Here is a 564,664-nt window from a genome sequence, read left to right as displayed (position 1 = left end):
CAGACGGTTTCGCTAACTGATTCCACTTAGCGCTCCTTCATTAACTTCTTAATCCTAGTATCCTAGAAAAGTATATTGCACCTCAGATGTTGAGTTGATTTTATGATATATGCATTTGTAATTGAAACGTATGAAAAAGAATTTGTGAGCTCTAAAAACCTTCAAAAAAAAAAGGAGGTGCAAATGAAGTTTCTATTCACTAGTTCAAACGAAAACAATCAGATGGATCCATCCAATTCTGTCACTTTTCTTTGTGTTTGGTCTTTCGTACGAATGATAAGAATCTGTAAACCCACTGAAATTGTTTATTTCTCCGCGTAAACATGCTAGTCTGCATCATCTACTCTTTCAGCGTGCCCGTTTAAAATCTGAAATGAGCTAGTCTTCATCTAAACCAATCTAGAAATCTGGGCATTACATCGTGAATGTGGAAGCATACCAGACAGTAAATCCATTGTTTTTATTTTATATAGTAAGCTAAAACAAAAGATTCGCGGGAAAATGTAGTTGGGGGGACACTCAGTGGCGCCTTTATTTCCCGACGCTCTAACTTACTTTTTTCTCTTAGTAACTTTAGTTTACATGTCATAGATCCTCTATGACTAATGCTTAGGCCTTAGGGCCCCGATTGATTTGATTATTTATTTCGAGAAATAAGGACGTCACTGAGTGCCCCCAACTACATTTTACCCAGATCTGCTCCATGTTCAAACTTATTATGTTTTGTGTATATGTTATGGTGTCACAGGCTGATGTGTGTTGTGTAATGTTATGGTTATATGTATTTGATCCAGATCTATCCAAACTAATAATTGGGCCTTTTCTGATAAATAGTCCCCACTGCAGGTCCCATCGAGAGTTCAGTCAATTGGGCGACACTTTGCTCAGTGGCTGCCATCTCTAATCGGCAGTAGGCATCAGAGCTACACTGGCGCTTGGCTGCACTCATCGTGATTTGTTTGAATCAGTTCTTTTCTTTCTATGACACTCTCTAACTTGATAAGTGTTCTTGTTTTTTTTTTGTTGTATGTAATTTGTTCCTCTCGTGTTAGCGTTTTCTTGGTCAATGCTCGGTACGAGCTACTATTAACTAGCCATCAAATACAATGTACTTTTAATTGGTTGTCAGAGATAGTTCTGTTTGATAATGCAATTTCGAACGGCTAGTGAAACATCAGAATTCGAAGGAACCTCAAAGATATTCCATGCTAATTTTTTCCAACCCATCTTAAACATGAGGATAAAAGTGGTTGGTCAATTTGAAGGGTGGCATAAAGTATAAAGCGTCTGGCGTTAATCAATCCGCTTGGGATGCGCCAACGTGTTCACTTCAATTTAGAATCGTTTGGGGTTTATGAACTTGTAACTTTATGTGTAACTGACCTATGCAGTGACTTGCAGGACTAGCCAATCTATAAAGTCAGTGTTTTTATCTTCCCAGACAAGTTTGGTACCAATTTATCAGCCACAGAGGGATAGAAGAATTGGTTCACATTAGGGCGGTTTCGAACCATCGATCGATCGTGCAATCACGGCGCAACCTCTTACCGTATGCGCTACTGCTCTACACCCCACCCCCTCCCCCTAAACCCTGCATACCGCAAAATTGACGATGTTGAGAACTCTCATAGATAATGTAGGGTTTAGGGTGTAGATTACGAGTGCGAGTGCGTTTACGTTCAGTTTCTGTTGATCTTCCTGGAAAATTGCGTGGAAATCCTATATGTCTATAATATATAATATAATCTATAAATCTATAATATATTGATCATGAGAGATCCCAACATCGTCAGTTCTGTTGCGCTTAAAGGCATCACCCTACGAATCTGGAGTGCTACGGATTTTCGGTGGAGTATTCGTATACGAGTCATAGATTATGGGGAGGAGGGTGATTCCGTTCACTTCTTCCTAATTGCCGTAGAAAACGACCCGGAAGATACGGCTTCATATTTTATTTTTACTTCTTATGAAATTCTATTTCTTATTTCTTCTTACTTTTCTTTCTTTCATACTTTATTTTTTATTCTTATTATTCTTCATCACTATTTTCTACAAAGAGTTCGATTGGAGCGCGCCAGCCCTGTCCGGCGCCGCATCTTCCGGGCCGTTTTTTACGGCAATTAGGAAGAAATGGACCACCCCTCTCCATAATCTACTATCCCGTATACGAATACTGCATCTGAAATCCAATCTGAAGTACTACCTCAGATTCGTGGGGTGATGCCTTTAAGAAATCATGGACTTCATGCTCTCATTGTAAAACAGCATATAGTTACGTTAGAGCTACCTGAAGCTTAGCGCAGTTGCATAAGCGTCTGTGCTGAAAGTGGCGCTATGAAGCTAGCGGCTGCGATCGAAATGGGACCTTGCTCCTTTTGCAGTCTGGCTGCAGCAAGTGAGGGTCCCGCTTCGATCCCGACGACTAGGTCCACCGCACCACTTCGCTTACACAATTGCGATAGGCTTCAGGTCGATCTGACCCCATATATCGAATCCATATGTATATGTACGACAAAAAATCATATTCTGTACATTGCTTAGACGTTATTCACCACTATTTTTCTTTTGGAAGGCTGTTAACTTCCACACTACCGTGCCGTACTAATTCAAGGGCAGTAAGTAAGCGCATGTGTAACAAAACCAAATGTAATGTTGGACCGTGGAAGACCCAATCTCCTGGTGGCGTTCCGTTGTTGGGTCTGCGGGGTTTTCGTTGCGAAACGCACATTTGCAGCGTCAGTATAGCATCCCAGCAACGCGCACAGAGATCAAGTGATTTTGATCCGACTATATTCATTTCAACGAGAATGATAGATTTGTTCTACTTCATGGTTTTAGCTATGGCAGGGCGGAACTCATCCACCTTCACAACAAAACACGGATTGATCGAGAGATCGGCGCTACGTCCCATGTTTCTCATGTCTATTCCCAACAAATGCAGTGAGGACACGTGCACTTCGGAACATTCGCTTCAACTAAGTCTCCAGAGTGTTATGCGCTCATTTGTAGACGAGTAGTTCAGATGTTCATTGTTCTGTGTGACTACACTTGTCATTCCTCCATCATAAATCAAAATTCCTGACCTAACTGTATGTTCTGCATGAATAATTACCGTTTGGACACTTAAAAAAAGGCAGTTGTTAAGTACAAGGTGGTGAGTATCCAGCGCAGAGGTCGAAGCAGTGCTGACAAAGTTCCAAGGTTACCTTAACGCTCCACAGATAGTATTATGTCAGCTCTGAGTCATTACGTAGAAAGAGATCAGTGCACTTCCTATTTGTAACTGATGAGTGGATCCATCAAACATACGATAAAGGGCTAAGTTTCCGATTATAAACAAAACAGAAGATTTGTAGATTTAGAAGAGAAAATACATAGAAGAAGGAAGAAATGGTATAGAAGAAATCAATCAAACGCATATGAATTTCTGCATGCATGCCAACCAGCTACAAACTAGATGCCCTATGTTTAGCGGTGGGTTGAAGAAGCTGCAAATTTCTGTATAGATATTTCGGTCCCATTTCATAAAGTCAATAAATTAGAGTTAGTAAAAGTAGATGAGATGGACTGAAGTACTATCGTATGATTTCGAACTGAAATCTAACGACATCGATGAGAAACGTTGTAGACCTCAGTACAAGCACTTATATGAGGTTCTAAGAGAAGGTCAAAATGATTTGAAGCACGGTCCAGTTACGTAAGCGGCTGCGCTCGAAGCGTTGCGGTGGAGCGTAGCGGTTGGCATCAAGTGAGGACCCATGCTAGCATCTCTCATCGCTGCAGTTATCGCAATGGTCCCAGCTCGGTTCCAACCGCTATCTCCACCGCATCGCTTAGAACGCAGACGCTTACGCAACTGCACCGCGCTTCATGTTGTTCATGACCCGACTATACATTTACTCGTGTGCATCTACTGTAATTGAGCCAGAAAAGTCCGAATAGAGAGGGAATTGACTAAGAGAATGCATAGCAGTTGAATTCGAAGATTTATCATGTGTTTAGACAGACAGTCGGGCTAATACGTGCTTGCATGTATGCGTGCGTGCTTGCGATTGGGATCCTTCTGTATCGATTGGGAACGATTGCACTCCAGGCACTATCCATCATCCATTGATCACTCCATTAAACATCAAGAATTTTTCGTCTCAACTTAGTGCGATTGTTCTTAATCGATTGAGAGGAAAAAAAACACTTTCAACTGCACATTTCAGGTTAAATTGTGTAAATGCACCATATGTGTTTGATTTTTAAGGCGAATGTGAAGCGACGCTGCTTGTCTTTCCTTAAATTCCTAGCATGCACAGTTCGTTGTTGTCCTAACCCACGATTCTTTAATTTCTTATAGTTACTTATGTTATATCTCAGAAGATACATCTAAAGTAGACTAAGACTAGAGTTCTCATATCTAGTTAGCCATATAGCAGTCGATATCACGCTGCTGACCTAATGACCCCTTATTTTATCGTGATTTTGATAAGAAGCGTAGTAAACAGTTGTGGAGAAGAATGGGGTCGATACATACATACACACATACACATATACACATATACACAACACAGCCGCGACAATCTGTCGTGTATTTGTGGCGTGTACGTGCGAACACGCGTATTGACCGAATTTGCGCGCAATGCTGCTAAGCTGCTGTTTGTTGATACGCTTTATGTGCTGGCGATGTCGTTTTCTCATTCCGTCCGTCTGATTTCTGGATGCTGATGTTCGGATCATCTTGAAGAGGGCAAATCTATTTGGTGTGGGGGGTCTAGAGGAGAAAAGAGGGGAACGTACGGCAATAATCCCATGAATTCATTTATTTCGTTGAAAAATGAGAAGAAAACATTAGCTAACGGTAAATTTGCCTAATCCATGTGATTTTTCGTAGAAATTCTGAAATTAGAATTTGTTTTAATATTCACTGTTCTTGCTCTTTAAGTTTGCTACATTAACGATGCTCATATGAAGTAGAAAGTTTTGTAAAAAGTATTCTAAATTTAAAATAGTCGAAGAAATTCTCAATCAAAGTATTCTAAATTTCAAATAAAAGGACATACTGTCGAAGAAATTCTCAATCAATCTTCTTAATCAATATCAAATCGCTCGGAATGTGTCACTGCGTTTCACACCCACTTCAATTCAGAATCATTTGAGGTTAAGGACTAGGTGTTTAGTCTACGCAGTGACTGGGGTTGCTAGTCGTTATGTCAAGTCAATGTTTTTATCCTCCCAGACAAGTCTGGCACCAATTTATCGATCCCGGAGGGATGAAAGGCGTGGATGGCACTATTACGGTTTCGAACCATCGATTGATCGCGTGGACACAGCGGAACTCCCAACCGACTGCACCACCGCATCCGGCCCCTTAAAACCTAAGCTTTACTCTCTTAGAGTGATCCATGACATGTAGATTAAAGCGGGGAAAATGTAGTGGGTTGATGGCACTCAGTGGCGCCCTTATTTCTTGGCGCTCTATCTAACTTTTTCCTTTCATACGTCCTTTCATGTTGCAGATCCTCTAAGACCAATGCTTAAGTGTTAGGACCCGATTAATTCACTTATTCGCTTCCAGAAATAAGGGCACCACTAAGTGCACCCTCTCCTCTCAACTACATGAGGTGTGACGTGGATTGACCCTGCTACTCTGTAATTTTCTTCTTTTCATTTTGTCATGCTTACCCACAATTTTTGCAAAAAAAAAATTTGAAGGAAATTCCTATTGCAGCTTATAATTGAAGGCAACTGTTAAATAAAATCTACGTAAGTATTTGTAAGTAAGTATTGAAGTAAGTCTCTTTCACTTTCTCCTCCTATGTAGTTTCCAAGATGAACTACTTATATTACATATTCCTATTCCAAAGTCTTTCCTGATTGATTCCTGATTGACTTTGATTTTTCGTCTTTTGCGGCGTGAATCGTGATGGAAGGAATTCGGAATAGATTAGGCTTTCCACCTAATATCCTAGCTAACGTATTTATTTAGACAATGGAAGTTTAAGCATCGTCGTTGATCTTTCAACTTTCTGGGCACAAAACTTAAATAACGAACGAATTTCCGGGAACTTTGTTGAAGAATTTTCTCATTTCAACCATATCGAAATGAATTTTGTACTTCTAGAGACGTTACCGCCTATAATTGCATGCGTTCTGCAAGGTAATATCGTTATTTCGTTTCTTTTTCTATTGTTTCAAAATTTATGAAGAAATTCATTCTTGTTCTAGCACGTTCTTTTTCCACCTTTTTGCGGCTTATCGTCTTCAGTTATTGGCCATTTTGACTAATCTTTTGTGATATGTAAGCGCATTTGATTCTTCGTTTTTTCTTTTCCTTTTATTTTGTTCGTAGTGATACTGGTTTAGTTGTTGGTAGACTGATCTTCGAGCGTTTTCTGCTGCATTTGTGTTTGTTTTTATGTTTGTTTGTTGCGATCGTTCTGCAACGTTCTCCCTTTCACTTTCAAAATATATGCGATGCACTTTCTGTGGTTTTAGCGTTATTTTATTCTTTTTGTTTTCTCTGATCAGCGGAAAAGTTCTTCTGCTCATGACTAATGACACATTGCTGCAGTGGCCCCCGCTGAGATTTCCAGCAAAGTGCATGTTTTTGTGCATTGATTGAAACGTCGTGTAGTTAAGCGGGTAGTCCCATAAACGTCATGCTATGTGGCATTGGTGTGAATTCGATGGAGAACCTTGTACTTCCATCCAGCTTCATAACTTTTATCTCTCGATTTTGTGCGGGTACATAGTTTTTCTTCTTTTTTTGATGGAATCTGCACATATCTTCGGACAGCATCAGTAATTTGTCGACATTTGTACAATAGTACAATACATAGGAATTAGAGAAATTCCTATGTATCGTCCAAGGAGATCAATACTTAAGTAATATTTGCCGCCGCTGCATACCTCAACTTACTTCAAGCACTTTTGTGTGACTTTTTTGCGTACTCATGTTCTCCGCATATTCACACTAGTGGCCGTTCGAATCGGCATGGGACTATCGCGAACTGCAACGTTGAGTGGTGCTACCATGGGTCTCCACTCGATCCTAACCGCTACTCTCCACTGCACTGCTTCGAGCGCAGCCGCTTACCGTTCTTCAGGCCGTTTTGATCCTACTATATGTCTCTCTCACCGAATCTCACAGAAAAAAAACGCAGACCTCTTTTTTTTTCTTTTTTTCTTCTTTCTGACCATTTGCTAAATCGTAGGGTTTTCCTTTTTTGCGTCTATGTATGTATTATGTTGCTTTGCAGATGACGTTAACCGATGAGGTTCTTCCCTATTTATCATTCTCTGCAATTTGTTCTACAATTGGATTATTTTTATGCGGCCTTCAAATTTGTTCACGAATTCGTGAACGTGGTACGACTGAGGGTACCGGATCTGCACCATTCCTCATCGCATTTATATCATGCGCATTTTGGTTACAGTACGGCGTACTGAAACAGGATAATGTTGTTATTCTTGTAAATGTAGTTGGAGTATTATTGCAAAGCAGCTATTTGATGTACTACTATTTGATGACAAGGCATACGGTAGGTTTTTCCCTTTAAAAGTATATTTGTACTTTATGTGTACAATTTTCTGATTAATGTAGTCGTTCTGAAGGAACCAGTTTTTGTTGGTACTCCAAGTGCTGAGAATCTTATCACCATATTAATTAGAGTAATATGTATAGATAAGATAACACAGATTAGTACAGTCTGAACTCACCATCAAGGACATGGGCTAGATCTGAATATTTAAAGGTGGCATAGCTCGAAGATGACGACGTTGGAAACTGTAGGAAAAGGTAGGGCTAGCTGTATAAATTACGAATATGAGCATGACCGCACTCAGTTCTCCCTTATCGTCTTCAAAAATGGCGTGGAAAACGACCTTCCTGTACGAATTTTGCAATGAGGCACCTCATAACGCCACATTTGTGGTTGTTGTCTGACGCGGCGAGTGTGCAGGGATGACGCATTGTATAGTAGGTGTAGGTAAATTCCTACAGGAAATTTCTGTCTCCCACGCCGTTTTTAAGGGCAAGTAAAGGCGGCGTATCAAGAAAATGACGTAGTACGGAAACTACAGGAAACTCATAAAGTTCAAGCTGTAGATTACGGAACCCACTGTGGCTCCGCTCAGCTTTCCCTAATCGTCGTTTAAAAAGAAACGTGGCATGGGAACAGCGTTTCTTCCTACGAGGCCCGTTAGGACACCTCTCATTGTACACACTCCGGTTCCCTCAGCGGCCTATTCATTTTGGTTTTACTTGAATAGGCTAGCGAGGAGGCATCATTGATCTTCAAACGCCCGATCGTGGACGCGACGCGTGCACTGAGGACACATTCCAACTTACCTCGTAGAATAAATCCAAGTCTTCCACGCCGTTTTTTTTTCTCTTGAGGAAAGTTGAGCGAACCCACGCTGGGTTCCATAATTTATAACTCGAACTTTCCGGTTCCCTGGGATTTCCGTGCTACGTAAATTTCGTGATATGCTGCCTTTAAGGGAAAATGACCTAACCCTATCTTTTGCTGGACCAACATCAATTTCGTAGTATGTTTAATGTTAAATTGTGAAAAACATCTGGTGCCTGCTATAAAAGCCTGGACAATTTTACATAGAAAAAATGAGAAAAATGTGAGAAATGATGATCAAAATTCATTTCCATCTTCTAATTACGTACTAACCTTCCCATGATACGCTTTTCATTCATCTCTTCAATATGAGATTTCCTTCGATTTTTTCTGTTTTTTTGTTTTGTTTTGTAAGTGTCAAGAGTCTCCTGTAAGACATTTTCTGTGGCAAGAGGTAGGTAATTCGGGAAGTGAAGCAGTTTCTACTTCCAAATTCAACAGTGATGTGTTAACTTTTTAAGATACACTTTTTTCTCGCTTAAAGCTGCTCTATTACTTTACCTTTTACCTTTTTCTGTAACGCTTAAAAATACTTTGCTCTTTTATCTTTACTGGTTCTTTTCTATATGAAGGTCTTTTTAATTATCTATCCATACTGAAGAAGCCTATAAGTTGCTTAGGTGGATTCTTATAAGCAGATCGCAAATTTATTTTCGAAGAGGATATTTTGCGTCGAGTTTTTGTTTCTCATGGACGTGTTTACACGTCGATGACGTCCTGCCGCAATACTGTCACCATCAATGTTAGAGCTACAAAAACTATTGCTAGATTTCCGTTCGTTCGCACCATTCCCATTTGTTTAACCACAGAGTGTGGTTTTTTTTTCTCTTGTTTTTTCATCTTCCAATGTTTGTTACATGCTGGGATCTATTTTTCTCTCCTCTGTGTTGTTTCTCTTCTTTGCAGTGCATTTCTCTCTTCTTTGTTCTCGTTTGAAGAAAAAAAAGTGGTACTGATCTTTAGAAGTCGCCGCCGCAGCAGCGCGGTTCACGAAATGTTGGTTTTTGATTTGCGCGAAACTGACGATTTCTCACCATTCAAGCGGAGGTTATGTGTGTATGCGCGCGCGATTTTGAACGTGTTGGATGTTGAGAAATATCCAACAACGAGAGAATTGTTTTGCGGTGTGGGGACGTTCTGAAGTACGGCTGGAAGTTAAAGATGTATTTTGCCTTCCTTTAAGAATTTTTTCCAAGAAATACTAAATCAGTATTTGTTGCAAGTACAGTTTAAGCTGTACTTTATTGATTTTTGAACATAAAAGCTCAATCTAAAGAGAGCCACCTTTCTGTCCGATGTTGTGATCTTTGGTCAGTGATTCCCCTGTCGACCTCCAACATTCGGAGTGATCTAAAGAGTGGAAATGCATCCTTTGATCTCCGTTTGAGCTACCTCTAACTTGAAAGGCAAAATAACACGAAATTGACGATGTTGGGATCTGCAGGAAAAGATAGGAATAGTGGTATAGATTACGAGTATGAGTGTGACCGCGCTTAATTTCCCCTTAATTGTGCTGAAAACGGCGTGGGGAACGGAATTGCCGATCAAATTTTCCCACGAAGCACCTAGCAACATGTTCTAGTACGTGCGCAGGCATTTGCTAGCGAACGTAGGAGACGGCGTCAACAGTGCATTTATTGTCCGTCTCCTAACGGCGTATTTCGGGGAAGAGATCCCAGCCTCGTCTATTTTGTGCTGTACTGTTTTTAAGCACTTCCCTAGAAAACGACAGAATTTTTCAACTTAATGGTTCAAAAAAAAAACAAAGCTGCAGAGACATACATTTGTAAAAATTTGGAGATGTAGTTATCTGTTCGGAACAGCGATTGCAGCGAGCGATCGAGCGAACAGTAACTTTTTAATATTTCTTCTCTCCTCCTGCTCATAAGATGCTTAGGATCCAAGTTTTGGTTGTTTCGTTCCTAGCCGGGGAAGTTTCGACTAGCTAGACCACTGAGCTCTCTTCAAATTTTCCTGACATGGAAATTGATTCTTATCAGCTGATTCAATCACATCGCATATTTTCAAAGGGCGTCTTCGCATTGCGTCGTGTATGATGGCGACAATAGTGTGCGAGACAAGCACCATGATGACATTAGCACGATTGACCTCTACTGTGCCGGCTTGCACCGCCGGTACGGTGAGTGCCAAAGGACATTCTTTTGCCGCAACAGGTTGCGTTCCTGTGTGAATCAACAGAAAAACCGTTATACGACCTGTACGTCAAGCCTTGACACATTCTTCGTCCTCGAGACGTATCGTCGAGTTACGTTTCGTTCTTGAGACTGTTCTTTGATTCTCGCTCGTCGTTTTAGGTCAGAGAGTAGTTTGTACAATTGCGATGGTTCTTTAGTCGAGAGCACCATTGCAAAGTAGAAATGACAGTTCTAAGGGATTGTAGGCAGGACGTCAATGAACAGAAAAGTGACCTTGGAGCATTGGTCATTTGGGGTTTCGCGATCAAAGAAGAGATTGAGTATTCTTCCAGTTATTGTAAACGTTTCCTGGAAGTTACTGCGAGTTTTTTTTTGACGGAACTGGAAAAACATAGCTAATCTCTTCGAATTTTTCCAAGAGATTAGCTATGAGAATAGTGTTTAAAGAGGACGATATTTACAACATTGTCGCATGAGGATTATGAAGACAAAAATAATAAAAATACACGAATACAGGAAGGAATACAGGAACAAAAGAATACACGACAGGATGGCGTGCTTTATGAACGAACTACAACATATGTCAACCGAAGAGCGTCTGATTGCTGCTATACGCCTCTCTGAACTGCTAACAACTAAAACTGAAAAGTCAAAAGATTTCTAAGATCCCTCTATTAGAACACAACTGAAATAAGAGTTGCTTACGATGTCCAAGAAATCGTTACCTCAGCTTTACTAAATTTAACAAATTCGTTGTAATATTGGTTAATTTCTCTGTGTGTTCGATGTTGGAGTTGAATCTCGTCTATTTATAATCCTCCATGGGTCGGCGGGTGTAGCGCAGTCGGTTAGAGATACGGCTGTCTACACGATCGGTCGGAGGTTCGAATCTGCCAAAGTGCTCACCAAGCCTTTCATCCCTCCGAGGTCGATAAATTGGTACCAGAACTTGTCTGGGAGGATGAAACACTGGATTGGCACATCGACTAGGCCCCGGAAGTCATTTTATAGGCCAGTCACATGTTCGTAAACCCCAAACAATTCTGAATTGAAGTGAACGAGGGGGCGCATCCCTAGCAGATTGATTAACGCCAGAAACTTTGTCCTTTTATGGATCGGCGGTACTTCACATAGTAATTCAAACGTTCTCTTTCCTTGAAACTTCGGTATACTTCTGTCTATATTTTCTAATAGTGTGCCTGCGAGGTTTTTAGATGGAACCCCTTATTTGCCTGACGTTTCGGCTTTCTCGCCGTCTTCAGAGGCCTAAATAGAGGTTGATTGGAACAATCCTACGTTTATTCCGTCTAGTGTCACACCGCTATGGGTCAGTGTTTCGATAATCGTTCAAGGTAGTGAAAAATATAATAGGAAACCGTATACGTCGAAATAGTCTTACGTAGTGTTCCACCGGATGTGGTGCGGTGGTTGTACGCACTTGTTACTTGCTCAGTGTTTCTGTTTTCTTGAAACGTCGTCATACTTCTGTCTATATTTTCTATCTCCACCATGGATCGCCTTACAAAAATGACTATTGAAATGTTCTGGTTATAACTTTGGGGTACATATAGTCGACTGTTTTCTGGATGAGCGCTGTGCACCTTCGACTTGATTAGGGGAGAGAGAGGGGGGAATGTGTGCGAGGCAAGTAAAGAACTAGCGTTGTGTTTGAGACGTCCTGTCCATACGGCTGAACATGCTAGGCATCGACTATAATTAGATAAGAAGTCATAGGTTTATAGGATCCACGGTTTTCTAATTGCTAGTATTTGTAAAGTGATTAAAGTCATCCACTTCATCGCATTTTACATTGGTTCTTAACTAATTCAACATGTCACTTTATGTGTAACTAATATATACCATGGTGTCGAAGAGAAACATATGCGAACGCAGATGTGTTGGTTAAGAAAAGGGACTTTGAAGCAGGGAACTAGACAACAATTTATTTATGTCTCACCGAACAACAGATTATTTATGACATGAATACTAGCGGATTTGTTATAATTAATCGCAAGCCCAATGTGCACCTGTCGTATGGGTGACTGGGCAGCAAATATTTTTTGAAGCGACCTGAAGCTGTTCAGTGTGAAAATTAAAGCAGCTTGAGATGGGGAAGTACTAAGTTAACATTGGAACTTTGGGTTTTCTCTTCTACTACTGGTATTTTATCCTTTTCTAAGCATAGCTGAATCTCGAACGACGTTTCTTTTTTCAGAGAATGTGGGGAATATAAATTAGTGACCGTTATGCACTGTAAAACTGTATGACGGTCACTAATGTGTATTCCCCACATTCTTTGAAAAAACTGTGTACACAGAACTATATCTGAGGTTTAAAGGTCGTTATGTGGGTGGCAGTGTGTTTGGGGAGGTGTTGTCTACAGGTTCACTGTGCATTCATGATAAGCGTTCGTGGTGTAATGGTTAGCATGGATGCCTTCCAAGCATTCGACGGGGGTTCGATTCCCCCCGAACGCATGTCTTTTGCACATCTTTCAAATTTATGTTTTCTATGAATGCTCCTCGGGGAAATCGATTTTCTTCAGTTCAGGACTTGGTTGCCTGCTTATTCATATTAGTTTCACAATGGGAAGGTTTGAAATACTTAATTGTGGTTTACTGTATTTCGTTTTATAATCCTACAGTTTCCGATACTCTATTTAGCTAAGATAGAAAATACCAAAATAGAAATTAGAGCATAAAAACCGCGCTCCTTCGATTGATACCGTATTTAAATCTTACTTTCATGAAATATGACGTTTGAATGGTTCTATAGATGCTGCTTTAACTATGCTCACACGGTTTGGCATTTTACGGTATCTGAGGTCCCGTAAGCTCTTTTTTTTTGTGGATCATATGATGAAGTCACTAACAAAGTTAATTTGAACTTTTAAATATTTATGTGTGGAATTTTGGGAGAAAATCAAACTTTCATAGCTACGTCGTGTGTAACGCTGTCATGATAGTCATCATTGTCGTGGTAATTATGTGATAATGCGGACATGATCTGAAGATATCCATGGAGGTGGTGAAAGAGCGACTAGATTAACTGTTGTTAGTGAAATTTGACGTTCATGATTTTTGATAATGGAATTTTTTCCTCAATCTCAAATCAAGTGAGTATAGTTAAGCAGCATCTAGAACCATTACACCTTGAAATTCTCATGAAAATAAGATTTTTTAAATGCTGTTTATGCTCTAATTTCGCATTTTTCTACCTTGGCTAAGTTGGACCTTGGGCTGTCGTTGAAACAAGTTGTTTTGTAGTTTTGTGTAATAGAGGCCTTTGTCCTTCATTTTCTTTAAATTTTTTTTCTATTTTCCCAAGTTCTTGCCAGATCGAACGGGATGACGTGCTTCAACGTAGTGTGCCGGAAGCGTCCAGTTTCTTCAAAATTCTCGCCAAAAAAAAAAACGTCTTGAGGTCACTTAAGATGCGTTCTCATACTTGACGACTCTCTTAAACATAATGATTGCAGGATAGTCTATAAATTCGCTATTTCAGCCCAAATTTTCAAAATGTTTTGAGAACCACTTCTTTGTATTGGTAACAAAGTTAAATGCGAACTCTGATGATTGTTTCATCTCGACGCCGGCGCCAAAAATGGGCCGAGACCACATCGAGACAGCCACGGCCTATTAGAGCGTGTAACGACCGCTCGCTCGTACAAGCCGACCAGGCGTTCGAGTAACCCAATCAGCCAAACGGCCGCATTCGTCGACATTGATCTTTATCCGGATGGAGCTCTCAAGCGTGATGAAACACGACTCATTAAGGGATTCGCTCGCTGAGTTTAGCGGAAATGCAAGAAGTGTGCGGGTTGGATCTCAAAGGAAACATGGAATACGCCATAAGGGACCATAAAAACTCATAGAAATATTCCAATAGGCGCTTTTTGGCTGGATAACAGTGAAGAAGGTGAAATTGGTGGAAATATGGGAAGAACATCTGAAATACAAGACTAGGTGATATCTTTCTTTAATCATTGAGAGTTCATCTTACTTGTAATTAACTTTCATTACTTGATCATTCAAGTGAATGTTTTGGAAATGATTTCATCGAAATAGTCGAATTCATAAGTTTTTTTTTTCAAAGGTTTTTAAGTATTCATTGGGCTCCACCGCACAGAAATTAACGAAAATGACCTCAGAAGATATAGAACTAAAACTGGGCATTGGCTGCTATAAAATGAGGATGTTTTTAATTGATTTTCTTGAGCTGTAGCCAAGATTGGTATTGATCGTCCTTATTAAACAACAGCTAACGTTGAAAATCAACTGTTGTTTAATAACAACAGCTAACGTTGAAAATGTTTTTGTTTTTTTTTAAATACTGAAGCACCCGTATTTTTAGCCCTACATGCTGTGAAAATATCCATAGAAGGACTATCCCAAACAGTTCGAAGGGAGCTTCAGCTTCTAGGGAGTTTTTGAAAAAAAAATCGAACTATTAGAAACAAACATAGCTTAAGGACAACCATAACGATGAACTCCTGTGATTTCCAATGTTTCAGCGATTGCTAAGAAAAGTTATTACTGCTGAATTGGTTATCATTGCTCTAATGTTGTATGCTGTCAACTATGCAGAACTAAAGGATAATGGAAGAGAAGTGCTTGGCGTAATTTGTGTGTTCCTTAACATCGCCAGCATCGGTGCACCATTGTTTCAAATCGGAGAGGTGAGCGTTTACGGTTCAGCTATGGTAAAATCAAGCGCATTGATGTATACCACCTCTATTTTAATTGTATTATAGTTCGGAAAAAAATTGAATGTAAACGGTTATGAGATCACATGACGTACCAAATGTGTTATAGTTCGGAAAAAAAATTGAATGTAAACGGTTATGAGATCACATGACGTACCAAATGTCCACATTTTCAGGTGATACGAACGAAAAATTCCGAATCACTTCCACTCCCGTTGTGTTTGGCATGTTTTGCTGTCAGTTTACAATGGTTATGTTATGGTATACTGGTGAAAGATGTGTTCATACAGGTATACTATTTCATTGTACAATATCTTAACAATTAAATTTCTCATCTTTTAAGGTACCAAACTACGTAGCAACTTTGCTGTCAACAATTCAATTATCGTTGTTTGTCATCTATCCACGACGACCAACATTTGTACAATTGAAAGACGACAAAGATTCCATTTAACGTGTACAGCCAATGCCGATACTCAAAACCCGTTAATGATCACCGTAAAAAAAATACCTCTATAGTTTTTTTTTACCATACAGACGACAGAAGATATGAAGTATTATCTTCTTCTGGTGTTGGCTAAAGGCATTTGAGTTGGCTGGACAATAGCATTTGCTGCAGCTGCCGCCTGACTCTGATGTTGAGCTCTCAAGCCAATCCCCAAGAATCGTCGTTGGAACTGAAAAAAAAAAAATTGGGACCGATCACCAAGTAAAATAAGACTGGAGAAAGGTGTGACGTTTGCTGTAAATTGTTTTGATTTTTCATTTCTGTATTTATTGACCCTATTGAACCAATTTTTGCTATTGTATACTTGCTCGTTTTTTGCTAATTCCAGCATAAAATGATAGTCTTATTGATGACGATTGATGTTGATTCAAATGTTCAAATGTTGAAATAGTGTTGATAAAGTAGTGTAAGAAGTCAAATTTGAAGCAATTATATGCCTACTTCGCTTCTATCCTTAAGTTTAGTATCCTTAAGTTCCAACTTCAGTTGTATCGCCTCGTTCTTGTTCAATTTCATCTGAGGCGCTGGTCAACTATGAGAAGTCACTGTACTGATTGATGTGTTTCGGCTGCCCGAAACAACATAGTAGAGTCAAAAGAGCGGTTGGAATCGAGGTGGGACCATCACGAACTGCAGTAGGAATGGTGTTAGCAAGGCGCCTCATTCTCATCCTCACCGCTGTGGTCCCCTTCTCCGCTTCGATTCAAGCGAAGACGCTTACGCAACCGCACAGTGCTTCATGTCGTTTTGACCTTTGTTGGACCACTACAAAACTTAAGTATATTGGAGGGATTTTGTTCGATACTCTATTTTGCATAAAATATACCATAGCCCTACAAATCATAATAACCACAGTAATCCATGTAACTGATCTTATCTAAGGTAACTGATCTTATCTAGGACACTGTCCTGAATCAAGTAGCGCTACAACCGGCCCAAAAATTCCTAATTCAGGGTCCTGCAAATTAGAGATCTCGGTGATCCAAACGAGACAGAAACCGTATTTCATGCCAGGAGGTCTACGTATAACATCCCAAAGAACAATTTTGAGAATAAATGAAATAATAACGCATAAAAAACCAATCCTACCATTGCGCTTTCGATTTTTATGGGATACCATAAAAATCACCTTAGATCCAATCGAAAGTTCCCTTAAGAACACAGTTTCCTCTATGCACCTAGCTTAGAGGAATTTTGTCGATGTTCATAAAAAAAGAAAAGATATAAGCAACAATGACCAACCTCAACATTTACATCACGGTTAGGTACATTCGATCTTGTTCCTACTTGCTCCTCCGATAAGTTTACTTCCATCGGTTTACTACCCGGTTCAGAACTTGTTTCTTCGAATTCAAAATCATCCAGCTGCATGATTTCATCGGACGCCTGTTCACCTGAGCTTCTTCGCTCAATAAAGCTGGTGAAGTTATCATCAGTTTGGTGTTGGTCAAGATGTGAATCACCCTGAAAGAACCAAAGAAAGTGTTAGTACAATTGTTGGAGAGTAAAGTTAGAAGATGCTTACCATTTCACCGCTCAACAACGGATTACGGCTCGGCTCCGTTGTCATCATTTGTGACGGTTCCTCTTCATGAGGAATGGTTCCACTATGTTCTGGTAAGGGATTCACCACCTCATCTTCTGGATTGGATCTTGGCCTAAAAATATGGAAAGTATCTATCTTGCCTAGCTGAGAATAAGATAAAATAAATCCTGCATAGCCATAAATATTCGAGACAAGCTGAATTGAGCGTCACCATGATCACGGAGCTGATTTACCTCTTCTGCGATTGCGAAGCTCCAGTTTCATCAACAAGTGGAATCTTTTGCGATTTTTGAGAGGTTGAATTTCGAGAGCTTACTCGTCTTCTACGCGAAAAACTTGTAGTTGGTCTGAAAAGTTGACTAAGTTATCAGTAACTTCCAACAAGAAACTGTAAAGTCAGTTATGTGCGAAATTGGAAGCTCGTAATTATAACATAACAGGAAAATAACAAAACTTGACTTTAACATCTCGTTTAACGTTAGAATCTTACTCTTGCGTTGCTTCTGGCGAAGCATCTTCATCGGATTCTTCAACACCATCCCTAGTAGCTATGATAAATTCGCCTGAGTAGCCAGCATCACTTTCAACAGCAACAATAAGTGCGCTAAAACAAAACAAAAATTTGAAATGCTGCATACTGAGCAGAAAAAAAAGTTGAACCTTCCGGGTTTCTCAAAAAACAAGCTAACATCACAGGAATGCTGTCTCGCAAAAGTGATGATTGCCTGAAATTTTGATCTGCTCTTTTCTCTCTCTGTTCTCCTTCAAAAAGATTATTAAATCCTTATCTTTTTAGTTACACAAGAGATCAATAGTATACCTTGAACTCCTTCATACTGAAACTGATTTCTGAAGGCTTTTGCACTGCAAATCCTTTGAAACATGACTTCAGCACTGTAATTTCTGTCCTGCATGCAAATCCTTCATTCGTTTCTAAAAATTTGTTCAAAAAATGTATTTTTTTAAGAAAATATGTAGAACTGCTAAATTTTTAAAACTGTACGACAGCATAATTTTCCATTCCAAACATCCCGAGATATAGTAGGGAGAAAACGGCGTGAAGGAAGGTGCAGTTGCATACGCGACTGCGCTCGAAGCGGCGCAGTGGAGATAGCGGTTGGAATGGAGGGGGATCGCCGCAAACTATAGCGAGGAATGGTGTAAATATAAGGGTCCTCCTAAGTTATTACTCTGCGCTCCGTGGACCCGCTTCGAGCACAGCAACTTACGCAATTGAGCCGTGTTTCATGCCGTTTTGACCCTACTTTACCTACCTACCGTCATCTAAAACTCATTTGAGTGAAAGATTTGCCTTCACCCTTTGTCTTTACCTGTTACGGTTGGAAAATTTCACTAAGGCACTAACCATCCTCGCACGGAACGTAGTTCTTGAAAACGAACTTATCATCTGAGGCACACATAATTAGTTCTTCTCTTCCAGTATGCATTTCGTTGAGAAAAGAAGCTATTTCTCTAAACAAATTGAAATGAAACACAGCACGGAAATCCACATTTTCATGAACAAAAGGCAATATAAAGCCGAGCTCCTATTGGAGTAGCGCCAGAAAACGAAAGAAGCTCGCTGAGGAAAAGAAAAAAAGAAATCGACTGTTCCTAATCTTCGACATTAACTCCAGCTTCATCTCACTTAGGTCCTTAACAAAGGGAAGCAGACTTTGTAGTCGGGACAAAACGACATAAAGGTCGGTGGAGTTGCGTAAGCCGTACCGGTCGGAGCTGCGCGAGGGTGCCAGAAGTTGGGATCGAACTGAGAGTATTGCTAGCTTCATTTGGATAACAGCAATGAGTGGAGCTAGCGAGGGTTCCTCCTCGATCCAAGTCGCTAAGTTCTACCGCGACGCTTCGAGCGTTTGTACAACTGCACCGAGCTTCTTCTCGTTTTGACCCGACTATACCAACTTCTCCGACACAGCGTTACCACAGCTTTCATCAAAAAGTATTGGGAAACTACTCTAACATGGGACATGGCTGTGAAACGTACCACTTATAGAATTAAGTCGTTATGTCTAAGCCTAACAAATGACGTTCATTTATAGGAACAACACAGAAAACTGAAACAAGTACTCACGAAGCGCTGACTGTCACAGCATTTGACAAATCGTTCCTATCGACATTCGAAGTGAATGGTTTATGCCTTTCCATGACATTAACATCAAAAGAACGAGAGACATCTGTAAGCAGAGACCACTACGGTAAAAAAAATCATCGTACTCTGTAAGAGAGAAGGAATCAAGCTTGAAGTAACTTGAGTTTCCATCCCAGAGAAGAGTACAAAAAAAAAAGATTAAAAGTGACAATGAACAGAAGAACAAAATTGAATTATGCTTACCGTAGGTATGTTGGAAATCTATTCGAAGTTCTCGTCCAAGACAATCAACAGTAAGTGTACAAGAAACCAAATTCTTTTCGACGAAATGTGCACTTTTGAAAATCGTAAGAGCTGTCTAAATAAAAGAAATACTTATGCAATAATTACAGTAAATACTACAAAGCTATACTAGTGCATCGGAATGGCCAACTCTCTCTCTCTCTCTCTCTCTAAACTAATCAACTCACCTTAGTTGAAATACGACAATCACGAACTTCATCCCTACGAACGAATTTTGTGTCATAGTCGGAGAAAAAATCATCGGCAAAGAGAAAAGCACCGTAGGCTGAGCGATTTTTGTTAAACGCTTTTAAACATAGCTAAATAAGTATAAGTTCATTAGCGTTAGCGAAAAAGTTAAGATCAACTAAATTTCGACAAAATGCACTTACACCGCGTTCTTGTGGCTGTAGAAAAATCTCGTCGCCAATCTTGCTGAGAGCAGCGATTGCATTTGTTAGAACTGAAGAGTAAAGTTCCTTCTATTACTTGAAAACATCACTTTTACTCTTATAGATGAATTTGTGGCGAAAATAAGCGCTCTTGACCTACTCTTCACATTCGAATGGAGCAAATATACTGCCTTTTCACGAGTGGCACTTGTAATTGTTCCATTCAACGTTCTGTTCAATGGCTGCGCAACCGACGAGGACGGATCGTTCATTCCTGTAATAGTATCGGTATTTCAACAATTTCATGTGTAAGAACTCCTCAAAAATCATCTTATATCGAGTGTAGCATTAGAATGTTAGTGTTAGTGGTATATTAGTATTAAAATGACTATAGAAAAGCAAGGAAATTTCTCCTATCACAACGTTAGTTACTTCCTTGAGGATTTGAAGGATTAAACATGGTCAGAATCAAGAAGAAGTAAATGAGGGAACAGAAATTTTGTGATTAGAGGCATTTTAGCAGATTGTAAGCCGAACATATTGCAGTATTACGGAGATAAATAGGACTATGAGCTCAATTACTACATTATTTTGGATAGAGCCTTAGGAGTAAACGATATCAAAATATAAATCTTGGGCAAAGAAATGACTTGAAGAAAAAATGACGGACGAATCGAATCCTCAGTGTTATCATGTCTATTTCGTTATTTCTACGATTCTACGTAGTCCTACTCTTTTCATCCTTCTAATTATATGTTTTAGCTTTTCTATTCCATTTCTATTCTTATTACTGCTAATTTGTCATAGTGATTCCACCCTACCTCACTCTACAAATCCATAACTCATCTAGACGCTTCTTATTAAGGTGGATTCTATGAATTTTACAGTATTCTACGGGTTCACTAAATACAAAAATAGATACTTGATATCTATCTGGGACACTTCTAAATCCTACAAATATTTGATGCCGTTGAATCATTGCCGACGCAAAATTGCACAAATTAAGCAAGTGACGTGATATCCATGAGTAATCTCGCGCATCCCCATATTTCCTTGAGAATTCGCAAAGTTTTTTCTTCTTTTCAATTCTTACGCTTCCCGATATGTTTTGGTTGTGTTCACTTCATTTGGGGATTTCCGTTCTTTTTTCGTTTCAGGACTTTCTGACTGAAAGCTGGCGCCGGCGTTGATAACGTGATAACGTAGTGATCCAGTAGTCGCTTGAACTGGATGTTAGTGACTTTATTTATTTTTTTCCCCCTTCTTCTGCATAAATGTCGATTTCTCCTGTTTTTAGATGCGACGAATGGTACAATGTTTGAGGAAATGTACACAGTCCGGCGGTTGTCTTTATACTTGTATTCAGGTGAATTTCAATGCTTAAATTGTAATTAGATTGTAATTTAAATTACACTAAACAATATGCGTATAGTTAGCTTAAATGGTAAGCATTCTAAAGAAGCTCCCTTTTTCGAAATATGCGTTGTCCACTTCAAAAAAAAAACCTTTCCTTTACTTCATCATTATATTTTGTTCTAATGTTTTTACTTCGGTTCGTGTTCTTCGATAAATTCCCATGAAGATAAATGAATTTGATTTTTTGGTATATTTCCTTGAACATCTTTGATTCGATGCTTCTAAACTAGTTTTTTTTTCTGTAAATACCCATGTAGAAAATATTTCAGCCGTAATCTTCAGCGCTTTTAACTGCTCGTCGATTTTCCAGTCATCTTTTTTTGTCATTCTTTTCATCGTATGCTCGCTTGTATTTCTAAATTTAGTTAGTAGTATAATGATACAAAAATGAGTGTTGCGCAAATTTGGGAAGAATTAAAACTTCTTTTTTTAAACCTAAGAACAGCAAAATGGAGATGAGATTACGAGAACTTGCCTTACATTTTTATCTAACCTCGTTTCTTGTAGTCTTCGACCTTCTTTTTTCAAAAAGAATTCACTTCTAGGCCATAAGATGGGTCCCAGTTATCATCATACTATGCGCAATCTGCTGGGGTTATTATGCCTATGTTGTTGAACTATGCATTCGTGAGTTTCATCGGTCTTTCTTTCGTTTTCACCATTATTTTCTTCCATTAATTCTTTCATCTATTCCAGATACTGTGAACAATGATCTTCAACGGGTATTCTACTTATTTTTCTTTCATGTTTTTCTTGTGTTATTCAGTATTTCATATTATCGAACTATCTTTACACCTTTACGACTACCACCCTCTATTGTAAGTTTTCATGTTCTACCGGTTACACATAAGCTTTTTTCTGCTCTCATGATGATTGACGTTATTCCGGCTTTAGTTCTACCCTGACAAAGACTGCCTGAACGAACTCATAGCTTGTGAACGGGACGAGCATTTGGAACAGGCTGTACTTGCTCGATATGTGGCAATACATCGGGTACCGGTAAAAACAAGGGATTTTGCCAGAGGTTAGGAGGTTTCAAATATGATGATGCAGACTTGTTTAGTCCCTTATCGGTATCGTCTCCTTAGCTGTTCGCTTAACTTTTGCTGCTGTCTTTTTAGGTATACGATACTGTCCAAAGTGCAGATGTATAAAACCAGATCGCGCGCATCATTGTTCAATCTGTGGACAATGTGTTTTGTAAGTTTTATTGAATTTTTTCTTTTTGAAAACCGGTCAATTAACTATTTATTGTTATTGCAATTCTAGTAGTCAACGTCTTAATGTCTAACTTTTTTTTTCTAGAAAATTTGATCATCACTGCCCATGGGTGAACAATTGCGTAAACTTTTACAACTACAAATTCTTCCTTTTGTTTTTGGGGTGAGTATTAATATCATTGTATGATTTATGAAGCTACTATTTTTCTACGTTTCAGCTATGGGTTCATCTTTTGTTTATTCGTATTCTTCACCGATTTACCTTACTTTATCGAGTTTTGGACGAGAGATTACCATGAACATAACTTGCAAGTATGTTGTTACATTATTTATTTTCTAACCTAATCAAACTTCACGTGATCATGCTTTCGTGTGTATTTTTTCCATTGTCGACTCGGGAATGCTTTTTGAAGGATAACAACAAAGTTTGCTGTACTTTGCATTCCTATCCGATACAATATTTCATTTGAGAGACGTCACTTAGTTTTTGTAGTTCATTTTCGAAGAATTTCACTTTGATCGGACAATTCGTCAGAATTGTCTTCAGTTTTCTCATATGGGTTCAAATCCGCCTTGAATCGATCACTTGTTCAAAAGACAATGTCGTTCTGCTGTGTTTTATCTTTACATCCAATCCCTTACCTGCTAAAAACAATGGAATTCCATCTGATCTTGCTTTCAGTACTTATAACCGAAAATCTAACCTTTTCTGTTTAGGCGAGCAAATTCCACTTGTTATTCCTAGTGTTCGTCTCAGGAATGTTCGCCATTTCACTCTCTTTCCTTTTCTTTTACCATCTCTACTTAACAGCGAGAAACAGAACAACAGTCGGTGAGTTTTATGCTCTACCAACGCTCGTAACTAAGCAACGAGCGATGTTTTTCTGCGATTCATCAAAGAAATTAATTGCAACGCTGACACGGATGTTCTTGAAGAGTCATTCCGCGCACCAATGCTCGAAGGGGGACCCGACAAACGTGCTTTCGATCATGGTATCCGCGCAAACTATAGAGAAGTGTTCGGCTTTGATAGGAAACTATGGTTCCTGCCTATATTTTCAAGGTTGGTGAATGATTGTTTACCGTGTCCTCTGTGTGTTGGTGAGGCTGGGCCTTTAAGTCCATTGTCAACAGACTGTTGCTGTTAGTAATAGTTCAGTCTGGTAAGCAGCAAAAGCCGTCTCATGTGGAGTGTTTGAGTTTAACATAGCTATATTTGTGACTTGCACTGATTTTTTGTTCTTTTTTCCTCCCGCTGTGTCGTAGTTCTTTTGTCTCTATTTTAGTTGCAACAACTTTTTTGATGTGAACGTCTACCGTTGTAAACGTTGTTCGTTCCTGCACAGGTCTGCTTTTCTTGGTTGAGCTTCGCTACGAATGAGAAGGCCAGATAGCACTTTTTTATTGTTATGGTGCTAAAAACTTATTGGTTTCTTTTGCTTCTTTTCTCCTTTGCTGCGCTCACATCTCTCTTTTACCCGAAACCGTGACCCTTAAAGGCAGCTTATCACGAAATTGATGTGGTACCCAGATTCCAGAGAAAACGAGTAGAGTTTGAGTTAAAGATTACGGAGATGAGCGCCACTTATCTTCCCCTTATCGTCATAAAAAGAACGACGCGGACGATGGTGTTCTTTCTTACGAAGTTGGCTGCAAACGCGCTACTTCCGTGAACGCGTCGCCTCCAAGCGATCGAAGTTCAATTATCTCTTCTTACCAACTTAATCAAACGAAATTAATGAATAGGCTACTTAGGAAATCGAAACGTCTACGTCATAGATGCGATAAGGAGAAGCCGGACCTTCCTCAGGTGAAGGGGGTTCAGCTCAGGGGTGCAGCTCAAGTGAAGGGGGTCCTTTTGATAGCCGTCCAAAAGTGAAGGGGGTAATTTTGCCAACCGTTTAAAAGTGAAGGAGGTCCTTTCCCCAACCGTTCAAAAGTGAAGGAGGTCAGAGCTCCGGCTCCGACTATCGCATCTATGGCCTACGTAGAGGCTTCTGACGTACCTCTAAGATAAAGCGGTTCCCACGCCGTTTTTTTTACAACGATTAGAGAAAGATGAGAGGAGCCAAGGTGGGCTCCGTAATTGACAATCCGAACTCTGTGGGCTCCCTGAAGTTCGTTAAAATTGTGATACGCTGCCTTTGATGGAACGTCCAGGGAAAGTTTCTTTTTTTACCTCTCCACCACTAGTTAGGGGCAGAACTAGTAAAGTTACAAGTCTCGCAGTGATTACGAGCGACTCTTTCTTCGAATTCAGAAATATGTGACGTTAGAAGCACTTAAAGTTGTTAATCCTCACGTTGTCGGTGAAAACACGACAAAAAGACTTGCGCACCTCCTAGAATGCGATGCGTCGTGCCAGTCCTTCGAGTAGTAGAGTTTTTAGCGAACAAAATGGATAGTACCATGCAAAAATGGAGTGTTTAAGGGAATTTCCCTTATTTTATGGGCGTGAGCCATTTCGTAGGGAGTGTTTTTGCAGGGTTATTTGAAGACAGATGGTTTTGTGTGGTCTTGATGTCTCAGATTCTTGATTCGCAGTCATATTTACCTCTACTCTATTGGTGGAGAGATCCTAACCTCGAAAATTCACCCGGACATTAAAGGATAAAGGATAAAGTCACTGGCGTATCAATCCACTTGGGAGCGCCAACGCGTTTTACTGGAATTCGTAATCGTTGAGGTTTTGGAACGCGTGTTGGCCTATACAATGACTTGCGGGGGCCAGCCGATGATCAAGTTAGTGTTTTTATCCTCCCAGATAAGTCTGGCACCAATTTATCGACCCCGAAGGGACGAAAGGCTTGGTGAGCACTAGGGCGGATTCGAACCCTCGACCGTGTGGCTACAACGGACTTCTAACCGACTGCGCTACATCCGGACATTACCTTTGAAATTTTGTGTAATTGTGTCAGAATGGTCTATAGCTTCACTTCAGTAACAAATCCACTTTTACGACACTAAATGAGAAAGGAAACTTGTTCGTATTCAGAAAGAAGTGGACGTAGACAGCTTTAAGACTCTTTTTTGAAACATGTTTTGGAAGCCAAGATAAGATTACTTACGAAAACCCACAATTATGTCCTGGTGTTCATGTTCACACCACAATATAGTTGACCATATAAGCTGATAAGAAATTTTGAAAAGCATAAATAAAGCATTTTGGAAATTTTTGATTTGATTTTTGATTTTGAAAAACATCGATGAAGCAGAAATCCTGGAGAAAAATCAATTCATTGTAGAATCCAGAAGATCTCTCGTCGAAAAAAGTCTCCAGATATGGTAGTCAATCGTCAACAATTCACAGTTGATGTGTGCCGTGCCAACCGTCATTACCGTCCTCTTGGTGAAAACTTATCATAGCTGGAGGAAGGAAGCGCAATCATAGTTAGGTAAAAACGACCTGAAATGCCGTGTAATAGGTTAGTGCGCTGTAAATTTTGCGACGGAGCGGATTCGATCGGAATAGGACCTCTACTCATCTCTGTTTCCCGGCTGAAGCAAGCGTGAGTCCCACCTCAATCGCAGCCACCCACTCAACTTCACCGTAGCGTTTCGAGCACATGCGGCCGCGCATTTGCATCGGGGTTTGGGTCGTTTTGAAAGGATTGTAGAGCTCACATCTTTCATACTTGACGCTTCCAAATCTTCAGGGATCATAGTATTCTTTCATACTCTTTCTTTACTCATCCTAATCCAATTCCATACCGTTGGTATGGGAAGGTCAGCTGTGTGCGTCCTCTGGACTCTAAGAATGATTAAGAAAATTTCCACAAGCGAATTTTTTGCCCGAGCAATATCACATTATTATTACTATTATTACGTTCGCGGCGTTTTGTATAGTATATTAAAGACATCTTTTTATTCTTTTTTTTTTTTTGGATTCTCTCAGAAAAGTCAAGTCCGTCAGCCAGACACTTTTGGTGTAGATGTTACTACTGATGCATGTTTTTTTGGGTAATGGCATGGGTAGTGCTGTAGTGTTGTGCGTGAGGTCGAAAATGATAGCTGGCTTTCAGTGGTGGAGACGGTTCAGTATATCGCACACGACAACAAGGTGGATATGTGTTCGAAACCGCCGCTCGAACATGTACCTCACCACCAGCAGACAGCAGAAATATACTATATGCAACACAGCGAGATAACTCGGCCATGTCGCCACCATCTATGCAAGAACAATCGTGCCGCTCGAAAGCACGTGTTTCAGTCTTGGAGATGGTGTAGCATTCGAGCGATGGGAAGCAAGCGGCTGTCGAGCCGCTGCACGATACTCGTTGCTGACGCAAGTTGAAGCTGCCGAACTCCTCAACGCCGCTAGTAGCGACAGCGAAGACGAAATAATCTAATAGCAGTTAGGCACTCTCTCTTATTTTCGATGATCTGATCTGACTTTTTTTTACACTCATTCTTGCTTGTTCAGTTTATCTGTGATAGAGTCGTCATCGACTTTGTTTGACTTGGTCATTTTTCTTTTTTGCGACTTATTTGTTAAGATATTGCAATGTGATTATGAAGGATGACAATATCACTAATACCATTGATTAGTTCAAGAAGTCATTTCTTAATGCCTCGTAGAATTAGGTAAATCACCTGCTGGTTGAACTTGATTCCAGGATAATTGCTTGGGAGTTTTTTCTTCACAAAGCACTTATCCACAATGAAAGAGACAGCTGATCTGGGAGGAGTGGCCATTCTTTGATTGTAATACTTCTTTCATCACGTAACATGAACTATTTAATAATGTGAGGATAAAAAACAGAAATTGCAATTCTCAGCCGGCGAGATCCCCCAACAGATTGCAAAAACTTTTTTTAAACTCAATTATTTCATTTTCATCGAAAAAAAAAAAATCCAACAAATAATATCGTAGTGCTGACTGTTGGTCAACAACAAACAAGAAACAAGATTTGACTTTCTTCAAAAACCCGAATGAATGGCAAGTGGTCTGCCGGGAGGAAAATACAAATACAAGCACTAAAAAAAAGAATCGACAAAAAAAAAAACAGCTATTGGCGATCTCACATAGTAAACAGAGGCAAGAGATAATGCAACTTCGATAGGTAAATATAGCATAAACAACTGGTGCTGATAAACAGTAAGAAAAGATGCGATGCTGATGTGGCGTAGGTATGCAACGGTTAGATTAACGGCGGAACAGATTTGATGATCAGCAATTGCTGACCTACCATTGCACTGAATTAGCAGCAGTACATCGGCTTTGTTTCGCTGGCTTCTACATAGCCTTTGCGTAATCTACGCCACATCAAGACACCTCTCTATTTCTCACTGAACTATCGACACCTATTTATTAGTTCGACTGTACATCAAGCGCAGAACCAGTGTTATAAAGCAATATATTTGAAGTAGAAAAAGAAAAACAGATCATTCTGAGCAGAGGTTTGTTGCCCAACTGAGCGGCACCCACGATGGTTTTGTCTCTAGTTCATTGATCAGGTGAATGAGTTGTGTGGTGCTTTCTTCGAGATCCTTATTAGTGATAGTAGCGTCGAAAAGATGACCATATCTGGATTTGTTCAGTTCTTGGCAATTCGTTTTCTTAACATATTAATAATTCAAAATAACTAGAACAAACTGTTTGTAAAGCATCGTTCCACCATCGATAATCTGTTGTATTTCTGCATCCGAAAACATTCTTGTTATACTGGTTCTTTTCGACTGCCCAGAGGAGCCACGTGGAAGAGATGCATTCACTCCTCGAGTATTCTAAAAATTCCCTGATTTTTAATGAAGACATTTAAAAACAACCGTTTTCAAAGATTCCTTCATCTGTGAGTATTAGAGATATTATCCATCCTTGTAACGATTCAAGGAAGAAATAAATACGTGCGTGCTGATATTTGAAAATGTAAAAGAAGTTAGGCTGGGAATTCGATACTTTGTTGTGTCGCAAGGGAACAAAGGAAGAATGTTTTAAGGGATATCAAAGAACACTTTACACTAGTTAAATAGCAAAAGCAATGAGTTGTATTCGCTAGTGAACATATTGTAAAATCTTTTTTGAATTTGATTTTTGAAAAAAATTTTGAAAAAAAGAAAAGATTTTTGAAAGGCACCTGAACTGAAATCGAGCTCGAAGTTTAAAAAAAAAACTTTGAGCTCGATTTCAGTTCAGGTGCCTTTCAAAAAAAAAACGTAGATAGGAAGCTTATTTCGCCATTTCTAATTGCATCCACAGCATAAAACTTACCTTAAAGGTGGCTGCATCAGGCGGTTGAATGAATACAATGAAAGGCAAGAACTCATGTGTCCTTAGTAGTTGAAGCGCCAGTGGGTGAGGAGTTATCAATGGAATTCCAGCCTGTTGAGCATCCCGCACAGAACATAGTGCAGTTCCATAGAGGTTCCCTACAACGACCGTAAAATAGGATTTGCTGCTAATTTCAACACACTAGCGCATACCCCGAAACTCTCCAAATTCGAGCATTTGTCCAGAGTAGATCATTTTCTCCATGACCGATCTTTCGGTGAAATAATAGTCCACACCTTCCACTTCTCCAGTTCTGAAAATAAAGGGGGAAAAGTTGTATTTTGTGGACTCCCTTCCGACAAAAAATGCTTTAGAAACCTCTTAGGTCTAGTCGTATGTGGAACGGTCGTGGTGAATCGTCGCGGATACCGGGACAATAAGCGACGTTTTAATTCATTCCTTGAACGGTAACATATAAGGAAATGGAGGAAATCGAATGGGGGTAAAGGTACCTCCCAACTCCTGGTGGTCCTACAAGGACTATCGTTCTAGAAATACCAGTTCGTGGAAATAGTCGACATACAGACTCGTAGATATCTGTCTGAAAATACGTTGCTTTTGCTTTTTATGCTATCATCAAGAACAAAAACTGTGGATTTGACACTGATAGCCTTTCCCAAAATCTAGAAAATTTGAAAATACAAGCATCAGCCAGGCGTTAGTGGTATTGTTGAGGAAGAAGCCAAAGACATAAAGAAAATATCCCAACAATCGTATTTTGTGCATTTAAGATGGCAGTAATTCTGAATTCTGCGTATATGATCTTATGCTATAAAATACCACCGAAACGGAACTGAAAATAGAATAGAAACACTAAAATACCTCAAATATATTCCTTAAACCCTTTCATTTCATGTATTTCCTTGCAATCGATTCATCAAAAAAATCTTAGAATTGTGTTGTTTGTCAAAAGATTTATTCGTCTGCATGGAAGAAAAAGCGTTCCCAGCTGTGCCATTTATCACACTTCATTGATTCATGTTTCATAAGAAAAGCGATGATCTAGAGAAGTATTGGGGTTAAAATTCAAACAATACCTCGTGATTACTTCCGGATCGGCTCGATCCTTGACCATCAGTCGGCTTTTGTTCACTTTCTGACACTTTTTTCGTGAGCTGTAGCGCTTCAGAAGGTATAATCCCTATGCGCGACGATGCTGTGACACAAATTTCATCGGTAACATTTTTAGCGAGAACCATGAAAGAACGCTCAACTACCTTTTCCATCCTCAAGGCTGGCAAAAGCACCATTTCCAATACGTCGTGCCTTAAATGACAAATTTTCTAGCCGACACAAATTACACAAAGAAATAACGCCTTACCTGCCACCAGTGATCATCATTACATGCTAAGAGTTCTAGGATATCACCTATGTTAAAGGAAAGCGCCACTTCAGGACAAGGATGCCGACTATCTTCTTTGCCTTTGTAATCGAACTAAAATGAATCAAATATCGGAAGAAAAGAAGGAACGCTCATCAATTACCGATAAAGCGAAGTGACGGGGATGAGAAATGAGAAAATAGTGGTTCATTTTGTCTCTACTAAGCTCGGCCACTATTTGTGCTTCTCCTGCTCGGAGAAACCGCAAAGGAATCGGATTTTTATACGAGTTTACCGGATGAGAATGTTTTTTTTTCTTCATTACACAGAGAGTTCGACCAGGAACCTAATGAAAACGAAAAAGAAGATGAGTGTGATGAACTTTTGTTTGTTTTGATACGAACAAAGCCAGCAACATAGGAAATATCTTATAGTACACTAAAAATAACAACAACAAACGAAAAAAAAAAAACTGAAACCTACTAAAGCGCGCAGGTAAACATGTGGAGTCCCGTTCTCAGTCCGTGTTGACATATCGGCAGGAACCAACTTCAACGATACACTACCCTTGTCTACCCGATTCAAAATCCGAGCCACATCGTCCACGGAAAGATCAGAAGCAGGCAGACCATTCACTTCCAAAATTCGATCACCTTCCTGAAACAACACCGTTATTGTTGTACATAACATGTGATATTCGTGAAAGGTAAACCTGAATACAGCCACTCCGTGCCGCTACACCACCAGCGATTAATCGAGCGATATAAATTTTACCGTGATCGTTTCTTATTGTTGCTCCTAGTGTTTCGTCTCGTTTCACGATTCGCACCTAAAATAAGCAGTTCTGCAAGGATTCGCAATCAAAACATTCGCGAAGAGGTTCTAGAACCTTTCTTCTAGAAAGAAAATATGCAATAAATGTGTATAACAACAATAAATAAATGAAAATAAACTAAGTGACGCACATTCGGGGTAGAAACAGTTAACACTTTTTAAATTACAGACTTTCTTGTTAAACAGTAAAGTGCAGCTCAACATAAGATAACATTACTGAAACAGATCCAGTAAACTCACAACTTTGACAACAATTCCCTCGTCTTCGTCAACTTCGAAAGGAACAGATGGCAATCTTGGCAGATATCGATTAGATGAAATATCTTCTGCGCTGATTAACACACCCTGAACAAATCTTAATCATGGTGACAAAAAATTGGTCCTAATTACTGAAAAAAAAACTGTTTGCAAAAATAACTAGCAGTGCACATACGTATTTCTGCAAAATATTGATATGAATTGAGGAAAACAACGAATTTGTGCTTTAGAGCGTTATTCTGCAGTTAGAGTAGATCACAAGTTGGTAGTAATTACAGTTATTAAGAAATCCAAGGTCATTTACTACACATATTAAACTGACGCTTGCTGAAGAGATGAATTCATAAGAACAACTAGCAACACTTGTTTTACAAAGCTCTCTGCCAAGATTTCAAGCGAAGCTTAAAAATATGTACTAGCAAAGAAGTAAACAATGAAATAAGAAAGACAGAACAACAAACATGTTGTTATCATTCATCGTGATCAATTGAACATCGACTATTGTTGTTAGTGACGAGATCTGAGCGATCTCATCACCAACAGCAATAGTCGACGTTGTTCAACGATGCCAACTGACTATGCAATTTCTCTATCGAATCGGCTTTAATGATCTTACCCGAACATGCGGGCGGTTAAGCAGCGCAATAAGCTGCTGTACAGCTGCTGACTTAATGCCGGTAGACTCCCAGTCGCCGATGAACCCGTCACATAATGATGTTGTTTCGGAGGCTCTGTAAAAACGTTTAAAAATTTTGGATAAAAGAATAAGAAGAGAGTTAAATGAATAAAATAAAGAGAATTAATAAAAGCAGAAAAGTCAGTAATGATGGGTAGTATGAATGAAAGTACAGCTGTGTGCAATAATGAGTCAATGTAAAGTACATATGAGGGGAAAATGTAGTTGGGGCGAGGCACTCAATGGTGCCCTTATTTCCCGACGTTCTAACTTACCTTTAGTTTACATGTCAGGGATCCTGTATGACTAATGCTTAGGCCTTGGGGCCCTGACTGATTTGATTATTAACTTCGAAAAATAAGGGCGACATTAAGTTTAAAGAAGTACGTCTATTTCTGTTGAACAAATTAGATATTACAGCTTCAAAATTCTGCGAAGTTAAATCGGATTTTTCTCTATTTAACCGGCTCTTTAACCCCATTAACGCTTATGACGTATATATACGTAATGGAATGAACTTTTGTACAAGTGCTCGCCACCTAAGGGGTTAAAGAGAATGTTGAAAATAACCTTTGAGCTAAAAAATAGAAAATAAAAAGTATGAATGCGAAAATGTCAAAAATCAATTCCTCTCGTTCTTAAAAATAACACTTCTGTTTTGAAACATTCCACAAAAACATATGAGAAGACAAATCCAGAGATGACAGGGATCAATCGGATCATCAAACTCACGCATTGTCAATCTTCAGTTCCCCAGTACTGACAAGTTCTTGTAGGCAACGAGCGATATTTTTCTGATCTTCTGACAAACTTTTCGGACGGGATGATTTTTTCCCGTACTCCTCGAACAACGTATGAAGAATCGCTTCAAATTTTCCGACAAAACTGCCCGAGTCACTAGTCGACTCCTTTCCTTCCCCATTATTCATTCTTGATTAATTACCATCAAAGTGACGTCATTTTTGAATGAGTGCGCTGGAAAAAAAAAAACAAAACTTCATTTTCAAAAAACAAAAATTTACTATCAAAGAAAAATGTTGATGAAAGTTAGACTGTCATCGAAGGTTGACTCTTCCCTAACAATCTTTGAAAAGGAAAGAAATGTGAGAGCAAATAAAAACGGGGAGAAATTAGAAACGGCGAAGCACAACAAGGAATTTACAAGAAAGAATGAAATTAAAGCATCTCTGAAGATGAAACCGTTGCTTGGTCGATAAAACCAACACGAACAAGATTAAGAGCTTTAAACTCTTCGTGTCCGATGATCCCACGTTCAATATGCTAGCGTGATCTGGGAAGGAGATCGTTCCTCAAGATTCTTTGAGGAATTTTTTCTCCAACAGAGACGTTTATCAGATGGAGATTAGTAGGATCCACGAGCGATGAGGCAAATCTCCAAACTGTTGTGATGTACGCGTTTTGAAAAGAAGAATTTCATGAAGTAAAGAGAGAGAGAGAGAGAGAGAAAAGAGAGGAAAACAACATTCAAGGAACCAGAAAAACTTATGGATGAGAAATTTCTCGTCTCGTAGAGAAACAGCTGCCAAAGAAAAGTTATGCTTCAAATATTTGAAATCTCAAGCAAGCATGTCAACATTTTTCACATGAAATTTTAAAAAATCACATCCAGAATCGGAAAAATCTAAGTGGGTCAAGTAAAATAAATAAATAAATAAAGTAAGCAAGTAAAATACAAGAACAAGTAAAATAAATTGATTAATTAAAGAAAGAAGTGATGAAATGAGTTAAATGATGAGAAAAGTCGAAAATAAGAAAGAGAGCGTAGAGGAATTCTTCCAGAAATACATGATGAATTAATACGGGTTAGATTACAGCTATTTACTAAAACAAAAGCGAAAAGAAAACTAAATAGAAAAATTTTAAGCTAAATACACGAATGAACATTGTTTAAGGTCTAGGCATAGTGCAATTACAGCGCACATTGGCGTTGTGCCAAAAAGCCAGCGCAGGTGTAAAGTGAAGGTGAGAGGGAGTTCTGGATTGACGCTGTTTTCCTGAGTACAAAGAAATTTCTTTTTCTCCGACAAAGGTTAGCGAAGTACACACAAGGTTCTTGGGGCGTGGAAAGTTTTTTTCTTACGAAATATCCACGCCGGGGAAGAAAAAACCGAGTTTGATTTTAGAAAGGTGAGTCCAGGTTGAATGGGTTGCTCTGAGTGGGAGGAGGTTGGTCCGTACGTGCGTCCGTCCGTCCGTACGTGCGACGGGGACTGGCAGCGGTCGAATTGAGGGCAGCGAGAGGATGCGGCAGCTGCGGCGGCGATGCTCCTCCGCGCCGCGCCGTATGTGACTCATTTTCGGAGATTTCCTCGAATTTGTTAATTCTCCGTCGCGCCAGCTTTTCGCCGCGCGACACGGCAAGTGCAACGCTAATTCGATTTGGATTCTCATTCGAATGCAAAAGATGTTAACGTCGCGGAAAAGAAAGAATACTTGACGTGAATTGAACACTAAGAATTTTTTTTTCTCTCTAGAAAATCTTTAGAACAACTCAGCTCGCCACCGTCATGTCGCATCTGCTGCGAACGCAAATAGAACCGCCTAAACTGCACCCCTTGTCACTGGGAAAATATTAATTTTTCCAGATGTTTATCGGGAAATTTGTCGAGATGAGAGATCCTTGTCAACTGTGAATTTAGTGAAAATAGGGAATGAAAGGGGACGTTCAACAAATCAACGTAGGAATAAGTTTACAAAGAATCCCCACGGCAATAAAAATAATAATACCGAACAGTTGGATGACTGCGAACTCTAAAGAAATCTTTCGATGAGTTTCGATAAAACAGATCATAAGATTAAGGTTATATAGAAGCTGCAAGTTAACAACAATCCTATAAGTTCATCCAGAAGCACTACTTCACTTACCAGGAGCAGTTGGACGGCTGAAACCCTTCGAATATGCAGTAGTGCAGGAAATGCCTTGTCACTAGTAATTACTGCTTATTACAGCGATTTCGTATCCTTGTAACTGAGCCGAACAGCGGGAAACAACAGCAAATAATCTGTTTTGTTGCGTGCTCCTTCTTAATATTGCTCTTCTTATTTACAAGTGTTCTGTAATAAATATTAGATTGAGTCAAAAGTTCTCGGACAAATTGACAATATTTCTATTCATCTTGCAATTTTTAAACGATAACTGTTGATTATTTGAAGTATGCCTCGTTGGCATCGATGATCTTCTGCCAACATTTAGGTCGTAGATGCCCTTGCCCCAGAACGCTCGGGACTGATCCTTGAAGAACTGTTCGAGTGCCTTTTTGATGTCATCGTGGATTTGGAAGTCTTGCCCATCCAGATGACGTTGGAGATAGGAAAAAAGGTGGTAATTGGAGGGAGCCAGGTCCGGGGAATACTGTGGGTGTTGTAAAATGGTCCAGCATAACTTCAACTTTGGTCGTTCTTGCAATGTGCGACCGAGCGTTTTCGTGCCGGAAGTAGATTTCGTGCTGCTGCAGGCGTGCATTTTCGAGATTTGCCGTTAAATTCCTCAGTTGCTCAATGTAGACGTCTGCGGTCACTGTGCATCCCTCTGCAGGCAGCTCCCAGTATTCGACGCCGTGTACGCTCCACCAGATGAAGAGCAGAACCTCTTTTTTGGCGTGTACGTGGTTTTTAGTACGTACTTCTAGCTGGAGCGTGCTCCTTGTAAACTTCCTGCAGACGTCCATCAAATCTTCCTGGGCGTTTTTACGACAATACTCCAGCATACAAAATCCCCGTATCACCTAACACGATTCCGTGGGGTCGAATGCTCCACCTAAAACGTATCACCTCAGATCCGGAACATAAGAGCCACGTTCTAACGTACCTCGCCGCAAGAACTAAAGCGGTTTTCACGTCGTTTTTTTTTACGACGATTAGGGAAAGATGAGCGAATCCACACGTAAGGTTTCGCACTCTACTGTCCGAACATTGCGCTTTCGCTGTAGGTTCCGCACCACGTAAAAATTGTGATTACGCCGATTTTAATCTTCGTAGGTTTTATCTATCAGACAGTAAATCTCGTCGTAAAAAGAACTAATAGAGAGATTCTTTAATTTCACACAAACTTTAATAAATGGATAAGAATGCTTCGCATTTCCTACTCTAATTTTTTCCCCAGTTGATCTCATCGTTTTTATTTGTTACCTTGTTTTCTCCTCATAGAAGCTAAGAGAAAAGCGATCCTTCGATGACACTTTCATATTCATCAATATCTATTTTTGACCGTAAATTTTTGTGGACGAAATATAGTTTTTGTTCAGCGCACTCGTTCGAAACTGACGTCAATTTGATGGTAATTAATTAAGAATGAATAAAGAGGAAGGAGAGGAATCAACTAGTGACTCGAACAATTTTGTCGGAAAGTTCAAAGCAATTTTTCACGCGCTGTTCAAAGAATACGAAAAATCACCTAGTCCGAAAAATTTGTCAGAAAATCGGAAGAACGTCGCTCGTAGCCTACAGGAACTCTATTCGCAACGGCCAGTTGAAGATCAACAATGTGTGGGTTCTCTGGACTCGTAGTAAACCTTTGGCGAAGTGGGTTCAGTTTTTCGATCAGATGTGAAGTTGTGCGATCGTCTAAGTTGGTCCTATGACGAACGTTGTCGTAAGCGTTTTCTAATTGTTCCTATGCTTATTCGCTCTCGAATGAAGACCTGTTGTTATCAATCGCTCAAAATCTTACTAAGTAGTAAAGTAAGTTGAACAACAGCATACAGCAAATAATCTGTTTTGATGCTTTCTTCACATTATTTTCTTTAATATTACTACTATTTTTTATCATTTTCATTTTTTATTTTTATTCTTTTTTATGAACAAGTGTTCTAAGTGAAAATAGAGTGGGTTTTTTATTGATATAAGGAGCTGGCTGTCTCAGTTTCAAATAATCATGATCTCTAGAAAGCGTATTCGGACAACTAATGTGTGATTTTTCATACTGTAACACCTTATTAAAGGGCATCGTCGCTGATGTAAGAATAGCACTTCTATTACACGTTGAAGTAAAGTAAAGTAAAATCACTGGCGTATCAATCGACTTGGGATGCGCCAACACGTTTTTACTGCAATTCGTAAGCGTTGCGGTTTTGGAACGCGTTTTGGCCCAAACAATGACTTGCGGGGGTTGGCCGATATGCCAAGCCGGTGTTTTTATCCTCCGAAACAAGTTTGGTACCAGATCCATCTAGGTTGATGGTCTTGGTTTGCACTAGGGCGGTTTCGAACCATCGACCGTGATATTTATCTAAAATCTTCTGTATGTTGGAATGGTTTGCTTACACGTTTATTGATCAACCATAATTCAAATAACATTTAACAGTGCTTCATAAAAGAAAAAAAAAACATTTCAGTATAAATCTTCAATCTCTTTCAAAGCCGTTCTGTGTTCGACTCTGGGGCAACGGGGAACCACATTTCCATATTTTCCATTAACAGCTTTTACGATCGACAAGAATTCCTCTATTTCCCATTTATAAGCACCAATACCACTGACTTCTGACACTTTACTTCTGATTCCAGAGGCAAGACCTCGAAGTGCATTTTTCTCTTGAGAAAGAGGACAAGAAGTCGACAACACTTCCAAGAGTGAAACAGCAGCATCAAACAACTCTGGTATTACTTCAGCGCCGCCTCCCGATAAATGTCTGCTTTGGAAAAAGTACGCAATTGTGTTCAGAACACTTCTCAGACAACCTCCTTCTTCGAGTTGCGCGGAACGAAGACTACTTATTTGGGCATCCGTGAATAATAACCAGCTCCAGGTCAAGGATGTGGGTTTCGGATTAAATCTTAGAATTATGCTCGCCTTCTCAAAATTGTTAAGGGAATTCGTCAGCATATCCCTATCAGAAGGCGACACACAGTCGCCAGTTGTGCAGTCTTTACAGATGCGAGTACCTAGAACAGCAGAGATTATTAGCCAAAAAATAAATGAAAAAGATTAAGCGTACCTTGAGTAAATACTACTGGAATAAGAAGAAGTGCAACGAAAGCAACGATCATACTAAACGGAATAGGACTTCATAAATATCGGAATATTCGATTATTTGGCGAAGAAGATTTATTTTCGGGTAAAGCCGACATCAGAAATTGTTTAAAACGACAAGAGTGCTTGCTTTGGCAGTGTGTTTTTCAACATTAAACGCATCACCCAGTGAATCTGGGGTGGTGCGGAATTTAGGTGGAGAGTTCCCATACGGGGTTCTAGATTATGAAGAGAATGGTGATTCTGTCCATTTTTTCCTAATTCCCGTTAAAAAAAACGGCCACGAAGATGCGGCGCATGCACAAGGCTGGCGCGCTCCAATCGAATTCTTTGTAGAAAATAGCGCGCCGGAACGCCCGAAGTCGTATTTTTCGGGCCGTTTTTTTACTGCAATTAGGAAGAAGTAGACGGAATCACCCTGCTCTCCGTAATCTACGACTTCGTATATGCATAACCCACCTGAAACTCGCACCACCCGAGATTCATGGAGTGATGCCTTTAACGAAATGTAATGGTTTTTAACGCGCGTATGGAGTTAGGAGATCGATTCCAAATGAAAGATTTTGCGGATAAAGACGTGAAAAAAGAGACGTTTATCGTAATATGTGGAAGTGTCCGTTAATGCAATATTGGCGTCTTTTTATGCACTAAGACAGGGAGCACATTGAATTACAAATGTAAGTTGAAGACGTGGATAGGCAGCGGCGAGAAAGAGTAGAATATATTTATGCTTTTACGAAATCTTTGAAGGCACGGACATTGTTTTGGTTCAGGAAATAATTTCTTGGCATTCCATACGTGTGTCAGGATCACTTATGGCGTATCTTTGCTATGATTGAAACGCTGAATCCATATTTGAGGAAGCTTCAAGCACGCCAAAGGAGTCTAAATGTAGAAGTATTTCTCGTCTTCAAAGCATAACAACAAACAAAAATAGTGTTTGCCCCCTAAGGTCCTTTAAGAGAATGTGCTGCTGAAAGACTACGAAATTTTACGCACTACACCGGTTAACACTGGAAATATATGTCCCTCTTTCTTGACCGATTAACATTGACTCAATCGGTGGGGTAATATTATCGCTTGACGCGATTCCCCGCATCTCCACCGAGGTGGGTCCTCCTTGAGCATAACTCTGCTCAACCTTCTCGATCTTCATCAAGAGCTTACACAAGATCCATCTATTCGTTACTATTTCACATGCTGCGAAACCTGACGTGAACTGCCCACCGACGTCGAGTGTGCTCAGGTCCTCTTTTACCACCTCAGTCCAGAACTTTCGTTTTCGGCCGGGTGCCCTGTTTCAGTTTGAACCCAAATGACTCCTCAGAACACGCACTTTGAACAAGGCGGTCTGCTTGTCTCCTTAGTATGTGACCAAAGTAGTGAAAATGATTTTCTATAATCATTTTCGACGACGGCATCAGATGTTGACACTTCCCATGTGTCATGGGCATGTACAGCACATCGATTTCCGCATAAAGATCTTCATTCCAGCATACTTCAGTCCTAAAGTAGCCTAGCAACCATCTAAGCGGCTTCCTTTCCGCGCAATCAAGCATCTCCATCACTGTAGAAGGTGTTGTCCAAGTTTCCGATCCGTATGGTATGATGGGACAAGTTGTGGATAGGTAGACTCGCAACTTGACTTCATTGGTGATGGGACCGACAACAGGCATTTCGTTACAGATGTGGATGTAGACGTAGCGTTAGTGCACTTTTGCTGTAAATCCCCCTCATACCTGCTATTGTTTTTCAGCATACAAGCATCAAGAACTCATCGACAAGTTCAATCGATTTCCCGTCCAACCTAATTCTTGCTGGAGGCCTCAAAGAGATATTTGCGCTTTCCGGGGACGTAGACGTAGCCCATGGGGTGAAATTAGCTTCGATACATGGTTGACAACATGTTGAATGTGCACAGTGCTTTTCTCGAATAACAATCTCGCTGGCATGCTAGAACAAAGGTAATCGTTCAAATGGCACCCTGATGGCGCTAAGACGATATCAGCAGGGCACTGATATCGACTGTTCTTCGCATGATTTCATCGGTAGCGAAGGTTAAAAGGAAAGGTCCTGTCGCTGGTCCTTGTGTCACCACCTTACCTCACTCCAGTTACGGTCACGTCAAAACGACATGAAGCACGGTAAGGTTGCGTAAGCAAGATGGGGCCATTGCGAACTGCAGCAATGAACGGTGGTAGAATGTATCTTCACTCGATCCTAACCGCTACGCACCGCTTTTAGCGCAACCGCTTACGCAACTGCATCGTGGTTCATGTCGTTTTAACTCTACTATAGCACTCTATACGATGATGTACAGCCGGCGTGTAGTGTTCGAGCTGCAGCAGTTGTTGGTTGGTCCACGTCACCAAGTAGACGAACTTTCGTGGTACTTCATATGCGCAAAGCGGGTTGAGAAGACGGCCCCGATAGGAAAAGTCGGAAGCGGTTTCGAAGTCGAGAAAAGCCGAACTGCATTGGCTTTCCTCTAATTGAGATAAACATACATTTGCACCTGATTTGTTCTGAAGAATATTACGAAAACGTGAGAACTCAACACATTTGGATACATGGGACATATTTCACCTCAAAGAAGTTTTTCTGAACCATTCATTTTGCCGTCCTTCAGTGAAGCAGAAGCATCAACGATGCGTCCAAATACAGCTCACGAGGAAAATGTAGTTGTTGGGGGGTACTCACTGGCGCATTTATTTCTCGACTCTCTAACCTACTTTTTTCTCTTAGTAACTTTAGTTTACATGTCATAGATCCTCTATGACTAATGCTTAGCCCACAAGGCCCTGATTGATTTTATTATTAAAGGCATCACCCCACGAATCTGAGGTGGTGCAGATTTCAGGTGGAGTATTCGTATACGGGATGGGAGACTACGGAGAGGGGGGTGATTCCGTCCATTTCTTCCTAATTGCCGTAAAAAACGGCCCGGAAGATGCGGCGCCGCACAAGACTGGCGCGCTCCAATCGAACCTCTTGTACAAAATGGTGCGCCAAAACGAATGAAGCCGTATCTTCCGGGCCGTTTTTTACGGCAATTAGGAAGAAATGGACGGAATCACCCCCTCTCCGTAGTCTCCCATCCTGTATACGAATACTCCACCTGAAATCTGCACTACCTCAGATTCGTCGGGTGATGCCTTTAACCTCGAGAAATAAGGACGCCATTGAGCGCCCTCCTCCCTCCCAACTACACTTTACCACAGCTCACTTGGGGAAAGTTTTCATTTTACCGCGGAACGATCTAACAACAAAATCCACAGTGTTCACATGGAAGAAACAACCGGTTCTTGCTCCTCACACATCATGCTCCAATCGTGTTCTCTATGCTCTATTGCGAAGAAACACTTTCGTTTCAAATCTCATCAGCTGTTCTATTTGTTGTTGGAGGGTTTGGCGCTGGGGTTTCTCCTCGTCTGTTCCTCTTCTGCTCTAAATGATCACATTGATTAAATGCCTAAAGAATCACATTTCCAGAGCAATTGATGGTGTACTGGCTTCGGACCCCATGTCTGGTTGTCTGCTTATTACTTATTGCACTCTTCCAGAGGTGCTCATTCACGGAGATTTGTCAAGCAAAAGGTGGGACTCTAGTATCTCTTGTCCGTTGGTTTAAAAAAAAAGAAAATCTTATTGAATCTGGAGGGAGATGTCGCGGTTTATGTGATATAATATGTCGTATATTAGCATGGATTGAACGGAAAAGGGAATTTAATCTCGTGGTTGACGTTGAAACTCAGTATTGTCCAGTACATACTTTTAAAGAAGCTGATATGGAACTCTGGTTTTCACGATTCCTTTACACAACGTAGTGATTTCAGAGCTAGAAAAATCGCGGTGGATTGTTCCAGCAAAGTTGACGAACGGATTGGACCTGTATATTCATCGTGGATTAGAATATAGCGCAACGAGAGCCTTTACTGATATCTTCTTGCAACTTAATCTGACTGATGGCGATACATATGACCTTTATAAGGTACGTTTACAATATGCTGCCTTTTGGTAATGTCGTTTTGCTTGGTTAGGTTACCGAAGTTTCGCATAACTGATTACAAGCCTTTAATCGAGAACAAGTAGGAGATCTCAAGCTTCAGAAATTAGCTACATGAGACACTTTCTTTTAAATTCCTTTGTGGATTGCTGTTTTCAAAAGTTTTCGCAAGTAGTTGAAGTACTTGAAAATGAGTTCTATCACTATTGTTTTTTCTCACAAATTTTTATGAAATTTGAATTACACAACTTGTGGCCTTTATATAAACCGTAGCATACACTGCATATGTACTGCAAACTGTAAATTTTTTGCAATTTTCTCTATAAAACAGAGTAAACATGGACGATGGTGTAGTCGGGTGAGAACGACTTAACGCACGGGTACAGTTGCGTAAGCGGCTGCGCACTAAGTGGTGCGATACGGATCCGCTTGCGGTTAGGATCGAAGGGGACCATCGCTAACACAACTCATCGCCGCATTTCGCGATGGTTTCACCCGGATCCCAACAGCAAGCTCAACCGGGATCGAGCGCTTACGCAACTGCGCCGTTCTTCATGTCGTTTTGACCCGACTATATCTGAATCATATCGGTGGCGAACATTGTTTACGTTCCATCCTAGTCATACTTTTTCTAGAGGCTTAGTTGGTTTAGACTTCTTGTACTTTGCCGTTGGGATGATATTTTAAAACAGCATTCTAAATTTCGATGATGGAAGAGTATGTATGGAAAGATTTGTGATACTAAGTGTTCTTACGATATTGTGCTTCGAGTGCCCATGTTCGGCTGTGGTTGAATTTTGGCATGTTGAATACGTAGCTTTTTTTATTAATTTGGTTGAGCTGCAGCCAAGATTGGTACTGATCTTTTTAACAACTAACGTTTCGTTGTAGTTGGCGTTGTCACTTTCGTCAAGAAAAAAAGTTTAGTTGAAAATGTCCGCCACTGCGAAACCTTCCGATGGTGTGATGTTTGCAATTGTAGCCAACCAGCTAAATAACTATTTCTTTTATCACCTTCTTCTTCGTTTTAAGGGTGACAACTGCTCCATCGTTGAGGAAGAATATCGTGCGGATAATCGAATGTTTGGATTGCTTAAAGGTGTGGACCTATGGGAAAGTCATCAGCTGAACGTTTTTAACGACACAGTTGTTGGAGTGGTGACACATTTACCATACACTATTAGTGCAAAAGTCTTGAGTAAGTCTATTTTTCTAAGTTATTTTGCTTATAGCTGAGTTTCTTAGTGATTTTACCTTTAACCTGATTTTCAATTATTCAGAAGTTAACTATGTTCGTTTCGGCGTTTTCGCAGCTGGAATTCTTTTATTTCTATTTGCTCGACGTCTTGTGCGGAATGCTGTGTTTTTCTATGGAAGTGGCTGTTCTTTTGGTTTATTGGCATCTCTACTTATTCTAGTTTTCATTGTTTATAGATTTGCGCCAAAGGTCCGTTACTCAGAAAATCCTTGTTTACTCCTGTTTACTAGACTTTTTTTTTCAACAATTTGAATGTTGATTAGCCATTTATTTGCAGAAGTTAATAGGTATACCTATCCTTATTGGAGGATGGTCATTAGCTATGTACATGTTACATTTTGCTTGGAGAAACTTCGCCACAGTAGTCGTACAGTACCAGAAATATCTAGCTGCTTATATGGTAACGGGTGCTTCTAGTATATTTAATATGTTTTGTAGGAATTTGGACTCCAGGAATGCTACTGTGGGTCTAAATTATTCCAGGTCACCGTTATGTCGATTTCTCTTGCAATTTGCTATAAAAAAGGTCCACCTAAGGACAGTCGTTCTCTAGACATTGCTCAGTGGACTATGCAAGCAGTGGCACTATTGCTTATTTATGCGTCTGCTCAGGTAATAGAAGCTTTCACAACTAGATCCTTCTGTAGAAACATAGTACCTCTTTTTTGAAAACTTTTCGAGGATTTTACAACGCCAAAAATTACTGTCAAAAACGATTCTTGTAAGAAGTGCAGTGATTACACTCTTTCGACTACTTTTTTTCTGTAGATCTTACCTGGTTTTACTTGCCTCAGCGTTTACATCTGTATTTATTCGATTCATCGATATTTTTTTACTCGTTAGGTCCAAGAGGTGTCTGTTGGAGTCATGACTATTTTGGTTCTACACCAGCTCTCCAAATCCTGGTTATGGTCTTTGATTTGTTCATTAGCTGCTGCATTTCGATACATCTGGTAATTTATGTTATAATTTTATGTTATCGATTGTCATCTTTGTGATCTACTCTTTCTTTCAGGAGAAAAGTGTTTCCTCCTAAGCGTCGCCTCCTGACTATGGAAGAATATGAGAAAGAGGGCTTAGAAACTACGAAACGAGAATTGGAACGATTGCGGGAGTACTGTCGCAGTCCTGATGCAGATGTGTGGAAAATTACCAGCAAAGTACACGATCCGAAAAGGTAAGGATCAGGTGATCTTTTTTTTCTGATGGAATTCTTTTCTTCACGGGCTCTTTTGACTACTGTTTGGGTGAGGGGAGTTGCGCAAGAAGAAATTCATTGGACATGAGATCTATAAGGTTAACCCCCGGAAGACTACTTTCTTGACAGATGTTTTCGTATTCGGACGATATACATCGTTCTCTATATCTATTTAGCTCATCACTTTTGGTTCGCTTCAGCTTTGCATCATTCTCAGCCTTTTGTCTATTTACGGACTTTTTGAAGATTTGCGCGCTTCGTTGACGGTAAGGAACGGCATGTATTGGAAGAAGAAGAGGATTTATATGAATCGGACGCTGAATTCTTGGATCGGTAAATCTTTATTCATTGGTTTTGTATATGTAGTGTTACTGATTCTCTGTTACAGTTTTTGTTTACTTTTGTTCTTACCTGCAGTGAGGGTGACGAGGATGACGTGGAGGACGATGACGACCGTAATTTTGGGGTTAGGAGATTCTATGATGGAGATGACGATGAATGGGAAGAAAGGATTATAGTTAGACGGACGCCTAAAGTTCGAGCTGAAAACTATCCATCTCCAAGGAAGTACGTTTTTTAACCGTATTTCTGAAAAGTTATATGTGTTCTCACTCTTAAATCAATTGGGAGTACTGCAAATCAGTTTTAGAGATGAAGATCTCGTCTTTCTAGATCTTTGCAAAATGGCTCTCATCTAATAGAACTCACACCTAACTCGCGATCATACTATCACGATAGTCCGAGGTCACAGAGCTCTACAAGGGTAGCAGGGTCAACATCAAAGCGATATCAAGCTGGGTACGTCAAGTTAAAAAGTCGTTACTGTATTGCATCTCTTATCACCATTTATTTCTCTTTAGGAGAGACAGAGATGACATAAATTATAATTATTCCTTCACTCGGAAATACAGGCAGACACCAGAACTGCAGAAACGGACGCAAAAGTGAGTTTTTAGTGCAGTTAATGGTTTTTAATGTTGTTTTTGACATTTTCAATCATACCAATTTTACCGTGGCTGCTGCACGTATCACCCGTTTTACCTGATAATTACGAGGTCGTTTTGCTTTTATCAGGCTACTGTAGTATAATTAGATATTACAATAATATTGTAAAAATACTTCAAACTGCCGTTTTGAAAGTTCCTTCTTTTTGCAGCTACTAGCGAGCTTTTCAAGGAATACCTTTTACTTGTAATTTCTCCTCAGTATTTCGTTGGGCCCTAGTTCAGACAGTTGCGAGGGATAAAACTTCGAATATACTGAAACACGTCCTCTAGGTATGTCTAAAGTCCACACAAAATCACACCTTGACCTCCGTTGTCGTCGATTTGTTCGAGTACGCGCCAATAATTCCTCCATTTGTCCCGATCGCGAGCGAAAATCGTCCAGTGGTTTCTCCTTTCGCGTGGGATACGAAGAGCATCAAATTTTTCTCTGAAGAACATTGTGAGGAAGCATGACGACAGGTTCGGCAGTCTTTCTGTATTGCGTTTGATATCATGTATCCCAGTAGCTCATGGGTCTGGTCCTCCTGTTGTTGAAATGCTTCAAGTGTCCGTCCCACCTTATTTTTTTTTAGCAAGTGTGCGTGTGCGTAATCTTTGATAATCTCTAATCTTCGATAGCTGACGTAGGATAGAACTTCGAATCCTGTCCCCCACTTGTGTGTGTGTGAGATATTCCTAGCGTCAGTCTTTTGATTGGGTGTTCATTGTCAATCACTTCATTTTCTTACTTCATAGGAACTGCCCAGGTTTCTGAAGCATAGATCGAAGTAGGAATTATTAAATCATAAATTATTAAATTAATAAACTAGGAATATGATTTTAAAGATGTGAGCACAGAGTTCCTGTTCTTCTTCACTACATACATAGATGCAATACTCAGAGCCTTTACTCTGACCTTTCCGTTCAATTTTAGACGGCTGGCGAAGGGACCCCCCACCCCTTTTGGACGGTTGATGAAGGGACCCTCATCACTTGAGCTCCATCCCGTGAGCTAAATCCCCTTCACCTGAAAAGGGTCCGACTTCTCCCTTTAAAACTAACACCTATGACTACATCCTCGATGTATCTATGCGCTGCTCAAGCCATTGGTTTCATTCTACTCAACTTGGGCCCAGGCCGTTCTTCATGTTAATTTCCCGACCCAAATAGACGTAGCTGGTGCCTCTAGATTGTCTGTCGGAACACAAGGCTCGTAAAAAGTGGAAGATCACCAAGATCGTGTTGTTGTATGAGAACGAAGATGCATATGACATCTTCAACTATCGTCCAATCTGCTCTCAGGTTTGAAAATGTGTTAGACGAGCGACGGCCGTGCGAGCAAGCAGGCTTTCGAAAAAGATTTAGCACGATTGATCACATCCACACTATTACAAATGTCATCGAAATATCACCAGAGTACTAGATGCCGCTATGTTTCACATTCATCTAATTAAAGAAGACCTTCGACGGTTGACGTTATGGGGATCTTTCAACTGCACGGTGTTTCAGTCGTTTTGACCCGACTATATTATTTGGTACTCGCATACTCTTAGATCGGGAAATGACCAAAGATCAACTGTGGACAAATTATTCTGAGGCACTCGCATCGTCAAGTTAGACTCATTTCACATACGAATAGCTTGTGGAGATCCACTACTATCATCAGATCGTATTTGATTTCTTTAGTAACATAATTAAGACGTCTTCGCCAGTATTTGCGGTACGAGTTCTCGTCTAGCTTCGTAGTTACCAGATCATGTATCTTGCTGTATGTATGTATCAAGGCTGTGTCTACTGTGACAGATTCGAAAAAGCGAATCTGTGTCTGGAATTGCATCGTCGGACACATTTTCACCCACTCTTGCTCAGCTGATCGCATTGATCCAAAGTGTTCCTTTACTTTTTTTTCTTCTCTCATACGAGATTCATCAGTTCCCATCACAACAGTTTCAATTGCGAGAGTATAGAAGTTTGTAGACAAAAGTTAGGAAAACTTGGAAAATCTTTCCTTTCAGACGAACCGCACCGTCGTCTTCGAATGAATTTCTCAGTTCAGATTCAGATGACATTCAAGAAGCGGACCTTTATCCGGAAGAACAGTTTGACTATTAGCAGTATTATTTGGTTGGGAATTGAAGTATATTTTTTGTCTCTGTGATTTTACCGATGATCTTAGAAATAACTTCTTTATCCGGCTTTCCTTCAGATGCATATTTGTTGAGATGTTCTCTATTTGCATTTTTCCCGGCCATTCTGTTCCATTTTTATGGAATTTTGTAAGAGATTAGAACAGTGGTGACGCGTTTTCATGCAACAAAAATTGAGCAGAGTTAACGCTGAAGGTTGATTGAGGTAGTTGTGAAGATAACGAAGCACGAAGTTTGCATGAATTATGCATTAGAACTGTAACTTTTCTATTAGACGCCACTTAGCGTTAATCCCATGCTTTTTGCTTTCATGATACTGTTTTACTCAGAGAGAAAAACTGTTTGGTTTTTCTCACTTGCTCACAAAGTTTTCTCTTGCTCATTTTCCCCTTGTGTCCTTATTAGTTAGACAATATTTGTCAGGTGTATTCTTTGTAAGAATCAATAAGTGAAGGATTTCTGGTGAATTTGTGCACATTAAAATTCTTCGTCGAACTTTCAATGCCTTTCTTCGGTTTTTGTTTTCCAGATAGGAGTGCAGAATAGCAAAATACGCTCATTTCTACTATTAACTATGAACATTTCCCTCTATTAATGACTTTTTCAATGTTTTCTAACGTTTCCCTGAAAGTGCCGCCTTGATACGTGTTCTTTCTTGTTGAGATCTCCATACTCGAGGTTTGTTTGTTGTGTTACGAATATTATGAACGCTATAAATTTTTTTAAAAGAATAGTTTATGTCATCCTTTTAAGCGTCATGGAAGAGTTAGAATTACATTTTTCCAAAGCGTACCAAGTACTTCAAGTAAGTAAAGGATAAAGGATAAAGTTTCTGGCGTTAATCAATCCGCTTGGGATGCGCCCCCACATTCACTTCAATTCAGAATCGTTTGAGGTTTACGAGCGTGTATCTGGCCCATACAATGACTTGCGGTGGCTAGCCGATGTGTCAAGTCAGTGCTTTTATCCTCCCAAACAAGTGTGGTACCAATTTATCGACCCCGGGGGATGAAAGGCTTGGTGAGCACTAGGGCGGATTCAAACCTCCGATCGATTGTGCAGTAAGCGGAACTTCAAACCGCTACACTACACCCGCCCTTTACTTCAAGTAAGTATTATGATTAATGGAATTTGATGCAAGTTTCTTTCTGTCCTAGGATTTATAGTTTACCGCTTTTCTTTTTAACGTTATGATTTCTTCAAAATATTGTTGTGGGCTACACCAGCGTGTGTTCGTTTTCGGATAGTCGCGATGCGATCGGAGTAAGGCATGCATTCCCTCTGTCTTATTCACGAATTCTCCACCTTTCTGTAAAAAAAAGCTTTTGTTACGGTTGTCCTGATAAATATAAATCCAGTTGTTTATATCCAATGTCTTTTTTTAAATCATTGAAGACATCTTTAAGAAGAATTCTATTTTATATTTCTTTCTTTCTTTATTTATTTAATAACATGAATTCAGAGCTTCAAATAAAAACAAGGGATATAATTTCTAAATAATTTCTAAATTCCCAGGATCTCGGTATCGCTTCCATTGCTTTCGACCTACCCACACTACGCTCATTTTGGTAGTGTGGGAGAGCAGCGAGCGATGCCAAGATCCTGAGAATTATTTAGAAATTATTTAGAAGTTATATGAAGCAGTATATAAAAAGAAGAGGTTTCTTGTGAGAAGTAATGCCATCAGACTCGCCATGTGCGTCGTTCTTTCCTAAATAATTTAATAGATCCTTTAAAAAAAAATCCTATTTTTCCACTACATCCTTAGCGTAACGTTAAAATGGTCTCAAATGCTTGGGAAAGCAGTCGGATGAGACATACTCCGGACACTTTGAACAATGGATATCTGAAACGTATGGATTGATATGAATTCGTCTAGAACCATGGAGGTTATAGTCGGGTGAAAACGACGCTCGAAGCGACGCAGTGAAACTAGTGGTTGAGATCGAGGTGGGACCATCACGAAGTGCAGCGGCTATCGGTGCCAGCATGGGCAGCCTGCCTCGATCGCTGCCGCTACGCTTCACCGCACCGCTTCGAGTACACGTAAGTGTACGTAGTTGCACCGAGGTTCATGTCGCTTTAGCCTGACTATATATGCCTTCTGTGTGAGCTTATCCCGTCAGGATTTCCCTCTGAAGCTGACGAATTGTGACAGTTGTGGGTGGATTTGACCTTATTTATCGACATACTATTATTTTCACCACCACCGACTTTGAGAGAAACCATGTCGCGGTGACTCTTAAGAGGTTCGCTACAGTTTGACGATTATCTTAGAGTAATTTAACGCTCTTATTTAAAGATAAGGGATAAAGTCACTGGCGTATCAGTCCACTTGGGATGCGCCAACGCGTTTTACTGGAATTCGTAATCGGTGAGGTTTTGGAACGCGTGTTGGCCTATACAATGACTTACGGGGGCCAGCCGATGGTCAAGTCAGTGTTTTTATCCTCCCAGACAAGTCTGGTACCAATTTATCGACCCCGGAGGGATGAAAGGCTTGGTTTGAACACTAGGGCGGTTTCGAACCCTCGACCGTGTGGCTACAACGGTCCTCTAACCGACTGCGCCACACCCGCCCTAACACTCTTATTTATCACAAATAAATACCAAAATCATAGTTAAAAATGAAAATTAACGAAAATACCATCTAAGTCATTATCATAAATAATATGTTATTTTATCACGCGCTTTTAATTATCAGAAACTAAAAATTATAAAGCTTTTGGAGAGAATAGATGTATTTTTTTGCTCACCCATGTTACCTTACCATGACAACCTTGGAGAGATTGTTGGAAAAATTCCATCCCTGCATAATTGTGGAAAAAACGCTTGGTCTCGTTGAGCCTAAGAGTTCTCAAAAAAAACATAAAGGCACGGATTTTATCGGATTTCATCTTGAGCACTTTAAAACAATTAATAAGATTGGTCTGTTGACAAAACGACAGCGACAAACTTTTTGGTTTCTGAATTTGTTATCATATTCTGGAATCTCACAAAATATTAAATTGTTAGGAAGTTGTGTACGAACTGACTTAACATTTTCTTTCGCATAGTAAAGTTTCTACGTCGTCTCATTACAAAAGAAAAAAGTTTTTTTTTTCTGCGGATACGTGTTGTTTTTCTGCTAAAAATCCAAAAATAATCCAATCCAATCCAAAAATCCAGCGTAAGCCAAAAAAAAATTGTCATTTTAGCTCTATTATACCCACATATCTTCACTTTTTTTCATTTTTATGTTTTTTTTTCAAATCTTATGCATTTTTGTTGCGGATTCTATATAAAAAACCACTTTTCGAGTAATTATCATGTCTCCATCCGCTAATTTATGAATTTAATTATTCTAAACAGAATGGAAGATTTGAGTTAGAGTTTGAATTCCTGGACGTTTGAGTTTCCCGTAATTCCGGAATGTTCTACGGTTAATTCTGAAAATTTCAGCAGGTAATATATTTGAGGAAAAATAAAGGTTTTTTTTCCTCGAGAAGGTAGAGGAGTGGATTCAAGCGGAGCGATAGAAGGGAATTTGTTTGCACTTGACATTGACGTTCGATCATGTAATTCAGAGCGAATAGCGAAAAATTTCAGGTGCTTCATGGATTTTTTGCCCGAGAGAAGAAAAAAATTGACCTTTAGCACGTTTTGCAGGTTGCAGACTCCGCAACTATGCGACGTCACAAAACATCTGCGCTTTTGCGCATGTCGAACGCTATTCAACAACGACGTCGATTTGATGTAATTACTGCCGGAGTTTCCGGGTCTTACTAATTCAACTTTGTCACATTTTCATACGGACAACCTTCACAAATTCAAAGGTAGATGTTTCGAGTTTTTTTTTTCTGCTTTTATAAATTTTACTCTCCTACCTTCTTAGCGTTTCAAGCGTTTTACTCGTCGTAATCGATTTTTACGTAGTCATAATGTATACGGTGCCTTTAAAGGTACGCAACTGTACCAACACTCCTTATGATTACAATAATATTATATTAGATTAGATCATATAGTCCTAATGTAGTTACGGTGGAACCAGTGAATGCGATTGAGATGGGACCTTCACGTCAGCTCCACTCAGCCTGCAGAGATGAGTGGAACTAAGAAAGGTCCCAACTGATAACATTCCTTATGATTACAACGATATAGTCATATCGATACGACTTAACCTGTGAAGCACGGAGGGGACCCTCCGGCTCAACAACGCAAGATGAGGAAGGTCCCAACGGACAACCGCGCCACACCCACCGCCGAGCATAGCCGCACCAAATGCATCAGAATTCAGATTGTTTCGATCTGATTAGAATACTTTAAATTCTTTTGCTGTACGCGGTAGGAGTTAGGAAAACAATCGTGTTCATCGTGTTTGAATGGGATGAAGAGGGTACAAGGTAGATGCTGGAATTTTAGTTCGTTTTGTCCCCTACCAGGGAATCACAAATCTACATAATATCTAAACCAAAACTTTTTTTTCTGCGGTAAAATATGATAAAATGTGAGAATTTGGTGATAAAAATAGTGGATTTCAGGTCTGTTCTGTATCAATGAAGTACATTTAATTTTCAAGAGAAATTTAATTATTTCTAAGATTAGAAAATTTCTATGATTGTTCTCACTTATTATTCCATTCTTAATTTTTTAAAGCTAATTTTTAAGCGTTATGTTTCTAATTTGTGGTTTAATTTTTTATTTTTCTAAAATTTATTTTTTAAAATCTTTGAATTCTGGCTATCAATATGAGCGCTTAAAGAGCGACTTAATACATTATTATTTTTTGATTTGCAATTTTAGAAAAAATGGGAAGAAGGTGTACATTTCAAATAAATTTAAAATTAATTCAATTTCAAATTTTAAATTTTAAATAATCAAAGTATTATCATCAGTTATTACTATCAAAGTTGCTGGTGATCAACGAGATCGAAAGTTTTAAACACGAGAATAGCAGCAGAACGATTTTCTGGAAGTTAGAAGGAATTCTTCATCTGATATAACTTCTTTAAATTAGTGGACATTCGTTGAACTTCGCTTTTTCACGGGGAAAAAAAAACAGGCGGTCCAGACAGTTGTTTCCACTTGTCTGAAGAGCTGATTAGCTGTTGAGTGATCAGTTCGGAGGTGGTGTCCGCTGCGATGTATCGTCAACTTTCGATCTCCTTAAAAAATTCACCATTTGTTAGAAAAGGTAATTTTTGATATAGCACTATTAGTTATCTACTTCATGGATCATGATCAGAATCTTTATGGATATGGATTTCATTGATCTTCATGGATACTTCTACATTATGGGTTTTGATGGATGAAGATCCTCGTGGATATTTATGGTTTCTTAAAATTAGCAGATTTTCACAGTGTTTGAAGGAATCTAGTAGTACTACCGTACTTCATGGATCATGATCTTTATGGATAATCATGAATGCTAAAAATGCCAAACTTTCAGTGTTTCTACCGTACCGTGCTAGATATCTTCAAATAGTCTGGTAGTACTATTAGATATCTCTAGGATTCATGGGAAATTTCGAAATGTAGATAAATTCTACAAGGTGTATACATCATGTGAAAAAGTGCCTTCTATAGCGTTAATAATGTCTTCTAACATTCGCTTAAAATAAGCAAAAACGTTTCCTAAATCATCTAACCTGAATCTCTTCATGAGAATGTTCAATTTATTGCTTCTTAGTCGCCCTTCAACGTATTTTAGTGGACCTAGGAAAGTCCATTTGAAAAATTACATTATAATTAATTTTTGTTCTGTTTTAGTTCAATTTAAGTTTTATTTCGTCCTGTTTTAATTTATTTTGTGTCTTCATTATTTTTATTATTTTATTTTATGTTCTTTATATTTTCACGAAGCTGGCGTGGTATGGATTTTCAATGGAGTATACTTATATCGAGTCGTGATTATGAACACAAGGGTGGTTCCGCTCGTCTTCCTCTGCATCACTGTAACAGACCGCTCCGGAACGCTGTTTCCTACTCTATTGCAATGCGTTACCCTTGTGCCACGCCTCCGCCTGCGATTCGTCGAAAATCCACTCGGACCTCCCAATAGGCAATTCATTTCATTCGACCAATCGCAAACGGGAGGCGGGGTCGTAAGGAACAGCATTCCGAAGCCGTCTGCTTACAGTGATGGAGGGAGAGGTGAGCGGAGCCACCCCTGTATTCATAATCTACGACCCGATATAGGTAGATAGATATAGGTATACTCCAACGAAAATCCATATCACACCAGATTCGTGGGGTGATGCCTTTGAAAGATAGCCAAGTTTTTTTTTTACGAAATATCAAGATTTTACCAAAATTAATTAATTAAGTATTAATTGTAATTTCTTTGTAATTTGTATTAACAGGGTGCGTTAAAGGAATTCAATTTTTGAGAGGAGGTGAGAGAGGTTTGAACTCAAAGAAAGAGCCTTTTCCCACAGTATAACCCTATTACAAAGTTTTTTTTTTCGAGAGAAAAAGATTGAAATTTGCAATCATTTACATAGATGTATGTATATATATATATAGGCTTTATATAACATTGTCCGTAAAATTTTATGCGGTTATATGAGGAAACGTAAATGCTGTTTGAAAATATTCCAGAAAATATTTCCCGACACTCCTAACGTCTAACTTACTCTCCCCTTTCTACACCTTCCAACTTGTAAGAGTCATGCTCTCATTATTTCACACACTCTCTCGTTATTCTTCGTTCGTCTGTACTCTCCGCTTTGGACACACTCTCTCGTTACATGTACATCCAGACACGCTAATTTTCGCTATTCTGATTCATTTTTATTCGTAAAACCTTTAATAATTTAATAATAATAATAGTATTTTGTTGTTAAATGTATTTGTTGTTTATAGAAAGAAAAATGCATATTTATAGTCAATTTATAAATATGCCATATATACATATTTATTCATTAATGAATATTTTATTTATTTAACGATTCCCTCCTCTTTTAAACTGTATTTGAAACTGGATTGAAACTATGAAGTCAAAATTGTTCATAAGGAATTTAAAATTAAGATAATTGTTAGAGTATATATAAACGCGCTTTAAAAAATATTCCAGAAAACTTTTCCTGAATTCCTAACGTCTAACGTGAGTCAGAACGAAGGCTCATTTGTGTTTTGAAACCTTTCATGATTCCGTTCTTGCTTTCTTCCACACCTGATCTTTGAAAAACCACTTAACCTAATGCTGTTGTTGCTTTTCCACAAGAAATTCCAGAAATTTCCCCAAGCGTTGTGATTCTCCAGACATTATTTTTCTTCGTCTACGCTATTATTGTTGGGTTTTTGCGGTTTATCATTAATGATGGATTGATGTGACGGTGGAACGGGTGGGTGGGGAAGTTTGAGTAAACAAGAGTGAAAGATCTTGGATCTTGGGTTCAGTCTCTTCTAGGCTTCGAAAAAACGGGAAAGATATACTGGTAGTACAAAAATGTGAAAATCTCCAGAAAAAACGAAAAAAAAAACAAAAAGGAAACAATAAATGATCTTAAATTTTGGATTCAATCTTCCAGGCTTCGAAAAAAAACAGGAAAGATATAGTAGCAATAAAAAAATTGAAAATTTCCTGAAGAAAAAAGAAAAAAAAAAAAAAAGAAAACAATAAAGGATCCAAAATTTTGGATTCAATCTTCCAGGCTTCAAAAAAAAAACCAGGAAAGATATACTGGCAGTGAAAAAATTGTGAAAATTCCCTTACAAATTTCGAGACCTAGTCGTATTCCCGGAGCGATAATTTTACAATGTCGATATTTTAATAACCTTCCGCTGGATGTATTATTTTACAGGGTTGGGTCAACATTATTTTTTATTATAATTCTGAGTATGAGGAAAAATATACATATGTAAATATTATGTATTGTTTGCAAAAATGTATGTAATATGTAATATTTATGAGAAATAATAATATAATAACAATAATAATAATAATAATAATATAATAATTTAATGTTATGTAATATATATGAAAAATGTAAAGAAAAAACATATAACTATAATAATAAATAATAATATGTGTAAATAATATCTCCTACATTTATTATATATAAATATCAAAGTATCAAAACTGTATCAACATTATAAATGAATATAAAATATTATTTCATATATATTAATAAAGATTAAGGCTTTAATATTTACGTATAGCAGACAATTATAAGTTATGTCCATGATTATTCTTACGGAAAAAAACCAGGCACTAATCCGAAGCGATTCAATTAGTACAATTATTTACATTCACTAAGAAAACTCGTACATTACAAAGGAAACTCGTCCACGTAGAATTGTGTACGAAAAATTATTGGTAGAATGAAATGAGATCTAAATTGATTTAAAAAAATTAATTTAGTGTATTTGTACAACTATACATACAACACACTTATTTTTTTTTTTTTGCCTTCCTCCTTTGTTTCTTAAGCACAACCAAAAAAGGCGGCGGAGACCACTTCTCGCATAAGGGTAAATAGAATAAAGGGATTAGAATAAGAGGGTAATGCTGAATATCTATGCTATTTCATGTACATTATATTATATTTATTATAGTGCATTTATTTATATATTCATTTGTATTTGTTGGTTTATATTTTTATATATTATATTTATATCGAATTTTCGGAATTAGAATTGATTTACTTACTTACTTACTTAGATGAGTAAGTAAGATACTTAGAATGATTTTAGAATTGATTTTCATCTTTCAAATCGATTTGGAAGCAAATCAATTCTAATTCCGAAAATGTTTATGTTTATGTAAATATTTATGCAGGAACACATGCAACATACTTATTTCTGTTGCGAGTTCTCTATTCTCTATGCTCTGTAACTTTAGCACAACGGAAAAAGGTGGCAGGGACCAGTTCTCGCATAATGTTGTTTAGAATACGGTTTTATACATTTTATTATATTTATTATAAAGCATTTATATATTTATTTGTATTTTTTACTTACATCTTTCGTGTGTAATATTTATAGCGAGTTTTCTGAATTATAATCAATTGTTTTTCAAATCGATGTAATGTGTAAGCAGCAAAACATACAACATGCTTATTCCATCGCGAGTTCTCTATTATCTATGCTCTGTTTCTTTGGCAAACCGAAAAAATGCGGCGGGGACCAGTTCTCGTACTAACTCAGCAGCGTAATAAAATGGTACTAGATATTTATGCTATTTTTATGTGCACTTATTGTAGAAATTCCCAGTACTCCTATTTCAAATATACAGATATTCGGGAAATATGTTGACTATAAAATAGTTTGAAGCGGAAGAAGAAGAAAAAAGGCTGTTTTCCAGCCTCTCAGCGCTGCTGCTCAGCTAAAGTGCATAGTCACTAAATTTCCTCGAATTCGTGGTGCGCTTCTCAATTTCACTTGATCGCCGATCTAGCGGCGAGTCCGTCGCGACGCCAGTTGTTCGTCCGCCTATGGCATATGACGCGAATGAAATCCCAATTGAACAACAAATTGTCAAAAACACTTCCGTGCCACCGCAAGGATGTGAGAAATTGATATGTCAACAAGTTGTCGAGTTAGTAAATTCGCAAGAAAACCTTCGCAAATTTCAACCAGGGGTTACGGTGGATTCATTTCAGCTTCTTTTTCTTATAAAAAAAAAGCATTTGTTTAAATATTCTTATTATTATTTGTTACTACTATTTATTTATTTATTTATTTATTTACTTATTTATTTATTTTTTGTCTATCATCTGTTATATTCCTCTTTACGATTATATTTGTATCACTGTTGATTATTTTATTATCTGTTTATTTTATCTCTCATTACTATATTTGTGTTTATTATTTATTCATTTGATAGCTAGCTATTCTACTGCTTCAATTACTCTTATTATAAATTTACAGCAGTCTTTTCCAGATTTTTCAAGGAAAAAAAAACAACTATCCATGCTTTAACAAATAAATTCCTCGCCCGCATCGTTAAAACGTGCCCGACGGCAAGAAAAAAAGCTGTTTGTGCTTCAAACGACGATAAGCACGGAGGATACGGTAGTCGAATGGAATTTCTCGAGGTTTTGTGAATCTTTGATGCGCAAGTACGCATAAAGTAGGCTAATACCGACTTCACTTCGGATATTCTCTTCCCATGCGCAATGTTTTTGCGTTTTTCTTATCATTTCGCGGAATCACGTGATTAATCTGAGAAAAGTTGACATTGACATCGAAAAACAATGGTTTTGTTTGAAATTTGGCTTAATTTAGGTCATAAATTTATTTTTTATTTGATCTACTTATTATTATTTATTTTATTTTGGATCATGTCATGTCCATGTCATGTTGTTTTTCTTAATCCCTATACTATTCCCTGCCGTTCTTAATTTTTCTAAATGGAAGATATTATAATGTATTTTATTATTATATTCTAACATTTTTATTATTTTTATTATTTTATTCTAATATATTTATTTATTTGTTTATTTATCCATGGGATATTAACGTAAATAATTTATGTTTGGAATGACTTTCATCTCTTTATTTAAAGAAAAATTTTCCTTCTCGAGAAAAAAAAACTTTTAGTTCGAGGAAGGGTAATAAATTATGTTCTCAGCTACAGTAAAAATGATCCATACTGTAGCTGGTTTTACAGTTCGGATTGAAAATACATGGATTTTTGCCATTGCTATCGCTGAAATGTGTGCAAGTGCCCTTTACTTTCATCATAGATCAACACAGAAGAAATAATAAGAATAGGAATAGGAATAGAAACTGAATAAAATTAAAAAAATAAATAAACAAAAAAGAGAAAACAATGTAAAAATATGAAGTGATGGTTCTGAAAAACTGAGTAATAGTACTGTGAAAATGTTTTTGAGCATGCAGTCATCACCATGAGGTCGATCTCAAAATTTTTCCGGGAATTTTCGCAACAATTCTGTGCTCATATTCATCCTGAGTTAACTTTGGATTGGGACGAACAGCGCTGAACGATTTAACCGCATTGAATTTTTTAATAACACTAGTTTAATTTAGTCTTTATAATTTTAATCTTAATGAATTTTTAATTTTTAATAATATTTTAGATATTTTTTTTTATTTATTTATTATTTTTATTATTATATTATTATATATTATTATTATATTACATTATTATTTTTTATTTATTTTATTATTTTTCATTTGGACGAGTTAGTTTATTAGAGAAGGGTACTGTAGCACTTATGGTTGGCCCAGCAATGAATGTGATCGGAAGATATTTAGCCTCAGGCGATAGCTATACCTAATTATCAGCGGCGACGGCAATTATACTCCTCAATTATACTTTTTTTTTTAAATCGTAACGATCACTGCAATCTATTCCCCTTTACGATCATTAGCCGATCAAAAATTTAATGAAAAAGCGCTAATCATCAACGAGAACGTGATGTGAAGTATTCTGTATTTTTTGGATATATATTTTCCAGAAATAATTTTAAAATGATTTTAAAGATAAAATGACTAACAATTATAACAATACGATTACAATATGAATACATATAATTAATAAAGACGATCAATACAAATCTTGGCTACAGTTTAAGAAAATCAATTAAAAAAATACGAATATAATTTTAAAAAAAGACTTAAAGGGATTAAAAAATGGTCCAGAAATGATGTGGTGTAATAATGTAGCTGAAATTGAAGAATAAAATTTTTTCAAAATTAAAATAATTCTATGAATGTCACAAAGCGTCGTGTTCTGCGTCCAAGCACTGGAAAAAATCGAATTTCTCCAAAATTTTGACTTCAAAAGCAGAATTGTCCTAGGTAATGCTTAGGTGGATAGCTTTATTTTGTCCGACCTTGTCCGATTTGTTTTCTGGATTTGTTTTCTGTTGAAATTTTATTTGTGTAAACATCTAATCCAAGATAGCATGAAAACGGGACATTATAATTTCTATAATCAATTTGAAGAGGAATTACGATACCTCGAACGAAATGAAATGTTGAAATTGAATTTAATTTTTTAACTTATTGAATTGAATTTTAATTTTTTTTAAATTTATTGAATGAAGATATTGAAATGATGTGCGATACGCTTCGAAACACGCCCACGCAAGAAGTTTTTACGTTGAATTAATGGGAATTGCTGATGATCACCTTCTGTGTTTATGATTTTTTTTTAAACTGGAGCACTAAATTTTTCTTTGAGAATTTCCACGAACACGCCCACGCAAGAAGTTTTTACGTTGAATTAATGGGAATTGCTGATGATCACCCTCAGTTTATGATTTTTTTAACATTTTTTTGAGTACTAAATTTTTCTTTGAGAACATCCAAGAACTTACTGCTGCACCGTTGCGCAGTAAAAGTGTAGGTGGATGTGTGTGTGTGTGTGAACGTGCGAGAAATGCTTATTCAAACGTGCGCTTTACGATCGTATTTCTGGATTTTCGCATATGTTTTCCATTAGATGCCAGATCCTTTGTGTAATTAAATCGTTTTTATTATGTACGTCATGCGACAATGGAAATTATTACAATGAATTCCGGCTAAGTCTAAGGCCGCCTAGGGCGTTCCATTCGTCGATTTGTCACCATCGTTGACGAAAGCTCGACGGAATGCAGTGTGAGTTTAGTGTCAACATTAATTCCCGTCAATTACGGTAATTTTTAATTGTATGTGGATCATATTTCGATTCATTGGGCAATATTGATTGGATGTAATCAAGTTTAATTATTTTTAGTTTTTCTTTAGTTTACTTAAATAAGTACTGAATGAATGAAACCGTTTGCTGTTCACTGAACGCCCATCTGAAAAATATTGAAATTGATTATTATTTAAAATAAATATATAATATAATATAATATAATATAATATATAATACAATTTGAAATCAGAAAATGGGTCCGCATGTAGGTCAGAAATAAGAAAATATAAAAAAATAATATGAATAAAATAAAATATAAGAAATACCAAACTAAACAAAAATAAGGAATAAATGGAAAAATACGAAATAAAATAAATAAAAATAATAAACAATCATCAAATAAAATATGAAAATACTAAACGAAAACGAAATAAAAAAATAAAGAATAAATAGAAAAATAATAAACTTTCATCTGCATGTATATCACGAAAATATTTTATAGATTTTTGATTTTGAACATACATATATATTACTAAAAAAATAAGCTATGCTATAAATAAAATAAGTTAAGAGCCGAATCTATCTACCTATCCAGAGAATCTATCTGGCTAGAAATAGCTATTGCTAGCCAAATCGCTGCTGCTGATTTGGAACTTCCCTGGGAAAATTTTCATGATTTCGCTACCAACGCTCACCTACTTGCACACTGTTTCATTTGACTTCAAGTCGATTAAATTTTTTAAACCGAATTTTCTGAAAATCATTAATGTCCTAAATGTGCTTTCCTATCCTCTAGGGAGAATTTTTGTTAGGAACTGTCTGTTTTTAAGGAATTATCAGCGTTTCACCTAATTATTTATTGATTAACGGATTATCGATTGGTGGTTTTATCCTATCCATGAATTTTCACGTATTTTTTTTAACTTACCGTAGTATTCTTCTAGTGATATTAAATCTGAAAAATCGTTGTCGTGTCTAAACTCCACAAACATGTTAATTGCCTTTAGAGAATTCTAGTACGCTATAAGACGAGTTCCACGTTTCCGTAGATTTTTCAAGATAGTATTTAATAGAATTTTTATCGAATGTGGAATTTTCGTAGAGAACTTCAAACTTCGTTACTTTGTTAAGTGACTGTTTGACTGTTAACTGGTGAACTTTATCTTTTAAGGTTTTTTCTTCCATTTTTTGAGCTTAGAATTTAACTTGCTCGAATGTTTGTTTGAGTTCTTGGGGCTTTTTCCTCTGAAAAAGTCAGTTGTGGTGGTGGTGTGGTTATTAGTGATTATCGATCGGAGTTTTTTGGAAAAAGAAGATTCTTTTTGTTCCCTCATCCTTCCATAAAACATTTCAGAACATTTCATGATATTCTCAATGTTTTCTTGCTGGACGTCTGTATTTTGTTTTAATTTTTAATTTTTATTCATATTTTCCTGCAATGTACTTGAATTTTACTCAATTCTTCTCCTTTTTTGAGCACTTTTTCCTACCATGAAACATCAGAAATCGGGAACAGTGGTGCTAAACAATGAACCATACTATTATTTTCACATGTAGCAGACGGTCTGAGGCTTTTTTCTTTGGTTCGATAGTCTTTAAAACTATTAAAATTCCCTTAGGAAGTTTTTATATGTAGTTTTTAACGGATTGAAGCTAGAAGTTGCAGCAAATTAATTTATTTCCTAATTTTTTCTTACCTATTTTTTATATCTACATTTCTGTTTATTTGCTTACGATGGATCTCTCACTTATTTATTTATTCATAAAAACATTTCTAACTAAACAGTTCTAATTATGTTTCCAAAAAAATGAGAGAACCGATTTGAGTTTTTGGATTCAAAAATACAAAAATCTACAGTTATTATTACAGTCTGAGGTAGTGCCGCTACTGTACACATCATCCTTTTTTTCGCTACCGTATAACAACTCATTTACTTTACAGCCGGCTGTATGGTGGCTCTACCGTACCATCGTCACAGTTTTAATTTCTCATCGATTTTTTTTCTTAATGGAAAAGATTGTAATGATGCAGTTATTGGCATTGCTGGAAGCGTACGGTTTTTTTTAATGAAAAAAAAACTAATTAAATGGAAAATCTGAATAATAATAAATATGGATCATTATGAAACTTGTCTGTCTGCATGGTATTTTATCAGAGCTAATTTTTAGTAATCAAAGATTTTTCTCAATAGAAGTGTTCGGCTAAGTATGAACCTTCGAAAAACTCCAGAAAACTAATAATCAGTATAGAACTTCTATTAGACCCTTCGTAAATATCCTAGAAACATTCTTTTTTCTTCTGAAAATTAGAAAATTGGGAATGCATTATGTATTAATTCTAGACCACATTTTATTGAAAATTAAGAAATATTAAGAAAAAATTATTATTTTTTAAATGTTGAGAAAATTCCTTTAGAAAATTCTCGATAATTCTCTCTACAGTTTCGGTTAAGAGAATAATAGATTCGAATAAAAAGAAACTGTTTTCTGCTATGGTAATTAGCGCGTTATAGCTGTAATTTTTTTCGTTCGCGAGAACTGGTCTTCGGAATATCGGTAGCGCAAATACGTTGGTAGACAGTGCACAGGTAAGGGATTCTGTATCTCTTCCTCTATGGTTTTCATGTCGATATGATTAATTCTACAAATTTCAATTTTAATTGAATTAATATTATAATTAAAATAATTTGCTGATAATCAATTAATTAATTATTAATTATTTAATTTAAATTAAGTGTAGATCCTTCGTCATTTGCTGATATGTTGAAAATTTACCAAACTCTTTAGATTTTTTCTGTAGCTGTGTGTTATTAGTTGTTTGTCAACTTACATTATGGATTTGCAATCGATCGCCGATACGGCCGTACATTCCTCATAATTTTTCGTCGATTTTTTATTTATTTGTTTATTTATTTATTCAAGTTGTCAGTAGTTGAGTGTATTTAAATTCTGACATTTACATTGTTTATATATAGAGGATTTGTGTAGGATAACCCAGCAGTCCTCTTTTTTTCTGTGGATCCAATCTTCCTGATATTTCTTCCTGATATCCGTGAATGACTGCAATTGACGGGTCCGCTGCTGGGCATGTCACTAACAGCAGTATGCAATTACACAAAAAAAGCGGATTTGTTTGCAACGAATATCGGGGGAGGTGACTGGGTTTTTCTTTTCCTCCTGGATTTTGGACAACTGCCATATTCTCAGCTGACTGCTCATCCGTCCGCAATTTGCTGATCCATTGAGATTTTCACAAAACAGTTGTTGAGTATAATTCGGTTTGCGTAGTTGGCCGGCGGATAGATGGCGGACAGTGGGGATTTCGGAATTTTTGGATTTTTCGGAATTTCCGATAGAATTCTCAGTAGATCCGAAAAAAGTGAATGCTCTAGGACTAGAATTTTAGGCCTATTTTAAATTCTGCGCCATATTTCCCCTATTTCTGCTTTGATTTTGCAACAATAGAACATTTTCGATCATTTTTTTTGTTTTTTTTTTGGTTTTTCGAGAACATTCTTGCTAAAACTCGCGTACATAAACGAAGGTTTTGAGCTCCAAGTAATTTTTTTTGGGGCGCTTCAGGGCAAAATAATTTTTAACTCATCATACTTCAAATGAATAAAATTCTTTCCAGAATTTACGCCAGAATTCTCATGTCTTCAGATACGGTGCGGTTACCACAGCATCACTTAAGAAAGGGAACATTTTCCGATGAGATTTTCTTAGGATTTTCGAGAAAATCCTTTCACCTCCGTGGAAATAGGCAAATTCTCACATCTCTTTGGATTAACATTTCTCGATGTCATAGAAAAAGTCACTTAGCCATTAAATCAAACGAAAAATTCCTTGACATCGTTTCCGAGAGGATTTAGAGTGAAAAGAAAAACGAAATTCTGAAGTACTTCCTGGTTAAAGGCAACTTTTTATAATGGTTGGGCAGAATTTCCAGAATATGACAATTTTCTCCTAATCAAAACAATGTATGGGACCAAGTCAGGTAAAAAAAAATCACTCAACCTACGTCAGACGCTGAATTTTTCTTGGATTTTTCTAATTTAATTTATACTTATATCATTTATATTTATATTATTTTATTTCTATATTTTATTCGTATTATTTGCATTTATTCTTATATTTATTTCATTTATTGAATTTTTATCTACAAATTTTCGTTTTCACTCACGAAGTCACTTTTCCGGGAATATCTCACCTAATCTCACAGCGCTCACTATTGTTGCTACCGTAACCTCTCGTACGCGGCAACGATCACATGACATATTTTTTGAAAATGAAGTTGAGACGAAATGAAGTTTTTTGATTATTATGACCGAGCAGAAAAAAAAATTAATCGTAGGGATTAGTTGTTTTTCGGATTAGCGCTACGCTTTTTGTATAAACTACGAGCCAGGAGGTGTCACATAGGAATTTTTATATTCGAGGGCGCTTCGTGGATGACCCATTAGTTATTCTCAAATAATTATGCGTTAATTACCCCACGTAAATTTTTATTTCAATTTTTTCATGTTTTACTAGCGATATTTTATTTGTTATCTATTTTTTATATTATAATTTTTTTATGATATTGATATTGGTATTCATGATAATGATATACGGGTATTGTTATTTTTTCTATTCTATTTTTTTTATTTTTTCTTCGTTCATATTCTATCATTTATATTTTATTTGCTTCCTACTTTTTATAGTATAATATTTTTTATAGGTGTTAATATTTTTCTGCTCTATTTCTTTATTTTTTATTCGTTCATATCCTTTTATTTATAATTTATTTGTTTTCTACTTTTTTATAGTATTATATTTTTTATAGGTATTGATATTTCTTCGTATTTAATAAAAAAATGGGCCTGAAATCGTTCTATCGTTAAGTTCTATCAGCGCATCAACTTTAACTGAATGATTTAGCCCCTCATTAGGCCCATTCAGCTACTATTTAATCATTACACATTTTTTTTTTCAAAATATTACCAGAATTTTTTTTTCAAAATTTCTACGCGCAGCTATAGCTCGACTACTGTAGCACAAACCCTCCCCGCCATTACTTCAGTTTCAGTCAGTGAATTTATTGCGAACAATTAGTTCCAGTTGCTGGGATTTATTCCTGGATATGAGTTATTGACGTTAATAAATATTTCGAGTTTAAGACCTACAATATATTAGGATTATCTCAAACTATCAGTTGACAGGTTGAATTCTTTGAGGCGTGAAGTGATGCCGGAGGGGAATTTCAGCCGCCAATTGCTCCCTTCTTACTTATTCCTCGGAATTTTCTCCTTTAACAATAACGAAATAAAGAAAATTCCACTATCTGCTGCAGTTTTCCCGGCAATTTCTCGAATTTCCAAGTGAATTTTTCTCCAGACGCTTGTGACAGTTCACATATTACTGTAACTTTTATTAAGCACAACGTAGAAGAAGTAGCGGAGTATGAAGAAATCGGCAAACTTCTGATCTTGTGGAAATTTTCTTCATTTTTTTCTTCGGAGAATCTAGGATATTTCTTGGATAAGCGTATTATTTTCTTACGACGTTATAATTTTGTGGTAATCTGAGTGGTGTGGAATTTTCTGGAAATATCTGTCTGGAAAAGTACTGTAGAAGGTCACGTGAGACTGACCGATCCTTATACTCTTCTGCGTGTGAAAATCATTAAGTTTTTTAAATTAATGTTTTTAAATTAATCTTTATTAATTCAAATGTAAAATGATTAAATTTTTTCGCTCTTTTAAACGAAATTGGAAGATTTAAAAGTAGATGATCGCGAAGGAAAAACATCTCTAAAAACTCTTTAAAGACATTAGAAATAAAATTTGAAAATTAATCAATTAGAAACTGAGTAAAATTCTCTAGCTTTTTGTTCTAAAAGCTACTACAACAATGTCAGGGAATTTTCCTTTTTCTCGTGTTTTTTTTTTTCAGATTAAAAATTTTCTAAAAATACATCTTAAAATGTTTTTTTTAAAAAGTCTTCAAAGACTTTAAAAATATAAGTCTCTCTAGTTTTCTGTTCTAAAAGCTGTTACAATAATCTCAGGGAGTTTTCCTCCTTTTTTTTTGAAGTACGAAATTGAAAATTTTCCAAAAGTACATTTTAAAATATCTCTAAGAAAAAGATTTACAGGGACAAAATTAAAATAATAATAAAATAATTAATTAATTAGTAATAAAATTGGTTTTCTTGCGTTCTATTTTAGGATGTGCCATCCACAATAACCGGAGGGGGGAATTGGAATAGAAGATGAAAAATTTTCAAAAAAAATTCTTTCTTCTCCTATAACCATATTCATTTTGGACGAGTTTCATCGCTTATTGCTGTGTCTGTTCGGAAGGAGCTCTTGAGTTCTGTCACCTCCCCTCATCCTTTCACCAAAACCTCACATTCTCGCCTCTTAATCAAGTCCCATGCCAGCGTCGATGCTCATATTTTTAGTGCATCATATCTCGCATAATAATCTCCCTAGGGTGATTATTTCATTTCAAGTAATGAGGTCCCATATCGTACTTTTCCATCTTATCCAGAATCGTGGTCATAGTTTCATTCTGCAGCTTTCACCAGACAGAAAAGAAAATTCGTTTCTTCTTCGATTTTTCCCATTCTTAAAGCAAAAGAGACAACAAAAATTGAATTTTGTTCCCACGTGGATTGGCGCGACGTTCGAAGTGCATTTTTTCGATTAGCGTATTTCTTTCTTGCGTTGAGTAGATCCGAGGGTTTTCAAGGGTAAAAAAACTGAACTCAGTTTAAAGATCCTAAGGATTCTATTCATACTGTAGCAATCATGCAGGGAAACATTATATCAGTACGGTATTTGTCATGTGTGATTCTATTTTAATAATTGATAATTTTATTTGGTTTTCCTCGATCAGAATTTAATTAATTTCATGAAATTGATTGATGATTGAATTAATTAATTGACGGTAATTACTAATAATTCATAATTTCTTCCATAGCAATACTAGTGTCATAAAATTGATAATAATTCATAATTTACTCTATAACAGTACTAGTATCCTAAAATTGGTAATTATGATTGATTTAATTAATTGACGGTAATTAATAATAATTTATAGTTTATTCCATAGCAATACTAGTACATACTGTTATGATCAGTTTTATTTTGAGCGAAAAAAAAAAATTCTGACTCAACCAATGATTGAGAAGATCAAAGATCACCCATAAATTTACCCGAAAGCCGAAATGAAATGTACGAAAGAGCGCTGTTAATGATTTTTTCATGCGTTCAGCGGTTTGACGGATGTGTGTGTGTGTCCTTCCTTTTTAATGGCTGAGGGGGGCTGTCTTGGGAGGAGTTCGCGCGGTCGCTACATACTTCACTCTGTCATTTATCAAACGGTCAACAACCGCCTTACTTGAGTGGCTGCCGTTTGCTTCCTTCTGAGATTTTTGGCGTCATTTTTCGGCTGTGGGTCATTCATTTCTCAGCTTGCTGTTCAGTTTATTCCCCTCTCTCTCCCCCTCTCTCCTTCGTCCCCTCTTTTCTACATTTTCTTCTGGAAAAGAAATCAGGAAGGAAAATGATGATCAGTGAGTTTTTTCTCTTTTTTTAAGAAAAAAAAACATGTACTACTTTCTACTTGCCTTACTTTCTATCCAGAAATAAATTTCTACAATGGGTTTCGTATATGGATCGAAACGTCAAGCTCCAGCTCACTTTGAACTTTAAATTATATCCTATAAATAATTGAATACGGTTTTTAACGTCCTATTGAATTTCTTCTGTAGAAATGAAATGGCAAAATAATTCCTTAGACAGAATCTGCCCAAATCCAAAACCATGCTAGAACGTTAAAAATTGTATTCAATCATTTATAGGATATAATGAAAAATATCAATAGTGACCTCCTTCTTTAAAAAAAAATGGTAAAATAATTCCTTAGACAAAATCGCTCTCATCAACACCTTTAACTATTCGATAAATGTTTATGTCGCTGTTGCTGTCACTGTCTCTCTCTTCAATTCTCCCCTAGCAATGATTTTCAGGATTTTTCCCTGTTAAAATATAATTTTAGCTTATTATATGCTGATGCGATAGAAACTGCTTCACTCCTTTTCACTTTCACTTTCCTTTTCATTTTCACTCCTAGTTGTTCGTAATAAATAGAAGTAAAAAATAAAAAATTATAGATTTAAAAAATAAAACAGAATGAAAATAATAGAATAGAAAATTGTCATTATTACGACATGTCTTGGAAAAAGAACGAATAGTACCAAATATTTATTATTATTATTGTTGTTTTTTTTAGTATTGTGGTTATTATTGTTATCAATATAGTTTTTATTACTACTAATTTCTATTATTATTATTATTATTATTATTATTATTATTACCCACTACTATTACTCTTTATTATCCTATTGGCGACAGCGTTTGTGTTTAATTACTTAAAAAATAAAATAAAATAAAAATAACAAAATAAGGAGTCGTCATTAATACGATATGTCCTGGAAGAAAAACGAAAAATACCAAATATTTATCATTATAATTAATGTTTTTTGGTGTTATGGTTATTATTATTATTAATATCATTTTTATTACTATTACCATCCATTTTTATTACTGTTATTATTATTATTATTATTATTATTATTATTATTATTATTATTATTATTATTATTATTATTATTATTATTATTATTTCTCTTTATTATCCTATTGACGACAGCGCATTTGTTTGCTATTTGCTGCTTTATCTGACGCGTAGGGCAAGCAGTTCGATTTTTACGAGCAATGTTTGTATTTCATTTAAAAATGTAAAACCCATTAAGTAAGAAAAAAATTTAAAAAAATAGGAATTTATGAAAAATAACCATTGAGAAGTCTGCGATTAACTGATAAGCCCCATTGTTCCACGCAACCAAGAAAAAAGCGTAACTTACCGTTGAGCCGTCAAAGAGTTAATATAAATATTTGTTTTAGAGAAATGTGTGGATAAACAATCCCGGATCAGCCTCTTTACTAAGCGGGCGCTATTAGCGTAGAGGACTCAGCGCAGAACTCTTTGAGACAGACGTCAATGACAGAACAGGAAGGGACTTCTGTGACATTCTTTGACGACGCAAATCCTCGAAGAGATTTTAGGAAGCGGCTTTAGAACTCGGATCAAGGTGGTCTTACACGGATTTTGCTCGATCGATAAGAGAGATCACTCCGTGACCCACGATGAAGACCTCCATCGCTACTTTTGGTGTCGTTTTCACTCATTTCTCTGACAGCTACGGAGCTACCGGCTATGAAATTCCGCTTGCCGGCATCGTTGTCGTTCGAAAGGGCGCCAGATAATTGGAACTTCCCAAAGAAATCTCCGCGTGCACGTCGTAATCCACCAAAAACCCGTAAGTTTAACTCATGATCTCGTTAAACGTTAATCTGCCCCGGATATTCAGTCCGCAATCAAGGAACGCACGTGTTTCACGTGCTCAGCATGTGATACTCGGCGATGCAACAGTTTTGGACACTGATGCTTCTCAGTTTGAGCAATGAATATGACCTATCCACTATTTATTTCCCGAATTTTTTTGGAATTCGCAAGAAATATATTTTTTTTAGAAAAAGAGGAGAATAAAGGTGAAAAGGAACTACATAAAATTCTTTTAAAAAAATCAGCAAGGAGTGCTCATCCTGAAACGGTGAAATGAAGCAAAATTTTCTTCTTCTTTCCACTGTTCATAATGTCTTCATAGGTAAAAAAAAACGAAATTGGGGTGAGGTGGTTGAAAAATTTAACCGGATTTGTTAATCAAAGCGATCGATTGGTCTTTTTTACCTAAGGAGGTTCCGAGAAATCCCCGTACCTAAGGAGTATTCCACTCATTAGCACATAGTTAGATTATTCGAAATGAATCAAATGTTCCTAGAACCTTCCTTATACTAGTATTACAGTTTAAGGATCCTAAGGATTCTATTTATACTGTAGTAATCATGCAGAGAAACATTATACCAGTACGGCATTTGTCATGTGTGATTCCATATTAATAATTGATAATTTTAATTAGTTTTCTCGATCAGAATTTAATTAATTTCATGAAAATTTCCTTCTGCTTTCCAGTGTTCCTGGCGTCTTCATAGGTCAAAAAAAAAACAAACTGAGGGCTAAAAAAACCGGATGTATCAAAGCACGTGGTCTTTTTCTACCAAAGAGGTTCGAGAAATCCGGACCAAGAGTGTCCACCATTAGCCAAGTTAGATTATTTGAAATGAATCAAATGTTCCTAGAACCTTCCTTATACTAGTATTACTTGGGGGTAACTCTTCTGTTGAGCACACTACAATCCTAAGAAAGTTCAAAACAGAGCGATAGGTGCAGTCGGAAAGGTGCGCCCATGGACGGATTAGCCACAAATGGTCCCACCTGGGACCCAAAATGTGTGATCTATTCTTTGGACGGAGGCGTAGTCGGTATGAGGTTACACCGTATAACGCAGTCGATAGGAAGTTCAACTCTAACTGCGCACGATCGATCGATGGTTCGAAACTGCCACGGTCCCAACCAAGCCCCCCTTCCCTCAGGGGTCAATAAATTGGCACTAGGCTCGCCTGGGAGAATAGAAAATTACTGACTTTTCACATCGGCTGGTTGCATAGGCGAATGATTGTAAAGCTGCACACGTTCCTAAAATAAATAAAATAGGTAAATAAAATAATAAAATCGAATACAAAATAAAAATAAAAAATAAAATAAAATCACGTGAACGATTCTGAATTGACGTCGAACGCGTAGGTGTATCCACATAGAGATTGACCAACGCCGTGGACTTCATCCTTTTATTCCTTTTTTTTGGTTGAACTTGGGTTAACTACTCGAGTCACGTGATGTTTTGAAAATGGATCTTTCAAGTTGCAAATTTATGAGATCAGTCGGAAGTTTATGTGGTTAAGGGCCTCCGTAATCGTCGTAAACAATTCCCCCATCGTAAGGAACGTTACGTGGTAGTTGCCTGCGTTGTTCTGCGTTTGGTGGTCTCGGATCAAAAGTCATTTCTCTCTCGTTTCAGTGGAAATATTTTCTTTATGTTTCGTGGAATTTAATTAAAGTGTTCAAGAATGGCTGTTTTTCTCGAATGCGATATGAGAGTATGCGGAAACGTCCTTTGCGAGAATTTCTTCGAAAGAATTCCAGGAAGATATCCATGTACTCTGTTTTATCTTTAAGATGTTCCAAATAGGATTTCCTTTCGAGGTCTGGTAAATTCCACAAATGGCGATTTTTACAAGAGCAGAGCTGGACTAGAAACTCTTAGCCGTTCTTATTTTTCACGTAAATATTATTTATATAGGCCGAGTGTAGCGCAGTCGGTAAGACGTTCCGCTGTGTCTGCACGATCGATCGATGGTTCGAAACCGCCCTAATGCCAACCAAGCCCTTCGACCCCTCTGGCATCGATGAGTTTGTACTAGACACGTCTGGGAGGATAAAAACACTAAATTGACACATCGGCTCACCCTCGCAAGTCTAGTCTATAGGCTAGACATGTGTCCTTGTCCAACTTCAGACGACTCTGAATTGAAGTCAAAAGCGTAGGCGGGTCCTAAGCGGATCGATTAACGTCAGCGGCTTCATCTACTTTCTTATTTACATTTTAAAACGGTTCCAATTGTCTCTAGCTATTTTTATACCGGCCTACGCATCCTGCCGCAGAGTGACCACAGACGAAACTGAAGTGCGAGTGCAGAGTTTATGGTAATAGCATCAGACGAGGTACGGTAGGCGGTATTCTTCAACTGAATAACAAGCCCTTAGGGGGTCTTGCCGAAAGGGAGCCCGGATTCCAGTGTGGATTGATGTTATGAATAATAGATGCGGGTTAATTATGACTTCGAGTGTTTTGGGATTTTCTTGCCGTGACTAAAAAAGATGGATCAAATGAGACAAATATAAGAAAACAAACGCAAGCAGCCACTTATCATGCCAGGATTTATCGATCTCCATTTTATTGTAAATGCTAAAACAATTCCAATTTTAGAATTTAATAAGTCATAATTTCAACAAAATGAGAATTTAAAAATTCTCTAAAAATAAAAAAAAATGGAAAAAATTCAATTTGGGGTGCAACAAGTGCAACAAAAGAATTTGGAAAATTATATCTTAAATTTTTCAAAATACTGAATAAACTTTGATATAACTGGTCAGGATTCATTCAGAGTTTCGTGTTAGTGGCAGATGAGGTCAGAATCCAAAAATCTACAAAAATCCCGGCGCTGGTCTGTGATTTCAAGTATTTTCTGAACGTCAATTTTGAATATTTGACTTGGTTACTTATTTGGCCACTAAACCATGAATAAGAAGTGTTTTTCGTATTTGAAATTCCATTTCGTGATTTTACGGTAATGGGTTCCTAATCCTTCAGTACTACACTAAAAATTGTAATTTTTTCTTTTCATAATGCTAATATTCTTCCTTTCATAATTCTTTTCATAATGCATAATGTTCAAGGATGCTATGATAGTTTATTAAATCCTGGTTGGACTCAAAAATGGGCGAGCGTGAGATTATTCTAGAATAAAACAGTAATAATAATAGAATGCTTTTGAAAGGAAGAAAAGAACTAACATTTAGCATTTTTAAATTTTTCGAAACCTAAAAAAAAGTGATAAAAGTCACTTTTTGCACCGATTCCACATATAAGTTGTTTTCGTATTATTTGAAGGAACTTCAATAATCAACAACAAAAAAAGTCATGTATGCAGAATACCAAAATTTAAAGAAAACTTTGAACCTGGGCACTACATTTCAAGCAAATCAATAATAAAGAAGTTTCGTTTCGTTCCGATAAATCCACTTTCCCGAAGGAGAATGAGATTTTTCAAAGGTTTCCAGAAATTTCGGAATGTTAGAGAAAACTCCGATAGCGCTGATTGACAATCTGGGCATTCTTTGCTTTGGCCCAGAGGTTTTTAGGTGGTGAAACTTTTATGATGCTTCTCGGCATGACCTTTCGACGCTGGGGAAAATGTAACTGGGAAGGGATTAGAGGAAAAGGGGGGACTCAGTGGTGCTCTTATTTCTCGACGCTCTAACTTATTTTTTCTCTTACTAACTTTAGCTTACATGTTATAGATCCGCTAAGGCAAATGCTTAGGTCTTAGGGCCCTGATTGATTCAATTATTTACTTCGAGAAATAACCCCCCCCCCCTCCCCCCAAATACATTTTACCCTCGACGCCTACGCGCTTTTTTTGAACTAACAACTACTAACGGGAAGAATTAAATGCAAAATCAGCTGTTTACTAAGTCGCGAAGTAGCGGTAAAGAGTAAGGTAAAGAACCCAAACCTATCAGTGTTAACAAGTAACTGGAAAATGGACAAATGATGAAGCAAACACAAACACCCTCAAGCTTATAAATGCAGAAATGAACATATGCCTTAAAGGCATCACCCCACGAATCTGAGGTGGTACGGATTTCAGGTGGAGTATAGTATATTCGTATACGGGATCGTAGATTATGGAGAGAATGGAGATTCCGCCTATTTTTTCCTAGTTACCGTAAAAAAAAACGGCCCGGAAGATGCGGCTTCGGGCGTTCCGCCGCCCTATTTTCTACAACGACTTCGATTGGAGCGCGCCAGCATTGTGCACGCATCGTATCATGCGGACCGTTTTTTATGGCAATTAGGAAGAAATGAACGAAATCACCCCCTCCTCCTCTCCATAATCTTCTATCCCGTATAAGAATGCTCCATCGGTAATCCGTAATCCGTACCACCTCAGATTCGTGGGGTGATGCCTTTAAAGGCTGCATACAACAAATCTGACGTGGTATTGATTTCTCATGGGACGTTTCTACGCAGATTCATAGATTGCGGAAAACCAGGCGGTTTCGTTCATCTCTTTGTGGTTGCTGTAAAAAAAATGGCTCAAAAGCCGCCGTCTTTAAAGAGGACTTGCATTGCAGCGCGCCACCTTTGCGCACGCGCCGCATCAACGAGCGAGCCGTTGAGGATCAATAAGGTCTCCTCACCAGTCTGTTCAAGTTAAACTAATGAACAGACTTTTGAAGGGAACGGAACGTGTACATAGAAGCGCGTTCTAACGCACCTCATAGAAACCAAAGAGATTCCCATGTGTTTCTTACGATGGTTGCGGAGAGATGAGCGGAACCACATGGTTTTCCGTAATCTACGACCCTGTATAGAAGCTTTCCTAAGAAATCCATGTCACATCAGATCCATGGTGTACTGCTATTAACAGAAGTGCAAATGCACTCAGAGAATGCACCAAGAATGTTCCAAAACCTGAGTGAGAAGTCGTCCGGTCGACTGAGCCTTACCTCTGGCTGGCTGCATATTTATTTATTTTTTTACTTACCCATTTATTTATTTATTTATTTATTGGTTATTTGGTGTGTATGAACGAAGCATTCAAGAAACAAACGTACACCATAAAAAAATTAATGGTGCATACATGCGTTACTCAATACAAGCCAAAAAATTATATGCAGCTCACATTTTTATTATATCTAAGTTACCTAATCTCCGAAAAAGTACCTAATCATACCGTTTATGCATGAGAAAGCTTTTATTATCGATAAAACGGATTATACAACTTACAAAAATTGATAATCCAATAATGCAGTAATAAATAAATCAATAAATCCAATAATGTCTACATTTGATACTAAATATTTATCACATTTATGAGACGAACGTGAGGAGGTCGCCGGTGATCGTCAAGCATCATCTCTTCGGCTGTTCATGCTTGGATTTTTGCTTTTTGAGATCCAGAATGTTTCTCATATTTTTCTCACTGTGATCTCAGTCAATGGCCATAGTTGTAAATTTTCGGAAGAGGAAACGAAAAAAGGAAACTTTGATTTTTATGAACAATTTTAATTTCAATTTTTCAATTTTTTTTCGACAATCTTAGTGATGGGGACAAGAGTTTTGTCCCGTCGTGGATCTCGGTCGTGGATATCAAACATCTGAACTCCACTTACTTGTCAGATGTTTTGAATCGAACCCGTTCTGACATTCCCTGACATACTCATTCGCTTTGAAATTTATGAACCACTCTGTTTTTCTTCGTTCGACGTCGATAGTGAGCAGCGAACGACGACATTCAGCAGTAAAAGAAGAAGACATGGATTGAGAGCGAGTGACGCGTCGGACGACAAGCAGCTGAGATTTCCGGTGATTCGCTGAAAAACACAAGCATTTTAGACGAGAATTTGCTTCTGAGTAGCTTTTATTTTCTTCGAGAGCGAGATGAGCACTAAAGTCGTCTGCTTCGACGACAATGTTATCGGTCGTAGCGCAGTTGCGCAGTCCGCGCAGCAAGGTGAGCGTGAACGCGATTTAATTTGTTTCGATAGTCAGAAAATTACAGTAACCACGGCAGAGACGCAGAACAACGGGAAACTAAACATATTTTTTTTCCTGGTTTAATGTTTGGATATGTATACTATGGAATATAAGTTGAAAAATACTTCTTTTTTTATTATTTCTCGGTTTTATTTCTAGATTTTCTATTCTCTGTCCTTGCTATTCTTGTTTTCTTTGTTTTGCCATCTTTTTCTTTTCTTTCTTTTTTTCCCGGAGAAAAAAACAGTAAGTGCTAGAGAAAGCGTGTTTTCTAGCTGGATTTTAAAGCATTGACTCACTATGGACCTTCGAGTAGTAAAGGTAGTAAAAAGTAAGACGATAGTGAAAATGAAATTTATCGCTTTTCTGTTTTTTTTTCTAACAGCATTGAAATGCTCATTTTTAACTCCCTTTTTTTCCTCATCTAATTTAGTTGTTTTTTTGTATAAACAGGGAAAAACCCATGTATTTCTCACTCTTTCCTTTTTATTTGAAAATTCTACTCTGGTCTATTTTAATTATAAAACATGGAAATGCATTGTTACGTTATTGGCTGTCAGTAAACCGAGTAGCTTATCATTCCTTCTTTTTTTGCGTTTTTTTTTTTGTTAATTTACATATCTCTAAATTCACATTGAAACTCAATCCTTTAGCCTAGCATCCTATTTATAAACTGAATCTACGTTTAATATTTTTGAACAAAAACTTTTATTCACCTTTGTTTTAACCGTAGGAGTAGAAACAAAAGTTTTTGTACGTTATCGATGCCGCGAGAACTGGTCCCCGCTCTTCCTCACTTTGACTTATCGACGCAATCCACGCTTATCTTATCGTTGTTCCCACAAGCATTTCGTTATTTCGTCCGAACTGTGACAGCACATCAGGATGAGAATTTCGCGGGTCACGGAGGGAGTCTTTTAAAATTATTTTGGGCCATTTTCACAGTATATGGTATGACCAAAACTTTTTTTCATGGCATACGTTTTTTTTTCGCTGTTTTGCTCAAAGCAGCGAGGGGTTTCTAGTCCTTTTTTTAGTGTCACTATCACTAGAAACTAAACTAAGAAGTGAAACTAGCGAGAGTCCCACCGCGGAGATATGTACGGTGGATTTGCTGCAAACAGACACGCGGGAACGGAAAGTAACAAATGGACTGCAAAATTTTAACTGGAATATAGGCGCTTTGACATTCTTGACGTGATCGTGGCATTATGGTATTATCGTCTGACGCAGTACCCTGGATCTTCGCTGAAGCGTATCGTCCTTGAACGCAGTTCTGCCCGAACCTTTTCGATCTACAGCGAGAGCTCGCACAGAATCCATCATTTACTCACTGTTCCGTAGCTCGCGAGTCTCCGCTTATCGTTGGTTCCTAATCGATATAAAACTTCCAATTTTGAGGATTTTAAACCGAAACCCGAAGAGACAACGAGGGACCCGAAAAGGTCTCAGGGCGACAACGTCTTGCAGTTTCACGTAACGGAACGGAGTGTTATTACCGAAGATTCCACGCTCCCTTTAGCTATTTGACCTATTCGGGTTGGAATTTGGCGGTGCGCTGCACTACAGCAACCTTTCGCAATATCTGGACAATTTCCGCCATATAACTGTGCAAGATTTATAGCTCGCACGTGCAGAGAACGTGCGCTCAAACGTCTGATTGCATCTAACACAAGCAGGACCACCGTGTGCACTTGGCACTTGGAAGTACCAATAAGACTCGTATATAGTCGGGTCAAAACTACATAGAGCACGGACAGTTGCGTAAGCGGTTGCGCTCAAAGCCGCGCAGTGGAGCGTAGCGGTAGGGATCGTGTAAGGATCCTCGCTACCCATCTCTGCAGCTCGCTATGGTCCCACCTCGATTCCAACCGCTGTCTCCACCGCACCGCTTCGAGCGCAGTCGCTTACGCAGCTGTATGTGTTTCATGTCGTTTTGTACCGACTATATGCGGCCCGTCTATACCTTAAATGCGACTGGCATCCACCAAATTCATCCGAGCCATTTGTTCGCGCGCCTCACAGGCACGTAATGTCGATTTCGTAAAGCTTACATATCTGGTAGTGTATGGCATAGATCTAAAGGTAACTAGGCATCGAGAGAGAGAAGGAGAAAGAGAAAGAGGGAGAGAGAGAGTAGAAGAGAAAGAGAAAGAGAAAAGTAGGAATGTATGTAAATATTCTAAAACATCTGGGAATGCGCGTAAAAGCGGAATACCATAATTTCAACGCCTTCAAACGACATATTGACATATTTGTGTTATGTTGAGTGTTATGTTACTGATTTAATTAATTTTATTTTTTATTTTATTATTATTTTATTATCATATTATCATCTATTTATAGTTTATTTATTATATTATTATTGCATCACTCACTTCTTTTTATTATTATTCTATTTCTATTGTTTTATTTCATTTCTATTTTAATCCTTCAATCAATCAGTACTAATCGCTGAATAATTTCTTGAGATTTCCACAAGTATTCCAACTAAATTTCAAGTATTTTCACAAGTATTTATTGTATAAAAAGGCCAGTACCCAACAACGGCCAATGTACAATGAAAATTTTGGCCATTTCTTATTAGAAGCATCCGGTATAAATCAACAAATTAACGTTTTATGCGCACGTTCGTTTTTCCAGCAACGTAACTTGACAACGTAACTTCTGAAAACTATAATTTCATTGACATATAGCTCTTCTTCCCTTGAATTGATCATTATAAACGTTAGTGAAATATGTCGTAATTCAATTTTATTTTTATTTCCCCGCATATTTTCTTAAGGGCACAACTGGTATGATGGCTCAACCGAAATTCTAAGTTGCCACGCGGGACTTTTCACCAGGCCTTGAGAAATCAAGATTTATTTATACAAACAGAGCCATGAGCCAGACATGAAGTAAAATGAGCAAAAAGCATACAGCAAGCAAATTCGATCCCGTTATACCGTAATTGAGGGCAGAGTTGGGCGGAGCGGCTCATCGACCTTTGGTAAAGCTATGTTTCCCAAGTCTAGTGCTGATCAGCTAGATGATAACAGAAACTAAACTACAATTTAATGGCATCACCCCACGAATCTGAGGTCTGGATTTCAGGTGGAGTATTCGTATACGGTATCGTAGATTATTATTGAGAAGGGTGATTCCTTCCATTTCTTCCTAATAACCGTAAAAAACGGCCCGGAAGATACGGCTTCGAGCGTTCCGGCGCGCTATTTTCTACAACAAGTTCGATTGGAGCGCGCCAGCCTTCTGCACGAACCGCATCTTCCGGGCAGTTTTTTACGGGAATTAGGAAGAAATGGACGGAATCACCCCCCCCCCCCCTCTCCATAATCTACGATCCCGTGCACGAATACTCAACCTGAAATCTGTACCACCTCAGATTCGTGGGATGATGCCTTTAAGTCATATCAACCACAATATGAAATCCCTTTCTAAACCATGGCAACATAAAATACATAGATCGCTGATACAGACGTTGGTCTCTATAACTACAGTACCTTTAAAAAGGCCTAAAACCGGTCTTTCGGTCTTACTACATCATTTTGGGCAAAATTTTTGTTTATTGTTGTGATTGGTCAGCACCGACACAACCTGCTACGTGATTGGTCACAGAATTCTTTTCGGCAACAGAAATTTTTTCGTAGGTTCAAATTGGTTCATTCTTTTCTCGGTCAGCCTTTCTACTATTATTTTGATAGATCATTTAAATTTGTAAAAAAAAAACTTATAGATTTAAAATGATTTATAATGATTAATAATTTAATAATTTAATAATTCAAACAATAATTTAACGTAAATAGGAGTTTGAATTTGTAACATTTTGATACTTTAAAATTTTAAATAAATACTTTACTGCTATACTGTATATGTATTTCCTTGTAATCGTAGTAAATATAAAAATTAGCTATGGTCATCGTAAATTTCTTCGAATCTGTATGTTTATCTGATTAAAAGAAACATTCCAGACAGCAATAAATCATTTCTTTTTTCACAAATGATGAATTGGTAGCGAGGAGGCAATTGTCAGTTTTTTTTTCTAGATAACCAATCTCCGATTTCTCATGGGAATTGTGATGAGAAGAAAAAAAAACACGGCAAACCTATAAATTAACTCTTCAGCTTTCCATTTCTTTTTCAATTTTTAATTATTTTTTCTCCTCTAATGACACTTTTAATCAATAATTTTAATTAAGGGTGGGAGTTTTCAAATTTTCACCCTTCCCATTAAATGTAACTTTGCCGTAGCAAAAATAATAGGGATCGTTTCTATGGATTTTCTTTCTTCGGGCATAGTTAACGCTTATCCATCATTCGGACCAAATCTGTTTGTTATGGATGGCTTCGCAGTAATCTGCCGACGGTAATCACCTTAAAGTACGAAAGCTTAAGCGGAAAATATGTTGTTTTCACATTTTTCTTCGTTTCTTCACTCGCTTCCACTTCCCTATCGTTATATGTTTACGCTTTACGGCTAAATATAAGTATAAACACTCTAAATCTTTTAAATAGCCTTCAATATGGGTTTCATATGGTTAGTGATAATTATCGATCGGTAATCAACCAGTATAGAACTTATACATTGTCGTAGAACGAATTAACACGCTCCATCACAAAAAAAAATCGCCGATTAATGTATTTAGGAGCATTTTCGACAAATTTGCGAAAAAAAGAAGAAACTTTTACAAATAGAAATGCCATACGCAAGAAAATAAATAAATAACAACAAATAATCGTTACAAATAACATAATATTGTTGTAATAATTAACGTTTGGACGACACCACGACAAATCAACACTGAGCCGGACACTTTTCAACAGTTATTTTTTGATTTCTTTTTTAAAAAAGTTCTCCGTTCTTAATGGGTCTATTACTTATTATTATTATTGTTTCTCTGTTCAAATATAGAAGTTGATCGACGCCAGGTACGCGCTGTCGTTGATGGTTAAAAAAAACAAAAATAATATAATAAGAAAATAATACAGTGCAAAACATGAATAAATACAATGATAGCACAGTACAGTAGTATAACAGTTAATAATAATAATAATAATAATAATAATAATAATAATAATAATAATAATAATAATAATAATAATAATAATCTGCAACAAAAATGACTTGTGCTGTAAATAAAAAATTAACTAATTAATCAATCAATCAATCAACAAATTACATGGTTGGCGATTAGAAGGATTTAGGTGTCTCAAAGGTGTATTCTTAGAATTCTTCGATACTGTACAGCGTTACCGTAGACTTCTCACAATATAATGTAACCATTTTAGTAAATTTATAGCTGTAATTCGTGTGGTGATTTGAATTCTGAAAATGGAGCATAAATTCCACCGGCTAGGCTATTGTTATTCGTTTGAGGACCAGCAAATCGGGAGATTATCATGTATGTTTCCTAGATCGTCGCTGATCCGTTGATTCCATCCGAATTTTCGATCAATTTCTGAATTCGTAAGCCCTGGATAAAAGTAGTGGTTGTCGTTTTGATACTGTAGAAAGTTTAACAGCTTCGGTATAGCGTAAATTCCGCCGCCATACTGCTGTTAATCGTTTGAGGACCAACCAGCAAATTAAGTGTTTATCACCAATATGGACTAAATCCCTGATATAATAATTAATAACATATCTTATAATAAGATACTATAATATATATTTAATATAATAACTTGATAATACTAACTAATCTGTATATTATACTATTAGTTCATTATATTTATTTTTATTTATTATTATGCTATATATAACACAAATCTGACTAAATTTGTTAATTCGATAATCGTTATCCTCGATTAAGAATAGTATCTGCTATTTTAATACTGTAGAAAGTTCAACAACTTCAATCCATACTCCTTTAAATGACTAACGAATCGAAATCACCTCAAGTCAAGCTATGGCCGCGTATTAAAATCTCCTTAAACCACTTCGGGAAGCCAATTCGCACGGATTAATAACAAAAAATCGTTGAAAAACGAATTAATCGTGTATAAGCGCTCTATGGAGTGCGGACTTCATTTATTGGTAAACCTCAGCCGCTTTGGATATTCTTCAAAATCTTTTCGATTTCGAAAGTTTTCTGATAATCATGAAAGGTTAGTACATTTTTTTAAAAAATCATTCAAAAACGAATTTCTGCTTGCTCTGGGATTCGTTAAGATCTATTATTATAGTTATTGTAGTAGTTATTCCCTTCTTGTTAAATTTTACAAGCGGAAAATTGATTTCTTAGAGAATCATTTTAGAAAAGTGATTTATTCCATTGATTCATAACTAATGCGGGTTTTTTCTTCAAATTTAAATTCCCGTACAGAAAAAAAAGTTTAGCTTTTTATAACATCCACTATTTGAAAGAGCGTTCCGTTCTCTACGAAGGAGTGCTTTTGAGTTTCTATACTGTTTAATTTTTTGTTAATTTTTATAAATAATACAGCAAAATGAAATTCATATTATCATTAATTATCATTAGCTGTCAGTTTATTTTATAAATTATAGAGTAAAATGAACCGAGCGTCAGTTATTTTTCGCATCGCTGTCAGATGAGCTCCACATTCAATTGTGAATTTATTTCGGAAAAAATCATTTAAAAAATGTCTTGTTTAGTAGCGATAAGTGTTGTCGAAACAGTATTTCTCATGGAAAAAGAAGGAAATTTCTAGAATGTCCGCGTGATCTTTTAGTGGGGACCCACGCAGATAACTCTTTGGGGTCCCGCAAACACGAAATAGTTATTTTATTCTTCAAGTCTATTAAAACAAAACAACATAGATTATTTCAATTGTTTCCATGAATACTTCCTCGTCCCGTTCTTTCTTTTTTCCTCTGTATACTCTTTTGAATTTTTTTTTCTTGGCGTATTTTCAAATACTTCAGTTCAAAGCTGTTAAAGTACATTTATTCCATTATTCTATTTATTTCACTATTTCTAATTTTTTAAATTTTATTTCCGCTATTTGTGTTTTATTATTTGTGTAAGTTCCAAGAATTATTTGATTTTTACGGATAACTGGGAAAAATTTGCTCCAACATATATTTTACTTCCTTTTTTATCCTCAGAAAGGTTGAACTAGGAAATCCTTTTCAAAAAAAAAGCGTAATGGTTTCAGTACCAAGCCGGCCATAAATCCCGAAAATCTCCAGAAATGTCATAAAATGGTCAAAAGCTCTATATTTCTGGGGGAAATCCATCGTCGTTGACCGTCGATTGTGGAAGATTAGATCCGTGAGAGGGTCTTAAGCGTTCATAGTAGCGTTTTTTCCCATGAACTGCTCTAAACGCTGTTTGTTATAGTGTTTATGTGTTCTCCAGTAAACATCAATGGCATGAACTGTTTTTCATCCGAAAAAGAAAGAAAACGTCGCAAATATGTAATTGTTAACATTCCTAGAAAATTACTGCCGTGTTAAACAAAAAATTTCTGACATTCTTTCCCTTCGTTTATTTATGGTTTTGCAGTCGATTGCCATTTCCTGCATTGCTTGCTCTTTGTCTAGGCGAGAACTGATCCTCACTAAGTATGTGCCTTAATCCATCGTATTTTATAAACAAGCTACTTCGATCCGTCCGGCCCAATGACATTGTAGGGATCAGTTTTCGCCTTTTCCTCCTTTTTTCCGAGGTGAGGAAGAGACCTAGATGGGAGTTGAGGAATTTCTGTGAGTTATTTGTGTGAGTTAAAAAAGGTCTGCTAAAACTGAAATAAATCCAGTGTTCCTTCTTTGAAATATTATTTTCTTAAAGGTTTTTATCAGCTGATCGTGCGAGAACATTAGCATTAAGACATTATGCGTTCCTCACTGTTATTTTTTGTTCTGCGGAACTACCGATACCCTTTACTCGTTGGACAAGTTATTTACGCGCATAAGACGTCAGAAAACAGCGCAAATGCTTGCGTGGGAAGTTCGTAAAGGAAACCAAACGGCTTGTACTTTCTGGAATATTTTATGGAGGCATTGAAGATAAAAATTGTCCGCGATTGGAAATGTCCTTGACTCCATGGCGACGAACTTTTCGAAAATAAAGCAGCAGACATAAACAGAGCAATTATTTCTTGAAAATTCTGCACAGACCTACAAACGATCATCTTAGGAGACATCTAAACAGGTGCGGGAACTCATAAATACAGCTCTTCGAGAGTTCAGTGAAATTCTCAACAATTATCGCTTACTCTCACTTCTACCGTACACCAATACCGTACTTTATAAAATTTCTTATTTCTCTCTTACGAAATTTCTTTGTATTTTGGAAGTTTTTCCTTGTTTTAGCGGGAAATTTGAAGTTTTTTCCGTGATTTGTTTAGTTGGAGAACAGTAGGGTGCTAATACACTAATAAACATACTGAAGAAAAAATCAATATTGTAGTCAGGTCAAAACGTGTTGAACCTTCGTGGTGTAATAGCGTATGCGGTTGCTATCGAGGTGGGACCCTCCATAGCCTCAATCAGACTGACCTGGGTAAAGGCGGCTAGGGGTCCCACGGCGCGAGTACCAGCGTAGCCACCAACGCATTTGCACATGGCTACAAGTCGCTTCTATTCGGCTGTATCTGTCCATCGAGACATGGGACCCTTTTAATTACAACGGAGCTATAGGGAATGATATTGACGGAATTTGTAGATCTCCAATCGCCGGGCAACGAGGCAGATCCAGAAATTCTCAAACGGTTCTAGTATAGATGAGAAGTCCTGAGAAAAAATTATATTTGTTATCAATTTTATTCATTTATCATTTCTTCTCATTACATATTATTACTTACATTCTATATTTATTTACACATTTATTTATTCAAATACCATATTTACTATGTGCACTGTTCCCTAAGGTAATATACATGATTAAAGCTTTTCCTGTGTACATTTGAACCGTCCGTAGAATTTGTGGATGCACACCATGGAAATCTTAGAGAATCCCTATAGCTTTTATAAGACTTCATGACTCTTCTAAAACTCGATTAAAAAGGGTCCCCTAATAGATCGTGTAGTTCAGCCCTCTCAGGTGAGAAAAAAACCCGAAAAGTTCTGATTTTTTCCTCTGTTTCAGACTACGAAATGTACAAGATACATCGAGAAGGCGAAAAGGAAAAGGAGAAATTAAAGGATAAGAAAGGTGATAAGGTACGTGAGAATCCTATGCATATCCTATGCAAACATGTTAAGCCATACAGAAAAATTCCGTGTGAAAACAGATCCCCCGCGTCGAATTTAGGTTACGTATACATCTCTTCTTGTTGCTGGAGACTAGTTTTCGTACAGAAAAAACACTTCTATTTCGCAACTAGTTTTGCCCTTTGGAAACTTATGCTTATTTAAAAAAAAACAGTAGGATGAGAATATGTGGCGTAAATCTTGACAGAAACCCGAAAACTTTTACTGAAGAGCGAATTAGGGACGATGATACTATTCCGGAAACTTAACACAAATTAAAACGTTCTCGTGATTTGTAACCTTGGCATACTCCGGTCTAAGTTTTCTATTACTTCCTGCCTGTGAGGTTTTTTTAGAGACCGGACTTAGATTTTTAGAAACGATTTTTAGGAACCGTTATTTGTCTGACGTTTCGCCTTTTTCCCCGTCCTCAGAGGCTTAAATAGTGGTTTATTGGAAAAGTGTTTCGTTTATTCCGTCAAGTGCCAAACTACACTGTGTCAGTGTTTTAATTATTGTTCAAGGTAGTGAAAACAGAAGCCGTCTACATTGAAAATAGTTTTACGTAGTGTTCCACCAGATGTGCGGCAGCTGGAAGTAGGTACTTGTCACTGCTCACTGTACCAGCGAATCAATATTACTATGTGTGGATTACCACCGACGATATAAATTACTTGATTTACATACAGAATATCAGGCAGTCATAGGTCACAGAGCGGTACAAGTAGCAAGAACTCATTCGTTATCGACAAACATTCATTCCTATTATTCATTGAAGGATTTCTTTTAAGAATCCAAAACGCCTCCAACGTCTTCGTTACCGACACGTTACCGTATAAATAATAATGGCAGTATAAATAATTTGATACCATTATCGTTCCCCATATTTAAGCCTTTAAAGACGGCGAAGAAGTCAAAACGTCAGGCTCATAAAGGTTCCATCTGAAAACTTCGTAGGCTCACTAATAGAAACTACAACCACAGAATACAAAATTTCTATTCTTTTTTTTCAGTGTCATAATATTGGGGGCCCTGCATAGTTCTGACTAGTGTTGTGCCATGTACTGCATTCACTTCATCTTTCGCCCAGAAAATATGAACGGTTAAAAGGCAGCATATCACGATTTCCACATAGTGCGGAATCCACAGTGAAAGCGTGGAGTTCGGGTAGTAGACCACGAAACCCGGGATGGTGTCGCTCATCTTTCCCTAGACGACGTAAAAAACTGCGTGGAAGACGGCGTTCTTTCCTACGAAGTCAACTGCCATGTGCCACTTTTGTGCACTCGCTGCCTACATGAACGAACGTTCGAAGGTTAATGAGGTCTCCTCACCAACCTATTCAGGTAAAACAAATGAAGAGGCTGCTAAATGGTCCGAAACTTGTACATAGATGAGCGTTCTAACGTACCTCGTAGGATATAAAGCACTTCCCACGCCGTTCTTTGTTATGATTGGGAAGAAATGAGCGGAACCACGCTGGGTTCCGCAATCTACTACCCGAATTCTATGCTTTCCCTGTGGGTTCCGCACCACGTCAAAATCGTGATACGCTGCCTTTAACTTTTTGAAGGCATCACCCCACGAATCTGGGCTGGTGCGGGTTTCAGGTGGGTTATGCCCATATGGAGTCATAGATTATGGAGAGAAGGATGATTCCGTCCATTTCTTCCTAACTGCCGTAAAAACGGCCCGGATGATACAGCTTTGGGCGTTCCGGCGCGCTATTTTCTACAAGGAGTTCGATTGGAGCGCGCCAGCCTTGTGCACGCGCCGCATCTTCCGGGCCGTTTTTTTACGGCAATTATGAAGAAATGGACGGAATCATTCTCCTCTCCATAATCTACGACCAAGTGTAGGCATAACCCACCTGAAACCGGTACCACCCCAGATTCGTGGGGTGATGCCTTTAATCCTAATGCACGCCTAGAAAAGAATATAGAATGGGAACAATGTATGATGTACTAGCAATACCTAGACTACGCATACTTGTCTTCTTCTTATTAGGGATCAGTTCTCGTACTGAAAAAAAACAATTCTATCTCATACAGATTCTTTGAAAATCTCCTGTTCGAAATGCTATTAGTTTTTGCGATTGTCTTAATAGAAACCACCAGGAACATCAACGGATATAGTTGAGGAAGGATGCGTTCATCCAGAAGATCGCTACGTTTCCGCCACAACTCTCCTTCTACATGGCGCAAAGTCGCAGTCAAAATCGTGACTTACGATCGCTTGAACAAACAAAAGTATATTCAAACATCCATCAGAAAGTTCCAGCAGATCCTCATATTGCAGACATCAACAATAGGGCATCTGGAGTGTACAGGATAGGAGATAACATTTCGTCTACTGTAGAATTAATGTACCAAGTTATTCCCATGTCCAAAAAAAAAACAACCATCAAATTTGAATATCAAGACTTGCTTCGAGCTTCTTGAATTTCTAAGCAACTTTTTTCTTCTGATTGTTATCTTTTTTAAATAAAAGGTCAAATTGCAGCAATAGACCTTAATAAACCGCATAAATAACCATGTCATTTGATCTCCTCATTGCATTTTGATTGTGTGTCATTTGGCGCCGAACTGACACCATGAACGTCTTCTTCAACTATTTTGATGTTGTACATGATAATAACCATATTCAACAACCATTCCGTTCAAATTTACAGAAGAACGATAAACTAACGAATATTGATGAAGATGATGAACAAGCGAAGGTACGACTAAAATTTGTTCTCGTTACTTCTTTGATTTTTGCCGTGTCGCTCCTTGATTCCTTGTTCATTTTCACGTATTGGAGGTCACAGTTGTTCCAATCGAGGACAACGAAGAAAACCGACGATTGGAGCGCAAAAAACGATCACAAGAGGATATGGTCGCGGATTTTGTGAAGATTCTCGAACAAATGAGTGAGTTGGATATGCTGTGCCATTTTTCTTTCAAGCAAGGAAGCGCAGATTGAATAAATCTTTCGTCCACTGATTAAGTTGGCCACCCAAACTCTGGTATCGTCTGGTCAAAACGACATGAAGCACGGTGCAAGTGGCTCCGCTCGAACTAGCGCCGTGAAGGTACCGGTTGGGATCGAGGTGGGACCATCCCGAACTGCAGCTATCAACGGTCCTCTCTAGATCCTTACCGCTACGCTCCACCGCATCGCTTCGAGCGCAACTCCCTCCGCTACTTCGCCCAGCTTGATGTCGTTTTGATCCGACTATAACCGCTCTGAACTAGGAAAAGGCTTCTCACTTAGAAATTTGTTCACCTTCTCTAGCAGTAGTGTGAGATGTCAACTAACCACATAACTGTGGAAAAAAATGTCAACTTTGCTCCACAAACTTAAGTCGAAATTCTTGTGAGCTCTGCCTTTTCTTAGTTTAGTTCATGGCACATGTGCGGGCATTTCCAAATAAATTAATTAAATATTTCTGAGGATAAGAATACTCTGACCATAAGTAATCTATCTGTATGGCTCTACCTAAGAAATCGTGCTGTGGAGTTTGTAAAAATTATACATTGCTAATGTGTGTGACTTAAAAAGCATCAGCATTTGATTAGTAAGCTAAAATTAAGGTGCACTTTCGCCATCTACGATTGTTCATGTGGTTCTTAATCGGTAGTTCTGTAAAACCACCACTTATCATTCTATGAATTTCTTATCTCTAGGCTTGTATTTAATACATTTGTCATTGCGGTGATAAATACAACGGAAACGGATCTACTCTTTCATTAGGGTGTTCGGAAAGTATCTGCCGAAATACGGCAAAATTTCAAAACAACACAGCTTTTTAACAACATTTTATTATTCGACGAAATAATCTCCATCAACATCGACAACCTTCTGCGAACGTCTCACAAGATCACGGATTCCTTTGGCGTAGAACTCCGGCGACATGGAGGCGAAGAAAGCCCGAAGGTCATTTTCGAGGTGGTCACGATCATCGTAGCGCTTCTCTTCCAGGTGATGCTGAAGCGATCGGAAGAGGTGGCAGTCGCTCGGGGCCAGGTGCGGGCTGTACGGTGGGTGCGGTGGAACTTCCCATCTGAGCTCCAGAATTTTCTGTGAAGTCTTTTTCGCGATGTGAGGGCGCGCGTTATCGTGCAGCAGGCGAACGTTGTCGAGCTTCGGGTGCTCCTTGCGGATCTTGTCGGCCAGTCTTTGCAGTTGAGCGCAATACACCTCGGCAGTAACTGTCGTGTTGTCCGGCAGCAGTTCGAAACGGTAGATTCCATGAACTCCCCACCAGACGCTCAGCATGACCTTCTTCTCATGGATTTCACCTTTCACGAAAGGATCCGGCATTTCATCGCCAGCGCACCACTCACGTTTGTGGGTGTGGTTGACGCAGAGGACCTATATTTCACCACCAGTGACAATGGTGTCCAGCCAGTCAAATCTGCGGCTTCTGGAGAGCAGCTGAGTGCAGATGTCCAGGCGTCTTTGGCGGTTGCCGTCGCTCAATGCATGTGGGAGCCACTGACCGAGCTTTTTCACCATTCCGAGAGATCGCAGTCCGGACTGATTTGCGATCCCTCGAAATGGTGAAAAAGTTCGGTCTTGACTGCTCACGGTGGACAGCGAACATCCAAGACTGGCAGCAAAATACCGCACACCTTCATATGGATGCTGCTCCGCCAGATTCTTCAGTTCGTCGAACGATATTGCAGTCGGTCGACCAGAGCGAGGCTCATCTTCGAGTTTCTTGTTTCCGGCTTTGAAGCGCTGGAGATGTGCTTTAGCAGCGGGGTGGCCAGATTCGAACTCGTAAAGGAGTACGTGTCGAATATGGGTGGAATGTTCGGCCATTATAGGATGAAATAGGCAAGAGGGAGCCAGATATGTTATGTGTATACAAGCGATAGTGTCTTTATATAATACCAGCCTGAACGGCCGTCGCAATCAGAGAAAAACGAGCGAGAGAGTGTGTCGCTTTCACCTCCTCCACGACAACGCGCGGTCGCATGTCGCTTCTGTGACTCACTGCCAACTTGAGGCTCTGAGTTGGGAAATGCCCGCCCCTCCGTTTCCAGGATCTCCCCTTTCAGACTACCACTTATTCCAGGTCGTTAACCATTCCCTCAAGCAAAAACTTCAGTTTTTCACCGACCTCAAATCCACTGTTGAGTTGCTCTTTGAGTCTCAGCCCTCCAGCCTTAGATCCTAAGGGTTTGTAGCTCTTCTAGAAAGATGGAACACTCTGATAGACGCTCAAGGTGAATACATCGACGGATGATCACCAGTATACCATTAGGAAGCTATGAAATTACAAAGTGTATGCATGTGTAAAAAAAAAATAAGAAGGCAACCTAATGGCATTGGAAATGTATATGCAATACCGGTCAGGTCCCGCAACGAAGCGCCATTTCATCGAGTTCAAATCAATCAAATAATACTGGGTGGCACGTTGAGGGAGGAAGCTGCCGATAGTTCTAATTCCCTTGCACCTATTCCTCCAAAAAAAAAGCTGTATTTGACATAGGTTTTTCAAAGGACATAAGGGTCAGGTGCAAGGATCAGGGCTGTTTGTTTTGACACATATTAGGTAAAGTATGCTTCTTTAAGCATTTTGCTAAATTTCCTACGTTTTAATCTACTGTTTTATGCCATTGTTGTTGGTTTTTTTTTTGTTTTTGGTCAAGAAAGAAAGAAGTGCAGTTTATAATATTCAGCGTCTGTACATATCCTTTTTCTCTCCCTTTTTCTTTCGCATTTTTTTTAGCCAAAACAAAGGTAGCTTCTGTTTCAGTGAACCCGCGTCAAGCTGTCACGTCGTTCGTATCGGCGGCAACAGGATTGGCAGCAATTACCGTCGGAGCAGTATACGTGAATCGGGTTCCAGAATCAGCTATCAACGCAAAGAAGCTTGTTGTCATTCTAATCATATATGGTATGTGGTTGTCTCCTTCAAGAAATTGTTAATTTTTCTCTTAGGACAACAGAATTCCCATATCTAGGTGTGCTACAAATCTTGTTAGCTACCGCATTTTTCGTCACATGCATGCAAACGTCAATCGCTGTTTCCAAAGGTGTCAAGGTATGTTCAGATTAGAAGTTTCCATTCTGTTCTTCACTTTCGAGTTGTAGTTACTAATCTGTACGTAGTCCAGTGTTTATGGTGATACAGACATTTTCTCTTCTTTTGTATTTTTCTAGAATGCGTTTCAAATCGTTGTTGGTCTGATGGTGGCACTTGTTTACGTTGGAATATCGCTGGTCTCCATGGTTGTTGGGGTGTATGGTAAGGTTTCATAGCCACTTTTTCAAGGTGATGTGCTTTAATTGCATAATTAACTAGTTAGTTATAGATCTTGCTTAGCAAGGGAGCTCAGAGTTACATTAAAAATTCTGCTCCTGTCTCCATACACGTAGGAGCTGGGATAAATAAATCCTTCTGGGATATGCTACTTTTTTGATGTCCAAATGACAGAGCTCAACCCCCGAACATTTTAGAACGGTGTAGATGTTACTATAATTATGTCAAAACGACATGAAGCACGCACAGTTGCGTAAGCGGCTGCGCTTGGAGCGGTGCAGTGGAGACAGCGGAATCGAGGTGGGACCAAGGCGAACTGCAGAGATGTGTGGGTGTAGCGAGGATCCTTAGACGATCCTAACCGCTACGCTCCATCGCACCGCTCCAGCGCAACCGCTTACGCAACTGCACCGTGCTTCATGTCGTTTTGACCCCACTATAGGTTTTCTCGCGGATTCTCTCACCACGTCAGATTCGTGGTCTACTGCCTTTAAGGATTAATTGTTATCTAATTACTCAACTTATTTCGATATTATTTAGGTTTCTACAAAACGTTGGCACTGGTTAGCTATGTCGAATACGTGGATACGAAATCTTTGACGTATTGTCCGCAGGCTCTTTTCTACACATCACTTATTGTTTTCATACTACACATCATTCTTATAGTCACTAAATGTTGTTGTTGTAAATAAAGTATTTATTACACAGGTTTATGAGGAAAACGAGTTCTCTTGCGTTGCAGACGCCAGATCTTCGATGAAACGTCATCGTTAAATCCTGATTTGTGAATCAGTCAACACAACAGCTGTTTTATTTCTCTAGCAAACAAGTGATATTTTATTCAAAATGCGGAAGTTTCTCTTCTTCTTCGTGTTGTTTCAGACATGTGTTGTTTTGTGAATTCGTTTCTGTTTGAAGTGGATTAACGAGAAAATTATAAAGCGTCGATGTACATAACAACCATTCACTACGAATTATGGTGGGGATCATCGATCAATTTCAGATCCCAACGTGCTTTCATCCTTTTCTTTTCTCTTTTTTACTTTTTTTCCCCTCAAGGTGAGCGATTATTTTCATTTGTAGAGGAACGAGACTTCTTTTTTGTAGTTTTTTGTGGCGATGTTTCCAATTGTACCTCCAAGATATTTTTCTGGGTTGTCTTGGGCAGTAGCGCTACACATTTTCGTCGAATTGCTCTACTTTATCGATTTTTCTATCATCTTTATCTATCAAGATATTGAGGAATCCGTCATAGGCATATGGTAGGGTCAGGCATCATTAACCAGATTTGTTTTCATTGCAGTTGCAATCAGTTATGTAGAATGTTCCCCACGTTTCTGACTTCTCCAGAATATTATTATTTATTATGACGGTTTTTTCGCCACCCCTTTGGTTTATGATTCTTTCCGCAATTCGTTTATGGTTACCTTCTCTTTCATTATTTATTTCTATATCAAATAGTCAACAATCAAGCGAAACCAACAATCGAATACCGTACCCCAATCAAATTGATCAGCTATCAACTGCAGCTCTTGTTATTATCCGCGTTAAAGGCATCACCCCACGAATCTGGGGTGGTGCGGGTTTCAGGTGGGTTATGCCTATACGGGATCGTAGATTATGCGAAGGAGGCTGACTCCGTCCATTTCTTCCTAATTGCCGTAAAAAAACGGCCCGGAAGATACGGCTTCGAGCATTCCGAGGCGCTATTTTCCACGAGCTTGGATTGGAGCGCGCCAGCCCTGTGCACGCGCCGCATCTTCGGGGCCGTTTTCTTACGGCAATTAAGAAGAAATGGACGGAACCACCCCACTCTCCATAATCTACGATCTCGTATACGAATATTCCACCTAAAACCCCTACCAGCTCAGATTCGTGGGGTGATGCCTTTAAGAGTTCCGCCTCCATCTGTAGTAATACCAGTGAACAAAAAAGAAATATAAAATACATACAAATATACACATAATATAGTCCGAATATATACATACGGGCGGCGTTGGAGGGAAAACTTGAGGATAGTTTACATGTCGTAGATCCACTATGACTAACGCTTAGGTCTTAGAGCCCTGATTGAATTACTTACTTTTGAGAAATAAGGGCGCCACTGAGTGACACCCTCGCACCTCTCCCCCCTCCCCCCTCCTTACATTTTACCCGTGTAATGGTCGTATTGTAGTGTTTTGCAAGTGTACCATTGTATATTTAGTTAGTGGTTACCCTAGTTACAGCGCTAAGAAAAACCAGAAGAGCCATAACCGATTACAATAATGCGATCGCATAATTACCGTACTGTACTGTACGCGATCGTAGTTGGGCGTGGCCTTTTTCCATTCGTACATCACAATAGAGGAGTAACTTATTCGTTTACTTCGTCCTCTTCTTGCCCTCGATAACTTTAGCTTACATTTCATAGACCCTCTGAGACTAATGCTTTTATCTTAAGGCCCCGGCTTTTTCAGTTATTTACTACCCAGAAATAACGGCGCCACTGAGTGGTCCTCCTCCCCCAACTATAGTCGAGTCAAAACGACATTAAGCACAATACAGTTGCGTATGCGGCTGCGTTCCACGCAACGAGATGGAGATAGTGGTTAGAATCGAGGTGGGACCATTGCGAACTGCAACGACGAGAGGCGCTAAGATGGGTCCCGACTCGATCCTAACCGCTACACTCCACCACACCGCTGCGAGAGCAGCTGCTTACGAAACTGGATCGTGCTTCATGTCGTCTTGACCTTAACATACATTTTACTTTTATGCTGCAGTTGCGGACACTATCCGCAACGAATTCCGTACAGAGTCCAACTAAGTCGCTAGAACCGATGACAATAGGCGGACAACTTTGCAGTTCCTTTCACGATACTCTGACTGCCCAAAATCTCAACAGCACTGGGGATTTAGGTTAGTTTCTGTTATTTCGCCTCTTGTATTGTATTGAAACGAAACCAAATGTTTTCACTTCGGTGTCCGCGACCACCGCGTTCACTTAGTGTAAAAAGCGGTGACGACGCGATGCGTTCTCGAGCGAAGGCGTGCACTGAACGTTCTCTACAGTATGCAGAAAACTCCTCAGACCTCTTCTCTTTTTGTTTCTCGCAGTTTTTATCTTCTATAATACTATGTGAAAAGGATTGGATTAGTAAACGCTAATTATGCGCAAATTTCACAAAAAAAGGACAGAAACTGATAAAGACTTTGCTAGGAGTATGTAAACATCTCCATTTATTACAAGAAGAAAGAACAGTGAAAAACTATAGAAATCAAAGAGAAAATAAATCTGAGAATTTTCTTCATGCTGTAGAAGGAGATTTGTGCACGCCTGAGGATGTGTTGCTATAGTCGGATCGAAACGAACTGAAGCTCGGTGCAGTTACGGTAACCGGTTGTGCTTGAAGCGGTTGGGCGTAGCGATTAGGACCCAGGAAGGTGGGACCCTTGTTGGGGTCATTCATCGCTGAACTTCGTGATAGTCCTCCCTCGATCCCAATCGCCGACATCACCGCGCCGCTTCAGCGCAGTCGCTTACGCAATCGCACCGAGCTCCATCTTCTCTTCACCCTACTGTACATTACGTTTTACACGAAGTGTACATGAGGTCAAGTAAAATCCCGACCATTGTCGTCGTTATCGGTTTCATACTGAAACAAATAGCGATAAGCACTATTCTCTGTGATTTGAACAATTAATGCAACAAAAAAAATGGATAAGAAATCAGTCAATTTAATTCGATCAAATTGACTATGTTAAGTCCTCTTTCGCTTGTTTCGCCTCTAAGCTGCCCTCTAAGCACGTCCCCTCCCTCTGGGATTCCTCCGTAAATAAAGTGAACTAGGTCCGCAACTAACAAACTTCTCCTTGGGAAGATAAATACGATGGAAATGAAATCAGCGGCGCCCACTTTTTCCAATCATGCCATCCAATTTTATTTAGTTGATTTCTCAGCGCAAACTTCACCGCAATGGCACATCGTTGCAGGAGTTAGCCATACGTCGGAGAAACCATATATCGGACATATCCAATACTAAAACAACGATATATTTATATCACCCCCGCGATGTGTTTATCCAATATTTTTGTCCTATAATAGTATAGTAGGGTCAAAACGACATGAAGCACGTACGCAATTGCGTACGTGGCTTCTCTCGCGGCGCTTCGGTGGAGCGTAGCGGCTAGGAGGGTGGTGAAACCCTTGCTGGAATTGCAGCCTAGGCAAGTGAACTTGAATTCAAATGAAGTTTTACGGAAGCCTTGAAGAGCAAAAAATTCTTGGTGATGATGTCCAGGGCATCATTGTAAAAAAAAATTGCAAAGGAGATGTAAAAAAAGCGTATTTAGTTAGATCCCAATCAAATTATAGTAGGGTCGAAACGGCATGAAGCACGAAAGTTTGACTTTCCTTGAATCTTGGCATAGAGATTGCAACTTGTTGATAGTCGAATTTAAGCAACACGTACGCAACTGCGTACGCGGCTTCTTTCCAGGAGCTTCTGTGGAGCGTGGCGGCTATGAGCGTGGTGAAACTCTTGCTGGCACCAACCACCGCTGCAGCTTGCAACGGTCCCACTTCGGTCCCAACCACTGCCTCCACCGCGCCGTTCCGAGCGCGACTACCCAAATTCACCGCAACTACACTCGTGATTCATGTCGTTTTGACCTGACTATTTCTGCTGTAGCACGTTTATGCGGTTGAATAAATCATGTTTGATACAAACCATGACATATAGGCGTGTCGAAAAAAGATCTTGATGAATAACGAGAAGTTCACAGCTGATATCGTCTTTGAAATCGAAATCAGAGCATTCCAACATTCGCAACGATGCATGTTGGCCGGATTGTGCAAATGCATATATCTTCTTTTTTAAGCCTGACTATGGATTAGCAATATAGGATATGAAAATTACAATAATACTCGTGTAAGCGGTCTCCAAGGACAAATTCGATGGAAATGATACCATCGGGAAATCAAATGCAAGGAATTTCAACTGAAGCATTTTCGAATTCTTTGAAGTGTTGTTTGTGCTAGGACTCTCGGGTGGACCTATTATCGATCCACGAATAGAGAGCAGTCACTCGGATATTTTTTACCGCGGGGTCAGGTAGAGAGTAGAATTGGTGGGAGGTGGTAAACTAAAGAATTGGGTAGCGTTTTTAAAAGCGTTTTAGAATAGGTTGTGATGCGCTATTGTTGTTGTTTATTTATTCACTTGAGGGTTAATTTGTAGATGAATATATAGCGAAAAGGATTTAAACGCAGATTAGAGATTTCCCTTCTCATGACGCACTAACGCTTCCCGTCCAGGACGTTAGCCTCGGGGGCTTTTCCGCCCTAAAAATAGCCGTCGCTAACGTCGGCAATGACGTGCGGCATTGACGTTTCTTCGAGGTGTTTTCGAGCTGCACTCGCCGCGCGCCGCCATCCATCCGCCTCGGCAGCGGCGGATGGATCCAAGCCGGCCGAGAAGCATTTCCAGCTGTGGTGTTTGCACGGATGAATTCACGGTGTGTAATGAAACGTTCATTTACTTTTTCTAAGTGTATTATTTCTACTTCCGTGGTTACTGTACATTCATTTTTGCCAAAACTCCCTTCTGGTAAGGCATAGTTGGGAGGGAAATCAACCGCGCCCTTATTTCCGAAAATAAATAACTAAATCAGTTGGCACCCTAATACCCAGGCATTAATCTCAGAGGATCTATGACATCTACGTCTATCGATCTACGTAGGCTAAAATTACCGAGAGAAAAAAAAGACGGAAGGCTTCCAGAAATAAGGGCGCGGTTCTATTCCCCCCACCCCCTCCCACTTCCCCGCTACATTTTCCCCCTCACATCTCATTTCGTTGTTGCAACGATTTGCTAAGATTTATTTCATTTGTTTGTTACTCGTGACGAGGTTTCGGCGCCATTTGAGTGATGAGATGACATTTTTCGCCTGAATTCCAGAAATTTCCACAGGGATAGTGTTTCTATAAGTATATTGTTTCTACAAGTATATTGTTTCTAAAAGTATAGTATATACCTGTAAGGAAGATATCTGATTTATTTGAGAGATAAGACGACATTTTTCGCCGAAATTCCAGAAATTTCCATAATTATAGTGTTTCTTGTGGGGCGGGTGTAGTGTAGCGGTTAGAGGTTCCGCTTCCTGCACGATTGATCGGAGGTTCGAATCCGAACTAGTGCTCACCAAGCCTTTCATCCCTCCGGGGACGATAAATTGGTACCAGACTTGTCTGGGAGGATAAAAACACTGACTTGACACATCGGCTAGCCACCGCAAGTCATTGTATAGGCCAGACACGCGTTCGTAAACCTCAAACGATTCTGAATTGAAGTGAACGTGAGGGCGCATCCCAAGCGGATTGATTAACGCCAGAAACTTTATCATTTATCCTTTATAGTGTTTCTCCAAGTATAATTTATGGGAGACATAACTGGTTTTCCTGATAATCAATACTTTGCACTCATTCGAACATTCCAGAAAAACCCTATATATAGGCGTTATTAGTCGACCTACCGTCTCCTCGCGGATCCCTTCCCACCGCTATTTGATTTTTGCCGCTTTTAATTACGTACAATGTAGTAGTTGTGCAACTCATCTCCTCTGCAAATCTGTACGTTTATTTTTCGGAGAATTTGCACTTTGTATGTGTATGTACGTATGTATGTATATATGTATGTATGTGTGTGTGTGTGTGCACTGACTGCATTTTTCGGCTTATATAACTTTTGCCGCAGCAGCAGCAATAGTAGTAGTTGAAGCATATGCGTCCCTTTCCAGATGTAAAAGTGCGAGTTGTTCTCTTAATGCTTTTCCCTAAGGATTTCTTTTCCTACCGACTTCCATTATGAATCAGTGCGCTCGTTAATCATCAAAGCTAGAGGTTGGATTGGTTCTGTGCATATTTTCCCAGTTTTTCTAATAGTTCTATTCAGCATATTCTTATGAATAATAACTTATTCAAAACATCTGCCTACATTTTAAAGAATCGCTTTTCCTTAATGCGCATGACTTCATTCACCATCGCTTGGTGGTTATTTATAAGTTTGAGTGAGCGATTTAAATAATTTTGCATTTTTCGAATTAATGAATCAACTGGGATTTGAATTTTCAAATACATAGCAATTGTCTGCATGCTTACTACCTCATTATTAGCCACAGAAAACATTTGGCGGAAAAATATAAAGAATAATAAAAAATAGAAAAGAGGTAGGAAAATATGACCAATCCTACGGTTTAATACCTGTATTTGACTTGGTAATAGCTTTTTTACGGCAAACCGACCTGTACAAAACCCTAAAGTTGTCACTCAGGACTTCCTTTTTTTATTTGGTTCCTAGAAGAGATTTATTTGTGTGCCTACTAGACAAGTAAATATTTACGTATATTGTGTCAAGTTGGAAATCCCTGTGGGATACTGAAGAGTATGTTTTTTTTTTTTGATTTTTTGTTTAATGAATGAAAAATTCACCTACATGAATTATAGGCGCCTACACCTCGCTTTACTAGATTTCTACAGGGATTGACTACTTTTGCAAATATTAGCTTTTTATAGTTGTATGTTTGTAATTCCTTCTAAATTCTGCAAAATTCGCTTCATTGAATTGTTGTTCTGGAATGTTCTGTCGTGAAAATGTGTTGTTCACGTCACTTTAGTATACTATATATATATATATATATATATATATATATATATATATATATATATATATATATATATATATATATAGAGAGAGAGAGAGAGAGATTCTTCACTGGATTTGTAAAATGACACCGAACGAATGCCTACTGGTTGGAATATTGATTCTGGTGAAAGATGGCTGAAACCAAATCCCTTATCTTCCAGAAATACAGGGCCCTGTGATCTGTGCGCTATGAACTCAATCGTTTGTTTCTCGGAATTCCTGAATTTTCTCCTTTGCAAGCTCATGTGTGGGTGTGGGAAATATAGCCGATTATACTTAACGAGAGTTATACTGCAGAATATTCATTGCATATCAGTATCGTGCTGCAGAAAAATGCGTGTGGTGTCGTATTTCATCGAGTGTTAAGACGGGTTCCCCTCTGTGCGGACACTCAATGCGTTCGGAGAACTCTTATCTTTCATCTTCTTTTTTTTCCCTCATATGCAACGAGAAAGAAAGAAAGTGCACAGTGTAGAGACCAACGGCGATCGATGGTCAGCGCAAGCGTTGCGCGTATTCTTTTCTTTTCTTTTCATCTTCGTCTTCTTCTCTCTTCTCATTTAATTAACTTTAATCATTTTGAAAATGTGGAAACATGTGAGTGCTTGCTTAATGCTCGCTTAGCTTCACTAAAGTACTGCAAATCAATAGAATGGCGGCATGAGCATGTTCATATCTTCTCCAGCGATTCCCCACCCCTCTTGTCTTCGCCTACACATTCGCATCATAAGAAAAGTGCAACCATACTTACGTTGTTGTTATTTTCAGCCTGTCGGAAATACTCATCATCGTTCTTTTCATGTTTCAAAGGCTTTATAACTAACGATCGGGTAAGTATTGGCTTGTCCTGGAACTTTCTTTCTATGGGCTGCACGCAACATTTGAGTTCATAGTTCCCTAATTTCTGGGTCAAGCGAGTCAAAATCTATCCGATCAGTAGGCAAAGACTATGGATTATTCTAATGATTACACTATTGATTGAAATATAATTTGCTGTTGGATAAAAGATAAAAATTTCGGAAAAGTGGAAACAAACCAAAACTTGCGACCACCCGCGACAACTTAATGATTTGGCGGATGATTCGCTCCAGGAAGCATAGTTGTGCTTTCTCTCTCTCTTATCAGTACTTCTACCACCCATACGGGAACAATGAATAGTTTCCTGATAACAGAGGGCACGTATTGTTCTAAGTACGAATTACTTGCGCAACTGAAACATACTACATAGTATCGGGATGTATAAAATGAATTTTCGCATTTGAATCCCGTGGTTACATTACAGTTCCTACAACTTTTATTTTCTTTACAGTGCATAACACTGCTGCCCACGCAGTTCTGCATTTTTGCGTTATCCTTTCCAAATAGCTGTAAGGAATGCCGCCTGGTGGTAACAAATGTACGTTTCGGCGGCGATCCGCGTGAACCACGTGACGTTTAGTCTCTCGTCAAACACTTAGCACGTGGTGGGAAGTGTTATGTTCGCTAGTCATGCGCTTGACTATCTAAGCTAAGCATCAGACTATTTCACGCTGAGGCTTAACATCATTCTACCATCGTGTCTGGCATCGGCTATTCGTCAAATTCGAGAACGATGTTCTTTCATATCTTGCTGAAATTATAAATCCTAAGATTCTTCTATGAGGCTCTTAGAGTGATTTCGTTACAAATCAAGTCCATCTACACATAAATACAAATACAATAATTGCATGTACTGCAAATGATTACATATACTGTTCTATTATTCTGGTTTAAAGTGATAAATTTCAACTTATTAAGATTCTTATACAACAGTGGCTCTCTGAACTTTTGTACCAAAGAAAAAATCACAGGAAATTCTTTACCATCGTTTTTTTTTTCTTTTCCGTCGTTTTCCGTGGCTCAGAGTTTTAATTAGAAGAACTAAAATATGCTAAATGTATAGAGCATCACGGACAACTAGGATATTTTTTCTTTTACCTTCCAGGCAAAAAAACCAACATTCTGCAAAAAAAAAATCCAAGTATTATTCTTAAAATTGCTAGCTGAACCCTATCTGAATTGTTCTCAAATGGATTGGTTTTGGAATATTTTGAAAATGCAATGGTTTGGTAGTGTAATGGTAATTCTGTTTCCATCTATTGTAAGGATGTATTGTACGATTCCTCAATGTTTGAAGACATTCTCTTAAGAAATTCTTGAGAATAAGATCTCTCCGCTAGTCGGTAGGTGTTGAAACGTAGATTACTGGTCCGCAACATTTTATCTTTCACGACTCACGGAATCCGAGACATCATAAGCACCGTAGCTATCAGTCCGCGCGTCTACGAAAACAGGTTCGACAAAGTCGCCTACGTCCGTCCCCTCGCAAAATGAGGACATATGTCGTACTAGAGCATTTTGTAGCGAAGAAAAAAGACCTTGTTGCTAACTTACTCAAAGACAACTGGATTTTCGCGAGGATTTCCCTCATATTTTTCTCATTGTGAAGTCGCGCAAGTTATTTTTCCCGATTTTTCTTCGTAGACGTCATGCGTATTGATGGTCGTGGAGCTGTAATTTTTCGTATTCTTGAATTTGTTAAGAGGAAGATGAGTGTTTTCATCGTGGCGCCTACAAGGAGTAGGTGATACCAAAACCATGTTGTTATGGCCATCACGTACTATTGGAAAAGCCCGGAATTTGGGAAATTTTCTTCGAACGCTGCCTTCAGTTGTTAAAGAGGACATCCCACCTAAAGATCCATTTCGTTCCTCAAACAATTCGCAAGAGTTTGCTTTTGAAATTCAAGCGCATGTTTGTTCGGATTCCAGTCTCGCTCCACGTGATGCACTGCGTCCTTTAATAATTCGACGGACTATTTACAGCGGATTGACGTTGGCGGCAGTTTTTTTTCCTCGGAAAACGTGGCGAATGAGGTTAGCTTTCCCCTTTCTTTCGCTTTGTTTCCCTTTGTCATTAGTATAGTTCTTCTGGTTCTTCAATCCTTCCGGTTTTCCCGACATCTAGGCGCATGCACTAGGTCAAAAAACTGGTTGAACGGTAGTGCTTTCGAAATGTCTGACGTTAAGAGTCATTAGGATGCTCGAGGATCGAGATGTTCTTCGTTAGCGATTTTCCATTTGCATTATCTGGAGGCTTCGGCTAAGTTAAGAGTAGTTGTACTGAGGTTTCAAACATAGTTTTACGAAATTTTTTTTTCTGTCGCTCAAATTCAACGGTTCTCGCACTTTACGGTTTTTATTCGTATTAGTTATGCGCTTTTATATAGCAATGGTGAGCATCATTAGCTTTATGTTATTATGTTGTTTACCATTACTATTTACCATCATGTTATTTACCATCACTCCCAATTTCCTCATATCGTCTTCAAATCAGTCGGATTTATTGAGCATTAAATCGTCTGGGACGTGGAGCCTCCGATTCCTTTTTAAGTGCCGTAAGTTCGTATTTCTTATTTCCCTTTTTTTTTTGGAAGTTCTTTCCTTTCGTCCATTTCTGAATGTAATATAGCTGAATTTATAGGAGACTCTTAAAAGCCTGCATTGAATATGATTTATGCAGTTAGATAAATGTGCTTCGGGGATTAAAGTAAGCATTGGTTGGCAGATCAATAGAAATTTGTCCAGGGATAAGTGCACCGCGTTCCAGATATATACAGTTGGCGTAAAATGTGTTGTATCAGAATGACGCATCGCGTTCTCGGTGAAGGCGTGCACGAACCCTCTTCACGGAGCGCAGACACCCCTGCGGTTTCTTCGTCTCGCTTTTCTTTCGTTTTTTAAATTTTTTACTCATGAGATAGTTTATGGATAAGATTGTGTAGTCTTAGCAAAGTGTTTTTCAATTAATTATGTCATTTGTTCTGCTGTTAGGAAGTCTCTAAGATTTTATTCCACGGGGAATCGATTTATGCCACCTTTTTTTTGTGTAATTGTGCATAGTTAGCGTTCGCTGTAATCAGAGTCATTTTAAAATCAAAATTAGATCGTAGAGCTAACTTCGCACATTTGCATGAAAAGTAGTACAAAAAACGAATTTTTACGGGTTTGTTTAAAGGCATCATCCCACGAATCTGAGGTGGTGCAGATTTCAGGTGGAGTATTCGTATACGGGATGGGAGACTACGGAGAGGGGGTGATTCCGTCCATTTCTTCCTAATTGCCGTAAAAAACGGCCCGGAAGATGCGGCGCCGCACAAGACTGGCGCGCTCCAATCGAACCTCTTGTACAAAATAGTGCGCCAAAACGAATGAAGCCGTATCTTCCGGGCCATTTTTTACGGCAATTAGGAAGAAATGGAAGGAATCACCCCCCTCTCCGTAGTCTCCCATCCTGTATACGAATACTCCTCCTGAAATCTGCACCACCTCAGATTCGTGGGGTGATGCCTTTGAGGAGATGCCCTAACGTCAAAAGATACGAGGGAGAAGAGAGAATATCTTAGTATTACATCTATGAATTATGCTAACGGTTAAAAATTACACGAAAAATGTGTCAAAAATCAAATTCCTGTAGGCTAAGATCTTTTAGGTCTCTTAGGAGTAAAAGAAACAGCAGTACATATGGAAAAGAACTTTTCTAAGGCCTATCTATTCACCTAGAGGAGCTTGTTGCGCTCTGTGGAGAGGGACCAGTATGCGTCTTCACTGAGGACGCGATTCGTTACCTAGACATATCTTGCGGCAGCCGTATATCCGTGGGTATCAGCTTTGAATACGCTTGTAAATCGAACGATCAATTCCGATCCTAAGTCGGAGTGGACTGCATTGAGTTTGTCTGAAAATCAACCAAATAAAATCGGATATATTGAGAAAAGAGGCGTTAATGGTTTCATTTCCGTTGTATTCACAATCACAATGAACATATTGGATGCAGCCCTGCCTGCTATGCCCTAGAAGACTACTGGCGCTTGCACTTATTTTTTTCTTGGTGTGGTACGTGGTCACGATTAGTCGTGTGGAAAGTGAAAATGAGCGGATTTCGTAATGCGATCATAACGGGCGTGCATAACATACAAAGTACGTGTTTAGTTTGATGTATTATTAGTGCAATAGTGCAGTACCCCCACCCCTTACCATATCTTACACTTTTGCATCAAGATTGGTTTGTTACGCTACAGACTGTTGTTTTTGTAGGCTATATTCTCTGCAAGGTTTTTCTTTTGACTCATCATAAATTTCAGATAGCGGGACTCTATAAAGTTTTCAAAAAAAAAATGAAGAAACGAAACTGTAGAGCCATCAGGAAAAACTCCATCTAGAAACCGCACAGTCTTCTAAGTGAAATTGTCTGTTTTCTGCAGAGTCTCTAGAGCTACAGCCTATCTTTATTGACCATAGTATAACTTCGAAACGGCGATTCTCAACATTGTACATTTTCGAAGATTTACTTGGATCAAAATAACATGAAACTCAATGGAATTTCGTCCACAACGGTTGCGCTCGCAGCAGCGCTGGCGATGGAGCCAACGATTGCGACCGGAGTGGAATCCTTGCTTGCTTTAAGCCGGACTGAAGAGATGAGTAAGGGTACTACCACGGACTTTACCGCCTACGCTACTGGACTAAGTTACAAGTCATTTCGACTTGATTATAGCTTTCCTGACTATTGCTAAAACCGAAGCCACAGAAATTAAAAATTTTTTGTAAGGAAGATAATTATCCTTCGAGTTGGTCATTAGATATTTTGAATGCGAAATGCTTACGTTATCGTTTCATGCCTAATGACGAGACGAGGGACTTGGATCGTCACTTCCTTTCCACATAGAAATCTCGGCTTTGCACGTAGAAATCTTCACTTTGTTTGGAGGTTTTCCTTCTTCTTTTTTTTTCAACGCCATAACATCTTTGTTTCGTATCTCGCTATCCGTCTTTTGTCTACTTTACGCTTGTCATTTCTGTATCAGATTTCAAAAGAATGTGTAGTTGATTTTGCTTGCGATGCTCCTCTCATTGTTGACCCCTTTTCTCCGGCCTTTTTTGGTGTTTTTAGTTCGCTCAACATTCATAGTTCTTTTCACACTGGACGTATATGCAACAGTGGCATTTAGAAATGTAAATGTATTCATCTTCATCAATTTCAGCACACCCAGCGGCGAAATATACTAGTCTATGGGATTGTTGGACTAGTTGGAAGACAAAGAAAAGTTTGAAGAGGTTAGTTACAACCACGTTCAGTTCAATATTTTGAGAAAATATTCCCAAAACATACTTTGAAGCCCTTTAAATAATGTCACGTTTGTTTGTTGCTATTTTTTGAACATTGATCTGCGCTTCGATTTCATTCAATATACAGTTTCAGTTATATGCGGACAGGCTCGTAGAATGTCTAGCAAATCGGCCAAACGGCGCCAGTTAGCAACTGTTTAGAGTGCCCCATCCCTTTAGTTAGCATTAATAGGCAGTAGTTTCGGAAATTACCCCTCTTCAGTTTTTTTCTCTTGTTTTTCTTTTTTTAATCTCTCAACGTTTTCTTTTCTCAAAGTGTTGTGATTGTTTTATTTGCTCTTACCTGGTCGGTGCTAATTTTATGATTCAGCTGCGATGATAAGACGTCAGTTCACTGTTATACATGACCATCTGGTTGCTTTTTTTTTATAATTTATCGTCCAACTTGATTTTTAAGGCCTCACCATGCTAATCTATATTCATTCGCTTCTTGTAGCGTATTTTATATTGGTCTCGGGCCTGGTGCACGCCTGTTGTCATGTTGTTTCGTACATCGTTTCTCATCGAACAGTCTTCGCGCTACGTTTCGTTCTTTAGTCGCTGAATTTGCAGATCTCATATAACAGGGGTTTCTTGCTTAGTGTGTCATGGTAGTTTTGGAACAACAAATTAATTTATATTTTCAATAAAACTTTCAGAGCGAATATAAAAAATCGCATTGATTACTTAATCTAAAACGATGCATTGCGGGAAATTGTGGTTGTGCAGTTCGTTTTAATTATTCTTTTTTTTTCTCAAATCCCACATCGATTTATGGAATGTGTTCGGGTAAGCAACAGCAAAGTAACAATGTTGTAATGTGGTTCAAAATGTTTGGTGTGAACTGAACAGGCGTTGTTTCGTCCTTTTTAACTGAGGGCACTACTTAAGTTGTCTTTATCATCTTGTGCAGAAATAGGGCACGAACGCAAGTGTGATATATTGTTTTTCTTCATTCGACCTTTGCGATTACAATATTTAGAAAAACTTCGCTGAAGTTTGGGTCTCGCTCGGTGTTTTGTTCCCAGCGGGTTAAGTAGGTAGCGACTTTTCTGTTCAGGTAATGTCTTACTCAACCTATTACCAAATTATTTGGTGCAAAAAAAAAATAGCTAAGGCTAGCCCTGATTTTGAACCGTTGAAAAAAAAAACTGGAGAACTGAACTGCATCGAAATGACTTGTCTTTTATGGTACATGATTTCTCTTTATTTACGGTTCTTGTTTAGTTTTTGTTTTGTTCTGATCAGAAATGTTTATGTGATTTAGAGTGAGAGAACCCTTTTTTGAGGAGCTAACAAACTTTTATAGATTTGGTACACTGATTATATACAAAAGTGGAAAAGCTATCGGTGAAGACTGTAATTCTGAAAAAAGCTACTTTAAGCTCGTTAAATGTTTTCATTCTGTATCATTTCGTATCTAATCCGGAACCTGGAACGGAAAAGCGTGGATAAACAACAGTGGAGTGTAGTTCGTTCTAAACAATCTCGTATTTGGAGCATTACAGCATTTGAGCCATTTTAGTTTGCGAAAGTTTTTTTCTTTTTGAAGATTTTCTCAAAAGCTTGATCCACAGCGAAATGGAGAATCGTATGAAGATTGTGAATGGTCATTAGAGAACTTCGGATATAGAAAGGACCGAAGTGCAAGCGATTCAGACAACAAACAATTTGTTAGTTGTTTGAAGCGACTTGTACAGACCGATTTCTCTTTATTCATAACATTGTAGGCATTGTCCTCGTTTTCGTTTCCTTTTTCCCTTTCGAGGAAAAACTCAGAGGAATGTCTTCGTAAAATTTTTGAAATTTCTATTTAGTTTAAAATACGGCTACCTGCGCTGCAGATTCTCGAAGAGATAGAGTCCAACGCTAGAAATAAAACACTTTATCTTTGCAATGGTTTGGCATCACATTTTTTACAACAAAACCTTCGGACGTGGCTGTAAGATGAGATGATATCTCGTTGGATAAGGTGAACAGAATTACACGTTGCTGTGAAGGATGTAATGTTGTTAGTGGCCGCATGCAATTATACACAGTTCGCCAGCTTTTTTTTTCAATTTTTGAGAACATGAGTTTGAGGCACCAGTTTCTATCAGTTAAGTGGTGTTTTATTTATTTGGGCTTTCTACTTATACTGTTTTTGCATACCACCATAAACCACTGATAGATAGTGCCTATTGCCGATGTTGAAGAAATAGTTCAAAAAGAACTGACAGTTAGATTTTCGGTTGTGATACTTGAAGAATCAGTCAAGACACAGAGTTAGCGAAGGTACTTCTGATAACATTGCAGGCATTAAAACAGTTCTAGAAATTACAGAAGATGTAGCGTTTGATTTTTTTTCTTTTTTTCATCTGGTTTTTCTCCAGATGTGCCAATCCATAATGTGGGCAAAGAAAAAAATAGTAAAGTCAAAACGACATGAAGCACGGTGCAGTTGCGTAAGAGGCTCCGCTCAAAGCGATGGAGATAGCGGTTGAAATCGAGGTGGGACCATTGCGAACAACAGTGAGCAATGGTGTCAATAAGGGTCCTTCGTAGATTGTAACCGCTACGCTCCGCCACACCGCTTCGGGCGCAGCCGCTTACGCAAGTGCACTGTGATTCTTGTGGTTTTTACCCTATTATTGACCCACGAAAATATTAAAGGTATATCATAGAAATATTGAGTGGTTCACAATCATGCCACGAACCATTGTTTGCAGAAGTTCCAATATGGATGGTGATTTGAAGGCAAGTTCTTCAGAGTGTTTCTTGATCAAAAGTTATTTTTATCGCTCCAAGGACAAATTTCACAGTTGTTATGAACAATGATACTGGTGTTGTAGACCATATGATACCAAGGACAAATTGTAATGGAAGATAGTAACTGCTGATATATGTGGATGGATCGTCTACCCATATTATTCTAAGAGGTGTTACTCAAATTATTTGTATTCATGAAGGCTTTCCATAACAACCACAACTAATGACATTGTGGCGATACTAGTGATCAATCGGCCCCATAAAGGTCATATCAGTGTAAATGATGTTTGAGAGCATTGTTCTTTGGTTATATGTGCGTGTCGGTTTTTTTTGTTCTCGTTTTAAAGCAGAATTTTTCGAAAATTTTGATCTGCATAGATCGTTTCACATCCATATCGTGATGTATATTTCTGAGTCTATTTGTATGTGTATGATATTCGTTGAACGTTCCTCATGAGTGCGATTGTTCTTATTACATTTTTTTTTAGAAAAAAGGCCTCTGCGGCTCAATGTAACGAAGGCATTGACGAAAATGTAATATAATAACCGATAGTCGTATTTATTGTAGCGGTTATGATTATGTTATTCTGAAGTGGTTATGGTGACCTTATTAATCACATGGAGTGTGCTTTTTGTACAGATAAATTTGACGTGAAATGAACTCTAAGGGGTTAAAGTTCGCTTAACTTTATTTCCCTGCGGTTCACTTCACGTCAAATCTGTCATCCTTGACCCTTTTGAAAACAGTGATCTAGTATAGGTGAAGCAAATGGCTATGTTTCAAAATTCAAAATGACCAGGTGTCATTTACATTTGTGCACTAATTTAGTGCTTTGGTTGAATTGAAGAATTTGGTTTTGCTGGAGGCTCACATGATCCTCACGCATCTTATGATTTATTTAGTAATTGGATCAAGTGAGAAATTTTCCTTCATTATTAAGTTTCCTTCCGAATAATGTTGAGTTTGCTGCCATGCACATTTTCCTGCTCCTCTTAAGAACGAAGTGAAAGTAAGTTACCGCTATTACTAAACTCTGGCAGACGATTTAAAGGCAAAGAATCATAAAATTGACAACGTTAGTATGTTCTCTCCACGAATAGATATGGATAAGGGTGTAGTTCACGAGTACGAGCATAGTCACGATCATTTCTCCCTACCAAGCCAGAAAACTTTGTGCGAAACAATCTTGTGATCCCGTCTCCCCAACGATGCAGCATACTACGCGATAGAACGCGGGCAACTACAAGATCTTCCAAGATAATCCAATGAATCTTACTTGAATAATTGGCGCGAACTACACTATTCGCACAGTCGCAGACACTTCTGGATTTTCAGCGTTCTATCTCGTAATAGCAGGTCGCACCGTTGAAGAGATGGCGCCATACAAGGCTGTCTCACACGTTTTTTTTTCTGGATTACTGGGAGTTGTGCATGATAGCACTTTATATTTGTGAGTTACACCACCACCCCATGTAATCGTGGTGAGACTCCAACATCGCCAACTTCGTGATAGGCTCCCTTTAACATCAGAAAACACAATATCCGCACTGATGGTCATAACTGAATTCACAGTTTTCAAATAGAAAATTCTAGGGGATTTTTAAAAGGTCCCTATTTGTAGTTTTATGTTTTAACATAATGTGACCAAAGTTGAGATGTAATTGAAATCATCTGTTGAAGTATCCTTTTATGGTTTTTTTATCTGCCGTTTCGATCCCCAAAAAAATGCATGAGAAGTGCAAGTCATTTTTGAACGGCTCCGTTTATTTGTCATCATCGTTCATCTCCATTTTCATATTTTTTTTTCGAATGTGATTATACGTTTAGAGTTTCGAGCCCACTTTTAGTTTCATTTAAGGATTCGGCAAATGTTTTTTTACAGCTATTTTTCATATCAGTCCTGAAAAAAATTGACTTTTATGATGTACCGGTTATTCTAGGTCTCTCTAGAGGTGCAGCATTCGCTCATTATTTCTGTTCCAAAAAAAAAGATCTTCATAATGTAGGATTTTATGAGTTAGTTCGTAACTATTGTTGTAGGTTGCCCGCTCTCGAACTTTGCAGATCTTTGGGTCAGGTAAACGACGAGTCGTGTGGCAGAAGCTTTTAGATGAAAACAGGCATTCAATGTTTTTGTTTTTAAAAGTGTTTGGTATCTCACAAAATTAATGTATTTTATCTCTAACTAATGTAGTGATCTCCTAAAAAGATTTGTCCATCGGTACGCATAATTCAATGTTACTTTTCAGGTACTGTACAAAACATCTCATGTAAATCAACAGGAACAAGTAGCAGCATGACGCTAGTTTCGGCTATCCTTTCTCCTGTAATCAGCATTTTTTCGATCGTCTATTCACATGTGAGTCAAAGAATATGGTGATTACTCTTCCAATAACCTCGTAAAACATTTGAATTTCAGATTCTTATAATTTTCTGCACGTTGTTGATCTCTGGTTTATTGGCGTTTCTCGTTTCATACTACTTCTATGGTTATGCCCCAATTTCTCCCAGCAGAGCTAATTCATCAGACAGTTCACCAACAAGTTGGTTTTTTTTTTAATATTTTTTTTAGAAAACGGTAGTGATTAATTTGTATACAGGAAGAATCAAAGACAGGAGATCCTCTACAATCCATGAGAGCGATGAAGACCTTCCCGGTACAACAAAAGCGGCTAAGCCGGACGTCATCGAATTACGTCGAATGAGGAAACGAGACTGGGCAAAGAAAATCTACAAAAGTCTACTGGTAAGCAACTAATGCACTGATTGATCTTTACTCGGAAAAGTGGCTCTTTTTTTTGAAAAGTATTTTTTGTTTTCAAACATTAAAATGTAAGGACTTTTCCGCCATTTTGTTCACAGTTCAGACACAAATAATGAATTGTGACTTTTAGCCTCGTTTAGAGATAGCATTGATAATCACAGCTAATGGTTTTTTGTTTTTACATGTGTGACTGTCATCGCCTTTCAGAGAAAGATTACATTATCGTTATTCTGCCGCTTTTGTTATCTATGCGAAACAATCCGCTTGAATTTAAATGGGCGACTTCATGGGAGGGTAGGGGAGGAAAGGAGAAGGGAGCTGAACTAGTTGGTTTCTTACAACTACAGTGTTTTTAACTATGTATTTCGCAGAATAAAAAGTAATACATCTTACCAATGCTTTTATGTATGCTATTTATTTGATTAGTTATACAAACATTGTTACGCACCCCAAACAATAAAACAAAAAATGTAAGACTAGAACTTTCATGTTTATATAGTAGGTTCGCAAATTTAAGAAGGGAACTTTTCTTTTCTTTTAAAGAATACTTCTTCTCCTTTTCTGCTTGAATCCAATGACAGTAATGACTTCAGTAGATTTAGAAACGTTACGATTGTTGAAGCCGAAGATGTCCTTCTTGCAATCCAGTCATATAATTTTTGAATGATTCCTCTTTTTTGCAGAAGAATGATTCTCCGACAATGCATTCTTCTGATGACTCGGATTCCAGCGGCGGAAAAAATGTACGGCCGCGTCACCTGAAGCGACGTCATTCTACATCCGGACCATTGCAATTGGCTAAAGAGTAAGTGGTCGTTTCTTCCACATTTAAAACTCGAAGATCTCCTGTCTCACATCCATAGATAGATAAAGGATAGCTGGTCACGATCTTTTCAAAAACATGGGGACCTTAATAACTCACATGAGTTGTAATTGCAAGAATTCTCCTGAGGTCGACTCAAGAAGGGTCCAATTACGAAGAGATACCGCAACTGACACATCTCTAGGCCTTTATAGTAGTATAACTGTGGTACCTGAGGTATTTACAGTACCTTGGTAACATCACATGCGTTTCACATAAGGTTTTTTTTTATGAGTTTTTCATTTTTATTGTCAAACGTTGGAACCGCCGAAGACCGCAGTTTTCACACCAAAATGAATTCTCTCAATTTTCCTTCTAATGCACTGTGAAATTTCAAGGAACTTGAAGTCCTTAAGCATTCTGTGTGGTATTCCGTAGGAGAGAATATTGATAGAGCGAAATCATGCTATCAAAAGGTGGAGTGCAAACCAAGGATGAGACAGTTTTCTGAGCAATGATCAATACTGAAATACATATGAAATTCTTTGTTTATCTTCAAAAGGAATGAAAAGAAAATTCCTGGTAAATATTTTTGTTCAAAATACTGCCTGATGATTAGTTTGGAAGCAGCAATGGTGCGCTGCCGGTTGAACGAAACATTATCAGCATCATTATTGGACAAAAGTCCAAAATACGGTGTAATAAAGATCTTCAGTGCAGTCTGACTGCCTACGGAATTTATGGTAATTTTATGCTTGTGTAGGAGGCGAAGGAACAGCGAACAAAGAACAATCGGCGATGTTCGAATGGTAGATAACATACGCGTTCAAAAAACATTCCTACTCTATAGTTGTTGTTTTTTTTTTGCCAGTAGCTGGAAGATTTCCACCGTCGTAGGGGTTGTGAAACGGAATCAGATTCAGATGACGCTTAATATTTCATCCAATGGGTTTGCTTAGCCGCTCTTGTTTACCCTTCTTCTGATAAACATTCACAATTTCTCAGTACCAAGGATATCTTCTACGAATTTACTATGAATTAGTTGTTTTTAGATATCTTTTATACAATGCTGCCGGATTTCTCATTGAAACAATGTTTAGCCTCATTCGCCGTGGCAGCCGCAACTACTTCCGACAAACGTCTGAGATGCGCGATAAGCTTCCACGACCACCCCAAGAATTCTTCGAGCCGAACGATTTACCAGAGATCCCGCAAAATCTCCAGCCAGAACTTTTCTACATTCTTCATAATCTGAAGTGAGGAAGTTGAAGAATCATCAACATCATGGTTTATTGAGTTTTTGGCTTTCACTACAAAAATTCAGGATGTTGGAGCTGCCAGTTGAGTGGAAACTAGATCCACGCGATATTGATGTACGTAGTTTTGCTAAGGGAGATATGGTTGTGAGACCTGGAGAGCCTGACGACAGTATTTATGTGCCTGTGTATGGAACTTTGGCTGTTTACATTGCGGTAAGTTATTTTTGCATATTTTTAATGATTCTCATGCAGTTTTGGTTTTTTCTCGCTTTCGATTCATCCCCCTCAGAGTGTTTTTGTTTTATTTGTAGCACAAAGAAGGGAAGGATTATCTTGTGAAGAAAATACCACCAGGGAGCAGCTTCTTTTCCATGCTTTCGATGCTTGACGTGTTGATGGTTGGTTTTTCTCGTTCTACAAGGATTCATCTAGAGAAGCAAGTGTGCGCTTTTCAGAATACCACCTCCATCTTCAGAACTGTGTCGCTTAAAGCAGCAGAACCATGTACAGTGGCAAAGTAGGTTTCGTAACGTTTTTTTTTTCTTAGTGCGGTGAGGAATTTTAGTGCTGCTAAACAATAGTGACAGGAGAATATAAGTCGTTTCTTCTCGTGTTATTCCAAGTGAGTTTACTGAACTAATAATCCCAGTACTTCCAAGAGACTGCACAGCCGCCCGTTCTTCCCATAGTCTCCAAAGTAGTCATTTACTTTCTCATTAATTTAAAAAAAAAACTGTTTTGAAGAACTCATAGACAACTAGCAATTCGACACCTTCCGTCATCTCAACGGAAAATATCACCAAGATCATAAACTTTAGTTTTTAAATTTAAAAAAGACGGTGAGTTGGAGGAAATTTTTTCCTAGGATGATTTCACGCAATAAATTTTTATCGCGGATGAATCATGGAAAACGGTTCCAACTTTGTCGAAGATCTTTAAGCATTTCCTAACGTAGAGGAAGAGCAAGTGCGTAACTTCCACATGACAAGAAATTCAAAAGGGAAAATCAGAAGTAGGAGAAGCTCGAATGACTTTAGATCCGTTTGTGTAGAGTCTCAAAAACGAAGTCAAAATGTATTACGTTTTGACATAGAATATCTCTAAAAGGATTTCAGATTTCCTATAAGAAGTTTCCGCGAATCATACAACAAATACCCTGAAGCATGGATGAGGCCGATCCAAATCGTAATCACCAGACTGCTTCACGTGACTATGACCACATTGCATCAGTATATGGGTTTAAGTGCAGAGTTAATGAAGAGGGTAGGTTAGAACAGATTTGTAGGCAAACGAATATTAATTCTATGACAGTTTTTAACTTTAGCGACGCGATGTTGCGTTAGAAGAGCGCGGCAGGCATACTAGTGGACCAGTGCGAACTGCTCCAGCTGCATTGCCACTAGCACAAAAGAAATTGAAAGAGGTGCGGTTGAGTAGCTCGGACGGTGAGTCATCTCTACATTTTACCTGTAATTTTGTTACCTGTAATTCTATTCTTTTTAGTCTTAAAATTGTATTATAGATGGCATCGACCAAGTTGTTGTTGCTCGACGATGGTTTGCTGACGCACTTGGATTGTTGGGACCAGATGGAGCATCAATAATTGAAGAGAAAGTCTGTGTTTGATTCTTCTTATCTGATTGTCTTGGTTAGGTATGCTAGTTGCGTAGATAGAAATGGACTTGGTGTGTTTCTGTGGGATAGCCTCAACGTACCGAAGCTGAAAAGAGGTAGCCTACTTGTTAAGGGGGATGTGCTTGTGCGTTCATACGAGGAAGGAGAAACTCTGGTCGAACAGGGTTCAGAAGAAGAACAGCTCATTCTTGTTCTTTCCGGATCTCTGCGATTGCTACAGGTTTGACACTAGAGTAGTTTATTTTATTACCACTTTATACTGAGTCTAAGCTATATTAAGTTGATGTGACCTCTTTAGCTTTTCTTGAGAGAATTAATAAAATGTAACGAAGTCGCCTACATTATTCGTTTTTGATACTTGTAACTGCTAACACAAGAAACGGTGGAATGAACAGACCACCTAAATGTATACAATCGGGTTGAGCTGCGCCAAATGCCTGCTTATTTAAGGATTTTAAAGTCCTGGTTAATTGAAAATTTTCACTAGTTTTTTCTTTCATGTTTGGTTCTTTTGCACATTTTCCTGCCCCTCAGAAGGTGTGCGGCATATTTTTTTCAGTTTGGAGTGTGAGGAACTGTAATATTATTTTAGTTTTTCGGGCAGCTTTCTATGAATCAGGTTTGCGAAGCAGTCTTGTGCTCGAATCTAAGCAATAACTAATGTTGTTTACTAACTTATTTCAAGAAACTAACTGAGTATTTGACTGTTTAACACGTACACGGCTGCTGTTAGTGCTAAGTTAAACTTTGCACTTATCTTGGAAATCTTACTAAGTAGTATTAAGATCGGACAGCTTAACATCGGAGTGATTTTCCTTTTCCGGTTTCTTTTTTCTTCACCAGGGACGAGCGATTTGATTGAGATTTGAGCTAATGAGTGCATTTTTGTGTTGAGCCTTTTATTCTCACTGCCTCCTCAAAAAATCGTACAAAAATCGCATCCCCCGTATCTGAAAATTTTGTTATTTCACTGGGAAATGGCAAAATTATCAGTATTTGCCATAACAGACATTAACTGCTTTTGTGAATTTTAACCATAACACTCAAGACGTTTTTCTCGTATTATTTTGTGTGAAACATGCTTTTCCTTTGTTATATTTTATTTATTATACGCACAATTTTCGGAGCCGGTATTCGAGGAGGAACGTCAAGAGGATGACGACAACACAATTGCTCGAGTACTTCCTCGTGAAATGGTCGGAGGACTACAGATTCTCACCAATGAGCCTTCGTTCTATGCTGTACATGCGGCAAGTAAAGCTACCGTGGCAATTATCGGCAAGGCCGGATTCAGTCGGTAAGTTCGAGGAGTGTGTTTTGACATTGAACAGCAAGTGTACTGCGTAAGCGAAAAGTTTTGTTCTGTCCTGAGTGAAATTTTATCATAGGTGCGATAGGGAGAAGCCGGACCCTCTTCAGGTAAAGGGGGTTCAGCTCATGGGGTGTAGCTCAAGTGAAGGGGGTCTCTTCGATAGCCGTCCAAAAGTGAAGGGGTCAGAGCACCGGCTCCGACTATCGCATCTATGCATTTGATAATAAAAACCCAAGTTTTTTTTCCTAAATACGATAGGAATTTTCGCGCAACTTCAATTTCTGTAATATGCCAACTTGTGCAAAGAAGCAGTTTTTCTGTTTCTGATGTTTAGATGATAATTGTAAATTAATAAGAGAAAGCTGAATGATGCACCTACGCAGCTTCTCCATAGGGGTTACACGACTCCATCTTTTTTCAGTAGAACGCGTTTGTAAACTTGTATGATACACCACTGTAACACAAATGTTGTACCAGTGATAAAGAAAAGGACTTTCCAGCTGAATTCTGGCCTCAGAATCCGTGTGCGGGTGTTCTACTTTCTTTTAAGGGCTGACTGAAACCATCACACATCCTTTGTTTTTGCCAAACGCTAAACCATGCCGCACTAGTTTCATAGCATAATTTTCACCGTTACGGATGTTGACAGCTGGTTCTTTACATTTCTACCCCATTCACTATCATGATCTTTTATATTTGACTTTCTTCAACATTTTTTCTTTGCCATTTTTGTTCAAAGGACTTTTCTTTTCGTGAGATTTTCTAATTTCTGCTGTACGATTTGATTTAACTTCATAGAAACAAATGATAATCGGACTTATAGAAGTTAGAAATAGATTTTTTCTTCTCGTTATTGGTTTGAGCGAGTATGTGATTTTTAGCTTACTGGAAGTTCGTCCTCACATTTATTTGCCTGTGGCTTACTCTGTACTCCGTCGACTTTCACCATTCCTAAGAGGCGTCGACTTTGCTCTTGATTGGGTACTCGTGGACTCTGGACAGTCTGTGTATAGGTAAACCTTAGTCATGAAAAATTCTCCCTGCATTTGTTTTTCAAAGCTGAATTCTTTGTGCTTCGCTTTAGAGAAGGCGATGCTGCGGATTCAATGTTTGTGATGTTGAGCGGTCGATTGCGTTCTGTGGAGAAAAAGACATTAGTGGAAGAGTTCGGCAGAGGAGATGTTCTCGGCATGGTAAGGATCAGTTCAATATATATATATATATATATATATATAATATAGTTTTCCTCATAAGTGTAGTTTCAGATGGAGTTGCTCCAGAAGAAACCGCGTTCCACTACCGTACTTGCTGTAAGATTCTCACAACTGGCGCGAATTCCAGAAGGATTGCTGAATTTCATCAAATTGCAATACCCTCAAGTACAATACAATTATTATAACGTTTTAATTCCATAGTAGAAAAACGTCTGTAGGTTGGTTTCCGACTTGTACAACTGCTTGGACAATACTACAGTAGTATACATCGTCGAATTCCTCACATGCCAGCAACGTCCCTCGAAGGAGTCAGTGATCCAATGAGTCACATTAAGGTGATTTTTACCTTGTTCTTATTTACAATTGCGAATTCCTAGTATGAAATTTCTTCAAATTGATTCATTTCGCAGAATCTTCATACGATTGCTGTTGTTCCTGCTTCGACTGAGGTTCCGCTTGTCCCGTTCACATGTGAATTATATCACGCTCTCTCATCGAATCTAAGGGTGCTTCGACTAAGTAGCCAGAAGGTTGCGACGCAGTTAGATAGCAACGTTCTAGAGAAGTGAGTTCTTAATTGATCTATTTTGAGTTGGCGGCATGATAAGACTACTTTCAAAATAATTAAAATTCTTCCTGAGATCTCATCAGGCTTAGATATTAAGCGCGCTTCTTTTTTTTTCTTTTTGAAAACTTCGGTCTCAATTAAATTTTTAAACCTTTTGCTTTTCTTCACTTAATGTTTTAGACAATATTCGATCGTGTGGAATAAATTTAGAAAACGATTACAAAAATCTCCTATTATATTTTTTCTACAGATTTCTTCAAAGTCATGACTTCACGTTGTAAGTATTACTGTTGTGTTTTTTGTTTAATTGTTTCCCGATAAAGTGTTAATGTCGGTTTCGTCCGCGGTCGTTTAAGTATGTATGTATATGTAGAAAAATAAGTTTTGAATGTTGAACATTTGAATGTCCGACTTTGATTAGGCAAGCAGACTTCCGTTTGATGCACTGGCTAAATGTTCAAGAGGACACCTATCCACTTGTCATCTACGAATGCGACTACACTGCGACAAATTGGACACGGAGGTTAGAGGCATTGTTCTTTTTATAAACCAAATAGTAAATTTGGTTCTTCGTGGGATGAGTTTCGCTTACTTCTTTTTCTATTATCGAATACAGATCATTTGAGAAAAACCTGAAATCTGAAAAGAAAAACGATGTAGACCTAAACCATTCCACCTTCGATTGATTTAGATGTCTACGACAAGCAGATGCAATTCTTGTTGTTGCAATGGGCAACAAAAAGCCGCATAGTCAGACTTTGGTGAGTTCCTTTGTAATTGTTTCTTGCTTTATTCCCGCAAAAAGAGTACATATGAGCATTTCAGTTGCTGCAGTGCATGTTTTTTTATGTAACTCTTGCACTTTCATAACAGTATTTTTATTTGTAGATGAGAGAACTACTCAGCACGAATCAAGACGGTGCACGAACGAATAAAGAACTCGTACTTCTATGGCCAGAAAACACATCATCACCTTCCGGAACTCATGAGTGGCTCAAAAACACCTACTATACAGGTTATTCCTAATTTAGCATAATACTTAGAGTATAACATTCGCGATGATTTCCATGTGTGCTCTTGCATGAGGAAATTAGTCTCGACCGATTTAGGTCATCATCATATCCGCGCACCTAAACGCATGTTCCAGTGGTCCACAAAGAAGAAACGCAAGGTTTCCAGGGAAATAATTCATTCTGTATGTGTTTTTCAAATTCCCCTTGGATGATTAACCTTTTTGTATCGCAATGGTACAAGAAATGAACATTTGTGAAGGTGACTGAACGAGAGGTCGTAGAATTCTATGAGAAGAATGTGTTCTGGACGGTAGATTTCCGATCAGATTTTGCAAGAATCGCCCGAATACTCACTGGAAATGCTATTGGATTGGCGTTGGGTGGTGGTGGAGCAAGGTATGACTTTAACAAAGGATTTGAGCACCTGAACCAAAAAAAGGCCCTGATTTTAGAGGTGCAGCCCACGTTGGAATCCTACGAGCGCTTAGGGAAAGAGGTGTTCCTGTGGATATCGTAGGTGGCACATCGATTGGAGCCCTTGTTGCAGGTGTTTACGCAGCTACACCCGACGAAAGGGTAGAAGAACGTACTAGTAAATGGTTTGACGTACGTTTCATTTTCGAACTCTTGTTATATCCACATCAAGTTTGTTGTGATTGGCATTGTTAGAGGTTTTTCCTAAGAGTTCCGACCTGCAGGATTTATTTATTTGCAGGGAATGACAAGTCTCTGGCGCAGAGTGCTGGATCTGACATACGCTCATTCAGCCATGTTCACTGGCGCTCAGTTAAATAAGTCGCTGCAGGATATGTTTCGTGATGAGGAAATCGAAGACCTATGGATACCGTATTTCTGCATCAGCACAGATATCACGTGAGTTCGAAACACAGTTTATGCTCAGGTTATACTACTTATGTTTGTTGGTTGCACACTGCTGTATAAGTAAATTACATTAAAATATCAAAGTTTGAAAATTTAAATTTAAATCCTAATTTAAAGGACCTCCGAGATGCGAGTGCACCGCAGTGGGCCCTTGTGGGCGTACTGTAGGGCTTCAATGTCATTAGCGGGTTATCTTCCACCAATGTGTGATCCCCAGGATGGTCACCTACTTCTGGATGGTGGATATGTCAATAATCTCCCTGCTGATGTGATGAGGTAATAAAAATGCATAGCTACAATACTTCACATTCTGTTACTGCGTTCAATCATTTAGGTCAATGGGTGCAAAATGTGTAATTGCGGTTGATGTCGGTGCATCAGAAGAGACGAATCTGTACAACTATGGTGACTGTCTTAGCGGGACGTGGGTGTTACTGAAGCGACTGAATCCTTGGGCTGAGCCTGTACGGATTTTGAATATGGAGGAGATACAAGTAGGGAATACACGTGTTTGCGCAAGTAATTAGTTCTATCACTACAAAATAGCAAACTTCAGACTCGACTAGCCTACGTTTCATGTGTCCGACAACTGGAAATCGTTAAAAAAGCTCCTTACTGTAGCTATTTCCGACCAGCCATTGAACCTTTCAAAACACTGGAATTTAACAAATTCGAGGAGATTTTGGTCAATTTCCTATAGAACTTTCTTTTATTTTTAAGAATTTTCACTTCGCAAACAATTTACTTACTTTTAGACTATCGGTTATGAATACGGGAAGACTAAAATAGAAGAACTTATGGAATCGACAGCTTTCAGTAATTTATTAGTGGATGATAACCAACAAAGTCGTCTATATCGTCAACCAAGTAGAACCACAAAGGTATTTCTTTATTAATATGGTATTGGGAGGAGTTTTAAGATCTGCAATCATTCTTTATGCTTCTTTTCATTCACATGTTGACGAAAATTAAAACGTAAAATGTGAAATAAAGCCAACTTCTAGCGTCCAAATTTGGAACGTTCCACGTCATTCACTGATCTAGCAGCAGCGCTTTCGAAAATCCCTACGGTTCGACCGCTCTTGCGGCATTCGCTAAGCGCCTACGATCAAGCAGACGATGTATTCGATGATATCGACTTTTGGGATCGTGAGTTCTGCTGTTTCATATACTTCACCTGCTATCTGCATGACATTTCTTGTTAATGTTCTTTTCTTTTAAAACTAACTCCTGTTCCTCCAACAACAATTTTCTTTTTAATTTCGTTGTGTTAGATTGTCCTATAGAATGAGACCTAGTAATATCAAATGTGAAGAAGTTTTCGATGGGACTTTGTACTTATGACTTAAATAATTGCGCTTTAAAACTGTCTCAACTGTAGTTCATCAGAGTACATGCAAAGAGAAGAGGACAAAAGTACAAAGCAAAATTGAAGTGGAAATTTTTCTTGAAATTTAAGTAAGACAAAGTAGCAACTCACTTATCGTACCAACGAGTTGTCTGGACGATGGTTGGCACCACAAAAGACTAATCTTCATAATCTAAGAAAGTGGCTGCTCATACTAAGAACAAGTTACTTCAAATAAAACTGTGACTTTTCTTTAGCCTTTGATAGTTTTGTCAGGTTTCATGACTGATCAGATACTCGTATCGGCCCAGCGCACGTCAATAACGATGCTCGCCCGGTCATGCCTGACCGCTCTATTGATAGATCAGGTGCGATCAGCGACTCGGCAACTGACACAAATACTCGTGGTGTGAATAGCACAATATAAGGCAAAAATCAGCAGTTGAAGAACACTTTCCTTACGTAGAAAACAGCTATGTGAGCTCAAATCATCGAGAAACGTACGTAGGATCGAACCTTCCGAAGTTGAAGACCCTTCACTTAGTTTCAGCTACTACTAGTTTCTTGTGTATCAGACACAAGATATACATTTGTGGTAATACGCAGTACATAATTTTGCTGCAATTTTTCACATTTCGCTGGTTCTGATTCCGGGGAGCTCAATCGTTTTTCTTTGATCTTGTTTACCTTACGCCCATGTTGATTTCTGGAGGTCTTTTTTTCCTCAAGTTTTATACGTTTTTGCAAAAATCGTCAGTGTTATGATTTAATTCACTAGTGTTATTCTCTGTCATTCAATTATTCAGAGTCGGATGCCGATAACGAACTCTCACAGTCAGATTTCAACGATACGTCGGAAGCATCAGAACCCGAGGCCGATCTTGTTAGTCGATTTTCTACAAGCACACCAAGACCATAACCATTGGTCTTTTCTGTACCAAATATATATTACAGCCGTTTGTTTGTGCCATTTTTGTTATGTGTAGTTGTGTTCTCGCGGGATGTTCGAGCTTAGCTACGTTGTTGTTACCATTTAGTCACTTTCTTCAGCAATTCCGGTTCTCATTATTATGTGCATAGTGAATCCAACAATAGGTTTGTTACTTCGTTGTTCCATTTGCTGTTTGCTGCATAAGTATGTCGTCTGCTGCTATGCTTAGTGCAGAAGAGGAGCCATATAGATTTATTTGTTAACTGAGCATAAGAATAATCTCAGAAATGTTTCAAGTGTGGAGTTTCTGCTGTAAGTGTGAAGTATCTCAGAGCTGCATATAAAAAAGCAGCTTTTTGCGTAGAGTAGCTTATCGTAGCGTTAGAGTTCTAGGTATATTAGTTACATGTTCTTTCTTATACCAATGACGCATTTTGGGTCAGCAAATCCCGAGAGATCTGCTTAGAAGACGGTGCCGTTCTTTCCCGTTGTTCAATGTATAAGTGTTTTTGAGTGCATAGACTTGTTGTGAAATCATTTATCGACGTGTAGTCTCCATGAAACTACGAGTTCATAGAGTTTTCCTCTGTTGTCTCTCATGTGCGTTCTCCTACCGCTCTTTCTAAATTCTCTCTTAAACTTGTCCTTTTACTTTCGTTGGTTCAGTTTTTGTCTTTGAATGTAATGATATTATGTTTAACGATGTGTTGAAATTCGTCTGTGTTGAAGTATATTCATCTTCTAAGAAATATTTTTGCAAGAAATAAATTCACATGTAGACAAATACGAATAGTAGGGATTCCAAACCAAGCGAAACCATTCATTTCAGGCTTAAAAAGAGACTCGTGGTAACATTAGGTTGAGAAGTTTCCAGTTTTTCAGGTCAAATTCTCCGCGTCAGCTTGCTTCCATTTCTTCCAAGTTTTATTGGCAAGTATATGTCAGAGTAACCTACTTTATTAATTTACAAATGCTCAAAATGTGTGCGAGCAGCCTTAATGGTAACATACTGCGAAATTGAGAGGGTACAGCACTTTTCTGGATCACGTAAGTTTACCCAATGTCGAACTTCAATAGAGTTTCCCAATGCATGATTTTCTGTCATATATTGGGATTAGAGATGAAGATTTCATTATCTGAACAACCTTCCATTATGATTAGATTTTTGATGGTGATCACAGGAGCTCCTCTTGTCATGGAGGTTCTTTCTCTCAATTCATGGATCGAGGTCGAAGTTGACCAGTAAAATGAAAACATATAAAGTACCGATAAAGTTGATGGAACTCTTCGCAAATCCAGTTCTTGACAGTACTTTCGAAAAAAAAAAACCCAAAGTAGCCAAAAAATCAAGTGCGCTCACTTTCGAATTCTAAAAATCAAATGGCTGTAGAATCTTAACAGCGGGAACTGTAATCGGGTCAAAACGCCCTGGAATTTGGTGCAGTTGGGTGAGCGCACGCGCTCGAAGCGAAGCGATGGAGTTGGCGGCTCCCATCGAGTTTGGACCCTCACTAGCTATCTTATGAGCTAGGATTCGCTATAACTAGACTGTAGTTCGACTGAAGCTAGCGGTGGCCCTACCTTGATTCAAACCGGTAGCTCCAACGCGCTGCTTCGAGCACAGCCGCTTACGCAACAGCACTAAGCTTCTGACCAGACTATCAGTGTTATTTTAGAATATATAAAGAATTCTTAAGATACAGTGTGATCAATGGGAGTAGGTAAGTCTGGGTTTTCATCTCAGCTCTGTTTTCGAAATGAGACATGGTTTATGGCATCATAATACAACATATAAGTGCTTCAGAAAAGATCTGAACAAGACGGCAAATGCGTGGTTTACCAGCCAATGAAAGAACAGAATCATAAGTACAATGAGCTTTTTTTTTCTTAAAAATGTCTTATTTGGTTAGAATAACGTAGCTTACATGAAACGCACTGTAGGTAATGACTATATCCAACAAGATGCAGAAAAAATAGTCTTTCTCACACGTACATATATTTGGATAACATCAATATTGTCATATCTAGAAGCAACAGAAGAAGCGAGAATGACATCACTGAGGAATTCCCCTTATCAATACGTATTACATTTGTCCGCAATCGTGCTGCAAAGTTTTTTGCCGTCAATTCCTGCAAATTTCCCGATCTCCAACGTGGAACGTGCACACCTCTGTTCATCACATCCCAGCACCGCATACTCCTTCCAGCTGATTGCAAGCATTGCTCATTCTCGTTGATCTGCTTTTCGTCACTAACTGGCTACTTCTTTACAACTGTGATTTGTTGGCAATCGGCATATTAGCGGTAATTTTTGGTGTAAATAATCCTCAGAATTAATTTGTTCCTTACTAGGTGTCAAGCAAAGTGATGTAATACCAATGTTTGTTCTGTTTGCTGTTTCCGATATAGATTAGAAACTCAAGATTAATACAGAATGTTATCGCGATTCACGGTAGGAATTATGTCCACAAAAATTTCAATTTTAATACCTATCTTCCTAAGTTCTTGCGCACAACTAATTCATCGTATTCGAAGGAAATAATGAACTAAAAGGTGAAGCAAAGAACCAATAGCAAAACTAAAACCAGCAGTGAAGAACCAAAGGATCGAAAAACATTTACGTACACAGTAAACATATTGATCGAAAGGATCGACAACACGTGTTTGAAGGCTAGTACGGTGGAGTTTGTGACGCCCTATGGCTAACGTTACGTAATCCTCGATCCTATAAAGTGCAACTAAGGTCGTTCGCTCCTTATTTCTGCTCAGGTTCCCTAACAATGACTATCTTACTTTGCAAGTAACACCGTACAATTATAAACAGCAGCAATGCCGAGGAAATCTAAAATTAAGTTTGTGTTGTGACTAGTACTTTGCAAGAAGTGAGATGGATCGTATTCTTGGAAATTTGTTTAGGGTGAAGATGTGCCCTCCAGCTAATTTCTTGGTGTATGATGATTTTTTAAAACCACGATCTTCCGATGAAGTTCGCCGTTGTGTCGTCATTGATGCTCCTAATGTTATGCACATAACAAAAACTGACTTTCAGTGAGTTCGGTCTTTTCTAATGTTTCTAACGTAATGTTCGTAGGTGTAGATTGTGAATCCTTCTGATCGATCTATTCACAGATCTTAGATGTATTCATCGTAGTTCTGTACCATAGATCATTTCCTTCACTTTTAGTCGCAGAAAATTATAGGAATCATGAGAGGAGTTGGGTACATTGCTCTTCTGGGGAGAAATATAGTATGAGGGCATTCAGTGACGCCCTTATTTCCCCACGCTCTAACTTAATTTTTCTCTTAGTACCTTTATTTTACATGTCATAGATTCTCTATGACTAATGCTTAGGCCTTAGGGCCCCGATTGATTTAGTTATTTACTTCCAGAAATAGAGGCACCACTGAGCGCCTCCCACTCTCGTCCCCCCCCCTACCCTTACCAAATTTTATCCTTCTTTTATTATGCTTTATAGTATTTTGGTTCAGCAAATGTTTATAGCCTTACATGTAGGACTAACTACATGTTCATGCTACAGCTGGTTGATAGTTTTGTTTTAGTGCTTCCAATAGGAATCATTTGAAAATTTCTTCATTTGGGATAGAAGTTCTGGGGGTAGTGTCTGTTATATTATTTCAACTTGCTGGATTGCTGTCTTTATGTCCCAACCTTTCCTAAATCATTTCCTTTCTACTGTGAGAAAGTTATGCACCAATTCTGTCTACGATGGGAACTATCCGCTTCACGTTTCAAAGAAAAGAAAGCTTGTACAGAAAAATCTAGTTTTGGTGATTGACCGTGAACCTATTGATAGATAGTAACTGCTACTGTCACGCAACGTTTTCCATGAAATGAGTTATTCCAACAATGCAAAGAACTGTGCAAACTATGGCTGTTGAATAACTACTTGATGATAGTTCTAGAAGCTATTTTCCCATAATACCAGTATGTGCTTGACTATTAATGGGTAGTGTTTTTCCTTATTTTAAGGTGGCTAATGGCAACTGTCATTTGCGAGTAACTCTGCGTGCCTTCCACCTCTTTCTTTTGATAGGCTCCAAAACCTAGTTTTTGGAAGAAAATGTTGGTCGCTGCCACTTTGAAATGAACTTCTGCGAGAAAGTGTTATTTACTCATATTTTTATCGAGAAGTTTTCATTCGTCTTGAAGATTGATTAAGGCATCTATCAAGAAGCAAGAAACAGTGGGTAAACGTAATGGGACGGTTCTAATCTTTTACTCTCCCTTCCTTCTTTTCTGGACTTCTGGGTTGAATTTTCACTATCTTCAGGTAGTGAAAATGCTGTAAACTCTGCATTTAGTCTATTAAAGTTGGAAACCTTCTGGTTTCTGTTGTGCGCAACATAAACCCAATAAGAGGAATTTGAATGAGTGTCTAAAAAAATTGAGAGAGGAACTACTCGTGGCGGAGGAAATTGAAGAACAAAAAACTCTTCTTCTCTTTCCCAGTTACAATAGTCACTCTTTCGTAGTTACATTCGTTTTTTGCTGGTACCCATTGATTGTCGTTGAGGAAGATGTGCTAACTTATCGAAATACTTGATTGCTTTGTTTTCTTAAGATATGGGTTGATTCTCTAGCTATGTTTATTTCTTATTTCATCTTCTTTTTTGCTTTCCTTGAAAGCTTTGAACAAGATACTCCCAATTTTTATTCAAACTATCGGAGGAAGGAGCAGCGAGTGACAGGTTCCTGCAATCTGGTGCAGTTTCCATGGTTGGATTGACTGACGATCTAACCTCTTCTGCGCATAGTTTTAGCCATTATTTTCATGCAGTTACTTCAAACTACTTTACAAACTGCGGGGTATTTGTAAGCGCATTATGTATTATTGTGATAACATTCTTGCTGAATATATTTCACACCACACACATTTCTTAGTGGATTTTATCATTTACTACTTCGACTATGAATATTAGAAGTGAACTCATTTTTGTGGGATTCAAGCAAGTGGATATGTGCGTTTTCAATCAGTTCTTGTCTCATAGATCGGTGTAAGTTGCATAACCAGCTTCACTCGAAGCTTTTGTGTGAAGCAGTTAGGAGTGAGTGAGGACCTTGCTAGCACCACTCGTCGCTGCTCGTCGATTCCTCTGAGGTCCGTTTGGCGTTTGGCAACCGCTTACATAACTGCACCGAGCTTCATTTCGTTTTGATCCGACTATATATTACCTCGGAACACGTGCAGCGCAGTCGGTAAGAGGTCCGCTGTGACTGTACGGTCGACGGTTCGAAATCACCCTGAAGCCAACCAACTCTTTCATCCCTCCGATATCGATAAATTGGTTCCAGACTTGTCTGGGAAAAGGAAAGCAGGCGTAAAATGTAGTTGGAGCCGGGGGAGGACTCAATGGCGCTCTTATTTTCCGACGCTCAAATTTTCCTTTTTCTCTTTCTAACTTTAGTTTACACGTCATAAATCCTCTAAGACTAATGCTTAGGCCTTAGGACTCCGACTAATTTGATTATTTGCTTCGAGAAAAGAGGGCGCCACTGAATGCCCTCCCCCAACTACATTTTACCCTAAAACACTATGTTGATCGCCCGCTGGCCCCTGCAAGTCATTGTAGTGGTCAACACGCTTTCCAAAAGCTAAACGAGTACAGATTGCAGTGAAATGCGTTGACGCAGCTCCAGTGGATTGATACGCCAGAGATGTTATCCTCTATCCTTTATATATTACTTCTATACTAATAATTGAGTAGTAAGAGACAAGGCAGAAAGGGTTCAGATGTTATACGTCTTACAAATTCGTAATGGAAATTTTAGGACGCGCAAAGCGAGCTCTTCTGGACTTCTTGCACTCATTAGATACTTCATTAAAAATGATTTTGAAGTAGTTGCTGTGTCGCAAAGAAAGTACACCATGGATACAACAGTCACCCATAAATTTGCGATAGAAGTAAGCCCTTGATAGCTTGTTTTTGCAGTTTATTATGACTTTCAATTCCTTTTCCCAGTTTTTGTAGCACCTAGAGAAGTTGGGATTGATCCACTTGGTTGATGGGCATGAATATGATGATATTGTTGCACTGGAGATCGCTTTCGCTGCGGATGGAGTCATTGTGTCGAACGATCAGTTTGCGTACGTAGATTTCCTCTGTCTTAGTCCTACGACGACTTTTCGAAAGTTTGCACTTTTCTTCTCGCTTAGAAGAGTTCTGCTGCATCTTGGCTTATCCCCATAAGTTTTGGGAGAAGTATTGCGTCAACGCTACGTCATCTATTAGGCTTCTAGTGTATTCCAAAGAATTGATTTTTGCAAAATTCCCCTTCTAATGTTTCGAATAATAAATTAAACCTGAAACTTGGTGGCGAGATCTTGTAGGGTTAAAAAGATTTGAAACACGGTGCAGTTGCGCAAGCGGCTGCATTCGTTAGCGGTGCGTAGCAGTTAGTGTCGAAGAAGACCCTTTTCTAGCACCATTGTTCGCTGCAGTTCGCGATGATCGCCCCTCGATTCCAACTCCTTTCGCAACTGCATCGCTTTGAACGCAGTCGCTTACGCAACTGCACTGTGCTTCAGGTCGTTTTGACCCTACTATCATCACAGGGTGTTGCCGACTGTGAAAAATGGAGGTTTAAGCAGAAAATGGAATTGTTCCTTTCCACACTTCGGTTTTCTTGCATGCTTGTGTCCGTGTTTATGTTCCAAGGATTCATTATAGGGACCACATGCAGTCATCAGGTCGCTACCGCCATCTTTTAAAGAGATGTATTTCGGTTGACCTAGATAGAGTGGGAGAAACAGAGCGATATACAATGAGTTCGAATGGTCACTGTGTCGCAGAACACACGTTCAGATTCAAACGGCGTTTGGTTCCACAAGCCATGGTTAAGCTAGACTCAAAGTCAATTCTCCATGGTATGTATTACATCTACTCGGAAGTTATACTATTACGTTGTTGAGCCTCGTTTCTCTGATTTGAAGACTTATGAGTAATAGGAACCGCGATACCTTGCACGAAACTTGGGAGATTCTTGTGTTATTTTACTCAACTCGTCATCTCAGTGACACGTTCTCCTTTTTTGTAATCTTCCTGCGTGTGCCCTCAACGTTACTATAGTCGAATCAAAACGACATGAATCACGAGTGCAGTTGCGGTGCATTTGTGTACGCGCTTGAAACGGCACGGTAGAAGCAGTAGCTGGGACTGTCGCAAACTGTAGCGATGGGTGGTATCAGCAAAGATTTCACCATGCTCCTAGCCACTACGCTGCACCGAAGCGCCTCGAGAGAAGCGGCGTACGCATTTGCGTATGAGCTTCATGTCGTTTTGACCCTACTATAGTTGGGTCAATACGACATGAAACACGAGTGTAGTTGCGGTACACTTGCGTACGCGCTCGAAATGGCGCGGTGGAGGCAGCAGCTGGAATCAAGTTGGGACCGTCGCAAACTGCAGCGATGAGTGGCGCCAGCAAAGATTTCACCAGGGTCCTAGCCACTGCGCTCCACCGAAGCGCCTCGAAAGAAGCCGCGTACGCAATTGCGTACGTGCTTCATGTCGTTTTGACCCTACTATATATTTTGTAGAGAAGATTCCTCTTACGTTCCCGGTGCCCTTGCTTCGTGTTGAATTTCCTGTTGGTACTCATGACTCTCAGTTTTTTCTTTTATTCTTATAACGTCCATAGTTAAATCTCAGAAGCGTTCTTTTCTACGCCTGACAACGTACGCCACGAGATCGTAGAAGAACATCGGGAAAATTGGACTGAGGACTACCGCAACGAGCTTGTCGCCACCATTGATGAACTTATGGCGCAGATACGGTTAGTGATATTGAGAGTAATCAACTTACTAAACGTCGCTTGATGTAGAAATTCTGCTCTTCAGAAGCATCGTATGAAGAAGTGAATGATGTAGATGTCTTGACGCAAAGACGCATTGTGTCTTTGAAGAGGACGATGTGGTGCACTCAGCTTCAATTTCCTGCCATTACTACAGTTTTCTTTCGCAAGCCATATCCCGGGTTTCATGTGTCAATTAATTCGTTGTTTTGTAACGCACGGCACTAATCTCTACTACTGATCGAGCTGAAGTTGAAGCAATATTACTCTTTATAATATTTAACCTGGAGAAGGGTTTCTTAAATCTCCTTTCCTGTGTATGATCATATAAGCATGTGATGTAGTGTTTGGAACTGTTTGTGATGCATAAAATGTTCACAAGTATGTTGTTTGTATGAAGTGTCGGTATCGTCCGACGATACGTCTATCATTCGATGCAAATGAGTCGAGTTTTGACTAGAGCAGAGCTCATTGTTTTATTGGCACTCACCTTACTCGGTGAGCAATTGCATTTTCTCATACTGATTGGTTCGCAGTACTCGCGACTACTTGTTCAGGATATTGGTCAAGTCCTACACCGCGACAGCATGGCTCCCGTCACGGTTAGTGTGTAGTTTTGGACATCATTGTAATGTTCACTGAAGTCTAATCTGTTTCTAATTTGAACATAGCTTGAGGGGATATAGTTTGTCGTGGGAGAATAGCTATTTCTAAGAGCAGAGTTGAAATTTGTCTTTTTGTTGGAAGGAACTTCTATCTTTCTTTTCAGAGGAGGCAGGAAAGACTTTCCTTGTTGGCGCTAAACGTACGTCTTTAGATTTCTTCTACAGCAGCAGTAAAGTTCTGAATAATAGTTTTTTATGTGGTGATATTGGGTTCTTCCAACGAAATTAGATAAATAAATTGTAGCGATGACTTGTTTGTTTCTACGGTTTGCGAGAGCGTAAAAGTGGCAAAATCAGTTATATTGTTTTGTACGAGCGATAGGTCTGTCTTTTATAGTAAAGTCAGTAATAACAAAGGAAGTGCATCTCAAAGTAGTTTTCCTGGCATCAAATGGACCGGTTTGCTGAGACCAGAAACAGAGAATGAGCTTTTCATAAGTTTGTAGGAGAAGATGGAATTGATTACTTATCATAGTTTGCAAACATACATATTCTATTTGTGAGTTTTGCACAGGTGAGCGGTCGCATCTTCATCAACACTTGTTTGATCTTGAAGTATTGAGAGATGTTATGATAGGAGAAGTGGCGTTTCTTATACGATCCGCTAGATATAGTTATCATGTAGTCTTCGATTACGGTCTTCTTCTTTCGCTTTCTTTCAAAATCACTTTCATCTACGGGACGATGATTGGCCATTAAAATGATAGATTGACATTATCCTCTTGGATCAAAACGACATGAAGCTTGTTGGAATGCTGCCCGCAGAGTTCAGAGCCGCGCGGGCGAGCGGTTTGGCGGCTCTGCGATTTTGGTGGTTATTGAACACACTGTTGTGAATAGTCAATAACCACCAAAACCGCAGGGCCGCCAAACCGCGCGGCTGTGAGCTCTACGCGCAGCCTAAGCGGCTGCTCGCGAAGCGACACGGTGGAGCGAGCCGTTAGGATTGAAGTGGCACCGTCGCCAGCTTCATTTGGATTGCAGCGATGAGTGCTGCTAACGATCATGGTCCTAACCGCTATGCTCCACCGCGCTACTTCCAGTAAAACCGCTCACGCAACTGCACAGAACTGCAGGTCGTTCTGACCCGACTATATTTCCAACAAATTTCCCAGAGGAGTCGGGTGGACCTTATAGCTTCGTCTAATTGTATGTGAGAAAATTGTGGATTTAATGTGTGCGATTGCTGGCGAGGCTTTTGAATCGCTACCTCTGGATCTTCAAACAACGTTGGAATGAATCTTCTTATTTTTGTCCTTGTTAGACTAAACCACATCGAATACAGCTCTCAGACCTAAGATTCGTTAATCCCAGCAACAAACACAACCATGAACTGTCCTTTAAATTATGATTTTCTGTATTTGATCTGCAAACCATCCTCATGTGCGTGAACAAAGTGGCGAGAGCGATTTTTTGACCCATACTCAATGTGAGTAAAACAATGATGGTGGTTATCACGACCTCCATTCCTTGACTCACTGGTCTCCGAATATAAAATTGGAATCCATATTGTTGGTCATCAGCGAATTAAGAAGGCAACCTGGTCACTGTCTCTTGTCTTTTTGATTTTATCTGTGATTTCCTAGTGCTTTGGAACTTTCTTTCTTTACCGTCTATTGAATCTACTGCTCACAAATGACAGGTACTGTCAATTAGCCATCGTGGAAACGAAAACAACTCCGTCAAAACCAAGATAGAGTTATGCCTTTTTATGCAACTCGAGGAGATTGCAATAGGAATTTTTTGAGATCAATCAATACAATCTAAGGATTAACAACCCGCTGTATCTGACAAGGCAACTAATTTAGATTACAGCAGTTTGAAAATTATTTCAGAAAAAAGATAGGCTTGGTAGCAAGCCATTGAAGCCATTGAATTTTCATTGTGCATAGGATGCCTAAACTCCATGTAACTAATTAATATGTTTACTCGGTTTCGGTAAAATGAAGGCTGGTGAAGCAAATGTAACGGTGTAATTTTGGGTTCAGGGCAGCTAACATAGCGTAAGCGTGACGAGTAGTCTGATGGGTTGAGTATAGTTGCAGTGAAGCTTGAGAGGATTGATTTTAATAAGTCTCCTGAAAGCCAGAATTTCTATTGGAAAAATGCTCTTAAAGGCTCGACGTGCAGAAGCTCGGAAAATGAAAGCTGCGATGCTTTCCCGCGAGGAATCAAATGGAGAAAAGCAGTCACAGATGGCTAAGGATGCAAACGACGCTTCGAAACCAGTGTGCTTCTTCGACGAATCCCTTCTAGCCTGTGATATATGTTTGGAAATCATGCATAACGCAATGAAGTATGCCCAGCTTTTCTTGTAGAACCGGTGATATAGTCGAGTTAAAATGACCTGAGGAATTAAGCAGTTACGTAGGCGTCTGCGAACGCAGTTGCTTACGTAATCGACCTTCACGTCGTTTTTACCCTATATCACCACCCTTTTCAGTGTCATATACTCATTTTTATTTCAGTGTCTCTCCTTGCAATCATAAGTTTTGTGCTGGTTGCATTTACGAATGGAATTCATTGAATTCGAAATGCCCCAAGGTAGTATTTTCCGTTTTTGATCTCATATTACTTCGGACGGATTAACGTTCCTCTTTCTTCTCTCTGATACCTACATTTCTTTTATTGCTTCAGTGTCGTTGGAGCGCTGTAGATATCACACGCGATGCCACTTTGAACTCAATAATTGAGCAGTACCTCATTGCATTTCCAGGTTCTTTTTTTAGGATTTGCTTGTGTCACCAATGTTGCATATATTTAGTTTTCATTAGAAATGTCATCAGTCGTTTGAAACGAACTAACAACTTAATCCTTTTAGAAAAACGACGAGATAAGGCGCAGCTAATAGAACTAGACGAACGAGAATTGAATCATTTGGAGCAGTGGGAAAGAAAGCGGGATTCCGACGAAGGGGATTGTGATTATGATATGGATGATCAGTTTTTCGAGGTGAGTCTTCTCCAGCCTTTTCTCATTTTGTTGGCTAGGTACAAAGGAGTTTTGGACGCATGTTCTTTCTGTTTGACCAGCTGTTTGAACGGCTATGTGAAGAATTTGAATACACTGTGGTTGGATGGTTCATGTTCACTTGTTTTTGAAGTTATTTGCTTGATTCCTGCGACATGCTTCAGAGTGAGGATTCGGACGCTTTTGAGGTGCAGGATGAACAACTCGATAGCGACGAGGAGGACGATGGCGTCGATTATTCCAGCTCGGATCGATGGAGTGATCACGATATGATAGGCAGCTTCGATGAAGATGAAGAGGAAAACGACTCAGATATCCAGTATTTTAATTCCTTTCTCTGTTATTAAGAAGTTTTTTTTGGGTACTTCTTTTCACTTTGATTACACTTACGGTTTCTTTAGACATGAGTACATCTCACGAAGGAATCTGGAAAAGGCCCGAATGGAGCGGCTAAGACGCGAAAAAGAGGAGCGCGATAGACTCAAAGAGCTTGAGGAAGAACGAAGTCGCAAGACCATCGCTAAATCGAAAAAAGAAAAATCTCGTGAACGCCGGTGTGGCACGGGAGGAGGAAATGGTGTGGCTTCTTTGCGTTTTTAATATTTATTCATACATTTTTTATTCATACTCTCGTGCTTTTAGAATGTTTATCTTTATGTCCATTAAGTTGTGAAACTGTTCGAAGGTGTGAAGGGTAACACTGTCCGGAAAACTGGGAAAGGCGCTTTTTTTCTGCTTTCGTGCTCGTCATAGTCAATATTTTTTCATCTCGTTTCATAAGCTTTTGTGGAGAAATGTTGTCTGCATTTATTACTTCTGCAGTACGAAGTACATGTACATGTCTTAGCAAACACATCAACAGAAGATTCATTAGCGTCAATACAGACCACAGTAATCTTGGTGTGGTATCAAGTCTTAGGTCGTGCGCTCTTTTTCCAAACTTTTCGGAAAAAAACCCTTTCGTTTGGCAAGCCATAGCCTCTATTGCTGGACACAGATTGGTCTCTACTTTCTAGAGCATAACAACAGGAAAACCATGGCTGATCACTTTCGAAGAAGAACTATTCGAGCGTGGTCAGTCATGATTGGAATTCTTTAGACCGACATACATGTGCCTATCTTTTCGTACATTGATCCTGAGTATACCCAAACGTTGCGCACACCTATAGATTTTGAAAGGCATCGCTAAGTATAAAATCCTGCGTTTGTGGACTTTCTTCAGTAGGAAGTATAGACAGTAAAAAAGTAACTGATTGAAGAATTTTACCACATGAATAATATGGATGAAATAATGAACATAACACGTGTTGAACATTTGCACGTTTACGGACTGTGTCTGAGATATCTTATATCTTGATCTTGCATAAGGATAACATAGTCCCTCAAGCCTCTTCTCGTAAGCTAAATCTTTACAAACTATGAATTATAAGAGAACCTGTAACGTTTTCACCAAAATTTTTTTCCTCCAAAGTAAAAGAGAAAATAATTTCTGGACAAAAATGTATGCGGACGTTGTAGGTCGCGCTGCCAATACCGGTAGATCAAACACTCATACGAACAATGCGCCGGCCACGACTTCGACACGTTCCGTAGTCACACGATCGATGACACTGAGATCGCGCAACTCTTGATGAAAGAACTTCTCATCGTCGCATATCTCATTCCTCCATTTGCTTCGGGTTCTTTAGCTCGATGTCTGCCCATGCGATCTTTTTTGTTTGCGTCTGTGTGTACTCGTGCAACATCATGTCTTTTAGTCGTCCACTTCTAGCCGACGCTGACTTTGTGATAATTTCCTAGACAAAAAATGAGTGTTTGTGAATTTCTAGACCTTTGGTTTTAGTCACTAACAAGAAATGAACTGGTTTCTTTTATGTAATTACTGATTTATGTGTTTCTAATCACTGATGCTATGATAATTATGCACTAATATATTTTCTATTGATGTCATCCTTTTGGTCTCCAATGTGTATCGCTGCACACTTCGAGACTATCTTTTTTTTTAAAGGAATATGTAGGGCCTAACTAATACCTGATGGTTTGATGTGTCAAAAGAATTTGTTGTGTAGTACTTTCAGTGTTTTAGTGTCATATTTTGCTTCTTGACGTAAAACCATTAGTTTGTTAGTTACGTACTATGAGTTTTGGTTTTGTCTCTATGTACGATTGTCATTTTCAACACCTCATTGCATGGACAGTCAATCCTCGGTAACTTTAGAACCAAGATTTGAATATAGCTGGTCTATTTAGTCAACTTTGGCCGGTATTAATAAACTTCGGTACTTGTGTAGCTGTGTCTCCTCATACTTGCTATGCAACTATTATATTTATTGGTATCCTGTTCGCTTTCACTCATACTGCTATTGTTCTGCATATATGTCACTGATTAATGTACTTCTACGGAACTTGTGGTGTGTATGTAGATGTTCGGGTTCACTCATTTGTACTGCTGTGCTTGCCCCATATTCCTTCATATTTGAACTGTAAATAAACAATTACATTTGTAAGTATTTAAACACAAATGTTTTCAACTGTTTTACATCAAAGAATATCTTCTATACATTATTTCAACAATTTGGTGTCATATTTTGCATATAACTTTAGTTTCAAATTTGTGCTAATTACGCATAGAAAACTTACCTGACGCGGTGATTTTGCGTCTTTTTTGGTTCGGTAGATGATGGGAAAAGTCTGCTTGTTCCTAGCAAGAAAGTCCTCAGTAATCGCTACAGGAGTAATAATACTAGTATTATTGTAAGAATTATTAAAGGACAATGAAGAAGGTGCGTAGCGTTGATCAATCGCTATAGTGAAGAACTCGCGCTTTCGACTTCAGTTCGGAATCGTTTGAGGTTTATGAACGTGTATGCAGGTTTATAATGCTTTGCGATGAGGAGCCAATGTGTAAAATCAATTTTTTTTTCCTCTCCCACACAAGTCTGATATCAACTGGAGAGGGTGTAGTGGGTTTAGCAAAAGATCCGAGAGGCAAGAGGTTAGTCAGTAACAAGACCGTGCAACCAGCCGCCGCACATCCGGTGGAACACGACGTAGGACTATTTCAACATATATGCTTTCCATTTCCACTACCTTGAAAGATTATCAAAACACTGACCCATTGTGGTGTGACACGGGAATAAAAGTAGGATTGTTCCAATCAACCTCTATTTAGGCCTCTGAAGACGGCAAGAAAGCCGAAACATCAGGCAAATAAAGGGTTCCATCTAAAAGTCTAGTAGGCACACTATTAGAAAATATAGAGTCTATTCACTCTGGAAGGAATAAAAAAAGTGTTGTAAGAATGTCAGCAACAGAAGCAGTATTGACAGTTCAGCTAGCTACTAATACGCCATTGTTGCTGAAGACAATATTTATTGAGAAAATTCGTATATTAAAGCTACGCGAGTCTTTCATGGCTAAACTACGATCATTTGGAAGTTTTTGGACGCAGTCAACATGGGGAAGCTCGTCTTCGTTGTGGTGAGCTAATCTTGAATATTTCTGAAGCGGCGAAGATGGCTTGCTGATAGTCGTAGTTGATAGTTATGGATTTCACTCGAAATATTATCGTTGATCGACGTCGGTGTTGTTGGTTCGGTGCGACGCGTGCATTCTTGCTAACCTCGGTCCATTCGATGCGGCTGTACGTATGCTATCTGAGAGTGAGCTGAAGAGGGCACTCATTCGGCACTTGAACATTACTCTTAAAGAATCTATGACATGTAGGCTAGAGCTGCCAAGAGAAAAAAGGAAAATAGAGCTTCCAGAAATAAGAGTGCAGTTGAGTGCGCCGTCTTTCTCCTCCTCCCAACAACATTTTATTCTTGAATTCAATGAAGTTTTGAATTAGGATGTTTGTAATGCGATTTATTTTCTCTCACCTTCTATAATTCACATTATTTGATGCAAACCAATATTCGCAATAGAATCCGTACCACAATAGAATATCAATATCCGTATCATAATTGCACACGTAATGGTTTTAGATTACATTTAGATATTGTTCGCTTGATGAGGGAAAGAGCACACAAAAATTCACAACTCGAAATAATAGAATTTTCGAGCGAATACTTCCTGTTGCTCTCCTTAGGACGTTTCTTGTCTGACTGTTCAAGAATCCGATTATCGTTTTTCATTCAATTTCCAGGTGGTAAATGTTTGGACATCGCTGCTAATATCACTATGGATTGGAATTTTTACATTTTATAGAATAATTGTAGCAAACGTTTCAGTTAAAGTGTTTCAATGTGCTCTGAATGGCACACACATTCACTTTTTCTGGAAGTGAAACCACGCGCCGAACTAGCGGCGCTGTTCGTCGACTGCCCTCAAGATGAACACGATAGTGGTGATACTGGAGATGAAGATGGGGATGGCAATAAAAAGTAGGTTCCATAGCATTGAAAATCCAGTGATTTCTGCCTTACTTTCTTTTTATAATATATCATTGGTGAGTCCATTATATTGTAAAACATTAAAATGCACTCATTTTTTTTCAGAAATGAATCGTTGAATTTGGTTCGAGTTAGCGAACATGGTGTGGAGTTAGGAGTGCCACTTGACATAGCCGAAAGTATGGGAATGAAGCAAAAATTGCCTCGGTACCATGCTAAAATCTCAAATCTCACCTTATATCCACAATCACTCTGCGCACCCTCTTGGGCTGATAATAATCGACTTTTTACCTGTAAGCTTCATGTTGAAGGTGAAGGATTGCCACTTGGTGAGTTTTCGGCTCTTTTTTCTCCACTTGAAATAATTATCACTTGAATCTGTACAGCATTCTCGTGGGTAACCTATTATACTTGAATTGGTGTTCTGTGAAGTTGTTTAGAACAATCGTTGTTCTCTTCCCCCGCTCCCCCCTCTTCTTCTTCTTCTCTTGTAATTATTGCTTGTTGTTTTCGGACTCGTTAGTGCCTACAAAGTAAAAGGCATGGATGGTGTCAACACTTTTTGCCAATTTTGATCTACAGTGCAGTTATTGAAGTGTTTTGGAATGTTTACAATTCATATGAGGTAGTCCAATTAAGTGTCAAAGATTTACCATCTGACACAGACAGTCTGTTTACATTTCCGACCTTTTTCCCTAGATTTTGCTATTCAATTAGACAGGAGACATTGAATTTTTTTGAGAGGGCGAATCATTGCGATAATCACCTACATCTCTGATTTTCGATTCTCTGTCTGTTCTCTGGCAAGGAAGCCAGTATTTCAACTACAATGCAAAGATCGATGCAGTTTTTTTTTGCAATCAGATCAAATTATTCTGCAAGGGGCAATTTGAAAAGTTTCGAAGTCGCACGATTTCAGTGCCAAAAACATTTCATCGCCTTGCTAGTGATATAAGCAATACGGAAGAGCTGCAGGAGTACTGCAAAAACGCTGCTGGCGCAAGTGTTTCTCTCGAATGCGCTCAATGTGGCAGGCCAATTGTGGAAACGAAACCTGGGTATGTCAACACTCTCTATTCGTGCAATATTGTAAAAATATGACTATGACCTTGATTCTAGAGATGTAACACTTTCATGCATGCCAAGTGATGATTGGCTTGAAACATCACCGTCTGCTGATTACTACTGCCGTGACTCATGTGGAGCTGGATGTGACCCAGAGCGGTAAGAATTTCAAGAGAAATTAATTAATTATGGTATGATTATGATATAATTATGCAATGTTAATTACTTAATTAACATTAAAAAATTGTATCAGTGTGTATTAGGCATAGTAAGAAACGTGATGGAACGGAATCAGGGAACATGCATCCGGATTGGTTCCCTACCATCAACCGATTCTTACTCAGTCACTCTTATGTTGTAGTGAATAAAGAGGTATCGCTTTTCTCTGCGTTTTTTTTTTTTTGCCTGATTTCCCACGTTCAAATTGCTTCAGAGTTTGTTTGATCCCGAAATGTGCCATGACAGCAAATTTCTTATGTGTCGAGGTTGCGACGCGGAGCTGGGGACAGTAGTGAAAAGTGAGAGAAATTGTATAGAAATGTTTGTTAAATAAATATTACTAAAGTACTTTTTCAAGATTGCGACCAAATTATGCTCTTCCATCATGCTGTTTGCACGTTGTCCGTGAATTCGAAGTCGTTTATCAAGACAAGGTATAGTTCCCATTGATAATGAGATAGTGATTTTCCGTTAAGTCGTGATGCTTCGTTTGCCGTTTATCTACGTTCAGATACAAAAAGTTTTAGTCATTTTGAATTTATGACATCATCTTACTCATCCCGATTTATATCATGCGATGACCTATATCGTTCCTGACATCGTACGAGAGAGTACTTTTTCGAAGAAGTCTTGATTTATTACTACCTTTTTGTTTGTAAACAGAGCATGTGCTTGCTTGAAGCAATGCTGTAAGTTTAGAGATCTCAAAAACATCAAATACAATATTATAAGAGATGTTCATATCCTTTATTCGACTATCGCGACTATAAAACAGAAATAACTTAATTTTATCGTACCTTTTCTGAATACAAAGTACCACTCGAAACACTTCTTAAATATGCTTCACATTTTTGGTGATGGATGATCTATTAGGAATTTCTAGCATTGAACGTCTGCGCTGAACTACACCAAAGGATAATTGGTCCTAGTTTCTGTCATTCTGAAGTCAGAATGATTCCAAGGCTTGATTTTCCACTTTGTTTTAAGAGCTAGGGTACTACTGGATCTGGTAATAAAAAAAAAGTTGTGTGAGTGTTGGAATTGTGAATCTTGCTGTGAATTTTCTGCATCGCCGGTTGAAAATATTGACCAAAATCCTTTATTCGCCTACTTATAAGTTTTGGAATATATATATATATCGTATTATCGTGATTCTTAAGCTGATTTCCTTTTATGTAAAGCAAGTAAGGTTTGTAAACGTAAAAGATAGCTAGAGATCTTTTTGGAAAGGTGAACTTTGTTCTTTTTTTTTGGAAAGAATTTTAACAGCGCATAATATCGCCAAAAGAAATAATGTGCATACAAAGGTACTGCAAATGTCTTTGTTAAAAGTCCATGGTATAACTTCTAGATTCCCCGACACATCGGTTTTCTTTGCACAACTGGTCCTCTCTTCATGCGAAGCACAATCTAGTCTGAAACTAGTTGTGCGATCGTTAGACAAAACACCACATGTACTGGTAAGGACAATACTTTTTTCTTTCACGCAATGATCATAACGCAGTTCCTCTGTTTACGATATGGCTACTGGATTCGTATGTGGTGGCTGCTTCAGGCGAGCTTCATTCAGCAGAAGAAAAGACAGAAAGTAAGTTCTTCAAATCATTACATGTAAATTCTTTCACGTATTTCTCACCATTCAATTGTGTAATTCAGGTGAAATACGTCCATTTCCGGCTGTGAAAATGCTTTACAAGGTGTTCGATGCGCAAAGTGCTGCTACGTAAGTTGCTGAACGGTTATTTCGAGTAACATTCAGCAGATCATATAGGTTTTGCAGCGATCCACGCGCCAACGGTGAAGATGCAAGCGTCGGCTTGATAGATGTACCACTAGGATGCTGCTTGCAATTAATTGAACATCTCTTATTGAGCAGTCATTCATTGCCAGTACCATGCAGATCCGTTGGCCAGTTTTATGTAGGGTTCCTGAAAATTGCTGAGTCTTGGTGAAAACGGTGAACTTTTGCACTAAGTCATTGTATACCTTTCATTGTTTCCGTTGTTTTTAGGTTGCTCTTGTTTCTGTTTACTTCACTTCTGAGCTATGACACAATTTCTGTATTGATATTCGTCAACTTTCTACTTCTCCTCGTTTTTCTATTATCCTTTTTTTATGGTCTACAATACCTCAACTTTAAGACTCATCTATCGGTGATACTTGACGGTTTTGGTTAGATATTAGTAAGGTAGATTAGATATTAGTGATCATGTGATTTTACAAGTTCGTTTTTTTTTTGCTTGACTTTAGAAATATTTACTGTTTCCTTCGCATTGTTTTCGTACACAACGTCGCACTCAATTATGTGTAGGGAGATAGCGGGAGTAGTTGTTACAAGAGATTGAAATAAAGCTATATGCTAAGGAGCAACTCGTTATACCCTACGAGGTTATGGTATCAAGGCTCGACTCTTCCTCACTATACGATGACCATATCCAAATATCTGTCTACCTTTGATTGTACAGGATTTATACTCCTAGGGGGATAACCAGGAGGTCCATTCACATAACCCAATGGTCAATATTTGCCGAGGAGAACTTTTGGGGCGTCAATTTCGGCACCGTATCTGCGTCAGAACGCCGCTGACACGCATTTGGGGAACAATTTTCTTGAGCTTTCTAATTTCAGTGCGACATAAGTGTGCTTACATCGTGTCGGTATAAATCCATTGGAAAATTCATAGAAATTCCCGCTTTAGTCGTAATTTTGTTTTCAAATGCGTCCCTCTGGATTGCCGTTGGATGGTTGTAAGTTTTCGATTTCGTTGGAGCCCTTTTGGCTCGGCGTCTCCACTTTTTGGGTATCTTTTGGGACCGTTGCAGTCATTTCTAAAACAATATCCTTTCCATTCGATTCATTTCAGCCAGGACATTGGAAGGAATTAGATCCAGTTGTTTTTTTTTGTTGGTTTTTTGTATTTTAAACTGCAGACCTATGTTCTTTAAAAGTGCATCATTCGCAACGTAAAGAAAAGAATTGCTTTGGTTCTATTGGTTAATTTCTACAGTATTTAGCTTGTCCAAGATGCATATTTTATCGTTGTTCAGGATAACCATTCCCTCCACTAGTGAGTTTATTCTAAGTAAGCCCTACTTTTGGGAATGCAGATTTGAGTGCACATTTTAGAAACGGTTTTCGGCAGCTCACTGGGTGAACGGGTAGTGTCAAAAGTGCTGAGGTCACAACAGGTTCGATGTTTGGCAGTACCGGGTGGGAAAGAAGTTTTCAAGGTACGAATTTGGTGTCAAATTATTTCCATTATTCAATTGTTTGGATTTCCGTTTCTGAAATCTTTGGGAAATATACGGTGATGTTCTTAGCGTAACAAACCTCATCTGAACGTTGGTACTATCGGTCACGTTGATCATGGAAAGACCACATTGACATCGGCAATTACCAAAGGTATTTTTTTAATTGTATTTGTTTGGTAGATTTCTTTAGCTTGCTTTCGTAGCAGAGTTCTTAGTAGGAGGAAACGTTTGCTTCTTCTTCTAGAAAGAAGGGAAGAAAAGATACGCATTGGTGAAAAACAAAGTCAAAGTTGATGTATTGTGCAAGAACCCCTGGCTGAGAAAGTTATGTTGTCATTAGAAAGTTATGTTGTTCTCATTGTATCTAAGCATTCCAATACTCGCTATAGTATAGTCGGGTCAAAACGACATGAAGTTTTGTGCACTTGCGTAGGCGGCTGCGTTTGAAGCGCCGGGGTGGAGTTGGCGGTTGGAATCGACGTGGGGTCATCGCGAACTGTCAAGGGTCCTCGCTCGATCATAACCGCTACGTTCCACCGCACCGCCGCGGGCGCAGCCGCTTGCGCAACTACACCATGCTTTGTCTTTATGTGTATGTTTTTACCGTCGTACTATGCACATTGGCCGAATTGTGTAGATGCACCGTTTTTGACTCGACATGGATGTATTTATTGTCGCAAAGTTTATCGCTGACAGAATTGCGCCAATTTTTTAATCACATGTAAAGTAGCGTTATCGATCAAGGTAGATTTCTGTACAATCGTCGACAAACTTTTTGTAGCTGGATTAAAGCGTCCTGAAGCTCGGTACACTTGCGTAAGCTGCTGCGATTGAATCGGTGCGGTTGGCGTTGAAACAGAACCACTGGTAGCTTCATTCCTACTGCAGCGATAAGTGGTGCTTGCAAAGGTCTCCCTTTGGTTCCATTCGCTTGCGGTGCCAATTCTGGTGCAGTTACTTACATTGCTGCATCAAGCTTACAGACGTCACCCCAAAATTCTGGGGTGGTGTGGGTTTAGGCGGGTAATGCTTATACGGGGTCGTAGATTGTGGGGAAGAGGGTGATTCCGTTCATCTCTCCCTGTGTTGGTGGAAACGGGCGACCCCGGAACTGTTTCTTACGACTGTTTCTGTTTTTATGCGCAACCGTTGCGCCCCGTTCCTCCTGCGATTCGTCCGAATAGGTTTTCGACGAATCGCAGACGAGAGGGCGCAAAAGTGGCGCGCTGCAACAGAAGCCGTCGTAAGAAACAGGGTCGTCCGTTTACACTGATACAGGGGGAGATGAACGTAATCACCCTCTTTCCCATAATCGACGACCCCTATAGGCATTACCCGCCTGAAGCCCGTTCCACCCCAGATTCGTTGGGTGATGCCTTTAAGGTAGTTTCAAGGTAAGCATACTGTAACGCGAACAGCTGTGCATTTGTCCATATGATTCTCAGCTGTCTTCATCGTACAACGCACTCGAATTGCAGTGCATGTGATACAGTGATCTGTGAAAGCAGTAGACTTTGCAAAGAGTATAGTTATCAGGAAGACATCTGAAATTGCTTTCTGATCTGCTAGCTGTTAGGGAATCAAATAAATTCATATTTACATATCGGCTTTAAAATTTTGAACTTTGCTTTAAAGTACATTTTCTTCTAAACTAAAAGAATAAATGAGAGTTATAATACAAATAGTCTATTTCAGTCTTAGCCACGTCGAAAGGTGCCAAGTTTAGAAAATATGAGGATATTGACAACGCACCTGAAGAGAAGGCAAGAGGTACTTCACTTATTCATTTTCGAATAGCGTTGCTCCTTTGACTAGTCTACTTTTCCATCATTGTCATTCTTTTTATTACCTTGTATCTGTATTATATTTGTTTATAATTTTCTTTCCTAAAACTTGTTTCACATAATTGAACGCATTGAGCCCAACAACATTCTGGTTCATTCAGGTATCACTATAAACGCCTTTCATCTTGAATATGAAACCGCGAAGCGTCACTATGCACATATTGATTGTCCTGGACATGCTGATTACATCAAGAACATGATCACCGGAGCAGCACAAATGGAAGGAGCGATCCTTGTCGTTGCGGCCACCGATGGCGCAATGCCACAGGTAGTTCTTTTGAAGATTTTGAAAATGCATGAGTAATTTGAGGATCTTTTTTCATTCTTCTATTGCAACTGCATCTTTATGAGAAGGTGCGAATCTTAAAAATGGGATGTAAGATTTCTTTAAAATAGCTATAGGATACTTATAGTTGCGTCAAAATTTCTGTTTGTTTTGTAGACTCGTGAGCATCTCCTTCTCGCCCATCAAGTTGGAATTCCTCGTGAAAATGTCGCAGTGTATTTGAACAAGGTGTGATTTGTAGTTATTTTATTCCTAAAATAATTAACTATGTTCTTCGATTTTTATTAACTATATTCTTTGTGTAGGTTGATGAAGTTCCGGACCAAGAGACCCGTGAGTTAGTTGAAATGGAAATCCGTGAATTACTCAATGAATTCGAGTATCCTGGAGACACCGCACCAGTTAGATTTTATCTTCCTTTTCATATATTTAGACTTCATAGGAAATCCTAGTAATTATAGTGAACCGTTTATTGATGCAGTTATTTCCATTCATTCATTCTGCTGTCTAGGTTATTTTCGGCTCTGCTCTGTGCGCACTTGAAGGGAAAAAACCAGAAATTGGTGAAGAGTCTATCAAACAACTCTTGAATGTCCTCGATGAAAAGTTCGTTATTCCGGAAAGAAATGTAAATACCGAAGCCATGTTTGCTGCTGAACACGTGTATTCAATCCAAGGCAAGTTGTTGTTACTTTGATTGGTAAAAGTTTCGTATGTTTTTCCTTTTTTTTTGTATTTTCGAAAAGATTTACACCAATAAGTTACTGGACGGATTTTGTTCTTCACACATGTATGGTCACAGCTTTAGATTCCTAAGTTACTAGGTTGGTTTTGAGAACGTAGACTCTTTTAGGAGAAAATCGTTGTTTTTCTCTCTTCTTCATGTTGTACAATTCTTGTAACTGAAGGAGTTTTCAAATCTAAGTTTTACTAATTTGACGTACATGATTATACTTGTAGGCCGAGGAACTGTTATTACTGGAAAGCTTGAGCGTGGAACGTTGAAACGTGGTGACAAGATCGAAATCATTGGTTGTGATAGGGAAAACACGAAATCAGTTATTTCTGGTAAATTTGCTACTGTTACGGCAGAAATCTTCTATTATTACATAGTTTGTATCCTAATGCTAAGTTTGTATCCCAATCCTTGTGCTCTTAGTTATCTTGCATCTTCACTACCACAGGGCTCGAATCGTTCCGTAAGACAGTCGAGCAGGCGGAACCCGGAGATCAGTTGGGAATCTTGCTTAGGGGTCTCGGACCGAAAGACGTCCGAAGAGGTTGCGTTCTATTGCCCCAGGGACACAAACACAAGGCAACCGATAAAGTTAAGGCACAGGTGAGTATTTTTTGATAAGTTTTATGCGAAACTTTATTTCTCTTGTTCTTTGTTTAATGGTTAGTTCTAGCATTTAACGTTAGTTTGCACGCTTTAAAGCCCATGTCGATGTTGACTTTCATATTTTGTATATTTTCCATGAGCTATGCGTGCGTTGTATATGCTACATATATTTTGAGTGGTTTTACTAGTTACGTAAAATAACCACGCCAGGTTTTCTGACAATTTGTATTCCTGTATTTTCTTCCGAGAAGTTGACGTCGAGGAAAAAGACTATATCAATACGAATAGCTATTTGCGGCATTATTTGTGTTAGAAAATAGTGACAATGTCTGTTGCCAGAAGATTTTGGTCAAATACTTCCCAACAGAGTTATATTATGAAAAACATGCCATTCATTTCTTTTAGCTCTACATTCTCAAGCCATCTGAGGGTGGATCTAAGGTACCTTTAGCCAATTACTTCAGTGAGCACGTGTTCTCACTGACATGGGATACATCTGCTTTGCTTAAAATTAATGGAAAAGACTTTGTCATGCCTGGAGAAGCGGCCGAGTATGTTTTCTCTTTTTTTTAGAACTCAGTTTTGCTTGAGTCCTCATAGAAATTCATTATTATTCAGAGTAGAGTTGCGACTAAGTCAGAAAATGTTCATTGAACCTCAACAACGATTCACAATCCGTAAAGGAACTACAACAGTTGGAACTGGGGTCTTCACAGAAGTATTACCACCACAAACTGAAGAAGAGAAGGTAGATATTTGTAGGCTTTGTTTTTCTTCATCATGTTTGAAGTATGTAGTGTATTTTCAATTTTTACAGAACCCTAAGAACAAGAAAAAGCTGATGAAGGCAGAGATGGAGCGACTTGGTTTCAATCCTTACGGAGAATTGATGGAGAAGCGATTGAAGCCGGACTACTCGAATTCGCCCAAGGATAATCCAGCAGCGAAGGCATTCGAGGGAGCTGAAGCATAAAAATACTTTGTACTCGTGTATGTTTGCTTTTTTGCGACCATCTGTTCAGTTTCCAGTTATCTTAGTAGACACTAGTTGTTAGATTGTTTTCATTTGTTACTTTGTTTTGACGTTTATTTATATGCACAATTAATTAATCCTGTAAAAAATTGTTGAAGGAAAATTCAAAGAATAATATGTTTTTCTATTTCAGTCTTGAAGTGAAAACAAGTACAGGAGAAGCAACAAAAAGGATGTCCACCTTTTAGAAAAACCAATTACCAAAAACCAGCTGGAGAAGCGAAAAGTTAATTAAGTTAAGAAGCATTACATATAACGCGTTGGATTCGGGTTGCGCTCATCCTCTTTTTCACTAATTGTGTCAGAAATGGATGCATTCTTCAAATGTTTCTTTTCTTGCTTAGAAAGAAAAGAAGAATTTTCGTTTTCCTCATATGCAAACGTCTACTTCGCAACGTGTTCCTGGCTGAAGTGGAAAACATGCAATTCCACAAACTCGCATAGGAAATGAGATCCCTTATATTTCGCTTGCTGTTGTTGTCGTTGTGCTGCTTCATTTATGATCAGACAATGAACTAACGCCCGCAATAGAGTCGTCAAATATTGCAAGTTGTTATGATGAGAACCACAAAGAAAGGTTGAGGTAGTTCTGGAATTTTGTTTTAGCCTCGAGGACATTAAATATGTTTTGAACACAAACAATTGTACGAGAAAAACTGAGTGAAGAGCCTCAAAAGCGAAACAAATGATGAGAATGAAGAGAACCACAACAGTTGCAGAAGATTTGAAACAATACGCCTGGATTGTAGTGATTGACCTGTTGCCACCTTTGAGGGCGCTTCGTTTCGAGGAAAGGTTTGAGTCTTAGTAAAACTATACACCCTCTTTTTTTTTTAAACAAGAATCAGTGTCGAAACTATGTTTATCTTTAATTTAACGTAGTAAGTAGTGGCTCACTTAGAAATTAATCGGAGCTCATTAGTTGATTCAACTGGATTGGAATGCATAGTCGCCGTTATTGATAGAGAAGACGTTAGTTGCTGTTTGCGTCGTTTTAGGAGAGAACCTACCAATCTCCACCTATTCACTTTACTATTTATTTAGTTACTTTATTAAATTTCAAGCTGTATGTCCAGGACATCACTTCCACTGCCATTTTTGTTATCACCGTATGAATCATTTGGCGAATCACTTCCTTTGCAGCTACTGATAAAGGATAAAGGCTACTGAACAAAGAAGTGCAATGTTACATTTGTTAGGTCAACATTAGTTTAAAAAATTCAGATCACATTTTCGTAATGAGTAAACTGTTACTATAATAGCATTCTCGGAATAGAGAGTAACGTGACGCGACGTTTGTTTTCCTATCAGCGGAAATAAACTATGAATTCCATGAACTGTGGTTATAATGTAATATTGCAGTGGTTCTATCGCGTCTAATGAAGTCAATATCACCTCTGAATTACGGTGAAGAGATTTCAATAATCGTTACTTCATCACTTCTTCGTTCCTGTGTTTAAAATTTCTCAAATTTGAATTTGCTATGCTGTGACATTTAAAAGAGAGAAATTAAAAGATATCAAACGCACTTCGCATTCATTCGCTCTCGTCAGTTCTTGTTTCGACGAAATGTATAAAGTACTAATAATCAGCATCCAGGCGAGGTTATCGCGAATTGTAGCGATGAGTAGTCCCAGCTAAGGTCCCACATTTCTGGGTTCTCACCGCTATGCTACATCGCACAGCTTCGAGCGCAACCAATTACGTAACTTCAGTTCGTTTTGACCCGACTGTAACAATACGTAACCTGTAACCTGCACAGAGCTCCTTCTACAGCATGCGGAGAACTCACAGACTTCTTTTCTTTTTGCTCTTTAAAGTTTTTTATTGTTATTTCGTGTAAAAGGTCCCCACGATCCAAACCGCAGCTCAACCGCTCCGTTTCGAGCGCAGCCGATTACGCAACCGCACCGAGCTTCATGTCGTTCTGACCCGACTATATCCCATGTTCATATCTCTCTTCAATAGACCCATATAAAAATATGAGATAGGGATCCGACTCAGTTGAATATTATTCAAAACAGTTTCTAATCTATGCCGATCAATCTACACTATTAGGCACGGCCTTTTTTGCTCTTTAGCGATATAAACACATGGATTCAACACCAGTTCTCCCAAAAATTCCCTCAGTATTTGACGAGTCAACATCAAAATCTGGCCTTTTTCAATTTTATGTGTCTGAAGAAAAGGTGTTCCTAGGGAAAGAACACCGCTCCTCTCGAAAACCTCTGGAACGTCTTCGCTATGTGGAGGCGCTATGTGCCTATGGGCAACAGGGCCAAATTGTCGGGACCATCCGCAAGATTGTGTACAATACGGACATTCCCTACTTTTTCACAGCAGGCCGCGATCAGTGAGCCATGTGTCAAACTCCTCATTTGACACATTGTGCCCGAATTCTGCACAAGAAGTATAAAATGAGAAACCCCTAAGCGTACGTAGGGTTCAGAAGTAATCCTGTGCTCCTGACACGTTTCATGACGCCGACAAGTGGGTTTATCTATGACCTCAAGGAGTCCATCACAAGCCCACCTCGATCCTAACAAAATGAAGTTTAGACCCGGGAAGAATTGCGCGCATCCATCGACGACACGCTTTTGGCTCGAATCCAACATTGCCGATAATGCGGGTCTCGCCGTGAAGCTGCATACGATGCGGCTCGTGAGGCACGTGTGATCCGCGCGACGGTCAATACTAGCTGCGAACAGCTGTTCCAGTCGGTAACATCGTCTTCTGCGGTGCTTTTCATCTATTTCTTGTTAACGATGTATATGACCACAGCTGGTTACATCTAGGGTCTGCTCCAGAAACCTCCGTTCTGAGGATTTCTGTGGCTGGTTGCTTTAGAGCGGAGCAAATATCGCCAGCACTTCACAGCTGTTGTATTTCTCGTATTTATTTCAATTTGTGAGTCGCAATTCTTTTTCTTACAACTTCTGGAGAGTTACTTCAACTTCTCGTTAGATTCACGATTAGTCAAAGTACACGAGCTGTGTGGATTTGGTAGAAACGAGTTCCTAAGTCATATATTGATTTTTAGACGTATTTAGGCCACTACATGGTTATTGATTACTTTTTTTTATTATTTGGCTTATTTGACTTGTTATTTGGTCAAATTGATAATTCCATGTACTTCTTCCCATTAATTTATTTCCAAAAAGTCACAATCTTACTTTCCATTTCCTTTCACACCAATGATTTTGTTCCTGTTGTTCTTTTATTTTTTGTTCTAATCTTCTTTTTCTTCTTTCTAAATACGTACGATTGAAAAATCTTCTACTAACCATCAATTCCCGAATAATTCCTCAGAGAATAGAAAAGAATGAGGTTACGAGTCATGGGATTCGTGATTGGTTTCTCCGATCTGTGACAATTGTTTACTCGATCGCACCCACGTCTCGTTGATGTCTGGTAAATTGATGTTTGGAGCCATATGATGATGATTATGATGTTTAGCTTCATCTATCACCTACTAGAATGTAGGTTATTCGTGAAATGATCCGTAAATTGATCAGTTCACACTTAGATTCTCATTTCTTCCTTGTCGGCAGTGGGAAATTAGACTATGTTAGACTGATTTATCGACATGGTTTACGTTGTTCCTTCACTTTTCCCTCCAATTCATTCTATTTGTTCGCATTCGCATCAGATTCGCTTACTTTTTTCACTTGTTCACTGGGACACTTTTAAGAGGGAACGAAATGTTGATGACATTCTTGTAGCATCAGAAATAGAACAAAAAAAGAGTTTCATTTATTTGAAAGGTTTCGTAGTTGCATAGGCTTCGGGAAGCCCTACTTTGCATAACAACTACCTTTTTTTGTTACTAACAACCTGATTCAATCAGAAGGAAATGTTTGCAAATTTTTCGCAACGTATACCTGGATAATTACGTTGCAGAAAAAAAAATGTCGCTGTTCTTAGAGACAAGCTGTCCTTTTTTTTTCTCCTGTCATGTACTTACGCTTCAGTGCTGCAGAACGAAATCCGTACTAGTCTTATTGTCGCTAAGTCATTAGACACACTATGAAACCGGATTTTATGAGATTTTGGTACAAATCCGATCATGTTTTGCGCGACAACTATTACGGTTATATTTCGATTTTCTGGGCATCAACATGTTTTTCCAAATTCTGCAGCTGCATATGTTGATAAAACATTGCAACTTGACAGAATTTGATTGTAGTGCTTACTATCGTTTTATATTAGAACTTATATACTCTTATTAAAGGACTCGGGACGAATCGATTTGAAAAATTTGGAACCATCATTGGTTTTTGCGCCTGTCTTCGTTCTTTCCATGAAATTCCGTAGTGTTTTTATTTTCACGCAGGCTACATTTTTTTATTTTTCCCTTGTTTCCTGACAGCGCAAAATGTTTTATCTTTTATTTCTCTCTCATTTAATTCATTCGCTGCGAACTTGATGTCTTTGACTTAGTTAAATTTTAGTTAACTTATTCATTAACAATAATACCCTTACTGTTCCTCATCAACTTTTCCCTCACAATGTGAAAATTCTCGGCATCAAATTTCAGATTTTTCTAGAATCATTGTGTAGAATTTTCACATGGCACAGCCTGGTCTGAAGAAATGTTAATGTTACTATTTATGAAAAGATTTTCGGGGACTTTTCTTTTGTCGAATATGTCCATCGCTTTGAAGATGCGGTTTTTCTTATACATTATATTCGGGGATTTTCCAATAGATTCCTAAGAAATGCTCCAATTCGCTGCTGAATGCATGTTAACGAGCGAACTGCGACGTTTCTATCGCTTCTTATGTTTTTTTTTTTTCATTTTTCTTGCGATTGCTCGTCATGGCATAGTCAATCCTGCAATTTGAGCTCAACTCGTCGGTGCACTTTTTCCCACAACCTCTTATATGTGGTACAAGTGGGCCATTTGACGTCATCTGAATGAGTGCCGTCCTTTCGTATTTGGCGTATATTTATGTGAGATGAGTTTGAGCGAATGTGGAAGAGGGAGCACATCAACGGAGGACACTCAGACGAGTATCGTCTAGGTCTCATACGCTGTGTACTAGCGAGAATGTGGACGGAGAAGCTTGGTGGCTGCCGCTCAGCTATCGATGCGCAAGCGGTTTGGAGCCCTAGGGCATTAGCAATGGAATCCGCGACGCAAAATGTGTCCCAGCGCCCATAAACACCGCTTTCCGGTTGCTTCTCGACCACTTGTGTGGTTCTAATTGAAGTTCCGGAGAAGAAAATGAAATTAGTTGCTGGGGATCTTCTAATTTCCTGTACTTGTACCCTAGAAAAAGACTTCAACTCGTATAACTCGTCTCGACACGATCATTTTCAGTACTTAAGGTTTCCTTTACTATTAAAGCTTCACCTTGATCCAAATCTTCTTCCTACCGTAAACCTGTTGCTCAGATTATATATTTAAATCCTTTGATCCTTATCGCGCTTCATCGTCTTTAAGCATAGTTTTTGATAGTTAAAAGAAAGAAGTGTACACGAAGCTTTCGGGTTTAGGGAATAGAATTGAAGCTTGAAACAGGACGTCATTTTCCTTTTTCTTTCGGAAAGCAGCTCTCTAAAATAACTTCACTGTCAGTCCTATTTGTGTCATTTCAATGGTGTGTTGTGTAAATATGTCAGTCAACGTTTATACAGCTGACATTATGAAGGTTTCCAGGAAAGAACTCCACAGCAAATATTCACAATTTCGACTGTGGAAGTTTTTGAGGGTGGGAGGGGGAATGAAAATGATTGTATTCTGTCCTTAAAAGATAAGAAGATTAGTACTCTTTCAGCATATGTCGAACTATGTTTATTCCAGGTTCAAGAGTATTTCTGTTTCTTTTCGCATAATGCATAGAAAATTTCATCATTGGAGGTAAGGAAACATGATTTTTCTTAGATGTGAGAATTATCAACACAAACTGTCCATGGTTCTTCACTTTTGTTTTATTGTAGTTTTGAATTTTACCGAAATAATTGTTGGATTGGCTCCTTTTTCGGATTTAAGGTAATAGTATAGAACTAAGTCATTTAACCCGGAATCGTACATGGGAGTGGTCCATGCTCGTTATATTCTTTTTTTCTTCGGTCATTTTACTATGTGGCTACTGTATTTGTTTTTATTCGTCTTTGCCACATCTTTTCTGGCACCACGTTGAACGTGATAAATAAATAAATAAGATTAGAAATCATGTTACTGCAGTTACGTTAATATGTTAACAATAATTCTGTGCGAGCGAAATATTTCCAGTACAGTAGGGCATAGATAGAGTAGAAGGAGATAGAGACTGCCCACTTACGTTCAGTTTACTTTGCGGATGCGGAACACTTTACGGATGATTTTCACTTTTTCGCCAACACTTAAGGAAGAACTTGACTGTTTGGATCTTTTCCGTATCTGTATATGTCAAGTCGTGTTTTTGTTCGATCTGTGGTATGTCTCTTCTTATAGATCTCATGCACTTCTGTGAATTCTTGTTCTCTAGTTCGTAGAAGTCATATTGCACGTAGTGACGTTTTCGTTAACATTTTCTTCACATCTTTGTCCTATTTCCTACTTTGGCTACTTTTCCATTGAATTTGCTTCTGCTTGAGTTGTTTGCACAAGAATATCGAATTATTTCTTTTCTCTTTTTTTCTTTCGGTTTCGTAGTTAACGTCAAAGAGAGTCATTGTGCTGGAAAAAGCTTCTTTTTTTGTGTTTCTACTATCTTTGATGGTTGAAGCTCACTGTTTTGAATATTCGTTGCTTATAGTATTCTCGTAGGTGGGTTTGAAACTTATTTTAATCTTGTGGACCGTTGTCGGTTAAGTCAGAAACATATATGCGATAGTATTAGCCGGTGATCCGACTTTCTCCATTTTTGGAAGGTTGGCGAAGTGATCCCCTCACTTCTGGAAGGTTGGCGAAGGGATCCTCATCGCTTGAGCTGCACCTCATGAGTCAGACCCCCTTCACCTGAGGAAGGTCCAGCTCCTCCCTATCGCACCTATGGTTAGAAGACACATAGATATGTGCGTGTTAGCAGTGTGCTTGAAAATTTAATGTATCGCGTTTAATTGCTTTCCAAGAGCTCACCTTTTTCTAGTAAAGCTTCATGCTTACGTAAACATTATGCTGGCCTGCGTATCGTCTGATGAATAAAACGTGTTGTTCTATTCCTAGATTTTTCTGGCGAATTGATTCAATATTGTGCAATAATGTGGAGTTTCTGACGTATTATCTTGCATTGGATCTCGTCTACGCCTAGTTTCTTCATGATGAACAAATTTTCGATCGAAATTCCGTGGAACGTCCACTATTGGAAGTAACAACATTAGTGTTGTGCTAAAAAATCACTTATAATTATGGTATAAAAAATCTGCATTGTTCGATGATGATGACGTTAGCTGTGGAAGTCGTTTTGCAGTCTTCAGTCATTGTTTTCGTCCAGTGCTACCATTTTCTCAGCACATAATCATATGGTTGCAGTCAATAGAGAAAAGGTCTGATGTTTGCTATGACCGCACCTGTCACTTTACGTTTCATTCGGTTATTGAGTACGAAATTGTGGGCAAGAATCGCAAACAAAGAAGTGTATGAAAATCGAATCGTACGATCGTGAATTTGATCTCATTATATTGGCGTTGACTGTTTGTCTTTGTTGATTTCGTTGTTTTTATTCTTTCGAGAGGGTGCATATCTATCATTTAGTGCTTAGTTCCGCCATTTTATTCTGGGAAATGTCCTTCCTTTTTTTTCGTCCTACCGCAGATTTCTTTTTCTCTCTCCACAGCTATTATGCGTGTGTTGAGTGATCGATATAAGTCAAGTTGTCGAGGTCGCGTTAAGAGTTAGTTCCTTTACTCCTACAACGGCGAACTAATCAAATGTCAACGATAAAACCGAGTTTATGACTGTTGTCATTAAGTAGTAATGTGCTGGGTGCAAACAAGTACCGCTCGCTGCTCGGCTCCGTTCATTTTCCCTTCCCTGAAAATCGATAATCACTTTAAAAAGCTTAGATGTTTGCATTTTCCGGCTTTGTGATCGACTAAATGTGATCTAGAAAGACTTTGTAGATCATTGTAATCTTTTATTGATTACTGATTAAGCAGTGACTGTGAGTTACTGATTAAGTGATCAATGCATGAGTTGTTTTTTTTTTTGCTCCAGGCCAAGATGAAATTTTAGAAACAACTTCTTAACCCTTCGAATACGTATTCATAACTGTCATTTGAACTAGATATAGTTGCTTTTGATCGAATCCTACTGTGTTTCGATTGATTGACTCATTGATGAATGATTTTTCGACTGAAGGCGGTTATTTGAGGGTAATCGATTTGGAATTCGATCAGTTAGCACCTTCCTAGCTGCTCTTTTGAGAACATTTCCGGCAAAAACATAATTTTTTTTTCACTGAGATATACGAACCATGACACTGGAATCCTATTCAGAATTGTAAATGTCAGTCACTTTGAATTCACTCGTAAATGATTTGCTTTCATGTTACTTACCACCCAAGGATTAGTCTGTTTTAAAATTTCCTCGACATTTTTCCATTTTGTAGTGAGAGGTTGCTTTTAGTAGGCTTTGGTTCCCGTTAGTATTGTTTGCATTGTATTAGCGAAAATGTAATGCTTATCGAACTTATTTGCTCCGTTAAATTGCGAGATTTTATGCTATATCTCGTTATGCTGACGTAATTTCCTGCTATGGAATCTAGAATCCACCATAAAAAGAAAGGGAGCGCTCCACACTTTTGGCATTACAGTATATTAGTTCATGTTCTGTCCATTAGAAATGCATGTCGATGTTAATGAATGTGTGCTAAATGTACGTGGTTGCACGTAAAAGCACTCTTCTGATGCAAGCGCTTAGACTTCCCTCCGAATCCTCCAATTCGCAATCATCTGTGATTTCGAAGAAGTTTCTACTTTAGTTCCTCGGCTTTCTCCTCAATCTCTGGGGATGTGACCTCCGAAAAGCAGGTTTTCTAATGATTTGAAGCGTATTTCTTTTTTTTCAGTCAAGTTAAAAATAATTCCATACGTTAGTCACATTTGCGACAAAAATCTGTCCTTCATCACATGAACGAAGACGATGCGGCCGAGTTTTGTTGCTGTCGAAGACATGCTTTGAACATTACTCACCTTTTAAAATAGAATGCTGTTCTCTAATTTGTCTTTATTGATTAGTTGATTCATCGAAGTCATTGATTCTGTTAAGATGCCATTGTCATTGTTTTGCGGTTCATTTCGGTGCTATGTGCAATTTTTTTAGTTTTAGAATGCTCTAATTTAAATCGTGGTTATTTCAAGTTTTATTGATCCATTTAGTACGGATTTCGGCCCGCCGTAATTCGAATCCCTGTAGGACGTTCGTTTTTTCCGATGCTTTTTTTTTCTTTCTTTTTGTATCTGTGACTTTTTTTTTATGAAGTCTTTTTAGATTTATTGCGCTGTTCACTTGAAAGTTATCTGAAGACTGTGGTGGAAGGTTTTTTTTTCTGATTTCTTCATATTTTTTCATGAAAGTATAACGTTTAGAACATCATATACTTGTATTTTCCATTAAATTGACTTCTTTCTCGAATTTTTTTCTAGTATTCTACATTTCGTCGTTGACAATGATGAAAATTTTTCATGCTCTCGCAAACTACTCATTATTATCTCTTTCTCTTTATTTTCGTTTGGATTTGCATTCGTTCTTCTTCGCCAGCACCGATTAAATTGCTGAGTAGAAGTCTGCAAAGTGCTCCCTCGTTTGCACTTTCGTCATTTTTTTTCTTCTTTGCGTCTCCCTGTGTGAGTTGTCCGATTTCATGCGGTGGCCTTGTTTGAACGTCCTTTCGAAACATAGCGGCAGCAACCCAGCCATGAAAATGTCTAGTTCTCTCCTATACTTCTTTTCTTTAGGTTCTTTATTCATGACTTGATGGTGTACTCGTTGACATAAAATGATGGAAAGGTTCGATGGATTCGAATACAGTACGAAGGATGTGATTGGACATGGAGCGTTTGCAATCGTCTATAAGGGAAAATACTCTGATGTGAGACATTTTTTTCTATTCTGCCAACCAAACGTGCGCTCTCTTTTCTACCTCTTCTTTTTTTCAACTCAATTTGTATATTTGTCATGAAAAATAATTTAAAAATTTTTTAAAACTCATTTTCAACGGTCTACCAATCACAGGTTTATCATCATAGCATGGGTTGTTTTGCTGTGGTGAACTTGATGAAAAATAAGCAACTGTTTTGCCTGAGGGTGACATAAACATCACTTTTTTCTTCGATTGAGTGAAGTAATTCGATATTGCTGGCTATGTAATCGTATAGGGCGTGCTTTCGGGTGCAGTAACGACGGCGACAGCCGTGCTCCGGCGCTGTTTGAATGGGTGTGGAGGGGCGTTAAAATGTGGTTTGTGAAGAAGAGTTTGAATCGTTTGAAAAGAAAAAAAAAACTATTAACTTCACTCCAATGAAAAGCCTTGCAACTCTTGCAGCGCCCATTTCCTGACAGATTTTTTTATTGACTTTTTTTGTCCAGAAATCCAAATCCTAAGAGCGATTAAACGTCGCGTAGCTTTTATTTTATGTATAGATAAAAGGGCAATTGCTTCAAAAAAAAAAGCAAAAAAAAGGAAACCAAAAAAAAACTGGGACGCATTATCCAGTCAGTGCAAAAATTTTATTGCAAGCTGTTCCTAGCAAATTACTTTGCACATGATGAGGTTGAATAAAAGTCGCCAAATTGTGTTTGTTTCTAAAACGAATCAAACGCTTCGCCTTATAATCACGTTTTTGGCGTGTTGAAGTTCGTATTTGTTCGCGGAGTGTAGTTTTTTTTTTAAATTTAAAATTGGCGATTTAAGGAATAGATTTGATAATATAGATGGAAATTTCATTTTTGGATGTTTTAAATGCGCCCTTTTCTACTTCTTGACTTTTTTAATCCAACTGCGCTGGAATGTCAGCGATTTCTTATAAGGGAAATTATTAAATTCAAAAGATAGATTAGATGAAAAAATGGATAGGAATGAGTCCCTTAAAGGTGAAAGAAACTATAGACTTTTATATAAAACTGTTCAGGAATGAGATCGTCGTTCTCCTTTTGTATCCATAGGACTTAAAATAGCGACTGATTGACTGTTGATTCATTCCCCATGTTTTTAAATCAGCTATTTTTGTTTCTAGGTTCTCAATTTTTCTTGCAATTTATTAGTCTTTTCATCTGTCAGGTTTGAAAGTAATTAATCCCAACAGGCGAGTGATAAAATGCAGTGCGAGTTTACAAAAAACTATTTACAACGTTTATCCATTTTTATATGGAGAAGTAAGCAGAATAAAGTGGTCGTGGACCTAAGAGAGGGTCTTCATTTCTAGATTCACTTTATCCAAGTCAAAGTTCTTTGTTTATTAGTCTAATTAATATATGAAAAGAATGTTTTTTTATAATATAATTTCAATCTTCATCTCTTAGTTGTTGCATTCTCAGTGGAGTTGCTCTTAACAACTTTCAACATAGTTCTTTCTTCTTCCAGTCATGGAAGTGGAAATTCTTTCAGTGAATATTTAACGTGCCTTCTTTGATGGCTTAATCGTTTTGTTTTTGTTTCGAACTCATCTGTGTCTGTGTATAAATCGTTTTCCTGTTTTCAGAGACCCGACGTTCCAGTCGCAATCAAAGCGATTGCAAAGAAGAACATAGGGAAATCGAAAAACTTGCTTACAAAAGAGATAAAAATCTTGAAGGTCAGTTTTCTTCTCCGTTTTATTACATCATTCTCCTTTCTTTTTGTAAGGGAAATATGGTTCCGAAGGCAAAATCAAGCTCATATGTCGGTCCTCTGAACGAATGTGCTGTCTAGCAAGCAAATCACTACAGTTCATTGTTCATTGTTCATTGATCCTGTCAGTTAACCTTGCTGGTGTTGTGTAAACTGGATGGAAAACTTGATGGAAACCTATTTGTTGCATTTTTCTCAGAGCAGACGAACGAATAAAATAAGAATTGATTTCAGACGTTAAGCGGCTTGCAGCACACAAATCTCGTAGCATTGCTGAAATGTACGGAAACACAAACACATGTATACTTGGTGATGGAATACTGCAATGGAGGAGATCTTGCTGATTATCTCAGCCAAAAGACCACGCTGCAAGAAGACACCATTCATCATTTTGTTGTACAAATTGGTGAGGGTTTTTTCAAAATTAATTTACGGTTCTTGTTTCTACCGAGGGAAACTGAATTGTTTGAAGGCGGCGTATCACGAATCCGGCATAGTTTGGAAATTTCAGGTTAAAGGGTAGAGTTCGGGTTGTGGATTATGGAAACGAGCGTTGCTCCGCTCATCTCTCCCTAGTCGTAGTAGAAAAAAACAGCGTGGAAGATCACGTTCTTACCTACGAAATCAGTTGCAACACCCCATTCTTGTGCACGTGCCGCGTCCACGTGCGAACCATCGAAAACCAATTAGGTCTCCTCAGCAAACTATTGATGTAAAATTAGCGAATGGATGCTAAGGGGACAGGAGCGTGTACAAAGCGACGCATTCTAACGTTGCTATTTGGAACTATGGCGGTCCCCAGACCGTTTTTTTCACGACGATTAGGAGAGGACCAGCAGAGCCGCGCTTATTTCCGCAATGTGCAGCCTCTACGTCTTTCCTGGGATTTTCATACTACGTCAATTCGGTGATACGCTGTCTTTAAGTGATTTGATCTATTTCAATCGCTTCCTTGCCATTGAAAAAGGTCAAAAAATTGAAGAGGTTCGATTTTCTTAATAAAGTAGTGAGAAGATGCAAAACATCTTCTACTGTCACTAGATCTAAAGTATGTAGAAGAAGGCTGTGGACATGAAATCTGCTACCAGACATAACTGATCGAGCCTTCAAATCATTGTCAAATTAATGCATAACAATGAAACATGCTGTTTTTTCCTCTCCCCTTTTCTCCAAAGAAAAATTCAGTGGAAGAATTGTGCTAGAAAATCAGATTAATTCTTCCACTAGAAAATCAGCGTAATTCATCCTTGATCTTCCTTAAATGGTCTATGCAGGTAACATAGGACTTGTTGAATAGAAATATCTTGAAGCAGCGATTCACAGTAATCATTCCGCTAGTTTCCTGATAAGAAGATATTCCTATGAAATTTTCACGCTAGTTTGGTAAAATAAGGTGAATTAAGTTTTAATATAGGAAGTTAGCTGTTGTAATAATGTTTAATTGGAAATAAACATCGGTTTTTTTTCCAGCACGAGCACTAGAAGCCATAAATAAGGAAGGCATTGTTCATCGTGATCTCAAACCGCAGAATATTTTGCTTTGTAACCCTACTCGTCATTCAAATCCGCCAGCAAGTGAACTTATAATCAAATTAGCTGATTTTGGCTTTGCACGTTTTCTATCTGAAGGAGTGATGGCTGCAACATTATGCGGCTCACCGATGTATATGGCTCCTGAGGTGGGTTCTCCTCAGAATTTAAGAATTTTATTTTATTATTATTATTATTTTGATATCTTCTTAAAGGCATCACCCCACGAATCTGGGATGGTACAGATTTCCGGTGGAGTATTTGTATACGGGATCGTAGACTATTGAGAGAAGGATGATTCCGTTCATTTCTTCCTAATTGCCGTAAAAAAACGGCCCGGAATATGCTCGCGTGCACAAAGCTGGAGCGCTCCAATCGAACTCTTTGTAGAAAATAGTACGCCGGAACGCTCGAAGCCGTATGTTCCGGGCCGTTTTCTACGGCAATTAGGAAGAAATGGACGGAATTACCCGTCTCTCAATAATCTACGATCCCGTATACGAATACTCCACCAGAAATCCGTACCACCCCAGATTCGTGGGGTGATGCCTTTAAGCGTGTTTTTAGGCTGATATATCCTAATACTCCTGTTCTAGGTTATCATGTCACTACAGTATGACGCAAAAGCAGACCTATGGTCAATTGGGACAATTCTCTTCCAATGTTTAACCGGAAAAGCGCCATTCCAGGTATGCTGCTGAAACATTCGCGGACATCGCATCATGTCAATGTGTTTTTGTGCTTTCTAATGACATCATTCTGACGTCCACCTTTTTTTCCAGGCTCAGAATCCCCCACAGCTGAAAGCTTACTATGAAAAGAACAGGGATTTGCGACCGAATATTCCGGATTATTGCTCCGCACCGTTGCGAGATCTGCTTCTACGTTTATTGAAGAGAAATGCTAAAGATCGTATAACATTTGGTGAGATTTTTTTTAGAAAGAAAATTGCTTTACTTTTTGATTTGGTTTGCATACATTTCAATTCCATTCCAGAAGAATTCTTCAACCATCCATTCCTGCATCAACCGCCCATTGCAAGTCCATCGAAACGAATCCTTGATGCTGCATCACCAATGGTTGTGCGACGTGTCATTCCACCTCCCTCATCGTCAGCGTCACCATTATCGGCTCGAGGATCTGGCTCACGCCTGGAAAGTCCACAACCAACACGACGAACAATCAAGGTTGGTGACCTGTTGCTTTCGATTTTGTGAAGACAAAACAGCAGGAATAGCGAAAATCTCCTTAAAGGAGTAAGTGGCGCAAATAGTAGATCATTGGTGTTTTTTTTAAAATGATAATGGAGCTGATATTGACTTGGTTCAGAGGTGGATAAGTAAGCAATGATACAAATTGTCATTGCTGTTGTAAAAATTGCTTATCAACAGTTGTAACCTTTCTCTGACCTTCTTAGCTGTTATTCAGACTTTTTTTTAACGCCTGTTCTTAATGTGATTTATCGCATACATACAGGTGCCAGAGTCTCCAGTTGTACGTCGAGCGGCAAGTCAAGCAATGCACGACAGCAACGACTTCACATTTCTTCCACCACTTTCTGGGCATCAACAACCGTCGTCAGCTGGACGACATGAACATAGTCCGGTTAAACAGGTGTGAAGTTAACTGTTATTGATTTCACTGAGTTTGGTGGTTTTATTTTTACCATGACTTGTCTGTTACACATTCCGACATTTAACTAATCGCTAAAAGAATGCTGAAACGTGCCTTTCATGTGTTTTTTCTTTGTAAAATTTGTTAAACTGTTGGACGCTCTCTATTCGAAGAGAAGACTTCATTTGTGTAATGAAATAGTTTTGGTCGAAATATCGAAAAAGTTCACAACAAGAAGAACATAAGTGAGAAAAGATTATATCTAATCTCATGACTTCTTCTCTTCCACAGGATTTAAAGACTGTAGTTTCCTTTCGTGGCTACTCCAAACAACTTTTTTTTTAATCTTCCAATTCAAAAATTGTTTTTTTTTAATTGTTGAACCGTTTGAGTGCTTATGTTGTGTGTTATGTAACATCATTTTTAGGTGAACCGTGGCTATGGCTAAGGTTCAGCTAGAAATAACATACATAAGAACAATAAATTTCATTTGGCCAACGTAGGAAATATGCTTGTCGTAAGATTGTAGTTTTTTTCGGGGCAAGTTGAAAAGAACCAATGATATCAGTGCAAATGAAGTGTTTCTCATCGTTTCGCGGAGAAATCTTTGAAGAATTTCCAGGAAGCGTGACTGAGTTGATAGTTGCAAAAAATTCATTTGGCTTTCTAAATTTGCTTCAGTAGTCTTGTAACTATACTTTTTTTTTCTAGAAATTGTCGCACCTTTGAATATTACGACGTATTTGCGTCTGTGCCTTCATCGAAACAATATGACCAATACATTGAGTTATAATAGACGACCAAATCGAACTGGCTCCGCGTAGATGACCTTACCAACTGACGCAACGCAAAGCAACCAGTCATTGGTTCGAACAAATGACTGCGTTATAGAGTTTTATAGTGTGTTTTACGGTTTGAGGGCTACAATTTTGACATGCACTACATTTTTTTCCGAGCGATATGTCAGGATGTTGTTGTGGTTCTCAAAATGCACGTATGGCAGTAAACGAAGAAAATTGGATATGGCTGTTAAGATGGTTTGGGATTTCGTTATGGTTTATTGGCAGTAATAGAGGTGATCTTCTATTGTTCAAATGTTAGAGAAAAAACTACAATCTCAAAAAAGATTTTAAAAAATTAAGAAATTTGTGACCAGCTATTCATACGCCTGGTGCATTCATCAATGTTTGTGCTGACCTACATACACGCGCTTGGATCTCAGACACATATTCAGCTTAGCTCAGAATCTCGGAAAAAGGGAGCGTATCAAATAAAAAAGTTCATGCGTTGAAGCGGGGTCGGGCTCCTTCTGGCGCAGCACACGATATTACTACCCATAACCTATATTTTTTTACTAGAAAAAAAAAAGATCTTTTTTCCTAGTAAATAACTTTTTGTTTGAGACGGCAGCATCTCTTCTTGTCAAATCGTTCCCCATAAAACAAACAAAGGAAGTGCAAGCTCGAGATAAAAAAGTTGTTTGTCAATTACCTTCATAAAAACGTCGAAATGTGTTCAATATTTTTTTTATTGATCCGTAGGTATTAGTGCACGAAGGTCCGGTCATGTTCGGTTTTTCATAGCGGTTCAAACTGGCTGCTGTGGAACAGTAAAACTTTTTATTGGCCACTTTCTCTCTTATAGTTCTCTTGCTAATGTTCTGCATGAGAACTTGCCTAAATGCATCGATTCAGCCCACTTGGCGTCTTCTTATAATGAGTATTGCAGGTTCAAGTGCATACATCATCGTCACAGATGCCAACTGCACCAGTAAAAGCCGTCCCTGTACCCAGTCAGCGAAATGCGTTCACTAAAATTGAGGTATTCTGGATATTTTCACCCGTATTTTCTCCTTACAATTTTTAATCACACCCTCACAATTTTTCTCTCCATAAAACCGAAGTATTTAAAGGAACGACGGCTTGGAAATAGAGACGGCGAAAATGAGCCGTGCTCTGCAATTCCTTCGCCGTCGGTGCGAGCAATTTCAGCGTTAAAACGGCCTACTGTAGGGCAGGGTGCGGCGGAAACGACGTCTGTTCCTACAGTGGAGAACATGACATTGCCGTCAAGTGAGTCGTTCTTGAAATTCTCATGTTGTAATATTTGATTTATCTGACTTTTATTTATTTGAATTGCTTTGTTTCTATTAAAACAATTTCGGGGATCTCCCAACTTGGTACTTTTTTTTAATATGAAGAGTACTGTCTGTAGTTTTCTTACTGAATCTATCTTATATTACCGTATTGATTGTCCCTGCTTTAGCACAGTTCATTGTACGAGGAACTGCTGGACGACGATCACTGGCTGAAAAAAATCGCCAACGAAAACTCACAGAAGAATCCTCTCCTGCTGCGTTACCGGAGAAAGTTCCAGAATGTTAGTTTCTTCCGCTGTTTTATCACTGTTCGTAGTGTTGTCGGGTTTTCACAATGTGAACGTGGAACGTAGTTTCTCAAAATTACATGCACTCTCTTCGTCTCCATTGTTATCTTCATTATTATAGGTCACAGTGAGCCAAAACTCGAGCCACAAACGGTAGAACCAGCACCTCATGTAGGTTTGGAGGCAGAGAGTGCTCCATCACTGGATAACGCAAAGTTTCTGTCGACGTCACCGCCTGAGACACGTGTTAGCCCGCCTGTTCCTGCTCAGCTGTGAGGATAACCAATAATTATAATTGTTATAATATTAATACTATTACTATTACTATTATTATTTTAATAAGTGATTTTGCCAGTAGATTCCAGAGTGACTCATTTGAACGGCATAGGAATTTCGAAATGTAAATCTTTGTTTGATTAGTTGTTTAATCATTGAATAATTCCAGAGACATCAGTGATGATGAGGATGACACTATGCATCAATCCTTAAAATTGCCGTTTGGAAGTGCTGGACGGGCAGGTACGGTGGTTTCTTCAATTGATTTATTCTGGTAGTTCATTCATTGGATTTGTCTCTTTTTGTTTTGATGTCTTTGGTATGGGTAGGGTCAGTGTTATGTTCAAGTTCTGAATGCAAACTGTCTGTAGAATTGGAGCTACGTCGAAGGGCTAAATCTAAATGATTAAATTTGTTGTAATTCTTCGCATCCGTCCTTCTTTTGTAGTTTTTTTTCTGGACCGAAGTCGTGTATATGTGTTGTAATAGAACTTGACAAGACTTAACTTTTCCTATGGTTACGAAAGAAGAATTCCTAAAAACATGAAAGCATGCTACTTTTGCACCATATACTTTCTTTAGAACAGGAAATTTATTTTTAAAATACCAAACAATTATTTCATCATGTAAGCGGAGAGATTTATTCATAATTACGCATTCGTTCGGCTGAGAATATGTATATTTATTTATTTTTGGTAATTTTATACATTTAAACTCGTGCAAACTAAGCAATGCGGACATATTGTTCGCCTGTTATTGGAATGTTGGGGCCTATATATGCCAGAATAAAAAAAAAGGTCCCGGAATCTTACCTCCAGTGCTATTTAACTTTTGCATGTGTTATGTCAACTTTTAGTGGCAACATGAAGCGCAGTATAGCTTTTGAAAGGCGTTGTTTTTTTTTCGTAAATGATGGATTATTCGTTGTAAATTGAAAACTCTCCGTATGCAGAGATTTTTCATCCCTAGATCTGCTACGACATGGTGCTCGCACGAAACCTGTTGTTTAATATCTGATAGCCTCATTGCACAGACAACGATGTCTTTTTGTTTAATGTCGGAAACAAATTTCTGTTTTTTTACGCAATTAATTGATTTTAATTAATTTAACAATTTTTATAATTTCTGATCTTGGAGAGATTTTGTGTGATTGACCGGCTAAATTCCAAAGCTAAAATTAAATGTTAGAACGATGCTAATCTTCTTGAAAGTCCAGTTCATTACCAATTTTCCAGACTCATTGAAATCTGAGGCAATGGAAAGCTGTTTATCCGGAGAAGAAGGCAGTGAATTGTCGATGGATGTGGCTGATCCGTGCGATTCATTATCGTCACCGCATGCTGCGTCAGCGTCAAAAGTCCCGGCATTACTCGGAGTGAGTGTTTATGTGATGGTTGCTGTCTGGTGAGATAGAAAAATGCTATTGATTCGTCCACCAATCATCATTTCACTATGCAGAGTCTACCACGTACACCAGCACTGTTCGGACGACGAGAAGATGATGAAGATGATGCCGACGAATCATCACCAAGAGCCCTCGAACAAGAGACGGTTATGGAAGAAGAGCACAAGCAGGTAAGCAGTTTCTTCTATTCAAATGAAATTAGTTTTTTTTTTCCTGGCGATTGTTGTTTTTTTTTATGTATCGAACTGTTTATGCTGTGGTGCTTATTTTTTCTTTGTCTTATATAGACATACTGCGTGTCATTATGGTTGATGGAATTTTGTTTGAATACATCACTTTTTTTGGCAAGGTAGTGACGCGGAGCCAGTGTCTCTGGATAGATGAGCGGTGTTTGCTCGAAAATTATCTGAAAATGTCTTGTTTTTATTCATTACTGCCTTTTCTTCATTTTTTAATTTTGTTTCAAAATTTTATTTGCCTAATTTACATAACTTCTACTATTTGTAATGATTACCTTATATCTATTATTTTGATGCTAGCGTATATAAAAACTAAATTTAAACAGCGGGTATATCCCGAGAAAATCAAATCTACAAAAGAAATCAGAAAAGTTTTTCTGTGAAGGCTTTTGGGTTATGAGGAATAATACGAATTTAAGTGTTCGTAGTTTTTTTCTGTATAATGGGTATCACTTCAAAACGGTTTTTTGCGCTTTTGGTCTATATTTGTATTTGTTATTTGAATGATATTTGTTTGAATGTTGTTATTTCTTCTGTATTATTTCCTTCTTTTTCTCCTTTCTAATTTCATTGGAAACTTGAGCCAATTAGCCGTTTCCTGTTAACATCTGCTATGTTGCTGAAGAATTGAGTTCCTTTGCAACTCCATGAGGTTTCTTCCATTCCACTTATTGATTTTGAAAGTATGGTAGCTGAGAGTCTTCGGGGGACGGAGAAGTAATTTACTAACAATTTGTTCAGATTTTGGCGAAGTTGAGATTTGTTGTGGAGCTGGTAGATACTCTTGTTCAAGTAGCGGAACAAAAGGAAAATCCTCTTGTGGCAGCTATGAGTAATAGAAAGGTAAGCGCTGTTTTTTTTTAACGGTTTTTCTTTCACCTGTTGTAGATAAAGTAGATCAAGACTAAACATTACACTATGTTACACTTACTACGTATCATAGTGCAGTAGTAAGTGTATAAATTAAAAATTCTTGGAAAGACATATAATTATGTGGATTCGTTGCTGTTTCCAGACGGAACCGTCATCGGCATTCCGGCGAGCAGAACAACTGGTCGTCTACGTGCGAGCATTACATATGCTGTCGTCAGCGTTGCTCTTAGCACAGCGGAATGTTGCTAGTCGAGTACTGCATCCATCACCGGCTGTCCAGAATGTTCTCAATATCCTCAATGATAAATATCACCAATGCTTGGTTAGTTAACCTTCGATTTTTTGGCTATTGTTTCGAATTTAATTAGTGTTACCTCATCTATGGTGTAAATTTTTACAGGTGAGGTCGCAAGAATTGGCATCGCTCGGTCTTCCCGGACAAGATCCAGCGATGGCAGTGATTTCTGCTGAGAGGATAATGTACAAACATGCTATTGAACTTTGTCAGACGGCCGCACTGGACGAGTTATTTGGAAATCCACAATTATGTAGTCAAAGGTGATTTAATTTCTTAGGTACTCTGTATGAGAAAGGAATTAAGGAAACAAGCTGTTTTTCACGAATTCGCGAGAAGTAATATCCAAGAATTTGAGATACTTTACTTTCTTTTTGAACAATATAGGATCACCAAGAAGCATGTGCTGGATGCATATTTTATATAGTGATCTGTGAAAATACTTCCCTTTATGGACTGAATCGGCTGAATTAATGGGTGTGGCCTCTTGCTTAAAGACAGCAAACCACGAATGTGACGTAGTGAGGGAATCCATGAGAAAAGCTAGAGATACTGTTGTAGATTATTGATAGTTGAATCTGGGGTGGTTCTGCTCATCTCTCCCTAATCGTCGTAAAAAAAAGATTACTGTTGATTCTGGGGTGGTTCTGTGCACAGCGTGGATGGAACGGTTTTTTTATACGGCGATTCCAGTTGCAACGCTCCATCCTTGTGCACGTTCCGCATTCACGTGCGAGGGGTCGACGATTAATGAGGTTTCCTCACCATCCTTTTCAAGCAAAACCAAGGAATAGGGTGCTGAAGGGAAATAGAGGCGGGTTCTAACGTAACTCGTAGAAAAAAAAATGGTTACCACGCCGTTTTTTTACGACTATTAGAGATATATGAGAAGAACCACCCTGGATGCCGCAGTCTACGACCCCATCTCTAGCTTTTGCAGAGGAATACCTCACCACGTCATATTCGTGGTGTGCTGCCTTTAAGTACAGGGACTAGCTATTCTTCTTCGTTGGACACACATAGAGAAAAGAAGAAAAAAGAAGAAAAAAGTGAAGGGTCCTGACGGACTAGGACTACATGTAGTAGAACTGGAATACTGATAGTGCGACTAATGAATGAAAGTCCCACACCGTTCAGGAATCATCTCTCCTTTCCACAACTTGGTTCTTAAAGGCATCACCCCACGAATCTGAGGTGATGCAGATTTCAGGTGGAGTATTCTTATAAGGGATAGTAGGTTATGGAGAGTGGGGTGATTCCGTCCATTTCTTCCTAATTGCCTAAAAAAACGGCCTGGAAGATACGGCGCGGCCGCACAAGGCTGGTGCGCTCCAGTCGAATTCCTTGTAGAAAATGGTGCGCCAGAACGCCTGAAGCCGTATCTTCCAGCCATTTTTTTACGGTAATTAGGAAGAAATGGATGGAATCACCCCCCTCTCCATAGTCTCCCATCCCGTCTACGAATACTCCACCTGAAATCCGTACCACCTCAGATTCTTGGAGTGATGCCTTTAATCTTTGAGAAAATATCAAGACGTTGGGACTAGGAATTGTTGCTCGCTTGTGCCTCTCTCGTGAACTCTAAGACCACTTTTCATTAACCATTAAATATTCTCATTTAAATAGTGGTGTGACTGCATTGCATGTTCGTTCAGAAATTGGAATTTAATTGTTCTTTTCTTAGGTATCAAACCGCGTACATGATGCTTCACACGTTATCCGAACAAGTACACAGCGATCAGGACCGTAATGTGTTGGCTCGCTACAAGAACGCTGTTGAAAAACGACTTCGCATATTAGAACGACAAGGATTTGTCACAGCTGTGAATACGTGCTAGTAAATTGTGTCCCCGTAAAGGGTCTCAGATTTTCATGATCAAAATTTCCATGGAAACCTTTTTTTCTCGCATATTATTGGAAGGAAATATGTTTTTAAAACGATGGAATTCCTACCCTAAGTGGTTAGTTTCATCGGTTTACACAATGACGGCTTGTAGACGTCAGGAGGGACGTACAGACTGACAGATCAACCAATCTATTGGCGGGCAGTGCTTTTGTCCCATATTTGTACTTCGCATAGATCTAAATGTCACTAAATGAAAGATTCCCTTGTGTTTTTCGTCCTAAATTTTATTGCACTTTCCTTTATTTCCTTCTCATTCTCACCATTGATTTTTTTTCCTTTCGTTTTTTCCCCTATTTGTTACAATTATGTTCAGATAGAATTTTAGCGCAAATTCTTTAAAGCTCATTACTGCTTTCTTGTGTTGCTCTCCCACGAGATCTGCAGCTTCTCACTGTATCTGTTACTCATACGTTCGTGCTACACAACACATTGTTCTATCTTATGCTTGCCCCGTTCAATTTTCTTATATACATACAAATATTCTATTTTATAATTCTCTCTTGTAATAATCATGCCACCATCATCCAAAAACTCCTAACGATAATGATTCCATCCTGGTTCTGTCTAGTCATTCATGATTTTTTTTACTAACCAATACTTGTAAAAAGAAGGTTGAAATGAAGTTGTATGGAGATTTTTCGACTAGGTTACACTATGGATTATTCAGGAACATCTTACGGTTTCAGTATTTTCGTGAGACGGATCATTTCCTGGGAATGAATCCTAAACCTTATCAAGAAGTTAAAATTAAGCCGAACTTACCTACCAGGAGATTCAGTGGGTCCAGAAACCCGTTGTCTGTTCTCGTGCCTAGAAAAGATAAGAAGGGCTTTTCCTGTTCCTAGGAGCTATTCGATTCTTCCTTTTTTTTAAAATTTTAGTTATTGATTTCCTGAAGACAGATATCCCTGTAAAATCAGGATCATGCTATATAATAACAGGCTTATTCTATCACGTGTGTGTAAATGTACGTCACAAAAATCCAGAAAGCAGTAAGACCGGTACAACCGTGTCGGATTGGTGTGTCGGCACCAGAAAGCGGTAAAAAGTGCTAGGACTGGTGCCGCTGCTTCGAGTTTGTGCACCTGAGCCAAAAATTGATAGAACGGGCGTGACGGTCCCTACGCCGTCGAATTGGTTGGCCGGCCCCAGAAAGCTGTAAAATGAGGTGAGATGGGTCCCACGAGGTCGGATTTGAGCGTCAGCAACTAGCAACGAGTAAAATGAAGTGAGACGTTTTCTGCGACGTCGGATTGGTGCGTTGGGACCAGAAACCTATAAAATGGGGTAAGATGAGTCCCACAGCGTCAGGTTGGTGTGCTGGCGCCGCAAATCGGTAAATAGGTTGGGACGGGTCCAGCATTTGCTGTGCCGTTGTCCAATGGTATCGCGCAACTAATTCATGTGGATTTGGAAAAGAGTAAATGAGACGTTGCGAACTGTTTCATAGTTATGGACACTGCACTTTTGATGACAAACGATTACGCATCAGCTTACACTTGAGGTTTGCTGGTGGTATTTCCGCAACGCTCACGTCGTTCTGTAGACGCGCTTTTCGCAGACAGTTCCGTACCGCCCTGCTTATATCATCAGGTATGTAAAGTAAACAGAACGGGATCTTATCTGGGCCATCCACTACGTTGGATCTTCGCGAAGGGTGTCGTGGTTGTCGAGAAACACAGAATTCGAGAAATATGTCTATAGTCTATAGCTGGGTACCGATTGGATATTGCCACCTTATGGGCCAGATTTACCGACGATATTTTTTCCTGGCTACTCGATAAGACTCTTGCCGCCGTCCTATATATGATATGTTGTTTCTTTTTGTAGTGTAGGTGTGGTGTACGTAAATAAAGAAATAAGTAGTTTCTAATCAATCGGTTTAATAGCGAGAAAAAGTGAATTGACTAAGAAAAACGTTCCCCCGAATCCCCCAGAATTCGAGAAATATCGAACAGTTTCTGCGATTAGCTACAGAAAAATGTCTCGAGCAAGAAGAGAAAGGGATAAGCTTGTTACTATATAAAACACGTCGAAAGAGAACAGGTCCCGGGTGGGTCGTTGTCGATCATATTTAAAGCAAGCAGATTGGGGTAATATTGGTTTTTTGTCTTCGCCAAAACCCAGTTATGGGCTCGTATATGTATCATGTTATTGGATTATGCGTTTTTCATACATACGTTTCTGTTCAGCAATATAAAAGCCAAAAAAGATAGCGTACTGTGTCGTCTTTGAGTTCTATGATATTCCTTTTCATCCTTCTATCATTCATTAGCTTTGCATGGGTGAGTTGATGGGACTAATCGGAGTAGCGGAGAATATTATTATCAGAAAATTTCGACTTTCAAAGAATCACTGCATAGTAAGGTGTATTAATTTTTTTTTAAAATAAGCTATACATGAAGCTGTTAAGTAATTTTATTGCCTAACGTTTTGGAATTACGTTAGCCAATAAAATTATTTAACAATACTCACTGTGCACGACTGAGTCTAAAGAAATTATAGGAGCCATCAATTTATATGGATTCTGAATCTTCCAATTGATGGTTCTTCTCAAGTCCTGCCTCGACTGCAAAATCTTCAGATGGTCCAGAAATTACTTTCTGAAGAACACATATCAAAATAACAAAACTGAGTACATGGAGTGCGGACCAAGGATAGAGGATGGTTCAATTCGTGTCGATGGCACCGAATTAAACAAGGAACTGTTTCAAGTACCTTGGATCCAAAGTGACTTCCACAGGCGACATTGATCAAGAAGGTCGAGCACGTGTTAATGCTGCATGGATGAAGTGGAAAATGGCAACAGGGGTACTGTGCGACAAGAAACTCCCTGTTCGACTGAAGTCGAAGATCTACAGGACGGTTGTGCGTCCTATTGCCCTTTACGGATGCTGGCCGACGAAGAAAGCCTTGGAAAGAGTGCTGCACGCTATGGAGATGCGGATGTTAAGGTGGACAATAGGTGTAACGCTAAAAGAGAAAGTATCCAACGACACTGTGCGCTCCATCTTCGGCGTTGTCCCGATAACTGAGAAGATGAAGGAGACCCTACTGAAATGGTTCGGTCACGTCTTGCGGCGAGAGGAAGATTCTGTGGCCCAAACCGCACTGAAGCTCGACGTTTCAGGAGTGAGGCCGCGTGGGAGGCCAAAGATTCGCTGGTTAGACCGTGTGAAGCTGGATATGATAGATGCACGTTTGTGTACGGCTGATGCAATGGATAGAACCAAATGGAAGACAAGAAGCAGAAAAGCGGACCCTGCAACAACGCGGGACAAACGCTAGGAAGAAGAAGAAGGTCCAGAAATTACTTTGCACAAGTTAGAGGTTTGGCAATGGAGCAGAGATTGGCCCAGTGATTTCCTGTATGACCAAAATTGAATTACCTGTTCTAGAGCTTCGTCCTTTGTTCTGCTCTAGCTACAACGACGATTGCTTTGTCATCTGCACCACCTAAGCGGAGATGGAAAAATGCTTTGACTTGTTGAACCGACAGCCTGAACACATAAAACTCACTAGGAGGAAACCACAGGACAATTGGCATCCTTTTTTAAGCGTCCAGGTTGGCATCTCGAACGGTGCTTACCAAAGGAAACCCTATACTGCATGCCTAGAAAAAGAACATCTTGATTCACTTTTTCTCTGCTCATCCACTACGAATGAAGAAAGCTGCAATTAACAACGTGTTCCGTGCGGCAAAATCATTTGCAGTGTACCTGAAGAGGGAGGGGAATTGTTCACTTTCGCTCGCAAAATTGCTGTTTCAAAAGGTTATGAAATAAACGTCTGAGAGAAGACGGATAGGAAGTGCACGAACGCGACAGTTGGGAACCCACACTGCAGATAGGGTACTCCCCTGCTTTCGTTACATCTCCGATGAAACAAGCATCCCCCATTAGACGGTGTTTGAGAAGAAAAGGCTTGCTTAGGCAGTTTCGTCATTGAAATACAACCGAAGAATTTGAAGCGTCAGGTAGTTCGGAATCACTTGCACGACACCATCTGTACAACAGCAAACTGTATTATTCGTCTCACAGATTGACCAGAGGACTACTTGAGATCCGACGTAATCCCCCCGATTTCTTGCAGGAGTTCTGGTGAGGAGTATGTTTGTGAAGCGGCGCGACTGCTATTTTTCGGAATAAGAGCGAAAAGAAAAGAAAGTATTACAGGGATGGACAACTTTAGAAGCCCAAACAACAAAAAAAAAAGGCCGAGGACATTCCTGAAATTGGGACTGAGATCTCGGCGCATGAACCCAAACGTTGGCTCGAAATTCGCTAGAGGCGTTTTGGATTCAAGCCAAGAACCCTAAAATGAACATCAAGTGCGAACGTCTCTCGATAACCAGGATATCTCATTCGGATCAAAAGAGCCATCCGAGAGGTGCGGAAAGTCGCACCATATCTCGGATTGCTCTACTGGTCCGAATGAGACATTCGAACCAGAAGAGCAATCGCCCTCCGGATCGATCAGTCAGCGGTCCCTGCTAGGCTTCTTCGAATCAAGGTCAGCGTTCAGTGCAGTCGCTACGTTAGTGGTTGAGAAAGTAGGTTTAGAATGTTTATTTAGTTGTGGAGAGAATTGGTCAATTAGATTGTGAATTGAATTGAACATTTATTATTATTACTGTTATTATTATTAGTATTATTAAATATTGGCCATCACCACTTTTTGAAGGCTTGTCTCCCAGTCTTTGTTCCCTTGTACCCGGCCCCTGCCGTTCGTAGAACCACGACGACTGCAGCCGCTGAGAAAAAACGGAATGTTGAACAGGTTGAAGTGACTCTAATCACGGAAAAAAATCATAATCCATTAACAGTTAGCTCATATCTGCAAGGATTTAGAGCAATGGTGGGAATTTTTGTAAACAAAATTCTCAACAAGTGTAAATAGCCCTGTAGTTTTAGCTGAAAAACTATGCTCGAATCTTTGATGCTACTTATGACGAGGATTTGGTCAATGTGACCGCGAAGAACAACAACGGGAACTTAGCCATTGTTTTCAATGTGCTTGGTATGGACTGTGATACGGTAAGTGCTGTGATAGATCCTTCCTTTTCATTGGTACTGTAAGAATTGTTTCTACAGTTCAGTTTTGCAATTCGTAAATGACCGTACATAATTGTTTTCATATTATTACATACATAAATATTACTGCCGAAAGATTTGCAGCAAATTTCATAGATTTTTCAAACAATTGTGACTTTGTTATTCATAGATATCAATCAACAAAGCAATGACCGCCATGATTTACTACGTATATGTAACGCTTCAGTAGACTATCAACTATTGCAGATACTCAGAACTCTTGCAGCTGCGAGCCGAGGAAGGGCAGAAATTTTGTAGAGGATTCCACGCGACTCCTCTTCAGAATATCTAAAGGACGCGTGCCGCGAAGGTGAGAAAGACCCTACGGCTTTCCTCCGTCTCGTGCGCAATACGATCGATGCGATCGATTACAAACAACAGCGCCACTTTCGAGCAGTACCATCTTCCCTTTTGGAACTACGAGCTGGAGGTAACCGGTGTCCGTGTGGCTGTCTGGCGGAGTGGAGCACACGCTGCCGTGTCCAGACTTCGCTCATACGTCCGGGGATTTGTACTTGCCGGGCCCGTAGTGGTTGGCTGGTTAGGCCTCGCCCTTTTAGTATTGTAGTATGTATATGTGTGTGGAGTGAGATGAAGACCCAGTGATAACTCAACGTGTACTGTATGCAGTCGAGTACACAGGAGAGTGGCGAAGCAATCCATATATATGTAGTAAATGTATATTTGTGTTGCAAAGAGCTCAAAGAGCCCAGGCTCCAAGCGTCCGCGGGGCAGCGGCCAGCGGTACCGTACAAGTGCCAAAGCCTAGTGTATGAGGTGGCATGGGGTCAGAATGAGGGTGACTTACAGAAAACTATGGCGGTAGCCTTGGGGACCGCAAGTAGTGATCCTGCGAGGTATAGCGTGGACCATCGATGCTGTACGCAGGCCTAGTGGCTACCATGACCATGTGCGGATCAACTCTAGCCCCAACTATCTGCACAGACCGCTTTTCCAGGGGTGTTAGGATCCCAGTGCCAGTTCCTCACGGGATCCACACATCAATGAGCCTCCGGAGCTGAACCTGGGAGATTATCACCCGGGAACGCGACAAATCCCATTCCCCAGTTCTCTTTGATGATTGGTTTTTTCTTGTAGATGCAGATTCACTTCCCAGAACAAATGGTGGTCAAACGGGTTCAAGTCAGCAGTATAAACAGGTCGCGGTAGAACTTCTAACCATGTTTTCTGTTTCAATTTAACCAATTTTCTGGCGATTAAGCTTCACAACAATGGCGTGGCAAAGCTTACTCTTCTGACAATTGCCGATTGGGAAGTTCTGCCGTACTCTGCTCATTTCCTGACATGGCCTACGTCTGACAACTTTTGTTTCGAGCACTGAAGCTGCATTTACGGTAGGAAAAATCCATGATCAAAAAGAGATGGAAATATTAAGCTTCACAACAAGACCTCACATGGGATAGCTTACTCTTTAAAAAATTGCAGTTTGGGAAGTTCTGCTGGACAACAACGTTCTATCAGAGTGCGATTTTTGCGCTTTTTCTAATTGCAGTCGCAAAAGTTCCGGACTTCTGGACAGTCTACTGAAATGTTATACATATGTAGCGGATCATGATGGTCATTATCTTGTTGACTGATACCTATGGATAATCAAGTTATAGTTATTTGAAATCTGGTGCAATACCTTCGGACCAACCTAATATCTGAGAAAGAAATGGGAAAAAATGTCCGAAATTTTATTGCGAGTTTCAGATGAAGAATTTTACTCGTGTAGCGAAGAAAAATGTGCACTTTATCAAGTCTGTGAGAGTGAAATGTGAAGGGAAACCAGAGTACGTGATCAAATGATAATCTAATGTTTGTTGGTTCAAGAAATAAAGTTTATAAGCGAAATGATACTGTTGTTTTACTACAAAAAACACACAAACAATACCATTGGAAAAACCAAACTGCGTAAGCGAGGAACACAGCATGCCGGCATTCGTTTCAAACAATCGAATTCTTACATTCTCATTCGAGATCACAGTGCCGAATAGCCGAATTTCGATCGGAACTCCTACTCGAATAATTGTTCAAGTGATCTTTAAGTGAGTGTTTGAGAGAACTTATGAAAGAAAAAAGATGCTGAGACAAAAAAAAACTGTGTAGCTTCATGGATTTCATGTCATGAAATTGTATAAATGAGTATGGAAGGATTATTTTCAATAAATAACTATGCTAAACTTCGGTCTCAGCTGAGAAGGTTGTGGAAAAGGTGCATTTACAATATTATCCCGATATTTATCAACAATAATATTTTGTTTATGAAGAGAAAACCTTGTAGAAGTTTGTTGTGTTCGGTCGACTGTTTACGTATATCTTGCAGCACATTTTATTAAAGTTCTCTTCGTCAAAACCTTGGAAAACGTGTGTTTGTTTCCGGAAAAAGGTATTGATATCCGATGGCCAAACTAAATAGACTTTATGGCTGCACACACGTTCATATCTTCATAAACCTTAAACGATTTTGAATTGAAGTCGAACGTAACGTAACGTAGGCGCGTCCGCGCAAGGATGCTTGATCAACGTCCCGCAACAATTATCCTTATCCTTTATCCGATGGAATCGCTAGCCATTGGTTCAGCTATTTGCCGCTGCCGAAGTCACGATCCTCGATGTGAAGGACTCACGTTCACGAAAAAATTCTGGAGTTGCACGGTGTAGATTAAATGCATTCTTCTCAATCTAATGATTATAGCCGGATCACGATAGCCTTTTCTATATAAATAATAAAGGATAAAGTTTCTGGCGTTAATCAATCGGCTTGGGATGCGCCCCCACGTTCACTTCAATTCAGAATCGTTTGAGGTTTACGAACGTGTATCTGGCCTATACAATGACTTGCGGTGGTTAGCCGATGTGTCAAGTCAGTGCTTTTATCCTCCCAGACAAGTCCAGGTACCAATTTATCGACCCCGGAGAGACGAAAGGCTTGGTGAGCACTAGGGCGGATTCGAACCTCCGATCGATCGTGCAGGAAGGGGAACCTCTAACCGCCATACTACACCCGCACTGCCTTCTCTATATATGACTGTAAAAAATACGCCAAAATCTAGTTTCTGCAGACAAAAGAGAATAACTAACGACTTTATGGATCGAAGCGGTGATCAATTCCGAATGATGAACCTCATGCTCATCTACTTCACCGTATAATACGTTTCTGTGAAGAATTCTGGTTTGTAAATGCCAAGAAATTTTTCCTGAGGCTACTAACTCCCGAGCTCGTTCAAGCCGGATATAAATAGAATTATAGAATTATAGAAAAATTCTCTGTAATTTCTCGGAAGTGTAAGGGTTCGATTTTCCTTGAATATTTGCATAATTAACGCTGAAAACTTAATATAATGTCAACATTCTTTTCTCTACGGCTTGTTCATGAAATAACTATAAGAAAAATATTTATTTATTCTTAAAAACAACATCGTCTAGCGAATCACGACCGTTTAGCGTTTTCTGAGTAGTGTTACCGTAGCGTCGCCTTGTATACTCATTCGAGTTCGAACATCGGCTTCAATCGAACGTGAATCCCGTACACCTTTCCACCATTTTCGTGCACAATCGCAAACGGATTTATTCGTATAGCAGAATATGATCGATACAACACATCCCTAAATATTCATTCAGTTATTTCTCAGTTAAGCTCTCAGCTCCATGCTATGACTTGAAGGTTAACTTGAAAAAGCCTGACGATTAGTGCAATTGCGTACGAACTGGCGCGATAGAACCTCCGCTCAATTCATCTGAAGTCTGATTGGAGCTAATGAGGGTCCTACCGCGAGCGCATAACCCTCGACGCAATTGCACCAGCGTTCAGGTCATTTTGGTCCGAGACGTTCTCAGGTGGCGACGTCAGGGTAGATCAATTTCATTTTGGATAGGTATTATTGATCAGAACGATCGTAGCCGCCGCCATCGTCGCTACGCGTTCACAATCAATCAATACCCATCAAAAACGCTATTCGCGTCGACGTTGTTCTTGTCTTCGCCAGTGCATCGATAGTGATATTGCCAGAGTTTAAAAGATTGGGTTCATGATCGAAAGGAGAGTATTTCTGATCCATGTGCTATTTTATTCTTATAAAATTCATTTTTATTTTAAATTTTATTCTTATTGTATTGCTGTTCTTTTAATATGTATTTACTGTATATTTTTGTATTCGTCCTTGTCAAATTCTTTTGGCACGCCATTGGGCATAATAATCGAATAAGTAAATAGATAATCGATAAACAAGTAAACAAATAATTAAATTAAGCTGGACTGCAGTAAAAGATTAAAAATTACTCAAATAGTTAATGACGACTTGCTCATTTCCGCCTATATTCCGTGACCTCGTGCCCCAAGGGCAAGGACTGTCCTGTAAAGAGTCGAAATACTCGAACCATTACCTGTTAATTTCTTGTTTCTTTTTTCCTTTCTTTCGTGAGAAAAATAATAACGACGTTTTATTTTCTTCTTTTCTTTGAATTCATTCATTACACAATTCCTCAGTGGTGCTGGCGTTTGGATTTTTTTCCGTTGCTAGTTCACCAGAACTCGTTAGTAGTGGAAAATAAATGTTTTTTTTTAGCTTTTGGATACAAAGATTCGAGTCTTCCCAAGATTGAAACGTTTAGATTGTTTCTCTGAGAAAAACATCTGGGCATAGTTTTAATTTTTGGAATTGGAATTTTCGAGTTTTAGGACTCAAAATTCTTCTTTTAAAGAAATCTCCCTGTGAAATATTCCATTCAAAACGTTCAGGATATTATATCCAAATTTCTAACTATAAAATCAGAAGAATACTGAGAAGAGATTGAAGGAAACAGAATTTCTGACTCTGGCAGGATTCGAACCTACAATCGTCTGGATCCGAAATCTGACGCTACACCCATAAGGCCACAATACTTGGCTAGTCAATTTTTTCTTTAGAAATCTCTTTTCGGCGTATTCCATCCAAAAAGTTCCAGGAACTATAACTATGTCCAGACTTTTTACTCAGAGAAACATTCCAAAAGTTTCGACCCCAAGCAGGATTCGAACCTACAATTTTCGGATTCGAAGTCGCTAGAAATAGTATTCATGTTAAAAAAAGTTACTCTAGTTAATTAATTAGGCGAAGTTAATTAATTTTCTGATTATGTTTTTTGTTGTTGTCTTTGAAAGAAAAAATTTCTACACAAATCTGTAATTTTATGCTTATATTCTTTTCATTTAAGTTTTATTTTATATTACTTTTATTTTATTTCTATTTTTTATTTTGAACTTTATATTTAAGTTTGAGACGTTCAGCTAAAGATTTTCGATCTACTGCGGAAAGAAGAAGAATTTGAAACGCATGGATGATCTTCAGCTGAGATCGTCATTGATCGGAAACGATCGATTGGCGGCCACCCCGTTACCTACGCTCATGGGTTTCCAGCATCCATCCTCGGGCTAAAGTTAGAAAGAGCGGAGAAACTGATTAATTATAGGATGTAGGACAAGAATAGGATCTATGATCCAGCATGCGAATTATAAAACAAAATTCTTTTACTTTTACGTATTTATTCTTTTAGATTCTTTCCTTTTTATCAATCTTTCCTTTTTATCATTTTTTTGAAGTATGACTGATAAATATAAAGTTGCGCGTATCGTAACCGGCTTTAGACGAACCTGTAAACCATCCATAACTAAATTGATCACTTGATGAGTAATATCCTCAAGGCGATAAATTGTGAACAGGAATTGGAGACCGAACACAGGGATTAGAATCACTGCAGCTCTTACTGCTTTCCTGAAAATCAAGCGTATTAATAGGCAAATAAAATAATCCTTATATATTTACACAGTGCACATTACTACTTCGTACGTTTTTTTTTCTAAATATTATTTGTTTTGAATTTCCTCAGGCCCGTGAATTGCCTTGAAAAACTTTCTTTATTTCCATGTTCTGTGTAAAGCTGCGTTCCTCAACGATAACATAGATGAAAAAGTAATTGTCAAAAAATTTAATTTTATTGATTTATTGCAGGAACCACCCGTAATCTACTTTAATTTTTATTTAGATTTCTAAAAAGTAGTTTTAAAATTCAGGATTCATTTCTGTAACCAATAGTTTTTCTTTCCCGGAAAAACTCTCGCTTGTTTACCTTTGGGGGTTGTATCAGCTTGTCCCCGCTCCCGAGTTCGGCGATAATTACAACGATCAGATTTGCTTTACATTTATTTAGTTTAGAATAAATTTGTTTTAGAATTTATTTGTTTTTGTTTGCTTTTTGTTCTAGAATTTATTTGTTATTATTTAGTTACTCATTATTTACTATTACATTATTCATTATTTACTTATCAATATGTCTATTTGTAATATATTTTTTAGAACATTTATGTGGTTTTTCAGATTTGCATCATATTTGTTTAAGAAATACTAAATAATTACTTATATGTATTACTTACTATAATATTATTTATTATTTACTTATTACTACGTCTATTATAGTATATTTTTAATCTTTATTCAATCTTTCAGATTTGCACTATATTTATGCAGTTTTAAATATTTATTTATTGCTATCTAATTACTCATATGCATTATTTACTATTGCATTATTCGTTATTTACTTATTATTGTGTCTATTTCTAATATATTTTCTTAGAAATATTTACTTAATTTTTTTATCTCATTTCCGTCGATTTGCCTATCGCTTTCAATGGAAATAAAACGAATCAGTGTGAATCCAATCAATCAGGATGCTTCCCCAAAATGAAAACCTTCTCCACATTTCTTGGAACATCAAGAAAAATTACCGTACCGTTGAGAAAACGCTTGAAAAACCCACTTTCAAAGGGAGCTGTTGGCGTTTAAGCGTTGATTGCATTGATTCAACAATCCATTAAATCGGGACCAGAATGATAATGGGACGAAAAGAACGGAATTTTATTTGTCGGGTCTTTTTTTTTTCAAAAGAAGTTAGCCCGACAAGGTATTTACATTAAAAATTAAAGTAAGCACTTTAAATAATGTCGTTGTCTGTTCGAAATCTTTCCCTGGATATAGATTTAGGAAAAACTATGAGATCCACGAAGATCATAAACCCATGAATCGCTCATCTGCCGGCTGTGAAACTCAATCCGCCTAAGCGCTTGAAATTTGAGATGATTCGCGGTATTAAACGGGGAAAAATGCACTCTATGAGAATCATTTACCGTAGTTTAATAGAATAGCGTAAAAATCATATGAATTCCGAAATAAAATTATAGGATAGATTCGTATTTGTATAAGAGGCTGTTTTTTTTACAAATCAACATATAATCTCACCCAGCACTTATGTTGATCCGAAGAACCGCGACGCGTCCGCGGAAACTTACACACCCATTTTTCATGAGAGGTAGACAAACGGACAAACGAACGGACGTACATGCGGACAGATAGACAGACAATCGGACACACGCGCACAGTTTCTACCCTGTACTATACCCCAGCCGCAAAGGCGTCGCGGTTCCTTAGATAAACATAAGTATCAACACCTATGTACGTGCTATAATTCTGGGTGTACTGTAGATCATTTTTCATCAATGAAATGACCTGTTTCTCCTCTAATCTCGAACAAGCGGTCATTCCTTTTAAAAATAAAACACATGTTTTCTATTTTTATTATATAATTTACAGTACTAATATCATATTTACAGTACTGTATACGATTTTGAACTACTATTTATTTTGTTAACTTATTTCTGTTTTTTGTTTAACTTATTTCTGTTTTTATTTTCTCTGTTCAATTTCCCTCCATCGGAATATTTGAGTCTACAAAAAAAAAAAAAAAAATGTAAAACTTAACAGTGCTGACTGTGTTCGTGGCGACCCGAAGAACTGTGTCAAATGGTTATTTTCTCCAGCAAGTTGCCAAGTTTATTTAAATTCTAGGATATTTAACTGGACAGAAGATACTGGTCAGTGGTTAGCTCTTTGTGGGTCCATCGCTTTCGTGCCAGGACCTCCCACAATCCTTGCGATCACGTGTTCATCAGATCTGCGATCGCGATCCCCTCACGTCATGCACGTTTAGAACCACACTGTGAACCCTTTGGAAGCTCCTCAGCTCCTCAGATATTTCTGGTTGAGCTCTTTTTGTCCACCTATTTGTTTAGTTCTCGATACTCTTTTCACAGCACATTCCAATAAATAAATAAACAAACAAACAGTTCTCCTTACGGAACGGATAAAAAGTTAGTTCTCACTTACTTGTACTGCATACGTTCCAAATGTGGATCATGCCGAAGTTTTTTCACCAAAATGTACAGTATTCTCGACATAAGCACAACATTCACCTGGAGGCAATTAGTGATTAATGGAGGACGCCCGAAAATCCGAGAAAAACTTACTGAAAGCGCTAAAATACATGGTATAGTAACACTGGACTCGATGTAGCCATTCGCCGACGGGGATACCCAACAACCTTTGCTATCGAGACTCTCACGAAGAATACCGTATACAATGGCAATCGCGGCTGGAACTCCTGTAAAAGAGAGGAAAACTCGAATTTTCCTGAGGAACTGAGAGGCAATGTCAACCACAAAATTGACATTGTTGGAAGTTCCCCACGTAGAGATAGGGATAGGGGTATCGTCCACGACTACGAGCGTTACGACGCTCAATTCCCACTAGTACCTTAGAGAAATAGCGTAAAATTGCATGCAGGGCGTGCCGTCTCGTCTTTCCTACGATGCAACTTCTTACGGGAGATAGAACGCAGGCAAGTCGCAATGCGTCCACTATTGCGCGAAAGTGGGTTATGCCGCTTGTTTGAGTTAAGTATTTGGATTGCGCAGGTTAGATGACGACGATGAGTTGCCCGCATTCTAACGCGTAATAAGTTGCATCGTTGGGGAGACGGGATCACATGGGGCTGTTTCACACGCTCTTTCCTAGTTTATTACGAGCTAAATTCCTATCTATTCGTGGTAAGATCCAAACATTGTCGATTTCGTGACAAGTAGTTTCTAATTCGAATAAAACTAAATTGATCGATAGATCCAAACCTACCCCAACATAGCACTTTATAGACGATCAGATCTTCACCTTCAGCGCTATCGCTTTGTAATAAACGAAAAAGATAGACCCCTTCAGCTAACATCCAGCTAAATGTGGCGAGTCGAAGAAAACGAAGCTGTACGAGAAATAGCAAACGGCATGAGATCTGAAAAAAAGAGTCATTTGTAGTTTGATTGGGTGATTAACAGGAGCGGAAAACAATAAAATCGCACATGTGGAGATTCTGCGAATGGGTTTGGACGAGTTACAACAAAAATTATGCGAAATGAAGTTTTATGCGCGTTACAATACCCCCGTCGGTTTTTTCCACGGCTCTCTAGGAATTATCCGTGATCAATTCATGGTACGAGTTTACAGCTACATAGCACAACACGACACATTCATGTAATACGCCCGTGTTTACGTGTATTGTACGTGTGTTAACACGTGCACTGTACGTGTATTAGCACGTCCACTGTACGTGTATTAACACGTGCAACTGGTAAACGCGAACACCGTAAACTCGTCCACAAAAATACTCTCGCTCGGCTTTCTAGACGGGCGGAAATAATTCCTGACGTCTAGAAATAATTCCTGAATTAGTGGAAATCTCAGGAAGTTCCATTATTCCGCAAATTATGGTCCATTATAAAAATATGTACCGGAATTACACATTTCTGTTTCACTAATAAACATATTGCCTACTGTATATTCGGTCCTTTAACATAATTAATGATTAACACGATGAGAGCAGGCAGGATGCGATGTGATCTCTGCGTTTTCGCTACAAGGAGAAGCGTGGGGATTTTTTATCCCGCATTTTTACTAATTTTTCAACTAATTTCATTCCTACAATTTTTTTCCTTTGTCTGTATTATTATTGCTACTATTATTATTGTCGGTATTATTATTATTACTACTATTATTGTTATTATTATTCACTATTATTACAAAAACCCCAACGATTACAAATTGTGGTAAAACGCATTTGGGCATCCCGAGTGGATTGATACGCCACAGAATTTCTATTATTACTATTATTATTACTATTATTGTTATTATTACTATTATTATTACTATTATTACGGTTAGAATTATAACTATTATTGCTATTATTATTACTATTACTATTGTTATTAAAAAAGGATAAAGTAAAGATACCAGCCGATGATCAAGTCAGTGTTTTTATCCTCCCAAACAAGTCTGGTACCAATTTAACGACCGCGAAGGAATGAAGTGCTTGGATTGCACCAGGGCGGTTTCGAACCCTCGAACGTGTGGCTACAACGGACCTCTAACCGACTGCGCCACACCCGCCCGCTATTATTATTATTATTATTATTATTATTATTATTATTATTATTATTATTATTATTATTATTATTATTATTATTATTATTATTATTATTATTATTATTATTATTATTATTATTATTATTATTACTATTATTATTATTATTATTATTATTATTATTATTATTATTATTATTGTTAGTTATTATTATTATTATTATTAAAATTGCTGAGTATTACTCTAATGAAGTGTTCCAGAAGAAAAGTCAAGGAACTATGTATACTACTTACTTTAGAAGTATACTACATATCTCAGAAAAAAAATTGTATTTTTATCCTGCAGCGTGCTCCTGTATGAGTCATAATGTTCGCAGTTGTTAAAAAAAACGTGTCCCGTATCATTGCGTCGAAGAGGGTGTAGCGCAATCGGTAAGGGGTCCGGTAAGGGGTCCGGTAAGGGGTCCGTCTGCGACCTCGCCGACTGTATGGTACGGAATCGCACCAAGCGGAGCTAAGCGAGCTTTTCATTCTTTCGAGGTCAACAAATTCCCCACTAGGCTTGTTTGGGAGGATACAGTCACTGACACATCGGGTAGCACCGTAAGTCATTGTACGGTTGCACATGAGTTCTTAAGAGAGCCTTGAATGATTCTGAATTGAAGTGTGAACGTGGTTGGTGGGTCCTAAGCGGATTTATCAAAGCAGGGCGCTTCACCCAGTCAGTGTTTAAATAGGGGACCATGCTGAAATTTTCGGCATATCCCTCAACTACACGTAGCAATTTTCTGCGATGTAACGCTCATCGACGGAAATAAGGCCGCCGGCGGCCATTGTTAGCGCGTATGTGTCGGTGTGGGCGACGCGGACATAATAGAGGATCTCACGAACAATAGGCTAAACCTGCAAGTGCAAAATTTATGCAGAAGCGGCCTAGACCAAAAATGAAATATGCTGAAGATCATCATCATGGAACCATTTTCAGGCCTCTGATAAAGACGGGGTTTTTGGAAACTTTCTGGAAACCCCAGAGGCACAAATAAAACCTAACCACCAAAACCTCGTTGGACCACAACAAGAAAATAGAAATCTAAGGGAAATCCATGATAAAACACACACACATCCACGACGTCTTATTACTTACATGATTAGCGAATATCAGTCCAATACCAGGTGCACCATCAACAATAAAAAAGAAACAATTGAAAAGATACAGTAGACCCGAGAGTACGAATGAAATGAGCAAATGACGATGTACAATAAACATTGGTTGATGTCGAATCGGTCTGAAAAAAAAAACACTTATTCTTTCCCTGAACCTATTTTCCGAGATATAACTTTCCATTTATTCAGATATTCCCCATATAGGAGGAATTTTGGATCAGTATTCTTCCTAAAGACTACTGTAGATGAAAAGCGCAACTAAGCTGAATTAATTGTAATATAAAAATTACTGTAGAATAAATGCGCAACTAAGCTGAATTATGTAAAATTGTAGGTTTTTTTTTGCTGAATGACCTTTCCTAACTATCGATCGATAGTTAGGAATGGATCGTGAAGGTCCGATAAACGGTGGATCATAAAGGTATTTTGTACTATGTATTCACTATTCGGATAATAGGTCAGTTTAGTGTAGATTCAAAGAATTGTATAGAACATCTTTTGTCTAGTTTTCAACATGAACCCTGTTACATCTGCGATCGGTTAGGAAAGGCACCGCTTCTTCCTTCTGAGGATCTCAACCACTTATTGGTAGCAAAAGAAGAGAAAAACGACTCCCAGATGAACTCATGAATCATTTTTACGTGCGAAAATCAACTACCGAAGCAGAAATACCGTAATCGAATGGGGAATTTACGCGAAATTAACAGTATAGCTAAGGCTAATATTAAAGAGTCGCTAAAAATTTGAAACGTCAAAATTAACATCGAAGCAGAAATACCGTAATCATCGATTACATACGTGGAGAGCTAAAGTAAAACTGCCGTAAAAAATAGGACGATACAACACGATACATATCGTGATATCAGGTCGTAAATAATACATAATTTAAAATTTTACTTTCGAAATTTTTTACGTATGGTAGTTTTGTTGTTTTCTTCGCTCATCTTTGAATTGTTTTTCTCTTCTTTTTTTTAAATCATTTTTTCAGTAGAAATCTTAAGTCAACATATTATTCACTAAAAATTAATTACCGCTGAAGAGATGGATAACCATTTCAGAAAACATTGCACTGTAAGGCGAAAATGCGGAAAATCTGCAATTTAAAACACAAAAATGAATTCTACACCTCTACGCTCCCTAAAACTTCAGAATTCGTGAAAGTACGGAGTCTATAATTTTTTTAAAGAACGAATTTATGTTGGAAGGGCTGCAATCAGATCCGGTATGTCGAAATATATGGTAAAATACAAGTTTATTGTCAAAATCTCACACCGTGATGTGCTTATTTTTTTATTTTTATTTTATTATTTATTTATTTATTTATTTTACTTTATTTTATTTTCAACTCTCCAGAGAACAAATGTAGGTTTTTGCTATGCAAAACTTTCCAAATCAACTCAAAAATGAAAAAGTACAGTAGGCAAAAAAACCTGGTCCGATTTTTTTTTTCTGAAAAGAACGCCTGTAACGTGAAATTCATTTTTTCTTCCTTACATAAACTGAGGACCAAGTTTTTCTGGCGAGAAGTTCCTTTTCTTGCTATGAAACCTGCCTTTTTTTCTCATTCTCATCCCTCTAACCATAAAATTATTCGTGTTTTTAATTGGTTTTCTTGAGCTGTAGCCAAGATTAGTATTGATCGTATTGATCAAGAAAATCAATTAAAAACTATGTTTCAACACGTGGAGAATCAAAGACAGTCGAACATGGGCAATATTCGTGTTTTTTTTTCTCGAAATCTCCATCAAGAGGAGAAAATCTTTGCGACAACAATAAAATTATAGTTAAAACATACCGGAAGAACCATAATATAAATATTGCAGGAATCAGACAGATGACACTTATTGAGAAAGCAACAATACCAGCCAATAGCTTTGCTTGAGCTTCCTGAAAGATCGCTGGAATCGAATCTGACCTTTTCAGGAAGAGAAGGAGATTTGAAAGAACTAGTTTGTATGTAGTTCACTCAAAAATAACGCAAAAGACCAAAGTTCTCGAAGTTTCCAAAGAATTTCTTCGCTTTGAAAATTATATAGAGTTTATTTTCCTTATATCTAGTTTGCAAACAAAATTAGTTTTAGTTTAGGTTTTAGTTTATGTTTATTTATGGATAGTTATAGTTTATTTAGTTTCTAAAAAGGAGCTCTTTCACTTTAAATTAAGGTAAACATTCAAATTCTGGATGAAATCGTATCGTATTTTCAGTTTTTCAGTATTTTCAGTATACAGTTTTCATTTAACAAAAAAAGAGAAAAGCTTGACAAACCACATTACGGTAGTAGAAAAAATTTTCTTTTTCGCTCTTTTTAAATCTAATAAATCTGCATCTTTGATTCGGATCGGTCATGACATGAAAAATTCACTGACGAAGATTATTCGAACATTCTTCTCCGATCCGATTTGATTCTGATTGGGACCTTCCTTTTTTTTTTGTTCTATGTCTTCTTTGATTCTGCTGCCTCCTGTCTTCTCTTCTTTTTTGTCTTTTTGAGGTAAACAATCTTTTTTGGAATGTTTTCAGTATTTTTAAATAATTTTCAGAAAACCTAAAAGTACTTTTTTTAACTTTAGGAAATTTCGATCTTTTGCGTCGTTTTTGAGTGAACTATAAGTAGTTCTATCGAATCTCCTTTTCTTCCAGAAAAGAAAAAAAGAAATAATCCTTTTTTTCTCAAAAATACTCGTTGTCCGTGTCAATGCAAGCAAATGTGTTGACATTTTTAGATGAATTGGAGTTGAAGCCTTTTCTTGGTTTTTTTCTTTTAAGGTGAATTTTTTGGCGGTCTGTTCCAGCAAAAAAATGAGAAATTATTAAATGAGTTAGATAGATCTTTGCGATTTCCCGAAAATTTTCGGGATCTGCCTTCGAGTTCCCGCGAGTATTTTTTTTTTTTGAATTGGATTGGATTTTTCTTCTCTAAAAAAGGTGGTCTCTTCTAGAAAATAATTAAGAACTTATTAAATTAGTTAGATAGATCTTTGCAATTTTTCAAAGATTTTTAGCATTTCCCTTCGAGTTTTCGCAGATCGCGATTTCCTTGAAATTCCCTCAACTTTATGGATTCGGTTGTGGCTCGTTTTTAGGTTCATGAACCTCCTCCTCGGAAACATCCGCGTAATTGACAACATTGCACGAGCGTTGGTCTATCTATATACCCACACACACACATACGTAGAATTACGATGTGCCGTCGGTCCCGTAATTGCAAACGGACCCACCCCCGTGAGAGAATCCAAAGCAGTTAACGTCGGTTCGTTCATACACCACAAATTGTACTACTGCTAGAAATATTTTCAAAGCTATTTTTAGAGGACCCGAGTTTTAAAGAGAAATCAGAGTGGGACCTTTAGCCGGGACACAAAGTATATCATACAGGGTTATTCACGTGATATTCACATGACTAAGAGGATCTTAATGCGAAAAAAGCACAACACAACATACCTGTTGATCCATACTACAACCCGAATAGTCCGTCCATTCGGATCCGGTGCCCGGACGACTTACCCAACCGGTATCGCTGCACATTTTACGAGAATCTAAAAAAAAGCGGAGAGAAATGAATGAAAGGACAAAAATGACCGTGAATGCTGAAAAAATTGAGGAAATGAATGCTATGGAAAAGGAAAACAGCGAACACATCCACGACGGCTTGGAAATAGCGGAGAAAATTTGATAATTCTTACTACTTCTGGATTTATAAGGATTAATTTATTGGAACTTACTGGAATACATAGTAACTTAAGTTTACTTACCTACTTAATTTACGGGATAATTTATAGATTAACTGACTTCCTGCTAAACTTATGTCTAGTCCAAATCAACTCGAAAGTATTCAAAAATAGGCTGCCCAAATTAAATGTCCTTAATATTCCAGGTTTGAGCGAGGCCTAAACCTCACTCTTTCAGAAACCGCAAGGAAGTTCCTCCTCTAACAGCGACCAGAAAAAGTATTGATTGATCCGTCTTTAACAGCCAACAGTTCTAGTTTCTTTTTTTTCCATCTGTTCTTCTTTTAGGACAATAGCTAACCGGATTTCTGCCTTGATATGCTCTTTTTCAAGTTCGTCCCAATATATGGTACTTATTCTCCCCTAGTGGTGATTAACCGTTTAAGCAACGTTATGAAGCAACGTTCTTTTCTGGCACACTTATGGGTGTTTTCAAATAAATAAATAAATAAATAAATAAATAAATAAAATATTTATGCAGTAGTAACGTAAGGCAATAACAATTTTTTAACATCTATTTATTTATTTATATTTTACAGAATCTTTTGAAAGAAGGGTTCAGTGGAATTTTCATTCTAATTCGTAAGTATTTTACATAAATTCCGGAAATGCCTCTTGTGTTAGTTCTGCTTTTCTATATAGGTCGATTTAGGCTCCATTTAGGGAATACGTAGGTCGATTCCAAGCGTCAAAATTCGATTGCAAAGAGATAAGAAAGCGCGGTAGTTTTAAATCACGATTATTTAAGTCTCTTTGAAATTAGTTTTGACTTTCAACTAATAAAACTCCTTAGCCGTTTCCTTGCCCTTTCTCCCACTTAATGTTTCTTTTTTCCTACTTTTTTCTCCTCTAAATCTATTCCTCCTTAAATCTCCCTCCTTTTCTCCCTACCGCGCCCAAATAATCTTCTTCGCTATTCTGGTCTCTTCCATTGAAGACCACGAATATTTTCTGTAACCAGATACTTTCAGTTAGCTCCACACCGCGGGAATGTCAACAAAACCGCAATGAAATTCGTAAATGGCAAATAAGCGTCGAGCATCCGGAGAGCGTGTGAAAAAAAATTGAAGTCCACGAACGGAAATTTGCTTTCTTGAAGCAAATTCTACTTTTAAGATACATGAAGATTGTCGAAAACCTGTCTGTAGAGAAGAATTTGTTATTATTTATTCATCTATTAAATAATTACGCTCGATTGCGTGAGAATGTGCAAAAGACAAGGTCCCAAAGAAATCCGGTAAATATTGGGTTGGTCCGAGAGTGTTGGGATCAAATTTCAAGCTTTTTTCAAACAACTGTAACTTTATTGTTCATAGATATCAATCAATAAAATAGCGGACCATCATGATCTGTTACCTATGTTCAACAACGCTTTACTAAACTATCAATCCCAAAATTCCAGAAATTTGGCAGCCGAGAGTCGAAGAAACACAAAATCTCACTTTCCAACTCTTTCTGATCCTTGACTGTTTGCTCTCGTAGATCCATATTCGGTGCCGAAACAAATAGTGGTCAGACGTGGCCAAGTCAGTAGAATTCCCAGGGTACAGTGGAATTTCACAACCAAGTTCGGGATTTTTTTCCCGTGTAAGGATTTTCGTGAGTGAGGTCAGTGAGGTGAAGTCGGGGATTGTCATAAAGTGGAATGAAGCAACAAGGGTAATTTTCTTACGATTCAGGCGAACTGCTTCTGCTATTTTCTGTAACTGAGAAGAGTAGACTTAAGCGGTCAGAATGTGTGGAAAATTTTAATTCAACGCCTATAAAATTCTGGATATCGAAAAATAATTTTCGATTCAGAATTTCCGGTGAAAGACTTTCGGACCAACCTAATAAATGGTAAAAAAAAAATAGAGAAATAAATTCAACGGGCATGGATTAAATGGTTCCGTGTGTGAGTCCGGCCAACGTTATTTAGGTCCCGAACCCCTCCAGACCATATCCAAACCTCTAATATTTTTTATTACTATTATTACTAGTACTATTTTTGCTGTTATTATTATCATTATCATGGGCATGGGTAGCGCAGTCGGTTAGGGGTCTGCTGTCAGCCACACGGTCGACGGTTCGAAACCGCCCTGGTGCAAACCAAGCGCTTCGTCCCTCCGACGTGGATAAATCGGTACTAGACTTATCTGAGAGGACAAAAACACTGACTTGGTCATCGGCTGGCCCCCGGAAGTCATTGTATGGGCCAGTACGCGTTCCAAAACCTCATTACGAATTGCCATAAAAACCCGTTGGCGGATCCCAAGTGGATTGATACGCCAGTGACTTTATCCTTTTATTATTGTTATAACTATTATTATTATTATTATTATTATTATTATTATTATTATTATTATTATTATTATTATTATTATTATTATTATTATTATTATTATTATTATTATTTGTGTTCTATCCATACATTCATCCCTGTTGGTTGTTGTCCGGAGAAATCTCGGGCGCTGTGATAATCGCTCCTTGTTTTTGTCTTCTCGTCAACATCCCGCCTTTTCTCGGATAAACAACGACTAGAGTGAATCCAAGAAACAAAGGCATATGCTAAGTTGAAGCCATCCGTCAACCAATACCCGGGTATTCAACTCGTTTGGGAAGAAAAACGAATTTTTTTGCAGAGAAATATTTTTTGTTGGATAGTACAAAGGGAGAACAGAGAAAGATCAGGGAAGCAAGAAATATTTCGCTTTTTTTTCTCAATTCCCGCCTTTTTTCTTCTTCATCATCCTCGTTTTTTTTACTTTTCGTTCTTCCTAGCACAATTAATCTTACGACTAATAAAATAAAATAAAAATAAAAGGAATATATGAAAGAGCAAAGAATACTAGGACTAATTCTAGCATCCAATGCAAATTGCAATAAAAAATTGTTCCGAATCACGTCATGCAGCGGAAATATATATCCTGACATTGGAATCGTTTATCCAACAAACATCGTCGTGGTCCCACAACGAAACGCTGATGCACTAAGTTTGCACCGGCAAATCAATCAATAAATATCATTGGATAGGGCGGATGAAAGAAGTAGTCGCGGACGATTCCACTTCCACCGCCTATTTTTCCTCGCAAGGAAAAATATATTGGATACGGGTTTGGAAGGACAGTTAAGAATATGTATAGAAAATAAATATGAAATGAAATGAAAAATAGACAGAAAAATAAATTAAATAAACAAATAATGAAAATAGAATAAAAATGAAGGGAGAATGAAAATTATGAAAATAATGTACGGAGCTATCCCTTCCACATATCTAAAATGAATTTTACTCGAACATCCAGTTTTAGGGTCCAGAACTAAGCCGTAATCCTGCCGGGATCCTTGTAACGTTTCTGGTATGAGGACTACGTCCACCAGGAGTTCCCATGAGGACCTACCAAAGCCTACTTGCTTATCATTATTTAGTTATCTGAATCTTTTTAAAAAGTATAAATCGTTCCTGAACCGCCACGCGCAGCCGCTCGATTATTCCTGTCAATCTGTGCTTTTTCGCCCTTTTCTAGCCATACGTGGTAACGCTTGTAGCGTTATATGTAAATAAATAAATAAATAAATAAATAAATAAATAAATAAATAAATAAAACTTTGTCTCACGTTGTGACGCGTCTGGCCTAGCCCCATCTCCATAAATATACGGTGGACAACCACCCTCAATGACGCTACCAACGGCCGCGTTCTCGAAACACTGCCAACCATCCCATGTGGCGGGACATCCTGAAAAAAATTCAAAAAATCCTCACTATCAGAAAATTCAAAGAAAAATCAAAAACGCAAACAAAACCTACGCGTCACTTTTCAAAAAAAAACAACCTCATGCGGTCAAATTTGAAGAAGCCTATTATCGCTTTAAATACATTAGATACAATTTTATAGTTTAGTTTTTAATTTTTTCAATAAATACATTTTTTAAAAAGTTGTATCGCTTTTTCTTTGAAATCCAATCTGTTTGTTTTATTTATATTTATTAAATAAACAACAATAATTGTATAGGATATTAATCATTATGTCTAGTTAAATGAACAAACATTAATATCTAAATCTATGGTCTAAACATCGATATTTAGGCGAAAATTGGAGCTGGAAAGATTACTGTATTCGGAAAACAATCCAGAAAAGCACATTAGTTGAGAATTTTCAACTTTTGATCCTTGGCATTTTATTGATTGATATTTATTATTTTATGATATTTTATTGGTTGATTTTATTTTTCTAAAATTTATTTTTCGCGCTTTTTTCCCCTAAGGACACGTCAAATTTTAGTTTTTGATCTGCACTCTCGTCATAGAAAGTTTATGCACACAAAGTTCTTATAATTATTTTTCTCCTGTTATTCTCATGAAAATTTCATAAGGTATTGCAGTGGTAACGAGTTCTTTTGCTACCTATCCAGTTCCATTAATGGACGAGTTCTCCTTAGCTTAATCCACTTTTGCAATTTGCACGCAATTTTGCACAGCTTTGAATATGAAAGAGAATACCTTTTTTCGGTGAATTACTGCTGGAGAGTAGAGTTATTCGGCAACAATCACGTGCTGCAACACAGCATTGCCTTGTAAGTTGTGCGAATCGATCGTATAATGGTGGATCAAGACGTAGTTGTTCTAGCGGAGTAATCTGGGATCTGAAATGTATAGTCGTTCATAGTCGTTAATAGGTGTAAAGTACGTAAATGCAGAAACTTATAACTGTGAATATGTGAAAAATCTACTTTTCAGATTAAATTGGCGCCGCGGTAATCGACTAAGATGGATGCTGTGGAGTGTATATTCCCATAAAAGTGACCCATTATAATTTTAGGTCACATTAATGCTTCAATATGTGGTGTTTCCCAAAATTTTTGTTCCATTTTTTGTCGTCGCGTTGCGGTTGCGCCGCGGACGACCGCGACGCGGCTAGCCGAGGCCTTTGAACTATACGAGAAACGAAACAAAAATTTCGGTGAGAACTGTGCGCAACGTTTCAATAATTTTGTTGAGCAAACCACCAGTTAAACTGCTTGAAAAAAAATGGTTAGGAAGATGCGGTGCGTGCAGAAGGCTGGTGCGCTCCAATCGAACTCGTTGTGGAAAATAGCGCACCGGAGCGCTCGAAGTCGTATCTTCCGGACCGTTTTCTACGGCAATTAGCAAGAAATGGACGGAATCGCCCGGTTCTCCATAATCTACGATCCCCCATAAGAATACTTCACCTGAAATCCGTACCATCTCAGATTTGTGGGGTGATGCCTTCTAAGAGAACAAATTTAAGAGATTGCGACGGAAATAAGAACATTGATAGCTTGGTTTCCAACTATCTTATACAGTATTATCCGGTTGATTTGCTGACACAAACGTGTTACGGTGGTTCTTCTTTGTGGGACCTAACCATTTACTGGACGCACATTTCCAAAGCAGAAAAAGGTGGATATGTATATCTGCTGCGTGATGTGATCGACGACATGAAAATTTTCACGGTATAGCAAAATATCCGACCCAAGCCCATTTCAATCCTCCCAAGCGCGTTTATCCAGCTTATAAATGAAATTGGGTATGGACACAGGTTTCTAAAATAGAGGTGAACTCAGGAAGAACAGGATATCTTTAAAGAGGTGAGCACGGAGTCGAATGTTCTTCGTCGTGTTCTTAATCACGCCTAATCTTCAACGCTCTTGTGTAGTGAAGAGCTGCTCGTCCCCAGTGCTCAGTTCTAGAATCAGATTTTTCGACATCCCGATTTCCCGGATAAGATACTGTATATATAGCCGGAGCACTCGGATATGTTTGTTCCGTTAAGCATGACTCGGACATCAGAAACCCATTCGTTTTTCACAAACATCATCTTCTTCGGATTCAGCTGTAAAGTAATTCTATCCATACGTTTCCTTGAAATCGGGCAACATCCGCTCTTTCCTGCTTAAGATTCGACGTCATGCAAAAGAAGGAGACACTCAAGGAGATTAAGCGATGAAAAACCAGAAAAGCAGACAGATACGTCACTAAGATACTTAGATGGCCCGTTTTCACTGGTGGTACAGGACCCAGCACCTTTTCACTCGTTTCTATCCTACTTTCTACCCTTAAAGGCATCACCCCATGAATCTGAGCTGGTACGGATTTCAAGTGGAGTGCAATGCACTCATCCTTCTTGTTCATTTTGGAAATTCAAAACTTTTTTTGCGCAAAAAAATCCATTCATCCATCGATGGATCAGTGGGAGCGCTTTTGGCCCTTGGCTTAAAGGCATCACCTCACGAATCTGAGGTGGTACGGATTTCAGGAGGAGTATTCGTATACAGGGTCGTAGATTATGGAGGGAAGGGTGATTCCGTCCATTTCTTCCTAATTGCCGTAAAAAACGGCCCGGAAGATGCGGCTTCGAGCGTCCCGGTGCGCTATTTTCTAGAACGAGTTCGATTGGAGCGCGCCAGCCTTGTGCACCCACCGCATCTTCCGGACCGTTTTTTTTACGGGAATTAGGAAGAAATAGACGGAATCACCCCCATAATCTACTATCCCGTATACAGAAAAGCAGACAGATACTTCACTTAGATACTTAGATGGCCCGTCTTCACTGGACGTGCGGGTCCCAACATCTTTTCCATAGCTCAGGGACCTTGTCAACGTCACTCACGAAACTTGGGAACATCTTCGAGGGCAATGGCGAGGGAACGAAAAAGCAGACAGAGGCAAACAAAAATAGAATACTTGGATAAGCGCATAGAACCATTGCGTTGCGGGCATCACGTGCCACCGAAAAGTCATGGTCCCGAAGCTACTTACCATCTACTGCGTAAACCATCGCCACATCTTTGAGAGCTTAGAGCTTTTATTCGAGAAGGTATAGTAGGTGCCCTGTTTATTCATTCTCTACGTATTTTCCTACGGATGGATGCTCGAACGTATTTCTTCGTCCTCTCTACATCATAGAGATGTTTTATGAGCATTACTATTGCATTCATCATGACTATCATTAACAAAACAACTTTGTTATTAGTGGTACGGTAATTAATATTTCCACGTGGTGACTTTTATTTGGACCAAAATAATGGGATATTAACGACGACCAGAGAAGAGTAAGGGGATTAAGAAGATTCGAGAAATAAGGCGATGAAAATATGGTAAAAAAAAATAGATGAAAAGAAAGAAAATGAAAGAAATGATATTGAGCATCAGATATTATTTCAATTATTATATTATTTCAATATCAAATATTTCTTTTTTTTTCGAAGAAAAAAACCATTGTAAATTTGTTTCTTGATTTGTAAACGAGGAAACATGTCCTATCCAATTCTTTCCTAAATCCTCCTTCTTCCTTATTTTCTCCGTCTTTTTCTTCCTTTTTTTCCGAGCAAAATGTTTAACACATGACCACATGATACAAGGTCAGTCCGGGGTTTGGGACCCGGACCGTGCCGAATCGTGCTGCAACCGCATCATGCACGCAGAAATTGCACGTCCCGTTATCAGTGGAGCGCGAAATTCGTCGACACACGTTCGATGAAGATGTTTTTCGCACGGAACACAACATTAATCGACGAAAACATCCAATTTCTCACAGCACATTCCATCATCCAAATTAAATCAACAGTGATGTGGTTTCTATGTATGTGTCCGTTGTGCCGGAAAGATTTTCGATGTTTGATGTGGTGATCGTTGACACCGAGTAACCGTATCGGCCAGGAAAACCAATCAAACATATTAATCTGATAATAATTGCTACGGTAGAGGTAGAGATTCTTCAAAACAAACCTTAATAATCGTACATCTCTATAGAGTAAAAGTATTGATTAGGAATGGATTTTAGGATTTTAGATTTTACATTTTAGATTATAGATTTTGGATTTTGCAATACCTTACAACATTTTGAGTGGCTTTCTCAATTTTTCTAACTTTTTTCTAATGGAAAAGAGCATCTAATGAGAATTTGCATTGCAAAATGAGACGCGCTACGCTCAAAACAATGGTTAAGGACACGGCGAAAAATCCCATAAGAAGTCCGAGGCCGAGCCGTTGACGGTTTGCTTTCAACCCCTTCCTCCTATCAGCTTCAGTGCCCTCTATTCAAACATTATTTATCCACAGATCCGGATAAACACACTCTAGCGTGTACATAAATGGTTTTGATAGATTGGTATCCGATAGAGATTTCCCAGCGGATAAACGCATCACAACTAAGAGATACGTATTCACTTGTTCTAGCACTAGAAGTATTTATCCAATAAACTCTCTGGTAGGTCCCGCAACGAAATACCGTTGCGACGAGCTTGCGTCAGTAAATCGATCAAAAATAGTAGTGTAATGATCATAATAATCATGATTATGTGATAATAAAAAAAAAGTAATGATAATGATGATAATACCAGTAATAATAATAGTAATAATAGTAATAATAATAATAATAGTAATAATATAATAATAATAATAATAATAATAATAATAATAATAATAATAATAATAATAATAATAATAATAATAATAATAATAATAATAATAATAATAATAATAATAATAATAATAATAATAATAATAATAATAATAATAATAATAATAATAATAATAATAATAATAATAATAATAATAATAATAATAATAATAATAATAATAATAATAATAATAATAATAATAATAATAATAATAATAATAATAATAATAATAATAATAATAATAATAATAATAATAATAATAATAATAATAATAATAATAATAATAATAATAATAATAATAATAATAATAATAATAATAATAATAATAATAATAATAATAATAATAATAATAATAATAATAATAATAATAATAATAATAATAATAATAATAATAATAATAATAATAATAATAATAATAATAATAATAATAATAATAATAATAATAATAATAATAATAATAATAATAATAATAATAATAATAATAATAATAATAATAATAATAATAATAATAATAATAATAATAATAATAATAATAATAATAATAATAATAATAATAATAATAATAATAATAATAATAATAATAATAATAATAATAATAATAATAATAATAATAATAATAATAATAATAATAATAATAATAATAATAATAATAATAATAATAATAATAATAATAATAATAATAATAATAATAATAATAATAATAATAATAATAATAATAATAATAATAATAATAATAATAATAATAATAATAATAATAATAATAATAATAATAATAATAATAATAATAATAATAATAATAATAATAATAATAATAATAATAATAATAATAATAATAACAATAATAATAATAATAATAATAATAATAATAATAATAATAATAATAATAATAACAATAATAATAATAATAATAATAATAATAATAATAATAATAATAATAATAATAATGGGATAGCACTGGCCGGAAAATGAAGTCGCCTTTGGTTTTATTACCGTCGTATTTATACACATCGAAAAAAATAAAGGGAAAATAAATATAAGAAATGAAATTATAATATTACAAAATAATATAAAAAATGAAATTGAATACTTAAAAATATTGAAGAATACTACAAATAAAATAAATATGAAAACAAAGCTGACCTCGATAAGATTTTCAAAAAAAATTAAAGTTAAAATTTGAAAAGAAAAACTAAAGTTGGCGTTTTAAAAAGCAAAAGTGACCTTAGTGCGTGACTAAAATCTAAAAATAAATAAATAATATGAATAAATTAAGTAAATAAATAAATAAATAAATAAGTAATATAAACTCAATGCGTTTATACTTTGATCACTAGGAATTTCTCCCAATGTGTTTCCATCCAACTATACTCTTACAGTTTTCCCCAGTTGTTTCTGAACCCCCACAGGAGAATTTAATCCAACAACTTAGAGCATCACTGGTGTTTAGGAGAAAAACACCATTCCAGGGCCTAAATACCGTATACTAAAGTAAAAGATCATAAATACAATAACAAAGTGAAGAAATTTCTAGAAATAGCAGATTTTTTAAAAATCAGAAGAGAATTTATAAAGATACGAGAGTTTTAAGGAAAAGATTTTCGCAGATTTTCAAAGATTCAACATTTTATGGTCAATTACATAGGTGTTTTCTTGTTTTCGGGTGTTTTTTTCGGGCGTTTTAAACAATTTCTAATTATAGAGCAAGAAGCAAAAAATTCTAATATTTGATTTTCTTGTTTGCTTTCGCTAAGCTCCCAACTCCTATGTTTACAGATATTTTTAGCACCACCGTCAAGCTATCAAATGTTATGTAAATCCAAAAGGTTTTAGGTATACATTTATGCTGCTGTTGACACAGAAATCACGGGGAGAAATTAGCAAAGTAAACATTTGAAAGGATTTCTTTACTTTAGTTAAAAGCATTGTTCTTTTTTCCCTCCTCTTCTGTCATTGCTTGCTGGTTGAGATTTGCCAGCCAAATCCAGAGATTGATGGAAGGGAATTTGCAACACGACATGCATTTAATGATGTACCGTATCTCCATGGAACAACGTAAAAAGGTGCATTAGTATTAAAAATTAGATCTAAATCATTGTCATGCTTAAGGGTAAGCATAAAGGGATGATAAAATATTTACAAAGTTAAGAATCTCTCAATCTCAAACTTTAAATTATTAAATTAACAGATGGATGATATAATAACAAGAACAAAATTTAAATTATCTCAAAATCTGTTAAAAAAAACAATTAATACAGAGATAATATAATAACAATAATAAAATTTAAATTGTCTCAAAATCTGCTAATCTCCAAAAAAAATCTCTAAAAAAATCTCCCTAATCTCTAAAATCTCTAAAAAAATATAGGAGATCAAAAAACTAAACACTATGTACCACTACTAAAAAATCTTTTAAAAAAATCTCTCTAATCCCTAAAATCCCTTTAAAAAAAAACTCTAAAAAATCCCTCTAATCTCCAAAAAATTCAGCTTCTGATATCTATATCTTTCCGAAACCTTGCACGCGAGCTATTTTTATTATTGAGGATCTAATTTGATCTCTCCATGGTTAATTTAATTCCAGAAAAAACAAGTGTGTTTATTGTCGGGCGTGTTATTATTTGTATTACATATAGGAGATCAAAAAACTAAACACTACCGTAAAGAAAAAAAAAGCTCTGAAAATGATTTTTTGCACCCCCAACCTATGCGTACCTATTGAGAAAACAATGGAATTCAAATAAATTTTCTCGTCGTCGTACATTCGTAAAAGGGAATTGAATTCTGTGAAGAAATATCGTTCCCGGGAAAAAAGGAATCGGATAGAATGAAAAATCTTGAAATTCAACCATCCATCACCGTGAAATCCATCACTATTCGTTAACTGACCGTGGAAATGAGTGAAATGAGTTTTTAAAGCGTCTTCTTTGAGGAATTACAGAAGAATTCTATTTACGTTCACTTTTGATCGAAAAAAAAATACAATAATCGTGTTAAAAATCTGCGAAATTATTGATTAAAATAATTTTATAAGGTTTTGTGCAATAACACATTTACTATATGTGCTTAATAGAAAATTATGCGTATCCTTAAAGATCGGGATGCGTATCCAGAAATTGTCAATTTCGGATTTTCATCGCCATCACAAATAGGTAGGGTAAGGAATGTAGTATAAGTGTAATCATGCTCAACTCCTTTTAATTAACCAGAAAAATGGAGAATTTGAGCAACTCTTTATGTCCTCGTCTCCGCAACGATGCAACTTATTACGAATGATAGAGAACGAGCAACTTCGTCTTCATCCCACGTCTACATTCCAACTCAATTCCAAGAATGATTGAAATGATGATTCAGAAGTTGCGCCACGAGCACAATCGTTGTGGACGTGTTGCGGTTTGCTTGCGTTTTATCGCCCGTAATAAGTTGCATCGTTGGAAAGATCGCACAGGACTAATTCACACGCTTATTTTCACTATTCACTTGTGATCATCTACACCGCTAACTATTCGTGGAAAGATCCACGAGTAGTTAGCGGTGTAGATGATGATAAATCAATCATGATGAATTCTGTGATACGCTTTCTTTAAGCACGGCATATAGATGTATTCTTTAAAATCGAATAATAAAAAATAAAATTAATTAATTTATTTATTATTCTATTTTAAAATTATTATATAAAATTATTCCAAAATAAATTATTCCAATTATTCCAAATTCTTACTCGCTTACCTCGCCATATTTTTTCTATTGTAATAAGATCTTAAAATAATACAATAATAGTAATAACATTATTACATTTAAAAAAATATCAGTGAACAGGTTTTCACTTAATTACACCTTTTATCATAATGAGATCTCAAAAATAATAATGGAATGTATAAAAGTATATAATAGTATTAATATAGCAGTCTGTTTAATAATATACATAATAATACACACAATACACATATGATATATATAATAATAATACAGCAGTATAGATATATTGATCGAAAAAAATAGAAAAATTCGAAAAAAAAATTTTATTACAATAAGACCTCAAAAATAATAACAGGTCAATAGTATTTCAAAGAGATAATCAATAAACAGATTTTCCAAGGTTAGAAATCTCCCCCCCTCCCCTTCCCTACCCCGGTTCAATCTATAGGGGTACAGTTTTTTTTTTGGAACCTTTAGCCACGAACTCTTGCTTTTCGCCATTGTTTGCTATTCTTTGAGCAATATGTTTGCAATGTTCGCCCTCCTATGACACGTAAAGGTGAAATTTGACTGCTATGCAAACATATTAGAGGTTTCCTGTCACCAATAAGTGGGTTTTCTTTGATCATATCCACGACGGGTGACGCGGGTGAAGGGGAAAATCCTCAGATGAGAAGATTTTGATAAAATTTGAACGTGAGCGTATGTAGAGACAGAGGTTTGCAGATGCAGGTGGAAATTTCACGGATTTGACTAGAAAATCGATACGTCGGCAAGAAAATAAACAAAAGTAGCGCTTTTTCTGGATTTTTTATGTAGAGACAGAGGTTTGCAGATGCAGGTGAAAATTTCACGGGTTTGACTAGAAAATTGAACCGTCGGAAAGAAAATGAACAAAAGCAGCGCTTTTTCCGAATTTTTCTTAGCAGTATTTATGTTATGTATTTTATTTTATTTTATTTCATTTTATCTTATTTATTTTATTTATTTATACATATTCATATATATTATACTTATTATTTAAGGACAGTATCAATTTTGTAATTTTAATTTCACCGGCCGAATAAAGCTCGCTTTTCTGCTCTTAAATTCCACTTCTTTGCGAATCGTTCACCTCAAAAACCTCAATTTTTCACATTTTCCAAATTTCCCTTCAAAAACATCTGTTTTTCCGCGAAATTGAGAACGAACCTGAAGAAAATCATTCACAGCCAACGACAGCTACGGTATAAAAACACCATAATCGGAAGCAAAGATAAATGCTTGAAGTTTTTTTTGTTGCTCGTGAGGAGCTTGAGAACGAGGAATAATTAATAAAGGAGAATAATTATCGATTACATATAAACGTCAACGTGCTAGAAAACCACTTGGAAAGAGCTATATACCATTAGAGTGTTATTTCATCAAAGATGAGCTTTTATCCGTAATTCTTGTGATTCTTCCAGATCTTGTTTCTTTTTTCCCGGAACAATACAAGAAATTTTGTGTTTTTTCATCATTTTTTTATTATTTTATTTGTTCATATTTATTTATTTTTATATATTTATTCTTTATATTCTTTATATTTTTATATATTTTTTAAAATATTTTTATGTATTTTTTATTTTAATTATTATTTGTTATTTATTATTTTTATCATATTATTTTTTATTTATTTATTTATTTATTTTTTGTTATTATTTACTTCGAATTTTTGTCCCTCAACTTATGCTCCTACCATCTTCTCATAGTAGGTTCGGCTGCTGCATTCCTACCATTTTGATTCTCATCATTATAAGGAATTAATAATCAGAAAATATGAAGAAATTTCTGGAATGCCCAGGGAAATTCTAGCACACATCTAAAAAGAGAAAAATTTCAATTATGAATTTCATTTCCATGCGTCCAAATGTAATAAGATTTTGAGAAATTGTTTATTTTGAGTGGAAATTCCAACTAATTGCTGAAATATCTGGTCTAGTCATCTTGCTTGGAAAAGTATTTCACGAGAAAATTAATTGTGAAAAAAATTAAAAAGTTAAAAAAAAATTTAAAAAATTAATTGTAAAATTAGTCGAGAACTCGTTGGACTTATGCAAAATTTCGCCGATTTTTTTACTTATTTTTAATTTGAAAATGCTTAAAAAACAATAAAACATCACTGATAATAATAATAATAATAATAATAATAATAATAATAATAATAATAATAATAATAATAATAATAATAATAATAATAATAATAATAATAATAATAGAAACGTTTAAAATAAAAAAAAACCTCTTAATGCTTCTTACTCATCCTAGCAAAGTATTTTTAATAAAATAGGAAAATCGGGAATAAAAAATTATCAAGTTCTTAGGAAGAATTTCAAATTCTTCCACTTGAAATTCGAATTCGTTTCTTTTTTCCTCAAAATTTTCCAAAAAGTATTTCCTTTAAAAATTTAAAATTCAAATGTAGAAGAATCAAAAGCATTTATGGAAAAGAAAGGAAATTTCTCTTCGTTTTTGACTATAAAGTAGTTTTCTCGCTATCGGTGCTTTTCTTTTTTTCCCCTCGAAAAATTACATACTGTATGTGTTCTCAATTCAGTGACGGGTCCACATTACCACGTTTCTTTTTTTTTTCTGGCTTTCCATTTTCCAGAAACTCCTCTGTCGAATTCGTAGCTGGAACGAATCAACGAATTTTGAGGATTGAAAATCCTTCAGCGGATTTAAATTCGACGTCGACGCTCTAAAAGCAATTTCCCGTTCCTGTGCACATCAGCGTTCAGAATGCAAAATGATGCACTTTCGTGTGTTGCATGTGAACTCCTGAACTGAACCAACTCTTCAGATTCCCAAAATATCTACAAATTGCAGAAATTCGATTAGAATCGCCTCGGGTGATTTTACGGGTTTCGGTTTTGGATTTCAGTTAGGAAGCCCCGGGGGAAATAGAAAAATTTCCACGCGAAATCACTTTCAACAATCTCTCTACGTTTTGTGCAACGCTGGAGCTGCTTCCTGGAGTGTCAGGACCCCCCTCCCTCCCCCTTCCCTTTACAATTCCCTGAATAAGGATTAGTAGCCGCAGAGCAGCGTAGCGAAGGAGCTGAACGACAGCCACCACCACATTTGACCTGCTATCGATAATGAAAACAGTGTGCCATAGGTATACGGTATACTGTATTGTACACATATATTGTACTGACAGAACTGATTCGATCAATATGGCTGATTTTTGATCATCGATGTGACTGTTTCGAATGTGTTTATTTCTTTAAAATATATGTGAAAAAATCCTTTAAAAACATAAATATATGTGGAAAAAATATGTGAGTATGTAAAATATGCAAAAAATATAACATTTATGTGGAAAAATTCCTGAAATGACTCGAAAAAATCTCTCAAATTAAGCTAATCATCGGACCGAACGCTAGATAACGGATACGAGTGAATTTCTGTGGATGCGTCGCGGCTCCTCGGATGAACACATAAGTGGTAGAAGCTACATATTTATTAAATTTTCTTTGCATCAAATATATTGTTATATTCGATGTTCTCTCTGAAAAAAAATTTTATCGTTCTTAAAATCCCTTTCAAATGTCTCCCCCTCACTGAATCATTAAAATATTGATTGGCGTAATGAATAGGCTGTTTTTTTTTCATTCGTGCACTCACTGCACGAGTTTCGTTCAAATTATTCGAACTTAGTATTATTTATACTTCAAATAAGCTCTCGTTTCTCTAGTTCACTTTCCTACTTTTTCATTTAAAGGAAAAGAAAAACATCGCGGAACTCATTTTGTAGATCATTGGAAACTTTTCCGGGTAAACTAAACTTTTCATATTCTTATTCATATACAAATTTTATGCGCAAAAAATCCAGGATAGCCACAAACCAATGGCGAAGAATGAAATCCTTTAATTAGTGTCATCATTCATCCAAAAAAAAAAACAGGGTTTCCAATTTTTCAAAGAAGTCTCGAGGGGATTTCTTGCATTTCTCCACTACTACGACTCGATGAGTACAAGTAGTGATATGGGCTTAATTCCTCTTCCGGATAAAATTAATCCAGGTTACGAGCGACAGTGTAGGAAATACATCATAAACCCTCCCTCCGTATTTGGTGCATTTAAAAATTCACCCGTAGAAATGGTCCGAGAAACTTGTAAATCAAAGTGGTTGGAAAAATCCTCAAAAATTCTTTTCCAAGAATTTTTAAGGATTTTTTAAGTTGAAATTTGAATTTGACTCACAAAAACACTTTTTTTAAGCAGTATTTCGCGCACACACACGTTCTCGATTATTTTGTTATTGTGTTTCGTTATTTTGTTATTTTTGAGGCGAGGGATGCGAGTGAATCTTCCCGGATGCGTCGCGGTCCTACGGGTGAACATAAGTGACGAGTACTACCCATTAATGCGTGAGTATGTACTGCAAGCGACTGAGTTTTTGTGAGTGCGTCGCGGTTCGCTGGATGGACATGATTGGCGATGACTATTCATGGAAATTTCCCCACAGTCGCACAGAACTTCGAATTTTTGAATTTATCCTGAAGAAACTTCTAACGCATATGAAATTTCCTATAAATCGTGGCCTATCGCTTTTAACCGGTTATACGCGGCAAGTGACGGATACGATTGAATTCCTGTGGACGCGTCGCGGTCTTTCCGGTGAATATAAGTTATGAGAACTATTTATGGAACTTTTTTGGATCAAATATATTGCTATTTTCGTTATGTTATTTTCAAAGAAATTTTTATTGTGATTAAAATCGCTTTTAAATATTCCCCCTTCGCGAATGTTCTAGGGGTTTTTTTTTCGGCGTAGCGTTGAGGAGAACGTGATGCGACACACTTCCCTGTTGTATCATAAATAATGTTCGTTCGTTCGTTCACTTCACTAATTGCCTCACCACCACCACCCTACTGTGCGCTGTTTTATTGATGGCGGCTATCCAGTAATGATCCACGTTCATCATTCCAGACATCACCATTCATTCATTCATTCATTCGTTCGTTCATTTCATCAGTAGATTTGAAGAAATTAGTACTATGATTAACATGGTAAGTGAGAGACAGGCGTGAGCATGAGCGCAATTACCGTCGCGCGTAATCCCGGGAAATCCTCTGAGAGAAATCCACAATTACGAGTGAGACGAGTCTGACGACGAATACTCGCAGCAGCAGCAGCAGTTGAAGTGCACATTGCTCCTAATAGCCGTACGTACATTTAGTTCCCATGACGAAAACCTTACACAACTAGAAAATTCCCCCAAAATTACCACCCCGGATGCCACCACTAATCCATGACGAAGCAGTTAATTAGCAATTAATCTTCTTTTTTTCGTGCGGATCATTTGAAAGAATCATTTGAAAAATTTTAAATTGAGCCTTGGAAATACAGGAATGCGGCATAAATAGTAGTTGTAACGATATTTATAGGATCACAAGTAGTTGTTGCTAATCGGCACGCTTAACATCAATTTTAAATAAATAATATAATAAATAATATGATAAAACATCAATTTTAAATAAATAATATAATAAAACATCAATTTTAAATAAATAATAAAATAAATAATACAATGGCCAATACAAAGATAAATATGGTCATTTTTTCGCGCATCATTTTCTCTTCAAGCATTCATCATCACCATGTGACAGAGGTTCAGTAGATCAAATTATTTTTAATAATACATAATAATAAGAATATAATAAATAATATACTTACTTTAACTTAAATTATTATCATTATATTATTATATTATATTTTATCACTAGGTTATAAGTTATTAACTTTAACCTAAATTCTTTTTAAGTCTTATGGTTAACTTCACAACTTTCGTTCCCAATTTTTATTGTTCTGAAAATATTTCTCGGATGAAAGTTTACCTAGAAAATAGATCTTAATCGTATAAAAAAAGTTGCCAATTATTTTTTCAACATTTCGAATTAAAGTCCCGAACCTAGGAAATGGATAAATTTAAACAAAATCGTTACTCACTGTACAAAAAAAGTTGACAAAGTAGTTTTTCCTTAATTTTCTAAAACCATTATTTTTTTTCACGAATAATTTTATTAAGTAACTTAATTAACTATATCTATGTATTGAGATATTTTGGATCCTTACATTATTTCTGGATATTCTTAAGTTCTTAATTTTAAATTTCTTTTTTTTTTCTCATTAATTTTAAAGCGGAACCAAGTACTATTCATGGACCACGACATTACTTCGAGCAATTTTTTATAATTTTTTTTTCTGCATCTGAGAAAAAGACCGGCATAAGACATATTCTGCCCGTGTAGAGAATTTGTATAGCTTTATGGAAAAAGTTTTTTTTTCTAGAACGAAAAAACTTTCCGTGGAAACATTTTGTGGTTGAGATTGAAATTCGGAGAAGACGAGAGGGAATTCAGTTAATGAATTGAATTTAATTTTGAAACGAAATGTCTCGCCCTTTGCTGTTTTTGTCTTACTTTCCATCAATAAAAAGCTATTATTCTAAAATAGATTGAAATCTGATTAGGGAAAAAAATGCAAAAATTTAAATTGCTATAAATTTTAGGGTCATGGTTAAAAAATGTTATTAATCGTACGAAAAAAAACTAATCTCCTTTATAGCTTTTGAGCTTGAAAAAAAAGCTTAGAAAAATTCACCACCTGAAAGTTTATATCTATTTAAAATTTATACCATAACAAATAAAGAAAAATTAAAAATTGACGCCAAACTGAAAAACTTAACTGAAAAGGTTCGATACATTTCATCAGAGATTATTGATAGTATCAAAAATCGACGCCTACTCTAAATTTTGCTCGAAAAAAAGACCAATAATAAGATATTTTTCCAAGAATATTTCACATAAATTAAATTAATGAAAGTAATATTTTCTGGAAAGAAACATTTTCACGATTTAATACAATAGGGTACATTTATATGTAAAAATAAAATATAAATTAAAATAATCCATATGTAAAAAACATACAATATTATATATATAATATTTGTTATATTATTAGTTATTTGAGAACATATTTTGTCATTGAATTTATTACATATAATATTTCATTAAGAAATATTTCACTATCTAGAAAAGTAGCAGTAGCTTAGTTCTGGAAAAACTCATAATTCCTCCAACTCATATTTTCCTTTCAAAATCTTCGCAATGTGAGAATTTCATCACTTTTAAAAAAAATTTTTGTAACGCCCTTTAATAAACGCTGCCTAAAGAGACGTTTCATCCAAGTCTTTCAGCGCTAAACTAAAAAAAAGTTATTTTTAGGTAATCATTCAAACTTTTCGTGTTTTGGAACACATGGCACACGTCTTCTATTGTGTTTGCCAGTAGAAAACATCATTATGTGGACTTTTTTTTCTCTAAAAATCGAATAGAGGTTGAATCTGTTGAGCAAAACATTGTTGACGTAAACACGAAAGCAATTAATCTTTTTTATTCACGGGTCATTAGAAAAATTAGAAATTGAGTTGGATGAGTAAATTAAACAAGAAATTTTTTAGAAGTAAATTAATTAAAATTAAAATTATAATTAAGTTGATTTATAAATAATCACGATTTATATTTTAGAACTAAATTAATTAAAATTAAAATTAAAATTAAGTTGATTTATAAATTGTCACTGTTAATATAGATTGTGCTATAAATAAATATAATGTCAATAAAATAAATAATAACGTATAAAATAAATGTAAATTATACTATTACAATATATATATATATATAAGTTATATAAAACTTAAATTAATTTTAGAAAGTTAAATAAAAGTAAAACAGAAAAAAAAAACGCTATTCTCAGAAAGTAATCTATACTGGTTGAATTCTATAGTAATCTATAGTAATCTTCTCTGGTTGAATTAACGTTGAATGAAAAAAAAACGAATAAATATTATTCTCAACAAATTTTTTCAACAAATAAAAGTTGGAATTTCTCAATCGTTTCACCTGAGACCCCAGGATTCGATCGTTCTTTGCTTGGAGAGACGTTTCCACCGCTTCCTTCCAGGAATGAACGTGTCTCAGGAAATTTTTAGCAAATAGTAGTTGAAATTTCTCAATCTTCCACTGTAACCCGCCACCCCAGGATTCAATCGTTCTTTGCTCGGAGAAACGTTTCCGGCACTCTCCAGGAACGAGCATATCTCAGCAAATTTTTTCAACAAATAAAAGTTGAAATTTCTCAATTCTTTCACCCGTCACCCCAGGATTCAATCGTTCTTTGCTCGGAGAAACGTTTCCGGCACTCTCCAGGAACGAGCATATCTCAGCAAATTTTTTCAACAAATAAAAGTTGAAATTTCTCAATTCTTTCACCCGTCACCCCAGGATTCAATCGTTCTTTGCTCGGAGAAACGTTTCCGGCACTCTCCAGGAACGAGCATATCTCAGCAAATTTTTTCAACAAATAAAAGTTGAAATTTCTCAATTCTTTCACCCGTCACCCCAGGATTCAATCGTTCTTTGCTCGGAGAAACGTTTCCGGCACTCTCCAGGAACGAGCATGTCTCAGCAAATTTTTTCAACAAATAAAAGTTGAAATTTCACAATTTTTTCGCTCGGCACCCCAAGATTCAATCGTTCTTTCCTTCGAGAAACGTTTCCGCCGGCACCTCGGCATCCACCGCGTAAAAGCACAGCGCATAAAGAGGTGCGCTGTTGCTGTTGAATTGGTAATTGCGCATCGTCGCACGAACGAACGAAGAACTACTTGCACGAACGAAATCGGTCGACTCGAGAATTTGATGTGTGTGTGTGCGTGCGCGGGAATTCAATTGTGAAATAAAATTAGATTTTACCCCGAAATTTCCAAATTAGACTACATACATTATCTCTACATTACTTTATTTATTTTGATTTATTTATTTTTATTATTTATTTCGAAAATTTTTGGAGGAATTTCTCGGGATTTTCTTTTCGAAAAAATAGATAAGAGATAGAAAACCATACAAATAGACAAATAGATGAGAAAAATAAATAGGAAAAGAAAAAAGAAAAATAGAAAAAGATAAGTAGAAAAGAAGAAATAAATAGATATGACACTCTTCACGTGGTTATATAAGTTTTTCCATACACAAATTAAATAACAATATATTAAAATATTATATATATATATTATTTTGTTTATTTGTAAATTAATTCTTATAAAGAGGAACACCTTTTCTATGAGTTTAAATAAAAATTCAGAAATAATTATTATTAATGCGTACTAAAATGATTATTCTATTTCCAATTTTAAATTCAATTAAATTAAATATTATAAAAAAAGAGCATATTTAATATTGGTTCAAGTGAAGAATCAGTTTAAAAAAACTTTACTATTTAATATTAAATGTACTATCCCACTTTGAATTTAAATTTAAATAATTAATATTTTAAAATTATTATTTTATTGCAAGTACTTACTCTTGAAAATTAAGTTGTTTAAAAATGTTGAAATGTGTGAAAGAAAAAAAAATCGGAAAAAATCGAAAGAAAAAAGAAATGTGTTTAGAAGTAAACTGCAAAAGAATGTATGTTATATAACAAGTAGAAATCTACAACAATTAATTAATTATAATTACAATAATTGTAATACCGTACTAATATCGTATAAACATGTTAGTATAAAAATTACTTAGAATTACAGAATTAGAATTAGAGCTTAGAATTACAAAAAATGTAAAAAAATAAAAATTAGAACTTAGAATTGCAAATCACAGAGTTTATTTTCACATATAAATATACAGTAATTTAAAATTTGAAATTCAGAGGTTTTCAACGTTTCTAGCGTGAATTTCTAGGCCCCAGGCCCGCCCATTTTCTTCCACTTTTTTCTCTTCTTTCTCTTCTTTCTCTTTTTCCTAATCTCCTCCATTTTTGTTCCTCTCTTCAACCCCAAGAAGAACCCCCCCCCCCACGTGCAGCATCAAAGGAGCTGAGCAGCAGCAATTGAAGATGGAGGTCTTTTCATCGACGAAAAATTCCTGAATAATTTCCACCAAGAAAAACGTCAATTGGTGGCCATTGTTACGGCTTTCATAGAATAATTTCCTTTAGAACGGACATGTATAGCGCAATATTGTTGGAAAACGTTTATAATTTTTGCCAAGGGTGGAAAAACGAGAAAAACTCAACGCATAAATCGTGAGGTTCGCTCATATGATTTCATACCGGGAGAATATTTTCCAAGTAGGAATCTTCCGAAGAACTCTTAGAATAACGTTTTTGTTTTCTTAAAATCTCAAAAAAAATAGCCTTAACGTGTAGTTAATAACAACGTTAATAATAAATATAAAAAAAAGAAATAAAAAAGAAATATAAGAAATAAAATAAAATATGAGAAATATTAGCGCAAGTGAATCTGACTTTTACGAAAAAAAAACGTTAATTCTTGCGAATTATAAATATAAAAAGCAACAAATAAAATAGGAAATATTCTCAAATGACAAAGAATTTTCCATCACATGAAAGTCATCGTTATGGAACACAATTTCAGTACACAAAATAGAAAAAAAATTGTGTTGGTTATAGTTGAGGCATAATAATTTGTTTTGCAATGAATTTTGAAAAAAATTCCAGCAAAAAGAAAAATTACTTTACAGCACTTCACTTGTTATTTTGAGCAGAATTCAACTTCTCGTATGACAAAAAGATAAAATACCTTTTTTTCCACTACAATCATAGTAAAAGGGGTAATCATAGTAAATCATAGTAAATACAATCATCTTTGAAAAAAAATCAAGCAAAAAAAGAAAGAAAGAAAACATTTGTTTTCACAACAATCATAGCAAAACTTCACCTACGTACGATGTAAAATAATTCGTCAGAATTTTTTTTTTCCAGTGAAAAATTCTCGTCTAAAATCGTACCCTTTTTATTTTTTTTGGCAAAAATTATTCTATGATTTATATGCCACGCGTTTCAACCCCTCTTTATGGTGAAGGTAGTGCTCCTCTTTCCCCTAAATCCTAGACTAAACGGGACCTTTCCTCCTTAACATCCCAGATAATTCCCAAAGTATACTGTATCAAAAAAATTGCATGGTGATAAATTAGCGATAGCGTCAAGAACTTCGCGTAGACGATTTCAGGCAGGGAAAAATTAGGACAGAATTTCCTGGAAGATCGATTGGATTTCAGCTTGGACATCTATCTGAATAGCATCTGAATATACTCCTGGGACGATTATTTCTTCGTATATCAGGGAATCGCTGGAACAACACGAGAATGACGGATTAAAGAGTGTGGATAAAGTGGGTCCTCTAGCTATCTAGGATTTAATTCCCACGAAATGCACTTATTCTGTCATTCGGAGAAAAAAATTATGATGGAAAATATCCGAAGCCGTTTTCATTTCTTTTTTCAAAAAAAAAAATAAAAATTCCCCCGATTTAATCCAACAATTCTAATATGTTTGAATGTTTTTTTTTCTTTTGACGGCGGAGGAAAAAATGAGTTGACAAATCCGAATCTGTCAAATCCAGAACGTTTACGAAATGCAAAGAAATATTTGCAACAACAATTTACGGAACATTTGTGGACCAGACACATTCATTTTCCTCTTTCGACGAAAAAAAAACATCAAGTGACAAATTTTCGAAGCGCGAAAAGAATTCTTTTGTACGTACAAAATTTAGTGGAAAATACATCTGAAACTGATTGATAGCTGAGCGGAAGAAGCGATTCTAAGAATTTCGAGAAAAAAACAAGTATAAAATAGAAAATAGAAAAATCTAGAAAATAAAAAATTATAGAAAAATTTCTTTTTCCGCCTTCCGGGAAACCACTCAAAAATATCCATAAAAGGTGGAAAGGTTATTTCAATGATGAATTGCTCCAGTATGCACCGACATGCTACCATTATGCTCCCATTATATCGACAAGAAAAAAATATACGATCGCCATTTCTGAGAAGAAAATGCTGTGGAGGAAAAAATATGTTCGCTATTTCTGAAAAGAAAATGCTGTGGTGGAAAAGAAAGGAAAGAAAGGAGGAAGAAAAAAAAAGAAAGAAGTTAGGAATGAAGAGCAAAAAAAGACGAATTTCTCGCTTTTTATTATAAAGTCACACATCATATCGACATTTTGTTGTTAGCATTATTTACTATATTTATTTATTTTATTCTTATTTACTATATTGATTTATATTGATTTGTTTTATTCTATATTACTACTTCTAGTTCTATATTATTACTTACTATAAAAGTCATTGTAAAATTTTTCGATAGGAAAAACTATAGAAATCATGAGTATATCGCAAAAAAAAACTTAGTTGTTAAAATTAAAAAAAAAACTTGAAAAATTATTAGCTCAATATTAAATTAAAAATTAAAAACTAATTCCCACCATTTAGTTTCCAAACGTTATTTTTATGTGCATCATTGAAAATATTCTAGAAATTTCTGCGGAAAGAACTGGTAAATATTTAAGGAGGTTCCAATGTCCCTTTCCGAAAAACTTCGATAAATATCTTTTTTCGTTTCTCAATTTTCTTCCTCTTTTCTTCACCTGTTTTCCATTATTGAAATTTCTACAAAAAAGAATTTCTAGCTCTAAAAAAATCCAAATGATCATTATTCTTTCTGGGAAACATTCAAAAGCAAACATATATAACAAACAATAACAAACAATGTAACAACAAATAATAACAAATACTCCGAATGCAGCGAAAATAAAAGATAAACAGATAGAAATAAGATATATGCATGCATTTTAAATCTTAAAAGATACAGTATATGTCATATATTTTTTTAAAATACAAACAAATATGTATATATAAAAAATGTAATAATAAATATAAATATACAGAGCAAAACATATTAAAATTTTGTTTCTAAATTTATAAGCACAATTTCATAAAAATAAAAATGAAATGAGTTGTGATTTTTAACAAACATATATTTTATGCACATTTTACCATTGGTTTTGACATGACACTGATTGTATGTAGTAAATAGATAAATAAATAAATAAACAAATAAGTAAATAAATAAATAAACATGAAGTAGATAAGCGAATAGAACAAAAATGAAATAAATAAAAGTTCCAATACCATATTCGATAATATCAAATACTTAAGTATATTTCTGTTTATTTATTTTTTACATCATAGCTATTAATATCTATTATTAGTTAATTGATTAATTTGTTTATTTATTTATTTATATTCTAAAAGGTCATGAAATAGACGTGTGAATAAAAGAAAAATAAAATAAATAAACGTTCCGACAATCTCCAAGTCCTCTCTTCTTAAAACCTCGGCATTTGGGTGTGTATTTTCTTCTTGAAACGTTCCAGCGTCTAGGTGATGACCTCATCATATTTCTGTTTATTTATAAATTTTAATATTTTAAAAAGATACGAAATAGTCACGTGAATGGAAAAGAAATGAAATGAACAAAGGTTCCGACGTCCGTTGTGGGGTCTTAGCGCATATTCCTGTCTATTTATAAACGTTAGTATTTTATAACTAAAATTAATTAAAAATTAATAAATGAAATAAATTAATAATTGTAATTAAATTAATTAAAAAGATACGAAATAGACAAGTGAGTGGAAAAGAATGAAATAAACAAAGGTTCCTACGTCCGTCGTAGGACCCCAGCGCATATTTTTGTCTATTTTTAAAAAATTCTCTTTTTTTTTTCCATCCCCCGCATTCCATGCAATCTCTGTTATCCACGCCGTTTCGTGCTTATCCTCTTGCACCGCAGGGGAACATGTAACGTCGATGACAGGCACACATATGCGTTTCTCGCTCGTCGTCCTCATCCTCGACCTCGTCCTCGTCCTCGTCGTGGCGTTGTCGTCGACGTTGTAATGTGACAACAAGATGAGAGGACGAGGCGTTTTCAGCGACGACCGAGAACAGAAAAAAAATTGCTCGTCGGTCGTTGGGGCCCGGCGGCCCACGTCACGGACCATAAACTGCGATTAGCGGGGGACTTCGTGTCCATTTATGGAGCGTCCCGGAATTTTTTCCGGAGTTCTTCGTCGCTCGCTCGTTGCTGCGCTTAGGTGCGCTTTCATCGTCTTTACGGTAAATCAAAAGATCCTCGACGTGGTGGGGGGTGGAAAAAAAAACAAGTCCTCTGATGCTTGCGATTGCGGGGCAACGAATTAAACGCTACGAACAAGACAAGACGTCACTTTTCCCACCCGCCTGCCTCGGATAATCGAGTGCAAAGATCGCAAAAACGAAGCAATTCCCCTGCAGATATTTCGTCTTCATTTTTCAAATACGCAATTTAAGCAATAAATTGGAAGCGAAATCCCCCCGAAAAAAGAAGAAATATTGGGCTGTTGCATAAATATTAAGGATAAGTGTCTGGGATTTTTTAAGCTGTAAGATTTTTTTTTCACTACAAAAATCCTACAGTTTATCTGTAAGCACTCAATCAAGTTTACGGATAAGAATTTACGTTCAACTATATATTCATTTATAGTTTTCCTATTTAAATTCAACAATTCAATTTTCAATTTTTAACAACCTTTTATAATTTTTAATAATAATTACTCCTTATATTTTAATATTCTTAACTTGTATGGACTACAATTAATAAGACGGATAATAGTGGCTATAAATAACAACTGCAAAAATTCTACATAAATAATTTCGTGTTGTATTCTTCTCTTTTTTTTGAAAAAGAACCCAAAACTCGCTTTTTTCATTTCAATCTTCTAGAAAATGTACTAAAGTCAATTTTTACATGATTTTTTTCATATCTACATGAGTCTTAAGAAAGGATACTGTAGAAGGTCGCCTACCTCGCTTATTTGTAATTTGTCTTCTCTAGAAAAGCAAAAAACGAAAAAAAAAACAGAAAAAACGGAAAAAAACGAATTGAACCTAGCAAATAAGAAACATTATTAATCGGGTGATTTTTTCAAAAAAAAAACCTCTACAGAATGAAAGGCTAAAATTGTGTGCTTTCTTGTTTTTTCCAGAAAAAAAAAATTGAAAAAACTAGTTAAATCAATCCTTACGTGTAAAAAAGATTTAAAAATAGAGTAGTTTTCTTCCGGAAGAAAAGAACTCCCACAAAATGAAAAGCATCAAAATCCAGATCATATGGTATCATCATATGGTTTCAATCATGTTTTTAATTAGAGTATCGAGGTTATTTTCGAAAACGAGAAAAATAACAGAAGCTACGTGGCGCAATTGGGAAGAGGTTCGGCTGCGACCGTACAGTTGATGGTTCGGAACCGCCCCGAAGGAAACCAAGCCTTTCATCCTTCCGAAGTTAATAAATTGGTATCAGGCTTGTCTGAAAGGATAAATACATTGGTTTGGTGCATCGGTTAGCTACCGCAAGTCATAGTATAGGCCTAACACACACCCGCTTATAAACCTCATGGTGACCCTGAATTGTCAGTCGAATGTGAAGGTGGGTCTTGAGCGGATTGAGCGAACGTGACGTAGATTTTATTCTTTGTCTTTGAGAAATGAGAGCTACGAGGGTGGGATCTCTTCGGTCCACCACATTGAATGCCATAAACACCATCCCTATTCAACACCCTGCACCAGTCTCGCATTCCTAAGGTGGTGGAATCCATGGAAACGTCCGGAAGCGTAGACAAAGCATAGGGAATTCCTTTGTCTTTTAAAGTTAATCTACGAGAAAAAAAAACACAAAGAACTTCCGGACATGAAAACGTGATTTCTAAGAGAGAAAGGAAAAGAAAGAAAAAGAGAAAAAAAATAAAATTCTAAGGTAAAATGATCATAAGACTTTAGTTTCGGGTTAGTTCCTGGCTGAATTTTCACAAATTTTCTCCTCAGGATTTCCACTGCGCTCATCTCGTCCACTAAGACTGCGCAATTTTTGCGTTTATTTCATTTTTTCTGAATCAATTTACTGATTTTCACCATTTTTTTTCACTTTTTTGAATTCCGATTCTCACCTTTTCTTTCTCACGATCGGAAAGGGTTCACTTTTTTGATAGAGTTGTCTCATCTTTTACTTCAAAAAAAAAAATCCTTGAAATGGACATGAGGAATTTTTCAGTAGATTTATATTTTAAGGGATTTACTTGAGAGTGAATTCTCTGGAAATATCGGATTGAGTTTCTAAGTTTAAAAAAAACTGTATAGAACTTCTATACCGAAATATTTAAAGCTCTAAATTTTATGGGCAACAATTATGTGGAAAAAATCCTGAGAATGCGAAATTTTTCCGAGATATCCTGGAGCATCCACTGGGAAATAGAGAAGTGAAGCAGAATAGACAGAGGTTATGGGTCCCATGTGAAAAAAAGAGAGGAAGAAATCCGAGAAGGAAAATCAGCCGAACTCAAAAAATTCACATTAAAAAATGGAAACAGAGATAAATCAGAAGTTTCTCCCTCAGAAGCAAAAAAAAAGAGCAAATCCAGAAATGTGCTTCGGAAAAAACGATTTCCGAAAATCTCTTAACGACACAAAGAGACATTTAATGCAATGTGAAATGCTCTTATTACAGAAAAACGGAGCTGAGCATCCTGGAACATCTGGAAATATTCCCAACATTTTCAGATATGCAGAAATTAGTCGAGCTATAGAGAATTTGATAAACTATACACAGTAAAGAAGAATTTCTAGGTCCAGAAAACTTGGGGAAATTTTTTTTTCAAGCGAATTAAGTAATAAGGAAAAAAATAAATTGTTATTGATTATTCAATTATTTCACCTCATTTCTGCACTGAGTTTCGTTTTTAAAGCTGGACTGATGTTATTCGATTAGTTCAATTATTGATCGACTGTGATTCTAATCAATAATTGAAATAATCACCACATTACGGTATCCGAATATTACTGTCAGCATTCGGCCAGTTGCTTCTATAATCTTTCACATTCCTTTCGGTCCCCCTATACCGTATAACAAGGCTGAATAACAAATTTTTTATTGTTATATTATTTATCTTTTTATATTTTTCATAATTTTTTAGATATATCTTTATATTTTTATATTATTCACTGTTTCCATTTTTATACTATATTTTTATTTTTTTTTACTCAACTATGAATATTCCGAATAACTATGAATAGACAATAACAGTGAATAATAGGAAAAAATAATTAGTAGAGCATTGACAATTGGTGATCATCGATCTGTTTTCACGTTCTCACCGATTCTATAGAAGTTAATGGCGAGTATTCATAGAGTGGAATTAATGGGGCCGTCTCAGCAGAGAGATCACATGATTAAAAATCGCCCAACATTTCCATGCAACTCCTGGTTTGTTCACAAATTTCTGCATGAATAGAGTCAAAAGGCGGTCTCGGCGGACCCGTATGACCAGCCACATATACCGTAACCATACCGTATCCACCGTCACAAGTTATTTATTTATTTATTTATTCATAATGTGAATATAAAATAATCATCACGTATCGTCTCATCATGGCATAATTATCGTGAACACATCAAACGTTCAGTTCAAATTCCCACCGTTCGATGATGTCGAGTTTTTTTTCATTTTTGAATTTTTCACGGTCAATTTCAGCTAACGCTCTGCAAATGTGTTCGCTCCCCGCCCTAACTCGGGAGCAAAATCAAGCGAAAATTTATTTTTCGATGTTTTTTCTCCGACGACTGGTGATTTGCATGCGGCTTAATGCTGTTACAACAGGAAAATTCTGGAAAATTTGAGGGAACGCTGACATTTTCTCGCACATTTAAAACTGTGACATTTTATCTGATTTTCACTGAGAAGACTACAAATTCTCATTCTTTTGTGCTATGTTATACAAATATTTTACAAAATCGCAAAAAAAGGAACGTAGAGTAAAAACAGACTTCTTCTGACCTCGTGACTCCCACGAAAAACTAACCGGAACCTACTGAGTTCCATAAAAATGCGGAAATAATCGATATTCTCCGAAGTGTGGGATAGTTGGTACTAGAAAAATCTTTTTTTTAGGAAACTTCAAATAAAAACATCCAACCGCACTCTCTTATTTCTAATTCTTTATATATATTTTATTTATATATTTATTTTATTTTATTTTATTTATATCATTTATTTTATCTTATTTGTATCGCTATTTTACATCTACTGGCGAGAAAACCCTCAAATAAATTTTTTTAAAAAATAAAAAAAATTTAAACTATAGATATAATGTACAGAGAAAAGTGTTGAGGAAACCGAAAAAAAGAATACTGAGGAAACCGAAAGAAACTGGGAACCAGAACGTTGAGGAAGTCCTCTTCTGACTTATTTACTATTTCCTCACCTCAAATTCTTTGTTTACATTATTACTCATTATTTTTTATCTAGAATTTGACAAAAAGTTGATTATAAGTCACTATAAGTCGTCAAAAAAGTTTATTTTATTAACTTACTTTGTTTATTTTACTATTTTACTTTTACTTTTTACTTTCTTAAGTTTATTTTACTTTGGATCAACTATTATTTCTTGTGCTTAATTTTCTTTCTAAAAAAGGTCTGCAACAACTAACTGCATCGAAAACCTTTTGAAGAATTTCTGGATCAAATCCTAACCTGTAATAATATTTACTACCTATACACCCATAAACTACGCTATATATTACCATAAAATTATAATTATAATTCTTAAACCACCATATATTCAATGATATACAATTTTTGCAAAATGTTATAGTATTTTTATAGGATACTAAAGTACAATTTGTATCACTACATAAGTTGTATAATAATTCATATGACAACTACCTGTGATAGGGTAATATTTCACTTATTTATACCAGCATAGAAATTTGATATCTACCGTAGATCAGATTAACGACACGGCTAATAGTTAGCAACATTTCAGAGAATGCCAAAAAAAAATGTCCCGCCCCTGTAAGGTAAATATTTTCCGCTTAAATTTCTAGGAAGAAACGGAGAGAAAGGAAGAAAAAAGAGGTTTCGACGATCCTTCTCCTATACTTAAAAAAAGATTGGAAATTTAAGGAATTTTTCTGGAAAAAAAGTTTTGTGTGATGATTTTAAAATTAAAAAAAAAAGAAAAAAAGAGACAAAGAAAAAAATTATAGAATTTTTCTGGAAAAAAAGTGTTTTGTGTGATGATTTTCAGAGAAGATATAAGGAAGCAAGTCCATTTAGTCAGTTTTTTTTTCTCGAAATGAAACTCAAAAAAAAACGCTCCGAAAACATAGTTTTAATAGAGCAAAATACATCAATATTAAAAAAAGATGAACTGATATTGAAATTACTATTATTAAATAGAAACATACTAACGATTTAATAAGTAATCCTTATATAATTAGTTAATTTCATTTTTATAGTAATTTTTTTAGTTCTCCCAATTTGAAATTAATAATAATAATAATAATAATAATAATAATAATAATAATAATAGTAAACAATAATAGAAAGCAGTATTTGTTGTAGTAATAATATAAAATAATAAAATAATAATAGTGTGTAATAAAATAATATAAAATGCAAAAATAGTTCCGTTAAAATGAAAATGGATGTTGAGGTCATCAAAAATATCACAGGGCTAAGAATTGAGGCTAGGAATTGGCGAAGACTCATGTAACCCAACCTCTGGGAAGGACGTTGACCCCAGAATCACTGGATTCTTCCCACAAAGATCATCCATGAATAATAGTTAAGGATATGCGCATATCTGTAGCGGTTGTTTACGGTGACATGGTAGCCCGTAAACAACAAAAGCTGACTTCATCAAAGTAGTGAGCAGCAGCATAAAGTGAGTGACTGAATGTGTGGAGAACAACAACCGAGCGACAGAGAGCGAATGATTGCGTGTGTGTGTGGGGGGAAAAAAATATGTAGGAGAAAATAGAGAAAATAAAAGAAGAAAAAAAAAACGCTAACCTGTTCACGGTAAAATCCGCTAGATTATAGACAACACGAGGATTCTCACAATGGCATTCTTTATCGCGAATTTGTGAATCCGTACAGATCAATAGACCGGCCGGACATCGATTTGTATGATATTTCATCACGTACGGAGAAACAACCATATAAATAAAATAGAAACAATTCGCACATGCGATCGAATCGAACACGTTCGGTGAGAGGCTCTCATTGGTCGATAGACGACAGGACATCGTCGAAGATCGATTGTGATTGGTCGATCGTGTTTCTAAGATACTAACTATGTAGTATATGGATCAAAGTACTGTAGCTTGTAGATCACTATCGGCACAAATTATTTGAACTGAGAATATATAGATGGGTGTGTATGTGTGTGAGAGGTGAATGTAGGCACAAACCACGCCCATTCACAAGCCAGAGGTACGAGCGTATGAGAGAGTACGGGGAATACGGATGGCGTAGACATTGGGGAAAAAAAGGGGCGGGGTGAACCTCGTTCCGGATTAATGCCTATTGAAGGCGGCGCCAATCTTCGTTACTCTTATGAATTTCGATGGTGGTGGTGCTGCTGCAAAAGCACTTAGTTGCAGAGCGAAGAGAAAGGAAAAAAAACACACACGCACGCACGGAAATCCCCATCACTCGCTCGCTCGCTTATCCGGACGAGTTTTCGGATTCCCGCACAAAATGACCGTATTAAATGTCTCACTTTGTTTTTTCAGTGATGAAGATCTCTTTTTTTTTTCGTGATGGTCCCCACAATGCTCTACAACACTAGCACAATATAGACATAGATGATTTTCAGACGCATAGACATAGATGATTTTCTCTCGGATGGAAAAATTAGTAAAGAAAAAAATTTAGAAAAAAAAAACAATAAAAATTACTACATTGCAAACGTTTCCCTGAAGATCAGGATAAGCGAACAAGATGGAATGCCGGGCCAAAAACGTTTCGGATATACGGGATATTTTCTGAGCTGTTCCGAAAATGCTCCAAAAGTTTCCAATCATCGAAAAAAAAACCTTTTTATCTCCATTTTTCTTGCATTTATATTCGTTTTCACTTACTTTGATTGACTTTATTTCCTGTCATACTTTCTTAAAATTTTAATAAGTGTTTTTTTAGGATTCTGTGGTCCAGACAGGTTTCAAAAATTTACAGCTACCTGAATGTTCCTTCCAGCTATAAAGAAAAAAGCATCAATCCCTTAATGAGCCAAACATCTTCTTACAACCAATCAATTCATGCTACAAATGATAAAGTTTGCTACCATTTTCTGTCTTTTCTCTTATTTTTCTTCACTACCTGTCTTTTATATTTGCCAGAAAAAAAATCAAAACAAACAAAAACGAATTTCAAAAAAAAAACTAATTAAGACACCTTTCTTAAAAATTATCAGGAAGAATTATCAAAAAAAAAACTTCCATACGTGACAATTTTGACAAAAATTTTGCTGATACGTTGCAAAAAATTTTCCCACACACACTTTAAAGGTCCACATCCTTTTTCAGTTAGCCGAGTGAAAACCGTGAGAGAAATGAGAACAAGGAAATGGAAGCGACAAACGTTCTCGAGGAAGATTCAACTCAAAATAAAAAAAAATATTCAAATGAAAATAGAGAGAAGAAGTAGAGTACAATATTCAAACAAAAAATGTCTATAAAATTTGAAACATTTCTTAAAATATACCCAGAATATCTGAGGAGGAATAATAGATAATAAATAATAAATAATAAATAATAATAATAATAATAATAATAATAATAATAATAATAAGGAGAATGGATAGTAGAAAAGTGTAGAATAATGAATGAAAGAATGAATGAATAAATGAATAATAATAATAATAACGATAATAATAATAATAATAATAATAATAATAATAATAATAATAATAACGATAATAATAATAATAATAATAATAATAATAATAATAATAATAATAATAATAACAAAGAGAATGGATAGTAGAAAAGAGTAAAATAATGATAGCGAAGGGATAGGATTTTATAGAAACGTCGAGATATTGATGTCTGCATCACGCGCCACTAAATCTCAGCGTTTCTGACATAAAGGACATAAACCATCGGCATTTGGTTCGCTAAGAGGTGGCTTTGGAAGAGAAAAAACTAGTTTTCACTTCCGCATAGTTCTTACTGGAAACCTGTTGTGAAATTTTCCGCCCTTACGGGTTGCAGCCAATCTCTATGCATGGGGTTTTTACTTTAGAACTTGTCTGAAATGTGAAAAGGGAATCCGCTCTCTAGGCTCTAGGTTTGTTATCGATTACCAATCAATAAATCATGTTACCGGTATTGTGTTTAAAGTCAGCATGTCACAAATTTGGGTGTGTTTGTGTTTCCGTGGGCAGGTATAGATTTTGAGGTGTAGATCACGAGTACGAGAGCGGTCAGACTCAATTACTCCTAATCGTCTTAAAAACAAGCGTGGGAAACCGCCTTACTTCCTACGAGACACGTGAAAACGCGCCACCCCCGCCCACGCGCCGCGTTCATGATCGAGCGGTGGAAAATCGATGACAATTCCTTAGCGGCCTGTTCAAGTAAGAAAAATGAATAGACTGCTGAGGAGCACGTAGCGTGTACAAGGTGGCGCGTTCTAATGTGCCTCGTAAGAATTAAAGCGGTTCTCACGCGTTTTTTTAGGTTGACTAGGAGGTATCGAGCGAGGCAACGCTCATATTCGTAACGTACATCTCGAACCCTGGATTTGCCAATGGGGAGCCCAACATCGCCATCATTCTTGATATGCTGAATTCTAGTGTGATCACGAATCGAATAAATATTCTAAAGTTCTTATTAGTAAACAAAAACAAGACAAGAAATTATCTCTGCCATTTACAAAAATACTACCAGGTAATGGGTGAAATAGCGCAATCGGTAAGAGGATTCGTTGTTACTGCACGATTGATCATTAGTTCGAAACCGTTCTGGTGCCCAACTAAGCCTCTCATTCCCCCAAGGCCGATGGTGTCAGACTTGTCTGATAGAATGAAAACACTGACTTAGTACAATTGCATTAAGTTATTCTTTTCCTTAGGCTGCACACTCGTTCGTAAACCTCTAATGATTCTGAATCGAAGTCGAATGTGTTGGTGGGTCCCGAGTGGATTGGTTGACGTCGAGCATCCTTTTATCTGTTTGCAATTTTCTCCTATTTATTATTTCTAATGCCGTAACCCACACCAATCCTATCCCACCCAAAAATTCGCAATGTCATTAAAGTGTAAATGATATCTAGGAACTATGTGAACGATGCTTGGGCGACATCACAAATTTTATTTCAGGAAAGTTCCACGAGAGCATCGGACTGAAGCTCAGAGATCGAGAGTGTTCAGATTCTTGCTGCAATAGCTCACAATCGAATTAACTGAGTGAATAATTGTTTACCTTATGTCCAACATCTGGAAAGGCTAATAAAAAATCCAATTCGATGGCGACTCGAACATTGTAACCTTTATTTCAAAAAAAAAATTTTAATGCAGAGGTAAGAAAAAAACTCTTACAGTACTAGCCAACAATTTTAAATAATAAAAAAATTAATTATTAAAATCATTCTTGAAAAATTACATACATATTAGTCACTTAAAAATATTTTTATGAAATAAATTCGAGCTGCAGCTAGTAAAACACTATCCATACTGCGAAATAATGACACATTAAGAATACTGAACCATGAGCGTTCATTGAATATTCTGGATACAGTGTGCTGAATTTGATTTGTGAATTTAGTTACGGTTGATTTATCGATTTAAAACATCCGCATGTAGCTCTGCCACAAACAATATTCGAAGTGAAGGATAAAAGATGAAGTGAACATCGTTCCGTTAATCAATCCGCATGGGACCCAAATACGCGTTCAACTTCAATTCAGAATTTGTAAGAACCTTACAATTGCTTGCGAGTGCGAACCGATGTGTAAAGTCAGTGTTTTTATTCTCCAGAACAAGTCTTGCACCAATTTATCGACCTCGAAAGGATGAAGGGAATACTTGCACTCCGAGCGATTTAGAACCTTCGACGGTTCATTCGTGACTGGACCTCTTACCGACTGCGCTAGCTAACATCCCCATAATCTAAGGGAAATTGCAGCGAAAATCCACTAAATTCTTATAGTTGGTTTTCAGTATTGCCCATATTCGACTGTCCTTAAATCTTGGTATGTTGGATACGTAGCATATTTATTGATTTCCTTGAGCTGTGGCGAAGATCGGTATTGATATTTATTAACAGCTAATGTCTCGGCGTTTTCACCTTTGTCAGAGCCTGGAAAGATCAAAGTCGTTAGTCATTTATGGTTTCAAGCGCCTTATCATCACGCAGAAAGCATCCAAACGGTAGGTAAACTCAAACAGCAACACATTGGGTAATGCTTACCTCATTAACTAGACTTGGTAACGCAACAGACCACCACGTACCACAACTATGAGTCACAAGAGTTTTTTTTATAAGGACCTGGCGGCCCGCACCGTAGATCAAAACCGGCACAGATTTGGATATGGGGCTAGCTTGTTTGTGATCGCAATGCGCTCATCTTTCATGTTCATTTTGGAAATTCAAAATTTTTCAGTGCAAAAAATCCATCCATCCATCGATGGATCAGTGGGAGCGCTTTTGGCCCTTGGCTTAAAGGCATCACCCCACGAATCTGAAGTGGTACGGATTTCAAATGGAGTATTCGTATACAGGATCGTAGATTATAGAGAGAAGGCGTTCATTTCTTCCTAATTGCCGTAAAAAACGGCCCGGAAGATACGTTTTCGCGTGCTATTTTCCACAACAAGTTCGATTGGAGCGCGCCAGCCTTGTGCACGCACCGCATCTTCCGGGCCGTTTTTTACGGCAATTAGAAAGAAATGGACGGAATCACACGCCTCTCCATAATCTACGATCCCGTATACGAATACTCCACCTGAAATCCGTACCACCTCAGATTCGTAGGGTGAAGCCTTTAAGTATGTACATGAATTGAGCTGTCGTTTCTGCTTCCTCATATTCGATACTGTAGCACCATCGTCCTTCCGTTGTCTTTTCATTAATTGCATTACTCAACATTTTAATATTTCCAATAATTTTAGGATTGAAATGCTCTTAATAATTTCGCGCTCTTAATAATGACCTGGTTGACATGATCGAAGGGCTATTACATATTATTGCCTGACGCCTTTGCACGAATTTTTGCTGAGGCTTCTCATCCTTGAATATAGGTCTGCCCGAACCTTTTCGTCCATCTTGTGATACCACATTAAAAACAATATGTGTTCGGTCACGAAGGAATCTCTTGGAATCATTTTGGATTAGTTCTCGCCATTTTCGTCTTTTTCTCACAATATATGATTTTTTATAGCCGATATAGCTTTTTTATAGCTTTTTATAGCTTTTCATGGCATGATTACTTTATTGTTGTTTCCTCAAAAACTGAGCAGTTTCTAGTGCTTGACGCGGTTACCCGCATCATCGCAAAGGCATCCTCAAATATAGTTCTGCCCGAACCTACTAGATCTATACAATGTTCTATAGCCTGAGAGACTTGGCGTATCGAGTGAACTGCCCACAGACAGAAATTGACCCGGCTACCTCAGATCGATAATGTCCAACAGTTCAGCGTAACGAAACGGAGAGTTGTTATCAACGATTCCCCGCTCCCTTTAGGTACTTGACTTTTTTTGGTAGCTCTTTGGTAGTATGCTAGACGACAGAACCTTTTTGCTGGGTAATTTCCGTGCAAGTTATATTGCTCGTGCCTGCCCATAGCGTATACTCGCGCCTGATTGCTTTTAAAGGCACCGAAGGACAAAAGTGACGCATTTTGGAAGCGTGTGGAAAAACGAAGGGTTTGGCGTGTAAATCAAGAGTATCAGCACCGTTCGCACAGTTCCTCCTTCTTATCTCGAAACACGACGCGGAAAACGGCATTTGTTACGTGAAACGCAAGGACGCATGGGAAGACGCTCCACCGTTGTGGACGTGCTACCAAACCGGGCAGAAAACACACAATCTGTATCGCCTAAGGCAAAATAAGCCTCCAGAATTCAGAAGCGGGCGGTCGAGGATCAATGAAGCCTCCTCGCCACCTTGTTCAAGTGAAACAAATGAAGAGGCTGTTGAGGGAATCGGAACTCATACAAGGATGGCACGTCCTAAAGCACTTTATAGGAACAGACGTCGTGCTTATGCTGTTTTTCAGGACAAATAGAGGGAACTGAATGGTCCAATGCTCATACTCGTAAACTACACTTCAAGCTCCTAAGTCTCACAACCACGTCCGTTTTGCGGTACGCTGCCTTTAATATCAGCGAGGCCACCGTGAGCAAGTAGCAATCAGACTCGTATACGTGTGCCACCAAACTGAACCATCCACGACAGCTCGTTTTTTTGCATATCTGGCGCAAATCGACTTTTACGAGCTATATTTGAACAAGGAATAATATTGACAAATAATAGTAAGCCCATCAAGTGCAAAAAATTTTATTAAGGAACTAGGAAATCAATTATCATGAAAAATAATCGCTGAGGAATGTGCTACTCACCGATGAATCGTCTTCCACCACTGAGCCGCGCTTCCAGCGAAGGGTTGATAATAAGTAAACATAAACATAAACATGAACAAACAATTTATTTTCTGATTCTAGGAAAAATTCCCAAAATGGGACAATACGCCTTTAAAATTTTTCTCTAAAACTATTATTGTGCCTCTTCGAATAACACCACACGATACAGCGGACGTTCTTTTCTGGATAATGTTCCAAGTTTACGGGAGTGAATAAACATAAATATATTATGCTGTGCAATGCACAATGTCTGATAAACAATCACAATAATTCAATAAGAATAAATTGTGACTTGATTTAGTTGTCTTGATTGGCTTAAGCGGCGTGCGGATGTGACGGCATAAAGCAGCTATCAGCTTCCTCGCTGGGACGCGTTCTCTTTAAAGGGATCACCCCACGAATCTGAGGTGGTACGGATTTTAGGTGGAGTATTCGTATACGGGATCGTAGATTATGGAGAGAAGGGTGATGTGGTCCATTTCTTCCTAATTGCCGTAAAAACGACCGGGAAGATGCCGCTTCGAGCGTTCCGGCGCGCTATTTTCTACAACGAGTTCGATTGGAGCGCGCCAGCCCTGTGAACGCGCCGCATCTTCCTGCCTTTTTTCACGGCAATTAGGAAGAGATGGACGGAATCACCCCCTCCCCCCCCCCCACTCCCCCCTCTCCATAATCTAATATGCCGTATACGAATACTCCATCTGAAATCCGTACCACCTCAGATTCGTGGGGTGATGCCTTTAAGGGCAGCGTATCACGATTATGACATGGTGCGGAACACACAACCGGGAAGAGTTCGGATAATAGATCGCGGAACCGAGCGTAGTTTTGTTCACTTGCCCTTATCGTCGTTCAAAAAAACGGCGTGTAGAAGTTGTGTGTAGTGGCCTTGTCAAGTCAGTGTTTTTATCCTCCCAGACAAGTCTGGTACCAATTTATCGACCTTAGAGGAATGAATGGGTTGGTTGGCATCAGGGCGGTTTTGAACCAATGATAGATCGTGCAGTAACAGCGTATCCTCTCACTGACTGAGCTACACCCACCTTTGAATAGTATTTATTACACAGTAATATGTAGTAAACAGTACACAGCAACTCTGTCTATCGATTGAAAGATGGAGAACACCTGTATGACCGGTTCTACAGCCGTTAAGGCGGGTACGTTCTCTAAATGTTATAAACGCTACAAATGATCCAATGTGAGACACATGACCGCCAGCCGATCTTTTTGTATCTCCAAACCCCTGCGTTCGAAGGGAGTGGTCCAGCAAGTACCGTAGACCGGATCAAAACGAACTGAAGCCCAGCACAATTGCACAGTCGCCGGGGCTCTTTTCGGGACCCTTACACAGCTCTATAGTCCGACCGGCAGGGGTCCCACATGGATCGCGGTGGGGTAAGCAGCAACGTACCGTTTCGAGTGTAGCCGCTTACGCCGAAGCGTCCTGGTTGTGCTCGCTGTGATACGACTGTTGCTTCCGTTATAGCACCGCATCAACAACGTTACGCTATGATTAAACTACATACCATACTTCCATCTTTTGTTTGTTTTATGGTTTACCTACCAGTGTTTTCAATAAATAAATGAATAAATATCTTGCGTTACACACATTATATTACAAGAAGCGTAGAAGCTCAAGACACCATCTTTTGAGTTTCTTTTTTTCTGGTAGAAATGGAGACGTGCACTGAATGCAGTCATAAATTCAAAGAGAATTGAAGATGACCGAGAAAAAACCGAAAATCCCCTTTTAATGTCTCAAATTTCGGCCAGTTTTATGTTTCTTCACATCCTGACGAAATGCTTAGACCAAGACGTCAAGAAAATTGCCTCTTACGGAACATCTTGCCCAGAATTCGGGAAGTATAACACATTTCCATTCCAGGGATTGTGTATATTATCTCAAAGCATCAGCGGAGATGTTTTGAAAAGAAAACTCTCATAGATAGTGTCGATGTGTCTACGTGTCGATGAAGATATTTAAAAAAAAGCGTTTACGGAAAATTTCACGACATTTCGAGCATGGTGGTTGGAATCAGGGCTTCATAAAAATTTCAGATGTGTTAAAATTTCGTGTGTGAGAATACTTACTTACTTAGATACTTAGATGGCCCGTCTTCACTGGACGTGGGAGTCCCAACATCTCTTCTACTCGTTTCGTTCCCTCGCCATTGTCATCCAAGATGTTCTCAATTTTCGTCAGTGACATTGACGGGGTCCTTGAGCCGTGTCCACCTGAGCTCTCAGCTGGATCATCCGTTTAGCGAACACATCACCCCATCTCGTTGGCGGTCTCCCTCGGGGGCGTTTAGCGTCCCTTGGGATCCACTCCAGCGTTCTTTTAGTCCATCTATCGTCGATTCTTCTCATAATGTGCGAGAATACTTGTTGAAAATTAATGTTGATGATTCGGGTGGCCACGGTAGAAGATAACGTAACGTAATTAAACGAATCAGAACAATGTGTCCTACATCGATTGGAGGAACTTTGAACATTTTTTACCGCTTTCAGCGCTTCTAATTTCTGAACCAACGAGGCTAGGAGGGCAGAAGTTGTCTACAGTAGCACATATGTTCTGGTACCCCGTATTTAACCGAATAACGGTGCCCATGAAAAGGGAATTGAACCGTTTCGAGTATGTATAGTATTCCCCTATCATTGTACCCCTCACCATGGATTTCACAAAGGAACTCCTCTCAAATCCGAGAAAAAAATAGAAGAATGAAAGCATAGGTGAATAGATAAACGAATGAGTGAGTGAGTGACTAGATGAACGGATGAACGGATGAACGAATGAATGAATGAATGAATGAATGAATGAATGAATGAACAATGAATGAATGAATGAATGACTAGACGAATAGAAGAATGAAAGCATAGGTGAATAGATGAACGAATGAGTGATTGCGTGACCAGATGAATAGATGAACGGATGAACGGATGAATGAATGAATGAATGAATGAATGAATGAATGAATGAATGAATGAATGAATGAATGAATGAATGAGTGAATGAAGTTTTCGGTAACCTGATTGAAAGGCTTTAATTATAAACATAGTATCTAAAGGAGTTTTGATGTGTTTATGTTTATGTGTATTTTTTTTGCTGGATGAAATTTCAAAAATTTTCCAATATTCGGTTAAGAATTGCCTACCATCAACACTATATAGTCCATAATATTAATCATATACGAATGTTGATGGGATGGGGTTCTCTTCGGCGTTCCTCTTGTTTTTCTCACGCGGCGCACATATATCTGGAGAGGGGAAAAACAAAAAGTTCAGTGGAATACTTTTTAAAGGCAGGCACCCCACGAATCCGAAGCGGTACGGATATCAGGTGGAGAATTCGTGTACGGGATCGTAGATTAAGGAGAGGGGGTGATTCCGTCTATTTCTTTCACATTTCCGTAAAAAACGGCCCGAAAGATACGGCGCGTGCACAAGGCTGGCGCGCTCCAATCGAACTCACTGTAGAAAATAGCGCGCTGGAACGCTCTAAGTCGTATCTTCCCGGGCCGTTTTTAACGGCAATTAGGGAGAAATAGACAGAATCGCGCTTCTCTCAATAATCTACGATTCCGTATACGAATACTCCACCTGAAATCCGTACCACCTTAGATTTATGAGGTCTGATGCTTTTAATGACTGGAATATCTCAGGACATTTATAAACGGAACCATTAGCGCTCGAATTTGAATAGAAAACATCAAAACAACATAATTCTACTTCACCACATGATCATAAATAAAATAAAGTGCCATAAAAGGGTAAAGTCTCTGGTGCACCAATTCTCTTGGGATGATTAACGCATTTTCCGGCAATGCGTTAATCGTTGAGGTTTCTTTCGAGGCACGTGTTGGCCTATACAATGATGACTTGCGGGGGCCAACCGATTTGTTTGTCGACCCCGGATCGGATGAAAGGCTTGGTTGGCACTGGGACGGGTTCGATCCATCGATCGTGCGTGCACAGCGGTCCTCTTGTCGGCGGCGCTACACCCATGCTTTAAATAGAATGAAATATAACATAAATAAAATAATAAGGTGAGGTTTTCTAGGCGGTAGCTAGCCATTGCACCATCATGCACCAGGTGTTTATGCACCAGGTAGGTTTTGCACCAATTTATTGATCCGTGGATGATCCAGTGGTTAGAATGAGAAGCTAGATTGTCGTGGTGAGTTTTGAACCATCGAATTTCTTAAAAATAAAAAAAGAATCGCTACATCCGTCCTACTTATTCTCTCTTAAATTCATCACTCCACAAATTTGAGGTGGTACGGATTTCAGGTGGAGTATTCGTATACGGGATCGTAGATTATGGAGAGAGGGGTGATTCCCTCCATTTCTTCCTAATTGCCGTAAAAAACGGTCCGGAAGATACGGCTTCGGGCATCCCAGCGCGCTATTTTCTACAAGGAGTTCGATTGGAGCGCGCCAGCCTTGTGCACGCGCCGCATCTTCGGGGCCGTTTTTTACGGAAATTAGGAACAAATAGACGGGATCACCCCCTCTCCATAATCTACTATCCCTTATGCGAATATTCCACCTAAAATCCGCACCAGAGATACCTCAGATTCGTGGTATTCTGCCTTTAACTTCCCTTTATTGAATCCAAAAACCTCCCCTGAAATACCCGACGTTGGGAAAAGATCCGGGTTCGGATACGAAACGAATGGTGAAAGGATCAACAACAAGAGATTAAGAAAGTGCGACGGACATTTTCCATGAGGAATATATAAATATATACGGTTAAGCCTCATCCTCATTTATGAAACCTATTACGTCTCAGAAGTACAGTGGCTTTTATCGAGAACGAGACGAGAAGAGTAAATGAGGACGAGAAACACGGATAGTTGTCCAAAACATTAGTTCTGCCCAATTTTCAGCGATAAACATTCAGATACTCAAACAGTGAAGCGTGGACGAGTTATCCTTCTCTTTTCTTACGTAGCAGTCTCATGCTATTTAAAATAAAGGATATTCTGGAACACAGATGGAATAACGCTAACGTTTTTGTAAGATGGAATAACGCTAACGTTTTTATTAGAATTGAAAAGGAAATGGAACAGGTTTTTTCGCTGAAATTCCATACAAGGAATCCTAATTTCCAGGGGGAATTCTCACAAAGAAATCCTGAATCTAGAAATGAAATTTAGAATTTCGAGAAAAAAAAAACAAATAATCATTGTGTAGAATAACGAATTTATTCTTAGTTACGAGAAAAAAATTCTTCCCTTGTGATAAAAATCTCGAAGAAAAAAATCGACGAAATCGACGAAGTGTTCTACAGATAAATTGCAATTTTCGTAGCTTTCAGCCTACACTATGAAATTTCAAGGAAAAAATCCTATTTTTTTCACCATTGATGAACTAGCCGAGGTACGGTAGTAGTAGTATGGTAGTAGTAGTGAACTTTTTTCTTGTTTTTGAATAGAATCAATAACAATTATTAGAAATGCATCGCGCGGACAACTGTCACATGTCCTGGCATTCATATGAAGCCTATTTGGTGGCAGATGAGAAAGGACAATTATTCATTGAGCACATTCATTCGATGAATACATGCAAATGTCGATGAATTGAGGATAAATTTTGTTTATTAACGTCGGAGAAGGAATTACGAATTTTTCTACCTTCTTAGAACGTCAAGGTAGCAATATCCATTTAAAAGAAGGCCTTCTATAAGAGTTCAAATGGAAAAGACATTTTTCCAACAAAAAAAAAACCCACAAACTTCAAAAAATTGTTTTTTCATCTTCATTTTTCAGATGAAAACGTATCGCAGTTCAATCGATCATGAACGGAAAGTTCTGGATACTTACCTTCGCAGCAGAGTTGTATTTTTCTTTTGGCATCGAGCACGTCCCCGTCGTAATCGATCAATAGCGTGAAACGACGAGCCACCGCCAAGCACAAGATGGACCGCGTTGCGGCCGCGCGCACCTCATGCTGTGATCGGACGTAGTTTTTGGTGAGGACTGTAACCAAGACGGGGATCAAAGTTGAAAGGTGTTAACACAGGAATAAGCGACACAAAATATGACATTATCGATTTCCTCCGTCATCGGATCGATTTCCGCTTTACTCGGATATCGATCCGATGACGGGAGAAGAGAAAAAAGAAATCTTTTCATTGTTAGCGCCAAATACTTGCCATGAATCAGTTTAAGAAATAAAAGTCGCCTATGTCCTTCGTTAGGTAACGAATAATCGAAAACAGTCAGGATAGATAACGACGCAACGTATACATCAGAACCGATGTGATTCGTTGAAGAATCGCTTCTATCATGCGTTCTTTAATTCTTTCCAGGAATCTCTTTTCTTTACGCGACCATCTCGCACGCGGCTGCGATGCGGTCCAGCGACCACAAGCCGGTGAGGACGGCGCCCAGGTGTCGATCGGCGGCCAAGGTCACGTGACGATGGCAAAGCGAAAGAATTTCGTCTTTATCCTTGAAAACTTGGGAAATCATCGAATATTCCACGTGTTTTCGTGAACCTCAAATTTGTCGCGCTCTACAAATTGGAATTTATTAAATTTTCAGAGTAATATTAAATTCAAAGAATTCGTTGCGACGATGTGCGAAGCAGCACACGCGATGACATCATAAAGTTATTAACTCATCAGTACCTCAGTGAATTTTCTGAAAACATATTAAAGGCAATGTATCACAAAATTGACGTAGTGTGGAAGGAAACTTAACGGAAAATAAAATAAAATTCGAGGTGCAGATTACGAGTGTAAGCGCGGCCCCGCTCAATTCCCGGTAATCGGTCTGAAAAACCACGTGGGAAAACGGGCCCGCTTAATCCTACGAAGAACGTGAGAACGCGCCACCTTTTCGCACATCTCTCATCCACGTGCGGGCAGTCGAGGTTCAATGAGGTATTCTCAGCAAGTAGAAGTTAAGCCAGTCCAATGAATAGGCTGTTGAGGGGACCGAAGCATGTTCGTCAAAGGGCGCGTTCTGACGTATCTTGCAGGAAAAAAAGGTCGTTTCCCACGCCGTTTTTCACGACGATTAGAAGAAATTCAGAGCGGCTACGCTCATATTCGTAATCAATACCACGAACCCCGTGCTTTCTTTCAGGTTTCCATATGTTGGTTTCGTGATACGGTGCACTTAAATAGGAATTTTAGCGGATAGAAATAAGATGGATGAAAATCGAATGATTTGAAGCGGTTAGATAAAATATAGAGTTTTTTTCCAGAAGAAACATTGCTTCCACCCGATAAACTTCGAAAACCGATCTCGACAGAACTGGTCAAAACCAAGCTACGGAAACAGCTCAGCGGCGAAAAGAAGGACGACGGCAATGTCGAATAAGATAGATCCTGTGGTCACGATGTGATGAAGAGGATCAGTGAAACTTCGCAAAGAAAAACCCTTCAGGCACAAAATAGAACTCTTTTTCTCTTACGCAGTTATGAAAAGAAACGTTAAATGATTGTCATTCATTTCTTTTAATGCTTTCTACTAATTTATTCCTAGATTTTTATCCGAGAAAATCTTTTGCAAGCGAATAAAGAAACAACCTTGCATAGAACAGCTACAATACTAAAAGAACCGAGACATAGTTGAACACCATAAGGGCGAACTTGCAACATGAGTGCTAGATTAAAGGGAAAAAGTGTGAAAGAAAGGAAAAAATGGAGAAGTGGACGCCAGAGCAGCAAGGAACGCTGTAGAGCAGCGATTTACACGAGCAAACGGGACTAACTCCGATTCCCATGGTCATATCGTGATCATGAAGATCGAAGAATTCTTTACTTAAGAAAGATATTCAAAATCGCAGATTTTATCCAATCCAGCTATCCAGTCCATAGGATCTCCACGTAGTATGGACTGGATAGCCTATGTTCGACTGTCTTTGAATCTTGGCATGTTGAAACGTAGTTTTTAATTGATTTTCTTGAGCTGTAGCCAAGATTGGTATTGATCTTCCCAGGTAAACTCAAACAGCAACACATCACCTAGTGCTTACCTCATCTACTAGATCTGGTTACGCAACAGACCACCACGTACCACAACTATGAGTAACAAGGGCTTTTTATGGGGACCTCACTTCCCGCCCCGTAGATCAAAACCTGCCTAGGTCTTGATATGGTTATAGTTCGTTTGTGACTGCAATGCACTCGTCCTTCCTGTTCATTCTTGGACTCCCTCATCATCGTTGGCGGTGATCCAAAATGCCTCTAATGTTCTGCGTGTTGTGATGTCGGACTTGTGGGATAGTATACTAACTTCTACCTCTACTACGGAGTTTTGATGGGATATTCTACCGTGTGGGGTGGAGAGTTCAAATTTTTCGAGTCCATCTGGATGTTCCTTGATCCTAATACACAATGAACGTCCCGTTTCCCCTATATAGTCGTCACCACACAATCTGCACGTGATACGACACACCACTCCTGATATCATGCAATCACCCTTTCTGCCATAAGGGCAAAACACGCAGCTGGGAGTTGTGCAGAGTCTGTCGTACGCACGGTTACGCCGCGGACGCGTCGGGGTCTTCCAAGTGAACACAGGCGCAAACGATTACGAATCCCGGAAACTAACATTCTACTCCTAGAAACAGAAATTTCCAATAAGAATTTGTAATCTTCGTCTCATTTTATCCGTTGCACATTCTGAAGTGTCGATAATAACAAAAAGCGATAAGTACGCATCCGTAGAGCGGAATACTCTCTCCATATCTTGTTTTACTAGTCACGAAAAGATAGATAGATGAGGTGATGGTGCTAGGCAACGTTTGTGATTTTAATTGCAAATTGGGCACGCATAAATGTGCGCATGTAAAAATGGAAATATTGGAAGCACTAGCATCGGAATTTCTCATTTGCTACAAGAATTCTGGACAACATATGAAAAATGCAATTTCACTGATGTGTATTGTGAGGAATTGCAGGCTATTGTGCAGAATAGGCGAAAAGCATGTGAGAAACTCATGAAACTTTGCCTTTTCCTTATTGACATATTATTTATATGTAGGATCCTTTTGAGTTAGAGTAATGAGATGAGGAAGGACGCAGAAATAATTTGACAGATTTTCGACTCCTGATAAAAAAAAGAACAAAGTTACTGGGGTATCAATCTACTTGAAATGCGCCAATGCGTTTTTACTTTTAATTCTTAATCGTTGAGATTTTGGAGCGTGTGTTCGGCTGTGCAATGACCTACGGTGTCCAACCAATGTATAACGTAAGTGTTTTTAAACTCCTAGACAAGTCTTATACCAATATATCGTTCCCGGAGGGATGAAATTTTTGGTGGGCACTGGGAAGGTCTCGAACCTTCGACCGTGTGGTCACAGCGGACTTCTAGCCGTCTGCGCCATTGACGATTTTGGGTTTCTTTCACGAATAGAAGATAGAAGTAGGACTTATAATTCATGACTGTGATCCCGTTCAATTCTCGTTAACAATCCAGAAGAACACGTGTGAATCAGCCCCAGGTGGCGTTTCTAACTAACGATGCAACTCATCACACGCGGGCAACTCCGTCATCATCGTCATCCAAAGTCTTCGATCCAGCCAATATAACACACTAACTCAAATAAGCAGCGGAGCTGCCTCACCAGCATAATCGTGGACGCGTTGCGGATTGCACGCGTTTTATTGCCCGTAATAACTTGCCTCGTTGGGCAGAAAAATCACACGAGACTATTTCACTCGTTTTTTCTGGGTTGGTTTTCAGGGGAAAATGAGCGTGATAACATACATATTCGTGAACATCTCCTGTAATCCTATCCATTCATTGAAAGATTCGAACATCGTCATTTTTTACATGTGCTCCACACATGTACATGACGTTCAGTGGTAATTGTTTTTATAGGGGGCACAATACACACGTAGTTACTGCCAGGATATCACCAACGGTTGCTGCCGATACCAGTGCTAGAGGCTATACGTTCTTCTTCCGTTTGAGTAAAAGCTGTTTTGACGCTCCATCCATACGAATAAATTAGCATAAGTGGCGCTTTTGTATGTGTGAGTGGGATTGATGGATGGGAGAGGATGTGTAGCCGAATGAGGAGTTCGGGCTCAGTAGATGTGAGCATCATATGATCAACACATCAGTAATTTATCATAAAGCAGGAGAATTATTACCCTCTTGAAGCGACAACAGAACTATTGGATTTTAAAGAAAAACTAGATCATTTTGTAGGGGAAATTTGTGTGAAAATGTAGTGAACATGGGCATATGTGATAAACAATGACGATAATTTAATAACAGTTCTCTAAAATCTCTAAAATCCGATACAATTTTAATTCTAATTGACAACAATTCATAAGAATTGTGTTTATTGCCTACCACACGTGACTCGAAATTGTAGGTCTTGCGTTCATAAAACAGTACTTCAATTAGAATTTTTCTCAATGGATTAGAGCGTAGAGATATCCAGGAGAGTTAGTCACCATTGGAGAGTTTGAACTCTAAAACTGTCCCACATGCTAGATGTCCCACACAATAAATCATGGCTTCATGGATATAACAGATAGGTGAGATTGTGAATGGGATTGTTTATTCGGTAGTCCTACCTGCAACCTTCCTAGGATGTTTTCCCTTTCCAGATTATTCATCAGAAAATCTAGCGAAAAATTTCCTAGTGGTGCTGTTAAAGGCATCGCCCCACGAATCTGAAGTATTCGTATACGGAGTATTTAGTATTTTCAGGTGGAGTATTCGTATGCGGGATAGAGCATTATGGAGAGGGGTGTGATTCCGTCCATTTCTTCCTAATTGCCGTAAAAAACGGCCCGGAAGATGCGGCACGTGCACAAGGCTGGCGTGCTCCAATCGAAAATAGTGCGCCGGAACGCTCGAAGCCGTATCTTTCGGGCCGTTTTCTACTGCAATTAGGAATAAATGAACGGAATCACCCTTCTCTCAATAATCTACGATCCCGTATACGAATACTCCACCGGAAATCCGCACCACCCCGGATTCGTGGGGTGATGCTTTTAAAGAGGGTCCCAGCGGATTTTTGAGCACGCCCTGATCATACCTTGGCAGAGCAGTTAGCGATTGTACGTATTCTAAAGAGATTTATTTTCGTTGCTACCTAAACGGCCAACTGTGCTCACCTACCGTTACTCAGACACTGCATCGCCGGCTAGGATATAGGATTCACGAGCTATTCAATTGTTTTGGAGAATCAGATACATCCAGTGGAATTTTGTGATGTGAGGTGATCTCAAATTTTCAACGTCATCACAGGCTGGAGAAATTCTCACGTGAAATAGGAGAGGTGGGTGCATCTAGTAGCTCCAAATTATGTATAAGAAAAATCTTTAGAAAAATCTAAAAATCTAATATGTATAAGTTAAAGACGAAACATTCTAGCTTTCTAAAGTGACGGAGGTGTGGGGGTTACCGTTATCCTGTAGGTCTCAAGCTTCTTTGTAACTTAATTTATTTCAGGACAGAGGGACCTTATGTTTTTCTGCCCGCTTAGAAGGAAAGGGTTGTTCATTTAATAAGATTTTTAAACTTGCTCCATCCTCTTATTAGAACACGACACGGCAAAATAACGTATACTTTTAACTACATTGTTCTTTAATTTTCTTCAGTAATTTTGACAAGTTACACCAACGTTCTTCTTCACATATTTTCTTATAACCGTGTAGTTTTTTACGTCCCTATGGCGAGAAGACCATCTAAGACGGTTGTCTACGTCTTCATTAACGACGGAAGCGTGACCTCGTCGAGGTCACTGCTCCTGTATCCTCAGCCAAATCCACTATCCACGTAATGTGTCGAAGGCAGACGCGGAGAATCCGCCGGGACCCTCTTTACCATTCCCCATCTCCTAGTCATCTCTTCTTGAAATTTTAGCATGGTGAACTGGACCAATTTTCTTGTCCTGGTAACGAGGTTTAGGTGAAGCTTTATTTATGTCCTAAAGTTTCGACAGCCTCGTTTTTATCAAAAGTCTGAGAACAGTTTGAGGTTTTTGATGCTACGAATATCTCATCGAACTCCTCTTCTCCCTTTGCCAAGATTCTCGTTCTAAGTGCACCATGCAAGAACTCCAAATAGGAGAACAAACTGACCAGTCTATTCGACTGACTGCTCAGGTAAACCATCGCGTTCTCGCAGATTATCACCCACCCATGTCACTATACAATGTGTACTGGCGTGAAATCCCATTTAACTTGGGGAGAGAGGAAGGATACTGAGCTGCGCAGCAATAGCATTCAGCTAGTAAATGGCGTGGAAGTTCTACGACACCATTAAAGCGGCACAAGAAAAATGAGAAAAATGGTGGGATTGAGTTTGAAATAAATTGTACGATATTAGCCCATGAGAGAGAAATATTCGCTTGAAAGGCATTAGAAGCGCTCTGTCTTTCCGTTAGGAATCCATCCATGAATAACAGAAGTGAGTGCTAATCAACCACTAATGACTATGCCGCTAGTAACACTCTGAGAGCTGTAAGATTGCCCCACATGCAGTTCCTTAACGTTATCCAGACATCAGTACGTAACGATATTGCAAAGCGTGTAGATCTCATTCGCGTTGGGTGACAATTTGTAAGAACGCGGTGGTTCACCAGCCGACCGCTGATCGGTGGGATTGGTCAGTTCGTTTTTTTCTTTTGGAGGTCTTGCGCGATGCGAGCCAGTCTTGTTTTGTAAAATTCAGGCGAAATTCTAGTAAGCTTTGTTCCATCTTGTTTTTTTTTGTTTTGTTTTATGTCACACCTGCAGGTGTTTTCAATAAATAAATAAATAAATATACTTACAACGATATCGAAGCTTGGCAAGGAGAGAGGAGAAATTGGATGGGATATGCATAGAAACCTTGAACCATTTTCAAACCTTTGATGACGACGAGATTGTCAAAACATCAAGTCAACGGTCAAGCGAACGTTCACCAAAACCTCGTGGGCACAACAAGAAAACAAATCCATTGAAACGTTGTTTTTTGTTTTAAAATCCAAAATCCACAGGAAAAACTACAATAAAAGCTGATATTATTCGTGGATAGTTCGTATAAGATGGTATCATCCGTTCTTTTGTCGAGAAAATTTACTATATGATACGTTCGCGCACCTGTTCATCCGCTTTGTCAGCAAATGTTGTTGGTCTGATAGTAACTATAATGCTAATTAATTAATTGATTAATTAATTAGTCGAAAGTGTAAAATATACGAAAATCTCTCAAGAAAATCATAGTCGAAAAATACTTTCTTCGATTGTGATCTGCATGTACGAAATCGCAGTTCTCTTTTTTCTTTTCTTTTCAAATTTGAATTTTCAAGTTCAATTTTTTCAAATCTGAAAATATCCCTAAGACAGGAAAATGTGTATCGTATTGGATAAAATCGTTGTCTCGAGTGTTGATGAATGAGGATTTTTTACGTGTTTCAATGTTATTCCTTGTAACAATCACATTTTATTCGAAATACAACTTTATTTTCGCAAATATTTCCCGGAAAATTTTTCTTATTTGATTTTATCTATTTCTTAGTTTGTTGGGAGTTTACTTAGTTTTTATTTTACTCATTTGATGAAAAATAATATTTAACTCGCCATGATTTTGACTAAAACAATGGGGAGGGAAAATTTCGAACGGCTTTTCTATGATTCACCATTTGAATGTTAAATGCTGTGCTTTTGTGCTTCGAAACTTATTTCATCCGCTCCTACGCGTCTGGAAAAAAAAACACCAGCGAAAAAAGCTCTTCTCATGATCTATTCATAGCAGCATAGAGTTTATGAAGTTTTCCTCATGCATTCGGGAATGTGCAAGTCAACCGTTAACATGTCTCGAGAGGGATTGGGATCCGTAAGCCCAAAGACCGAGTTTTTGTTTATTTACTTATTTCCTTAGTTATTTATTTATTTACTACGCTCATTAACGTGCCATTACTCTCAATGGTGAACGTGAAGAATGTGGAAAGGGAAAAAGAGACAAAAACACCGTAAATACATCGTGAAAAGACAGAGAGAGAAAGGGAAAAGGCAGACATCGAGCAAGGATTAGTTCCGGGTACGAAACTCCGGCCTATGTACGTAATTTGCCACTCAAGACCTCGACAGGTTTAAAAAAGTAAGTTATTTAAATCTAAGCGCCGTGATAGTTGTTGTTGTATAAGCGAACTGCAGACAATAGCAGCGATTGAGCGATTATTGATTTAAATTATTCGAAGAAAATCCCGAAAAGAAAACATAGCATTCGAATTGAATTGTACCGCACTTAGAGCTCTGAGAGGCAAAAACAAAGATGTCAACATCAATAAATACCCACGTGTGCGACTCACAGAGACTCTAGCATAATCGAACACGGGTGGAGCAGGTCTTATATGAACCAGCTCTAATATTCCGGATATTTTGACCTTCAAAAATCAGCTGTTTCAAAAAAAAAACATCGATTCTCTGGCGTATCGGCAATCCACTCGGGATGCGCTAACGCGTTCACTTCATTTTAGAATCGTTTGAGGTTTACGGCTTGAAAGCGTTTCTAGCCTATGAAGCGACTTGTAGGGACTATTCCATATATCAGTATAGTTTTAATAAAATAAAAGAAAAAACTAGATTAGAACAGATAGAATTGAATGGCCGGAGAGGAGAATAGAATGTAGTGTAGGCTTCCGTTTCGCCTCTGCCCTTAGAGTGAAGTCCCAAGTCAGTGTTTTTATCCTTCCAGACTCATTAGGTACCAATTTATTTAGGACCGTGGAGCGATGACAGGCTTGGTTGGGAGTAGCAGCGGTTTTGTAGCTTCCATTGATCGAGCAGTAGCAGTCGGACCTCTTACCGATTGCAATACAGTCGCCCGAATCAGTTATGTTAGTAAAATAAAGTGGTATGAATGTAATGCACTCGGCAAAACGTTCAATACCGATCCTAGCTAAGGTTGAAAAGACGAAAGTAGAAATCACAGCATAAAAGGGGCCCTTATCCGATTGATACTGTATTTAAATGTTACTTTCATGAAATTTGACGGTGGAATGGTTCTAGAGACTGCTTAGCTATACTGACTTGGTTTGACATTTCAGAGGAATCCCAAGTGACGTAAGCTTGTAGGGGTTCATATGAAGAAGTCAATAACAAAGTTAACTTGAGCTCCTAAATTTACTTATCCACGGGACACCGGAAGAAGTTAAACCCTTACGGTCACAGCACCTTAAAAACACGCCTGACCGGTCAAAGGCATCACCCCCCAAGAATCTGAGGTGGTACGGATTTTAGGTGAAGTATTCGCATACGGGATCGTACGTTATGGAGAGGTGGGTGATTCCTGTCCATTTCTTCCTAATTGCCGTAAAAAGCGTGTGCACAAGGCTGACGCGCTCCAATCGAACTTGTTGTAGGAAATAGCGCGCTGGAACGCTCGAAGCCGTATTTTCCGGGCAGTTTTTTTTTGCAGCAATTAGGAAAAAAATAGTCAAAATCACTCCCCCTCCCCCTCTCCTTAATCTACGACCCCGTATACGGATAGTCCACCTGAAACCCGTACCGCCTCAGATTCGTGGGGCGATGCCTTTAAAAATGTAGGGTTCGGCTGCGATTGGTAACGGTAAGTGGTTTGAAACCGCACCAGAGCCGACTAAATTACTCAACTTCTTAGGTTAGCAAATTGGTATCAGACTTATCCGAGAGGTGTATACTGACTTGACACATCGGCTGGCCTCCGAAAGTTCTTCCATAGGCTTCACACATACGTTAGTATACCTCAAACGATTCTGAATTGGAGTCAAGGGGTGTCAACACCTTTTGAAGGGATGATTACTTAATGCAGTACACTTTCGATTGATAATATCAAGTAATAGCCAAGATTGATGACAGTCTTTATTACGGCTAACGTTTCGGCGTTGTCGCCTTCGCCTCAGCCTCAGTGACCGCGTTGCCGCGATGTTACTGGACATCCGCGTGGCGGAATCGTTCACACTAGTACACTTTATTTTTCATCTGTTGCGATGACGCTTCGCTAATATGTGTGTTATTTTATAAGTACAAGTTAGAAGAAGAATTCGTAGCTAAAAATACTTCATCTAATTGCGCGTTGTACTGCAATTTACCGAATAAATCCTCTTTGGAGCACTATTTTGGATGTAGAAACGAGAACTTATAAGTAGGTCATTTCAAGACTGGTAATGAGTTCAAACTATGTACTTATTTCAGTTCATAGTACTCGAAATGCACTTGCGCGTCTTCCTGTTGCCATCATACGTCATCGTGAGCTGTTAATTAACTATAAAAGAAAAGGAAGGAAATGCACCTCTGCGACGATTATAGTTAATGGTTGGTACGCGTCCCAAAGCTCAAACGACTGCGACGTGCATTCGATTGGAGGGAACGTGGTGAGGAGGGAGTAACGAATAGGTCTGCTGTTCGGAAAACTGACTCCCCAAGGCCTAGATACGGACCGGATATAAAACGAAAAAGTGTATTTTTATGGTTAGAACCACCACGCAGTTAACCAGCGTATAGAAGGAATTGTTGTTCATTTGTTTGATTGGAAAGTTATTCTATTTTTTAATATTTATCGTTATGTCTTTGAGAATGGTAATGGAGGAAAGTTTATTAAATGATTTACACTCTACAACGACAGCTTTATATAGGTCCCAGGCTTACACAGGAGCCGACCATCTGATGATCTACCTTAATTACAAGCATGATCTATATCAGTTACATGCAATCACAGTGTATCAATCACTTTACTCCCCATCCAACATCCAGTGCTACTGAAAATTACTTATTATTTTATTCTATTAAATTTTTACCAGGGTAGATGGAGCGCAGTTAGTAAGAGGTTCTGCTATCACTGAATGATAGGCCGGAGGTTTGAATCCTCCCCAGTGCCAACCAAGCCGTTCAGCCTTTCGAGGGCGACGAACTGGTACTTATATAGATTTGTCTGGAAAGGTAAGAACTCTGACCGGAAACAGTTGAAAAGTTCGACTTTCAATGAACCTCGGTGTAGTTGATTGTCGTAAGTCGGTGAAACGGCACGACCGCTGTATGTTTGCATCAAAGAGCATGTGAATGGAAAGAATAGGTTACGAGAATGGAATCCTTTAGGTGCTCATAGAAGACAAAAACACGACGGAGCCGATTTTGAAATTAGAGTCCAAATCTTAGCGCACGAATCTAAAACGTTGGCTCGAAAATCGCTGGAGGCATTTTGGATCCAAGCCAAGAACCTTAAATGAACCTTAGGTGTTATCATTATCGACATGTCTGTCGATAATGCGGGAACTCGCGCCATATCTTGAATGGTTCTTCCTATCCGAATGTGACATTCGAATCATTCGTCCTCGTGATCGATCAGTCAGCGGTCCATGCTAGGCGTTTCCGATCTAAGGTGAACATTCAGTGTAGTCGCTAAATTGGTGATTGAAAGTAGGCGTGGAATTTATCAGTTTCGTTGTGAAAAGGTTGGTCGTTTAAATTGTAGATTAAATCGACCATTTCGGCTCTGAAGAAGGCGATACTGCCAAAACGTTACCCAATAAAATTATTTAACAACTTCGTGTACAGCTTATCAAAATCAAAACGACTGACTTGAAATATTTAAAGGCTCGAAACACTAATGCTCATTGTATAAGCCATAAAGATATTTCATTGCTGCTCATAGAAGGTTATAAAGTAGCAGGCAAGGACATGATCAACCCTAACGACAAAAGAACACACATCATATAGGTAACAGCAGACTTATCATAGAACCAGATCACAATTCACTTCAGCTTCGCCTGAAGCGCTGCGGTTCATCGCAGTAGCGACAAAACATTGACTAGCCCCGGCAAGTCATTGTATGGGCTAGTTACATGTTCTTAAAGGCATCATCCTACGAATCTGAGGTGGTGCAAATTTCAGGTGGAGTATTCTTATAAGGGATAGTGGATTATGGAGAGAAGGGTGATTCCGTCCATTTCTTCCTAATTGCCGTAAAAAAAAGGTTTGGAAAATGCGGCGCCGCACAAGGTTGGCGCGCTCCAGTCGAACTCCCTGTAGAAAATAGTGCGCCAAAACACCTGCAGCCGTATCTTTCGGGCCGTTTTTTACGGCAATTAGGAAGAAATGGACGGAATCACCCTCCTCTCCATAGTCTCCCATCCCGTATACGAATACACCACCTGAAATCTGCACCACCGCAGATTCGTGGGGTGATGCATGTAAACCCCAAACGATCCTGAATTGAAGTGAACGCATAGGCGCATCCCAAACGGATAGATTAACTGTAGGCACTTTATCCTTTAGTAGATTTTCACTACTTCTTGTGGATATTCAACCAAGCAACATCATGATTCGAAAATTTTCTACCTAGAAAAATTTCTACCTATGGACAAATAAAAACTGTCCCGTACGGATAGGCATAAGAGAGTTGCGAAATGAGCGAGACAAATATGCAATTTGAGAGAAAAATCTTACTAATACTACTTCTACTCGCTAGAAAAATGGTTAATGGCTAATTACATTCCGTAAAACACATGTCCGAGACTAATTTTATCAATTTAATAGTGTAGAAAAAAATTATATTGTTTTCCAGAGGAAAAAAAGCAGTGCTTTGCAAAGAGATGGAGATTTTCTTCTTTTCTTTCTCAAAATCTATGAGTCTAAATGAATTTAGTAAAAGGTAAGACGAGGGAAACCGCCATTTAATCGAGAAAACGGCCCGAGACCCCTCTTGACAAAAGGCCCAAAAGACTCCGTTAGAACCCCCTTTCCGTTCCCCACCGTATACGAATACTCCCCTAAAAGCATCAATGGCCTTTACAGCAGCATTTACAGAGCATATGTAATTCCTTGAAACAGTTCTTTTTTTCAAAAGCAAATTAGAAGTGCAAGCTATTGACGGACGTCGCCAATTATGTTCGCAGTCGACATCCGACGTCAACGATACGGGGATTTTTGGCTGTTCTGACCTCCTAAGTAGTTTTGCGATGATTTTCAATGACCTGCAAAGCATCGCCGATGATTGTCATTAAAAAAAAACTGAAAATCATTGAAAACTGTTATTATTCAAATTAGGCACAAACATCAGAAATAAAAACGACTATAACTAATAAAAAGTTTAAATGGTAAAAGATACAAATCCTCCAACACTAAACGCACATGCATTGATTTAAGCTGTGTAAATTTTTTTTCAGAAAAAATTATTCTCTAATTGATTAGGCAATTCGAACAAGGAATAATAGTAGAATTTAGTAAGTTTTATTTTATTTATATTATTTTATTTATTTAATTCTTTTTCGACTACACATTCATAGGCCCAAAGTTTGACCATAAAGAACAAATATCATAATACAATATTTATATATTATATTTATATTTATTTACACTATTTTGAAAATGAATTTATATAAACTTTAAAAGTTGTTAAATTCACATTCCAACCAGCAATCATTATACTTAACGCTCATCCCCTTTAAAGTCCTTTGTATGAAGAAAAAACGAAAAAAAAGAAAAAAGGAGAAAAACTTAACCTCTCCCCTACTTCTAAGTAAGAAAAAGACCACGAAAAGTTTATTTTGAAGTTTGAAGTATGATTATTATAATTGATATGATTAATACAATTACAGTGAGTGACTACAAACAGAAAAAAATATGCGATATTTTCATCTTTATTGTTAGCAACCCTTTCACACAGTCGTTTTTTTTTATGATGAACTCAACTCAGTGCTCGTAGCCAGCCTGCAGAAGGTTATCGTCGGAATTGATGCGAACGCAAAAATGTGTCTCGTATGACAATCCAGCGTGGTTGGAAAATGTTATTATTCGGCGAAGCAAGCGTCGGAGAACGATAATTGTCTGGGTGACCTTTGCGAGCAGACGAATCCCATTATTGCATCCACGCTTGGATGGAATCATCGAAGCCATCAACTTACGCGGCATGGATAAACCTTTTTAGCGCCTGAAGAGCAGCACCGGTGAAAGATGACAACTCTCAAACTTCGGTTCGACTATGCTTTGACAAAGAATATCCCCTTTCTGGATATCGGGAAATTTAGAGTTGTGTGAAGTGTCGCATTCGATTCCAATCACCGTCCAGCTCTTCTCAGTTTGAAAGTACGTTTTCACAACAAAAAAAGTCGAGAAGTTCGACTTCAGCCGAAGATCGCCATGACAGGTCTGAAGGACTAAGAATGCAAAAAGAAATTCCGTCAACGGGTATCCATGAATATTGGAGTACGGCCCAATAAGGGGCCTAGTGACGCGGACTGTTTGACCAGTTGTATTCAGGACGCTGCAAAGAAAAAATCCCCGGGTTTTGAAGTGTTCAATTTTGCCTCTCCAAATGCAATTCTTGAAGGGCCTGAATCATTAGTGATCTGAACCAGGAAACTAGTAAACATCAAGATCGAAGCAGTTCGAAAGTTCGTTGAAGGACGAGAACACGAGGAAAGACTATCCTCAACTGTGACAGTCAGCAATGGTAACCTCTTCATTTTTCCACAATATCAATGGACTTGCTGACCGGACCGGGTCGGAAATTCTTGACTGTGTCCAGAAAATTAAGAATAAAGACCTTGTCGTCGATGATATCATGTGAGGAACAGTTTAGCAATAGTAACCTCTTCATTTTTCCACAATATCAAGTTTTGCAATATCCTGTTGATGTGGTTCTTGCACCATCACCAGAAGTCAAAAATTGTGGTGTTTACTGAGAGAAACTTCATCAATATTCAGTGTCACTAACATCCAATAAGTTAAATCAAGACGATAATTTCGAATAAAACTTAGACGTTTGAAAAATTACAAAGCTTTGGGGACAAATATGGTAGAACGAACGTAAAAAATGCGACACTCACAACCCTCTCTGGTTAATTTTCTCTGAATTTTTTGGGAGTGTTTTTCGGAACTCGATTACAAGAAACAATTCGAAACTAGGTATTTGCAGTTCCAAATTGCTCTTAATTATAAATAGTTATAAAGCAATAACATAAATCTAATATAAGTATAGGTATATAGTTATACTAAAGTACAATAACATAAAAATAGGTATATAGTTATAAGATATAGTGTAACAATCCAATATTAAAATAAATCGAGTTTTGTGACGTCTATTTCTTTCTTAGTTCTTCAAAAAGAATTAAGTAACTATAGTTCCGGACAAGGGTTGTAGCCGCAAAGCTTCAACCGGTAACAAATTTCGTTAGCATAATTGTTTATTTCTACATGTGTAAAAATCGTTATTTACTTCTGCAAAACAATACTATCACGTCAACGCGTCCGTAACTTCGTTACCGGTCACTAATGAAGCTGGAGCAGCAAATTTGTTTTGCGTTCTTGTACACAAGAAGGAACGATAGGGCTGTTCGTGATTCGCGTACGCGTTCATCACAAAAAGTATGAGCTAGTAGTATTAGAAAAGATGTAAATGCTCTCTGTATAATGATCAAAACAACGTAAACGTCTGTGTAGATTCTAACAGGACAATAACAGTGAACTCTAGAGAAAAGATTCCCTCACAGCAATCAGGTTTTTGATGGTTACCGGTGCGAGCTCTCAAGTCCAACTGACCGTAATGATTCCCCTCTCGAGATTTCAACGAGAACACACTGGATAAGTCCAGATAAGTAAGTCTCACCTCAATAACAGACTGCCATTTCTCACGACGTGACTTGACGCTACTACCAGCCCAAAAGTAGAACTACTGGTCCGCGGTTGTATTTTCACGGTACACGAGGCTATGGTGCACAAAGGAAGGTATGTACTGTATAAACCGTCCGTCCTCACAGCTATCACAGCCGAATTTTTAATTAATTAATTAATTTAATTTTTAAACTTTAATATTACTTTATCCGAATAACCGGTGACAATTGTTAACTCGTGAGCTTAAGAGCTTGTTGAGAGCTTAAGAGCTGTGATAATTTCTGGCATTAGATGAAGGGGAGCCTCCACAACTGTTAACCACCTCATAGTGGCGTGGAGGTGACTCGCCGATCTGTGTTGCAGAGCGGAGGTACGTCTTCTGTCAGGGTCTTCCAAGCTAAGAAGGAGTTCTACGCCTCTGACATTCCAAGACCTGTGAATGGAAAACCTAGCTGAGAGTAAACCACTGTCAAGATTCACCACCGTTTTGGCAAGATATTCCAAAGTGGGTGGTGTCTTACAGGTTAGGCGACGACCTGTGGTGAAAGCTAAGCTAGGCATGGTAGGGCTGTTTAGGATGGAGAAAAGTCTATTGGCTACTCCAGCATATATAGTACCCTGCACATTGGGCCCTGCCGTCTCAGATGTCGGACGGTATGGCGACCGGTAAGAGACGATCAGATCTCAGGTTGCTCAGGACGTCTTCGACTCTGGACCGAAGCGACACGTGTACGACTCGCCATGGGAACTGTCTCAGGCTCTGTGCTTAGTGTCCACAGACGTTGCGTCCACAGTGTCCACAGACGTTGATCTACATGCCCTTCTCGGAGCTGCAGAGCGTATTAAGTTTCACGTGATTGCTCTGCAAGAGACCAAAAATATAAGGAGCAACGTACGACAGACGAATGATGGTGCTCGTCGTTTGCGAAGAAAACGTTCGAAAACGAAAACGCGAGCGGTGTTGATTTTGTTGTGCACTCGTTTGTTGTCGTCCATCTCGTTGATTCTTACGAGATCCTGTCACCTCGTCTGTTTTTTTTTTCGCCTCCGCCCTCTGCGCCAAAAACCTATCAGCATCATCAACTGGCACTCACAAACACCAGCAAGTGATGAATCCGAATTGAACGCGTTTTATGAGGAGCTGGAGGAGGTGAATCGTAACGAGAAGTCCTTCTACAAATTCGTAGTTGGAGACTTCAATGCAAAACTAGGAAAGGGACTCGAAGAGGAATACAAGATTGGAAGATTTGAACTACGGAACCACAATAAAAATGGCAATCGTCTCCCCGGGCCGTTGTCAGCCGTTAGCCTCTTTCATGAAAATTCGCTCTTCATGAAGAAAAATCATCGTGGGTGGACATAGGAGTCTCCTAATGGGGTGACTGATGCGGAAAACCATTCTTTTGTAGAGGTTTGGATCACCCTCGCCCCCACTGCCCCCACGCGAAAGTAAGACTTAGCCACATGACGGAGAAGAACATCTGCTGTCGGCAACAAACGAGGAAAGAAGTCGTGCACGGCGGTTGCATACTTTAGGACTCCATGTCCCAAGGTGGCTGTTCAGAGGACTGCGAGCCTGTGCTGAACGTGCCTCTAAGCCACGGGAGACCGAGGCCGAGACCGCCGACCCGATGGTCCGATTTCTTCGTGGAGCCCTTCAAGGGAAATTTCTGTTTAACATCAAAATGTTTAACATCAAAATATATACGGGGTTGGCTCAAAAACTTCTCTCCGTAGCTTCATCCAATCGTTTTCTTCAAAGTTTACTCCCTAATTTTTCCCACAAATATTCTCCATTTCTTTGGGCATTAAATTTCCAAATAGTACTTCATCCCTTATTTGACTCGTTAGCAAATCCACTCTGCCGAAGAAGGTATAATCTTGGTTCAAGTCTTCGACGTGTTTTTTACACCTTTGACTATGTGTGTTATTTTTTCTCAGTACATCAGAGAAAATAAATATTTCTTTCAACGTGTTTTGTTCTTCTCGCTCGAGAAAAAAATCATTTTTAGAGCTTGACAGATCGGTAGGTCACGTGCTTAGCAGCGAACAATAAATGCATATTTGTTAATGTTTTTCATATTCATAGCACGATCACTTTTTCAAATTTCTGTCATCAAATCATTTCCAACAGTCAGATCAGCTCAGCTGATTTAGGCAAGGATGTATTATGTATTACGGAACCAGAAAAAGTGTCATCGTGCCCGATATTGGTATGGAATGAATTTATTATTTTCTCTTTCTTTCACACTATTTATGTAGCTCCGGCAGCACCACCCACAAGTCCACCAGCTCCTTGTACAGCGTTGAGGAGAATTTTAAGAATCTGAAAACCACGGAGTCAAATTCAAGAAGTTATTCATGAATTCTCTTATGGACGTATCGTATTGAATGTATCTTAGAACACGAACCACGGCGAGAAGTTGCTGGACGAGCTTAAGCGCTGTACCGAGGTCTGGAATACCGCCGACGCCTCCAGTTGGGCTGTCAGTGACTTCCGCGGTAGAGACTTGATGAATAACAAGAATAGTGAGAAGAATTACTGCTCCGATCTTCATTCTAAAGTACACACGTTAATTTTCACAGTAAAAAATAAACGTTAGCAAAAATAAATGCGCCACCATCAGCGACAAATCCGCTTCCTTTTGTACGGTGTTACCGTCGACCAAATACCATTGTTTACTTCGTATACCTGAATAAGGTTTTGTGTGGAAAAATTCGGATGAATTGTAAGCTAAATGTAATTAAAAAAGCAAACTGTAAACATGTTATTCCGCAGTTGTTATGAGAATCACTTCGCATAGTAGGTAAAAATATCCAGCAAATTTCGATTTGTCAAAATTCTAACTGGATGGGGCAAAATATTATTGGAATTCAACATAGCCGCGGATACGGGTTCCACAGTCGTTAAATTACTTATTATTGAAGCTACGTTACCTCACGTTATGAACAGTGCTGGATAAGAAGGATGAGTAGAAAAAAGATGGGACCTGAAAAGAAGAGAAAAGATGGGACCTGGAAAAAAGATAGGATTGCTGTCATTTCCTTTTCTAATTCTTTCCCACATCAGGTATTCGTAGTGGATATTTCCCCCGACAATACTCATTACTCAATTTCTAGGGGCTCAATCAGATGAAAAATAAGCCAGTTGAATTTTGCGTCACCGCTTCGGATTGATCTCTGAAATCTCCGAACTCATCTTCAATTGATGTTTTTGGTAATTGAATCACCAACCGTGGATTGAAACTCATATGCTTCGTCAACAATGGATGTATGAATTGGAATTCGAATGCTGACCTATGATCCATGATCATGTTATGATCATTGAATTGAACGACATAGATCAACACTGACTTGGCGCATTGTACTGGATTTCCACCATCCTCGGTAATCCACTGTTCCACCATCCTCGGTAATCCACTGTTTCCCGTTGTTTTGACCCCCCCGAAGGATCACGGATTACTCCACGTAGGAGGTTATAAGCTTAAAAATGAAGTTAAAAAAAGTAGTAGATTAGGCTTTAAAGTGAAATAAAACAGAGCAGAGAATTTTAAAAGCTCTGCAGTCGTCATGCTGTGCGTGAATTCAAAAACAACTATCGTTAGTCGCAATATGAAAAATGAAATTGGATCGTATTTGCCAAAATCAACATTCATCACGCTTGTTTACACGACCAATCCAGAAACCTCCATCGGAAGTTGCCATTTTGTAGCAAGAAGCATATAAAAGCAGATAAATCGGAGATCAGATGAATTCCGCGCGGATGAAGCGAGGCTGATCCGTTCCGTATTCACCCCATCAAATAGGTGACCACAATAATATTAAAATGTGTTGTGATTTCCAGAAGACGATGTCTGCAGCCCACATGATCTTCATATATTTTACGTTGTTTTTTCAAGTTTCAACAGCGTCGCTGGTTGATGGAGTGCTCGGAAATGTACTTGGTCAGTTTGAGTGTTGACGGATCAAGATGACCTTCTTCTAGAGTCACATGAACCATATATGTTCTTACAGGAGGCGGTGGAGGACAGACCGGTGGTGGTGGTGGCGGCGCTGTAGGCGGAGTTCTTGGTTCAGTTACCGGCGGAGGTGGAGGCGGAACTGGTGGCGGACTTCTTAGCGGAGTCGCCGGTACTGTACTTGGCGGAGTCACTGGTGGTGGTGGTGGACTACTTGGAGGTATTACTGGAGGAGGGCAGACTAGTGGAAATGGTGGAAGTGGGAATATTCTTAGCGTTTCCGTTGGTGTCCCAATTCTTGACACTTTAATAGCCTTGGTAAGTTATTGTTCATCTTCCCTCCTTTACGCTCCAATAATAATGAATATTTTAGTTGACCGTGCTACTGCAACTCTTACAAGTAATATTTCCATTGGCAGCTACGATTGTTTAACAGAATTTGAGAAAAAATAATTACGCCCAAGAATAAAGTATTTACGTGTTTTTCTTTTCAAATCAAACCCCATTGACGCAAACGATTCAGACAAATTTTGAGGAGTTCCATAGCAGACAGGTAAAATATGACATCCTCTCGTGCGAAGGTGTAGTGTCAATCCAGTGATCGACTACATTATCCTGCTGATTTTTTTTTACTTTTTTCTGTACGTAAATAAAGGAATCCTTAGTAGTAAATTACAAATTAGCTTAGAAGGATGCAATAAGATGACGATGAAAATCTAGAAAGATTTCTTTGAGTGATCCGTCGAAATTTGAACTCGGAACATCCAAAATTATCAATGTTGACCTATTTGCGACTAGCTGCAGTAGGATCAGAACGATATGAAAGACGGTGCTGCTCCGTAAGCGACTGCGAAGGCGCTGCCGTGGTGATGACTATCGTTAACTGCAAGGATGCCAGAAAACGTCCACACCTGATCGTAGCCGCTACGCTCCGCCGCGCCGCTGCTTACGCAACTGCACCGAGCAGTGTGCGTGTGTGGGTGTGTGAAGAAAATACTCCATAAAGATGAGAATAATCAAAGTTTCGCGTTTACTTCTTTTTTCGTCGTGTTTGTGGTGAAGTGCTGAATATAATGACATGCTCGTGAACCGTATGCTACAGCTGCTATAATTTCGATAGAAGCTGGACGATATGTTGCAACTTTGTTCTGTTTGAAGCGAGAACAAACACATCCAAATGGTGAAAGAAATACATCAATGAGAGTACTCAACTGTTCCTCGCATGAGATCTATAACGACAACGTATATAAGTATATATTATATTGAATATGTATATGTACAGATATATAACTCTATTCACAGTGTGGCAAAATGAAGAGGTTCCTATCGTTGACTGTCAATGACAGCAGAACATATGCTTTTCTCAAGTTCTTCTCCTTCAAAGCCATTTCAAACTTCTTCGCCTTTGATATCCATTCGTTCTCGCGTTTCACGTTTCAACTAACAACGTAACTTTCTTCTCAGACTTTTCTCCCGGTTCAGATCGCCAGTAGTACGGACGACACAAAAAGAATTGTACGTGGATCTTCGTCTTTGCAAAGGCGAACTTCTTTTACAACATAACAACCGGAAGCGTTCTTTTGGCAGGGTCCTGAATACAATACGACAAAAGAGTCGGCGTCTACTTCTAGACTAGACTTCTTCTTGGTTCGCACTTCAATATTGATCGACACCCGCTGTCAGGATTGTTTTCTGCATTTTTCGTCTTTCAGATCTCCCATGTCAATCTACGGTTAAAGACAGCACACCATGAATCTGACATGGTATGGATTTCTCATGAAAAGTTTCTGTACGGGTGTCATAGATTGCGGAAAACACATGGTTCCGCCCATGTCTCCGTCATCGCCGCTAGAAACGCTGTGGAAATCGCTTCAGTTCGCTTGCAGTGCATGAGAAAGCGCCTCGATGTGCACGTTTTGTTCCCATCAGCAGTTTACTCATTAGTTTAACTTGAACCGGCTGGTGAGGACACCTTATAAATCCTCGAAGGGTCACTCGTTGATGCGGCGCGGACATAAGGGTGGCGTATTGCAATGTAAGCCGTCGTAAAAAAAACGGCGGCTTACGGGCTGTTACGGCTAGCCAGTACGTAGAGATAAGCGGAACCACCTACTTTTCCGCAATCTACAATCCTGCACAGAAGCTTTCTATGGGAAATCCATGCTACGTCAGATTCGCGGTATGGTGCCTTTAAGGTTGAACTCCTCAACTTCTTTTCTTAAACCGTACCCACAAGATGAGAAGAACTGGGCGGTGGTAGGAGTTGAATGTGACATCCCACACAGTTCTAAATTTTCGTATGTCTGACAAAGGTATGTTCTTCGTCAGTGCGCGTAATCGAGCAGAAGTTTGAAGGTTCTCATCTTCCACTTGCGCTGCTCTTCAGGCGTTAAAGGGTTGATACTTGCTACGTAAGCTGATGGGGTCGGTGATTCCTTTTAAATGTAGAAGCAACGATGCATGGTCGCAAAGGTCCACTAGACGATTGTTGTACGACGTTTGCTCCGCAGGGTAGTACCGTTTTCCAAAACCGTCGGATTGTTGTTCGAGACCCATAGTTGCGTTCGCATCAATTTCAGCAATAGCCGCGTGTTGATTGGATATGTTGAACATCATTGTGTTGAGTTCATCTTGAAAAGCGTCCTTGTGATCCACCGTCTTTAGCGGGCTCCGTAAATACGTGAGCACTTACGACCCAGAGTTTGAGCCCTCTACGCTACCGCAGTAGACCAAAGTCGTTGAGTGAAACCCCGCCAACGGATTATTTTAGTCGTTCCTCAGAGCTACCACGCGGCCTCCTACTCTCTTCTCATCAGTACCACCGCAGCATGATGTACTTTCCGATGCTTATGGACGTCCTCTGATGCGCGTTTTCTTCAATGCATCAAATGGCGCATGCAAATATCGTAGCCATCTGTACAGAGCAGTCTTGCTAGTATTCATTCCACAATAATCGGCAGTTCAATGTTACGGAACGGGCCGCACAAGGTTGTGAATGCTCAATGACCATCAAGCGCAGAACCATGCGGGCAGCCTTACGCAACTGTGCCGTGCTTCGTGTCGTTCTGACTGATATTTTTATTCGAATGCATAATCAATCGACCAGGCCCAGGTACAAAGAAACCAATAATGAAAACTGCTTGGACATCTACAGTAACGAGAATTTCAAAGCCATCCGGAAAAATTTCTTTGCTCACCTACGAATGGAAAGGATAAAATCTCCATCAGAAAACACTAGATAAGAGGTCCAGGGATCAGAAATCAAGCCAAACCATTGAGGAAGAGGTTTTGCACCGAAAATATACCCATTATAGTGAAATTTTGCGTGAAAAAGGTGCACCCGCACGCAGAATTGCAGAAGATTCAAGGTTCGAAAAGCGCCCACTGTTTTTGCAAACTTTCAACGAATCATTCTTTTTTGAATGATTCTTTTTTAAATTTTGCATTTAATAACAGTAAGATAGGCACCAGAATGACATTTTTTCAATTGACTTGATTCATGTGTCATCATTCTCCTACTATCTACGAACTTAATATCAGCTGAAATGGTACTGAATTTAAAATTACGTAGTTAAGTCCTACACTTTTTTCCTTCGTAGAATGCTGACAAGATCCGTTTTTCGCCGACTCATACACGTTCGAAATATGGCGTCAACATCAGGGGAATCTACCGGCAGTCATAAGGTACGCTGTTTCTTCGTTTTAAGAGATTTGGGAGGAAACCACCGTACCTGATGCTCTAAAAGTCTATAATCCCTTCCATATATGTGGTATTTGCATTCTATTTATACTTGGAAAAATGAAGAGAGGTTTTAGCTGTTTATCATCATTATTCATTCACTTACTTTCAATAGTAAAGTTTCACACCTATTTTGCAGGTACATTGTAGTTGGGGGCACTCAGTGGCGCCCTTATTTCTTGAAATAAATAACTGTCGGTAAAGTAAACACAGTATCGACAGTAAATCTGTCGTGGCACCAAGGCCTAAGCATTAGTATTAGAGGATCTATGACATTTAAACTAAAGTTACTAAGAGAAAAAAGTAACTTAGACCGACGATTAATAAGAGCGCCCCCAACTACACTTTTCCCCTACTTTGCTTATGTTATTTTCTTTTGTAGGTGTTCTGTGAATACTCTTTAGCACATTTCCAATACTTAAATGAGTGCGAATGGTTTTTATTCACTATGGTTTATGTCAATCTTCTTTGATAACGGGTCTTCCATGATTTTTTTCTTGTTGAAAAGGTAAAAAAAAATTCTGATGTTGGAGTGAAACATGTTTTCCTCAAGTATGTGGAAAATTGAGAACATCTACTTGCTCCAGTTCGGAGTTGAGAGGAACTAAGTACTTGATCAGGTAGACATCATCAAAATCATTGCAAAGTTAATCTTATCAAAATATGGTGAGGTAAATTCTAACTTCAAGGGGATGACTTAGCAGCGTGTTTCCTCTACAACTCATCTTTATCTGGTTATGTACTGTAGGCTGTGAAAAATTCCTAATTAGTTTGTGGTACTACTTCCAGGTTAGTTCCGTCGACGATCTCGCCCAAAATCTTTTATCCGCACCTCCTTCGCGATTACCGAAGGGTATCTTAAGACTACTAGCATCATGGAAGGCCAGAAAGAGCAGAGATACATTGGATCCTGGATTGAAAAGTGTGAGATTGTCACTGTTTTCGTTCCTCTTTTCTTTTCATTTATGTTTTAACGGCATGTTATCCGTTCTCCCTTATCTAACGTGGGATTAGTAGTGTTTTGTTCACCAGATTGTGAGAATTACTCGAAATGCTTATTTTTCATTTCATTCATTTTCTTACATCTAGGTTTGTTTATCGCTAGATTTGTGTCAGTTATCGATAAATAACGTATAGTAGGGTCAAAACGAAATGAAACTAGGTGCAATCGCGTAAGCGTTGGCCTTCGAAGCGGTGGAGCGTAGCGAGTGCGATCAGGTTGGGGACTCATCCCTCTAATAGCTGCAGTTGCGATGGTCCCATATCGATTCCTTTGATTTTTTTTTCGTTATCTTCACAGTGTCGCTTGGAGCGCAGCCGCTTACACAGCAGGATCGTGCTTCATGTCATTTTGATCCGAATATACCAATTTTCTCCCATCTTAGTTTTTTTTTTCTCCTATGTGAAAAGGTTAAAGTAATGTCGGGAACTGTTTAGCACTGTAAGAAATCACCTTCGACGGTTCGGAACATCCAAAAACACGAAGCGGACGATATTTTGCTAGTCATTTCCGGAAATACCAAAAAGACTTGTTGAGTGTGAACGGTCATCTTTTCACACAATCAATCTGCAGTTTACAATCACATGATATAAAGTACCTTCTCTACAAGTTTTTTTTTTCAAGTTCAAATCTTTTTCTTTAGCTACTAGACACTGCTTCTGCCCAACTTTACTATAACTGTGCCAACAACTACGACTACGAAAAATTGTGCGAAGGTATTATTTCTGTGAAATCAAGCTCCTAATCGTTTCGTCTTCAAAATGTCTTTTGATAGGAGTGGAATTGCGAGACTTTTGCCATTTCAGCCTTTGGACTTCCTGACTACATGTCCTCGTGGTACAAATTAACGCTAATGCATTGTTGGTAAGCAGTTCTTAGCCTTTATGCTTGCTTCATTCTATTCTTCTGCTGTTCTTTTTTCATTTTTTCCTACCTCTTATTTTATAAAGTTACCAATACTTTTCGATTTGTATTAGGATGGTGCTAATGCGGATGCATGTTTCGCTGGATGCTCAAGCTTATCTCCGGCTACAACGAAGCATGCTGTCCACTATGTGGTTCGACGTGGATAACAGGCTGAAAATTGTTGGAGTACGTAGAGATGAATAATTTTATTTCAATTTAAATTAAGCTATAAATTTATTTGAACAGTTCATCCTATTTAGCAAGAGTTGGGACAGACGCTTACTTCGGAATCGGATTTGAAAAGTATGCATGGTCTCCATCTGCAAACGTTTTTAGAATACGATGAGGTGAGCACGGTTTAATTTCGAATTGTAGCTTCTATTTTTGTTTTTGTTATTTGTTATGTTTGTTTTTGTTTGTTCGTTTTGTTATGTAGTAAATGTGCTATTGTTTTCGCTACAAAGAAAGCTAGCTTCACCACTTTGATTTTACACGAGCTATTCAGCCAATAGTAACATTTTGACGCAGTTTCTTTCTAGCCCATATCAGATCTAATAGCGATACAGGATACTGCCTGCTTCGAGTACTGCGCACGAAACCGCCGGAAAATTTTGAGACGTATAAAACATAACTAATTTTCCATGATAGATCTAGAACTTTCGAGCCAATTTTGCCTAGCTCATCGATTCTGAAGAATATATCCGTAATTTAGCTATTCTCAATAAGTTTTGTTAGAGATGACTTTGTAGTTTGGTTGATATCCTAAGAATCAAGAACAAGCCGAACATGACGCTATAGCGGAGCTTCTATATATCACTGACATGATTAGGTATCCGAATTTGAAACTGAGTGAGTTTACTCGTATATTTTCGGTGGAGCTATGTATTTGCGAAATCTATAGTACATGATTCCTAGATTTTCTGCAAGTTTCCTGCAGGGCGATACTGTTAATCACTGAAATGTTCTTTTTTTATTTGCCGTATCTATGTATCCTTATCGCTTCCTTCATTATCAAGTTGATTTTGCTTTACTTTTCATTTTTTTGATCTCTTGGAGTTAGTATCTAACTAGATTTCGTGCTGTGGTAGCAGTAAATTTACAACAAAACAAATCTTTTTTGTGCCTTATGAGCAAAATCAAATTTCCGTTTTTTTTCTAATCTGAAGGACGTGTTTTCAGGGATTCTTGACTGATGATCGTGTGTTTGCTGGTGGAGTTTGGCGATGTTTATACATGAGCAGATCATGCGATCCAATACACGTTCTTAGGACTATCGCTTACATGCGAGCAACAGTTGGTTTTTCGTCTTATGGAGATTTTATTCCATAAGTATTTTTGTGGGGACTTTCACAGCTTATATCCCAACTTTGCAAAGCTGCAGCATCTATCGCGTTGCAAATCACTTGAATCCCAGAAATTTTCTGCAAGTCGGGGCAACGGGCAACAAAGTTTCCACGAAGTTCTTCTTTCTTATTCCACTTAGATGCATTTTTTTCTAGATAGCATGGCTAGACACCCTGGATCTGAAAGAAATCATGGTTGATGGCATAAAGGAATGGAAACAGATGAAACCAAAAGATGTTTTACACCAAGAGAAGAATGATGCACCCCCTGAGGTTACCGCCGATGAATCTAAAGAAGCTGCTGCTCGAGCAACTTGACCTTTTCCAGATTCCCTTTTTTCAGCTCTGATATTTACTAGTCGGTTCAAGTTTTTTAGGCTATCGATTTTCTTTGACATGTTTTAAAGTTGTTTACTCGTCTGACTAGAAATATTGTTCTAGAAAGTTTTATGTTTTATAGAATAGGTGCCTTATCTGATGATAATATAGACTTACCTCGTCGGCACTGTTCACTATTTTTAAATGATCTTAGAGTTTTAGATATAGTAAAATAAACCTACCTCTTCAGTTCTTTGCACATCTGTTTATGGTATTGCCGATACATACACTGCTATGTGCATTTCTTGTTGGATTTTCCTCAGACGTTTTTTAATAGTCGCTGAAATTGATTGTTAAAACCTAATTCAGTGGTGCTATGAGAAAAATCGAAAGATAACTGAAGTTGAGCTAAGTCATTAGTTATAAAACAGATATTTTGATGGAAGAAGTGTTTTGTTTTGATTTGTTCAAACAAAATCTACATACTTGTGGTCGCAACAAAAATTACTCTAGGAATGGCACTAGTCGGAGAGGGAGTGAGACCTCAGTGACTTGTAAGTAAAATTGGAAACAAATTAGTGTAATAGAAGACGCCTGTATTAAAACAGTTATGAGATTAAAGAATCAAGACTGCAATGTAGGGAAACGGTCGTTTGGAAAGAAATCTGAGCTGTTGCTGGCCCATAGCTGACCAGTCAATGCGCTCGAGCGATCGTGATCTCGATCGATAATATGGGAAGCTTAGAATTTTTCGAAGGGGTTATCAAATGTGTATAAATAAATAAATATACATTTAGTGAATTTAGGAGGTTTCGTTGAGGACGACTTCTCGTAAAATTTACATAGATATCAACGATGAGGTACAGTAGAGTCAAAGCGACAGAAGCACGGTGCAGTCGCGTAAGCGGTGGCGCTCGAAGCGGTGCGGTGGACCACTGCGCGCTTAGGATCGAAGGACGACCCTTGCTAACACTATTCTTCACTGCAGTTCGCGATGGTACCACCTCGATCCCTGCCGCTGACAGAACAGCGCCGCTTCGAGGGCTACCGCTTACGCAAATGCACTGTGCTTGATGTCGTTTTACCCTACTATACCTCAATATAGCAAGAGCCAGGCAAGCAACATTCTATCGACACTGACCGAATTTACGTGCAAAAAGAGATCCTTAGAAAAAGAAAAATCACAGAAGTTTAGCGGCTGTGAGGTGACAGATTTTCAATAAAATACGACTCTTGGACCGATCTTTGACCTACTTTCACACCCAGTTGGAAGTCAATCAATCCGCTGTATTCCATCGCAAATCTAGCTGTTTTTCTCTGTGTACGTTAGTCTTGGATGATCTCAGTCACATCACAAGTTCAGTTGAAGCTGGATATAGATAATGACGTTCCCTAATCTATTTCCTGAAATCAGCAATCAAAGCAGAGCGCTTGTAAAACGTTTTGGAATGCGCACCCGGACGAGCTTATCAGACCGGACCTGTTTTCGTAGTCGCAGAAGACGATTTGTGGCACTTTATGACAATATTTTTGAAATATATATAGTCGAAATCCTGCGGTAAATCCTTTACTTGGATGAGATGAGATGGAGAGGATGACATTTACCGTCTAGCATTACATGTATCTTTCATCAGCTTTCAGCACAAACACACATGCACACATTCCCCTCTGCGCTTACCCAATCGAACGCGCATTATTGCTGAGAGTTTCGGCTCTGATTGTAGATGTAATGGCAGACCTGAGTGAATGCTACTGAACGTATTGCCTTTTTGATTTGTTCACTGTCCATTTCTTCCTACTTTTTTCCATTCGAATATTAAATGCTGCAAGACCTCTTGTTTACAGTGTTTGAACAAGTTTTGGGACTGCTACATCCACAAAGATAATTCGCGACACTATCATTATGGCTGAGATGCCTGATGTTGGTGGGAAATGCAACATTAGTGAGTGCAACCGAATAGGTAGGTGCCTCATAGGAAAACGTTGGGTTTAACGTATTCAAGAAACGGTGTCCATTATTGGTTTCTTTCTGCAACTCTTCCATTATGATTATGCATTCAAATAAAATATAGTACGGTCAAAAAGACATGAAGCACGGTGCAGTTGCGTAAGCGGCTGCGCTCGGAGCGGTGAGGTTTAGCGCAACGGTTAGGATCGAGAAGGGACCCACGCTAGCACCATTCTTCGGCACAGTTCGAGATGATCCCATATCGCTTCCAACTGCTGTCTCCATCGCGCCGCTTCGAGCGCAACCGCCTGTGCAACTGCACCGTGTCTTCAAGTGGTTTTGACTCGACTATAGTTCACAAAAACAAACACTATTTTCGGGAGCATTGATGGTTCTAGTGATCGAAGTCATTCTTTTAGATTTTCTTCCGTTTACCTGTCCGCTTTGCAAATGCTTATTTTGGTTAGTTTTACTTAATTTTGTTCTAACTGTATTTCATAGCGTCCTATTATGAGTATTTCTGCACACGTGTCGTTACGAAAATTTTGTTTTGATGTTTTTTTTATCTCTAAATACGGCTACGTATATTCATTATCTAGTAGGCTAGTAAGATCGCTTTCTTACAAATTACTTCTGCATATCTAAGGAAATGAGCAATGATAATAATTCGCTTAAGCTTGCGTCTTCCTCTAAAATAAAGTATCTGCTTTTATTTTTTTGAACATGTCATCTTCATCGGAAATTCCTTCAAGATTCACTTCTTGCAGCTCTGATCATCGTTTTGCTCATGGCTGCGATGGCTCGAAGCAATATGATCCTAACACGGCCTTACCGTCCACATCCAAGCCATTGCGTGATTTTATGTGTTCATTCAGTGGCTGTTCAGCTGCAGAAAGCATTAAAATAGTTTGTCCACACTGTGAGCGAAACTATTGCTTGAAGTTAGTTTCTATAAACTTTCACCACATTTGTGTAAACTGGTGTAGTTTTCAAAAAATGTCTCGTATATAAGTAAATCGTAGAATTCTCATTCCTCCCCATTTCTCTTAGTTGATTTTGTCGGATATCTTGTTGATTTATTAAAAGGTTAACAAGCAGAGGTTAGCTGAACAAATAACAGCAGTAGCAGTTTGACAGAAACCGCTCCTTTTTTTCCTTTGAATGTTTCTTTCTTCTAAACAGTTGCATGCATAATTTAGTTGTTGTTCTTTTTTTTTGTTCTTTGACATTTTTCCAACTTTTAGGCACCGCCACGCAGACGAACATTTATGTGATGCTGTGCTCGACAAAGTTCCTAAACCTCGGGCGCAACTTAAAATCCCGATCATTGAACCCTCTTTGAAACCAGAAAAGCCAGCTCTGGAATCGAAATCAAAAGTGATTTTCAGTGTTTCATTATTAATTATTCTTACTAAAATATGTGCAGATTATGTGTTTTGTAGCCTATTAACCCTGCTGATCAGAAGAAAATGGATAGAATTCTGATAATGAAACTGAAAATGAATGCTAAGATGTACGCTGATATACCTGCACAGGAACAAATCTTTTTGTTCGTTGAAGGGGATTGTGTGAATGGACGACATGCTGTCGCAGTAAGCAAGGTGCGTGATGATTTTGTGGATATAAGTAAAGAGAAGCTTCGTCTTATTAAATTTTTTTTATTACACGAGGAGGTGAAAGGGCATTTTGAGCACTGTCTGAAACGTGAAAGTCGTTCTGGTTCCAACCAGTGCTCAATAAACTCTAACTCATAGCCATAACCAAGATTCGTACGTAGTTGTCGTGCTTTTCCGGGTGTATGTGTTACCTGTCGTTCATAAATTTGCATCACTTTTTTCAAAGAATATAAACTCTTATTACAGAGTTGGACTATTGGTCGCTGCGCATCTGCTATCAAGAAACTTCTACTTTTGGACGAATCCAAGGTATTTATTGTTTATGTTCACTTCGATACCATCAGTCGTTCCAGAGGAATAACAGAAACAAGTGGTTGTTGTTGATTTCCATATTAGAGGAAAACCATGACCATTTCTTTCATGTCCATCACTCGTAAATACGGGTCAAAACGGCCTAAAGTTCGGTTGGTGCGGTTGCGTAGGCGGCTGCGTCCGAAGGGGCGCGGTGGTGGCGCTAGCGGATGGAGTTGGGGTGGGGCCACCACTAGCTTCACTCGGACTGCAGCCAAGAGCGATACTAGCGAAGATCCTCGACTATACACTGTTTTTTGACTGGAAACAGTCAGAGTGAGTTCTGTAAGTAATGATGTGTTGCGTGAAGTAGTAAGGCAGCTCTCGCATTTCTCACTACAGGAAAGAGCGACAAACGAAGCGAACTCATTGGATATGACAACATATTCTCTTTTGGCCATTTTCGAGAATCAAATAACTTGTGGAATCCTGTATTACATTCGGTGTTGAACACTATCGATCACTCTCACTCTACAATAAATCAACTTTAATGATCGTTACCTCTTTTCGAGGTATTGATCATTAGAGTAGATCTTTAGAGATCGTCGAGATTTTCGATGTCGACGGCCGTTGCGCTCAGCGAAGTGGAGATAAGACGGCCACCGAACGTTTTTCAGCGCAAAATACCGGAAATAGCAAACACCAGCCCTGATCTCAGTTTCTTTTTAATCGATTTTGTCTTTCAGACAGTAAAGATACTGAAGGAGGATTGTGCTGTCGATTATGCTGATACGGTTCGAATACATTTGAATGACATGGATACGGTCAGAATAGAACTCATATAGATCACAACATTTCTTCATTTACACATATTAATTCCTTGCTCACTTTAACTTTCTTCTAAACTATATTATAAGAGGATATTTCTCTTGTAACAAAGAATACACATTTTTTCTTCTGAGAACACCACAATAACATGATATTTTATCAAGTATGTTGTCAAAAGTTGACAACTATTAGACACCAATCAATTCAGTACGTCGAATTAGGTACAAATATTAATTATCAACATAGGATCTCGCTCGTATCGAACACGTAGAAAATAGGACAGAATTCATAAAATCAGAACGTATACAATAGGGTTTTTTTTTCTTTTCGACAATTACATTTCGAAAATATTTGTTGTAAATGCAAATGCACAAGCTTAGTAACATGGCACAAGTAGTGATTTACATTCATCAATTTTGTTAACAAGGCATTAAGGCAAGTTATAAGGCAAACGAGGATGAAACAGAGAATTGCACGCATATAAAGAGAATCCGAATACAAGTAGTATCGGTGTAGGAGTACATTGCACATGGTATCAATGATGAAAGGCTAACGATCGCCCCGCTGATCGATCTGACCAGCCGGTGGTGTTTCATCAGTGAACGGGTTACTGTAGGTAAGGCTTGGAACATCAATTGATTGATTCATTTTTGGTAATTGAATCATTTGGATTCATAAGTGCAGTGAACAGAATAATGGGCGTTACTGGCCTTATTTCGGGATAAACCCTACGGTTTGTAGGGTTCATAGGTGGATTCAACATCCAGGATCCACAAGTATTGTGCACTCCATTATGTTTTACATGACGGAGCACACGATTTTGTATGAGTACTATTTGTTTAATGGTGAAAATCGATCAATAAGGCGCTCAGCATGCGTCCTCATTTTGAAAAGTTCAGGAAATTAGTGGTTTCTTTTGCAATATTACTCACTCAATTACAAAATTAATCCACAATTTCGAAAATTATACTTTCTCGAGTGGAAAATAAGGAATAAATTGGAAACAAAGAACTAACGAAGGTTAGTTATAGCACTTCCACCTTTCGTTGCTCTCGAAATATTTTGTATACAGAATTCGGAACTCTGTTACAAAAGGGTTCCCTTTCGAGGGCGGTAATGTGAAAGATGACACCACTGCTACGTCTAGGACACAATCCTAGCCATTTCACCATCAGATTCCATGCGTAATGACCTCGATGATTACATAGAGCACAACCTTATCATGACTATCACAAATTGTTCATCACAAAAGCCAAGAGAACAGGAACAAGAAAGAATAAAGCTTGTTAGTAGCTGCTGCAAAGGTATAGGACAAGGCAACAATGTAGGGAAAAAGAAAAGAACACAAAAATTTAATGGATTTAGCAAATCAGTACTACCTCAGCAATCAGTAACACCAGTGTAAAGTTGTTTATCGAGCAGTAACCGTGGTTTCGAACGTGAACGTCGTAACGGTAACGTACCGCCCGTACGTTGATTCCAATCGTTCCATACACGACAATAATCAAAAACATGATTGAGTTCATTCTGCTGATCAGACGGTTGATCGATAGCGGTCACCATTTGACTTTGGGTACGTAGCGTTTGTGGATCACAATAAGAACGTCGTTGAGGACAATGCGAGGCGTGACGTAATTTTGATGGATTCGGCGTCGGAGACGGTAAATTTATAATAGAACAATTCTCATTGAATGAACTATCGTTCGAGGTTGGCGAAGGGATGACAACGCTATGTCGTGAGGGAATTAATACAGAATGAACTCCTCCATGACGTGCCTTCTTCCTTGCCCGTAATGAAACACGTCTTGTTTGTGAAGTAAGCTCTTGCCTAAATGTTTCATTTCAAAATAAGTAAATAAAGTAATAAATGAATAATAAGAAATTCACCTTTAAAGAAATCGCGCGCAAATATCTACAATATCAGAAAACAAACAAGTGTGGGAAACAACGTTAATCTTCGATTGCGAAGAAGCCTATTGATTTTGTCGATTTTCAGATGATTTTTTTTCCTTGGCTTGGTATCAACATATAATACGCAGTAAAAAAGACGTCTGGCGCACTATTGCTGATGGATGCGGGGCTCGAGGCGCTTAGATAAAAGACTGTGCTCGAAGCGGTGCGGTTGAGCCAGCGACCACGGTCAAGGTGGGACCATCGCTAACTCTGCGGTCCCAATAGGGTTAGCTACTGTCCCAACTGGATCGATCGGCTGCTGACTCAGCCGTGCCGCTTTGAGCATAGCCACTTACACAGCTGCACTGAGCGTCAGGTCGTTTGGATTCGACTATAGAATGTCCTCGCAAAATCCTCACCAAGAACTCACTACAGTTGATTTTCTTCCAATCAATGTATCAGATTAAGGATATATGTTTTAGTTCTTAGTTTAAACAAAAAAAAACATTCCAATAACAATCAATAATAAGTTGTAACGAACCTAGTATTGGTAGCGGTGGGTGTATAGTTGGGGCGACTCAGCGGATGCGTGTCGAGGTTTAGTGTAGTGGGGGTTGCGGGAGCTGACGTTGGCCGACGTTCGTCCTGTTGCGTCGGCTGCGGTACGTATGGGGCTTGCGTAATTTGCCTGGAATAAGCAATTATTATCTGCTCTATTGACTGAGAACTAAGAAGAATGGTTCTGCAGCGATATTTAGTAAGATAAATGGGCTCTTGGTTCATTCAGTGGCACCGTTAAAGTTGGCTGCCTTGATGGCTGTCATCCAGAATTTGTGGCGCTCTGGGGCAGCTAGATTGGCGGTGATTACATTGTGTGATAGCTACTGAACGCAATATTAGATCGAAACATGCGATCGGCGATAAAAACGTCAATATCGATGCTCCACACTACCTCTAGGTGACAGAAACCATTCCACCATGAACCCCAATCCTTTTCACGTCAGGACAATCAAAGTCGATCATACCTTAATGACAGGAGTCTGACCGACTCCTTCTCCGCTGTAGGCAAACCATGAGTTAAACATTCGGTAGTAGTCTGCGCTTGGAACGGCACGTACATGTTGCGGTGGACAGTTGGCGCTATAGTCGCCGTATGGCGGATAGTGCGCCGCTCCTCCGGTGCTGGCTGCATTCCCGTGGAAAGATTTTGAACTAAAAGCATCTCTCCCTCTCTCGGTTTGGATCTTGAAATCCTTTCAAAATTTCTCTAAACCTAATTCCTTACCTGGGAATAGCGTAGTGGTAGGGGATCGGTTGTGAATGACCTCCGTAGGTGACTCGATGATGGTAGGTGGCCGTGGTGACTCCTCCGACTGTACCATTCGTTGTAACGTTGGGCGACTCTGGGGCTGGATAACAGTGCATGTGGTATCGGTCGATGAGGTCGTACGATTCGTATTCCGGTACGCTGGTCGACATTCCGGTCTACAATAACATGTCATGTGATTAAGAAGCCGAACGTATCGTAATTGTTGAAAGCAGTGGGAATGCGCATGGATGACGATTGCAATTTATTCATATCATTCTCATTGCTCAACTATTAGCTAGACTGTACTTTCAAAGCTTGCATAAGACATCTATTCTCCTTGAAACAGGTGATGTGAATGCAAGTGCACCAGGCTTCATCCGGACGTATTGATCCGAATACATCAAAACAGTCAAGACGCACAAGTACATCTCATCAAAACACCAATTTAAAGGCATCACCCCACAAATCTGAGGTGGTGCAAATTTCAGGTGGAGTATTCTTATGAAGAGATAGTAGATTATGAAGAGAGGTGATTCCGTCCATTTCTTCCTAATTGCGGTAAAAAACGGTCCGGAAGATTCGTTGCCGCACAAGGCTGGCGCGCTCCAGTCGCCTACTCGTTGTAGAAACTAGCGAACCGGAGCACTCGAAGCCGTATCTTCCGGGCCGTTTTCTACGGCAATTAGGAAGACATGGACGGAATCACTCCCCTCTCCATAACCTACTATCCCGTATACGAATACTCTACCGGGAATCCGTACCACCTCAGATTCGTGGAGTGATGCCTTTAATGCTAAATCCCTGTTCAACACTCCTGGGTTATATCCCAGAAAAAAACCCAACTCTCCTAAAAATTTGAAAAGGTAAATGTAACCATTAATTCATCTTACTTCAATTTTATAAAAATCCACTCTATCTTTCACAATTCTTTTACTAAACAGGCATGCTGCAAGTGATTAAAGCAACTAAATGCACAATAAATAACAAAGACAGCATGCAGTGTAAAAAAAAGGAGGTATAGGTAAAAAAAAGGGCGAGATTATAGAATGTAACGTTGAGGGTAAGGTGCACAAAGGGAAAGAGGAGCTTAGACATTTTAGGCAAGCATACCTAGCCCTGAGGCTAAAATAGAATCGAGAATTCGCAACGATCAGAGGTGGATCGGTAGAGGGTGATGGTGTTGTTGTGAACTGAAAGAGAAAACCGCACTCTACGCATTCACGCGTATCTTTGCACTTCATTGAATTTTTTCATAGAGATAAACAAAAAGAAATTGAGTTGAGAACCGAACGAGTATGGCATAGATCAATCTTGTTCCGCTAATTAGGGTTATTCTTAAGTCTGTACCTTTCTGTTCTACCTATCACCTTAATCATCAAAACAAGTGTTGTGTACGCCTGCAGTCGAGCGCGTACAATCGGGCTGACGCGATGCACGCGCGCGCAGCGAAGACGGGCGGTGGTGTCCCACGTCCCTCAATCGATAACACAGTCTCAACGCGCTGGTACCCTCTTGCTAGCCCCAATATCCCGTCCTTGCCGCCGACGCGTCGCGCCGCGTTAGCCCGATTGGACGCGATGTATGCGACTGTGTGCGTTATTCCATAACAGAGACACCGAAAAACATGCTCCGGCAACTTATCAGCACATCAAGTCGCATTCAATGTTTTCTTACTGCTTAGAATTGAAAAAAGGATGTTGATAGAAAAAAAAATAAAACAATTACTCTTGTAAGATGTACCTGAGGAGGATAATTGTAATTTGGTGGAGTATAGAGACGATGCGCTTCACGACGAACCGCTCCGGGAGTGAGCGGATACGATTGGCGATTCGCTTCCGCTTCTTTTTCTCGAAGGCGTTCGTAATGTTCACGGATTCTGAAAATGGCAGAATTGGAGAAACAAAAAAAAGAGAGGGGGAGGGAAGAATAACGAAAAAAGGGAAGAGATGGCATCATAGTGGAGTAGACAACGATTAACCTACCGTCTCCTCTCCTCTTCTTCACGTAACCTCTGAGCTTCTTCCGCTTTCGCGTCAGTTTTTTGCGATGGTGATTCTTCTCTACTCTTTCCACTACCAAATCCAAGGAAAGATTTCATTACATTCAAACTTAAAGAAAAACGACGATTAAAGTCGAATTTACTCGAGGATAAGGGAAAACGGAGTTCATAAACGCACCCTCCCAAGCTTTTCCTTCGTTGTTTGTCTTTATCACGACTGGTTGAGCGCTGTTTTACCAGAACTGGTGGTTCGGCTGCATATTGATGAGGATGTGATGGCATAGAAGTAACTTGACCTGAACAACACACAGTATCGCAATCGAATTGTTACGGTAGGCTCGGCAGGGAAATCGCAAAGAAATTACGCCTCTCCATAAGGAAACCGAGGAAATACTATTATTTCAAAATACTTTTCCTTTCGCACGTAAAAAGGGTACAGTATAATGTGAATGAAACATGCGAGATTGTGAAGGCTGAGTCGAGATTAACGTCCTCGATCACCATTTTTTTTCTATTTTAAAGTCATATTTATTTCTCTATGATTTATTTAAAACAAAGTCTTAATATTCACCAATATTCAGCAGACTTTTCATGCTAAACTCACTACAGACATCCATCCCAGAACTCAAGAAAAAAAGAAAGAAAAGAATAATGTCAGAAAATTAAGAACAATACAGTGTCTAAACTAACTATGACAGGAGCAATTAAGCTAAGAAAAACCACAGAGATGTAATATCGTTTTTTTTTGCAAAAAGAAATTGATTTTACAATGAAAAGAGAAAAGAAAACAACAAATCTATAAAGAAATACTCACCATAAACACTCTCGGAGTAGAAATCAGTTGCTTGTCGGAAACTATCGCTGGTAAGTGCACCACGGTATGGCTAAAAGCGAAAAGTTTGAAACACTTTGATCAGCTCGAGAAGAATTCGACAAAAATCAGGAATGAGAACATGTCCAGCAATTTTAGAGTTAAGAAGCTATCTTATGACCTTATTCCCCGTTCTTTAATAAACGTCAAAGTAGTTGCGGATAAAAGATGCCCGACATGAACAGAAGGAGAGTTTCTGGTCCCATCTACGCTATGCATCCCAAATATTTGATTATTTCCATATATTTTTTCTAGTGTGTGCTAACAAAATCAATATAATCTTTGTTGTGAAAAGTACAAATAATGCTCAAGTGATGGAAAAAGCGGAAGCAAAAAGGAAAAAAAAAGAAAGAAAAAAGAATCACTCACCATAGCAACATGTTTGCTTTTAGGTGTAGTTCGGCTAGTTTGAGTAATACTTTCAACACTTTGTGAACGTCGCTTTTCTGATACAGCAGGAGCTGAACAATAATAAGAATAAAAATTATATTTAAACTGGAAAACTATGTTGGCTCTATAATCTAATTCTAAAAATAAACTACTAATAAATGTTTTGTGAACTGTATGTAGTATAAGCTTTTAGAAATTACCCTCAATTATACGTAGATGGAGAAAAAAGTGAACGGCAGCGGTGAATAAACAAGGAGACAGAATCATAGATGCGATAGTCGGGGCGGGTGCTCTGACCCCCTTCACTTTTGAACGGTTCGGAAAGGGACCTCCTTCACTTTTGAAGGGTTGGCGAAATTATCCCCTTCACTTTTAGGCGATTGGCGAAAGGACCCCCTTCACTAGAGCTGCAGCCCATGAGCTAAGCTTCCTAAGGAGGTTCCGGCTTTTCCCTATCGCACCTATGGAAAATTTCACGAAGAAAAAAAAATAAAACACGTCGACTAGCACAAAAAAGCGAGGAAAGAAGCAAAAAAGCACGATAGATAAAGTGAAAGTCGCTTTCTAAACAATTCGGTGCAGATTCTTACCGCTATTGTGTTGTTGTGGTGGCGCTAGTGGGGTTGGCGCCGGTGACATCTTCAAAATTTTTGGCGGCGCCGGTGCACGAGGATGAACGGATTGACTTCGTGCTCGTGCTGCTGCTCGTTGTGAAGTCGATCTAGCAGTACTTTGTCCGTGGAAAGAAAGCGAGGTGGTCATTGCAGAAAGAGGAGCTGTAAGCTAGCGATGGGTGAAATTACTAACGAAATGTTGTAAGTGGAAAGGTGTGTGGCAGAAAGCTAGCATAGGAAAGAAAAAAAGCTTCGCAATAGGGAAATATATAAAATAAAATAAACTTCCTGGACGAGAGTTGAGAATCGAATTCTTCGGAATTTCACTTTAGTACGCTTTTTTGACATTAATACACCATAAAAGATTCACTATTTAGGTCCAGATCTACTAAACCCGTAAGGGAAGCGTGAAATAAAAAAATAAAACTAGAAACCGAAGGAATACGGAAGTGAAAGCTACACGTTAAATGGCTGGAAAGAAGCTAATATAAAGGAAAAGTCCAGTATTTTTCCGGAAACTAGCAGGAAGGAAGCAAAAATAAAATAAAATAGAACAGTCTAAAACATGATGTACATACAATATTCATTATGATTCTGTTGAAATTTGAAAATTTCCGCTCACCACTCGTTTGTCTCTGATGTTTGATATCCTGGAAAAGCTTAATATGGTGCGGATCGTTAGATGCTCCCATACCACGCTTTTCACTCATACTTTTGCGAGATGGAGCCTCTCGGCTGAATGGATCCGAGACGTTCGCCAGCTCAGATTCGTCCATTCTGAGAAAATTTTGAAGATCAAGAAGAAAAGTTAAGAAATAATATATTGTTAGGAGCAAGGTTCCAAGAAAACGACGATAAGAAGATGGAAGAAACTTCAGTAACATACCTCCCATAATCTGAATCCAGACATTCCGCCGGCGATGGTTTCTCCTCAGATGATGTAGTAGATTCCGCTGCTATCACAGAAATTCTCGACGATCCTTCTTCGTCAACGGAAACTCGTGACACCTCTTGAGGTCGCGAAATTATACCCGGGCCGCCATATGCTTTCGCACGTTGAATAAATAATCTTAAATGAAGAATTCGGTGTAATCGAGAGCGATTGGAGAAGTTTTACCGTAAATATTGTAAAACACTTTATTCAAATACTTACCGTACATGTTTAGCGGTGGGACCAATCGCTTTTAAACGACGTGAAACTGCCTCACTAGCAGTTGCATTCGTTTCTCCGTCAAGTCTTAGTTCTTCGATACCCACGATACGATCATTCACTCGAAGTCGGCCGTCTTTATGGGCGGCTCCACCGTGTAAAACCTGTAGAAGAATAGAAGAAATAAAGTATAATAATTATTAAAAAGAAAAACGAAGAATAAATAAATAATAGATAAGGAATGATAATGAATAAAACAGACAATTTAGGAATGCGCGGAAGATTTAAAGGCAGCATACCACGAATGTGAGGTGGTGCGAATTTCAGCTGGAGTATCCGTATTACGAGGTCGCAGATTCCGGAGACGGGGGTGGTTCCGCTCATCTCTCCCCGCATCATTGCAAACAGCCGCCTCCAGAATGCTGTTTTGTACGACGCCATCTATTGCAACGCTCCACCTCTTGCCCCGCCTCCGCCCAGCGATTCGTCGAAAATCAATCCGGACTGCCCCGATAGGCAGCAGGGGACGCTACGCGTGCAAGGGTAGCGCGCTGCAATAGAAGGCATCGTACAAAACAGCATTCAGGGGCCGGCTGCTTGCAGTGATTCAGGGAGAGATGAGCGGAACCACCCCGGTCTCCATAATCTACGACCCCGTTTACGGATACTCCACCTGAAATCCGTACCACCCCAGATTCATGGTATGCTGCCTTTAACCAAAAAAAAAACCCTACAAGATAAGTCGTTCGAAGTCATACCGAAAAATCTTATTTAATCTCAGTGTTATTTTGAACTCCACCTTCATATCTTCTCCTCAGGAATAGTTCTCCTGCGATAAACATGGTTGAATCGATTTCAAGAAATTGCTACAGATAATACAATATTACGCTTCTAGTAGCTAAGGAATAATTAAAATAAGTCTATTAAATTTGAAACAATTCAAGAGTAAAAGAAATAAACAAAAAAAAAGATTACAAACGATCAAAAAGTTAGTAAATTGAAACTATAAGAAATGTAAAGAGCATGCTGATCGATTTTCAATGATTAAAGAGCAATACTCACGTTTTTGATGAATATCCCACAATCCTGCCTTGTTCCATTCGTTCGTACTGTAACCCGTGCTTTTAAGCTTACTCCTAAGCCGGCACTTCCTGTGTCATTCAGTGGAATGACAAGTTCCAGCTCTTCTGTTTCGGAGCCTAATTGAGTGGGAGCTGAGATGGGTGGTGAGGGTGTTACCTGAACAGAATACGCCCATAGGCTGCGTAGCGCGACCAAAATTTGCGACCAACTTACCTTGGGCTCTTCAGCGCCTTCCTTTTTCGTTATGTTAGCCGTAACTGGGGTCGGAGGACGGTTCTCTCGTTCACTTGAGTTACTATTTTTCTCCTCTTCTTCTTCGTCTTCAGGTTGCACAACTCTGGATACCAAAAACGTCACTCTTTCCCCTACGGCCGCTTTTTTTAGGCGATCCACAACTTCTGCTTGTGTTAGTTCTGCCGTTGGTTCGCCGTTCACCTACAAGATCAGCGCAATTTAGTTCAACGGGATAAAAATCAATGAGTCGATCAAAAATATGACCTTAAGTAGACGATCTCCTGCTCTCAAATGTCCCAGAGCAACTCCGTTTGGTTTCACTGTTCCAATGTAGAAAAGTCGTTCACCTTTCGCCGTCTCCCTACCGGTTACGGTAAAACCAAAGCCGGCCGGTGCTGTAAAGGTTACGAATAGTCCAATTAATTATGAATAAGTGGTCATATCTCTACTAATTATTAAGTTAATTAACTGTAATTATTAACCAGTGATTTAGCAATAATTAGAGGTTAATTTAGCATAAATATGACTAATTTGCAGCAGATTTCCTGCAAAAGTTTAACGGATTCAAATCATAATATTAAAATAAAAGCATTACAGAAATCAATCATTTCAAAAAAATGACTTGATGAGTAGGAATTTTTGAGAAAAAAAAATCCAGAGAAACAGAAACTTACTCTTCTTAAGCTCAACGGTCTTTGTATGACCAATGTGTTGTGTGTTTGCCTGCTGCAACGCAGACAAAATTGGTCGATTTGGTAGCGATGACGTGGTTGGTTGATTTCTCAGAAGCGGATCTACCGGATCCGTGAACGATGAAATCGGTCGAGCTACGGTAAGCGATGGTTGAGCGCGAGATTGTAGCTCGCTGAGATATGCTCTAGCGCGTAGTATTGACATCTGAACGTCAAGTATTGATTGACGAAGTACTGATTGGAAAATCTTCAAAAATATCGGATCAATAATTCAACATATTACTGGGAATTGTATATTACATTCGCCTAATTCAAACATCTAGCATTTTAAAATTCTTAATATTCGAAAAAAATTGAGCCAATAATTCAGCAAATTACTGGGAATAGTATGGTAGATTTCTTCAATTCAAAAATATACCATTTTAAAATTCTTAAAATTCCAAAAAAAAATTGAGCCAATAATCCAACAAATTACTGGAAACTGGAAATAGTATAGTAGATTTCTTCAATTCAAATATCTACCATTTTAAATTTCTTAAAATTCAAAAAAACTGACCTGATAATTCAGCAAATTATTGGGAATAGTATAGTAGATTTCTTCAACTCAAATATCTTCATTTTAAAATTCTTAAAATTCAAAAAAAAATCGAGCCAATAATTCAGCAAATTACTGGGAATAGTATGGCAGATTTCTTCAACTCAAAAATCTACCATTTTAAAATTTTTAAATATGCCCTTAGCCAGTACAACTGGTATAAAGAACTGAATATATTCAGTTGTTTCAACGGTATGTATTTAAAAAAAAATTAAATTAATTATAAAAATTAAGCAATAGCAAAGAGTACTTATTGCTAATTACCTGATAAATAGGTCTCGAGTCAATTTCAACGATATTGTCGCCAACTCTGAGGCGACCGTCCATGCCTACTCTACCATCCGGTTCAATACGTAATATCTGTACAGCGGATAGACGTCCATTTGTTGAAGATGGATCATCTTGCACACCCGTTACCTGTGAAAAAAACACCGTTAAATTTTCTCTGAAACGATAACGATCGGAATGAAAATAAGGAAGAAAGAAACGGAGTGATAACGTCAAAGTTTCCAGGAAATTGGAAAAAATTGAACCCTCAATGATAAACAGAACAAAATCTTTTCTCGGAATCACTCTTTCAACATCCAAGTCTTAATTTGTGTCGATTAAAAATTTTCCGTTTCTCTCTTTCCTGAAATTTTAAAGTCAGTCCGTCATTTTCTATTAGTACGATTTTCAAAGAGGCGCCCCCTTATCGATCCAAAAACAAGATATCGTCACAAACTTAGTGTCCGCTTAGATTTCTATGTTTAATCAGCTTTAAACTCAATTCGTTTTATTCTCTTGAAACTTTATTCCTCTCTTTTCTCTATTCTCTTTCCTAACTTCTTTTTACGCAATTTTTCTTCCTTTTTTGTATTCCCCCTAATGATTCTTTTTAGTTCTTTTTTCCTTTTGTTGACTCACTTTCACTTATAAATTTTTTAGACACTTCTCTATTGGGCAGAGTTTCTCCTGTGTGCAACATAAACCCAGTAAGAGGCATTTGAATGAGTGTCTAATAAAATTGAGAGAGGAATTGTACTGGGTGCGGAGAAAAGTGAAGAAAAAACTTGAATTTCTGGTGACGTAGTTTCTATTTTTCATGGTGTTCTCAAGTACTGACTCCTCTTCCGGAAAAACTTAGAGTATATCTAAAATTTTAATAATTATTCTCGAAGTTTCTCCGAGTGCATTCGAGATCCAGATCAACTACAGAAACAATATTTTAATGATTTATTTTTAATATTTAGTGATCTACGAGACTATGTATATAAAGTCCCGCCGCCGCCGTTTGGGAAATCCTCGAGCGAACTTAGCCCAGAAAATCTTCACGCAGTTATGAAAAGTCTCTTGTTAGGAAAAGACCTGCTGCTGTATCATATGACCTACCAGATATCCACGTGTCAGGTCATCCAGAGCAGCTCGGGGATGTGATCCTACCCATTCTCCGATCAGATAAATACACAGCGACTACTCGAAGCAGTTATGGATATGAGACACAATGCCTTCCATTGAACCCTAGCACTGGATTTCGCTGGTGAACATCTATCCACGATCCGTATGTCACATGAAAAAGGATGATCCTCCTCGTTTGATGGGATCGTAAACGGATCGTTCACATGATGTTCCTCTTGGACAACGACACAATCACCAGCTAAACTTTATTGCAGTCAGCTGTATGTCCTTTGAATATTACGAACAACGCCAAAAAGTTCAGCGAATTCTCCTTTTTGCTTGACGTCGTAAAACTGATACGGTTATGTCCCGAGGGGAAAAACAGCTGAGTTCACCTAACACGTATCCTAGGCCTAGTAACTTAATGAATATCCGCTTCCATACTTCTAGCATTATTTCAAGGACTAGAATCTTGACAATGAAGAAAATCTTCAGGTTTACCACGACTAATTTTCCACGAAAACCACTTCATCCTATGCGAAGGAGCCTAATTCTTAACCTTGGGGTTAACAATATTATTCCTTCCTTTAGTACATAATAAGGATAAAGAATAAAGTGTCTGGCATTAATCAATCCGCTTGGGATGCGCCCCCACGTTCACTTCAATTCAGAATCGCTTGAGGTTTACCGTCGTGTACCTGGCCTATACAATGACTTGCGGTGGCTAGCCGATGTGTCAAGTCAGCGTTTTTATCCTTCCAGACAAGTCTGGTACCAATTTATCGACCCCGGAGGGATGAAAGGCTTGGTGAGCCCTAGGGCGGACAAGAACCTCCGATGGATCGCGCAGGAAGCGGGACCTCTAACCGATTGCGCTAAACTCGCCCACCAGTAACACATAATAATAGTAACATAATAATAACGCTATATAAAGGCTTTCATGACTGATTCCCTTTTTTTTGAACTATGGGATTCGATGCGCGTTGACCAATTAAAGGCATCACCCCACGAATCTGAGGTGGTACGGATTTCAGGTGGAGTATTCGTATACGGGATCGTAGATTATGGAGAGGAGGGTGATTCCGTTCATTTCTTCCTAATTGCCGTAAAAAAACGGACCGAACCATACGGCTTCGAGCGCGCACTATTTTCTACAACGAGTTCGATTGGAGCGCGCCAGCCTTGTGCACGCGCCGCATCTTTCGGATCGTTTTTACGACAATTAAGAAGAAATGGACGGAATCACCTACTCTCCATAATCTACTATCCCGTATACGAATACCTGAAATCCGTACCAATTCAGATTTGTGAGGTGATGCCTTTAACCTGCGCTAATCGTCTTTCGTAGCTGCTTGTGTGTGCACACCCGACCTAGAGCCAATTAAGTTTTTTATCCTTTTGAGATCCATAATTTGTATCGCGGGGTTGTCCGGGAGGATAAAAACACTGACTTGACGCATAGGCTGACCTCCACAAGTAATCATATAAGCCACATATGCGTTCATAAACCTCAAGCGATTCTGAATCGCAAAAAAAATGCACGACGTTGACCCTACGGGGATACGCCTACGCGTTCGACTTCAATTCAGAATCGTTTGAGGTTCTTATGAACGCATGTGCAGTGCTACGATGACCTGCAGGGCGGGCGGGCGAGTGGGTCACGTCAGTGTTTTTATCTTCTAGAGAACTATGACACAAATTTATCGACCCTGGAAAGATGAACGGCTTGGTTAGCGCTCGATCCTTTTACAAGCTGCGCTACATCCGCCCCAAATCTAAGCACTTATCCTTCAAACCTTTCCCTCGTAATGTGAGCAATAATCGAACATAAACAAGATATCGTCGTATTAAGAAGAAACAGAAGGAGGAATGGGACCCTTCAGCAAAAACGCCGACACTCCTACTACGAAACTCAAAAACGAAAGAAAAAAAACTCACTTCAATTCCCATAGGCGTTAAATCATCATCCGGAAAAGTGATCACAGTGTTCTCGGGATCAAGAGCCGGTCTTATGAAAGCTCGTGATTGATTCGATCGAACTGTGATCGGTGCCGAACGGGATCCTGTTGCTTCACGAGCATCCTCTAATCGTTCCTGTAACCACGAAATTTTAGGTGCCCGGATAAGGAACGCAAAAAAAAAAACGAAAACAAGAACTGAAAGTAGAGGTAGATCCCTTTAAAAGCACAAAGATCATTCATGTCAAATGCACGTATCTCATGTTTTGCTTTTTTCCTCTGAAGAGACAAGGAATCATGTGAAGCAGCATATTTTATTGCCGCATTCCCAGACCACTAATCAAACTGGTGGTCCTACAGGGAACGACGCAAGAACGACCAGGAATCAATCACCTTCGCATCGAAAAAGCTATCAGTTAGACGTGATTTTCTCGCTGAGGTACGTGTCAATCGTGCATCAGCTGATCGTGCTTCCTTCTCATCGGAAACCAATTTTTTCTGCACATCTGTAATATTACGTATGTATGTAAGTATTTGAAAAACAAGAAACCAGCAGCAGTTAAATGGAATTGTCAACAAAAAGTTCAGGAAAAGCTGTGATAAGCAGGAAGTACCATTGAGATGAGAAACTCCAGAGAAATAACACAATTGTTGTGGAAAGGCTGGCTGTGCAACTACAGTAGGATTCAAGGTGGTTAAAATGTGACAGGAACTCGGGCATATGATATGTAGACCAGAAGTCTTATTTATTACACTACATTCTGCTTTACAGTGTTATTTTTGTATAATTTTAAATTATTTTTATTTTACTCCTTTATTATTAAACCTTTTTTTCTGAAACAAACCAAAACTACAGCAATAACGAAACTTTAGTGGAAAGAATTGGCAATTTTCTCCAGGCTTAGGAAATATACAGAAAATTTACGTAGTTCAAGTGAGTGGCCAGATTCATTGCTTCCGATAAAGAACCCTATGTTAAAGGCATCACCCCACGAATCTGAGGTGTGGGGGGGGGGGGGGGGTGGGGGTTTTTTTTTTTTTTTTTTTTTTTTTTGGGGGGTCTTTTTTTTTTGTTTTTTTTTTGGGGGGGGGGCTCCTTTGGGGGGGGGTTTTTTTTCGGGGCTTTTTTTTTTGGTTATTGGGGGGGGGGGGGGGTTTCCCCTTTTTCTTTGTTCTCCCTTTCCCTTTTCTATTCTTCCCCCTGAAAATTCCCCCCCCAGTTGGGGGCCTTTAAAGAGCAGCAAATCACTAACGAAATAATCATAAAGTTAAGGAGAAAACTCTAGTTTTCGTTAGTTTTCCATCGAACTCTTGAAAAATTCGTGGCTCAACGGAATACTAGTTGCGCACTTTGCAGTTTTTGAGTTTGTTTTAGATACCTTAAGTTTTTTTTTCTTTTTTGCTCTCAAAAGAGAGTATTAAAAAGAACTACGTATAAGATAAACACGTAAACATTAGGGAGAACATTGGGGGAAAAAAGATGGCGGCGAAATGACGACGAGTCATGATCAAACACCGCGTGAAACACCAAAACAAAGCAAAAAGAAAGGCAGGAAAAGAAATGGGGAAAAAGATGAGAACAAAAAACAACTAAGCCTTTTTCCTAGAAAAGAGAATATTTACCAGGACTGAGCGTAACACGATGTTTTGTCGGTGTTGACGTCTCGGAACGTAGAGACGATCGTACCGGTTGTTCATGAGGTTCGTCGGCGCTGGAGCTTCTGATCGAAGCAGGCGATGGATTCACCGTCGCCGCCGTGGTTCCTGGGGTTCGTGTATTCGTCACTGATGACGAAACACGTAACCCTTTGCCTGAAATTTAATAATTTAATAAATAAATTTGTAACAATAAATAATTCAATTAGATTTCAAGAGAACAGAAGATATGATGTGTTTGTATTCAATACACATCAATAAATGAATGCAAGAAAAACCCATAGATGTGAATTCTTCTGGAGAGGAATAGGATAGGAAAGAGAGTAGAAGACCTAAAATCGAAATCTGCTATGAATAAAGCTAAAGAAGAAATTTGTTAAAATTGTCTTTAAGGTCTTTAGGTCTTTAAGGTTTGCGCACCAAAAAAAGTTGGAGGGATAAAGATTCACATTAGTGTGTAGTAAAAAAAATAATAATGATTGATTATTGATTGATTATTGATAATAATTTAATAAAAACTTCATGAAAAGTCTTGGTATGAAATTTGGGAATTTTTGAACTTTTTAAAACCATCACTGCTTATTTCTATCTCGGTTACTGTTTTAGTTTCATGTAAAATTCATTTCCATTCATTCTACGATGATTTTTTTTTTCAAAACTTTAACTCCAAAAACCCTTTCGACTAAAAGAAAGTTCAAAATCTTGGAGTATGGACTCTTCCAAAACTTTGACATAGACAATAATGTATTCTTCTAATCAGAATATTCAATGAAGAACCATTTTTCTTAATGCATCGTTACAGCACAATCGAACAACAAAAAAACCCATTATTGAATTGCTTCGAACCAGATGATGGCAGCCCCTATAATTGGGGACAAAATGAGTTCTGTTCCTCCATAATTATGTGATAAATCAGAAGGAAAGGGCTTTGTGCAAAAATCTCTTAGTAACTAATATTTTCGATATCAAACTACTGTAAGAACGCTTTCAACTATAGAATTTATTGATTATCGATCGGTGATTTTATAGTACATCCCTAAAAATAAACAAGAAGAAAGAAATAAGGTTAAGAGTACTACTACGAAAATACCAGGATTCTATCCTGAAAGTTTCACTAACTGTATCCGGGAGAAACGTGAGTAGGATAAAGTGAAATGAAAATCGACACAAGATTAGAAAAAAATAAGAAAATTCTGGAAAAACTCACTCGGTGGACTTTCCAGGTTGACTATTTCCACGACGCTGTCACGTACTCGACCAATCACTGGAGCACACGGAGCTGGAGAGATGTTACAGTCGTCGGCACCGCTACCGTTCGGTGATTGTTCGTCGTAGATTGCGAGAATCTAACGAGAAATACGATAAAACAACAAACAATATAATAAGAAAATTCTGTTCTACGGTGGAAAAAATGATTTCTATGAGAAAAAGCACATTTCTTTCAACGTTTACCCCGGAAGTTCACTGGAAACACTTTCCGAAAAATCCTTGTTTCAGGAACAGGGACAGATATGACATGAGTGTGAGGATTTTCGTGAATCCTAGCTATTTTAAATCGTTTGTCTGTCTGTATACTGCTACCGTAATCTGCTCCTGTCAATTAATTGATTGATTAGACTGATATGCATAAATGGAAGGGGAGGAGGGTGGTTGAGACCGACTCATCAGAACAAATATTTCAGTTAAGCCAAGACGACACAGGACGCGACAGAATCCTCAGCACAGATCATCGCTTGCGTGGATACGGATCTTACAATCCCTTAGGGGTTTAACGAAGCATGAAGAAGGCCTCCCCACAAGCAACAGTAGACGAGTAGACTAAAAGATGTGTGTGATGCGAACCGCAAACATCTCACACTGAAATGTTCCGCTAACGGCGTGAAACGATTGAAAATCCTGTCGAACAAGATTTATAGCGTTGAGTGGACTTCATCTTAGAGTAGCCCATACATGCATGCATGGGTCATCATCATCATTGAAAAGAAAACCAGTTGTTAGAAGAGGATCCAGAAAAATGATAAGATGCATGCTTGAAGAATTGAGGGAAGAGTTCCGTTCCAAACACTTCTGCATCACTTCTTTCTTTTTTCTTTTTCGAATTTCTATTATAAGAGTCTGGGACTTAATGAACGGAAAAAATTCCTAACTAACAAGTAACAGGAGCAGCTTGGAGGAAAAGCAGAGCAAAAATTGACAATTGACGGATGACGTTGTCAGCAATCAGTTCTCACAAAAATTATGGGGTAGTCAGTTGATAAATGCTGCCACCTGCTAGCGCTAACCGAAAAGTTCAACAATCATAAAAATTGATTTTTGTTCAGAAATGTCGAAAATTTCACACGAAAGATCAAAATAGAAGATTATCAGCGAAACAATGGGAAACCAGAAGAGCTACAATATAGACGCAACCAATAAGGGCGATACCTATGTTCAGCGCGCTACGACACACATTCCCCGCCAAAGTCGAAACCTGCTCCAATCGAACACGTATCGCGGTCTTTCGGGTGCACATAAGTACTGGGGTCCATACGTTTTCTCAGCAACTCAACAACCTCATCGAGGAGAAAGAAACTGCCAAAAAACGAAAGAAAAAAGATTTCGAATGGTGTAGTGAAGTAAGAGCCAAAATTCATTTATTCTTGAGATAAAAGCCGATTATTTTCGGATAGAATAATTCTGGTAAGGTTTGGTTTATCCGATAGAAAATCCGTTTAAAAAAATCCCCGAACCCCCTCAAATTCTACAGATCGACTTAGTTAAAAATGTTAAATCGAATACGGTAGCTAAGTGGCAGTTAAAAATCACTTCTTCGCGAGATACGTAGGAAAAATGTAGGGAATTTATTTATTTATTGAAAAATGACTTAGTGAGTGACTAGAAATATTGGGTTATGAGTAATTGAGTTTGATAAATAAGATCAAAATAGAAGATTATCATTTCTCAATAAATAAATAAATTCCCTAAATTAGAAAAACGAAATTAGGAGTGACTAGAAATATTGGGTTATGAGTAAGCAAGTGAGTTTCATAAATAAGACCAAAATAGAAGATTATCATTTCTCAATAAATAAATAAATTCCCTACATTAGAAAAACGTAGAGAATTTATTTATTGAGAAATGAATGAGTGAGTGACTAGAAATATTGGGTTATGAGTAAGCAAGTGAGTTTCATAAATAAGATCAAAATAGAAGATTAGAGGGGTAGAGGATACGGATGGGGATCCGACTATAGTATCGGGTGCCATCACGTATATCGGTCAGCCACATAGCCCTAGGGGACGTATTTAAAGTTATATAATAACGCACTACGCAGCGCACACCTGTCGCTTTCGGCTCTCTTACAGCTTATTCCAATGCGCGTAATGCGACGGCGGAGGAGTGAGTGGGTAAAAACCTCAACGTAGCGCTCAACGAACACGAATTTCAACTTCATGTACTCCATTTTTAACGCTGCAAACTGACAACATGGACGAAATGGCGATGCGAAGTGATAAATGTGTGCAACGGAATCGATATGGATGGTGAAATATGCGTCATCGAAAATTTTTATGTTCTGACGAATATTCTAACCGGGAGGTGCACATGTAGTTAGGTCTAGAAAAATCTAGATAATCGGTGCAGGTCGCTATTGTTCAAGTGACAATACAGATGAGGTCCTTCCTTTGTGTTTAATTCATAAGAAAAATTTATAACATAATTCAATGACTACTAGTTTAGTTGCACAATTTTATCGCGTGAAGAAAGCGGCGAAGAAAAAGAAAAAGACGAGAAAACATGGGTGCGATCTTCGAGAAAATTCTGAACAAAACAAAAAAAAAGAACCAAATCCGAGGAATCAAAAATTAGTTCCGATGAACTGACGAGAAAGAAAACTGTAGCGAAATTAGGAAAAAAAAAACGATTTTTCAAAATCACTTTACAGGAGTTTTCGGGAAACATATCGAGAAATTTTGGTTTTGATTGGAAAAGACAACAGCAAACGTCATTCATTCAATGATTTCTCAATCATCCATCAAGAACTTTTTTTTTTTGATCCAACTGTTCATGTTGAACAAATTGCGTCGAAAGTCGGGAGAACAACATTATATAGTGGATCGCGTCGCATTCGTGACGCATGCGTTTCGCTCAATGATCTTCTCCATCACTAATTGCATGTGCGTCGCGGTCGCCGCGATAAACATAGGTACCGATTTCTGCACTTAGCTTGTAAAATGTAAAAATCGATAATTTCTTTACTTGTACAGCAATTTACTCAGCACTACAGGATTCGGGAGAGCTGTTAGAATTACCGATCCCGATGAGCCTCGATCCAATAGATTTAGGTCTTTGTGAGGATAAACACGATGGGAACGGAACTATCGGTGATTTTTTTAGGATCGCACCGTATAGTATCAGCAAATTATTTCAAACTTTGTGCAATGGGACTTCGCTGTGGGGCCTAGCCGTGGTTGCTGCAGAAACATTTTCAGTGCTAGAACGAATGGGAACATATTTTCGCTGCGTGGGAACAGCTCTGTTCGTGGATAAATTTTTATTGGATAACAATGCATTCAACTAAGGGACATTTTTCCGCTGGAGCACGTTCATCCAAGTGGGAAAATTCTGCTGGATACAGGCTCTGATCCAATATATAGGTAGTATCTCTTACCTGATCACTAATCTCGTCGAAAACATCTACAAGTTTATCATCCATATCCAGGATCCCCTTATCACTCATACATTGCATTCGTTTTATCCTCACATCCGAATCTATCTATAACAAATAAATCATTCCGTAAATACTCACCGTCACATAGGAACTGGAAGTGCTGGCTGGTTGTTGGCAGTACATTGTCATTCTTGTTTTGATTAATGTACAATTGATATTCACACTATTACGATTACGTCCACATATTGAGGAATTTCCTAGATTTTCACGGAAATTTTCGCAGTAAAAATAACAAAAAATTACGCACATCATAACGACAATAATAATCGACAGTACGTCTTCTGGATTGCTAGTGTCAAAAAAGCGAAAAAGAAAGCTTAATCATCAGGAAAATGGACTTCGAAAGTGAAAATCGATAAAAATGCTAGAAGTAACGAGATTAAAATGCATTTGAAAAAAAATTCTTCCAGAAGGTGGTGATAAGCTATCTATAGACTCGTTATCGACGCAAATATTAAAATCAGTCCATTTGCATTCTTGACACACGCTTTTTTAATGTGGAATTTTACTTTTGAACGTTTTTTTTTTGTTGAAGATAAAAAGGGGAATGACGCAAGAGAGCATTCGACGTTGTCTGTTCGCTGTGAGCCTCAAAAACAGTAACAACGTAATGCAGTCGACGTCAAGAGAGATGGAAGAGCACATTGTAAATAATAGAATATAAAATACAAATATAAAATAAATAAATATAAAATAATTAACAATTAAATAACGTAGTAGGATATAAATAATGAATGAACGAATGTAATAATAAATTGAATATAGACACATAAATTGGAAAAGATCGTGTCCAACCCTTTTTTTTCTCGAAAAAAAAACGAAACTGTGCAATCTATGGATGGGACCTGAATGCTGCTGCCGGATTCACGGACAAGCCGAACTACTCTAATAAATGAAGAAGAATCGCCGCAGCGGAATGAATTCATTAGTAGGCTTGGCAAATTGAATACGAAAACGAGAGGAAGCGTTTAGGTTAATTAATAGCCTGAAAGATCAAAGCACAAGCACCCAGCAGCAGACGGATTTTCAAGCAATAGACGGTAATTAGGATGGTTCTTACGTAGATAACATGTAATTACGGTGCGGTTAACCACTTCCAGATGTTTTTTCCTGCCCTTTTTCTAGCCAAGACGAGAAAAAATTCTCCACGTTCTATTTCCCTTCAGATACATAGATTTGAAGAAAAATACGTAAGATTCGCATGGATACATTTAAAAAAAAAAAACTTCACTATGCACTGAAGCACTGCCAGATACAGTTATGAAAACAAAGTTAGCATATGAAAACGAACAGGAGAAAAAAAACGAAGTGAGAGAGTAGAACGTGTGGAAATTGCCAGAAGAAAAACAAAGCCATTTTTTCCCACGGCTAAACCAAGCGACGGCAAAAAATGAACGTAAAAAAAGTGTCGGAAATGAAGCGGAAAGACTTCACGAAAAGCTATTTTGAACTTCTTTGAGCATCCTGGCTGTCAAACCTCTGACGAACATTGATGAATAGGCTGTCCGGCTAATTCGTCCTCAGAAAGATGGATTTCCCGTCGTTTGACAACCTTGTACTTTTTAATAGTTATGCACCTCAGGGTGGAATTAAAAACCTTCAGAAAAGTGCAGCCGAGTTAAAATGTAGAAACTCTGGCCAGGAATAAAATTACAGAAAAAAAGGAACAAGAAAAAAAAGAACCGAATCCACGAACACGTAGATCCGCAGGCGGTATGTGACTCGTTTGAAGGTAAGCGCTCCGTCAAACGCTCGAATATGAAGATTCCAAGGTCATCGGGCACTAACTGTCTAATCCAACGCAAAATGCTCATTATATTCGTTCGTGGTCGGCGCGTGTGAGGCCTTCTCTTCACGTTGTTGTTTAAAAGAAAAGAATATGGGAAAAAGAAAAGTCACATAACTAATCTGTTATGTAGGGCCGATATAGCCCAGTCGGTAAGAGGTTCGGTTGCGACTATAGAAGGAAGGTGATGCTACAGTATCGATAATGCCGAAGCAGAAACGATGGCTTAGTTCATGTACTGATGGATTTTTTCTGGACTTTTTTGTGCAAACCCTCCTTCCGCGGTTGGTGTAAGGGAAAAATTGAAAAATAATTACAAAAATATAGTGGATTTCCCTGAGCGAATCGGGAAGGGAAAGCTAGCTAACGCTGCCTGCAAGAGGTCCGACTGTGAAATAAAGGCATCACCTCACGAATCTGGGGTGGTACGGATTTCAGGTGGAGTATTCGTATACGACATAGTAGATTATGGAAAGGGGGTGATTCCGCCCATTTTTTCCTAACTGCCGTAAAAAACGACCGGGAAGATGCGGCGCGTGCACAAGGCTGACGCGCTCCAATCAAACACGTTGTAGAAAATGGCGTGCCGGCCGTAGCCAACGAACAAGCCGCATGTATCTTCCAGGCCGTTTTTTACGGCGATTAGGGAGAAATGGACGGAATCACTCTTCTCTCCATAATCTACGACTCCGTATAGGCATAACCCACCTGAAACCCGCATCGTCCCAGATTCGTGGAGTGATGCCTCTAACGGTTGAAGGGTCGAAACCGCCCCGAATCATCCAAGAATTCCCCCTCATCTCTACCAGGTCGACAAACTGGCACCAAATTTGTCTGGAAGAATAAAAACACTGACTTGACACATCTACTCGCCAAATCAGCTGCAATGGACTTTATCGTTTGCAGTCGGTTATGCATTGATCAACCGATTCTTTCCCGCGGAAAGTCTCCGAGAGATATCATGATTCATTATCGAATGGGACAGGATGCTTTTCTAGCATCGAATTAGTGTTTGCACAAATTTACTGCAGGAAGAAACTCCACATAAAGATAAAGGATGAAGTGTATAGTGTTAATCTATCCGCTTCGGACACGTTCACTCCAATTCAGAATCGTTTGAGGTTTACGATCGCGTACCCAGTCTATAGAATGGCTTGCGGGGCTAGCCGATGTATCAAGTCCAGTGTTTTTAACCTCCCAGACGAGTCTGGTGCCAATTTATCGTCCCCGGAGGGACGAACTGCTTGGTCGACACTGCAGCGATTTCGAACCATACATCGACTGTGCATTCACAGCGGGACCTTACACCGACTGCGCTAAACTCGCCCTGGCATATGGAGCCGCCGAGAATTTCGTCGTCGCTCTACATTCTCGAGAACGTCACCAATTTGATGAGGATGTGTTGCTGACTCCGGCCGGACGTTCCTGTTGCCACAGAAGTTGCTTTGAAGTTGCTACAGAACACCCTTCGTCATGACGATCGGTCTATTATCGACGAGTATCGTCGCAGAGGACTTTTGCAACGATATTCGTCGACACTAGACATGCGATAGTCGGAGCCGGCGCTCCAACTGCATTCACTTTTGGACGGTTGGAAAAGAGATCCCCTTCACTTTTGGACGGTTGGCCAAGGGGTCCTCATCACTTGAGCTGCACCCCAGCCGAGCTAGACCCTCTTGACCTGAGGAGGGTCCTCGCCCGACAAATCGAGACCATCTATGTCGTACAAACATTCGCTCCATGATTAAAATTGAACAAGAATTACGAGAATTAACTTCCGTTCATACGGTAACTGTACGAGTACGGCCACTGTATCAAATCTTATCAATGACGTGATTGGAACGGTACAGTAATTCACAATTTCCACCAGCATTGTGTTTATGAAAAGGATTCTTTCAAGTGAGGAAGCCATTCAATTCCGAAGAACTAACAGATACCGTAATACGTATTCGCATCGACCTCCGGTGGTGAGGGATAGTACACGAGTACCGGATATATGTATTCAGGCGCATGTTTTTGCTTCTTTAGCTGGTCTGAACTCTGAATTCTGCTATCCGTTCCCTTTTTTACAACTAATTAAATAATCAATGTGAATTAAATGAAGAATAAGGCTGTGCTGGGTACGAATTCCTGAAAACTTCCGAATTTCCGGTCACGATATCGCCAGGATTCTTCATTTCGGTTCGATTGCGTGCCAAAACGTTAAGCCACCTAATTTAGCCGCGCAAAGTCCGATGTCGTTACCTTATTTCCAACAGAAACCCAAATTCCTATACCCAACTTTACAGTATGCTAAACTTATGCTCTCTCTATTTAGAATATAAACGTTAGAATGCAGAAGAATTCAAAACTGAGACATCAGCTCACTGCTAACCGATTTGTTAGAAGAAATGACAAAAATGAGAGATTTCCCGTAGGAAACAGAGATTTCGGCGATGTGGGCTTCGAATTTTTGTCGAATATCCGAAAATAACATCGTACATGACGGAGACTACAATATAACTCCATCCTGAATTAATTTCAAAAAAAAAAACTCTATGAAGCAAAATCATGTGGATTCATTACCCACCTTCGCTGAAGAATCTGCAGAGCCTTTCATTTCTATTTCTGTTGAAGAATAAAAACTAAATAATAATAAAATAAATGAGCATAGTGTTAATAATAAAATTAAAATAAAAAGGTTTTGTTAAAAAAATACATCAAATCAAGAGTCAAATCCCAAGAATTCCTATTTCTTTTTCTATAGGTTTAGCCTACGTAATATCAGAGGAATCTGCTTTTCAGTTAAAGGCATCACCCTACGAATCTTAGGTGGTACGGATTCCAGGTGGAGTATTCTCATACGGGATAGTAGATTATGGAGAGGGGGTGATTCCGTTTATTTCGTCCTAATTACCGTAACAAACGGCCTGGAAGATGCGGCGCGTGCACAAAGCTGGCGCGCTCCAATCGAACTCCTTGAAGAAAATAGCACGCCAGAACGCCCGAAGCCTTCTATCTTCCGGGCCGCTTTTTACGGCGGAAGAAATGGACGGAATCACTCTCTTCTCCATAATCTACTATCCCGTAAGAGAATACTCCACCTGAAATCCCTACCACCTCAAATTCCTGGGGTGATTCCTCTAAACAAATGAGATTATTCCGAGAGGTCTTAGTCAGTAATAAAATTAAAATAAAATAAAAGTTTTTTTTTTAGGAAAAGGTACAACGAGAGTCAAATTCCAAATATTCCTATTCCTATTTCTATTCTAGGTTTACAGTACGCAATATCAGAATAATGTGGTTTTCAGTCTAACAAATGAGATTATTCCGAGAGATCTTATGTCGGTGACGCCATACCGCCTTCCATTTGAAGGATGTCTTTGCGGGCGTTCGCTCGAAAAGGAAAAAAAAACCGAAAGCGTTTTGTCTCCCTTTAATTCCAGCCAGATTTCAAGCGCTTTCAAGGACTCCCCTAACCGTCAGAGATAAAGGGGTGGCCAAAATAGGAACAATAAAATAAGAAAGAAAAAAAGTACACAAAAGAGGAAGATCGAGGACCAAGACGATATTTTCCACTTTTTCATCACATAAAACGTGATCTGAAGGAGTCAAATCAATAATTCCACACATTTTGTGCAAATAAGTTATCTACGAACTTATCTGTGCGGTTGCTTGCAATCGAATGTGGCGGTATCGATCGAAAACGACTTAACCGCAAGCATAAAGCACTTAATGGGCACTTCATCACAAAGGGGTTCTTTTTCTTTTGGTCTGATTCTATTTGAATCGCAGAAGACGTCCTAATGCAGTTCCTAATCAGAAACTCGCAATTCCGCATTCCATTCTCGGATGTCCGTATTCGACAAATCTACCGTACGCTGGCTATGATGGGACACAACTTTTGATTCGTTCTCTGGGCGGAATCGCTCGACACAAAGAAGAAATAAATTGAAAAAATGGCTCGATATGGTGCAGCCACAAAGAAAAAATTATGGGTAAAGTCCTCCTAGCAACATTAACGTTTTATCCTCTTCAGTAAAAATATAAAATTTTCTGAATGACTGCATATTCGAGCAAGAAAAATCGATGATTTCCAGGACATTCATGGAATTAAGTTCGAATTTGAGATTTTTCATGTTGAGTAATCAATGAAAGAGTGATCTACAATTAATTCTTCCATTTACCGTCAGAATTTCCGTGCTTAAGCTTAATATAAGAAATAATTTCGTACGATAGAAGAATTCTTGTTTAAAATCGACTAAATTCTAGAATTTGGTACAAGTAAGTACACAGTTTAAAAAAGTACAGTCTAAAAGTACAATTTCGGATGAGTTTGGATGTGTTGATTAGGTCGAACTACTCGTTAATCGATATCGATCGAAATCCAGCACATCTTAGACGTTATACGAACGAATCGTTACACGATCGCTCGTCGAGAAATCAATATTTTCCAGGCTCACTGTATATTACGTTATACTTTTTCATCTCGTTCAGAAACCTGTTGGAGAGGATGAATTTTAGCTAGGGCAGAGAGAGAGAGAGGGAGAGACAGAGAAAGAGAGAGAGAGAGAAAATAGAAGCTGTTCTCAATCGAAGGGCTATTAACTAACCAAATGTATTCAACAGAACGATCGAAAGAAATGAGATTAGAAAAGAAAAAAAGAAAGAAGAAGAGGGAAACCAATAAGAAATTGAGAATTCCTCTTCACGCAAACAATACGTCACTTTTAGGTTTTTTAGGTTGTTGTTGGTTTTTTTTCGATTTTTTCAACGATTGCTAGCTATTGATCGTGTGTTCAATGTTTATATATATGTAAATAAATGAAAAAATAAATAAAATACAAATAACTAAATATAATATATAAATTTTTGTCTATTATGTTTCGCTGTAAATCTTATTCATTCCTACTGCGTAATAAATAAATAAATACACTTCTACTAAATTAAAATCGCTGGACATCGTATATGTTACTTAATTTTTTAAAACCCGGCAGAGATTTCTCCAAAATAAATTTTCACTTTCCATAACCTAAGATGAGCATACAAGCCAAGTATAAATCACTGAACATCCTATATGTTACTTAATTTTTTAGAACCCGGCAGTGATTTCCGCAAAATCAAAGATCAAATCAAGTGATTGTCAAAATATATTAGTGAATAGAGTTTCAGTAGAATACGAAGATTCCCTCAATAGAGGATACAATCCAATCGCAAATCGTAGCGAATCCTATATTTTAGTTAATTTTTTAAAACCCGGCAGAGATTTCGCCCAAAATCAAATGGTTGTCGCAATAATTAGTGAATACAGTTTCAGAAGAATACGAAAATTCGTCCAATAACAAGGAACCAGGAAAGAAGCACGAAAAAATATTGGCGAAAAAAATTCGAAATAAAAATAACTGGCAACGAATGAGGTCACACACACACACCTATATGTGAGTCACATGCATACGGGAAGGTATGCGTGACGTTGACAGCGGGTGAACGACGGGGGCGATCAATAACGTGGCCGTGCCGAGAGCCGGGGCTACAGTTCCCGGGGCCGGGGCCGAAGGAACCACAAATGTGAGTGAGTGAGTGAGTGAGAAGGAAGATGATGATGATGATAGGTGGGTGCGGAATGATGAATTGGATCCGTGATCCGAAATTCCTTCTACCTCGAATCGATCGATCGATCCGCTCAAAACTAATCCTCTACAAATCTCGTAATCCTCTAAGAATCAACGATTCAGGAGAATTTCTGGTACAACAGTAACTAGCTGAACTTCAAGCTGAAATTTTTCTAAGAATCTACGGAAATTTTTCGTGAAATTTCCACAACCGACAACGAGCCGAATGTTCTCGAAAGTGCTGGAAATGGAACCGCTAGATGACGATGATTCATTTAGAATGTGAAAGCACTTCATTAACGTGAACGTTCCATTTGGGAAATAGAGCCATTCCCGCCAGAGTCGACGCTAATGAAAAGCTATTTTCGACACCACAAGGAGAAAATATAGGCACCCAAGGCTTTCGAAGAAATGATTAATTTCAAGCTGTTGCGCTGATAAATTTCCGTGCGAAACGTGCAGCGTAACAGAAAAAAGAAACAGGTACGGTACGATCATCATCAAAACAGAGAGAATCGGTTAAATCGAGAACTCTTTCAAGATTGACATCGTATCGAAGAATGAGTGAGTGAGTGAGTGAGTCATTTGATAGTGGTTCAAGTGTCGTCCGATTTTTCCGTGACAGATCTCCAGGCATTGACATAATTGACATAATTTAATCGTTTCTGGATAAAACAAAACATTTTCTTTCCATCTGTATTATATTCTCTTCCAATTTCAATATTTATTTATTTATTCACATATTCATTCATACACCAATGGTGCACCAGAAAAGAAAGAAATAATATAAAAATAATATAATAAAATAATATAAGAAATAATAATAAAAAATGGAACCCACTTTGTTTGAGTCAGAGAATCTTGGGAACAAAACGAAACTACAAAATTTACTGAAACCGGAACCCAACCTATTGCCAGAGAAGACTGGCGCTGTCTTTTATATCCAGAACAGCTAAGAATCCCAAAATTCAAGCTGAACGATAGAAAACGGTAGAAAACTAAACGGTAGAAGCGACATTTTGCCGAAACAGACAGTTGAAAACGTTGTTTAAAAGAATTCTAATGCACATAATGGGACGACCGAAGTTTCTTTTTCTTATAGAATTCAAACTGTACGAGGTATGAGTAAGACTTTGGTGAAAGAGACAGTTGAAAGCGTTGTTTAAAAGAATTCTAATGCAAATACTATGGGACGATGAATGTTTTTTTTTACTTTTTCTAAAACACTATCGGGAAAAATAGGAAATGATCCAGAATACAAGCTCTCTTCCGGTGCCTATACGACGAAAGACTAGTTGTCTTTCAGCCTCCTCCTAACTGTTAAAAAAGTTCTCTTCTAGCAACACACCACTATGTTCTTTTTGAAAAATTTTCTCAAGATGACAGAGAAATTTGATCCTGCAAAGAATACATGTTTCAGGTACACAACGATGCTTTATGACATCAATGTGAGCATGAAAAGACAAGAGAATCTTACAGCACCACACGGTGAACATATGGACAATACTGTATGCAGAAAATCGGGTGAAGCAATGAAAATTTTTATGATCAATCTTAAAAAAATCTTTTCTTGTATATAATTGGATTTTTTTTATGAACAATATCGAAAAAAATGGGAATTTTCTTGTATATAACTGAATTTGTAACCGCTGTTACATATTACACCTACTCCTACCAACTACATGAATTTGTCTGAAATTATTTATTAAGTCATAATAACTGATTCTTTCAAAAAAAAGGAATGATAAAATAGAAAGAAAGAAATTTCTGAGTCATTATTACAACTTTTATTTTAAAAAATGATAAAATAGAAACAAAGAAATATGTAAGAAATTTGTGAGTCATACATACTAAAATTTCTCTTTGACGTCTACACGTGAAAAATTCTACAAAGGAACCGAAACACGTAATCCGATATCCAGGAGTAACTTAGAGGTTGTTTGAGAGGTTGTTCCATCTGGACACCTTGTGTTGCTTTTAGCTCTCACTGACAGGTTTGCTAACGTTAAAAGACGGAGCCTAAGAGAAAAAAAAAGGTGAGAAATTACCCCTTTAAATTAGTGAAGACTTTAAAGGAGAACTTGAAGAGTTCCTGAAATTTCTAGAGCATGACTTTGAGGGAAAAAATTGTCGCTTTCATTGAATCCGTAAACTTCCTGTGCATCCGGAAGGATAATCATCGCCTATCGCTGATTCTACTAGCTTAATCACAACACCTATAGAGTCCAACACGAAGAGAAAAGCGAGAAATGAAGCCCGAAATTTCGAAATACTGTTTTTTCTGGCGTCCCTAAAGGGCACGACTGATGAAATGTTTCTTAATAAACTATGTATGCATGTGCATATCATTACCACCAACGCTCATCGAAAAACTCTTATGAAATTCAAAACCGCAAGAGGTCAACTTACTTCTTCAAAATATCTCATTACGGACGAGAATATTCTAGCAATAATATCATATTCCACATTAATAAAGAAGAGAACTTAAGCGAAGAACTCGTTTCGGTTCACTTTAAAAACCAACAAAAAAAGTAATGGGCGGCATGTCCTGGAGGATAAGAGGAGGGGAGAGGACAAAGGTCGCGTTGCGAATGCCTATAATCCCATTTGTGCGCTCTTACGAATTAAACATAGAGAAGCGTAATGCGCCATGTTCAATGCAAATCCGACATAAATGCGTTCTGTCGATCAACTGTTGGAATCGACGACGGGAATTCTTCCGACGGTTCACCTGTCCGCAAACGCTTTCAATATTTTCTCTTTTTCCAAGAGATTCTAATTCGCTGAACACTGAAACCTCTTTAGTTATATTCCCCACAGTCAAACGTCAACAAAGATTGCAACAATTCAACTGAAACCTTTTGAATTTGAAATATGATGATGAAAAAAAAACCATGGGGAAAAAAATGTTCCAAAAACAGAAAAAAGTGAAAATCTTGTTAAAATTGGTCCAGAATATCAACAGCAATCAGGTCGGCAAAAAGTAAACAATGTACATAAATAATTGAAATAGTCAGCAACCGCTTTTAATATTTTCTCTTTTTTCAGGGAATTTTGATAGTAGTAAATAAATTATAGGAAGCAATAGCGGTACAAATTGCTAATAATATTTGAAGAAACATATGAAATAAAGCAAGAATATTCAATTTCGCTACGACGGGAAGTAATCCGAAACAGAATCGAAGCAAGACCTCAAAGTGGAAGAAAAGCGGAGTCGGATCAGCCGGGCAGCAACATCCGACGTCAATCCCGGTGGGTGGTATTCTGCTGCGGTACTACCTCAAACCACTGTCAACGGTGCTCAACGTCATCTTTACATGCAAATATTCCGGAGAGAACGAGGTGAGGTGCATTGAGGTTGAAACATAGCTGGTTTAAAGGAGAGAGATGGTCCCCAACCTATAAGGAGGCTATTATACATAGCTGGCTTAAAGGCGAGAGATGGTCAATGCTTAAAGGCGAGAAGGCAACCTATAGGGGACCATTTCTCGCTTTTAGGCCAGCTATGTATAATAGGTGACGGCTGGCTGGTCCTCCACGATGCAGCGCAAGGACAATACGAGGAAACCCGATAGCTTCGCCAACTAGGCGACACACGAAACGTTCACCTAATAAGACGACGTTACGAGCGGGCAAAAAAAAAGACGTCCAATTACAGTGACACCGTTTAAAATCGACGCAGAAACCGGTGAAAATTAAAGCTGACATCAACAATCATGTTCCAATTTAGAAGCGGAAGGAAAAAAGTAGAGCAAAGGATAATTAGATCGAAAAATCAGCTAACCGCTTCAATGATGATCATCTCAAGAAGTTGACTGATAAAATGCTATTGAATCAGGTATTTTCCGTAGAAAGAACAAAAAAACCAAAGCGAAATTTCTAACTACCGTCCTCAGCGAAAAAAAATGTGACGCTGGAAAACATGAAATAACGGATCCAGATCCGTTTTCAATTCTTCTTTTTTTTTGTGAAAAGAAAGAAAATTCTGAATCGAAGAGGAAGAAGATGACTGTATAAGATAAGATTAGGAATTAGAGTCCGTGGAAAAACAAAAAAAAGTGAAGCAAAAACAAAAAACTGCGAAAAAAAAAGATCGTTTCAAAATAAAAACGCTATGTTGTCCTTAAAGGATTACCATATTGGAAAAATTCTTTCGAGAGCATCACTGTGAACTTTTCAAAGCTGCCTGTTTTGTTAAACAATGCGCATGACAATGACAATACATTCAACATGACAATAGCTAACAATGATGCATCCAGGAATCAACTTTAGAGAGAAAATCGTTAACCATAAATTTGAAATGGCTACACCTTTCCTAAGCAACTAAAAAAAACAATTTAACCCAGATAAAATTCACTTTACATATTTATTGCAGTTCGTAAAAAATGATGCAGCGCCGAAAAATTGACTTTATGTGCGCGTGATCAGCAGATCAACACTTTCCCCTTTTCTCTAAACATGAAAACATGTAACAACCGATCCAGATCCGCTTTTTTCTTTTTGCAAGAAGAAAGAAAATTCTGGATCGAAGAGGAAGAAGACTGTATAAGATCATTAGGAACTAGAAACCGTGCAAAAAAAAGTGAAATAACAGAAAAAAAGCTGCGAAAAAATTATCGATTCAAAAGAAAAACGGGCAACTAGACAAGTTTTCGTGGGATTTCACAAGTACAGGGCAGGTTACTGTTTATCACAGTACAGTACATGTGCGGTAACCGTACAGAAATGTTATCAGGCTCCAAAACCGGTGTTGTTTACCGCGCCAGATCAGACCACCTCTCGTCAACAAGGAAAAAAAAAGTTCAACTAGAAAAAAAAACCCCACGACTTTTTATTGTTAGAGTTACGAGTCAATTAGAGTGAAGGATGGAATGGAATGGTGATTGAATTCAGCTTTTAACTATCCATGCGTATAAGTGAAGTTCAGCTTGTACTTAGAGATATAACCACCACGAATATAGCAAAAAAATAAAAGAAAAAATAAATATTATAAGATATAACCAGTACAAAGATAGCAAAAAATAGAAAAAATAAGTATTATAATATAACAATAACATATATTTACGATGTAATAAATAATACAAGAAGATAAGTATAATAAAAACGAAATAGAACAAAAATAAAATAAAACGTAAATGTATAAATTGAGCAGAAAACATATGAAAATTATATCCACCACAACAATGGGCTAATGCAACAGTACCCTAGGCAAAACTATCAAAAAATCTCGTCAGCGTCTCCTGGACAGAATATTCTGGACCTAATAGAACGAGAATCTTTGCCATAAAGAGCACATAGAAGAGCATTGCTATCGACCGTAAAGGAAAATGAGGAAAATGATAGGAAGGAAGAAGAAATGATAAGAGGAAAACACAACAATGATCTAATATAACAATGAACTGTAGGCAAAACTGTCAAGAATTAGAATTCTCGTCGGCGTCTCTTGGACAGAATATTCTGGAACTAACAGAAGGAGAATCTTCGTCTTAAAAAAAAACATAGGAGAGCATTGCTATCGATCGTAAAGGAAAATGAGGAAAATGATAGGAAAGCAGAAGAAATGATGAGAGGAAAAAGAAAAAAAGAATATAGAACGATGCTCAACGACGTCCAAATAAATATACATCGCCAAGTACGGAAGTGATGGGTGCGAACGGAAACGATCGCAAAGAGTGCAATCGCTGATGGGTCGATTAGTCGTTCGTCGTCGCTCGCGGTGTGCGACGATGCGAGCGAGTACCACAGTGGTGCACACACCAAACACACACACACACCTCAACAAACACGATGAATACAAACCAGCGCGTAAGAGTCATACCTATACATACGCATACATACGCAGACACACGTGCGTCCTGCGTCCTCCACTCACGGCATAGATCTTTTTGCTAGCGCAGCGTAAGCGTCAGCGGCACTACTAATGTGCACATGACCTTGTGAACAAACCTGTGTGCTTGCACACCTCACACTGCCATTTCACACATAACAAATACTACGTAGATTGCGAAGAAAAAGTAGAATTTTTCTACTACATTTACTTTTCTACTATTTCGCTTTTCTACTACTATTTTCCTACTTTTAATTTTCTGTAGAATTTTTGAGTGAGAGCTGAATTCGTATCCGTATCCGGTTACACGCGCTGACATTTATCGAAATAACAGCGGAACATGTGACTGATTAATTGACCATTATTATTTGTGCATTAGTAGTTCACCTTGTGCAAAGATTGATTGTGGGAAAACGAACGATAACACCGGAAACCGGACACACGATACCCATAAACAACCCGCGGGAAAACAGGTTCCCGACAGACAGTTCTTCGAGAACTAATAATTTCACTAATAAGGCTTAAACTTTAAAAAAAATCCCTTGACTGATTAAAGTGTCCGAAGGAACACAACCGCCGCTAGGGGAACGGTAAAGAGGGTCCCGGCTCCGGATTCTCCGCGAATGCCTACGAGACATTACGAAGTGTCCAGTGGATATGCCCGGAGGGTACACCAACATATCTCGACAAGGTCACGCTCCAATCGTTCATGGTGGCGCCAACAACCGTCTTAGATGCTCATCTCTTTTAGCCATAGAGACGCAAAGAACTACACATTTATTAGGAATATGTAAAAAAGAAGAGAACTGGAGCGAGTTTTGCCATATTTGAAGCTATTAGATGCATCCTTATCTTATATTTAACGTGGTTACTTTTCTTGCTTCTGCTACGATTACAAATTTGAGATCATCTCACATCACAAGTTTCTAGTGGATGTGTATGATCCTCCAAAACTATTAAGTAGCTAACTAACTAACTAACTATTAAGTAGTAGAATTATATCTTAGCTGGAGACCCAGCGTATGAATAACGATAGGTAAGCAACGAAGGTAAATCTCTTTCTCGCACCAGCGCTAATTGCTCTGCCGAGGCATGATCGGAGCATACTCGAAAATCTGCCGGGACCCTCTTTATACGCACCCCAACCGCTGAATGGATAGACATCAGAGGCTGGACACCTAGTCGGTCAAACTGCTATCAGATCTCTTAGTAAGCACGTTTATTTTCTGGTGACAGTTGCATTCAAAGGCATCACCCCACGAATCTGAGGTAGTACGGATTTCAGGTGGAGTATTCGTATACGGGATCGTAGATTGTGGAGAGAAGGGTGATCCCGTCCATTTCTTCCTAATTGCCGTAAAGAACGGTCCGGAAGATGCGGCGCTGCACAAGGCTGGCGCGCTCCAGTCGAACTTCCTGTAGAAAAAAGTGCGCCGGAACGCCTGAAGTCGTATCTTCGGGGCCGTTTTTTACGGCAATTAGGAAGAAATGGACGGGATCACCCTTCTCTCCACAATCTACGATCCCGTATACGAATACTCCCCCTGAAATCCGTACTACCTCAGATTCGTGGGGTGATGTCTTTAAATGGGATGAATAGGGTTAGGGGCTAGGGGTTGGGCGATGTCTGAGGAACTCCAAATTAACGCATATTTTATCCTTTTATCCCTCCTATTTCCTATTAGTTGTTGTTTTTTTCCCCTAAATTTTCACCCCAAAAATTTCATACCCAACGGCTATTCCTTTCTCATTCTCTCATTTGGAATTTATTTAATTAAATACTAGTAAATAATAGTAGATTCCTTTTGATCCCCACAAATTCGCAGTGGAATATTATTGGGTTTTCTTCCTCGATGTGCTTCTTATCGAAATATTAACGACGGAAACATTAAGCAACAATAAATTACAGAAATAAATAACAATAATAATAACACTGTAATATAATGGCAAGTATGAAATAGCTTAAAAATTTTAAATATTATCAGTCAGAATCTAAATATTGATTTTAATCGAACCAATTTTAAATTAAGAGAAAAAAAAAACCCAGAGGCTCATAGAAATCCAGTTTCCCATCGCTCTCAAATCAGCTCATTATAAATGTGTTTAAATTTTTTAACTAATTGTACCCTTATCTCCTCAAAATTATCCAGACATTAGTTTCCTTTCTAAAATAGCCATAAAAAGGTATAGGCTGAAATTGAAACCCCTCGTTGCTCGGTCGTTTTCCAGAAGCTCTCTCTCACACACAAACCATTTATAGTATGGTTATTTGATATACCTATAAAACATGTATGTTTGCTATGTAGTTATGTAAACATAGAGGCTCAGCGCAGGGAAAATGTGAATGTCAAGAAAATTGCAGAGCTTTATTTCTTCTTCTGTTTCCACAAAATGAGGATAAAAACAGCTGACGTCTCCTCTATTTGCGTATCATTCCGCCTGGGATGCGCCACCACGTTCACTTCAATTCAGTATCGTTTGAGGTTCACGAACGCATGTCTTCCCTGTACAATGGACTTGTGGGCGCTAGCCGACGTATCACGTCAGAGTGTTTTTATCTTCTCAGACAAGTCTGATACCAATTTACCGACCTCGGAGTGACCAAAGGCTTGGTTGGCACTAAGAAGGATTCGAACCATCGATCGATGTGCCGTCATAGCGGAACCTCTTACCGACTGCACTAGGTACACCTGTCCTGTTCTTATAAAGATTTTCAAAATATGCACCAGGAAGAATTTCCGTGCTGTTCGGTCTTCATAACACCTTTTTTTTCATAAAATTTCCAGGAGAACTCTCGCAATGTTTGTACAATCCTTTGAGTCAAACTGCGTCAGCATATCGGCGGCGAGCTACTTTAGTTATAGGTGCGATAGGAAGAAGCCGGACCCTCCTCAGGTGAAGAGGATTTAGCACATGGGGTGCAGCTCAAGTGACGTGGGTCCCTTCCCCGACTGTCCAAAAGTGAAGGCGTCCCTTCGCCAACCGTCCAAAAGTGAAGGAGATCCCTGTCCCAACAGTTCAAAAGTGAAGCGCCAGCTCCGTCCATCGCATCTATGACTTTAGTATTTTATCAAATATAAAAAAAGAAAACAAAGTTAGCAGACCTCGACAAGAAGAAAATTCCAGTGATTGAATACAACAGAGAGTTCTCCGGCAAGTTTTTTTTTCTAATCCAGTTTAAGTAGCAAAATCCAAAGCTCAAAATGGATAGTGTACAGGCATTACCAGTTTTAAAGAATCGAAGGAAACGATCACGAATTAGTTTCGTAAAATGATGACCCGAATCCTAAAGACTAAAAATCGCAAGAAAAAAGCAAAAAATATTTTTTTTTGCGCATATTTCTGCTCGAAGCGTAACCATCACCTTTGCAGATCATTTTATTGCTACAGAATCTAACGAATCACTTGACTCATGCATGTATCAATGTCATAAATGTTTATGGTGAATCATTTCAAATAAATGTTCAGTAGCAAATCACTTAGAAGAAAATTCCCTTGGAAAAAGTTGCTATCAAATTTCTCGTCCTACCTTCGAACCAGACACATGAATTCCTTAAAAACTTTAGTGTTCTTTTACACGATGACGCGATATGACAAAAGGGCATCATGTGACCGCGTCGAACGGCATGCAAGGATTCCGAGAGCGTAGCGCGTAACGAACAGCCGCCCCCGCCCCGTAGGAATAGAACCAGTCACCTTTTCGTTCGTTTCTACGTCGTTCGTTTCCCAGTCCGCTGCCATTTTAATGCGATAATTACGTTCGAAACCGAAGGTCAATTCGGTTCTGAATCGATTAGGGTCTTTGTTGAGAACGGGAAATCGTGCACTAATTCCTGCAAACGAAAAAAAGGGAACAGATCTCGCCATTAAAACAGAAAGAAAACCATATTGAGAGATATAGAAAAATAAATTAAATTTGAATACCAAAAAAAAAAATCATACTATACCAATATTTATGTAGTCCGTAAACGATCGTAAAGACACTGGACAAGAACGCTACAGCATCGCCAACACTTCCGTCCCAAAATCGGTTTCCCATGGGATAATCGCCCGCAAAGGGGAATACTTTTGGAAAGGAAAAGGAGAAAAAAAAAACAAAGAAAAAGAAGAATATTTCTAAAATCAGCGACTCAATAGTTTTCGAATGGTGCTTTCAATTTTCGATTTTCCCTACTCGGAAGGATTGATCAATTCCGACCGTTTGCGAAGGATTAATCTATCGAAGACGGATTTTGGAACAGAAATTTTAGTGGCGGTGTTGTACAAGCAATGCAAGGCAGAAAAATCGACACTTTTTCCTCCTGGACCAAAATTTTTCTAGGATTTTATCACTGTTTCTTCAGGTCAACTCGTTCACACTCAATCTTGAATCTTCAATAATCATTCTGCAACGCTTATCAGCCGCATTTCTCGCTAATCTCCTGACGAACAGATGCTAAGCCGAAAGATAAATCTGCTGTCGAACAGCAGCCGAGCATTATTATACGTTAGTGAATCACTAATGAGGGCGATGTAGTGTTATAAATGAGGCATAATTCGAGTTACATCCAGTGAACCGTTGAAGTTGATGGATATGGGACCGTAAATCATCGACTCGTCCAAATGGGTGCCAATTAGCATTCGCTAACTAGGGAAAATAACCTTGATAACATTGTGCATGATCCACTGAAGGTCTTGTCGGGATGAACAGTGCGCCGTTCCCCCAGTTACATCCATTTGTGAATATATGCGTAGAATAGTGGATCGCTATGGATCAGGAATAGGAGTTTCAGCCATCTTACAGAAAAAACCCAGGAAAGGACCGAATTTCGCTTTCTTTAGTTCTTCGTTCATCAAACTAAACCCACATACATATATCTTAATCCACCGAATAATAGAAGCTGAGATAAAAAACGTTTTTCTTCCCCAAAAAGTAAAAAAAGTGCACGGCGTTGATCAATCCTTATGGTGATGCATCTGTGCGTCCGACTGGTGTGATGGACTACAATATATGTATCAGAATCGTATTCATATCAGAATAGTTTGAGGTTTATGAACGAATCTGAGGTGATAAGAATTTCAGGAGTATTCGTATACGGGAACGTAGATTATGGAGAGAAGGGTGATTCCATCCATTTCTTCCTAATTGCCGTAAAAAACGCACCTGAAGATACTTCTTCGAGCGTTCCGCGGGGCGCTATTTTCTACAACGAGTTCGATTGGAGCGCGCCAGCATTGTGCACGCGCCACATCTTCCGGACCGTTTTTTACAACAGTTGGCAAGAAATGGACGGAATCACCTTCCTATCCATAATCTACTATCCCGCATACCAATACTCCACCTGAAATCCGCACCACCTCAGATTCGTGGGGTGATGCCTTAAAACGCAGCATAACACCAATCTGATGTGATCAGAGAACCAGAGAAATGTAGAGATTGGGTTGTAGATTGCAGGATCTAGGATGATTGCGCTCACCTCTCCCTAATCGTTCTAGAAAACGGCGTGGGAACCGCTTTAATATACATTAAAACGCTCCTCTATGTACACGTTCCGATCCCCTCAGCAGCCTATTCTTTGTTTTTTCTTTGATTCTTTTTCTTGAACGGTCTGATGTGAAGACCTCTTCAATCCTCGACCGCTCGCACATAGACGCGGCGCGTGCACAAGCGTGGCTCGTTGCAACTGCGATCGCCGTAAAAAAAGCGTCTTCCACGCTGTTTTTTTTTAAATGACGATTAGGGAGAGATGAGCGGGGCCACCCCGGATCCCGCAATCTACAACCCCATCTCTAGCTTTTTCCGTGGTTTTCCTCGCCATGACAGATTCTGGTATGATGCCTGGGGGTTTTCATCCCCGTAGACAAGCCGGTACCAGTTTATCGACGCCGGAGAGATGAGAGGTTTGTCTGGCACTAGGGCTGTTTTTAAGAATCGACTGACCATGGAATTGCAGCGGAACTTCTTACCAACTCTGCTACCTCCGCCAATGCTTTATCTCCTTTTGCCATACATTAAAAAATCTCAGGATCCATCAGAATTTCCTGTTCAAGCTGTGAAGAATCCAAAACCTCCCCTAAATTAATAATCGTAACGTGCAATACCGATTCAAACCAGGATAATTCCATAGAATGACTGCTAACCCATGGAATCTGCAATCGATCCGAAACCCGCATACAACCAGAATTCAAGCTCAGCAGCCCAAAACGCTAACTCCTTTAACCAAGGCGTAAGAACACTTAGGGGGAGATTCCAAGGAATGCGGACATTATGGTTCAAGTAGTACCGTGTATCTTTACGAACTGTACGTTCGGTGAGCTTTTTCCGTGTCTGGAACAGAGGAGTATGTAGGTCCTCCTTCTCTTGACCTCAATGCGATGGAATTCTAATCTCAAGAATGTTGCAGAAACAGTTCTCCAAACCATTTTTGCAAACAGTTCATTTAAGGACATCCCAGTTGAGAATCCTTCAACCTGGAATCCTTGAACCGTGCCGGTGCTGAAGCATGTAGATGTTTCTTTTTACTTCGTGTTGGATGTATGCCGGTATTAAATTGTGAATCATTGACACTTCTATCTTAGTACTGCAAAAATTCGCATCTGAGTTTATGTCTAAAAATGATCGAATAATTCGTCGAATGATTCCTGTAAACTATGAACATATACATGACAAACTAGTGCTACAAATACAGAACAACCTGAAGGTTCCCCTCCCCCGGGACTGAGATCAGGAACAATTTTATACAAAGTACTCACTCTAAGAACATGGTCCCAGTTGGTTCTCCCCTTAACATTTCGACGACAGCGCGGCAGTCTTTCAACGGTTATTTTCCATAATTTCCCAGTTTTTTTCCCGATTTTTTCAATTTTTTGAATTCCTTTGTACTTAATGGAATCGAGATGGATTTAAAACTATGAATAACGTTACAAACAACATGGACCGGGAAAAATAAAGGCATGGATCGCACCAGATACAAAAAAAACCGCGCTGTCGTCAACGAACTAGAAAAAAAATAAACGATAAAAAATAAAGTGCAATTGATTCAGTATCCATGGAGATGCATCCGCAGATTCAACTTCGATTCAGAAGGGTTCTCAAGGTTCGAGGAACGCGAGTGCAACCTTACAGTGACTTGCGAAGATCAGCCGATACATGAGCCCGATATTGTTTATTCTTCCAGACAAGACTGATACCTATTTATCGACCCCGAAGAAATAGAGGCCCCGGGGGCTCTAGGGCGGTTTCGAACCATTAACCGCAAAGTTTGCAGCCTAATTTCTCACCGACTGCGTTATGGCGAAATTTTGAGACTTTTCCAATATGTGTTTTCTTTTTTTTTGGTGCACCACTGGTGTATGTGAATAAATAAAAAATAAATAAATATTACCTATGTAGAAGGCTCTTCCAGGCAACTAAGAAAAATGTCCTTATACATTTCATTATCAAACTGTTGCTTGTAAGAAATTGATTGGAAAAATACCTAATTAAGCAATAGTAGATTAAGTCGCAACTCTAGAAATGTCTTAGCTTCCAAGGTCAAAACGTAACTAGTAAGTAAGTAGTACTAGTAAGTAACTAGTAAGTGTGAGAGTAATAGTAGTTTGTCCATTCAGTTGTGCCTGCGATTGCTAAGAAATTTAAAGGACGACTCCTTGAATTTTTTTTTGGTTCACCCCAAATAAATACTTTATTTTAAAGAAGTTTTTCACCCATTAATTCATTTCTTCGCTAATTCTCCGTTAATTCTTTCAACAGTTGTTTATGATCATTTAAAGTTGACTTACTCTCTTATCGATCGTTCCTCAGAATCAATACTTACAAGGATTATTAAAATGAACCCAGAATCAATACTTACAAACACACAAGGTTACACTTATATGCGAAACCGTCACCGCTTAGAATAAAGATTAAAAAAAGAATAATAATAGAAAAGAATAAAGAATAATAAGAATTTTGTTCTCTTCTTCAGGAAAGGCGTCCTAGGAACGGTGTTTTTCCAAGATAGACAAACGTTGTTTATTTCCATTTACTCGAAAAAAAGGGCAAAATATCAATGAATATAGAGTTGCTGCTCATAGAGAACGAGAAATAGAGAAGAAAAAAATTGAAAAGAGAATAGTTGAAATAATCGAAATGAAATTATAAGGGATGATTTATAGAAATTTAAAGGAGGAGAGTGGAACTACTCAAATTCCATAGGTTATCACGGATGCAACCTCGGTGATCGCAGTAATACATCACACAAAGTTAACCATCTATCCTGGTTAACCTTGAACGTATGTCGCATTGGCGCGAATCACCAACTCTATCCTTTGTGTTGACGTAAATATGTAGATGAATTTGTGAAAATGCCAACAAAAAATCAACAAAGCAAAACAATCGCAAAGATTAATTGTGTTAGTTTTTTTTTTTGTTTTTATTCAACGATGTTTATTTACATCACCATTGACTGCTAAGTTTTAACTACACTGGACTCGAATATTTCGGCCAAACAAAAAAGTAGTAGTCGAATACAAAATGATGCCGAAGCAGTGAATTTGAAAATATGAATTCCTCAAAGAATGAGCAAACGTGTCCATAAGGTGAATGAATGATAACTATGTGATTACTAACTAATTAATTAACTAACTACTAACTTATTCCAACATGGATTGATTTGGACTTGGAGAACTTCCCATGACGGGGAACGTATCCAACTTCTTCCATACCTTGTGTCCTCGGCATGGTGACAAGTTTCCCAAATTACTGACCATTCAGATATATAATATAATTAATGGCGAATTGCAATATATCACAATTCGCCATTAATCTTAAAATTACCTTATCGTTCTAAACCAGTTAAAATTAACTTATTATGAAATTGACGATGTCTGGATCTCTAAGCGAATATCTAAGGATGTGGTTAATGAATGTAAGCGTGATCACGCTCAAACTCCCTCTAGTAATCAAGCAGAAGTCGTGTGAGGAAACACTTTGTGATCCCGTCTTCCCAACGATACTATTTAGTACGAGTAGTAGAAAGATGACAATCTGCCATTGAGCAGCTTCTGATGCTTATTTGAGTTGTGGAAGACTGCAAACGTTAAACTGCAACAGAGCTGCCCACTTTCTACAGCGTAAAAAGTTGCATCGTTGGGCAGACGGGTTCGACGCAACGCTGTTTCTCACGCTTTCTTTCTGGTTTACTAGGCGGAATAGAGTATGATCACACTCATCGCAGTCGTGAACCCACTCCCTCCCCCAATCCCGCCATCACTATCAAATCCTTCAGTGTTCCCAACACCGCTAGTTTTTCTTTTTTCGCAGTTGCAACAAAAAGAAAACGTGATAAACAAATGTGACAATAAATTCTCTTCGCAGACAATACTTAAAGAGCCAATCTCTTTTAATGAGTGATTTGAATTTTGCAGAATTCAACATCATAGAAGCGTTCTAGTTCCACTAACAGAAAAACCTTGCAAAACGGAGCACGAAATAAATAGCCAGAATGAAGAACGTACACTCCAGAATCATACAATTCGATTCAAGGTTGGGCTCGGAAAAAACCCATTTCTCTAATCCAAGGTCGGATGTTTGTTCGAATGCAATGATTGTCACTCGTAAATTGAGAAAAACGAAGAAGACACGTAGAAGGTGCTACAAATGAACAGTTCTCGACTTTCGTACACAAATCCAGAAATAATAAATCACAAAACAACATTGGAAAGTACAAAATATAAAAAATATAAAGTAGAAAAGACAAAGAAATAAACTGACGCATGAGAACCACTTACAAAATGAAAAATCGCTGATTACGTTATGAACCGAGTCTTCCTAATACGAAGTTTATGTTGCTCACAGTCGTTAAAAATTTTGTATTTTCTTTGTTGATAACAGGTTTTATGATTCGGCGCCCAATATCGCCATAGATTAAGATGGCAACAAGGAAAAAAAGTTATCGTGCGCATTGGCATCATTAGGTTTCCTCCGGGAAAAGACTGTTACCAAGCAGTTATTTACTTGTGTTAACGGCATCACCCCACGAATCTGAGGTGGTACGGATTTCAGGTGGGGTATTCTTATACGGGATCGTAGACTATGGAGAGAAGGTTGATTCCGTCCATTTCTTCCTGATTGCCGTTAAAAACCGTCCGGAAGATGCGGCGTGCGCACAGGGCTGGCGCGCTCCAATTGAACTCCTTGTAGAAAATAGTGCGCCAGAACGCCCGAAGCCGTATCTTCCGGGCCGTTTTTTACGGAAATTAGGAAGAAATGGACGGAATCATCCTTCTCTCCATAATCTACTGTCCCCTATACGAATACTCCACCTGAAATCCGTACCACCTCAAACTCGTGGAGTGATGCCTTTAAGACATCGTCCCTGAATTATTCAATTTTTAAACTGAGCGCTACCAAGTTTTACGCCAGATAAAATTCATTGATAGACAATCCAAATCCATGTAGCTGTATCACTGAATTAATATCCCCCCTCGCAATAGGAATTTCTCAGAGAGAGAGAAAAAAACTACTACGTAACTGACCATGAATAACTAAATTCAACACATCTTTGGACGGTTTCTTTTCTTTTTTTTTCCTTTTTTCTCTCCTAGTTTCCTTCTTTTTGGTTCTTTTTTCATTTTTCTAGATTTCTTGAACATTTTTTTTGCACTTGATGGATTACTGAATTTTATCGCGTTCATTATCGTGAGTCAACATCCCTAGCTGTATCTTTTCGTGTGGAGACCTCAAAACATCGCCAATTTCGTGGTGCGCTGCCTGCGCTGCGGCAACATTTTTAGGCTAAAACAAACGCTTACGGATGAAGCGTTCGACGCAAGAAAAAACGAGGAGAATCATATGAATTGAGTAAGCAATCGCAGTTTATGACGAAGACCGATTCACATCTATATTGATATTATTCTTCTCCCATTGAATGCGCTCAATACCCTACATCCGTATTATGCATACAGCTTATTCAATAATAATGACGTCGCAACGATTTCTACGTAGAGTAACGCATGCTCCCGAAGACGTATTCTTCGACTTCTACGTAGAGTTACGCGACTCGACGATTTCTACGTAGAGTTACGCGTATCAAGAAATCAACAGATTAGAATTTCTTCACAAATAGAGGATGCGGGAAAAAAACTACTCTCAAATTCCAAAAGGGATTGAAAAAATGGTACGAGACATTACAAGTGATTTCTTATTTCTCAAACGTAGATATGAAATATTTCTCACTGCAAATTTTAAAAATTATTTCCTACAAATGCTAGACTACCACACGTTTGGAACCGTTCTCGGAAAATTTCCATCACTCTTATCAGGATTTCGGGCGAAATTCCTTCAATTTCTTTTTGAATAAACTCCTCTAGTTGGCCAAAGGACCGGCGAGAATTGCGATTTTATTGAAAAACAAGGTGATTTGAGAAATTTTCAGCAATTTCTCGCCGTTTTCTTATCAAATTAGAATGAACAGGTACGTTTACGATTCTAATAGACAAAATATTTAAACGAAATAATTTCCTGAACAATATTAAGGAATGCATTCCTGCATCTTCTTAGTGTTTCACATAAATCGAACGAATGAAAAAAAGAACTGTTAATTTTTTCACTTGCAAACTCAAAAAAACCTTATCAGTTTCTCACACTCATGATGGTGAAAAGGAGTGCAGTTTAAAATGAAAGAATCAAATGAGCGGCAACTCTGCTAAAAGTTGATGATATTAAAAAAAAACTTAATTGTTTCGTTTATAGAGCGGGCGAATAAAACCTTAGTGATAAGTGTCGCAAAGTGTTTGAAGATGTTCAAAACGTTTTTTTCTTCTTTTGGAAGTTTGTCCTTTCAAGAAGAGATGATAGAGAACCAACATACTTTACAATAAATTTTCGAATTGATGGAAATAACTGTTTCCATAGAAAATGGGGCACCGTAAGCACTTCAGATGCAAAAATGAGTATTCATGGTTCTAAAATTGCAGAGAAAACCATTCAAAGAAGATAATAAATAATTAAATATCTAACTCTCACCGTTTCCACTCACTTAGGAATGGGGTAGGAAAATCAATCAATATAAGGATTCTGAAATAAGACAAATGGTCTCGGTAACCCTGTGTTGATCCCTAAGGAAGTAGGACTAAACGAGAGTTTTTCGAAAATTTCCAAAAATATAACTCACACATATATCTGCCTGATACGAAAAAATGGAAATTCAGATGTTCCACAAGTTAAGAAGCCAGATTATGAACTGTTTAAGATACTGTTCGAAGAAATTTGCGTTACATGATAAAATTTTTCCGGAAAATAATTTTTTGATGTAATTAAAAGTTGATAACAAAACAAGGGAAGCGGGTAATGTGGTAAAGATCAGAAAGTCAGTTAAAGGTGAAAAATTGCAGCTGCATATGCCCCCTGGACAATGTGGAAGGTCCCATGAGCATAATTTTTCTCAGAGGGTAACGTCAAAGAAGAGAAGGGATGTTCCAAAAAAAAAAGAAACAACGGAATCGTCGCTGAAAATGTCGATAAAAGAACATAAAGGACTAATATCAAGAAAAAAATAAACATCTAAACAAATAACGCAAAAAGAGAGAAATAAAAGTAAGAGCAGCAGATATCCTTAACTTCTAACTCTACACTCTTAACTCCTTAAGATATCCTTAAAAGCTTCTGCTGAATCGCCGCGGCAGAGAGTGTCGCTCTCTGATTGCAAGTGCCATTAAAAGATTTTAAGTAGCCAATCTCTTATTAAAGGAGTTTTTCCCCTTAAGGGCTTCCGGAGCAATCACATTTATAGCGTTTAGCAGCACTACACGAGGTCGATCTACTAATCTCAGCCGCATGTTTCCCTCACATCCTTCAAAGAAGGAATCGCTTTAAAATATGTGAAATACAGATGAAAAAAAATTATGCCTATGGAAGATAATGTCCAGATGTTGTGAAATTGGAAAAACGGGGGAAAAAAGAAACAAGGAATTGGTTCTATTCCTAACAAAACACTCCACAAAAAGAGCAAGAAAGAACAGCTTCCGATGAAAAAATTTCCTTCGATGTACCTGTCTACGAACATAAACCTAACAAGATCGAATTAATTCTAACTGAATTAACTGCAACGGAGTAATTGGTTTCTCAAAGGCAAAAAAAAAATACAAATGTATGCCAACAACGAACCAGGCTAAAACTTCCAACACGTACAAAAACTAGAAAAAAAAAAGAAAAAAAAGGAATAAAAAGCAGACGTCAATATAAATTATACTCACTTTACCCGTTGCCTTCTTATATCTGGTTATAGCCGCTTCAGCAACATCAGCTACGGTTGTGTTCTCATTCTGACAAGGAACAACAACACGCACATCGCCGAAATGCACCGTCACACGGCGTTTCATTGAAGCTGAAAATTTGTGCAGAAAATCACGGTAAAATAAAAATTTGTGCAGAAAATTACGGTAAGAGAACTAAAACTACTAGGAGAACTAAAACTGAAGGAACATGAACACGAAAAAAATCAATCAAAAAGGCAATCACTGCCAAATAGAGAAAAATATGTTGATATTTCGAAACGTTTTTCAAGCTGCTCGAAGAATGAACTGAAACTGTGCCAAAAAGTTTTTATTTATGTCCAAACAACATCGCTAAATTATTGCTTCTATCAGAAAAAAACAGTGAATGCATCTAATTTTTTCTTAAATCAGATCCCTGAATCAGGCTTGCGTACAAATGTCGCACTTGCTTTCATATTCAAAACTCTTCTATTGATACTTGAAAGAAATACACGTAGTATTTCTATGAAAAGCTTTGCAGTATTAATCATTATTAATATTAAATAGCAATTTCACGCATACAATTAAATAATAATAATACGATACAATTAAACGATGAGTTCATGATAATTTCATCCAAAAAAATCATTAATTAATCATTAAAATCATTCCGCGCAACAGTTCTCTTGGAAGATGGATGACAATTCAAAATATGTATTTTTCCAGATTCCGGATTAATTACTACGCCTATCCCGCGAATATAAACTCATGTCACACAATATTTATTTACTTACACTACACTTCTGATTTAATCAGAAACAAAGTATCAGAAAAATATTTTAAAGATATTATTATAAAATACTAAATATTCGCTTTAGCAGCACTATCGCTTCGCAAAATTCACTTCACGTGACAAAATCATGGTGTTTGTGCAACGACATGTGTAAGTAGCTAGAAATGATCCCTGCAAGTCAATATTTATGATTTGAACTAGCTAATTGTTGCTCAAACCTTAGATTTCCTCAATCTAAGTGATCCTTCTCTTAAAAGACACTAGCGAGAAACGTTACCAACAAAAAAAGTACAGGTGCAAACGAAACCTAGGGTCCCGTTTGTATGTTCTTTAATTGTATGTGTAATTGTATGTCATTTAATTGTATGTGTAACTGTATGTCCTTTAATTTAATGTATATGGTCCTTTAATGTAAACAATATATGCAAAGAGATATTTTTTTTTACAAAGAGGAAATATTAAGAAATGAGGAGAATAAGTAATTTCAAATATTTTGAGACTAATTCAAAGATTATGCACAGCTATGTACGCCTCCATAACCGATAAACAGGATGTAAACAGCAAGCGAGTCATAGCCATAAATGTCTCATCTTCAATTCCCAAAAGACTTTCAGTCTAACTGGTTTCATTTTACTCGGCGACAACAAGTGCTCCTCCCCCCGAAAAAATCGTATAGGATGGGATCTTTTTGGAGTTTTCAAATGTTATCTACTCAGCTACATACGTTTACAATCATCGGAAAGCATCCATTAACAGAAGAACTAGTCCACACAAACGATCTTTTCAAAAGTTTTCCGACATATTCAGGAAGAAATCTTCTTATAATCCCTTCAAATAGAGATCATTTTCCGTCACTCAATCAGAAAATCTTTGGTTATTTCTGCCGATTGTATGTTGGTCTCCTCTTCTTAGAAAGTATTTCGGAGTAGCTACGCGAATTTCTTTACGTTAAATAGTCTGTTACAATAACTAGTGTATTAGAGACTTTTTTGATCGGAATTCTTCGAATCTTTTGACATGAAATCTTCGAGTTTCTTCTTATTTTCCTTAATTTCCTTAATTCTTCGAATTCCGATCAAAAAAAAAATCAAGAAAAATAAGAAGAAATAAGAATTTCATTTCATGGAAACGGTTCTGTAGCAACGAGCAAGATTTAAGCTCGTCAGAAAACTTGGGACTGACCTTTCATCTTTATGCAATAAATCCATTTAATATATTAGTCGCAAAAATAAAGTCTTCATTAGGATTATTCTTTTCATTCTTTTCTTAGCGCCTTCAGGACAAAGGAGATAGCAGGCGCACGCATAAGATCATTACGAGACATGCTCCGATTTTAAAACTTCAGAAAAACATGCTACTATCGTTAAATATATATTATATACTATTGTGTTTGTTTAATTATTATCATTTATTCTTTTTTTAAAGAATATAAAGACTACAAAAATCCAACAGAAAATAAGCTGAAGAAAATTGACAATGAGAAAAGTGAAAAATGATTAGCAGAACATATATTATTATATCTAATTATTAATATCTATTTTATTTTTTAAAAATGAATAGAAAGAATACAAAAATATAAAAAAATAAGCTGAAGAAAAATGATAGAATGAATTCCTCAAGTTCACCTGAAGCCCTGAATTTTGTTTGCACCTGTACCTTTTTATTGTAACGTTAGTCGTAAATGCCTCTCGAGACTCGTAGCACTCAAATTCAGGAAAATCTAAGGTTTAAGCATTTAGCAGTTAGTCAGATGAAGCCATTAGTATTCACGTCACAAATACGGTCTAAACGTTCTTAGGTCTACAAACTTCTGCATAACCGGGACACACGTAGTCACATTAATAGAAAACATAGACAGAAGTGTACCGACCAGAGAATAGTGTGGCACCTGACTGAATAAACGTAAGGTTCTTCCAAGCAGCTTCCTAGCTAGGACCTCAAAAACATCACGTCACGAATCTGAGGTGGTGCGGGTTTCAGGTGGGTTATGCCTATCGTAGACTACGAGGAGGAGGGTGATTCCGTCCATTTCTTCCAAATTGCCGCAAAAAAACGGTCCGGAAAGTGCGGCGCGTGCACAAGGCTGGCGCGCTCCAATCGAACTCGCTGTAGAAAATGGCGCCCTGGAACGCTCGAAGACCCCAGATTCGTGTGGTGATGCTTTCAAAAACGGTGCAAAAGCCGAAACGTCTGCCTAATAAAGGTTTCATCTAAATACCTCAAAGTCACGCTAGTAGCTACAACTATGTTCTGTCGCGTTTCACTTATAAGGGCGTCACTTCTACGTAATTTTTTCATAGCAGATTCTAGAATATTCTTTACAAACCTCTTTTAAAAGTAGACGTCTGCGCATGTTCCACATACTAGGGTATAAAAGATAAAGTCTCTGGCGTATCAATCCACCTGAGATGCGCCAACGCGTTTTACTGCAATTCGTAATCATTGAAGTTTTGAAACGGGTGTTGACCTAAACAATGAGTTGCGGGACAATGATCAAGTCTGTCCTTTTATCCTCTCACATAAATCTGGTACCAATTTATCGACCCCAAAGGGATGAAAGGCTTGGTTGGCACTGGGGCGGTTTCGAACCATCGACTACGCAGCCAATGCAGACCTCTTACTGAATGCGCTACAATCGTCGCGGATGCGAGGGTTCAGTAAGAAAAATAGGTGCGGTAGGGAGGAGCCAGACTCTCCTCCAGTCAAAGGGGTTTACCTCATGGGGTGCAGCTTAAGTGGTAAGGATATCTTCGCCCTGTCGTCAAAAAGTGAAGGGGATCCTTTTGCCAAAAGTGAAGCAAGTTAGAGCACCTTGGAGCACCTGCCAAGACTATCGCATCCATGGTAAGAAATCAAATTAATTTATTAAACTCGAGCATTTTCCGTTCAAAGAAAAAAAAACAACCATACTGTAAGGGAGGCTTGGATGAAAAGAAGAAAAAAAAAAGAGAAAAGAAAAAAGAGAAAGAATGCAAAGAAAACAATGAAATTCTTTGAAGTAGAGCAGTAGCAAGTGAAACAGTGAAACATAGAGAGCATAGGAAACGATATCCCTATTAAGTTAATTACTTTCCTACACACGCATCCTTTACACTTTCACAGTTTTTTTTTAATCAATTACTGTAGGAAACGGTCGTACATCCACCCCATTACTCAGACATCCATCAGAATACCACTTATTCTGCGCCTTTAAGCATTCTCTGCTGATGCAAAGACAGTTCAATTCCTTGATGATGACCTTGATTCCGCTCCTGAGTTGTTCCTTGAGTCTCAGCTCCTTATCTTCTGGTCGCAGAGGATTCTAACCGTCATCGTAGAAAGATGGAACGCTGGTGATGGATACTTCGATGGAGGATCACCAACGTATGACTAAGAAACTATGAAATTGCAAAGGGTATGCTTGTGTAAAAAAATAATCGACCTAATAAATCCAAAAAACCAAAAAAATGCAAAATAGGAAAGTTTTACCATCTACAGCTTGATGTACCATATTTAGAGATTTAAATACTATGAATTTAGATATATACCATATTATACGTATTTCATATTACAAAAAACCTATTTGGGATTACAAAAGAGGACTTAGGGGCGAAGTCAAAATATGAGGCTTCTTCGGCTCTCCCATCCTAACCTACGATGAACAACTCAAAATCTCTGAGAATCAGATTGCGCCCACTTCTAAGAATGGCACCGATGCCGATTGAAAACCGCATTTTTGTTGTTGTTGTTAGCCGATTCTCATAGAATTACCAGCAATTTCTGCAATTTCCTCCCACTTCGTCATTCTAACTGTTTCCGTCCGTGTGCACGGGTAAAACTGGTTCCTTACAGGCACAGGTGCGGCACATATGTCAGCCATTGCAATTACATCCTCAGATCTTTCATAGGTCAGTTTCAGAAAACGTCCCCTCTACCAACTTCCAGAGCACCCCAGGACAACTATCTTCTTTTGTTTTCTCTACTTTCTGTGAACTGATTTCCTTCGCTATTTCCCAAATTTCCTGGGAAGCAGGGAATGAAACCAGTCCACAGAAAAGAGTTCATCAGCGCTGAAAAAAAAAACCATGGAGCATTTTCATGAGCCCAGTTGTATTGAAAAAAAAAACAAAACAAAATGAGCCGTGTTTCTATCACATCAGTATAAATTAAATAATTAATTGAACTAAATTTTTCAAATTTTATGATTTTTCTTCTAAAAAATCTTCAAATTTTATGACAAATGTGTCCACAAAAGCAGTTAAAAATTGCACTTGATGCTAGGTAAATTTCTAAGGAAGAGACGTGTTTTCTTCCAACTAATAGGAAATATTTCGTCGCATTTCAGGATGAGCTATGGAAAAAGAGCAGTGCTTGGAAACTGGAGATGCTAAATCGGACATTTGAAGAGCATCCACATTGGCGGTGCAATGATTCAACTCGCGCTGCCCTCATTTGAACGTTGTTCGATCGATTTTGAGAATTTGACAAGAAAACTGACCGCAACATTATGCAAAACATTTGAGAAGAGTTCCGAAGCCCTACTTTTCGATGCTCGGAACATTCCTCAATGCCGATGCAGTGCTAGTTCGTTGAACAACGAATGTGACGTTATACTGGTCGACCACACAAAAACCAACAAAATGATAGAACACAAAAAAAGAAAAAAACAGAACTAGAATTTTTTTTTCGAAAATGTTTCACCTACGAGATCCACGCAAATAATTCTTCATTTAGAAAAAATTGGAAGTTTTTGCTGAAATGCAGAAATTAGAAAAATGTGGAAAATTATAGAAATTAAATTAGAAAAAATGGAAAGACCTAAATTTTCCCAAAAAAAAAAAACTCAATGAGATGAGGTACCCCGCTAGCAGTATTTTTTTTACTACAATAAAGGTTCCAGATGCAGGTTAATGTACTAATAACTGATCTTAACGTGATAGGTGGCCTTGCCTCAACGGCGGTAAGCAAGAAAAGACGTAAGGGTCCCAATTGTTTTTCGTAAGCGTTCTCTTTGCTGGATTTGGGTCGAAACTTTGGCAAAGCCCATAATTTTCGCCTTATTCCACAACAACGTAATGAACCCCGTACCCCATAGTAAATGCGGTTGAAACTAAACCATCAGTGACTTCTTTTTCCAATCGTTCTATCCATTATTATTTAGTTATTCTGCAGAAGAAAACTCGATGCAACGGCACTTCGCTGCGAGACCTAACCGTTTATTGCAGCGACAGCTTTAGAGCCTAAACGAGTGGAAACGTAGTTCCGCTGGGTACGATGCATTTGTCCGAGGACAAACATTTATTGGATAGCAACGTATCCAACCAAGACACAAATTTTCCCACTGGAGCACCCTAACCCAACTGGAAGGGAAAATTATAGGATAAGGGCTCATAAATGCATGACACTGCAATCTTCAAAGCAGCATAAGGTCGTCCGCTTTCTCTTTCTCTCCTCATCCGGTCCAGGGCCGACCAGTCAGACTTGACATATGGTTGTCATATGAATAACTTCCTTCCTTAAGGAAATTCTTCCCAAACAATAGAGATGTACCTCCAGTTCCTTGTTTAAAATCTTACTACTATGGAAATTTGAACTCTGGAAAGGGAAAATGCTTGCATTTTAAAAATTTAAACGCGACTTATTCATGGGAATTTTAAACACCATAGAGGATAGACTGGATAACGTGTCTGGCGGTAGTCGATCTGCTTGAAATACGCCACAGCGTTCACATCAATTCAGAATCTTCTAAGGTTTACGAATGCCTATACAATGACTTGCAGGGGCTGCCCAGTGTATCAAGTGAGTGATTTCTTTTTTTCCTTTCATTTTCTGGTTCTGGTACCAATTTACCGACCCCGGAGGGATGAAAGACTTGGACGGCACTGGGGCGGATTCGAACTTTTGATCGATCGTGCAGGAAACGGAACCTTTAACCGCTACACTACACCCGCCCTTTGAACACCATATCGGAAGTGAATACATTACAAGAAAGAAATTAGATGTGATACCAGCAAAAAGAGTCGGACAAGTCTCTGACAACCCATTAATCGTACCCACAACATCATTCTTGGTTCTTTACAGATAAGTGGAGCTGCAGTTCGGTACATTTCTGGTTCTCGGTTCTCTCAATGACGCATCTTTGGATGTATTCCAAAGAAATAAAAATAAAATAATAATATAGAGATATAAATAAACCCTTGAATCAGTGTGCTGAACGAAAATCACCTATTATTACGACAAACTCTTGCCATGGAAAAGTGCCATGGAAAAGAAGAACGAGGGAGAAAAGCACAACCCATCGATTACAACTTTTACAACTGGAAGAAAAAAAAACGAGAAAAGGGGAATGGGGGGATGTGGTTCTTTCTCATGGGTGGTTAACGACGCAAGACTGCTCGTTCCCTTACGCTTTGTTTGGTCAAAAGGTCGATGATTTCACATTCGAAAATTACGTAGAGCTCAGCGAAATCCTCGTTTTGTTTTATTGTTGACAAGAGAAAGACAATAAGTAAGGCATAAAAGTTCTGGGGAAAAAAGAAAATAGGAAATTTGTGTGAAGAATTCAATGAAACTTTGTGAACTTATATCATTTCTTCGTTTTTGAGACATGTTTTTTGTGACCAACAAATATGAAAACCACGCCATTTAATTCAGGATTTGTTTTGGATCAATAATTTTAAATTTTCGAACTTTTGGATACTTCCTAGAAGAACAAAGAATGCAGAAAGCAGAGATTCTCTAGCAGAACATTTAGAAAAAAGAAATAAAACTAACTGACAAATACAACCGCGAAAAAAAAAAACATTTGTCCTAACTCCCCCCTAGCTGACAATGGACCTTACGATATCGTCGTTAGTTGCACTAACGAAGCATCGATACGATGAATCACATTCACATTACACATCGTTAAGGAGACAAGTTAGAAAAAAACCCCAACAACATCAACGGAGAACAACGTTCGATAGTCTCAAGGATACGAATCCCCAACAATTGTAGGAGACATTTTGACGGCGCTGAAGCAAAAAAAGGAGCACCGTTCTAAACACAACTACCGCCACAAAAACTGGTTCAAAACGTAGTTCTTTGAGAGATAGCAATCAGTTATTTTAAAAAAAAAATGCAATTTTTGTTTGCTACCGATGCAAAAAAAAAGAAACGAAAGGTGGAAAATCTTCAAAATCATGAAAATCCATTGATTATTTGAAGCTTAGCAGCAATCATAATACCTTACCAGGACTTTTATTTATAAGAAGAAAAAAATCAGAATATGTGCACAAAACGAAAATAAAAGAAAAAACACTCTAAAATTACAAATGGTCCCCATAAACCACAAGAAAAAAAAAGTTTTAGAAAAACTTTCTGGAGTATTAACAACAGCGGAAGGGAAGAAAATCAGAGGGAAACTAAACCTTCAAAGCAAAATAGCAACAAAAAAAACTTTTAAACATTACAAACTGCACCGGAGCTATTAAATCCCATTAATGTGCACTTTCTTGTAACGGATGTGTGTGTGTAGGAAATGCTTAACTGTAGAAACTGGGTGGGAAATGACAGTGTAGGAGAAAAATCTAGTTCCAGAACAAGGATTCAACTCCTAACTTTTCCTGTTTTGCATTTATAGCGACGACCGTTATGCAACAATAACAATTTCTGAATGATGATGACTGTCGTTCATTCGGCGCGAAAAATTCTTGAACTCAATATGATGACCTTAATTTTGAGTTTTTCCCCTATGAAAGCCAAGTGGATGAGAATAAGGAAGAGAGGGAGGTGAAAGAAACCCTCGAGGAAAAGAGCGAAGGAAGAACGACGGCGACGAGGATGATGACGAAAAGTGCTATGACATCCCCCGCCTCCATGTTGCACAACACATTCGAATGACAGAAAAGGAACATATGTATCGATCCGAAAATTGCATGATCCGATAAAGGTCAAGGAATATGAAACGTAAAATCAGGATGATCGCGATGCAAACAAAATCCAGAGCTGAAAATTGCAAAGTATATTTCTTACCGTAATTTCGAGCATTTTATTTTCAAAAATAGGAATAGGTGAGTGCGCCTCGTGTTCTAAAATAATCTTTTGCTTGATTTATTCAAAGAAACTGCATAACAACGAGAAATTCTCGTAAAAGCATCAAATTCCGAATCTTTTTTCAATAATTAAGCTATAATTTACCAGCTGTCGCTAATTATACTTTGTAGATTGAGATATAAGACTAAACCTCAACAAAAAAGCCCTTGTTAGTCAAAAAGAAATCTTAGCACGATTGAAAGCAGCATCCAATTATTCTCCTCCTCTTTTATAAAAAATTTCTCGTGAGGATTTTTTTTTTGCGTTCAAATCTTAACTACTGATATAAACACTACAGTACACACACCGGAAAAAAAACAAGGAAAATGTTAAAATTGATTTTCGAGACTGTCTGACTTAAAATAAATTTTGGAGAAAAAAAGATGAAGGCATATTTGCAAAGCATGAGAGATCATACTTCATCAATATCTTTGGCAAACAATCACAATCGAAAATAGAAGCGCGCGCAAAGATGAGTGGAAATCATACGAACGATCCAAGTCGAAACGTCGAGAGAGTTCCGAGTGGTTCTTATGTTTGCAAATTCGGCATATCACTACGATTTCCCTCTTTACGTAAATAAAGAGGACAAGCGTACTTCTCTTTACGGTTTGGAATCCTAGATTTTTTTTCCAAAATGTCCAGTCATCGTGAAAAAATCAATCAGGAGCAGCAATATCAGTGGAGAAGTCAATAGAGAATTTCTTATAAAACGACTAAATCCAGTGTTACAGAGTGCAGTTCAAAGTATTTATACGTCGACTAAAAAAACTCGCGCCAAAATTAAAATTCCAGTTTTCAAATCATATTTTTCTGCCCCTAATGCCCTCATTGATCCTCTTTTAACATTTCTACAAAAAGAAAACCTGTTCCTGCTGACAGCAAGTTATTGACAGAGCAGTAAATTAGTTACCTCCACAATATGAAAACCAGAAAGGATCTTAAAATTAAGGGAAAAAAAAACAAATAAAGAAGCAATTTAAAGGAGGAAAATCTCTAATGTGTTTAATTTCGGCTGCGCAATTCACACAGATCGGAAACAAATACAAACCCATAATAAAACCATGGTTTAGTCCTCATAATATGAACTGAATTGTCCTAAGCATTTCTGAGCATTTTTGCCAGTTTCGCGGATTTCTCCGTACAGTTAACAGACTCATCAATTTCAAGAAAAAAAAAGAAGAAAAATGAAGAAAATGGAGGAGATAGCCAATAAGGCAACTAACTCAAATCTTGAGGTTGTTTCAATTTCAATTCAAAAAAAGTTGTCTGGAGAAAAAGAACAAAAATTATAATACATCCTATGTTTTCTCCTTTTTTTCCAAATAATTTAGGTTCAAATTTTAAACAAAGCCTTATTAGCCAAATAAAGCAAATACTTTAATAAAGAAGACGCTAGCTACATACACCTAACTAAGCCAGAAAACTGAAAACGAGCATCCACATCAAGTGTTCCAGGAGAGTACACTTAGAACACTTAAAAGCTTGATTTGTGGCCATTAACTGTGTCTGTCCTGGTCCAGGTTCCAAATCTTAGTGGAAGCCTCCAGTCGTGGTTGCAATAAGAATCAACAGTGACTGGAATTTTTCTAACTATTTCCACTATGTAGAACAAAGTGAGAAGATCAAAACTAATAGGAAATCTTTCAAAAACAAGAAAGAACTTTGAAAATGGAAAAGGATGAAAAAAATTTAAATAAGATGTCTCAAGTTTATAATTGTGGACGAGTTTACAACACTACTCTTTGACACTTGCACACGGGTCAAGAGATGTAGAGGTATCGTGTGAATATGTGATGAGGATAGCTATAAGAAGAATAAAGAGGAAAACTTGAGGAAACGAAAAATCTCAACAGGGGAAATTCTTGACGTATATTTGATTACAACCGAATTTTAAGAAGAACACAGTCCCTATGGTTTTTTTTTTCCTTTCAAAAAAGTAATTGAACGAAAAACCCTGAACTAATCCTTGCTTCCGTGCTTCAACTTCACAAGTTTACGGCAAATTAGTAAGCGATGTCGTTGAAAGTTCGAAAAAAACAGGAAAACACAATTTTCAGTAGCATAATTTATGTGATGGATTGATTATATTCACAACTCTGAGCCGCCAATACGACCAATTTGCAGACGTCGCGATAAGCTGAACATCTGGACTACGATGCTGTCGGGCCAATATGTGGAAAGATGGGATCGTTAAATCTTTGCTCATAAGAAAAGCAAACAACAGATCAACGTAAACAGCTAAATAAAGAAGAGCGATCAAAATCAGGAGAAGCGGCTTGGAGTGCTTTCGATGCATAGCTGGAGTAAAGAAACGCAATATCTGTGATAAAGTGTTTTAAAAAATCGAGAGAAAAGTTATTGAAAAACTTTGGAATTGGTAAATAGGAAAAGAAGACAAAAAATGGAGGTTCTCCCTGAACTTCGGTCTTGAATTGATGGTGTTTTTCAAGTTATCGGGCAAAGAAGTGAAGAGAAATTGTGGCTTCGGTTTCTCCAATTCACCTACGAAAAATCAGTTAGCAGAATTTGTTTTTCGATTTGATCCCATGACGAAAGCTCTACAGACACGTGCCATATGTAGCTCACAAAATTGTTGCCGAGTCAATGCTCTGGTGTGAACACTACTAGTGGAACTCTCCTCGGATAATTCATTTTCTAAGGTGTTAATGCTTGTGGGATTCACTTTACTGTATGCGGTTCTGGCGCAAAATTATAACAGAGAAATCTTCTTCCAGAAAAAGTGTTCGATAACCGATAACTCATAGGTCAAAGCAAGGAAGTATTGGGTTCTTCTATAATCTTTTTCTCACAATCTCAACTATTTCAATTCTTAGTTCCCTATGCTTTGAATCAAAGAAATCAACAATCAACACAATCGGTTGGCGAACGCAATTGATTCTTCTGTAAATTACATTGTTGACTGAAATTTGCTTGTTGTTCAATTTGAAAAATTAACGTCCCTAAAAAAGTGGGAAGGGACTTATAGGAGATCCTAGTTTTCATACAAACCCAATTTCGACAAATAAATTAGGAGTTAATTTTCTATAATTTTCTCAGATCTTTCTTCCAGATTGTTTCTAAATAAAAGGGACACCAGCAGAACTTTCTCTTGCCTTTAGAGGCAATAAAATGTGAAATGGCATTCATGTTAAACATTACAGTCACGTTATTGATCGATAAGCACGTGTTCAAGACTTTCACTCACCGTAGGTGTAAAATGGGTACACAATCTGTTCTTCCTTTTAATAACCTTTTTAAAAGAAAAATCGTAAAAAAAATTGTTTTTCTAGAATTAGTGAACCAGTAAGCAGAACATATCATCCATGGAAATAAGTTCTACGTTTACCCGTTGTTTAATGTTATTTCTGTTTGCTGCTATTTCTATTTCTCTAAAGTTCTTTTCAAAGCAGTTTACCGCTATTCTTTTACATTTCTCCTAACATCGTCTTCAAAGTGCCTGCAATTTCAAGCGCAAGAACGCAAGCAATGACGAAACCAAAGTTCTCTCTGAACAATTTTGATCATTTTAATTCTAGCCAGAAAGAAAAATGGGAACCGACACGAATAAATAAAATAGAATAGATAGATAAGATTAAATAAAACATTTCTCTGATAATTTAAATAGCAAAGGCAATATTTCCGCGATTTCCGGAAAAATACGATAGAAATACGTTAGCACCAAGAAGAAAAAAATACAGGAATTAGTTTACAATGCAAGTAGTACTGATTCTAGAAAATTTTCGTCGAGGTTAAAATAACTGAATGAGCTAAAATTCAAGCGGACTTGAACTAGCAGCGTTCAAAAATTGCGAGCGCTAATCCCACATTCAAACCGAAGCTCCATTAAATTATCCGATTTAAATGACATTCAATTTTTTAAAAATGAAACTGCACCCTCTTCTAAAATTAGGACATCATTAGTAATTTGTTAAAAACGACTGCAAATCCTAATTCATGTATTTCTTTGTTGTGTTTTAATAGAATATTCGAGAAAAAAATCACTGAAAACCAAATAAATAAGCTGAATTTATTTCCTACTACTATATAATGAATGATAAATGGCTTTTTTTAAAGCAATTTATCGAAATCTAAAGACACTGTTATTGAAGTAGAAAAACATCCTGTGACACAGATTTCAGAGCGGAACTGAGAAGATTCTGGAGGCTATAAAAACAACCAAGTGATGACCTCTACACCGATAAAGCAAAGAATTGATGCCAGTGTGATAAACGCGACGGAGCTATCCTAATATTTGAACAGTTCTAGAAATCACAGAGTCGTAAAGTCCATAACATCTACACCTAAGAAATCATGGTTGTGCGAAAATAAACACATTCAGGCTAAAAAAACAAGAAAAGAAAATGCGATCTCGTTAAAGGCATCACCCCACGAATCTGAGGTGGTACGGATTTCAGGTGGAGTATTCTTATACGGGATAGTAGATTATGGAGAGAGGTGATTCCGTCCATTTCTTCCTAATTGCCGTAAAAACGGCCCGAACGATATGTCTTCGGGCGTTCTGGCGCGCTATTTTCTACGAGTTCGATTGGAGCGCGCCAGCCTTGTGCACGCCCAACATCTTCCGGACCGTTTTTTACGGCAATTACGAAAAAATAAACGAAATCACCCTCTCTCCATAATCTATTATCCCGTATAAGAATACTCCACGTGAAATCCGTACCACCTCAGATTCGTGGGATATTGCCTCTAAGCGTTTTTACTCAGAACGAAAGCTGCTTATGCGACTTGACGATCACTGTGTAAAAACAATAAACTTGTGGAGTAAAAAAAGTGTAAGTAATAATATAATAATAAAAATATAAATATAAATAACAAAGATATAATATAAAGCACAAATATAATATATTAAAATCAGTGGAGAAAGTTTAAAAATCATTTTAAAAAATTGAGATAGAGCAATTTTATCAATTCCATAAAATGTTCTAGGAAGGAAAAAAAAACAAAATTTGAGTTCTTTTTTTTTTTTGGAAAAAAGGGCATATTTACTCACTCAAATAGACCTAGGCAGGTGAGCCAAAAACAAACAATGTTAACATAATCATACAAGAATTCTACATTTCTTTCTCAACTACAAAAATAAGTCCAAATGTAGTCGTTACTCTCATCTGGGTAATCATGCAAATAACCATTAGGAAGTGTTACCGTTGAAATACTTCTGTCAATAAAAACGAACAGAAGCAATGAAAAAAAAACGAGATTTCGATTGTAAAAGAATTCTTTCCTGCATAAAATGAGCTTTTAGCAGAAGGCATAGCATAAATCTCACGTGCAAAACCTACGTCTTTTTTCACAAAAGTGCACCAAACGATGACAATTCCGATAAGCACCAGATGCATTACGAATGCGATCAAGTCGACCAAAGCGAAACAAAACACAACGCATCAAAGAAAAAGAGAAAAATATACACTTTTCACAAATGATTATTCATTCATTCATGTAAAAGTAAATATAATCATATCAATCACAATAAAACAAGAGTGGAGTTGTTTTAGGTACAAATGTACTGAGTTGAGAATTCAGCAATCGATCCAAATCAAAGCAAGAGGGGGAATTTATTCTTATTCTTTTCCTTAGAAGATTAATTTCATGCCACTATTTTTCAATCATACAAATGAAATAGAACTGAAATGTGATGTTGAGAGATTAAGCAAAACTTTTTCTTTGCCTTCCCTTAAACAATTATCAATTTTTAATATTTTGTCTTGGGACATGGTTTAACGACAAGCGACAAGAATCGTAAGTCATTGAGTTCTACGAGATCCAAAATATTCTAGAAGGAGCCAATACAACGATTAAATTTATTCACAAAGTCCCTTAATCGAAAATGGGTAGTAGGGTCAAAACGACATGAAGCACGAGGCAATTGCGTACGCGACTTCTCTCGAGGCGGTGCGGTGGAGCGTAGCGGTTAGGAGCGTGCTGGAATCCTTGCTGGAACCACCCATCGCTGTAGTATGTGATGTCCGACCTCGGTCCCAACTGCTGCCTGCATGTCATTTTGACCCGACTATATGAGGTTCTTCGTGTATTCCAACAAGAAGCCATCGGGTCACGCTGACACACGACCGATACAAATGGAAACCTTGTTATCGCAATTTCCCACTGAATGGAAGATAAGGAAAAACGAAGTCGGACAGGTAGTCGCAACATGCGGACGTTATCACTACGATACGTATCTCTCTAAGAAACGTTCAAACATCGCGAACACCATAAGATCCTCCTCTCTAGAGAGAACAGTTTTTTTTGGGATTTTTCGAAGAGTTCTCTCGTTATTCATTAAAGGCGTCACTCCACAAATCTGAGGTGGCACGGATTCCAGGTGGAGTATTCGTATACGGGATAGTAGATTATGAAGAGGTGGTGATTCCGTCCATTTCTTCCTAATTGCAGTAAAAAACGGCTCGGAAGATACGGCTTCGGGCGTTCTGGCGCATTATTTCCTACAAGGAGTTCGAGTGGAGCGCGCCAGCCTTGTGCACGCGCCGCATCTTCCGAGCCGTTCTTCTACGGCAATTAGGAAGAAATGGACGGAATCACCCCCCTCTCCATAATGTACTATCCCATATACGAATACTCCACCTGAAATCCGTACCACCTCACATTCGTGGGGTGATGTTTTTAAAAAATAAAGTAACGTTAAGGTGACGTTCAAAATGATGGTATATCAGTTAATACGACAACGCCGAAACGTTGGAAATAATAAAAAATGTTACTAGTCTTGGCGATTGCTTGACATTGTCAATCTACTCTCATACTACAATACACTCAGGCAATACTTCCAAATCGAAATTCTTTGTTTGTTCCTGTTGAGCTTCAAAACTGAACGAAATCAAAAGAGCAAGACAGAATGCAAAACTTGCTGAATTGTTGTTAAAAACGTAACCTTGGGAGTTAAATGCAAAAAACTATTACCGAAAAGCGCCGCTACTTCAGATAGAACATCATAAAAAAAAAAGTAGTTAAAGCATTGGTAGGTCATCATAACAAACAACATTACGGAAATGCAGTTAAAAACAGGAAATGAATGAAATTTAAGTGATGTGACGTAAAATCGATATGCGATAGTGTTCCTGTAGTCTTGAAACTAAAGTATCCTATTTAAAATAACGAAAACATAACTGAAAAAGTGGTTTTGACGAATTTGTGCTAAGACACGGGAAAAATGAAATTCGTGCGAACTACATAATAGTTTCAGCGAAGAAGATACATTCCGTTGTGAATTTTATGTTAAGGTTTGTCTTTTCTATTTCAACAACTGTTTCTTTGGATTTTTATAAGTGGCTAAAAAAAAATTCCTATGTATCAATTACTGAGTAGTAGTAAGAAATAAATTCAGCTTATCAATTCGGTTTTCAGTGATTTTTTTCAGAAGGCAAAACGGAAGTCTTCCCTACAAAAAATGTGTACAGATTATCGTAAAGTACAACATCTTGCGCTGCAAAGTTGCAAAATGTTTTGTTATTCGGCGTAAGGCGTTTTTAGTTAAGTATTAGACGGCTTAACAATATTATTAGCCTTATTATCAGTACGAACAGTTTTGCTTACGTCAACAAGTTTCGACGTACGCACCAGCCTCTGTTAAGAGATGTATGTTTTCAGCGGTTCATTGTACCTAATTGAAGTTGTTCCTACTACTTGATAGCTTTGTAAACAAAAACTCCACACACAACAACTTGTTTCTCGTCCACTGGCAAAATCTCGGCGAATCGGAGGAAAAAAAACCTCTGTTCTTCAAAAAGAAACACCTAAAAAGTCAATATTTGATAGTAGTGTTAAATATTTCAATAGTCAGGATAATATCTAAATCTAGAACAAAAATAGAATAAACAGATAAATAGTAGAAGAATGTCCCTATGTGTAGGTTTCGAGTGGAAAAGGACGAAGAACATAAGATACTAAATCTATGGTAAGGTAGGTGTTAGCGAATGTTTTACCGCGTACGTCGTGTGCTTATCTGCTGTGTTTACGAATTGAATGCATATTTAGTTAATATGACTGGGTTTCTTTCTGATTAATTTCGTTTGGTAAGCTTCGAAAAACTGAACATATGGCGAGGGCACGTCGGGAACTCGAAGCCTAGGACTCTGTATGAGAGCACAGTAAACACACTCATAATTTGTTTATCGCGACAAAGTTCTCGATATTTCCTCAATTTTGCATCATAGTTACGGCAGGACTAGGGAAACGTCGGCAGAATATTTAACTATAAATAATAAAAATTCGAAAATAAATGCTATAAATAACGAAAATTCAGCAACACTTTAAATTTTTTGTCAGCGACGATTAGGTGACTAAATAATGAAAGTATTAAAGTAGATATGGAACGATTGTTTTCAATGAATACTAAAAAACGTCGCAGAGAAAACACGATTCGAAATGTTTCAGATTCCAGCTACGGGCAAGAACGCAGTTACAAAGATACCGATACAGCGGAGTTTCAGTTTTACGGACCTTTAAGATTAACTAATAATAGAGATATGAAATAGATATCATATTCACCTAAAGTCCTGACTTCTTTAAAGTAACTGAAAAAATCTACGGTTCAACTCTCGTCCGTACTTCTCTTCAATGCTTTGGTTCAACTACCACAAAGCTATCGATTGAGATCATGAAAGATGGAAGTCTAAGAGAGTCTCTCGTCCGTGCTTCTCTTCAAAATAATGTTTCAACTCAAATTTTCAATGAATATAGTCAAAGATGAGAATTTGAGCGCTCACATTAATAGTAACAGTACAATATCGTTTTTCATCTACAAAAAACGAATGGTTCAAGATCATAGGTGCGATAGGGGGGAGCCGGCCCCTCTTCAGGTGAAACGGGTCTAGCTCGTGGGGGTTGCTCAAGTGATGAGGATCTCTTCGTCGCCCAAAAGTGAAAGGGGTCCCTTCCTCTACTGTCGAAAAGTAAAGAGGTCCCTTTGTCAATCATCCAAAAGTGAAGGGGGTCGGAACATCCTCTCCGGCTATCGCATTTATGTTCAAGACAACTTTCTCAGTCAATTTGTGGAGAGATTGCTAGCAAATGACTGGCATCTAACTGTTACTATATTTCCTACGTGGAACCAATTGTCGAAAAGTCACGACGAAAGCTTTAAGAAGCTCCTGCTATGCGACTTGGTTGAAACGAAGAGAAAAAGGAGTGAAATTGAAAGTTAGAACTCATTAGCGCTGAGTTTGCAATGGAAGAAAAACGTAACAAAAATGTCAAGCAACAATTAGCGTACTCAAACGTAGAACCTATCTTCAGTGAAGCGCTAAGTGATACTTACTTTTTATTGACACTCAAGTACAAAGGTAATTGGAGTTAGGCAGCTCAATTTCCTCAACTTTTTTTTTCTCCAACTCTCGATTTCGAGCGATCGCCGATTTCACTCGGGATTTGTTTTGCCTACTACTTTTACGAAAACAGTGTTCAGACTTAAATTTTATAAAATGTTAGTGGCATATTGGTATTCTACATCTGGAATTACCTCCTAAAAAAGACTTAACGAAGTGAACATCGGCTCCAACCTACTGGTCCCACCAACACTGCCTCAGCACCGACACCGATACTTCAGTTCCATGGGCGACAAGGAATGTCAGTTCTCGCTTTCTGCCCCTTATTCTCTTTCCGATGGCCCTACGTGGTGCAAGATGTATGTCACTTTCAGGATGCGTGGAAATATGAAGTATTATTAACGGATTTTGGGTAAAATGCAGTTGGGCGGGTCACTCAGTGGCGCCCTTATTTCTCGAAATAAATAATTGAATCAATCGGAGAGCCTAAGACCTAAACATTAGTCACAGAGGATCTATGACATGTGAGCTAAAGTTACTAAGGGAAGAAAGTTAGTTAGAGCGTTGAGAAATAATAGCGCCACTAAGTGCCTCCATAGCAACATGTTCCCTCAGATTTTTACAAGGAAAATAGGTAAGAGAAGAATGGATTTGTTGAATTGAATACATGATTCAACGAGAATAGGACCAGAAATGGATGAATTGCAGAAAATATGAGCACTACTGACAGGTAAGAGACTATTTATACAAACCGTAGAAGTGTAATTCTACATTATATTTATAGAACTCATAGAAGCTACTTGTGTAATTCACATGACCACATAGAAATAGGTTTCAGCGTAAAAATGTCGCTGATTTAAAACCTTGCCGGAAAAGAAAACAGAAATGGATAATCGATAAAGGTGAGAATGAGATTCTCGCAAGATCACGTAGCAGAAAAAAGAAAACATCAAAAAATAAAACAAGAAAAAATAAGAAGAATAAAAAGAAAGGACGATCGAGGACTAACCTTTCTGATAGCGCATCTTTCTGAATTTTAGTTTCGGAGACTCAGTTGCGTACAACATTTATTGCGGCATAATTAAATTATTGAAGATTTCTGAAAGCAAGTACATAGAAGCAATTAGTGAAGGACACATGAATCTACAGTATAATAACGCAGCGGTCACTAATACGAAAAATATTTGAACGATAGAACGTAACGTAATAGAGAATGGAATATTCCAATCCATCGAAAAAAAAACACACACACATGCATATTTTCCAAACGAAAACCTATCCATGGATCTGCAATAAGTCAGCGAAACGCACAACCGAGACTGACCGCGAAATTTAAAAATCCGAGCATTTGATTTTGCGGGGAACTTCGCAAAAACACAACTAATTCAAAGATCTTTGAAGGGGGGATGGGTCTGAAGAAAACTCCAACAGGTCCACGATCGTAACGATACTTCTCCAAATCCAGCTGCTCGACGGCTCGGTGTCGGTACAAGGAACCCCTTCTCGTATAACTGCATTCTGGACAACGAAGATCGATCACGTTTGAAATTTTTTGCGTGGTGGCGCCGATTCTCCCTCGCGCATGCTCTCAACTCGTCCCCGCCATATGGTTCTGGCAATACCGTGGATTTTTTCAACAATCTACACGAACATTATACTTGGGTCAAAACGACATGAAGCACGGACCGTTGCGCACTCGGAAGCCGCGCTCGGAAGCGGTGCGGTGGAGACAACGGTTGGAACCGAGGTGGGACCGTGGCGAACTGCAGAGGTGTGTGGCGGTAGCGTGGATCCTTACACGATCCCAACCGCTACGCTCCACCGCTCCGCTTTGAGCGCAGCCACTTGCGCAAATGTCCGTGTTTCATGTCGTTTTGACCCGACTATCTATCGATATCGAGTGAGCTTAGCCAAAGCTACCGTATCTTCAGAGCTGCTTCTTCCATCAATACGCCAAGAAAGGTCATGCGTTGTCGGGATAACGGTTGTCACCCCTTGTCATATGAACGAAGCTTTCAGTAATTTGGTAGAATGTTCGAAACGCTGGGTTCCATTCTCCCCTCCCCTCTCCCGAGTAGGCTAGGTTGACTGGGATTTTCCAGATTCAAGTGAGATCTCTTTCGTACTCGCGTAAGTAGTTCAGTATTCAGACTTTACACCCCACGAATCTGAAGTGGTACGGATTTCAGCTGGAGTATTCGTATAAGGAATCGTAGATTATGGAGAGAAGTGTGATTCTTCCTAATTGCCGTAAAGAACGGCCCAGAAGATGCGGCGCGTGTACAAGGCTGGCGCGCTCCTATCGAACTCCTTGTAGAAAAAAGTGCGCCGGAACGCTCGAAGCCGCATCTTTCGGACCGTTTTTTACGGCAACTAGGAAGAAATAGGCGGAATCACCCTTCTCTCTATAATCTACTATCCCGTATACGAATACTCCACCTGAAATCTGCACCACCTCAGATTCATGGGGTGATGCCTTTAAACGACGTCCCCGAAATTTTCGTAGATCTGGCACGGATTTCAAGTGGAGTATTCGTATACGGGATCGTAGATTATGGAGAGAAAGATGATTGCGTTCATTTCTTCCTAATCGCCGTGAAAAACTGCCCGGAAAATACGGCTTCGAGCGTTCCGGCGCGACACTTCCTACCACGAGTTCGATAATTAAGGATAGTTCTAAAAAAAAGACTCTAACCGATCACAAAGGGGGTTCCATTTGTTTCGTCATCCATCTACTTGCTTTTTTTTTCTTTTTTTTTCCTTTTTTTCACCAGCGAAACAACTTTGTAGCGGACCTTACTCGAAAACATGTAACTAAGGAATGCCTCACAAAAAAAAAATTGTTTAAGAACTAGTTACTGAACCCTAAGAACTTCTTTCCCTTCAGCTTTTGCTCTCATCCGAGAAATCAATATAAGAAAATACGCTTACAAAACATAAAAACTCTAGAAATAAAAGGTGAATGCGATCTTGCGATCTTCAGGTCTAGCGCATGGTTCTCGCTACCTTTCCAACAAGAGCGCTCCAATTAGCAACGCCGCAGCCTATTAAAATTTGTGATGGAGCTACATAACTAATTGTATGTGGGCCCATGGGAAAAATGTTTTTTTTTGTGGTGGGGGGACTGATTTAGTTATTTACTTCCAGAAATAAGCGCACCACTGAGTGTCCCAGCTTCCTCCCAACTACATTTTAGCCGGATCCATCACAGAATCCTCGACAACTATGAATTACCAACAATGCACATGGCTATACCGCTATCACTCTTCTGTCCTCACCAGAAAGTGAGTCGAGTGATAGAAGTCTAAAACGTTAAAAGAGTTAAAAGATAATAAAGTTAAAGATAATAAACATGAGTAAACAGCAACATTTGGAATTCAGGATGATCACGTAAAAAAGAAAAGAAAGAGAAAAGGCTAACAAAAAAAAAAAGAAGTAAAAGTAGTCAATCAGATCAAGCCAAGCAGCTGCTATTATACAAATGTCTGAGTGTGATGAAGACATCGGAAGAAGTCTGGCTCTCGTCCAGCTACCTCACCCCAACACTGGAGCTCCTAGCAACCGGGCGATCACCGGCTTTAACTCTCTCTCCCCTTCCTATCGCCTCACACCTCACTCCTCAACATCTAGTACCCATATAAAAATGATAAAGTCACTGGCGTATCAATCTACTTGGGATGCGTCAACGCGCTTTACTGCAATTCGAGATCGTTGAGGCTTCCTGGAATGCGTGTTGCCTGCGTGTGACTTGTGGGGCCAGCCAATGAACAAGTCAGTGTTTTTTGTCCTCTCAGATTGGTCTAGTACAAATTTATCGACCTTGGAGGGATGAACCTGGTTGGCACTAGGGCGGTTCCGAACTGGTGTTGTCACCTGTCACCTACCGTAACCCGCGAGTCAAAAGCCGATAGTTTAAGGCATCACCCCACGAATCTGAGGTGGTGCAGATTTCAGGTGGAGTATTGGTACACGGGATGGGAGACTACGGAGAGGGAGGTGATTCCGTCCATTTCTTGCTAATTGCCGTAAAAAACGGCCCGGAAGAGGCGGCGCCGCACAAGACTGGCGCACCCAATCGAACCTCTTGTACAAAATGGTGCGCCAAAACGAATGAAGCCGTATCTTCCGAGCCGTTTTTACAATAAATAAAAAGGACGGAACCCCCCTCTCCGTAGTCACCCATCCTGTATACGAATACTCCACCTGAAATCTGCACCACCTCAGATTCGTGGGGTGATGCCTTTAAACTACTCAACGGTATCTCAACTTTTATTACATAGGTGCACTCTATAAATCCTTTAGGTGTCTGTATTTTCATTACCCAAAAACTTAAACTGTTCAATTACTCTTGTATTTAGCCGGACGATTCGGAATTCTAGACTTGAATAAGACTAGGAAACCATTGAGACTCCTTTGCTATCTTTTCTCAGTTTCCAGTCGCTTTATGCTCGCGATGACTTCCTCGAAAAGAGGTAATTTTAAAGTTTATTGATTGCAAGCAAATCTTATATGCAATTATTTACGAAGTGTTTGTTGGTTTTCCAACAAGCGATACAATATGTACAATCTAGTAAACACTAAACAATACAAAACTTTCAATGTTATCATAGATTAAAAGTCAAAATCGCTATTCACGATAAGCTCGCGACCATCACTTGCTCAACAATACTCCCTCAGCCAAGAGATCACATGAAACCTGTTATAAAAACAATAAAGGTAGCGAAAAGGAGTGCAGAGGATACCAACTGAGAATTGTCAACGTTAAATTTGCAGTACGAAAATAAACCCATACATAAGTAACATTTCAAAAAAGTCACCGAGAACCCTGGCACAATAACGGATAGGCCATATGCATTAAAACGACACGTTCTAAACAACTACACAACACTACATCTGTGCTTGTCATTCCAGTTACTACTGAACTGAAATTTCCAAGACTTCGTTATGTTACTAAGTATTAGAGCCAGGATTAGCTATAGAACCCGGATTATGTCCAATCCCCACAGATCCCACTGGGCCCACAGATACCGGGCCTCCAACTGATCCTGGCATATAGCCAACTGACGCCGGCATTCCAGCAACATTTGCTGATGACACTCTGCAAGTTTCGATACTTAATCTTATAGACTGAAAAATTTCCCAATGAAAAATTCAAAAATTTAATTCATACTTATCAAGACATTGCCGAATCGCCGGCCATAGTGGGCATTCGCCTGTTCTCGCGGCTTCCTGTGAACATGCCATTAGTACTGACGACATCGCCTCGTCTTCCGTACCGTATTGCTTGACAGCATTCCTATAAATTTCTAGATAATTTCTTTCCTGGAAAAACATTAGAATCCCAAGAACAATCAGAAGATTTCATGCTTTACAACCTTTTAAATTCGCCACTCTTAAACTATTCCTACTCAAAAACACAGTCCAAGTGTGAAATGTAGTATTCATAGGAACAACGTAATCCCAAGTCGCTTTTGCAAATATGAATAAGGAAGAATTGTGGATAGTAGCGATCCCCAAAGAATAGAGATTCGAACATCAAAAACTGAACTAAACGCTCAAAATACATGACGGAAAGATATAAAAGTAAGCGTCGTAATCTCCGCGTACGAAAATTTCAACGAATTGCACGGTACCGAACTATTGTTTCAAATGACAAAATTACAGCTGATTCACTGTTTTTCTTTTTCTCAAAATTCATGTATGCAGATTTGAGCATTTTTCTAAATAGTGAAAGGAAAGCTTTTCATTAATGTAACATTCTATTCCGTTTCTAATCTTTTTTTTGTTGTTATTTTTGAAACCAAACTGTTACAAGGGTAGGTTTCCTTGCTTATGGATGTCTACTCTGATGTTTTTCGAAACTTTACACAAACGATTTCATCTGCACAGTTCGTAGTAAGCGCATAAAGCTCATAGCTGTAGTTCACAACAGTAACGCTGAAACGAGTATGTGGACCCGGATCGAAGCACACAGCAACGGTTTCTTTTCAAATCAAAGCGCTTAATTTATATGCAAACACTGCAGTCGTGACTCTACGAGAGATACTTACGTTTGCATATTGTAAATGAGTCGAAGCAAATGTTTCTCCGTGCTCCTTGGTGATGTGGTCCGACTTGGGCGGAAATAAATCTGAAATTAGTGTCAACTTTTGAAATTCTATTTCATTCACTTGCTCACTACAGTACTCATTACACCAACCAGTAACAAAACGATGACATTATTAGCGTCAAAAACAGTTCCAGTCTGATATCGTCGAACACTTGTGTTTGTTTGATCCTTTTTCTGGCAAACCAGTTGAATCGACGCATTCCAGTACGTCGTGGGTGATGGATCCTGAACAAAGCATGCAACTTGCATGGTACCTCTACGTTTCTACAAAAAGTATTCAATGCTTACCATTTGAGCGTTCATAATCTGAGCAATATCAGAAATGGCACCGTTTACAACAATTCGACACAGATTAATGAACGAGAACACAGCCAGTTCGTTGTTTAAACGGCTGACCACCTGCTCAAAGTATCGCTCCAGGATCGCCACATCATTCGGAGGAGGAGAACTTTTGCCTAAAGCAATTTTTCTCAACTGGTTAAAGTTCACTTGTCCATCATCAACTGGTTTTAAACTTAGATTATATCATAAATTATCATTAATCATGAATAGGGAAGCAGCAGATAACACTCACCGTATTCCACGTTTAATTTTAGACATAAGGTATGAGGTTCCAGATGGAAGTTGAACGAAACAAGCCCGCCAATCTGCTGAGGAGTTTGTGGAGCAGATGTGTCATTACGTTGCGCAGGTGGAGGAACAACTACCGGTACCGTGACTCGCACCTACATCGACTACGGTTACCTCCGAACAAGAATTCGCAACAGCGTGGGTTAAACTCACGTAATCTAGTCCAGATCTCATGTCATTGAATGGTATTCGTCCACCGGTTTGATGTCGCATATGGGCTTCAAAGGCCAATGTCAATTTTCGGATGAAGCACAACGAGTTCAAGTAATCATCCAGAGGAGCATGAAGAAGGTTAGAACCAGCTGGAAACCGTCCGATTATTCCGGTGGGATGAACTTGCGCATACACAATGTTAACTCACGAGATTTGGTAAACAAAAATGCTCGACGCAGCGTGTCATGGTCGATGACAACGGGAGCCGATGAGGTCTCAAGCTCTGCTCCAATACCAAACGTTGCAGGAGATACTACAGACGCATCTGATGTTGGTGGTACTGAGAGTGAGGCAGACAATGAGATTCCGGCTGGAGACGCATCCATCATCTTAAATACAGAAAATGTTAGGTTTGACAGATCAACGACACTACTTTAAAAAGAGTTATTGATCATAACACATAAAAACTGAATACGAGAACAAATATGTCCATTTCGTTCAAATTTTCCGGTAATCCTTTCCCCTACGGTATTTGTATGAAACTCTCTCTCTCTCTCTCTCTCTCTCTCTCTCTCTGCCCACCCAAAGGAAAAGGGGTGTTGAAAAGTGATCACAACTTCCAAAGTTACTAATTCGTATACATGAATGGAGAAGTGCAGTTGAGACAGACAAATCCTTATATCAATTTCTAAACTCATAGGAATGTAATTAATGGCCAATATAAATTAGAAAAGGGGAAATCTTCGTGTTAATTCCACCAACAAATCTTTTCCCCCAAATCTTATAGTATCTTGCTCTCACGGGAACAAGTGTTTTTTTTTTTAAAATCAAACACAACGTGGTGATAATTAGGAAATGAGAAAAAGACTTGAAAAAGTGAATGAAATTCTTCAAAAAAAATCAGTGACAGACTCACGTTAGGCGGAAGGGAAGCTGGCTGCGCAGGAGAGCTCGTCCGAGGTACACGTGACTCATTTTCTTTGCAAGATTTTGAAGTTCCACTAAAAAAATAGTATTGTCAATACGCTCCAAAAAATTGGAGGACTGATCAAGTAATTAAAAATGTCAATCACATGCACTTTCAGATATTGAGCAGGTATAAGTGAGGAAGAGGAAACGAATAAAAAATAGACTGTTTTAGTCCAAACAATAGAATGACAACCTTGGAATACAAAAATATGGATGTGAAGAAACTCACTTTGACAAAAGATGAAAAAATTGATGCAATCCTGCACATCGAGGCTTGTCGCGAGAGCTATCTCTAATAGCTACACTATCTCCGGACAGCATGATGAACTCCAAATGGATGTGCCCGTAGGTTAAACGCAATGTCACCTCATTTATCGGCATCAGGTGAAACTGAAGTAAAACTTAATAATGCAGAGTTAAAAACTTCATGACAACAACACACCTTTAGTATAAGTGGATATGGTATGTCAACATTGAATAATTGAGCTAGCACTTTACACGACTGAAAACGTATTCGACTGAAGAACGACAACGATTGCAGTGGCTCGCTGGTCGTCACCAAGTAGTGAACGAGTTCCGTCAGATCGGACTTCGCATTGAACCTTGAAATCTTGGCGTTTACAAGAATAAGAAGACAAAAGAGTTTTAGTTACGTGGGAAAAAAAACACACTTCTCTTTCAATATCGTAGCCATCATGCAGTGAGCATTCCACCGAGTCGTTTCGTGCAAATTCACCTCAATGGAATCATAAATAGAGATGGGGAGGGTCTGGAAATTTTATCCCTGAGAATTTCAAGGACTCCCCCTGAAAAAGAAGAAAAAAACAAAGCGACAACAGACCTGGCCGAAATTCAAATTAAACCGATCGTTGCTTGTATTGCGAGGGCGGAATGACACAATCAGTTGCTGATCGCGCTCACGACCGTAAGCGATTACCAACTTATGGAAGGTGTAAGCTTGGACCTAGAAGTACGAAATAGTGAAAACCGCACGAAACCCTTCACGAATATTTAAAAAGAGAGGACTTACACTACATAGCTTGTTATAATGCGCATCATACGCCTTGGCAAATCTATTAACGGTGTCATAGATGTGGGAATAACGGGTTAATCGCTCGATGATTGAAGTAGCAATTGTATCTACAGGACCGCCAACAGATATACCCGTCTGCTCGTGCACCCATACTCCTGTCTGCAATTTCAAAAACTCCCAGTAAAGATCATAAGCGACGTCCTAGGAGACAGAATAAAATTAGCTTGATATAAGAGAAAGCTGATAAAGAAATGAAATGAGATTTACTGAGACATCTGATTACGGCAGAATTAGATCAAAAACTTCGTCTTATTCCAAAAGCACCATTCTAACAAAGTTTGTTTGAAGCTGAAGCTTTCAGACAAAAAAGGCTACGTGATACGAACGATAACGACGTCCACGACGAAATGATAGAAATATACAAGAACACCAACAATCAATATACTCCCATGGAAAAAAATAACTAATGGTTTTTGTTTGGTTACTTATTTAAAAAAGAAGTTCAGGACCATTTGCTGCACGATATCATAAAAAGAAAACCGCTAAATACGGTTATGCCGATATTTGACACGCTTAAAATGTAATAGATCTAAATACAGTTTGGTATTTAGATCTATTACATTTTAAGGCATAAAACTTATCATGCAGAATAATCCATGTAAATGAATTTTTGTTTAATAAACGGTGTCACAGCAAAGCCAATGACGTGAAAAAACTCAAACCCGTGAAACAAAGAAGAATTGGATCCAGAAAGTAAGTTTGGTACACTTAACACACTAGTAAAACAAAAAAGATTCACCTTGCGCCCTTTTTTATAGGGACTGAGATCACGAACTAGTGGTATGTTCACCATACAACACTCTAGAGGCCAAATCACTCTCGCTCTGCTATCTAGACGTAGACAACAACGAGCCATATTCCGAAGAAATGCTGCACAGCGCACATCCACCACTGCTGACACACTGAAACAAACAATAAACACATTATCCTAACTAAAGGATGTCATTCATCCAAAGCAAATAACCAACTCTCGGCAAAGAAAAAGCAGAAGAAAAGAAGCGTACTCAGTTATGTGCAAAATGAGGCCGCCGACATGTGGTTCCTCCTCGACACTACGATAACCAATTCGTTTCTTATCCAGCTCTTCACAAACTCGCATGAACGATATCCGATCATCTACAGCAGCTACGGCGGTAGTTAATTGTCTCACCATCGATGGTTCCAACCGATTATGCTAGAAAATTAGTAATAAAAAGTAAAATAGCTATGTATTGCAAAAGTTTAGGTGAAAAGGACAACGATATTCACTTAATAGAACTTTCTACACATTCGTTAAGACTATTCACAGTGTTTTTTCCAGGAAAGGAAGCTTACAAAACATCCTATCTGAACTGTCAAACAACATCTTCATTAAAAAGACTAAGGAGAGAATGCACCGAACACATGTCCAATCAGGAAGTGCAACAAAGAAGGTTGTATTGGTTATCATATGTGTTAGCATGAATATTTTTGACAATAGAAAAATTAAGACGAACCAAAATCTAACAAAGTTAAAAAAACAACAAAAAAAATCGTTGGAAAACACGAAAACAACAAAAACTACCTTAATATTTTGTGTCCAAACATCATCATTCTCAGATCGACCGAATACCTTTGCTTCGATGTCCACAACACCATCAATGGGAGCGGAAATAAGTTTTTTCTCCTAAACAAACAGTAAGTTCAGATAGAATCAGCCAAATATAAAACATGTCTTTGAATTAACCAATAGAAAATCAGCAATCAAACAAAATGAAAGTTTCACCTTATTCAGCTCCATCATTTGCACTTTGTCATCGAGTGTACACAAAAGATACAAGCTCATTTTGACGGTGAGATTTTCATTGGAAATGAAAGTAACAACCTAAAAAATTGTTCACATATTGCAGAAAGTGAAAAAAAAAATCAAATACTTAATCTATGGAGAAAATCAAATACCAGATAAAAATGCTCTTCTTTGATGAATTGTAAACAAATACGATCAGTTGGGAGAGAATGCACCTGGAACGAATGTATAAAGAAAAAAATAAATAAAAAGAAAGGGAAATGGGATGCTTGAAGATCTAAATCAGCACTAAAGATAAGAAGGTTGACCTCACCTTTTTGAAGAACGGAGCCATCTGATTTTCGTTAATGATTCGTACTTGAAGTGTTGCAACAGAGCGTCGATATCGTTCAATCATTAACAATATTCTAGAGAAAAGTAAACATATTTTAATCCACATATCTGTCGAATGGAAAATCAGGTAGGTCTAACACGCTTGATGAACTAACTTCAAACGGTCAATTCGTTTTCTTAATAAATCTATGGACTGTCCGTCATAAAGGGATGACTCGAGTTCTTTTAGCTCCGCAGCAGAACCAGGAAGGAACTCTGAATATGAAAAATTGTGCTTGAAAAGACTCAGAAACGTGTTGGAAATTTTCGAAGAAACACTGCAGAGCGAATAATACTTTCATTTGGATACTGGTTACGTAGAAAAGTCATAAAATAAATTTGTAAATAGGAGAAAACAAATTTGAGGATGTTTTCAAACTGCAGAATTAGAAGTAAACAAGTAAGACAAGTAGAAAGAAAGTCAAAAATCGTACAGGTCGGAGCTGTCTGAGAAATACCCAAGCAGTTATTCACTGCAAAGAAAAGACTTAATTTTGATGAAAAGAAATTACCTTAAAGTCCCAGTAGCGGACTTAAACATGAGAAGAAATGTAGGAGGTGGGGAAGGGGGAATCAGTGAAATACCATGAGTGACAATTATACAACAAACATAAATATAAACATGAAATAAAAAACCTATGGCGTCCAAACTGCATAAAACTCGTCCGCTGAACATATTCACCGAAATAACCACACATTCTTCTCGTGTGTCAACGCTATCCCTGAGAAGTGGCAACCAGAGACATGGTGCAGCAGCACCTGAATTTATTAGCATCATAAAAAATATGCAAGGTAAAGCAAAAATCTGTTGAATACCGGCATAAAGGACTATTGATAGCGGTTTAGCAGCTTTTAAACGTTTTCTTATACGTAGTAATCGTTCACGACACCGAACCACTAAGGTTTCCGACAAAAGACGATCGATCGACAACCGTCTAGAAATAAAAATGTTTTCGTGAGTTCAACTATACAAACTACAAGGTATTTTGTTTTCGTACCCTGTTCTGTCGTCCAGCTGACCGAGATCAGGTGCAATAGGATGATGCCGTACTTTTAATGTAGTATCATCTCCTTCATCACCGTAGATTGTGACCCGATATTGGGGAACGAGACTAAACAAACAAAACTTACACAAAAGAATAAAAAATAGCGATGTTTGATAAGAAAATTGCGCGAAAGTGGTGACCAAGTAATTGTCGAAAATAAGCGAACATAGCAGTTGCGTCCTTACCGGATGTGATTTCCTATCCCTTTCTTAGTGATCCGCTGAACCCAATATCCGATGGACAGAACACGCTCTTTTGGGTCATACCTTTCTATTACGATCTTGTTCCTACAAACAATCATTTCGTCTCCAAATATTCTTGATAAATAATGTGATAAGCAAAAACAAACCTTAAGCGCCCAGCAGCTAGCTGTGAAGCTTGGCAAAAAAGAACGTCAAGTTGCAACGATTGCGCGAACAAATGTAAGAAATTGTATACCTCATTTATGGGCTAAAAGAAAAAAATGATTAGACACCAATAAATTGAACAAGAGAAAAAATAAAGAAAATTCAGAAACATCCTAACATTTTTCGTTACATCCATTCGGGATTGCAGTACGTTGTGCAACATATGCAGTTGCAATGGATGGACTAACTGAGCTCCATAGCCGATTTCATAGTCTTCCACTAACATCTTGATATTCAATAGTGTCCATGGGGTCTGCTCGCGTTCACCCAACACCGTTAAATTCACTTCAAATTCTCCAGGAACAGTAAGGATAAGCTGCAAAGAAACAGTTCGCAAGGCAGTGTGTGTTTTCCAGTGCATGCTCCTTGCAACTTTTTATTTCACTATTAACGTGGGAGAAAAAAAAACGCAGTAATATCTAAAGAGTGTCATTTAAAGCAAACAATGGAACAAAAAGTTACAGTTCGAAAAATAAAAGAGATTTTCGTTTTTCTGGATTGACGTGCAAAAACTAAACCGCAAAACTATGTAAATTCTCACAACAAAAGACTTGTAGAGGTAATCTTTCATATGTTCCCAGAGGAAAAAAAAACTAAAAAAAGACTTGGGAAATCTACTACACATACCATTCCATTCTTAATCACAATCCCTTTTATACGTGGAGACAGCGTGGAGGCAATTTTCGATATGCGATATTGAAGAACCTGAAGTTGAAATGTAAGGGGATTAAGCCAAGATAACGAACTAAAAAGCCAACAATAAACGAACATGAGTGCATCTAAGAGATGGATTCAAAAGCTAAACAAAGAGAAGATCCTCGATTACCTGGTTAAGTCGCAACAAAACGTTTGCTTCATCAACGGGTGATATTTTTGGTTTCAAAGTAAAACGCTCTTGAATAATTGTGGGAAGATGAAGATAAGTGCCCTGAAAACCTGATTTGTATACTATAAATCAATGCCTTGAAACCATGAAAAAAGGTAATAAGCGGATACAAATTGAATTAGAATGAGCGGAAATATAATAGCAAAGGAAATAAGAGGCACCTGTGTAAGCACGTCTACGGCAGCAGTGACTTGAAAAGCAGGAAGCCGAGCCACAACAAGTTCTTCACGGGAGATCGTTACCAAACGATCCGCAGTTTCGATGAAATATTGTGATTGTTGATCAAGGAGATAACATATCGCCTTAACAAAAGGTACAACATTACAGTCAAAGACAATTCTTTGAACAGCGCGAAAAGAAAAATAAAGCAGTGAAGAACTGATGAAGGATACAAAACTGAACTGACCGCACATGACTCGAATTTCTTCGATGATTTCACCCATTTAACCACGGCCAACAATTTAACAAATAACATGCGAGTAGAATGTGCAAACTGAACCAGACTGATTTTTCTGTCTCCATCCAACTTCTTCGGTAGACTAAACAGAAAAGATCATTAAGAAAACAAAAAGAAGGGAAAGAAAATAAGCATTCACGTACAGCTCAGAAAGCACAGTGATTTCATGATAGATCTGCTGAATAGCAAAATCGAGCAAGTAGTTCAGACTTATTGTGGGAGGACCGCACTTATCTGGAACAACTGGAAGTGCTGGTTTTGTGTGATCCCCATCGTCCATTGGGACAATGAGAGAATCTGTAAGCAAATACTACTTAATACTCTAGCAGAACAAAAATATCAAGATAGCAACAAATCCACCAATAACATTTCAACGTAATAAACGAAGCTAGAAGAACACACAAAGACAATGTTCCAGTAATAAAGTACTGTGACAGTCTCTGTCGTTCAGAGAAAAGAAAAAATGGCTATGAAAAAAAGAAAAATAAATAAAATGTAACGAAATGCAAGGAAATCAAGAAAAGAAACACAAAAACTAGGGAAAACATCAAATATAAGCTGCGAGAAGTCTTATATTACCACCACGACCATAACTTCTAGGAAATATTCAACAAGTTCCCCGCGTTGCGTTCCAGACTAGGATGAAAAAAACCAACCAAAGCAACGCAACTGCTGCACTGCATCGTGACGTTAGGCGAAATGTAGCCTGTGTAGCCACGACCAGTGTTTATTTGGACGCAGACGTCCACATCGGCTAGGAAGAATTGTTGGAAGGTCACAGATAGTGCTCGGATGCCTTCTTAATGTTGGTGGATGTCATGAGATATTACTGTAGTATTACTGTATCGGAACTAAAATTAAAGGTGTCATTTCCTGAGGAGAGTGATTGTCTATGAAGGTACGACTCTTTCCAATCATGACACATAGCTTGAATTGGGGTTTGATTGTTGTTATACCCCATCGTTGCAGCAGACAAGGTTACTGTGATTCTTCTTGTTTCATTGGAATGCCTCTTGCTTCATAGGAAGAACACCATCTTCAATAAAACTCCGGATTGAAAATGTATGAAAGCTATTCTCTTCCTTAACGTATTTCTCTGAGCGGTTGAATTCCTGAGAATAAAGAATAAGAATGACTTGATGAAGAAAGATGACCTGGATTGTGTTACATGGGTTTCAGGAATTCGTTAATTCTTTCTAGGGGCTGCAAACTTGAGAATAAACCGTAGTTTAGTTATTTTGAATCAATTCAGTAGTTATTTCGAATCAATTAAGTTATAATCGGATCTAAATGACCTGAAGTTTGTTGCAGTTGCAGTTGCGACTGCCGGGTGGATTTAGCGAAGGTCGTAACGCGATCGCTCCATCGCGCCGCCTCGAAAGCAGTCGTGTTCGCAACTGCACTAAGCTTCTGCTTTACCCGACTATAGAATGAACGCAGCCATTTGCTGCGAGGTAAAAATATTAGGATAAACTTTACACGCGTTTGACCTAATCATAGTCGGGTCAAAACGACATAAAGCCCGGACAGTTGCGCAAGCGGCTGCGCTCGAAGTGGCGCGGTGAAGCGTAGCGATTGAGGTCGTGTAAGGATCCTCGCTACCGCCACCCATCCTGCTGTTCCCCATCGTTCTACCTAATTCACAATCAATGTATTTATAATTGGATTCATATTTGCTTGTTCCCATCGATCTTTTCCGGAGAAAATCCATGCAGCGGTCAATATTGATTAATAATATTTTATTTCTCCGTGTTAGTTCGGGCTATGTTGGACTAATGCACTAGTGTGAAATTAGAGCTTTGACCCTAATGCATCGTATTATTCATTCACAAGAATGGTTTTTATGGGAAAAATGTAGTTGGAGGGGGGGGGGGGGGATGGGCACTCAATGGCGTCCTTATTTTTCAACGCTCTAACTTGCTTTTTTCTCTTAGTAACTTTTCCTTGCATGTTATAGATCCTCTAAGACTAATGCTCAAGCCTTAGGGGTGATTTGATGGGCTTAGGGGTTTGATTTGATTATCTACTTCGAGAAATAAGGGCGCCACTGAGTGTCCCCCTGCACCCAATTACATTTTCCCGGTTTTTATATCACAATTTGAAATCATTAATTCAACGAACCAACTGTACTGTGCGCCTGCGTTTATCATTGTTCTACCAAGGCCTTTCCAAAACGCAGTACATTTAGCATCAGAGATGTGAGAGATCGTACGAAAGATTTGTAAACACGTAGGAATAATCGTGTATGGTATTGTATCGACGTATCGATTTCGGATGCGTTCAACTTGGCGGGCGCAACACACTTTCATTTAAAACACGGGAAAGCGAAGATAGAATGTGTGTCAAGCAGAGAAAGCGCGGATGTTGCAGCATACGCGTTGTGCTCACCCAGTTGAACACAATCTACGCTGACAGTATGTGTCATACTAACTAATAGGTGTGCTAGACTGAATAACCGCAATGCCTATTCGATGTGATAGGACAGAAAAAGTACAGTATGGCAAGCGTCAAAACGAAATAAAGCACAGTACAGTTGCGTAAGCGGTTGCGCTTGAATCGGTGCGGTGAAGCGTAGCGGTTGGTATCAAGGGGGGACTATTGCTAGCACTATTCTTCGCTGGAGTTTCCGATGGTCCCACTTCGATTCCAACCGCTTTCTCTACCGCGCCGCTTCGAGCGCAACCGTAACTGGACCGTGATTCATTTTAACCCTTCATTCATTTTAAATTCACCAAATTAATTCAATTTAATTCACCCTTCATCACTCCACGAATCCGAGGTGATACGGATTTCAGGTGGAGTATTCGTATAGGGGACAGTAGATTATGGAGAGGGGGGGGATTCCGTCCATTTCTTCCTAATTGCCGTAAAAAACGGCCCGGAAGATACGGCTTCGGGCGTTCTGCCGCGCTATTTTGTACAAGGAGTTCGTCTGGAGCGCGCCAGCTTTGTGCGGCGCCGCATCTTCCGGGTCGTTTTTTTACGCGAATTAGCAAGAAATGGAAGGAATTACCCACATCTCCATAATCTACGATCCCGTATACGAATACTCCACCTGAAACCCGCACCACCTCAGATTCGTGTGGTGATGCCTTTAACCCCACCAGAAGCACTAAGTTGTCCCATAGGTTCCTCTCTTACTTCTTTCTTACTCTCTTTCTGACATCTTTTTTTCTACAACAACGAAGACGTTCCAATCAACAATATCCATCTATCCATCGATGTAGTAGATTGCTGATTCTTTTGGCCTAGGACTCAGCTTGTTGTGAATGAAAGCGTTGACAGCCGTGCACAGAAACCTGTAGGTCGAGCTAGTGAGACTTTAGACGAGGGAGTCGTGTGAGTTGATGCGTCGCGATTGTCTGGGTAAACATAATTGTTGTGGACTACGTATATCTATGTATCCTCTTCTCTTCCATCAAGAACGCAGTCAGATGTTATTATAGTGGAATTGAAGATCGTTCATCTTACATGGATACAGATAAATCATCCTTCTATTTTTTTCTATCATCGTTTTTTTTTTTCAATTTCCTTCCTAGTGTTTCTGAAATTGCATTATAACCCCTAACACGTGGGACATGTCAAACAAAGTTTAGTCTGTGATTTTGATCCAGATTCCAAAACAACTTCTCCTTCAGTGTAGTTCAATTTTATGGGGTTAATTTTATCATTTGGTTGGTTTTGATTTCCTTCTGTTTTCGTTTGGCTTTATAGATGGTCTGCTCAAAACAACTTATAGTAGGGTCAAAACGTACGCAATTGCGTATGCGGCTTCTCTCGAGGCGCTTCGGTGGAGCGTAGCGTCTAGGACCGCGATGAAACCTTTGCTGGGACCACCCATCGCTGCAGTTTGCGACGGTCCCAACTCGGTTGTAACTGCTGCCTCCACCGCGCCGTTTCGAGCGCGTACGGAAATGCACAGCAACTGCACTCGTGATTCATGTCGTTTTGACCCGAGTATAGAGGATGGTGCAATTGTAGTAGGGTCGAAAAGACATGAAGCTTTGTGCAATTGCGTAAGTGGCTCGGTAAAGCGTAGCGCTCAGGACTGAGGTGGAACAATCACGAACTGTAGCGATGAGTGGTGGTTAAACTTCACCGCGCCGCTTCGAGCGCAGCCACTTACGTAACTGTGCCTTGCTCAATGTCGTTTTCACCTGATTACACCTCGCCTGCGCTCGAGGTTGCGCGGTAGAGCAGAAGGGTGCAGGCAAGAGCCTCGATAGCTCCGTTCATCTCTGCAGTTAGAAAGGAGATGAGCGGAGCTCCACCTTGATTGCAACCGCTAACTCCACTGCATCGCTTTGAACGCTGCCCTCTACACCAGGCTTAAAGTTGACCGATTGTATGTATAGTAGGGTCAAAATGACATGAAGCACAGTGGAGTTACGTAAGCGGCTGCGCTCGAAGCGGCGCGGTGAAACGTAGCGGTGAGAATCGAGGCAAGACCCTCGGTAGCAGCATTCTTCGTTGCAGTTCGCGAAGGTCTCACCTTGATTCAAACCGCTTTCTCCGCCGCTTCGAGTGCAGCCGCTTACGCAACTGCACCGTATCTCACGTCGTTTTGATCCGACTATGTCTTTTGTTGGACTCTATAGTGTCTCAATCGTTGTTCAAAAGAATCCATGAAAAATTGCTTCTTGCAAACTTCTTGCAAAATGGTCTTGAAGATAGGAGTCTGTGATTCACATTTGTTGTTTATCTACTGTCATTTTCCTTCCTTGAATCTTTAGAATCGGGTGAAAATGGTACGTTGGACATTGTACCTGACAGCCAGGTTTAGAAAGAATCCCCTTGTCAGATTCCCTGCCTTTGATATGAATGTTATATGAACAGGATTCTCGAAACTGACAATATTTCCCTTCATATTCGAAAATGTCACAATTGTTTCAGTATTTCCACCTAGTCCAGAAATGTCTTTTGGAAAATTATCGATAGATAAGGTAAATTCTCCAGACTTTTACTTTCAGCTGACTTGCAGTTGAGAACTTTTTTTCAGGTTGACGTCAAAGACAAGAGAGTATTGATTCGCGTAGACTTCAATGTGCCCCAGAAAGGAGGGAAAATTTCCAACAACCAACGTATTGTCGCAGCACTGCCGACAATAAAGGTGAGAATTAATCTATTCTCAAGTCGCTAAATTCCAAGAAAACTTGCGAAGGAATGTGGCGATTACAAGGGAAAATACTTGCTTGATGAAAAAATCAAATAACAGCTCATATTGGCGATTTCCGTATTTCCAAACTTATCCTTCTGAGGGAAGGAAAGTAGTATTTGTGAAATGAGACTGTTCTAGTATTGTCTGGAGCATGGTGCGAAATCTGTGGTTTTGATGTCCCATTTGGGGCGTCCCGATGGCAAAAAGAATCCAAAGTTTACTTTGGCTCCAGTTGCGGAGGAATTGAAGAAAGTTCTTGGGAAGTCCGTTGTTCTTCCATTGCTCAAAAAGATACTCATACATTCAACGACAATCCTTCATATTTAGGGATGTGAAGTTCTTGACAGATTGTGTTGGCCCCCAGGTAGAAGCAGCATGTGCCGATCCCGCTCCAGGCTCTGTTATTCTCTTGGAAAATCTGCGATTTTACGTTGAAGAGGAGGGGAAGTGCACGACAGAAAAAGGTGAAAAGGTGAGCACGTTCCCAGTGGATTCTGACAAAACCTTTGTATTGGCGCTACCAAATTCTCCTAGCTCAAAGCGTCTCCTGAGGCTGTGGAGAAATTCCGAGCATCGCTGACCAAACTCGGTGACATTTACGTAAACGACGCGTTCGGTACAGCCCATCGAGCTCATAGGTAATGAGATCCTTAAATCCTTGTGTATTTCACATTCTATGTGTTTATATTTCATGAAATTTCTAGTCAAATAATTAACGAAGAGCTGAGTTTTTAATGAAAGGCTTTGTGGTATTCATGGCTACAATATTCACTGTGCGATGGCAACGGCCATCAAAAAGGCCAACAAATTACCCGTCGCTTGTTCACGTTCAGGAACAAAAACTTTGCCTGTTATTGTACCGCACAAATTTCTATTAGATCTCAAGCAATTTTGCCTGGAAACAAGAACATGCTTAAAGGCATCACCCCAGGAATCTGAGGTGGTGCAGATTCCAGTTGGAGTATTCTCATAAGGGATAGTAGATTATGGAGAGGAGGGTGATTCCGTCCATTTCTTCCTAATTGCCGTAAAAAAACGACCTGGAGTATGCGGCGCCGCACAAGGCTGGCGCGCTCCAGTCGAACTCCCTGTAAGAGAATGGTGCGCCAGAACGCCCGAAGTCGTATCTTCCGGGCCGTTTTTTACGGCAATTAGGAAGAAATGGAGAGAAATACCCTCCTCCTCATAATCTACGATCCCGTATACGAATACTCCACCTGAAATCCGTACCACCTCAGATTCGTGGAGTGATGCCTTTAAAAACATAGGTGCGGTAGAGAGGAGCGAGACCCTCCTCTCTATCGCACCTGTATTTTTAAGCAGCCTCCTCAGGTGAAAGGAGCCCAGCTCACGAGGTGCAGCTTGAGTGAAGGGTGTCCCTTCGCCAACTGTTCCAAAAGTAAACGGTCAGGGAAGCGGATTCGACTATCACATTCATGCTTAAAAAGGAATGTACTTGAAAGAATCCATGTGTTCATATGGAACACTATCCCAACACTTCTCGCAGATAGCCTGTTCTATTCGTCTAACTAGCATTTGAAGAATGAAACCTAGAACAGTTATGGCCACTTACAGTGAAACTACAGCGTTTCGTTTCAAAACCCAACCAAGTTTTCCCAAACTACCTGTAGCATGGAGTAATAATATCATTAATTGATTTTGCAGCTCGATGGTTGGAGTGAAGCTCGAGACGCGTGCTTGTGGATTTTTGATGAAGAATGAGCTGGACTACTTTGGAAAAGTGAGAGATTTTTTTTGTAATCATTTTATACCAATACGGTGCTTACTTAGGCACTTGGAGACCCACCTAGACCATTTCTGGCGATTCTTGGTGGTGCAAAGGTAGCTGACAAGATTCAGCTTATCAAAAATATGCTCGACAAGGTAGATTTAGAAAAAAACAACTTTCTTTGATCTTGGAGGTCCTTTTTGAATGGTCCTTCTTCGGAACCAATATTTTAGGTCAACGAAATGATAATAGGTGGAGGTATGGCATTTACATTCCTCAAAGTAGACCAAAATGTTGAGATTGGAAAGTCACTCTTTGACGCTGAGGTGACCACATGGATTTATCTGAGCCAGCCACTCTAAGAAAAAAACTCTATCTTATTCTACTTATAGGGAGCAAAAATTGTGAAAGAATTATTGGAGAAAGCTAAGGAAAAGAATGTCCAGATGCATTTCCCTGTGGATTTTGTTGTGGGCGATAAATTTGCGGAGAATGCTACTTCGAAGGTAGTTACATTGCAAGAAGGTGTACCTCAAGGTATAGTTCCTTCGTGAAAATCCCGTTTATGCTCTTATATAGGGAGATAAGTCACGCACAAAGTCTTGGGCGGCGAGATGATTGCGAGTGTATAGTCGGGTCAAAATAACATGAAGCACGGTGTAGTTGCGTAGGCGGTTACACTCAAAACGGTGCGGTGGAGAAAGAGGTTGAAATCGAGGGAGGATCATCGCGAACTGCAGCGACAAATTGCGCAAGCAAGCAATGCGCTTCCTCATTACTCCCTCAGTAAACACAGTTTACTGAGGGAGTAATGAAACCAAAAACAGTTAAAGTCGTATTCTCTTGACTTTTTCCTGAGCCTCACATGATGATGCTCTGGCGGCTACGAACAAATCACCACCACCCTAAGGAGGACCGCTGCCAATTCAGGACCGCAGTCAATTGCAGTATTTCAGGACACATGGGATTAGATATTGGCCCGAAAACAGAGGAGAAGTTTGCTGAAGTGGTAGCAAGGGCAAAACTTATTGTATGGAACGGACCACCGGGTGTCTTTGAATTTGAGAAGTTTTCTCATGGAACTAAAGCATTGATGGATGCGGTTGTAAAGGCGACAGCCGCAGGGGCAACTACTATTATTGGTACGAGAAATATGCTTTTTTAATCTCATTCACTGTTTTTGAAAATCACAATGGAATTCAAGGCGGCGGTGACACTGCCACATGCTGCAAGAAGTTTAAGACGGAAGACAAAGTTAGCCATGTTTCTACTGGTGGAGGTGCAAGTCTGGAGCTGCTCGAAGGCATGCCATAACTCAGACCGATATATTGATCCATCTTATAATAACATGTATTTTAGGAAAAGTTCTACCAGGAGTCGACGCGCTTTCTCCTGCCATATGATCTGATACAATTTGCGAGCGAATGTAAACGTATAAATACCTAGATGTAGATTATTTTCGGTGTTTAATGTACATTCGTGGCATTTCTTGACACTGTTATGAAAGGTTCAAAAGGATCTTCAGATCATGCGAATTGGATTTATCAGTGTGAATCTGAACTATAGGAATTCAAAACTATCACTTTCGTATACGAGTTCTCTTTACACCAAAATCATGGTTTTGGTGAAAGACTTATTCCTACGATGCGTTTAAGTGGTTCGGAAGTTTTTAAATTATTGGGCATGCTGTAAGGATAAGGGAGGGAAATCGCACAGATTTTCAACAGGAGCCGAATGACAACTGTCTATTACACGGAGTAAATTAATCTTCTAAGGGTGGTCCTTTAAACGATAAGGGATAAAGTGTTTGGCGTTAATCAATCCGCTTGAGAAGCGCCACCACGTTCACTTCAATTAAGAATAGTTTGAGGTTTACGAACGTGTAAACTGGTCTATGCAATGACTTGCAAGGTCTACCTTATGTGTCGATTCAGTATTTTTATACTCCCAGACAAGTCTGGTACCAATTTATCGACCCCGGAGGGATGAGAACCTTGGTGAGCACTGGGACGGATTCGAACTTCCGATCGGTCGTGGAGTCATAGCAGAACCTCTAACCGACTGTACCAGCCCCCTTGAACATGCTCATGTCGCTAAAAAAAATGGATGGATCTTCAATATGAAATAAAACTAGTAGTTTGGTTGATGATGCTACAACTATTTGTAGTTTGTGGAAACAGCAATGTTTCCACAAACCACAAATAGTTATAGCATCATAACGGATGTTCCCATCCGTGTTCTCTAGTTCCAAAGAAATTACTGACAAGGCTTTGCAACAAAGCTCTTCTCTCTTTTGAGCTTCAGCATGAATAAAATGGTAGACATCAATTTTTCCGCTTGCTTAATCCAACGTTTCTAATTTGAACCGCGAAAATATGACAAATCATGCATTCTCAGACGACTGACCTATGTATTAGGGCAATATTTTTGATATTTTTTCATATCGAAGGAACTCAGCGCATTTTGAAGACGACTAGTGTAATATTAGAACTCTCTAGAAACACTTGATTTTGAAAACGTTTACTTCACCTTTCTGGAACATATAGAATCTTCAGCTATGCGCTAAGCAATAGTGAAATTTTGCAAATCTAAATGTAAAAATTTTGGTATAGTTCTGAACCCAGGACTACCAACAATTTTCGGGTACATAGTAGTATTGTAGCATTTATTTTCGTCGTATGCACGATGAGAAAAGGAATGACGAGCTATTTCAAGGCATTTATCTTTATTCCATATCAATTGATGACAAAATGTTAATAGTTCCCACTGTAAAAATATACGGTATGAATTACAACCAGTAGAAACGTCTTTGTACAACGTCACATTATGCAATGTCATTTCAATCTATACTACCTAGAACTTAGCAGCCGATTCGTTTGTTTTCGCGAGCATTTCGTTCGTTTCATCCTCACATGACCTCCGTAATTACTGGCCTGAACGACCCGAACTCTGACCCTTCTCGTAATTCCACAGCTCGGCCATCGAACATCATAGGAATCATACATTCACTTGCACGAAGTTGTGGTCCACAAGGAGCAATCTGTAGACATATTTTTCGAATTAGTTTGCGATAGATCTTGATAGTCAACAAACGTTTTTTCAATTCTGAAACACGCCGGTTCATCTCCAAGTCGAGTACTCGGCGGCGAGTCTGTTCTTCCAAACGAGTACGACGCATCAGCCGCAATGCACATTCGTTTTCAGTTTGACTTATGCCCCTGATTCCCTTTTTTCTACACAAATGGAATGCGATAGTGCTCATTTGGACGAACATATTCGACACCGACCAAATGCGCATTTTAACCAATGAATAAATCTGGTAGGAATACGAAAGCAACCTAAAGTCATTCCTCTAAGCATCCTAGAGCTGCTAAGTACACTATCGCTGACGTCATCAAGGTCAGCATAAACGGGAAAAATACTCTTCCAGACTTTTGTTGATCCGGAAAAGATATGGTATAGTCAAAGAATTTTGATTAACGTAACAGTTGCTTTTATGTCGGTGTGGGATCTCAGCAGCTAGTGGATCGCATAAATGGAGCAAGTAGGTGATTTCGAGAGTGAAGCTAGTCATAGGAATATTTCAGCAACTCTTCGGCTAGGTAGCAGCATTCGTGCAATGCGCCTCTGACATATGTGACATAGTTGTACTGTCGGATCAAAACGACATGAAACTCGGTGCAGTTGCGCAAGCGGCTGCGTTCGAAGCGGCGGCGTGGAGCATAGCGGTTAAAATCAAGAGAGAGGGCTTGCTAGCACCACTCATGGCTGCAGTTCGTGATGGTCCTACCGCATCCCAGTCATTACCTCTACCGCCCCTTTTCGAGCACTTAGCCACTTATGCAACTGTACCTGGCTTTATGTCGTTTTGACCTACTCTACATATCCATATGTCGTTATCAATTCCTCCTCGTTAATTAAAACTGATTTTCATGGCATTCAGTCTCCCAACCTCTCATTACGCCCGAAACGTGTGCAGCTTAAGGTTACCGTGTACATATATCAAAGTCAGCAAAAATCTCAAGCAATAAAAAAAGTGAGTGTTGCATTTAAAAGCGACCACGGTTTAGAGACCGAACCTGCGGGCATCTCACATCTTTCTATAATCCTTTGACACCTCTACGAACAGCCTTTGATCGATTAGATTATGCCTAAGAATTTCCTGTAGGTGCGCTGCAAGAAAGTTGTCGGTTCAAGTCTGTAGAATTTTCAAAATTTTCAAAGTTTTCAAAAACAGGAAACGTAGAGAAAACTTGCGAAAAAGTTACCTCTCCTCTTCTCCTATCAATAATATTTGTTCCACAGCTATCCTTCGAATTTGCCACAAACTGTCGTGACACGAAACTGTGAGACATTTTATCCATTCCTGGATCCATAGCATCAGTATACTTCACGTTAGCAACCTGAATAACAATAAATATTTAACAAGAATGCAACATCGCTGGTCTTAATACTGTGCGGCTCACTTGGGGTCGTAAATCTCCAAAGGTTAAGTTGCCATGAGAAACAGCTCCACGACTTAACAGCGGAATTACACTTTCGGAACCACCTTCCTATAAACGGTAGCATGCACGCACATAGAACAAATAGAAAGCAACAACGGAGAATAGCATGAAACGTACCTGATTCATGTATTTGTGGTTATCAATAACACCGTTAATAACTAGTCGTTTTGCTCCGAATGGTTGCATGCCAGATCTGTTCGCGTACGCGCGAGCATCATTTAATAGTGGCAAGATAACTTCGGAATTTAGCGCCCCCTAAAAATTAAATAATACTTGCATTTCAAGAAGAATGCATCAGTCGTGTGAAAGACAATTTTGTTACTGTTGATGTTCTCAGCATCTCACAGATACATGTTCAAAAAAAAAACAGTACAGAACTAAAAACTGCCCATGTAGCACAAATAAAAGTAGTTCGCTTCGGTGCTTAAGTTTGTTTCGAGAAAGACGGTATAAACAGATTAAAAGCAGCAGTCGGAGACATTCTCGATGTTGCCTTCTTTTTTTGTTAATCTGAGTGAACTGGAGTTGGGACGTAGTCTGTCCTAACGAAGTGTCCTAACGAAAACGCGAAAGACGTCTACTTGCTTAGGTATCAGAGGCACCGGTTCACCCAACGAAACAACTCTTTGCACTCGTGAGATTGACGTAATGAAACCTTGCGAACCATGTTTTATTGCTCCTTATTCGTTACGAGTGCAAAAACTTGCTTTATAGGACTTTTACTCTTCGGAAGAATTTTTAAAGCAGTTTTTTTTGCTTTGAAGACTGCGGAATGTCTATAACATGTAACCGTTGTCTAGAGATAGATATGAACACAGCCTTAAAAGGGATCCGAATCATGATCAGCTAGCATTTGCTGGAAATATGTCGCCTTACTGACCGGGTGTAGCGCAGTCGGTTAGAAGTTCGCGGTTTACACGATCGATCGAAGGTTTGAATCCGCCCTAGTGCTCACCAAGCCTTTCATCCCTCCGGGATCGATAAATTGGTACCAGACTTGTCTGGGAGGATGAAAACACTAACTTGGCACATCGGCTAGCTCCCGCAAGTCATTGCATAGGACAGTTACACGTTCGTAAATCTCAAACGATTCTGAATTGAAGTGAACGCGGAGGCGCATCCCAAGCGGATTGATTAACGACAGAAACTTTATCCTTATCCTTTAAAGGACCACCCTTAGAAGATTAATCTACACCGTGTAATAGAGAGTTGTCATTCGGTTCCTGTTGAAAATCTGTGCGATTCAATGATAGGGATAGAAGTAGATGAGGAAACAAATATTCTCCGGAGAGTGAGTTATGAAAGCCCTACGACACCGTATAACCCGCCACCTTTGTATTCACGCCGCATCCTCGAGCCGTTTCCCAGAACGGTTAGGAGGAATTGGGTGTGATCACGCTCATACTAGTAATCTACACTTCAAACCCAATACTGTGCATGAGAGATCCCAGATCCCTTGATATGCCGCCCTTAAAACTTGTACGCAAAAAAAAACTACGGAATTTACCAACACGTACCTGTTTCAATTCTTTGCTGCCATGATCTACAGTGACTGAAATGTCTCTCTGTGTTCCAAATGCACCCATACCCTCCTGAGTCATTATTGCAGGAGTTTGCTCCCAGGGGATGATAAATGGTATATAAACATCTCTGAAATATCCTAATAACTTTCGTCACAAAGATCATATTCATTACAAATCCCAAACAGCTCAGTCTTATCACCAAAATATCCATTGACTCCATATTTTGAAAGTTTTGTACAGCTGTGTCTTAGCGGACTGACTTATAATGCACTTGCGTAAACGGTTGCGCTCGAACCTGGGAGGAGGACCTCCACTCAAGCCCGCGGTCCGATTGAGGCTACCAAATATTCCACTGCCCCACAGGTAAGTTCGTTTAGAGATACTGTACGACGTTGTGCAAAAGTTCAGTTTTTTCACTTTTTGTATGTAGAAAAAAGAATCCAATGAGAGTTAGACCCTAACTCCTACGGCAACGAGTTATCTACCACGAAAAAATCCTGGAAATTGTTTTTAGTGAAAGAAGCAACATTCAGAATTACGGAAGCAGCAAAAAGTCATTCCTCACTCTTACAAGAATTTAGTCGTCGTCAGCTGCCTAGATTCAGTTTAAAATACTTGAATTATCTCGTTTTTTTTTTCTGAAAATTTGGAAAGTATTCTACTCTCTCATGACTGTTCTGGCAGTTTCTGACAATCCCTTCTTAAAGGCATCACCCCATGAATCTGGGGTGGTGTGGGTTTTAGGAGGATTATGCCTATACGGGGCCTAAATTATGGGGAGGAGGGTGATTTCGTCCATTTCTTCCTTATTGCCGTAAAAAAAAAAACAAAAAACGACCGGAAGATGCGGAGCATGCACAAGGTTGGCGCGCTCCAATAGAACTTGTTGTAAAAAACAGCGCCCCTGGACGCTCGAAGCTGCTTCTTCCGAGCCGTTTTTTACGGCGATTAGGAAGAAATGAGGGAGATCCCACCAATTTCTGCAATCTGCTAGCCTGTACAGTCTTTGACCATAGGAAATCCATATCAGGTCAGATTCGTGGGTGGGGTGATTCCTTTATTTCCAGAAGTCGAAATTTTGGATATTTCGTGAACTATGTTAAAGACCAAGGGTTGAAAAAAGTACGGAATGTGTTTCTGGAAATAGACTTTTTCGGTGTCGTTTTAAGATGCTACGCGTCCCGTTTTCTCATTTTGATTACGCTTTGTAACAAGTAAAAGTTATATGAGATACTTGCAAAAAAGAAAGGTGATGTCTTATAATCAAGGAAGAACCGCAAAAACCCGGAGAAGACATCATATTGTTTCCATTCGTCTTCATCTCTTTACCCCGAACAAAAATGTCATGATATATAATAACGGGCTTATTCTGTCACGTGTGTGTGCGCGTGTGCGCGTGTGTGTGTGCGCGTGTGCGTGTGCGTGTGTGCGCGTGTGTGCGCGTGTGCGCCTGTGTGCGTGTGCGCGTGTGCGTATATATATATATATATATATATATATATATATATATATATATATCACGAAATTCAAAAAAGAGGGGGTAGGGTGCGACGGGTCCACCGTCGTCGAAATGGTGCGTCATAACTTCGTGTGCAAAACGCAAAAGAATGATGGTCACAGCCGTTTCATAGCCGCTGCGACTGGGCGCTTTGCTTTTCACCTTTACGACTCCTCCGCGTGTCTATTTCCTTCTTCGTTCGCCTCAAGTTGGTAGCATGCCGTTCTCAGAAAGTGGAAACCCATGCAAACGCCTGCTTAAATAGTAGCAAGATGCTTATGTGATCTGACGTGGAACGTTATCTTTATCGGTAGGAAGATGTCTTTCACATCATTTTATGCTAAAACATCCTTCTTTGATAAGTGTTTGGGGAAAACAGGAGGAGAACCCATATCTTGCGTGATACTTTTAAACTTTGTCTAGAATATAATGGTATGGAGCGTTTGAAGCTGAGGTTCGAATGCTCTCCAAATGTAGAACTGACGCGTTGAGAAAGAAGACTATGAAATCTTTCGCTTTTAGTTATTATATAAAAAAGGAACAAAGATTAATGGAGATACACAAGTCCAATTTCACAGAAAATGCCACTACTGTTAATTTTCGTTGATTAATGAAGGGGAGCGAAGTGAACACCATAGAAAGTCTGAAGTCCGGCTTTAGCCGGACGTTCAGACTGGTACATATATAAATAGAACGAGAGTGTTAGAAAAACTCACAACGACCGTGGTTTCTTTGAATATCTCTCTGTGGGCGGGATCTTTTCTTCCTTATTTCTGTCGAAAATGGATTTTTCTTTGGGAGGCATTGGAATTGGTTCCTCTGGAGGTTTTATCGGAGGTATCCAGCGTGGTTTGGAAGGCTTTGGGCTCCCTTTTTTTGATTTTTTTGGCTTTTGATCGTCATCTGGTCCCGTTTTACCAAGGGGAAGATTTGCATCAGTGTCAGGTTCGTCATCTGGCTCCTTCAACTTCGGATATTTCTTTGGTCGAGTGGGGGTTCTCGAAGCCGGCTTTCGTTTTTTCGGGGTTCTCTTAGGCTTCGCGGTGGGAAGTTGCTCTTCGGGCTCGCTAGGTACTTCTTCATCTTCATTCGGCTCCCTGTCAAGTGGCAAAGTTGCATCTGTTTCAGGTTCGTCTTCAGGGTTTTTCAATTTCGGGAATTTCTTAGGTTTCTTGGGTCCATCAATGGGCTCGGCGGGAAGTTCTTCATCGTCTTTTGGCTTCTTTCCAAGTGGTATTGTAGCATCCGTTTCAGGTTCGTCGTCAGGTTCCTTCAACTTCGGGATTTTCTTCGGTTCATCTGCGGGAGTCTTTGGTTTGCCCTTCGCAGGAGCTACGGCAGGTTTGTCCTTTTCTGGAGCTTTCTTAGGGTCTTTAAACGATGGAGCAGGCTTTTTGGGAGTAGGTCCATCAATGGGCTCTGCGGGAAGTTCATCGTCTTTTGGCTTCTTTCCAAGTGGTATTGTAGCATCCGTTTCAGGTTCGTCGTCAGGTTCCTTCAACTTCGGGATTTTCTTCGGTTCATCTGCGGGAGTCTTTGGTTTGCCCTTCGCAGGAGCTACGACAGGTTTGTCCTTTTCTGGAGCTTTCTTAGGGTCTTTAAACGATGGAGCAGGCTTTTTGGGAGTAGGTCCATCAATGGGCTCTGCGGGAAGTTCATCGTCTTTTGGCTTCTTTCCAAGTGGTATTGTAGCATCCGTTTCAGGTTCGTCGTCAGGTTCCTTCAACTTCGGGATCTTCTTCGGTTCATCGGCGGGAGTCTTTGGAGAAGGTTTGCTTTTTGCAGGCGCTGGAACAGGCTTCTCCTTTGCGGGAGTTGGAGCAGGTTTGTCCTTTGCGGGAGGTGGTGCAGGTTTAGCCTTTTCCGGAGCCTTCTTAGGATCCTTAAACGATGGAGCAGGTTTCTTAGGAGAAGGTCCATCAATGGGCTCTGCGGGAAGTTCTTCATCGTCTTTTGGCTTCTTTCCAAGTGGTATTGTAGCATCCGTTTCAGGTTCGTCATCAGGTTCCTTCAACTTCGGGATTTTCTTCGGTTCATCGGCGGGAGTCTTTGGTTTGCCCTTCGCAGGAGCTACGACAGGTTTGTCCTTTTCTGGAGCTTTCTTAGGATCCTTAAACGATGGAGCAGGCTTCTTTGGAGTAGGTCCATCAATGGGTTCAGCAGGAAGTTCTTCATCGTCTTTTGGCTTCTTTCGAAGTGGTATTGTAGCATCCGTTTCAGGTTCGTCATCAGGTTCCTTCAACTTCGGGATTTTCTTCGGTTCATCGGCGGGAGTCTTTGGTTTGCCCTTTGCGGGAGGTGGTGTAGGTTTAGCCTTTTCTGGAGCTTTCTTAGGGTCTTTAAACGATGGAGCAGGCTTTTTGGGAGTAGGTCCATCAATGGGCTCTGCGGGAAGTTCATCGTCTTTTGGCTTCTTTCCAAGTGGTATTGTAGCATCCGTTTCAGGTTCGTCATCAGGTTCCTTCAACTTCGGGATCTTCTTCGGTTCATCGGCGGGAGTCTTTGGAGAAGGTTTGCTTTTTGCAGGCGCTGGAACAGGCTTCTCCTTTGCGGGAGTTGGAGCAGGTTTGTCCTTCGCGGGAGGTGGTGCAGGTTTGTCCTTTTCTGGAGCTTTCTTAGGATCTTTAAACGATGGAGCAGGCTTCTTAGGAGTAGGTCCATCAATGGGTTCAGCAGGAAGTTCTTCATCGTCTTTTGGCTTCTTTCGAAGTGGTAGTGTAGCATTTGTTTCAGGTTCATCATCAGGTTCCTTCAACTTCGGGATCTTCTTCGGTTCATCGGCGGGAGTCTTTGGAGAAGGTTTGCTTTTTGCAGGCGCTGGAACAGGCTTCTCCTTTGCGGGAGTTGGAGCAGGTTTGTCCTTCGCGGGAGGTGGTGCAGGTTTAGCCTTCTCTGGAGCCTTCTTAGGATCCTTAAACGATGGAGCAGGCTTCTTAGGAGTAGGTCCATCAATGGGTTCAGCAGGAAGTTCTTCATCGTCTTTTGGCTTCTTTCCAAGTGGTATTGTAGCATCCGTTTCAGGTTCGTCATCAGGTTCCTTCAACTTCGGGATCTTCTTCGGTTCATCGGCGGGAGTCTTTGGTTTGCCCTTCGCAGGAGCTACGACAGGTTTGTCCTTTTCCGGAGCCTTCTTAGGATCCTTAAACGATGGAGCAGGCTTCTTAGGAGTAGGTCCATCAATGGGTTCAGCAGGAAGTTCTTCATCGTCTTTTGGCTTCTTTCGAAGTGGTAGTGTAGCATTCGTTTCTGGTTCGTCGTCAGGTTCCTTCAACTTCGGGATCTTCTTCGGTTCATCGGCGGGAGTCTTTGGTTTGTCCTTCGCGGGAGGTGGTGCAGGTTTAGCCTTTTCTGGAGCTTTCTTAGGATCTTTAAACGATGGAGCAGGCTTCTTAGGAGTAGGTCCATCAATGGGTTCAGCAGGAAGTTCTTCATCGTCTTTTGGCTTCTTTCGAAGTGGTAGTGTAGCATTCGTTTCTGGTTCGTCGTCAGGTTCCTTCAACTTCGGGATCTTCTTCGGTTCATCGGCGGGAGTCTTTGGTTTGTCCTTCGCGGGAGGTGGTGCAGGTTTAGTCCTTTTCTGGAGCTTTCTTAGGATCCTTAAACGATGGAGCAGGCTTCTTAGGAGTAGGTCCATCAATGGGTTCAGCAGGAAGTTCTTCATCGTCTTTTGGCTTCTTTCGAAGTGGTAGTGTAGCATTCGTTTCTGGTTCATCATCAGGTTCCTTCAACTTCGGGATCTTCTTCGGTTCATCGGCGGGAGTCTTTGGTTTGCCTTCGCAGGGTGCAGGTTTAGCCTTTTCCGGAGCCTTCTTAGGATCCTTAAACGATGGAGCAGGCTTCTTAGGAGTAGGTCCATCAATGGGTTCAGCAGGAAGTTCTTCATCGTCTTTTGGCTTCTTTCGAAGTGGTAGTGTAGCATTTGTTTCAGGTTCATCATCAGGTTCCTTCAACTTCGGGATCTTCTTCGGTTCATCGGCGGGAGTCTTTGGTTTGTCCTTCGGTGGAGAAGGTTTGCTTTTCAGGCGCTGGAACAGGCTTCTCCTTGCGGAGTTGGAGCAGGTTTGTCCTTGCGGGAGGTGGTGCAGGTTTAGCCCTTTTCTGGAGCCTTCTTAGGATCCTTAAACGATGGAGCAGGCTTCTTAGGAGTAGGTCCATCAATGGGTTCAGCAGGAAGTTCTTCATCGTCTTTTGGCTTCTTTCGAAGTGGTAGTGTAGCATTCGTTTCTGGTTCGTCGTCAGGTTCCTTCAACTTCGGGATCTTCTTCGGTTCATCGGCGGGAGTCTTTGGTTTGTCCTTCGCGGGAGGTGGTGCAGGTTTAGCCTTCTCTGGAGCCTTCTTAGGATCCTTAAACGATGGAGCAGGCTTCTTAGGAGTAGGTCCATCAATGGGTTCAGCAGGAAGTTCTTCATCGTCTTTTGGCTTCTTTCGAAGTGGTAGTGTAGCATTTGTTTCTGGTTCGTCGTCAGGTTCCTTCAACTTCGGGATCTTCTTCGGTTCATCGGCGGGAGTCTTTGGTTTGTCCTTCGCGGGAGGTGGTGACAGGTTTGTCCTTTTCTGGAGCTTTCTTAGGATCTTTAAACGATGGAGCAGGCTTCTTAGGAGTAGGTCCATCAATGGGTTCAGCAGGAAGTTCTTCATCGTCTTTTGGCTTCTTTCGAAGTGGTAGTGTAGCATTTGTTTCTGGTTCGTCGTCAGGTTCCTTCAACTTCGGGATCTTCTTCGGTTCATCGGCGGGAGTCTTTGGTTTGTCCTTCGCGGGAGGTGGTGCAGGTTTAGCCTTTTCTGGAGCCTTCTTAGGGTCTTTAAACGATGGAGTAGGCTTCTTAGGAGTAGGTCCATCAATGGGTTCAGCAGGAAGTTCTTCATCGTCTTTTGGCTTCTTTCGAAGTGGTAGTGTAGCATTTGTTTCAGGTTCATCATCAGGTTCCTTCAACTTCGGGATCTTCTTCGGTTCATCGGCGGGAGTCTTTGGTTTGTCCTTCGCGGGAGGTGTCAGGTTTAGCCTTTTCTGGAGCTTTCTTAGGATCCTTAAACGATGGAGCAGGCTTCTTAGGAGTAGGTCCATCAATGGGTTCAGCAGGAAGTTCTCATCGTCTTTGGCTTCTTTCGAAGTGGTAGTGTAGCATTTTTCGGAGGTCCTAACTTCGGATCTCTTCGGTTCATCGGCGGGAGTCTTGGTTTGTCCTTCGCGGGAGGTGCGACAGGTTTAGCCTTCTCTGGAGCCTTCTTAGGATCCTTAAACGATGGAGCAGGCTTCTTAGGAGTAGGTCCATCAATGGGTTCAGCAGGAAGTTCTTCATCGTCTTTTGGCTTCTTTCGAAGTGGTAGTGTAGCATTTGTTTCAGGTTCATCATCAGGTTCCTTCAACTTCGGGATCTTCTTCGGTTCATCGGCGGGAGTCTTTGGTTTGTCCTTCGCGGGAGGTGGTGCAGGTTTAGCCTTTTCTGGAGCTTTCTTAGGATCCTTAAACGATGGAGCAGGCTTCTTAGGAGTAGGTCCATCAATGGGTTCAGCAGGAAGTTCTTCATCGTCTTTTGGCTTCTTTCGAAGTGGTAGTGTAGCATTTGTTTCTGGTTCGTCGTCAGGTTCCTTCAACTTCGGGATCTTCTTCGGTTCATCGGCGGGAGTCTTTGGTTTGTCCTTCGCGGGAGCTGCGACAGGTTTGTCCTTTTCTGGAGCTTTCTTAGGGTCTTTAAACGATGGAGTAGGCTTCTTAGGAGTAGGTCCATCAATGGGTTCAGCAGGAAGTTCTTCATCGTCTTTTGGCTTCTTTCGAAGTGGTAGTGTAGCATTTGTTTCAGGTTCATCATCAGGTTCCTTCAACTTCGGGATCTTCTTCGGTTCATCGGCGGGAGTCTTTGGTTTGTCCTTCGCGGGAGCTGCGACAGGTTTGTCCTTTTCTGGAGCTTTCTTAGGGTCTTTAAACGATGGAGCAGGCTTCTTAGGAGTAGGTCCATCAATGGGCTCTGCGGGAAGTTCTTCATCGTCTTTTGGCTTCTTTCGAAGTGGTAGTGTAGCATTTGTTTCAGGTTCATCATCAGGTTCCTTCAACTTCGGGATCTTCTTCGGTTCATCGGCGGGAGTCTTTGGAGAAGGGGCAGGCCTGGGGTGGACAGGTTGGTTGTCCTTCGCGGGAGGTGGTGCAGGTTTAGCCTTCTTCTGGAGCCTTCTTAGGATCCTTTAAACGATGGAGCAGGCTTCTTAGGAGTAGGTCCATCAATGGGTTCAGCAGGAAGTTCTTCATCGTCTTTTGGCTTCTTTCGAAGTGGTAGTGTAGCATTCGTTTCTGGTTCGTCGTCAGGTTCCTTCAACTTCGGGATCTTCTTCGGTTCATTGGCGGGAGTCTTTGGAGAAGGTTTGTCCTTTTCTGGAGCTTTCTTAGGGTCTTTAAACGATGGAGCAGGCTTTTTGGGAGTAGGTCCATCAGTGGGTTCAGCAGGAAGTTCTTCTTCGTCCTTCGCTTTCTTTTTACCGAGAGGGAATGTAGCAGTGGTCTCCGGCACGTCGTCAGGATCTTTCAATTTCGGGAACTTCGATGCGGGCTTTTCGGGAGTTTTCTTAGGATCTTTGAACGAAGGTTTTGGTTTTTTAGTCGAAGGTGTGGTATCATCGACGGGCTCTGCAGGCAGCTCCTCTTCGTCCTTCGGTTTCTTTTTACCGAGAGGAAATGTAGCAGTGGTTTCTGGCTCGTCGTCAGGATCCTTTAATTTTGGGAACTTCGATGCGGGCTTTTCAGGAGTTTTCTTAGGATCTTTGAACGAAGGTTTTGGTTTTTTAGTCGAAGGTGTGGTATCATCGACGGGCTCTGCAGGCAGCTCCTCTTCGTCCTTCGGTTTCTTTTTACCGAGAGGGAATGTAGCAGTGGTCTCCGGCACGTCGTCAGGATCTTTCAATTTCGGGAACTTCGATGCGGGCTTTTCGGGAGTTTTCTTAGGATCTTTGAACGAAGGTTTTGGTTTTTTAGTCGAAGGTGTGGTATCATCGACGGGCTCTGCAGGCAGCTCCTCTTCGTCCTTCGGTTTCTTTTTACCGAGAGGGAATGTAGCAGTGGTCTCCGGCACGTCGTCAGGATCTTTCAATTTCGGGAACTTCGATGCGGGCTTTTCGGGAGTTTTCTTAGGATCTTTGAACGAAGGTTTTGGTTTTTTAGTCGAAGGTGTGGTATCATCGACGGGCTCTGCAGGCAGCTCCTCTTCGTCCTTCGGTTTCTTTTTACCGAGAGGGAATGTAGCAGTGGTCTCCGGCACGTCGTCAGGATCTTTCAATTTCGGGAACTTCGATGCGGGCTTTTCGGGAGTTTTCTTAGGATCTTTGAACGAAGGTTTTGGTTTTTTAGTCGAAGGTGTGGTATCATCGACGGGCTCTGCAGGCAGCTCCTCTTCGTCCTTCGGTTTCTTTTTACCGAGAGGGAATGTAGCAGTGGTCTCCGGCACGTCGTCAGGATCTTTCAATTTCGGGAACTTCGATGCGGGCTTTTCGGGAGTTTTCTTAGGATCTTTGAACGAAGGTTTTGGTTTTTTAGTCGAAGGTGTGGTATCATCGACGGGCTCTGCAGGCAGCTCCTCTTCGTCCTTCGGTTTCTTTTTACCGAGAGGAAATGTAGCAGTGGTTTCTGGCTCGTCGTCAGGATCCTTTAATTTTGGGAACTTCGATGCGGGCTTTTCGGGAGTTTTCTTAGGATCTTTGAACGAAGGTTTTGGTTTTTTAGTCGAAGGTGTGGTATCATCGACGGGCTCTGCAGGCAGCTCCTCTTCGTCCTTCGGTTTCTTTTTACCGAGAGGAAATGTAGCAGTGGTTTCTGGCTCGTCGTCAGGATCCTTTAATTTTGGGAACTTTGATGCAGCCTGTGGGGCTCCTAATCCATCATTTTCTTCCGCTGATAGTTCTTCTTCACTATCTTGTGGTGGTGTGTCTAATTTTATTTTCGGCAGCTTTTTTGACACACCATTAGGGACGAATTCTGTGGGAGTTACTTCGTCGTCGTCGTCTTCGGTGACACTTTCTTCTTCATCCTCTTCTGTTTCACTTTCTTCTTCCTCGTTATCCGTCATACACTTTCTATCAAAAGGGTCTCCAGTAACTCTCAAAGAATTGTTGCTCTTCTTCAAACCATTTGACTCCGTCACATCCCGCGCAGGTTTCTTGTCATTTTCTAATAGACCGTACCCCCCGTATCTACTTGGGGACGAACGGTCCAAGTCTCCGTAACCTCTTGTCTTTGGTTCTTGTTTTCCATCATCATACGAAAGTCCATATCTACCTGGGGAAGAGCGGTCAGAGATACTCGGCCTATTCGTCCCTAGACCTCTGTCCTTGTCATCTCGACTTAGTCCGTATCTACTTGGGGACGAACGGTCCAAGTCTCCGTAACCTCTTGTCTTTGGTTCTTGTTTTCCATCATCATACGAGAGTCCGTATCTACTTGGTGAAGAACGGTCTGAAATACTCGGTCTTTTCGTTCCTAGACCCTGGTCCTTGTCATCTCGACCTAGTCCATATCTACTTGGGGACGAACGGTCCAAGTCTCCGTAACCTCTTGTCTTTGGTTCTTGTTTTCCATCATCATACGAGAGTCCGTATCTACTTGGTGAAGAACGGTCTGAAATACTCAGTCTTTTCGTTCCTAGACCCTGGTCCTTGTCATCTCGACCTAGTCCATATCTACTTGGGGACGAACGATCCAAATTCCCAAATCTTCTCGTTCCTGATTCTTGTTTTCCATCATCCTGTGATAGCCCATATCTACTCGGTGAAGAACGGTCTGAAATACTCGGTCTTTTCGTTCCTAGGTCCTGCTCCCTGTCATCTCGACCTAATCCATATCTACTTCGAGATGAGCTATCTAAAATCGCAAATCTAGTTCAATGTTTACTTTTCTAACTACCTCGTAACATACCATATCTACTAGGAGATGAACGGTCCAAATATGATCCTGATCTTGCACTCCCCAATCCTGATTTCCTGTCATCCAGTAGTGATCCGTATCTGCTCGTTGAGGAACGAGATGAATTTCCCAATCCTGAAGTTGTCCTCGAAGAAGGGCGACTACCGGTCTGAACTTGAAAATGAGAAGTGGGCTTGTTCCCACATGGTTATGGTTTGAATTTTGTCATTAGGATTCAGTAAATTTGATGTTTTCCATTAGCGAACAAGTGAACTTTTCTTCCAGGTAGCAAAACTGCATAAATTAAGCAGTTAATGAGTGTTTTGGCCAATTTACGACAATGCTAGAATATAAATTACGCCTGGGTAAATTTCCAAAAGTAATATTAAATACCAAGGTTTCGGTAGAACTCCTATCACGCTTCACTCACATCACGTGGCTAAGGTGACTACAACTGTAACTGAGCAGCATCCTGTGTGTCATGAAAAAAGTAGTCCGCTCATTGTACCATATTCACTGAACGTAATCGGTTACTCTCTGTGCCCGTACAGAAGGAGCGAATTGTAACGAAAGGTTATTGTAACCACGTTTCCCAGACTATGAGACTGGATGAGACTTTTGTTTGTCGCAAGATTTGAGGCATGAATTGCGCCCCAGCAGTATGAATAAAAGATAAAGTCACTACCGTATCAATCCACTCAGGATTACGAATAACAGTAAGACCTGCAAACGCGTCTTACTGTTATTCGTAATCGTTGAAGTTTTGGTATGCGTTAGTGGCTTATACAATGACTTGCGGAGGCCACCTGATGATCAGTCCAGTGTTTTTATACTCCCAGACAAGTCTGGTACTAATTTATCTATCTCGGAGGAATGAAAGGCTTGGTTGCCGTTGGGGCTGTTTTGGACCATCGACTGTGCGGGCACAGCGGACCTCTTAACGACTGCGCTACAACCGTACGAATATATTGGGTGAATTCAGGGAAAAGACCACATACTTAATCCATGGCATCATTGCTGAAATGTTTCAAGTAATATCAGCCACCATCTACGAAGTACGTAACATATATGAATCGGTGCAGGTTTAGCACCTGCTGTGACCAGTAGACAAGTGAATAAAAACTACTCATTTGGCCCATATTCAATTTACTTTATTAAAAGCGACCTATTCTTTTATGGTCCGCCTTCTAATACATGCATAATGCAATAAATAGAAAGAAGGAAATCAAAGTTACATCAAGTTACACATGCATCTTAGAGAGAAACAAAACACTTAATAAATAATGATGATAGTAATAATAAAAAGACTACCCGACTTCTCTCGAACTCAACCAGTGCTCACAAAATAGCAATTTCAGTCAATGGAATTTTTTTCTGGCGTTTTATAGGAGTTAAAGAATGCGTATCACGAAATTGACGGAGTGTGGAGACCTGGTGGAAGACATAGAGTTTGAAGTGTAGATTACGAGTATAGGCGTGGCCCCACTCAATTTCCCCCAATCCTAAAAATTTCCGCTTTAGTTCTTATGAGGTACGTGAGAATGTGCCACCCTTCAACGTGCTCCAATTTCATCAGCAGCCTATTCAAAACATTTCCATGATTAGGCTGGTGAGGAGACCTCATTGAATCTCGACCGTTCGCTTCTGGATGCGCCCCGTGCACAATTTTTGCCTTTCCAATTTATCTTATAGGAACGAACGCCACATTTTTTTGGATGACTAGGGGAAATTGAACGGGACAATGCTCATATTCGTAATCTAGACCCCAAATTTAGTGTTTTCTGTCAGATTTCCACACTGCGCCAATTTCGAGATACACTGCATTTGATGGAGTGTTCTGCTCTGCTACCGCGTTTCTTCTAAACTTCGGTTCAGCAACGTTCCATAACTTAAGCAGTGTACACAATCAGACCGATGGAACTCAAACTAACCTTTGTAGTGTTAGTCATATCCGTCGTGGGCAAAAAATTCCTCTCTGCGACTCTTACGTTTTTGTTTTTATTCAGAAATTTTCTTTTATAAAATGAATCTTACTGTACAAACTGCTTATCATCATTATTGTCATCGTTATTATAATGCAGAAAAGGTGAAAAGACAAGTTTTCGCCAGTAAGAGTGAATTTCAGAGAAAAAAAGCTACAAATTAATGGATATTTTCTACTAGCACAACCACCAAAATCAAAAGCAGAGCGGCGGGAAACGATCATCACTCCGGTAGTGTAGGTAGTGTATGCAAGAACCAAACATTTCGTCTGAAGCAAATGCGAATCGACGAAAACAATGTAATCGATAAATTATTCGAAAGAGGAGTTGAATGCTTACATTTTTAGAGTGAAGGTCGCTTCCCGCCGAACACACTGACTTTGTCGGCTTATTTTTTTTTTCCTTTTTTTCTTGTGTATGACGGGACCTTGCCTATGTGGATTTCGGGTGCTCTTCGAAAGAATGGAAAAGTGATACATATGTATTGATACGCTACGACTTCTACACTGATTATACAGAAGGTAAAGAGCTCCAGTTATCGTACAATTCCAAAAATTTCTCTATCAGTGTCGACGGCTACCTTATAGTGCAGATGGGGGTTCGTGGACGACGGGAAAAAGAACGTATGGGTCAAGGAGAGAGCGTCATACTAAAAAGTGAGAACGGAGAGAATGAGGAATTTAATATTTCTCGATAACACCTTGAAATGACACTTTCAGGCTTAGACAACATAAAGATGGAATACTCATGCCCTGTTGTATTTTTTTAGAGGAAGAAAAACTCTTCTGAAAAGGTACTAATATCACCTTTCTGGAAAAGGTGACGAGTAATTTGAGAGGTCTCGTGCTAGAATAAATCAAACTAAAACATTAAAATTGCTTGTTAAATTAGATTTATTTCCCATTATTGCTTTGTTCTTAGTGACAGGTGACGCTAACAGCTGTTCCGCAAGTGCTAAAACCTCTCGAAAGACAATGAATATTATTGACTTATCTGTGTTAAAAACTTCTTAAATTCAGAAATGAAGCAACATGTGGTATATGCTCTATTAAGTTTCAAAAATGCATAACAGAAGAAATAATTTGAGAAATCTTCTCAATAATTATAGAAAAATCCGCAAAACAGATCACTTCATGCCTTTCAAAATATAATAATATTCTGCACTGTACTTGTAAATCATATCTCAGAGCTTCAAAAGGTGATTTCATTATTACAATGTCTCCCACACTGAGTGCGACTTGGGTGCACCGCCCAAATATAAATATAAATAAATATGTAACTAAAAAGCCCTTCTCTCCAAAGAAAAAATTTGCACAACGTACTCCAGCATACCATATTAACGCAACATGTCAGAACGAAATTCTAAAAAAAAAGATGAATAAAAAAGTGAAAATAAAATGTCGAAGTCAATAGCACAAGGTGGAAGTAAATAGATAGTAGTGCAAAAGAAAAAAAAAAAACTCGTGGCGACAGTGAGAGGGGAATCGGAAGCTTTAGTCAAGAAGGTAAAAATATCATCTTCCATCGATCTTGCGAATTGAACATTGCTTTTAACCCATACGTCATTTCTCAAAAGGGTACGACTATTTGGATGTATGATATCAAAAAAGTGCAGTTCATATTGAAATGATGAAATTTTCGTCTTGTTTCCATATAGCAATAACCCAAGCAATAATTATCTAATGATTAGAGGACAAGGACGCAGATCCGCGTCTTCTTTTTTTCGTTTTTCTTCCTAACTTGATTTCTTTTGCTCTATATCTTTAGAAATGGATATCAGTCGATCCTTGATGACGAGATTTGATTACATCCTTAAACTCAAGTCTGAAAAACTTTTACAAAAGAACACTCGTCTTCTGAATTGTCGGCGGCTACAAATTAGTGAACCAGATTCAGAGATAATTGCGATTCGAAGACAAATGACAATTGATGTAAGCAAAATGATGCGAGGAAAGTGATGCTAAAAATTCATAAAGGAAACGCTATCACGAACATTTTAATTGTAACTATACCTCACATCACGAACTTTTAACATCACTTTTTTCGCATTTTGCGTGCATAAAATGTCATATGTGCCCAAAGGGCAATTGTCTCTGAGCGTAGTCCTCTAATTTCCCGCCACCGATAATTTAGAAGATAAGTGCTTTTGTAAACTTTTTCAGGTTTGAATCTAATGACATAGATAGATCTCGTCATCACGGATTAAATAAATAGAAGGGCGTTCTAAAATTCAAATTTTAATTTTAAAATAGGAACTAAAGCGGTTCTAACGCCGTTTTTTAGGACGATTGGGGAGAGGTGAGCGAAACCACCCTTGATCCCGCAATCTACAACTCCATCTCTGGCTTTTTGCCGTGATTCCCTTACCACGTCAGATTCGTGGTATGTTCCCTTTGATTAACGGAGTGCTTTTAATCTGTCGGAAGTTTTGCATGATGCATGAGATCTATTGCACACAATCATCAGGTGGCCGTTATTGATTTAGAGCTATTGATAGCCGGGAATCTTATCGCCCACGGCTGATTTGTCGCCTGTGCTCACATTCCAGGGAATAAAAATGCAGTACGAATACTGGACTATGTAGAATTTTCTTTGATCTGACATGCTCTGATCCGTTGTCAGTCAGTGTTCAGTCTAATTCCCGCACAACTACTGCACTACACCACTTCTATGATAATGACTAAAATCAACAACTTTCTTTAAAAATGTGTGAACTGCCTTTATTAGGTAATTTTACACAAACTGTTGACATTTAACTGCTATTAATCTGTGAAGGGGATTTCTAGAAGATTCGGACTGCCACCAACTATTTTAATCAAAACAGTATGATCTGTGTCTTTCTTCTTCAATCTCTGACGATGTACAAACGATTCTGTGGTTAGCCAACATTTGAGTGAAGCGTGGAGAACATCAATGAACACTTAAGAAGAAGAAGAAGTGTAATACCTAGTTCGCAGCTGTTTCTAATCTGTAAACGGAGTTAGCCACATTCTTACACAAATGCCAAAGTAAAAAACATCATTCTATCGAAGTTTAAAACAATGAAAAAGGCTACTAAAAATGAGATAACTAACGGTTGTTGAGAGGAAATAAAGAAAACATAAGTGCCGGGAAGCTTACTGTGACTCATATGGCCTTACTCATCTTCGCTGCTCGTGTTGTATTTGGTAAAGTTATTAGCAATATGCTTGATAGGCACACTGGAATCTTTTTTTTGCCTTTTGCTGGACGCTGTAGATTCCCCAGTGAAAAATTTTGTGAAACAACGCACCCAAAAATTTCGACTTCCAGATTTTCCAGTCAGAGTAAAAAAGGTCGTTGTCTCCTGACCGTTCTTACTTTGATTGTGAATCTCCCATTGTCCACGGTTTTTAACCGTATTGAGTCTAGTGGAAGAAGTTAAAAGAGTGTGTTTTCTAACAGGTTCAAGTGATATATTTGTCTTATGCAGACGTCCGACGGCAAGAGGAACCGCGAATCTTACAGGACTGTACGGTGCACTGTTACCAAATAAGTGGAAATTAAATGAGATGCAAATGGTTGTTGAATAAATGAGTGGGTGTTTCCACAACAAGCACAGTCGTAGATTTTCAAAAACCAACACAAATTAATAAGAAACAGAAAAAGAAAACTCGCACACGGGAAAATCTACAGATTTCGTGTGCAAATAAGTAGTTCTGATTTAAGTTTTAGATATGTTAAATGATAAATAACTTCTAAGAGTTGTGCAAAAGCTCGTACCTACTTTATGCATGGATGAAGATAGAAAAGTTAAATTCTTAAAAAAAAGCAGCAGTTCTAATTGCATAACCATTTAGGAAAATAAGTAGAGAAAAGAAAACATAAACAAACCTTCCAGTTGTAGCTCATGCTGACAACTCGGGGTTTCTCCCACTCGTCACGAGCGTGAACACACACCAGCTGTTCATCGGGTGCAGGAAACACTTTACAATTATCCTGTCAGCAAGTTTCCCATATGTTGTTTTTCAAATAAGAACTCTGAAATTATGTCTCCACTTCAAAATGAGCTACATTATATACCATACCACTCAAATAAGAAGAGTATCGTCCAAAAAACCGTAAGTACACGCCCAAACTGAGAAAAAAAACTCTACCTTTTTCATCGTAGCAAGCACTACCTCGAACAATAGGCGTCTGAAAGAAGTTGTTACAGAGGTAGTTGTACAAGGCCATTTCACCCTAAAGTGTGCTAGATGAAGTGTTCATGTTGGTTAAAAGGAAAAAAAATATGTTCAGTCTATCTGAAATGTCTCAAATAGATGATTTAATTATTTTCGAATATTCTATTTTCGGACTCGAAAAGAAACGGGACCTAAGTTTCATGGTAACCCTTATTTACTATATAATTTTTTTAGGCAACATAACAACACAAAACACAAAATACTGTAAATGAAAACAAGGTAAAAGTTTAAACCGATGGTATGAGCAAATTTAGTGGCTGTTGATGTAATTAAAAGGATAAAAAGCATAAAGTCACTGGCGTATCAATCCACTTGGGATCCGTCAACGCCTTGTACTGGTATTCGTAATATTATTCGTAGCTGAGCTTTTGGAACGCGTGTTGGCCAGTACAATGACTTGCGGGCCCCAGACGATGATCAAGGCAGTGTTTTTATCCGCCGGACAGGTCTGGCACCAACTTATCGACCCCGGGGGAGATGAAAGGCTTGGTTTCCACTAGAGCGGTTTCCAACCCTCGACCGTGTGGCTACAACGGACCTCTAACCGACTGCCCACACCCGCCATTGCTGTAATTATTCCTGAATAAGTTACTGACAGCTACGGCAAATCCAGCGAAGATGAAACAGCTCCTTAGTAGTGGTACCCATGTTCATCTTCGTCAGAGCCTGGAAAATTGAAACCATCAGTGACTTAACCTCTCAAGCTATCAGGGAAAGATCAATATCAATCTTCGCTACAGCTCAAGCAAATCAATGAAAAGCTCCTTAGCACCCCGAATATCACACCAATAAATAACAACTACATCGATTTTTACGACATTTATTGAAGCGCATATGCGAGAGTTTGTCTGATTGTACATCAAGTAATACCCATATAAAGGTGATCCAAAAATCTCTAAAATTAGACTTGATCACCGAAGATGCTAGAGGCACAGTTTAGCTGAACGTTCTTGATTTAAAAGGATAAAAGATAGAGTTACTGGTGTATCAAAGGCATCAGCCCACGAATCTGAGGTGGTGCAGATTTCAGGTGGAGTATTCGTATACAGAATGGGAGACCACGGAGAGGGAGGTGATTCCGTCCATTTCTTGCTAATTGCTGTAAAAAACGGCCCGGAAGACACGGCTTCATTCGTTTTGGCGCACTATTTTCTACAAGGAGTTCGACTGGAGCGCGCCAGACTTGTGCGGCGCCGCATCTTCCGGGCCGTTTTTTTACGGCAATTAGCAAGAAATGGACGGAATCACCTCCCTCTCCGTAGTCTCCCATCCTGTATACGAATACTCCACCTGAAATCTGCACCACCTCAGATTCGTGGGGTGATGCCTTTAATCCACTTGGGATGCGCCACCACGTTCATTTCAATTCGGAATCGTTTGAGGTTCACGAACGTATTACTGGCCTAATACAATGACTTGCTGGGGCTACCCGATGTGTCAAGTCAGTGTTTTTATCCTCCCAGTCAAGCCTTGTACCAATTTACAGACCCCCGGGGGATGAAAGGCTCGGATGACACCAGGGCGGATTCCAAACATCGACAGTGCGACCAACAGCGGACCTCTAACCGGCTGCGCTACACCCACCCACGCATGGTTCTTGGTTTATGGTGTTTTATTGCGTCATCGACTACATATAAGGCGTCGCGGTCTTCAACCGACAAGGGGACGAAGTTAAGGGGTGTGGGAGTCAAATCGGAGAAAATCACGTGCGACAACGAGATACGACACGACGACAACAACAACGGCATTTTAACGTGTACTTCCATTGAATTGGCTGTAAGCCAAGTTTGTTATGATAATGCTTAATCTTCTTCAGCGCTTGGGATTTCTGGAAACGGTATTACATATTTTAGCGTTTATAGAGCAGTTGAAAGAATCCATACCCTACTTCTCGAACTCGAACCCACAGTTTGGTGTTTGCGTTTAGCATAGCTTTAAATACGAAGATATATCACAATATCTCTCCATATTTACTTCCTAGGGCTCATGTAGTGCTGTCGGTAAGAGGTTCCACTATGACTGCATGATCGATCGATGGTTTGAAACCGCCGTAGTGCCAACTAAGCCCTTCATCCCTTCGCGGTCGATAAATTGGAACAAGACTTGTCAGGGAGATAAAAACACCGAACTGATACATCAGCTAACTTTTCCATCTTTTGTCCACCTTCCGTTTTCCATGAGGTGACCTGAACTTTGTATGACTGAAATTTTTTATCTCTCTTGTTTACGAAGAACCATTAGAGAAGTCTTAAGTGAACAGCTGATGCAAAGTTGCGCTCCATCCCTCACATTTTTTTCAGATGTATATTTCTGAATGAGAAACAACATCTCAATGTCTAACGTGACATCTGTTCGATGATTAAAGGTTGTAGCTAGCGAAGGATAAGAAGTTTACTTTTCTTCGCCTACGCGCAGAATCGCAACAAGAAACGTTGAAGCAAGGAACCGACTGCTGGTAACGGAAACACAACGAATATTAATAAAAAAAAGACTTAGTGAAAAGTTAAGAGATACAACAGGATATAACTTAGATACAACTGGCGCAGAAATCCTTCTATCGGACACCACAAATGCGCTTCCCATGAAAGCAAGGTAAAAGGAATAAGAAGAGTGGGTCAAGAAAAAGGGGCGCTTGTATTTTTAAAGTCACCTTTTTAGAGCGAAGGACTTCTCCGGAATGATGTTAGAATGATTGGACAATCATCAATAGATAGCAATTACAAGTAGCGAGTAGCAAGCAATCAATCAAAGAAGGTTTCATAGCTCGGATTTTCTGTACCTACACCAATCATTTATGGGAGCTAAGGTAGTTGTGGGGGGAGGGATTGGTGGCTTTTCAACCTCGCTCTCTTTGGCTTCCACTTCCGCTCAAAAAAACGTAGTCCCATAGTCCACAACGATCGTTTTTAGACGCGAAATGCTTTCCCATTTGAAAAGCAGAAAAGCATTTGAGAAGGCGATAGTTCATCAATCGACAAGTCATAACTGGAAATAAATAGCTGAATCAGTCGGAGCCCTAAAAGTTAATCGTTAGTCTTCGAGGACTCATGATATGTTGGCTAAAGCTACTAAGAAAACAGGAATATAGAGTTGGAAATACTAATATATCACCTTTACCAAACTCTTCAGATTTACCCGAATTTTTTAGCTAAGTAACGTATCTATTATTTCCAACGAAGAGAAAAAAAGAACCGTAAAATCTTCGCATACTACTTTTGTTCACATCGATTTGTATTCAGAAGGTTGTGGGCCTAAAGAGACCCTTTGGATTGAAGGCATCACCCACGAATCTGGGGTGGTGCGGATTTTATACGGAGAATTCCTATACGGGGTGGCATATTATGGAGAAGAGGGTGATTCCGTCCATTTCTTCTTAAGTGTCGTAAAAAGGCGGCGCATGCACAAGGCTCCGATCGAACTCCTTGTAGAAAATAGCGCGCCGGAACGGTCAAAGTCGTATCTTCAGGGGCGTTTTTTGCGACAATTAGGAAGAAGTAGACGGAATCACCCTTCTCTCCATAATCTAAGACTCCGTATAGGCATAACTCACCTGAAACCCGCACCACCTCAGATTCGTGAAGTGATGCCTTTAGGCGGTGCAGCGGTTATAAAGAGTGTTGGAAATGTATGAAATCCCTCAAGAGATGGAATACTTCACGTCTCTATCTTCCTTTTCTTTCTCTTAGTACTTTTAGCCTACATGTCATGGATCCTCGAAGACTAATGCTTGGGGTTCAGGGGCCCGACTAACTTAACTATTCACTTCCACTGATGAACTGTCGATTGAGGAACTACCGCATTCTCAAATGCATTTCAAATGTGACAGACAGAAAGACATTTGTCAATTAAGAATCATCTTTGTCCTCAATGGACATTTTTTTGCGCGACGATTTTTTTGCGCATCACTAAAATTTCCAACCCACGTCCACGTAACACTCATGTTTACCCGGATGGCCGCAGCGCATCTAAAGCAACTCGCACCCTTCCACTCAGTAGTGAACACGACAAACGTAAACACACACTTTAACTACCTCTGCTCTCCTCTTTTCTCAGTAGGCGGCGGATCGAAGTAGGATCCGCCACGATCGGCAGTGGAGCGATCTGTTAACACAATGTAATCATTACCAGACCCCCACAGTTTATAAAATACTTATAACATGTGGCTGAGAATCTCAAAAAATCTCTTGAAATAATCAGTATTTCTTGTTCTGTTCTTTTTTTTTTGCGACACCGCTGCGAGAATAATATGCAATCATCGCAAGAAATTACCACATGTTGGTATTTTAGTGACTCCACTATCGCTGCCTGTGAGCATCGATCAGTTTTCAGGCAAACACCAGATGTGACTTTCCAGAACTTTCGCAATGGATAACATAGAGCCTTCATGTGGAAGTGCAAGGAACGGATCATGTCTGAAATTTGACTGTATCATTGTAATGTTCAAAGTCCCAATTCCAGTGAGTAAGAAAGCTAGAAAAAAATTTAAAAAAGTAGATGACATGCACTGAAAGAAGACCGAGTCCGTAAAATCCTCGAAACAATGAAAGTTTTCCTTTCAGTTTGAATATGTAATCTTTACCTGTGATTAAAGGGAGCTGGCCAGTCCGCTAACATTACAGCCTTCCTAGGAGCCTCCCTAGAAAAAAAAGCCTAGGAATTTGTGAACACGATAGAGTTACAACTGTTATGTAGATTCAGAGGAGTTATAAAAAATAAAGAACATCAAAGGCAACAATACCTCGCCAAAATAACCATCTTACAATAACAAAATAAAAAATCGATACCAAATTCGAACGATACTAACGGATAAGCTGCACGTAGAAAAGAAACACAAGTGGAACACATAGAATTTTCTAGAAAGCTTGTCTCTATAAAGTCAAGAACAAATGGAGTAAGAAGAGAAATAGCACATGAATATATTTATACTCATTGCTTTTATTAACAGAAATAAGGAAAATGAGAAAACAACTACACATACATGTCATGTGATTGGGTTTCCCACCGCAATTTTCAACTTTTTTCAATCTACAACCATCCCAACCACGGGCCATATGCATAAAACTCGATTGAGTTGCGCAAACGGCAGCGCTCGATTCAGCGCTCTGGAGCTAGCGATTGGGATTGAGCTGGGACCTTCGCGAACTACAGCGATGAATGGTGCCAGCGAGGATCATATCAATTCTAGCCACTACGCTCCACCGTACCGCTTCGAGCGCAGCTGCTTACGCAACTACACCGAGCTTCACGTCGTTGTAACCCGACGATAAGTTGTGGACCAGAGAAACCAACAATCTGTAGTCTAAATAGCAAAATACATGTCTTGCTGGGTGAAATATCTTTACTTTTGGTTTAAAAGATAGAAAAAAGTGCCGAGAAGGAGTAGAAAGAGACTATGGCGCAACCATATGGCATAATAAGTGACTTGTGACCGTTACTAGCGTTTTTTTCACATATAGTGGGTTAAAACGACAGCGCAAGTGGAATCGAGGTGGGACCATGGCGAACTGCAATGGGATGGGTGGCGGTAGCGAGGATCCGTACACGATCCCACGCTCCACGGCCCCGCTTCCAGCGCAGCCGCTTTCGCAACCGCTCCGTGCTTCATGTCGTTTTGACTCTACTATGCATACACCAACAATTTCGACTTTCTCAGGATTTCATCTTCATCGTAAATATTTTTCTTGTCATCTTTAAAAAAATGAAATTTACATAAGGAAGGAATTTATGAAGAATTCTAGTAGAAGTGACCCCAAATCATATAAAATATGAATCATAGCTGAACATCTGCACCGATCATGAGATCTTAATTTTTGTGAAACATTTCAAACGAAGAATTTCACCGTTCCCTCCTCTCACTCCTGTGGCGAAAAGAAACCTAGCTGAGGTTCAAAAATTCACATAAACCCAACCGCATTGCTATTATGACGCGCTCGTATCCGTGAAGAAAAATCTATTCGCTTTCGTCCGCGTGCGAACGGCAGCGCGATAGCTGGACGAGTTCATATCAGCGAAAGTTTGAAAAGTATTTAGATCGAGAACTTGTTCAGAAGGGTTATGTCCGTAAATGAACCTGGTTCGAGCTCTCGGCAACCTTCCGCACATGTTGTCGAGCTATGGAGAAGAGCATCTCTTCCAGTAGAAGCGAAACCTGAAAATGTCCCGATTACGCGGACGCAGTAAGTTTTTTTTCCCCCGATCTCTTCTTTATTTTGCATTTCATTATTGTATTTCGTGGTGTAATCCTCTGTTTCACAGGATATCTCAACGGTTATCCGGGGAGCGTTCATGGCTGTGGACAAATCTTTCGCAAATGTCACCGTCCGACCAAGCGATAATGATGACCAGCTTGACGTCGATGTGGCCATATCCATGGGAACGAAGAGGGTTGAATTGGCCTCTACAAGCCGGGGTTTTTGCAAACTGCATCACTTCTACGTTGATAGGTTCGTTCCGTTCCATTCCATTCTTTTTCCAAGTGCAAATCACACGAGAGTAGTAATGAATCGATTCAAATATCGGACAGGGTTAGTCACCTAAGAGCGCCTCTCATAAGTCCGTTTTGAAGTGCAACTGTTATTACGTAATGTACTTCCATTATTTTTTTTTTACTTTCAAGCTATCTAGCTAATACTGCTGTACTCAGTTCACTTTTTTCCATCCTTTCCTTCCGAAAGACCGCTAGAAGCCTCTGTTTTCTGAAGTGCGAAAGTTCGACTTTCCTTGAATCTTGGCAGATTAGATTATCTAGAGATTGCAACTTGTCGATAGTCAATTTAGCAACAGCCAAGATTGTTAACAAACTTGATTACGGCTAACATTTCGGCGTCGTCGCCTTCGTCAGAGCCTGGAAAGTCGGATCATTTGTGATATATCTTCTCAAATGCCTCATCCAGAACAGGTAATCATCCCCTAAGATGCTACATCCAAAATCGAAACGGAAATCGAAATCAAATACGATAAAATCGATAAAAAGCGATTTTATCATAAAAAAAAAGCGATTTTATCAAGCGGAGGTCCGCTAATATCACGGAAACGCGGCTATCTAGGTAAGCACAACGTTTTGGACTCTTTTGGTTTCGATTTTGGATGTAGTATCTTAGGGGATGATAACTTGTTCTGGATGAGGCATTTGAGAGGATATATCACAAATGACCCGACTTTCCAGGCTCTGACGAAGGCGACGATGCCGAAACGTTAGCCGTAATAAAATTTGTTAACAATCCTCTGTTTTCTGTTATTTCCATGAATTTTTGTATTGGGAATCACAATCGAAGAAAAGTTACTCTAAACGAAGAGAATCAGGATTGTTCTTAACCTAAAAATAATGGATTGTATAGAAGTTAAGTTCTTCTAAGTTCAAAAAATCACAATATTTTACGAGTGGTAACGGAAACTTACCTTCTTCTTTCGTATTTCCCAGAATATATGAATATATTCAAGCATAGACGTGCATATAAATGCTTTTTTAAAGGCTTTTGTTGTTCTTTTTTTCAGCAACAAAAATCAGCTCCGATATGGTTAATTTCAATCCGAAAATGAGTTTCTTTGAAGCAATTAAGCAGTGTCCAAAGTCACCGTTCATATTTGGTGTCTACTCTTCTGGAATTGCATACTACGTGTTACGTCAGGTTTGTTAAGACCATTTTTTTTAAATACCTTAAGCAGATGGTTCTGCATATTTTCTTTGTTGCTAGCTATTTCTGTGCTGCTTTTTCATGCACCATGGTTCTCTTAGTGTGACTTTCATTCAAAGAAGTTCAACTCGTTACATTGGCAGTACTGAGGTCCTATACAACAAAGATTCTTACTGAATAAATATGAGTATGGAGTCCTGTCGGAACTCCATTTATAGTCAGTTTCTGATCTAATTCCTTTTTTGAAACCTCTGTACATTGAAAATAGGATTTCTAAAGTTCCAGATACGAAGCATGACTTTTCTTTGAAACGAGCATTCTGCAAATCTAAATCCTCTCGCTATACCTCCTTTCAATTCTTCTGCCTTCCCTAATTCTTACAGTCTTTATATTTAGTTTATTATTTTTATATTTGGTTCTTTTAAATCCTTCTCTTTCCCTTTTGAAACGAAAAAGAAAATTACTGTTAGTGACTTCGTACACATTATTGAAGGATAATGTTCTATTTCAGGTTTTCTTAGTACCTGATGTTTTTAACGAAAAGAAACCGTGCAGTTCCTGCATGCTATCTCGATCTGTTCTCATTTCTTTGTCAAGCGGGATATTTTTACCCATGCTGGCGTCGCCATACTTGTGTTATTACATAGTGAGTTTGAATGTTTTTGATATAGCTCTCTATGATTTCATTACTTCTCCCTTCTTTTAGTTGTTACAACGACAAGACCGAAAGTTCCCACCTGTGAAAAATTATCTGGACTTTTTAGCTCTCAGTTGGGAAGGTAGTATTTTTGTTTATTATGTAAGATATTGCACAGAAACATTCCTTTTTTTTTAGGAAGCCGTATCGCTAGACCTTTGCTTTTGAAGTTAATTCCGTTTCAAGCAGTAGTAGCTGCTTTGTCAACATATTTCCTTTTGTGGGGACGAGACAGGTATTTGTTGCTGTTTTAAACCTCGCACATGTTTGAGTTAAACGCGCTTTCTTATAGAAGCTAGAAAGTTACTCTGTAAAATGTCCATGGAGAGAGATTTATTTAATGCTACTGTTTTTCTAACAACGGCGCTTGTATAAATTTCATTTACGTTGTCGTCTTAGCTGATCTTTGACTGAGTTCGTACTATTTGCATTTTGGTTACAAAACAGTGGAAGAAAATTGTGAATTTATTAAATGTTCTACTTTATTCAAATGGTCTTCTAGTTGCATCCCAACATTCGTTCAATTTCATAGTGACGCCATAAACATAAACAGATATCATGATGTACAAGGTCGGCTAAGGTTGTGGTACAATTTCGTAAAGAGTTCCGCTCATGGTGAGACGTCAGCTTCAATCGTACTGCGGAACTGGCCCGAGAGTCCCACCTCGCCAATTTGAGCGCACCTATAGTATAGTCAGAACGACATGAAACGCAGTGCAGTAAGCGGTTGCGGTCGAAGCGGCGCGGTGGAGCGCAGCGATTAGGATCGAATGAGGACTCTTGCTACCACCGTTCATTGCTGCAGTTCGCTGTGGTCCCACATTGACTCCAACCGCTATCTCCACCGCTTCCAGCACAACCACTTACGCAACTGCACTGCGCTTCATTTCGTTTTGACCGACTATACCTAATTGAACGGAAACTCAAGTCGTTTTAAAGCGCTCTGCTGTTACATATAGTGAAGTTTTTGTTTGTTTATGAATAAATGCTAACTTTCAGGATGTTCGGGACACTTGATGCTGATCCAGATTTTGCTCGAGAACTGCTTGTTTCAATACAACTGAAGCCCAGCTTTAAAACAAGATTTATGGACTTTCTTCGGTCGGTACCGTACTGCAGTGACATCGTCGGTAAACCGGCTCCAGAAACTGAACGAGTACGAGTTAATTGATACCTAGAAGTTTAGTTGTTTCCGAAAGTAGATAGATTTTATTTTATTGATCAAATAAATGTGTTATTTCATGTTATTCACATTTTACACAAACATATTTTTGCACTGACCTTTTTCTTTGCATGCGATGCTTACTACTACTGACAAGTCAAGGACATTGTTATTGATCTATGATATGTGCCTTTAAAAACATCGGGGTGTTGTAATAAGCGAGAGCATTCCATATGACCATCTCTCACAGTGCACCTTTCTTGGAGTAACCGTTTTGGGTGTTCTAATGTTGTTGTTGTTTTTTCTTTTTCAACGGCGAAATCCTGTCGTTAATGATTCGTTTCCTTTGATCTATGATCTGTGCCTCCGCCTACGGGTATAATTCTAGCGTTTGTCTATCAACCTGTTTTAGCGCTCCCGTGATCCATAAAATTGTCAGACAACGCCGATTATATCCGCGTATCGATGTTGCTGAAGTTCATCTGTTTGACGTCATTTATTCCATTTGTCAATCCATTTCTTGCGTCCGCATTCTCATCGGTTTCTCAAGCCGGAAAAACATCGAACTGTGAAGATTGGAGTGAATATGGGCCTTGTTTCAGGTGAATGTTCTATAGTTTATTGAGAAATGACTTTGTTGACTACGTATGTGTAGGAACCTGTCCAAAATGCTAGGATTTCTCTCTACCGTCCCCGTTAAAGATCTCTCTTTCTTCGCGAAACGAAAACCGAGAAACAGTGCAGAATTCCTTAAAATAACGGAGTCGTTAGTCGCAAAAAGTCGCAACGAGATTTCTATTCAAATGAAAATCGGAGGAGAAAAAATTCTGCAAAAACCTCAGCACTCCTAAAAAGGCCATTATAGTTGTCGACACTTATGTTGCCTTGGGGACTGTCTGGGCGACCGCTGCACATCGACAGCAACCTGCGCAAATTTTTCCCTCAATTCACTGCCTTCTATCTTTTTTCCTACATTGACCCCTATCATCCAGAAAAACAGACATGCACAGTCCATCATCCAGAATCAGTTCTCTTTTCTTAATTTCCAATTATTATTCAAATCTTGGAATAGTGTATAATAAACGTGGTTAGCAAGTGGACCGTCGTTGTCAGGATTTTTTTTTTTTGGAAAAATCGGTAAGGAGCCTATCGTTCGTTCCGTGTGATAGGCGTAGAGTTCGATAAATTACACTTTCTCTTGCAGACAAGAGAAGATGAAAACATCCAATGATGATGGTTAAGCGGGTACGGAAAAAACGAGAAAATGGATATTATTTCTACCTATGTTATGATCTTTACACTAGAATTTGTAAAATATATATTACTTATTTTTTATTATTATATTATATTGTTTTTTTTATATTTTATATACTTTATATTTATATAATTCATTTTCATTCATTTATAGAAAGAAAGTCTTCAAAAAAAATCTCCTTCTCTGGAAAAAAAAGGAAGAAAGAAAGCAGTAAATATTTACGAGGGTATTTTAAATTAGATTATAGGTAGTTTAATAGATTATAGGTTTGTTTTATAGGTATTCATTTTTTTAAAATCAGTACCGTTACATTTTAATGAAGCTTCTACTGAAGTTTTCTAGGCTCTGCCTGATTTAAAAAAGTCCATTTCAATTTCCAATTCAAAAATATTTCCAAAAAAAAGTACAAAAAGTTTTAAGGTTAGAAAAAATACACCGAATATTCATATTTTCAAGAAAGTGGGCTCCAACTGCTTGGATTGCTTTATCATATATGTTATTCACGTTGAAATTTCTTAAAACGATTTCTTAAAACTTTAAACGACATCAAACTCGGCTAGAACTGCAATTTTTCCACCCCTCCCCACTGTTTTTCTTTGTTATCGCATGACGATTCTCTATGCGAGTGATTTTTTTTCAGCACCTCCGATCGTAGTTTCTGGCATAGATTGCCGCGACAATGCTACCAAAATAGATACATGTCGGTGAGTGGATTTGAGTGAATCTGTGAAGAAAAAGCTGGAAAATCAATGTTTACCGAACTAACAACTAACATTTTCCATTAAAAAAAATCGCAAGAATACTCTGAGTTGGCACAAAAAAGAACGTGTTAAATACATCAAACTTGAAAAATTCGTGGTTTTTATAGTTTCTATGTTTTTTTGTTATGTCAATGAGGTTTAGGTGAAACTTTATTATTGGCCTGACGTTTCGACAAACTCTACAAAAAGCTAACGTTTCGGCGTTTGTTATCGCCTTCGTCAGAGCCTTGAAAAGTCAAAGGCACCAGTAATTATTACCAGTTAACTTAAAGGCATCACTCCACGAATGTCTGGCATTAGTAAGGATTTGCATGGGAGCAGCGTATACGGGATCGTAGATTATGGATGGGTTTGTGATTCCGTCCATCTCTTCCTAATTGCCGTAAAAAATGGCCCGGAAGATACGGCTTCGAACGTTCCGGCGCGCTATTTTCTACAACGAGTTCGATTGGAGCGCACCAGCCGTGTGCACATGCAGCATCTTCCGTGCCGTTTTTTCCGCCATTTAGCAAGAAATGGACGAAATCACCCCCTCTCCTTAATCCATGATCCCGTATACGAATACTCCACCTGAAATCCGTACCACCTCAGATTCGTGGGGTGATGCCTTTAAAATTAGTGCAACATTGGCTGAGGACTCATAATACAACAAATGAGCATATTTTTGTCCGGTATGATTATGATGGCACGATGTGGTTACGGTGCACCAACGCTATGATAATATCTCATGGTCCCAACCTAGGATTTTCTGGGTTTTTTTTCGAAGGGTAACTAGATTCTCCTGAGTTCTTTTCTTCACGAATTCAAAGAACGTGGTTCTGTACGATTTTTCAACATGAAATATTCATTGATTTTTCTCATTCTTTCCCTCATTATTCTGCTATTTGTTAATATTTATTAATTTTTCTCATTTTCTCCCTTATTATTCTGTTATTTGTTACTTCATAAATTCTACTAATATTTTTGTTCTTCTTTTTTTAGACATTATTTTCAGCTTATAACTGGTATCGGGAATCCAATCGTACAAAAAGTGATGGACTATGCGGAAATGTTCAACAAATCCGCAGACGCTTGCGGCATGTGCAACGTACAAGTATCGTGTTCGCCACGATGTGAATACGCACCTGGGCTAGTGACCATTTTTGAGAAAAAAGAATATTTTTTTTTCTAAAAATAATAAGCAGTGTTCCAGAGGGAATTCGTTCGGCGTTGTCGATCGAATCTGTGATCTACCAACGGAAAAACAAGCATGTGCAATGACTGCACGAGCGTATGATGAAAATTCTGGTGTGTGCAAAGTTTGGCCACCCAGTTAAGTTCAAGAATTTTTAAATTTCAAGTTTTTTTTTTCAAAAGTACTTCTAATATTTGACTATTAAAATGAAATTAATGAGAGTGATTATTAAAAATAAATTAGGAAGACCTAGACTCGGGATTCGGAGACTCTCATAAATTTCTGTTAGAAACAGGACTATGCGTATGGCTGAAAATTTTCAGTTGTAGTCTTTTTGATGCACTTAAAACACAACGGGAATCGTTTTCTCAAAAAATTTAATAAGTTTCCATACTATCCTAGTGAGCTCTACTAAATAGCACAATTAAACCCAATTAATTAATTTCTAACAGCTTTTTTTTCTTGACAACACTGCGTTCCTATTTTGGAACGATGAAGCCAACCGATCAATCAGATCGTGGGATTTATTCCAATTTTTCTGTAAAAAGTCGCCTCATTTGAACATCTGGCAAAAAAAAAATCCGATCCTTATGTTTATAAGTTCGTAATATGCGAAAAAAAATGAGGAAAACAGCGAAAAAACAAGGAATAAACTGTCGAATGTCTTTTTATTCCATGTCCACTGATCCCTTTCAAGTTTCTTTTTTTTTTTCCTTTTTCAAGAGTTCCTCAACATATCTCGAGAAAGAGCGAAAAAAAATGGAGTTTTGTCGCTTCTTCACAAACATTATTCAAATTTTCGTCCAATCCACTTCTTTTTAGACCACCAATCGATCAATACTAAATTCTGTGAGGTGTAACCGTGTCAGGACAACATAAAGCGCGCTCCCGATCCGTAAGCGTCTCGGCTCGAAGCTGCGCGGTAGAGTTAGCGGCTGGGATCGAGGTGGGACCATCACGAAATGCAGCGATGAGTGATGTTAGGAAGGGTGGCCATCGATCCTAAGCGCCGCTTCGAGCGCAGGTGCCCACGCAACATCGAGTTTCATGTCGTTTTGACCAGTTTATGTTAAAGGCATCACCCCACGAATCCGGGCTGGTGCGGGTTTCAGGTGGGTTATGCCTATGCGGAGCCGTAGATTATGGAGAGAGGGGTGATTCCGTCTATTTCTCCCCAATTGCCGTAAAAAAAAACGGCCCGGAGGATACGGCTTCGAGCGTTCCGGCGCGCTACTTTCTACAACGAGTTCGATTGGAGCACGCCAGCCTTGTGCACGCGCCGCATCTTCCGGGCCGTTTTTTACGGCAATTAAGAAGAAATGGATGAAATCACCCTCCTCTTCTCAATCTACGACCAGTATAGGAACTCTCCACCTGAAATCCGCACCACCCCAGATTCGTGGGACGATGCCTATAAATATAATAGTCAAAGATTTGGTGGTTATAAGTACTAGAGAGCGCTGCTTGTTGAGAGACGCAGAAAGCCAGACGGTTACCCGGATGAGTTGGAAAGATGGTGATTCGTAATTGAATCACAGGCATTCAATTAGAATTATTATTATTAGTAATTATTCTGAATAATTATAGCAGTGGATATCGATCGATTTGTCGATTTTTAGATATACTACAGCAGTGGACTTCCTAGGTGCCCTTGTTCCCCCGAACATCCGCGATCAAGTATGGTCATTGAAACCATTGAACTGCATAAGGTACGTATCCTGGAGAACGTCAACGTATTTCAATGGAAACGCGGGAAATCAGCGTTTTCCTTAGAACTTTTTCTCAGAAAGCAAGTTTTAGCATTGAACAAAAGTGTTATTGTTGCTGTGCACCATACCATCCGAATCCATGCGACGCTCAATGTACACTACAACCATGCAGTCGACGCCAAGCATTCTCTTCAGCACAGATCAAGATTTTACGCCGAAAATGGTTGGCAAAAATTGAGGAACAAGACTGAGAGGAATCGAAAACGCTATTTTCCCATCCTTAATCCTAGATCTTTGCAGTATTTTAGTCCTTATTCAGTAATGATCGTATTTTTCGAATTTACCTCCCACCATGACAAATTTTCACCTCATAATTGTCGCAAACCTCATTTAACCTCAATGACGAGTTTTCACCTCATAATTGTGGTAAACCTCAATCGCAATATCAGCCCCTAAAGAAAAACTCGCTATTATTCCTTGATTTATTTTATAGATACTGCCTTTAAATGTGTGCCACCCGTTGCAATTCACTTCTCCATGTCACGTCATAAATATTTGCATGTCATCGATGTCGCCTATACAAATAAAGTCATAAATTGACAATGATGAGGGGAAAAAATGACACCATCCGTTCATTCTCCAGTGGATCGTAGGATTTTGATGTTTCATCCTTTCGTTAAACCTTATTTACCTCCTTTTACAGGACAGATCCGAACGGTCGCATTTCCTTGTTTTAGAATCGATGAAATAATAACTGAATTTAAATAAAAATCCTTTCCATATCTGGGTCCTGGTTGGAAGAAGCTTAGGGTGAAAATATGTCCGAAGGACGTATAAGTGTAATTAACTGTAACTGTAATTCTTGAAAAGCATTTAAACATACTGATCCCCATCATCAGGTTACTTTACTGAGAGAAAAAGGTTAAAATCCTTTTTAAATTGAATTGAATTTAAATTGAAGGGATGCACAGAAATACTAACTATTAGATGTTTATCATCATTGATAAGGAAAGCTGAAAGAAAATACCTGTTTCTAGTTTGATGGACAGAACTGGAACTAAACATAACCGTTACGCTGCAAGACGAGGCGCTATTAGCCGAAAGCTATGGCCACTACAGATAAAACAATATCACAAAGGAGGAGAACTAGCTGAAGCGCTGGTCACTCATCACAAACATATCACAACGCGTGAAATTCAACTGAAATAGAAAACTGGTTCTTGAAGGAAAGCAGCAAACAAAGCTAAAGAGCAATTGAAATGAATGAACTATGCTAAGCAGTGAAACCCGCTAATTTCTCAGAATAGAAGCTAATACAGTATGCAAACGTTGGAAATTATGTAACACACAGTAACACAATTATATTATTTCATTGGTCGCATTCTCAAATCGACCATTTCGTTCTCTCGTTGAATATGACGAGGCTGAGGTGGAGCCTTACTTGTAGAGAAACGTCTTTCTAGTATTTCACCATCAACGCGACGGTTTACAATGGGGATACCTAAACAATGCAGTCGAAAGGACTTAAACAGGGCGTAACGCCATCAAAAAGAACACTTTTCCGAATGCAATGCAAAACAATGAAGGTGCAAATAATTGTAATTACGGAACGCTAACCTACTCCATTAGCCGAACCAGTTGTGAGATTTCTACTGATCTCCAATAACTTCGAACATAATGTTGGTATAGAAAGGCCTTCTGTGCGTAGTTGTTCAACGCACGCTTCTGTAAAAATTGGAGCTTTTGAATATGAATTCAACAAAAGATGTAAACGAAAACAATGTGAACATTTTCTAAATAAGATAGAACTTTAGACGAAATCAAATAGTGAAGTAAACCATGCAGTGTTTCACTGTAAAAAAAAATTGATTAGAAGTAAGGATTTTCCACTGAAATCAGTCAAAAGTCGAGCATATCTATAACTTTTCCGCGCTAGCATAAAATTATTCTTTAGAAGTGAATTTTGGATCCTCATGAAGAAAAACTTGGATGTGATGAATGGAGAAAAGAATTTAAAAAGAACAGGAGCGAATATTGCGCGAATATTCCATGATTGTATCCAATCAGTTGAGAGTGATACACCTACGATAGGAGGGCAGAGGGAAGAGAAAGAGGATGTGTGTGATTACGGTAGAGATGCCCAAAGTTCTCACAACCTCATCAAACGCACTCAAAAAGACATTTCTCACCAATATTTCTTGCTGCTTCATTGCACACAATATCTTTCTCATTCAGACGGATTTGTAGGCACGCAACTTGCTCTTCCATTAAATGAAGCTCCTGAGAGGAAAAAAAATAATACACCACATCGCATTAGAAAAGAGATAAGCGCTAATACCTTTTCCCATGACGGTGCCTGATTAACGACGTTCTGCATAACTTTTTTTGGAGTTGCAGGAGGAGTAGCTCCTAACGCCGCAGAAACCTCTGAATTGCTCGACTATGAGCATAAAGATCCAAAATTTCCTACTCAAATGAACTCACGCGGTTTTTCAAGGACTGAGTTCTTGACCTTCGACAACATTGTGGACGTAATGTTACGCAGACCAGTTGGAGTGTCCTCATGAGGAGTTTCGTTCGCCACAGGTAAACCTTGACGACCACGATTCGGATGGTCGGCACCGGTGACTGTCATGTGGGAGAAATTGCTCAGTGCACCCAACGTTGCTGGTCGTTGATATTTCTGCATATAAATACGTAAAATTAAAAGAAAACGTGTACATCCTTCCGAAAAAGAACGCCGTGACCGCCGGCACTTAAGTGCCTCCGAACGATAATCGTTCGATTTAAGTGAGTAGGAGATGAGCGTGAGTTTCCGAAGACGAGTAGCGGTGACAGGAGCAAAGAATAATGCTAAGGACTATACGTAACTATAGTTTCCCCTAAGTTTTATTTATTTATTCGCCTAAGTAGATCAGTCTCTGTTCAGTCAGAGAAACAGTAATATAACGAAAAAACCTGACTTACTAGTTAAAAACACCTGAATTCACTATGAAAAAACTGATCACTGGTGCTCAGAAATTCCACGTCACCATGTTTTCAGAGATTTTTTCTCTGAAACAGGCATCCCGATATGTCAACAAAACATCAGGATCACCCTCACCTCGGCGCAAACCAATAATAGGCTGCACATGAGCAACTACAAAATACACTTACTTTTGGATTCCTGAAGTGCAAAGCCTGTTGAATAAAAGTGGTAACATCGACAATTGGCGGGTAACGCATCAAGTATTGCAGACAACCACCGTAGTCCGATTGGAGCACTTCAAAATAAACAGAATGAAAGACCTCATCTGTAGGGTAATGCAGAGAGCGGAAGATGGAAAAGAGAGAAGAAAACAGAAAAGCTAACAAGAAAAAAACGAAAACGAACGAAAAATAATGGACACTAAGGGAAATGAAAAAGTTTCAAAACTCACAGAGATGTCGTATTTGAACGAGCATCGCTACAAAAATACATTCCACCATTCTGTTTATCGGTCGGTCACACAGAAGAACATCCCAAATGTATAGGAGATCATGAATGGCAAACTCTCGACCAAACAACAACCGTAACCATCGACTGAAAGGTAAGAAGCTTCCTATGCTTTAGAGAACGAAAAATTCAAAAACTAATATGAAGTGGGAAGAGAGGTTGAGATTCAGGACATTTTAATAAAATGATGTACAAATATTAGCAAGGAATCAGATCCATTTGAAATAAGTTTCTCGGCTGAAAAAAGAGAAGTTAAAAACTTACATCCCATATAATTGGGGCGGAATGTCAAGGTGGTTTAAGTGATCTGCCAGCATCGGATCAACAGAATGAAGTCGTTCACCAATTGCGACTAACTCACGCATTATGTGAGAGGTAGGAGTGGCGTCTTGGACGCTAAAATCTTCCAGATGAGACAAAATATCGGCAATGAAAAAAGGAAAAAAAAACGCATCTACCGCATGAAGGGCCCGGATTCGTTGATCGAAGGCTTTGGTGATGGTGTTGATGATGAGTCTTCATACCATTTCGCCACCTCTAGCATTACTTCACAAAACATCCCACTTAAATCGTCTTGGTATGACATAAACAGCCAGTAAAATAGTTGGTAGTCAGTAACAGAAACATACTAGCTGTCACTTTCCAAGTATTCAGGGTTGTAGACATGGAAAAGGATGGAGCGATCCTCATTTGAAAGCATTCTGTAGGAAAAAAAAACCTCTCATTTAGAATCCCATTAAGTTCTTAGTCTAATATATTATAGCAAGCTACTACAAGCTGCAGATCTAAGTATTTAGAAAAACTCACTTCAGGCCTCCGTTCTCATCGCAATGACAAAAAGATTGCTGGTCTGAATACAACACAAACATCAATGGAGCAAGAATCTCATGCATTCCCTGAATATTTGGGATTATAACAGGACGTGAAGCATTACAATGGGACTGCCTCACCTGTTTATATGATACAAACGAATTCTCCTTAGCATATATCAACAAAATATCGCACATCATTCGACGAATGTGTTCCTGTTGAAAAAATTCAAGTTCTGGGAAGCTGAAATTCGTTGACAACAGTGAAATTTGCAGCAGCGGACAAGTTCCCGTGTCAGAATAAAAGATGCTTACGTTCTCCCAACATCTTTTGATATGAGATCACGGAGGTCATGGTCTGCAAAGTATTGTTGCCATGGATTCTGAAAATTCACATACACTGCGTAGAAGTTAACGTGATAGCTGATGTTTCTAGTTTTGAAAAAAAAATGATGGCCTGACTACCAAATAAATAAATTTAAATTATTTGTAAAGCAAATTAAAACATGGGCGATGAGCGACAAGACGGCTAGCAACAAGAAAAAAAAAGAAAAATGAGTGAAAGAATCTGTGTGGCAGCCTTACAGGCTACGTGTGAACGAGCCGTAACTTAACTCAATGTAACGTACATGGTCCGCCTGGTCAAGAGGATTATTCACTTGAGGATCCTGACAAAATCGATCATCATGCGGATTAGGGATGTTTTTCTGCTTGAGGTGAGCATATAACTTCCTTGCACGACTTGTTACCGAAACCCATTCGACTTTGGAGATAGGCAAACACTTTAAATGGATCTGAAAAACAGAAGATAGAGTCATTAAGGAAGGAAGTCTGGGAAATGAAGTTTCCGTTTAGCTTCTAGCCAAGCAGCAAAAAAAGAGAACTGAGCACCAATTTACATGATTCACTAACCCTCCAAGCGATGGACCGAAGGTTGGAGGTTCTTAGACCTCCTCTTAAACAAAATGTCTTCAAGATGTCGATAGTGAGCTGATCACTCAGAACAGAAGAATACTCATTCCTAAAGAGCAAGGATAAACATACATACATGCATTAACTAGATCTCAAATACTAATTTGCAGCAAATACTACAGGAGTTAGCACAAAAAAAGCACAAATTCCTGAAATGGGAGTCAAATTACATGAATAAAATAAATCAGAATTGATGCGATTGTAAAAACATCCCCGTCTGTTCCCCACGTCCCACATCAAATGATTCTTACTGTCCAATCACGCAATTTGTTGACAGAATCAGATCCATTTAAAAAAAAAAACAGATGGAAACAAAAAAGGAAACCGCGCTAAAATTACCGACCAGGTTGGCTCCTGAGATGAATTCTCCATGTTTCAAACGGACAATTGAACGAATAACGAATAAAATCACCGTAGTGGCGTAAAGAATAGAATGAATATAAAAACTTCAATCACGTTTAATCAAATCAGCCTGAACCAATACAAAGTCCACATTATGGAAATGGTTGGTCGCTGAAATATCAAACATTGAGAATGTACCTTATTTTACAGGATCATCGGGAGCAAATTGATTCACGTCAGTGAAGGATCAACAAGGTCGGAAGACAAGTATTATTAAAATAACGATAAAAATGAAACTTATGCAAACATCTTCCACTGATCATAAATGTAGCGATAATCTCGAACTAAGACTGCAAACGTTGGGAATGTATGAAAGACAAAAAAAGACAGATTCTTTTACAAACTTATTGAATAACTGGAATAGAAAATGAGCGTCACTCGCTCGCAGACAACACTTTGTGAAAGATGAAATCTAGAACAAGCTTCTTATCTCAATAAGCTTACGAGAGCGTTAAATTCGAAGAATTCCAAGGAAAAAAGGAGAGAATGGAAACACGCGTCATGGGCGATGAGAAATCCATAATTTCCACTTGCAAATGGCGTCATTTATTAAAGCTATCACGACTTTCGTTGCTAAATGTGTTACGCCGCATTAGGGTCCCAAGTTATAACTGTAGACGTTTAAGACTCATCCATTAAGCGAGTTCGATAAATTATAACCACATTTTTCCAACAGCTGAACGTGTCCAGCTCCTTACAGGTAATCGTAGGAATGTCTACATTACTTTGCCTAACGGACAAAGTGTCTGGCGTTAAAGCCAGCACATCACGAATCTGACGTGGTATGAATTTCCCATGGAAAGCTTCCATACAGGGTAGATTGCGAAAAACCAGGTGGTTCCGCTCATCCCTCCGTAGTCGACGTAAAAAACGGTCCGGAAGCCGCCGTTCTTTACGATTTTCTTGCATTAAAACGTGCTACCCCTCTGCAAGCGCCGCAACGAGCGAGCCCTCAAGGATTAATAAGGTCTCCTCACCAGGCTATTCAAGTTAAACTAATGAATAATCTGAAGGGGACCGGAAAGTGTACATAGAATCGCGTTCTAACGCACCTCGTAGGAACTAAAGCGATTTCCATGGCGTTTCTTATAACAGAGAAACTTCTTCTTAATCACGGAGAGATGAACGAAGCAATGTGGTTTTCCGCAATCTTCGTCCCCTTGTAAAAACTTTTCATGAGAAATCCATACCACGTTTACAGTACGCTGCCTTTAATCAATCCGCTTGGTATACGTTAACGCGTTCACCTCAATTCAGAAGTGTTTAAGGTATATGAACGCGTGTCTAGCCTATACAGTGACTTACCGAGGCTAGCCGATGCATCAAGTCACTATTTTTATCCTCACAGACAAGTCTTACACCAATTTATCGACCACTAAGGGATTGGAGGAATGGTTGAGACTTGACGTGACTAAGGCTTCGAAGCACAGATCAATCGTGAAGTCACAGCTGAACCTCTTACCGACTGCGCTGCACTCGACGTTTACTTTGCATACTTTCAGGTAACAGCACATTTACTGTCGCTGTGACTTATGTTTAGCTGGGACACCGTGACGCATTCACAACAATCCACACGCTTGCTTTGCTCGATACTTTCCCTCTGCGCTTTGCCTGCCCTAATCGAACGCGTTCCTCGGCAGGCCACAAAAACATGGATATCGGCATCTCTACGGATCTGCACTTTGAGAGATACTATTTCTCCTATCCATAACACGGAATTCTAGAAAACCTGAAGAGGTAATCAATTACAGCAGAGATGAAGGAAATGAAACATATATTAGTAATCTACCGACGAAGACAAGGGGGAAAGTGGAAGAAGAACAAGCACGGATGAGCATAGACATAAGCTTTGTACGGATTCGGGTGATGGGCGTGACCGCGACGGGGGAAGTGAATCCAAGCTGAGCTGACGTGGCGTCGCTAGTGTCACCCGCTAGACAATGACTACTATTATATAACGCTTCAGAAAGCAATAAGAAGAAAAAACGCAGACGTAGGGAGCCCCAGTCTATTCAAGTTCAGTGAACCAGGCAGAATGTAGAATAACTAAGAAAACTGTGGAAAAATTGTCAGACAACCTCGTTTCTATGAGTAAGGGTGCAAAATAAGTATTCGTAACAGGAAACACGGAAAAAGAATCTCCTATACAACTTCTCGAGAATTTCCAAAACTGGTCTCACCCATATTGGGTGAGATTTGCAATATTTTGCGAGAGATAACAGTCGTACGTGAATATGATGTGGGCAGAGGCAGAAGCATAGCATCACATGGAAACGCGATGACGTGCATTGAAAAGATAATTCGATGTGGATAGCTATAAAAGAGAACGCAGCGGGAAAGATTCTTTTTTTCCCCATCACATCTTGGTGAAACGCTATCGAACAGAGTAGGGAAGCTCGACTACGTCATCGGACACGACACTCGCCTAACGCGAACATGAAAGTGCTCGCTTTTTTCGAAGTTTTTTTCAAATTCTAGAGTGCAATGTATTCTGTTGGTTGTTTTTTTTTCCTTCGGAACATCAATAAAAGCTTCATCTAATTGAATTTACGCCGATATTTCGAATTAAAAACAACATATACCACGAAACCGACGATGCTGGGATTTCTTCAAGAAAAAATAGGAGCTGTAGATCACGAAAGTTAGCGCAATACAGCTCATTTCCACCTAATGCTTTTGAAAAACTCCGTGGGAGAAAGCCTTGTCGATCGAATTTTCCTACGATGCAACTAACAGCGCGTCACGTACTTGAGTGCGGGACATAGGCCGCATCTGTGAGCGAGCCAACAACCAAAAAATAGAATGGGGTGCTGGCGCTTCCTCTCTTCTTCGATATGCCTACCCTCAAATATCCGACATTTACTTAGGTGCTTCATAGGAAACTTCGATCGAGACCGCTTCTCATGCAGGATTGCAGTTTGTTAGGAAAAATAGGGGGAATTGAGCGTGATCCCGTTCATACTCATGATCCACACCCCTATCCCTATCGTTTTCTCCAGTAATCCCAACATCGTCAATTTTGTGCTATGCTACCTTTAACTACAACACTGAATAAGTAGAAATACTGAAACATGCTTTCATCTACATTAAAAGGAAAAGAACGGAAAGGGGAACAGAAGATTCCGACCATCAACCGCGTCCAATACGATCGATACAACAGGATAAACAAGTTTTGGACCGTAGATTGCATGTACTGCTACTATACAATAAGAATTCGTCATCCCAGTACATGTATTCAAATGTTTCGAAATGAATACGTTTATCCGAGAAAAGTTTAGGTTCTGTTACGGAGCGCTAAACACACATTTTGTGTCAGGAAATCGACCAAATGATATTGGATAGCACCGCTAGAAAAAAAAAACGGGCGTCGATTGTTGCATTCTCATTCTAACCATCTTCTCAGGGACAAATATAATGGATGTATTAGGTTAAGATGCAGTAGTCGAAATCCTTCATCCCATCGATATTTCTTTATAAAAAGCCCTACAGGAAAACCCCGCAAGGATACGCATCTACGAATTGGTGACTGAGACAAATAAGTGTTAAGTGCAACGAAATGAAGCAATTATGGGGAAAAGCGAGGACAACCCCAAAAAGTGGTCGTAATAGCCACCTAATTTCTTGCGGTATGTACCACTAAACAGGGTTTGCTGATTTTGTTATTATGTTAATTACCACAATTATCACACACAGGCGTTTGCGGGATTCGAACATTCAGCGCTCATCTTCCCCGTTCGCGTTCACCTACTTCATGATTTCACGTGGATTTCCACTGTTGGGCTCAGATCTCAAGAAAATTGTGATTAGAGGACCAGATGCAACCTCCCACCTCTCCCTCCTCTCTTTTCTCGGTATTTGTTAGTTCCTGAATTCCTGAGCAATGATCAGTAGATTTGCCCATGTTAAACTGCCCGTGAACCCTGGCATGTTAAAAAAACATAGTTTTTGATTGATCTGCTTGAGATGCAGCCAAGCAAACCAATCAAAACCTATGCTTTCAACATGTTAAACTTATTTTAAAAACATCCTCGAAAATCATAGTTCTGGTAGGTGGTGGTCACGTCACTAGATCCAGCAAAGGAGGTGAACACTAGCCGATGTGTTGTCCTTTGAGTTTGCCCATCTTTTTGTAGGATGATGAGGCATCTAAGAGGATAACCCAGTGATGGCTTTGATTTTCCCCAGGCTCTGACGAAGGCGATAACGAAACGTCAACCGTCAGTCAGTAAAGAAAGATCAATACCGATCTCGTCTAAAGCTCACGCAAAACACCCAGAAGATCATCAGATGTTTCGAAAGGAAAGCAAAAATAAATCCACTTGGCTTCCTAGAAAGCAGGGAAGTGGGGAAATCCACATGTGGACCGACGTAATCCCAAACCTACACCGAACTCAAAGACTTCCCGACTATCTATTAAAGAAACACTGCGATCTGATTAAAACCATAGGCCACGTGACTGAAACGGAGCAAAGCACATGAGGAAATTGAAAAAAAATCGAGTTACGGCAAGACGAGGTGTTGCCCGAGTTCTCACGGGCCCGCCTCCTACCGATTCTACAAGTTCTTCACGGGACCAAATCCCCGAACGGTTAGCTGAGTATCAAATTTTTAGTACAGCACATGAACAGCCAAATCGTTGAATTCGCTCTTCATTGGGGGTTTTCGTTTCTAAACTTTCTTTTTAACAATGGATTTGGATTTGTTTAGAGATCTTATATAATTTCAAATGGAGTAACTATAGGGCGTGTCCGGGGATTTGTTTATGAACACGTGTTCGGTGTTTCCCCATATTTAGCATGTGATTAACCCATTTGGGAGCATTTTGTGTTGTCGATGCGACTTTTTTGAACTTTTTCTTTTCAATATTTTAGGTGGATTACACTGCATCTTTGGTTAGTCATTTTATTTTTCTCCCACCAACCATTCTAGAAGGAGACTGATTGGTTTCTCAAGAGGGTTTATTCGACCTAATTTTTTCTATAGTTTGAACTACATAATTGCTCTTTTTTGAGTCGGAGCGCTACAGTCATCTTTACCGAAGATCCTATCCTCTTTTTTTTATTGCAATAGTGCATTTTTAATTTGTGAAAACTTCACGTCTTGCTTGTGCTCTGTGAAATAACTCGTAAAACTAGAGATAATACCAAATTCCAGTAAACAATGCGCAAATCTAAAAACTCTCAAAACTTGGTTTTCATGACGTTATGTTTCATGGACTGTAAGATGCATTTCGAATAGTTCTCCATGTTGGGTTTTTGCCACTAACAAGTGGGCGTAGTTTACAAGTATCTTAGTGAATACGTGACTACATCTACAAAGAATCAGAAAGGTGTAGAAATTTGCATGATATTTTCATCAATCCGTCACTTGACGTACTTTCACTTCAACTCATCCACTCTATAGTTGTAAATAGTTGTTTCGTTTTGTAGCCTAAACGCAAAACCCGATCCATTGTTGAGAGGGAGATCCATCATCGAAACTTTGCGGAACACTGTGCTTGAAAATCGAGCGAACATATTTTTGCACTTTTTTTCATTAGCGGTATCGTGACGTTATCAGTCATTACCGAAGTTTGTTACAAATTTTCCATCACCGAAAAAAGAAAGTATACAGCTAAATGACGTGCAAGCTTTTTTTTTTACTGTAGATGCTGAAGCTTCGTAACGATTATTCGTACTTAAGTTTTCTCGCCAGTCGTGTTTCATAGTTTATTTGGATTGTGATTAAGTGATTCCGTGTTTTTTTTTCAATATGTTCGATTTTCGGTAACCATGTCGGGCGGATTCGAGCCGTTCGCCCTTACTGAGGACGATGTGCTGAAACTGATCGCTACACAAGCACACATTGGTTCCGCCAATGTTGACTTCCAGATGGAGCAGTACGTGTATCAGCGTCGCTTCGATGGTAGGTAGATTTTTTTTGAATTTTCATTGATTATTCAGCTTCGTCAGTAGATCGAATCATGTTCTTTTAACAGGAACTTACATCATCAACCTAAAGAAGACATGGGAAAAGCTGCTTCTCGCTGCTCGTGCCATCGCTGCTGTTGAGAACCCCGCTGATGTTGTTGTGGTTTCTGCCCGACCATACGCTCAGAGGGCTCTGCTGAAATTCGCTGCACACACCGGAGCCACTGCTATCTTCGGACGTTTCAGTCCGGGATGTCTGACCAATCAGATCCAAAAGACTTTCAAAGAGCCACGTCTTCTGGTTATTTCTGATCCTCGTGTTGACCACCAGGTCTGTATTTAAGTTTTGGCTTCGATTATTCTCCTCATTTTCTTTCACTTCTCTTTTTTTCTTCTTATATATTATCTGTTATAACATGCCCAGCAATGATTGGATATAAAGTGTAGCCGTTCTGAGGAGCATTGACGTGGTCATATATCAGCTCTATCAGTTAACATCTTTGCTTGCAAGGTGCCATGTACTCAAAGTGCATCGTTTTTCTGAACTGTTTACCGCACGATTCTCAACTTTTTATCCTTTTGAGTGGTTCCATTGGTAAGAAAAATCTTAGTGAATCTTAGTTTCATCGGGGAGCTATGCTTAATCAGGTGTAGATCAGATTTCAACTAAACTCGCTGCGGAGTAAAGGGCATCTAAACTTGGCAGATCAGCTGTTTTAGGGGCGCATTTTATGCGTAGATTTTTTAGGGGACGAAACAAGTTGGTGTCATCTATTTTTGTACTTAATTACACGCAAAGTGTGCTATAAAAAAGACATAGAAGATAAACCATACTGCAATACCTAGCATTTTTTTTGTGGTGGGTTCTGTCATCGCAGGAGGTGAAAAGTACCTGGGAGAGATTCCTTTCGCAAATCCAGTGTGATTTTACCTAGTGACTGGATAGATCTGCGTCTCGTCATGAATTAAACCAACGTAGCGTAAAAGCTCGGTTTTCATTGAAACCAACGTAGCTTTATGCAATAGACTACGATGACTTGTATCTTTTTTCAGCAATACAAAGAATTTCTACTCGCGACATCTCAGCTGAGATTCGGTCTTTTTTTTAAACAAAATAACATTCTTACCCTTTTTCATGTAATTGTTAGCAAATAGTTGATGTTATTCAGAAGTTTTGTTATCATTTCAAGATGTGACATATTCAGCGTTGTTTAGTTCATTATTTAATCAGCAGTGCAGTTTGATACTAGTGGTTAATGATGGCACACATAATCGTTATTCGGAGAATTGGTTGTCAATCTTTTTGGATTTTTTTTTTTGCTTAGATCTATGATATTTATGCTTCTCATTACTTTACGATTGTCTTGGTCTCTTTGGCTTTCACTTCATATCTCTTTTAAATGTGAAGATTCTTGATCTGCCTGAAATTTTAACACCTCTGGGATTTAGGTTGTCACGGAAGCTTCTTATGTCAACGTGCCGGTCATTTCCTTCTGCAATACGGAGTCTCCCTTAAAACTGATCGACATTGCCATCCCTTGCAACAATAAGGTAATAATTTTAAATTTTGGCCTTTTGTTTGTGGGTGAGTTCATGTCTTCCTTCCGTTATTTCATATCTAGTCAATTTTAGGGAGAGCAGTCTATCGGACTCATGTGGTGGCTGCTGGCTCGTGAAATCCTTATCCTCAGAGGAAAGATTTCTCGCCAGACCGGATTTGTACTAGATGACAAGGAAATTATGCCCGATCTTTACTTCTACCGTGATCCACAAGAGTCAGAGAAGCAAGAAGCAGCTGAAGTCATGCCCGAGATCAAGCCCGACTATGAAGTGCCTGGAGAGACCGTCGATTTCACTGCTCAACCCGATATCAAGGACTGGGCTGCGGAGACAGCGACATGGAACCCTGGAAGCAAACCAGGAGAAGCGGCTGGGGAATGGGGAGCTGGTGCGCCTACAACCACATGGTGATCAGTGCTATTCAGATCATATTTGTGATCATCTGTTCGTTGTTGTTTACGACATAAAATGTTATTTTCTGTTATCCTGAGACAATTTTGGAAAATAAGAGTAGTGTCTCAGGAATGTCTGTTGTTTAATTGCTTTCTGAGAATACCTCGACCTAACATTTAACTACTCAGACGATCTGGATGGCCTCTTCAAATGAGAATCAGGTAAGCGGCCTAGCTTCTAGATCGGTACTGCAAAATTTTTGAGTCAATTTATTGTGAAAACAGCTGCGGTCGAGGCGTCCACAACAGCATTTTAACCAGTCAGCTGTCCGGCGGATTTCCGAAATGAATCATCTGTCGCTTTTTTTCATAATTAATTAATTCTTTGGAACGCTTTATCTATAGTATATTTATTCGACCTGCCGATACGCTTAAGAAGGCAGTGGAGATTCTTGATGTTCCATGTGCGTTCTATGTTGTAAGGATCTGTTTTACATTTCATTTTTGTTTGTGCCTGTAGGCAGCTGAGATCCTCCGCCAGAATAATTGTTCCAGTTGAGATGTCATGCTATACATACATTGCGCACTACGTTCACATTACGGGTTGGGAGTTCTGCACTTTTACGCTCTGGGCAACCATTTATTTAAACCTTTTAAATGAGGACTAAAATAGCCTGGAAAAGTGTATATTAATTCCTCTTTTGTGCGTCAGGTCCTATTTCCGTTAATTCTAATTTGATCATCAAATGGGCCTGAGACTTCATCCACGTTTTGAAGCGGACTTTGACAATCTCATGGCTCTCCGTCTTTCTAACATGATGGTAGAAGCGTTGATTTTATGGTAGCTTCTTCTTTCGATCTATACCCATCAGTTGTAGAAATCAAATGGATACAAACATTTGAAGCAAAGTAACCTTAAGTGAACGAATATTGGAACATCATCAACACTACTTAGTGGCAAAGTTCCTTGTTTGATTCATTTTGTTTCAAGATAGTCGGTTATTTCCAAACCGAGTAATAAAAATGAGCAGTAGTCTATTACTCCGAAAAAAATCGAAAGTAACTCGACTTGTGTGAAATCATCTTGGTTCCTCATCAGGGAAAGCAACTAGAACGCAATGCACCCTGAAGTTGTCGATGTTGAGATCTCTCAAGGAAAAGAAAGGGTTAGGGGTGTATATTACGGGTATGTGGGTGTTCACGCGCAATTTCCCCTTATCGTGCTGAAAAATGGTGCGGAATAGGTTCACGCTGTACGAGTTTTCCTACCAACATCTTATAACTCCACCTTTGTGTACGTGCCAGTGGGCTGTACGGGAGTAATTTACACCTATAACCTTATCTTTTTGTGAAGAAATTCCAACATTTTGTCGATTTCATGATATGCTGCTTCTAGAGAAGCATAGGAAGCGAAATGGATGACAAATGCTACTCTCGACATTGATTTATAGACTAGCGGTCACAGCGGACTAGTGGTTGGAGCAAAAAATGGAACATTGGTTCCCGAGGAAGACCGATACGGAATTTAATCTTCTCATCGTGTGGTTCCTACAAATTAAAAACTCATTTTGTGGGGGAGCGGTACTACATTGTAAATCTTAAATTAGTATTAATGGATTATTACTAATTACTATTAATTGATGGCATTACATCATCAAATGAACATTAGTGCTAGATTTTAACGTGGCTGGTGGTAGTGATAAAGCAGTTATTTCTTCTATTCTGATTCATTTGTATGATTGCTGGCAATGTGGTGTCGGAAGTGGAAAAGTTAGAAAGTAACTGAGTAGGTGAGAGAAAGTAGCGTTCTAACTAGAATTCAAATGAAGTAAGGGAAAAATCCAAAAAAAAGAGAGAGGAGGAAGAAAGTGACCGTAATCACGTTGTTTCGACATTTCTGAAGTGAGATTCATAGAGCTCAATAGTGATCTACCTCACTGCAACTATGACCATTCCTCGAAAGTGGGATATCACTTAGTGCTGAGAGTCGCTGTATAGAAAATCCAGGTACTTTACATAGCTCAGCCAAGCCATATTTGTCAATTAGTACCGACTCTGAATGTCTGGACCACATAGATGCACCGTTTTATCGTGGCAGATCTACTTCCACGATCTCGGCACCAAATATATAGTAAGTATAGTAAATGAGATGAAAGAAGAAGAGAAGGAAAAAGGAAGGAAGAAAGGAAGAAAAAGGAGAAAAAGAATACAGCGCCAGCGCGTCCCGTGTTGCACGACTAAAACAGTCGCGCGCGGGAACGTTGCTCTCGCGATGCGTTCCAATCGCATCCTCACAGGATTTTCTGCGATGCGCCGAATTTGGCGGCTGGTTAGAATTTTTGGCATTGTCTTCACCTTGGCTCCTCGCCAATTCTTGATGAAATTGAGGATAAGCGTGATCCAAGTAGTGTTGGTCCCAATAAGCTAGCTATAGTCGTGTGAAACGACACGAAGCTCGTTGCAGTTGCGTAAGGCGCTGCACTGCGCTCGAAGTAGAGCAGCGGTCGGGACCGAGGGAGTAGGACCGGAGTGATCGCGGGGTGCAGTGATGAGTGGTGCTAGCAAGGTGTCCCCTGGCGTCCCTGACTGCAACGCTCCACCGCAGCGAGCGCAGCCTCTTACGAAGTTCATGTCGTCTTGACCCAACTATGAACATTTTTTTCTGAGAAGCACATAACGCTTTTACGTCTTTAAAGACGTAGTGTGAGACTTCCTCTATTTTTGGACTGTTGCAGTAATGTTTTGCCTCATAATAACTGCTTCTTATCGTTGTAATATGGTCGTGTCATAGCGTACTAAAACTTGGTGCATTTGCGTAAGCGACTGCAGTGGAGGTGGGACCTTTACTCATTTCTGCGGCACAATTTCCTGCTAAGGCTTTTCGCACAACTTATTCTCTTAGTCTTGTCGACTGTGTTCTGATTTGATCCCATGCCAGGTTTTTTTCTTTTCCGTTTTTTGCAGTTTCCAGATTATTGAATTCATAGGGTTTTGCAAGGACGTTAATGATTTAATGGCACTGTTTAGATTTTCTTTCAAAAAAATCAAGTAAAGGCCAATTTCTGCAGGCTTTGTGCACAGCTGGTTTCGATAAGTGAGAGCAAATCGAACGTTTAGCATCTTGCAGACCGTTTTGCAGCTGTGCTTACACCTCAACAATTTAATCTGTAACTGATTTCATTGACATCGCATCATCTGCGTTGCATTGCAGTAATACGGCGACAGACTATATTAATTGCTATACGATTTAGAAAGAAATTAAAGACTGCCAACTTATATAGCCTATTTTTCAACATGATAGTTTTTTTTTTGTTTTATATGGGTGCGATGCTTTTCATGTTGATCGTAGATTGTTTGCCACTATGAGTAAAAAAAATAATTGTAAGTGCGAGTTAGTTTGTGCTTTCTTTATGAAGAATGGGAAGAAAAACAAATAATAAAGGGAAATAAGTAATAATAAAGGAAGGAAAGATATTAAAGAGGCTAGAATTACTGGAATTTTATTAATGATCAAGCTATCGAGTTACCACTATCCATACTTGGTTATGTTTGTTATCGAAGCAAATTTGACTCGTTCCGTAAATGTAGAAATGTAGTTTTAGAGTGTAATTGTTGTTGTAAATAGCCTGGTAGGTGAATATTCGCTTCTTTTAGAACAGATAAAGAGAACAATTTTATTTTTAATTTGAAGCTTTGGTTAATTTTGTGCCATGGTCTTGTCGTATTATCTAGCAGTGTAATGACCTTCCATCGTGAGGGCAACAGATTGATCATATTCCATTGAATACTGTGATATGTTCCGTTGGAGACCGGAACTGCAATTCTCGATTAAAAAAAAAAGTGAAGCGTACTGTTATTCATTGAAATTTGCAAGAGCGCGTACAAGGATAAAAAAGATCAGATATAATTTCACTGGAACGATAAATGTGCGTTCTTTTCTGGTTTTATTTGTTGAAATATCCACACAGTTGTTATTTTACATGGTTATTTTATACCTGGGACATTTGAATTTAGCGAAAAAATTCGTAGAACTATGAAATAATTAGATAAATCATTTCTTGTAGGTGATGTATGCTAGCGAAAAGTATTCTGCGTTGATGCAATCCAGTTTCACGCCTTTCTTTTCCAAAAAAAAAAATCAAAAGCCAAATTGCACCATTGGTTCTAAATCTACGGATACTGTTTTTAAGTTCAGTCGATCTATGACTAATAGTGTAGCTTTGCAGATGAGACAGCACCCCACTTTCTCTTTATCTAATCTCCTCTTCTATTTTTCAGTGATCGCTTTATCTTTATTACCTTCACGCATGGTTTCGTTCAACGTCCGAAACTTCCCGGACTCATTTTAGTATCACCATTTCCGTCCAATGAAAAAGTGTGACCACACCGCGTGCTGAAGATTAATGAGTATTCTCACGTTGCACATGAACAAGAACAAGAAAATAGAAAATCTAAATTGGTTATGTGTCTCCAATAATTCGTCGAATTAGTGTTGAAGATTTGAGGTTGCCGTATTTTTTCACTCTGTTCTCTATTTTCGCTGAAAAGTAAGAACTTCACGGATCGAGTTCCATATCTCTATCGCTGCCGATAAATCATCCCATGTGTTTCTGCTGCTGACAGCTGCGAAAGTAATCGCTCATTTTGACGCTTTCTCGCTTGTTTTTTCTTTCTTCCTTTGAATTCTACCATATCCGTGCGGTGTTGATTAAAATCTACTCAATCTACTCACTCCTATTACAACACTTAGTGTTCGAATTTGTTTTCTTCATTGAGAATTGCTACAAATTGGTAGTTGGAGGGGTCGGTCTGATTTTTCCCATTTTTTAAATTTTTTTGAGCCGTCTGGAAGTATTTCTGTTACTGTTCCATATCATATATATTCTTACTGCGTATTATATCGGTGGACGGTTTCCGAAAAAAAAGCAGACTTGTAGTCAGTCAACACTGCTTCTTGTGAAACAAATGCTTAGTTTAGCCAGTCTTGGCTCGAGAAACGAGAACTGCGTTCAGATTTGAATTTTACAATATGTTAGTAAGATGTTTGTATTCTGCATCTGGAACTATCTCGAGAAAAACCCTCACTGGCCTCAACATTGGGTCCCGCTATCCCGCTTACTGCCTCCGCTTCTACTCCGAGTTGTCGCACTGTTATTTCTGGATGTAAATAACTGAATCAGTCGGGATCCTAAGACCTAAGCATTAGTTATAGAGCGTCTATGACATGTAAGTTAAAATTACTAAAAGAAAAAAGGACGATAGAACTTCCAGAAATAAGAGCGCCATCCTACTATGGCTTCCTGTCAGCAAGTAACGTATGGACCCAGCTTTGTTTTTTGAGTACTCTTTTGGGTCCTTTCCTGATACTTTGCAATACTGATTATTCATTTATATAAATGAACAAGATCACTAGTTCTTCTCCATTTTTCGTAGAAATTACCCTTTTCTTCAGAAACCCCGGCTTGAAGAACTTCTCAAGAAGTATCCACTTGATGTGTTTCCCAACTGGAGCATCACAGCGGACGAAAGGTAAGCAGCTTTATCGACAGTTCTCAGTGATATTGCTTTAATTTATAATTGCAGTAGTTGTCCGGAACTGTGGTGGGCGTTTATATTGTATTGAATATGTGAAAGTGCACATGGTGAGGAGAGATGTATGCACATGGGTACTTATTGGTGCGCAGTCAACCGCGATGTGGCTTGGGGCACTCTAAAGGCAAAGGGCGCGCGCATGAAACGGCATCTATCTGTTCAAACCTACGTTAAACCTTCGGTACCAGCGACTGTACATAGATGACACTGTATTGCATGTATTCAAGATTTTTGTGTAAGTGTTAATTCAAACCCATATTAGTCATGTGTTAAGGAAACTCTTCCGATAATCTTTTCGCCCCGGTAGACGCTCTTTGGAATTGAAGGCAAGGAGGTTACAATGAAGTAACGGCTACAGAAATAATTGGCCAATCATAATTTCTGACCTACTTCTTCATTATCTCCTTGGTTTCGTGAATAGAGTTCCCGCTGGAGAATTTTTGAGCGTGTTCTTTCAGCAAAAGAAGAGTCCTTGTTTATATTTTATATATATTAGAAAGAACTAAGACTGAAATCTGTAAGAAAAAGAGAACTTTAAAACAATCATGTCACGTGCAACCATTCGTAACAATCCTCCGTTGCACTTCCGCGTGGAACTTATTTTATGAGGAATGAGAGAGAGTACGAGGTGCATCGACGCCGAAAATAGGGTCTCCAATACTTGTGTTTTTCGTCTATAAAAGACAGTTCTTTGCCTTTTACTTCGGCAACACTATGATTTATTTGGAGACATGTGTAATGTAAGTATTTTTAACCGAGTTGGTGATGTCCATTCTGTGAGAATGTTAGCTTCTTGAGTTAGTGTTTAAGTTAGTGCTTCTACTAATTGTTATTTTTTCTTCTATTCTTTTTGTCGCACTAAATTGTTATTTTCCTCTGAAGTTTCATTACAGATTCTTTTAAAAGATAATATTTCGTAATTTCGGTGTTCTTTTGAGTGTTGCTTCAGTGTCTGCAGCTCACTTATTGAGGTAGATTCACTGGGTATAAAAGTTTGTGAATGCCAGAGATTCTCATGAGGTTTTTTTTGTCTTTTTGCTCGGAATCATGTGGTTCATTGGACGATTTATTACAACAAATAAAAAGAATGGAAAGGTGAAAGATTTGCCAAACTTTGTTGCACTCAAAGTCATAAGCACCTCTTATTTCGAGCTTGAACTCCATCAGCCTACTGTCCTATAATAGATAAGTATCGCGAAGGAGAATAAAATCACTTTGTGATACTTGAAACAATCCCGGTAAGAAAAATTTGCTGGGTCGTCTTCAATCTGTGTTCATTGTCATTGAAATTGGTATAGTCGTGTCAAAACGACATGACGCCAACTGCAGCGATGGGTGGTGACCGCGCACCTAGCCGCTACGCTTCACCGAAGCGCCTCGGAGAAGCCGATACGATACGATACGATACGCGTACGCGATTGCGTAAGCACTTCATGTCGTTTTGACCCTGTAGTACGTACGATTCTGGGTAGGATCAGAATAGCAAGGATAGTGAGTACAACGGCTCTGAAATAATGCTGATGCTGGTGAGAGCGATCAGCCCATTCCTAACTTCCACAACATTTGGTTTTCAACTGATCCTTACATATATTTAAGACTAGCATTGGAAGCTTTGAAAAGTTAAAGAACGGGAAATTTTCTGGTGTCGATTGTTTCCGAGATCTTAAGGTCATATCGTGATTAGGAAGCTTTAGCCAGTATCCTTTTCATGTTTCAATCACTTATTAGAGATTTCAGAGATAATTAGGATGTAAGTTCGTGCCACGGAAATAAATTTCAGAATGAAAGTCAAAGACAGTGGGAAAATAAAGAGATTCAGGTACTATGTGAGTGCTCCAGTCGATCACCTGGGAGAATGGGCGTTCCATCTTCGCTCACATCTCACAGCTCTTATCCTCTCAGGAAACCCGGCCATTGGATTTTTACAGGTACTAATTAGCCGTTTTTGTGCAAACTGGCTGTGTCTTTCATTCATTCCTCGAATATATTGCTATTTTGGGATTGCGAGAACTACTCTTGATATTTGTATGCACCTTTTCCTTTTCCGTTTCCATGGTAGGCCGTTCCTTATGGCAATCGAATGCGAGAAGATGTTTGCTTTTTCTCTAGTGAAATATTGCTGCAAAGCTTGCTTTTCTTGGACGTCTGCTTTCCTCAGTTGATTTTATACATGAAGTTCCAAATTTCTGAGATTGCTACTATCTCAGCTGATTAAATTTCTCACAGTTTTACTATCTTAAGGTTTCTTCTGGAACAGTTGTTCTTTATTATACACAACTGACTTGCATTGTTATAACTAGGATATTTTTCATTGTTTTTTTTTCTAGCGCTTCACCTGCTTGCGATCTGAAACCTTTTGTTTTTGCAGTCGGTACACTCAAAGACCATGACCAGGATTGCGCATGGATTTAGTATTTTAGGCTTGGAGGTGTTTTTCTTCTCGCTCATTGTGGCTATGGTGAGTGGACTTAGGGAAAAATGTGTTATTTTGCTTTTAATTTTGCTTAATACCTGGTGTACTCTTGCAATTTGGCTCTTTTTGCGATTGATTTGTTTTCAAGATCTTATAATTGGCGATTTACCGTCTCTACATAAGAAGTGCTCTTTTTTTTAGGTGTGGCTGTTTGACGCACGTCTTGGACGACTGCTCTCTGTGCTGTTATCGTTGGGATTTTTCGTTGCTGGCAGTCTAAAAGTCGCACTATGTCTGCCTCGTCCTCCATCCCCGCCAGCACTTTTCCTGGACGAGGAGAACAGAGACTGGTAGGTTTTGTGAGGGCATGTTGGTTGACGAGTTGATTGGCCCCAGGTGCTTTGAGACCCACTTGCCTATCAGCTCTATATTCTGCACGATTTCTCCTACTTCCTATAATTTTCTAAACACTATCCTATTGGTTTCAACTGGCTTTTGTTGTTGAGGGCATGGCCATCCAATCATGCATTGCTTGGGACGGCCTTTCCATGGTTCATCTGGAACTACTCAAGCAGTCACCATAACCTTTCCCTATGCTCATCAGTTATTCTACTGGCGGTCATCCTTACTTGTGAGTTTTACTTATGAATTATGAACTTCTTCGTGACATACATTTGGAATGTATTGAATTATGTTGCTCCATCAATCATTTTCATTTTTTCTTTAGTGTCTAAGTTTCCTCCTCTTTTTGCTCTCTCAATTACATGTGTTGCTTCGAAACATGGTTTCCACTCTGCCTCCGTGCATTTTTCCTCTGCCTCTCATTTTCCAGTACACCTACTGTATGGTAGCGCTTTCTTAAACTTATTCTTCTTTTTTCCGATCTCTTTTTATTTGCTTCTCGCGAATCAAATCACGGTACTCATGGATTGCAACTTTTTTCGCTTCTTTAGATCCAATCAAAGGATCCAATCACAGAAAAATCTCTTCATCGAGTTCACATTTTTCAGTGCTTGAAAACAATTTTTTTCACCTTTTCTCACTCCGGCGAAAGCGAATTTGCTGCAATATAACTTCGGAGTAGCCAAAGTCACTATCAAGTTCACAGATGAGATTTTATCGAATGATTTCATTTCTAATTCAACGGTTCTGCATTGTTTTCTTTTATCGAATCGGTTTTCTGTCGCTCGTTTAGAATTTTTGGTTTTTGAAAGCGTGGTACACTGATGTATTCTGCCTTTGGCAATCTTTACTGATATTGCAATTATAGAAGCAAAATGAGTTTCATTTCGAATTTGTCTTTGCATGATTGACAATATTATTTGGAAGATTTCTGTTTTTTGTTCTACTTTTCTATCTATGAAAAGAATCCTAATCTCTAGCTTGAAGCCAGCAAAAGAAAATATTAAAAAAAAAAAACCATGAGGAATATTTTTAACCATGGTCAAGATAGATTTTCAAGAAGAATGTGATTTTTGCAGTAATGTTTGAAGCTTTTGATCCTTCTTTCCAGTTGCATGAACACTGTCTCTCGGCGAACGATTATTTATTTATTCATTTGTTAACTTATTGCACTGATAAGGCATTAAGGAATAGAGAGCAAAAAGGATATAAAGACAAGGAGTAAGATGTAGTTAGTTTGATCGAGATAATATCATAGAGTAAGAAAAAAAAAGAAGTAATTATATAATACTAATAATAAAAATACTAATTAAAGCAAAAACTCCTCTTGGTTTTTGCACAGAGGATGCATAAAAGAAAAGAAGTGCAAGAAAAAAAAAGAAAGAAAAGAAGTAGTGATGTGGTTAGTTTGCTTAAAAGCGTCACCCCACAAATCTGAGGTGGTACGGATTTCAGGTGGAGTATTCGTATACGGGATCGTGGATTATGGAGAGAAGGGTGGTTTCGTCCATTTCTTCCTAATTGCCATAAAAAACGGCCCGGAAGATACGGCTTCGAGCGCTCCGGTGCGCTATTTTCTACAACGAGTTCGATTGGAGCGCGCCAGCCGTGTGCACACGCCGCATCTTCCGGGCCGTTTTTTTTTACGGCAATTAGGAAGAAATGGAATCACCCCCTCTCCATAATCTACGATCACGTATACGAATACTCTACCTGAAATCCGTACCACCTCAGATTCGTGGGGTGGTGCCTTCAAGAGAATATCTACAAAAAAAAGAAAGGGAAACTAATTAAAGCAACAAATCCCCATTGGTGCGAGTGTATCTATTTATTCTTTGATTACCTAACAATCTACTATTGATCTGCTATTTAATCTGTACATCGTCTATTTTGTAAGAAATATATGGAATATATTTGCCGCTGATGATCTCGCTGCCATTTTGTCGGTCGGCAGAAGAAACGATGTGCGGCTTAAGAATTCCCATGCAGTGCTAACAATTGATGTCCGCGCAGAAAACGACGAGCAATTCAACAGCGGCGGATGTTTTCGCGCGTGCGCTGATAGTCGCGGCGGGTATTTTTAATGCAGCCGCACAAATTTGTGTATGTGTACGTATATGTATTTGTGTGTGTGTGCAGTGTGTGCGGTGTGTCGTTAGTGATGATAAGCGTTGTTGTATCGAGTGTGTAGTTAAATGAATACCTGTTTCATCGCGTCGCACCTACTGTTAGGTAGGAACTGACGTTCTGCGTCTGCGGCTAATTCTAATGTGTCGTGTCTTCTTTATGGTTGTGATGGTTCTCTTCCGCCATCTCACCACCACCCACCACCATCAGCGCCGCCTTTGCATCCTCTTTTCGTCTCCGTGATGCTGTGCTTTCCGTTCTCTATCCGTTTCTCTCACGCCATCGCTGTGTCGCATCTACTGCGACTGATCACTTATCGATTTCTCTATTTGTGTGTGTGTGTGTGTATGTGTACTTACGTGTAATTTTCTCACATTATTCTCTATAGTAGATGATTATTGGTGTCATTCTCAGTCAGATCATTTGAAACATATCCTCTCAAATACCTCATCCAGAACTACTGATCATCCCATAAGGTACTGCATTAAAAAATCGTTGTGCCTACCTAAAAATCCGCGTTATGGATTATGTTACTGGACCATCGTGTTATCGAATCGTTCCTTCCTTTATTACCAATTAGGATCCGAGTCGCCTACGACCCCGTAGATCAAAACCCACCCGAAAGGTCTTGATTCGGAGCCAGCTCATTAATCATGGCTATGCACTCTTTCTTTCTATGATTATTGGTGTTTTCTATTCAATACACAATTTTTAAGGATATTTTAAAGTTTTGTTGTGCTGAAATCCCTTAAAAACCACATATACTAGCTGCTTACAGCTAATTACATGCACTGTCTGAACTTTGTGTTTGTGGCTAACTTGTGTTATCCACATCGAAAAAAAAAACCGTGCTCCGATATACGTGAATCAGCTGATGCTTCCTCGCGTCATCACATTTGTTCCGAGATGTTTTTTTCAATTCACGTTTAAATGACAGATGATGCCAGAAGGATATATCGATGAGTTATGTGGAAACGTTTCTGCTTCACAGCTATAGAGCATAAATGGAAGCAAATTTTCGCTGAGAAGAGGCCTTATAGTCATGTCAGTCAAGCGCTTTTGCTATGGTGATGAGCCTCATTTGAGTTGAAGAGGAAAAGAAATTGCGGTCGGATCCTGGCTACGAGTTTATAGGGGTTCGAGCAGAGCAGAGCAGAGCAGACTTTTTGTGCATTGAGATTCTGGTTTCTAAGAGAATACTTGCCTCAAATGATTATGTGATGTACTTGGTTTGGAAAATCAGAATACTCTAGAAGTTCGCCCTACGTGCACATTTTTGTAAAAAAATTAAAGCTATCCTTTCAAAATCTCGAGGGAGTATATTTCTGTGGTTTTTTTTGGTGGGAAATTGTCTGATTTAAAAAGTTCTCCACACTTCCTTTTCAAAAGTTTTTGGTTTTCTTAGATAGTACAAGAAATCACTGTCGTATCAATCCACTTGGGATGCTCCAGCAATTGAGAATCGTTTGAGGTTTACGAACGTCTAGCTGACCTATACAATGACTTGTGGGCTCCATCCGATATCAAGTCACTGTTTTTATCCTCCCAGACAGGTCTGGTACGAATTTATCGACCATGGAGGGATGAAAGGCTTGGTTGGCACTAGAGCGGAATCGAACCTCCGGTCGAATCATGCTGCAGCCACAGCGGACCTCTTATCGACTGTGCTACTCCCGCCCTACAGACAGTATAACATATGTAAATAGTTAAAATATTTATGAAGAACTTATGATCTTATAGGACGTAATATTCGCAGTGCTGCTTTCTTAAAAAGAAAACAAAATATGCGCGGTACAATGAATTGATGAAAAATACAAGGTGAGGTTGTCAAACCGCACTTTTCCTTATTAATAAAGTATTATTGAAGATTATTTATAGAAAAATGGAATTAGTATTTAAAAAAAACCAACGGGGGCATTTTTCAATCATATGAAATAAATATCATATAAAATACACACTAGAGCATGAATGGAAACTTGAATAAATTTAGAAAAGAAGATTAATTTTTTGAAATTTCACTCTTTCCTCTGCCGCAGACGCCCCCACAATGCAAGATTTGTTCAAAATTACGGTTTGACTGTCTCACCTCTCCTTCAAAAATTCGAACTGCTTCTATATCATCAAAGTATTTTATTCATAGAAAAAAAGCGAAGAGATCTATATTCTTTTCTATTTATATTTTTTTGAATGTTTGTAGAGTTCCTTGCTCAGAATATCCGTTGGAATCTTGTTATTCTTTGTGGAAATTTATTTATGCTCAAAAATGGTTGGGGAGTAGGGGGGTTCCAGCAAAAACCATCATCTTGTTAATAGTAAGTCGAATGGTGGGTTTGGACAAGATGGAAGTTTCTGTGGAGTTTGCGCAGGAGACCTAACTCTACCGTATCCAACTCCCACGTGTATCCTCATTCTTGCAAACAAGATGACGATTTTCACTAGCGCCTACGATTTGAACTGTAAATCCAAATGAATATAAAAGCTAATAGAAACCAACGAACAGGACAAAGAGGTTTTCTAAGGATTCTTTTCCATTTCACGGAGATGTCTACCTACCTGGTGCTGAGTTTTCGATCCACGTTTTCGCAAAACACCGCTATCAGATGTCATGCGCATAAGCGCATTCTTTCGGATCTCTTACAGATTCATTGCATACCTTGAACTTTGATCATTATTACAACAATTATCTTCGGTTATCGGTTGTGACCTACATTTATCAGATAGACTGATATGTCACAACGAATCAACGGCGGAATCGTTTTTGAGACGACGGATGTTTGAGTTTTGTTGGAGTTTCTTTCTTCTACATACATAGACGTTTTTGCAAACTCCAGAAAAAAATCCTGCTGGATTTAATTTGAAAGGGACCCTCTTGCAGTTACTTTTGAGGTTTGTTTCTAGAAACCATGTAGAAAAAGAGAGAAAAATTGAGCGTTAACGTTCATAAGTGCATGGAAAAAAAAACATAGAAAGAAGAAACATATGCAATCATGCGCAAAGGAAAATATTTGAAAGTTTTGTAACTTACTGAAGAATTTCTCCACGAATTTCTCCATTTTAATCCTACACATGTTTAATTTCAGAATTCATTCACTTATTCTCTATTCATTGATTTTTCGAGGTTCTGTTTGATCTACGCTAATTCACGATTTTTTTTTTGCTACAGCTCCACAATTTTTATTTGGTTGTTTAAATTCGTCGTGACCGTTATAAAAAATCAAATTAAATTATACTTCGAAGAAAATTCCCGAGAAATTCCCCTGAAAAGTGCCTCTTGATGCGTTAATCCGATGAGTATTGAGCTTTTTGTCTGCTAATGTACTATAGATATCCATAAAAAGATCCTATAGTTATCCATAGACAGAGTAATTTAAAGGCATCACCCCATGAATCTGACGTGCACAATGTTGGCGCGCTCCAATCGAACTCGTTGTAGAAAATAGCGCACCGGAGCGCTCGAAGCCGTATTTTCCGGGCCGTTTTTTTACGGGAATTAGGAAGAAATGGACGGAATTCTCTATTGCCGCTGGTCTCAGCCGCATAGATGCTGGAGGGCTCTAGCACTCAGTCATTTAATATCTTATGTGTATTTGATCCTATGGATTTTCCCATAAGATAATCGAAAATCCAGCTTAAAATGTGGACGAAGTTGGATAAATGCCGAATAGATGATGGACAACTAACAAAGCTTGAAGAAAAAACAAATTTGCAACCTCTTATTGGAATCATTTGAAGTTTATTGCAACTCTCTAGTGCATACAGATTTGCTCGGACGTTGATTGAACTGCACAACGCGCTAGAATTCATTTTTCTTCCCTTCCTCATCTGAAAGGATAGGGAAGATTCCAAGTGCCTCTTTTTCCTTGTGAAATTCCTGACCTTTTTGTTTCTAAAAAATGCACCGACAATCTGTAATCTCTTCAAAAATAGCACATAACATACATTTGTTTTTATATAATAATGTAGTATAATCTAATTATGGATAATGGTACACACATATCATATGTGGTGGAAAATTTGAGCACTTTGCAACGCTACAAAATCCCCACAGTAACATCTGTACAGATTTTACGCCTCAAAAGAAGAAAAAACCCTTGAGAGCAGGTTATTGGGTGATGAAAGCCACATTTGCGGCTAAGGGAATCGTGAATAGCTCTGGTTCTTCAAAATTTCAGTTGTGTTTCTTCCTTGTTTTTTTTTTACTCCCGCAGTTTTTTTTTTGCTTCTGTTTTGTTGATTTAATTGTTTTCATTCTTGAACCCGCACAAGTAAAGAAGAAAATATTTTTGGATATCTAAATTTAGAAACATTTGTTCAATCATTTTGCTTTTCAAACAGAAGTTCATGTGGGTTTTGAGTTTTTAATAGCTCGATTTCAACTTTAGTTTGGGCTTTAAAAAATTGAAGAAAACAAATGGAAGAACTTTTAAAAAGAATTAGAAATTGACAAATTTATCTTTGGCGGAGTTCATGCAAAACCGAGAAGGCTTTAGGGAAAGACAAAGTGTGTGCATGAAACTAGACGTTCTACGCGCCATTCGGAGCTATCCTGAGCCTCTGGGAATTTCTCCAATCAGCAGTTAACGGCGCTCAATTCCAAGCATATGTACTTAAGTTCTGGAGGGCTCGTAATTTTGCTGCTGAAATTCAGAATAAATGAATAGATGTACTTATTTATAGGTATCAGGGGAATAATTGCAGTAGTAGTCAAAACATTTGTCTATAAGTACTAGTTTTCGGGGAAATCGGATTGTCTTACTGCACACATCTTTCTAGAAAGGTATGGTATTAAAGGCAGCATATCAGGAAATCGACGATGTCGGGGGTCTCTGGGAGACGATAGAGAGTTCAGGTCGTAGATTACGAACATGAGCGTGACCACGCTTAATTTTCCCTTATTCGGCCTGAGAAGCGACGTGGGAGCCGCATTTTGCCCTACGAGGCACGTTAGAACCAAAGGCGCCTTCATGCGAGTAGCGTCGAGCGAGCTCGGGGCTCAATGAGACCTTCTCAATCATTGACTTTTGAGCGGTTGGGGAACCGGGGCACCTCCTCTAAGTCACTTTCTAAAGCGGTTGCCGAATGTCGTTTTCCAAAATAATTAAAGGGCGAAAGGACCCCCTCACTTGAGCTGGACCCCATGGACTAAACCCCTTTCACCTGAGGAGGGTCCAGCTTCTCCCTATCGCACCTATGGTTAAAACACACGGCGCTTTCACGCGCGTCGCGTCCACGAGCGAGCGGTCGGGAACCTCTTGTACAAAAGGTGCTCCTAAACGAAGATCCGTATCTTCCGGACCGTTTATAACGGCATTGAATAGGGTGTTGAGGGAACCGGCGCGTGTCTAGCGGTGGCACGTTCTAAAGTTCCTCACTAAAGCGGTTCGTATTTCGTTTTCTAGAATCATTAAGGGGAACTGAGCGCACCCACGCTTATACTGGTAAACTAGAGCACGAACCATACCATACCATACGAACCATACAACTGGACTCCAGAGACCCCGACATCACCGACCCCGAAATTTTCGTAATGTGTTGCCTTTAAGCATTATTGTTATCGTATAACGAATTATTGATTGGTATTCATTGACTGATTACTTGTTGCAATAAAGATCGGTTACGGTAGAGGAGTGTTTTTATCGATGTTTTATACTACATAGTCTTTAAGAACAGAAAAGAATCACCTAAGCATATTATACATTTCGTGGTATATTAAGACGTTTTTTTCTGCTCTCTGTAGAATAGAATGGGTATTTGGGCTGTTTTGGAGTAGCAGAGAAAAACTCAAAAAGCATTCATTGCTTACCTTTTCTATACTCTTCTTAAGATTCGTCTGCTCATCCTTAAACAGAATTACAATGTTTACATTCCTTTATAGTGAAATTTGTTCTGGAACTCTCGATTAGTTTCCCTTTCACATTTTTCTTTCCTATAATTGATGCTGTTTCTTTTTTGACATTGCAACGTTTCAGTTTTTCGCTCCACAAATTTTCTCTACCTATCTACTCTCCAAATTCTACTTGAAAACGGGAATTTGTTAAATTCGTTAAGTACAAACCAACAATTGTTCATATTCTATGGTGTTTTTCCGTTGTTTGAAATACGCTCCACTCTTTGATGATTTTTCCTTCGAACCATTCTCGCTTACCTACCGTAGCAGCGGTGCTGTGGGTTTCATCTATTACTTTATTTCATTTGATTCATTTACAACTAATTCCTCAACGTTTAGGGAATCCTCTCTCTCTTTTTTCTGTTTTTTTTTTCCTTCTTCTCACATTGGAGAACCATCGTATGGCTTCAAGTATTGCATCACTAAGTAATTTTTTTGGTCAGTTTTAGTGAATAGTGTTTCGTTCGGGTGAAAGGATCACATCAACAGGCCTTCAAAGGGAGCAGTAAGCTAAGAAAAAAACGATTCCGTCTCTTTTGGATGCAGTAACAGTTTATTTTGGGAATTCATCAAATGTTTTTTCCTCGTTTTTTTTAGTTTGAAGGCAGTGTATTACGAAATTGATGGAGTTCGGGTCTGTCCACGAATAAATACGGGTAAGGTCGTAGTTCAGAAGTGTGAGGGTGATCACGCTCAATTCCGCCTAGTAGTCCGAAAAAAAAGTGTGTGGAACATCCTTGGTTGCACCCGTGTCCCCAACGATGCAACAAATTACGGGTGATAGGACGATGACAACTTGCAGTGCTTCTCTGAGTAAAAATAAACTAAGTAAATTGAAAATCAATTAAAAACTTGCAGTGTGTTTACGATTATGCTTGCGGAGCAGCTTTTGTTGTTTATTTGAGCTATACTTCGTGGACTACGGACGCTGGACGCCATCTATGTTGCCCGGGTTCTATCGCGTAATAAGTTGCATCGTTGGCCGGACGGGACCACATAAGGGTGTATCACAAGCTTTTTTTTTGTTACTGAAGGGTAGAATCAAACGACTCTCATATTCGTGAACTACACTCCTTCCCCTATCTATTCGTGTAGTGATTTCTTGAAGATCGTCAATTTTGTGATACACTTCACCATTAAGGGTGTCGTTCTTTGGGTCCCAAATTCGATTTGTGAAAGGATTTAAAATTCAATGCCTCTAATCTTTAAATAATATATGCGTAGCTTAGAATCACCTCTGTATCACGGGGGCAGACTTCTGAGAGTTTGCTGTGACCCGAAGCAGCACACCTTCTTTCCAGAATACGAAAACTTGAGATGTTGTAAAACAAGGTCGAATTAATTATATAACCGCTAAAACACTAAAAAAAACATGTCGAACACTAAAGCTGTACAGAATGGCGTTAAAAATAATATTGATAGGCCACAATTTTGGTTTTTTTAGGTTTATTAGTTGGCGTCCTAGCACGAATGCATGCACATAGATTGTTTCGTGCTATTTTTACTTTTCTTCTATTCACCTTTGATCTTGTTTTTTTCCCCTGTTGGAAATTTTGACGCCGAATGTGAGTAGTTTGGATAAATTGGATTTGTGTCGGGTCACTCACTCAATCACTGTGATTGCACAGTGTTGTCGCATGGAACTCGATCTGCTCTGCTCTCTGACGTTTAATAGAAATATTCCTACTTTACATGTGTCTAAACGCCGGAATACTTATTCTTTTTGGTCCAAATATCCAACATTTACGCGATTTTTCAATTTTTAATTCTCTTCTCATGTTCTGGCTCTTAATTTCACTCCGAAACATGAATTTATTAAACGTGTTAGGTGCAAATTAAGTGTACATGCTCTATAGTGTCTTTTTTTTTATTTGAAATACCCTTCAATCGCTGGTAATTTTTGCTGGTAAGTACATATTTTCGTTTATTAACTATACTTTATAGCACTGCCGTGCGGTGCATGTTCCAACCGCTCCTTCAAAGTGTTGTTCTACTTCTTCTTTCTATTGGACCAACCAATTTTTCATTTTTTTTTTGCTGCGTATCGATATTAGGATAAGTTCATTAAGGATAATTTTAGCCAAACAACACAGGGGTATTTAATGTTCACGGTTTCACGGAAAATATCCACCTTGGTCCCGGTCCCGTACTCGTTATGAATGTGTGAATATCACGATTATCTTGAGTTTGACATTCTTGGCCATGCTGTAGAGGCCGGGTGGTAACGGTGCCGATAAGAGGTTCCGCTGTGACTGCACTGACTCTAACTTTCGAACCGGCCCAAAGTCAAACCAAGCCTTTCATCTCTACGACTTCGATAAACTGGGACCAGACTTGTCTGGAAGGATAAAAAATACTGACTTGATACATCGCCAAGGTCCCGCAAGTCATTGTAGAGGCTAGACACGCACTGGTAAACGTCAGACGATTTGAAAAAAATTTGAGAGAATTGAAGTTAAACAAGTACATGGGCACATCCATATAGGGGTTGAGCAATGCGGGATAAATACGCTTATTCTGTATTCTGTAGGTCACTGCAACCATAAACGCAATCAACCCAACTTTTGCCAGATACTTCTTTATCCTGTAGATCATGACAGCATCACCCCACGAATCCGATGTGGTACTGATTTCAGGTGGAGTATTCGTGTACAGGATCGTAGATTAAAGATAGGGGGTAATTCCGTCAATTTCTTCCTAATTGCCGTAAAAAAACGGCCCGGAAGATACGGCTTCGAGCGTTCTGGCGCGCTATTTTCTACAACAAGTTCGATTGGAGCGCGCCAACCGTGTGCACAAGCCGCATCTTTCGGGGCGTTTTTTACGCCAATTAGCAAGAAGTGGACGGAATCACCCACATCTCTATAATCTACGATCCAAATACGAAATCCGTACCACCTCAGATTCATGGGGTGATGCTTTTAAACTCATTCAACATGAAGTAGCTGGGTGAAACTCCCACGCTGTGTCGATTTTAGCCAGCCGGCTTTACGTGATGTTTCACGTAAAGCTGAGGATGGGCTGTGCGTGGGCCACTTGGAAATCACTTGGACTAATGTCGACAAATGATAGAGAATGAAACATCAGTGCTCTCGGGATGCGAAACGCGTTAGGCTTCAATTCAGAATCATTTGCGATTTATTTGGCCCACATAATAACTTGCGAGGCGGCACGATGTAATAAGTCAGCGTTTTTATCCTCCCAGACAAGTCTGGTACCAATTTATCGACGCCGGAGCGATAAAAGGCTTCGTTAGCCTGTGGCGATTTCTAACGATGCAGTTGCCCTTCGTACCGCCGCGACATCTGCCCTTTGCACCCGACCCAATGTCAGTGGAAAACGGATAAATTATCCGGTGGTTTAATACCCAAGTAGAACAGCAAGAACAACAACAACAGATATCTGAGGAAGGTGAAAACGTCGAAGCGTTAGACTGTGAAGAATAAGTTCTCCACTATAGCTCTGTCTATGGAGAGAATTGTATTTCAAGTATGATACAAAAGGTGCTTGGGTTTAAAGGCATCTCCCCACGAATCTGAGGTGGTACGGATTTCGAATGGAGTACTCGTATACGGGATAGTAGATTATGGAGAGGGGGGAGGGGGTGATCCCGTCCATTTCTTCTTAATTGCCGTAAAAAACGGCCCGGAAGATGCGGCTCATGCACAAGGCTGGCGCGCTCCAGTCGAACTTCTTGTGGAAAATAGTGCGCCAGAACGCCCGAAGCCGTATCTTCCGGGCCGTTTTTACGGCAATTAGGAAGAAATGGACGGAATCACCCTCCTCTCCATAATCTTCTATCCCGTATACGAATACTCCACCTAAAATCTGTACCACCTCAGATTCGTGGGGTGATGTCTTTAAGGACCAGAAAGCGTGAAGATTTCTGCTCTGTCTTTTTTTTTCGCTTCTTGTTTTTTTGAAGTGAGGCGCCTTCAAAAAGGATGTCTTCTTTGCTGATTGTGTGCGAGCAGTAACACGTAGACATTCAAGAGAAAGCGCTATAATCGGCCAGCAGCTCTTATCGTGGCAATTCGTTCGTGAATTCTCTCCGCATAGAGGATTTCTTATTTGGCGCAATGTGTGCGATTCTTGTTTTTGCACGCTTGAACCTCTCGACAATCGGCTTTCTTCCCACATATTCTGACGTGCATTCTACCCTAGAGGAATATCGTTAGTTTAGTCTTTATGTTCATTTTCCATGGTCTTCTAAAAAAATCTCGCTTTGGAAATTTTTAAAGAAAGCGTTTAATCGTGAAGCAATTTCTAGAACATTACGTCTAGAATTTCTGGGCATTTTTCCCGATTCATGGAATGGATGTCAATTTATTTTAATTAATTCTTTAAATAGCGACAGTAAAAAGTCTATGAGACTCCTAGCTCAGACATTTCTTCTCTTACAATTGATCTGTAGGAAAAAAATATCAATTTTGCGTAAACATGTAAGTAAAGTGCAGGACACCGTGGAATATATGTATATATATATATATCGAGGAAGTCCTTCCTTGACACTGTGTACTTTTGTAATGCGTAGGAGAGAACAAAAGAGCTGAATCTGGGGAACAGTTCTTTCGTTTGGTTTTTTTTAAATAGAATTCGTCTCATAAACCCTTTTGTTCAATGTATCCAAGACTTCTCGCTTCTAATCCTGACGTACTGCTTTGGTCATTAATCACAACCTGAATTTATTTCATCCCTGTTTTTTTTAAAGTCTGGATATCGCGTCCAAGCACTTCTTTTTCTTCGTGTTTTTTTTCCGTTCTTCTCTTTTCTTAGTTTTGTTTTTTCTTTCCGCTAATTTCCAAAATTTTATTTTGCTGTTTTTTATCTTGCCTTATTTGAATCCATTTATGTTTATGTATGTTCACTTCATTTCATTCACTGAGAATTTCTTTTCGTGAATTCGTTTTTTTTCCCTTTTTCCTAACGAAGTTTCACAATGGAGAAACTATCAGTTTCCGTAAATTTTAAGAATTATTCGCAAATTATTGGACGGGGAATTTTTTGACAGTCTCATTTGCTTTTTTTTTCTTCGATAACTACGACTTGGTTAGAGTAGTTTTTTTTGCCTTTTTATTGCGTTCCTTTTTCTTCTGGGAAGTGCGTGCAGAATGTTCTCGAAAATGTTGTGTTGTTTTAGGGAATTGTGGTGTGAGCTGGTCACGAGTATATCTGGGTGTTCATTCCCCATGTGATGTATTAGGCGGTTGGACTATTGGCGTGCTGCTTCTTTTCATATTCGGTAAGAGATAAGGTCTCCTATCCTCTGTGTTTATTTTGATTCCACATATGGTGCGGATAAGTGCGTATTCTGCGAGCTCCGTACACTCTCTGACGGACGTCAAGGGGTGGACGATTGAAATATGTGACCTCAGTTGTTTGCAGGTGGCTTCTCTGATAAACTTTACGATGCCTATGAATGGAGTTCTTCCTCGGATCTTTCGTTCTTTATCTATTTCTACTCAGTGGTACTGTTTCTACTTTGGGTGCATCCAAGAGCTTGGCCGGAAACGCAGAGTTATGGAGAGGTAGGATAATTTTTTCTTTTTTCTAGTTTTCATATAGAACAACTCGAAAAACTCGAAAAAATTGCAAGTAGAAAAATTTGTAGAAAGCACTTGTGGTTGTTGTTGGTGGTGTTAGTTGGTGGTCGACATTCCTACGAACATATTTTGCCCAGAAATCAATTAATTGTTCATGCTCGCGTGCTAGTTCAGATTGATTTATTAGTTTTTGATCGGGAACCCGAATCACTGGTGAATTTGTGCTCCTAGTGGATTTTCCGCAGCCTCAACTCTCTGGTCATTTCTCAGAATTTTCCCAATTTTAACCAAAAAAAGGACTGAGAAACTTTGGCGATAATAAAATGACGGTAAATGCACGGGAGAAGTCCTAAATTAAAATTTTTTTCATGATTATGTATACTTTTAAAAAAGGTGATGCGACGATGATAGAGAAAGCGGAAAAGATTGAAAAAAGAATCTGGAAGAATTTAGAGAAATCAGCTAAAGAATGTCTCTTTAGCTGATTTCTCTATATTTGTGATAACTGTTTTTTCTTCGGTTTTCTCTTTCGTTACCATAACCGTGAAGCCACACTACTGGGTGCACAGAAACTGAAAGTGGGAAGGACAAAAGCGTTTGTTTAACCAGTTTTCCCCTTCTCTTCTTATTTGCCGTCATTTTAAGTTTATTGTTATATATATATATATATTTTTTACATTCAGTTTATTTAGGTCTTTAATGTTTGCCCAGGACAATTTCATCGTTTCACGTTTTTTTTTCTCGTAGTTCTCTCTCATCTTTTCTCTTTTCAAATTTTGGTTTTCGAAGAATAAATTTTGACATTCTTATGAGGCCATCAAGCTTATGTTTGCATAAGCGGACTTACTCTTGAGAAATGACGCAGGCGCTTGCGAACTCGCAATGACAAAACAGAAATATGTTTTGTTTCCCGTTCTATGTTCCCTTTTCTTCGTTTTTTTTTTCAAACTCATTTTATTTGTTTATTTTTGTGGCGGATCCAATGCTTTATAATAATCAGAATCAGGGTTTTCAGAGAAAAAAAAACAGTGAGAAAGAGCAGTAGCGTGCTCGAAACTGCTTGCAAGCTCTGTTAATTTGCTATGTGAATGGGAAAAATCCTCATTTAATTTTGAAGTACCAACTTCAGTGTGATTTTTTTGCTGTCTTCCAGTTGGGACCTAATATTCGTGGCACGATTTTTTCCCACTGATCTCAAATTTTGTGTTAATTTTGCTCATTTACTAGTGAATTATTTACAAATCAACCAAGTTACCAGGGGCGGCCATTATTTATTGTTCGAATTCAGTCAGATGAGTACGTATGTATGAATGAACATTTCTATTTTTGGAAACGAGGTGCTTCATGTGATCGCTGATTCATCATTGCTTTCTTTTGTCATATTGAAAGTTCTTAGATGAGTCAGTGATTGGTCGTTAAGGATACTATTTATTGGAGCAAGTTAATCGATTTTCGATTTTCGCAGCCATATTGTTTCCCTTTCTTAGCTTATCGCTGCAAAAATTTGAAATTTGTACAATTTAACACATCTTTACCATTCTTACCATTCATTCCAGGTTTTTACCATTCTTTCTACATTTTCTTTCTATGTTGTCTTTTTTCTTATAACTACTACTTACCTTTTTACTTATAACTACTTACTTTAGTTATAACTTATAGCTTTATACAGCCTTTTCAGTTGATTTGCGTACTCTCCGGGACTGGTGCGATTTGGGCGGGTCGTGTTCTTCACCTGGGTGGCGACACACCTTCGATCAGTTTAGCCGAGGCACATGTGGATGCTCCTATCTACCAATACTTTCTAAGATTTTTTATAGGCAAGTTTTATCAGGTTTGGATAATTTTTTGTTTGGATTATTTTCCCGTAAAAACAATATTTCCAAGCTTTAGAAAGGGGAAGGAGGATTTCAGGAGTTGCTATTATTCTCACCTGTCGTGCCCTTCTGAAGCCGATAGCGAATTTTTCCATCACTGGATTCTATAATTTACTGGACATAAAATACTACTCCTATTCAAAAATGTGTAAAGATTTGGGAAGTTTGCAACCGACGAAGAGGTACACAAATCGTATGCGCTTTAAACCGATTCCTGGAGCCAAGGTGGGACATATTTCTTGTTCTTATATATATATATATATATATATATATTTGGATTGAGCTTTATACATTCTTGGATTGAACTTTATTCTCTAGATAGAATTGATTTGTATCAGTTATCAGTTTTTACTTTTTTTTTCTTTTTTTTCCCGTGGACGTAGTTTATGCGAAGGAGGAGAAACAGGTTTTTGTGGAAGAAGTCTACTCGTTTTTTCATATTTTCCACAGTTTTAATTTTTTTTTGTAAATTATCCTATTCTGGATGTCATTTGTTTTGGTCAGTAGTCTTCTATTACTATTTGTTTTTCAATTAATTATTTATTTGAGTGTTTACACTCTTTTAGCTGCTAGCTTAATCTTGTTACTTTTGAACAGACCTGAAAGAATCCATTGAATTATTGCGAAGTTGGGGCGAAATGAATTTTCTACTGGAGTCTGAAGATTTATTCGTTGCGTTCGTGGTTTTTTTTTTTCGAACAGTGTCTGATTTGCCTGTCTTTTTTTACATTATGAAAATGACGGACGTATTTTTTTCATACAGGGTTGAGCTCTACTGCGAACAAAGAAAGTGCAAAACAGTTTTTTTAGATCAAGTTGGCAGCGTTGATTCACTTTACAAAGAGGTTTTGTGGCTCTGTCGATTGGAAAGATTTATTTGGTTTCAACGAAACCTTTGAAATGTCATGTCGAGTTGTTTTTGCTTCACATTTATACATCTCTGAGCTACTAACGTAGATTTCACACTACTCCGTGGAACGTTCATTAACATACGGTGAACTTTCCTTTGTGCGACGATGAGACTTCCGGACGCACTCAGGAGGATAAGGCGCCGTTTATCCTTCAGTGACCTCTAGAACTGTCCGTCATATGATAGATTTCCTCCCATACTACTGTACAAACTATTTTTATACCGTTATTGTTTAAGCTTCCTTTAAAATCATACTTTTTTCTACCCGGCATTAAACGCAATGGATAAATGAACTCACAAAGTACATACTGTAATTGCTACTAATGTAACAGACTGTTTTATTTCATCCTGTCCTTTTTTTTTACACCAAGGATGTAGTTTGTTTATTTTTTAGCTTTCTGTTTTTTGATTCACTTACTTTTTAGTCTTCAGTTTTTTTTTCTTGAAAGCGCTTTCGTGTCTCTTCCCTGTGAGCCGAGCAATCCCTTAAATCTTCTGCGAACGAACCCACTAAAACTTCTCAGTGAACCACGTAGTGGTCCACAATCTCTGGAAAGCTGCATTAGTTCAGGAAACAAATCAAACGTTCTCGTATCTTGAAACCTCGGCATACTTCTGTTTATGTTCCGTCAAAAAAAAAGAAATAAAGTAAAATAAAAACTAAAGGTTCCATCTTAAAAGCTTCCTAGGCACACTATTAGAAAACAGTTGAGGAATAATTAGTCAGACGAGAATCTGAACACTTTTCAATTCTCTGGCAACACTTCAAGAAGTGTTTCTTCAAAAGTGATAACTTCAAAAAAGTGGTGGTCAAAGGCATATCTAAATGTACTAGACAGAATTCGCATGAGAAAAGGATTCGGTTATTGAATTTTTTGGTGAACTGATTACCTATAAAAGACCTTGGAAAGTTTTCCAAATTTAAAGGCAAAGTGGTCATAATTTGCAATTGAACCACCAATTTATCCCATTGATGACGGCGGACTTTTTTGCGTGTCTATTGTTTTCACTTTCCTCGTTCATGTTGTATGTAATATTACTCGGAAATAATATGTTCATTAAATTCAAAAAAAAAGTTTCTAAATAATCTGGAAATTATGAAAAATAACCGTTGAAAAGTGTGGGGCTCATCAGTGAGCCGCACCCTCTTAAAAGTGTTAAGAAGCTCCTTAATTCGTTTGAGCGATAGTGTTTAGGATATTTATTTGGGTCCCGATTCATCTGTGTTGCTTTTACTGCTTTATTCGTAACAAGTTTCTTTGTAAACAGTAAATTAGTACTTTATTAGTTTGCTAATTTTTTCTAACATACAAAATCATGTTTTTTGGTGTTGTGACGATATTGATCAGGTGTTATTGTGGCAGAGTTTACTTTAATTTTCAATTCAGTTTTTTCTTGGAAAATCTCTTTTTTATAGATCACATATCACCCGCCTAGCACCTATACGTACTGATACCGTCGTTTAGGTTGTGCCATCCGATGTCATTCCCTACGACGTGGATCTACCAGTGAAATTTATCGTTTATTCTGTGGTTGGATTTCTCGTGTCCGAGGGTTGCCCAGCAATTTTTGCTTATTTGAACATCTAAAAGATTTTGTAGTGTGGTCATGTATGGAATTGTTCCTCGACCTCTACACTTATATTTATGTATGTGAATCTAGTTCTGAAGCTTTTATAGACAATGATCTTTCGAAGAGTACACAGAAGATTGTAATTTTCACTTAGCCATGAGATCTATGAGAAAATTCCCGAATTTTATCAGGTTGTGTACACCTTCAGCTTTGCTAATTTGCTCATTTATGTTCACTTATCACCTATTCTACGTGCAATACCTGTGTTGTGCTAAACGCGTCTGAAAATCATTCCAAAATCTAGACTAATGAATTATCCAGAAATCGTGCGTACGTTGTTGATTTTAAACGTCGTCGAAACGGAGTTTATTTAACTAATCAAATGTTGTGTTCTTGTTGTCGCATTGGTACTTCCGCCACTGGAAATCAACAAATTTCGTTTAGCGGCTTGTATTTTTCGAGTTCTCGTAGGACATCTTGCAAACAGCGGCAGCAACGACGACATCAACAACGAATAAACAAGCAGATGGCGTCCAGTAAACGGCCGCCTGAAGATGATTCAAAGCTGCCCACCTATCGACTTGTGGTTATAGGAGATGGAGGAGTGGGGAAGAGTTCGCTCACCATTCAATTCTTCCAGGTGGGGATTTTTTTAAATTCATTTTAACACATTACTCTATTTCTATTCGATTTCTCGACATGTGGTGTAGCTCTTTCTTGCTTTCTTTTACTGTTGTTGGCTTTTTCTGTCCTTTTCTAGCTACTAGCTTTTTCATTTTCGTGACACCAAAGCATTTATGTCTTTGTCTTTAAAGGATTTACGTCCATACTGGAATTAGTACTCTTATTTTACCATTTTTTCTGTTTTATTTTGTGTTATTTTTAGTTTTTCTGGATCTTGGGTGAGAACAGAAGGGACTACGGTACATAATGCCCTTTTTAAAGTAACGATCGCATGCTAGCTTGCTGACGAAGGATCAGAAAGATCTGTTAAACGTTCGATAGTGACTCGTTATTTACAAGTACTTTTAACTTTTTTAACGACTTTTAGGAAGTTTTTTTTTGAAAGTTCATCGGTGAATTTACGATATCTTTTCGATCTTTATCCTCTATTTTCTTAATTATTACTGTAGACCTTAACGGAATACTTCGATAGAGGATTAGCGACCAACAATCAACACAAGAAGTTCCGAAATTCTGCCAAAAGAAATTACCGTTGTTTACGATATGCACGACACGTAAATCTTTTCTACGTTCCTGGGGAATTATGTCTACCTGTCTTACCGCAACATGTCCACAATTATCATGTGCTTTTTGCCCAGTGCCTTAATTTGACGCAAAAAGCGATTATCCGGGCAAACATACGTATGCATCGGTGCTTATTGATTCTTCAAACGTTGCTGTAAAATGTCAATTTATTACTTTCATCTATGCACTTTGGAAACTCTAAATATGTGTGTTTACGGTTTATCTCAGCACGTTTCTATTCTGGTTATCTAATTTTCTATCTCTCTTATCATGGGTACTTCTTTTGTATCCCGGATATTTATTTTCCAAGAAAATGAATGAGAGCAGGCTCTCCGTTCTATAACCGGATCAGAATGACATGAATCTAAGGGACATATTGCGTAAGCGATTGCAGTCGAAGTGGGGCGGTGGAGCTAGCTATTGAGATCGAGGTGGAACCATCAGGAACTGCAGCGATGATATGTGCTAGAAAGGGTCTCCCCTCCACCTCCTCGATGCTATCCCACCGCAAAGAGCTTCAGGTTGTTATGACTCGACTATATCAAATCCAACCTGATCTGGTGGCATTTCACATTTTGGATTTCTAGGGGATTTTGGATTTTCAAGGGATTTCTAATAATTTTGTGCAGACCTGGTTTATAGGTTTCCTCGTTTTTTAAAGGCATCACTCCACGAATCTGAGGTGGTCCGATTTCAGGTGGAGTATTCGTATTCGGGATCGTAGATTAAGGAGAGGGGGTAATTCCATCCATTTCTTCCTAATTGCCGTAAAAAACGGCCCGGAAAATACGGCTTCGAGCTCCCCGGCGCGCTATTTTCTACAACGAGTTCGATTGGAGCGCGCCAGCCGTGCGCGCCGTGTCTTCCGGGTCTTTTTTTTTAGCAAGAAATGGACGGAATCTCCTACTTCTCCATTATCTACGGTCCCGTATTCGAATACTCCACCTGAAATCCGAACCACCTCAGATTCGTGGGGTGATTTCTTTAAGCCCATCGTGTTGATTCTATCAGTAGCTTGTTTTCGAAGCTCCAACGCACTAATGCTATATTTATATGGAGAAGGTTGCCAATATGTACGTAGATGCATGGAATAAACAAATTTAGTACGAGAAACAATTCAAAAGAGTATTCGCTTAGTCCACCTTCTGCTCTAGAGGTCTGGATCTTTCGAAGCCTTTCTTAGCTGTGAAAGCTATATCTAGAATCCAAGTTTTGTTTTCTGAATCTTCGATTATGTAGAGTTTTGGCGACGCTAGGAATGCTCATTTTCTATGTATTAACGTTTATTTTCAACGTTTCATGTGTCCCTAGGAAAAAAATCATTTGAGAACATTGATGTGGGATTAAATGTGTGTAAAGCGCCTGAGGTCAGGTTCTCAACATCACCGACAACAGCTCATTACAAGGTTAATGGGGTGTTAATGAGGAAAATGAGTTTTAGTTGCATTCATTAAGTTTAACTGTTGTAGTTCTCAACAGCTGGTTACAAAATTACGAGACGATTGATTCGTTTTTTCTCACGACTATGACTTATAAAGTTTAAGGGATTCGCGTTATTGATCGAGATAATTTTAAATTTATGCTAAAGAATGTGTTTGGATGCATTTCTTGTGTACGAGGACCACTTTGAATTTCACCCGTTACATGTGTTAAAGGCGTCTCCCCACGAATCTGAGGTGGTACGAATTTCAGGTGGAGTATTCGTATACGGGATTGTGGATTAAGGAAAGGGGGAAAGGGAAAATTTCGCCCATTTCTTCCTAACTACCGTAAAAAAAAACGGACCAGACGATACGGCTTCAAGCATTCCGATGCGCTATTTTCTACAACGAATCCGATTGGAGCGTGCCAGCCTTGTGCACGCGCAGCATCTTCCGGACCGTTTTTTTACGGCAATTAGGAAGAAGTGGACGGAATCACCCCCCTCTCCATAATCTACTATCCTGTATAAGAATACTCCACCTGAAATCCGTACCACTTCAGATTCGTGGGGTGATACCTTTAACTTGCAAAAATTGGGACCCTCAGCCCGCCTAAATTTTTGGACATTGTATCCTTGACCTATTATCATCGATTATGTGGATTTGTTGATGGCTTCGATGAATTTGAGGTGATATGTTGGCTTGAAATTGCTCGTGAATTTTTCAGAAGCAGTTTCTGGACTACTATGATCCTACGATTGAGGACCAATACATCCAACATTGTGAAGTTGATGGGAATTGGGTAATTATGGATGGTGAGTCAATAAATAATTTCTCTGAAATGTTAAACTCTTTGCTCCAAAAAAAAAACAACAACAACATTTTGAGCATTAATCTCTGTGTCTAAGGAAAGAACTAGTTGTCTAGTGCCTTTCTTCTATAATCCTAAAATTGCTCCTGAGCCATGTTTATCAATAGTCACCCGTCTACTTGCGCTCTGTGTTTGAATTGACAAATAGGGTAAAAATAAAGTGTCGAGCGAGTATTGCCTATGTTCGACTGTCTTTGAATCTCGGCATGTTGAAACGTAGTTTTTAATTTTAATTTGATTTAATTTTAATTTAGTTAAATTTTTTTGAGTTGTAGCGAAGATTGGCTGTAGCCAAGATTGAGCTGTAGCCAAGACGATCAATACCAATCTTGGCTCGTGAATCGTGAGCTCAAGAAAATCAATAAAAAAGTTATGTCGAGTGAGTGTTCGAGTTCTAGTGTTGGACACTGCCGGCCAAGAAGAATTCTCAGCAATGCGAGAGCAATATATGCGAAATGGTCGAGGATTCCTCCTAGTGTATTCGGTGACCGAAAGGAAAAGTTTCGACGAGGCTGTGAAGCTGTACAGACAGGTGCTACGCGTCAAAGATCGAACCGAGTATCCAGTTTTATTAGTAGCTAATAAGGTATTTTTTAAAATAAGGTGTTTTTTCATCTATATGATAGACATGGCGCATGCTTTTCGTTTTTTTTGAATAGTTAGGACATCTTTAATTGATGACTCAAATAGATGGTTCAAATAATTTCAGATAATAATTGATTGACAAATTCAAATTTTAATTGATGGTAATTGATTGTTCAAATATATGTGCTTTTTTCAGCTTTCTACCAGTTGATAAGCCGTGTTTTGACCACACTTTTTTTTTGGAAATGTTTAACTCACTGGAAATTAGATTTCTCTAGTTAATTTAAAATTAAAATTAAAAGCAGCATACCACTACCTTAACGACGTTGGCGTTTCTCCACGAGAGAGGATCAGAGGTGGAAATCAGCAGCATAAATGCGATCAATTCTCCTCTATACTGGTGAAAAACGGCGTGGGAAACAGCCTTTCAGTTCGAATCTCCCTACAAAACATCTTAAAACACCACCGTAGTATACGTACTGGTTCTCTCAACAGCTTATCCACTGGTTTTACTTGAATAAGCTGCTGAGGAGCTGGTATTTCCCCCTGATAATTGTTGCACGCTCGCAGACGCGACGCGCGAGTTCATGAGTTGTGTCTCGTAGGGAACTTCGATCTGAAGGATCATTTCTCGCGAGGTTTCTCAGGACGATCAGGGGAATTGAACTGATACTCGTAATCTACACCACTAAATTTAATTCTCCTGGAATGATGCCAACATCGTCAATTTCTTTTTTTCAACTTTTGATCACTCGGACTTGTCTTCATTGACTCATTTTTCTCATAATTACTTTTCTTCATTACTGGTTATTTCCCATAGATTAGTATGATTTTAGTTGGTTGAAACAGCAAGATAAGTAAAAAGAATGAATAGTAAGTAAAATTGAAACGAATAAATAAAATGGCGCATATAATTGGTTAAAAAAGGGATTTAATAATAAATCTAAGATCGACTTGACGAACCAGCGAGTGGTGACCGAAGCGGAAGGGAGGAATCTTGCTGCAAGCCTTAAGTTACCGTATATAGAAACTTCTGCTAAGGTAGGTATCTGTTTATTGTCTTAAAACTTAAAACTTCCGAAATTTGCACTCGCTTCTTCGTAGGATCCTCCTGTGAATGTGGATGCAGCTTTTCACGAGTTAGTACGGATCGTTAAAAGTTTCCCCAGTGATGAGGACGAGGAGGAGGTGTGTTTACAGTTTCAGCATATTTGTTTTTTGCAAATATTTTTTTTCATTCATTGTTTTAGAACAGCAACGGAGTTTCACCAAATCGAACGAAAGCAAAGAAAAAGAAGGTGAAACAGAAATGTGTGTTGATGTGATTTCTTTTTTTTTTTTTCTTAGCGAATGGGAAAAGTTTTGATGTGTTTTATTTTCTCTTGAATGTATTTCTTTGGTACTAGGCAATGTTAATTTAGATGTAAGTTAATTTTTACTTTTTTTTCGTGTACCTTTCTACCTTAAGTGTTCAAGGCCTTGGAGCAGTGATATAGTCGTTCGTTAGAACGTTCCTTAAGTATCCAAGCGAAAATTTGTTGTTTTCTTGTCCGTAAAAATCCACTGAAGTACAAAATTAATGGTACCTTTTTTCCATGAAAAGGTTTTTTTTCTTATCAAAAATCTGAGCACTGAACAAAAAAAAGTAGCAGTATTTTTTAACAACTGCTCTAGGACCTTGACGATGTCACATCTGTTTCTTTTTTCTTTTTTCTTCTTTTTTTTTGCATTCTTTACTTGAAGTAGTGTTGTTTTCGTATTTTTCTTTGAAGGATTGTTTATTTTGACGACGTATTCCCCTTTACTTTTTCTTCTCATTTCTTTCGTTCCTTCGTTTCCCCAAAATTTTCATATGTGCTATCTTTGTGCTCGAGGCATTTCATCACCAACGTGTTCAAGATACGCCGCCAATAATGTGTATGCATGTGTCTCCCAGTTGAGTGTTGTGATATACTGTGAACTTCCATGAACGGTGCTAAATTACACGATATTTTGCCATTTTTTCCCGACGGATTTCACACTTTGTCTGCTCGTTTCATACCGTTTCCCCCAGTCGTCGTCGGTCGCAGCCAAAGTGCTGTTGACCTCCCCGTTGCACAGTATTGTAATCTATTAATTAACATCTCATCACTTCAATATGTGCCTAACATTCTCCCATGCGATTCCTCATCCTCATATATATTTATTCGGAATTGTTTTTGTTTTTAATAAGTATTTATGCTGAAATGTTTTACTTAGTATTGAAGAGAGATCTAATTTATTTATCCTCCTTCGCCAATTGAATGATTCGAATGCCTTTAATAGATTTTTTTTCTGTATTTTTTCGTTTCCTTCTCTTCCTACTTTAGAAGATTGTAAGTTGTGATTATGATGATGCATTTAAAGGACATTGATCGGATGAATATAATCACACTTAATATTAAATTTTTTCTACTTGACCAGTTTTTAATTGTTTGTTTCAACTGTTTTTTTAAACATATTTGAAACAATCAATTTGGATGAAAAGGTATTTAAAATGTTCTCGAAAACAAAATTCACTCGGGTTTCTTGAATTTTCAAGTGTGAGATCTTCCTTTATCTCCTTCTGCGCTTATCAGAAGAAAAGAAAAATAAAGAATTAGAGATAAATTCTTAAGAAGGTATCTTTTCTGCCAATCTCTGTACAGTCTTGTTCGTCGTTGTGTCGTTCCAAGAATATTTTCGACTTACTAAAAGTAGCATATCATGAAATTGACGACGTTGGGGCTTCTGCCAGACATGATAGGATTCAGATTCTCGCTTGCGAGTATGAGCGCGGCCACGCGCAATCTTCTCTAATTCTCTTCAAAAAAAACGGTGAGAGAAATGGCCTCGGTTCCTACGAGGTCAGTCAGAACGCGCCCCCTCCCCCCCCACATGCGTCGCATCAACGAGCAAGCGGTCGGAAATCAATTATGTCTCTTCAGGTGGCTGCACAGCTAAAAAGAAATGAACGGACTACTGAGAGGGTTGGGCCGTGTACAAGGGTGAAGTGTTCCGATGCACCTTCTAGGAACTAAGGGGGTTCTCCCTCCGTTTTCTAGGAGATTATGGGGAACTGAGTGTGATATGCAGCACTCGTAGTCATAATCTACAACTGAAACTCTGTATTTTTTAACAGAGACCGGAGTGTCGTCACTTTCGTGATATGCTGTTTCTAAGTGGCGGGCTGATGACATCGTCCTATGCGGGTTTCCGCTCCTCTGTCGGTGCATATCGTCCGTGGCCTTTGTTCAACCTTCTCGATCCACAGCGAGAGTTCGCGCAGAACCCATCCACCCGGTACTTCTCCGCAGCCTGTGAGACGTGATATCTCGGGCAAACTACCCATCGAGGGATCCGAGTACCGTCAGCTCGACAATGTGCAACAGGTCCGCCTGACGAAACAAGTAGTTGTTACCGAAGATTACATCCTCCCTCTAAGCGTTTTTAAGTGGGCGGATATCAAGAACATACAAGAACTGAAAATTTAAACGTTCTCGTGTCTTCAAACCTCGGTATACTTTTGTCTGTTTTCTTAAAGTGTGACTGCGAGGTTTTTCGATTATACTTTATTTATGTGACGTTTCGGCTTCCTCTTCGTCTTCAGAAGCCTAAATATAAGTTGATTGGAAGAATCGTACGTTTATTCCGTCTAGTGTCACACCACTCTGGGTCAGTGTTTCGATAGTCCTTCAAGGTAGCGAAAACGGAAACGATACATTGAAATAATCATACGTAGTGTTCCATCGGATGTGCAGCGGTTGGTTGAACGCTCAGTGTACCGGTGAATGAATATTCCTGTGTGTGGATCGTCAGCGACGATATAGATGATTTGATCTACACGCACAATATCAGGCAGTTATAGGTCACAGAGCGGCACAAGCGGCAAGAACTCATGCGTTATTTGTCGAAAGTTTCTTCTAAGAATCCAAAACGCCTCCAACCTCTTCCTTGTCGATATTTCTGTTTCGTGAGCCAGTATAACGCATTTCACATCATAATCGTTTCCCTTATGGACCTCATGTTTAACCTCATGCCTTCCAAGTGGTGTTATCGACATGTTACACCGTTTTCCTGTCATATGTTCACTAATTCTCACTCCAAAGTGTGTATACCGTTCTCCCCAACGTAAGTTGCATTGCAGAAAAAGACAGCGCCAGTTTCCTCTGGCAATAAATTGGGCTCCGGTTTCAGTAAAGTTTGTAGTTTCTTTTTCTTTCTAAGATTCTCTGACTCAGACAAAGTGTGTTCCATTTCTTATCTTTCTTTTCTGGTGCACCATTGGTGTATGTGAATAACTAACTAATTAAATAAATAAATAAATAAATTGCACATCAAGTATTCAATCTCATATATTACCACCAATTGTGCGCAGTCACCTGTTTTTCCGTAAGATCACATAACACATCTTTCACAGACGCAGTATCTATCGTACAATCTATAAGAACTGAATTTAATGGTAATTTCAAATTTCAAATTCTATGGGATAGAAAAATGTTGTACAAGAAATGCGGGAGATGGTAGAAAATTTTCTATTAGAGATATCCATCTGATATTAAAACTTTCAAAGATTGCACAAAAATATCAATTTGGAATGATGAGCGAATGCGACAATCATTAATGGCTAAGGAGATCATCCATAGTATGGAGCAGTACAACCATCGTATTGATATGAGGCTGAACCACTGCACACACAGTACCAAAGTCGTTGGGTTCCGCTTATGCTCGCAAACTGTTGAACTGAAAGAAAAGATTTAAATATTTTTATTTACCATGAAATACAGATTGAAAAAATGCTTCCTTTGTATTATTTCTCGGTTTGAGTTTTAGGCTTTTTACCTGCGTCCTTTCTATCATTTTCTTGTTTCCTTTGTTTTGGCATCTTTTTTCTTTTCTTTGTTTTTTTCTGGGAAAAAAAAAACAGCAGCTGCTGGAGAGAGAGAGTGCTTTGCAGATGGAGTTTAAAGCACTAACTCACTATGCTTACCTTGAAAGAGAGACTATGAAATTTATCGTTTTCCGGTTTTTTTCTTTCGAAAATCTCTTTTTTTCCCTTGTTTGGTTTCCTTTGCGGTCCTCCCTCTCATATTTCAGGTTTTTTCCAAGAATATAAAAGTTAAGAGTAGAGAGCAGGAAGGGAGAGAAAAAGAGAGAGAGGAGGGGGAGTAGAAAAATAAACTCTGAGTAGTCTAAAAACATGAGAGCGAGTAATTATTTGGGTAATACAGTAAGAGGTGCAGTGAGGAAAGTCAAAAATCGAAGAAATCTCTTGAAAATCAGAATACACTTCATGTGCGTTTAAATAGTTGTTTTGAGCTTTTTTCTCTTGACCATACATCCGATAGTCGGACCCGGTGCTTCCACCCTCTTCACTTTTGGACAGTTATTGAAGAGATCATCTACAGTTAAAGGCATCACCTCACGAATCTGAGGTGGTACGGATTTCAGGTGGAGTATTCTTATACGGGGTCGTAGATTATGGAAGGAAGAGTGATTCCGTCCATTTCTTGCTAATTGCCGTAAAAAACGGCCCATAAGATGCGGCGCGTGCACGAGGCTAGCACGCTCCAGTCGAACTCCTTGTAGAAAATAGCGCGCCGGGACGCTCAAAGTCGCATTTTCAGGGCCATTTTTTACGGCAATTAGGAAGAAATAGACGGAATCATCCTTCTTTTCATAATCTACGACTCCGTATAAGCATAACCCACCTGAAACCCGCACTACCCCAGATTCGTGGAGTGATGTCTTTAAGCTGCAGCTGATGAGGTGGACTCCATCCACCTGACGAGGGTCCGACTCCTTCCCATCGCACCTATGCTCTTGATTTCGAGTATAAACACATCTAACCAACCTTCGCACGTATATGCTGCTCTCTGGAAGTATGCTGGTTGATTATAAGAGTATGAGGACGGCTGATAATAGGAATAGTACGGTGACGTTTGATAGTTGGAATAGTAGTACGATGGCGACGAGTAATACGGCTGTCGAAAACCAAGAAGACCTTAAAAGCAGATGATAACTGATGTGTTAGAGTTATTTCAAGCTATTTTAACAATATTTTTTCCATTATTTATTTATTTTTCATTATTTATTTTATCTGCTTTCTGTTATGTTATTTTATTTTATTCTTTACATTTGTTTTATTTGTATTTTATTATTCATTTGTTTACATATTTTATTTTTATAATCGTCTATTTAAAAATCACCTCCAAACATCGAAAGAAGTCCACCTCCTCCTCCACCGTACCCATAGTAGCCACCATAGTATGGACTCGAACCTTGTGGAAATATTTCATGGTGATATTTTCAAAAGAAAAGCAAATCTATTGACATATGTAACTAACCAAATGGATAACCTGTTGAACCAAAACCGTTGGAGCCGTAACTGAAAAAAAAACATAACTCTCGTTTTCAAATTTACGTTGATTAACAAACCAACCGGATTTACTAATGTTTTGTATTTATTATATTTCACCATGTTATTTTGTTTATTCATATTCTTTCTACCTAGGAAGGTTTATTTTTTTTAGCGATTCGGTTGATTGCAATTGCTTTTTCACACCTCTAATTTTGTAATAATTGACTAATTGATTAATTGGCTCTAATTGTTTGGCTTTGAATTATTTTTCTGATTCTTTTGTCCACAGATCATTCGAGTCCGTTAGCCAGCATCCAGGTTCACTTCTTTTTTTTTCGTTCGAAATGATTTTGTGGGATTTTGAATCATCCAAAATCCCATAGGTATGTGCGTTTGACGAAACGAGGAACGAAAAAAAAAGCGAGGGTAACAGAAGAGCATGCGTCCTTCAGCAAAAATGAAAGCAGACTTATTTACGGGATTTTAGGTAGTTGGTTCTCGATGCTTCTCGAATTCATAGCACTGGTGCTGCTGCTTTCTTCAATTAAAGAAAATTTACCAATGAGGAAACATCAAAGTTTCTTTTTTTTTATAAATCTTCTCGCTTCTTCCTTAAGTTTTTTTTATACGTTATAGGATTTATTACTGTAATCAATCTCCATATTACTATCGTTTTTGACAGATTTTCACTCGTGAGGATAACGTTCTCTTGTCATACTGTGCTCTCTCGTCGATTTTATGCGTTCTGTGTCTCTGCGGACGCAACGCTCTTGTTCTTTGCGTCGTCCCTTGTGTTCTGGTATCTACTTTTTCTTGTTCTCGTATCTCGTAATGGTTCTCGTATCTACTTTTTCGTCTGCGCATCCTTTCGATTCACACTCTCCGGCCCACTGGATTTATACGAACATATTGGTTAATATGCTATTAGATTTACTTCATACTTACTTGGTCACACTACTTTTTTAATTGGGCGCTGAGAAACAATTGTTTCTCTTTTACATTGCTTTATAACGTAAAAAAGGATAACGTCACTGGCGTATCAATCCATTTGGGATGCGGCACAACGTTCACTTTAACTCAGAATTGCTTAAAGTTTCCAAACGTGTAAATGGCCTATAGAATGACGATGCGGTGCCAGCCGATGATCAAGCCGTTGTTTTATCCTGCTAAAGAATCCTGGTACTAATTTATCGATACAGGAGGGATGAAAGGCTTGGTTTGCACCAAGGTATACTATAAGTAAATGAAAATATATTAATATAAGCTAACATACCTGTGGTGGTGGTGGTGGTAATGATGATGGTGACCACCGTGACTATGCCCACCGTGATGTCCACTATGACCTATACAGAACTACTATAGGGCGAAACAAAAAGACTAGAAACGTTCTAGGCAATACTCTTTCGTTTGTATCCCAAAACCTCTTTTCAGGCTCTTTTTCCTCCAAAAATGGCGAAGTGTTAGGAACAAGCCCTATCTACGAAATGCTGACCACCAATAACATTTTTTTTCGCTTTAAGTTAATTTTACACTGTTAGAGAATTTGTTCTATAGGCACTGTTCTGCTCAGAATCTCAGAAACTGTGAGGTCTTTTTATATGCTTACAAGGAAAATAGCGCTCATTCTTCACAGTGATATATACTTCTTAAGACGGAACAGGTGAGGAAGATTGCACGAAGGTTGTCTTGAAATTCTATGCTTACAAAAACGAAAATAAGCTCTCATGGAGGCAGTGAACTTATCTTGGTGCTATTGTAGGCAACTGCTATTTTGCATATACTTTTTTCTATGCAAGACATAAATGCTGGAATGGTACGACACGTGAGTGAAGGCTGATGGTCGGCAGCTGCATCATCTGAGCTTTGCTGACGACATCGTTCTGACAACATGTACCATCAACCAAGCGGAATGAATTCTGCCCAAATTGGAAGCACGTATTAGCACTGGTCTGAATCTGCGAAAGACGATGTTCATGACAAATAGATGGGTTTTCGATGTCTCATTTACGCTCAACGGAATAGCATATCCGAGAGGACGAGCTGTATTTATCTGATCCGGGGAAAAACATGAAGAACGACCTGACCCCTGAGCTAATCAGGAAGAAATGAGCACGTATAAGAGCATCGAGGATGTAGTGAAGGAACCAAGAACCCGCTAGTCACCACTTTAACAGCAGCGTATTTCCTGCTTTAACCTATGCTTCAGAAATCTGGGCACTTTGGAAGCAGGAAAAAAGTGCGGTCAGCGTTATTGAATGCTCAATTGAAAGGGTGATGCTAGCGGTGCTACATGGTTCACACAAGTGGAGGTGCGGATTCTAAGTTCTGTACTACGTCGGATCAAAGATTGGAGACGTCCCCGTTCTTGCCAAAGAAAGCAAAATAATTTGGATTGAATAAGTGATGCGTTTCAATGGCAATCTTAAGACCAGAGCCGTGAGTGACCGGGTTCCAACCAACTGATATTAAACACACTACAGGAAACCCGCCGACCCGGTGGTCAGACTTCTTTACAATGTCCTTGAAACAGAAATTTGATGCTCTTCGTGTCCTATGCGAAAGTAGAAAGCACTTTCACACGCGATCGGAAGAAATGGAAGTATTACTGGCACCCGCTCGAGCAAATCGACGAACAGCGGGAGTCAAGGTGATCGAGGTGGTCAAGGTGACTGACTCTAAGCAAAGAAACAAAGAGTTGTGAGAACAACCTTAGGCGTATACTGTTCTGACTTATAAAGTGGTAATGCGGGCTGTGCTGGCGATGAGCACCGTAAACAAATCCAGTAGAAGAATTTTGAGGCGACTCTGACATATACAGCATTCTTCGACTCGCTTTCTGTAACTTTCCGCAACTTTTCAGCCTTTTTCTTTTTCTACCTCTTTCTTGCAAAACTAGTCACTCCAAGTTGGAAGCTGCTAGGTGAATGGAGTCAGCCAAACGTACCTCCTCCTCCATGTCTTGCCAATGCAGGTCCTGAAAATAAAAACATGAAATATATGCAGTCGAATTGATATATTTATTGAATACCCCTAGACCGGTAACCCACAAAAGATCTTTTTCTCTCCCAGTTGGATCTTGCTGGATATTTAAGGTTTTTAGAACTAGAAAAGGCGAAAGAAAGGTCAAACCTTGGATGGTGGCCAACACCAGAGCGATAACCACGTGCGAGCAACGAATCATTTGAGTTAATAGTGGTCATCGTTCGAGATTTGACGGCGAAACGGAACAATTTACACTGTAACTAGGATGAACCGCGAAAGTGAACGCGTTCACGACTGTCTTCTCGCGAGATAAACGAGAATGACATCATTCTTCTCTCCCAATCGCGCTCGGGATCAACAAATAGAAGAAAGAATTACTTGTTGTACGCGCGTTTTTTTTATTTAAATAAAAGCACAGCATTACGCGAGATTTTAGTAAGTTATTCAAAGTTGAAATGAGTGAAAAAAAAACTTGAATACCCTTCCCCATTTAAATAAAATTTGCATTTAACTCATTTTGATACATTTGTTGCCTAAAGTTTGTAGCGTAGGGTGTAGCGAAGTCGCTTAGAAGTTCCGCTGTATGTACGATCGATCGGAAGTTTGAGTCTGCTCAATTGCTCACCGAGCCTTTCATCCCCCCTCCCAGGATTGATAAACTGGCACCAGACCTGTTTGAGAGGATAAAAACACTGACTAGCACCCGCAAGTCATTTTATAGGGCACTTACATGTTCGTAAACCTCAAACGATTCTGAATTGAAGTAAACGTGGTGGCGCATCCCAAGTGGATTAATTAAAGCCAGACACTTTATCCTTTATCCTTCATTACATGGACGTTAATTTTAGTTCTATATTTATAGGTACTTTTTTCCACTACTACTTTACTTTTTTCTCCTTTATTTATAAGTATATGAATTTATATTTACGCATATATATCTATATAAATGTTTTTATTTTCCATTTTTCTTCCTCCGAACAGTAAACGGTTGAGGACAACATAGGACATTTTGATGGATGTGAAGGAATATGGCAAATGCACAATGAAGGGAATATAAAACAGTTAAGTGACATGGCGATCAGATCCAAATCTCTAATAATGGCAATAGAGTAGGTGGTGGCACTTATGTGGAGCAGTACGACGCGACGACACGGAAGAACGAAGCAATGGTTCGGACACAGTAGCTTTTGCATGGTCGCACTAGTCTACAAAAGTAGAAACAACATCGTTTGGTCGAGTACTAGCACATAGCCATTAGGAAATAATGAAGTTTTGCTTCCATGACCTTTCAAAACAAAACATGCGGAAGTTTGGAATATGCACAGTATAAAATACTACAACTCTAATGATACAATGAAGCTAACATTGCGTTCTGATCAGTATCCAAGTTGTCTTCTAATAAGTGCAGTGACCACACGGAAAGGTCGTTCCTCATATTCAATGTATTGATCGTGTTCAATATTCACTTGATCACCTTCCATGCGATTCAGCATCGCCACACAGACAATCGCCGCTGAAATAATTGAGTACAGTTAATAGTTCTCTTCAGATATTCATTAAATATTAACGTTTGAGCAACAGAAATTAACGAGACCCGGTCCCGTTGGAGAAATGAAGTCAAACTCTAAAGGTGAAGTAAAAAGTTTTGAGCGCCTTTTTTCGCTCATCGTTTTATTCCGAAGATGAAATTAACATAGTTAGGACTAACCAATTTTAATAAAATATGCGCCCTTTTGTTCCACAATTTTTGTCCATCTTGGTGCCGATTTGATAATTCCGCAATTGAAGAAGTCCTCATCCTAATTGGTAGAAAAGTTGAGCTCCTCATTTTCAGAAGCTTCTCTTGAGGCCAGTTTTGTACGATCAAGAAATTTTTGCGAATGCTTGAAAAGGTGATTGTCGCTTGGTGCCAGATCTGGACTAAACGGCGGGTGCGGTAGAACCATCCATTCAAGCTCTCGGAGCTTCTGACACGTCGTTAAAGTTGGGTGCGACCTGGTTATTTTAATGGAACAGGCCGATTCTGGTCGATTGCTTCACTCTGGTCAGTTGTTGACAGTAAAAGCCCGAACTGGGTGCTTAGACCGATGGGAGGAGCTCATAGAGGATGATTCCCTTCGAAACCCACCAAACACACAGCTTTTGTTCTCAGGTGTGATCCATTTCTCATCGCCGCTCATTATCCGCTTCAAAAATGAGTCGATTTCATTAAATTCCAGCAAAGAAGATTCTTTTGCGTCAATTCGTGTAGCTCTCATACTTCGAGGTTTTTCTTGAGACTAGCCTTATGAAAATGGTTCCAAACGGTTTTCTGGGTATCCTTTAGTTCCTAGGCAATAGAATGTCTGTTCACATAGCGGTCCAACCTGATGACTTCCATAATTTATCGACACTTTCGACGTTTGGCATACCACAGTGTGCTTGAGTCATGTTCAACGTCCATATTACCGAAAAGGAATCGTTAAAGCCACTACTTTGCTGTTGCATTCGATACCGTATTTTGTTCATAAACGACACAAATTTTTTGCCCATATGTTCCATCTTTTCACCTTGGTCATACTGGTACTGAAGAATGTATCGAATCTTCTTTTTCTTTCTACCGCCATTTTGAAACGCTGCAACGCCCAACTTGTTCTACCGAACCGAAGACTAGGAAAGAACCTTTTTTTTAAACGTAATGTCGACTAGAAACTGCTATATAGTATGATTTGATCTTTACATTCATCAATCATGGCTCACCAAAGACATCTAGCGAAAACACCCAGAAGTTTTTACTTCACCTAATACTTGTATGGTTGCGTCAAAGATTTGAAACGTGGTGCGCTTGTGTAAGCGGTTGCAGGATGAATCTAGCTCCTGCAGGCGGAGGGGAGTGAAGTTTTCCATCAAACGAGATAATGCTCCACGAGCAGCGAGGTTCTACTTCACTTTGAGAAATTAGTTGTACGCTTATACGCAACTACGGGATTCTGCACTCATCAGGTTTTAAAGTCATCACTCCACGAATCTGAGGTGGTACGGATTTCAGGTGGAGTATTCGCATACTGTAGATTACGAAGAGGGGGTGATTCCGTCCACTTCCAAATTGCCGTAAAAAAACGGCCCGGAAGATACGGTTTCGGGCGTTCCGGCCCGCTATTTTCTACAACGCGTTCGATTGGAGCGCGTCAGCCTTGTGTGGCGTCGGATCTTCCGGGCCGTTTTTTACGGTAATTAGGAAGAAATGGACGGAATCACCCTCCTCTCCATAATCTACCATCCCTTGTAAGAATACTCCACCTGAAATCTGCACTACCTCAGATTCGTGGGGTGATGCCTTTAAGAGACTTTTGCTTACCTTTCACACCAGCACGATATGTCATTGACGCAAAACATGTGCATTCCATTTCAAAGTTTCGCACACCTTTCTCATATATCTTGTTAAGGAAATCAAATTTGTCATCTGCTTTATATTCGCAAAAGAACCCGTCAAGACGCATCTGGCCTGAAAAAAGCGTTGTTTTATTAAATAAAATGATGTAGAATACTTCTAAGTGGGAAATTTCCTACAACTTACCTTCGTAAAAATCATCAGCACAAAGAGTAAGACCAGCTTCTACAGGGATTTTCTTTTCTGAAGCTACTGCTATGAGTTCTTTGCGAAGATCTTCGTCAAGCCAGGTATCGCGCTCTACCTGGAATGAGTGCCCTGCGGCTAAAACGCTTCGCAGTCAATAGTTTCTAAATTCGAGACATCCCTGTTTTATAAGTTTGCAACATCTAGACTAACTTTTTTTCCGTTTATCCATTGAACGTATTTATCGGTAAGTTCACCATTCATTACGCCTGTGGTAACGACTACTGTACCTGGCTCAACCCCAACTCCTCCAGAAGTTCCCACACGAATAAATCTGTAGAATATTCGATATTTAGCGACGATGGCGAAAAAAAAAAATTCAACGAAATGTCTCACTTGACATCTTCTGCTTTAGCGTGATGCATAATTTTTAGCATTTCAACGAGCAAAATACTCAGTGATGGACTTCCCATGCCGTGCTGAAAAGAAATTTTTTCTTGAAAAGAAGAACAAGAGGTCTCGATAATTTTCAACAGCTAGTAAACTTACATTAACCCATATCACTTTGCCAGTTTTGTACAGTACAAAACGATCAGTTCTTGAGAGATTTTCACTGCATTCGAGACCGCATTCCTTCGAGAACCACTCAGCGTATAGTTTCATTCTTGTTGATGAACCGCCAGTGCAGACAAACTACAAGCGTTTGTGATTATAGCGAGCAATAGTAAAAAAAAGTAAAGAATAAATATAAACCTCAAAAATAGTAATGAAACCTCCCATCTGATCCCGTGATCCTTTTTGATATTTGCTGAACTATTAACAAGACGCTAAACAGACTAGTTCATTCAATAGAAGAAACTGTTATTGTTGATTCAGTATCTGTATTCTTAAGTTGAGTCGGACGCGGGGTTGAATCCTTTATCATTTTTGGTGGCGTTTCGGCGCCCTAAACAGTGCCAAATAGCTTTTTTTTTTTTTGTGGTTTCATCTTACTTCAGAGCCGAAAACTCCCACCGCTAGAACCCATGAACATCTTTGAAATCCACAATTTAATTTTAAATTGTTTTTCAGTTATCAAATATCATGATTTTGTAGATCAAAAAATTAAGCGTTTCCTGAAGTTCGTCGACATTCGAAAGTGGTTAAGCCGGAATGCGAGAAAGTGGGGATCATGCCAACTGCGTCTGAATTTAGATATATCTTTTTGCAATAAATACTTTCTGGAAAGCGAGTAAAATATGAAGATGTAACCACAATTTTACCACTATTAACAAAAAGTGGATTCATGGCATTATTTGATTTGCACCTTGGTTATTATTATGTTAGAATGGGCATTAAGAAGTTTCTAAACTCAGTAGGTTTTCGCTGGGATTGTAGAATTTGCAATTTACTTCTTTTCGGGCATTCCAGAGCTTTCTATATTTGTCTCTACCAATTTTGTGGGACAGTTTCTGCGTAAGTAATGAGTCACAAGACCATTTGTAGCGATCTAAATTTATACGATGTCCTGATATAGTCTAGTTCCGCACACGTGTGCGAGGAAACAGTGAAAGTGGTTAGTTACTCATAGAGATACTCGAAGCAGGCCTTACTGTAACCGCAGAAAAGTGTTCCTGGAGACCGCTGCTGAAGTTTACCAGGTTTGGTTATTTGGTTCGTGCGGTTGTTTTAAAGAATAGGCGTAACTCCTGAGATTAGAAATAAGCCTATTTCCCTAACAATTGGATTATTGAACAGTAGAGAAGCGTCTCTCTACTATAGACGAAGATGGCGAGGCAACGTAGCGTTCAGCGATCTGATTATTCCTTCAGGGTTGAAGGAAATATTGAAAGTCATTTCTGCATTTACGGAGAAACGGAGTGAGCCCACGGCGTTGTTTTACCAACGGCCTTTAAATGGAAAGGAAAAGTGCGAACTATGAAGTTGCTCGCCTTTCAAATCTTCTTTGGGTTCCATTGATTTGCCAGTTGACTTGAATCATGTTCTAATGGTTTTGCTCTGACCTTTCAGATTTTGGAGTTGAAGCTAAATTTCATTTGAGTCTTTCATATGAAGTACTTTCTTTATCTCATCTACCTACATCTATGTTAGAGTCGTTTAGTTCTTTATGTAAACTTAGCTCTAGAAGGAGTAAAGAACTTCTCCAGATATATTATATCTATGAGATCATGTGATGTTGTAATAATCAAGCAGCGGCTTTGAATAGTGATAGTACTAATGATTGTGGAAGAAATATGGAAGCTATTAAAAGTTTTTCATCTTAAGTCTAAATTCACTTGGATACTTTGTGAGTTTGATTTAGAGGCGAAAAACACCTCCAGTTTGATAGACTCAGATGACTGGTCAATTTTATACTTCATTTTTGAGGAACTGCGAAAGGTTTGGGATGTCTGCATGTAGACATGATTGCTAGCACACTTGAACTAAATGTTCACGATTTGTTTCTAAACGTTCTGCGAGAAAGACAGTGCAACTGATGATTTTTCCAAGGGAGTGAGATCCTTATGGAGTCCCGAGTTTTTTGGTGGATTCCTCCTTATTTAATTCCAAAGAGTTGTTACATAACTTGAAATTGCTTGAGTAAATTTTTTTGTTTCCCGATTTGGCCTTCTAATTAATTATTGCCTCTCCAACAAAGAAATGAGCAGCTTCCTGAGACTAAAACGAGTTATTTTTCATACAGGGTCACTAGTTCTCAGGAAGTTCCTCAACTCTTTTACTTTTGGCAAACCATGTCTCTAATTCCATACCGCTTTTGCTAATGTCTCTTTTTTCCATTCCAACTCCCTTTCTGGGTTTTAAAATTCCGCTGTGTCGCTATAAAATTCAAAAGGGTTGTAGAATATTTGAGTGGTCTTTGGTATTGCTGTATTGGATTGATATGAGCACGGGTTAGGCCAATTGGGATGATTTCGTAATAGTCTCTCCGTAAAAGTCCTCTTTTTTTGTTCTTTTTTGCGAGCGGTAAGCTTTTGCAAAATAAAAGGCGTGATCAAGGATTACGGATAGGAATAACCACTTCGGCTTGACGAGTGCTGAGTGCCCCAGCCACCTTCGCAATTTTTCGAGTAGGATAAGAAGAGAAAAGAACAGTAGAGTACATTCACGGATACAAGGGAATAGATACAATACTTCGCTAAATACAAGGCAACTTATTTCAGAATTTTCTTCTCCACCTCTCCTTAGATTAGTGAAATTGATCCCCTTGCACTGAAAATGTATCATGAAAACTCAGCGTGTTGGCTGTTCATTAGGAAGACCAAAACCGATTAAATTGAGTACGGAACAACGCTGGCATTTTGATGTTATTACAGCTCACAAGAATCATGGAACTCGTACTGTAGAGGTCGCTCGCATTTTGAAGCGTCTGATTTTATCTTCAAAATCAAGAGTGAAAGATCTCTCAAAGGAAAACATGGCCCGCTTAATCCAGAAAGCACTTATTGCCCATGTTCGACTGCCTTTTGAATCTCGGCATGGCATCCAGAAAGCACTATTGGGAGGTGGGTTGGAGCAACGTCGACTCACGCCTCATTGTTTTCGCTGTGGAGCAAATCGACTATGGGAATGGTATGGTGTCTCACTTACGGAGATCTATTAATGCTTTTCAAGCGTATGACGATCTCTCTCCTGTCTAGTTCAGTCACTTTAGCTGTTTTGAACACATGTGCATAATATTTTGTTCACTATTTTGGATAGCATTCAGTCTTGGACTACTTGTTTGCATGTCAATCATTGTTGTTACTTTCAATCATTTGCGTTGTCATTATATCTTATATCTCAATTACTATCCCCATTTTCGGATCTGCACTTGAACATGTACCTATAATAACTTCTGCTGTTTTCGATGGAAAAATTGTTACTTTTTTCCTTGATATGATAACTGCTTAACCACCATTAACTGCATTAGTTCCTGATATACGTCATACTGATATCTACTTTCCACCTTGCAGAACGCCGATAATGCCTGCCCTCGCTTCAATGTTCACACCTGCAAAGCGAAAATCAGAGAAGATGGGTTGAACGCAACTCCGTTTCAACAACAATCACTCTCCCAGAGCTGTAAGTGACTGAATACCACGCGATATGGCACTGCAGGAAGATTGCCGACCCGATGGTCATACCTTTTTACAAAGTCTTTCGAAGGAAGATCTTTGGATCCCTCGCGAGAAGGGAAACCATTGGACAACCGTTGCACGGACAAATGGAAATATTACCGGTGCTGCTGGAACAAATGAACCAACAACAGGAGCAGAGATGTTGCAGAAGATGTCATTATAATTTAGTTGTTATTCTAGAATTTATCCGGCCCAAATAAGTAAATTCACGGTAGAGAAAGAAGAGAACACGTGAATAGAGGTAATTTTTAAGAATGCTAACAACTGACTTCTTTTCACGAGTTGTTTCATTAACAGAAAGGCATTATTCATTATTACTTTCATTAAAAAGGCCAAACCTTAGTATCTCCAAACACCTTAGGGATATCCACAGTTTTGATTCCAAATCCGAAATGATAGAGAAAATCATCATCGGCATCCTCCAAATACTTGTTACGAAGGCCGAAAATCGGATAGGAGAGCACTTTCGTTCCTGAATCGTTAGCTGCTGCCATTCCAATCGTTCAAGCAGTAGATTAGCAGAACACAGACGAAGAATGAACACTAACGCTATACAGCGCACACTGGGAGGATGCAATCTGATTGATTGATGATTCAAACGATTAGTCACCAGAATCATCATTCAGATAAAGAAGGTTTTCTCTCATACCTCGTCATTCTACGTCATAGTTCATCCGAGAAGTCGGTGCAAAAACTGCACTGATCACAGATATTGAGATATTGAGTTCATCAAGATATTGAGTTTTTTGTGCTGTACTTTCTCCAGAGAGTTGGAAGTTCCATAAATTTGGAAAACGATTTGGACATACTATAAACGTGAAGGAATTGAAAGGAAGGAATTGAACTGAATTCACGTTTATAGTATGTCCAACTGAATAGAAGGATGAGAGCAACATGGGCATCATGTCATCATCTGGCAGAATGCTAGGGATCAACTGACGAACCATGAGCTTCGTGCCCATCTGTTTGACTCGGTAGTTCTTCCAGCGCTCTGTTCAACTTCAGCGGAGGATTGGGCAACCACGTTTAGGAAGCTACTTACTATCCATAGAGCCCTTGAAAGATGTTTCCGAAGTTCAATCCGCCGCACACATCTAGCCAGTCTTCGCAGACTTAAAACGAATGTCCCCTCTCCTCAGACGAATACATGTCGAAAGCAGAACATAGATGACCCGGTCATATTATGGGAGGAATCGACAATAGGTGAACTGAAAGAACGCCAGAGTGAATTTTAAGAGGTGCTAAACACCCTCGAGGAAGACCGCCGACGAGATGGGGCGATTCGTTCGCTGCACGGATGAACCAGCTGAGGGTTCAGGTGGATACGGTTGAAGAACCTCATCAATGTCACTCAAGAAATTTGAGAACATCTTGGATGACAATGGCGAGCGAACGAAATGAGTCAAAAAAATATGCTGGGGACGTCTAGTGAAGACGGCCCATCTAAATATAATAAGTAAAATAACTCGAGTAGTTCCTAAAGTAAAGAATACAGAATTTTGCTGTCCTCCAAACTCCACTGAATTACGCAATTAACAGTGCCCTTGTTTCGATAAAAGTTCTTCTTGAAAATTTTGGCGCCGAAGGAAAACAAAGTCTGAGTTTTCTCATAGCTGGTCTAAGACCTTAGCGATGTCACATTTCTTTTTTTTTGCATTCCATACTTGAAGTACTGTTGGCTTCATCCCTTTTTTTTTCGAAAGATTACTTATCTAAAGGTCGTGCTTCTTTCAATTTTTCTCATTTCTCTCGTTCCTTCATCTTTGAAAAAAAAATTCTGATGTGCTATCTTGGCTTTGCGCTCAAGGTATTTCATCACTAACGTATTTTAGGTACACCAATGATGTGTGCAACTCCCATTGACGTTGTAATATGCTGACAACTTTCACGAACGGTGCTAAACTGCACCATGTTTTGCCGCTTCCCGTTGGTTTCACGCTTTGTCTGCCCGTTTGGGACAGTTTCCCCCAGTCGTCGCTGCCCGCACCCAAAGTGCTGTCCTCTCAGTTGAACAGTATTGTAATCTACTAACATCTCATCACTTCAATATGTGCCTAACATTCTTTCGATTCCTTATCCTCATATATTTATTTATTTATTTGTTTGTTTACTTATTTATTTGTTCGGCATTGTTTCTTTAAAATAATTATTTATGCTGAAACTTTTTCTTAGTATTAGGAGAGAGATTTGATTTATTTATGCTACTTTGCCAATGGAATGATTCGAATGCCTTTTACGGATTTTTCCCTGTAATTTTTGTTTTCTTTTTTCTTCATCTAGAAGATTGTAAGTTGTGTTTAGGATGATTAGAAGCATTTAAAGGACTTTGATAGAATGGAGATAGTGCCCCTGAATATTAAAAACATGGCCGATTTTTTTTATCTAACCAATTTTTTTTATCGTTCCTTTTAACTATTATTATTGAAACATCCGATTTAAATGAACAGGTACTTAGAGGCATCACCCCATGAATCTCGCGTGGTGTGGATTTTCGTTGGGATAGACCTACATCGGGTCGTAGATTGTGAATACAGAGGTGGTTCCGCTGATCTCGTTTCCCTACGACGTCTTCTACTGCTATGCGCCACCATTGCGCCCCGCCTGCGATTCGTCGAATAAAATGGATTGCCTATCGGGGCATTCGAATGGATTGAATTTGTGAAGTCTCCTTCATCTTCTCCCGCACTCACCGCAGATGTTTTCGTTCTATAAAAAAATTGCAAAGCAAGTATCTCCCCGACAAATTCGTTCACGAATTAGTCCCACTTAGTGTTCCAGGAACAATGACTTTGACTTACTTAATCGGCTGGTATTATTTCCCGACCCAGCTACCCTCATATTCGTCGCCGAAGCGTGTCGTGCTCGAGCACAGCTCTGCCCAAACACCGCTTTTTCCATTTACAGATTACACTAAATCCATCCTTTCATCGGTGTTGCTTATCCTGCGAGACGCAGCGTCTGAACTGAATGTGAACTGAATATCGATGCCGAGTGATCCGAGTATCTTAGGTCAGCAATGTCCTGCAGTTCAGCGTAGCATAACCCAGAGTACTACATATTGTTGCCAAAGATTCCATGCCCGCTCTTGATCTTTTGCACCCATTTGGGTTCCAAGAACATTAAAGGCATCACCCCACGAATCTGAGGTGGTGCAGATTTCAGGTGGAGTATTTGTATACAGGATGGGAGACTACAGAAAGGGGGGTGATTTCTTCCTAATTGCCGTAAAAAACAGCCCAGAAGATACAGCTTCATTCATTTTGGCGCACCATTTTGTACAAGAGGTTCGATTGGAGCGCGCCAGTCTTGTGCGGCGCCGCATCTTCCGGGCCGTTTTGTACGGCAATTAGCAAGAAATGGACGGAATTACCTCCCTCTCCGTAGTCTCCCATCCTGTATACGAATTCTCCACCTGAAATCTGCACCACCTCAGATTCGTGGGGTGATGCCTTTAAGAATAAAGAGTAAAGTGTCTGGCATTAATCAATCCTCTTGGGATGCGCCAACGCGTTTTACTTCAATTCGTAATCGCTTAGGTTTTGGAACGCGTGTTGGCCCGTACAATGAGTTGAGGAGGCCAGCTGATGAATCGAGTTACTATCGTCTCAGCTAATTCTCATGCGATTTTATCCACCCCAGAGGTATAAAGGGTTTGGTTGGGACTTGAACGGTGTTGAACCAACGATTGATCGTGCTTTCAACAGCTGCACATCTTACCGACTGCACTACACCCGTCCCTCCTGAAACATACAAGAATTCAATCAAGCGCTTTCTCCAAAATGGTATTTTTATAGCATAGAAATTAGTTATACAGGAAATACGACAAATATTAGAAAATCCTTCATGAGAAATAATCATCTGATTTTAAAACTTTCAAAAATTGCACAGAAATATTCAGCTGGAGTTATGAGAAAATACGAGAATCATCCATAACCAAAGAGGTCATCCATAGTATGGATGATTACATCTATCGTATTGGTAGGAAGGTGAACCACTGCACACACAGTACCACACCTGTCGAGTTCCGCTCCAGCTCGCTAATCGTTGAACTGCAAAAATATTTAGATATGTATATGTATGCTTGAAATATGTATATGTATGTATTAAACACGAGTTGGAATAATGTTTTCTTTGTAGAATTTATCAATTTTAGGTTTAGATTTTTTGGAGAAAAAAGCAACGACTGCTAGGTAGAAGCTGCTTGCGGAATGAGATTTAAAACATTAACTCAGTGCGTTCATTTCGAAAGTATGCATACATTGAAATTTATCATTTTTATCGTCTTTTGTTCAAGGAAAACTTCCCTTTTTTTGTCCTTTTTTGTTTTCGTTGCGGTTCTCGCACTCACATTTCAGTTTTTCGAGCACCTAAGAGCTAAGCGTAAAGGACTTGAAAGGAGACAAAGAGAGAGAAGGAAAGAAAGAGAAAAATGAAATGTGAGTAGTCCAGAAACATGAGGGGCGAGTAATTATTTGATGTGATGCAGTAAGGGCTACAGTGAGGCAGTTCAAGAATCAAAAAATCAGTTGAATATCAAAATACACTGAATGTACATTTACATAGTTGTTTCGAGTTTTTTCGCCATTAGTATAAACGCATCTGACCTACCTTCACACGTATAAGCTGCTCTCTGATAGTATGTTGATTGATAATAAGGGTTGGACTGGTAGGGCTGATAATAGGAATAGTACGGTGACGTTTGATAGTTGGAATAGTAGTACGATGGCCATGAATACTGCGGTCGCCGTCGAAAACCAAGAAGATCTTAAAAGCAGATGATAATGTGATGTGTTTGCGTTACGTCAAGCAATTTTTGAAAAAAAAAACAATTTAAAAAAATCCTTTACAGGAGGGGAGGGGTGTTAGCACAGTTGGTAAGAGGTTTCGCTGTGTCTGCACCATCGGAGGCCCGGATATGCCCTAGCTCTCACCTAGCCCTTCATCCCTCCGAGGTCCAAGAATTGGTACCAGACTTGTCTGGGAGGATAGCGGCAGTGACTTGATGTATTGGCTAGCCCCCATAGTCATTATACACCCCAGTTATACGTTTGTAAATCCCAAACGATTCTGAATTGAAGTGAACGTTGTGGCGCATCCAAGAGGATTGATTAACGCCAAACACTTTATCCTTCACCCTTTTTATTTTAATATTTTCTTATTTGTCCACATATTTTATTTCCAACATAGACATAATGGTGTATTTAAAAATCAGCTCCGAGTAATGACAGAAGTCCACCACCTCCGCCTCCGCCATCATATTCACTCGAATCTTGTGAAAATTATTTTATGACGATATTTTCATAGTATAATTAGTCACCTACCAAACGAAGAACCTGATGAACCAGAGCCATGGGAACCGAAGCTAAAAGAAAAAATAATAAAAAAAAACAAATAAATAAATAAAAGAGAATAGATATAGAAAGGAATAAATGAAAGAGAATAGATATATAGAATAGGATAGAGATAGATAAAACTCTTTTCTTAGTTTTTCAAGTTTTTTTCGGAAGTTTTCAAACATCAAATTCAAACTTTCTTATTCCGATTGTTTCAGTCTTTTTTCGTTAGATGTGGCTCTATAAGATTTTAATTTAGTTGAATTTCGGAGTTTTTCGACTTGAATGCTACTGGTCTGCTGTTCTCGTCCATTAAAAAAACTTTACCGAGGAAAAAAGATTTAAATCCCTTCTTTTCTTTAGATATCCTAGGTTTCTTTGGTATTGAAGTTTGAAAATGTGATAGAAATACTTTTCTTCTTCTTCAGACTATTATCGTTTCTGACACATTCTCATTTGTTGCGATGACCCCCTCCTGTCGTTCTGTGCGCTCTTGATCTTCTCGTTCGGTCTCCTCCTCTTCGAAGGCCACCCTTTTACCGCTTGCACCGTTCTCTGCGCTCTTGAGGGGCCGTTCTCGTTTTTTGTGTTTTTCAACGGCACATCGATTAGTCACGTGTGCTTCGATTTACTTCATATTTAAAGTCATACTACTTCTTTAAACACATGCTGACAAACATAATTCTTCCTTTTTTTGCATTGTTGTGTAGTACAAACTACTTTTTCAAACTTAATCGGCAAACTGGTAATATTGACTGATGCGGTTGCTCGAATCTTCGTCGAGGCGTGTCGTTCTTGAACACAGCCCGAGCCAAATTTCTCAGTCTTCAGCAATAACTCGCACAGAATCCATTCATTCGTCACTGTCTCATATCCTGCGAGAATGAGGTCGCGTAGGGTGCCTTTTGGCACCGAGTGACTCAAGTATCCCAGATCGATGAGGTCCTTCATTTCATCGCAACGAAACAGAGAGTTGTTACCGAAGATTTCATGATCTCTCTAAGTATTTGACCTATTTGGATTGGTGTTGGCAGTGTACTGGACGGCAGCACTTTTTTGTCTAATATCTGAGTAGTTTCTGCCAAACGACTGTGCTTGTTATATATCTCATACGTGCGCATAGATAGATCAAAGATATGGTTGCATTTAGTATAAGTAGGACCACCACGATCAAATGGGAATCTCAAATGTATAATATAAATAAATACAAATACCAATACATCAATATAAACTAGATTACCTGTGATGATGATCGTGACCACCGTGATGATGACCGGGTCCACCATGTCCGGGTCCACCATGACCGGGCCCACCATGACCGGGCCCACCATGACCGGGCCCACCATGACCGGGTCCACCTCCACCATGTCCACCTCCACCGTGTCCACCTCCACCATGTCCACCTCCGCCATGTCCACCTCCGCCATGTCCACCTCCGCCATGTCCACCTCCACCATGTCCACCTCCGCCATGTCCACCTCCACCATGTCCACCTCCACCATGTCCACCTCCACCTTTATAGAACTAATTTAGTGAGAAACGATTAAGAAAGTTGGATCGTTTTTCTGGCACTGCTCTCCTCTATCCTGAAATCCTTTTTTAGGTTCTTTTTTTTCTCAAAACGTGGCCAAATGTTGTGAACAGGATTGATCTAGTGATGAAGTGATGACCACCGATAGCACTTTTTTGTTTAACCTAATTTTTACACTGTTAGAATACCTATTCTATAGGCACTGTACACTGCTCATAATCACAGGAACTGTCCAGTGTGGTCTTTTGGTGTGCAGAAAAGTAAAAATGGCATTCATTTTTTTAAAGTGATACATTCTGTTTAGAAGGAAGAAGAGAGGGAGGTAGCATAAAGGATGAGTAGCCTATGCGGACACATATGAACTCCACCCAAGACGCCTGATTTCTCCATTTACAATCCGAACTTTTATTGAGATTATGTGTTCACGGAAGCGAAAAATAAGCTCAAATTCCGGCACTGAACTTTTGTTTTGTGCCAGAGTAAGCAAAAAAAAAACAAGGAAAATCATAGGCGCCTACTGCTCCAACTTGCATCAATGATACTGTTTGCTGGACCAGGAACAAGCACCTTAAACAAACCCACCGGAAAATTCTGAGGTAATTCTGAAATTTACTACGATTCGCCTTCTGTAACCTTCCGGAACTCTTTTTTTTTTTTTTTTTTGCAAAACTATTTATTCCAAATTGGAAGCTGCTACATGACCGGGGTCAGCCGAACTGACCTCCTCCTCCACTTCTTGCCAATGCAGGCCCTGCAAGTAAAAATGTAAAGTATAACCAGTATTGAAATTGAAGCATGGAAAACATGTATTATTGAATACCCCTAATCGCGTGTCCCACAGTATCCAGTAATAGTATTCTCTTCTCTTTTTATAGGATCTAACTGGACACTCATGTCTTCAAAAAAGAGCTGTAATAAAACTCAAACCTTCGATGGCGACCAACACCAGGATGATAACGAAGCAACGAATCATTCGAGTTTGTAGTGGTCATGGTTTGAGATTTTAAGGCGAAACGGAACGAATTTACACTGTAACCAGGATAAACTATGAAAAGTTTTGCACGTTTGCCAATGTCTTCTCATGAAGTAAACGACAATAACATCATTCTTCTCTCCCAATCGCGCTCCATACCAACAAATAGAAGAAAAAACCTTCTTGTTGACGCACGTACTCTTTTTCAGAAAAAAAAGCTTAACGAGAAATTCAAATGACCTCGTGTCCTTCGAATGTCGGCATAGTCCTGTCTATGTTTTCCATTAGTGTGCCTAGTAGCTGAGGCTGATTGGAACAATCTCACGTTTATTCCGTTAAGTGCCGCACCACCCTGGGTCAGTGTTTCGATAACAAATTTCTCAACTTAACAACGATTCGCATTTGACTGGTTTTTACCTTGTCACGTTTGCTGTCACGGTGTTACTTACACACATTTTTGATGAGATGTCAGCGCTTATTTTTTAGTTGTGGTTGATTGTTACTGGTAATAACTTGCGATATAGATGATGACATTCTATTAGAAGTGAAATTGGGGAAATTTTTAATAATTTGTAGAAGTTTGTTGTATTTTTTATTTATAAGTACACTTCTTTACCGCTCCTTCACTTTTCTACTTCTTTTTTAAAGTGCACTCATTTATAGCACTTTTTTTTTATGATGTGATAGGAATAAATGTAGCAGTATTAAAAACTCTATTATTCTTTTTCTCATATCATATTCTTATGATGTGTTACTTGTAATTTTTTAGATATAATATTTGTTTTCTTCTCTGTCAATGACGTGATTTTAGATTCTCAGCGAATTTTGTCCTCGCCAAATTATTTACGATAATCATACATAGAGGGAATACATTCCTCATTTTTGATTCTCGGCTCTACTGCTCGGTCTTATCAACTCAGTGATTTCTGCAACAAACGCGACATATATTTCGTTTACTGTTGGGTACTGTTGTACTACACTGTTTTTAATTACTAGCCTGAACGTCTGGCTAAAGCCGGACTTCAGGTTTTTTTTGCTGTTTGCTCCGCTCGCTTTCATCGATCAATGAGAAATAACAGTAACGACATTTTTGTAAAATTAGAATAGCTTTTTTTCTATCAACTTTTCCTCCACTTTTTTAGCTTTAAAATTTAAGCATAGATGAAAGATTCTCCCTAAATGCTCAGTTCTATATTTGGAGAATATGTTTCTCTCAAATCTCTACAATTTTGAAACATCATTTGAAGAAGTTCGAGTTCCCTCCGTTTCCAACTAATGGCAAAGAATGATGTGCTAACATGAAGACGTGAATATCACTAGTGATAAAAATAACGTTCTACGTCAGATCGCGTAAACTGTTGGCTGCTATGTGTTGCATTTAAGCAGCCGTTCGTACGTGCATTTCCTTTTTTTGAAGAAAGGATGTTAGCAGCATCAGGAGACATGCTGAGAAATAGATATGCGAAGGAACCACAGAAACCCATTCTACAGCGTTGTGGATCTCGAGCACCAATCCGACGCAGTGAAACCCGTCTCTTCCCTCTCTATAACTTTGTGGCACTGACCCATCATTTCTACCGGTCTTTGCAGCTCCGACTTAAGAGGAATGGCCCGTCTTCGCGACCCAGCGGAATATGTATCGAAAGCGAAACATAGATGGGCCGGTCACATAGTAAGAAGAATCGACGATAGATGGACTAAAAAAACGCTAGAGTAGATCCCAAGAGATGCTAAACGCCCTCGAGGGAGACCACCAACGAGATGGGGTGACGTGTTCACTGTACGGATGGGCCAGCTGAGAGCTCAGCTGGATACAGCTCAAGGACCTCGTCAACGTCACCAACGAAGCTTGAGAACATCTTGGATGAGAATGGCGAGGGAACGAAACGAGTGGAAGAGGTGTTGGGACCCGCACATCCAGTGAAGACAGGCCATCTATGTATCTAAGTAAGTAAGTAAGTATCAAAGTTTATTTACCCTCACTAACATATGAGAGAAACTAACTTGCCTTATCAGAGATAACAGACATTTCCGTATAGTTTTGGACAATGGTGAAGAGGTAGAATGCTCACTTATCAGGTACATGGTGATGGTTCGGCACCTCGCCGGTGGGGAGTTTTGCATCATTTTGGAGTATTTTCGTGACACACAGACAAACACACACACAGACTAAGCGCGTTATTATATAGCATGATGTTTAGTAACAATAGCAACTACGATTTCATTGAGCTAGTCGCTGCGATCGCTCTATTACTGAATACACGAACTATAGGATAAAATGAGTTAGTAGGAACATCCCTTCGACTTGACTCACTTGTCATAGTCAGCGACCTTATATTATCGTCTGACGCGATTGCCCGGATTTTCGCCGAGGCGAATCGTCTTTCAACATAGCTCTGCCCAACCTTTTCGATCTTCTGCGAGAGCTTGTACAGAGCAATCCGTTTGTCTCTATTCCATATCCTGCTAAACCTTACGTCTCGCCTGCAGTGCCTATCCGAGCCGAGTGTCCTTAGGTCCTCTTTCACCACCTCAGTCCAAAACTCACGTTTTTGGTCAGGTGGTCTCTTTAAGCTTTAACCCGGCAAACACCTCAGAACTCGTTGAACAAGGCGATCTGCTGGTCTCCTTAGTATATGACCAAATAATCAAAAACGATTTTCTGTAGCCACTTTTAATGGCGGTGCAGAATGTTGATACATAATCGAAGATCTTCATGGTGGCATACTTTAGGCCAAAAGTGCCTGGTGCTGCCCAAGTCTCCGATGCATATATCATGGCGTATTGCGGATAGGTAGCTTGCCTTCGTTGGTGATGTTGGTCGACCACAGGGATTTCGTTGAGGAGTTGAATACAGAAATGGGCTTAGCGCGTTTTTGAATATCTTTCTCGTAGTTCCGCCATTGTTCTTTAGTATATATTTTTATATATTTAGTACCTATGTAACAGAGTTCTTCGACGAGCTGGCACTCCGTCCACCCTGATTCCTGTGCAAAGTCTCGAAGAGACCCACATCTCTTCGCACTTATCAGGGCGTGGACGTGGTCCCTAGGCTCCTGTTGAAGTTTCGTACTGCTTTCCGCAAATATAACAACATCGCAGGCGTACTCGAGATTGATCAAGGAGCATCTTATGATGCTAAAACAATATCGGCAGGACACTGATCCACTGTTCTTCGAATAATGTCACCAATGGCAAAGTCGAACAAGAGGGGTCTTGCCACTGATCCTACTCGGTTACCACTTCAAACGGTGTTGTACATCAGTGGATCTGAAGCTGCTGTTTGAACTGCAGCAGCTGCTCGTTGGTTCATGTCATCAAGCAGACGAAGAAACCCTCCTGGTACTACATCTGGGCAAAGAGTGTTGAGAAGGCAGCCTTGATGTGAGATTCGAAAACTTCAAAGTCCGGAAATACTCACTGCATCGGCTTCAAACACCATTGTCAGATTTCAATAAATATCCTGACGATGAACACCTGGTCGATTCTATCGCGTTGCTTCTTTGCTATACTAAATTAGGCTGTCCAGCATAATCCGCTCCAAAGCCTTGTACATTGCACGAAGCAATTGTATTGATCCGTAATTCCTAAGTTTGTTTAATATTCCTCTGTAATTCCTGAGTCTCATGATAGTTTGTAGTGAAGAGGGACCATGATAGCGTCTCTCCACGAGTCAGGTATCCTTCCGTGGATTCACATTGAACGGAAGATTTTTGTCATCTCACAAATCCCAGACGGAGGAATATATTTCAGCATTTCTAATTCCCCCGTCTCCGGTAGATTTTGCTATATCATTGTGCTAGGAGTGTTCTAATAGATGCTCTTTGAATTTCAGATTTAATCAGTTAGAGACAGCACAAGACGTGTTGATAGTGAAGGATTATTTCAGTGCATACTACTGTGAATATATAACTGTTAGTGACGTGGTGATCAGACCAAGAATCTCTCGGAATGACAATAGGGAAGGTGGGTATACTTATTTTGAACCGTAAGACCGCAATACGGCCGTCGGTGAATAGAGGAAAATCAGAGGCATGACACTTGGCGACGGTCGCACTGCTCACCGAAAGTACTGCAAAAATAAAAGGCTACGGCTTAGGTTAGGGCATGAAGCAGCGACAAAAAAGAATTCCACAGTGATGTTCATCAACAACCAACAGCAGTTGGTCAACTACGAGCACGTAGCCATAAGAGATCAATAAGATTTTGCTTCCATGACCTCTCAACACAAAAAATGCGGAGGTTTGGAATATGCACAGTATAAAATGCTACGCCTCTAATGATACAATGAAGCTAAGATAGTGTTCTGATCAGTATCCAAGTTGTTTTCTAATAAATGCAGTGACCAAACGGAAAGGTCGTTCCTCAAATTCCATGTATTGATCTTGCCTAATCTTCACTTGGTCACTCTTCATGCGATTCAGCAGTGTCACACAGACAATCGCCGCTGAAATAATTAAGTTCAGGTGATATTTCTTTTCAAATATTCACTAAGTATCAACGTTTGAACGACAGAAATCAACAAGACTCGGTACCATTGAAGAAATTTTTGTAATTTTATTCAAACCAACCAGAAATCTGGTGCACTCGCGTAGGCGGTTGCGCGATGAATCTACTCTGCACCGGTCGTGGTAGAACCCTTGCTCATTTCTGTAGAGCAGTAGGTTTCAGATAGTTTTCATCTAACTATTTTTCATCTATTTAAGCTAACAGCATGTGGGCTAAAAATCGCCTTAATAATCTAAGCCTTAAAATCACTTGATATCATGCCATTGTTGTTGTGTCAGATGAACCTCCCGCAAGGAAGACATTGCCCTGGTTCGGTAAGGGAACGCAGAACATGGGAATCAAGTGGTTTCGACTCCACTGTATGTAGGTGAAAGCGTGAGGTTGATCGAAATAAATTTTTTCATCAAGCGAGAATCTTCTTCACGATTAGCGAAGTGGCTGTACACATGTGACAAATTTTGGCACCGGTTATGTTTTGTAGGGAGGCGATTAGGATTACATGAAAAAATCTATCCAGAAGAGCTCATCATAGAAAGGGAATACAGATGAGAATATTCTGAAAAAAAATTTATAAGCAAGGTATTTTCGTCGCAAGTTGCGAGTTGTGAAAAATCGAGTTTCTACTTCGCTTTGAGAAATTAGTTGCAACCACGAAATTTTGCTACCTTTTACACCAGCACGATATGTCATTGACGCAAAGCACGTGGATTCCATTTCAATGTTTCGTACACCTTTTTCATAGATCTTCTTAAGGAAGCCAAGTTTCTCTTCCGGGTCATACTCGCAAAAGAAGCCGTCAAGACGCATTTGGCCTAAAATACCGGATTAACCATCAAATAAAATGATGTAGAAGACTTTTAGGAAGTTTCCTACACCTCACCTTCGTAAAAATCATCAGCACATAGAGTAAGACCAGCTTCTACAGGGATTTTCTTTTCTGCAGCTACTGCTAGAAGTTTTTTGCGAAGATCTTCGTCAAGCCGGGTATCGCGCTCTACCTGGAATAAGTGCTCCACGGCTAAACTACTTCAGAATCAATAGTTTCTAGATTGGTGACAGACTTGTTTTATAAGTTTGCAACATCAACACTGACCTTTGTTCCGTCAATCCATTGATTGTATTTATCAGTAAGTTCACCATTCATTGCGGCCGTGGTAACGACGACTGTGCCTGGCTCAACGCCAACGCCACCAGAAGTTCCAAGACGAATAAATCTGTAGAATATTCAATATTTAGCGACGATGGCAAAGAAAAATCAGATGAGATGGCTCACGTAACATCTTCTGCTTTAGCGTGATGCATAATTTTTAACATTTCAACGAGAATGGTACTTAGCGATGGAGCTCCTATGCCGTGCTAAAAAAAAAGAAATTTCACAGAGGTTTTGATAATTTTTCACCAATTACGACAGTTACTAAACTTACATTAACCCACACCACTTTGCCAGTTTTGTACAGAACAAAACGATCACTTCTTGAAAGATTTTCGCTGCATTGGAGACCGCATTCTTTCGAGAACCACTCAGCGTATAGTTTCATTCTCGTTGGTGAACCGCCAGTGCAGATAAACTACAAACGCTTGTGATTATACCGACTAATACATGGAAAATGAAAATAAACTTCAGAAAAAACTTTTCGAATCCTTCCAACTCATTCCACAATTTTTTGAAATTATTCTATTTTCATGGTTTAGTGTATTAAGCGTACTGTGATTCTTGATACTTATTGAACGAAGGGCTATGAAAAAACGTCAAGCAACCTGGTTTCTTCGGTAGATCAAACTGTTTTTGTTGATCAGTATTTGGGTTATTAAAGACAGCATGCTATGAATCTGATGTGGTGAGGGAATCCGCGGGAAAAGGTAGAGATTGGTTCGCAGATTATGGGATCCGTGGTGGTTTCGATCATCTCTCCCTAATCGTCGTAAAAACGATGTGAAACCGCTCTTGTTCCTACGAGGTGGACCCTCAGCTACATGTCCAATGGTTGTAATTGAATGGGCAATCGAGGAGAACTTACTGGCTTTCGAGCGCTCGCATGTAGATGCGGTCACAGGGGTGGCGCGTTGCACCTTAAAGCGTCTTCCACGCTATTTTCTACGGCGATCAGGGACGGTGAGCGGAACCATCACGAATGTCGTAATCTACAACCTCATCTTTAGCTTTATCGGCAGATTCCTCCACCACCTCAGATTCGTGGTATGCTGCCATTAAGTTGAACAGAACGTGGGATTTTTACAATCTTTCATTATTAGTAGGGGAGGGTGGAGGGGTGTAGCGCATTCGGCAAGAGACTCCGTGTCAGCAGCGTGATCGGTTCGAATTTTCCATAGAGCTAACCAAGCCTTCAATCTTTCCGGAGCCGATGAATTAGTAGTACCAGACTCATCTGGAAGGATAAAAAGACTGAATTGATACATCGGCTAGCCTTCACCAGTCGTTGTACAGGCCAATTACACGTTCGTGAACTTCAAGCCAAAAGATCAATCAAAGATTCTGAGTTGAAGGGTGACTGATTATCGGTAGACACTTTATCCACCTTATTCGCAATCGCGTTTTGGCGGGTTCGGCTTCTGTACAGCCTGAAAGGGTGAATTCAAAAGTGATTTCTCCGACCAAAGGTCCTATACGCTCATCAAAGGAAATCCTGAGACTACTGCTGAAGCTCAAAGCTACTCGCAGAAGTGTAGATCATACCTTAGGATCGGACTTTTCTAACACCGTTAGATACTTGTGGTGAGGCAATTAGTGCAATCAAATACCAGCCTTAAATAAAGGACGAGTTTCCGCGTAATACAGATGCAGTCCTCTTTGCGAATGATCTTGGAATAGAGCCAAAACGGCTCCTCAGCCTTATGCGCCACAATACTGGTTTTTGCGCGGCAGTACCGTGATCTTATCTTCAAACTCTTCTCAGCAATGACGCTGCAGCCTGCTATCGTTGAATATCCACCAGACAACTGTAAGCGCTCGGTTTAATTAGGAGTTTCGCCCAACTTCGTTAATTTGCTCCCTGTTTTTTTAAGAGAAAGGAAACGTTATTTGCACTACCTCACAGCTTCTTCTACAGTATAGAAAGTAATCATTTTTATTATTAAACTTTAAGAGTAATCCCATTTGAAAAGACAACTAGTTTTAGTAAGTACTAGGTAATTATTTGGTTTACTTTTGGTAGGTTCAACAGGTTTTACTGCTTAGTTTTGCCTTGTGCAGCATTCTTCTTGAATGAGCCTAAGCTCCTTTCCGTTTGTTTGTTTCATTTCATTTGTCAGATTCGAATGCAGTCAATAGGATAGTCACATCAACCGCTCGATCGAAGTTATATATCACATTTTGCCCTGCTTATAGAAGGACACCGAGCTAAAAATTTAATTAGTTCCAAGAATTTCTGTTGTACATTTATCAAAGAGTAAGGTACTCCACACCAAATAAGAGAGCTAGAAATATTAGGGCGAAGTTCCAACACTAACAAGAAGAACAGGAAGAGCCCAATGTCTGGTCTTCCATATCTGCTGCGATGATGAACGCGCAGCCATAAGCTAGCCATTTGATCTATATAGTATACAGTTTATATCTTGGATGGTGCTTTGTAAATGTTAAAATTATGAATTCTGATCAAATCCTAGTCACAATGTGGTCATTTCGATTGCCCATGATTCTTTAGATGAAAGGTCTGGCTTCCGAGCTAGACAAAAGGTACCGGGCGGTTTGAAGCGTACGCTATAGCATTTGGGATGTAGTGAAGAGACGAAGAACATCCTATTTGGTGCTCATCTATCCAACGCCAGCGTTCTTCCAGCACTGACGTACGCTTCGAAGACATAGAAATTTGAATTGCGAGAATTTTAGTAGTACGCATTGATTCAGCCTGTTTCGTAGCATGTACACGGGCTGTACTATGGGACCCAAGGGTTAATTGAGTGATCTTTGGTGTGGCTGACGAACTGATCACGAGATAGCTCAGTGGAGAATAGGGTGATTTCGTAATAGTGTTTTCTGGTTGTTCTTTGTTGCGGAGTGGAACACTATTGCGAAATAAAAAGCGTGATCAAGGACCACGGATACGAATAACCATTTCAGCTCATCCAGTGTTGAGTGCCGGTGTTATTAATAATGTCTGACACGAACTAAGATCCCGACCACATCGGCGAGGACTGTGAAGATGAGAAGCGAGGACTTTGGCAATCTCGTAGCACAGATCATATGCGTAATCTATGTGTCTTTCCACCAAGCACAGGAAAGTAAGTTTGAAGTACATCGTATTCATGATGGTAATAAATTCTGGCTTTCTTCGAATATTTCTCATTTTCACAATTATTCCGTATTATATTGTTATTCATCATGGAATTTTTCCTAGACTTTCTCCGGAACCACTTCTGAAATTCCACAAGTTGTTAACTATTATAGTTAATCGCTTTCCAGCTATTAAATATCATGATGAGAATTGCAGAGTTGGTTATCTTTTAATTCCTCTTTAGGTGTTGTTCCCAATGATCTGCCAGTTTGCTTGGATCATGCTCTGATGGCTTTCTCTGACGCTTTCGATTTTATAGTTGGTGCTAAAGTGCTTTTGAGTCTTCCAGAAATAGTTTCTTAATCTTATCTACCCACATCTATGTTAGAAACTCTTAGCCCTTTACGCTGGCTCTTCGCAGTTTTTTTAAGGTTTCAGATCCTTTTCCAGTTATATTATATCAAAGAGACTATGTGTGTTGTGATAATCAAGCAGATGTTTCCATTTTGCGTTGTGATATTCCATGCATTTTTTATTTTGTATTTTCTAATTTTTTACTTGTGGCAAGCTATGTTACCAATTTCATTTCGGTTTTGCTAATGCCAACTTCCAACCTCTTCGCTTTTAAAATTCCGCTGTGAAATACAAATCGGATGTTTCACTGTGAAATATTGGAGGTGAAAATGGAGTTTTGAATATCGAGGATGTTCTTTAATTGAGCCGAAAACGAGGTTTTTATAGTCCTTTTTTCTTGGCTAAATATTTCGTCGAGATCGGCTTCTACTTATAGCTATGAATGTAGTTAAAAGTAAAATTATAAGGTAGCTGTTATTCTAGAATTTATCCTGTCCGAACAAGTAAGGTTACGGTAGAGAAGAAAAGAGAACACAAAGATGGAGGTAATTTTTAACAATGCTAACAATTGACTTCTTTTTTTACGACTTATTTCCTTAACAGAAAAAGAAAAAACACAAACCTTAGTATCTCCAAACAATTTAGGGATATGCACATTTTTCGTCCCGAATCCGAAATGATAGAAAAAATCATCATCGGCTTTCTCCAGATACTTGTTATGAAGGTCAAGAGTTGAATAGGAGAGCATTTTTGTTCCTGAATCGTTAGGTGTTTCCATTCCAACCGTTCAAGCAGTACAATATCAGGATATAGACCAAGAACGAACACTAACGCAGAACTGCGCACATTGGAAGGATGCAGTTTGACTGATCACTGATTCAAGCGATTAATCAAGAGAATCATCATACTAATAGAAGAACTTTCTTCTTATACTTCCTTACCTTTACATCAGAATTCATCCGATAATGTTGCTGTAACGCAAGGATCGCACTGATCACAAAGAAACTTCTTTTTTCTACATGGATAGCTCTATCCAGCTGCGAAGCAATTCAAACAAACTGATTTATCCCAGGAAAATGCAATTGCGCCGTGGAACATGATGAATTTGCGCAATGTTTGCAAATTTGCCGTTTTTTCATTTTTCATAACTTCCTTCAGGTGTGTCGGTTTACAAAGTTACTCGTACAACACGGAAACCTCGTACAGTGAGCTCAACGAAGGGAATGGTTTTAAGTGGAAACTGCCCATCGCAAAGATTTGAAGAATGAAAGCCAAGTTTGAATGTGGAATTGGACCCTGCCTTCAAATGACAGCACTGTTGTGTTTAGCTCCATCCTAGATGTGATCTAAGAGCAGCGGCAAGAATCTTCTCCATAAAAAAGCAAACAGTAAATATTACTGGAGAAACAGAAGAAATGAGTTCCGCTCGAAACGAACTTGATCTGTATGGTTTTTTTTTGGGTTGCTTCGCCTTACCCAGAACTGCTTTCTTTACTTTCTTTTCATTGCTAATTATTTTTCATAGATTCATATCATATTAGTTAACTGAAACAGCAAAAAAAGCATGTAAATGTAAAAACAATGTGAAAGTAAAAGAATAAGTAATATGAAGCTTATTGTTAGTGGGAAATTGAACTCAATAACAAATTTGACTTGACAAACCAGCGAGTAGTAAGCCAGGCGGAAGGACCGAATTTTGCTACAAGTCCAAAGTTACTGTATATGACAGATTTTTTGGCAATATATCATGCTATATAATAGCAGTGTCATAACCGATAAAAAGAGGGGTCCGTCAGGGTGACACAATCTCACCAAAAAAATTCAGTGCCAATCTCGAGATCTCGATGCGAGGATTGGAATGGGAGGACATGGGAGTGAAAGTTGAAGGCCGGCATTTACACCATCTTCGTTTCGCTGATGACATAGTTCTTATAACAACAAGCATCAATCAGGCAGAACGGATCCTGGCCGAATTTGATGACACGTGTAAAAAAGATCAGTCTTCGGCTGAACCTAGACAAGATGTTCATGAGGAACGAATGGGTTTCTGATACCCCATTCACGCTCGACGGAACGGACATATCCGAAAACTCCAGCTATGTATGTTTAGGTCGGGAAATCAACATGATGAACGACCTGACCTCCGAGCTGGGCAGAAGAAAACGAGCGGCTTGGAGAGCATTCAAGAGCATCGAGGATGTAGTAAAGAGGAGCAAGAATATCCGCGTCCATGGTCACCTATTCAACACCACCGCTCTTCCTCCTTTGATCTACGCTTCAGAAACGTGGGTTTTTTTGCGACCAGGAGGAAAATGCGATCAGCGTCAAAGAACACGGAATAGAAAGAGCGATGTTGGGAGTAACCCGCTTTACGCTAGTGGAAAAAAAGATTCGAAGTTCACTTCTACTTCACCAATCGAAGATCAGAGAGGCTTCTACATATGCCAAGGATAGCAAAATTAGGTGAAGCTGGACACTTTGTATTTCAACGACAATCATTAGACCAGAGCCATAACCGACTGGATACCACACGGCATCAAATGCACCGCAGGAAGGCCTCTGATCCGATGGTCAGACCTCTCCATGAAGTCCTTCAAAGAAAAATACGACGCTCTCCGAGTTTCTCGGGAGAAGAGATGCTGCTGGGTAACACGTGCGCGTGATCGGGACAAATGGAACTACTACTGGTCCCCGGTCGAGCAAATCGATGAACAATGGGAGCACAGGTGATACAGGTGATATAATAACGGGCTTGTTCTGTCACGTGTGTGTGTATGTGTGTGTATGTGTGTGTATGTGTGTGTATGTGTGTGTGTGTGCTTGTAACGAAATTCCAGAACGCGGTGAGACGATTCCAACAACTCATGAATATTCACAACAGTGCGCTCAATAACCACCAAACCGCAGAGCTGCCAAACTGCGCTGCCCGTGCGGCTCTGAACTCTGCGGGCAGCCTTAGGGTGGGACAGGTCTTACGCGGTGGAATTACTATGCCGATGCCAGAAAGCTATAAAATGGAGTGGAGAGGGTCCCAAGGCGTCGAAATGGTGCGCCGACGCTAATTGACGTTATACTGAGGAACGATGGGTGCCATGGCGTCGAATTTGTGCGTCGTGTTGTGTTTCTCCTCTATGACTCTTGCGCATGTCTACTTCCTAGCTCGTTTGCATCAGGTTCGCAACATATCTCCTTCAGAAGGTGGAAACAATCATGCAGACGGCTGCTGAAATAGTAGCCAACAGTTTACATGATCTGACGAGGAACATTATCTTTATCAGTACGATGATGCTGTTCACGTCATCACCTTGATCACCTTGACTCCCGTTGATCTTCGAACTGGTCGAGCGGGCGCCAGTAATTCTTCCATTTGTCCCGATCGCGTGCCAGAGTAGCCCAGTGGTTCCTCCTTTCGCGTGGGACACGAAGAGCATCATATTTTTCTTTCAAAGACTTCGTGAAGAAATCTGACCATCGGGTCGGCGGTCTTCCTGTAGTGCGCTTAATATCGCGGGGAACCCAGTCGCTCACGGCTCTGGTCCAACGGTTGTCATTAAAGCGCATCACGTGTCCGGCCCACCTTATTTTACTTTCCTTGGCAAACGCGGCGGCGTCTCTAATCTTCGATCGCTGACGTAGGAGAGAACTTCGAATCCCGTCCCTCACTTGCGTGAAACGGGATACTCCTAGCATCACTCTCTCAATTGCGCGTTCAATGACGCTCACCGCGTTTTCTTCCTGCTTGCGAAATGCCCAGGTTTCCGAAGCATAGGTCAAAGCAGGAAGTACGGTGGTGTTGAAGAGGTGAGCACGGAGCCGGGTGTTCCTGGTCTTCTTCACTACATCCTCGATGCTCTTGTACGCTCCCCAAGCCGCTCGTCTCCTCCTGCCCAGCTCGGGGGTCAGGTCGTTCATCATGTTCAGTTCCCGACCCAGATAAACGTAGCTGGTGCATTCGGATATGTTCGTTCCGTTGAGCGTGAATGGGGCATCCGAGACCCATCCGTTCCGCATGAACATCGTCTTTTGTAGATTCAGCTGAAGACCGATGCATCCACATGTTTCGTCGAATTCGGTCAGCATTCGTTCCGCTTGGCTGATGCTAGGTGTTACCAGTACGATGTCATCAGCAAAGCGCAAATGGTGTAGCTGCCGACCATCAACCTTCACTCCCATGTCGTCCCATTCCAACTTTCGCATTGCGTTCTCGAGGGTGACTGTGAATATTTTGGGTGAAATTGTATCACCCTGTCGGACCCCCCTCTTCACGTCAATGATGATGTTCTTGTAGAATGGCGAAATTCCGGTCGTGTCTGTACAACTCTCGAAGTACCTTTATATATTGAGTAGGGACGCCTTGGTTGTCCAAGGCTTCCACGACCGCTTCCGTCTCAACCGAGTCGAAAGCCTTCTTTAAGTCGATGAAGGTGAGACAGAGCGGCATCTTGTACTCTCGTGATACCTCGATGAGTTTCGAAACAGTGTGAATGTGGTCAATCGTGCTGAATCCTTTTCGAAACCCTGCTTGCTCGCATGGCTGTCCTTCATCCAAGACTTTTTCAATCCTATTAAGGATTACTCTTGTAAAGAGCTTGTAGATGACGGACAGTAGGCAGATTGGGCGATAGTTGCCGATGTCATGTGGATCTCCCTTTTTATACAACAACACGGTCTTGCTGGTCTTCCACTGTTTAGGAACCTTGCATTCCGACAGATAACGTGTAAAGAGCCTCGCCAGGGTGTTGATGAGTACTGGCGGAAGGCTCTTCAGGTGTTCTGGTCTTATTCTGTCGGGACCGGGTGCCGTACGATTTCTTACCGACATGATAGCATGTCGTATTTCGGACGGGAGAACCTCTGGAATGACTTGTCCATCTTCCCTCAGATGGTGAGGAGGCAAGTGGACATGGCTGTCGAAGAGATCAGAGTAGAAGTCGTAGATGATTTTCTCCATCCCCCTTCTCGATGCAATGGCTGTTCCCTTTGGGTTCCGGAGAGCAGTCATCCTCGTCATGCGACTGGCGAAGTCTCGACGGGCATAGCGTATGCTTTTCCCCGCCTCTGCAGCTTCAGCCAGCACTTCTGCTCTTCTCTCTTTAAGGTCTTCCTTTATCGCCTCTCGGCAAAGCCTTGCGAGCTCGGACGTGAGTTCTTGGTTCCCTGCGGCTCGTGCTGCTCCACGCTGGCGTATCAGCTCAAGAGTTTCAAGAGACAGACGCCTCTTGGTGGTTTTAAAACTCTCAGCCTTCTTCGCGCAGTCGTGAAGGTGTTCGACAAGCCGGTCATATTCCTCGTCGATGTTGTCCATTGCAGAATCTTCCCAAAAGCCGGCCAGCGTAGCGAAGAGATCCCAGTTGATGGTAGTCCTGGGATTTCTCTCTCTGAACTTGGCGGCTTTCTCTGCTCTCCTTGTGAAGGAAAATCTTCCTCGGAGGAGGCGATGGTCCGATCCCGTATAGAACTTTGGTACAACACCGACGTCCGTCAGGCAGAACCTTTTATTGACGATGATGTGGTCTATTTCATTACGGTACCCTCCACCGGGTGACTCCCACGTCCAGCGTAAAGAAGAGGGCTTCTGAAATTGCGAGTTCCCATGGATGGTCTTAGTCGTCATGATGAACTCGGAGAGCCTCTCTCCCTGGTCATTCCATTGTAGGCCGTGGGTCCCGATGTGAAGTTCCTCCGGCGTTCTTCTTGGGCCAACCTTAGCGTTGAAATCGCCAACTATGACCTTGTAGAAGGCATGATCTTCTTGGTAGAACTTCTCCAGGTCCATATAGAAAGCTTCGACTTCTTCTTCTTCGTAGCTTGATCTTGGAGCGTAAACGACGAAGATAGTCAAAGCTGGTATTGGGCCACATCTTCTCATCCGCAGACGTCCGATTCGGGTCGTAAGTTGTTCAAAAGAGTCGATGTTCTTTGCCATACTCGTGTTGACGAGGACGCCAACTCCACCAACACCTCTACTGTCGCATGTTCCTAAGAACAGTTCTTCTCCAGTTTCATATACGGCGTTGAGAGGGTGACGTCGTCTCGTCTCGGTCAGTCCGATGACGTCGTACTTGATCTTCTTGGCTTGCATCATCAGATCTTCGATGGCCGCTTCCGATGCAAGCGTACGTGCGTTATAAGTACAGATCGCCATCCTAGTCCTTTTCCGTTTTGGTAGCCTACATGACTCCTGCAACCCCGTCCTACCTGGCGCTACCGTACCAGGCTTTCCTCCGGAATCAGGAGACTCTTTTCTATTACTGTGTTTTGCTTAAAATTTTAAAACCCATGGGCAGGTTGCAAGCCTCTAGTCCCATGAGTTTCTGGGAGAACTTTCGTTCTCCCGGTGTGGACATGTGGAGCTTATTTGTTGGAGGCGACTCCAAACCGCCTCCCTTGCACCTCCCAGTCACTTGATTGCAGGCTTTTGGCCGGACCGACGTGGGATACAAGGATGTCATGAGTCAGTCCTGGCTCAGCAGAAACAGGGAGTCCATCCCCTGAATCCACCTGCGTCTCTGGGCAAGCGCAAGGTAGCTTTTGGTCCGCGTTTAGCCCCCTATCCGCCACCCGGGGACGCGCCACGTAGCCTCGCGGCTAACCGGCTGTGATCCCTCTAGTGAGGGAGATCCGTGGGTTCACGTCATATTATGTTAAAACCCAATCTGAATGTCCGGCTAAAGCCAGACTTCAGACTTTCTGTGGTGCTTGCTTTGCTGGTCTTCACTAATCAACGAAAATTAATATTAGTGCCGTTTTCTGCATAATGACAGACACGTGTATCACAAACAACCTTTCTTCATCTTTTTGTTATGATAACTAAAGGCGAAATATTCCGTAGTCTTCTTTCTAAACGCGTCAGCTCTACCTTTCGAGAACACTCAAACGTCAGCTTCAAACAATCCTTGCCAATATATTACAGGCAAAATTTGAAAGCATTACTCGAAATATGGGTTTTCCTTCTGTTCACCTCCAACAGTAGTCAAAGAATGGTGTTTTCACATAAAGCGAAGTGAACTACATCTCCGTACTGATAAAGATAACGTCCCACGTCAGATCATGTAAATTGTTCGCTACTATTTGAGCAGCCGGTTTCATTCGTGTTTTCACTATCCGATGAAGGCATGTTACCAACCTGAGGCAAACGTGCAAGTAAATAGATGTGCAGAGTAGCCACAGAGGTGAAACGCATACTAAAGAAAGACAAGGTGAAAAAATTGCGTGTTGATGTGATTTTTTATAGTCGTGGGAACTTTATTTGTCTTATTTTATGTAATGTTCCTCCTGGGAAATAATGCGAAATCCTCGTCGTTTTTTAGACCATTATGGGAAATTGAGTGTGACTGCGCTCACACTCCTAATCTTCAACTCCCAACAGTGACCCCATTATAATAAACCATTTTGTGATATGCCGTTTTTAAGCGGCGCTTCAGGTATTTGACACCTATTTGGTCGTCGCTTGATTAAAAGCACACGTTTTGAAGGAACGATTTGCGATCAATATCAGCGGAGCCTTATAAAATAAGGCCAATAATAAGTTGTGAAGGTGGGACAAGACATAGTATCTCTTGGTTTCTAAACAGAGTTGTGAGCCAGATACTACCAAAAGTGCCCTCACATCTATCAAGCACTTCTCAATTCCTTGAACGTCTGAAGAATATCAGATTCGTGCAAAGTTGCACCATGAAGTCATCTGACTGTTAAATAGACGCAGCGGTAGTTAAGAAACTTTTGGTCTAAGCAACGTAAGCAGCTTAAGGAACATGATCAACAAATGACTTCAGTGCAGCCAGTAAGAGTACATGGAACTTACTCGAGAACGACTAAACAACGGTTGGCTGCCTTAGTTAAATAAACCTGCATTGTGGTATTGCAAGTGTGGATGGTATCGCAAGGAAACTCAAAAAACATACTGATAAACGCAACATCGGCTCATCCTGTTGACATGAAAAGGGCGGTATGGTCAAAACAGTTACAACAATGTGCTGATAGAGATAGAGAACGTGAGGAATCGCTAAAACTAGCCATATGCATAGATCACTTACGCGAGGTCGAAATCTAACACCCTATCTCGAACTACAGTGTGAAACAGGAAGACTCTACGCAAAGGTAGGTGCATCCAGTCGTCTCCGATTTCTTGACTGCTGCGATAAACCGAGCTCTCTCAAAAGCACAGTTGTAAGACGATGTTGTATTGGTGAACATCTCGAAAGACAGCATCAAGCGACAGATGGTTCGTAATAGACTACGGTAGGCAATGTGTATTGGAGTGTTCGGTTGGTTGACAATTCGGTAAAACTGGAGATTACGCGAAGTCATCTTTTAGATAGAATGCAAGCAATGCTATTTATATTAGGGAAACTGGAAAGATGCTTACCCTGTGTATCAAAGAACTTTTGGCTGGAAAAGGAGTGGAAGTACGATGAAACCATTAGGGGGCCACAACTATGAGAAATGTGATGGATATGAGCTTGTAATAAACTGTACAATATTAGCCCACGAGAAAGGAACTTCTGTCAGTAAGGTACTGGACGCATTCTGGACTTCCGTCAGTGATCCATCAATGAATGACATAAATGAGTGCCTATGACTAGTAACTTTATCTCTTTTGTAACACTCTGTGAGCCATAAGATTGTCCCACATAAGGTTCCTTAGCACTATCCAGAAATATCCAGAAATCAGTACTTAAGAGTACTGCACAGTGCGTAGATCTCACTCGACTTCGGTGACAATCTATCAGAACGCAGTGGTTAGTTCCAGTTACTCTGTGAGATTGCTCAACTTGTTTCCCTTTTTGGAGTTCTTGCGTGGTGTACTTGGGACGATATCAAGGCTTGAGAAGGAGAGGGGAAAGGCTCGATGGGACATGCATAGGATCAAAGAATCAAAGAACTCGAACCATTTTAGGCCATTTCACTAAGACATCGTTGGGACAACAAGAAAACATGAATGCACCTATTTGGGATCGGAGAACATGTATGAATCAAATAAAGCGGCTTTTTCAAATTGGTTTTTTTTGCGTAAAAATTTGTTATATAGGGAATATATGAGATAGAAAAAAATTGTTTGATAGAGATATCCATCTGATTTTTAACCTTTCAAAAATTGCACAGAAATGTCCACGATTGATCGTGCTTTCAACAGCTGAACATCTTACCAACTGCGCTAAACCCTTCCCACCAAAAACATACAAGAATTTAATTAGGCGCTTTCTCCAAAGTGGTATTTTTATAGCATAGAAATTAGTTATATAAGAAATACGACAAATACTGAAAAAAATCCTTCATCAGTGATATTCATCTGATTTTAAAACTTTCAAAAATTGCACAGAACTGTCCATTTGAGATAATGAGCAAATGCGGGAATCATCGAGGGATCATCCATAGTATGGATGATTACAACCATCGTATTGGTAGGAAGTTGTACCACTGCACACACAGTACCAGAGTTGTCGGGTTCCGCTCATGCTCATGTATTGTTGAACTGAAGAAAGAAAGGATGAGAAGAAGATATAAGATTATAATGCAAAAAAAAGAAATTACAAGAGCTAGAAAGAGTAATGAACTTGAATCCATACTATCTAATGCCATGAATCATGAAAAAATGTTTTCTTTGCATTACATCGTTATTTTAGGCTTAGGTTTTCGTCTTCATGTCATCTCTTTCTCTTCTTTTTCCTCTTTTATTTGCTTCGGAGAAATCCCCAGTAAGGAGAGGGGGGCTCCAGAATGAAATTAGATGGTTTAGCTCACTGTTTCTAACTCGAAAGTAGACTACGAAATTCATCACTTCTATCGTTTTTTCTTCTAACTTTTCTCTTTTTTTTTTGTCCTTTTCTTCTCTTCTTACAATCGTCTCTCTCACATTTCAGTTTTTTGAGCACTAGAAAGCTAAGAGTAGATAGCTAGGAGGAATAGTAGAGTAGTGGAAAAAGAGAGGAATAGGAAAATGGTCTCAGCAACCCAAAAACATGAGAGCACGTAAATCTTTGTATGATCCAGTACAATCGATAGTAAGTACAATACCGCACTACATATGCGTTTACATAGTTTTTCGAGCTTTTTACTCTTGTCATCGAGTATAAACGCATCTAACCAACCATCGCATGTATAGGCTGCTCTCTGATAGTATGTTGGTTGATAATATGAGTATGACGACGGCTGATAATAGGAAGCGTATGGTGACGTTTGATAGTTGGAGTAGTAGTACGATGGCGATGAGTAGTACGGCTGTCGAAAACCGAGAAGACCTTAAGAACAGACGATAATTGATGTGTTAGAGTTATTTTGAGCAATTTTAACAAAAAATTTTCAAAATACAGGTGTAGCGCAGCCGGTAAGAGGTTCAACTCTGTCTGCATGATTGATCGGACGTTAGAATATGCCTTAAAGGCAATCAAGCTTCCATCTCTCCGGGGTCGATAAACTACCAGAATTGTCCGGGAGAACAAAAAACACTGATTTGATGTCTCGGCTAGCTCCCTAGTAATTGTATAGGCCAGTTACACGTTCGTAAACCTCAAACGATTGCGAATTGAAGTGAACGTGGTGGCGGATCCCAAGCGGATTGATTAAAAGACACTTTATCCCTTATCCTTTTTACTTTATTGTTCTCTTATTTGTTAACATGCTTTTTTTCGAACACAAACATAATCGTTGATTTAAAAATCACCTCCAAGAACTGAGAGAAGTCCACCACCTCCGCCTCCACCATATCCATATCCAGATCCATATCCAGAATAGCCACCGTAAGGGCTCGAACCTTAGTAAAATAAGGAGACATATTTAGCATGTAGTGAATCGATTAAAAGCATCAAACCACGAATCGTGGGTGGTGCGGGTTTCAAGTGGGTTATGCCTATATGGGGTCGTGGATTACGGGAGGAGGGGGCGCTATTTTCTACAACGAGTTCTATTCGAGCGCGCCAGCCTTGTGCAGGCACCGCATCATTTGAGCCATTTTTTTACGGCAATTAGGAAGAAATGGACGGAATCGCCCTCCTGAAACCCCTAGGCATAACCCACCTGAAACCCGCACCGCCAAAGATTCGTGGGGAGGTGCCTTTGAAATAACTTACCAAATGAAGAACTTGACGAACCAAAGCTATGGGAACCGAAACTGAAAAGACATAAATATTTTTTCAGCCCTCCATTTATTTATTTATACATTTGAGTTTTTCAAACTTCAAGTCCAAGTTTTTTAAATATCATTTTTTTCTTCATTTTTTCAGTTTTTCTCGTTGGAAATGATTTCATAAGACTTCAAATTAGTCGAATTTCAACGTTTCTCGAATAAAGCAGCACTAGTTCTCTGTTTTCTTTTGCTAAAAGAGCCTCACCGAAGAGAAAAAAATTCAAATTTCTTTTGTTTTATCTGCTTTCTTCTATGTTTATTCGGGATTGAAAATTGAAAATATTGTGGAGATTACTTTTATTGTTCTTCTTCAGACTACTATCGTTTCTAACACATTTCCATTTGTTGGGATAACGCTTCCCAGTAATCCTGTACTCTCTCGATTTTCTACGAGGCCGCTCTTCTTCGTTCGAAGCCACACTAGTGCCAATTCGCGCCTTCTCTGCGCTTTTGAAGGGATAATTTCTCCGTTTTTTCGATTGCGCATCCTGTCGACTCAGATCCTTTTCCCCGTTAGATTCTCACGCGACGGATTTGTCCCCATAGTATGCGCGAATAGATTCACTTCATACTTGAAGGCATCACCCCACGAATCTGAGGTGGTATGGATTTCAGGTGGAGTATTCGTACACGGGATAGTAAATTATGGAGAGAGGTGTGATTCCGTCCATTTCTTCCTAGTTGCCGTAAAAAACGTCCCGGAAGATGCGACGCCGCACAGGGCTGGCGCGATCCAATCGAACTCCTTGTAGAAAATAGTGCGCCGGAGCGCTCGAAGCCGAATCTTTCGGGCCGTTTTCTACTGCAATTAGGATGAAATGGACGAATGAACGGAATCACCCTCCTCCCCATAATCTACAACCCTACATATACGGATACTTCACCGGAAATCCGTACCACTCCAGATTCGTGGGGTGATGCCTTTAAAGTTTATTCTGCTTTTCTAAACGTATACTGAGAGACACAAATTCTCTTTTTTACATTCCTATATAATTTAAGCAAAATATAATAAATATAAACACATCAATATAAGCTAACATACCTGTGATGATGATGGTGATGATGATGATGATGACCACCGCCGTGATGATGATGGTGACCACCGTGACTGTGTCCACCGTGACTATGTCCACCTCCACTATGACCTATTCAGAACTACTTTAGTGTGAAACCAATACAAAACCAGAAGCGCTTTTTTTTTAGCACTACTCTTTTATTTATATGTTTTTCTATGTGTATCCCAAAAAAAAAATTTTTTAGGTACAGTTTTTTTAGGCACAGCCAAGTGTTGCGAATAAGCTCGATCTATGGAAGCGCTTGTCAACAATAGCAACGTTTTTTTTTTGCTTTATTCTAATCTTACACTATTGGAATATCAATGGTACAGACACTGTACTCCTTGAAATCACAGAAACTGTCCAATATGGTCTTCTCATGTGTTAATAACGAAAATAGCATTCGTTCTTTACAGTGATAAGTGCTAAGTTGGAAGGAGGATGAGTGGGAGGTCGTAAGTAGCAAATGATGATGCACTAAATCTCGCTCACGCCTATTTTTCCATATATACCCCGAATATTTGTTGGGATTATATGCTTACGAGAAGAGAAATAATCCTAAATCCAGGCAGTGGTGACTTTTTTGATGCTACCGTAAGCAATGAAAAAAGGAATTCGGGTAAAAACCCTAGGTCTTCACTGTTCTGACTTTTACCAGTAATATTGTGTGCTGTGCTAGCGGTGAACACCATACACAAACCCACTAGAAAATCTGAGATGTGTCTGAGATATACCGCATCCGATACGACTCGCTTACTGTACATTCCCCGAACATCTCTTTTGCTTTTTTCCTTTCTTTTTCTTTTGTAAAATTAGTCATTCTAAATTGGAATCTGCAACAGGAACGTTGGTCAGCCGAACCTACCTACCTCCTCCTCCACGTCTTGCCAATGCAGGTTCTAAAAATAAAAATGTTAAATATAAGCAGATGAGAGCATGTATTTATTGGGAACCCCCAAATTGTTGGACCACATAGGATCTTCGTCTTTTCATATAGGATGTGACTGGATATTTAAATCCTTAAAATTTACTGTAATAAAACTCAAACCTTGGATGATGACCAGCACAAAGACGAAAACCACGTGCGAGCTACGAATCATTTGAGTTAATAGCGGTCATAGTTCGAGATTTGACGGCGAAACGGAACGAATTTAAACCGTAACTAGGATGAACCGCCGAACAGAGAACACGTTCATTAATGACTTGTCGCCGAATAAACGACAATGACATCACTTTTCTCTCCGGATCAACAGATCGAAGAAAAAACTGCTTACTGTATGCGGGCTTCCTTTATCGAAAAATACTTTGCAAGCATATCCTGAGATTTTTAGTTTTTCAAAGATCTAGTGACCAGAGGAAATTTCGATAGATTTCCGGATCTAACTAAAATTTCCATTTGGTTCGTATTGATAGTTGATAAATATGTTGATACAAAACTAGCGAGATACCTGACGAGGTTCTCCAAAAATAACATTTTCTTGTATTTTCCTTCTTTTATTTGTCATTTGTTATTACTTACTTAAATGATGGGCGGATGTTACAGCTATCCGCATCCTCGCCGAAGTGAGTCGTCCTTGAACATTTCCGAGCCCATACTTCAACTAGAGCTCGCATACTAATCTATCTATCCGTCACTGCTTCATAACCTGCGAAACGTTATTTTTCGATTGAAGTGCCTGTCAACGTTGAGTCTGCTCAAGTTTTCTTTTACTGTTTCCGTCCAAACTTTTCCAACTAGGAAATCTTTTCTAGTTTGAATTTGGGAGCATCGAGCGGAACGATTTTATCACGCAGAGGTCCGCTAATATCACGGCAACGCGGCTACCTGGGCTCTGACGAAGGCAACGACGCCGAAACGTTAGCCGTAATAACGTTTGTTAACAATCTTGGCTGTTGCCAAATTGGACTATTGACAAGTTGCAATCTCTATGGCAAGATTCAAGGAGAGTCGAACTTTCGCATTTCCTCATGTTCTTGTTCGCTCACACGACTCCTTTTCTGGAACTGTACCATCACGCTGAGAGGAAGTGGGCAGTGGTGGGAATCAAATGGACGTCCCACACTGCTCTAGATTTTCGGACGTCTGACAAAAGGATTTTTCTCATCAGGATGTAATCAAGCTGAAGCTTGAGGGTCGGCATCTTCCGCTTGCGCTGCGCTTCTGGGGTTAAAGAGGTTGTCCCAGGTATACATATATTTATTAATTTATTTGCTCTTAATTACCGTCGTTCTCCACCGTTACTGGTGATGTTAAGTAACGCTAGCGAAGAGATAGCATAATTTTGTGAAGACATCTCTTTATTCACTTTAAAATTTAAAATTAAGATTCATTTTAAAAATTTCCGTTACTTATGCTACACTATCACACTAGGAGTATTCTATAGTTTTTTCTGAACAGTCATTGGTTAAGAACTACATAGAACGAACGAATGGACGAGAACATAGAAGGTGAAGGAATATGGCAATGCATCATAAAGTGAGTATAAAGCAGTTAAGTGACATGATGATCACATACAAAATCTCTGGGATGAGAATAGCGTAGGCGATACTTATGTTGAGTCGTACGACCGCGACACGGCTGAGCAACGCCCGCAAAACATGGCGGTTCGCCACGGTCGCACTGGTCTACAGAAGTGCTGCAAATTTAAAAGTAGTGTAATAATGTGTAAGTGAGGTGCAGTAACAGTAACAAAAAAGGAAATGCACAGCAATGTTCATCTACAAGCAAGAGCGGTTAGTCAAGTTCTATCTATCCTCTCACTAAGCATTAGAAAATAATGAAATTTTGCTTCCATAGCCTTTCGAAACATGAAATATTCCGAAATTTGGAATATGCACAGTATAAAGCACTAGATCTCTAGCGATAAAGTTAACATTCTATTCTGATTAATATCCAAGTTGCCTTCTAATAAGTGCAGTAACCAAGCGGAAAGGTCGTTCCTCAAATTCAATGTATTGATCGTGTTCAATCTTCACTTGATCACCTTTCATACGATTCAGCAGTGCCACACAAACAATTGCCGCTGAAATAATTGAGTAAAGTCGATATTTAAAAAGTATTAAGTATCAACGTTTAAGCAGAAGAATTCAACGAGACTCGCTCCCATTCAAGAAATTTTTGTATAGTCGGATCTAACGACCAGGGTCAAGCGTGTGTTGAGAATTTCTCAACAGGGGGTCGTAAGAGGGGTGTCGGATCAGGGGGAGGGGTCGTAAGAGGGGGTCGGAAAATTAAGAAAAAAATTAAGTAGAGGTTGGAAAATCAGAAAAAATGGAAGGAGCAAAGAGAAAAGGAAGACGGGGTTGTCGTTTTCAAACAAACACATATTAAGATGTACAAAATGAAGTGTAATTTAAGTATGCGACATTCAGCAGAAAAACAGGAGTGAAAACTGCTTCTTTTCAGACGTAGTGCTGAAACTTGAAGGATGATCAGCGGTGAATGGCATGTTTTTATGGCATATCAGAAGATATTCACAACTGAAACGTATTCTAAGGCTTTTTTAAAGGTCCCGATATCTGCGATTAAAAAAATGGAAGAGTTGTCTCAAAGAAGAAAAAACGTCAATGATACAAATTCAGTACTTGAGTTCTGTTTAATATAAAAATAAATGATATAGAATAAATAATATTCGAATAAACGATTGAAGAAGACTCGCGGTTGCAGTTGATGAAGACTACTGTAGCAAAAAAGTTAGGATAAAAAGAGGGTACACAAACCAAAAAATGATTTTTGAAAAATTTATTCTTCATAATTCTGGTTATGAAACTACTGCGCTTTTTGAGCCAATCTTGAAAATGGACGACAGCATTTTTTGCTGCTCTAACTGATGCTTGATGACGTCGGAGTCGCTTCGGTGGCACAAACCAAAACAATTGAAATCTTGAATAAATGTGATGCATAATAAATAAAGTGATAATGTTTTGATGTGATAAAATAAGAAACCAATTATTTTAAATGCAATTAACTACCTGAAAGTTTTTGTTCTTTCAAAACATCGACTTCTTGTCAAACCCATCAAGTCTAAGCACTACAAAATTACAGTTCTACAAAACAAAATTACAAAATTACAGTCTACACAACAAAATTGTCTATTACTAATTTATATGAAAGAAATGAAACTAACCAGAGGTGACTTCGTATTGAGTACCATAAAAGGCAATCTTCATAGCTTGCACAGTGCTTTGGCACTCTTCGTCACAGCCAATTCAATATCAGAAGCTAACAGAAGTGTAAGAGCACTAAGTAAAAGTAGAAGGATAGGTGCAATGAAAGGCAAGTACGCTGACATAAGTTGGTAAGTGTTGTGCAGATAAAGTGCATTATGCGTGACCTTTCCCCATCGATCGATTATTATATTTCGATAATGATATCTGTTAATTGGCCATTACATCATCTGTTGAAATAATTGATGCAGCAATAGTTCAACGTGGTTCGACGGATCAGCGCGATGTCGCGCTGTTCTTATTGTGACGTCGGGGATCAATCCCTGCCAGAGGTCCTATTTTTGCACTTAACGTAAAAGAATTTAAAGAGCAGATTTCTCTTCTGACAGCGACGGCTTTCTTACTTTCAGTCGAAGAAGCAATTCTAATGCTCCTACTGAACGGAAAAAAGACATCTACAGACGCAATTAGTGTTAAAATTAGTACAAAGTAGGCTCCACTAGATTCTCAATATCTAGGCTCAAAGTGACTCTCGTGCAATAAAGCTGGCAGCTTTGTGTAGAGGAAGATTTCTTCTATATATCTACAAAGTTTGGTGCCTCTAGCCTTCCTAGTCTTTTTGAAACCTAGTTGAGAAAAATCCCAATTTTTGCCTCAAATTTTTGAGTTTTTCTCAACTAGCTTTTGAGAGAACCAGAAGACCTACAAAGGCCAAAATTTGCATTTAGGGGTTTTCCCTGATGCTGTATCCAAATATGGAATCGAATTTTTGAACGGCGCTACAGCATCCTCGCAACGAGGAAAAGAGCGAAATCTCAGATTTTCGGCAACGCGTCAAAATCTGTGTGATTTCAAACAAACTTCCATAACTCAGTTCATAGTTTATAAAAACAAAATCGGTTTAAAGTATGTGGTAGAGGAAGATTTTTGCTACTACAATCCGTTTTTGGTTTTTTGCAAATGGTTCTTATCTCTAAAAAAGCTAGTTGAGAAAAAGTTGAGAAAAACGGCAAATTTCTCAACTTTTTCTCAACTAGGTTTCAAAAAGACCAGAGGGTCCCTAAAAAAGATTTTTTAACCATTTTGTAGCGCAAATCCTCCTCTACACAAAGCTGCCAGCTTTATCCTCCTGCACCTTTTTTTTAGTGAGTTATTCGTGTTTATTTCAAGGTAACAAAATCCGACCAGTCCAGCGGTAATTTCCAATTAAGGCCTCGTTCTAATCGCTAAAATAACCTCTTTATAACACTTTTATATGGAAAACAGTGCTCTGAATACAATTCCAGAAGAATCTGCTTATGAAATGCTCTTCTCAGTGATTTTTTTCAGGTTTTGCAAAAATCTAGATTCCGGCGGGGATCGAACTCTCATCCGTTCAGTTCCATTGTCGATGAGTAAAATCGTTTGTTAATAATTGGAAAAAGTGTAAAAATTGTTTTGAAAGGTGTTCTCCTTCTTTTCCAGCTGTTTTTTCGTTTTGCAAAAATAGTGGCTCCGGCGGGGATCGAACTTTCGACCATCTCTTCATCAGTGCCAAACACTACAATAGTGTTACCGAATACACATTTAGAGCTCACTTATCTTTTTAAATTGTATATCTACATACATACTGACTCACTTCTAATTCTTGCAGTAACGTCTACTTCGTGCTAATCCGAGCAAATATATCTGGAGGATATTTTGGTGGATAGCCAATGTGGAATGGGTCGCGGCCTACCGGTAGCATCATTTGGCAATCTGACTGCCTTCTAGTTAGTCTTCCTTTATTATCTTGAGTCTTCCTTTATTATATTGGCACTTCTTTAAATCTTCTCGCCTAATTATAATCATTTATTGGATCTATTTATACACTAATTCCAGTATTTACAGATGTACCAAGATATTGTCAGCCTTTCTCCTGAAGAGGCTTACAAGTGTCTTAGAGAAGGTAATTCCGGACCGAAGCCTTCAGCCGAGTGGCTGGCAAAGAAGAAAGCGTTGAGAAAAGCGTGGCCCACTTCTCAGCCTGAGACTACGACGACAACAGCTACACCGACTGACCACTCCTCCATATTTATCTTCGCTGTACTCGGAATTTTTGCTTTGGCCACGATCATCGCGCTACTGGTAAGAGTTTTTTTTGCAAACATTTTTTTCCAGTCTATCTGTGATTTTTTTTGGAATTCGTTTCAAAATGTTTTCTGCTATTATCATTATTCCTGCTCAGACTTGGGTCGTAAAACGAAGCGCTGTGAAACGGCAAAGGAACCGGGAACGCGAACTTCTGGAACACCAAGAAACATACAATTAACATTAACATATACTTTCTAGTTATTTGTTCTATTAATATCGCTGCATTACAATATATATTTTGTTTTACTTTTAGCATTACTATTTTTAAAATAATCTATTATACTATTAATTTATTAATAAAAATTTAAATTCATCAATTAATTAAATTATTGTAATTTATGTATTATTTAATTTATTTATTAGGCGTTTATTTGTCTTTTAATTCCTTTTATATTATTTATTTTCATTATTATTTATTTTTTATTATTCATTTATTTTATTATTTATTATTTATTTATTTCACCCAACTTTTGATTGCTGTGTAGGCAGCTATACTGGTAGGAACGAGATGAGGGGGTCGTTTTTGGGAGGGTCGGCGAGGGGGGGTCGTTTTTGGGAGGGTCGGCGAGGGGGGGGGGTCGTTTTTAGGAGGGATTTTTCTCAACTATACGCTTGACCCTGCTAACGACCTAGAGCTTGGTGCAGTTGCGTAAGCGGTCGCGAGATGTGGCTAGCGCTTGCGATCGTGATGAGAGGCTCACTAATTTCTGCAGTCCAGCTGGTTTCAGGTTGTTTCCACCTAGCTAATTTAAAGCCAGTATTTTGTCTGCAAGCCGCGTCAAGATCACCTGATCACCATGCTGCGTTTGGGTCGTTTTTTTTACGCGACTCTGGCACCATTGTTGTTGCGTTAAAGGCATCACCCCACGAATTTGGAATGGTACGGGTTTCAGGTGGGTTATGCCTATACGGATTCGTATACTATGGAGAGAGGAGTGATCCTGTCCATTTCTTCCTAGTTGCCGTAAAAAACGGCCCAGAAGACCACAAGATACGGCTTCGGGCGTTTCGGCGCGCGGTTTTTCCTACAACGAGTTCGGTTGGAGCAAGTCAGCCTTGTGTACGCGCCGCATCTTCTGGGCCGTTTTTACGGAAATTAGGAAGAAATGGACGGAATCATCCTCCTCTCCATAATCTACGACCCCGTATAGGAACTCTCCACCTGAAATCTGTACCAGCCCAGATCCGTGGGGTGATGTCTTTAAATGCGCGCCTCGCCACGAAGACACCGCTGACTTTCGGCCGCAGAACGCACCGCAGAGGATCTTCTAAGTAATGTTGACCTAGTTGCAAGTGAGTCGAAGCCCGTGCCCAGGGTCTGAGGTAGATTGAAATAAAATTTAACGTCAAAACGTTCATGGTTTAAAAAACGGAGATAACGCCCAACAACTAGTGGAGCCCCTGCGCATGGAGAGCGAATTTTGCAGCCGGCTTTATAGTAGGGGTGGTGGAGCGCAGTTGGTAGGAGATCCCGCTGCGATGTGGTCGATGGTTCTAAACTGCCTCAGAGCCAACCAAGCATTTCATCCCTCAATAATCGTGGGTAGGTCGGCCGATAAATTGCCGCCAGACTTGTTTGGAAAGATAAATATACTGACTTGAGACATCGGGTAGTCCCCGCCAGTTATTGTATAGGCTGCACCCGCGTTCATAAACCTCTGAATTAAGTTGAAACTGTAGACAAATCCTAAATGGATTGACTAACGCCAGACACTTTGTCCGTTAGCCTTTTATACTCTATAAGACAGTAATTAGGTTCACTAGGGCATAGCCTATACAAAACAACACGAAGTTTTAATTTTTAAAGCTTTTTCCAGCTAAATACTTTTGCGCTGTTACTTGTACAGAATCAACCTTCAACTACGCCTCGACCAGGATTCAATTTGACGTATATGCGCAATTCCGCATCGTTGTTGTTTTAAGGAAAAGAAACGTTTCATCCTACCTTTTACACCAGCACGATATGTCATTGACGCAAAGCATGTGCTTTCCATTTCAATGTTTCGAACACCTTTTTCGTAGATCTTCTTAAGGAAATCAAATTTCTCATCCGATTTATACTCGCAAAAGAATCCGTCAAGACGCATTTGGCCTGAAAAAAACGAATGAACCATCAAATAAAACGACATAGGAATCTAAATGGGATTTTTCTATGGCTTACCTTCGTAAAAATCATCAGCACATAGAGTTAGACCAGTTTCTACAGGGATTTCCTTTTCTGCCGCTATTGCTACGAGTTCTTTTCGAAGATCTTCGTCAAGCCAGGTTTCGCGCTCTACCTAGAAAGAGTGCTCTACGCCTAAAACACTTCAAAAGTGATATTTTCACATCGAACGCACTTGAATTCGATTTTATTAGTTTCCAGCATCGGCACTAACCTTTTTACCGGCAATCCATTGAACGTATTTATCGGTAAGTTCACCATTCATTGCGTTCGTGGTGACGACTACCGTACCCGGCTCGACGCCGACACCACCAGAAGTTCCCAGACGAATAAATCTGTAGAACATTCGATATTTAGCGGTGATGGGAAAGAAAAGCTCAGTGAAACGACCCACTTAACATCTTCTGCTTTAGCGTGATGCATAAGTTTCAGCATTTCAATGAGCATAATGCTTAACGATGGAGTTCCCATGCCGTGCTGAAAAAAAGGAATTTTTTTCGGAGATTTTAATAATTTATCACCAATCACCACAGGTAACAAACTTACATTAGCCCACACCACTTTGCCAGTTTTGTACAGAACAAAACGATCACTTTTTGAGAGATTTTCACTGCATTCGAGACCGCATTCTTTCGAGAACCATTCAGCGTATAATTTCAGTCTTGTTGGTGAACCGCCAGTGCAGACAAACTATAAACACGTGTGATTATGGCGATTAATAGTTAAATTTAAACTAACTTAATAAACTTTAAAAAAAAAGAACAGAACCCAACTCGTTTTGCAACCTTTTGAAATTATTATATTTTCATATTTCATTGTGCAAAGTGGACGGAATACTCGATATTTATTAATAAGACGTGAAACAAGCTGGCTCATTCTTCAGAGGATACTGTCATTGACTCAACATTTGTCTTCTTATGTTGACCCAAACACGAGGTTGTTATAATCCTTTAAGGATAAAGTGTAAAGTGACGTTAATCAATCCGCTTGGGATCCGATACGCCACCACGTTCACTTCAATTCAGAATCGCTTGAGGTTTACGAACGTGTAGTTGGCCTATACAATGACTTGCGGGGGCTAGACGATGTGTCACGCCAGTCCTTTTATCCTCGCAGACGTCGGGAACCAACCTGTCGATCCCGGAGGGATGAGAGGCTTGGCGAACCCTAGGGTGGATTCGAACCTCCGACCGATCGTGTAGGCAGCGGAACCTCTAACCGACTGCGCTACACCGCCCACCGACGAGCTATGAACGACTGGATGCCACGCGGTATCAAACACGGTGCAGGTAGACCGCTGATCCTATGGCCAGACCATTTCATGATGTCCTTCAAAGAGAGATATGATGTTGTTCGAGCATCTCCGTAAAATATGTAGAAACCACTGGGTAACTTTTGGGCTTGCTCTTGATCGGAACAAATGAAGGTATTATTGGTGCCCGCCCGAGCAAATCGACGAATAATGGGTGAAGAGGTGAAACATTTAATAACATTTAATATATTTAATAACTTTATGCTGTTGTCATTACTCTAGAACTTATCCTGCACAAACTGATAAGGTTACGACAAAGAAAAATTGTTATATAGACATGACTTGAGGGCTTTTCTTTGAGAATGCTAACGATTGACTTCTTTCTCAAGCCATTCCTTCAAAACCAACAAAAGAAGAAACCAACCTTAGTGTCTCCGAACACTTTCGGTATATCCACAGTTTTGATTCCAATTCCAAAATGATAGAGAAAATCATCTTCGGCATCCTCCAAATACTTGTTACGAAGGCCAAAAATCGGATAGGAGAGCATTTTTGTTCCTGAATCGTTAGCTGTTGCTGCTGCTGCTGCTGCTGCTGCCATTTCAACCGTTCAAGCTGCTGCACACAGTGGCAGAATACAGACGAAGAACGACGGACAGTAACGCTACACAGCACACATTGGGAGGACGCAATTTGATTGTTCAAACGATTAGTCAATAGGATCATCATACAGGCAGAAAACTTTTTCTCTCTCTCTCTCTCTCGTACCTCCTCACTCCACGTCACAATTCCTACGGGAAGATTGATGTAGCGGAGAAAAACCAGTCACATGGCAAAACTAAGGGTTTTTTCTTCTTTTTTTTTCACGATAGAGTTTTTTGCTTTCTGGATTGGAACTAATTCAAACAAACTGCTTTCTTTTGTTTAAATTCCCCGAGATTGTGGCGTCACATTAGCAAATAAGAGGGTACGAGAGCTGACGTGCTTCTGGCTTGATGTCAAATTCAAATCATCGTGATTATTTCTAAAATTGACTTACTTTTTTTTACTAATAAAACTAACTTCCTTCCAATTTTCTTCTAACCCTATTATTCTGAAACTGCTGAAATTCAAGATGAAATTCAGTGGTTTAAAGTGGGGATTGATGGAAATAATTATTCATGACTGAAAACTACACTACACATTAAATCACAACATTTTGGAATGTGACGAAGCTGCGCAATGTTCGCAAATTTATCACATTCCAAAATGTTGAGAATTATTGTGAATTCAATAATTTTATTTTCCATTTTTTTTCGAATTTCATTTATCACATCTCAAAATGTTCATAAACATTCCAAAATGACTTGTTGTAACTTATTGTTTGTTTGCGTGTTTTTTTGCCGCTTTTTCATTACTTCCCTCAAGTGTGTCTATTAAAAGCCACCTATTCAGGAACTGATGATCTACTCGCTTAGCTTGTCTGTAAACAACGCAATATTTCACTGTACGCTTTCAAAATAAGCAGAATTTTGTTTTAAGCAATATTCTATCTGTTAGGTATATACCTTTGCAAGAGAGAAAAAAAACCAAGCATAAGGTTACTGGGAAATAATTGACATTACAGAAACGATGATGGTTGAGATGTTCTGAAGCAGTGCACTCGTACAACACGGAAAACTCGTGCAAGCCCTTCAACGAAAGGTATGGTTTCTAGTGGAATCAGCCTATCGCAAAAACTAAAGGAAGGAATGTTAGGTACGGCTACTGGGATGGGACCCTGCTTTTAAATGACAGTTACTGTTATTCTCTAGCTCCATCAAAGATTTAATCTGAAAGCAATGACGGGAATTTATTGTGAAAAAAGCAAAAAATAAATATTCGAAGAAAAACGAAAAAAAAAGAGTTCTGTTTTTAATCTCCGATAAGGTTAGCCCTGCTTGCAAAAAAAAAGTGAAAAATGACCATCGTTGAAGATCTGAATCTCTTGTTGACGACAGAGAGGAAAGAACAGTTAATAGATTTTTTTAAAGAATATTTTGAATAAAATTCAGAAACTGAGTAGGACCTAAAAGTGATTTAATAACTAAAATAGTGTAGTATATATAAAAAAGAAAAATAGCATATACAAGGAAGAAGGAGGAAGGTGGTGCGAGTAAAAATCCAGCAGAAACTTTTGTGTCCTAACACTACGCATGATTTTTTTCCCTCAAAGATCCACGTGACGCCCTATTAATCAGCGCTTCTACGATCTTATGTTGTTTTGTTTGATAAAAATCTTCTCTGAAGCGAATCGAAATGTCGAAAAAAAAATAAAAAAAAGAACTAAGAAAAAATGACAAGTAACTCATCAATTATTGTTCATCGCTCAACAGCACTGAAATATATTATTTTGACGTTGTTTGGCGTAAACATTGATATTGATCTGCACAGTAACCTCTGCTCGTAACGTGAAAAACAATTCAAATAGCAACTCGGTGATAGAAAGTGTTTCTGTGAAGAATTTTCCTGATTCTTTTTCCTAAAAAAAAACTCTTTCTAGAACAGGTTCTTTGTTGGCGAGATTATAGTCAGCCGCACTTGTGTTTACCCAGGAGACAGCGGCGCATTTGCCAGAACTTGCCGCCGCGACGCGTTTTTCACTGCTTCACCCACTTTTTCTCTCAGGCTCGCTTTTTCCGCGAAACTCCTATTGTAGTCAAGAAAACTCAATGAAATGTGAAAAATTACAGTATACAAAGGTAATCGGAAGAATTCTTAGATTTTTTCCCTAGAAAACTTCGTTTTTTTTTTAAATATTATTTTCGGTAAAGGATTCTAACTCATAAACACATATCCTAAGGAAACCACACATATAATTACGTGATTAGGATCCACAAAACAACATGAGACTCACCTTCCCCGTTGGTAACGGCCACATGATTGTCTTCGGGTATGAAATCAGTTGTGGTCTCCAAAGTGTTCACTGCCGGCATCTGAATTTTCTTACTAATTTTGATAATTTGCCCGCAGGCGAAATGCAAACCTCACTGTTAAAAGTTCAACGATTCAATAGGAACAACAGAAAAGGAAATTTTTGAAATAGGAACTGCACAGAGCGAAAAGTGGACAAAAAAGAAATATTTCTGGCAGAAGAAAAGGATACATCTTAGGTTCTGATTAACTTTTGATCGCTCATCAGTAGCTGTGCACTGGATCCTGCTGGCGAAGTGCCAAAACTTTTGTACCCTCCAACTATCCAGTTCACATTGATCCCATGTTTAAAAATAATGCTGGAAAACGACTTACTTCAAAAATGCAAAAAAAAACGAGAGGATCAGAATTTCAAAAAATTAAAAAATTAAAAAAAAAAGCCTTCGGGACAATTTTGCAGAAGAGTGGACCATTTTTCCGTTTTTTGATGGGATTCGGAATTTCTGAAACTAAATAAATAAAAGTGAGTCTTCGTTTCCTCATAACTATCATTACCGAGCAATTTTCAATTTTCAAGAATAAAAATTGGATGTAAAAAATTTGAGAATTTGAGAAACCTTAGAAGGATCGAGTCTAAAAACGGATTTGAGCGCTCCTGTTCTCAGAAAGAACCACAAGAACAAGGAAGATCTCAGGAACAACGTCAACTTATATGCTTACGTAGAATTGACATTTTTTCTTGCGAAGAAAACGCATAGCAGCCGAATTGCTGGAAAATGGGAGAAATTGGCGGAAAACGTAAACTGTAGTTATCACATCCAAAGGCATTCACTTATATACTTGAAGATTAATATTGAAATCCAATGATACTTCAAGTTAGAGGCTGGATGTTCCACATACCGTAATATTACAAGAGCAGTCAAATAAATTTTAAGTTATGTTATTAGTTATTATTGTAGTTAGTCTGTTTCAAGTTTGTTTAGTTAGTTTATTTTGAGTTTTATTTTAAAAATTTAGAATAAATTAAATAAGTTCAATAAACTAATAAATTAAATTTAAAAATTGCAAAAAACAATTTTTCGCGTAATCTGCACGACAAATAGTTTGAAAGGAAAAAAATCAGCATAAGAGATGGTTGTCATCACTTTCACGGAAGGAGATAACGAGCTGTAATAAATGTTTAGGCTTGGTGATAATAGCAATGGGTGGGTGCACCATAAAAAAATCCGTGAGCAATAAAACTTTACGGTTTCTTACGGGTGGAGAAGGCAGCAATGCAACAGTCCCATATTTTATTAGAATTGATTCATGGAATTGGAGTAATATCACTAATTTAATTTTATATGACTACAGATTTATGTGCACTGATCAGTGACAAAAAAAAAACATCGGAAAAATGATGAAAACTACGAAAATAACATATTGTCGACGGAAAACTCCACACATTCTTCGTTTCGTAAGCATAAAATACGAAAGATTTGTGAAGATTTGTCCGTCTACGAATAAATTTAAATATAATAAAATATAATAAAAATAATATAATAAAAATATAGTAAGTAAGTATATAATAAAACAATAAATATAATAAAACCTCGTTCGCAACAACAAGAAGACAACAACAAAAAATAAATTCAGTTCACAATGCTGAGGTTTTAAGAAAAAAGGACTTAGAGAGTACAGTGATCGATTACGAGGTCCTCACGATCTTTAAGAACATCTCTGAATAGAAGAAATATCGCCATTTTTCCATATGGTTCCCTTCGAGAGCTCGCGCAGCGCTAAATGAGGATGCGTTGCTATGGAGCGAAGATAATGTATGCCATTAATTAGGGCCGTAGATGCCCTTAGGGAAGAACTCACTTCAGAATCACTTACATGAATTATTCCGGATGGACAACGATTTCTTCTGCTCGGAAATGTTTCAGTTTCGTAAGATTTCAATGGATTACTCGGGATTTGGACGAGTTGTAAGTTGTAAGGGATTGGACGAGTTGTAAGTTTTGGACGAGTTGCTTCATACGAACAGCAGCTTTAGATACTCGAAGATCTTTCGGCGTAGTCGGATTTAAACGGATTATTTCGGAATTTTAGCAAAAAAAAATTGGGCGGGTGTAGTGTAGCGGTCAGAGGTTCCGCTTCCTGCACGATCGATCGTAGGTTCGAGTCCGCCCTAGTGCTCACCAAGCCCTTCATCTCTCCTGGGTCGATAAATTGGTACCAGACTTGTCTGGGAGGATAAAAGCACTGACTTGACACATCGGCTGGCCCCCCCAAGTCATTGTATGGACGGATCACGCGTTCGTAAACCCCAAACGATTCTTAATTGAAGTGAACGTGGTGGCGGGTCCCAAGCGGATGGATTAACGCCAGGAACTTTATCCTATATCCTTTATTTCGGAATCTTGACGAGTTATAATGATATCCGTTACTCAACAACATGTGTAGAACGGAAATTCTTAGCTCTAATCAAATTTTACTGGATTAACTCGGAATTCGACGAATTGTAATGTGTGCCACGCACGAACTACGACCTATGTATGTATGTCACACGAAAATCTTTTCGTGTGATCAGAAAATTTTTTCCGTGAATACACCTGCGATTCATCGGCGAGTTATATAGTGCTTGTCGTGAGTTCCTATGGAACGTGCACGTACACGACTGTGGACGGGTAGTTACTACAACAAACTCGTCCAAGCACTTCGAAATTAACAAACACGATCAAAATCCACTAGATACGCGCTGGATTTGTTTTTATACTTTAGATTCATATTTGTTTTATATTTCTTTTTGTATTACTCTTTAAATTTCTATATTTTTACATTTTATTACAGTTGCAAATGCTGCTTATTTGTCCCGATTTCGCTCAAGTCATCAGAAAAATTTTGCTGAATGTTTTTTTTTACAAATATTAACTCTTTGGTGAGAAAGAGATCAAATTTTTTCGATGTTTTTCGACATCTATAATTTTATCTCTAAAATTTAAATTTTTAATTATCAGTTAAACTCATCTGAGCTAAATTTCACAAGAAAACGTTGCCTTTCTTCGGGATAATTCGCCCTAATGCTTACCAAGCCTTTCATCTCTTCGGGGTCGGTTAATTGGTGCCAATATGTACGGTAGGATAAAATCATCCCGAGCGGATTGATTAACGCCAGAAACTTTAAACTTTGAACTTAAAATGCCTCCGAACACTAATAAACTGTTATCAACTCGATTGCGCTTGTTTTATAGCTCGTATTTTATGACTATGCCCCTCCCCACACCCCTATTCTTTTCAGATTTTGTGAGCCACCGTATAAAATGTTGTAAAATGTTTTAAATAATGCAACTACATGATCAGTCAAACTTCTGGCGGAGAGGTATTCGAATCGCCTACGGCAAAAACGTGATAATTTTGAGAAAACAGCGACATAACAACATTTATCGACCAATTGGAAACCAAAATGCATGCTAGTAATATCATTACCGGGAGTGGGTGTAGCGCAGTCGGCAAGAGGTTCCGCTGCCTGCGCGATCGATAGGAGGTTCGAATCCGCCCTAGTGCTCACCAAACCTTTCATCCCTCCGGGGTCTATAAACCACACTTGTTTGGGATGTTTGGGAGGATAAAAACACCGACTTGATACATCGCCTAACCTCCGCAAGTCATTAAGGAGGTCAGTTACACGTTCGTAAACCACAAACGATTCTGAATTGAAGTGGACCTGGTGACGTATCCCGAGCGGATGGATTAAAGGCATCACACCACGAATCTGAGGTGGTACGGATTTCAGGTGGAGTATTCGTATACGGGATCGTAGATTATGGAGAGAAGGGTGATTCCGTCCCTTTTTTTTCCTAATTGCCGTAAGAAACGGCCCAGAAGATATGGCTTCGAGCGTTCCAGCGCGCTATTTTCAACAACGAGTTCGACTGGAGGGCGCCAGCCGTGTGCACACGTCGCATCTTACGGGCCGTTTTTACGGCAATTAGGAAGAAATGGACGGAATCACCCTCTTCTCCATAATCTACTATGCCGTATACGAATACTCCACCTGAAATCCGTACCACCTCAGATTCGTGGGGTGATGCCTTTATCGCCAGAAACATTATCACCTTTATTCTTTTCAATATCGCTACCATGCTGCCGCGTCTGATTGCTACCCGCTTGCGGCTGCCCTGCTCGTACTAAGGGCAAACACACGCTTGAATATATGCTTTAGGCACGTGCGAGCTATGTAACTTGAACAGCTACAGGATGACGAAGAATTACGTGCGTGTGACATCTGAGTCCGTTTCAAACATTCTTTCAGAAAAAAATATTAAAAAAAGCTGTGATATCATGCAAGCAAAATCACTCCAGTTTCATTCTTGAACAGGATTTTGTTCCAACCCACGAAGCGAAAACAATGATCCTCGACATTAAAGTCGGCCTTCTTACGAAGAATTTATGATCCCATGAAGTGCACGAATCTCACTCCATAAGATTTTTCTGTTCGGAGAGTTATGGAAGAGCAACTAAGGAGTCGAAACGTAAAAAAAAATTGAGCGACTCAATTACCACCGCTCCACCATCGATTGATTCGATGAAGAAAGGAAATAACGCCTACATCAAAGATTCGAAGGTGATGGAGGCCCTTTCCGAAAATCCTTTCTAACTATAAAATAATAAACAACAACGACAATCATATAAACGTTAGCTGTTAATAAATATCAATACCAATTTTGGCCATAGCTTAAGCTCAAATCAATAAAAAATTATAAAATGTTTTGGTTTATTGTTTTGTAATAAACAAAAACAATAAATCCTTTAATGAATGTGGGCAAAAAATAAAGTTTGGGTGTTTTTTTTCATGGCACACGTAATTTTTCGACACCCTGTAAGTGTCCGAAGTTATTCATGTGTTGCAAAAAAAAAAAAACACCACACCGCCGTGCCTAAGTAGGTCAAATATTTAAAGGAAAGATGAAATCCTTGTTAACAACTCTTCGTTTCGTTATGCTGAACTGCCGGAAACTGTGGACGTGAGGACCCTCAACTGACTCGGTGTCGATAGGCAGTTTAGGGTGAGATGCCAAGTTTCGCAGGCTATCGAACAGTGACGCATGGAAGGATTTTGTCCGAGCTCCGGCTGTGGATCGGAAAACTTCAAGCAGCAGAGCAGAGCTCTATGCTCAAGGATGACACACGTTGACGAAGATGCGGATAACGGCATCAGCGATAGCATCAACCATCCGATTAAATAAAAAAAAGTCATGCTGCCGTCACTAGCGCTAATAGTAAACGTGGTGCTAAAATTAGAATTAGTACTATTCGAAGGATCTTATTCAGGTTGCAGGAAAAGAAAATAAAAAAAAAGAAAATAAAGTAGATGAGGAAAATAGAATATACTACTAATACTAATAGAAAAAGTGTTTAAATGAGAGAGTAAGGAAGAGAAAGAACAACAAAAAGAGAGGGAGAGAGAGATAGAAACAGAGCAAGGGAAAAAAAGCGTGAAAGCAAGAGAGAGATAATGAATGAATGAACGAATGAACGGACGAATGAATGAATGGGTGAGTGAACAGATGGATGGATGGATGAATGAATGAACGAACAAACGAACGAACGAATGAATGAATGAATGAGTGAGTAAGTGAGTGAGTGAATGAATGAATGAATGAATGAATGAATGAATGAATGAATGAATGAATGAATGAATGAATGAAGGGACGAATGAATGAATGAATGAATGAAAAAGATTATTTGACCAATCGTTTGTTATGTCCTTGTGGTTATTTTAAAAGAACTTCTCAGTTAATTTTTTTTTAGAATTTTGGAAATTTTTTGAATTTTTAAGGATTTTTTTTTTGGAATTTTCAGAATTTTTCAGTTAAACACTCGACGTTTATGTGATTTTAAAATGAATATCCTAATGATCAATGAGTTTTGAAAATGTTTGGACAGACTTTTATTTTTATGAAATGGTATATAATATGATAAATGTAGAAATAAATATGATATAAAATAACAGAAAAAACTTACAAATAAAGCCTTTTTCCATGTATTATCTAAATTATTCATGAGATTGAGGTCTACTATTAAAGGGCGCTGTGAAGTGAAGTTTTTTTTTATCAAGTTGCATTGGAAGGAAAAAGTCGTGACCATTGTTTGGACATTTGGTTTTTGTGAGAGCGCTGAGTGTGAGGAAGAGAAATAAATGGATAGAACAAGAAAGGTCGATGAAAGCGCGCCATCCGCCCACGTGACTGACTTTTATTTGTTTAGGTTCACATCGTTACTGACGTCAAAGCGAATAGTTTCATTCGCATCGCTGCCATCGTCTCAATGTCAATACACTCGATGGCATCACGGGAGAAATTGGGAGAAAAAAAAACGTTTGCGTAGGTGCTACGGAAAAATCTATTGAAAATGCGTTGAATTTAAAATCATAAAAATGTGGCTGTTGTGTCAAAATGACAAACTATGAATGAATTCCTTCCCGAGCTGGGATCGACTTCCTCGGATGGGGAGGGATTCTCCGACCGATATCTTCATATCTAGTATTTGACACATTTTAATGTGATAAAATCTGAACTTGCAGTTCCACACCCGGAACATTTCTGGAAAACATGGAAAAACACGGCTCGTGGAAGGGTCTGGGCACGTCCCATAGACCTTATCTTTGTGTTTTCTTGAAGGAGAGATCCTGTCTAAATTATTATTCTTATTTATTATTATTTTATTATTTATTACCATCAAAAATAGATTTTTACAGAATTTAGTCACCCAGATTATTAGTTATTCTTCATAGTCAAGTGAGTAATCATTTAATTTAATTATAATTAATTATTGTGATTTAATTCATTTGTTATTTATTTAAATTACTTGACGTAATATGATTTATTTAATTAATCAATTTGATACAATTATCTGTCACTGTTATTTAATATTAATATTATAAAAATATTTTTATTATCTATTTATTTTGATGATTAGTTTAAAAAAAAATTCTTTCTTTCAAACGCTAAGATTTTCGCATTTTTCCGGACGCAGCAACTCAGATCCGAAAGTGGCAGAAACTTGGAAATTTTTGGTGAAAAGTCAACAAGATGCCTATGTTTATTTCTTTGCCACCGTAGAAGCAGTAAACAAAAATATCCGAAAATCATTGATCACGTCTCGCTGATATTCTACACATGTGCTCCAAAGTAAGTTTCTGGATAAATGGAAGATCAAATCATCTCAGTTTTCTGTGGGTAAATGTGATTTCAGTGTTCTCTGAGTAATCGGGATTACTGTAGTAAGTGACATTTTAAGGTATATTAATATATTCGAGGCTGATTTTTCATGAGAAAATAATTGTGAGATACAAAAACACTCATAGCGGCAAACGACTTGTTCAAGTTCTATGAAATCGACCGCGAAACAGTTGTAGAAACAAAAAATTCTTCGAACTGAAAGCTATCCGTAGAAGCAGGATGAAAAGATGGTTCGAATCGAATTACTGCTGCTTATTTGGTGCCTAATTGCGGCTCAAATGAAAAAGTCAGAGTGGATTTGATTGAGGACAGGAGGACAACATCGAGAGTTATTTTTCCGTGGAAGCTCAAGCAATTTTGTCGTTCCCAACGGGTTTTTGCAGCTAAATAAATAGAACAAATAAATAAACAAATAGTGAGCTGATTACGAATCCATCCGAAACTGTATATTTATACCCGTCACAAGCGGTCTAAAGAAAATATAAAGAGACATGAAGAGTCCAGAAAAAAATCTCAATGAAGTATAACAGCTCTAAAGTACGAAATTGTAGTAAACGAAAAAGAAAACAAAGTATTCTGGAAGATGTCACTTGATGTCACTTGATGGTATTGGGAAGTGCAGTGAGCAGAGCAGAAATATGAGCACTTGGAAGAAATATATCAGGATTGTCAAGAAATCCATAGTACAATTGTGCGCAGAGAGTCAAAAAAATGAGTGTCGGTAAGATCAAGGCCGCAATGTGTATATTTGAAGATGAAATCTGCTGATTACAAGAGTCGGCAAGATGAAGAGGTGGAAGCAGAGCGATTACAACGCCGCAGCAGGTTGATTGCTCACCAGCCTTGTACATAGATGAACAGCTGAACTTTTGGTCATCGCTTTCCCTTTTCCACAATCATACTGTAATGAAGTGTATTATTAAAGATAAAGAGTGGGTGTAACGCAGTCGATATGAGTGGAGTCCCCCTGAATGCACATTCGATGGTTCGAAGCCGCCCCAGAGCCAACTAAGCCTTTCATCTCTTCAAGGTCGATAAATTGATGCCAACATGTACGGTAAAATAAAATCACTGACTTGACACATCAAATCGTTGTAAAGGCTGCATACGCGTTCATAAACCTCAAACCTCATTCTGAACTGAATCCGAACGCGTCAGTGCATCCTGAGTTGATTAATCAACGCCAGACACTTTATCCTTTTTGAATATGGTTTCAGCAACTAACACTATAGCGACAGAAACAAAAAAAAATAAAGAAAATAACTTGCGACATATCGACCTCGGAGGGATGAAAGGCTTGGTTGGCACTAGGGCGGTTACGAAACACCGCAAACGATCGACAAGGGAACACAGCGCGGAGGTGCGGTGTTTTTCACCCGACAGCACAGAGCTGTCGTTGTGTTAGTGAGCTGCGTATACGAGCCTGATTGCTACCTACACCTGGTGACCTTGTTTATATTGGATGGAATTGTGTGCTTCGTTATACACATTGAAAGAGTACAAGCTGTACAATCATGTCAAAACGACGGTCAGTGGTGCAATTACACGAGCGTTCGAGCTCGGAGTTGTCTGATGGGACCCTTTCTCATATCTGCACTTCGAACGAAGATAGTGAAGGTCCTACTTAAAGAGCAACTGCTTCCGTAATTACACTAGACCTCAGATCCATTTTACCTAACTGTGTAGAGGTTATAACAATTATATCTCGGAATTTTCCCGTATATAATAAAAAGGTGCCATCATCCAACACATTCCCTGTAACCTGATAGGTCAAATACCTAGGGAGTCAAACACCAGGAGTTCTTCCCAACAAATATCTCTATCTCCTTCAGCAGGATGCCTGTAAAGAGGGTCCTGTTGGTCCCTATCTTTCTTATAGCCTTATTTACCTCTGGACAAAGGGACCTTGTGCATCTCCGACGTTTTGGAAGAAGAAGAGTTCATCAGATTAGATTTCCAGACCTCCTGAAGGTAAGACCTAAACAAAACTCGCTTCCGTCTTCTTGTTAGAATACTACACAAGATGTCATGTACTTTTAACTACTTAATTACTAACTTAACTATTTAGTGTTCTTTAGTTTATTCAGTGATTTCGACAAGTCATACCATTATTCTTTGCATATTTGCTTATAACAGTGAAGTTCTTTGCATCTCTATGGTCAGAAAAACATCTAGTACGGTTGTGTGCGTCTCCATGAACAACCATAGTATATACAGTGGGTGCTGGAGACATAAGGTGTTCTATACCCTAATTCGACAGAACGGCACGATGGTTCAATAGAATTATTTATCATATTAATGCAGACAGAGATAGGTGCAAAGAATGTGAACGAAGTAAGTTAGTGGGCAGAGCGTCGTCTGCCGCACTCGCGGACCATACAAATGGTTATACCACCAAAATAACCGTAACAGGGAAGCACATTGTATACAACGTCTTCAAGATAACCGAGGTTGATGACACTGCCGCGAGCGACGACAATGAGAAGGAAGAAATCACGACAACAGTTTCGATGCAGTTAGTCCGAATGATCATTTCTTTCGGACGGCTAGGCTGTTCTAGAGTGGTGTGGAGTATGTGATGTGTGGACGCTGATAACTCCACAGTGGTTTGGTGGGTCCTCGATGGTGGCTTGATGGCTTGTTGATGACGGCTGGCGTTGAGCTTATGGTTACTTCTTGTATGGCTGTTTCGTGGGAGACGGTGGTTCAGTGGAATTATTTACTATACGGTGGGCAGAGAAATGTGAATGAAAGTGGACGACGTAATGAATTGCCAGAGCGTTGCTTGCTGCACTCGTGGACGATACAAGCAGTTATGCCACCAATTTTCGTGTATCCTCCGGGATATCCACCGGACACGTAATGTATCGGAAGCATCCGCCGAGAATCTGGGAGGCACCTTCTTTACCGTTCCACCTTCCGCTAACCAAAAATGGAAGGTTCGCACAGGAAATATGGCACTATAATACTATTAAAGCTATGGTTGGACTGATTCTGAAGGACATACCTCGGCGACGATTCGGACAATCGCGTCAGGCAATATAACAGGCCTACTGGACAAAGGCAGAGTCCCGAGAAGTGATAACAGTCGCGATCCTTCCACCAATAGGAAGTGATCAAACTTATTTCGCATGTATTACGCTAAAGACGGGCAACTCTTCCACAAATCCAAGAATTTGAAACATTGAACAGAATACTAATATCATCAGCTGCATCACGCAGGATCATTCAACGAAAACATTTCCGATAGAATCACTTGCACACACTCATAGAATGAGGGCATGTATTGTGCTGTAGCAATAGATTTTTTTGTTAACCTATTGATAACTTGCTCATTTTCTCGCGCTGACGTTTCCTTTCATGTCACGTCGCCTCGAATTCTCGGATCTATTGAGGAAGAAGGGGGTTGGATGTTTTGAAGGGATTTTTGACCCTTGAAGTGAGCTATAAAGCAATGTCAGGCCCCACTAAATGCAGTTGAGAGGCCCCAAAATCGAAAACTCCTTCCAACTTTGCTTTTATGACAAACAACTCAAGTCATCGTATTATCTGACATTTCATTTACTTGATCTAACATTTTATTAATTGACTTTGATGATTTATTTATTTATTTTAACGTTTTATGTAAGAAACTCTTTTAAGCTATGGATACACCGCATAGTTAGCGCCGAATGTTTCTAACTGGTGCACTATCGATTGGACATGGCAGAGAAGAGAGACACAGTTCTCCAAGTAAGTGGGAGAGCGCGGGCGGATGCGTTGCGGCTGCGTAGCGAGCCAACCTGGTTGAATATGTTTGGCAGTTACTGTAGTTGCATGTGAGGTTTATTCACGTGTGTCAATCCGAAACGTTAAAATATTTAGATCAGTTAACCGTAAGAGCAGAAAAAAGCCCTTTTGAAATGTGTACGAGTTGCAAATGTCCATAATATCCCGTCTAGAACCGTCACCCCCCCCTTTTTCGTTTCCTAGAAGTACCCTATCACTTTTTTTAAGCAATCGAAATGCGGTTATGCCATTAATAAGAAAATCACCACTTCAAATATGGAATATTTCGTTATTTTAGCAAGTTGAAGGCAAAAACCTCTGCATAGAATTTTGGGGGACGTGGAAAGAGTGTCTCAAGACGCTAAAATTTCGTCATAGGACCTCAGCATGGGGTCTCGTCGAGCTCTCGAAAATAACCGTGATCATGCATAGCGAAAGCGATTTGTGCCGTCGGCCCTGGCCAGAACCGCTATGGTTCCTGGAAAGTGAGATGCGCTATTTCCCTTTCTCTTAGAATTTTTATTGTTCAATAAAAAGAAAAACGATTCATGGATGAAAAGTACCACAGAGTTTTTTCTCAACCTATTCACACATAAATATTCCAGGAACAAGTGGAAAAAAGTCGCACTGTTTGCTTTAGGAAATTTAACACGTTGACGCGACAATCGCGTTTTGGGGAGAATTCGCCATGAGGGACCGGGGTCTTTATTTCCGTCCGCGACCTGCACCCCACATGTTGTTGTTATTTATTACCATTAAAATTCAAAATTCAAGAAATAAAAGATTTTCCGTGACCACGCAGTATAGCTTAGCTTCACTTGGGTCTGATTTAGGTATTTGAGAAGAAAAGTGGGAAAGTGGAAATATAGCTAAATCAAATTTTGAAAAAAAAAACAGAAACCAAAAAAAAACAACTGTAGTCCACATATAGACTACAAGTTTTCACGCGCGCACACAAAAAAAAGTGCAATCCACATGTGAGCAACGTTGTCGCCAATGTAATGAACGTGTAAAGAATAACGATGGAATATGAAAGCATTCGGATGTAGCATCATCTGAATGGAATCTGAAACGCGTGGGATGACGTGAAGAACGAGGACGCGACCACGTAATTCAAACACAGTGACGCTACGAATCCGAAAAAAAGAGCTGGAATAACAAAACGAAATGTTGGCGCCCGCGTTCCGATTTAATGTCCTCTTTTCAATGGGAATATTGCGTTGTAACGCTAGAAATTGTATTCGTCGACAGTCATGTCGAGCAATAAAAATATGACCGAACCAAAATCATGGAATTATGAAATGATGATCGTTGATAAACATAAGAATACTGAGAAAACTCCTTTATTCTCGTCAGCGAACCCGTTGTAGATCATCATGTGACCATATCCATCGATAGATAGTGGATGATCGATAGATATGGCCGGATGATTTCCTACTGTCCTCAGAAGAACTTATGTGCTACGATACAATTATTAACAACGTTATCATACTGCACTACTATGCTCGAGTTACAGTATACTTCTCCTGGTGCTTTTGCCGCTAAAAAAAATCCAAATGCGTTAGCACTGTTACCGGCTCTATATCTATACCTATTTATATCTTTTCCTGTCTGTATCCCAGAGACTCATTTTTGGCACAGTTTTTCCAGATGTAGTCAAGTGTTACGAATAAGCTCAATATATGGAAGCGTTGATCAATAATAGCACTTTTTCTGCTTTATTTTAATCTTACACTATTGGAATATCAATGGTACAGACACTGTACTCCTTGAAATCACAGAAACTGCCCAATGTGGTCTTTTCGTGTGTTAAAGGCATCACCCCACGAATCTGAGGTAGTACGGATTTTAGGTAGAGTATTCTTATACGGGATAGAAGATTATGGGGAGGGGTGATTCCGTACATTTCTTTCTAATTGGCATAAAAAAACGGTCCGGAAGATGCGGCTCGTGCACAAAGATGGCGCGCTCCAATCGAACTCGTTGTAGAAAATAGCGCGAAGGATCGCTCGAAGCCGTATCTTCCGGGCCGTTTTCTACGGCAATTAGGAAGAAATTGACGGAATCACCCCTCTCTCCATAATCTACTATCCCGTATACGAATTCTCCACCTGAAATCCGTACCACTTCAGATTCATGGAGTGATGCCTTTAAAGACACTGACCTCATACATCAGTGGGCGGATGTAGCGCAGTCGCTAAGAGGTTGCTCGGAGATTTGTTTTGCTCTGGTGCCATCCAAACCTTTCCTTCTTGCGGCGTTGATAAATTGGTACCGGATTTGTCCAGGAGAATATAAAACACTGGAGCATGTCAAGCGGACTTATTAACGCCAGACACTTTATTCTTTTTTTTTTTATACTCAGAATGCGACATCACATCATAAAGCATTGGCTAGTTCCTACCGTTTGCAGAGTGGTTGTTTAATATTGGAAATTTTCGCAGGAACTATCGATATGACGGTTTATAATATCGTATGTGACGATCCAAAGTAACGGAATCGTTGATTTAATACCTTACTACGGAACATTAAAAACGAAACACAAACTGTAGATTCCATAGATGACTCACAAGTAAGCAGCGCAACGAGATTTTCTACTGATTCTACTGTGTTCTGTGGTTCTTCATAATTATTTCTGCTTTGAACTGTGACACTGTACAGATGTGATGAGCATTTTATTTGCTCGCATTGTAAATATACAAAACCGATACATACAAATAACCCCACACATACACCGAATGTCAATGTAAGAAACGAAAAAAAATTGGAGAAAATGTGGGGAATAACGTTAAAATTGAAGCTAAAAAAAACAACAACAAACAAGCATTAAGAAGGTACGAAGTTGAGGTTAAAGCCAGTGACAGTGGGCGTTGCGAAAGAGTGGTACTGTTTAATCGGTTAAATATTTTGAGAAAAAATATTCCGTTTCGGTCAATGACATCAGGCATTTAAGTCAATCAATATTGCTAGAAGAATTCAAATCCATATGTACAAGGAATGCACGCGAATGTTAGCTTAGCTCAAAGCATCAAAAAATAAAGCTAGCAATGTTTAGGCATATTACAGGGTTGGAAGTGAGATGTGAACGAGAGAAAAGAGAATGAAATCATGAGAAACAAATCAAAAAAGAACGACAAAAGAGAACAATAAAAGACGAAAAGATTCACTGAGGTTAGAATGTGAAACGATGAGTACGTGAGTACAAGAATAATGACTGACGAAGCAAATGCAAATACTGGCTACCATGAACACTTACTAATAAACAATATGCAGCTGTAATTACTAGGAAAAAAATGCGACTACTTGAGAAAATCGAAAGAAATGAGCTCACAAATGTTGACGCATGCGTTTAAGACGTTTACTGAAGTTGTATTTGAGTTGCCGCCATCGTTTATGGTAAAACTTTTGAAGATTAGCACCTGAAAAAAATTATCTAAAAAACAAAAGAACTAATAGCAATCTCCTGTAATGTTGGTATCCTTTCAATTTAAGGAATCATGAACTTAAATAGCATCGTATCATATATGAACATAATACTCATTGTAAAATTGTATACAATCGTTAAGTAAACAAATGTACACAGACGATGTTTGGGTTTCTAGGGGCAAACATAGAATTCGGGGTGTAGATTACGAGCATGAATGTGGTTCCGCTCAGTTCCTCCTAAATCGTCCAGAGGAACAGCGTGGGAATCACTTTAGTTCCTACGAAGTATGTAAAAACGTGCCACCTTTGCATACGCTCAGATTTCCTCAACGACTACTTATTGGATCTACTTGAATAGTCTGCTGAGGGAACCTCATTGATTTTCGACCGCTCGTTCGTGGATATGACGCGTGCACAAGGGTGTCGCACTCTCACGTATCTCGTAGGAGCGAAAACCGTTTTCAGGACGATTAGGGGAAATTAAGCGCGGAACCACGCTCATACTCGCAATCTATAATCACCCCGAACTCTATAATTACCCACAGAGCCCTAACGTCATCAGTTTCCTGATACTCTGCCTTTAAATAAAACAAATAATCTCATTGAGAAATGAAATTAAGATGAAGATTAAATTAAAATTTGATGCTTATTGGCTATCTTTGTCATTAATACATAATTAGCTACTAGGGTCTCACAACTAACAAAGAAACTCACCAGCAATACCAACTGGAGAATCATCCTCGTTGAAAGTGCGACAATTGTTGAACATTAGCTCCATGTCAGCAGCAAAGTCATCAGGAGTTTCATAGCTAAAAAATTGCGCGTTAGTACTTCAAAAAAACGTCAAAACTATGGGTTATTTTTATTGTTTCGAGATTATAACCGTAACCAACCACTGCGCTTCGATTCGGTTTCGGATTGAAGCCATATCGATCGGATTTGCAATAGCTTCCCGATATCCGGGGACCAAATCGAGATCAACGGGCTCAAGGAAAGGGCCTACACCAGGCTGACATTCCAACTCATCCAACATAGCTCTAGAAGTGAAATCTCGAATGAACAACAAGAAGAGAACAAATGAATTCATCAACTAATCCTTACCTGCACAAATCTGCGTTCATGTCAGTCGGAAATACGATGGGAGGAGGAGCTTCTGCTTTCCTCTTCGGAGGTTTGCGTACTTCTTTTGTATGGTGTCCATTTGGATGATGTCCATGATGATGATGGTGGTGATGATGATGTTCAGCTGGATCAGCAGAGTCATCAGCTTCCGCGAAATCGTCGGATTCACCGTGTAAGATCACACGTCGTTCAAACAACTGAAGAAGTTATATCATAAGAAAGTAATTATACGGGGACTATACTACTCTTCTAGAAGTCTTAAGCAATGAGAGCGTACTAAACAGACATCAGAACAGATTTTTTTAAGGTTCACCTTTGGATCGCACCCTCGACACAAGAAATCCCCAAAAGAATCGTATGAAGCATCGGTTGCACATTCAGCATGGAAGAAACGGAAGCATTTCCTGTAATGAACTGTTATTATCAAGCGGTGACGAACATTTTCGGAACTCTAAGACAGTTTTGAACCGTATTGGTTGCAGTGTGACCTCTTACCGCTACAATAGAATACGGGGACCTATAAGATGGTCAAAATTAGCATATACCACTGCAGCTTTCCGCAATACCACGGTTTCCACGCAGCTTTGCGCAATTAAAATGCGCACTAGTTCCTATGTAACTACTTACTAACTGTTATTGCATCTAAGAAGTAGTTAGTAAGCAGTTACATGGAAAGGAGGACTTTTCGATCAGATTTAATTTCACTTATCAGTTTGCAATAATGTACAGCACTGGAACTTCTGCTCAGGATATGTATTTACAGCGGAAAAAGTCAAAAAGTAACGAACCTGCAGGTAACGAGATCATCCAGTTGACGGGAACAAATGAGACACGTCGGCACTTGTGTTGAGGATTCAACGCATGCTGGGCAGAACCATTCACGAGATGGTGGTGACTGAAAATCGATATGTATATATCTGTGACCTCTATTTTTTGTGATCAACACATTCAAGACGTATCATTTGAACACAAGATAGATGATGTTGAATAAATCGTCAAATAGTGCGATAAATCAACGAACAGATTCAAAAAATCCAGAAATTACAAAAACGAGGAAAAGGTGGTGAAAGAACAAGTTCTTTCCTTGAAAAAGAAGAGAAAAGATGAATGCTGGTGCTGAAATCTGACCTTGCAACAATTCTGATGATAATTCAATTTGCATGCTGTACATCGTAGGGTTGTACTGGTATCATCACAACGTTTTCGACAGATCTGACAAAGTCGTAACGTATGCACCAACTCCCACGCTATGGATGATTCGAGAAGCTGAATGATACTTTTTGGAACGAAATTCTTAACCCGCAATATTGATTACTAACGATGGAAAAGATAAGTTCCAACACACCTGTATGGCAAGAGCCAACTCAGCCGATGTGTCTACCGATTCCACATACGATCTCCATCGATCAATCATTTCGCCGTTATCCGAGTCATCCTTTTCTATCTCATCCATCGCTTCGTCATCTTTGTCGGCTTCGGACCTCTGGTCTTCATCCTCGGAATGGTGGAAATCCTTTTTGTGTGGTTCATTCTCCATTTTTAACGCGTGCGCCAAATATTTGTTGTCGCTGAAAATGGAAAAATCTAACGAAATAAGATAGCGTCTTTAATCACACATATTTGAGGTTGTTTTGCTCGTGGGATGAAACTTCTAGTCTTTTTTTTTTGTTTGGAATCCTACTAACTACGGTAGAGATAGTGAAATCTGTTTAATTGCTACATTTAGTTAACCAATCAATTATGGAATTTTTCGCTTGACCCCTAATATTCCATTCATATCGCGTGTAACGCTTTTTCAGTTAGTGTTTGTGTTGTAGGAACCGTCATCTCAAAATCCCGTCCAACTTCTGATGTGGTTATTGTTTGGCATGTTGGTTATGAGTGTAAAATCACTGATCATTTCACGCTGAAACTGTTGCGCTTTTGGTCAGCTTTGCGGAATTGTTATATTTTTTCTACATTCCCCCCAAAAAATTTAGTTTTTCCGTTAAAAAAAGAGGAACTGGTAATAAGCTACAGAAATCTTGACACATTTAAATAACCCTCTCAATGAAGTTTCATTAAGATTACAAGTTGAATTATGAAGTATTGTGCAAAAGTCATGTTTCGTGATCTGAGCAAGAAAAAGGGTTCAAGTCAAAATTTGAGGAAGTTACTCCAGTTTTACCATAGCATAGACCGTAATTAAAAAAAATGGATTGAAAGCAAAGAGATTCTGAAATTTTTGATCACAGAATGACCTATAGTGAAATTATCTTCTTAATGAAGCAAAAAAAGAGCATTATCTCCAGTGTACCATAATAAGCAAATTTATTGAATCTGGAAAAAATATAAGTGTACTCACCTTACGCAAAAACTGGGTCTCAAATAGTTCCTATTGATTCGTCGTTCGCAGAAAAGGATCCTCCGTTTTAAATCATCCAACGATTTTATACCATCACCAGTTCGGGGATGGGAATTGGGTGGCACTAAAAGGAACGCAAAGTTTAGATGACAAGTCTCAAAAACGCGAATAAAAAACACTTAAAAAATAATGAAAACGCACTTCTTGCGGCAATCTTGGCCTTTGTTATCCTAGCCTCCAATTCCTCTAATCGACGATGTACAGTATGTTGATTTAGTTCGATGATTTTGTTCCAGTCGACTTCATCGGCAATATTGTCCAATTCAACTGTAAGTAGGAAAATAGTTCGTTATAACAGAAACACCAAACGCTATTCAGCGCGAAGTATGCAAATACGGTAATAATGTGCTACTGTAATCACAAAAATATGGAAGAGTAGAATAATGCATAGTTGTCTTAATAGCTATACAAGTACTGTAGAGTGACTGATTTTAGGTAACAGTGGCGGAAAAATGTATTTCGCGCAGCTGATCCTGACCAAATAATCATCAAATCTTTGAAAGCCTTCACCAACGTTCTTATCCGAAATATAACGAAGTTATTAAGTGAATGAACAGCGTAGGAGAAACTTAAAAGAGCACAGGCGAAGGGGATATAATATTCGAAAGAAACAATAAGCGCAATAAAAAAATCCTCGTGCAAATTGTAGACGAAATAAGACGACTTTTTCACTATGTCATAAGAGAAAAAAGTGGATTTTCCCTTGTATAACTAAAAAAAACAAGGGTGGAATCATTAAAACATGACGCTGAGGTGCTTGTCTCCACTAGAATCAATTAGAGAGGCTCAACAAATTTGGCTATGAAATATCGATTGCTGGTGAACATGAAGTGTTCAAAACTCACCTTTACTTAATTTAACGTCCTTTAAGAACCACGTTTTACACAGTAACCGATGCAGTATACGCTCACGAATCCCTCGACCATGCAAACTACTCCGAACTGCTTCCAGTGCTTCTCTTAAAATTAAAAACGTAGTATTAGTAGATAAGGTTGGTTTAAGCTAACATCCAGAAAATTCTTCGTCTTTATTGGTCAAAGGAATAGATTTTGTTTTCGCTGAAGATTCGGTGAGAAGACGAGTACATGTCTTGCCAATGTCACTTTTTTTAAAACCTCCGAACGTCACGCAAATGCTCGGAGGTTAATTTTAGCCAAAATCGATTACTTTGGACAATTTTTCAGTGAAATTGCTACTGCAATATGCACAGCAAAGGAGAAATAAGAACAATTGCATTACACTACACATAATAGTATTTTTTGGGGGCAATGTTTGCAAAATCTCATAGCTAAGAAAAAAACGAAATCTCCTGAAGTCCATCCAAACATCCAAAAAAAAAAAAAAAACAGAGATTATACCTGGTATCGATAGACCACCATCCTCTTTTATACGGATTATCCAAACGTCGAAATCGTTTCCGCTTACGTCGATCCGTATGGGACCGACATGTGACCACATCGTCAATGAGATCTTCGACGCAAGCGAATACATCCGGATGCACGAAAGATGGGGCTAGAATAGTAGGTTAATTACTGATATTAATTATACGGAACGTCTGTATTGAAATGCAGAAACTTTAGGGATCTATATGTATTATTCCGCTTAATAAAGGGTCGTTTGAGCGAAAAGTAGAGAGAGCGGGCACGGTTTTGATGAATGTGAGACCACCCGACTTGAAAAACTAAGATGCGGAGACGTGGGTGTGTGACTCCTATACAAATGCATTGGTGTCGTTTGGATTACACTAATTAGTGCTATAATCAATCTTAATTAAAGTTGAATAAGTACATAATTCATTTAAATGACTTAAAATCAAATAATAATTCATTCACTGCAATCACATTTGGCAAATAAACAACTATGAATAACGTTTAACTTTCGAAATCAACAATACCTGTAAGATTAGGTGGATCTTTGGTACAAGTCTCTTCAACGTTACAAGCTGGATTCGATGGACCAGAACTTTCGATCGATTCCACCAAAATCGATGCCACTCCGCGGACTTGCCAGTACTGTCTGCAATGTCCAACTTCTAGCATATTCCAGAAATCATTCAGAAAATATGCTACGTAGCATCCTTTCTAACAACTAACCTATGATATCGATCCCATCCTAACGGAAAACTACGGACTTTCGTCGACAACTCGTTGATTTTCTCCTTTAGATGTTCAGCTTCAGCGTTCAAGGAATCTATGAGTATATCCAGCTGTTCGGGAGACATATTTTCCTCCTAAAATGCGCAGTATTAAGATAGAAAGTTCTCCAAGTAAAGTGATTGCCTCACCTCTTCCGTAAGAATTTCGCATTGTCCAAGTCCTGGAGTAAGTCGTCGGTCTTTAGTTGTTTGAATTGGTGTGGCAGGTCGACTCGTATCTGATGCTTCGGAATTCCTTGAAGGTGGCCGTTCATCGTGTGTATGGCTCTCGGATTCGCTGGAATGGGGTCCGCGCTCGGCTTTTTGTTTGCGACGTTGGACAACGCGTAGAGCTCGTGCCTAGAAAGTGAATATCAACAATGAGAGCTGCCTTGAAACCCACCGTTGACAATCTCAATCGTAAAAACACATAATACTGATATGATAGTATGTAAATGCTTGTAGCACGCAAAATTATGAATGTCACAGGACATGAAAGGTTGTTTTAAGAGAATGTTGGCTGTACGGTAATTGTTACGCAAATTGCCCAATGATGCAATGATGCAGACATTTAAGGATTGGGTATAGATGTGTAAATCCGTACAGCCAACTATCTTTCATTTTAATTCAATAGAGATCAACTACTCCTGTTCGTCATAGATAATAACACAGTACCATTACGATGACACACTTCTAAGCTCGTTCGAATAAACAGAACGTCCGAAAACTACTCGAATAAGTCTACAAAAGTACAATAATCACCTTTCCATCACGCATCCATCGATCACCCTTTAGTCGACCGACTTCTTCGAGGTTTCGTTCAATCTCTTTCACGATATTTGGACAGCACAACAATTCATTGCAGAGGAATGCCAATATGGAGGCTTTCTCTTCACCCGGCAATTCGGCGAAAGTGCGACCATTGAGGAGTTCGGAAAGCTGAAAAGCTATATAAGTCAATATATGTCCTAAAATGACCTCACTAACAACTAACCTTTTGTCCTTGTGAATCCCTAGTGGCTAGGAAGAAACGCAGCAGCTCAGAATAGTTCTCTTTGGTCACTCCGGTTTCAGAAATTGTTTGACCAAGGCGAGTTCGACCACTACAAAGAAACCTTTAAGATTGTGTGGAATTTTCAAGAAGGAAAAACGTAGTGCTCACGGTTTTCCTGTTGGTAGGCCTGGATACTCGAGGGAGAGTCGAAAAAGGGAGATGGTTAGTTGAAGGACTTTTTCGAAATGATTCACATCACCGACTAGTCCAGAGCATAGCGCGCCCAATGATGGAAGAGTGGAGAGATCTTAATAAACAAACCATTTTGGGGGTCTTTTCTTATGTTTGAGCAACAAAAAGTTCAAAACGTGTGTGCAATTCAAGCACTCGCTGTTTACCCACACGCAAAATGAGAAATACTGAAGATTGTGACAAAAACTCACCCAGTTCCAAGACATGAGCAAAATTGTGCACAAATTCGTGAACCATGAGCGCATCGGCAAATCCATTACCGTCGAGTCGAAGATTTTCCACTCTAGGCAGGTCGGGCATCGGCTAAAATTCTTAGTGTTTTGTCTACGTGATGATGAAACAACCAAGTGTTTGCAAGTTCAAAAATACTACAATAAATACACTACAATAAATAGCTCACTCGAATTTCTGTCAATAACAGATCATCGATCGGTTCTCGGCTCCATTTCACCTTATCCTCATCATCATAAACTTCCAATGGTGATTCTTCTACTTCAACATGATCGTGTTGTTCTTGACTCTGAATAGCGAATTTTCAAAAACATGAATACTGTATCGCAATTTTTTTTACTACAACAGACCTCCTCAGGTGTATTTTTCTCCTCCTGTATCTTTTCTTGTGGTTTTTCACTCTTTTCTCGGTATTTTCTTTCACCATTACGTGAATGAGACTTCAAACTGACCAAACGATTCACTTCTTCCGCTATGACATCTTCACTCATCTTTATAACCACCTGCAATTTGAAAGAGTTTTGATTACAGAAGTAGTCTCACAGAAAAAGAAAGAAAAATACCTTGTCACCATTTTCTGCTTCTCTAGGCATTAAAAACTCTCCTACGATCAATTTACTACTAAAAGAAAAGTTGTCCCTGCTAATGGGGCCACAAGGATGCTTCATCAGGTACTGAAAAAAAGAAAGTATTCCACATCATATTAGATAATACTGATGGTTAAAGCTTACCCTTAGAACTTCGGCATACGTGCTAAGCTTCTTCCCACATGGAGCATAGTAAACCACATCACCACGTACTCCAGATGCAGCTATTGATCGAATACAAGTTTGCCGACGCCATCTGGAATTAAGAACTACTAATTACAGGTCAACAGCTCGAGATAAACTCTAATGGAAGCCCGATGAGTTCTGGAACGCAAATAAAAGATGGTTCCAATGATTAAATCTTCAGAAAAATTACGATTTCAGAATCAGATGACAACAACAGTAGGTTCAAAAACTTCTTACACTGTAATTTCTGAATAATCGAGGGATTTCCAGAAATCAGGACTTCAAAAAGAAACAGTTCCGGTAAGGCATAGCCCAAATTTTATTGAGGGAGTTTATTTTTTTATTGACACTCCCCATTGAGGTTAGGTTTTTTCAAGCGAAAACTAATTTCTAGACAGCTTCTAGTTCTATTTCGCTGATTATCGAAGAAAGCGCTAAAAGTGATTGACATAAACTGTAAAGGAAATAAAGTTCGAAGAAATTTTTGACTTTAGTTTCTTGTGTTCCAGTGATTTGTTCAGCAGAAGAATCTAAAACTAACCCTAATGTCAACGGTACCCTGGCCTGGGACTCTGTGGCTGGTGGTCGTTTCTTCCCTACTTCGCCTATACATTCCGATGGTGTGGCGCTGCTTCGCGTGTCCGTGCCATCGGATGAAGGTCCTGTAAGAAGAATTTCTCCAAATGAGTTGACAGCACAGGGATATTGAATATATACCTAAGAGCAGAAAAACACAAGGAGTTAAAAAGGTACCTGGCTCAGTTTTAGTTTTTGCTGAGAGGTCGAGCACCAGTTGTGCAGCATCTTTTTTAGCAGTAGTTTTGTGATGAACTGAATGCCTAAACAAACTATTCTGTAAACTGGTCAAGAATCATAAATATATTTACATGTATGAACTTAATTTCCTCATATGCTTGGAGTTCTTTAGTTTGATTCATTTTAATAAGGTTCACAATTGTATTCCACAATCTCTTTATATCAAAGGACGAATTAAAAGGAATAGAAACTCAGATGAAATTTACTTCGAAAAAAAAATGGAAAGAAAAATGGAGAATGTTGCCCAGATATGAAAATGTTTTGGAGATATTTCTCACGAGGTGAGATCTAACTCAGCGAAAAGAAGATGAATTCCTGAAATTCAAACGCGAATTCTCCACAAGTTTTTGGATCGAGAAAATAAAAAATGTTCATAAGTCCCTCACTTATCGATTGTTTCTTTTTCAGAGCTATTTTAGGATTTGTAATGGCCTAATAATCTTACCCGTTCATCTTTGCCACTGCCGCTTGTTGGCTCATCATCTGTGTGGCCAGCAGCTGTAGCATAGCTGCGTCCAGCATATTTTTGTTAACATTTGCTGAGGATTTGTTGACTGAGCTAAAAGAAGCGAGATATATATATATATACAAATTATAGAATACGTTTTGAATAATGTAAACAAACAATATATGTCACAGCGGTTACCCACCCACAATCAATACCCATTAAAAATGTGAGCGCAATGTTAGTGTAAGAAAACTTCGATAATGGAGAGTAGCAACAGGTTAGCAGAGTTCTTTCTAACTTTCACAAAAGCTCGCTCTATGCCCACATAGGATTGCGAACAACTAGTCTTCCGGGAATTTCGTGGAAATCGATGAAGAAATATGAAAATATCTTATTTCTCGTAAGAACATCAAGCATTCCCACTTGTTCTCGTTAGCTCATCGTTGTCCCATAACGATGAGCCGCAGAACAAAGAGATACAATATAACCGATAGTTGACAAAAAATCTTAGAGACGCTTCAGTAGATTGGAAAATTCCTTAAAATTCTTTAACTCCTCTCTCTCCACTCTTTCTCTCTGAAACGAATGAAAAGAAAGATCGAAATAGTATGAAAGAAACCAGCTGTCTGAAGACAATAAACCAGAATCGGTGCAGAAACGACTCGGGATTATTGTCGTCAACGTCGGAATGGGTGATGGAGCAGAGACGGGCAACTGGTTTCAAGGTAGATCAAAAAGACGTGTTTGGCTTGGCTTGCTCACCCATCCACACTTCTCCATTCTGAACGATTCTACAATACCGTATAATCTGCGTTCACAATAGGTCGGAGTTGATCACAGAACTACTTTTCATTGGTGATTTTAGTTAATAGTTCTCTAGTTTTCGTTAGCGGTGAGGGCAGTGAGAAAGAGAGGTGGACTGGAGGTAAGAACCCGTGTGGAAGTGCATATTTTAACGGTAAGTGATGGAGTTGATCCGGAGAAATCAGCCATTTTCAGGAAAAGATCAGCTTTCGAAGTGTCTAGAGACTCTTTCAAGTTGTATTACACATTATTACAGTTACTTGTTACATTCGATTCTAGGACTGAACATACAGTTCCAAGAGAACTCTAACTAAGGATAAAAAAATATGGTAAGTATAAAAACTGAACTCTTCCAAGTACAAACCTTTTTGTTACAGGAATCTCCCCAGGTTCTAGGCGTCTTCCCGCACCGGTGATTACTGACGTGGCCGATGTGGAATTTGAAGCTGAGGTGGACGGTGGGACAACAGGCTGATTCTGAGATGTGGCGGTCCCATTCGTATAGGTACCTGTAAAAAGGGAAAATAAGCACGATACGTAAGAGATGAAACGTAAAAGTGACAACATAATATACAACAAGTGGACGCCCGTGAGAAAAGTTTAAGAGTGGGCGTTTCGAAAATAAATTCGAAGTAACTAATTAAATTATTTGCACGATATGTGCACGTTCATTGACGCGTACGATCAGAGGAGCGAGGTGCTGTAAACTCGTCCACACGATTCCCTTTCTGCTCAATGGCCCACTTGATTCTACATTTTTTTGATAGTCGTTCTTTCTGTCCTTACTTTTATGGATTTTGCCATCGTTACTTGTTTCTACTTAGCACACGACACAACAGATCAGCTAATAAAATATATGGGGAAAAATGAAGTAAAGCTAATAAAATATATTAGAAAAATTCATTTTTTTTCCCTCTTAGTAACATTAGTTTGCACGTCATAGATCCCCTAAGACTAGTGCTTAGGGCCCGATTTATTAGATTATTTACTTCGAGAAATAAGGGTGCCACTGAATGACCACAACTACATTTTACCCTAATATATGTGGATTCAGCATTCACGTACTACTTCGAGTACAGTATCTAAGTACACAGAATTTGATTTGTACGATCAAACCCTCGCCCTTCCTAATCGTAGTTAAACGATCCTTTCAAAAACAAACCTTGTTTGAGGAACATTAGCGGCGAATCCTTGGGGAATAAACGACTAGGCAGGGATTTTTCACTTCCTATCAGAATCCAAGTGGGGATTCCCATGGAGCCTGATTTTCAAGGATCTCATATTCTATAAGCTGTTTTTAACTTTTGTTGGATATGTGAAGTAAGGGGAATTCTGTGAAAGAGTTCATGTAATATATGTTTTGTTTTGGTTCTAAGTAGACAAAAGTTAATTTGCACGATCAAACTCTTCCATGCCCTTCCGAGTCGGCGATTCTTTCAAAAAGAAGCCTCGTTTCAAGGATATTAGGAACGAATCTCTGGAGAATAAACGACTATGCAACGATTTTTCAGTCCCTCAACGTCGGAGTTGGTCGGTCGAGATGTGTGGTTTGTTGCGTGTTCGTGAGTGCGATAAATGGCGGCCGCAGTCACCACCGACGGACGGCCTCCGCCATCGCCGCCGTCGCCGCCGCTCTGTCTCAGAGACACATTCAACGAGGCAGATTATGTCGTGTGTATGTCTATGTGTGAGTGTGTGTGTGAGTGTGAGTGTGTGTGTGAGTGTGAGCGTGCGTTTGAGTGATGGAGAAAGAGGGAGAGAGAGCGAGAGAGAGAGGGGGAGAGAGGGAGGAGGACGATCTTGGCAAATCGACGACAACGACAACGTCGACGACGATACTGCCGCCATATGTACGTACGTATGTCAACTACGAGCACGATGATAGTGATGGTGAACGACCAACACCAACAGTCAGTCAAATGAAGCACTGCGCCACGCTCCATTGACAATAAATTGAGTCTGGACATTTTTTCCCTCTTGCTCTGACTCATAAAATATGTTCTCCTTCTCCTTTTCTTTTTCTTTGGTGCACCATTGGCGCACATAAGCAAATAATTAAATAAGAAGACATCCATTTAAAAATCGGGGTTTCTAACGGCTAATGCACAAAGGCTGGGGCAATTACGGACTACACAACCGCCTATTTCGTAATCGTTTGTGAATCTATGGATCTGACACTCGCCGGGACTGAATGATGTGTTCAACGACCGTTTTATGCATATCCAACTATTCATCCAGGGATTCTTCGCTATGGGAATATCAAGCCATATCCACATCTTCGTTCAAGTAACATCTAATCTCTTTTCCCCGGCTAAAGTGGCTAAAGTGTGAAAGTGTCCGCTCGCTCACGGCAGCGATTTATCGTCGCGCATAATCATCGCCGCGAACCAAATCGGTGACCTCCCTTGTGGTTTCATTAGTGAGGTGCGAGGAGGTCTGTGATCGCAAACAAAGCAAGAAGCACTCATTATCCGTTTACTTAGACCTGGGCGGGAGCAATGATCTGACGGATGATGTCAGATGAAGTTAAGGTGACCATTAAATACACGATACAGTACCCGACCTGGATGATCTGTACATTTCGAGCTGTTCCTGGAGCAAGGTTTAAAAACCGCTGAAAGAAGTGTGGTCCTATACCTCAACGGGAGACGAGACTGTTTTATTTACTATTTATAATCTATTTATTATCTTTTATTATTATTTATACTATATTACTGCATAATATATTATTTTTATATTATTTATTATCACTTATTGCTTATGTTATATTTTGATATAATATATTATTTATTGTTATTCACTCATATATTAATCTATTTATTTTGTACATTCATTTAGAATCAAAATAGGATAAATTGAAAAAAAAACTCTAGAAGGGCAAAATTGCTGAATTCCTGCTAAACACTCCATTTTATAATTCACCGGGTATTCTTCCGCTAAATAACCAGGATAGGTCACATAATGTTTACATGTTTGTAAATTTTACTAGATAATTTTTACTAAACTTTTACCACTTTACTTTTACTTTACTACTACTACGACCAATTTTACTAAAATTTTACCACTTTAATTTTACTTTTAATTAAATGTTCCTTTGTACAGGACTTACACTGAGTTCAATTGGTAGATAATTCCAAAAAAAAAAAATTCCTGTAAACGAACGGTCACTTATAAAAGTGATTCCTCCTAATTTTAGTGGAGAATTTAAGGAATCTCCCAGTTCCCGAGGAAAATTTCACCAATTTCGGCTCATCACAGCACGGCGCCATCTCGTCATAACCGCTTAGTCACTCATTCATACTCGCGGACTCACTTTGACACACTCACTCACTCAGATACACAGAGAAGTCACGAGGAATCGACAATGAAATGAAAAATCGCTCGTCAATTCGATCGCCGCTGCGCATTCGTCGATCCGATCGTTGCGCTAACAACACACGAAATTTCGCGACGATGAAAGCCGAAAAGAGAAATTTGTGACGAAAATCCAATCCAGGAGGAAAAAAACTAGGGTGCTTAGAGGTTAGGCGGTTTTCCTCAGTGAAAGAAACAATTAGGCGCCTCTCCAAATCGTACATAAATCCGATTTTACTCCAGAAGAATTCTAAAGAAAAAGCAACTATTGAAGCTCAAGAAAATCAATTAAAAACTACGTAATCATCGAAGTCAACAAAATCTCCGTAGTGTTGTTAGGAATTCGAAATTCTTTAACTTCTCAAAATTTGAAATTGTTTTTTGAATTTTGAATTTACTGTTTTCCTTTTTAGAATTGATTGTTGGTACTTGAATTTTTTTTCAAATTTTCATTTTTGTCACCACTTTCTTAAAATTACCTTAGCACGCCAGTACACAAATAAATAAGTAAAGAAGTAAATGATATTATCGAATTTCAACGTAAAAATTTCTAGCTGGACCTAAATCTTTAAGAACACGTATGTAGGTGACAAAGTTGGTCCCGAAACGATATCTTTGTTGCACGTGCAAAACACACAACATAATACTTAATGGTAATTATCTTTTTTTTTTAGGTGAAATCTGATGTACTCAACTCAGTGTAGGATAGTAAAAGCAAAGAAAAGGAAAAAAAGTATATTTGAAAATATTTAGGATTGATAAATTGTAACGTTCGCAGGATTTGAAAGTTGTGGTTTTCTTCAAAGTTCATGTCGAACATTAGTTATTCATTAGAATAATAAAAGGATTGGAAAAAATGGAAAAAAAGAATGGAAGAATAATAAAAGATTAATAAAAAAAAGTTGAAAGTACTTGAGATTAAAAAAAATATAACTTCCCAGTGTTATAGTTGTAATTTTCTAAGCTCTTCTTAAATCTTCCCCTAATTGTCGGCGTCTAAGAATAAATCCTAGCTGAATTAGGATGAGATAACTAACTGTTCCCTGGATGATTCCACGTTCGATAATGTACATGAATGACGAACGATTCGTAGCTTGGAGTACAATGTGAATGTGAATCGGTTAGCAGCATCTGTTCACCACCACTGCGCAGCATTCACAGCTCGTGTTGTTAAATGCGCCTGGCCGCGTGCGCACACGAAAAGGTCATATCCGTACAATACAGTAGGATTACAGGATCACAATCCACAAAAACCATCTGCTTCGATGTCCTCCATTATAGGATAAAATTTTTAAGTTCACATGTTTATACTATTATTGATTCTCATTATTTATTCCTATTTATTCACATGTTTACCTATTCAGGAGATTTAAGAGACGCGACGGTAAGACAATAGGTATTTATTTATTTATTTATCCTGTTTGTTCACTATAGTATGTAAATTTATTCCCATCTTTTCATTATTTCTATTCATTATTTTATTTTTATCCACTTTTTAGATTTTCATAATATTGTTTCATAAATGGGATTGAATTTGAGGGATCTATTTTTTTTAAAGAGTTCTTACGCATCTGTGGGGATAAAAACGATAGGTAGGTATTTAAAGGTCTCAGCTGAGCAATGATACGGTAGGCTTGTACGGTTTATACGGTTGATAATTCATAAATCCACTGAAATCAACCATTATGCTTTCAGTTCTCCGAATTCGATAAATTGGTGCCAAACTTCCCACGAAGGTTAAGGATACATTCTTAATACAACATGCATTTTATTTATTTATGTTATTTATCCACTAAATTATTTACATTTCTTTCCATTTATTCATTATTTCTATTCATTTCAGTCTATTTTATTTGTTCTAATCCATTTTTTTTAGGTTTCTATGATTTTTTTTTCATAAATAGGATCGGATTTGAGGGATTTGATTTGATTTTTTTTAAAGAGTTGTTACGCCTTCGCAAGGAAAAAAAAACAAATACCAAAATTATCATACATCCTTTACGATTTCCTATGAATATCACATCAAACTAAGTATAATAGTTTCAGGAAGAGAGCAAAATTTTGTCGAATATCTCCAACCGGTAAGTTTTTTTTTTCATCCTATCACCTTTTCGGCTGTAGACGTCGAAGTCAAAGCAAGATAGCATCTGGATAAATCACCGATCCAAGCGTTATATACGTTACGCACGTAATGGATGCATTTACGTCGACGTATGTTTCTCATTTGCAATGAAGACTACGTGTCGTCACGTTAAAAATGTCGTTTCATTACGTTTAATTGAAAAAATATAAGCAATGATGACGTCATAGTAATAAATAGTCGTGAAATGAAATGAACATAATAGTAAACAACAAATAAATAACAACAGTAAAATAAACAAATAATGAAAGATGGTGGTGAAAAATAGCAATAAAATAAAAAGCAAAAACAGTCAGCTGAACCAGCTACATTTCTTTTTTGTTGTCGTTTTAATCATTTCCAACCATAAATTAAAATTAAAACAAACAATATAATTAATTAAAGGAAATTAATATATTATATATAGTAGTAAGTGAATAAATAGCAATAAGAAATAAAATAGATGAATAAAAATAAATAAAAATGTGTAAGTAAGGAAATAAATAGAAAATATAAACTGATCGACGATTTTCCACCCGATTTATTCGCCACAATTAAACAGATGATACCGTAATTTTTCCCTCACGGTTTCGAAGGAATCCCTTGCCAAATATTCGTCAAAGAAAAAAAAATTCCTCTACATGCAAAATGTGTTGTGGATGGAAGAAACCCTCATTATTAATTCATCCTCAACACAAACGTGTGATCGCTCCCTCTCGTTCTTTCTTTTCGCCGTCGTCTCTACACACAGCCGAGCGCCCACAGCTTTCGTATCTATGAGCATATAAGGAGAGCGGAGAGGAGGAGGAGGAGGTTCGGCTGTGACTCATGATCTCTCATCTAGCACTCGTCGGCCGCGTGTCATGGATGGTGGGTACGGGTACCTGCTCTTTTTTCATCGTTGTCACTGCTTGGAACGAGTTCCCCCGGCTCTGCGGCCGACGCTAACTCTTCGACTCGAACTCCGAGGCTCCGATTGTTTCGTTACAAGGAGACGGGCGAATAAGCTACGCCTATCCGGACACAAATACCAGCCATTGCGTGTCAATCCATAATCGCTTGCTCCACTCAAGAATATCCATCTACCATAGTGGGCCATATTCCAGAAAATGCTTCCATGAAAAGAGAAGAGGGAAAGAGACAGACGGTGGTAATGACATGAGAGAATTCAAAGAGAATTCCATAGAAATCCCATTTTGTTTATTTCGTTGTCATCGAGGATGCACTTGTGCCTAAAGGTACGCAATAAACTATCAAAAGTCTACAGTATCCAGAAGTTAGCAGTTTCTTCAAGAGAAAGTGTTCTCCGAATTCTTATTTCAGCATGACGTGTTAATTAAACCGAAGGAGTAACTTTTTTCACTCTAGACCAGAGATCACATCTCCTAGATCAATGATCGGTTCCCTTTTAATCTCCTCAATCAGTATCTCAATCAGTATCAAATCTACGAATAGAATAAACGTAGTAAATCCCAATTACCGAGCAGGTGGAAAAGAGACCGGTTAAAATCACATTCCTTCCTGAAAATTGTTCAGAAATCCCGGAAATGTACACAACCCAGATTCCTATTCGCAGTCTTAACTGACTTAAAAGGATAATGAGGATGGACTGTCCGTGACTAACTCATCCAGTTAATATTGTACTGCAAAAAAAGAACTTCTATAGTAATTGCGTCGACTGCACGTTAGTTAATTTAAGTTACTTAATCTAAATTAACAAATTTATTGTAAAGAATTAATTAATATAATATAATATTTTAAAATTTAATAGGACAGCACTAAATCTACCGATTTGAACTACTTTCTTTACCGTTTTCTTAACTGTCTATACAGACGTCAAGGCAACTTTCCAAGGTTAGACTAACTCATTTTCATGGATCCCATAAAATCTCTGAAACGCTTTACTTCAAAAACTGGATCTCATTCCCCGTTCCATATGGGAATGATGGTGACGACAAAAATTCTTGCTTGCTTGCTTGCTTGCGGTTTTGTAGCCATCAAACCCATCATCCATTTCGACGTTCATAGTGCCTACGATGGAGAGGAGAGGATGAGGAGGAGAAGGAGGAGGACATCACATCACATACACGCACGCACAGCACAACGCTCCCCGCTAAACGTCCTTCCATTTAACGACCCAACCAACCGACGGACGGTGACGAGCAATATGGCCACCACCACCATCGCCAATGTGCGCACCATTCCCGCTGCTCGAGCGAGGCCATTATCTGCCTCGACCGACGACGCGACGAATCGCGCTGCCCCGACCGACGACGAAAGCGCTGCCTGGTGCGCCGTTCGCACGCACAACACAGCAAACCTCGATTAATCCATCTTTGTCCGAAGTTGTGCGCCTCTGGCTTTCTTAGTTCCGAGAATAGGATGCGATCGGCATACGAAAGTAGTGTTTTCGTACAACTTTATTGACGTAAGAAGAGAGAGAGGACGCGGTTTTGGATACGAGAAGTAAATCCAGAAAATTGGTCTTCCTAATCCTCATAGAAGACCTCTTATAATGGCATTTTGAAAGTAAGAAAAGTGATAATTTCAGTTACAATGAGAATAAGAGCCGCCTGAGGATTTAATTCGGTTTAAAACCACGATCCTAAACATTAGCACTTGCATACTTCAGTGATAAATTGTGAGGTCAATACGCTGGCTGCGAGGCAATCTTGTTATTTTTTCAACAAAAAAGAAAAAATTGAACAGGACCTATGTACGGAATGTAATAAAAGTAGTGGGACCGAAAAAGCGGTATTGCACAGTTATAAACCAAAGAATTCTACATGAACGCCGGGAACTATGTTCAACCGGATAACCGCGACACTTCTGCTGTAATTCTCCTGCGCTCCACATACGACCTCCATCACATCGTGTTCCACGTGTATTTCCTGTTCACCACAACCAACACCATGAACGTATATGACGAGGGTCTTTATAAAGTAATTTATTTAAAAAATTGATTTAAATAGAGTGCTTCACCTTAAAAATTCTACAAGGACCTACATTCTGCAGAAAACATTTGGTAGAATATGCACTTTGCAGTTTAAGTTTCAAAATCTGCTCAGGACCATTGTGAGAGGTCAAAGTGAGTATTTTAGCATGCGAATCAAAAATTTTCCAGCTGTTCAAATACGCTCTCGAATTTTTCATCCCACAGATTTTATGGAGTAAATGATCCTTCAAAATCAGGATAATTGATGCTCCAGATCCCTCTATATCCGTGGATATAACAACAGAAGGGTGAGGACGATGTGTGATAGAAATTAGTGGAGGGCCGCGCACTCTGGGGTCAACTACTTAATGACATTGACGCAAAATGAGACATATCGCTGTTACGTAGGTGTTTCCGTGTACCTCAAAAACCTCAAAAACTCATTTTGGCATTTTTTCTAAGGTTCCTGACTGACAAATCTATGGAATTTCATTTTAGGAAAAAAGTTATCAAAATCTAAAATCCTCGGAAAAATGGCTTCTGTCCAATCAATCAAATGTCGATCTAATTTACAAATTCCCCATTGATTACTTTATCGTTGTCTTTGTTATTAATTTTTTTTCAATTTTTTAAAATTTTCCGTGTACGAGTTCGGAGGAACAGCACGCGATAATTTTAGAGCTTAATAAACGCTCAATGATTAAGTAATGATCTGATAGTATTCCAGTCGATTTCAGTGGAATTTTAATGAAAATGAATTTTTTTTTTAAATTTATTTTTACAAAATTAGATTTCATTTTATTTTTCAACTTTTTTTTGAATTTCTTAAATGAAAAAAATCAATATTTCAGTTTATATCGACGCAAACATTAATACCTACTTATCATATTATACAAATATCATAATATTAAACACCTTTAATTTAATATTTAAATATTCCACTAAAATCAACTGTGAACTCAACTTCGTGATCTGCGTTGTGAGGAATGTGAAGAAACCTCTCTTTATGTCTATAGTTCCCTTATATTGTCCCGAATAGAATAATGAATTTATTTATTAATTTAATTTTTTTTTCGAAAAATCAATACTCTATTGAATGGGACTCTGGATGCCGAAGGTACCTCCAGATCAACAAATTCTTTCTGGAATCTGTACTAATATTCTAATTCAACCCATATACAAAAAAAAAGGAGCGTAGAACGAATGGTAGGTTATTTCCCCCGCCATATTCCACCTATGACCTTCCCCCCCGTTCACTGTGTCGCTAGAATTTTGTCCCGAACAATCGCAATTCCACACACACACACACCGCACACCTCGCACGCACACATCGATACACAACGCAAACAGTGAAGTTGGTTGCGGATGTATTTGACGGACGAGCGAGGAGCGTGGTGTGCACCATAAAACCGTCACCGCCGCCGCCGCCGCCGGTGCTGCTGCCGCCGACGATGACTGAACGAGGCCATATCGTCGAGTATGAGGCGAACCTTGTTTGTTCTGCTTAGCCACGTGGAACATACGCACTGATAAGACATGGTGATCCTGGAAAAAGTCGCACCGACCCCGACAGTCGCACCTGAGTCCACCCCCTGGGAATTCAATGCTTGCCCTTTTTCAACACACTCTGCGATGGAACTCCTCTCTGAGGTGTATGCGTGTGTCTGCGTGCGGGGATGGATCGGATGGATCGTCCGACACTGCAGTTGCCATGCTATGTGCACCGATAGAACCGAAAGGAAAAAAAAACCGGCCATTCGGTCGTGAAGCGCGATTTTATGACCGCCATGGTGCATTACGAGTGTAATGGTGGACAGACAGCAATCTGACAAAAAGGTCAGCCAACGGCGCAATCGCACGGATATTTTTGGGAAAAAGCGGCGACGATGGCTGGCTGGCTGGATGGCGGCAATTGCTTTGTTGACACTGCTAAGAAAAGCGTCATCATAAGGAGAATCGATCTCTTGTAAGTCGTGTCTGAATACGAAAAAAGAGGATGAACTATAATATTCGAATTGAATAAGCATTCTAGAAGACCATTCTCCGGATTAAAATCCTCAAATAGGCAAGCGCGTGCACCAAAAATTTCATCTTGATTGCTCAATAGGACTTTACATACATTTATATAAGTACAGGGAAGCGATTTGCGATTTGTTTACAGGTCAAAATTGTTGATTAATCGATATCAGCTTTTGTATGGATTTTTCTACGGAAAACGGCAGTAAATTATCCTGAATGAATCCTAGAGCTTTGATCTTTGAACATTTGATCTGTTCTCGTTTTCTTATTTTTACCACTCTTCTATTCTTCCTTCTCCTTTTTGCCGTTTCTTCCACTTTTTTAGCTGATTGCCAATTTTAGCCAATTATTTTTAAAAAATATAAATAAAATGAAATAAAAAATGATAAAATAAAAAAAATATCAAATAACAAAATAAAATAAAAAATAAAACAATAATTAAAATTTGACAACAATATTTGCCTCTATTCCCAAAATTATTTTAAAAAAAGTTTTCAGTAGATAAAAGTAACGGAATTTTGTGTTCTGTTTCCGCTGACCAGAAAATGTATCAGGATTCACTGGAACTATCCATGAAATTTCTAGGATGGAAAATAAGTATACGGAGGGTGGGAAGTCAAAAAAGATAGTTGAAAAAAAAACGAAAGAAGGATACGATTAATAGATAAGGCCGAACTGAAGACACTCCTATTTTTTTTTCTGGACAAAAATCTCTATATTTGGTCATTCACAAAGTGTTGTTCGAGGTTAACGCTATAAATTCCCCCCCCCCCCCCAAAAAAAAAAAAAAATTAACGAATTTTTCTTGGCTGTTTTCAAGTTGAGATCAACTTTCAACAATGTCTATTGAAGTTCTTGTTCTCGATTAAAAAAGAAAAACTTTAGGGAAATCAGGGTATCGATTAGGATCTAATTTTCATTTCCATTTCATATCCCAATATTTTTGAAATAAACTTCCAAGTTTCTTTTTTTTTAGATGAAAACTGAAAGGCTACGCATCCAGTCTCAGCTGCTGGTGTCCAACCGAGTAAAAACATGGTATGCGCAAGACTTGTCAGTGTCCCACGGCTATAAATCCCGAACATCACGGACAACCACAGACGAATGATAAGTGACCCTGGTTTGTGTCCAAGATTCACGTCGACAACATCGTTCACGGACGTCATGTAATTGATCGCAGCAGTTTCATTCGATTAAAATTGGGAAATCAATTCTGAAAAAATCCCGAGAAAAATTTCTAGTTCTTTTTCGGATAAATCGATTACGTGGTGACGTAGAATGTGTGTATAAAACAACACTGAATAAGTTCAGCCAGGTGACCGCGACGCGTCCGCCGAAATGCGCGTATTCATTGCGTTGAATGGAGAAATTACTGAGCAAAACCCTGATTAAAAAAGAATATTTTAAACTTGAAGAAATTTTTTTTGCAGAAACTGCGGCATGAGCGATCTTCAAAGGTGGAAGCAAAAATAAAAACGTCTTTAAGGATCTTCACTGATTTTGATAGTTTGATTCAAGTAAGGGAAAGTACCAAAATAAAATAACCTTCAGAAATAATAACAGGATCAGATGACTTTCAAAATTGGACCAAATGTGCCAATTTTTAGCCATATGGACGATTTGACTAGATTAATTTTCATCACTTGTGCACGTTAATGCACGTACACACGTGGACATGTCACGTGCAAAGCACGGGGTGTACGGTGAGCGCTTGAGACGTCTGTTTTTCTATAAAATATGATGATATTGTGACACAAAAGAGCGCACGAATGGTGGTAATTTTTCCGGCCTTTAATTCATTCATTCATTCGTTCGTTCGTTCGTTCAATCAAATTTGAGAGATTTAACGAAATTCGAATTTTTATCTACACAGAATTCCGCATATCAATGATATTTTATAGAGAAATAATTCATTTTCGATCCAATTTCAATTCTGAGATTATGAGTTATGAGGTTAAACTCTAAGCAGCTGGTAATCTAATGAGAATATGACTGAGTCACGATAATGAGCGCGGCGAGGTGTTTCAATGAAATATAGGCTGCAATTTACGCAGAAACACCACGTTTGTTCCATATTGGCTAAGAAGTTGATCTTTCCTAAAGATTCGAACCTATTCGAAGGTATTCGAACAAATAGATCGAAATAAGAATTCGAAAAAAAAATCGAAACAGTTCGTGCGATTTGGGAGCATCTGAGTGCACAGATTATGCGGAAAATTCGATAAAGTCCAAACATTTGAAATAGTTCGCGGTTTGGGAACTCAGCCCACACAAATGCGGAAGCAACCGCGGATGCGTTGTGGCTGTCCGCGTAAACATAAGCACCAGCGACTACATACTCTACAGGACTAGGTTCCAGCATAACAGTGTTGTAATAATATGGGCTCTATATTAATGCAGAATTATTAATGAGAACAGGAAAATTAAATTAACGATTTCTAAAAATAAAAAAGTAAGAAGCAAAAATTCTATTTAAAAAAAAACAAGCCTAAACACTAGAAAAAAAACATTAAAACTAACTTTTCTTTGCATTATCAGCCAATTTTTTCAGCACATCATCAAATGATGGTTGATTTTGAGTTTGTTGATGTTGCTGTAATTGCGCGATCTGTAAAGAGAGACTCGAAATGACTCAATGAAGTAAGTGTGGGAATTTTTTTCAAAAAAAAAAAAACAAAAAAAAACGACGCGGCAAAAGGCAAACCGATACCTGTGCTTGTGCGGCGACCATACTTTGCCATAGCATCATTTCTGGAGATAGAAATGGATTCGCGGCGCCAAGCATACCGTTCAGCAGCGCGGCTGCCGCGGCGCCATTCGCTCCGCCGACTCCGCCTCGGGCGGAACCGGTGGAGCCCATCGCTGCTGCCGCCGCGCCCGACGACACTGTCCCAGGTCCGCAGCCGAACAACATCTGCGAAAAAAAAAACTGATCAAAAATAAATTATAGAAACGAAAATAATAAAAGTGACAATAGCTAGGAATAAAATTATAGTAAGAGAGTATCCCGGACAAAAAAAAACCGAATACCTGTTGTTGTGCGCTTGCTTGAGCAGCAAGCAATCGAAGTAACGCGTTCTGATCACACATCGCCGTACATTTGCTGAAAATTTCAAAAATTTCTGGAAGAAAATATATCAAACTCGGAGTTATCGCGATTCAAACCATCACTCGCTCGATCACAACGCGTTGCGACACACGGATTTTTCTTTTCCGCGAAAAATAACAGTGCAAACATTCTCAAAGAGACATTTTCAAAGGAAACGATACGTATGACGTTACGCGTCAACGATGACGTTGACGTATGAGAACGATGACGACGAGCGTCTACATAAGAAAAGACGATGTTATCTTTTTAAAGCTTTTTAATAGGTTGTAGACGGGACAATTGTAGCAAAAATCGCAACGAATCGATATGATCAACCCAGAATCAATAACGATCAGAAATGTACATAGTAGCAATCGCCAGTGATCAATAACGGTAGAGCACAAATACTGATAGTTAGAACTGGAAAAAGAGATTTAAAAAAAATTAAAAGAAGTGATGGTGCCATAAAAAAGGTAAAGAGGGGGTTTAAAGTGAACGAAGGGAAGCACAATGAATGAATGAATAAATGAATGAAATGAATGGATGGATGAATAAGTAGATGAATGAATGGCTGAGTAAATGGACTGATTAATAAGTGAATGAATAAAAATGAATATGAACATATATAATATATAGTAAAAATAAACAATAAGTGGATAAATAAATAAATAATTAAATAGATAGATAAGGAGGAACCTGTAATTTGACGAAGAAATGCCAAAGAAGAACGTGTGCTGGAAATTCTCCAATGTTAAAAAAAGATCAAAATAAAAGTATGAGAACTGAAAAACAAACAAAACTTCCAGAAAGATAGCATGCAAAAAAATAGAGAAAATAAAAAGGATCAAGGAAGATAAGCAAGAAGATGAGCGTCCTGAACTTTTCCATGAGAAATCTAAAGAATTCCTTTTTTTCAGTATACCTGAAAGTTTCAAAAGAGAAATGATTAGGAGTAAAAAATAGAAATAAGAGAAAGAAAAGATTGAAAATGATATCAAAATAAGATCAAGGATATCAAAATAAGATCAGGGATCAAAATAAGGAGTAACAAAGTAGAAATGAGGTAGAATTTGAGGAGTTTTTATTCCTACAGGTTTAAAACGTTAAATATTTGTTTTTCTTAAAATCCTGGATCATTTCTAGTAATAGGAATTGGAGTAAGAAACAGAACGTTGCGCCCCACGCACACACACACAGCAGAGAGGAATTGCCGAACAATGGTGTGCGCAAAACTTCTCGGACCTCACATCGCTATCGATCAATGACCTCTCAGTTCACCATCGGCTGAATCCTGTGGATCCTTCGAGTCTGTGGATCGATCGACGAGGCCAAAGTGTGCGCCATAGACCCGCATAGAAATATCGTTTTTTTTAACGAGGAAATCACTTTTGAAAAAAAGTGCTCACTTGAGGAAATCACTAAAAAAATAACCTAGGAAGGAATATGTACGCGATCGCTGGTAAATTTTTTAATTATCTCCGGTCAGATTATCCTAGCCAGGTTATCCTGTGTACATATGACAGGAATTTTCGCAATCAAATCTCCTAATCCTAATCAAATCCGCTTTTATGTCACTGATTTGGACTGGATTTTGATCAGGAACAGAAAAAAAGTTATTATGATTACATGTTTCTGAAATAATCCCGTTTCTTTATGCCGCTGTATAATTTTGATCCACCTTGTGGATAAAGTGAAAAAAGAAAAGTGAAAAAGGGAGGAAAAAAAAGGAGTACAACAAAAAACGAAGCGAAAACCAACGACAAAGTGAAGAAAAAGTGAGCGGAGAAAAAAAAAAGGAACTGGTTTTGTGGACTAGAAAAAAAATGCAACTCTGCAACATTTCGAATAACAAAGTTTAGACGACAAAGAAGATTAGAAAGATTACTGTGTCGGATACGGTAATACAGGTGTAGACTGTAAATTAACACGAATTCTCCCGAAAAATTCTCAACGTGAATAAAGACATAGAGAGAGGGAGGAATAAAGAGAGAGAGAGAAAAAAAGAAAGAAAGAAAGAAAGAAAAAAAGAGCAAAATGTTTTGTTACTCGATAAATTTTTGCTGTTCGTTATGTGATGAGGTCGTCTCAGTATTTATTGTCATTGTTAAATTTCCGTTATCATTATTCGTTCCGAAGTTGTAAATAATGAGCTACGACGTATTTTTACTTATTTATTTATTTTAGACTGAAAATAATACTAAACAGATAAGTGAATAATTAACAATATCAATAAAAGAAGAAATTAGAGTGAAAATGCATTATTTGCGGGATAATCCAATATTTTGAGGTAATTCATGGGAAAATACTAGATAGCACGTTTATTTGAAGAACGTTTAGCACAGAAGAATGAGAGGTACTGTAGAAATCCTGAAACTCGAACGCGCCATGGATTTCTATAAAAGTCTGGAAGCAGAAATCAATACGACACATGTTTGAGACGACACTTTTCCGTTCGTAATGCGTATTTCATCGTTCGGCGGCACAAAATCGTTACGGTCGGGGGGTGGTAGGTGGTGATCGCGGTACGACGGCAAGCGTAACGTAACCGTGGCGGCGGCGTTGGTGGCGGCGATGAAACGAGGCGTGGGAGAATCGTGTATGACTACAAAAACTCGTCCATAACGACGCAATTGCAGCTGCTTGTGCCGTGACTTTATGTTTCGACTCGGACCAGTCATTACGCGCGGTGGATAGGCCAAAATGATTATTTTCAACATTACAAACATATATGTACACAAATTAGAAAAATTTTGGAAATTATTGACTGCTCGGAATCATTCTCGAATTCCCCGGATTTCACTTTCTAAGCTAAAAAAAAACTGTATCGAGAGAAACACTGAGACAACGTGCAAAAAGTATGCTTATACTTATTTCTATTCACTAGTGTGTGTTATTTTAATAAAATACTACTTTTTGTGTTATTTTTTTAGGGTAGAATGTCAAAACTACAGTCACGGCTACAGTAGTAAAAGTTATTTGCTCCGCACAGGCAATAAACATCATGGTATGACTATTTTGAAGCAAAAAAAGAAATAAAATATAAAAAATTGAGAGATAACCCGAAAAAATTGGCGTCCACAAACAAGGAAGAAACGGTCCAACCCTTTTTTAACCTGTTTTTTCGTGATTGTACACGAATTTCCCGTGTGCAAACACGTTCTAACGTGCGCGAACGTGAACAAAAACGGTTTCTGAGCGTGGCAAATGGTGATCGCTTTCGAATTATATTTCAATGTTAAGTGAGTGCTTCGAAGTAGTTCGGACGGTGTACGGTGGATTCGTCTAATACAGACATGAGAACCTCTGACCGAACCATCCTTGGGGCACTACTGACTTTGGTGGATCAAGCAAAAACTAAGAGATACGGCTTTGTCGTTAGAAAAAATTCGAATTAACAAGTATATAAATACACAACAAAAATGTAATTTTAAAGGATAGGATACTGAGACTAAAGAGTAATTACTAAAGCAAATTTTTTCATCACATGCTCTCTCGAGCATCAAATAAAAAAAAACGGAACAAATGTGGATATGTGACATTCGAGCTAGAAACATTCAAATGAAAATTCGAATACATGCTATCCAGATGGACATCACGAGCATAGCCCGTTCGAAAGTTCGCTGTATTTCATTCTGATGTCGCGTGTCTGCGTTAATCGAATCTACCGTAAGCATCTTTCACGTGTCATAACAATTTCATCAGCTTTTCTCCAGGTTGAAGCGCTTATGTCGCAATGATATGTACGCGATTCGTTCGTCTATTCGTGTATGTTCACGGAAGAACACGTTCGATCACGGGAAATCGTGTGGTAAGTCAGAATAAAACAAACAGTTAGGAACCGTCCTGCTTCATTCATAACCAATGACGCAATATTGCACTAAGGAATGAAATTTTGAGGAAATATGAGGACTATCTAATGGGGGATCATGGAATAGCAGCTGAGGTATAGGAAAACGACTAAATCACCTACAATGCATAAGGGGAACGAGGAAAATCTGTATGTTACGGTAGTGATGATGATGATGATGGCGGCGGCGGTGGTGGTGGTGGTGGTAGTAGGATGGGCAGCAGTCAGCAGGAACAGCTCTGAAACTCGTTGCGGGGCGGTGCGATGAAAAACTTCATTCACGGAGGCAACCAAGCGACGATCTAAGCAACTGGGTGGCACGGGTTTCTGTGGTTTTTTTCCCCCCTCACACATTTTCCTCCTAGACAACTGCTCTACGCGCGACAAGGACACCGACGCATACACGCACACATGCACGCAGTCGTAGTTATCCTGAATCAGGGAGGATCGGGGAATGGTAGGGGAGATTTCCCAATGGAGATAAGAGGACCGACGAATTTCACAATAACTTTCCGGTCAATTTAAAAATAGGAAATAATATAACTATTTGTTTATTTGTTTTTTTAACTCTCGATGGAGTGGCAAATAGGATGTGACAAGATCAAATACAAAAAAAAATTCAGTAAATACTTTGTAAAAAGATATATGTAATATCCAGAAGTAACAAAAATGGATGTAAATACTAAGAAAAAATGAAGACCTCCAAGCAGCCGAGAGCAAAAAGAAATCGATTGAGTAAATAGACCATATAATAATATAATATAAATATAATACAGTACAGTATAGTACAGTAATACAAATATAACATATTACAGTATAGAGTACTTATATAAATAAATTTAATAAGAAATTAACGGGTGGAAATAACGCTTTAAAAGGCTGCGATACCTTCAAAAATGCAGCTATAAGAGAATTTTCCACAAATTTTAATAGAAAATCCATAACATATGGTAGAAAAATATTATCATAGGTTCCAGTATTATCGGAAAAAATCGATTTTGACGAAAATTTTATGCGTTGTGGCGCGACGAAGGGTGCTGCAAATTTCAGTTCAATTTCATTTTTTACAAAAGTCATTTGAATAAATAACAAGTCAAATAATAGAATGAATTAAAATAAATAATGATGCGAAAATGAAAGAAAATTCATTTAAATAAAAATACAAATAAAAATAATTTCAATGGAAGCATCAAATTTGAATTTTTTGGAAACAATGACTCAAATTTTCTATGGGTCTTTGTGAAAAAGTTAACTAAAAGGAAGAAACGGGTATACAACGTAGTGAACGTTCTTCTATTTTTCTAAATCCCAGAATAATGTTGAAATACGGTAATTTAGGGGGAAAAAAGCGAGGATATTACACTGCGAAGAAAACAACGACTTTCAGTTCATAGGAATTTCAAGGATTTTTCCTGACCGAAGCTCGTCGAAGGTCACGTAGCACTACGCCCCCGCTCTTAAGTGTCCTCCCTACATTAGTTGCATCACAATTACATCCTGAGTCAATTAAGAACCATAGCTATGAGGGTTTTTCTTCTTTTGTTATCCAGTTTTCATTCAGTAACGTCGAAGTGCAAGAATAAAGAATCAAACGCATCGTTTATGCGTCATATTTTATGGAAGAGTAAAGTTTTTGTAAAAATTTCAAAATAAACTGATGTGCGAAGTAAATAAATCCACCAAACCAATTGCAATAAGAAAAAAAGCAAGGAAGAACGGTGAGAGGACGAAAGGAGAGGAAGAGGAAAGGAGGAATTGATTAGCAGTCGAACCGGAGAAGAAAAGAACTGCGAATATCGATAACATCGATGAAAAGAAGCAGAATCATGGAACTTCTGTGGGAATAATAATAATAATAATAATAATAATAATAATAATAATAATAATAATAATAATAATAATAATAATAATAATAATAGTGAGAATACTGTAAAAGTAAAGGTTTACACGAGGGAAAATTGACCTTTCAGCGATCGTATGCAGAATTTTTCAGCGTATACTCCAAATAGAACTAGATTAGAGATAAATCTCTTCCTGTATCCTAGGATTAGACCTGAAAATATGGATTCCAGGAATATGGCAGCGTTGATACACGATTATCGGGGAATAAACAAAGTACAATTCAATAAACAAGGTGCATTAGAGGAATAAATAGTTATAAACAACAAATGCACTTGTAAAAACTGAAAACGTGTGTTGTTTTTTTTTACGTGATTCCCGCGAAAAATCTCCAAATCCCTTCCGGAATGTGAAAGAATTTCTGCGAATAACAACAAGCGAGTGGATATTTGAGCTGAAGAGCGGCTTGTAACAGAATTAGCCCACTTGAAAATAAACTTGTTAGTAAAAATTCCGGAAAAATCCTTAAGAAAAACATGACAATACATTGGGAAACATTGTAGCGGAAATAAACGTTTTCGGAACGGAAAAATTCCACAAATCCTGAAGAAATACGAGAAATATCACAATAAAATACATTTTTTCCATGAGAGAATTGCGATTTCGACACATTAACTGAAAGCGGAGCGGAGAGCAGGTCGTGGTTGACGCCACCACCACCACAGCCGGCGTCGCCGCCCGATAGGGGGGAACCGAATGGCTGTGGTGACGACGACACGATCGGAACGAACGAACACAGCGAAAGAGGAGCGAGGAGGAGGAGGAGGGATGTCCGTCCGTTCGTCGAGACGCTCCCCACACATTCACTCGTACACACACACACATACACGCACAGGCTGGCTGGCTGGCGCATATACACATACACACACGCACGCATACACGCGTACACACTGGACGGATGGACGTATGACGTAAGGTGGAAGTGTGGAGAAGACACCGAAACACAATGAATACGAATGAATGAATGAATGGATGCGTGGGTGTTGGCGATGGCGATGGTGGTGGTGGTGGTGAGTGAGTGAGTAAACGGCAATCAATGTGACCGACCAGTAGGGGCTCCGAAAATGCGAAAGGTCAGCGATATCACGAGAGGAGCCCCGGTCGGTCGGTCGGTCGCTCGGGCGGCCGGACGGCCGACCGGCGCTCGCTCGCTCGCACATGCTGTGTATGTGTCCCATCCACCACCACCACAACCAGCAGTCAGTCGGTTCATTCAGTCACGCGGTCCTGTGTTGGTCGTCATCGATGTCCGGATATTCGCCGTCGATGTCCACGCGAATTTGCCGGATCTTTTACGTGGATTTTGGGGAAATTTCAGGAAATTTCATGAATAAGAAAGGATAGAATCATGGATACAAGATTAATTCATGAGTTATACAAATAAACAAGGTCAATATTGTTGAAATCTTTTATATTAGAACTTCTGGTACAGAAAAATACCTCAAAATACCTCTTTGCTACTATTAAGGTAGAGTTAAGTGCTTAGAGATTTTCAGTTAAGAATTTTTTTCAAGTGAAATTCTCAAGAATTTCACGGATTTATGCTAATTTTTCCGAATTTTTAAATTTAATAACTGAAAAACCATAAAAAAAACCATATTCAGTACGCTCTTCATTTTTTTTTTCGCAAGCAAATTTTTTCGCCTCAAATATGTTGCATTTAAAAATCCATTGAGTTTACAGTAGTAAAATTCCAATCGAGAGCAAACCGTTCAGGTTGGCACAATAACGAAATATGAAAAATCAAAATAATTGACGCCACGATGGATCCTTAGCACTTTCGAGAAATTTCTGGAAAACGCACAACATTTTTTACAATCATTTTCGAAAAGGAGAGATGTTGTAATAACCGTTCACTTATCCCGTCCTAGGTAATAATGAAAAAAGCTGAAAAATAGATTATTTACTTATTTTCCGATCGATTTATTTATTTTTACTTTAGTTGCTAATTAATTTTACACCTTACACAGGTGTCTAAACAATATGATCCCGGAAAAAGTGTACATTGCTGACAGAGCAATAAAACATGCAGAGAAACATAAACACAGTCCAGGATGAAAAAAAAACGCTAGATGGAACAGTATTGACTTGTTTGTTTACCTGTTGTTTACTTGTCTAGTATTGAGTAAACGCGCCAAAACAAAGCAATCAAAAAAGAGCTTAGGTCGACTAAAACAAAAAAAAAACAACAATAACAACAACGCATGAGAGATTAAAATAAAAACAGAATGTCAGAAAAACGGCAGGGATCAACGGTACTGGATGTACTGGATTATTCATGTGTTTTTTTTTCTGGATAAAGAAAAAGACCTTCTATTAAGGGAGAGAATAGTCTTTTCAAGGATTAAAGAGTACTGCTTTGAAAATAGATCACATCCGAGTTGTGAAATAAAAAAAAACAGTAAATAAACATGAGTGATGAATGATTCATTCAAAATTGATGCTTTCTTCCGTGTAAAAAATGTGTGTTCCATCATGCGAAACTAATTGGAAGTAATTCAAAGCAAAAATTGTGAAAAAATGCACAAAAATGTTTATATATTCCTTATTATATGTCTATTATATTCATTTGATTATATATTTATTATATTGGTTTGTTCACGTAAATTAATGGTGCAAAAAAGTGGGGGAAAATTGTTTGTGTAATATTTCGTGGATTTTAACTCTGGAACATTCCATGTGACTGCTTTAAAATATTTTCTAATGAATTCACTCAAAATTTTGGATTAAAGGGTTGAAGGATTAGAAAATATCTAGGAAACAAAACTTTAAAATCAATCATATTTCTCCAGGAAGAAATACTTTCTTTATTTCTCCTTTTTTATTCTGAAGTTCACAAAAGTTTTTTCTGTATTTTTTTTCGGTTAACTTTGTTCATTTAGTGGAAAATATTTTGATTTTGTTCACATTCAATTCAATGTTCGATTTATTCCCTCATTTTCTTGAAAAAAAACTGCAAACTGCGGTGAATTTCATGGAAATGCCGAAAATTTGCTTATCTTCTCGTGTCCTTCGTCGGAAATCTTCTTCTCCATAACGTTTTTTTTTCTCGAAAAAAATGCTACTAATTAATTTTAATTTTTAAATTCTAATAAATCATTGTGTACAGCCGTAAAGAGGAGAGGAAAAATCTCTTAGGATTGTTGGAAATGAGAAATAGTGAGTGAAAATTAATTTTCAGCTCTTTTTAATATGTTCTAGCGTTCAAAAATGGATATTTACTTTTTTCGAGAGAGGTAGTTTCGTCCAGCGTGGATATATCCGTAAATTTCCTTACTTTAGCAAAAATCTTTCGAAAAAACACCTCAAAAATAAACCAAGTGTTAATTGCCTCACGCTGAGTTGTTGAGGAATACTCGTGCGGATGACGTCATTTACAAATGTTGGCGATTGAAAATTGCTACAGACGCGCACAAGATTGGTAGAAAGGCCCCAAATATCGGCTAGACTCGGATGAAAAGGATGGTGGTGGGAAAAAATAGTGAGATTTTCTCCCGGGAATTGAAAGGGAATATTCCAGAAAAAAAAGGATCCACGAAATATTACACAAATCAATCGACTCATAAAGCTCGAATTACTCGAATTTTAAACACGAAAGAAACACCAAAAAAAAAGCTGAATTATTTGGGAACGAGTCAATTTCTTGGGATTTTTCGTATTTTGAAGAAAAAAATGCATCTTACGGGGTTCGATAAGAAGTTGCGACGTGATAGGGAACTAGTTGGGCTCAGAAAATAATTTTCTATGAGTTATTGGAAATTTTCTGAAAAAAAAAACATGGACGAGATTTTTCAAGTGAAAAAGTAACATTCTCATGGAACTGACTGCAGAGAAAAAAGCGGACTAAGGAGGAAAAAGAAATAAGGAGAAAAGAAAAAAGAGAATAACGAAAATCGTGAAATGGAAGAAAATCCTCGAATTTATGAGGATATTGCAAGGAATACATCGAGATCTAATTTGTAAGTGGAAATTTAAGAAAAAAACAAGAAAAGACTTTTTTGGAATTAAGAATTGAAAGAAAAATTCGAACAATCTAAACACGTTTAATATGTATTTTTCCATTTTTCCATTCGGAACACTTTAACACATCAGAAAATCAGAAAATTTAACCAGAAAATCCTTTTTCTCGTATTTACACGTCCTTAAAATATCCATAAGAATTGTACATGCGTTAAAAGGACACGAAAACAATTAAGACGAACAAATGAAACATTATTTACGGAGGAGCGGGGAGAAGTGGATTTTTTCCTGAAAAAAAACAGCACCGATTTGATGCGAATACGCCCCTATGGGCTTAAGTTTTTCATTTCTAGGAAAACTCTCATGGTATGTGTCCCCATAGCAGCCGGACGCAGCCGACCGATGGATGACGCGTCTCCGTGCTCTTCTCATACTCATTAGTGTTGCGGCAGCGGCGACGACGATGACGATGAGAAGTTGCTGGCTGCCGGTGAAAGAAGTATTAATTCAAGCGAAGCGAAATATACGCGCATATGGGAACGAATCGGAATTTTTGCCACAAGAGTTAGTGAGGACGACGACGGCGGTGCATAGAAAAGAGGTGAAAATGAACCCGGGGTGAATGGGGAGAGGAGAAAGCCATCCGGAGAGAAATACCGAAAGAAAAGAGGCGATGAAAAGAAATTGGAGTTCGATGGCGGCACCGGTGCGAGGGAAACAGTCCCGGCTCAAATGACGCCCACAGATACAAAGGCAAACTTCTTCCGTGTCATTTGAACCGGGATTGTTTCCCTTGGAGCGTTCTGGATGCACTTTGTGAAGGAATCCGCATCATCGCAACGTTCTTCCTGGTGACGGGCCCAGGAAGATGGAGGATGCCTTTGGCTGACTGCGATGCGATGCGAGGTCGACGATGTGACGGCAAGTGAGTAGCGACGAAACGACGAACGAAAACGAGCGCGAAGAGAGCGTCGGGCAGAGACTGCTGGCTGGCTGGCTGGCTGTGCCTGCTGCTGCTGCATCGCCACCGCCACCGCCGCCGCGATGTATGAATAAACCAGGCCGAACAATGGACACACACACACACACGCACACACGCACACACACACTGAGCGAGCGCTCGTAGAGACTACTCGCCACGCCACCGACACCACCGCCACCATCACTGCAGCCGTCGCCGCCGCTGCCGCCACCTCCTCCTCTTTCTCGGACTAACGTCACCCGCCAACCAACTGACTAACAGTGAAAGAACGCGAATTCGACGAATTTCTAAGCGTCATCGTGTGTCGGTGGGACCTAGTACAGTACTGTCCAACACCAATCCAGTAGAAACAGATTATCACCAATCTTGGTTACAACTCAAGCAAATCAATAGAAAAGCTACGTAATCAACAGAAGAATTTTAAAATATAAAAATGTGGAAACTTAAAGTGTAATGTTTTCCATTAATGTGCCTGTGAGATTTTTAGATGGGACCTTTAGCCGTAGCCTTACCTGACGTTAGGCTGCGCTTAAAGGTCCCATTTATGTGGTCACTGTCTGACGTGTACAGCTTTTTTGCCGTCTTCAAAGGTCAAATAGAGCTTCAACTTCTATTTCTATGGAAGGAATAACAAATAATAATAATAAATAAAATAATAAGCTACTTCACGCGATAAAAACTAGACCAATAACCATGGAACTGCTTTAGAATTTTTCCATTAATACCGTAAAATTCTACGGAAGCATTAGTGGCGATAGCTTTCGCGAAATCTCGACAAATTCTTAACCATTAGTGGCCTATTGGGACCTAAAATAATATCTCCAAAATCAGTTGTTTCTTCACTGTAATTTTTTAAAACTTATGAAAACAATTAATTTTAACGAAGCCAAGAAAATTAAGCTGATGAAATCAAAGCTAAAATTAAGCCCTAAAAAATCAATTTAAATTAAATAGTTAGTTAATTATAATTTCAGGCAAAGTATATTCAGAATTAGATGCTTTTCATACTGTAGAATTGGAAAATAACTATTCTAAACTACTTAGATTACTGTAAAATTGACGCTATAGAATTCTATGAAGTGGTAATAGTAGTAAGAGGGTAATAATAGTGTTCTTAAGAACTTTCGACGAATTTCTAAGTATCTAACATTTCCAGTGGGACCTAAGACAACGTATCCGACATTATCAATCTCTTATTGTATCAATCATAACAACTATCTATTTATATCTATCTTTATTTATTTTAATATCGGTCTTTAATGAATTTTTATGAGAATTAATCAAGTCAATCAACCATCATTAATCAATTAATTAAGTAAGGATTGGTGAAATCAAAAATTATTTAAAATGTAGAAATTGTTTGAACTGTAGAATTTTTTCTCGTAGGATATAAAAAAGAAAGTGAAAAAAGAAGGAGAGGAAAAGGAGGAGAATAAGAGCCGGAAAATGTTGAATGAGAGCGTAAGAATTCGATGTTTCCGGCGTCTTGGCACGCAGCCAACTACCCATTGACGACTCATTTGGCGAAACAAAGATCAATATTGTTGACATCGCTATAATTAGCAGCGCTCGTGTAATCGCCGTAGAGGAAATACCTCCGGACGAGGACGGAGAGGTAAAATGCTGGTGAGGTGCTTATCGTCGGAGTTTTTGTTAAGTTAGGAAAGTGAAATTCTCAAGTATTTTACGGATTTAAGCTTTTGGATTTTCGAATTGGATTTTTTTTTGGATTTTTTTACATATATGGATTGGATTTTTTGGATTTTTTAAATGGATGGATTGGAATTTTTTGGATTTTTTACAGCATAATAAACAAGGACGTAAATCTGCTTAGGATCAGGACAATTATGAAAAGGATTTGATTTTAAAAAACCTGAAATTCCTCAAAAATTAAAATTAAAATAATTAAAATCTCACTTAGAAGTGTTTTGATTCATATAGTAATATAAATAGTGCAAATATGTGACACAATACAATATAAATAAAATATTCAAGTATAAGTATGGGTAACAAACAACAAATATAGTATGACATAAAAAGAAAATATACAAATATATATAAATAAAGAAATAATGTAGTTATTAATAATATCCATATATAAATAAATAAAGTAATAATCTAATGATATAAATAAATATGTAATAACAAAGTATAAGAATAATAAAAGTAATAAATGTAATATAATATAAATGTCCCATAAATATTTATTAGTTTTCAAAAAGATTTCACATGAAATCTGGAGCTAAATGATAATTTCTGTAGAAAGAAAGAAGTTACTGTGGTTTTTTCACAGAAACTTATAACTAAACTATAACCCGACTATTGGTTTCTTCACGCCTCCTCTCCGTTTCAAAAAAAAGCGGTATGGGTGAAAAATTGCGGCGAAATAACCGCGCAACAGAATTCGGATGCACGATGAAAAATTCATGAAATTCCTAGCACACGTAGACATGAGTGAGTGCGAGAAGAGGATGAGAGAAAAAAAAAACGACGCGTTTCGGTCGCTCGTTTATTGCGACACCAACGCGCGGCGGCGACGACGATACGCGTGAGAATCTCATTTCGGTGACACACGGACGGGCCCGTCACCGCCACCTGCGTCGTCGGCGCCGTCGTCGCCGCCGCCACCGCCGCCACCGGGGCCGACGTCCTCGATCGGATCGCTGTCGTTGTCGGTCGGTCGGTCCGTCCGTCCGTCCCGTGTGACTAGCCCGCTCGTTGCCTGCTGTTCCCAAGCGCTAAACACGACGGCCGCTTCAAAACATGTCGCGGATTGTGTGGAACCGAATGCGTGAGAATGTGCGGCTAAAAGTTCGCCAATCCGGGAAACGTTGATTTCTTTAAATCCACAAATATCATGTGAAATATGTGAATAGAAAATATTTTTTATTATTACTTTTCACATTACTACAAAGGGCAGGTGTGGTGTAGCGGTTGGAGGCTCGCTTCCTGCACGAACGATCGGTGGTTCGAATCCGCCCTAGTGCATCCCAAGCGGATTTATTAACGCCAGGGACTTTATCTTTTATTACTACTATTATTACTTGGAGAATTGGACGTTGTTAAGCTTATTAGACTTTTAGTTTTCTTAGAAAATTGTTTATCGGCTTTTTTTTTTGTTACAACTATCTCCATTATTTTCATGGAAAAGGTAACGTTCCTAAGCTTATTAGTTTTTTTTTAAAATTTTTCTTTCCAAAATTATTTAAATAATTATTGTTGAGCTTTTATTCTGCATGAAACATTGCTAAGCTGTCAGAAACACATTAATCTCTGAGTGCTGCAGGATTTGAGAAGAGGTTAACCTTCCTAAATCCAGGAAGAAAAAGAAAAGAGCTTAAGAGAAGAATCTTTTCCGAAGACAGAAAATTTGATTTTCATTAAATATTCCGACAGATGAATTTCCCTCAAAGAATTTCAAATGAATAACTGTTTAAATCTACGATCTGTTTAAATCCTATCCACAAACGAAATCAATCAAATCGATCAATAACGTCCAAAAAAAAATCCGAGAGAAAAGGGAAAAAGCTCGCGAGTGAAACCTCCTCTGAACTGGAAATTTAATCACCCTTGAATATTTCGACAGGGGGATTTTCCTCGAACATTAAAGAGGTTACGGTCTAAGAATCTAAGAACAATTGAACCCCTAACCTATAATCAATCGGATCGATCAATAACGCAATAAATACGTTGTGTTGACAACAGCGTGAACTCGTCAACGAATATGCGATGCGCCTGCGGTGTTCTCTGGTCAGGTGACCTCATAACGCTTCCAGATACATCAACGCGGCAAAGTTTTCTCTAATCAGCTGTTCATATATAATTTTTATATACAGTAAATCACATAAGTATATAAAAATATAACAAAAAATATAAATATAAAAACAAAAAATATAAATATATTAAGGTCTTTTTTTTTTTTTTTTTTTTTTTTTTGGGGTTTTTTTTTTTTTTTTTTTTTTTTTTGGTGGGGGGGGGGGGTTTAAATTTTTTTTTTTTTTTTTTTTTATTTTTGGTTGTTTTTTTTTTTTTCCGGGGGGGGGGAGGAAGGGGGGGGGGGGGGGGGGGGGGGGGGCGTCCCTCCGGGGGGGGGGGGGGGGGCCCCTCCCCCCCCCACCCCCCCCCCCCTGAATATATATATATATATATATATATACAAATATAATGAATGTATAAAAATGAAATAATATCATATAATACATAAAAATATAAATATAATTACTCCCTATAAAACCAGGAACAGTGGCGAAAAGAAGAACGAAATAAACGTGGATTTTTTTTTGCACCCCTGCTCTATTGATGATTAGTGCAGTAGTCATCGTTGTTTTTCTTATAATCTCCTGCGTTTCAATTACTCCCTATAATTAAATTATTTATTTATTTATTTATTTATTCGCACACACAGATAGTGCACCAAAAAGAAAAAAAAACACATTTGTCTATGTCAGGATAGTTAAGAAAAAGTCGGCAAACTCATTGTCAGAGGGGCCTCCTTTTCGTGGCGGAAACGCATCAACATGTCGTTCTCCTGCTCCAGAAAGTGAAAAGTCCTTTCATGACATCTACTCACCCAATCCAGAAATTTAACTAAACAAAACTCATATCATATTTTTTATAATAATAATATAGTAATACAAACTTATAATCTGAGCAAAATCTGTTTGGATTAGTCGGAGAGGTTGATTTCAAAAATGAAAAGAAATGGGATCGTTTATGAAGAGGCGAAACGACCTTTTTCAGTGTTTAGCCGCTATGCTTACTTTTATGATTTTTCTTCCAGTGCTATTTATAGGGAACGCATGTCACCATATTTTTTTTATAATAATATAAACTTATAATCTGAGTAAAATCTGTATGGATTAGTCTCCTCCTCTCTCTACTGAGGAGCCGCCTGAGGAGGGGTTGATCTAAAAATGCGATCGTCTAGGAAGAGGCAGAACGATTCATCTTTTTTTCAATTTTTAGCCGCTATCCTTACTTTTATGACTTTGCATCCAGTGCTATTTATAGGGAATGCATGTTATATTACTTATATAATAACTAATAATACAAGTAAAATTCAGTGGTTTTAGCGCAGATATTCAAATTCACTTCGGTTGATGGTTACTAGGACTCTTTTCCATTGTTATTTCGTAAAAAAAAACCCCGTTTTTCTAGTGTTTATTTACTATTCTTCATTATTTCAAATTCGCTTTGTTTATTTATTTTATTTCCTATGAACACAAAAAGCTGACCTCTTACTATAATTTAAGATTTTTTACGGAAGGCAAGACACGAGAAAAAAAGAGCCTTCCCCACAATTTTTATTTTTTCGCATTTATTTTGCCGCAATTTTTATTTATCCACCATTTATTCCTGAGTACGCTATTTAAATGAGGCACAAATAAAAATGGGTAATCTGAAAATAAATCGCGAGGAAAATAGTGAGGAAAAGAATGAATTGGAGAAAAAAAAGAATCGTAGGCATTAATGTTCACTCACATTCACGGTAAATTCCCGGACGCATTCCAGAAAATTCACGAGCTTTCATGTTCAATTTATTGATAGATTATATATAACTTAAGTAAATTTCACAATGACACATTGAGAATTGTTGTAACAGATATGAAAATTTGCAAACAACTGCCCCGAACCAGGATCGAACTGGTGACCTTTAGATCTTCAGTCTAACGCTCTCCCAACTGAGCTATCGAGGCTGTCGGCAAATTAGAAGAACACGCATTCAGATAGCAGCTATATACAACTAAATGAGCCGAGTTTTATGGAAATTATTTGAAATCATATAGAAACGACCATAAAAACCACCCAGATAAAGGGAAAATAGAAGAAAGTTGTGAAAAGTTCGAGTTTTCGTGAACATCCAGGAAATTCAGAACAAATTGATATTTTTCGGGAATTTTTTCCGTAGTAATGACTAGAGAATAAAAATATATAGTTTCAGAAACACAAGAAACTGGTAAATATGAGAGAAATCTGGATTAAATCAGTAGCGGATGAAGAGGAACGAGAAGCGTTCATCCTTCAACATAATCCCGTTAGAGTTTTTCTGAGAAAATCGTGCTGGATGTGTAACGTGATGTTACGTAGGAAATAATGCTAGATGTGTTTTCCATGTAGGACGCGACAACGCGTCACCGACATTTCACTAAGCATTGCGACTGAACTGAACAAAACGAAAACATCAAACATCCGTACATGTATCCACAACCATCCGTCGGGTGGTGTCGATTTGTCGTCGGACAGCAGCTGCAGCGCCGAAAATGCAAACGTCAAAAGACATCGGGCGGCGGCGACGCCGGGGCCCCGCCCGTCGTCCCCCCCCCTCTCGAGGTCGTTGCAATGGGTTACGACTCGATCGGCGAAGCGTAGCGACGCTAGCGAGAGATCGTCGAGCTAATTGAGAGCTCTGCGTGGCCGGCGCCAGCTCGGTTAGCCACCACAAATTATTATCCATAAATCCACGAATTCTCCAGTTGATCATTTTGAAAAAGCGATGCGAGCGAGGAAATAAAAATTAGAAGATTTTTCGCTTTGTTATTCTTCGAGAAAACAAAAAAGTCTCGAGAGGGAGTTTCTAGCGCGCTAGCAAGAAAGTAAACAAGTGAATAAATAGGTTTCTAGCTTGATTTTTCTAAATTTTAGTAGACTATTACTGTGGAATCTCTTCTCTGGATCTATCCTATTATCCGGAAATCCTTTAAAAAGATTTTTCCTTTTTTTCTAAGGAACTTGAAGAGATGAAATGATGGATAAGAGCAGTTGTTACTTAACTCAATTATTTATTATTGATTTATTTAGTTTAAAATTCCATTTAATATTAAAAACAATGAGAAAATGTGCCCTAAAACAAAAAAGTCGAGAAAGAAACAAAACTAACGAAAAGGTGAAAATCAAAATATCATTTATTTAAAATCCTATCTCTAAGGAGCCAACCCAATAAATAAAACTAAACCAAACTTTTTTTTTTTGTAAAAACATTCTCGTGAATTTGAAGGAAACAGAAAAAAAATTACCCAGGGCAAATGAGTTCAGAATTAGTCTAAAAGAAACCTTTCAGCATAATTTAGATGTAAATTATTAAGATTATTATTAGAATTACTAAGATTCTCAAATTTAAGAGGGCAGCTGTTTTTGAAGGGAGGTTCTGAAAGAGACGAGAAGGTGTTGGGCGACAAAAAAAAAACGTAGGATGAACGCAAATAGAGGAGGTAGATGAGAAAAAATCGAATGTAGATCAAACGCAAAAATCAAACAACGCTTGTCAAAGAAAGAACACAACATTAGTACTGAAAATAACCATAATTTTCGCTTGCTTTAAATAAAATTTGAAATGAAATTCAGCTACCGTAACCGCGTTCATCTATGACTCTTCTTCATTAGTTTCATTGAGAACTGATTTTGACTTTACTTGATCAATGCCAGACAGTTAAAAAAAACTTGGCATACGCTAGACATAATTAAGAATTAAAATAAATTCTCAGGAGAAAATCTTAAAAATAAAAAAGTAGGGGAATAATTTCAAGTAAAAAGAGGATAAATTTAAGAGAACTGCATTCGAACGGCGCCGTGGAAAACAATGGAACATAAACACTATTAGAGCGAAAATCATCTAAAATCCTAGTAATTAGGACATAACGATGGCAAAGCGTGACTCGGAGACGAAGGAGAGAGAGAGAGTGGATTGTTCGGACGTGAAGCCGGACGAGCGTCCGAATGGAATGGAAACGACATGCGCACACGCTAGCGTTAGCAAGCAAGGAGGACGACGGACATCTGTGCATATCAAGCAAACAGAGACAGAGACATTGAGGATTGGACGGACGGACGGACGGCGAGATAGACGGGAGGCTCGGCCGTCGTCGAGAACCTCGCCGCCAGCCTCAGTCACCGTTTCTTATCGGTTTTCTTATTAGGTCGTTATTAGGTCGTTCTCAGGTGGATTTGACCGTGTATGCGTGTCTGTGTGTGTGTGTGTGTGTGTGGATTGCAATCGTGCTCTTTTTATCCAATTTAAAAGAAGAAAAATTTAAAAAATTGATGGGACCTGAATGTTAGAGACGAGATGAACCAATTTTTTCAGTGGATCTCTTTCAATTTTCGCCACTTCTTTTTTCCTCGCAAAGAAGCTGGGGTTGAAATAACGAAAATTCGAGAAATTCTTTCACTAGGACTACTGTATCCGGATGAAGTTTGAAGTACTTGTTCCAAGTAAGTTTTTTTAACATCAAAAACTACATATAAATAAAATAAATGTGCAAATATAATAAATAAATAAGATGATAACACAATAAGACGGATAATATGCATTGGAAATATTAGAATCAAGTGGTTATAAGTTAAAGAATTTGCAAAGAGATTGCCCCGAACCAGGATCGAACTGGTGACCTTTAGATCTTCAGTCTAACGCTCTCCCAACTGAGCTATCGAGGCACTGTGGTTGTTGAAAATATCATCCAAAGAGACCTAAGTGCTCTTGTTGTACCTATCCATATATTGCTCCATCCTGGAACAATCGCTGACGATGTACCCATCTGGGATGAAAAAAATCCCAAAAAATTCTTATTTCTTTAATTCCCCATAAAAACTTTGAAAAAATCGGTGACATTGAAAAATAATCACAAGACCTCTCAAAACTCCCTCAAAACGAACTATAGTTCGAGTGATCCTCCTACAAAAAATAAATAGATCAATAGATTACGACAGAATTAGAGTGCACAGCTTTTTATTGATTTGTTTCGGCTGTAACCAAGATTGGTATTGATCTCTATTAAAAGCTGATTTCAGCGTTATCGCCCTTAGAGCTAGAACGTTCTAAATTAAATCAATATCAAGAGAGTTATGAGGAACGCATTTTTTTCCAGAAAAAAAAAAATCACTTGAAAGAACATACAAACGTGAAATTCTCATAAGATTCCAGGAGAGTACACAGAAGTCGGTGATTCTACATAGAACCTTATCAAAAAAACGTGCCACGCCAAGTAATTACGAATTCAAGAACCAAGAAGAAGTCCTGTACAGAAAAAATGAGAGCCAAAGCCGGTATCCAAGGGAAAGGTGTTGATTTCGAGCAATTTATAGGGGATGAGAGATAGTGTCCGGCGTCAATCAATCCACATGGGACCCACACACAAGCGCGCTCACTTCAGATTCGTTTGAGGTTTGCGAACGTGTAACTGACTCATACAATGACTTACGGTGGCTAGCTGATGTGTCAAGTCGGTGTTTCTGTCCTCCCAGACAAGTCTGGTAGCAATTCGTCGATCCCGAAGGGATGGAACGCTTGGTTGGAATTAGAGCGGATTCGAACCTTCGATTGATCGTGCAGATAGCAGATCCTTCTCTTACCGACTGCGCTACGCCCGCCTACTGAGAAATACATACAATAATGAATTAAAATATATACTCCTAATGTATAAAAAGAACTACTACAGATTTTTTAAATTTATTTTTTGAAGAAATTGTATAATGTAATGCGAAAATGTAGCGGGAAGGACGTAAAATTATAATCCAATGCATTAAAAAATAGGTCATGAAATTTTTAATCAAATTTTTCAATCAAAAAATTGCAGAATTAAGTTGTCAACGTTACGAAATTATACGACGGTTGAATGCCATTAACGACGTATAAGTAAATTTTCGCCAGTTTAAAGAACAAATATTCGCTTAAAGCAAAAATCCTGAGGGCATATTTGAAATCAGCGATCTATGTGGTTTTGAATGGTGTTTCGGGGAATTATCTTTGCGCGCTTGCAAACATTTTAACGAAACTGTTCCCAAAATTTGGAATATTTATTTTTCTATTTGAATATAGATTAGATTTAAGAAAAATTAAAAAAATTTTGAATATAGAATTAGATAATAAGGGTAATAAAATAATACATAATAAAAACAACTAAGTCAACTTGAATTTTATATTCAATTTCATGTGTACTTTTTATATTTTATATTCGAAAAGAGTACTGTATGGTAGTAGATGGATGACGCTCCGTCTGAAATTATATGTAAATCAAACTAAATTATTCAATCAAGTTAAATTAAATTATCATGTGGTTCCTTATTAGAAACTGAAAGGTGGAAAAAAAGTAGGGAACGATCCGGAAATTATCGACCTAGAATCAGAAACGAGCAGCGGCAGCAGCAGTCTGCGGCGGCGGCGGCGGTGGCATCGGTGTCGACAGCAACGAAACGAGCAGCACGATGACGACGAGCGCCTAATTGGATCCGTGACTGGAAAGACATATGCGACGATTGAGAAGACATGCAATAACGCATACGCACGTTACCATCAGCACGACAGCCAGGCCTCTTGACATCTCGCCGTCTTTTTTTTCGTGGATCTATCGGAAACACTAGAGAGCTCAGCGTAGAGACAACTTTGGGATCATTTCCAAGATATGGAGAACCATCAACGAAAAAAAAAGCATAAAACACAAACTTGTTCCATTATTTTCACATAAAAACCTTAGGGAGTGTTGTCCTTGATTATTAGAAAATTAAAATTATTTATTTATTATTATTAATTATTAGAGAAATTTCACGAAAAACCAAAAAACGAGCATCTTTAAGACTTCACCATTGTAAAAAATGTCTGTAGAGAATTCTTTACGTATTAATTATTACCAGTCTGAACGTCCGGCTAAGGCCGGACTTCAATAATAGACACACGGAAGAGTCGTAAAGGTGAAAAGCAAAGCGCCCAGTGGCCACGGATATGAAACGGCTGCAACCATTTATCTTTTGCGACACGCACACAAAGTTATTGCGCACCATTTTGACACCAGTGGACCCGTCGCGCTCCCTTCTATGGCTATCTTTCGTTGGCGCACCATTCCGGCGCCACGGGACCCGTCGTAACGCACCAATCCGACGCCGGTGGACCCGTCGCACTTCCTTCTATAGCTATCTGGCGCCGGCGCACCACCCCGATGCCGGTGGACCCGTCGCACTCCGTTCTATAGCTATCTGGCGCCGGCGCACCAACCCGACGCCGGTGGACCCGTCGCACCCCCTTCTATAGCTATCTGGCGCCGGCGCACCAACCCGACGCCGGTGGACCCGTCGCACTCCCTTCTATAGCTATCTGGCGCCGGCGCACCAACCCGACGCCGGTGGACCCGTCGCACTCCCTTCTATAGCTATCTGGCGCCGGCGCACCAATCCGACGCCGGTGGACCCGTCGCACTCCCTTCTATAGCTATCTGGCGCCGGCGCACCAATCCGGCACCACGGGACCCGTCGCGCCCCCCTTTTTGAATTTCGTGACTGACACAAACACGTGACAGAATAAGCAAGTTATTATATATCATGATTTCTATAGAACTAGAATTTTTTTGTTTGTGACACCCTTATCCGACGTTAGCATAACGATTGTTTAATGGTTTTTCTTGGGATGATAAACAAAGTGTACCGTACATCTTACAAAAATGATTCGATTAACTTTAGAAAGCAAGTGATTTCAAGAATCTTCCGCTTTATTTACATAAGAGTTTGGGTTAAAAGAAAATAAAAATGAAAAACCAATAAAGCTGAAAAAATCAAAGTGTACGATCTTGTAAAGCGGAAAAAAGATCTCATGAGATAGCACGAAGTATACTGCAATGATTATTATTCATGCGTGAAGAAAAATTTGAAAATAAAAAGAAAAAAAAGAAAAGAAAAAAAAGTTGAGAAAAATGCTTGAGAAATACCTTTTCATCAAAGAATTACGTTATTTAATCAGTTATTTATTTATTTTTCACTCATTCATGAAATGGTTATCCTTCGTTTAGGAATATTAAAGTCAAGAGTCCAAGAAACATAAGAGTCTCTTCGTCTTAGGTTTCTGAATCAAACAGTCTATTTCTGGACGATGCACTAGATATTGCATTATAACCAACTTCCCAAAACCTGATCTTGAATTTCCTTGTTTTTCCTGGTCCTGAAGTTGTTCTGAACCTTTTCGAGTTTGTCTATGGCTCCCAGGTTGATTAATAACAACGGTACCATACTCAAGAATAGGTCGAACATAGGTCTTATAGACTTTTTGTAGAATATGTGAATTGTTTGTCATAAGACATCTAAACAAGCTGACTAACTTTATGGTTGATTGTGAAGCAATCATGCCACAGTGTCAGTTGAATGTAAGGTTAAGTATTACAAGAAAACCTAAATCTTTGATTTTGCTGACTGTTTGCATAAGTGTTGAGCTTAAAGGATACAAATTAGGGTGAGATTCAGGGAGTATCGAAGGAGGGACACGGAGAGGGTGATTCCCATTTCTTCTAATGCAAAAAAGCCCGGAGAGGCTTCATTCGTTTGGCGCACCATTTACATGAGGTTCGATGGAGCGCGCCAGTCTGCGGCGCCGCATCTTGGGCCGTTTTTACGGCAATTAGCAAAAAGACGGAATCCCCCCCGTCTCCCGTCCCAACGAATACCCCCGAAACCGCACCCCTCGTCGTGGGTGATGCCATTAACAGATTAGGTCTACCGGAAAGTCCGCTTCTGTCATAACAACTTTCGACAAGCAAGCACTTAATGTATACTTACTTACGTAGCAAATTAAATAAAACACAGTTAATTCACGTTGGTCTTAAGCGTGAAGCAATAGTGTACCCACGGCTATTGGTAAAGTTCATTTACGCCATTGTATTTATACGAAGTTCAACAAGGATGAAATGCTACAGAAGCATGTAGAAATTTATTGAAAGTGTTTGGTAGAGATAAAGTTTTTGATAGGATAGCGTTCTGATAGCCCCTCCACCTCTAAACCAAATTTGACTCTGAATAAGAGAATGTTGTGTATATGGTGGGAGCAGGCGCAGCAGCGTTAACTCACAGCTATTCCTGACCAGAAAGAGTCAGTTGGATAGCTTCTACCCTTGTCACGCCATAAGAGGCTCTGCTACATTGTCTACTTACTAGTCCAGCTTTAAACATCTAATAAACAAAGGAAAGTTATTTTTAGAAGTGCATCTTATGTTGTGACTTCTTTTCTCATTTGAATGTTGTTGGTTCTTGACATGCGCTAGCTAGAAGTTGTTTTTGAAAGGAACCTAAGTTCGAGTTTTTATTTTGCTTAAGCAACCCGCAGCTGGTACACTCTACCTTTTTACCAAGTTTTCTTTTCTCGTTTCTGATTTCTTTCTTCTCTCTGATTCTACAAAATACTGGAAACTGGCCAAAGTAAAACGCGAGAGTTGTTTAATGATTCCTAGCTTGTGTAACTCACGGCAGGCGCAAACTTCGATGTTAACTCAATACTTATACAGTTGGAAATTGAATTTCTTTTATGAATAGTTGTTGTATGCTTGCACATTTCTACTGGTGTATATCTGCACACTTTAGATATTCTGTTCCACCAAACTCTTCTTCATCGTTGCTGAAGTTATTCCATTTCTCCACTGATATGCTGAGTATTGCTTTTTGAATAATTGCTTTTAGTAATTGACTTAACGAAGGTATGGTTTTTGGACAACACGCTGTTATATTGTAATGTACTGCAATCGCTCGAAGGAAGGATTTCCAAAAATCTGTAGCGACTTTTGCCCGTTGCAAGGCTCCATATACGTCCATCTACGTCTACATCTTTTTATAAATGAATATTTTATAAAATTTTATTCTTTATGTCATTACTGCGGTTTCAGTGAGCCGTGATGGGATAATTATTTAATTGATTTTATGCAGTTTAAAGAACCTATTTCAATACAGAAAGAGTTCTTGATTGACGAGAAGGAGATATCCTTTTTCACCTCCCACTTTTAGACTTTTCTCGGAAAATTCCCAAGGTTTTTTTTTTCGTTCAATAAGACATCCAAACCATTTTGTTGATTTCTATTATCATGGCTTCAAAAGAAATGTGGAACCTGTAACGGAGATATACATTTTACTCCGAGAAATCACAAAAGATTTTTTTCAAACAAATCTTATAATCACATAATTTGGACTTTTTAGTCAGAATTCTTAGCAAAAGTCTTTCAACAAATTGGGGAGTTTTTCAGAGATTGAAATCGGATTGGAATGTGCGAATATGAAGAAAAGGAAGTGTAGATATGTATGTCAGCAGTAGATATGAATATCGTACGATGAATCCGTTCTACCAGTGGATTTCATTGTTGGGCCGACGAAAAACATAATTGTGCAACATATAATAAAATTTAATAAAATAAACTTGCTAGAAGAGTGTATTGACGTGTTAGCGAGAATACCCCAAAGATTTTCATTGAATTTCTATGAATTCAAAATTTGAAAACCATTTAAACCCATGTATGTGGTTTGGATGCCGGCCAAATTTGATGAAAAGTGTAAAAAGATCGGTCTTCAACTGAACCTAGACAAGACGATGTTCATGAGGAAGGATGGGTTCCTGATGCCCCATTCACGCTCAACCGAACGAATATATCCGAATGTTGCAGCTATGTATATTTAGGTCGGGAAATCAACATGATGAAGGACCTGACCTCCAGAGCTGACCAGAAGGAAACGAGCAGCTTGGAGAGCATACAAGAACATCGAGGATGTAGTGAAGAAGGCTAACAACATCCTGCTCCGTGCTCACCTATTCAACAACACAGTTCTTCCTGCTTTGAACTACGATTCAGAAATATGGTTGTTTCGCAAGCAAGATGAAAATGTCATCAGCGTCATAGAACGCAGAATTGAAATGGTGATGCTAGGAGTAATCGGCTTTATGCAAGTGAAAGAAGGGATTCGAAGTTCACTACTACGCCATCGATTGAAGATACACTGAAGACAGAGAGACACTGAAGCATATGGCAAGGAAAGCAAAAATAGGGTGACTACACATGCGTCTGATGCGTCTTAATTGACGGACAATTGATGGACCGGAGCCGTAAGCGACTGGGTATCACGCGTCTTCAAATGCGCTGCAAAGCCGGCGACTCGATGGTCAGACCTCTCTACGAGGTTCTTAAAAGAAAAATACGACGCTCTTCGTGCCAATCGCGAGAAGAGATGACACTGGAGAACGCTTGCACGCGATCGGAACAAATGGAAGTATTACTGGTGCCCGCTCGATCAAATCGATGAACAACGAAGAGCACAGTGACAGTGACAGTGATGTGATTAGGTTACGGTTATGCTGGGGAGCACGTGCAAAACAGGCAATAGCGACTCTATTTTTGTATTGATTGTGGGGGGAGCAGTTGTGGTGGCGGACGCGTCGCTAATCGATACGCATCAAAAGCGGCAGTGGCCATTATCAATGACGCGCAGTATAGCTATAACTTTGCTATGCTATGCTAACCAGCAATGTAGCTCAAGCAGAAAATCACCTCCCACCATCAACTGATTACGGTCATCAAAACGAGCTTTCGTCCGCTTCCCAGAGATTTTCCTCGATTTTCACTTTTTTGGTTTTTTCATTGAAATTTCCCTTTCCATGTCATTTCCTTTTTCCTTCCTTTTCCTTCCCTTTCCATTCTCGTTGAAAGGCTTTTTTTCTGGAAAAATACTACGTATGACCTGGTTTATTGCACCCCTCTTTGAATTTGGAGACCTTGACGATGGTCGACCTCGGGGCGAAGTTGGCCGAAATGAGGATAAGGAATTATTTTGTCTAGATGTTTTGTCAACAACCATTACGGGCCTATTTACCACCCACTAGAATCACAATCGTAGAGATTTTTGTGGATTTTACTAGTTTCTGCTAAGTTATAACTAACCCAAACAGCAAATCGCTCGCAAAAAAAGTACAGACCACACGAATGGCTGCCAAAGTATGATCAAATGCCTCAACTTTGAGTCACGCGGACGAGTTTTCGGCAGTACTGTTAACTGTTTGCGCACGTTAATACGAATTAGCGCATAGACAATCACGTGGACACGTCATAGAATTGCGGCTGGGTAAACTCGTACACTCAGTTAATTTTATAATTATTTTCGAGCAAAGTCCCTACGTAACTGATCGAAATCTGTGCGGGACCACATTGTCTGTTGCACAGCACGACTCGTCCAGATTCACCACAATCCACAAAACGGAATGTATCGTAACGACAGCTTGTTCTCGCAGCGAGGATGCCTCCAGTTGGTTCCTTAGTTTTTTCCCCTATCCATGTTTTTTTTCTCTGCTTTGAAATTCACTGGTGGACAGGTTTGGGAGAGTTTTTTTTCTCAGATTTTTCCACGGATTTTTTCTTCAGAAGCACACTCTTCTACGTGGTTCATACATCACCGGCTGATTGTTCCTACTCCTTCGCCGAAGGTCGCAACGAAACAAGTTTTTTTTCCATTGTAGTCATCGTCATCGCACATTTAATACGGTCAACAACGACCATTCCTGGTTCCTTAGTTTTTTTTTCTTCTGTTTTTTTTTTGTTTTCCACCTTTTTCAAGGATATTTTGACAGATAAGGTCTCACATTCACCTTCGTCCCATGACCTGGGTGAGGTCCTAGATGTAACCGCAAAGCTTTCGACAGCTTCGAGAAAAAGAATTAACGCCCTTACAGAGACGATTCCGTAAAAATTCTTTGGATTTTGCAAAAGAACTATTCGTTTTCTTCGTTAGATATAATAACTGTATCACACAGTGCCACTGACCTTCGAGAATTCTAAAAATCCTTTTCCCCTCTTTATTTTTGGCTCTATTTCTTGATTTTCTCGCGGAAATTTTGATTACTTCTTTCGTTCTGCTCCTTGCGAACAAATGAGAGTTGTTTCGAAATTTTCATCGCTAGCGTCTTCCCTAAATGGTTATTAAGGATTTCATTCCCGAATACAGTATCTGAACCAACATTTCTGTGAAGTTTGGAATTTTCCGAGGTGTTAGGATTTAAATAAAGTGGTGATAAACCAGCAGATTTTAACGACATTTCTATATTACTTTTTTATATCCCCAGAGTGTTTAGCTTTATTTTATTTATTTATCTTTATTTGTATTTGTACTGTTTATTTACAATATATTTTTAGAATGGAATTATTTTATCGTGAAGTTAAATTAGTGAGTATATTTTTATTTTTTGAAGGTCTTACCCCTCCCTTCCGTTTCGTTTCTCCAAAAAGTCCCTAGGACATTTTATTAGTGTTTTCCGTGATACGTTCTCGGTAAGTTATTCATAGTTTACGAATTCCAGGAAAAGATGCTTTTGTGGATCTGTGGACTTCTGCTTGTGAAGCTTGCATCAGGACAATTTGTGAGTTTTGTATTGCTTGAGCTATTATTCTATAAAATTGTATCTTTGGAAAAAGAAGAACAGGAAGATTTGATCAGAAAAATTCAACACTTTACCGCGGTGAAGTATTCGTTTATCTTAACCTCGAAATAAACGGTAATCTATTCTGGATAATTAATCCTAGCGTTATTTGCTTTCCGTTTCAGCAATTCTTTACCTTCGAATCACAAGCACCGTTAGAGGTTCGTTTTGAATCGTTGGCAGCTCACATACAAGATATGGACAAACAGATCGCTAGACTACAGAAGAAGGTTAGTTCACTTACAAATGAATAAGTGGTGTCCATGGTCGACAAACTTTATATTCATCCGGGTGACCGCAACGCGTCCGCTGTAAATCTTGCGTTCTCCTGTAGATTCAGCAGTGTAGTACAGTTAGTAAACATTGTACCGAAAGAGCTTTTTCTAAAGCTTTCTTTTTTTTCCTTTGCGTAGTCCAATTATAATTATCGCGTAAAAATTTGATTTTGAAACGGCGGAATAGAGAGGAGAAAAGGATTTCTGTTTTGTTAATTCATTGAACTAAAGAAAAAGGTTTTATGAGCGAAAACATACAAGGAATAATAATGCAACAATAAACATAAACGTAACAGATAAAAATAAAGATAAATAATAACAATAACACATAAACATAAGTGTTATAAGAGATAATAATACAAAAATAACACAAAGTAGCAAATAATAATAACTAATAAACAGATGCAACAAGTGATAAAATTGTGTTCAACTCTTTAACTAGACTCGCTACGAAGTGCTATAGCTTTAGGATAACTAGTAAAGTATATAAAATACGTGTCGGAGTTCGGGGCTCAGTCCCGTGTTAAGGGGTTCTCTCAGGATGGTCAGTGTCCCTGCACCTACCTTCCATCTACGGCACCTCGGTGATTCCTGTCCCTTCGTGGGCCTTCTCCAGTCCCAGTTTTGCATCATTGCTTGTTTATTATCTTCTCTATCATTACACGCCACAGTATCTATCAAGAAGTGAGAAACCATATGGAAACTACTTAAAGGGAGGAAAAGTGTATTATGTGGATCGTGCTATCTAGCTTTCGCAGCGAGGCACCAAGCCTTATACCGACGGCGTGGGCCTCCCTATAACACTGTGTTCCACTTCGACTTTGTTCCACTTTCCAGACCACTGTATTTTCCCAGCACGTGCTATGCACGTGCGGAATATTTCTTCCCATCAACCCACGATACGCAAGGTAACACCACCGCATGCACACGAAGCGAATACGAAGGCGATATTACATGCCGAGATAACTGAGCCAATTGTATTGGAAAATCGAGACGAGACAGACAGAAGCTGGTGAAATTTGAGCCTTTATATTGTCTGGGCTCGAGTGGGCGGAGCTTCGCGGGAGAAGGCAGCCGATGCGCCAGCTGGCTGGTAAGAGCGCTCGCATTTGGTTACCGAGCACGTCAAAGCAATGCCCTGGGGCAACTTTGATCGAGATGAGCGATGCGAGTCGCGATCCAAAGTGTAAAATAAATTACTAGCAAAATAAAACAGTGATAATGGAAATGGGAATAATGATATTTGTCGGCAGCTTTATGAGGTACAAGTGATTCTTTCTTCTAATATTTCTAGAGCATTCACCTGAAACTGTCTTTTTAATTTGTTAAAGTAATAATCTTTATTTTGAAACTTTTTTAGAATGAAATTATGCATTATAGCAGAAGTTGATTTTTCCTAATCGTTGCCAAATATACTTCATAGTTATGCGTTTTCTTCACCGATGTTATTTTTATGGTTCTTTTGACAAAAAAGTAGCTGAACAGTGCGAAAATTTCAACAAGTTTTCGACAAACAACGTGCCCTATTTTTAGGTGGCTGCCCTTGAACAGACGGCTCACGCCGATTGGAACGCAACTGACAGTGGATCGCTATACAAAGTGTTCGAACAACGCAGGACATGGTCGGATGCTGAGGTTTGCTCCTCTTCTGCCCATAGATCTATGGGCAGTCTCATTTTTTCTTTCATATTTACTATTTTCTCCTTTACCTATCCTATATAACCTATTTAAGAACTATTGTCAGTCACTTGATGCACACCTTGCCGTTATTGACAACGAAAGCAAGAACAATTTCATCAAAAGTGAGGGCGGTATTTTTTCGTTTCTCTTATTCGTTCAGATTCTATTGTATTCAGATTTTTCGGTGGAAGTTATTTAGTCCAGCACTTATGTTTACTTGGATGACGACCGCGACGCGAACAAATTACGGCGGACGCGTCACGGTCGCCTGTGTTAACATAAGTACCGACTTCCATAATCGTTGTACTTCTGTCTTGAAAATATAGAAAAAAATAAAATGACAGAACTATCTCTCAGGACTTATCAGTGAAAAAAACTTCGAGTATGCTTGGATTGGTGTAAAAACAAGATCCTCATCGTCATCATCACATGATACCTTTTCAAATTTCAACAAGGAAAACCCTATTGATGGATGTGCAGGTGAAAGAAATTTCTCGTATCATTACGTTAAGTCTTTGTAGGTGTAATTTTTTTTCAGTTATGGACATGTCGGGTATATGGTCAATTCATTCCTGTGGACAGCTGCGTCCATTTATTTGTCAAATGGTGGTGCTGTGAAGGAGACGATTTGCAGTCAATCGATGCAATTTCTGCGCCTTATTAGCTTCTTTTTTTGTCTTATTTCTAGAACGTTCTCCCGAATAAATGGATGAATGAATAGATTTGAGCTAAAGATTGATTTTATGGCATTTTATACGAAAACTGTCCGATAAAATCAGAAAATCCAGAGTCAATCTTGCTCGGATCCAAGTTCCTGTCTTTTTACGGTCCAATAAAATCCTTTAGTACGCTCAATTGATTTCCAAGATTTGCTCCATCATCTACGGTAAGATGGGGGAAGATTGGTGACAAGTACTGTAGGGATATGATCATAGGTTGACCGCAATCCTTCATTTTTATTGGATGACTATCTTCTAGAAGGTCAACAGATGATTTTTAAGAGAAACACATTTTCTTAGTAATTAATAATTTTTTGCGAACAAATACGGAGGTAAAAATACAGCGAGAAGGATTCTCTTTCTGAAGTGATCATTCATTGACAGAAGTTGGTAGCGGTGTCGTAGGTTGAGCCACAAATAATTTTAGCCTAGATTTAATTATTGGTATTGCTTACACATACAACTAGTTTAAATCAAAAACAGGGGATTTTTGTTATCGCCACGCAAGCAAAACTTCGGATAGTCTTTAGACAGCTGTAAGTATAGCATTGCGCATATTGCGTTTGATTTTTTTTTTTGTTTCGTTCGAAAATGGAGAATCAAAAAATACACTTACACCATGCAACGCTTTTGGAATTGAAGCAAGGTAATAGCGCAGTGGCAACGGCTCAGTAAATAAAAGGATAAGAATAAACTGTCTGGCGTTGATCAATCCGCTTGGGACCCGCCAACACCCTCGACTTCAATTCAGAATCGTTTGAGGTTTACGATCGTGTAACTGGGCCACACAATGAATTGCGGAGCCAACCGATGTGTCAAGTCAGTGTTTTTATCCTCGCGGACAAGTCTGGCACCAATTTATCGACAACGGAGGGATGAAAGGCTTGGTTGGCACTAGGGCGGATTCGAACTTCCGATGATTGAGCCATTCGATTGTAGCCACAGTGAAACCTCATACCGACTGCTCTACACCAACCCTTGTCGCAGGGTGCATGAGGAAGGAGTGATGACGGTTTGTTCGGTTAGAAATTCGTTTGTCAGTTTCCGTTCTGGAGATGTGTCCCAGAAAAACGAACCAACGAAGGGAAGTCGCCCTTCAGACTTTGATATTGACATTTTGAAGTCAATGTTGGAACAAGATACACCGCAAAACAACAAGGAGGGTTAGCAGAGAATCCCAATACGTCAGAATCTATTTTTTGTTACATTTTTTCATGTGGTTGAAAAATAAAAAATAAATAAATATGAAAATCAAAAAAGAACTTATTTATCGTTCAACCTAGCAATTCAATGTGCATTCCAAGAGAGCGACCAGATTATTATTAGAGCACGTTAGCTAATGGAATGAGGGACATTGAATGCACTAAAAAAATAAAAATTTCGGTCATTTGTTGACACAGGTGGCAAGCGTTCGTTTTTTTTTTTCGCGGGAGGTCTCGCCTTCTCGCTTTGGCTCATCGCACATGTTACTATCGCTATTGTTTCAACATATACCTATTTTTTCGTTTTTTTCCTTCTTCCTTCGCTAAAACTAATTTTAGTAATTTCCCTTCAAAATCGATCACGAAAGGAAGGAAAATAATTTGAGGAATTCGAGGAATTCAAAGAATTTGGAGGATTCAGTGGAGATGCCGTAAAATACATAACATTATAAAAATGAGGTTTTTTTTTAGTAAAATAAAATCAGGATAACCTTTAAAATTTTCTCTCTTACCCAATGCAATCAATTTCCTTTATTATCAATGACTTTTTGCTGACCGATGCGCGAATTTTCGATTTCAGATCAATAGAATGAGGAAATTTTTGATTTTAGAGTACTAAAACTTTTGAAATTAAACTGATTAAAATGAAATTATTTGGTGATCCTATGAGTTCCATACTACGGATGACATTTTTCCAAAATACTCATATTTTTAGTTTGCCACAGCGGGTGTAGCGGTGTCGGTAGGAGGTCCACTGTGCCGGCGCGATCGATCGGAGGTTCGAATCCGCCCTAGTGCTCACCAAGCCTTTCATTCCTCTGGAGTCGATAACTTGGTTTCAGACTTGTCTGGAAAGGTTAAAACATTGACTTGATCATCGGTTGGCTCACTCAGAAATTTTATGCTTTTTATTCCACCGAAGAAATCAATAATCCAAACGATCAATGAACGAAAGTCACATTGATCATTTTGCTCGCCTGATTAGAATGTTGTTTATTTTGAGTTGAGGAAATAAATAAAATAACACAACATAAAATAAAAAATAAATAACATAAACAACAAAATAACAAATAACATTGTCTTCAAGGAATGTAAAAAAAGATTTATTGACCAACATAATATTTTTCGATATCTTTGACGAAAGGTTGAAATTTTTCCTTCTGGATCTGTTTTCTATCCTCCTTCTTCTACATACTTCTTAACGGCTAGTATTTATTAGTGATTTTTCGACGACTTTACTGTCGTTTACCTATTTCATTCGGGAACTAATGTCTTTTTCCCACGTTTTTCCCTCAATCCATTATCCCTTGTGTGAAAAAAAAATGATTTGCGGATAAAGTCACCTATCCTTGGGAGAAAGAGGAGCACAAGGTGTTCTGTGGTTAGCATGAAGTTCGGTTGTGGGTGGCCCCATGGTGGATGGTTCGATCCCGTTCCAATGCCAACTAAGCCTCTCACCGCTCTGGAATTAAAAATTGTCACCGGATTTGTCTGGGAGGATAAAAACATTGACTGGATACATTGGGCTGGACATCGGAATCATTGTATAGGCTGTACATGCGTTTAAAAGAAACGTCAGATCCTTTCGAATTGAAGTCGACCGTGTTGGCGGGTCCCAAGCGGATAGATTAACGACACTCACCTAATCTTTTCTCATATTTATTTCTATTTTCTATTTATTTTTATTTATTTTTACTTATTTATCCTATCTTTTTATTTATTTATCTTTGTCTTTTTCTATTTATTTTTTATCTTTCTTATTTATTTTTATATTTATTTTCTCATATTGTATTTATTTATCTATAGTTACAGTTGTCTGAGTCGAAATGGGCGAGGTAGTTCCCTTCCCTGTATCAACAACTATTACGGTCTTACTTTATAGATGACAGGTTTTGTATTTTGAAATTTATTTTGTATAACTATCCTTATTTTATTTTCGACAAATTTTGTAAATATTTCTGTGAAATAATGTTTCCTATGAACTTATTTCAAATCGTTCATTCAAAAAAAGATATTTATAAATGTCTTTACAAAGTAAGGTCAAATCTAAGTCTTTTTGTTTTTCTGTTTGCAACATTTCCGCCGGGACTTTTCTTGCTGACATTTTTTAGGACAAAAATATTGAATTTGTGAATTGAAGCGTTAAATTAAAAATCTGAAATGTAAATTGTAATTTGGATTTCTACGCAAATATTTGTTGAACAGATAACGGCTCACTTAAAAAAAATCACTATCGTATCCGAAAATTGCTAAACGAAAGACATCCACAACATCATGATTGGCTTCACGTGAGTGTTTTTGTAGTCGCTATTAGCGCCCCGTTTGCCCCTTCCCCCTTTCTCCCGCTACCGCTGAGATCAGCTGTTTTTCTTGTGGTTTCCGTTGAAGAATATTCGGATGAATGTTTTTAAGGATTTTCAAAATTCACTTCACTTCCACTATTCCATTATTTGTTTAATTATTTATCTACTTGTTTACCTAGATAGTCCACCAAAAAAGCCATCTATAACCAGCTTACGCTCGCTGTCATCAATGAAAATCCAACAATCCATTAGGCTGGACAGAAAGTCTTGCCACCAATTGTTATTTTTTCTGCTTAATTTTTTTTACTCAGCTTACAATAGAAATTAATCAATAATGTAATCACCATTATTAATTGCAATAGTGTCCCACCTAATAGGCAGGTCAGCGATCTCTTTCTCTCAGAACTGGGGAGACTGGGAGTCGAAGAAGTCGCTGACCGCCAGTTCGACTTTTTCAAACTTGGTGAAGCTTTTCTTAGCTAAGAAAGCCTTAAGTGCCCGGAATAAGTGGTAATCTGAGGGGCTAGGTAGGGAGAATAGGGGAATGGGGCACCGACTCCCAGCCTGACTCCTCTAGTTTTTCATGGGTCTCTTTAGGTACACGGGGCCTGGCGTTATCGTGGAGGAGGTGCATCGAAACTCGTCTCGGCTGTTTTTCTCGAACGGCCGATGCGAGCTCTGGAGCTGACTAAGGTATATGGAATCGGTGACGGTGTGGCCTTGTAGGAGCAGATCATTAAAGGCATCACCCCACGAATCTGAGGTGGAGCAGATTTCAGACTATGGAGAGGGAGAGGGAGGTGATTCCGTACATTTCTTCCTAATGGCCGTAAAAAACGGCCCGGAAGATGCGGCGCCGCACAAGGCTGGCGCGCTCCAATCGAACTCCTTGTAGAAAATAGTGCGCCAGGTCGCCTGAAGCCGTATCTTCCGGGCCGTTTTTTACGGCAATTAGGAAGAAATGGACGGAATCACCTCCCTCTCCTTAATCTACGATCCCGTACACGAATACTCCACCTGAAATCCGTACCGCCTCAGATTCGTGGAGTGATGCCTTTAAGCAGCATTCCCCTCGAATCCCAAAAGCAACAAAGGAGGCACTTCTTTGGGTGAGGTCCGATTTGGCTTGCGTCGGCGGGTCTTCTCCTCGAGAGAGCCAAACGACACGGTGCACGTTAGAGTCGTAGACGACCCAAGTCTCATCTCCAGTAATAAAATCTTCGAGGAACTCCTTTCGATACGGGCGATGAAGGAGAGATTGATATATGGATACCCGGGTAAACCGTCCGTCACAGTGTGAGGGATCCATCGAGTACTTTTCTGTAGCCGAGGGCCTGGAGGCGACTGACGCTTGTTGAATGGCTACGCCCGATTCTTGTCGCAAGACTGCGAGTATCTCCGGATCCTCTTTGACAGCGTCGAGAATGGCGGAGTCTTCAACAAAGTGGGAGGGGGTTCCGACCGGGGCTTGTCTTCGAAATCGGTGTTTCCGCTTGCGAAGCGAGCGAACCAGCGCTTGATAGTTCTGATGGTAGCGGTGCCCTTATCCGATCTGCTATTGATTTTGAGGGTTGTTGCCGTTGCTCCAATGCCGCCAAGCCATTCATAGAAGATGATAGCTCGAAGTTGCTCTTGCGTAACTGACATCGTGATTAAAGTTAAGGAAGGCCCCCGGCTATGCATACGTATTGTGGAGAATCTTCGAGAATGTTCTACAACTACAACATGGTGCAACATGGGTTCCGCCCAAAAATGGAAAGTTCTGGAAATGAGTGACAAGACTTTCTATCCAGCCTAATATTTCTATTCAAAAATTACGTATTTCTTTCCACTACCTTTTTCCACAAATGACTAAAAATATCTTCCACCGAATCAATGGCAGATTCCAAAAGAAAAAACTGCCAAATATTTAGTATCAGTTTTATGAAACTCGCTCTAAATAGTCAGTTCGATGACGGATCTCAGCCATAGCGTTCATTTTCCTGATGAGTCAGTTGTGCACGATCAACCCTGTGCGCTATATTTTTTAAATGTGAAACGTCGAACGAGAAAGATGGGAGACACCGTAACCTAAGGGGTTTACTTACAGGTTTTTCATGATTTCAGTATTGTACCTGAAATTTTTCCCACCATCTTGCTCCGTATTTCATACAGGTACCACGGTTTTTTCTCTCAGTTATCGCAGTTATTTAGCTTGAAACCTCAAAAAAAAAAATTTCGAGTCATTTCCTGGAAACAGTCATACTAGTATTTTGGCATCGAAGCTAATGAAACACGGCGTAGTCATGGCAGAAACTACTAAAAAATTTCTTTTACCAATTTCTAAAATATTTGTTTGGAAGGAGTGAAACTAATTAAGGTAATTAACTAATCTTCACAGGGTAATTATGTCAAAATATTTCACTAATTGCTTCTTTCGCTATTAAAGGGCACGTTTCGTTTCTTCTGG

General features: G+C 38.9%; 50 protein-coding genes across 84 annotated transcripts; 25 read left to right on the top strand and 25 right to left on the bottom strand.

The window, feature by feature from the left end:
- Positions 1-7,226: 7,226 nt before the first annotated feature.
- RB195_012011 (uncharacterized protein) lies at positions 7,227-15,714 on the top strand (the record flags this gene model as incomplete). 3 transcript variants are annotated; one of them, XM_064193676.1, is made up of 5 exons in its annotated part: positions 7,261-7,356; positions 7,425-7,529; positions 15,069-15,233; positions 15,437-15,550; positions 15,604-15,714. In XM_064193676.1, 5 exons carry the CDS (start codon positions 7,261-7,263, stop codon positions 15,712-15,714), a joined length of 591 nt encoding a protein of 196 aa, XP_064051258.1. The 3 variants fall into 3 exon arrangements, with proteins under 3 accessions (XP_064051257.1, XP_064051258.1, XP_064051259.1); XM_064193675.1 differs by having other exon boundaries at positions 7,261-7,368; XM_064193674.1 differs by having other exon boundaries at positions 7,227-7,529.
- A 103-nt stretch (positions 15,715-15,817) lies between these two features.
- RB195_012010 (uncharacterized protein) lies at positions 15,818-20,367 on the bottom strand (the record flags this gene model as incomplete). Its single annotated transcript, XM_064193673.1, has 13 exons — positions 15,818-15,937; positions 17,011-17,232; positions 17,294-17,426; positions 17,548-17,661; positions 17,805-17,918; positions 17,975-18,039; positions 18,135-18,247; positions 18,681-18,787; positions 19,404-19,506; positions 19,665-19,779; positions 19,892-20,023; positions 20,096-20,166; positions 20,256-20,367. 13 exons carry the CDS (start codon positions 20,365-20,367, stop codon positions 15,818-15,820), a joined length of 1,521 nt encoding a protein of 506 aa, XP_064051256.1.
- Positions 20,368-20,448: 81 nt separating this feature from the next.
- On the top strand, positions 20,449-27,080 carry RB195_012009 (uncharacterized protein; the record flags this gene model as incomplete). 3 transcript variants are annotated; one of them, XM_064193672.1, is made up of 13 exons in its annotated part: positions 20,449-20,463; positions 21,313-21,327; positions 21,393-21,461; positions 22,057-22,138; positions 22,208-22,329; positions 22,406-22,535; positions 22,633-22,711; positions 22,817-22,894; positions 22,950-23,043; positions 23,449-23,563; positions 23,668-23,794; positions 26,754-26,888; positions 26,942-27,080. In XM_064193672.1, 13 exons carry the CDS (start codon positions 20,449-20,451, stop codon positions 27,078-27,080), a joined length of 1,200 nt encoding a protein of 399 aa, XP_064051254.1. The 3 variants fall into 3 exon arrangements, with proteins under 3 accessions (XP_064051254.1, XP_064051253.1, XP_064051255.1); XM_064193671.1 differs by lacking the exon at positions 26,754-26,888; XM_064193670.1 differs by lacking the exons at positions 20,449-20,463; positions 21,313-21,327; positions 26,754-26,888 and adding an exon at positions 24,018-24,077.
- Positions 27,081-28,116: 1,036 nt separating this feature from the next.
- On the bottom strand, positions 28,117-33,020 carry RB195_012008 (uncharacterized protein; the record flags this gene model as incomplete). The annotated part of the gene is made up of 14 exons (XM_064193669.1): positions 28,117-28,258; positions 28,328-28,458; positions 28,943-29,100; positions 29,155-29,255; positions 29,321-29,401; positions 29,455-29,543; positions 30,040-30,158; positions 30,220-30,268; positions 30,324-30,437; positions 30,807-30,980; positions 31,036-31,152; positions 31,398-31,502; positions 32,032-32,146; positions 32,824-33,020. The coding sequence occupies 14 exons, from the start codon at positions 33,018-33,020 to the stop codon at positions 28,117-28,119; spliced, it is 1,692 nt and encodes a 563-aa protein (XP_064051252.1).
- A 2,355-nt stretch (positions 33,021-35,375) lies between these two features.
- On the bottom strand, positions 35,376-35,819 carry RB195_012007 (uncharacterized protein; the record flags this gene model as incomplete). Its single annotated transcript, XM_064193668.1, has 1 exon — positions 35,376-35,819. The coding sequence occupies one exon, from the start codon at positions 35,817-35,819 to the stop codon at positions 35,376-35,378; it is 444 nt and encodes a 147-aa protein (XP_064051251.1).
- A 1,622-nt stretch (positions 35,820-37,441) lies between these two features.
- RB195_012006 (uncharacterized protein) lies at positions 37,442-38,097 on the bottom strand (the record flags this gene model as incomplete). The annotated part of the gene is made up of 2 exons (XM_013453372.2): positions 37,442-37,992; positions 38,046-38,097. 2 exons carry the CDS (start codon positions 38,095-38,097, stop codon positions 37,442-37,444), a joined length of 603 nt encoding a protein of 200 aa, XP_013308826.2.
- Positions 38,098-39,342: 1,245 nt separating this feature from the next.
- RB195_012005 (uncharacterized protein) lies at positions 39,343-39,756 on the bottom strand (the record flags this gene model as incomplete). The annotated part of the gene is made up of 1 exon (XM_064193667.1): positions 39,343-39,756. The coding sequence occupies one exon, from the start codon at positions 39,754-39,756 to the stop codon at positions 39,343-39,345; it is 414 nt and encodes a 137-aa protein (XP_064051250.1).
- A 311-nt stretch (positions 39,757-40,067) lies between these two features.
- Positions 40,068-47,640, top strand: RB195_012004 (uncharacterized protein; the record flags this gene model as incomplete). Of its 2 annotated transcripts, none has more annotated exons than XM_064193665.1 (14): positions 40,068-40,137; positions 41,573-41,677; positions 41,917-42,071; positions 43,119-43,284; positions 43,367-43,533; positions 43,622-43,744; positions 43,828-43,956; positions 44,188-44,297; positions 44,360-44,521; positions 44,789-44,875; positions 44,960-45,109; positions 45,215-45,340; positions 45,403-45,486; positions 47,544-47,640. In XM_064193665.1, the coding sequence occupies 14 exons, from the start codon at positions 40,068-40,070 to the stop codon at positions 47,638-47,640; spliced, it is 1,731 nt and encodes a 576-aa protein (XP_064051248.1). The 2 variants fall into 2 exon arrangements, with proteins under 2 accessions (XP_064051248.1, XP_064051249.1); XM_064193666.1 differs by lacking the exon at positions 40,068-40,137 and adding an exon at positions 41,422-41,509.
- Positions 47,641-67,800: 20,160 nt separating this feature from the next.
- Positions 67,801-91,685, top strand: RB195_012001 (uncharacterized protein; the record flags this gene model as incomplete). 3 transcript variants are annotated; one of them, XM_064193660.1, is made up of 8 exons in its annotated part: positions 75,488-75,560; positions 84,634-84,707; positions 87,409-87,456; positions 87,540-87,648; positions 90,487-90,627; positions 90,695-90,774; positions 90,894-90,978; positions 91,534-91,685. In XM_064193660.1, 8 exons carry the CDS (start codon positions 75,488-75,490, stop codon positions 91,683-91,685), a joined length of 762 nt encoding a protein of 253 aa, XP_064051243.1. The 3 variants fall into 3 exon arrangements, with proteins under 3 accessions (XP_064051247.1, XP_064051243.1, XP_064051244.1); XM_064193662.1 differs by lacking the exons at positions 75,488-75,560; positions 90,487-90,627; positions 90,695-90,774; positions 90,894-90,978; positions 91,534-91,685 and adding exons at positions 67,801-67,810; positions 87,871-87,959; XM_064193661.1 differs by lacking the exons at positions 75,488-75,560; positions 84,634-84,707; positions 87,409-87,456; positions 87,540-87,648 and adding an exon at positions 89,970-90,012.
- RB195_012003 (uncharacterized protein) lies at positions 88,542-89,042 on the bottom strand (the record flags this gene model as incomplete). The annotated part of the gene is made up of 1 exon (XM_064193664.1): positions 88,542-89,042. The coding sequence occupies one exon, from the start codon at positions 89,040-89,042 to the stop codon at positions 88,542-88,544; it is 501 nt and encodes a 166-aa protein (XP_064051246.1).
- On the bottom strand, positions 89,094-89,546 carry RB195_012002 (uncharacterized protein; the record flags this gene model as incomplete). Its single annotated transcript, XM_064193663.1, has 1 exon — positions 89,094-89,546. The coding sequence occupies one exon, from the start codon at positions 89,544-89,546 to the stop codon at positions 89,094-89,096; it is 453 nt and encodes a 150-aa protein (XP_064051245.1).
- A 12,376-nt stretch (positions 91,686-104,061) lies between the features above and the next one.
- Positions 104,062-104,979, top strand: RB195_012000 (uncharacterized protein; the record flags this gene model as incomplete). The annotated part of the gene is made up of 3 exons (XM_064193659.1): positions 104,062-104,185; positions 104,740-104,812; positions 104,958-104,979. The coding sequence occupies 3 exons, from the start codon at positions 104,062-104,064 to the stop codon at positions 104,977-104,979; spliced, it is 219 nt and encodes a 72-aa protein (XP_064051242.1).
- A 4,743-nt stretch (positions 104,980-109,722) lies between these two features.
- On the top strand, positions 109,723-121,328 carry RB195_011999 (uncharacterized protein; the record flags this gene model as incomplete). 3 transcript variants are annotated; one of them, XM_064193658.1, is made up of 32 exons in its annotated part: positions 109,909-109,971; positions 110,032-110,155; positions 110,213-110,358; positions 111,060-111,181; positions 112,279-112,434; positions 112,503-112,650; positions 112,749-112,835; positions 112,893-112,954; positions 113,553-113,700; positions 113,762-113,882; positions 113,960-114,051; positions 114,185-114,292; positions 115,212-115,369; positions 116,266-116,397; positions 116,469-116,577; positions 116,650-116,763; positions 116,817-116,933; positions 117,009-117,163; positions 117,588-117,689; positions 117,858-117,927; positions 118,055-118,181; positions 118,276-118,361; positions 118,439-118,575; positions 118,632-118,675; positions 118,727-118,785; positions 118,895-119,052; positions 119,179-119,337; positions 119,396-119,555; positions 119,618-119,746; positions 119,817-119,942; positions 120,066-120,210; positions 121,216-121,328. In XM_064193658.1, 32 exons carry the CDS (start codon positions 109,909-109,911, stop codon positions 121,326-121,328), a joined length of 3,777 nt encoding a protein of 1,258 aa, XP_064051239.1. The 3 variants fall into 3 exon arrangements, with proteins under 3 accessions (XP_064051241.1, XP_064051239.1, XP_064051240.1); XM_064193656.1 differs by lacking the exons at positions 109,909-109,971; positions 110,032-110,155; positions 110,213-110,358; ... (7 more) ...; positions 113,960-114,051; positions 114,185-114,292 and having other exon boundaries at positions 115,266-115,369; positions 118,632-118,785; XM_064193657.1 differs by lacking the exons at positions 115,212-115,369; positions 116,266-116,397; positions 116,469-116,577; ... (15 more) ...; positions 120,066-120,210; positions 121,216-121,328 and adding exons at positions 109,723-109,732; positions 114,371-114,427 and having other exon boundaries at positions 109,862-109,971.
- Positions 121,329-124,169: 2,841 nt separating this feature from the next.
- On the top strand, positions 124,170-129,212 carry RB195_011998 (uncharacterized protein; the record flags this gene model as incomplete). 2 transcript variants are annotated; one of them, XM_064193654.1, is made up of 7 exons in its annotated part: positions 124,170-124,192; positions 124,257-124,388; positions 127,132-127,264; positions 127,332-127,447; positions 128,031-128,227; positions 129,012-129,135; positions 129,200-129,212. In XM_064193654.1, 7 exons carry the CDS (start codon positions 124,170-124,172, stop codon positions 129,210-129,212), a joined length of 738 nt encoding a protein of 245 aa, XP_064051238.1. The 2 variants fall into 2 exon arrangements, with proteins under 2 accessions (XP_064051238.1, XP_064051237.1); XM_064193655.1 differs by lacking the exons at positions 127,132-127,264; positions 127,332-127,447.
- Positions 129,213-129,515: 303 nt separating this feature from the next.
- On the top strand, positions 129,516-134,419 carry RB195_011997 (uncharacterized protein; the record flags this gene model as incomplete). 4 transcript variants are annotated; one of them, XM_064193651.1, is made up of 11 exons in its annotated part: positions 129,525-129,534; positions 129,614-129,651; positions 129,711-129,755; positions 129,923-129,958; positions 131,936-132,114; positions 132,287-132,362; positions 132,456-132,534; positions 132,640-132,770; positions 132,983-133,107; positions 133,190-133,365; positions 134,307-134,419. In XM_064193651.1, 11 exons carry the CDS (start codon positions 129,525-129,527, stop codon positions 134,417-134,419), a joined length of 1,008 nt encoding a protein of 335 aa, XP_064051234.1. The 4 variants fall into 4 exon arrangements, with proteins under 4 accessions (XP_064051233.1, XP_064051234.1, XP_064051235.1 ...); XM_064193652.1 differs by having other exon boundaries at positions 132,977-133,107; XM_064193653.1 differs by having other exon boundaries at positions 132,953-133,107.
- A 2,614-nt stretch (positions 134,420-137,033) lies between these two features.
- Positions 137,034-146,162, top strand: RB195_011996 (uncharacterized protein; the record flags this gene model as incomplete). Of its 3 annotated transcripts, XM_064193648.1 has the most annotated exons (20): positions 137,034-137,173; positions 137,288-137,511; positions 138,102-138,240; positions 138,302-138,406; positions 138,511-138,619; positions 138,681-138,765; positions 138,825-138,900; positions 141,481-141,533; positions 141,593-141,696; positions 141,787-141,868; positions 143,413-143,487; positions 143,663-143,829; positions 144,004-144,075; positions 144,153-144,248; positions 144,359-144,524; positions 144,808-144,915; positions 145,032-145,186; positions 145,595-145,740; positions 145,808-145,937; positions 146,007-146,162. In XM_064193648.1, the coding sequence occupies 20 exons, from the start codon at positions 137,034-137,036 to the stop codon at positions 146,160-146,162; spliced, it is 2,388 nt and encodes a 795-aa protein (XP_064051231.1). The 3 variants fall into 3 exon arrangements, with proteins under 3 accessions (XP_064051231.1, XP_013308831.2, XP_064051232.1); XM_013453377.2 differs by lacking the exons at positions 141,481-141,533; positions 141,593-141,696; positions 141,787-141,868; ... (8 more) ...; positions 145,808-145,937; positions 146,007-146,162 and adding exons at positions 139,818-139,833; positions 139,881-139,926; positions 140,022-140,054; ... (2 more) ...; positions 140,410-140,423; positions 140,478-140,516; XM_064193649.1 differs by lacking the exons at positions 137,034-137,173; positions 137,288-137,511; positions 138,102-138,240; ... (2 more) ...; positions 138,681-138,765; positions 138,825-138,900 and having other exon boundaries at positions 141,491-141,533.
- A 9,986-nt stretch (positions 146,163-156,148) lies between these two features.
- On the top strand, positions 156,149-168,433 carry RB195_011995 (uncharacterized protein; the record flags this gene model as incomplete). Of its 2 annotated transcripts, none has more annotated exons than XM_064193646.1 (19): positions 156,149-156,241; positions 157,851-157,943; positions 158,213-158,384; positions 159,449-159,657; positions 160,105-160,197; positions 160,291-160,432; positions 160,505-160,695; positions 160,985-161,122; positions 162,851-162,943; positions 163,035-163,194; positions 163,388-163,501; positions 163,629-163,779; positions 163,953-164,026; positions 165,019-165,158; positions 165,242-165,358; positions 166,169-166,270; positions 166,443-166,622; positions 166,701-166,858; positions 168,280-168,433. In XM_064193646.1, 19 exons carry the CDS (start codon positions 156,149-156,151, stop codon positions 168,431-168,433), a joined length of 2,574 nt encoding a protein of 857 aa, XP_064051229.1. The 2 variants fall into 2 exon arrangements, with proteins under 2 accessions (XP_064051229.1, XP_064051230.1); XM_064193647.1 differs by having other exon boundaries at positions 156,152-156,241.
- Positions 168,434-171,300: 2,867 nt separating this feature from the next.
- Positions 171,301-171,789, top strand: RB195_011994 (uncharacterized protein; the record flags this gene model as incomplete). The annotated part of the gene is made up of 1 exon (XM_064193645.1): positions 171,301-171,789. The coding sequence occupies one exon, from the start codon at positions 171,301-171,303 to the stop codon at positions 171,787-171,789; it is 489 nt and encodes a 162-aa protein (XP_064051228.1).
- A 1,566-nt stretch (positions 171,790-173,355) lies between these two features.
- On the top strand, positions 173,356-175,403 carry RB195_011993 (uncharacterized protein; the record flags this gene model as incomplete). The annotated part of the gene is made up of 3 exons (XM_064193644.1): positions 173,356-173,358; positions 173,415-173,537; positions 175,308-175,403. 3 exons carry the CDS (start codon positions 173,356-173,358, stop codon positions 175,401-175,403), a joined length of 222 nt encoding a protein of 73 aa, XP_064051227.1.
- Positions 175,404-176,005: 602 nt separating this feature from the next.
- Positions 176,006-220,872, bottom strand: RB195_011992 (uncharacterized protein; the record flags this gene model as incomplete). Of its 2 annotated transcripts, XM_064193642.1 has the most annotated exons (11): positions 177,038-177,202; positions 179,227-179,347; positions 181,793-181,878; positions 181,933-182,066; positions 182,594-182,747; positions 185,016-185,157; positions 186,831-186,922; positions 188,478-188,572; positions 192,359-192,478; positions 193,243-193,385; positions 220,637-220,872. In XM_064193642.1, the coding sequence occupies 11 exons, from the start codon at positions 220,870-220,872 to the stop codon at positions 177,038-177,040; spliced, it is 1,488 nt and encodes a 495-aa protein (XP_064051225.1). The 2 variants fall into 2 exon arrangements, with proteins under 2 accessions (XP_064051226.1, XP_064051225.1); XM_064193643.1 differs by lacking the exons at positions 177,038-177,202; positions 179,227-179,347; positions 181,793-181,878; ... (2 more) ...; positions 192,359-192,478; positions 220,637-220,872 and adding exons at positions 176,006-176,050; positions 198,622-198,626.
- An 8,436-nt stretch (positions 220,873-229,308) lies between these two features.
- RB195_011991 (uncharacterized protein) lies at positions 229,309-231,218 on the bottom strand (the record flags this gene model as incomplete). Its single annotated transcript, XM_064193641.1, has 2 exons — positions 229,309-229,448; positions 231,107-231,218. 2 exons carry the CDS (start codon positions 231,216-231,218, stop codon positions 229,309-229,311), a joined length of 252 nt encoding a protein of 83 aa, XP_064051224.1.
- Positions 231,219-249,208: 17,990 nt separating this feature from the next.
- RB195_011990 (uncharacterized protein) lies at positions 249,209-250,132 on the top strand (the record flags this gene model as incomplete). Its single annotated transcript, XM_064193640.1, has 2 exons — positions 249,209-249,331; positions 249,458-250,132. The coding sequence occupies 2 exons, from the start codon at positions 249,209-249,211 to the stop codon at positions 250,130-250,132; spliced, it is 798 nt and encodes a 265-aa protein (XP_064051223.1).
- An 891-nt stretch (positions 250,133-251,023) lies between these two features.
- RB195_011989 (uncharacterized protein) lies at positions 251,024-252,176 on the bottom strand (the record flags this gene model as incomplete). Of its 2 annotated transcripts, XM_064193639.1 has the most annotated exons (6): positions 251,024-251,095; positions 251,181-251,278; positions 251,313-251,328; positions 251,391-251,451; positions 251,712-251,759; positions 252,067-252,176. In XM_064193639.1, 6 exons carry the CDS (start codon positions 252,174-252,176, stop codon positions 251,024-251,026), a joined length of 405 nt encoding a protein of 134 aa, XP_064051221.1. The 2 variants fall into 2 exon arrangements, with proteins under 2 accessions (XP_064051221.1, XP_064051222.1); XM_064193638.1 differs by lacking the exons at positions 251,391-251,451; positions 251,712-251,759 and having other exon boundaries at positions 251,181-251,328.
- Positions 252,177-252,619: 443 nt separating this feature from the next.
- On the top strand, positions 252,620-253,161 carry RB195_011988 (uncharacterized protein; the record flags this gene model as incomplete). The annotated part of the gene is made up of 3 exons (XM_013437496.2): positions 252,620-252,713; positions 252,784-253,046; positions 253,102-253,161. The coding sequence occupies 3 exons, from the start codon at positions 252,620-252,622 to the stop codon at positions 253,159-253,161; spliced, it is 417 nt and encodes a 138-aa protein (XP_013292950.2).
- RB195_011987 (uncharacterized protein) lies at positions 252,671-255,344 on the bottom strand (the record flags this gene model as incomplete). 2 transcript variants are annotated; one of them, XM_064193637.1, is made up of 2 exons in its annotated part: positions 252,671-253,025; positions 255,247-255,344. In XM_064193637.1, the coding sequence occupies 2 exons, from the start codon at positions 255,342-255,344 to the stop codon at positions 252,671-252,673; spliced, it is 453 nt and encodes a 150-aa protein (XP_064051219.1). The 2 variants fall into 2 exon arrangements, with proteins under 2 accessions (XP_064051219.1, XP_064051220.1); XM_064193636.1 differs by lacking the exon at positions 252,671-253,025 and having other exon boundaries at positions 255,111-255,344.
- A 984-nt stretch (positions 255,345-256,328) lies between these two features.
- Positions 256,329-260,034, top strand: RB195_011986 (uncharacterized protein; the record flags this gene model as incomplete). The annotated part of the gene is made up of 8 exons (XM_064193635.1): positions 256,329-256,412; positions 257,257-257,391; positions 258,111-258,183; positions 258,274-258,331; positions 258,445-258,559; positions 258,634-258,720; positions 259,553-259,666; positions 259,873-260,034. 8 exons carry the CDS (start codon positions 256,329-256,331, stop codon positions 260,032-260,034), a joined length of 828 nt encoding a protein of 275 aa, XP_064051218.1.
- Positions 260,035-261,937: 1,903 nt separating this feature from the next.
- RB195_011985 (uncharacterized protein) lies at positions 261,938-264,734 on the top strand (the record flags this gene model as incomplete). 2 transcript variants are annotated; one of them, XM_064193634.1, is made up of 7 exons in its annotated part: positions 261,938-261,995; positions 262,402-262,444; positions 262,750-262,923; positions 263,227-263,359; positions 263,425-263,583; positions 263,845-263,907; positions 264,636-264,734. In XM_064193634.1, the coding sequence occupies 7 exons, from the start codon at positions 261,938-261,940 to the stop codon at positions 264,732-264,734; spliced, it is 729 nt and encodes a 242-aa protein (XP_064051217.1). The 2 variants fall into 2 exon arrangements, with proteins under 2 accessions (XP_064051217.1, XP_013292948.2); XM_013437494.2 differs by lacking the exon at positions 262,750-262,923.
- Positions 264,735-266,097: 1,363 nt separating this feature from the next.
- On the bottom strand, positions 266,098-330,876 carry RB195_011984 (uncharacterized protein; the record flags this gene model as incomplete). 3 transcript variants are annotated; one of them, XM_064193631.1, is made up of 26 exons in its annotated part: positions 266,098-266,545; positions 267,152-267,298; positions 267,636-267,822; positions 267,896-268,095; positions 269,030-269,109; positions 269,660-269,795; positions 269,902-270,027; positions 270,097-270,214; positions 270,733-270,802; positions 271,159-271,250; positions 271,770-271,955; positions 272,416-272,570; positions 272,680-272,862; positions 272,947-273,107; positions 274,006-274,182; positions 274,240-274,461; positions 274,525-274,655; positions 274,935-275,157; positions 275,812-275,964; positions 278,863-279,018; positions 279,276-279,388; positions 280,506-280,694; positions 281,746-281,884; positions 285,187-285,291; positions 311,666-311,796; positions 330,819-330,876. In XM_064193631.1, 26 exons carry the CDS (start codon positions 330,874-330,876, stop codon positions 266,098-266,100), a joined length of 4,086 nt encoding a protein of 1,361 aa, XP_064051214.1. The 3 variants fall into 3 exon arrangements, with proteins under 3 accessions (XP_064051214.1, XP_064051215.1, XP_064051216.1); XM_064193632.1 differs by lacking the exon at positions 269,030-269,109 and having other exon boundaries at positions 267,636-267,669; positions 267,725-267,822; XM_064193633.1 differs by lacking the exons at positions 285,187-285,291; positions 311,666-311,796; positions 330,819-330,876 and adding an exon at positions 285,325-285,375.
- Positions 330,877-334,759: 3,883 nt separating this feature from the next.
- On the bottom strand, positions 334,760-343,976 carry RB195_011983 (uncharacterized protein; the record flags this gene model as incomplete). The annotated part of the gene is made up of 32 exons (XM_064193630.1): positions 334,760-334,907; positions 334,980-335,105; positions 335,860-335,939; positions 336,009-336,143; positions 336,207-336,373; positions 336,493-336,643; positions 336,702-336,850; positions 336,910-337,090; positions 337,618-337,702; positions 337,900-338,060; positions 338,113-338,272; positions 338,342-338,439; positions 338,512-338,634; positions 338,701-338,862; positions 339,503-339,665; positions 339,768-339,937; positions 340,307-340,408; positions 340,508-340,606; positions 340,681-340,743; positions 340,842-340,935; positions 341,017-341,116; positions 341,537-341,659; positions 341,717-341,835; positions 341,899-342,012; positions 342,132-342,233; positions 342,296-342,396; positions 342,472-342,669; positions 342,981-343,058; positions 343,180-343,281; positions 343,401-343,541; positions 343,646-343,778; positions 343,840-343,976. The coding sequence occupies 32 exons, from the start codon at positions 343,974-343,976 to the stop codon at positions 334,760-334,762; spliced, it is 4,065 nt and encodes a 1,354-aa protein (XP_064051213.1).
- A 3,372-nt stretch (positions 343,977-347,348) lies between these two features.
- On the top strand, positions 347,349-351,986 carry RB195_011982 (uncharacterized protein; the record flags this gene model as incomplete). 2 transcript variants are annotated; one of them, XM_064193629.1, is made up of 13 exons in its annotated part: positions 347,349-347,370; positions 348,590-348,639; positions 348,696-348,806; positions 348,993-349,117; positions 349,182-349,326; positions 349,389-349,492; positions 350,520-350,595; positions 350,646-350,738; positions 350,817-350,909; positions 350,976-351,120; positions 351,540-351,725; positions 351,788-351,886; positions 351,943-351,986. In XM_064193629.1, the coding sequence occupies 13 exons, from the start codon at positions 347,349-347,351 to the stop codon at positions 351,984-351,986; spliced, it is 1,293 nt and encodes a 430-aa protein (XP_064051211.1). The 2 variants fall into 2 exon arrangements, with proteins under 2 accessions (XP_064051211.1, XP_064051212.1); XM_064193628.1 differs by lacking the exon at positions 347,349-347,370 and having other exon boundaries at positions 348,610-348,639.
- A 1,505-nt stretch (positions 351,987-353,491) lies between these two features.
- On the bottom strand, positions 353,492-377,933 carry RB195_011981 (uncharacterized protein; the record flags this gene model as incomplete). 5 transcript variants are annotated; one of them, XM_064193627.1, is made up of 9 exons in its annotated part: positions 353,492-353,623; positions 354,852-354,986; positions 355,050-355,136; positions 355,206-355,343; positions 356,606-356,738; positions 358,826-361,681; positions 361,713-362,150; positions 362,234-362,580; positions 362,651-363,175. In XM_064193627.1, 9 exons carry the CDS (start codon positions 363,173-363,175, stop codon positions 353,492-353,494), a joined length of 4,791 nt encoding a protein of 1,596 aa, XP_064051210.1. The 5 variants fall into 5 exon arrangements, with proteins under 5 accessions (XP_064051210.1, XP_013307864.2, XP_064051208.1 ...); XM_064193624.1 differs by lacking the exons at positions 353,492-353,623; positions 354,852-354,986; positions 355,050-355,136; ... (2 more) ...; positions 358,826-361,681; positions 361,713-362,150 and adding exons at positions 363,254-364,213; positions 364,297-366,871; positions 367,007-367,163; positions 372,829-372,920; positions 373,092-373,170 and having other exon boundaries at positions 362,197-362,580; positions 362,651-363,137; XM_013452410.2 differs by lacking the exons at positions 362,234-362,580; positions 362,651-363,175 and having other exon boundaries at positions 358,826-361,824.
- A 1,299-nt stretch (positions 377,934-379,232) lies between these two features.
- Positions 379,233-387,821, top strand: RB195_011980 (uncharacterized protein; the record flags this gene model as incomplete). Of its 3 annotated transcripts, XM_064193623.1 has the most annotated exons (13): positions 379,233-379,354; positions 379,434-379,621; positions 380,673-380,806; positions 381,324-381,458; positions 381,519-381,591; positions 381,648-381,744; positions 382,509-382,639; positions 383,111-383,273; positions 384,567-384,630; positions 385,682-385,815; positions 385,880-385,974; positions 387,492-387,570; positions 387,662-387,821. In XM_064193623.1, 13 exons carry the CDS (start codon positions 379,233-379,235, stop codon positions 387,819-387,821), a joined length of 1,575 nt encoding a protein of 524 aa, XP_064051205.1. The 3 variants fall into 3 exon arrangements, with proteins under 3 accessions (XP_064051205.1, XP_013290745.2, XP_064051206.1); XM_013435291.2 differs by lacking the exons at positions 383,111-383,273; positions 384,567-384,630; positions 385,682-385,815; ... (1 more) ...; positions 387,492-387,570; positions 387,662-387,821 and having other exon boundaries at positions 382,509-382,680; XM_064193622.1 differs by lacking the exons at positions 379,233-379,354; positions 379,434-379,621; positions 380,673-380,806; ... (4 more) ...; positions 387,492-387,570; positions 387,662-387,821 and having other exon boundaries at positions 383,137-383,273; positions 385,880-386,003.
- Positions 387,822-388,934: 1,113 nt separating this feature from the next.
- RB195_011979 (uncharacterized protein) lies at positions 388,935-393,198 on the bottom strand (the record flags this gene model as incomplete). Its single annotated transcript, XM_064193621.1, has 16 exons — positions 388,935-389,071; positions 389,188-389,295; positions 389,760-389,850; positions 389,909-389,997; positions 390,055-390,253; positions 390,727-390,833; positions 390,990-391,132; positions 391,310-391,441; positions 391,504-391,608; positions 391,675-391,746; positions 391,853-391,941; positions 391,996-392,098; positions 392,170-392,237; positions 392,484-392,648; positions 392,767-392,875; positions 393,170-393,198. The coding sequence occupies 16 exons, from the start codon at positions 393,196-393,198 to the stop codon at positions 388,935-388,937; spliced, it is 1,746 nt and encodes a 581-aa protein (XP_064051204.1).
- Positions 393,199-398,999: 5,801 nt separating this feature from the next.
- RB195_011978 (uncharacterized protein) lies at positions 399,000-401,108 on the top strand (the record flags this gene model as incomplete). The annotated part of the gene is made up of 4 exons (XM_064193620.1): positions 399,000-399,132; positions 399,206-399,468; positions 400,587-400,688; positions 400,770-401,108. The coding sequence occupies 4 exons, from the start codon at positions 399,000-399,002 to the stop codon at positions 401,106-401,108; spliced, it is 837 nt and encodes a 278-aa protein (XP_064051203.1).
- A 179-nt stretch (positions 401,109-401,287) lies between these two features.
- Positions 401,288-427,426, top strand: RB195_011977 (uncharacterized protein; the record flags this gene model as incomplete). The annotated part of the gene is made up of 11 exons (XM_064193619.1): positions 401,288-401,311; positions 406,542-406,618; positions 408,501-408,609; positions 409,050-409,139; positions 409,296-409,444; positions 409,601-409,725; positions 422,651-422,752; positions 422,896-423,038; positions 424,732-424,870; positions 424,965-425,152; positions 427,304-427,426. The coding sequence occupies 11 exons, from the start codon at positions 401,288-401,290 to the stop codon at positions 427,424-427,426; spliced, it is 1,269 nt and encodes a 422-aa protein (XP_064051202.1).
- A 509-nt stretch (positions 427,427-427,935) lies between these two features.
- RB195_011976 (uncharacterized protein) lies at positions 427,936-432,859 on the top strand (the record flags this gene model as incomplete). The annotated part of the gene is made up of 6 exons (XM_064193618.1): positions 427,936-428,049; positions 430,806-430,893; positions 431,348-431,535; positions 432,483-432,575; positions 432,639-432,722; positions 432,785-432,859. 6 exons carry the CDS (start codon positions 427,936-427,938, stop codon positions 432,857-432,859), a joined length of 642 nt encoding a protein of 213 aa, XP_064051201.1.
- Positions 432,860-434,735: 1,876 nt separating this feature from the next.
- RB195_011975 (uncharacterized protein) lies at positions 434,736-441,092 on the bottom strand (the record flags this gene model as incomplete). Its single annotated transcript, XM_013444586.2, has 5 exons — positions 434,736-434,929; positions 437,386-437,535; positions 437,741-437,812; positions 437,879-437,919; positions 441,022-441,092. 5 exons carry the CDS (start codon positions 441,090-441,092, stop codon positions 434,736-434,738), a joined length of 528 nt encoding a protein of 175 aa, XP_013300040.2.
- A 905-nt stretch (positions 441,093-441,997) lies between these two features.
- On the bottom strand, positions 441,998-449,042 carry RB195_011974 (uncharacterized protein; the record flags this gene model as incomplete). 2 transcript variants are annotated; one of them, XM_064193617.1, is made up of 9 exons in its annotated part: positions 441,998-442,079; positions 442,239-442,269; positions 442,349-442,387; positions 444,212-444,358; positions 444,431-444,548; positions 444,644-444,764; positions 444,827-444,909; positions 444,980-445,123; positions 448,887-449,042. In XM_064193617.1, the coding sequence occupies 9 exons, from the start codon at positions 449,040-449,042 to the stop codon at positions 441,998-442,000; spliced, it is 921 nt and encodes a 306-aa protein (XP_064051199.1). The 2 variants fall into 2 exon arrangements, with proteins under 2 accessions (XP_064051199.1, XP_064051200.1); XM_064193616.1 differs by lacking the exon at positions 441,998-442,079 and adding an exon at positions 445,184-445,243 and having other exon boundaries at positions 442,251-442,387.
- A 3,448-nt stretch (positions 449,043-452,490) lies between these two features.
- On the bottom strand, positions 452,491-459,400 carry RB195_011973 (uncharacterized protein; the record flags this gene model as incomplete). 2 transcript variants are annotated; one of them, XM_064193615.1, is made up of 6 exons in its annotated part: positions 452,491-452,597; positions 453,157-453,312; positions 453,870-453,910; positions 455,122-455,395; positions 458,700-458,848; positions 459,324-459,400. In XM_064193615.1, 6 exons carry the CDS (start codon positions 459,398-459,400, stop codon positions 452,491-452,493), a joined length of 804 nt encoding a protein of 267 aa, XP_064051197.1. The 2 variants fall into 2 exon arrangements, with proteins under 2 accessions (XP_064051197.1, XP_064051198.1); XM_064193614.1 differs by lacking the exons at positions 458,700-458,848; positions 459,324-459,400 and adding exons at positions 456,134-456,163; positions 456,340-456,385.
- A 1,295-nt stretch (positions 459,401-460,695) lies between these two features.
- Positions 460,696-466,258, bottom strand: RB195_011972 (uncharacterized protein; the record flags this gene model as incomplete). Its single annotated transcript, XM_013444591.2, has 7 exons — positions 460,696-460,832; positions 461,560-461,706; positions 461,775-461,892; positions 461,988-462,108; positions 462,168-462,250; positions 462,319-462,462; positions 466,103-466,258. The coding sequence occupies 7 exons, from the start codon at positions 466,256-466,258 to the stop codon at positions 460,696-460,698; spliced, it is 906 nt and encodes a 301-aa protein (XP_013300045.2).
- A 1,066-nt stretch (positions 466,259-467,324) lies between these two features.
- Positions 467,325-467,934, top strand: RB195_011971 (uncharacterized protein; the record flags this gene model as incomplete). Of its 2 annotated transcripts, XM_064193613.1 has the most annotated exons (2): positions 467,325-467,523; positions 467,591-467,934. In XM_064193613.1, 2 exons carry the CDS (start codon positions 467,325-467,327, stop codon positions 467,932-467,934), a joined length of 543 nt encoding a protein of 180 aa, XP_064051195.1. The 2 variants fall into 2 exon arrangements, with proteins under 2 accessions (XP_064051195.1, XP_064051196.1); XM_064193612.1 differs by lacking the exon at positions 467,591-467,934 and having other exon boundaries at positions 467,325-467,531.
- Positions 467,935-468,789: 855 nt separating this feature from the next.
- On the bottom strand, positions 468,790-469,677 carry RB195_011970 (uncharacterized protein; the record flags this gene model as incomplete). The annotated part of the gene is made up of 1 exon (XM_064193611.1): positions 468,790-469,677. One exon carries the CDS (start codon positions 469,675-469,677, stop codon positions 468,790-468,792), a length of 888 nt encoding a protein of 295 aa, XP_064051194.1.
- A 70-nt stretch (positions 469,678-469,747) lies between these two features.
- Positions 469,748-471,625, bottom strand: RB195_011969 (uncharacterized protein; the record flags this gene model as incomplete). The annotated part of the gene is made up of 1 exon (XM_064193610.1): positions 469,748-471,625. The coding sequence occupies one exon, from the start codon at positions 471,623-471,625 to the stop codon at positions 469,748-469,750; it is 1,878 nt and encodes a 625-aa protein (XP_064051193.1).
- Positions 471,626-474,848: 3,223 nt separating this feature from the next.
- Positions 474,849-478,480, bottom strand: RB195_011968 (uncharacterized protein; the record flags this gene model as incomplete). Its single annotated transcript, XM_064193609.1, has 5 exons — positions 474,849-474,955; positions 475,572-475,721; positions 476,144-476,233; positions 477,648-477,750; positions 478,418-478,480. 5 exons carry the CDS (start codon positions 478,478-478,480, stop codon positions 474,849-474,851), a joined length of 513 nt encoding a protein of 170 aa, XP_064051192.1.
- A 2,066-nt stretch (positions 478,481-480,546) lies between these two features.
- Positions 480,547-490,309, bottom strand: RB195_011966 (uncharacterized protein; the record flags this gene model as incomplete). 2 transcript variants are annotated; one of them, XM_013444593.2, is made up of 8 exons in its annotated part: positions 480,547-480,683; positions 485,885-486,031; positions 486,101-486,218; positions 486,318-486,438; positions 486,498-486,580; positions 486,650-486,793; positions 487,780-487,913; positions 490,231-490,309. In XM_013444593.2, 8 exons carry the CDS (start codon positions 490,307-490,309, stop codon positions 480,547-480,549), a joined length of 963 nt encoding a protein of 320 aa, XP_013300047.2. The 2 variants fall into 2 exon arrangements, with proteins under 2 accessions (XP_013300047.2, XP_064051190.1); XM_064193607.1 differs by lacking the exon at positions 480,547-480,683 and adding an exon at positions 485,677-485,711.
- RB195_011967 (uncharacterized protein) lies at positions 483,529-484,117 on the top strand (the record flags this gene model as incomplete). The annotated part of the gene is made up of 3 exons (XM_064193608.1): positions 483,529-483,546; positions 483,697-483,933; positions 484,034-484,117. 3 exons carry the CDS (start codon positions 483,529-483,531, stop codon positions 484,115-484,117), a joined length of 339 nt encoding a protein of 112 aa, XP_064051191.1.
- Positions 490,310-504,565: 14,256 nt separating the features above from the next.
- On the bottom strand, positions 504,566-535,116 carry RB195_011965 (uncharacterized protein; the record flags this gene model as incomplete). Of its 2 annotated transcripts, XM_064193606.1 has the most annotated exons (32): positions 504,566-504,657; positions 505,379-505,473; positions 505,558-505,701; positions 505,766-505,983; positions 506,100-506,190; positions 506,575-506,681; positions 506,915-507,052; positions 507,132-507,354; positions 508,131-508,254; positions 508,332-508,457; positions 509,036-509,148; positions 509,549-509,702; positions 510,085-510,206; positions 510,284-510,420; positions 510,475-510,684; positions 511,087-511,263; positions 511,319-511,427; positions 511,487-511,625; positions 511,762-511,873; positions 511,971-512,090; positions 512,152-512,304; positions 512,365-512,475; positions 512,533-512,644; positions 513,116-513,236; positions 513,328-513,413; positions 513,836-513,949; positions 515,007-515,151; positions 527,590-527,677; positions 527,780-527,983; positions 528,100-528,172; positions 533,793-533,931; positions 534,951-535,116. In XM_064193606.1, the coding sequence occupies 32 exons, from the start codon at positions 535,114-535,116 to the stop codon at positions 504,566-504,568; spliced, it is 4,263 nt and encodes a 1,420-aa protein (XP_064051188.1). The 2 variants fall into 2 exon arrangements, with proteins under 2 accessions (XP_064051188.1, XP_064051189.1); XM_064193605.1 differs by lacking the exons at positions 533,793-533,931; positions 534,951-535,116 and having other exon boundaries at positions 528,100-528,159.
- Positions 535,117-546,482: 11,366 nt separating this feature from the next.
- On the top strand, positions 546,483-546,758 carry RB195_011964 (uncharacterized protein; the record flags this gene model as incomplete). Its single annotated transcript, XM_064193604.1, has 1 exon — positions 546,483-546,758. The coding sequence occupies one exon, from the start codon at positions 546,483-546,485 to the stop codon at positions 546,756-546,758; it is 276 nt and encodes a 91-aa protein (XP_064051187.1).
- Positions 546,759-555,922: 9,164 nt separating this feature from the next.
- On the top strand, positions 555,923-558,609 carry RB195_011963 (uncharacterized protein; the record flags this gene model as incomplete). Its single annotated transcript, XM_013444596.2, has 6 exons — positions 555,923-555,976; positions 556,162-556,266; positions 557,845-557,946; positions 558,044-558,113; positions 558,349-558,471; positions 558,530-558,609. The coding sequence occupies 6 exons, from the start codon at positions 555,923-555,925 to the stop codon at positions 558,607-558,609; spliced, it is 534 nt and encodes a 177-aa protein (XP_013300050.2).
- A 4,968-nt stretch (positions 558,610-563,577) lies between these two features.
- RB195_011962 (uncharacterized protein) lies at positions 563,578-563,898 on the bottom strand (the record flags this gene model as incomplete). Its single annotated transcript, XM_064193603.1, has 1 exon — positions 563,578-563,898. One exon carries the CDS (start codon positions 563,896-563,898, stop codon positions 563,578-563,580), a length of 321 nt encoding a protein of 106 aa, XP_064051186.1.
- Between the last annotated feature and the right edge of the window lie 766 nt (positions 563,899-564,664).

Source organism: Necator americanus, chromosome III (assembly GCF_031761385.1).
Source record: "Necator americanus strain Aroian chromosome III, whole genome shotgun sequence".
NCBI classification, from domain to species: domain Eukaryota; kingdom Metazoa; phylum Nematoda; class Chromadorea; order Rhabditida; family Ancylostomatidae; genus Necator; species Necator americanus.
Note: the sequence above shows the minus strand (reverse complement) of the source record. Positions and strands in the feature narration are given on the sequence as shown.